This window comes from Lagenorhynchus albirostris, chromosome 19, assembly GCF_949774975.1.
Source record: "Lagenorhynchus albirostris chromosome 19, mLagAlb1.1, whole genome shotgun sequence".
In the NCBI taxonomy this organism is placed as follows: domain Eukaryota; kingdom Metazoa; phylum Chordata; class Mammalia; order Artiodactyla; family Delphinidae; genus Lagenorhynchus; species Lagenorhynchus albirostris.
The window spans coordinates 44,789,205-45,365,920 of NC_083113.1; the positions used below are offsets into that span (position 1 = coordinate 44,789,205).

The following is a 576,716-nucleotide window of genomic DNA, read 5'->3' on the forward strand; positions in this document are numbered from 1 at the left end:
AGACTTGGGGGAAGGCATGGTGTAGACAGACTAGTGAGAGAGCGAAAGAAATACTAGCCACATTTTTCTCTTCTCCTCCCATATAGAATGCTTGAGTGTGAGCAACTGGTAAATTTATTCCCGAGCCTATACTGGGAGACCTGTTATTTATTAAGCGACTAAGCTGAGGTCCAGGAAAATGGCAGGTAGGAAAATGGTTAAGAAAAAGTGTTCTGGAGTGATCTGCCTAGGCTTGAATTCTAGCCTGTCATTTACAAGCTGTGTGACCATGGGAAAGCCTTTTAACCTCTCTGAGCTTTGAGTTCCACATTTGTCAAATGAGGATAATAATAGATCCTACTGCAGGGCTGCTTTGAGAATTACACGAATTAATATAAGCAGAGCCTATGCCATGCTTATACCTCGTAAGCATTCAATACATCATAATTTTTATTGTTGTTGTTACTATTTTTATATGCTTTATATACATAGTCCAAGATACGGGTGGATTAAGCAATGGGCCAAATCACACAACTACTAGCAACTGGTAGACACAGGATTCTAAAAACCAAAATCCCCCTGTACCAGTCAGAAAGGGTTTGGTTATGCTGGGTAACAAACAGGCCCAAAAGTTCAGCAGCATGACATAATCGAAGTTCATTCCTCACTCACACAAAATCCAGTGCAGTTTTGGACAACTATCCATGTGTTAGCTTAACATTCCAGGGGGTTTTGCTCTTATCCATATGAACACAATCACCTATGATCACAGTGGCAAGCGAAGAGCAGGAAAGTTATTCACTAGCAATTAAATGTCCACCCAGAAGGGACACACATTTCATTGGCCCAAACAAGTTACATAGTCATACCTAATTCAAGAAAGAGAAGCGCAATCCTGAGCACGTGCAAGTTCAGAAAACAAGTTATCAGTGAGCACCGAATCTCCCAAAGCCAGTGTCTTAGCAGCTCAGCATTGCACCGTTCTGCCTCTCTCTGTGAATGGACCAGCCTTTGGTCAACTTTCTCTTACTGCAGCAGTTAGTTTCAATACTCCTTAAGTGCAGAGAAAAGAATCAAGGTTTTAAATGAACTAATTAATCAGAGACTGTGTCACAAATCCCAGACTGGCTCTTGTCCCTTTCCTTCCCATCAGCAGCATTCCGTGGTCCATGGCTGTCCTCCAGTGCACCCACTCAGCTCAGTCAAGACCAGGGCCACCCATCCCTCTGTTCGGGGGCCTCTCTTCTTCCCCCATCCATCACCAGGGCCCTGTGATCTCACCTGTCGATGCCCAGCTCTTGCTTGATATCTCAGTTCTGGAACAGAGATGCTCCAGCTGCTACCTGGGAAGGCTGTAGCCCCAAAAATATTTAGTTAGCAGCCATTCAGTTAAGTGGAATTGACTTTTTATCGGCTTTCCTCTGTATGGCTGCCACCAGCGAAGACTGCCTCCTCCTTCCCTCTTCTCTGCCTGTCAGTTCACTCCACATTCCTATCGGCAGCCTTTAGCTCTGATCAATACTAACCGCTGTGTAACAGCTCACGCACGGCTGCTCTGGTCTGCATCGATCAGAACCTTCTTCCAACAGGTAGTCAGCTATTCGAGGCAAAGACTTGAGACAAACACCTACTTTTACCTTAGGCTAATTCATTTCAGGTGGATTTCAAGGAGGCTCTGCACACCGTGTCTGTTAGACGAGCTGAAATCATAGAGTCAAGATCAACTCCTCATGTGCTCGAGACCCTAGGAGAACTTTCTTCCTCTCCCCACTTTCCCCCTTCCCTTGTATGTTGTAAGTGCCACTTACAAACAAGTTACCAAGACTTGGGACATTGAAAATGCCACTTCGGGAAATGTGTCAGCCAGCCATCCCTCTTTCCTTTTAATAAGATGCATCTGGGACTGCAGGAAACCCAGGGCTGCCGTGGGGACAGCATTGTCGCCGGGCAACCAAGCATCCTTCCAGCTTCCCCAGAACTAATCTCACAATATCCTGCAACCCTGGTCTCTTACCACCACAGGGGGCAGTCCTTGAATTCCTCCCCATCCTTATTCCAGCCTCACCAGTGAATCTGCCAGGAGCTGATACTGGAAAACAGGTTGTTATTTTGCAATTGATTAGGGGTTGGTACAACTTCATGGCATTTGTGTTATAACTAGAAAAAACTCAAGACTGGATGACGTACACTTTTATCTCAACTTGTACACTAAGTGTGGCTGAGTGGTCCATCTGATACCATCGTGACCCTTTCACCTGGGTCCCAAACCTCTTGTCCTGTTTCTCTTTCTCCAGCACCCCCACCACTTGACACACCCAGCTCCTCAGTCCCCTCGTTCTGTTGAGCCTTCCCTTGCGTGCAGTTCCAACATCCTGCCCTTCATCTCGATGTTGTCATCTTATTCAAGCCCTCATCTCCTGGTGCTTGGACTACTGCAGTATCTTCTAGCTGGTTGCCTGGCTTCCCGTTGTTCCCTGCTTTGTTAATTTCTTGCCGCACAAAGATTTATCTTCCTTGCACTCTGCTGTGATTGCCTTTCTCTTCTCAGAAATCCTCAGTGGCTTCCCATCGCTCATCAGAATAAAGGCAAATTCCTCAGCCTATCATTCTGATCTTCGGTAGTCTGGTCCTTACCTCGCTCTCTCCAGACTGTCTCTTGCTATCCTCTGGCAGAAACCCCGCACTCTATTCCATCTGGATAACATCCTACTTCCTCTATAAGAGTTTTCTAGCTCTGTGCCTAAAAAAAAAAAATAGTCACGCCCCACACTGCCTTTGAAATGGGTTCAAATCCTGGCTCCCTTACTTATTAGCTGTGTGACCTCAGTTGGGTTATCTAACTTCTCTCTGCCTCAATTTCTCACCTGTGTAATGGGGATAGTAATAGTACTTACCCCATAAGATAGTTATGAAGATTAAATAAATTAACATACATAAGGTGTAAAGAATGGTACCTGCACATAGTAAATTCCAAATAAATATTTGCTCTTATCATTTTGTTATTATTTTCCCAATTCCTCCAAAGCATATCTTGTCCATGAATATTCTCTAGGTCACCCTAGCAAAAAATACTCATTTCCTTTTCTGCCTCTTACAGACCTTGTTTATAGATGAATGATAATTCATCATAATTACTGGGTGTCAGGTACATGCTCAGTTCTTTGATGCACATTATTCGCCCCAGATCTACTCTCCCTCCTTCGTCACCTTACTTTTTGCCACAGGAGGCTGATCTGTATGTCCAGTGGCTCCCAGCTGGATTTGGCCAACAAGGAACCCTGGCAGGAAATAAGGAGGAAAAAGTGTGGGTCAGGGTTTTTATTCCTCCAGCTCCTTCTCAGACGTGTCACTGCGGAGCAGCTTCGTCTCTCAACTCGAGGTCATGGCTGCGGCCAGGTGGCCCTCTTGAGCCTGCCTGCTGTGCCTCCAGCTCTTGGTCACCTCCTTGTCTCTTCACACCTGCGCTGATAACATGGCCCCAGGGCACTGCACTCTCCCTTGTGGGTCCCTGAACCCTGACCACACCTTTGTAAATACAATTGTTCCTCTATAAACTATCCCCAAATTATCTTAATTCCAATGTGCCACGCTGGGTGACACAGTTCTCATTACAGCCCTATGAAGTAGGTACTGTCATTTTTACCAAAGAGGCCCGAGAGCACATCATGCGAGTGTTGGAACCACATCTGCCTGTCTCCATACTCTGAATCACTCTGTTATAATAAGGTGTAAGTAAGGTGGCTCTTTCTCTATGGATTTCCACACCTCTTTGTCAGAATATATTAGTTTGCTTTTGCCACATGAAAGAACACCCCAAAACTTAGAGGCCTCAAACAACAATCATTTAGTAGCCCACCATTCTGGGGCTTGGCAGTTTGGGCTGGGCTCAGCTGGGAAGTTCTTCTGCTGGATTTGCCCAGTTTTGCTTGTATGGTGCAGTCAGCTGGAGGATTTTCTGAGGCCTGGTGGTCCCTGGTGGTGTCACATACATGTCTAGCATATAGGGGGTATCCACAGGGGTAAGCAGCTACATGTCCCCAGTATCTAGCAGGTTAGCCTAGACTTCTTCACATGGTGGCTGGGTTCCAAAAAGAGCAAAAGAGGGCAAGCCTCAGTGTTCAAGCATTTTTCAAGCCTCTGGTTGCATCAGGCTGTCTAATGTCCTATGGGTATAACCCAGATTCAAGGCCTGGCAAAATCTACTCCACTTCTTTGGTGGGAACAGCTGCAAAATACTTCAGCCATTCTGTTTTCAATCTCCCACAAGGGACATTCCTATCTGGAAAGATCTGTGCCTTGACAACTTCATATCCTGTATCCTCATAACCCAAGTCAGAAAAGCAATATGGGCAGGTTCTGTGTTTAGGGGGTGGGGAGTATCCGCTTTATAGCTTGGTGAACATCTGACACTCTTCCTGCCTGTTACCACCAGACTGAAAATAATTCTGAAAGGGAAGTCTCTTAAAACTTAGCATGAGGGAATGGAATTTTTTTCTAATTAGGCTTCAGCAGAATTTTTAAAAGAATCTTTCTTTTCTTCAGTTGCCTCTCCCTTGTTATAAATTTTAACTCCACCCAGTGGCATACCACAGCCAGCCCTGCTTCTCCTCCCCGGCCTTCGACACCACTGTTTGCTTGGCAGCAATGCTCAGCTCACTTTGCCACAGAAGGCAGAGGGACAAGGCTTGCTTCCTGCATTCCTCACTTCCTCTTTTTTTCCCTCCATTCCTCTTGGAGCTCATCCTTGTTGGCCCATTCCTGCTCTGCACCCATCTGGTACCCTCTCAGGATTCCTGCTCTGCACCCATCTGTACCCTCTCAGTACCCTCTCAGGATCAGGGTTCTAGGAAAGGCTGAAAGGTTAGCCTCTAGGGCTGCTCTGTACAGCCCCCCAGGTTGGGCACTGCACACAGTAACCAAGAGACTCAGCCAAAAGACGGGACCTACAGGAAGCCCTAAGATAGCATATCAATCTAGAAAGTAGTTGTACGTGAAAGTTCACTCTGAAATACCTGTGATATCATGAACTTGATGTGGTTAGCCACTCATTAATTTATTTCACAAGTATTTACTGAGTACCTGCTATGTGCCAGGCACTGTGCAGGCCCTGGAAAATAATACATGGTCCCTGCCCTTGAGAAACCTATAGTCTGGGGATAGATGGGAGGGAGACAGACACATGAAGAGACCGTATTGGTTAATGACATAAGTACTATGTAAGAGGGTGTCACGAGAAGCCAGGAAGCCACTGCACCTAGCCTGGGTGACTAGGGAAGGGTTTCTCAAGGAGACGAAACCTGGTAGGGTCTAGTCCAGTGCTGTCCCAGTAGAAGTATACTACCAGCCATGTATGTAATTTAAAATTTTCCAGTAACCACATTTAAAAAGTGAAAATATACAGGAGAAAATCATCTTAACATATATTATTAAAACCAATATATCCAAGATATTGCTATTTCACTACCTAATCAATATAAAAATTATTAACGAGATATTTTACATTCTTTTTCTTTTTTTTTCTTTTTTTTCTTTTCCTGCGGTACGCGGGCCTCTCACTGTTGTGACCTCTCCCGTTGCGGAGCACAGGCTCCGGACGCGCAGGCTCAGCGGCCATGGCTCATGGGCCCAGCCACTCGGCGGCATGTGGGATCTTCCCGGACCGGGGCACGAACCCGTGTCCCCTGCATCGGCAGGCGGACTCTCAACCACTGCGCCACCGGGGAAGCCCTACATTCTTTTTATTGTACAAAGTCTTTGAAATCCAGTGTGTATTTTATAGTTACAGAACATCTCAATTTGGACACCAACTTCTCAACAGTTAAAGTAAAATGTAGTCCTATCAAAGCAATAAAGGTGTGTTTACTAGAAACATATTTTATATCGTTCCATATATTCTTTTTTAATTTAAATTAATTTAAATGGCATAAAATTAAAAATTCAGTTTTTCCCTTCCACTAGCCACATTTCAAGAACTCGGTAGCTATGTGTGACTTGCGGCTACCATATTGGAGAACACAGGTCTAAAAGGATAAATAGATGAGAAGCAAAGAAAGTGGAGACGATTGGGCATTCTTGGCAGGAAAAAAAAAAACAGTGTCAGCAAAGGCATATACAATTGTATGGGGTTTGGACGGAGCCGTTTAGTATTACTGTGGCATAATGGGCAAGGCTAGTGGTGGGAAATGAGCTAAATGTGGAGGAAGAGGCAAGAGACAGTCTAACGAGCCTTGAGTGCTCCAAAAGAATCAAGGATCATGTGTTTCATAAGAATGTACTTAATATATGAGGGAAGTTGGGCACAGAGAGGAGTCTCAGGTGTAGGCCCTGGCTGAGGCCACTAAACCCTACTGTGAAGGAAACCACCCTCCTGGAAGCTTAGGACAGAGGCTCAGCAAGTCCACATCTGAGGTGATGGAGCTTGGCAAAACGAAGTATGGAGTGGAGGAAGTATGTATTTCCTATAACCAACGGAAGTCAACTCAAGCATGCTTCAGTGAGGGGGCCTTACTGGCTCACAGGGAACAGTCCGGAGGTAAGGCAGGCCACGTGGCTGGTTGGTTCAAGTGCTCAAGAGTATAAAGAAGGGCCAGAGCTCTTCTTCCCCTCCACTCTGTCAACCACAATGTTGACCTTGTCCTAAAGCCTGTTCCCCCTGGAGTCTTAGGATGCCTGCCGGCCAAGTTTGGAGCCCCATGTTCCCTCATTTATGTCAGTGGTAGAGAGTGTTTCATACCATCATTCCAAGTAGGATTCCTGAAATATACCTGATGGGACCATCCCAGGACACTATGCCCACCCCTGAAGGGACAACTGTAATCAGGGAAATGGAAGGTGCTGACTGACTCAAGTCATTAGAGCTCACAGCTGGAACAGCCCACCAAGTCCATAGGCTGCATGGGGGTGCAGTTATCCAGAGGAAAATCTAGATGCTGTTAAGGTGGGAGAGGAGGACACGGATGCCCGGTAGCAACTGACAAATGTCAACTACAGTCCACCTCTTTGGGTGCCCACTCAACACCCATTCATGCCCATCTTCCGCAGAAACACTTTCCCAAATGCCCATAAAACACATAAAAGTTCATGCAACTCAAATGGAAAGAACCCAAAGGTTCATATAACTACATCCTGTGAAATCTCTTTCCTTGAAATCTAGAGGTAGCTCCTGTGGTTCAGTGACCTGTGGTTAAATGATAAGTTATCTACCCCCAGTACCCCCAATACAGTGGAATAAGAACAGGATGTGTACAAGAAAAAGTCTGTTTGGAAAAACAGGGAAAAGAGCATAGCATATCCTACAGAACAGAAATAACTAAGGCTCTTGGCGGTGGAAAGAATTATTGGTATCCAGCATAGACCAAGGAGGATCGCCTCTTTCCGTTTGTCCTCTATGAGCATATCTGAGAAAGGAGCTGGAAGGCTGTGCTCTCTGGGAACGATACTGCTTTGGCAGTTCACAACCGCTTGGTGCAAGTTTGGGCACTAGGGATTATCCTAAAGTTTTCCTAAGATTTGAGCAATTGCAAACTGCTGTCCTCCATTCATGGAGTTTCTGTGGCAGACACACCTCAAGAAAAATTAATGGGCTTTCCATCCTTTGCTTCTGGTCAACTCCATTGGACAGCAACCACAGCCAGAGGTTCTGTTTGATCATGCATTTCAAACCTGGAAATTTCTATTTTCTAGCCGAAAACCTCTATGCTTCATTGATACATCTAGACTACTGGCTTTCAAACTTTTAGGCCATAGGGAATTCCCTGGCAGTCCCGTGGTTAGGACTCCGCGCTTTCACTGCCAAGGGCACGGGTTCAGTCCCTGGTAGGGGAACTAAGATTGTACAAGCCGTGTGGCGTGGCCAGAACAAAACAAAAACTTTTAGGCCACAACTCATGATAAGAAATGAACTGTACTTCACAACCCAGTATGCAATCATGCATGTATGTGTATTAATATGTATGCATATATAGCCAGGTCAAAAGTTGCATGCAACAGTATGTACCCTCACTACACGAGGTGCCTGCCGATATTTTCTGTTCTATTAGAAAGGAAGAAAAGAAAAGCTGGTCACAAAACACCAAGTTGATTGTACAGCCCGCGAATGGGCCACACCCAGAGTTTGAAAGCACTACCTTAGTTGAGGCCTGGTCTAAAGGCCTCCCCCTTCATTTTAGCCTCTGCTTTGAAGCAAATGAAAGTAATGGCCTTGGATGGAGAGATTCTTATCATTTCTTCTAGCCCGTAGACTGCTACCACATACAATTTCACAAAGCATGTGAGTGTCCCTTTCTTAGAGACGGTTTAACAGGATGCGCCAGGAGAGCCTAGGGTGAGGCGGGCCAGCACTTCCGCCATGTGCCAGCCTCATCCCCGGGGAGCCCTCTGGCCTCCCTGCTTCTGTGCATGGAGCCCATCTGTAGGAATCAAGAGCTCCCATCCATGTTTGATTCCGCTGCCTGTTATCTCTTCTGGAACATTCCTTCCTGTGTATTTGTGGCACTTGCCTCCTTACCTCACCCCCGTAGCTCACGTAGTAGATGTATGTGGTAATATCCCACGGGAGTTCTTGCTTAATTGTAATTACTCACATTAAAGCAACACCTTGGCTGAAGCCTCATTCTCTAGGCTGTAATGTGGACATGAGCATGGATAGACGTGGGCCATGTGCACAATGACTGGCCCTGGATTTTTAATTTCTGGGAGGCAGCTCTGTGGAAGCTGGCAGAAGTTCTCGTACTTCCTCAGGGCTTTTGCTAACCCTCAACTAGAACTTGTTCTTTATTTCCCAGCCAGCTTTACTGACCTTCAGGATATGGGGAACAGTCTTATATTATTCTTATATTCTTGTATATTATTCTTATATATTATTATACATTCCTTCCTAGGAATATAAAACACCTTCCTTCCTCCCTTCCCTCCCCTTCCCTTCTTTCTGCCAGCTTCTCTCCCTCTCTCCTTGTTTCTTATCATCTCTTTTTCCTGTCATCTTTCCTCTTTCCTCCCGTTGTCTTCCTTCCAGTTTGTCTCTTGTCCTAACTGCTTTTCTTTCTCCCTCTGTGTGTCTCTGTCTCTCTCTCTTCTCCCCGTACCCTTTCTCCCGTGGTTTGCTGCTGCACTGTTTAGTTTTATCATTTTGCATGGATGCCCAGAGACTTTCAGGCCAAGGGCAAACTTTGAAAATCCCTAAGACAGTAACATAAAAGGTGCAGGTCTTCTGTGGGTGTCTGGGCCTCAAGTGTGGAGCATGTTCCCAGGGTGTGGAGGGGACCTGCCACGCCCGAATCCAGAGGGGCTGCAGACTTCCCTCCTGGTCAGCCAGACCCCAGGGCAGCATCTGGGGACCCTCCACCAGCTCCCCTCGACACAGAAGGAAAGTGGGTGGTGTCTGGGGCGCTTCTCTCCTCTCCACCCTTCACTAACCTCCCCTTTCCCATCCTATTAGGAAAAGTGTTTATTATTATTATTTTTATTATTATTATTTTTTGCGGTACGCGGGCCTCTCACTGCTGTGGCCTCTCCCGTTGCGGAGCACAGGCTCCGGACGCGCAGGCTCAGCGGCCATGGCTCACGGGCCCAGCCGCTCCGCGGCCTGTGGCATCCTCCCAGACCGGGGCACGAACCCGCGTCCCCTGCATCGGCAGGCGGACTCTCAACCACTGTGCCACCAGGGAAGCCCCAAGTAAAAGTGTTTATTATTTTTTAATCCTTCCTGCGTGGCTTTGTTGTCATCCTTGTAATTCATGAGACCAAGATTCCCATAGTTGGTTGTATCACAGGTCCAACCCCTCCCCCCCCCCCGGCTCATTTTCTCTGTCTTCTATTTATCGACTCCTCTGTGGTCTCCTGCCTCTCTTTCTCTGACTATCTCATCCTCTCTTCTTCATTGACACTGTTCCTTATTTCTCTCTCTTGAGATGGGATACCATGGGCAAATGGGAACAGAGAAAAATGGGGGTACTCTGGAGAGAAGTGTGTCAAACATGCCCAGGGCCTTACTCAAAGCTTGTTCTAGAGCATCCCTAAAAATCGAGGAAAAGGACAAGGAGACAGACACCCAGGACAGACACTGAGATCCTGAAGCTGCAAACCCGCTCTCCAGCCATCCTTAAGGGATTCTTGAAAGGCAGAGTCAGTGAGCTTTGGGGGTTGGGAAGGACTGAATCTGAATTAGCCTCCATCACCTGCTAGCTGGTGTATTCAAGACTTTGCACAAACATGTTAAACCTTCTGAGCCTTGGTTTTTCCACCTTTAAAATGGAGGGATAGTAATACTTTCTGAAGTTCCCGGCACAGAATGAAATAGTAAATAGGACGAGTGTTTGGAAGGTGTTAAGTATACAGTGAATATTAATTTCCTCCTAGAGAATATTGAAACTGCTAAGACTTAGGATAAATAATAAAGCTTGGTACTTGAAGCTGCTGAGAGCAAAGCATTTCATGTACTGGTTGGTGCTGTTTCCTATGAATGGCAAGAGTCTACAGGTCAATTTTTATTCTGGTTATGCTGTAGTAACTGCATTCGATTCTTTAATGCTTAGGTAGTGGCTGTTTTCCCTTAGCTGGCATGATGATTAGACTTCCCATTAGTGTGCTTATTTATTTATTTTTAATTTCACTAGCAATGCATGAAAGCATTCTCATAGAAAAAACAAAATCAAGCAAGATAGGATAAAACAAAACTCAGTCCCAGAGGTAATAACAGCTTGGCATGTGTCCGTTCAGACCAAAAGGAAAAACTTGCATTCACATGCATATGTGTACATACAGAAATGTCTAGATTTATTTTGTGATTTTAAACATAAAATATATCCTGACTGTTATTATTTTGCAACTTGCCTGTTTGTTTCTTTACTATTTAAAATGCTCTGGAGATCTTTTGTTGTCATTATGCAGAGCCCCATCTCATTTTTTCTACCTGCTGCTGTGCGTTCCATAATCCTTCTACTAAAATGTAGGCTCAATAAGAGATGTTGTCTTCATTTCTTTGTCCCTTAAACCTCTAACATTACCTGTCACATAGTAGGTGTTTTACTACTATGTTAACAGTTACAACTATTTCTCAAACGTTTAAATGAATTGACATGGATATAACCACATACATTTTTTAACCATTCCCCTACTGATTGACTTTAGGCGATTTCTGTTTTTCCTATTACAAACAACACTGCAGTGAACATCCTTATGCTTGTTTTGTGGTGCACATGCGTGGATTTCTCTGGTGTAGGTCCTAAGAAGTGAAATTGCTAGGGCAAAGAAGACGTCTTCTTCTAAATATTGATTGCCACAATGTCTTCCAAAGATGGTGGTGCCAGTCTACAGCCCTACATTAATACCTTTTCTTAGGTGTCTTCTTGAAAATATGTTTCCAAAATAATCACATGTTGCCCTCCTCTGTTTTGATTTCAGGGAATGAGGAGGTATGATGATTAGAATGATTAGAATTAGAATGAAATAAGAGGTGGCACAGAAATTCACTCATTCGTTCATTTTTCCAATCATTGATTTCGTTCTAGGCCCTGCTCTAAATGCTGGGCACGGAAATATAAATGAGACCTGCTACATACCCCAGAAGATTTCATAGTGTGGACTGAATACTTAAATACTTAATTCTTAAAATGCAATGACATAAAGAGACATGACAACTAAATGCGAAGTCTGATCCTGGATTTGATCCTGGACCAGAAGAAACAATGGCCATAAAGAAAAAAATTGGGACATTTGATGAAATTCAAATAGGGTCAGTGGATTAATGTCATACTGATGTTAAATTTTCTGATTTAGATCATTGTACTGTGGTTGTGTAAAAGAATGTTTGTGTTCTTAGGAAGTACACATTGAAGTGTTTAGGGGTAAATATACATGATTTCTCCAACTGACTCTTAAATGGCTCAAAAATATGCATTCATATAACTCAGAGCTTTCCAGTGAAGCTTTCCATGATGATGGAAATGTTCTATTCCTGCTCTGACAATATGGAAGCCAAGAGCTTCACATGACCACCAAGCACTTGAAATACAGCTAATGCAACTGAAGAGCTGAATTATTAATTTAATTCAATTTAAATATAAATAGCGATGTGTGGCTAGTGGCTACCATATTGGATAGCACAGACATAGAAAGAGAAAAAAAATACTAAAACAGATGGGACAAAATGTAAAGAACTGGTGAACTTGTATAAAGGGTACATGGAAATTCTTTGGATTATTCTTATAATTTTTCTTTAGGTTTGAATTACATATTTTTAATTCCATAATAAATGCAATGTCAGGGAAAATCAAATTAAAATATCACTGAGATATATTTTATTACAGTTAAATTGTCACAAATAAGTAAAATTATACTAACCAGGAGCCACAGAAAGGACACACTTAGACATTACTGTTAGGTGGGCAAATAGACACAACCATTCACATATACACTTGCACAAGTACATGAGGAAATGTATAAGGATGCCATTGTAGCTTTATTTGTAATACCGAGAAATTGGAGATGGTTGAAATGTTCAACAGCAAGAGAATGGTTAAATGTATTTTGCTTTGTTCTTATTCTGGATTATTGTAATGTTCTTTATCACATTAAGGCAAAACTTTTTAAAAATTTATTTTATTGAAGTATAGTTGAATTTACAATGTTGTGTTCATTTCTACTGTACAGCAAAGTGATTCAGTTATACATATATGTATGTTCTTTTTCATATTCTTTTTCATTATGGTTTATCATAGGATATTGAATATAGTTCCCTGTGCTATACAGTAGAACCTTGTTGTTTATCCACTTGATATATAATAGATTGCATCTACTAATTCCAAACTCCCAATCCATCCGTCCCCCACCCCCTCTCCCCCTTGACAACCACAAGTCTGTTCTCTATGTCTATGAGTCTGTTTCTGTTTTGTAGATAAGTTCATTTGTGTCATATTTTAGATTCTACACAAAGTGATATCATATGATATTTGTCTTTCTCCTTCTGACTTACTTCACTTAGTATGATAATCTCTAGGTCCACCCATGTTGCTGCAAATGGCATTATTTCATTCCTTTTTATGGCTGAGTAGTATTCCGTTGTGTATGTATTCCACATCTTCTTTATCCATTCATCTGCTGATGGACATTTAGGTCGCTTCCATGTCTTGGCTATTGTAAATAATGCTGCAATGAACATTGGGGTGCTGTATCTTTTCGAATTACAGTTTTCTCCAGATACATGCCCAGTTGTGGGATTGCAGGATCATATGACAACTCTATTTTTAGTTTTTTGAGGAACCTCCATAGTGGCAGCACCAATTTACATTCCCACCAACAGTGTAGGAGGGTTTCCTTTTCTCCACACCCTCTCCAGCATTTGTTATTTGTAGACCTTTAATGATGGCCATTCTGACCGGTGTGAGGGGGTACCTCATTGTACTTTTGATTTGCATTTCTCTAATAATTAGCGATGTTCAGCATTTTTTCACGTGCCTGTTGGCCATCTGTATGTCTTCTTTGGAGAAGTGTCTATTTAGGTCTTCTGCTCTTTTTTTTTTTTTTTTTTTTTTGCGGTATGCGGGCCTCTCACCGTTGTGGCCTCTCTCATTGCGGAGCACAGGCTCCAGACATGCAGGCTCAGCGGCCATGGCTCACAGGCCCAGTCACTCTGCGGCCCGTGGGATCCTCCCAGACCGGGGCACGAACCCGCGTCCCCTGCATCGGCAGGCGGACTCTCAACCACTGCGCCACCAGGGAAGCCCTTCTGCTCATTTTTTGATTGAGTTTTTTGTTGTTGTTGTTATTGCATTGTACGAGCTGTTTGTGTGTTTTGGAAATTAAGCCCTTGTAGGTCACATTATCTGAGGCAAAACTTTAAGCACTGATAGGGAAAGGTGTCCAAGAGAGATGGTTGGGTGAACAAAAAAGCAATTTGCCAAACAAAATGTTTAGTATGATTGCATTTTTATAATAAGAACACTAAAACTACACACACACACACACACACACACACACACACACACACACACACTCATTCACATTTATATGCACATAGAAAAAAGTTTACACATGAAATACACATGAAACAGTTACAGGGCCATTCTCCAGAAATTCCTCAAGTCCTGTGGAAAAACCACCCAGCTCCATCACTCAAGTCCTTGGGCTGGCTGTGGAGGGTCCTCTGAGCACCTTGTGCTATAACAACAGAGGCGCCTCCAGCCAGGCAAAAATCTCAAGCTGGTGCCCGTCAGCTTGTTAGCTGCACCTCTGCGCCTGCACCACCGCCAAATCTCCAGGAAATGCCCCCTAGCATGGCCTGCCATTTCCAGGCCCACACAGTGCCCCTCCCCACAGCCACCAGGCCTGTGGGGCAGGCAGGGTCATTACTGAGTTCCAAGAAGGGAGTGTTTATTATTGTTGTCAGTTTGATGCTGATCCCAAAAGGACCTAATCAACAGGTAATAAGACCTCATGGGAGCGATTAGAAACCTCAACTTTAACCCTGTTATAACCACAGCAGAGATGACTAGACTCGCTGCAGGACTGTGCCCCTTGCGAACAGGGCCTGATGGGGAAGAGATTGATGGGGAAGTAGGAGGGACAGCCAGAGAGGTACTGGTGGGTGTGCTCAGGGATGGGCTGAAAAGGGAATCTGGGGGGAAAGGGCACATCTAAAACTGAGTCTACCTAATAATACACATCATCATCATCATCATCATCTTGCTTAATTGAAGAGCCGTACTAGGTACATGAGGTACAAAAGTAAATAAGCCAGGGTCCTGCCCCCAAGATGCTCACAGACATGGGTATAAAGACTTGCAATATGATAGGAGCTACACTACAGGATAGGTTTATTCAGGGCACAGGGCTGGTACAGAGGCGGGAATTATCACCCTTGCTGGGTGAGTCAGGAAAGACAAATGTGTCAGTAAAGTGATATCTCATAGTATGTAGTCGTGACAGCGTCTGTTGGTTGCCTAAAGGGCTTCCATTTAGACACCCGCTTGTAACATGGACCTCTCTGTGTCTTCGAAGCTTCCTTAAATCCTTTTTCTTTCTTTGTAAGGCTGGATATAAATAAATAAAACTAAGTAGTAATTAATTTAAAAATATATATTTAAACACTTGCTTTTTGGTGTTGCAAGTGACTCTACTGGCCAATCAGTGAGATAGAAAGTTAGATAGAACTAAAGTGAGATAGAAAGTCTCATCCATTAGCAAAACTTAATAATGCCTGATAAGATAACAGTGTCATGACCATTTCTCATTACCCACATAGTGACAAAGTGTGTTGTTACATAATTATCACATGAGAACACCCTTGGAACGAAACCGACTGACTACGCACAGGCACATCGCCATCGCTGTCGATGGATGGTTGATAGATGTTTTAATTACTTAAAGTTTCCAAAGCAGGGCCTCTGTGATGAATGATGGAGACAAAGAAATGAAGTCACATCTGCAAAGGCCAAATCAGCCCCCAGTTTTTTCCAATTTGCATAGAATTGCAACAGTTCTTCTGGTTATTGTTGCACAAGATTTTGCATCTTGCATAAAACTAGTTGCAAATGTCACATCGGCCATCTTGATTAGGCCCAAGACTACAATAAACAGGGTGAAATTGGACAGCAGGATGGCAGCTGTCTCAGTGCTCAACCCTTTATGGCCCTTAGAGGAGGAAAGTTTGTACATTTGCAACTTGCTTATTCCTGGGTTCTCATTCTCCTTTTGTTAGAACAAAAGTCCTGGAAACCAAAAGCTGACACCATACAAAAACCAGTGTACATTTAAAGTCTTCTCAGAGCTGGTAAAGAACTTCAACTTCATTAAACGGAAAATTATACAGATTCTTCTTTCACAAACATTCATCCAGGGCTTCCCTGGTTCCGCAGTGGTTAAGAACCCGCCTGCCAATGCAGGGGACACGGGTTCGAGCCCTGGTCTGGGAAGATGCCACGTGCCACGGAGCAGCTAAGCACGTGCGCCACAACTACTGAGCCTGCGCTCTAGAGCCTGCAAGCCACAACTGCTGAAGCCCACATGCCACAACTACTGAACCCTACACGCCTAGAGCCTGTGCTCTGCAGCAAGAGAAGCCACCGCAATGAGAAGCCCGCGCACCGCAACAAAGAGTAACCCCCGCTCACCGCAACTGGAGAAAGCCTGTGCACAGCAACGAAGACCCAACGCAGCCAAAAATAAATAATAAATAAATTTAAAAAAATAATAAATTAATTAATTAAAAAAAAATTCATCCAGCCATGTAGCCCCTAGCACTGGGTGCGGGAAAAAAACCAAGATCCTTGGCCTTAGAGAGCTTGCACTCTAATTAAAGGAAACAAATAATCAGAGCATTATGAGAAAGGTCAGGCAGTAGCAGAAGCCCAGGGAACCAAGAGGAGAAAAGCCTAACATGACCTGGGGACAGGGGTCTGGGGAGACTTCAGAGGGCCATGTGATCTGGGTTTTGGATGATGGAGGGGATTCTCCTGGTTCTGGGGCTGGTGTTCTAGGCAGAGGGGACTGTGTGTGCAAAAGCACAGAGGTTGGAGATGGTAAGTCAGCATGTACATGGTGAAGTGAGAGAGATGGGGAGTCAGCGGGTAGACTGAATCCAAAGAAATCTCAATTATTATTTTTTTTGTGTGGTACGCGGGCCTCTCACTGCTGTGGCCTCTCCCGTTGCGGAGCACAGGCTCCAGACGCGCAGGCTCAGCGGCCATGGCTCACGGGCCCAGCCGCTCCGCGGCATGTGGGATCTTCCCAGACCGGGGCATGAACCCGTGTCCCCTGCATCGGCAGGCGGACCCTCAACCACTGCACCACCAGGGAAGTCCTAGAAATCTCAATCTTAAAGGTCTTGAAGGCCACGAGAACAAATTTTGACCTAGAAGACCAGGGAAGTGTTTTTGTTTGTTTTTTGTTTTGTTTTGTATAATTAGCAGACAGAAATTGTTAAAAAAAACAACAGTGGCCGACCATATATTTATGGAAGAATTTATGTCACCAAGCACAATGAACGGCTGGGTATTGTAAGCTGATATCTGGTGGTCACGGTCCCTCTGCAGGACACTTACATCATCTCATGTGCTCTCAGAATGGCCCAGTGACAGACATATTGGACAGGCCCCTGCCTTCAGGGAGCACACAGTCAAGTGAGGGACAGACTCCACAGTGTAATGATGGAAATGAACATGAAACACTGAGGGAGCACACTGGGGGGCAGAGGGCAGGGTTGAAGGGATGGCCAAGGGAGGCTTCCTAAAGTCAGTGAGACTTGAGCTATGTGTTGAAAGTTGACCGGGACTTAGCCAGGTGGAGAGAGTGCAGAGCAGGTCAACACCTCAAGTCAGCTGCAGCCCAGAAGCAGTTGTTCTCTGGATGCTCTGTTTGTTCCCATTAATTTTTTTTTAATTGTAGTATAATTGCTTTACAATGTTGTGTTAGTTTCTGCTGTACATGCAGTGAATCAGCTATATGTATAGCTATATGCCCTCCCTCTTGGACCTCCCTCCCCCTGCCCCGATCCCACCCATCTAGGTCGTCACAGAGCACCGGGCTGCTCTTCCTGTGCTTTACAGCATGTTCCCACTAGCTGTCTAGTTTACACATGGTAGTGTATATACGTCCATTCTAATCTTCCAATTTGTCCCACCCTCCCCTTCCCCCCTCCTGTGTCCACATGTCCGTCTTCTCCATCTACATCTCTATTCCTGCCCTGCAAATAGGTTCATCTGTACCATTTTTCTAGATTCCACATATATGCATTAATATATGATATTTGTTTTTCTCTTTCTGGTTTACTTCACTCTGTATGACAGACTCTAGGTCCATCCACATCTCTACAAATGACCCAATTTTGTTCCTTTTTATGGCTGAGTAATATTACATTGTCTATATAGCTAAGTCTGTGAACTGTAAGTCAGCCTGCCTTAATTGGTGAGCATTTTTCCAGAGTCCCTCAAAAAGAAAATGCCCTCAGCACTTCACTGAGAGATTTGCCCAAATGGTCACATTTAAATCCATAGGTAGTACCTAATTCCAAGGTGTGGAAACTAAACACATCATTTTGCCCCATTATTTTGGAAATAGTTTCAGTGGCTGTCCTCTGGAGACCCACCTAATGCTCCAGGTGGAGACAGATGTCTTTCATAATCTCCCCTATCAATTGACTTTGTCCCAAAGAGACTTGGCCATTTCTTCCTTTGAGTTCACATCACCAAATATTCCATGAGAAGCCACGAGACAAGGGGTTTGACAAGAGGCATCAGGAGACCCCCCAGTTACCTTGGGACTTTAGCCAAATCCCTAAACTCCTGGTCTTGGTTTCTATGTCTTTCTCACAGTATCCACCAGAACAACCCTAGTTTGGTCCTCAGATCCAGGAAGATGATCTTATGTAAAAAAAAAAAAAAAAAAAAAACTCTGTAAACAAAAGTTGTTATTTCATCAAACCCAGAAAATGTTCATCAAGCTCTTAGAATTTTCCAAGCACTGTGATTGGGACAGAAAGAGTTATGAGACCTAATCCCCGCCCTGAGGAGTTCATATACAAAAACAAATGAACTGTCATGCAACATGAGAAGTGCTATCACAGAGGGAAGTTCAAAGTGCTGGGGAAACATGGATGAGTAAGTGTCTGCAAACTGGTGGGGGAGGGAGAAGAGGGGAGGGGGGAGGGAACTTCTGTAGGACATGAGTGGGGGGTGGGGGTGAGGGCCATCCATCTGCTGACCATTTTTTAATTTTTTCTTCCTGCTCACCAGCCCAACTCGCAGAAATTAGGAAAAGGAGAGGGAAAGAAACTAAATGAAGCTCACAGTTTGGTTACTCGCTAAGGGTTTTAGTGAGCAGTTTGATGGTGAAATCCTGGAAATTACCAACAGTGAAACCAAAGGCTTCTCTCCAAGTGTCCTTTGTCCTAATTCTCCTTGCCCCCATCCTCAGGTGTAATGGGCTGATTATTATAGTGAGATGGTGAACGTGTAGCTAACATCTCAAGTCCTCAAGACAGTGTTCCCAGGAAAAGGTATTCCACTGAAGGGATCCCAGATAGTAGAAGGAAAAGGTCCATTGCAATAATACCAAGGCATGGCAGATGCTAACAGCAGACTGAGGGACCCAGATCAAGTTGAGCATGTGACCTGTTCCCACTCCCTGCCTACCCCCAACCCCACTTCTGTATCTGCTGGGAACAGGATGCACAAAGTTCACCTCTTACTATTTCCAAATAAGGCTGTTTTAAGAACCTGGTTGGCTGGTGTGTGACAGAAGTAAAAAAAAAAAAAACGCTGACAACAAAAATTACTATTCAAAGTACAGTATTATTTTAGGGTGACATTATTTTTTAAATTCACATTTTTCGTTTGTTATAACATGTAGCAGTTCTGTGAACACATAGATAAGAGGATACAATAGATATTTGACAGTGTAGTTCTCAGAATATTTGCATATCCAAGAGATTATTTCAGCAAGTATACTTAGACTGACCCTATTAACCATTCACAATATTTTGTGTTGAATCCAATTCACACTCTGTAGACATGTCCAATTCACATTTCAGCTCTTGTGCTGTTTTCCCTCTTAGACTTTATATTAGGAAGTAAATCCATAACATCAAATTTCATGACAACATCTGCTCTGGCTGACATGATTGAAAGGGAATTTCACTCATGCCAGATTATTCTGTTTCTTAATTTGTTCTTCATCATACTTGAGAAGCAGTGTGTTTTATCAAGTCCAATATAGAGACTGGAACCTACTGGTGCAGAATTCACAACTGGCACCAGCCTCAGTGACGCCAGAAGGTGACTACAAGAAGTGCTCTTAGGTGGCAGTGCTGACAGGATGGCTGGAGAGTAATTACTAGGCATGAATGGCTTTGCCATGTGTGTCCAGGCCAGCTCTGCCAAGCTAACAAGCAGAGCATTCAAGATGAAAGTAGATCAGTGTGTATAATGGGCAATGACCTTTAATGAGAAAATATATCAGTCCCTGTATACTAGGGACTCAGTTTGTTATAGACCAATTCACAGCCAAAAGCCAGAAACAATGCTCACAGACAAAAGCTAGAAACAACCCAAATGGCCATGAACAGATGAATGGATAAACAACATGTGGTATATCCATACAGGGGAATATTATTCAGCCATAAAAAGGAATGAAGTTCCCATACATTCCACAACATAGATGAACCTTGGAAGCATTATGCTCAGTGAAATAAACCAGACACAAAAGGACAAATATTGTGTGATTCTATCTATAGGAAATATCCAGAATAAGCAACTCCACAGAGACAGAAAGTAGATTCGATGTTTCCAAGGGCTGAGGGCAGGAGGGAGTGGGGAGTTGATGCTTAATGGGTACAGAGTCTCTTTTGGGGGTGATGAGAAATTTTGGAAGTAGTTACTGATGAGAGACATGCACCATTTTGAATGTAATCCAGTGATTCCCACCACTGGATTGTGCACTAAAAACACATACAGTGGCAAATTTTATGCTATATATATCTTACCACAATGAGAAATTAAATAATTATACATATAATTATTTAATTAATAGATATTATTAAAAAGCTGCTTTCCTAACGTCAGGAGGTTGAGGGTCGTGTTCTCAACTTCTAAGTACAGACAGAGGGAAGCAATAAGCCCCGCTTCAGATGGTCACGGGGCCGCTGTGGTTCTAATGCTTACAACCTCCTGACATGAGGATAGCTAGCAGCATTTTTAAAAAGTATTTAATTAATATATAATTATTTAATTTTTTATGGTGGAGATATAGGTATATATATCTACAGGTAAAATCTAAAACCAGACAGTCAATTTTTAAAAAAAAACCATGAAAGCTGTACACGGGAAATTAAGCAGACTGAAGGAAGAAAACACAGTACGCAGCCACCTCAGAGCTACGCGATTCAAACTGTCCCAGAAAGAAGCACTTCTCTTATCTTGCTCTTGCCTGGGCTTCCCGGTGGACGTGGGTATTTGTTTACAGCACATACCCGTGGCCGCCTTTCCAGACCTCATCTCCCACGCTTGGGGCGACGGCGTCTGGCTGCACGCTCCTCTGTGCCAACACGCCTGGCGTGAGATGAGGCTCCCGAAGCCAGCTTACTCCTGGACGTCCTGGAGGAACAGTGCTCACACAATGTCACACTCTCTGCCTGCTCCTGGCCCCGCTTCCTTCCCACCATCAGAACATCGGCTTCAGCTCCTACATACTGGGAATTCTGTGTTTTCACTGGTTGAAGAACCACGAAGGGCTCCCGGGAGACGGCCTGTGGAAGGTGGGGAGGTCTCCTGAGCTCTCGGGCCATGAAAGACCTGCCTGCCTCTCAGCCTCCAGTTCCTACTTGTTGCCAGAAGGAGAAAAGGCTAATTTCTGGAACCGTTCCGGGAGCCCAAACACAGCACGGGCAGCGGGAGCGGGCGGGCAGTAAAGTTTCCAGATCCCGGGGGATGTAATCGCATTCTCCAACCAGGTGCTGGCAGGCAGGCTTGTGGCTTCCAACCTTCTTGGCCCGAGGCCAGAGTTTCCAGGCTTCCCTCCACCCTTGAGGTCCTTCCCATCATCTTTCCAACCAGAAGCTTGTTAACTGTTTTCCTGTGCTTTTATCCAGATTTCAAGGCACCCTCTGTGTGTTAAACTTCAAAGAAAGTTTGCTACAGTAAGTGCAACGCTGTAGCAAGGGCAAGCTCCAATCAGCTCTGTTGAAAATGGTTTTGTTCAAATGAATGGGGCTGGGACTCTTTCCCCTCGCCCCTCCCCACACTATTTCTTTCAAATGAAATTGCATTTGTGTCTGGATTAAGTTGCCTGGTATCAATCCTGAAATTTTTAAAGATGAAAAGCAGAACAGCCACACAATATTTAAAATGTGAAATGATTACAAAATGGCACTGGGCCAATGTTTATGAATCATTGAATATGATCATAAAATCATAAAAAATAATCACCAAAAGGTAAATAAATTACCCAGCTTACTGCTTATTTTCACGTAGGGTCTGACACAAAAGCGGCAGGCATGAATGATTTATACCTGTTTTAACAATAATACTCATTTTACTGAAAGATGGTCAGCACTTGGGCTGCTGTGGGCAGCATGCCAGTTGTCGAAAGGTTAATGTTTCAGCAGCAATACATTAAATTATGAATAATACCGGTCCCAAAATGGAAGGTTATTAGCTCAGTATGCTTAATTAGCCCAGCTAGAACTTTGCCATCAAGTAGCAGTGCCCATTACTGCAGCAGTAGCCATGATGGGGAATGGCAGCTTTGGGATTCTAATGCCAGGAGTGGGGGCAGGTAGAGGCAGGAGGGGTGGGGGTGGGGGTCCTTTATTTTCTTTTCACTCAGGGCAGATGAGAAGCATCTCCGAAGCTGGTTTTCAGGATTTTGAACTCTCCCATGAAGTCTTCCCAGCAGGAAAGAGCAGAAATTACTTGGGAGGGGCATGGTACCTAGTGTTGCAAACCGTGATCTGCTTCCCCATCTGCTTGTTGCTGCTTAACTTGGGACCTGCCAGTGACACAGGGGACCATTCACAGGCTGGGCCAACCCATCAGCCCTCATCCAACATGGGCACTTATTGAACAACTACTGCCTACCAGGCAGGCATGTGCAAAATGGTTAATGAGACCAACACGTTCTTAGATCTAAGGGAGGGGAGAGCCCTTAAACAACCCGCTATGCAATTAGTGCCTTAATTACAGCCACGTGACTGCCAGAAAGGGCAGGCTTAGAGCTCCAGCACCTGGACTGGAGGCAGGGTAGAGGTTTTTGGAGAAGGCTTCCTGAAGGAAATACCATTTGCTCTGATCTCTAAAGGGTGAGTAGAAATTAGCTAGCAGAACCTGCAGGAAAAACCCTTCCAGTCAGGGAATAGCGAAACCGTGCCAGAGTGTCCAGAAAGGATGATGCTAGAGAAGCATGCGGGCCCCGCGTAAAGGGCTATCGGCAGCGCGTTTGCCTGCCAGGACCTTAAAAATGCTATTGAGTGCCTAGCTTGTGTGGGCGTGTGAGTCTGTGTGTGCGTATGTGTCTACACGTGGCCGCACAACCACCCGACTTCCTCGCCCCATCCTGGCTTTGCCCTGCCAGGTGCTCCAGTTTAAAACTCGCAGTTTACAGCCAGGGGTAGGGCCGGGACTCGCCCATGCCCTGCCGGCTACATCCCCACACTGTCTGCACCACTGCCCTGCTCTACTTAGTACTATTAGTAGCTTGTTTTCCTAAGCCCTAAAATTCATTTTCTTTTCCCGCCTCGCTTCCAGAAAAATAAATAAAAATGAACACATCACTCATTTAAGAGGAGGAATGGAATTTAGGTTGCGTTTTTCTTTCTATTTTTATGATTAGTTAGAATTTTCCTGGGAACGCCGCCAGGAGGGCATTATGGTGAGATAATGTCCTGTATTTAATCAGTGCTGCAATGGTGAACTGTGTTCTGTGGGGAGAAGGCGAGTTAACGCATCCTTCTCTGTCTTGTGTGTTTTCAGGATACAAAGGGGTTAGCCCAAGATGAAGACAAGGCCGAGAGGCGGCCGGGCTCGGGGCTTGTGTGACGGCCCACGGGCGGACAGGATGCAGCCGTGACTCTCTTCATGCAGGACCCATCAGCCTTGAGAGCCCTGAAACCCCCAAAAGAGCGGAGTGAAAGAGGCCCCCAAAGTGACGGGCCTTGGTCCTGCATCCGGGGGACACTTCGGCCGTCTTCTTCCGCAGCCTTCACACAGCCTGTCGGCCCGGACGCGCTTCTTGCTTTCACGCGGGCCTCCCGCCCCTTTGCAACCAACCCCGACACCATGTGCGCAGGAGAAGCACAAGGCTTCTAAGTGCACCTGGAGGTCAGCCACAGGTAGGACGAATTGGCTTCTTCACTCCGCGCGTGCGAGGCCATCCGGAGACCCCCCCCCCCCGCCCCCGACCCCGGCCCCCCACGGGAGGCGATGGTGGTGGCTTACAAGTTTCGGAGCTGCTCTTGTTTTCCAAGATGGTTGTTCCATCGCTGAAGAATGAGAGAATCCCTGGCAGTGGTAAAATAGAAACAGATATCTGAGAGAGATGTCTTAGTGAAATGTCTCGAAGGCAGGAAAAATGGGAACGGATTTAGCCTCAAGGAGGGGAGCCTGGAGGATAGGTGGATGGATGCAGAGTGTCCTTTCTGTGCAGTCAGCACGGGTGGTCAGGAAAACAGGAGCTGGGGTCACACAGAGCCTTTTGCATTTACTGCCGTCCCTTATTAAATGCGGGGTCTGCGGGAGCCAACTGTCCGGGTAAGGGTGCCCCAAGCAACCCATAAATAGCAGGGTGAAGACAAAGTGTTTATTACTTAGCCTCATGAAGCCCATATAAGCGCGCTCCCAGGGTGCGAGAGAGCGGGAGCATGTGTGAGCCGGCCTGCCCGCGTCCGGGGAATGCGAGTCCCAGACCCGCTGTTCGCGCTTGGCTTGATTCTATGAAGGCGTCTATTTGATGGAACGTACTGGAACAGTTCATAGCCAGCCCAGCAAACCTTGTGTGGAGACAGAGCTTCCTTTTTCTCTTTCCTTTTCCTGTTTGCAGCGAGAATGAGGCCTTTCTCTTCTCGGCCCTTTGCTCTCCCCAAAGTTGTCTCACGAGGTCATTGCCAGCTGACAGACTGCCTTTCAGTGCAAGGTTTGGATGGAAACAATGCCCTGTTTTCCATCAGGGCCCAGGGCTGGTGAAGCTCTGGGCCTATTCCTGACTAGGATGCCCTATATTTAAATGGGTTATTGTTTTAGCAGGGCTGTCGCTTTCTATAGACAATTTGGACTATGTGATGCAAGACTTGCTCCTTCTACTTTGTATGTGTGTGTGTGTGTGTGTGTGTGTGTGTGTATTACCATATATATTACCATATATAGGAACATACATATACACATACCATCAATCCTTAGTGGCAGAAAGGTGGTTTAAGATCATCATGTTTACGTTCAAGCCAGGTTCAGCCACTCACTTGCTGTGTGTCCTTGGGCAACTTACTTACCCTCTCCAGCCGGGCATTAGCGTCCTCAGTTCAGACAAGTCTACCTACAAGATCCCTTCTCGTTCAAACATACTTTGACTCTGCGATTGCAAGATATTACATTAGCATGTTCAACGACGAGCTTAAAAGCACTTTCTCTGAATAGCTTATCCATCGGCAGAACTGATTTTCTAAGAGCAGTCAAGGATGTGTGCTGAATGTTCTATTGAATCTCCTGAATACTGAAGTTAGTGGTTTGCAGAAATGAATGGCAAGGAGTGGAAAGTAGAAGAGATCTGTGTTGTCAAGTTCTGAGATCTTGAAACATCCTTATAGTTGTACTCAGCGTTGTCAGCTACAATACTCTTTGTCGCCAATGGATAATATCTGGAGAATTAAGAAGCACTTTCAAAAGCTACATATTGAGGAATTTCTGAATGAGGACCCAGCTCTGCAAACTCTTCCGCTGGATTAGGAATAGCCAACAGATAAAAGCAATTCACCAGAACTAAGGTTAACTATTTTTCATTATTAATAATGATCAAATAACGATAATATCACATATCGGAGGCCTCAGAGGAAGCTGGTAGGACAGTGACGGAACTTAGCAAGGCCCAGCCTCTGGGATGCTAGGAGCCCTCTGGCATAGCCAACCGCGGGCTGGTGCTGGCTGGCTCTGCAGAAGTGTCGCCAGCACAGAACCGTGCACTGGCCTTTCAGGAAGGTAAGTGACTAGCTGGGCCAAGAAAGAGGGATTCCCCAGGGTTCTGCCAGTAGCTGCACTGGGAATCACAGCCCTGTAGCCACTAACAACCGTGGCCCACTCCTTTGTAGATCTCCCGAGATGGTCTGTCCCAGGCTGGCTGGCCAAAATCCCTTTTGGAAGAGCCTGACACTACCGTCTGCCTGCTTAGAGGTCTTTACTGCTTCTTTAACCTACTTCTTTCCTTCCTTCCTTCCCTCCACCAGCATTGACTGAACATATACTATACGTGGTAGGCACTGGGTAAGGCTCACAGTACTCATGTACTTAAACGAATGGTCCCTGAGCTCAAAGTACTCTCTGCTTCACGAGTGAGAGAATCAAGCAGACAAATAATCACCAATATATTTTAAATAGAGTTACGTACACTGAACTTGGAGAGCACAGAGCAGGAAGAAAGCAGCTCAGCCTAGAGGGTGTCTCAGAGGAGATGTTTTGGGTAGGTGTCGAAAGAGAGGGAGAAGGCATTCCCAGCAAAGGAAACACAGTCTATTTAGAAATCACGGGTAGATGTTTTGTGGGTCACATCCGGGATTTAGGCAAGAATCGAGGCTGGAGATGAGTTCAGGGATCCGCAGCCTCAAAGCAACCACAGCCTGGGTTCAGGAATATTTCTTCATCCTTACACCCTGCAGACAATTGAGGCCTGGACATTGGTGGGGGAGAATCTCCAAACCTTTCCAGTCATTGGTAAAAAAAACACCTGATGATCATTATTAAAGCCTGCAGTTCAGTGTCTCAGGGTGACATCCTGCCTCAGGCTCTGTGTCTGTAAGGATGGGAGCTCTGCCTGGTTCACTCATCCTATCCAGGAATGAATCTTGAGTCAGAGGACTTCTGAGACCTGTACCCTGATTCCTAACAGTACAGTCAATGCAGGGTCCATTGATAGTGTGTGCACCACACCCATGATTTAATCACAGTGGAGTCCTTGATGTTTCTTGCATTACACCCTTTGATTTTTTTTAATTTTAGTTTTATTAGAGTGTAGTTGATTTACAGTGTTGTGTTAGTTTCAGATGTACAGCAAAGTGATCCAGTTGTACATATATTCATTCTTTTTTAGATTTTTTTGTCATATACGTTACCACAGAATATTGAGTAGAGTTCCCTCTGCTATATAGTAGGTCCTTGTTGATTACCTATGTCATATATAGTAGTGTGTGTACGTCCATCCCAAGCTCCTGATTTATCCCTCCCCTTTGGTAACCATAAGTTTGTTTTCAATATCTGTAAGTCTGTAAATAAGTTCATTTGTATCTTTTCTTATATTAGATTCCACATATGAGTGATATCATATGATATTTGTCTTTCTCTGTCTGACTTACTTCACTTAGTATGATAATCTCTAGGTCCATCCACGTTGTGGCAAGTGGCATTATTTCATTCTTGTTTGTGGCTGAATAATATTCCACTGTGTATACGTACCACATCTTCTTTATCCATTCCTCTGTTGGTGGACATTTAGGCAGCTTCCATGTCTTGGCTATTGTAAATAGTGCTGCAACGAACATTGGGGTGTATGTATCTTGTCAGATTATGGTTTTCTCTGGATAGACCCTTTGTTCAATGATATAGTTGATTTCATGTTGACGTAACTCTCTCCTTTTTGATTTCTCCTTGTTAAAAGATATGCATTGATGGAAGAAATGCAAGTGCGTATGTAAAGATGAAACAGCACCTTTGCCTTTGGAAGTAGGTGTATGGCTATGCAGGCTCCTGAGATCCAGGCTGTATTATATCCATAGGCAGAGGCCCCACCCGAGCCTAAGCCTTCCCATGAGCCACACCCTTCCGCTTCCAGCTCTCTCTGCCTACACCCCTCCTCCACAGCCCTCCTGTAGAGATTAAGTAGAATGACCTCCCTTTCAGGACCTATGCACGGCCAGGACTCTCCAATGACTAGCCAACGTGGCCAGCATGCTAGGGGTTAGAAGACCACCCTTCTTGTGATAAGACAAGCTCCTATTAGCAGTTCTGTCTTCTGAAACAGTTGTTTCAATATCCCTGATCTCCTGAGCCTATACATTGGATGGCCTTGAACTTCAAGACCTCCTCGTTAATGTTTTAAATCTCGTGTGATTACCGGGATTTGTGGTCCCACAACCTACTCTGAGCCCTAATCCTCATTTGCCCCACTCATTTCTCCCTTGTGCTTCTCCATGCCTAGACTTGACACTAAGACAGACTTCATCTAGGTGACTCCTCTTGTGTTCCAGGCTATATGTAATCATGGAGATGGTAAGTACAGGTATATGAAATAAAAGAAATGAAAGTCTGGCTTGGCCAATAAACTTTCTTGTCCCTTACAACTTAAAACATTTTCTGATCTTTGAACCACATTAAATCTCATAGGTTATTAGAATTTGGTGACACTTACCACTGGAAAGAGCCCAAAGATTACTTTGACATGCACAAAGTAATCTTGTCCGTGAAAGAAGGTGTGTGAATGCCATTTGCTTATAGAGTCCCGTGGGGTTCTTGTCTGTCATCCTCCATTTTTAATTAGAACTGTAATCATCTCTCAAGAGGCAGCTGGAGGCTTCATTAAATCTGCCAGCTTCCCTATGATTATAAAACTGGTGAGGTTTAAAATCTTGGCCATATCAAAAATACTAGGAAGTTGGGGTAAATGTATCTGTCATCTAAGGGCTTCAGATAAAATGAGTTCCCCTTTCATTCCTATAGAACTGAGACTTTGCTGCAGTCAGCAAAAAAAACCCAGCGCACTTTGCAGTTGGTACATTTGCTTCACGTCCACCTCACATTCCTGGAGCCTTCCATTGTCCAGTTACATCTTTATTAGCTGCTGTTCATAGCCCTTTTATGACCATGAACGTGGCTCACTGATGCTTCTTGCACGATTCTGCTGAGCCTTCATTCTTCCATCTGCAGAGAAGGAAGTTGCCCTCTGAGTGGGGTTCACCAAGGGTCTTTCCAGTAAGCTACTCCGAGGTCAAACCTATAGCTATCAGGAGCATTCTCGAACCTCTCTACTTCATTCAGGCTGCCATCCAAACCAGTGCACTAGGTAGGGCTTCCAGCCTTGGTACCCTCACCTCACCATGGAACTGCAAAGTACCTTATAGTGTTTGTCACCTGTGGGTTACTTCGCAGACCCACAACAGGTGATTACATGACCCTTTGTAATGAACCAGTGTTTCCACACTTGGGCCTAGAGGCATAACTATAGATCAGGGATTCTCAGTAGTGGTATTCTTGATGCTTTTTAAAAAATTTTTATTTTATATTGGAGTACAGTGGATTAACAACATTGTGTTAGTTTCAGGTGTACAGCAAAGTGATTCAGTTATACCTATACAAGTACCTATTCTTTTTCAAATTCTTTTCCCGTTTAGGTTACTATAGAATATTGAACAGCGTTCCCTGTGCTATACAGTAGGTCCTTGTTGGTTATCTATTTTAAATATAGTAATGTATACATATCAATCCTGAAATTTTTTATTGAGATAATTGCTCTTGGCATTTTGAACCAGATAATTCTTTGTTGGTAGAGAGAGGCTGTCCTGTTCACTGTAGGATATTTAGCCACATCCCTGCCTCTACCCACTAGATGCCAGTGGCACCTGTCCCTCAGTTGTGACAAGCAGAAGTGTCTCCAGACATTGCCAAATGTCCCTGGGGTAGGGAGACAGACTCACCCCCGAGTTGGGAATCACTGCTCTAGACCTCATGCTATGTGGGGCTATGTGGCTTTTCCAGTGGAAAAATGTTCCCTAGTATTTGTGGAATCATCTCTGGCCTGTAAGAAACAGGAAAGACAAGACCTGACCACGAGGGAAGTCACTTGACCCAAGGAAACTGCAAGATTTTCCACCATTCATTTATAGTTTTTTACCCTCACTATCTTATGTATCAGGGAATTACTCAGACGTGTTAGCAGTTGTGATGTAGGGAGAAGCTAGATTTCCTTGTCCAGCCATCTCATGTCCTATGGAAACACTTGTCTCTGTCATCACAAGAGGTCTTGTTAGAAAGCCCCTAAGAAACTTTATCTGCTTGTTATGCTGATTTTGGTGGTTCCAGTAAAGCCAAGGGTTTTTTGAAATGCCCTTGCCTGTGTCTCATTTGGCCATTGCCACAGATTCTAGTAAAGTTGTGATGTTTCAGAAACTGTGTCATCATTTCTCAGTGTTTACATCACACTTCATTTCAAAGACAGCCTTTATTCTAACAAGCTCATTTGAGTGAGCAATGACTGAGAGCGACAACTGGGCCTGTGGAGATCTGTCCAGGCCCAGCACTTCCTTTGTGCCTAAGAAGCATAGTCTCCCAATATTCACTGCAGAGTCTCCTTTCATCTTGCACAAAAAGTGAATCAGTGGGAATAAAATGTAAAATCCATTCATTCACTCAAAGAAAAGTTACCAAGTAGGACGCTGTGCTAGTTACTGTGAGATATTTAGAGACACATGAGGCACAGCTGCAGAGTTCCAGAGCTCTTTGTCTAGTAGTAGAGTCAACTGTGGCCAAGAACATTCACAGTACAAGTCAAGGATCCTAGAACCTAAGTGCCATAGGTGTTCAGAACAAGGTCATAGGAAAAGAAGGTGGGTTCTGCACACTGCAGTCCTTTGCCTGGCCACAGATTCTAAAATGCGTGTGTAAATGGCCTGTGAGAATGTTTCATTTCCCTCCTGGACAGGGTTAATATAGACCAGTGGATCAAGGAAATATGGAAGACAAAAAATAGCTGGGCTTTCCTGAGGCACTTGGCAAATGACAAGTTGTCCATTTATCTCATGGGAAAGAAGACAAAGTATGAGTTTGTTAGTAATTGGTTGACTGTTGTCATTGGTGTCAATGTGAAGAGAGATTCCCTGTGCTATGACTTTAAGGTTTTTCATCCTGATCCGTGTGTGGTTGTCATAAAGTCCTATATTGAGGATGAAGAACTCAACAGATTTTGATAAGTTGGGGCAATGCACCAGATCTAACAAGATAAAACGTAAAACAAGGAAATAGAAGGGCTTGTCTTGAATCCTAAAACCCATCTGCACGAAGAGAGGGGCAGGGGCCAGGCTTGGCAACAGATGTTGAGAAAGCATTTTTCCCCCAGATTTTGTGTGCATTAAGAACCATCTGGGGGACTTCCCTGGTGGCGCAGTGGTTAATGCAGGGGACACGGGTTTGAGCCCTGGTCCGGGAAGAACCCACATGCCGTGGAGCAACTAAGCCCGTGAGCCACAACTACTGAAGCCCGCGCACTGTGCTCCGCAGCAAGAGAAGCCACCCCAGTGAGGAGCCCGCGCACCGCAATGAAGAGTAACCCCTGCTCGCCGCAGCTAGAGAAAGCCTGCTCGCAGCAATGAGGACCCAATGCAGCCAAAAATAAATACATTTATATTAAAAAAAGAAAAAAAGAATCATCTGGCATGCTTGTTTAAAGTGTGGATTCCCAGGTGTCACCCTCAGATGGTGAGATTCAACAAGCTTGAGGTAGAGCCCAAGAATCTGCATTTATTAAGGCTCCTAGGCCATTCCGTGGTAGAAGCTCTGTAAGTCACACTTTGCAAACCACTGTCTTGGAGGTCTGAGTTGATAGGAAGGGAATTCAACAATGGTTTTGAGTAAAGTGTAATGAGGAGAACAAAGGAGGTGAGAACCCTGCTCTACTGGGCTAGGCAGAGCAGATGTGAATAATTTACATTGAATCTTGGGCCGTGACCCTTGAAGAAGAGAATCAAACTAGAAACAGGGAGGCAGAGGGACTCAGAACCAGGTCATGCAAAGAATAATTGAAGGAACTGACAGTGCCTAGAAAGATCAGAGAGAAGAGGACAGAACCGGAGAAAGGTGATCTGCATAAATTTGCTCTGTGAGGCCTCACGGAATGACACTAGAATCAGTGTGCAGCAGCTACAGGGGAATCGAGTTAGGCTCAAAAGAGTGACCATCCTTCTCCAATAGGCAGAGGTGCACAGGGCTAGAGGGGTTCAAGCATGGACTGGAGAACATGTTGAAATTCTTTTAGGAAGTTGGTGGTAAAAGGAAGAGTGGGACATTGAATAGGTGGTAGGATCGAGGGCAGTTTTGTTTCATTTTTAACAGGAGAGAATAGAATAGAGCATGTTTAGGTTTCCAGATAAAAATGGGTGGACTAAAGAAAGCTAGGAGTGGGATGGGGGCAGGCACATGGCGGGGACGGGAGTAGAGAGGTAAATACACGAAGAAGCAGGGCATTGGATGGACCTAGAAGGGTTGGGCTCTAGAGCCCAGGGAAGATTTGCAGTGGAAGCAAGCAGAATAGAAGAAAGGAGGTAATGGTTGAGGATCCAAAGGCATTTTATAGTGGAAAAGGGGGTGCTGTGCAAGGTACCTTAAAGTAACGCAACGGGCAAGTTGAAGTTCATTCCAGTTATGGTTTCAAGAAACAAGGGGTTGAAATGTGTTGTCCAGAGTTAAGAAAGAGTAGGGTTGGTGAGGACTTGAGGAATGTGGAAGAAGTGTGGAGTAGCTGGTTTGTGGAATTCGTTGAGGAGCCAGCAGCCATCCATGATTGGCTATTGCACTGTAGAACTTTTAACAGGGTACATTCAACTCAAGTTCTTTGCATTCCTGACAGTGTTGATCAATCCAAAGGCTTAAGTGAAGAGAGCAAGCAGCTGGGGGTAACATGGGCTGGGAAGTGGCATGGTGGACCCAAGAAATGATTAAAAAAAAAAAACCAACTTAAATTTCAGGCTCACAAAAATTGGTAAAGCTTTGACCTGTCAAGGGCAATGGGGTTTTCTTCTTCAGAGCCTCTGAAGCATCTATCTCCACGAAACGTAGAAACTCTACACTCTAGAGATACTTACTCAGAAGTACTCAAGATATTTGAATTTCATTTCAAGAATGTCACCTCTGTGCTCCCATCTTGGTCTTTACAGAACTGGGGCTGTTCTGACTTTGAGATGGTATCACGCAGCATGTGTTCTAGAAATGTTGGGCTTTTACTAAGGCCTGAGATTTTAGGGAGTGTGCAGACCCTATGGCCACTGTAATTTGTGTTAAGAGGTGTAAGCTACGAGGCTTCTTATATGTTGTCTTCTATTTTTCTCATTTACTTTCTAGTGGATTTGCAATATATTTATGGAAAATAATGGCTTTGACTTGCCTGAAACTTGCAAGATTGACACAATTGGAAATTCACCACAGCTGTCTTTGGCCTTGAACCCATTCAATTCAGAAATCTTTTCAGATAATACCTAAATCCGTGGGGGAAAACTGAAAACAGGCCTGTCAAAGTAGAGGTCTTAAGCCTTGACCATTTGCTTCCTTGTTTTTTCATGGTCAGCTTTTAAATAGTCCTTAAACGCTGGTAGAAATACCTTCTTCTTTTTTTTTTTAAGTAAATTCTTCGCGGGGCAGACGTTTTTTATGAGGGAATCTCATTATTGGCTAAAATCATGGGAGTGTAACTTTGTTTTTAAAAACTTGGCAGGACTGAAAAGAAGCAGGATTAATGCCTCTATTTTTAAAAAGCAAAAGGGAAGTTCATAATGTCCTAATCTGGAACTTTACCTGAAAAAGAATCACCAAACCATTTCTAGAATAATCTGTAGTGAATACAGTGTTGGGAACCTATGTCACTTGACAGAATAAGTCCTGTCAAACTGATTCATTTCCTTCCATGAAAGAGTAACAAGATTTTAGTAGATTGAGGGGAAATGATAAGTGTAATCTATATTTTATTTAGCAAGATGCTCGAACCTGTTCCATCCAACATCTTGGTCGATAAATTCAGAAGATTTGGGGATTGCATTAGATGTCCAGGGGGCACCTGATCACCTATCCTGCGGTCTGGATTGAACGGCACGTCCCTTTTGAGAGGCTCTGCAACAGAGGAGGAGTTACCTGATCTGCTTTGAGAGGAAGAAATGATGGCAGCTTACTCCAAAAGGACCCTCTGAGTCCTGAAAAATGTATCTGATGTGTTCGTCATCTGTGGTTTTGATCATGTAGAAGATCAGCTATGAATATATATATTTTTATCAAGTAAAATGGATGCTGGCTGCACACAGTCATTCATATGCCCTGCTTGTACATCCTTCTGAAAATTCCCCAAGAACTTCCTGACAGAACTGGTTCTCAGGCTTCTCTGTCACCAAAGAGGAGGGGGAAAAAATAAGAGGAAACAATAACTCTGAAAGCAAGTGAGATGTGTGGAAATAAATCTGTCAGACTCTGTAATTCCAAAAGGAAAAGATACTTCTGGAAGTTCTATTCCAGCCTAGGAAAGAGTCTGTTGCTAGAAATGGGGATGATATTATGCTGATGATGATTGCTCGGATTTACATATGCCCTCTGCTGCAGGGAACCCAAGTACCTTCCTAACCTGTGTCATTTTTAACTAATCTTCCCAAGGCCCCACCTGGGGGAGTCTGGTGGGTGCCTGTGCTCCTCATATTTCAGTAACTTTATGGCCGGAATTGGGTATATCAGATACCTGTATATGGAGAAAGTTCGTCCTTGATAATATATCTTAATCTCTGCCTCATTTCCCAATGCTAACAGATTTAACCCAGCGCCCAATAATGCCTAAGAAGAGTATTTTAGCTTTGTTGAGGGCCCTCTTGTTTTATGCAGCACTTTCACCATCGTTCGATCTTCACACTCCAACCCAGCAGTGCAGACAGGTCAATAGTACTGGGATAACGTTCAGCATTTCTACCGTGTACTGAACACACACCATGTGTCAGGCATTGTGCTAGACGTGTTACATGTACCATCTCATTTAATCCTCCAACAACCCTGTCGGGTGTGTGCTGTGATCTCCATTTTACCAGGAGAAAACACACACGAGGATCAAGTGACTCACTGGAGGCCATCCAACCCTTAGTGGCAGAGCTGGGACTAGGACCCAAGTCTTATGTGATCTTTCCACTCTCTACATTTTAAGAAAAGATCTTGATTCTTCCAGGTAGTTAAGGAGTTCTTTCTCATATGTGTTTACCTTTCTGTATGCTTTTAAATCTGTTTATTGATTTCTATGTGTATATCACTGCAACGTGCATCCCTCTCTAGCTCACCATCTTTCTTCATGCCTTGACCATAAGGCACATCTGTCCTGAGCTACCAGCATCATCTCCCTGATGACCTGCCCTGAGCAGATTAGGAGAGAGAGTCTTTCTATGGTTTAGGTACCAGCAAAGTACTTTCTGTTCTGTGGTCATTTGCCTTAAGAGCGAGAAGTATTAGGTAACTAAATCATGTTTTTAAAAATAGGCTGATGATAAAAAGCGACTGTCAATCCACTTTGTGTTATTGTTACGCCATTTTGGCCCAGCCCACAGGCTCAGCAGTTGAGATTGTTTCTTTTAATAAGTAATACTAGAGTAAATATTTTTTTAAATAAAAATAAAGAACCAGATCTCAGAAAAACACTCAGTGGAAGTCTTCAACGTTATTCATTCATTCTGTCTTTGTTAAGCATATCTCTGTGCCCAGAACTGTTTTCATCCTGGAATCATTAGCAATTCAGTGTCATCACTGTCATCGTCATTGTCGTCATCATCAACATTATCATTATTCTCCTCTTCGCCATGGGCACATCACTGAGTACCAATTAGCGCTGTGGGCATTTATGGAGATGTGTACAGTGTAAGCACCATATGGTGCCTACCCTTGGGGGAAGCAGGTGGGCTGACCCGTAACAAGAATACAAATCTGTTCATAAATGCATGTGTATTTTCACATCATCACAGGTATTGAGTAGTGAAACAAATGGATCTTGGATGCTCTTTTGCCGCCTGTATAAACTAATCCAGGAAGTCTACCCAGAGAGCTGAGTACGAGAAACTAGATGACGTGGACTTCAGCACTGGGCCAGGGGGCGGGGTCCCCATGAGGACGTGAGCCTGAGCTAGACTCAAGGATGGGGAAAGGACTTCCCACACATCCTTTCGCAGATCCCTCCAAGTTGAAAGTTGCCATATTGAAAGATCGAGAACACTTTTATGTTTTCTGCATAATTCCCATCGCCTTATGTCACCTCTCTCTACCACTTTGGGCTTCGCTTGGGTAGTGTAAAGTCCGTGCCACAGGCTTCTCCAGCCCACGGCTGGGAACCTGCGCTCCATCTTATTCGTTTGTACTTTAATTCAGGGAGGGCTCCATAAATATTCATGGCGATGATAAGAATGGCATTGAGGCTCTCAGCACCACTTTATGCAGGTTCTAAAACCACAAAAATCATTGACTTGACCCACAGAGCTATCTGCCTAATTGACAACTCAAAACAGCAGGTCCTTGGCCTGTAACATTTGGAAGTTAAAATTAGAACTTCTACAACATATCGAAAGTTCTGGATTTCCAGCATGTCTGAAGAGGATTTAGATCCTGACGTGCCTGAAGAGACACATCTATAACTGGACCTACTGAACCAGACCCTTCTGCCGGTATTGTACACTGATCTGTGACAGGGCCTCCGGAAGGTAACGTCATGATACCTGAATGCTCTCCTGGCTGGCTGCCAGGGCCAGTGTTACAGTATTGGAAGTGTTTCTCGAGAAACAGGAATGCATCTGAACGTTGAAGACCAGTACTCTTTTAACGTTGAAAGTCCCTTCTCTAGATTTTGCTAGGGTCCTCCAACAGGATGTTGTATTTCTGATTTTCTATATAACCTGGTGGTAAACTTGCCCGCGAAAGCATGTCCTCCCTTAGAGTCCCACCTTCATGCGTGTTGGGGATTATGAGTTCTCACCTTAAGTAATGATTGCTTAATAACCTCACTTTCGTGTGACCGTCCCATTCCCGCTTCTACCTCACTGCCCCATCCCGGACTCTCACGTGTATGAGCTCAGGAGAGAACAGCCTGGGGTGGAAGGTGGGAGCAAAAGGGCAGGTGAGGATCCGCGTTCTGCCCCTTGGCCAGGCCAGCCCTTCCCTGTGACCGCCCCGGTTGTGTTACCCTCCGGCCTCACCACCTCGTGGTCTACCTTTGAGGCGGTTTCCAGGGACATCATGTCTCCACCTTTCTGTGAGGATAAATAAACAGTTTGAGGCTCTCGTGTCTTTATTAAACATTTCCTCTAAACGGCATGCTTTGGCTGTGTGCCCACATGAACCAAGAAAGCTTTCTGGGAGCAGCCGAACCCCAGAGCCCGGCCACACGGTTCCTCGTATAAATAGCCCTTTGAGCAGGCAGGAGGCACCTGCGCTGATCGCCGCCCTTCCTCCCTGACTCCTGGGTCTTCAGAGCTCCCTGGGTCCTGGGCTGGAAGGATGCTGAGAAGCCTCCTGGGCCCCTGGCAAAATGAGGAGCGCCGAGAAGAGAGCACGAGCCAGTTACAGGCGCCCGCTCTGCAGGGCCGCTGGGGCCTGTGGTCCGGCTGTGGGGAGGGAAGGGTGCCCCCGCCTGCAGCAGTGGTGTAAATGTGGGAGAGGACAGGCAGAGAAGAAATAAATAAATAAGGCCCCCAACACCTAAATCTCTGAGCCCACTGGAGCAGGAAATTGAGTGGCTGGACAGAGCAGCCTTGCTCTGCCCTTCCCCCATCCTTGGTCTAGAAGGTTTTCTAGGCCTTACAGACTGTTTTTTTTTTTAAGAACTCTCCAACCTATAGAGAAAGAGGAAGTGTATTTTTAAAACAGAGTGAAGACTCAGTAGCCACAGATCTGAAAGAGAATGAAAGGGGAAGAAAGGCTTGTGGAAGAAGGGAAAGGAAAAGGGCCTACAGAAGAGTGTCTGTGTGTGTGTGTGTGTGTGTGTGTGTGTGTGTCCAAGACAGCTTAGGAGACAGCCTACAAGGAACAAGAAAACAAAGGGAAGTGTGACACGAGAAAGACAGAGAAATAAGTGGGAGCAGGCGTGAGTGGTGGGGGGAGGAGGCCGGTGGCGGAGAGAGGCGGGCAGCATGGATGCCGGAATGCGGCCGAGCTGGGAGGGAGGGAGGGAGGGAGGGAGGCTGCACATGTGTGAGAGAAAGACAATGATGTCAGCATTTCCTTCTGGATTGGTCACATGGTCCTTGCCAGGTAAACAGACTGGAAATAGACTCCATAAAGGCCGAGCCTGCTGGGGGAGGGTGGGAGGCCCTGGCACTTCACCCTTTCCTCGCTGTGGCCTCCTGAACAAGCCGTTTTTTTTCATGTTTGTGACAAGGTGGTCTCGGAGTGGAATTGCATTTTTACGAGCCAAGGAACATGACTCAGGGAGGGAAAGCTATTTGCTTTTATAATTAGCTCAAGGAGTTACGAGACATTTTGATTTTAAAAAAGAACAGAGGTGGGGTGAATGTAAATTTAAGCTCAGATGCTGTGTCTTGGGGAGTGGATTGCTTGTCCTCATTTGTCTCCTTTGGAAGAGGGTCAGATGGGTCTCGATGAAGGGTGGATAGGATAGGAAGGCTGCAATTTAGAATGAAAGGATCAGATGCTGTGATTATCAAGATTAGGAAAAAGAAAATGCTAACAGACTCAAGGTGACTATATTAAAGGAGTGTGATACAGCTCAGTAGTGACCATGGTGCCGCAGGAGGAATGGAGACCCCACAAAAGAGATGAGGCGAAAAAAAGACAAGTTACTGTGACTTTCAAACAGAGTTGTTGTTGTTGTTGTTGTTGTTTTCCAAAATGACGGTTCCCAACCCAAACAGGGCAGAGCATTTTAGAATGGCAAAAGCATGTCTGGAAACTTTATCTGAAAAGAAAAGTGGATGGAACAGGTAATTCTTCCACTTGGAAGGCTGTCGAATCCAAAATGGTAGGGGTGGGGAGAACATGGCTCTTTCTTCAAATTCCTGGAAACAGGGCCTTTGCATCATGTTGCAATAGCTTATTTAGGTCATCCTTTGAATAATTTTGGATTGAAAGGAACTACCTTATTTTGGTCATCATTTTCTACGTCCTTGTGGAAATTTGGCCAAAGCCTGTGTGAGGGAGGGTGGCCAACTGTCACAGTCTTCCAGGGTTGAGGGCATTTCTGGGATGCAGTTTTAAATCTAGGATAGTCTTGGGCAAAGTGGGACCAGTTGGTCATGGTAGTGGGAGGCCTAGTCTAGTGGACAGAGAAATAATAATTCATCCCCACCCTGCTCCACCAACAAACAAAACAGAACTCTTTCACTCTTTTTCTACTCATTTCTTCCTCTCTCCCCCATCATTCCTTCCCCTCAACTTGCCACTGCAAGACGAATTTGAGGGTATGTGACTGTGTACTCGGACTTGGGAGCCGGCAGAATACGACTGAGGTGAACAGTTGGCTTTAGTTACCCCTGGAAGAAGGAAGGGAGAAGAAAAGGTTCATCCTTGCTGCTTCTGCTTCCTCCCTGCCTTCCACTTCCCCCATTCATTGGAGGGGGAGGAGGGGTCCATCAGTGCCACAAGTGTACTTTCAGCCCTTGGGTTGAAAGATAGATATTTGATACCCTTCTCCGTTAACAAAATACGTCACTCTGACAAGACTCCCAGCCCAGAGTTATTTTTGCAGCATTATGTAACTGGACTCCCTGGTCAGGAGGACTTCCTTAACAAGGCTTTCAGCAACCCCTCCGTGGGGGCCTGGCCAGTCCTGCCCAATTACACACACTCACTCTTGTGCAGTTTCAGCCCAGGTCAACCCAGTGAAACATAGTGAGGAGACATCAGCCCTCGCTGCTGACCTGCTCACCGTATCCCTGTGCTGTAGAGCCCCTAGAAGGAGTGTTTCAGTGGCTGGTGGCCAGAGTTGGGGGAAGACTCTCCCATGGCAAACCTCGATGTGCACATAGCAGGCATTGCAGCACAGACCCTCCCCCGTACCTACCCTCCCACCCGTCCCACCAAGGCCTGCAAAACTGAGCTCCTGGGGCCAGCCCTGAAGGGACTGGGAGACCCTCCGAAGGCCTGCCATTTGGATGTCGCTGCCCTCTCTTCTTCCCGGTCTTCTGGATTTCCTCATACTTGTTCATGAGTAATCGGTCATCTGATCGTCCCTTCCTGTTAGCCTGCTGACTCACAGAAGTTAGAAATGTGTCTGAGCTTCAGACACAGTAAGAAAATTTACAAAGAAAAACAAAAAAAGGTCAGGTATGAACTTCTCCTGGTGTGGCCAACGTAGGCCTACGAATCCAGGGGTACACTGGGCAGCTGTTTCGGGGTGACAGTATGTTGCCATCCTCCTGGGAGCTTGTTCATGCTGTTGTGTTTCATTGTCATTTCTGTCTTTTGGCCTTGAGACAACATCCTCCATGACCTTCAGTAGCCCGTCTCCTCGCCTTGGATCCAGTCCGGAATCCATACCAAAACCAAAGAACCCATCCCACAGTATTTTTCTTTCCCTCCCCTCAGCCCATGGCACCTCGTATCTCTCTTTTATTTTCTCTTGAGTCCCTGGTTCTCCTATCTTAACAAGAGGCAGATGGTATAATAGAAATAGCTTTAAAGCCAGATGGAGCTGGGTTCACATTGAAGCTAAGCCCTGAATAGCTGTGCGATCTTAATCCCTGAGTCTGATTTTTCTCATCCATAAAATGGGACTAATAATACCCATTTCCCAAGGCCACTGGGAGAATTGAATACAATAACCTAGAAAGTGCCTTCCAGGGGACCCACACGTAGTAGCTGCTCGATAAGTGGCAGGCCTTCAGGGAGGGAGGAGGGAGGAAGAGGAAAGGGCCATTTTGCCAGGTTCCTAAGAGCTAATTTCCATCTCCGTTACTACACCATCCATCTCCCACGGGGATGCCCTTTTTAAGGCTGCTGAAATGAGTCTCGCCATCTTTGTTGGGGGGCGTGGGTGCGGGAAGCAAAGAAATGCTCTTGGACTCAGCGTCTCAGCACACCAGCACAGGGTCCCTGGGATAGAGACCCCTGTGGCTGTTCCTTTTGGGAAATCTTCCCAGCCTGAAGGATCTGTCTTCCCCCCACGCCGGCCCCCCTTATAACCAAGGTCTCCCTGCAGACCCCTCCAATGTTAGGCATTATGTTCAATATATTAGCTCTGCGCCAAGTTGCAGGGGCCACCAAGTACCCAGAGCAAAGGGAAAAGGGATATGTGGTTTCTCCCAGAGTATCCACCTGTGTGAACCAGGTGGAACCGGCACACGTCAGGGATGCTGAGGGCAAACTGAGGCATAAATAATGGGGAGAGGAGGCAAGAAGATTCCCTGGAGGTGGGGGTGGGATGGGAATAGCCACCACCCAGGGGCACCTCTCCCTGAAGGGCACAAAGGCCAAGAGCCAGTGACTTTGGCTGTACCTGGAGCGCGGGCTGGGCAGGGTGGAGGAGAGCCTATGGCAGCCGCACCACTGTTCCAGTTGGCAGAAAGCCCTTCCCTGAAGACTGTGAGTTTAACCTTTAGCATTCAAGTGTCGGAGCTTAAGTGTCGTTACGAGCAGTTCTTCCTGCTGCAGCGTTCCCAGACTGCGGGAAGAGGGGTCGGCAGAAATCCACCCGCTTTCCTTTTTCTTCCCAGACAAAACGAGAGGGAGGGAGACATGCAGAACCAAACACGCAGACACAGGCACTGCTCAAGTCGGGCCCTCGCTAACCCTAAACATCCAGTCCCATCCCCTTGGCCAGTCTTGTTTCTCCAGGCCTGAGTGTCTCCCAGGGGGTCCCCCACTCCCAGCTCCCCTGGGGCTGTGGGGTTCACAACCACCCTCTGGCCCCCCAAGCCTCCGCTGGGAGTGTTGTCTGGGAACACCACCCCTTGCTCTCTGCAGCTGGATTCAGGGCCCCCAACTGCCCCCAGCTTGGTGGCCCGCAGGTTGGGGTTGGGGCACCTGTGTCCTGAAAGAAGCTGGGAAGTCTGGCGTGGGCGGTGGAGAAAGGATGCCGTCGAGCGGCCCGGGGTGGGGAGTGGGATGCAACGGGGACAGGCACTGGGCCTGGGCATCTGAGGCCAAGCGCAAGACGTGCGCCCGCCGCCGCCACGCCCTCTCCTTCCCAGGTGGCTGCCGGCGCCGGGCGTGGTGGTTTTCGGGGCGGGGGGGCGCCCCGCAGGGTAGCTCCAGTTGCTCCGCGTGGGGTCATTTTCCCCCCAGAGCCAGCCGCCGTGCTTTGCGCACACCTGTGAGGGTTGCCCAGGTCCCAGAGCAGCGGTTCTGCGCCGGCTTAAGTTCCCCAGCTGGCCTCTCCAGGGGCCTGAGCGCCCGGGCTTCCTGTGGGGAGCTCGGAGCCGGCGGGAGAATAAAGCTTTCCCGAAATGGGACTGGGTGTGCCAGGCTTTAGGGACGCGAGCCCTGGCTCAGTGAACTGTGTGGTCAGTGTCTCGGGAAACTGTCGGGATCCTCGAGGTTGTGGTTCATGGGAAGGAGGGAACAGCGCAAGGTCTCTACCGAGCCCCGGGGGAAGGAGGGCAGCGGTGAAAAGCGTGCGCCCTATGCCCGGGCCAGAGGAAGGTGGCGTCGAATGTCCCTGCTGCCCCACTGGGCCTTGGAATTAAACAGGGAGGTGGTTGCGCCCACAGGGGACCACTGTTTTGCCCGTTGCCCCGGCACAGGCTGGGCCCGCAGGACATCCGCGGGGAGTCCAGCTATAGCCAGAGCCCCCCGGGCCTGGTGTGCACCGGACTCTTCGAGGCCCGTGGGGCCGCGCCGGATTCTCCGCCCGCCGGCCTTAACCAAGCGCCGGCTCCAAATTTCGTGCCATCCGTGTGCAGGAAGATTGGGTTTGCCTTTTTCTCTATTTCTAAGAATAGGAAACAAACGAATTGGAAAATTTTGCTTTGGAAAAATATCTGTTCGATGTCGTTCGGTGCTTAAATTGTCCTTGGATTTTTTTTTTCCAGCTTCGTTTGAAAAAAAAAAAAAGAAAGTTGATGCGCGTCCCAAACCTTGTTTCTCTTTAAACCGTCCCCTTAGACGTGCAGTCGGTTGCTGCAGATGTTTTCTGGGGCAAAGAGAGTGAAATGGAATGGGAGGGAGCATGAGGGCTGGGACTCTCTCATTTTAAATCCCATTACTGTCTTTGAGGAGAAGCACAAAAAAATCAGGAAAAGATGGTTCGTCCCCCACTGATTTCCCTCACTTCAAAGATTTCCCTCACCCCTTAAATCAGAAATATTATGGCGCTAGGTATTTCTCAAGAAAAAAAATGCACATGTTTCTTCAGAATATGTACACGGTATAGGTCCCTTTTTACATTTCTCAGCAAAAAAAAAAAAAAAAAAAATGGGGGGATATCAGGCACTCAATTCCTTGGCTATTAAACAAGCCTGCAAGAAACGCAGGCATCGGGGGAATGCTCAGCCGCGCATCCCTCCATTAGCGCAAGCTTGCGTGTCTGCGTGTCAACAATGCACGTGCTACCACGGGCACCGACTCCCCACGCCGGCCCTAGAAGGCTCCGAGCAAATGGGTGCCAGGTCCCAGTTACGCGGTCGCCGCCTTGCTCCCCAGGCCGCCGCCCGTGCCTCTCAAGGATCCCTTTTTCTGCCTCCGCCTGGCAAGTCGGAAGCCTCGATCATTCCCCGCCAAGTAGCCCTTGGAATTCCCTAAAGCGCATGTAGACTGACCGAGGGTCTCCTGTCCTCGAGTTGTTCACTTTGTTACGTTAAGATGAGGTTAGTTCTCTCTCTGCTTCACCCGCCCCAGGCTTTAGATGTAGTGCAAACTTCTGGTACCAGGTCACCAAAAGGGGAGCCAGCGCTCGTCAGTGGTGTGGGCGGTGCGGAACCTAGGAGAGCCACCAGCTCCGAGGCGCCTCCTGCCCCAAGGCTGGAATTCAGATTTCTATTGCAAAGGAGCCGAGGAAACTGGGAATCTGACTCAAACCCTGGAACTGACTAATTGCCCTGCATTTTCACAATGCGCCATGTATTCGAAATGAAGGGCAGGCTTTATCATTTGGAACTCTTTCAAGGACCTGGGCGCTCCAAGTTTGGGGCTAATTCTTTAAAGGTTTTACTTCTGAGAAATAGGGAGAAAAGAATGAAAGAATGAAATATACCCACAATCCGTGTACTGGGGATGGCACTCAAGAGTAGGTTGTGGTCTCTTTTGAATCGGGAGTTCAAAAGGAAAAAAAAAAAGTCTGTTCCCTCCCCCTTGCCCCAGGGATGAAACCTCTCTAGATTCTAGCGGCCAATTTGGTTTGATTTCCGCGGTTTGGAGGCTCTGGTGGGGTAAAGGGCGGCGGGGCTCGGAAGACAGACCTCAGCTGCCTCCTGGACCAGCTGGTCCGCTCTTGGCCCTGGAAGCAGAAGCTGAAATCGGGGTGATTCACCCTCGCCCTGGCAGCTGGAGAGAGCGTCTGGGGAGCGCGACGCTGAGCCTCTTGTATGTGGACCTCCTAGCTCCCTCCTCTCCCTCTCTGCTCTCGGCACCCCCCACCTGCCTACTGTCCCCCAGGGATCTAGTTTCCCTTTCTGTCATTTCGAGCCAGTTCTTTTCCCACCAGAAACTCCTTTTCCTTGGAGTAACTTTCCAAAAGAGCTGTCGTTGTCCTGAAGTCCAACCTTGTGGGGGTGGATCCGGGAAGCCCTTTCTCAATTAAAGCTCCTTCTCTGGGCACCGTGTACATGCCCCTGCAGTCCCTAGGACATCACCTGGGCACTGAGACCCACAACTTGGCTCACCCGGCCCAGCGCCAAAACAAAAGGGGACTTCAGTCGCTTTTCTCTTTTCCAGTGAAACGCCTCAGAAACAAATCTGAATTTGGTTTTCTTGCAGGCATGAAATATATTTTCACTAAAGTATTCTTCAGGCTGCCTTAGATGTGTGTGTGGGGGGGAAGCTTTTGACCAAGAATGTGGGCAGAAAGCAAGAAGCTGCAAGTAATGGACACCACTGTGTACATCCGCTCTCGACTGTGAGGTGTGCAACCCGAGTCTGAGGGACTGGTGCCAGCATCCAAAGTCCCCCATTCTGCCAAGAGCGCCCCTGATTTCTACAAACAGGGAGCATTTTCTACCCAGACCTAGCTGCTCACCGTCTGGTGCATGAAGAGCAAACTTTCTGATTTGGTGGTTGAGGCTCAGGGCGCGGTGGTTTCACCGTAGGACAGAGTTGCGGGTGGAGCAATTCTGGACGCTCCGAAGCACCTCGCCCTGCACCCCTAGGAGAAAGGGGGGAACTGTTCGATTTGTCTGGGGGTCAGGAGGTGGGCTGGGGGGCGCGGGGAGGGAACGGATGTATGGAGCGCCAATTGCCGGTCCAGGCTGCCTCTCTCTCCTGTTTCTCCCTCCCTACCTCATCTTCTGCCATTTCCAGAGGCAGGAGAAAGGTGATCTCGGACTTGACCCCTAAATCACAGCTGCTGGTGGCTGCACCTCGCTCCGGGATGAGCGCAGCCCCTTCCCCGGGCTCGAGCAGCTTAACCCTTTCGTCCCCGCGCGCTCAGGGGCCGACGGCAGCGGCGCCTCTGACCTCGGCACTGCGGTGCAGCCCGCCTCCTCCGCGCGGCACCTTGGATCCCACCAGGAGACCACAAAAGGGCGAGACCGCGGGGCGCTGGAAGCCTGGGGCACGGGCCGGGCGGCCCAGAGCGCTGCCGGGGAGCCGGAGGAAAAGCCGGAGTTAGCGGAACGAAGAGGGATGTTTGGATCGTGTTAACTACCCAGACAGATGCACTTCGGCATGTCTGCATTTATGGAATCCATATGTTGTCGTGGCAAATGAGAGGACAGCAACACGTACATACAATAGACTTAGAATAACAATATACATTCAGAAAGGGACCGCACATTCTTCACCCTGCAACCCTTCTCTTAGATCTAGCTCTGGAGTTGTACGGAGAGGCGTCCTTTCAACTTCCCCTGCCTCCACACGGGGTTTTCTTTTTCCTTCCTCGTCCCTTTTTTGTTTTTGTGTCCCCAGTCCCCCAGCAGAAGAGAACCCAGGGTCCAGAAGCTAGGCTCTTTGGAAGTGAGATCTCCTAAGATCCCGTCCATCTCCCTTCTCCCTTAAAAAAAGACTGGCCCGTCGCATGTTTTAGCCCTTGGAGCAAATAATAGCTGCTCCCATTGAAAACTGACTCTGAAAATTGCAGGGGAGCAGATTCTTAATCAAATTTGCTATCCATACCTTCATCATTAAACCAACATTTCTATGTTATAGTTGCAAAAAAGTAGCTTCAAACAGATCTGGAAACAGAAACCCTCAGCCGGAGAGCACAGCTCTGTACAGTACCTGCATTTATGTACACCTTGTATATTTGTGTGCACATATATTCATGTGCACACAGAGATGCAAAGACATCTAAAGTCATTCAAATGTATATTTATGTACTCATTTATGCATATATCTTTGTGTTTATGTATATATCCATTCATTTGAGCGAGAGCCAGGGAAATATACATATCAATGCAATATTTAGCCTACGTTCCACTTTCCCTCCCTACTGTAAATGTCTGAAAAACAGATTGGTCTCAAATTTTCTGTCCTCTTGCCAGCTTAATGAAGGATTTAGATTCTGAATTTCTTGGTGCCTTTTTTCATTTTGTACATAAATAATCCATAGAGATGCTGGATTATCGCCTAAGCATTATTCAATCATATGAGCTTGGTACCTGTCCTCCTTATAACGAATTCACTCAGTAAAATTAGCATAAGTATTTACCAGATTAAGCTGACATTTTCCTATATGGCAACACGAAATACATTTATATCCAGAATTTCCCTCAAATCGCCTATACCACTGGAGAGACTGATTTCCTCCATGCCGTTTTGTATATGATACAAGCTACAAGTTCGCTTCTAGTACTAGTTACATTTTTAAAAGAATATAAATACATAGCATTTAAGTGAGATTTCAACATCTACAAGGAGAAATTGAATTCTGGTACATCTTAAGAAAATAAACTAACAGATTTATGAAGATTCATGAAGACAGATAAAGAGGAAGCACATATACTCCTGAGGGTCTGAGCAATTTTCCTTACCTGACGTATAATGGAAAAATTCAGAATTTACCAGTCTTCTTTCAGTCAGCTACACTTTACACTGACCTGCACTTTGGACTGAAAGGGAAAAAAAAAAAAAGATTAACTGTTGCCAATGAAAATTTTAAAATAATAATCAGAAACTGGACAAACTGAAGGTAAAAATATACGTTGGCTACAATAAAGATAAATATTTATTTAATCAACGTAGAAGTTGTGTTTGGGCTGTAGGAATGTTTCATCCTTCCCTTAAAAAAAAAAAAAAATCAAGAAAGAAAAAAGCCAGAGTCTTTGCAGACTCCTGGAGAGTTCCCATTGTCCAGGGCTATCGAGAGCCCAGAATGGCATTAACCTCACAAAAGACACATTGTGCAGGGGACAAAAAAAAGCCCCTTCTTCTACAATAACTTTTAGCTTTTTTATTTTTAGAAAATGACAAAGGTTTTGCAAGCACTGATTGGTGAAACCTGTAGCAAGCCAGGCTGGACTTGGCTTTATTGATCTACTGTCCCGCGTGGAAAGCAGCCAGGAGAAGTTTGAATGGCAATCCAGATTTGGCTCATAGAGAGGAAACCCCCGATTTTTCTAAATGTATTTTTTTCCTAAATAAAACAGCATTATTCCCAGAGTGAATTCAGAAGGATTAGATGAGGTAACCCTGCAAAATCCTAAACCGGTTTTCTCCTCTTAGTCTTGACTAAGAAGCTGCATGCACTTAAGAGCACTGGAAAATCTCTCAAAATGAAGAATTCCCTTCTAGTCAAACAGATTTCCCGATTGATTCCCCAATTCCTTCTAAAATAAATAATCCAGCTAGGCTGGGACAAAAAATTTTTTTTCTCTAAAAAATAAGTTTTAGTGCGTATTCTCTACCTGATGTTTACAGAGTTCACGAATAATGCCTTCAAAAACATAAATGTTGTTTTTACATTTGTGTGCAGATCACTTAAAGTGCAAATTGCATTTTATTTTATTCCAGACATTGTAATTTCAATGGTACTAGTTCATATTTAGAACTTACATAAATACATACTTGTCATTTAAAAAAAATCTATTGCAGTAGCAGTGACGGTAAGGCTAGGATTTGAAAGGGGGGGAGAAAAAAAGGAGAGAGAGAGAGAGAGAGAGAGAGAGAGAGAGAGAGAGAGAGAGAGAGAGAGAGAGAGAGAGAGAGAGAGAGAGAGAGAGAGAGAGAGAGAGAGAGTCCTGTTCTTCCTGGGTTTGTTTGCTTGCTTTTTGGAGGTATCATACACCCGCCTAAGTGATGGCTTTGATGTACTGGGAATCGGTACAGTAGCAGGGTCCCTGGTTGCTGTCTTTGATTCTAGGGATCTCCTTTGGGCTCTGGTGGGATGTACCGCGCTCCTAGTCTTTATCTGAAACCCATCCTCTCATTTCAAGCCCTTTGGCTTCGAGACTCTGCTCCAAACTCTTGGAGGTAGCTATAAGACTTTTTTTTTCTTTTTCTTTTTTTTGGCATTTAGGGAAGGGGTATGTAATTCCCCACCCCCCCCACACACACTCTAGACCTTTCCTCGCTATTTAAATATATTGGCTTTCTTTCTTACGAATTTAGTCTGAAATTATTTTTCACTGCCTTTATTACATCCCTGCTTTTGATGGCAAAATAGCTTCCTGTGTTTTGAAAACATCTGCTTTCCAGGTTTTACACGAGAAAATTGATTTTACTTTTCTCTTAAGTCCAGAAAGGTAGAAAGTTGGACTTGTTTCCAAGTGCAACTTTTCCTTTTCTTGTCTTTCCTTGAGTTATCCCCTTTCAGTTCTGATTCACTTTCCCCCTTTTACTTCTAATCATCACTCCCCCCTTCCCCTCTCCTTCTAAAGAACCAAAGAAGATTGATTGCATCTTATTTCAGAGGACAAAATTAACATATTATATCTTTTTTCGTCTAGTCTATGGTACGGTTAAAGTTTTCTCCATTTGTCCTCTGATTTGGGGGGGGAGGTAATTTTCCTCCTTTTTAAAAAAATCTCCGATTTGCAATTTAAAGTGGCCTCTATTCTAAGTCTCTGCTGCTTCTCTGCTCTTTCACTTAAATCTTTGCTTTAAGCTGTCCCACTCCATTATTGCCCCCCCCCGTACTCTTCTTTGAAGATGCTCTCTTCCTATTTAATTTAAACATTGCTGCGTCTGCCTAAAAAAGAAAGAAAAAAAGAAAGGGGGAAAGAAAAAACAAGAAAGAAAGAAAAGAGAAAAAAGAGAAAGAAAAAAAATCTTTAAAAAAATCTTAGCCAGGTTCCTATTGTTGCTTCTCTGCATTTCACTTCTCGGTGTGTGTGTGTGTGTGTGTGTGTGTGTGTGTGTGTGTGTGGTGTGGTGTATGTGTGTGTGTGTGCGCGCGCGCGTGTGTATGTGTTTTTAATACATGCATAAACTTTTGGTGCCTCTCTCCCTCTTCCTGGGCTCTTCTCCCATCCTCTCTTCCTGCTCTCCTCGCCCAGCTCATCACTTTCCCCTGGTTTTTTTTTTTTTTTTTCCCTCCCTTCCTCCCCTCTGCCTCCCTCCACCTCCTCCTTTTCTTTTTTGCTGAATCTTATTGATCCAGAAGGTGGCTAATTAGCCCTTCCCGTCGTGCCTGGGTAATGAAGCACATGCGCACTGAATTAATCACAGCCATTTTTTGCAGGAAACTAATTAGCAGAATAAAGATCCAAAGACTTTTTTTTCTTTTCACTCATCAGCTCCCACTTCCAGCGCGTCCCCTCCGACCGCTGCAGCCGCCGCCGCCGCCGCCTCCTCCTCCTCCTCCTCCCGGCCGCAGCCGCCGCCGCCACCGCCTGCTTTGCATCCCAATTACAGCCTAGAGCCGCTGCCGCCGCCGCCGCCGCTTCTCCTCCGTGGCCCCTGCCCGCTCCGGGGGCTGTAAACTCCCCGCCAACCATGCTGCTCGGCGGCAGCGGCGGCGGCGGCTCCGGCTCCCCGGCTGCGGCCGCCTCCCGCCCCGGGCTCCGCCGAGCGCGCTCCAGCTCCGCCGCCGCCGCCGCCGCCGCCAGCAGCGCGTCCTCCGCCGCCGCCGACCCCCGCCAGCCGCCGCTGCTGCCTTGATGGGCTCCGCGGCCCGAGCGCCTCTTTTCGGGATTAAAAGCGCCGCCAGCTCCCGCCGCCGCCGCCGCCGCCAGCAGCGCCGCTGCAGCCGCCGCCGCCGGAGAAGCAACCGCGTAAGTGGCAACTTTTCCCTCTTTTTTTTTTTTTTTCCCGCCGCCGCCGCCGCCGCCTGCTCCTCCTCCTCCCGCCGCCACCGCCCGGACGCGGGGCTCCTCGGGGCGCCCGGGCTGCTTTGCATGGGGCTCGTCCTGCCCCCTCCCGGCTCCCGCGCCCGGCCGCCGTCGCCCGCGCTCCCCGCGCCCGCGCCCTGCTCGCTCGCTGCGTCCCGCTCGCCTTCCCCCTGCGCCAAACTTTCTCTTTCTCTTCTTCCTCCTCCTCCCGCCGCCGCCGCCGCCGAGCCCGGGCCGCCCCCTCCTCCCCGGCCCCCGCGCAGCCGCCGCCGGCGACCCTCGGGAGGGTGGAGGCGCCCGGGGCGAGGCCCGCGCGCCGAGTTTGGAGGCGCCGCCGGGCAGGGCCGGCCGGGGCGCGGGCCGAGGGCGGGAGGGCGGCCGGGGTCCGGGCGCCGAGACAAAGGCGGCGGTCGGTGGGGGGGGTCCGCGGTGCCGAGCTCCCCCGCCCTCGGCCCCCAACTTTGCCCCACCCCGGGAGGCGCCGGGGCCCCGGGCTGAGCCGCGGCGCGGGGCGCGCACCCGGCCTGGAGCCGTCGCCGCGGCTGCTGCAGCTGGCCGGCCGGCCGGGCGCCTTCCGCGCCAGGGCTCCACTTGCCGGGAACGCGGCCGCCGGGCCGGAGCCCCGGGGTCCGAGAGCGGGCGAGGGGGCGAGGCGGCACCCCGACCTTCTCTACCTGCGCGTCCTCCGCCCTGCCCCACTGGCAGCGCCGCGAGCGCCCTGAGGGGCCTCTGCCCTGGACACTAGGGGCTCCCGGGGGCTCGGGGCTGCGCCGCCGGCCGGGACCAGACCTCGCCTGGCCGGCCTCTCCTTGGCCAGCTGAGTTGAGAGACATCAGATGATTCCTTCTTCTGTTCCCCCCCCCTTGTTTTTTGTTTCTTTCCTTTTCTTTTTTTTCTTTTTCTTCTTTTTTCCCTTTTCTTTCCTTTTTTTTTTTTTTTTGTTCACGCGAATCTGGGATTGTTTACGTTCCGTTCCCCACTTTCACCCTCGTCCTGTTCCACTCCTCTTTCCCATGTATTTTCCCCATTAGATGCAAAAATCACGTTCCTGAATTTTGCATTATGCATTTTCATGTACATCTTTTTGCATATCTATTGGAGAGTAGAGCTAAGTGTATTTTATGCCGGGTATTTAAATTGTGTGTGGACTCAGTAGGCTGTTTGTGGAGCTGTTGAAAAAATACATTTTACTTTGCAAATTAATCTGTTGCTCAGACTCTGACTTTTGCAAAATGTTGTGCAGTTCCTTCGACTGTGGCAAATTCTTTGATTACAAGTGCTTGCAAAAATCACCCACTCTTAACTTTTCCCCCTTGTTGCTTTGAAGTAGGGTAAATATGACAGTTTTTATTGGTCTCAATTATTGAAACTTGATCTATGGACTATATGGAAGAAGGAGGCTGATTGCCTTTTTCTGGCCTCCAGTTCTAGTGACTTTTAAAAGGGTGTTTGTTAAGTACCTTTGAAGAATATGACATACGGTGATCGCTTGGCTGTAATGCAAATTACAGAACATAAATTTACTTTGGAATTAAAAAAAAAGACTCGAGCCCTTTCAGTGGGGACACTTGAGGATTTATTATGTTTTTTAAAAAATTACTTTTTTCTCCCTAGTTGGGAGAATGGCTAGTTCCAGACCAACTTATTTGGAGGTCTATGGAAAGAGGCTTGGGAAATGGGAGAGGGGAGAAGATTGATCACAATCTGCATAATCGATAGGGCAGCCTGCTGCAATCTTGTACCTACATTTACTGTAAATTTCTACAGTATCTGCAGCGTGGGTGCTCCAGTGCCTTGCTCGGCTTCTTGGAGCAGATTTAGAGGCAGTACAAGCAGAATTTACTGCCAGCCCTCCGGAATAATATAGGGGAAAGCTGCTGGATCGTGTCTCATTTTAAACCTCCTTCATAGTACTGTACATTTTTTTTTTTTTTGGTGAATCTGTTTACATGTGAGGCTTTCGGGTACTGAACCCCCAAAGTGTAGGTATCCTATAGGTTGGGAGTGGAAAGTATTGGAAGGGGGGTTAGGAGATGGGAATTCATTTATTGAATTACCACTTCGGGGGTCCTCTGCTTATCTTATAATGTGAAATATCTTTAACAAGAGCAAGGAATTTAGAGTGAGGAATATGAGAGAGTAATACACCAGAGACTGAAGCAGTGTGAAAAGTAAGGATTGCTCTGTGTGTGCATGAGAGAGGGAGAGAGAGAGAGAGAGGGAGAGAGAGAGAGAGAGAGGGAGAGAGAGAGAATACAGACACTTATAGTCAGGCTTGAAAGCTTGGTGGTAGGTGAATCCATATTTGGAGATGATTTTGAAATAGTCTAGCAAATGGTGCATGAACAGGATTTCGTAAAAAGTGTGTACGGAGTCAGTTTTGAAAGGATTGCCGTTCGGGGAGATGAGGTGTGGGCAGGAAAACCCACTCTAGGCCAGCAGCTTTCCTCTGTCTGTGTGTCTCCTCCCTTCCCCCTCCCTGAGTTCTAGTTTTTAATTACTTAATGCTGAAACGCACAGGGCTTATATAAATATTTGCAAATGCTCTTTCCTATTGATTTCTCTGGATAAACTGCCCTGCTCAGGTCCAGAGAGGAGGCAATTCAGATCTGTGGACTTTTTAAACATACAAAGTCTCTGGAGGAGGGTTGGTCTGTGCACGTGTGTGTTTATGGGTAGAGTTGTAGACGTGAAGATTTTGGGGGGCTGCAAGGAGAGTTCAGTCCCCTCTGGGCTGGAGCTGGCCCCAAGGCCTGGCAGTTCTGACAGATGCGTGTGTGTGTGTGTGTGTGTGTACGTGTGTGTACTTGTGTACAGGTACATACTGTGCGGGGGGGGGGTCTACCCTGGGGGAGTCTGAATGCATATGCACTTACAGCACTTCCCCCCCCCCCGCCCCCATTAAATATGGAGCAGTTTTGCAGGGCTCCGTGACTGCCTTCTCCTCAGGGTCACGTTGAGTTCGAATCTGACCCAAGGTGCAGGAATCCTGCAATGGGGAAATAAAAGAATATATAGAATGGGGTCAGGTCAGCTGCTCAGAGGCCAAAACCCCTACAGCTGCTTTGATTTTATTTTTTTGTGTATATTTTAGGCTCCTCCTGCCATGTTACAAATTGGGCCTCCCCCTCTCAGGTGTTTGCTCTGTAGCTTAAAGGCACCAGAGCCTCTGCCTGAGTAGATGTCTGCTTCCAGCAAGAACAGAAAACCCACATACCAAATCCAAAACAAAACAGAGGAAGGAGGGGGAGGAAGAAAACCCCTATTGAGTTCAGGCAAATAAGGTTGGGTCTCCAGATCCGATTACAAAGCAGCTCTGAATATGCAAGACAGCACACAGGACCAGTTATTCCAGTTACAACAAACTATTAAAAAAAGAGAGAGAAAAGAAAAGGCATGTTTAGGTCGTAATTTGTTAGTACAAGGAAAAGAATCCCACATAAAGCTGCCGTTTTCCCCCCTCCCTTTGCTGGCTTCACATAGAATTCACTCACCCTTTTCCGATTTGTCTACTGTATAGGTTCTTTTATTAAAATCTTTGGGTTTAGGAAGATCGCTGCAAGCAACACATTTTCTGTATTTTTTTCCCTTTATCTTAGAGGAGAGTTGGCAGGGGTTCTGTGGTTTGCAGTTACACAATATGTTATCATGTTTTTAATCACTAAATCATTGCAGTGGTTATAGATTTACAGTCTTGGGGTATTACAGCGAAGAGCAGGGCGGCTATATGTATGCTTTTAAATTACACCAATGTAAACTGAGTACAGCAGCTGTGAATATGGTCGGCAGACTTCATCCCTCCTCCACCCCCAAGCATCTTCGTTCTTTTTTTCCCCTCTGTGATTTTTTTTAAATTGTTCAGTTTGCTTTAAAAAAAAATCCCCCCTCCTATATTCCCTTTCTCTTCATCCTCCTGCACGAAATATTTTTATTTCAGACTTCTGACACCAGGTAAGTTGGAATTCAAACTCTTGAAATAGGACTTTGGATCAGGGAGTATAGTAATAATAATTTAAAAAGTGGATTTCCTAAGAAATCCTCTTGGTTTTCATACCCATCTCCTGTATAGGGGTGGAGGGCGGATTGCACATCGTGAGGCGGGGTGGCCAGAGTGGAGGGAAGGCAGGCTTGTGGCGCTTGCCTGCCTAGAACCTCCAGTGTCCTGTCACTGTGAGCCCACTTTCAGCTTCTGTTTTTCATATTATTATGTAACAGAATCCTTGGCAGCATTAAAAATTCAGTATTACAAGCTGATTGTAATGCTGCCTCATTAGACAGCACTGTCTGGCCTTGTATTAAGTGAAACACAGAGCATGGCTTTTAGATTATAAACACCAATAAATATTAAGGATCAGCAGAGGGGGGAAATAGTCAGCTGGGTTTTTGGCCCCTTCTGGTTTTAAATCCCTTCCCATCTTCTTCCCTTCATCATCCCCTCCCACCCCCACCCCTCCGACCCCGGGCCTTGGTAACTGTCATCTGTTTTCTCGGGATGCTGATGTGTCGACCTTGGTGACATTTTAGGAGGGCTTTTTATAGAGTTATCTTGTATACACAAAAGGTTTGGAAGTTTGTTTTGTTTTGATCTGCAATAAACAGGCCCTTCACTTTGCTGATGTCATTTCCGTTCATATTTGAGTTGTTTATTGTGCTTCTTCGCAGGGCCCTCTCATCCCTACCCCCACCTCGCTTTTCAGCCAGAGTCTGTGGCCGCCTGGGGAAGGGGGAATGCGTTCCTAAGCTGCCAGGTCTGGGTTCAAAGGCTGAGGGTTGCGTGTCACTGCGTCGTCCTAGGGTTCGCCCGCTGGGGAAGATGTTTCTAGCTTCGAATCTGGTTAAGCACTCCGACATCCACTTGCCCTGGTATTTTCATGGCATGCAGTGATTCACCTCAGTTTCCTTTCTTTGAAGCACCCCCCCCCCGCCCGTGCGCGCGCCCGTGCACGCACACACACACACACACGCACACACACACGCACACACACACACCCCTTGTCTGTGTCTTTAGGACATCCTTATTGCCCACATCTCCATGCAACGCCCCCCCCCCAAAAAAGAAACAACACCTAATCTCGTAATGATGACTTTGATTCAGTTGCAAATCTGAAGCTGGCTTTAGGGACTTCATGCTGTGAAAAAAAGAAAACATTTCCAGGCGTTGCCCCACAGTCTCCCTGCAACCCTGCACCTTCTATCCCTGTTCAGTTTTTTTTTTTCTCCTTTTGCATTTATTTTTCTGTTCCCTGCCTTTTCATAGACGTAAAGGCTATCCTGGTGTTACTAAAAATGACCGTAATGACCAGTGTCTCTTATTTCCATGTGACCCACAATCGGGATACCCCCTCCTCAAAAAAAAAAAAAAAAAAGGGTGGGGAGAGGAAGGAGGAAAAACTGAGTGTGTAGACCCCCAAGGCTTTCCTCTAATAGGATGATGGGTTTTAGGTTAAAAAAAATATTATTGTTTTGTTCTTTTAGGTTTAGAAATAATAGGGGGAGAGGGAAAAGCAGTCATTAGGAAGTTCACTGAGCTGCTTTCCAACTAAGACGGGTGAAAAATGAACCTGCATTGACACTTGGCTCCATGTGAAAGCCCCAGTAACCTCTCCCCCCTTCCGTTGCCCTGGCCTTTTGTTCCTGGAGAACGGAGCTAAGGTGCTTTTTCTCCCAGACCAAAGGCGGCAGGCAAGGAGTCCCCTTGTGTGCGCATCGCCTTTAGATGGCCTTCTCATGGTTATTGTCAATGCAGACTCCCCCAAACAATTGCTCCAGGGAGACACAAAAGCAAAAACATTTGTCCTATTTTTTTAACCTCTTTGTTTTAGATTTTTTTTTATCCATTCTTTAAATTTCACAGTTTCTATTTGTCTGCAGAGAGACAAACGGAACAGCATGAAGCAAGCGCATTTTACCATAGGCCTCACTGGCAATTGGAACGGCCTCAATAGAAATCCAGATTCTTAAAACACTGGCTGACTTGGAGGAGATGTGAAATTTCAGCTTGGGGCTCTTAAGTGAGATTAGCGCCGATTTGGAACAAAAATGCACTAAAAGGAAAAGATAAGACAATGGGATTCTGGAATCATTTAGGGGAAGTGTGAAAAGGGTCACCTTTTGTTTATCTCTTAGGATCCTACCCCAAGAAGTGGTCGCTTGATGGGAAGGAATTGCAAATCCAAATGCAATTCTTCATTTAAAAAAAGATCTGATTCTGGTTATTGTGCTATTGGTGTATCGTTTCAGTGTTGGTTTTAAAGCACTGGACTGGTGTGGGGACTGCTGGTACGCACTGTGGAACTGATGCTGTGTTGAGAATTTGTTTTTGAAACTACGATTTATATAGAGAGGCCATATCCCCTCCCCCCTTTTCTTTCCTCTCCCGTTTCCTTTTTCCTTTCTTCTCCCTCCAACCCGCTTCCCCTCCAAGAATGTAGTGGTTTGCATCAGGCTGGTGCAGAGGGATGTGTCAGACCGTGGGGATGGCCTGTGAACAGACTAGGAGTCCACCTCTCTTTCCTGGCCCCGAACAAAGCACCTCTCTCCTGTAATGTATGGGCCCTGATTGCAATGTTGTCCTTAAGCATCTGTCTGCCTTTTTATTAAAATTCTCAATTTCAAGGTTTAGAAACACAAATGTAAGAATCCCCCTGGGTATAAAAGTCTTGCATGGCAAATCCTCTTTGCCCTTTCAGAAATAATATTTTTGTTTAAAAAAAAAAAAGCGCAAGCTCTTTACCTAATGTCTTGAAGCTGTTTTAAGGCAAGGTCTTTGTTTTTGCTTTCCGAAAACTTGGCCTTTGTAACTTAAAATTGAGGAAAGCTCTTCTCTATCACAGTTTTAAAAAAATGGTTCCTCATTTGTGTCTTTTTTAGATGTGTCATTGATAGCTTTAGGGTCTGAGCTGAGGAGGGTGGGGAAGTGAACCACATAAGGTTCCACCTACGATTTGGGGGGTAAAAATTAATCTATGGAATTAGCATTGTAGCGAGAGATGGAGGCCTTGAGGTTTGTGACAGAGAAATGTGAATCAAAACATCTGTTAGGCCTTGGCACACCAGCCTCCAGCGGTTCTGAAGGTGAGTGTGGGCTGTTCTGAGGAAAGCCTGCATTCTGTATCACACCCAGGAGGGCCTGGCCACCCAGTGGTACCAGGCTTCTAAGTATAACTGCCTATAAAGGATGGGGTGAATTCAGGGCATGCAGTGCAGTTCAGCTCCAAATGGATCCTTGCTTATTTCAGGGACTTTTGTTTTTGTTTTGTTTTGTGCCCTCTTCTGGCTTTTTTCTTTGTTAAAGCCTCAGGGTTATTGAAGCACTAGTTTTAAAATCAACGTGTATGTATAATTTAATAAAAATAGAAGGATCTGAAAGAATACACAAGTCTGCCTCAACCCAGTTGTGCTGTGTAGAGCCCAGGTTTAGCTAGAAGTCAGCAGGCTGACATTCGCTGTCTCTTAGCTCAGAGATCACATTTACCTTTGCTGAAGTGAAAGGAACAGCATTGGCGAGTGAGTGTATATGTGGAGTGAGAGAGAGAGAGAGAGCGCGCGCGCGCCAGAGAGAGAGAGAGAGAGAGAGAGCGCGCGCGCGAGCGGGAGAGAGGGAGAGAGAGAACCAGTTTGGCTCGGATGGGATCTTTGTAATTTACCAGCCAGCTAAGTAAGCATTAGGGGGCTGGCCTCTGGCTTGGAGAGTGGCTAAGGGGAGGAGTGAGGGAAGGGTTAGCATTGCCTGATTTATTTTTAAATATTTATCCTTTTGGCTGTTGCCAGTTACGCTTTCCAGATGAGACGAGACTAGTTATGGAGAGCTGGAAGGAAAGAATTGCCTTTTCTGAGAGTGGGTTTATTTGTCAACAGTTTTCAGGACGGAGAGCGCCGGGCTGTCACTGTTGGGTAGGCCGTGGGTGTCACGTCAGGCAGCTGCCCTGGGAAGAGCTGGGGCCTTTCAGAGCTGGGGGACAGAATTTGTAACATGTATGTCAGAGAAACTGTTGATTCCATATGGAAGTGCAAAAGTTGCAAATCCCCTCTGAAAAGGTATTGTTTTCATTAGCGATGGAAAGAAGTTTTGGTCGAGGTAACACACCCGCTTTTGGCTTTTGTGTGATCCTTTATATTCCTGATGATCCAGAGGCCACAGATTACTGGCCTGTGGATTACCTGTTAAATTTGTGTCTAACAAAGGCAAGCTTGACCAGGCCTCACTGTGTCTGTAGCTGGTGTCCGATTAAGATAAAGGAAAGGGACTCAGGGTCACGCTCAGCTCTACTTGTCAGGACTCTTGAGGTGCAGCAGGCAGATGCAAGTGTCTGCCCCTTGGGACAGGCAGTTTCAGGACAGACCCCCTCAGGGCCTTCTGCCCACAACCTCCACATACTTCCAGGTTGCTTTGAAGCTGGCTCTTTGGGCTTTCTAGCTTTCATTGTATTGAAAATATTTATCTGTTGGCCCACCAGGTTCATGATGTCACCAGATTAGGTTTTCCCCTGTTAATAAAAGTTAAGACAAAGCAGCAAAATTCGATTTTCTGGGAGTATAAACATTTTCGTATTGTCATTAATTTATCTGCTGGGCCGTGGGTTGCTTCCAGGCAGGAATGGGGGCCTAGAGTCTTCATTCTTGTGAAGACGTTTCCAGAGACATCTCTGAGTCGTGTGTGCCACGTTACTTGCCTTATTGCTAGCGTCATCATCTACGTGTATTATTCATAGTTACTTTTTCAATTAAATTATTCATTAGTTTTCTTTAAGGTGTTCTCGACTCATGTGGCTAACATAAATAATAGTGTTTTGAAAACACCACCTGTTCTTGGGCCTTAAGTCAGGCGGTCTGGAAACAGCTCTGCAGTGGCCATACTCTGGTTTACAAAATCATCCTCCACTTTCCTTTTCCTATCTTCACCCCCCCCCACCCCGTCACTCTCTCATGTGTGACAGAATGTGGCTTGTGTTCTCCTTTGTCCCTAATCGGACATGATTCCCTAGAGGCAGTCTTTTCTCCCCAGGCCCTAGCTGGAAAAAAAATTTTTTTTGGAGTCTCTTTTTTGGACTAAAATGTAGAGAGGGATTGTCCTTCCCCAACAGGTAAGATAGTTATGTTCATCTGAACCCGAATTATATTGTGCAAAATGCCTTCCAGTTTTCATCATCCTTTTCTCCTGCATCAGTGTGTGCTTAATGCTAATACGATTCCATACATACAGCTCTTCGCCTCGTGAGCTTATTATATTTCTAACACTTGCACGGTTCATTATTGTGCAGTCAGAAAGGACTCTCAAGGCTCTGGGGCCAGCCTGGGTGGGTGGCTTTCAGAAAGGGTAAAAGCAGGTGCCTTTCTGTGCTGAGAATCGGGAGTAAATTCAGACGGAGCGTGGGATTCTGGCAGGGAGGACAGGGGACTTCCGGTGAGATTTCTGTGGCGCTGTCTTTTCATATCAGAAAGGAGAAGGTGAACCTGGGGAGATACAAAAGTGTCCAGCGATTACTTTGACCACCTGGGGTAGCCGCATTAAATTTGACCCGGGGGGTAGAATCTTCCTACGCAGGGCATGAGCTGTGCGTTATCTGTGGCTTCTTAAGGCATCTTGTTTAAGACCCTAAGGTTAACTGCAGACTGCGACTTTTCTTCCTCTCTTTATGTCTCTTTTTTCCTTTTTTCTCCCAAGAAAAACTCTATCCTTAAACTCTCAGTGGAGAGCAGGGGATGTTTTTATAAGTTTCTGCAGCTGAAAAACAGAAGTGCTTTGTAAAGCAGTTAATAGGATGGGTGTGTGTTTCAAATAAATTCCTGTCCACACTGGCTAATGTCCCCATGCTAGAGTGGCCTGGCTGTGACGTGGCTGGGGCCCAGAGACCGATGGCTTCTGTTCGGAGGCCCCAGGCTCCTTCTTGTGGCCGAGGGCATGTCCCTTTCTTCTCGCCGTTTTCTAGGCCGGCCCCTGACTTTTGATGAGTGAGGGGTCAGCGCCTGGGGAGGACCGTGCTTTGTTCCCGCCGGACCGGTTCTCCGCGCGGCGCAGGCCGAGCCGCCCGGGGCTCAGGTCCCCGGGCGCGAGGTTCGGCCTGCCCGGAGGCCCGTGCCCGGAGCGCGGCCGAGTGCTTGGGCCTCGCGCGCCCGTGTGTGTCCCCGTGTTCCCGCGGGCGCGGCTGCCGCCGAGCACCCGGCCTGCGCCCGGCACGACTGTAGATGTCAGGCTTTGCCCGGGGAGCGGAGCGGCGGCGGGGCTGTGAGTTTCAAATTAACCTTCCGCTTTGTTGCTGTGTAATGTGGATCCCCGAAGGCCCCCCGCCCCGCCCGCCCCCCTTCCCCGGGCGGTGCGCGCTGCAAACTGCGAGTTGAGCTTCATTTACATAAAGCGATTCCGGGCGGGCGGGCGGCCGAGCCGGCAGCGGGCAGGCCGGCGACCGGGACGCGAGCGCCGCGCCCCGTGGGTGAATCTCCGCCGCGCGCCCGGGGACCCTCCCTCCCGGGGAGGGGCGGCTGCCAGCCCGGGCCGCCACCATGAGCCCCGCTCCCCTGCCCCGGGCCCCCCCGCACCCAGCCAGAGCCACCTCGGAGCCCCGGGGGCAGCGGGAGGTGGGGAAAAGGCCGCCTGGGGTGGGTAAGTTCGGGGCTCGGGTGCCGCTGGAGTTTCCCATTGTCGCGCCTGCCTCGGCCCCCGGACCCGCGAGTGCCTCCTCCCTCCGGAGGTGTGCGGAGCCTTTGTGTGCCAGGTGAGTGCAGCCTCCCTCCCCCGCCCGCCCTCCGGGTCCGCGCAGCCGGCCTGGAGCTGCGGGCAGGTGTTGCGAGTCTTGGCTGAACTTCCCATTCTCTTGGGGCATGTGGGGGAAGGGCAGGCTGGATGCACCTGAACTACTAGGACTCCAATTGGAACCGACCTGGGGCGAGAGCCTCTGAATTCTGCTGGGCACAGAGTACAGACCTTCCTCCTTCCCTCCCTTCCTTCCATCTTTCCTCCCCACCCCACCCCCCCTCCGGCCTTCCTTATTTTGCTTTTGGATTAGTTCCTGCCTTCTGAATATTTTCGGTGCTGGTGTCATTTAGAAGTTTGAGTTCCTCCGCCTAAAAATGCACCCTTTTCATCGCGAGAGAAGTCACTGGCCAGTTGGAAACAATGTGAAGAACGGGGTTATTGGGGAGTAATTAAAGGGAGAACCAGAGTTTGGGAGCTGGAAAACACCTTTGGAGATCGACTTGTCCACCCTCAACTTTGAGTCTGTTGGCACTCTGGAAAAACAGAGCAGCGTTCATTTCCGTGGGGAGGGGGGTGGGCAAGAGGGAGAGCTGAGACGTTTGTCCTGTTAAAAGAAGAGGAAGGCCCAAGTTAGGTCAGTAGCAGAGAAAAAAGTAATCATGGCAGGCTAGAGGGAAAAGAACTTTCTGGAAAATGGTCCTTTCTGCTTCAGATATACCTGTGTTATAATGATGGGAAAATGCCTAGAGGGCAAAGATCACAGCCCATGCCTGGTGTAGTCCAAGAGCGCGTTGCCTGGCACAGTGGTGCACAGTATGTGAACTGGTTTAAATGAAACTGGCTAGCAGGTGAATCCAAGAGGGTCCTCCCCCCTCCCCCCGCCCTACATTTGTGTCCTTTAACTGGCCTTGAGGACTCTAAAAGCCACTGACAGATAACCTCCGAGAGGACAGTTGGCCCCACTTGGGCACAGGGAGAAGGCCTCTCCCTCAGGCTGGGGCCTGCGTGGTGGAATGCATCACGGCAAAGCGGGGAAAACAACCTTAAGCCTTGAAGGTAGATAGTGAGCAAGTTACAGGTCATCCTATTGCATTCCCATGCTTTGAGATCCTTGGGGAAAGGTCACTAAATAAATAGAGTATAATTTAGAGCTCTTGCTAGCTGAGGAGCTTCGTTTCTTTGCCGTCGAGCAGCAGGTGTGTTTGTAGAGTTGGCCCCTGGGGTCCCCTCATTCCTAAATTCAGGAGGTGTCAAACCTTCATGTTCTTTTAATGGCTGTGGTTTCTGGATAGGTTTCAAGGGGGAACCCTAAAAATCACGAGCTCCAGTAGGCTGGGCTGGAGAGGGAAGCCTGAGTGAGAGGGCAGAGACTACATTGGAGAGGAAAACATACACCTTCCAAGGTAACCTGATCGAGAAAAGCCGAGGCCGGGAACACAGGCCTGTTCCTTGTTAGCAGAACAGCCACTAGCGGCATGAGATTCTGATTCCTTCTTGTTACCCAACCCAAAAAGCAATTAGGGAACAGAGGTGGCGGAATGTGAGGGAAGTCAGGAGACTGGGGTTCTAAATAATTTAAGGGTTTCAAGAATAGGGTCATTGGAGAGAGGTACATACCTGGATGTTTGCACACCTGTATTTGTGTTCATTCTCTTTTGTGGAGACCTCGAAGGCCCCCTTTCAGAGGCATGTGGCTATGAAGGCCAAGAGAAACTTTTCCTCTCCCCTTCCCTTAAATTACAGGACTAAGGAGATTGTCTGCGTTTAGTTTCCAGCATGTTTTCAGAGAGCGTGTAAGTGCCTCTCAGAATGGGCTAGGGTCACACTTTGTTCTTTTATTTAATTACACAAGTATTATTTAACAACATGGGGCAGATGCAGAAGCAAGCACTTTTACACTTTAAAATCAGTCCTTTTGGAATCACAAGGAATTAAGTGACTTGGAGACCTTCTGTCTTGATGACATGGGTCACCTCCCTTTGCCAACTCTCTTTTGAAATGGCTGCATTTTCTATTGGATAGAGCTGCTATTTTCCAGTTCTCTGGAGAACAGTTTTGATTGACAGGGGACTATTGAGAAACACTTGCTAACTCTTCCAAAATAGAAAAAAATCTGAGCTGCTTCCCCAGCCACCTGAAACTTTAATTTTGGTTTTTCCCTTAAATCTTTTATTTGCACAAATGAATACTCAGGGAGAGTGGAAAGAACCCAAATAAAACAGTATCCTCAGCAGGCCTCTGGCTCTTCCCAACAGGACAATGCCGTGCCTGCCTTCTTGCTGTTTTGGGGTTGGATTTAACTGCTGTATCAGCTCTGTGCCATCTGGACTGCCCAATGGCAAGGCACTAAACGAAGCAAGATTTCGGTTTTCATCATTATGACTTTAACTGATGATTAGTAGACACTCCCAGGACAGCACTGGCTCACCTTGGGTGACCCAAAGGTTGTTAGTTCATTAGAATAAATCCGTGATTGCAGGCTACTAGTAAAATCTTATCTGGGACTGGTGATGATTTAACTTGGTTCCTTCAGTTCTAGTCACAAGTGGTGTCCAGAGAGCATGTCCTTATGTTCACTGTGTGCTGTTGTTCCTTTTGCACGTTGGGGCTTTTTTGTTGTTTTTTGTTTTGCTTCTGAAGTGTTAAGTGTGAGAGGCTAGACATACTCCAGGACCCAAAGCATATCTTTATCTAAGAAATAATTTTTATTGCAGGGTTGCAACAGTCTCATGTTAAGAAGTAAATGTTTAAGTGACTAAGCAACATTTTATAAAAGGGTAGAGACTTGCTCTAAGGGAAAGAAAGTGAACTGTCTTTCCACCCACTCTTTAGAGTAGCTTAGGGTTTGTGTCCTCCTCTTACAGGGGAGGCAGTGGTGATTCTGGCCTGAAGAAACTTGCAAGCTCCGTCTCACACTTCCCTGTGTTACAAAGATAATGCACCTGATGCTAAACGTTAGTAACCTCGAGAAGTACAGTATGTGCTGTGGTTTATACTTGCATTTGTTATTAAGATGGTTGCTTGCTCTTAGCCTGGCCCATTTCTGTAGTGCTTGGGCCTGTTGTAATTAACCGGGATCGGGACGTTACTGTAAAAATACAACGTGAAGGCAGATTCCATTACAGTGAGCTTCAGAGGACTCTCGAAATGTTCTGGTATGAGATTTTGGTTGTAAGGGTGGTGGTTAGAAATCACAGCAGAGCTCGGAACTACCATCCTCTGTCTGGGTTCGAAGCTGTGGTCAGGGAAATGGAGACCTAGTTTTAATAGAATCCAGATAAGGGAATTCCTTTGCAGGAGCTAATCTCAATCAAATATTAAAAGGTTCCTGTTCTGTCCAAAGCAGTGTCCTGAGTCCTTAGACTGCTCCAATTGAGGAACAAACACACAGAAGCTAAGATTGAGTCAGACTGCCCCAAGGGAGAGACCCAGGCAAAAATCTTGGCTGGTTGGCAAGCCACTCTCAAAATCCAGATTAAGGAGGAAAACTACAAAATCAACAACTGTCAGATTTCTTTTCTGTATGATTTAAAGTTGGCTGCCAGATTGTTCTCTTTGAACATGTGTGAACTGACAGTCAGATGTTAGAAGGTTGTTTTGTTTTGTTTTGTTTTTAGCTAATAAAGTAAATGACTCTTATATGGACAGGAACTGGGGAATTGACAGCAGTATCGTGCTGAAGCTTCAGAAGCAGTGAGACAACCTGAATGCTTTTTTCTGGTTTTCTTTCTTTGGGGCAGGGGACAAGATGGTGAGGACAAGGCAGTGAGTGGTCTAGCAGTGACGGGCGTGTTTCTAGAGAATTCTTTGCCTAAGGAAGGTGGCTTGGCTTACTTGTCACTTTTAAAGGTGATTTTTCGTCAGATGTTTCTGCCCTTCTTTCACCCTTAATTCCTGGAATTTCTTGCTTTTGCAAGGGTAAGGGTGTGAATAAAAATAGGGAAAGAGACATAGAAAGTTTGCTAAGTGGCAAATTTGACTTCATTTCAGAATAAGACTTCTGTGCTGTTGGTTTTAATCCCGGACAGGGCCTCTTAGCAAAATGTCTGGGCTTAATCTGCCTTTTGGGTGAGCCCTTCTCCCTTCCCACAGGAGGGTCGCCATGCAGTCTTGTCAACACGAGGATTAATGCACGGGAGGTTTTGATGTGTACCCCTCCAGAGAGGCCTTAGCTGGCCTCCTGGGGGTGGGGGGGTGTCTTAGGTGATTCAGCTGCTTATTCTTTGAATTTTGGTATTAACACATGTGCCGCCTCCAAGATTTTTCCATCCTCTTCCCTCCCTGAAGTCAGTCTGAGGCTTCCAGGGAAGGGAGGAGTGTGGGGTATGCAAAACATGTGCTCCCTTCCCACCCGCTGCCCCTTCTGGCTGCTGCAGGTTTGGGACTGAAGCCATCAAACCCCCCTTGCAGGCTGCTCCTCGTGAAGATGGGGAAACCCCCGAGCCCTCTCTCCTATTCTGCTAATCACATAATGGCCTTAAAGGCTTTCTTACATGATTATCTTGTCTTTAATTTTAAGTGGGTCTTTTGGGGCAACAGTTGGGAGTTTGTGGAGTATCTTCTGTCATCTGTAGGCAGACTCTGAACTGGGAAAACTGGCTCCATCGGACGCTGTGAAAAGACGGTGGAATTTTCATCTGCTGCCGATTTCACGCACTGTCCTGAAAGTGATTTCGGCCACAAACCTTTGATCTGAGAGTGAAACTTGCCCCCCCCTCGTGTGCTTCTGGAGGCAGGAGTTGGTGACTGCTCAGACCTCCTACTCTTTGTGTGTGTGAGTGAGTGTGTGTGTGTGTGGGGGGGGTGGGGGTGAGTTAGCCATAGAGCAGGGCTGAACCGCTTGTGGGTCTTTGGTGGTGGGCAGAAAAGCAATGTTGCTGGGTTCTTGGTTGTGCCTGATTTTATCCAGGAATGTGACTGGAGGAGAATTCTGCAGGGAGTCTATTGGTTGAGCTAGATTTTGAATGAGAACTGTTGCCCTTGCACATCTCTGTTGTAGGCTCTGCACTTCCATATGAGAATTCCAGTTCACAGCCAGCTCTCTGTCTTCTTTGAGTCTCCTTAGTGGAGAGGCCAGAGTCAGATGAGCTGAATGAAGACAGGGGGGCTTAATTCGATACTTGAGTTCAGGCCTCATCCGCCCCCCCCCCCCAAAGTCATATATATCCCTGTTCAGATATGGAGTCTCGATTCAGTATGTAAAAAGCTCTTTTCAAGAGTTTAAACTCCTGTAAGCCTATAAAAAGTACATATGTATAGCCATCCGCTTACTTGCTTTCCACACGGTTTCTGAGCGGCCTACTTTGGACAGCTTTTCTCTTCCTGACACGTTTGTCCAGTGAAAATATGCTAAAGAACACGTGTGTGTCTTTTTTCTCCTCCTCAGCAACTTTCCTGTCTTTTTTTTTTTTTTTCTTTTAAACAGTTTTTCTTAACTGCTCAAGAAACAATGTAAGCCTCTTCCACCATTTCAGGCCCTCTTCCTAAAATGCTCTTTGGCTCAGGGCCTTGGTTCTTAATGTGCATTTGGCTGGTAGGGGGAGTGGTTTTTGCTTTCCCTGTAACATCGCCGTGGTTCCCCGTGCAACATCTGTGTCGTTGCTAAAGCGTCAGGTCAACTTGTGGACGCTTAAAGAAGAGGCCCGTGGATTCAGTGTGTGTTAGAAGGCTGATGTCACTGCAAAAGCAGCTTCTTTCAAACCGCTCTTAAAACGTAGTTGCAGGTAAAGGACGGCAGGGGTGAAAATTCCAGGGGTTCCCCCACTTTTTCAAAGAGGAGGTGAAGCTGGTTTTTCCTGCAACAGGTGTGAAACCAGAGGTAGAGGTATCTTTGGGGAAAGCAGAGAACTTTTACACCTTTTGGGAGAGGACTGTCAGTTCATTTTTCGCTTGCTGGGGAATCTAGTGTTTGTCCAGACATTGGAGATATTGTCTGATGAAGGAAATCCTGGTGCAAACTCCTAAGTGTCTGATTGGAGGAGGTGCGACCTGGCTCATTGGTGAAAGAAATGAGATAATTACAAAATACAGCAGGGTAGGGTTCAGGTCAGGATCAGAGTGCCGCTCATGAGTCAGCCCTTGAAATGGGGGTGCTGGTGTCCACACTCTGTTGTCCTGGGAGAAGCAGAGATGAATCAAATGAGCCTGCTTTTTGGGAATTCTGTTCTCCACTCTGCTCCAGTCTGGGACCCCTCTGCTGGGGTCGTAGGCGTAGGGCCTGGCTCTGTTCCAGCCTGACGGAGTGACTGTGGACCCACCATGCAACCTCTCTGAGCCTTATTACTTCCTTTCTCTGTAAAATGGGCAAAATGGGCACCTCACACGTAAAAGTGGGAATGAAATGAAATAGAAAACAAGTCTTCCCGGTGCATATTCGGTAGCCTCTCTACAAATGTTAGTTCCCATCCGCATGTCCTTTCCTTTCTGTTTCTTTTGTTCCCGCCGACGGCCCTGGCTCCCTTGTTTCCCAGCACCCTGGAAGAAAGAAACTAAAAGGTCCAGTGTTTCTTCTGTTCTTCCCTTAGGGGCTGGGAATACAGCCAACTCTTTTTGACATCCTGCAACTGCGATCAGGAGTGAAAGGGTCTGAAATTGACACAGTGTCCCCATCCTCCCCAGCCCTCCCCTCACATGTCCCCCCCCTTCGCCCCCCCCCCCCGCCCCCCAAGCTGGCAGGCGGCCTTCGAAGTGAGCAGCCCACTCAATGACCCACCTAGAGAGGCCTTCCCGGGCTGGCTTGTATATGCTAATAGGCCTGACTTGTCCTGGCTTGTTTGTCGTGATTTGTGGAGGCATTTATATGCAAATACTATCAACTTGCTGAGTTAATTATCATTTCCCCTCCCCCTCCCCCCCCCCCGACCTTCCTGCACAGCCTCCCAGCCTGGCTCCGCAAAAGGGGCTGTTCACATTCATCCCGGAGCTCTTCCTGTCTTGGCCTCCTCCGTCCGCTGCCCTGTCCCCTTCCTGTCCCTGCAGGCCCGCTCACAGCTCCCTCACTGCTCTGCCGCCCGGCGCAGGAACCTCTGTGGTCTGGGCTGGGGAACTGGACATGCCAGTGGCTTGCCCAATTCGGAGCCTCCGCGAGAGGCGTCACCCTGCCTGCAGTGCGGGGTCAGGCTCACGTTGCACGGAGCTTTTAAACCCCATTTTCTACCGAGTAGCCTGAAACACAGCTGCCCAGACCCTTCAGCCCTTGAAACTCAGTCCTCAGTCTGGTGAGAAAGTGAATATAGTTTTAACATTATTATCATTACTTTCATTTTCCCACATCGTGAATACCACTGAGACCTGTTCCCAATCCTGAGCCCTGCAGAGAAGCCATTTGGCAAAGGGATGCCCCCCTCCAGCACCCCGCCCCTGGAAATCTGAGTATTTAAAGGTGTGGTTTCGTGGACCTCATCTAGTCCTTGCCCGGTTGTGTGTGGGCACGGTTGATATTTGGGTTTGATAATTTTTTGTTGGGGGGTGTCCCTCAGTTCTTCAGGTCAGATGCCAGCAGTGCCCCCCTGCCCCCCAACTCCCAATCACAAATGTCTCCCGGAATTGCCACTGTCTCCTGGGGAGGCAGAATTGCCCCCCCACCCCCACCCCCAGTTGAGAACCACTGGGATAGACATTGCATTTGCTTCTCTTGGATAAAAAGAGGGCAGATTCCTCCCACCTCCACAAGTTAGACATACTTGTCAGGCATCCTCTGAGATAGTGATTTGACATAGCTGATATCAATATATTGCCATTTGCTTAATTTTATGGTCTTTTTAGCATCTAACAATTAAGACTCTTTCCTTTTAGGGCATGGTCATGGGCTGGTGTTTGAGGTTGTAACATTTTCATCCCCTGGGGGACCAGCCCATAGAAATAGAACCCATATGTAATTGTACACTTTCCAGGCATCACGTTACTAAAAAGTAAAAAGATACAGGCGGAATGAAGTTTAAAATGTCTTTTTTTGCACAATCCACAGTATCCCCACAACATTCTCAGCTCAGCAGTTGGGACTCACCGTTTCCAGAGCTCAGGAGCAGTGTATGGGCAGTGGCTGCCATGTTGGACAGCTCAGCCCTATCTAGGACCATTCTGGTGGCTGCCACCATATTGGACAGCTCAACAATATCTAGGATGATTCATGCCCTTTCCAGCTGTGGGATCAAACCATTTTCTACAGTTCCTGAGTCTGGGAGAAAGTTTTTTTCTTTCCTTAAAAAAAAAAGGCTTTGTGTTTATTCTCTGCAGCGTAGGGCCTTGGCTGCCCAGATGCAGCTGTGTGGAGTGGAGGCCGAGGGAGCGGGGCCTCTAATCTCTAGGGAAGCTCCCCCGGCCTCCGTGGGGGAGCACCCTGGGCCGGGCCTGGGAGGAGGATAAATAATTCCGAGGGCTCAGTGTACTCTCTCACACCGCACAAACTAATGGTTCGGGTTAATTTTGTGTACAAGGTCCCTTTTGTTGGAGAAGGGGGTGAAAGTCCGCAGCTGTGACCGGAAACAGGGGAAGGGCCTACTGGGATGACCTTGTTTCGGAAAGTCTAAATGGAACACTAATGGCAGAGATCTAAGACGGGTGATGTATGTGTGTGTTTGACTGGGCCTAAAGATAAGGTGAAGAGTATTTTAAAAGTTACTTTTAGTGCAACCTCCCAGATAACCATAGGTGGGAGGCCAGTTACAATTTATGGCGAGCTGGTAGTCAGGCCTGTGCCTTGGCCTCATTTTATCTTTTGAGTCCAGGCTCTGTAGCTTAACTGGTGGTGCTCTGTTTGTTTATTTTATCTTTTTTTGGACGGGGGAGGGCAGCGGGGGCTGGTCAGGTTTTGCAGTGAAGCTTAGTGGCATTTTTTAATGCACAGAGAGCCGTTCATTTCTGCTCCTGGGTGCGTTGGGACGTGTCACTCCTTGTTGTCCCTAAATAATAACGTCCCCTGGGCGTTGCACTGTAGAGTTTCCAGTAGCCTGGAGTGCAGGCCCACCCCTTGCACGGTGACACAAGCCTGCCCAAGATGTGACCAGGGCAGGAGGTGTGGAGTCCTTAATATAGCCCCGAGCCGCAGGTTTCTTTCATCTCTGAGGTCAGGTCAGCCTTTTCCTGTTGCCTCTAGAGTTACTGGGCCGGCGTCACTGGGCCGGCCAGCACACCCCGGCACGCTTTGCTAGTGAGCAGGGCGGCTTTGGGTGGCGAGTTCCTGGCCGTTTCTGGACAGCAGGTGCTCCAGGGGTATCTTCCGACACCCGATGGGATCCCTGCACTGAGCCATTCCCTCAGCGCTCCCTTTCTTAGAACTTAAAGAGATCCCAAAGTTTACGAAGTCCCCACGACTGGATGCTCTCCTTTCTACCCCAGTATCCCAAGGAAGGACCTTGAAACTGCTCCCAAGCTTTGTTCTTGGAAAATGTATGATCTTGAGCTCGCGGGCACTGTGCTCCCCACGATGCATTTTATGATCGGGTTGCAGTATTTGCAGCAAAATCTTGCTTATTTATTATTTGCACTTTGACTAGGTACAGATTTCTTTGGGGGGGGGTTCTTTCCTGAGGGGCGACAAGGATAAAATAGGAAGTTCTTCTGAGTTTTGGACCTATCTACAAAAATAACCTCTTGATTGGTAGATTGGAGTAGGTTTGTGGATAACTTTTTTTTTTCTGAGGGTGGGTGATGCGGTCTAAGGTTCCTTCAGACTTTTCATGTTACCAGTCCCGTAAGCCACTGCCATCTGCTCTAAAATTTTTATTTTTTCATTTTAAATCCTTAAAGACAAAGGGACCTGGAAGCTCAGACCTGTCCTGCCACATTCCTGAGTAATTTGGTTTTGATTAACCCAAGGAGAAAAGTTGGTTTCTCCTAGCGACCGAGGGGATCAAAGCACCAGGAGGGGCAGTTCTAATACACGCCGTCCCCCCCTTCTCACTCCCCCTCCCTGGGTGTTTCAACCTTCCCCCTCTTTAGAAAGCTTGAGCAGCAGTTATTTCCACTTTCTGACTCTCAGAGAAGTGGAAGTGTGTCACAGAGCTTTGGATGGACAGACTGGGGAGAAATAGCCCCCCCCATTCCTTTCTTCCTAAACTCCTTTTCCCCCCACAAAGCTGCAAAGCACATTCCTGTGCTAATCCTGCTGCTGGAGGAATGCAAATGGCTGTAATTGTGTGCCCCAGGATGGGCCTTCCGCATCTGTGCAGCTTTTCTTCTTTGAGGAGGTGGCTAAAAAGTTCATTTACATGGAAAATGAGACTGGCCTGTGATCCCTTGTGGTAGGATGGGCACCGTCTCATAGGAGAGGGGCCATGTCTGTGTCCTCTGCCCCTCGCTCCCCTTCCCTTCCCATTTTATAGTGTGTGTATGCGAGGCTGGGGTTGCGGCTGGGTACCAGCCTCCTGCTGGGCATATTTTATGGGAAGGGCAGTTACAAGAGAGAACTCTGCTCTCCATAGTGAGAAATCCAGCTGGAGGAGGAGACAAGCCTTGTATTAAACCACAATAAACAACTTTGTATTATTTTTCAAATCAGATGATTGGTCTTAGACGTTAACTGATAACATTTTGAAAGAGGGTGTGTCACTCCACTGGCCTTGTCCAGCTTCTGATGCACGTCTGACCTTCTACCTCCCCCTCCCCCCGAGCCATTGCCAAATTGCAAGTGTAAGTGATTTGGATACTAAGATTTTTCAGCACAATTACAGTTAGACTCACTTGGGAGTCTGTACGTTGTAGCTTTAGTGGGGTGATGTTCAAAATCGACAGGAAAATTCTGTCTCAGTCCTATTCAAGAACACTTCACTCCTGGCTGAGTTTGAAGTTGAAAGACAGACTGAGTTTCTAGAATAGCACCATCCAATAGAAATACAGTACAGGAGTTCCATATATAATTTAAAATTTTCTAGTGTACACATTAAAAATATTAAAAAGAAACCGGTGACATTAATTTTATTTATATTTTCTATAGCCCACTGTATCTGAAATGTTATCATTTTAACATGTAATCAATATAAAGAAAACTATGAATGAGACATTTCGCATCCTTAAAAAAAAAATCCCACATGTATTTTAATACTTAAAACATATCTCATTTCGGACTAGGCCCCTTTCCTCGACTCAGTATTCCTGAGGGGCTCGTGGCTACCTGTCGACAGGGCAGGGCTGGCATTTCAGGATGCTGCCCTGAGCTCTTCTGAGGCATTCGATGGATGGAGCTGAGTCACCCACCATCTCTTGTGACCAGCTGCTTCCATTTACTGGGGTTTAGGAGTACAGGCTGCATCTACACAGTTTCTTCTGTAAAAATCGCCCAAGTCTGCTGACATCCTTATGGGATTGTTAGGAGGCAAAAAATGTGATGCTGCTGTGCAAGTGTTTTTTAAACTGCTTCTTGACACGCAGGTGGGAGGAGGAAATATCCACCTGGCTTTGAAGGCCATTCCAAACAAAGAACAGCATAGTGGCAGCAAGTGGCCCCAACCCCGTGGGAGAGGGCAGGACAGCCTTCATTTGTGTGAGTTCTGGTGGGTTTCTTACAACAGTCTTATTGCTTTATGCGTCACCCCTTGCTTTTGTGTGCCCTCAGAGTGGCATGGCTGCAGGGAGCTTCTGGAAACCATCCGTTCCACCCTGTCCGTGGTGGCTTACTAGTCTGTGGTGGGACGGGGACCTTGGACGTGTGGGTAATCAGTGCACTGTCCTCTCTGACATCACACAGGCTTCCTGGTTGGTTGACCTGGGCCGATGTGGTGTGTTGCTTGGAGAGGCCTGTCTTTTGGAGGCTCCCGTGCTGCCTAGGCGCTGTTGTTGCTGGTCCCCAATCCCAACAAGAGACCCCTTCTCTTCTTCCCTTACTGTTTATTCGAATTTCTGATTTTTCACATTATCTTCATGCCACACAGTGGAGCCCTCTTTCACTCTCCAGGGCCAGTGGTCTTCTCTGGTTGGAGGTGGAGAAAGAGGGAGGCAAAGGGTGATAAGGAAAAATCAGAAACCGCCTTGCACATGAGGATAAGGGAAGGGATATGACAGAGGCAAGAAGTCCCACCCTAGACTTTTTTTTTTAAGGCTGTTCATACGTTTCTCTTGTTCGCTCCTGAAGGGACTTCTCAAAGTTGGAGGACTTAAGTCCTACTGACATTACAGCCCTGATGAGTAAAACAGCAAGGATGGCTTTTCCCTGGCTTCTGCTGGCAGAGAGAGCAGCTGTAAACCTGTCCCACAGAGGATGCGCCTTCTTGCTGAGCGGCGGCTAAGTGCTGGGGTTTTCTCACTATTGATCTCAGCGTTCCTTAGTCGATGCGTGTGATAAGAACAATCTTCTTTCACCATCGCTGTGCCCAGGGCACACAGCCAGCCTCGGCCAATCCGAGGCCCTCCTCCGGGAGGACAGTGGGAGGTGTGCCCCTGGTAAGCTGAGAGGCGGGTGTGGGTTTGGGGTTTTAGGGAAGGAGGTGTCTAATTCCCTCAACGGGCCGGCCTCCTGTGCAGGCAGGAAGAAACCTGTGAAAGTGTGAGGTTGTGTGGCCCCGGCGCCGGCCTCTGCTGGAGCTGGAGGAGTGCAGTGGTCTGACCCTGGGTGAAAAGTTCAAATCTGCATTTAAAAGGAGTGCCAGGTCCGCCCCACCCTTTTTTACCCCCAGTCAAGTTGAAACTGTACGTGTGTTAGAGGATATGGTCAGTCCTCGCGCCGGGACATCGGTCAGCTCCTGGTTCACTTCTGCCACAGCCCGATGATGCGGGAAGCTGTGTGTGTGTGTGGGAGGGTCTCTTCTAAGATGTCGTTCTTGGGTAACAATAATTGTTGAGGGACACTACCCCCGACTGGGCGCCTGGGGAGTCAGAAGTTTGTACCTTGGTCTGACGCTGGGTGTTTAACCCCTTTCCCCATGTGCTCGTGGCAAGGCCTTTCCTTTTCTGACCTCCTCCCTCCAGGGCCACTGTGGGTGGTGTGGAGGCGCTGGCAGGCCTCGGGGAGGGGAGAGGCAAGGTGACGTCTGGTGGCCACGGTCCCCTCTCCAGGGAGGGGCTGCTCCCTGTCTTGGCCTTGTGGTTTAAAATGCTCTGCTGGGCCCGACTGGGGCAAGTCGGCCAGCCCCCTTCTCCTCTGTGCCCATTGGCAGTCCTGAGCAAGGGAAGCCCTGTACTTTTCTGGAAGCTTCTATGGCCTCAGTGGGTGGAATCAAAGTGGGGCCGCACGGGGTCAAGGAGGGCGCGGGCCTGGGGGTGGGGAGGAACAGGGGTGGTGGGGTGGGAAGGGGAGCCTGGCCTCCACCGGTCTTCAGTCCAGGAGAAGTGACAGAAATGCCGCGGCAGCCTTCTTCCCTCCCCCTCCCCCATCCTGCTACCCCGCACAGAGGGGGGTCTGGTCACAGCCGCCCGGAAACCCCTGCACTCGGGCCCTGATCTGTTTACTCGAGCATTAGGTGAATGTAAACAGTTCAACCTCCCCGATTTTATATCCCTAAAGGGTCTGAGTGTGAATACAAATGGGTATTAGGCCCCTGCGGTTTCAATGACTGTCCCCACCCACTCCCTTGCTAACTAGCAGGTCTTTAACCTGCCCAGAGGAAGATAAGGTCCTCTGCAAAACCCAGGGCTCCGGGCGCCTCCTTTTTCTTGTCTTTTTGGTTTTGAATGCTGAGATTTAAAGAGTGGTTTTGGGAGGCCTCCATCTGTAAGACTGAATGTTGAAGAGAGCAGAGAGAACGGCTTCTGTTAAGGGGAAGTCTGTAGTTATTTTGATCTCTTATTTGGGGAGGAAGAGAAGTTTTCTGTGTTCCCGATACTTTGTCAAAAGCACTTGTGAATGTTGACTCTTTGGTTAAAGTAATACTTTCGCACCAATCAGGTGGTATCGTATATCTTTGTTTCATTCTTTCTGAATCTTTTTTCTTATTTAAAGCATAGTTGGGAACTTACGCTTTTGGAAACTCCTCCCTGTAAGAATGGTGGTCTCTAGGGAAGGATCTTTTGGGTCGGTTTAACACATCTTATTTTCTCCCCTACTGGGGTGGCACACATACATTTTTGTTTTCTTCAGGAGATCATGGGAACTCAAAGTCTTGAGGGTCATGCCAGGTCACTTTACCCACAATGTTCTAGAATATACATTCTGTTAGGGAGCTGGCATTCCTTCTGAAATCCCAGCACCCTCACTCCCCCACTCCTGACTTCTCCCACTCTACTCCCCCTGCCCCACCCCGTTCCAATAAGGGGCTCCCTTCTTTGCAACCAGAGGACCGTCGTGACCCACAGAGGAAGGAGCAGAACGTCCCCCCCCAACCCCCACCTCGTACGTTTGCGTTCTGGTTCATGCGTTCAAGGCCCGGGCAGTTCTGTTCCTGCGGTGGCGCTGAGTCCAGTCACGCCATCACAGGGGCATTTTAATTAGCAGTGCCTTAGTCATTAGTGAGTTATTGTTTTTGTCTGGAAACACTTAAGTACTGTTTACTTGATGTCTCAACGAAATGCAAAACAGCAATTAAGCAGAAATTTGTTGTATGAGGCAGGAGCCAAAATGGATTGTCAAAAGCAGGTCGTGGTTCCTCCAAACCAATTAAAATCGCTCTTCCCTTTGGCATCCTGGTGAGTGGAAAGCTCCAAGCCCTGTCTTCAAGACCTGCCGCCTGGAGCTATCTGATAGAAGCACTCCGGAACTCCTGTCTTCCTGTGTCCTGCCTTCATTGGTGTGGGTAGTTAGGTTTGGTGAAGTGTTAACGGTTACCTTTTTCTTCCCTGGCATTTTTGTCCACTACCTGGGATATTTCAGAACCCTTTCCAATGAAGGTTATTATTCGTGAAAACTTGCATATCCTTGTGTGGTGGTTGATGGAACTTGAGTCTGTTTTCTCTGTGCTTCTTGAGACCAAGTGCCACTGTTAGTCTGATAGATACTTCGCGACCCCTTGAGAGGGTTGGGATCCTGGGATAGATATCCCTTTTACGTAAGAAAATCTTTTTTATAGATTGGTGAAAAAGAAGCTAAAATGAAGAATTCTGGCTAAGGCGGAGCCGGAGAGGCACTAGAATGAAAAGAAAACAGGTGCGTGTGAGTTTTCTGCAACCTGGGCAAGAATCATTGACCCCAAAGGGAGGAGTAGCTCCTTGCGGAGACAAACAAATAGACAAATGGCCTCTGCTTTGGTAGGATTCCCGCCCCCCAGAATCCAAGGTTCATGGAAAATGGAATCATGTGAGAAGGCTGAGGGGCCATCTCGGGGGTCATGTTAACTCTAAATCACATCATCCTGGCTTCCATTCCAGGAGACAGGTTGATGTAGAAACTCTTGGTACCAAGTTCGTCATTGGGGACCCCAGTTTCTAACTGCTCGGGCTCTTGTCACGCCCTCTCTCTCTCTCTCTCTTTTTTTTCTTCTTTTCCCTTCAAACAATATCTTCTGACTTCCAGATTTCTGATAAATTGATAAGAGGCATTGCGTGAGTCAATAGAGCTGTAGACACTTTGCCAATATAACCCCGGCTCTATTGATCTGCCAGTAAATTAAAGTCTTACTTAGAGGCTGCCGATATTTCTAATCTCCTGCCTCACCAATTACATCCTCCCAGCTACCTGGAAAGGGGACTTGAGCCTTTGAACCTTTATTTGTTGTTGTTGCGAGCGGGCTGCTGTCCTTCCACGGGCCTGGGGGCGCGTGCCTGCTTATCAGGTGGGAGAAGGGGGACCATGGAGGAAGATGAGCCAACTTAACTCCTTGCCTGGGATGGGTTTTCATGCTACAAGGTTCATTAGTAAAAATTTTTGGAAAACAAATTCCATCGTCGTGGTCACGAACATTTTATCGCAAGTCTGCAGGTCACTCTCACCCTTGACTTTGCCCCAAGTTTGGAGGTAGAGAAACTTGACAGTAGCTGGTATTGGGGGTCTCCCTGGCACGTTTCCTGGCTCTCTGTCACTTGAAAAAAATGCCGACAGCTTTCCTCTTGGCACTGAGAGAGAGGGAGAGTTAGGATCAAAAGCTGGATTATTAGTGTTTGTCACTTTTAAAAGATACCCAAGAGTTTGGAAGAGAACAGAGGAGGGGTGCCCAAAACAGGAATGGCTGGAGGCCCACGTATGTTCTTGCTGCTTTTTTGGGTTTTGTTCTGTAGCCGTTTTGCGTTCTCATTGGAGCAGAGGCCCAGGGGAGAGAGAATTCCCTTCTTTGTCCATTGTCACTCTTACCCGTGGTGTCCCCTCTGCCACTCCCCTCTCTGCCTTCTCATTCACTCGTTTGAAGTCAGGTAACAATAACAACTGCTTCAAGCAGTCACCCTGGAACAGTGGGGCTCGTCGAGTTCCCTCCTGGGGTGCCCACTTTCCACGATGGATGGCGGTGGGAGCAGATCATTTGTCTGATAAGCTCTTTCAAGTCCTGTTTATGTGGTTGACTTCGGGAAGAAATCTCCAGGTAAATGCTGTGTTCTCTCGAATACTCCGGAGCAAAAAATCAATGGGAGGGATAATTCCTCCTCAGCACACTCTTCTCATGTGTTTCTTCCCCGAGCGGCGCGCAAAGATTTTTTAATGATAAATCCAGTCCTGGAGTCCCATTTCTTCCCCAGCATTCTTCAGGAGGACGCATTAGGAGGTGCCTGGATCCCCTTTAGGAGAAGGAACAGCTCAGACCCCAGGGCCTGGGGGTCTTCCCTCTGCTTACCTCTCCCATGGGAGAGCTGAGAGCTGAGCTAGGGTCAGGTGGTGTGGGAAGCTTAGTCCATCCGCTGGCTGGCTTAGGGATGGATGGAAGGTGCACCTGGGGGTCCTGGGGACCCAGGAACTGGGTGTGAGGCGTTAATGGCCTCCCCTTCTGCCAGAGGGTGACTGGACTGGTGGCCCGCTGTGGGGGCGGCAAAGGATCCTGCTTCATGGCTGGTTAGGTCTCCGCGCCCTGGCCTGGAGACGGCCTCTCCACGCGTTCACTTGGCTCCCTTGGGCTGAGTGAGTGAAGAAGATGTTAGACAAGGAGAAACCCCAGGAGGTTGGGATTGACTTTCCCCTTTGTTTGGATTGCATTGTATGGTAGGAGGTGTTTAAATCTTGTTCACACCTGTCGAGGCTGAGGCCTGGCTTTGAGAGCGGTTTGGAACAAGACTTCTGTTGTTGTTGCCGAAAAGGTTTCTAGCTCAGGATAGAGGAACTTTATTGTAGCAACTTGTTAATGTTCAATTAGGCAAATTCTGGGTGCCCCAGGTCAGTGGAAGGGCGTGCTGGCTCTCCCTGGCTGCCCACAGCCCCTGTTGGCAGGGATGGGGCGGGAGACGCTAAGTCTTGTCCACGGGCTCCTCCGGGGGCAACAGGCGGGGCCTTGGCCGAGGCGTCTGAGGTTGGTGGCGGGGACGGGAGCAGGTTGATGCCAGCCCTTCAGCGTAACAGTCTTCTCCTGTCTCTTGGCACTTGCCGGCTCTCCCACCCTTGGGTGTGGCACGAGCTGTGCATCACGCCCAATCCAGCTGTGGGTCGGGAGGAGGGAGGGAGGACCCCAAACCTCATGTGTGGCGGCTCCGGCATCATGCTGTCCCGGGCCGTGGAACCCTGTTATCTTTCAGAACCTGAGCCTGCCTGGCCACATCTGGGTATGTCCTCTGGCTTTGGTCCTGGCGTGATTCCTCTTGAATGACTGTCCCATACCTCGATGGACAGTGTTTTCCAGCTCCTGGTAGACTGAGGTCTTGACTGTGGAAAGGGAAAAACAGGAGCTCGTTTCTCTTACGGGAGGTTTTCTTAGAGGTGCTTCCGTTCTGCCTCGTGAACGTGGTGGGCTGGTAGTTGTCTTTTCACAGTGGAGGAAGAGAAGCTGGAGCTTGAAGGGGTTGGAGTTGTGCTTCTAAAAAAGGCAAAAAGGAGACGCCCAGAGGGTCCCTGCTCCATCCTGTCCTCCCCTGGCCCCCTGTCAAGGTGCACCTGGCACCTGGCAGCCGGGAAGGAGGTGGGAGGCGGGCGTGCCTTCCCCACCGTGGTAGGGAGTCTTTTGTGCTGGCGAGGCCAGGCTGTAAAGTATTGGCCCCCGTGGCAGCCTCTTGCCACGCTGTTGAGCAGTGAGGAGTGCGGGGCAGCCGGCAGTGTATTAAACACTAGTTGAGCACAGGAGGGGCAGTATATCACAGGAGAGAGATAAGCAAAGTTCTCTGATAGTGGATCAATAAAGGTTAGTGACATCATATCTCAAAGTGAGGGAACCTGCTTTCTGCACAGCCATTTATCAGATCACAGCCTGGAAGGGCCTTAACCCCTTTCTGGCCACATTTCTTCTTACTGAACACAGAGAGACGGAAACTCCTTCTGGGAGCTGGGGGGTCCACTCACCCCGACACTGTATTTAACGACACTGTTAAATACACGTGTGCTGGTTTTGGACATAAACGCCTTCTGCAGTTAGCATATTATTCCTGCACTGGCTTGGGCGTGCCCTGTGCGTTTATGGAAAGTTTCTTAACTTTGAAATTTGTGCACAAGTTCCCGTTAAAAGGCAGTGCTTCTACAGAAGTCTTAAGACTTGGCCAGCGTGTTACGGGTGCGCAGCTGTATTGATGTTGGACACTTGGGGGCTGGAGTTTGTGTTTGGTGTCGGATGGTCAAGCGGTTTCAGTGGACGAGACTATTACAGTTGTAACGAGCCTGAGAATGATTTGTCCTTTTTGCCTGTGGTGTTCTTGATATTTACAAGTCTCCCAGTGGGCTGGGATCGGCAAACTATAAGCCTGCAGGCCAGATCTGACCCAACGCCTGTTTTTATATGGTCTTCGAGCTAAGAATGGTTTTTACCTTTTTAAGTGGTGGGGGGAGTCCAAAAAAGAATGTTATCTCACGACACATGAAATTATGCAAAAATCGTACTTGTGTCCGTAAATAACATTTGGAAAACAACCAAGCTTGTTCGTTTACGTGTAGTCTGTGGTGCATTTCATGCTGCAGTGACAGAGCTGAGCAGTTGCAGCAGAGACTGAACGGCCCACAAAGCCGAAAATATTTACCTAGCTCTTTATGGAAAAAGTTTGCCAATCTCTAGCCTAGCCTCTGATATCAAATCCACTGCTAACTAGCTGTGTGACCTTAGGTAAGTCACTTAACTTCTCTGTTTCATTGGTCTCTGTAATAAAATCTTGTCTCTTGCGTACTCCAGGATGTTCTGAAAGCCAAATGAAAATTGGTGAGAGATGCATTTGAAAAATAGCTGTGTTTGCACGGTATTTATTATTAAATTAGCAGACCCTTCAGCGTGTATATCTATCTAAGACTACTAGGATGTGGGGACTTGCCTTGTGGAAACCTAGCACCTGGCGTGGTAGTTAGAGCTTGTCTCATCCCTGCGTTGTGTTGGGTGAAGTTTGAGTTTCTTTGTCTCTCTGAAAACTTGAAGACATGCATCTTCCCAGAGTGAACATCTTTCGCTTTGCAAGGGAACATCAGTTTTCCTCAGCGACTGCTGAGATTTTTATCCTTAAAGAGTTGGATCACTTTTCTTTCCTTCTCACCGGTGATTTATAGATGGAGAGAGCAGGCCTTTTCCTGTAGGTCTCTGGCTGTTTATCTTTTAGGTTAGGCCCTGACAATATGCTGGCTGGGTTGTTCTCATTGGCCAGGGCGTTCGGGGGCGAGATGCCAGTTCCAGGGCCCAGGGCTGGTTGGGGGACGGGGGAGGCCGGAGGTTCCAGCCCAAGGCTAATGGGCTGATGTCCAAGTGGAAAGTGTATTTTCATTGAGGAAGTGTAGGTATTAGTGGAGCCTGGATTACTGTGTGATTGTGCTGTCAATACTGCCGTATTGAGTCTGTGAGAGCCCGCACAATACGGGGAAACACTTAGCTCACTACTGCTGCTTATTGAGAAGCCAATAGCAATTTACTTGCTGACACTTGACATCAAATCCATTCCCAGAGGTGGAGCTCCCGCAAACGACAATGGAGCTCCGGCTTATTCCCGGGGCCCTCCCACCTTGGGGGCCCCGCGGGGGAGCGATGCGGGGGATGCTCCTGTTTAACTTGCAGAGCTGACGAGACGTTTTCTTCTCTTCCAAATCGCTCTTGTCCGCGTCTTCTTTCAACAAGTACTTAGTGGTCCCCTCTTCATTCCTCCCTGGGGTGTGAGTTTTCTACATGTGGGAACTGTCTCGCCCTCTTCTTCACAAAAAAGTTGGTTCCTTAAAATGGGTACATGAGGAAATCATATGAGGGAGAGGGCCGAGCAGTGTCTTTAGGAGTTGGGCGGGCATCTGGGGGAAGGCCAGGAGGGTGCCGCGTTGGGGCGTAGAGAGACCCCGTGGTACCCGGGGCAGGGGGCTGGGCCTCCCTGTGCCCACGGGCTTGGTGGGGGGGCTGGGGAGGGGGGCGTGTGACCCCAGAGCTGCTGGGATCCTTCTGTAACTAGTCATGTGGACTGTGTCTGCAAAGCGGACCGCTGCTTGATTTAGTGTTTTTACATGGCCAAGTCATTTAGATGCCGTCAGACCCCCAGATTCTTCTCCCAATAATCAGCTTGCAAATCAGGGCAACTGGATTCTGGGAGGCATTTGGGGGTGGCCAGCCCACGGCTCCCACTGGCTGTTCTGGCCTCCCTGAACGCCCGTGCCACTGAGTTTTGTCTCTCTGTCCCCATGCCTCGGGGTCCAGCCCAGAGAATTCTGTGTGTCTTACGTGGATCTCTCTGCAGCCGCTTCTTGCTGGTTGGGTGAAGGGAGAATGAGGCTTGTGTTGTGATGGTTGGAGAATCTCAAACCCTATCACCGTCACCGTGGAGGGTGCTGTTGCCTGTGGGTGGGGGAGGGAAAGCAGGGGGAGGAGGCCCAGGCCTGTGGGATAGCGTGAGGCTCTGTGGAGACCGGCCAGTAACTCCCTGGAGTCTGCTGCCTTCACGTGGAAGGTCCCGCCCGTGGGAGGCTGTCCTGCCTCACTCCTTCCTTGTCCCTCCCTTCTCCTACCTTCTTCCCCTGCTCAGCCAGCCTCCTCCTTCCTCTGCCAAGGACTCAGTTATTCCATTCACCTCAAGCAGAGCAGAGCAGCGTGGAAGTGAGATTAGGGGCCTCTTTACCTTTTCTCCAGTGACCTTGATCAGACCCAGCATCTGACGCCGATCAAGGCAGCCTGTGCCTCTGCTCTTGGTGATGCCCCATGCCGGGGACGATGCTATTTAATTATGGTAATGATTTGTTATAGGATAACTTTGAGAAGATGACGGCACTTAAAGGAGGTCATTCTACCCCGTTTACAGAAAGCTGGTGTCGTTCCCCGCACCCCCCAACCTTGGGCCTGTCCAGAACTGGATGTGTCACTCAGAGCTCTTCTGCTTTGCGTCACCGCCTAGCATAGACGAATTCACATCGCCTTGGACCGACATGATGGTGTGTGTTGTCAGAGCGACCTCCTCCTGGTTGCTCCAGGCTCTGGGATCAGCGTAGGTGGGGGCAAAGCAACACGAAGTGCGTGCGCCTGGTGGTTTTGAGGTTGTGGACCTGAGCTGTGATTCCACCAAACTTCAGATGCTCACTTTAACCCTCGCCTAAGCCCTGCTTTCTTTAACACAGAGGGACCGTCTTGAAGGATGCCTTAGGGGTCCTTCTCGGTCCAGATTATCATGGGAGGGAGTCCGGAAGGTGCCTGGACCTGGCAGGGGCGGCAGGAAGCGTTCTCATCAGCCCGGTGACGTTGCCCCAATTCCTGGGGGAGGTTGATCTCCAGCTGCCTGTTCCTCGGCTGGTGGTCTGGGTGGATTGAAAGGCAGGGGAAGGTCCACGCAGATGGCCGTCCTGGTTCCTGGCCAGTGTGAAGGTGGGGAGGCCTTGGCTTTGTCCAGGACGGGTTTAAGGCTTAGGATCACGTAGGTGCAGGCTCATACGCCTTGTGGAATTAAGGGTGGGACTTCGTGCATTCATTTTCATCTGCAAGAGACTCTCCCAGGTCTGCAGCTATTACTCTGACACCTGCAGTGAAGACCTGTGTTTTAGTAACATCTGGGGAGTTGTCCTGGTGTGTGCTTATCTCATTTCCACTTAAGTTTCTGGGACTTGGCCCTTTTCTTCAGCCTCATCCCCACAGGCCGAGTCCGGGCCCCATCCCTTTGTGGCTGAACTCCTGCAGGCTCTGAGGAATCTCCCGTCCACCCATCCTCTGCCTCCAGGCAGCCTCTATCTGGAGATTTCAAAGTCGTGGCCTGCAGGCAAAACCTGGCCTAGAGACGAGTTTTGTTCAGCACCTATGGTATTTTAAAAATAGACATATTTCAACATAAAAATCTGGATTCGAACCTTCTCCTGGAAAAAAAAAAAGGGGGGGGGATTTGGTACTTCTCGGACCTTGAGGGCAAAAGCCAGCTAGAGCAGTGACTGCCCCTCTTAGAAAGGACGTGTGCTTTTTAGGTCGTCAGGGTGGGTCCCTGTCACAGGTGTACCTTACACCTGGCCAGCTCGCTCACCTCTGTTCCCTGTTGATCCTTGTAGGTATGTGCTTTCTGGGGTCACTCTGTGTACACATTACCACAGAAACTCTATTGCAGTGGTTCTCAAAGGGGCCGATTTTCCCTTCCCCTGGTTCCTGGGGGACATGTGACAATGTCTGGAGACACTTGTGATTGTTATAACGTGGGGGGAGATGCTACCGGGATCTGGTGGGTGGAGGCCAGGGGTGCGGCTAAGCCTCCTAGAGTGCGCAGGACAGCCTCCCACCCCCATAAAGAACTGTTCAGCCCAAGGCGTCGGTAGTGCCAAGGTCAAGAGACCCTCCCCTCTTTCCTTCCTCTCGTTCTCCTGATCAGGAGCCTACAGTGGCTCTTCGATGCCTGGCATTTTCTACCTGCCTGCAAGGACTTGGGAGCCCTGTGGCCGTGAGCCCAGCCCCTCCCGCTCGGCCCGCCGGCCCCATTGAAGCTCCCAGGGTCGGGGCTGCGCTCCACTGTGAGGCCGCCTCTGGCCTCAGGCTCCTGCCTGCCCTTGACCTTTTGTCCACTTTTTCATCAAACGTTTGAGGACGTCTCCAGTGTTCTGGGTGCTGGCGCTCCTGCGGTCGGGGAGGGAACCATCCTTGTCTTCATGGAGCTTATACTCTCTCTGCTCCCTCAGTACGTGTAATTAGTAAGAAAAATGCAGTGTTTCAAAAGAGGTTAAATGCTACGGAGAAGAAGCCGAGCAGGGGAAGAGGGAGTGCCGTGGAGGACAGCGGTTTGCAGGTGAGGAGGGCCTCGGGAGGGGACGACGTGAGAGCAGAGGCTGGAGGGAGTAAGTGATGGAGAGAGTTCTGGACGGGGAGAAGCTCCTTCAGAAATCCTGCGTGGAGCCTCCTGGCGTGTCTGGGGGGCAGCCGGAGGCCCACGCGGCTGGAGTGGGTGTGGGAAGGGGACGGGGTACATCCTCAGAGGCCACTGCGAGGCTTTCCCCTCTGCTCTGAGCCGGGTGGCCGTTTCGGGGGGGATTCGTCCGCAGGAGTGACGTGACCAGGCTGGCACTGGACAGGCTCCCTCTGGCAGCTGTGCTGGGCGGAGGGTGGGAGCACGGAGACCAGAGGGAGATAATCGCAGCCAGCTGGGCAAGAGGCGGCTCTAGCCAGGGCCCTCATGGCGCAGGGGTGCGAGGTGGGGTGTTAGTGTCCTGTGGCTGCCAGAGCGAAGACTCCTAAGCCGAGTGGCTTACAACCGCAGAAGTTTGTTTTTTCACGGTTCTGGAGGCTCCAAGTCTGAGATCAAGGTGTCAGCAGGGCCGTGGCCCCTCTGAAGGCTTAGCCAAGGGTCCTTCCTAGCTTCCACTGGATGCCAGCAGTCCTTGGCCTTCCTTGGCTGGTAGCTGAATCCCTCTAATTTCTGCCTCGGTCTTCACATGGCCTTCTTCCCTGTGTGTCCTCTTCCATTCTGAGGGCACCAGTCATTGGATTTGGGACCCACCCTCATCCAGTATGACCTCTACTTAATCATACCTGCAAAGAGCCGATTTCCAAATAAGGACACATTCTGAGGTTCTGGGTGGACATGAAATTTTGAGAGACGCTATAGGCGGTCACCGTTTGAATGTATGTTGAAGGTGGGGTGTGGGGCAGGAGAGGCGGAGTCAGGGATGCCTTGAGTGACTGGAGGGACGGCTGTGAGCTTGGCCGGGCCCCTCGTCCCGGAGCCGCAAGCTCTACCCGCGGGGTTGCATCTTTCCTCGTGGCTCTAAGCCCCATCGATGTTTTATTGAGCTACTACATGTGCACTCGGAGTCACTGTTTAGGCCCCTGAGTTAGCCACTCAAGTATTAAACTGTTTAATTCTAAATAGAAGGGAGAGGTGTCACATCTGTCTGAGGAAAACGGGAAAGGAATTTAAGAGGCTTCATTTTTCAAAGCCCTGGAGCCTGTGTCCATTCCACTAATCCCCACAGTTGTTCTGTAAGGTATGCAGGGTGGGGACACGTCATCTTTTTTGGAAAAACCGAGAGGCTAAGTGTCTTAAGAGGATCACCTAGCAGTTGGTTCAGATCTGACTTTGAACTCCAGTGGGCAGGCAGGGCATCAAGTGGAAGAGTGTTGGGGGGATGGAGTGGGGGTGGATCGTAGGGAGATGGTCTCTGCTCCCTGCCCCCCGCCTCACCCCAGGATGGCTCAGAATCCAGACAGGGAGGCCTCAGAACCACCTGAGTGCATGATGGGGACTCAGCCTCTGAGGGCCTGGATGAGGAAGGGAACCACGAGCTGTACTCCTCTTGAGATGAGCGGGCTTTTCCATAGTTGGCAGAGTGTGTAGAGAAGAAGGACAGATCAGGATGAGCTTGTGGCCAGAAACTATTTCGTGTAGGAACCAGACATGCTGCAGGCAATGCTCACGATTGGTTTGTTGGCCGGTGTACAGGCGACCCTACCGGGAGAATGTCTTGTGCTCTCAAAGGCTCTGGTGTTTGAGAAACCAGGGACTGGATTCGTGCTCTGCTTTTCCCTAACTGTGTGGCCTTGGGAAAGTTACTTGGATTCCTTGGGCCTCGATTTCCTTGTGGGCAAAACAGAATTGGTGCTAGTACCCATCTCACAGGTTGTCAGGAGAATGGAACCAAGTGTGCAGGTAGAATGTTTACTGTAGTTCCTGGTGCATAAAGCTATAGGTGTTAATTGTGCAGTTACACTGCATGCTTTTTAATGTTGTCCCCACTTTTAGCTAGATAGAATAAGAAAGAAAAGGACCAATGACCATGCCTGTGACTCCCTAACCTTACCCTTAAACTAGTCAGCATTTAAATGGAAAAATGTCTAGCCCATGTAGGACATTGAAGAATCACTGAGTCGAGCCCAGCATTGGAGGTCTGAGCTGATCAGTGCCACTTGATTTCAGTTTCGATAACTTTATTGCCGAGTCCTGGTTGACCAGCGCTGCCAAAGTCAGCACGGTGGGTCTGGCCTGGGCAGCTGGTTTCTCAGGGGTTTATTCCATGTGTTCTACGTTTCCCGCTTTCTGTGTGTTGCAGAAGCTGTTACATACGGTGAGGCCATTCCTGGCCCTTCCGGGCTGTGTGGGGAATGTTTTTCTTTCCAAATTTAAGATGGAGACCCTTCGTTTTGAAACTCCTTGCAAGAAATCAGAACTGTATCTTTATTTTTTCATAGAATGATAGCGATGTTGGGCCTCTCTATGGTTTCCCTGGGCAGTCTCCCCTTGATCTGATCTGAAATTTGGTCCGATCACCAGGGAAATGTTCTTCCAATGTAAAGTTTTTGTATGTGGGTCATTATATTTACTTAAACAAACTTTAAAATAAAGTATCCTGACATCTCTGTAGAGTAATCGGGGTGCTGGTGCCTCTCGTACTGGTGACCGTGGCCTTTCCCACGTTTCTGGGGTGTCCTCTTTCTTTCTCTGACATGCTCACCTCTCAGACCAAGAATGTGAAGGGTCCGTGTGAGATGTTGCAGGGCAAAGTGGATTTTGTCTTTCAGTGATGATAAGGAGTGGTCATAGTCAATTCCCACAGAACGTCCGCGGCTCTTCCGAAAGGTTAAAGAGCTCGATTTCCGACCCAAGCAGAGTTGGAACGTACATTTTTTTAGAACTGTTTATGCCCTGCCAGGAATGGCAGACAGCCCTCTCATTTTTCTTACCAGTGGACTAAACAAATAAGCAGTCCCGGTTGTGGGTAGCTGGAGGGAGAGATCTTGAAAAGGCTGTAGAGAGAGGGGACGGGGTGGGTGAGCCTGAGCGTGCCATGAGAACCGGGCGCGGGGGCAGGGGGGCGGGGGCAGAGAAATCTCTCTAGGAACTGGGTCAAGCCTTGGGTCCAGCAGTTGCTTCCTGCTAGTAGTGATGACTCACACTCTCCAGGTTCATGCCCTTTAGAGCAGGAAGGTCTGCACAAGGAAAATGTTAACCTGAGGGTGCAGATGCAGGCGGTGTGAGCAGTCGCCCGGGGTCAGTTCAGGTTTGGACAGGAAAGTGCTGCTGCCTCCATGCTGCAGTGAGGCTGGGAGGGGCCCGGGGCGGGGGGGGGGTGGGGTCTGGGCAGAGGCTTCAGGTGGGCACACTGGTGGGGAAGGGTGGATGTGTGTTTAGGCGTGGTGGGAGGGTGGCAGTGGCCGATCGACCACGCAGCTCACGCACGTGCGCGCACGTGCGCGCACACACACACACGTGCTGGTGCTGATGGAAGATTCCAGGGCCCCTCTGGGGCTTAGCGTTGTGCCTGAGGGCCACTTTCCTGGGTCTTTAAAGATCAAGTGGGAGTGAGGCAGACATTTACCGGCCGCATTGGGCCACTTCCCAAGATCAACTGGCCACCAGATCCTTGCCTCATAGGGATCGCTTTGTAAAGTCACAAGCGGATTGAAACCCAGCTCTGACTGGAGACAGGATGAGAAAGTGCCAGATGCATTACTGTTTTGCTCTCATGTCCAGTGACCGTGTTCAGGACTCTTGGGTGACGCATCTGAAGACATGTAGTTACGAGAGCGTGATCACGTAGAGCGCTAGGTCTCCTGGGTGCGTGTTCCTGGGAAGCTCGGTCAGGGTCTTCGTGGAGCCAGAAACTTGGGCACCAGCAGTAGGGCGCAAGCAAAGCTGGATGCCGAGTTCGTTTGGGGTTGGCTTGAGGAGGATAACCTTTGAATGAGAAGAGTTGTAGCTTTGGGGATAAAATCATGGCAGAGGAGGATCGGGGAGTTCAGCGCTTAGAATTTACGGAGACTGGCTTCTGTCTTCACGGCGAAGAGCGGCTTCAGATTGAGAATGTGACAGCACACACCAAGCGTGGGTTGATTTAGCTCAGGAGCCCCTAAACACTTCAGTTAAAGAAAATTCTCATCATTTATTGCCTAAAGTCAATTTTTAAAATAAGATGAGAACTCATGAAAACGTAGGTCTTCCCTCCCCAACCCCCTTAAAAAACCCCAGAATTTTCCGGCCAAAATGGGGAAATCCTTCCCAGAAAAGAAGGAAGTAAAAGTAGGGGCAAAAGGAGGGTCCGAAGCACTGGATGGGAGCTCTGTGCTGGCAGCAGGAGTCTTGGCCTGGTGGGCTCATGGCCCACCTCATCCGCAGCCCATAGGACAGTCCCTGGCACACCGGAGCCACCCGGATATTTGAGTGCATGGGTGGGCCGCTCCCTAGACAGGCTCTGACTGGGGGATGCTAAGCTGGAAAGGCTCTTTGTGTGGGACCACGATTTCTAGCACCCTGGAATCAAAGAAGTCAGCTATACAGATCAGAGAGCTTCAGGGTAGTGTGTTGAGCAGAAGAGAAGGCAGTCTTGAGACATGAGGGCAGCCGAGCCATAGGTGGGGAGCCCAGGGAAGCGCAGTGGAGAAAAGTATCAGCAAAGCTTTGGTGGCTTGGCGAGGGGAACCTTTGGGATGGGCACAATTTGGAGCACTTTCAGATATTCCTTCTAAGTATTCCTGTGGCCAATGGAGGATATTTCCTGGGACATCTTCTCATACCCGCCTCCCTGAATAAAAACAAAATCAAGACGCCCACCCACACTGCCGTTAATCCCAGCGTAAAAGAACACAAACCATGTCTTGAGATCACAGCTAGTTGCCCATCCAGCCTTTGGTATTCCTTTGTCATTTTTAAAGGCGCTTTAAAGCAAAAGAAGTATTCGTCTAACTCTCTGGGGAGTTGAAATTGGGTAGGGTCCCAAGTGAGCTCATACTGTAGTGGAGAGATTCCGCCCCAGAGCTACCCTGCCCTCGCCAGGGCGTGATCTCACATCCGTGGGCGGCACAGAGAACATGCTCGGTTCACGTAGAGGTTACAGAGTGGCTGTAAATGGACATTCGTATAGAAGAGGAGGAAATTACTGGAGTCAGAGCGCTGGTGCAAGGGCTTTAAAAGAAGGCCATAAATTAGTCATAAGAGCTAAGGAAGATGGGATTCTATTTCTAGGGCTGGTTTATTTTGAGGGGGACATCAGAAGAAGCAGTAGATAAAGAAAGAGAAACTGGTCAAGTAGCATAAAGATTTTGAATCTTGGGCAAATTAGACGCCAGTTTTCCCAGAATTCACCTTCTTTTGGACTTTGAATATTCGAAGCTGCATCTTTGCTAAGCAGAGGCTGAATGAGAATCCTTTGTGGAAGACGGGTGAATTTTTTTTTTTTTTTGACTACTTCACCTTGTTTCAAGTAGCTCCTTGTACATGTGCACTGAAATCGCATGTTGAAATCCCACTGAGGAAGCCTAGTTACCCTGACCCTAAGCATTATGACACAATACTTCGTGTTACCTGTTAAACAAAAAGGAGATGGGCTAGACTGGGAGAGAGTAGACACCTTGGAGGATTGGGAGAATTAAGTAGTATGTGTGTGTGGAGGGTTAAGTGGAAGGAAGGTCTAACTTGTGATTGAAAGCAAGCCCAGGTAGACTGGAGTAGGAGGACCCTGGTGGGATCCTGCTTTGCAAAGTCAGTGAAGAAGAATGTTCTTTGCGTGGAGGCCAAGGTGGATCACAGATGCCTTTCACTGCTCTGCAGCGGGATAGCCTCCACTCCCCACGTGCGGCCGGTCTTTGTGTGGCGCGTTCTTCAAGGCGCCAGGCCTCGATCTGGTCAGCAGTGGCCTGTACCTGTGTAGTGTGTACAACCCAGTCCTGGAAAGCTGGCTCCTGCAGAGGTGTTGGGCAGCCGGGGCCGGCCAGCAGCCAGCTTCTGATGTGTTGGCGGCCTGGCTCACGCCTCTCAGGTGCTGGCGAGATGGTGAGATCCAGTGGCCCCAGGCTACCACTGAGGTGGGCAGGACGCCGCCACCTTCCCGAGCCTTCCTCCTCTCTTTGTCTTCATGAGCCCAGTGGGCGCGGGCCTGGGCTTTCCAAGGCTTCACGCTGGCTGCCTGGCATCAAGGTGGGACTTCAGGCCGGCCCACTAGTGGGATCCGTTGGGCGAGGTTGGCTTGGCCCGGCTTCTGTCCGTTTGATAAAAGGAACTTTGGATCTGGGGATCCTTCCCTGTAGATTTTTTTTTTTTTTAGTCCAGTATCTTCTATTAGATAAAATACGGTACACATATAGTCTTTTAAGTACTGTTTTTCTGTTGTTCTCATGGTTTATCGTGGATATTTATGGATCTCAAATACAGTAGGCTAGGATGGGAGTTTTTTCCTTCTAATGCTAAGATGTTCCACCGAGGGCTACCCTCGAGTCATAACCCTTGCTTATGGCATCGGGGGCCTTCGGTTCTCATTTTTGGTGATGGAGAAAGAGGGGATTCTGCTGACTCTTCTTCAAGTCCAGAGAGGAAGGTTTTGTGGATCCCAGTGAGGATGACTCATCCTTGAAGTTCAAGGGCATTCTTGGTTCTGTGTGTGTATTTTCACAGTCACCCCTTTCTCCAGAAGGGGGTCGTATTAGTTTCCCATTGATGTCATTGCAAATTATTGGTTCCGCAAAATTCATGGCTTAAAACAACATCAGTTGATCGTCTTACTGTCCTGGAGTCCAGAGTCCAAGATCAGTTTCAGTGAGCTAAAGTCGGGGTGTTGGCAAGGCTGGTTTCATCTGGAGGCTCTGAGTAGAGAACCCGTTTCCTTGCATTTTCTAGATTCTGGAAGCTGCCCCTGTCCTTGGCTCACGACCCTTTCCTCACATCACACCACCTGTTGCTTCCATCATCACGTCTACTTCAGTCTGACTCTGAACTTCTCCTGCATCCTTGTTATAGGGACCCCTGTTATCACATGCGCCAGCCCCCATCATCCAGGATAATCTGGATCCCATCCACAAAGTCTTACTTGCCGTTTAGGGTAACACAGTCACAGGTTCCAGGTATGAGGATAGAGACATCTTGGTGGTGCTATTAGGCAGCCCACCACAGGGGTTCTTGGAGGAGTCGGTGCAGTCAGCAAAGAAGGAAAAGCCCACATGGACCCGGATGGAGTTAGATGGCAAAGCTCAACCAAGTATCCCCGTGGAAACTGAAGCAAAGGATGCCTGTTCTGGCAAAGGAGGTTCCCTGAGGAATGCGGGGGAGGCTTTGTGGTGAAATTTGTGAGCTTCTCTCCTCGCCAAATCATGTGATGATATTTTGTTAGATCGTGGTGAGGCGCCAAGAGTAGGACTTGAGAGAGAGTTTATGGAGGGTTCTTGAGGAAGAATCCTAGAGATGTACGATTAAGAGCAGAGGTTCAGGGGAGCCCGACAACACTGCGAGGTCAGTCGTAGGGTACGGTAGGCAGCGGGGATGGGTGGGATGGAGGACTCCCACCCACCTGTGTTTCTTGCACAGCTCCTCAGGCTGGGTGCCTCCCCGACATGCGTGCCAGGTCTGTGGCGTGGTGTTCGTGTGTGCCCGGGTGGTGTGCCTAGTCACTGGACCGTGGCTTTTTTGGCAGCCTCAGAAGGAAGCATGTTCATACAATGGGGACATGTTTCTAGAACCACCATGGATACATTTTCTGCTAGAAGTGATAGTGCCAGTGGCGCTCCATTCCTTGGCCAGCCCCTGGTGGTGTTAGTTTGAACTGTGTGGAATTGCTCTTTTTTGTATTACATTAGAGTGATTAAATGTCGCTATGGAGGAAGGTGTTAGGTTCTAGGTAAAGATCTTAAAGGAGCAATCTTGAAACAGGTGTAGGTAATTAGGTGCCCAGATCATGTCGTACGTGCCAGGATCTCAAAAACTTGAGGTCAGAATGATTTCTCTGACGTTCCTCTTTTTCATATCCAATTGCCAAGATTAAGAAATAAGTGGCTTCAACCGAGCTCCAAGGAGGACGTACGGGATGGAGGCCAGATGCTGCCCTAGCACGTGGCCACTGTCAGGCATCTGCCACGGGCTTGGGCCGTGACCCGGTACGGAGGTAGGTGGAGCTGAGATGGCGACACCAGTGCATCGTGGGGTTAAACGGGAGTTCAGGGCTCTCCGTCTACTGTTGGTTGTACCTGTTCCACCAGATGGGTGGTGTTGGAGAACTGAGATCGCGTCCTCAGTCGGCGGTGGCTTCAAAGCGTGGTTGAGAAGACTGCTCCTTCAGGCGCCTCTAGTTTTAAGTGGCGGTGACGTTTGAGGTGCTTGATGAGCTAATAGCATGCCTCTGTCTAAAGATAGTATTTCAGTCGCGGTGGAAGAGGCATACTCCTCAGGCACTGACAGCAGCAGCCGGCTTCTACTCCTTGATAGAATCTTACCTGGTGCCGCTGGAGTTCGTATGAAACACCCAAAAAGGGCATCGCACCAAATGGAGTTGAAGGGCGTCTTAATTCTCCTCGCATCATCCCAGCATGATTTTGGGGGGTTAGCTTAAATCTTAAAACTCCATCAGGGCGACTTGTGACATTGAAATGCTGTGCGTTAGCCAGAGAGTCTATGACTTGATTTTAATGACTCCTTATTTTGCGTGGAGCCCGTGTGCCAGACAGCCTGCCCGTGGAGGGAGTGGTTTCCAAAGACGGACACGGAGTGTTCGGCCAAGTTGAGACTCCTGGCTGCCAGCTCCGTCCTTTTATGACGTGTCTAGAGTCAGTTCCCCTGAGAGGAGGAGGCTGAGCTGAGGTAACCTGGCTCCACAGGTCAGCAGCGGGGGTCCTGCTTTGGGGCGATGCGCGGGCAGTCTGATAACGCAGCATTTTCGCTTTAATGCATCTTAAATGTGGATTATACTATTAATTACTGCTGGACAAAAAGGGATTAGTGCAGCTGGCCTGCTTTCCCCCTGTGCACTTTTACACTTCCCCTGTTCTCGGCACGGCCAAAGGGCAGTAGGTTTTCCTGTCATCTGTCTTTTGTTTTAGCAGCAACGTCTGCTGAGCCTCCTGTGCTCACCAAGTCAAAAGGGAGTGAGTGGGGCACCGTGCAAAGTCCTGAACTCCATTTTGGTACAGGGGCGGTCGATGGAGGTGGGGCTCTTTGCTTCCCTGGAGTTGGGTGTCCTTCACCAGGCTCCGCGGTTGTCTGTCTGGCTGGCTTGTCCCCAGGAGGGAGAGCCTCTTAGCTGTCAGAGGGCCTTGCTCAGTGCTCCCTGCCCACGGGGCTGCGCCTCCATGGGTGCTGTCAGTGGAAGTCCCAAGGTGCTGTGTCCTTTTATGAATTTTGTAAATGGTCCAGGAAAGTATAGAGGATGGCTGTGACTTCTGCTGGCCTCCTCTAGTCCCACTGCCAGGGAGGAGATCTTAGTAGCCAGCAATGAGCTCATACCTTGTAATATGAGACACTCTGAATTCCTAAGTCTTGGTTGTACCATCTTATGCTTGTATAAAATGGTATAGATTTTAAGTGATCTATGATTACATTTTATTTTTTTCCCCATATTCAGGCTAGTATACTCATTTTTCATCCATATGGAATGAATTTTTTTTAAATAGATGAGGCATTAAATAACAACATCTCAGTAATAATACTCCCAGGAGCACATAACGTGGTAGTGTTTGCAATTACACACAGTGTAATCTGTCGTGTATGCAGGCGTGTGGGCTTTCTATTTACTGGCATCCTTCATTATATGGTAACATAATATACAGAATTTCCCAGTTGCAGAAATTAGAAAGTGGAAAACAGATTTCTTCAACATAAATTGGAAAACTGATTTACAGAGTTGGGTTTTTTTTCTTTTCTTTTTTTTTTTTTTTAACTTGGTATTGCAAAGTTTGTGGGAAACGAGTTGACAGTGGCATAATGCTTAAAATCATCACTTAATTGAATTAATTTGGGATTTAAATTCATTTTAAGTAATAAGACTGCAACAACCAGGATGCACAATATGGGGCATTCCTAAAATGGGAAAGCTGTGGTGAGGAGGTAGAGGAAACTGGGAAGTCTGCTGTCTTCTTAGCTGTACCTTCAGGAATTTCAGGTTTCAAAATGGTAGCCTGATTGAAACCTGACTAAACGTTTTTGCTTTCTTTCTTTTTCTTTGTACTTTCTTTGCCTTGAAGCTCTTACTTCGTCTGAACTTGGAGATTTCAGAATTAGAGATCGTTTTTTTCTCTACCCTTTTCTAGCCCCAGATGTTTATCATCTTGGAGCCAAGTCTTGCTTAATAAAACCAATCTCTAAATTTCATCGAAGTATGGAAGTTTACTTGGTTATATACTTAGTATATCTGGGATGGTTTCATTCCATTTATTGAGAGATGGCATTGCTTTTTAAATTAATTTTTAAAGAGGCAGTACCTGCTCATAATATTTTCAGAAGGTACAGAAGAGAGTTCCTTTTCCCTCTCTTCCTGTGCTGCCTGCCCCTCAATCACTCAGTTCCCCAGAATCACCTGCTGTTATATCCCTTCTATAACACATATACTTGGATACAGCCATCACAGCATTATATAAGTAGTTTTGTTTTTCTTTTAACTAAGCATTAAGTAGTGTTTTCTGCTTAAAAGTTTTTTTCCCCCTTGCCAGAGTTTCTTCATCTTCTTTCAGAGATGTTTTTATCCTCTATAGAATACTTAATATTAAAAATACTAATGAAATCCAGTTACTTGAAAATTAAGAAATATTCTCCTGAATTACCTGAGTCAAAGAGGAAGTACTGTTACAGAATCATTAAGAAATATTGAGAACTCTGTGTATCTAAATGTATGGATTGTTACCAAAGTTTTATTCAGGGGTGCGTGTTCATAGCTTTAAATCCTTTCATTATTAAATAAGAGAAAATGAAAGTAAATGAATTAAGTATTCAACTTAAAGTTGGAAAGAATAAAACAAGCCTAATAAGATGGAAGTGATGTCAGTGAGTTAGAAAACAGACGAAAACATTGAAGTGATCAATCTAAGAGCTATTTATTTGGGGAAAAGTCAAGGAAATAGACTAAACCACTATCATGTCTTAAGAAGAGAGAAAATAAAATAAACAAAACTAAAAGTGAGTTGACGTGATAGAAAAAAGGAGTAACAAATTAAGTTATATTTGAAATAATTATTTTATAATATAAAAATAAAATATTAGTAGCTTAAAATACAGCAGCTTTGAAAATCTCAGTTGACATGTCTGTTCTAGATGAATCAGAAGTCTGAGTCTTTAAACTAGGAACTAGGGAAGAAACTAAGCATTAAAAAAAAATAATGCTTCCAAAGAGGGCTCTGGGATGCATGCAGTTTAATGGATGAATTCTTTTAAACTTTGGGGGACAAAATAATTAATTGCTCAATAAACTGTTTCAGAATATAGAAAAAGAAATAAAGCATCCCAGTTGATTTTACAAAGCTAGCACAGCTCTGGGAACCAACATCATTACAAAGATTACACAAAAATAAGGCTGAAGATTGAGCTCAGGCACAAGTGTAGATGCAAACATGCCAACTAAAACAGTCACAGCTTGAATTCCACAGTATTTTAGAAAAATCATGACCACATAGGGTTTATCCCAGAAATGTAAGAGGGGCTTAAGATTAGAATGTCTATTCTCCAAATACATGGTATAAGTAGAACAAAGAAGAAAAACATATATCCAAAAAGGTATTTGATAGTTCTCTATTCTTATTTCTAGTTTGCTGAGAAATTTTTAAAAAAACTTTACTACAAAGGGATTGCATTAATTCGATGAAGAAACCAGCAGCTCCAACAGTTGGAGACTTAATGGTGAACCAAAAGGAAATTGGGAATAAAACAAAGATTGCCCATTGTACTCATTTCTTTTTCTTGCCTTATTGCATTGGCCAGGATATACAAACCAAAGCAAATAATGTTTAAAAAGAAACATGAAAATTATTTGCAGGTGTTACTGTCTTCCTAAAATAACCCAAGACACATTTACACGGAATTAAGTACAGAGTTCAGTTACAAAGTAAAATTTCAAAAATCATTAGCTTTCTCATATACCAGGAAAATTGGGTTGGAATATATTAGAGACCACTCAGTGGAATGGAATCAAATAGAAATGTGTCTGGGAAAGGTAGCATTTCAAATAAGTGAGAGGAATTAAAATAATAACAGCTCACATTTTCCAGTACTTCTAAGTGCCAGGTGTTATGTTAAACACTTTTATGTGAACTCATCTCATTTAACCTTCACAAGAATAGTATGAGGTGGACACTACATATAGTTCCTTTTCATAGATGAGGAAACTGAGGTTCAGAGAGTTGAAGTAGCTTACCCAGTCACGCAGACTTGAACACTGATCTGATTGGCAACAGAACCAGTGGCCTTCATCACTGTGCTTTACTGTCTCTAGTATTATGCAATTATGCAGTAAATAATTATAGGACAGTTAGATAAACAAATAGGGAAAACTTAAGTTGGAGCCATTCTTCACAGTGTATGTTACCATACATTCTGCATGAATTAGAGAGGTATAAGTAAAACTTAAATCACAAAAGAGCTGGAAGAAAGTATAGGTGAATATTAATCTGAATATGGGGCAGGGAGGGATATTAGGCCTGACTCTTCTGGTGAAGAAATCATAACGGAAAAGACTGATTTACAGGCATATGACAAACTGGGAGAAGATATTGATGACACATGTAATTGACAAAGTTTGTCCTAAATATCCTTAATATATAAAGAGCTCTTAAAATCAATGATAGAAAAAGATGAGAAAAATGAGCAAAGAATACTAAATGGACGACTTATATAAAGAATGTATTCAGATTGCCCATTTGAAGAACCAAATGATAGCTCATCGGTTTAACTTACTTGTTTACTAGCAAGATTGAGCTTTCTTGGTTTTTTTCAACCAAGATTTTTTTTATAGAGCAAATACCCCGTTATGGTGAGGGAGTGGAAAAATTGGTGTACCCTTTCTGGAGGGTAGTTTGGCAGTGTATATCAGAAAGCTTTAAAATAAGATTTATTTAAATTTGTAGCTTGTCTCACCATGAATTACTGATTCTTCTTACTCTGTCCTATCTTTTCTGCCATAGCCTATTTTGCCTAATAAAATACTAAATAGTACTATTTAGTATTATTAAAATATTTTTTAAAATTAAACTTAAATAATTTTTAAGTTTATTACCCTTGATTGTCTCCCCTGCTAGAATACAAGCTTCACAGGAAGCAGAGATCTTTTGTTTTTTCACAAATTTATCCCTAATGTCTAGAATAGGACTGGTGATCCAGTACCTTCATGCGTAATAAAGAAATCACCAATTGTGCAAGAGGAATTTATAAATAAAGATGTTCATTGCAGACATTTATAATACTGAAAAATAGCAACCATCTACATCTCTCACAGGGGATTGATCTAAACTGTGGTGCGTCCATATGTCAGATTCTTACGTGGTTTTTTTAAAGCTCCTGTCTCACGGTTAGGAATGTGGGAAAACAGTGATGTTAGATTACATGAAAGGAGGCTGTGTGTACTATAGGACTTCAGTTTAATTTTAAAAATATGCATAAGGGAGAGATTGAAGGATACCTATAGCAATATTAACTTGAGTGGTTACATCCAGGTGGTAGAAGTACAGGCTACTTTTAATACTTGGTTTTCTGAATCCTGAGTAGTGAATATCTGTTACTTTCATAATAAAAAATACATATGTCTAAAAGTTAGTGAGAAGGTAGGATCACTTGAATTCTACTGGTCTGTGGCTATGTCTAGAAATATTTTGGAGATTATTCAATCTTGCGAATTAGCAAAAGCCTAATTTTTAAAAAGTCAGCAATAATGCTTCACAAAATGTCCTTAGGCTGCTTTGTCTTAATTATTTATGACCTTTAACTGTAAGTGTCTAGAGTATGTGTTTGTAAAAATAGTGGAAGTCTTAGTCAGTGATGTGCAAGCTTGTGGAGTCCTCCTAGAGATGCAGGAACACCTCTGCCTATTCAGCTTTCTTGACTGAAATGTTGCGTTGTCTTCCTGATGCATCACAGAATTTCAAAGTACACTTAGATTGCACTTCAGTGTGAGCTGAGGATGAGGATTTTCAACTCCTACGTTAACCAAGGGGCAAACGGTCTACCTGTTGTGACCCATCACTGTGTGGAAGGACTTTGGGGGATATGCATAGGAGAAGCTTCCAGGTTAGAGGGGAAATGTCAAGTGGGGACCAGCTGCCACAGAATGTTAACAGTGGTGCCAAAAAGAGAAGACCAGGGTTTCTGATGACTTTTCCTAGCCAGCAAATCAGAAGTATGTTCAGTATGTTTGGGCTGAAGTTTCCCAGATCCCTAAGAGTCACATGCCATCCTGGCCAGCATTCAAGTTCCATCTCTGCTGCGTTATGACTGTGAGTCTCAGTTTCTTTATCTGTAAAGGGAGAAGGTTACATTAGCTCCTCTCTTCACTGTGCTTTCAGATCTGCATTCTGAACGAATCCCGTGTCTTTTTATATTAAAGCATGTATTTTAGATATGTATGTGATGGAGAGGCCCAGCGAGTATTGTCATTTCCTAGCTCCGTGGGCCCAAAAGTGAGCTTGATAGCTGAAGCTGTGTGGTGAGGGGAAAGTGCCTGTAGAGCATCAGTCTAGCCTAAGTGAGAATCCCAGCCCTGCCACATACTGGCCAAAACTTTCGCCTTTTTCATTTGTAACATGGAGGATGTATTCGTCATCTACTGCTGCATAACAAATTACCCCTGAACTTAGTGGCTTAAAACAACAAACAGTTATTATCTCCCAGTTTCTGTGGCTCAGAAATCTGGGTGTGGCTTAGCCGGGCCCTGTGCCTCCAGATGTCTTGTGAGGCTGCCGTGAAAATGTCCACCAGGGCTACACTCTCATCTGAAGGCTCGGCTGGGGAAGGACCTGTGTCTGAGCTCATTAGTGTGTTTGTGGACAGGATTCAGTTCCTCGTGGGCTGTTGAATTGGGGGCCTCTATTCTTGTTGGCTAGGGGATGCCCTCAGTTTCTGGCCACATGGGCCTCTCCTTAGAGCAGCACACAGCATGGCGTTTGGCTGCTGTTGGGGAGAGCATGGAAGGTACGGAAGACAGAAGCTACAGTGTCTCTGTAACCTCATCTTGGAAGTGACCTCTTGGTAGCCTGTTGGTTAGAGGTACGTCACTGTGCACAGCCCACACCGAAGGGGAGGGGGCTACACAAGGCTGTGAATACCAGGAGGTGAGATCAGAGGGGCCTGCCCACCAGGAGTTGTAAGGACTCCTTACAGAGAGTGGAGGTGGTCTTTTAAAGTGTCAGGACGTCTTAGACGCTCAGAGTTAGCTCCTACCCCCATCCCTAACCCTTGTTTAAGAACTGCTTTTCTTAAGGATAGTCTGTGAGGTTGAGTGGAGTAGGTTAAAATGGGGCGGGTAGTCTCATTACACGATCTCATGTCCGTTCACCGTCTTCTTACACTGAAGCCTTGAAGTGTCTGTTGGCCAGTCTGTAGACCCATGACTCCTCATCCCACGTCTGCCTTTGTGGCATGTCTAGCGTAATTTGAGAGGAAAATGAGTGTTCGGCCGATGGAAAGTCCAGTGTGTGTTTCCGTGGGTTAGGCAGCTACTCGGGGGAACGCCCGGGAGCTCTCTGGGAGCCCGTGGGTCAAAACAGAACAGCCCTCCGAGGCTGCCCCTTTTTGTGTCTGAATGCCACCACCTCTGGAGTCGCGGAGGTCTGCCTGGCACCCCCTCTGGGTAAGGGACACTCCAGTGGGTTGAGCTTGGGTGCCAGACATTGCCACAGCCCTAGGAAATGAGTAAGAAAAAAAAACCCAAAGCAGAGACCTCCCCCTAGAACAAGCTGAGCTTTGTGCAGAACAGGCTCCAAATATGAAAAGACCATTGTTCCCGGATGGCTTTTTAATTAATGCTCACCACTCACACCCATCAGCTTGCCAAGAAGAGCCGCCTCCTTCCTTCCTCTCCCCGCGTGCTCGTCCCCTGCTGCTCTTCCCAGGGCCTTGGGGTGGACAGGTTGAGAGACCCTTGGGGGTGGGAGGATGCCAAGAGCAGCGTTGACAGAGAGCGTTCCCCTGTTTCCTCCTGCCTGGCTTAGAGGGGGAGCCCTCCACCTGTTGGAGAGCAGCCCTCTGCGTTTCCAGGTTCAGGAGCCAGGCTCATCCCCTGGGGGCTCCTGGAACAAGTCCCGGCCTCTGCCGTTCCAGTCCTTCCTCCCAAGCTTCACGTGCACCTTCTCTTGCCCGAAGCCAGAGCAGCGAGCCAGAAGTGAACTGTTTTCTGTATGTTGCAGTTTTCTCCTGGTGATCCTACTCTGAGAGCTGAATCTGGGTGGATGAGCCTGCAAAGAATCTTTAGCCTTCTAGTAGTGCTTTCTGGATCAAACCCTCTACCCCTCTGGATAGGGCGGATGCAAATGCAGGGAAAGGGGCTGATTTGGGAGTCGCTGCGGGGGCAGTGCGTCTGGTGGCTCAGTGGGACCCCCTCCCCACCCTCCGTTCCAGCCCTGGCACTGGGAGGCGTGCTGGCCCAGACCTGACTTGCATCATGATGAGAATGCACGCAGGCTGGGCGCCCTGTTGGGGCACAGCGCTCAGGACAGATGCGTCACCTCTGAGCTATGGTACTTAAAGTAGCTCTGTGCCACTCCTGCACAGATCTGGACTGCACAGATCTGTTACCAAGTTTTCTGGTTAACAGTTGCTGAGAACACGGCCTCAACGTTTTATCTTCTGTGGAAAATTTTCCTTCTGTTTACAGGCAATTCCCAAACCCGTGGATTTGTCCTGTGCCTATTTATGCCTTAGGATTCCACAGACATGCCCTCAGTCGATGATTCTGCATAATTTTGTATCTGTGGTGTATACACATCTTGTGCAACCAGGGCAGAAATGATTCAGTGTGATCTTGAGTTAGAAGTGGGGTCTGTCCTAGCGGAGAACAGCTCAACAAGGACAGGGAGCCCTCCATGTGGGCACCAAAGAGTTAAATACACATCACCGGGAAGATGGTGAATCTGCAAGTTACAGAGTTAGGAGGATTTTAAATTAGGGAACCCCAGGGGTTTACTTGAATGGTGGACAAGCCCTGGAGAGAAGATCTGATTGACCAGATAAGTTGTACATGATTCCTTGAAAATCTGTTCACTCCAGTCCCAGCCAGCTTAAACTTCTTGACATGTCACCCAAATGTAATTGTAAATGCCGTGGGAAAGAATCTTGAGTAGGGGTGAGTTCTGTGAAGTCTGTGACTGGGAAAAACAAGTATGAATTATTACAGTGAGGCCAGATTAGAGTTCTGTTTTAGGTTCTCATCAGCAGAGGATGGCGATGCTTTTGAGATTCCTGCAGTATGGTAGCCACCAGCCACGTGTGACTACTGGGCCCTTGAGTTGTGGCTGGTCTGCGTTGAGCTGTGCTGTAAGTAAACACACACAGGTTCGCAAGGCTTATTAGTATGAGAACAAGGGGGGAGATAGCTTAGTAACATTTAGATGGATTGCACTGGAAATATTTTATTTTATTTTATTTATTTATTTTTGGCTGTACCACGCGGCTTGCGGGATCTTAGTTCCCCAACCAGGGATTGAACCCGTGCCCCCTTCAGTGGAATCGCGGGGTCCTAACCACTAGACCGCCAGGGAAATCCCTGGAAATGGTATTTTAGACATACTGGTATTAAATAAGACATATTTCAATTGATTTTACTTGGTTTTCCCCCTTTCTTAAACATGGCTGCTAGGAAATTTAAGATTACATATGCAGCTCCCATTTTAGATGAGGGATTTAGATGAAGGATGGCTAAACAAGGGAGACCCAGAGATATGCTGGTTTTGGCTCTCGGTCAGTGAACTTTGGGGAAAGTCAAGTCTGGCTTCATTTGGGAGCACTGTGACTAATGCCACGGGAGACTATCCGTGTTTGCTTTCGGGGTGAACCCGTCCTAGGCAGAAATTCGTTTAGACTGTGTCCTCCTGGCTGTGGTCGGACTGTGAAGGGATGAGACAGATGCTGTGGCCGGGAGAACGAGTCGCCCCAAGTACCTGGGGAGGCCTGAGTGCCGTGAGATGCGCAGAGGCTATGGGCCTTAACCGTGGCGAGCCCTCGGGGAGGTGGGGGAGGATGATTACTCAAGGGCCAGAGCAGCCCTCCAGGGTACAGGGCTCTTGCTCAATGGTGAGACCTTTGAGGGAAGACACGAACCTCTGGACCCTCTGAATCCAATCGTTCCCGTTTACATGGGCACAAGTCAAGACAGCACCGATTAATTCTTCGGTGGTATTAAGATCTTACCCCCCAGTCATGGACGGGAGTCCCAGAGCAGTTCCACATACAGCCTGTTTGTGAAACTGTGCCTTTATGTAAAGCAAAGCTAGATTCCTGTTGGTGATTTCCTTTCTCAGCCTGGTTGGGGAGGGTCCCTTCTGGAGCGGGGCCCAACAGTTCTCCTTCTGTAGCACCAGGTCTTGTCCTCCTGCGCGGAGGGAGCCCGGGAGGCTTTCTCGCTGACAAGGAATGTCCAGCCTCGCTATTGGCTTTTACCAGCTGAGGGGTCAAGGGTTCACCATCCCAGTTGTCAGTAGTAATATCTAGAGGGCTCGCAAAACGAGATTGACCTTAAGCTGCTTTTAAGTTTGTCTTTCTTGTGATCCTGCATCCAGAGTACTGGTCAAACCAGTCCGTATCTGCCTGATTATTATCCATAAAGTAAACTTAACTCTGTGGCCAGAAACAGTTTCTAGCATCCGGCAGCTTAGATTTACCCGGTGAAGCTGCCATAGTGACTGAGGTTTGCATTTCACGGGGGGCAGTGCCTGTGAAAGTGAGACGTCGGGGCCATTTCTGCACAGAGAGGGGGGACCAAAGCCCGCACCCCTCTTGTAGACTCACAGCCAGTCCCGAGGCTTTCACTGGGTTGGTCTCTCTTCATAGAGAGTCGACGGATAGTTGTTAGCATACTGGTGCTTGAGAAGGAATGGGTAACCGTGTGGGCTGTCGATTCCTGCCCTTTATTGAGAACCTGTGCGGTGCTGGCTGGTGGTCTGCACACACTGTTTGCAGAAGGTAAAAAGCCACAGTCCTTGCCTGCCAGGAAATCATGTCTAGTTGGACTAATAATTATCCACACAGAGGATTACGTACAGTTAAGGGCACAGGAGAAGCAGAAGCACCTGTGAATAAATATGCATAGTGATAGAGGAAGGCAAGGATAGCACAGCGCCTCTTGAAGAGAAAATTGAGAAATTCCGGAGCCTAGGGCTCTGGTGGCTGGAATAATATCAGTGTTTATTTGCGTTTCCAGTTTGCACTGTTCTCAAAGGTGCCCATTGACCCTCTTAACAATCTTGGAGGTCCCTTACGCTGACCAAGACATTCCTGGTATTTGCTGGTGAGCTGCTGAGGCCCCTGTGAAGTTATGTGATTCACCCAAGGTCATGCAGCTCAGGAGCATCAGGACTGCACGTGGGGTTGGGGGCTGATTCTTGTTTTTGCTGCACACCACGCCTCATCCCTCGCCTACAGTTTCCGCAGAATTTTGGAGAGCTCTGAAGGCTGACTGGTAGCCTCTGTGTGTTTCACATGAGAGGAATATGGGGGCTGGCCTTGGGGAGAAGACTATGACAGCTGTATTTGTGAGTGCGATCGGAGGGTCAGAAAAGGTGTCCATCAGAGAGGTTTGTGCCAGTGGTTTAATTTCCTTTATTTCAGGACTGGAAGTTATTTAAATTACTTTATAGACTTCCTGTTTCCTTGCAAGAGCTCATTAAGTCCAGGCTGAACTGCGCCTTGCTGTAATGGAGTGCCTGGACCTGCAGTTCCCATTCCGTCCTCTGGGGGCCCCATGTTGGCGAGGACGGGCTGAGGTTGGAGGAGAGTCGGGGCAGCCCAACCCTTTTACTAGACATCCCGTTATGACTTGACTGACATTGGTGGTCTTCCTCAAGGATAAAGAATTACCTGGCACTCTGGACTCTATAGATTACTTTCTGGACTCGTCCATTTCACCATTATGGAGAAGAGGGAGGCCCGTCTCATCTAGCCATAGGACCTTGCCTACATTTTTGGTGATTAGATGTGATGTTAGAAGCTGATGTATGTGCAGTAAGGCTGAGGATTTCCCTGGTGATCAGGAACACGAGGCGGCGTAAGTGTGAATTACCTTAGCGCTCTCTCTGTTACTCAATGGAAAAGGGTTTCCGACAGGGATTCCAGAATCGCACTGCAGCTTTTGAACCCTGCTCAAAGGCAACTCTTGAAGAGATGTGTATTTGATTAGATGATTTACCTTTAAACTTGCCAAGAAAATAATTTGAGATGACCAGGAAACACCCCTTGGCCCTTGTGCATCTGTAACTGCTCCATCATGGGGAAAGCTGCCCCTACATTCAGGGCTGAGCTTGTGGGCAGAATGCTAATCAGGAATAATAGCAACAACAAACAGGAGCAAGGAGGGAGCATAAATGGTGTCAACGTCTAGAAGCTGTCGCTGGCTCCCTTTGTGGACCAGCTGTGATGGAGAGAACCGTGCTGCTTACCTCCATGCACCTGGGGAAAGGTAGGGAAGGTGGAGACGGGATGGGCTGCCACATCCAGGCCTTCCTCGACTCAGTGCATTTTATTTCTTGGTTTGAAGTTGTGTTCTGCACTATATATCCTTTTGGTACTCAGTACATACTCTGTTTCAGCAGGTCCAGAAGGTCTATGGGGGAATCCCACACCTGGGAGTTGGGGAGGGGCATCTTTCCTTACTCAACAGCCAGACAAGAATCTTTCTAAAAAGGGAGGTAATACAGCGACTTAAATGTAACCTGAGTCGGACTTGCGTGCCTAAGTGCATGCTGTCTTAAATATTCATTTACGACGTTAAGGTTTGTAATTTCTTCATGAGGAATTTTAAAATAATAAAGATGACCTGGTAGGCAAAATTCACTGGTATTTTCTAAAAGCTTTTGATAAGGTTCCTCATAAAAGATTAAGAGAACAAAACCACAGTGTGGCGAGAAGTCCTTGCTGTGGATTGAAGAATGGTCAAGTCATAGCGAACAGCAGAATTCTGGTGGAGACCCACTGCTTGGCGCGGGGAGGGGTTAATAGAGGGGTGTCTTGAGTCTGTCGCTGGGGTCGGAGTTATTAAGTGTATTAATTGTTTGGAGAAGGAAATGGAGGGTGAATTGGTGCAGTCGGCTTCTGCTACCCTGGTTTTTGTCACTGGTTTCAACTCGGAGAGTCTGTACCGCCTTGAATCTACTGGGGGGTGAGGCGGTGCAGGGTCAGAGGAAATGAAGTTTGCGGAAGCCTGTGACGTAACTCAGATCGGCAGAAAGTCTAGCCCACACGGAAGAGCTGCGGTGCCCCGTGAAGTCGCTGCCTCTGCTGAGGAAAGAGGTCCAGGAGTTATCCCGGGCAACAGCAGTTCAGTGATGTGGCTTTTTTCGTACAGAGCAGATAGAGGATATGGGGATGGGGTGGAGTTGGAAAATAAAGGGTTTCCTTTATTTTTGTGCTGTCGGGTGTCTTACTGTCCTGGTGTATAGGAAGGCGGGACACTTTTTCAGTCTTTCTGACCATGGTGTCTTTTGTGCAGTTAGGTTTATTTTTAGAGTCCCAGTAAGGGCAGTCCGCTGTCCATGGACATGCTGCCTCTTGAGTTCTCGGTGGGGACTCTGCACGCTACTCTGAAACACGTTACATACACTTGCAGGCTGCTTAGTGGGGTCGGCCCGTTGGACAGGTCTGGCTGAATTACCAAATCTGCACACACGATCATGCAGAACCCTTAGGGCAGGCTACCAGCCTGGCACCTTGACTGTTCTTCAGTTTGAGGGGGGGGGCACCTAAAGATTCTAAGTTTGAGGGGTGCGCTTGTGGGAGTGAGTGCATGCAAGCCAGCGGTGGAGCTGCCCTCGTGCATCCTTCCTTTTTGCATTTCTTTTTGCTGCCTCGTTAAGGCTACTTGCTGTGTTCCTTCTGTGGCTGAAATGAAAGTTTCTTGTGCAGGGCCATCTGCCTCCAGAGCTGGTGCTTTCCTGAATGGGCTCTTCCAGGCAAGCCAAGGATTTCTGTCTTCACCTCTCTTCTTTATTTACTGATTTCCTTTTGTAGCTGTCTCCTTCCCTGGGCCCCACTTTTAATTAAAACCTGGAAAAGTGCTGGCCTCCCTCAGAAATGTTGCTGAGTCCCTCCTTTTGGCTGTGAGCAGATGCCTCTGTGTGGGTTGGGGTCCCCAGCAGCCCCCCACCCCATCCCCTGGGGGAATTTTTGCAGTCTTGGTCCAGCATAGTTAGAAGCTGCAATTACTACTTGGTAGCTAATTACCCGGCCTCACATTAGATCAGTTTACAGAGGGAGCTTGGAGCCTGTCAGCAAAGGTCAGCCTGAGGTCCTCTCACTAAACAGCCCTCTTGTGATAGCTGTACAAGGAAAAAGGCATTAAGGGGGAAGACTGGGGACCAGCTCCAGGCTGCAGGGTCCTTGCTGGGGGGTGGGGGGGAATGGGAGAGGGAGAAGAGCCATGGCTGCCTAAAGGGGTCACGGAGGCTGATAACCCTTCTCACAGCCTTCCTCAGAAAGCCTGGAGGAAGGTGCAGCCCTTTCATTGAGAGGCTGTGCTTTAGAGAGGGCAAGATAGATCCACAGGGGAAACCAGGATGTGCCCGCCCCGGCCTTTTTTTTTTTTTTTTTTTTTTTTTTTTTTTTTGCGGTACACGGGCCTCTCACTGTTGTGGCCTCTCCCGTTGCGGAGCACAGGCTCCGGACGGGCAGGCTCACGGGCCCAGCCGCTCTGCGGCACGTGGGATCTTCTCGGACCGGGGCACGAACCCGTGTCCCCTGCATCGGCAGGCGGACTCTCAACCACTGCGCCACCAGGGAAGCCCCCGCCGCTGAGTTTTAATGCTTGACTCTGTTAGAGAGATTGGTTCAGCCACACACAGCCTCTGAGAGGGGAAGTAGGGCCTAAGAGAGAGCTCCCCAAATGTGGAGTGTCCTTTTTGTTATGTCTTTTTACTACCTGTATTACATTATTTGCTTAGAAATTTTTCTTTTCATGGATTCCCCTATTAAAACCATAATTACCTGCTCTAGCCATCATCCCAAGCAGTGATATCAGAAGAATCACAGGTTTGGGCTCGTTGTATTGGCTCAAATAAACATTAAGCAGGTGACGATTCAAATTTAAAATGTTCACCCACGCATCACCTAGCCTTGGCCAGTGGTGCTTGTAGGACACGCTGGGAAATAATGGTGTGAAAGACACCAGTCCAGAAGTGTGAGTGTTTGTTTTGCAGGCCAGCATTGCTTTCTCATGAGATGTGAAACTATGGGTGAGTCTCCCTGCTTCTCTGAACCTTAAAAATGAGGATACAGTCTCGGTTAGATTTTATGCGAATGAAACAATTTTATGCACACTCTGTGTGTGTGTGTATAAAGATTAATAACTAAAACATATTAAGCATTTACTGTGCGAAATACTTCAGTGTCTTATTAATCCTTACAACCATATGGGGCAAATATAATCTCTACACCCATTATAGGTATGACGAACCCAAAGTAGGTTAAGAATTTGCAGCTTTTCAATGGCCTCTGTGCTGGAATGCCAGCCCAGGGCATATCCTTAGAGCCTGTTTTATACTATACTGTACTGTACTATACTATGTATAGGGATTTTTATTTATTTTTGTCATTGACCCACTTCAAGGTGTTAGTTTAGAGCCTCTCTGATAGCTGCTTGTGGGGTGTAGCATTAGATAAAAATCATTTGACATGAGAAGTGGAAAGAATAGAGTGTTCAGCTCCTCATGGGTGGATCTCTAAATTTCCTCAGCAGCTGTGGCGCGGTCCTTAGTGCTCCATTCCAGTCGTCTGTTCAGCCCTTCACTGGTTGGGACAGGCCTGGACTTCACCATGGCTCCCCCACTTCAAATCAGGGCCAGATCAGTATGCGGTTGGTGGGCACCCGGCAGGCAGGGGTACCATGTGTTACGTTAATAAAGGGCTTGCAGCCCGAGCCCTGGGCTTCGGAGCAGTTTCAGAACTCCATGTTCAGCCTCACTGCAGGTACGAGGTGTCTCCCCAGCATCAGAGGCTGTGGCACTGCCAGGACCCGGGAGGACACTGTGCCATCATGACCCTCCGAAATAGTCGAAGGACAGTGGGTGCTGGGAGGTGTCACGTGGGCCCCTCCATCACCTTGAGTGGCACTGCTGCCCCCTACACTATTGTGGTCAGGGCTGTGTGCCCCTCTTTGGATTGGCTGAGTCTGAAATGAGCCCCAGCATGTTTTTTTTTTTTTTAATAATTTTATTCCTTCTTTTATTTCCAAAGTCTTCTTTAAAAATTAATTAATTTATTTTTGGCTGCATTGGGTCTTCATTGCTGCGCACGGGCTACTCTTTGTTGTGGTGCGCAGGCTTCTCATTGCGGTTGCTTCTCTTGTTGCGGAAAACAGGCTCTAGGCACGTGGGCTTTGGTAGTTGTGGCACGTGGGCTCAGTAGTTGTGGCTCGCGGGCTCTAGAGCACAGGCTCAGTAGTTGTGGCGCACGGGCTTAGTTGTTCTGCGGCATGTGGGATCTTCCTGGACCAGGAGCCCCAGCATGTTTTGATTTGTATAACAAATATGCAGAGAGGAAAAGACGAAAAGGAGAGGAAAAGAACCCCGGGTATTTTGTAAGTTAGGAAAGTTCTCCTGTCGGGGGAGTGGGTATTGAATGGGCTCTGGAAGCTCTGTCAGCCAATGGTTTGGAGGTGGAACCTAGGCCTCTGCAGTGTGATTCCTCTTCTCTTCCTGGGCCTGGGGAGCCCCCGGCCTGCGTGTGAAACATGCCTTACAAAACTATTTTACTGAACTTCCACCCACTGGGTGCTGACTAACACCACTCCCCCTCATATAACTTCACATTTGTGTAATTAACATATAATTTAATACCTGGAAACTCATGCTGGGTGGAGCTGGAAAGGATTACTCAGCTTTTAGTAATCCAGACTCTTGGTTTATACAGCGCATGTGCTGTGTCCTGGTTCTGTTGTTACTGCTGACTTGTTTTGCCAATATCTCGCTATTAATTCTTCCTTCTGTCCTGTGAAGTTGAGTGGAAATGATGATACGGTGGTTGGTTTTTTTTTTTAATCTTTTTTTTTTTTTTTTGAAAGGAAGACTAGTGACTTTTATTTGCATCTGAGACATGGTCAGAACAAGAAAGTGTTACTGTTGCCTAAGACATGTTGGGGGCAGGTAGAAAAGGGTTTTCTGGGCTGCAAGCTTCCATGAGGATCTTAATTATGTCTTCTCTCAGGCCTGTCTACAGCAGCCCCAATTATTCCATGAAGGCCCCACTGAGATCAGAGCAATAGAAACCAACATTCTGGAGATCTCGCTTATTAACAATTTTTCGTCATTTTTCTTACAATACTACAATGAACTACTGATAAAACACTGGTAGCATGAAAATTGGGCCCCAAAGTGCCACCTACAGACCTTTGGCGGTGGGGAGCCGTGGTCGGTGAGACAGACCCGCGTGGGTGACCCTTCATTCCCTCCAGCCGGGGTCAGGGGGCCTTTCCCCCGTCACTTGCGGTGCGAGCAAGGGGATCGGGGCCGGGAGCACAGGCCTGGCCTAGGACGGCACCTGAGCCACAGGGCAGGGGGCCAGCAGCCGCTCCCCAAGCGCGCTCCTCGCAGAGGCCATGACTACCGGCGGTGCCAAAAGTGTGCGCCTTGTTCGGAGGGCGGAGGTCAGGGGCCCTGCGCCGCCTCCCGCCTCCCGGCGGCGGCAGCGTGAGACGCAACCCTTATCAGGCCCTCCGGGACCCGGGACCCCTGGAGCGCAGGATGCCGGAGCCGCTGAGCTCCCTGGCAGGCAGAGGCCGTCCGTGACGTCCTTGCTCACTCTTAATATTTTAACAACTGAAGGGTTGTGGACTGCCTGCCCCTCGAGCAAACACGTTCTTAACTTTCTTCTCCCATCGGCTAGTGGAGTTCAGTGGTGCCGTGGTTTTACTTTCCGCTTCTTCGTGAAGGCAGTGCAGCAGCACTGAAAAAACTGCAGCAAGTAAATACCAGGGAAGAATAAAGATGAAAAATTAGGACGATTTTGCAATTTAAATTTAGGGTGTATGCTGTGGTTGTAAGGTTTTTTTTGAGAAATTACTTACTGTGTTGACACACGTATTAATGTGGTGGGGGAGCACAGTTCTTGATATACGTGATACCTGTCGACTGAAAGATGAAAAGGCTGGGGGAACTCTGACCCAGAGCTGAGAATCAGCATAGTTGAAAGCCAATCAGGATATCTTGAAAATAAATCTGAATGTTCACATGCCTTGAAAGAGGACGTTTAGTGCAGCACAGATGGAAAATCATATCTGATGTGAACTCAAAGGAAGGAAAAGAGTGAATCCCTTAAACATCAGGAGTCACAGCTTTCTGATCCAGTGGGTTGAGGAGGATCCAGAGTCCCGGTCCCAGGTGAGCATGCTGTCATCCGTGAGCTGCAGGGGAGGTGGGAGTGGGGAGGGTAGCCCGGAGGCTAGCCGTTTGTTCCCTTCCATGGACTGTGCTTGTGAGCCTTTCAGGGTTTGGGAACTTGACTCTGGAAAGCTTCTAAATTTGTTCCTAGTGGGTTGATTTATTTTGTTGAGGTCAAATTAGAACTAATGGCCCTGATGGTTTACAATGCTCCTAAATGGTTCTTAGCACTTAGGCGGGCTTGGCTGGCCATTGTGGGCGGGTTTCCAAGTGTGGACCATATCTTTCCGAGGGTGTATTTTTTTGTTGAAGTTTTTGTTGAGAGTACAACTTATGTGTGTGAGTGAGGTTAAAAGGTAACAGCAGAATTAGTCATACTTAATATTCAACTTTCTCTTGGTATCAGATCCAGGGATGTGTTTGTGAACACGGGCCCCATGGGCATTTGGTGTGGGAGCAGGGCATCTAGCTGGGAGTTAGTAGTTGATGACTGTTTGTCCTCTGCCGCTTTGCCTAGGAGTGTATCGTTCATGAAACTCAGTAATAGGGAAGTCTCAGATTTCCTCCTACCATTTCTGGTTGCCAAGAAGTTCCTGTAAGAGCGGGTAACCAGGTTAAACTAATCTCGGTGCATCCCTTCCAGCCATGCTGTGGTATCTGTGAGTTCATGGCAAGGTCTTTGGCAAGGGGATTATACTCTACATAAAATTGGCTCCAGTCTCCTGATTTCTGTGTGATTGTGAGTAGCGGAGCAGACAGGTGTCTACAGAGGAGCTGCATGTCTCTACTGGTCCACAGAATTAAATCGTGCATGTGTCCGCACACAGGCAGGCTCCGTGGGCAGTGATCTCCCAGAGCTGCTGGGGGCAGCTGACTCGGGGGAGAATCAGGAGGGTCAGGGCTTCAGTGCCTAAGCTGAGGTCGTGGTGCAAGGTCAAGACAGGAGCATTGGTTAATGATTTCTCCGTGCTTTGATTGAAAAGAAAGACGCTGCCTCCAAATCATCTTTCTTTGGCTCATCAGCTCTCAGATCAGTGCCCCTGAGTTGCAAATGTGGTTTTGAAGGCCAAGTCCAGTCACATTCTGTTAAGGGTAAAATCCTGGTGGTCACTATGGACTGAGCCAGCATTATTCAGGGCTGAGTGAGAAAGGGGGGCTTCCATTGCTAACGGAATGGCTACTGGCTTCTTCTCAAAACTTGGGTTCCTTTTTTTCTTCTTGCACACTCTGAAAACACACTTCTAGTGTATTTGCAAGCTTTGCATCCTGAAGCTACCATACTTATTCTCAGGACCCAGTGAGTTTTCCCTAGAACAGTTTGAAGAGCATTAATGCTGTCTGTGAGGTGCTTAACTTCTGTCGAGAAACATTTCCACATTCATCTAGTTCATCTTGAAAGTAATATCACAGCATGTGAAAATACTATCACTGTCATCATCAACAGTGCTATTAATCCAAACACTTGGGTCTCAAGGCAGATAGCCGTGTTTATAACTGAGGTGTTAATTCCACTGTTAATAAAATGAAGCTGCTGCACTGGGCATGATAGAACTCGAGTCATGAGCCCAGCCTAGCAGCCAAAGTCACCCCTGAGTTGTGTTGGCAGAAACGCATTCTAGAACCAGCATTTGACTGTGTTCAGTTAGTTCCATGGCCACCAGGTTCTCCAGAGAAGTTTTAATTACAAACCAAGGCGGTGTGGTTTCTTAAATGTGCTGTAACAAATGGATGTTAGCTCAAGGAGCCCTGAGCAGCCCCCTCCATCGGTAAAACCCATAATTATCACGTGGCGGGCTCTGAGGAGGAAATCTTAACGTCCTGAGGGTCTAGTCGGCTGTGCTTCCTGCTTCCCTTTCCTGAAGTTGGGGGCAGGGTGAGGGTGTGGAAGGTGAGCCCTTTCCTCAGAGGCCCCTGAGAGTCATGACACACCCAGGACAGGCTCTGGTGCTGTCCCAGGGAGGAACATGTTCATAGCCTGGGGGTGAGCTCTGCCTTTTGGTGATGGGCCAGGGGTGGAAGCTTGGGGGAGGAGGGGTGGTTAAAATGGAAGATCTTGAAATGGCAAACCTTTATTAGTTTTGTAAACAGCTTTAGGAAGCACTGGGAGCATCTTGCAGGGACCCTGCAATTATCATAATAAACAGTTTTATCATCTGCTGGGCGATCAATACTGCGGCTTATGCTGCTTTAGTATCTCAGCGGTATTGATTACCTTAACAACCGTGCTGCGGTCAGCTTCCATTAACCCCTGCTCTGCCGGCAGGGCCTGTGCCTTCCCTGGTTGGATGGAAGGCTGTTCTGGTTCCAGCCCAAGCAAGTGCCAGAATTTGAAGGCCGGCCAGGGAGTCAAACACAGCTTTTATCTCAAGGTGCCCAACAGAAGGAAGGGTTTTAAACAGGGAAGCTAATGCAACTTTTAAAAGGCATCTTGTGTGTGTGTGTGTGTGTGTAGACAGTGTATAAAACAATTACAGCAGTGGGGTTTCAACTGTGACTCGGGAATTTGAATGTTAAGAGCTCAAATTCCTGATTCTTCCCTGCCTTGGCTATGTCTAGGGGTCCTCTCTACTCCACCCCACCCTTCCCACGATGGAACTGAGGACTGCAGTGCTGACGCCCTCATGGAACAGGCATTCCTGGGACGCTTTGAGCACTTTGCTTTGTGTACCACATTTTACTTTTAGAGAGAAACCGCTTACTTGGGGACATCTAGTTCTAGGATTCAGGTTCCTCCGGACAATGAGTGTCTGAAGTGAAATGGTCGATCATAAGATGACAGAATGCTGGAGATGGATTTTGGTGCCACTTTAGATTATGTCACTCTCACTGGCTATCTCCTGTCTCTTGTCTGGTTCATGTTTACATCTCCCTTTTCTCCTGACGAAACAAAGGCAACAAGGATACTTAGCTCTAGGGAGCAGCTGGGATGGAGTCCCCAGACCTAGCCTGTAGTTAAGGGTTAGGTAGTGGTAAGTGACAGTCATCCAGACACTTTCAGGACAAGGTCTTGGTAGCAGCAGTGGGGGTGATGGTGGTTTGTGTGTGTGTTGACTTTCTATGTCGTTTTTCTCCTGTAACTGCTATATTTTGTTTTGCTTTAAATGAGAAAGATGTATATGTGTGTACGCGTATGTATGTGTGTGTATATATTATATATATGTGTGTATGTATATATGTATTCGTATATAAAATGAGTATAAATGAAGCTGGGAGGGAGGTGAGCTTGCACACCATATCCAGCAACTTAACCCCTTTGGCCCAATTTTAGTGCAGGCTTTCGTAGGGGTCTTTATAGACCAAACAACACAGGTGCTGTTCAACCTGAGTGACCTTGACCTCTAGTGAGAAGCCAGCTACTACATCTGGGAGTCAGTTTTAAAAGTTGGTGAGTTTCATGGAGTCGCTGGGGAGTGGGGGAGGAAGAGGTGGTAATAGCTGGACCAGAGGGAGGGCGAATTGCTTTGGCAGCTGTCGCCTTCCTGCCCTTCTCGCCAGGCTGCAGCCTCTGGCTTCCTTATCCCTCATGGTTACCCAAGAGGATCCAGGAATGGAAGTTTATCAGATGGGGAGGAGGCCAGTAGGTACGTGATGAAGGCAAGGGCTGTGGACTGAGCTTGGAGAAGTGTAGGTAGGTATATACAAGAGGGTTGCAGGTGTATGGGATTCCCGGTCATGAGATTCAAGTCCCAAGCAGAAAAGAGCCCATATAAGAGAGGGTCAGGAAGCCAGACCATAGAGTCTGGGCAGCAAGATGTAAGGCTGTAGACTCTGTCTGGTGAGGCCCAGGGTAGTAATAGCAAGACATGACTGTGGTATCCAGCCACAGGCTTGATGAGCAGGGCTGAGCCCACAGGTGGCAGTGAGTAGCTAGGCCTGTGCAGGTGAGAGAATGGCCCCAGTGAGTAATGGTGGGAAGTTGGTGGGGGTGGCCCTCCTGACGTAGTTGAAGAGTCTACCCAGGGCCATAGCTTAAGCAAGCTTTCCCTCCTGACCCCACCCTACCAGGTCACCCTCTCTCCAATTGGGATGTCAAGGGATTCCCATCACTGGCCACCCACTTCTGTCCTCAATCTCTCTTTGCCCAGACTACCTTGGTTGCACAAGTTGGAAAGTTTTATTTTAAGCATAATGTTCTTCCTAAAGTGTCAGTTAGATCAGTTAGGCTTAGAGGGTGGGCAGTGGTTAAGTTGACCAAAGTTCATTACTTTCCATTATGATAGGGACTGTAGCTCAAAGGGCTCCACTGTGACAGAGGCAGAGGGTGGACCAGATGGCCCTTACCTACAGAATAAGCAACATTCATGACAGGGATGAAACCCCCATTTTTAGTTTTATGTAGATTTGTGCACTTTGGGTTATAAGGCAGTCATTCTGTGGCCCAAATCACCCTTTGCATTACCCCACTGGTCTTAACTCGAACTCTGCGTTGATACTAGCTCTTCTAAGTTCGACCTCATTCACGAGGAGCTCCTAGATGTTGACAGCTTTTTTACTTTGCTCTTTTCACAAATAGCTTTTTGAGCCATGTGGTCAGACTTTCGGGCAGTAATATTGTCTACGTGGTGGAGAATGTTTTAGAGGGAGTCACATTCTGTGTAAAATTTTAAGACTTAATGCCTTGCATCAAGGTTCTTGGCTGTGTGGAGCGACCCAGTATTTGGGGTTATTTATAACTCTGCTTTTTAGATGTGAGCGGAGCAGGGAAATATCTTTTTTTGGGTGTGTGGTGTACTCAGATTTTCTTCTCATTTAGAAGATGAAATGTGATCTCTGAAGGGTTTGGAAAGACGATTCTTTTTCAGGAAGTGGTGTCTTCATAGAGAAAAGAACACTGGAGTAGAAACTGAAGAATGGATCCTGGTTCCTGATTTGCTACTAAGCAGCTGGTGACCTTGGGAAAGAATGACTCATAGTAGTTGCTCTAATGTTTTAGAATCTTTTTAAGCCTGTAAAATCTGAATTATGGTTCCTAGTCTGTCTACTTAACAAGACAAGATTGTTGGTGGTCAAATGAGAAATGAATATAAGAGTGTTTGAAAATGTATAAGCCACCATATAAATCAAAGAAGCATTGTTACTTGTTCCTGGGGAAGTTGGTGCTGGGTGTGACTATTTTCTTGGTCAAATGCTAATGCTACTATGAAAAAGTTCTTTGCGAAGAGTACTTCCCAGGAAGCTGTAGCATGGTGATGGATGTGTGTGGGCCCACATATGGCAAGAAGCCCACTTATCATTGGGTCATCCTCCTTGAAGATGAGCACAAGAGAGCCAGCCCAGTGGGAACCAGCTCAGTTCAGACTTTACAAAGCAATTAAGGTGACTTATGTAAAACATTCATACTGAGATGAAAGACAATGAGCTCAGAAACAATGGTTGTAAACATTGCCAGGGAGTAAATTCACTGGAAGTGTTTAAAATTACTTTTTAACCCGCTAAATCAACCAGTTGGAGGCTTTTAACTTATCAGTGGATGTGTTTTTCTTAATCAGAGTTTGACTCCATGCTCTAAATCAAGCTCTTATGTAATCTTAGGCTGTTACATTGGGCTCATTTTTGCCCAGTAATGATAGTGATAGTTGCCACGTATAAGCGTGTCAGGGGCTGCGCCCAGAGCATGATGCATATCATCTCTTCGTGTATTAGTGGCAGGATGGTGCCTCGTACCTTCTAAGGGTAGGAGTAAGGGTGGGGTCAGCAAATGGTGAGTTTTGAACAAGATTCAGAGGCAGCTGGGGCCTAAAGTACTTCTTTGGAAGTCCTTTAGCTCTTCTAAAGAAAGAACAATTCCTATTTCCTTGAAAAAAGGCTTAGCTTGCCATGAATGTGTCAACTCGAGGCTGAGACGCTTGGCTCCGGCCAGTGCAGTTCTTTTTTCAGAAGGTGCTCCTGAACTGGGTAAAGACAGAACTTCCTTTTTTAAAAGAAAAAAAAAAGTGTATTATATAAACAAAATAATATGATGAACCCCATCACTTAGACTTGACAACAATTCACTTTTTGTTGGATTTGTTTAATCTTTTTGTTCATTGGCTTTGATTTTAGAGCTAGTGAAAGATATCATGATGCTTCATTATTTTCTTAGGTGATAATAATATTATGTCAACATAACAAAATTAACACATTCTTAACATCGTCAAATCCCAAATTGCTGTTCAAACTTACCTGATTGTCCCCAGAATGGCTTTTTACAGTTGGTTTGTTAGAATGGTCTAACAAATGAGGTCTACCTAGTACATTTAGGTGTTTGGTTCTTAGGTCTCTTAATCTAATTCGGCCCCCTCGCCCCCAACTGTAGCCTCCACATGTGCCCCCCAAACCAGCCCATGGATTTTGAAGGATGTTGGGGAGTAGCTACGTGTGGTAGAAAGGGACACTGTCAGTGTGGTGTGAAGATACCCAGGTCCTATTTCTAGCTCTGCCACTGACCAGCTATCTGACCTTGGATAAACCACCAGCACTCTCTGGGGTCATTATTCTTGTCCATCAAAAGAGGCAGTGAGGGGCTTCCCTGGTGGCGCAGTGGTTGAGAGTCCGCCTGCCGATGCAGGGGACACGGGTTCGTGCCCCGGTCCAGGAAGATCCCACGTGCTGCGGAGCGGCTGGGCCCGTGAGCCATGGCCGCTGAGCCTGCGCGTCCGGAGCCTGTGCTCCGCAGAGGGAGAGGCCACGGCAGTGAGAGGCCTGCGTACCGGGATGGGGGGGGGGGGGAAGAAAAGAAAGAGGCAGTGAGACTGAATGACCTGAAGCCGAAGCCTCCTTATTATGACCTCGAAGGTTCTGCTTGCTACCTAGTCCTTATCCCAATTTTTGTAATTGAGAAATTGTTGATGCTAAATAATCCTGAGCGATGGGCTTGTTGTTCTTTTTCTCTTGGACATTGTGAATAGTGTACCTTAAACAAGGCTATTATGTTTTCCTTCTGGACTTCCAGAAAGCTTAGAGCCACATTTATGGCTCAATGTGTTGGTTATTATTGTATGCATTTTAAGCTTCATTTTTGGCTCAAAGTTTCCTCCACTGTTGTTGTTTGTTTCTTCTCTTGACCTGGCCTCAATTTATGCTATCATGTTGTATTGTATATTCTTGTAAGCAGTGTGAATAAATGTGTGCTGGGTATTCTCATGTGACTCTGACCTCTCTGCCAGCTCATTCACCCAGGGTCCCTGTCTTATGTAGTCTCTGCTTTGTAGAGCCGCGGCTTAGGTGCTCAATAAAAACCTACTGATAGATTTTGATTTGACATATTGTCCTCACTTACGCATTTCCATTTTTTTCCCCCATTTTAGTGGTGGACAGTTGTTTGGAACAGTATTAATTTTGTGAGTGTGGCCTGGTCCTTCTCTGATTCACATTTTATATGGCAGAATGGCCAAAGGAGGAGGTCTGGTGAGCTGCCTGGCTGATGATTGTTTTGTTTTTGTTTGTCTGTAGAACTTGTCTTTTTGACTAGCCCCTTGCTATTTTTTTCCCTTGGTGAGTGAAGCAGTATTTGCTGGGCAGACAGTTGGGGGGAGGGGGTGTTAACTGCTAAAACAGTAGCCATTCTACGCATTCTGAAGAGTTCACCTCTGGTTCCAGCCTTGGACGCAAGGATTGCTGTTGTTGAGATGTGTAGGGTGACAGAGGTGGATGTATCAGTCAGTCGTCTGCTCTACCTGGAGAAAAGCAGACTAGGCAATCAGATGTGCTTCATCCTAAGACTCACGCGTGAGTGGGCGAGTTCTCTCGCTGGCTCTCACGCAGCCTGCCTTTGCTGTCAGGGAGGCTGTGCTAACCCTCAGTAAGTCATTGGTCCCAACTGGCTCTCTCCCTTACCTCCCAGGACCTCTGCTTCCTTGATTGTCCAGGAGGGAGAAGGATGTTCCTCCAGCAGCGTTAGGGGAGGGTCTGAGTCTGTGCTTGTTGAGCCCCTGGCACACAGTAGGCGCTCAATAAATACATGGTAAGTGCCTTCAGGAGCATCTCTACGAGTGGTTGGGAGACATATTTACAACGATTGCTAGTGGCCTCCTCTTTCCTTGTTTGTGACACTTGGAGCCGTTAAGCATTGGTTTTGAGGGGCTGTGGGGCGTGGTTTTGAGGGCTCCTCTTCTGGGTCCCTGGATGACTTCTCTCTCATCCGCAGAGAACTGCGGTGCCCTTGTTGGTTGAAGGAGTCCTGCCGGCGTTCCTCTCCCAGCCAGACACCCTCTCGGGCCAGTAGCGCGGCCTTCGTGCTTTCATTCCCACGTGGAGGAGGGCGCTTCCGAGCCTCTGCTCTGTGCAGACCTAGTCCAGAGGAAGGCAAGACCCCTGGGGGCTCCTGGGTGTGGCGAGGAAGTTGAGGCTCATGGCTTGCAAGTTTTCTTCTAATGGAATTTCCCATCACTTACTGCCCTGCTGATTTCTGATCAATGAAAATGAAATTGCATCACCTCCTCAGAGGCTCCACGTATGCCTGCTGCTTCCAGCTGTGTCAGTTCCGGTAAAATAATCTCATCAGGCGTGCGAGAGGGTAATAGGAAATAAAAATAAAAACCCACAATTAGCAAGAGGCCTTGCAGCTGAGTAACACTTTCCATCCCGGAGGCAGAAGGGCTGGCGAGTGAATGTTTAGGAAAGATTCCCTTTAAAAAAAAAAAAGAAAAGGAAAATGCCCGGTCTTTTTCTTCTCCCTTCTTTTTCCCTCCTTGCCCTGAACTCTCTCCCCGACCCTTTGGGTGGGGATGGTTTAAAACTGTGCGCAGGTTTTCCCTGCCCTTTGTGTGAGGTCAGTAGAATTGCTCTGTGATGGGCACACATGAGGGTGGCTTTTGCTTTTCTCTCTCCCCACCCACCCCACCCAAGACAGACACCAAAGGAAATACAGAAATTTCAGCTTCTTCCACTGACCTGTGATAGGAAACCACATGGTTGCGGGGGGACAACTCGAAGCCGAGTTAAAGTTGGTAAACAGACTTCTCAGAGCTGGTTCATTTTAATTCCTAGACTTTAGGCTTCAATTATCAGCCCATTAAGAACCAGACCCCCCCCCCACCGCCCCTGCGTTATTCCCTGTAACTTTCAGGACCATGTCGTGAACACGAGGCTCTGTCGGAGGGTGATGTTTGGTTATGTGGAAGCTGGAGTGTGGGGACAGGCCCGCTCCAGCACCTCCGGGTAGGGCTGGGGGAGGGTGAACGCTGCCTCTGAAACATTCGGCTACTTCTGTGTGTGTGTGTGTGTGTGTGTGTGTGTGTGTGTGTGTGTGTGTGTGTGTGTGCGCGTGCGCGCGCGCGCAGAGCCTCTCAGGTCACTGGCTCCAGCCTAAAGAGGAACTGAGGCCAGAGACACCAGGGTGGGGGATGCTCAGGGCGGGTGAGGATGAGGGAACCTGTTGGATCACCTGAGAGGAGCCAGTAGAAGTGAAATCGCACCATGTCTTGTCAACTTGACAATGTCCAAGAAGAAGAAATGCTTAGGTGAAGGCCGGTTCAGTGGTTCTGGCATTTTTTCATAAGTTATTTGGGGGACAGCATACCTTCATCCTGAGCCATCAGGAAATGGTCCATCTCAAACATGGACCACTGACTCCCACGCAGGTTGAAGGTGAGACCCTTGAGAGCGATGAGCACGGCTGGGGGTCGTGGTAGGGGTGGACCCAGGTGTGAGCACTGTGGTGTCCCCAGCACCATAGGGGCTCAGGGTAGTGGCACAACTTGCCAAACCATGCGTTGCAGTAGTTGAGCCATGTTTCTAAATGCAGTGGACATCCGAGGTCCTCACTGGCCACATCTGATTAATAGAAGGACAGATTCTGGCCTTAGAGCAGGGAGGTTCTGGAACGGGGGGAGTGGTAACCTGGTTAACTGTTGATACCGTGAATCCAGGAGCACGTGAAATTCTGTGTCTCTCCCTGCTAGCACCCTTCCCTGGATGGTCGCTGCCGTCCAGGTTCTTATTTTGCGTGTCTGAACTCTAATGAGAGCAAGCTAGTAGGAGTCTGTATTGATAGGAGGGATGCTGTGTATATTGTAGGCACTCAATGAACATCTGTTGTGTGAACGGATAAGAATCATTAGAGCAGCCAGTGAGGTTTTGGCCAAGCATGATTCACAGGAATTTCAAGCTAAGAGCAATGGGGCCGGAACCCTAGTAGCCTCTTTATTATTGTGCCGAAGAAATTGGCCCCGTTAGCCGACCAGGTTGGATTCCCCCAATCTCAGCGTGGCTTAACGCTGCGATCTTTCGGAGCTGCAGAAACAGTTTCCGCCAGCTTGCTCTCGTTCTGGCGCTGTCCAGGATTAGGGCTGCGGCCTGGAAGTTTTGGTGGGAAGAGCCGAACTGTAGGGGTGAGAGGGGAGAGGGTGCCACTTCAGAAGGAAGCTGAAGTTCTCGATGTTCGCGTGCATTTTTCATTTTGTGTGAAAATGATGTTTGTGTGTTTGCACTGATAGGTTTCTCTTCTCTGATCTTAGACACTTAGCACAGGGTCTTGATCTACATTGATCGCTTTTTATGACTTGAACTGACAATTCCCCCCCCAGGGATCAGACCTAACCAGGGTGTTCAGGAAGCCATTAAGGAAAAATATGTAACCACACTCATTCCCACACTCAGTTGTTCGGTCTTAGCAGTGCTTGGATAAGAGACTTTCAAGCGTAATTAATTCAAGTCCTATTGAACGTGGCCTTGGTGGTTCTTCACAGCAGCTGTTGACCCCAAAGCAGCATTTGGAGCAGCAAGAGGAGAAAGCCCACCTGGGCCATTTGTGCTGAGTCTGTGAGGGTGTCTTTGTTACCCTCAGTCACTTGGGTCTTCGGGTGGCTTCTGGAGGGTTGAGGAAGTGCAAGCGCTTGGATCCTTGCACTTGAAGAAGAAATTTTCCTTTGTTGTTTTGCCTCATTCCCAGGGCCACTCTTTGAAGTGGCCAGTGGTAAATATGTCTCAACCTGTTTTTCTTGATTAAAAGTAACGGTGCAAAGGATTGGCTTCCTAGTTGCCAGGCGGGATGGAGAAGGGACTGTGAAGAGTAGGACACGTAATTAAGTTTCACTCCCGGCACACCTGCAACCCACACACCCACCCACCCAACACCTAGTTGGCTTTTTAAGCTTTGGAATTTGGAAGTCCTTCAAACACACTCAGAGGGCGAACAGGATCTGTACCCTCTTTAGTCCGTCTTGAAGTCCTCCACGGTCACCATGACTGCTGTTCCACTTTGCCATGAGGAAGGGAACTGAAATGTAAAATGAGTCCTTAGGCCTCTGGGATTTAAGGACTACCCAATAGGAAGTGTGCTTCTCAGACCTTCAGCTGAGTACAATGAAGCTGTTGAGGAGGAAATTCTGCGATGGGATTGCCATCTACAGTGTACTGTCCAACTAGGGAGCTAGGGAGGTGCTGGCTGCACAGCACCTAGAAGGTGTCAGCCAGGGCGCCCCCTTCCTGGGGCCTGGGGAAGACCCCGCGCGCTGGCTCTCCATCCCCCTTGGTGCACTTGCCAACGGCTGGGCTGCACAGCCTCCATTCCCGCTTTATTTAGTGGTGCCTGTTGCTCCCTGCTGCTTGAAAAGCTGTTTATGCTAATGAGCCAGGGAAGATCTGAAGACCTCGCTGTGCCTGCACTGGTGAGAGGCCGTGTGTGTGCGTGTGTGTGTGTGCGCGTGTGTGTGCGTGTGTGTGCGTGCGTGTGTGTGTGCGCGTGCGTGTGTGTGTGTGTCTGTGTGTGTGTGTCTCTGTGTGTGTGTGTGTGTGTGCGCGTGTGTGTCTGTGTGTGTGTGTGTGTCTCTGTGTGTGTGTGTCTGTGTGTGTGTGTGTCTCTGTGTGTGTGTGTGTGTGTCTGTCTGTGTGTGTGTGTGTGTGTTGCCCCATTAATTGCCTTCGAAGGGCAACCCTTGTTTGTCTTGTCATGGTGCCAACTCCGGAGCCTTGTGCCACTGTGCGCTGCTGATGGCGAGCCCGCCATGTGGCGTTCTTCCGGCCGGGAGGAAAACACACTCCTTTCTCAGAGAGTCATTTTGGAGATGCGCGCTGAGGGAGACTGTCCTTCCCCAAGGCCACCTCTCCCCTCACCCTTCCCAGGCTTCCCAATCATCCCTGAACGACAGGTGGCAGAGTTCGCGGAGAGCAGGAGTTCCTCTGTCCGGGAAGGTCGGATGGGGTTTCCCAGGTGCTGCCACAGGACCAGAGAAAAGCAGCTAACAGGGTATTCATTTGTTCTCGCCTAGATCAGACCTATACAAAAGAAAGCTTAAGGCCCGTGGCTGCTTCTCCTTGCATCCTGGAAATAGCGAGTGCAAACAAAGAATCTGCTCTGCTGAGTTTCTCTTGGGTCTGTGCAGCTTGAACCCCCGCAGTTTCTCCTGCTATTCAAATTAAACGTTCTGCTGACCAAGAACTACTTCATGAGAACCTCTTACCGTAGTGAGCCTAGCGCTGATAGCTCTTTCTGTGAGGCAGAAACCTTGTCCATACCTGATTCCCCTCACTCTCCCCTTGAAACCCAGAATCATATTTAGGGACTTGCTTGGCTTCTTGGATTTCTGTTTCGTTGACTATTTAAGGTGGCTGGAATGAGGGCCGCCTCTGTAGACTTCAGAGCTTTCGGATATTTGGAACAGGAAATAATAAATCGCAAAATACTGAGATACTCAGGTGTCGTACCTGAGCCTCAGAATTAGGATGCACGGGTCTTCGGTGATCAATTATACGTAACGTTCAGATCAACACGCTCCCACTGATGTTATTTAAGATGTATCCTAGAAAGAGAGAGTGCTCTTTCTAATCACGCTAATCATGTGTTAATTAAGTTAAAACTCCATCAAGTGTTTTATCCATCCTACATGCTTAGCGCTGGGCTAGGAGATGAACAGAATTATAAGCAGATGTTTGCCTTCAAGCAGCTTATCGTCCATTTGTAGAGATAGAAGTAACCAAGCTGGAGCGAGGAGGGAGTGTTTTAGTGTCAGTGTGGTGGTGATTACTGTCGGAGCTCAGAGAGGAGAGAGTTCTGTGGGTTTGAGTGACAGGAGGGGAGTCTATTGCCTCCGTGGAGCTGGAGCTTGTGCTTCTTAAAGGACGTGCAAGGTTTGGATAATTGTTGAGGAAGAGAGAGAACGTCCACGGGGCCTGGGGCTGCAGAAACAGAGGCAAGAATGTGATGATGGGGAGGAGACGGTGCTGTCGGGCAAGTGAGAGAGCTGATTGATTAATAGTGTGGTGGTCGATTTTAGAGCGTTTTAAGACCAGTCTGGAGAGCATCGGTTTGAATATGCGCATCAGCTGTCTCTTGCATGGGACAGGCACTGGGCGAATATGACAGCGGGAAGGCTAGAGTGATCTTCCCTTTCTGTTTTCTGGAATCAGAGATGGTACTGAGAGTTCCCCCTGGGGAGCCCAGGGCGTTCAGTGAGGGGCAGTTCCACTTGGACATGTCGAGCCACGCTGAGTGTGGAGTGATGGAAGGCTAGCCGCTTGCAGACATCTTGTGGTCTGCTGAAAGTATGAGATGCATATGCAAGCGATAAGTCAGGAATGGAAATTTTTGTTTTGGGAGTCAACTCATAATTTCAGTAATTGAAACCACAGAAGTAGTTAAGGTAGTTGAGGTACAGAGATAAGAGCAGAGAGCCAGGGGGGAAGAAAGAATGATGGTGGTTCAATACTATAGAACAGAGAGGAGAGACTTCTGTGGGTTAATGTAATAGGGAATTTTATCGAATAACTGGAAAAGTGCGTCCATGGAGGGCTGAAGGGATGGGAAGAGGGGCAGGCAGGGTAGAGGTTGGAGAGGTAGGAGGAGAGCCAGAAAACCGTGCCAGAGAAGTGAAGGGGGGAGAAGGTTTCAAGGGGACAGTCAGCAGTTTTGAATGGAGGGGAGATTGAAGAGTATGAGAGGAAAAGCGGAGCAACTGTTGGTTACCCCAAGAAGGGCATTGGTGGCCTCGGAGAGAGGGCCGAATCTTGGAGGCATGGGGCCTTCTGACCCCCCCGAAGCAGTGTCCAGCGCCCCCTCCAGAGAGCCTGAGCCTGTATTCTGGGGTGGGGCCCGGTGTCTGTGTGTATCTTCGCTCAGCTCTGTGGTCGGGTGCGCTGCACAGCAAAGCTTGAGAACTGTTGATGTGAGGCGGTCTAGCTCCCGCTACGCGCACAGAGCTGGCTTTAGAAGATTAGAGTCAGGGAAGTGAAGCCGTGGGCACAGTCCACTCGCTTAAAGGAGTTGAGATCCAAGGGAAGGACGGAGCAGCACTGTGTGCCTGGCGGTGTGAGTGGTCAGGCTTCCATTCAGGAGCTCACGCGGGAGTGGAATACGGTGGCCAGTCGAGTGGGAGGGTTGGCCAGTAAAACCCTATGAAGCCCTCTTATTAACCATCATGGAAAGGGCAACACACCCCTGCCGCAGAAGTAACAGGCAATTAACGAAAGAGATAGAAATTGCCAATGAGTATCTGCAGATGGGTTCTCTCTCACTAGCAAAAAATGTATGTTAAAATGAGATGCCGTTTCTTGCCTGCCAAATATACTTTTTTTTTTTAAACAAAATAATACCCACTATTGATGAGGGTGCAGGAAAATTGAGGCTCGTGTGCCAATGGGCATGAGCTGGAAAGGCTTTCCTAGAGGCCATTTGGCCTGTGCCGGGGAGCCCGAAATATTCCTAGCTTTTGAGCGCAGTTACACTTCCAGAAATACATCCTAAGGAAATAGAGATGGAATGTTATGGGTGAAAGCCTAGGTTTTAAAGTAGGAAGGAAGGCTTACCTGCTTTCAAAGGCTGACTTAGCTAGTATGTGACTTGTATAAGGTATTTAACCCTCTAACCCTCAATTTCCTCATCTGTAAAGTGGGCTGTTGAACGATCAAATGAAATGATGTCTTATTTAAAAAGTGCTTAGAACCATGCCTGGCCCTACTAAGAGGGTAGTGATAGAGCTGCTACTTATTTTTATTATTGTGTTATTATAGATGCACAAAGATTTATGAGAGTTTATTGCAGCGTTAACAGCAGAATATTAGGGATTACCTACATGTCCAGTCATAGAGCTTAGTGAAATGATGCTATGTCCACAGGATGCAGTGTGTATGCACCCATTAATTCTAACTTACGAAGAATGTTTCATGACATGGGAACAGTTTAATGCCTAAATTAAGTTCAAGGGGCAGTCCACTTAAGGAGCAGTGTGATCTGAGGTTGGTAAAGATGTGTTAACTATCGATACATAGAAGAAAAAAACCTAAAAATTTTCTACCTCCCAGTGGCTCTCTGGCTGGTGGGATTATAGGTGATTTTTATTTCAGCTATTGAGCTTTTCTGCACATACCCCCCAATTTTTAAAATACCGAGTTCATACTCCTTTAGTAAGAAGAAATTATTTAAAATAAGTCTAACATCATGAGATGCCAGAATGAAGCTGTAACGGGCCAGATGGTACATTTTACATCATTTCCTAGCTTTTGCTCCACAGCCCAGTAGGAAAAACAGAGAGATCAGAAATGGGATCTTTTAAGAGGGATTTTTAGGAAATCAGAGATGAAAAGTTTTGGGTGCTGGCAAAAGAAGGCACTGAAGTAGTACACTCGGTGGGGGAAGGTATCCAGTTCAGCGGGGAAAGCACTGAGGGATGGGCGAGGTTGGAGGGGCTGAGGTACGCACCTGTCAGGTAGGAGGGGCAGTTGAAGGAGGGGCTGCTTCACATCTGGGAGGGGGGTGGGGATGCATGTGTTATGGTGCATAAATCCAGGTCAGGAGAGAACCATTCAGGCCAGAGATGGACAAAGGATGCTGGCCTGTAGTCCTCTGGATATGGTGGAGAGGTCTCAGAGTAGACACTGAAGTAAGTACCTAAGTGTTGGGATAGCTGGTTAAACTGCCCCAAATCCTTTTTTTTTTTTTTTTTAAGAAAAATGCAGAGAATTAAGTAATAGCTGAGTCATTTCACTTTTTATTACTGTATTCATGGGTTTGGTTGTTTTTGAACTGTGAGTGTGTCCATGTGTATAGTAACAAATTCTCTTCCCCTAAATACCAGCTCATCTCTCCCAACACCCACAGCCTGGGCTCCTAGACCTGGCTCTGCTTTATGATCTCACGACTCCCTCCTCTTCCCCTCCACGAGTCCACTGGAGCCAGAATAATCACGGTAGTTGTGGATTCCCTGCAGAATGGACTGAGCTAGCAGTTTTCACTTCCAGGCTGATTTATGTTCACGCTGGAAAGAGCACAGATGCACTTATTAGCAAACACGAAGCCCAGGGCCTGGACAATTCTCTGGGCCTTCCGGGCAGTGGTCCTCCTGCAACACAAGAGACCTGTTCCAGCATGTGTGTGTTTTCTGACCTCGCCATAGTAACAGAATAATTCTTAAGGCTACTGGGAAATTGCTACCAAGAGGATGGAATCTCACCTATTTATGGTTTAACACTTACTGACTTATACGCAGCAGCAATATACAAATACAGTTATTGTATAAAGCACAGAATGGAATTGGATGTGCTTCTTCAGTGGCTTCCAAGCTAAACAGATGAGGGTATTATTTCTTTGCCCCTTGAATGAGGTTTCTACTTATCTCAGAATCTAGGTTGCCCTTGGCTTTTTTTTTTTTTTTGAGGCCAAGGGGATAGTTTATTCATTGTTGTGTATTTCGCTAATGTGTTTTAGTCTAGGTTAAGCAAAGCCCACCCTCTGTAGGTTGCTGGGGTTCTTTTCTGTGGTGGCTGCCCCTGCCATTATATTTAGAATTGCTTTTCACCAAGTTAGGGAAATCTGTCCTGAATCAGGGTCATGGGTGTCTTAGGAAATATCTTACCAGCGTGTGTTACTTGAAATTCCGCCTGGCTTAGAATGGCCGTTTGTCTCCTCCAACCAGTGGGCTCTATCCAGGACCTCTCGGCTGAAGGAAGGGAAGACCAGTTTTCTCTGTCTGTCTGTCTGTCTGCACCTCCCCGTCGAGCCTTGCAGCCTCCCTCCTTTCATGAAGCTGTGCCAGGAATGGATTTCAGCTGAAGACAAGGGTAGGGAATCAGGCTGGGTTGGCTGTTCATAAGTATTTTGGGAGGTTCAACATGTAGTATTCCTGCACTGGACAATTTCTTTTTTCTTTTTCTTTTGATATAATTTCAGATGTACAAGAAAGTTATAATAATAGGACAAAGAATTCTAACATACCTTTCCTCCAGACCCCCCCCCACCCAAGTTAGCATTTTCTAAGTTCTATTTGTATGTTTGTACTTAAGCAGGTCTGTACAGACACACACTCTCACACTTTTTTTTTCTAAGCAGTTTGAAAATCAAGACATCATGCCCCTTCACCTCTAAATGTATCAGTGTCTATGTCTTAAAAACAAAGATATTCTCTTATATAACCATACTGCAGTTATCAAAATTAGGAAATGAACATTCATCTACTACTACTGCCCAATCTACAGATCTTTATCAGATTTTGCAAGTTGTCCCAATTGTACCCTTTATAGGGAAAGAGAACCCAGATTCTTTGTTATGTTCATTGGTCACGTCTCTTTAGTCCCCTTTAATCTGTCTTTCTGCCTCCTGACTGACATTTCTGAAGAGCCTAGGACATGTTTTTTGAATAGATCTATTTTTATTTATCTATTTATTTATGGCTGCGTTGGGTCTTTGGTGCTGCGCGCGGGCTTTCTCTAGTTGTGGCGAGCGGGGGCTGCTCTTCGTGCTTCTCATTGCATTGATTCCCTTGTTGCAGAGCACGGGCTCTAGGCGCGCGGGCTTCAGCAGTTGTGGCACGCGGGCTCAGTAGGAGCCTAGGACATTTTGTGGACTGTCCCCAGCTTGGATTTGCCTGATGCCCCCTCCATGATTAGACTCAGGTTTTGCATTTCTGGCAGGCATGTCAGGGAAGGGGTGTTGTGTTCTTCTCAGTGTATCCTCTCAGGAGACACAGGATGGCTATTTGTCTCATTCCTGGTGATCCTAGCTTTGATCACATGGTGAAGGAAGGTGATGTCTGCCAGGTTTCTCCACTGTAAAATCACTGTTTTTTCTTCTGTAGTTAATAAGTGTCTTGTGGGGAGATACTTTGAGACTGTGTAAATATTCTGTAACTACTCAAACTTTCACCCACCAGTTTTAGTATCCACCGATTCTTTCCTGAATGGGCTATTATGATGATGGTTACCAAATGGTGTTTTTCTAAATCCGTAATTCCCTCTGCATTTGTTAGTTGGATTTCCACCCTAAGCAAGAACTCTACCTTCTCCCACTTTTTTTTTTAATTTATAAAAGTATGGAATCATGGATTCTTATGTTATATATTGGGTTATACTTCTTTACCCTCATGTAACTTTCTTGCTCAAATTGTCCCAGGTTCAGGCAGTGAGAGCCCCTGCAACCTGCTCCTGGGTCCTTCGGTCCCACTCTCTTCATTCTTAGAGCACTTTCTTATGTTCTGGCTTAGAAAGATGCTCCACGCTCATCCTGCACTCTCCCTGCCCCAGCCCAAGAACCAGCCAGTTGTGCAAGGAGACCTGGTTCTATTTAGAGGAGAATGGTTACACCACACACTTCTTCAGCTAAGAGGAAAAGAAAGAATGTGTCTAGGAATCATCTTTTTTTTTCCCCTCTCAAAGTGTTATCATTTCTCCTAATGCCTTAATTTTCCCCATGGTTTTTTTAAGCATCTATTACATCTTGGATGTGGACAGTACAGAGATGAATGAGACGTGGAACCTACTCTCAAGTTGCTTTCAGCCTAGTGGCAGAAACAGACCAGTCAACATATAATTACAGCAGTGCGATAACCCCAGAGTTGCAATGTGTTGCCATATGCAGAACACTGTGGGATCACAGAGGAGGAGGTTAAAGCTGATAAAGCTGCCTGAGCAACCCGATGGAGCACTTGGAATGAATAGAATCTTCACATTTCAAAGGACCCAGGAGGCTGCCTGATGGAACCTCGGGCCATGGCAAAATGTCTTTTTTCTCCATTCATGAAACCAGAGTCAACATTCCATTGGGAGCTTTGATAATCTAGAGAAAGATTTTCATTTATATTGAGTTGAACTCTTAATTTTTAATAAATTCCCCCTCATTACTCCTAGTTAAACCCTGAAGCTAAGTAGGAGACTCGGAACTAATCCTCCGCGTACGTGGCGGGCGGGCCTTCGCATGGCGTAGGATAGTTGTCTTGCCCTGCAGTGGGGACCTCGCTTTTCTTTGCTCTTGAGCTGATCGTGGTCAAGCCACGATTCACGTGGTCAAGACACGATTCAGTTGTCAGTACCCCTCTTACCGAGATTTCCCCATGTGGCTCATAACATTCTTCATGCAGGCAGAGAAAATGATGGGGCTGTGATCCTGCTGAGTTGGAACAGGTAGAGGTACCCCCTGTAGCCCAGAGGCCACATTTATGTCTTTGGTCACCATGTCAGCTTTGGGCTGCCACTGAATTTGTAGTGAAGTAACACCTCCAGGGTTTCTTTGCATGAACCACTGTTAATCCAGGTCTCTTCCGTTCTCTGTTGGTTTTACTGCTTGCCTGAACTGAAATACAAGGCTTCCTACTTATCCTTTCAGAATTTCATCTTGTTCCTTTCAGCCTGTTGTTCCAACTTATCGAGATTTTTTTTTTTAAGTCCTGATTCCACTAATTAGCATATTGGTTAGTCCTCTCGACTTTATTTACTTTGCAAATTGGTGTATGTGCTTGGTCTCCTCTGCCCCTCAGGTTGTTGATTTAAGCGAAGGGAACCAGGGATAAGGCAGGAATTAAGGCATGTCCCCAGGCACATTGACCTTTGAGTGGGTACTGTATATGCCCCACCCCCCCCACGCTGCGTGGCATGCAGCATCTTACCCTACCCAGGGATCGAACCTCGTGCCCCCTGTAGTGGGAGCGCAGAGTCTTAACCACTGGACTGCCAGGGAATTCCCTGAGTGGGTACTTTAGGTAACGGCATCCTCCAGCTTTCAAATCAGGCAGACTTTATAAGACATTTTGCTACCCTAGATACAAAGAAATGATAAACTTTGGGATATGTTATTAAAATCAAAAAGTACCCTCTACTGCATTTCTCAGATCATTGAATCTAACTGAAGCTGCTTTTCAGTTTATTTTATGTGAATTTTCTTACTGAACCTACAGCTAATTGCTAATTCCTCAGGACTTTTTTCTCCCCAGATGCTATTCAGCAACTGTCAACTCTGTTCTCAAACTGTGAGGAACTTGCAGTATATAATCTATAACATATCCTTTTAAATTTAATATATATATTTATATTTACTTTATCCAAAATGATGATACACGTCACTTCTTCCCCTTCTCTTGTTTTATATTACTTCTGAGTGCTTTTTCACATTTAACATTGTATTTATTTGTTTGCAGTCTTTGCCCCACAAGAATGTAAGCTGAGACCTGTCTATTGTTGATTCTCTAGCATCAGGCACATAATAGGTGTGCAGTAAATGTTCAGTTAATGTATGAATGAATGAATACATTTCTAGATTTATAGTTTCTGGAATCTGCCTTTTTTTTTTTCTTAAAAGAAGTCAGGATAACGAGCCTACCGTACAGTTCTTTGCAACAGCAAAGAACTTTTATCCCCGTCTCTCCTGTATGAAGATATCCAAGTAAGAGAGTCCATTTTGAACTCTCCTCCCCCGCCACTCCCAAGCAAAAAAAAAAAAGGGCGTGTGTATGAACTGGCAGTGTTCCATTACATAGCAGTCCTGATAGCCCATGATCTTAGAACAGTCCCTGGTACCTAAAGATTGAATGTAAATGTCAGATGTTCTGAAGTTCTCTTTGAGAAATAGACACTACAGAAAAACACAGTAGAGTGGCAAAGAACACAGACTCCACAGCCAGACTACGGTTTTGTCATTTAGGCTGCATAACTTGAGCAACCTCAGTTTTCCCTTCTTCAAAATGGGGATAAAAATAGCGCCCATCTCACTCAGGACTTCTCTGGTGGTCCAGTGGTTAAGACTTCACTTTCCAGTGCAGGGGGTGCAGGTTCAGTCCCTGGTCGGGGAGCTAAGATCCCACATGCCTCACAGCCAAAAAGCTAAAACATAAAACAGAAGCAATATTGTAACAAATTCCATAAAGGCTAACAATGGTCCACATCAAAAAAAAATTAAAAAAAATAGCACCCATCTCATGGAATGTTATGAGCATTGAGGTGGCGTTGAACCCACAGGCCTTACCATGATGCCACACACAGGAAGTGATGACTTCCCTTAAGATGATTTTCATTTTAAAAAGCCTTGGGAAATAAAGGCGCGAAGGAGGAAATGAAGTAGCCCATAACCTCATCCCCTAGCAATTACCGTTGTAAAATTTTTTGATAGAAATCTTATGTATTTCCATATGCAGACCTATATAGGCTTTGTTCACTCAGCATCCTGTGTGATCATTTTCCCACGCCCGTAACTAGTTTCTTTTAAAAATGCCATTTTTTAACATCCTATGGAATGCTATGCACTGTAATCTATTTAGAGAGTACCTTGTTTCGCCACATTATTTCCATCTTTTTTTTTCTGTTATGAACACTGTGATGAATAATCTTATATCTCTTTGCATATCTTGGATTGTTTCCTGGAATAGGGGAATTGCTGAGTCAAAGGGCACGTGCATTTTTGAGGCTTTTGATACCCACTGCCAAATCGCGGTGCTCATCGAATCCCCCTCCAGCAGACTAGGGAGTCCCCGGGAGCCCGACTAGGGAGTCCCTGGGAGCCCTCCGGTTTGCTTCTCTCTGGCGATGCTGCATGGGTTATTCACAAGGGGGGGGGGCGGGCAACAGTTTCTGGCTGTCTCTGCTCTCTCTTTGTTTTTTTCTTCCCCTTTGTTTCCTTTCTTGGTTTTCTGCCAAACTGCCTCTTGTGAAAGGACCGCCTAATTAACCCTGTGCTAATTAACAATTTAAAATTACAGAGTGCGACGGTTCATGTTTAATTCTCCAGGAGCTGGCGCATCAGTGGAGCCCCCTCCCCTTCCAAGTAACTGCACCTCCCACCCCAGCTTCCCTGTAACTGTTGCATGGAGCCGGGTTCTGTCTCCTTAAGGGAATGGGATAAAGCTGTCACATCACATCTTCTCAGTTGAAAGAGCGAGATGGGGGGGGGGGGGTGGGCGTGGCGCCCAGGATAACAGGGTGGAGTTTTATAATTTTAAACCATCTTTGAAAAATAAAGACCGATATTGGCAAAGATGCAGGGGCTTTACAGATAGGTTCCAAGGAAACTATAACTTGTGGGAGAAGCAAGAGCAGGGGGCTCTCGATGAAGATGTTAGAACTTTTCTGTGCAAGAAGACTTCTCACAGGGCAGAGGGAGGCGCTCAGCAGAGAGTGCGAGGCTAGATCCCTCCCGTATCTTCCCTTTAACTCTCTTACTGGAGAGGTGTGCTCAGTTGAAATCTAACTGAGTTCTTAAAACCACACACACACAAAATATCCTTGCTGAGTACGACACTGGTGGTCATGAGTAGAGCACGTCTGTGTTTAAAGGGGATTTTGGGGTGTAAATGGCTGGAGGGAAGCAGGCTGCAGGAGGGGTTGCGGGTTTGTGCTGTGTGTGCTGGCCCCGGAGGTACTGGAGGAGTATGTGTGGGGGGGCAGAGCTGCACGTATGGGGGCTGTGAGAGCACCGGGACCCGCTGGATTCCCAGGCTGCCGTCCGTAACTGAAGATCATTGATTTTACGGGAAACCGTGTTTACAGACAGAGTGCTGATCGACCTGCTGAGTTGACTTCTGCCTCCTTAAGTAAGAACTATCTTTTTCTTATTGACTAGCTGATAAACAGAGTGAAAGGAGCTGCCGGCCGGGCAGGAGAGTGGGAGAGGGCCTGAGGTTCTGGAGCTGAAGGATGGGGCAGGGCTAAGAGATTTCTTCATCTCTGTGCTCTGGTCCCCTGTTGTCCACCCCCATCCCTGCGCTTCCCAGGGACTGGTGGGTGAGCCCAAGACTGACCCTGCCTGGTTACCTAGCAGTGCAGGCCCCAGGCATGGAGGAGCTGGTGGTCTGGTGAAGTTGTTGTAAAATAGTGTCTCACTCAAGCTTTAATAATGCACATCCCCTGGGCATTTGTATTAAAAATGCAGATTCTGATCTGAGAGTCTGCGCTTCTCACAGGCTCACTGGGTGAGCTCACTGGCCCTGAACCACACGTGACTTAGCAGAGTTGTAAGAGCTTCTGATTGCCCTGGCCAGCAAGCATTGAAAGGAAGTCCAGAACTGGTGTCTGAGGTCCAGAGTGGGATCCTTCTTTCCCACCAGCATCTCAGTGGGCTGTTGCCCCTGCAAATGAGTGGTCCCCTGTGTGTCCCCTCTCATGGGGCTAGCGTCACCACGACGGGTGCATCTGTCTTTGCCTATAAGGTCATCTTTTCTTGACACCTTTTGCTGAGGAATAGAAAACAAAGTTAGGTGAGTTTTTAGAAGTCCCAGTCCCTTAGCTGGATGATTTGTGGAGGAGGAAGAAGAAGAGAGCAGAGCAAGAGAAACCCACCAATTAATTGGTAAATGCTTGCAGGTTTCTTAGCCCAGTCCAGGCTGGAGAGGAGATTGGCTTTGCTGTCGATACACAAGTCCCTGGTGAAGCATCAAAGCTGTTCCCCTTTATCAGTCGTGGCCTCCCCTTCCCGCATGTTCCTGTAACTTACCAAGCATTTATGACATTGATTTTACGATCGGGCTGTTAACCCTCCCGCCCCTTCAGGCCTGCCAACCTTTTTGGCCTGAGCTGTCAATCAGATGTCATCCAGCCAATTATGTGCGTCCTTAGGAAGAGCCACCCTGGATTCTCACCTGTATCCCAGCTGAGCCTTGCGAGGAAGTCTCATCGCCCTTGCTGTTTGGTTTGGTGTGGTTATCTTTGTTTAAAGTCAATATGTCTTTTCTCAGGCACACGGAACCTTGTTGTAATGGAGTTTGAGGTTATATGCTGAGAGGTGGTGTGTGTTTGTGTGTTTTAAACAAAACGTGACACGTCCTTCCAGAAAGTTGTTTCTCCTGAGACTTCTGGTAAACCTGCCTTCCCCGTCTTTTCCCGAGGGGGAGCTATTCGCTCACTGTGCAGTCGAGAATCAAGCAATGAAAAAAGAGTGGGAAGATGGGGGTTGGTGGGGAGGGAGACCAAACGCAGCCAAAACCTTCATCCACTGTGTGTGAATGAGATGGTGGGTGGAGAAGCAGCCACGTGTTCTCCTGGAAGGAGGTGTGGCGGGAGGGTGGCCTGGGATTTGCAGCGAATGCTCAGGGCCTTGCGAGGCGCTGCGTTGCCTGTTGGAGCGGGGCCGGACGGAAGAAATACTCCTGTGATGTTGTTGCCACAGGAGCAGAGCGGTGGCGGGTGATCTGATGTCTCCCTCCCCAGGGACGCGAGGTCTCAGAGGGCAAATTCAGCTTAGTGGCACTTTGGAGTCGGAAACGGAAAAGCCCCAGGGCTGAAGGACAGCTGCTTTGGGTAGCGACTAATAACTAAGAGGCAGGTGTGGAACGGGGGCTGGCGGAGCCCAGCTGCCATCTCTGCTCGCCGCGAAGATCCTTGACAGCAGAACCACCCAGCCAGTGGTGAACGGGCTCATCCAGGCAGGGCGAGATCCTCTCCGCTGGCGGGGAAGTCGGCCCGTTGAGAGTCGGGGTGGCTCTTCTTAGAAACATCAAGCTCACGTTTTGCACCTACATATTTTGAGTCTGAAACCAGCTGAGTCACAAGCAAGGGTGTTCTGTGGGTTGTAGGGAGGGGATGGGAATTGGGAGATCCGCCTTTCTCGGCGCCCGGATGGCACTGGCCTCGTTTTTAGATTTAGGCCCTCAGTTTTACTGCTTGTAAAATGGGACGATGTTTCCCAGGCTCGGAGAGGATGAATGCAGCCGTGGGCCCTTTTGGGGGCTTTGCAGAGCTTGTCCAGGCCTGCACGCTTGCCCTCGAGCCCTGTAGTCCTCAGCACTTTTCCGTGAACTTCTCAAACTAGAAATCGGGTCAGTACGAGCGACGGCACAACTTCGCCTCTAAATCAAATGGCGTATCCTCTCCCAGGTTCATGATTCTTCCTCGAGGGCTGCAAAGTCTTCCTCCTCCTGTCTGTCCGTCCCCGGCGTCCCCCTGGCCCCCAGACAGTGCGGGCAGCCGGCGTGGCTTTGTGCTGCCATCTGCGTGCGGCAGGGCTGCTGTTCTGTGTCCTCGGCGGGGCCTGGCGAGTTGACGCCGTCCTCCTCCTCCCCTGTGGCTCATCGCCCGGCCCCGACTCTGACGCTGTGCTTGCAAAGAACCCAGATTCGAACCGGTCTCCAGGGGTAGAGCTGCCAACAGTCTGAAGACGAAGAGGGATTCTCCTGATGCCCCTTTCCCCACACCTCCACCCCCGCTTCTGCCACGCAACCTGGCCGTGACACCCAGGGGCGCTGCCCACCCTCTGCGCCTCGACGGGGTGGGGCGACGGCCGGGGTCCCCACTGCCCCGCGGTCTCTGTTGTGGGTGTGGACAGAAGCCTGTTAGAGCGCTCTGTGTGGGACCTTAGCCTCGGCCCTCCTAACCTCTTTCCTTTCTCTCTCTCTTCCCCCTCTCTCCCTCCTCTCCCCCTTGCCTCCGCCCTTCAGGTCCGATCCGTACTGGGTGCAATGAAAGCTCCACGCAGGCCTTACCATGGAAGGCTGTGACTCGCCTGTCGTCTCGGGGAAGGACAATGGGTGCAGTATCCCTCAGCACCAGCAATGGACTGAACTCAACAGCACCCACCTCCCCGACAAACCCAGTAGCATGGAGCAGTCCACAAGCGAGAACCACGGGCCCCTGGACGGCCTGAGGGCCCCCTTCAATGAGCGCCTCGCGGAGAGCACCGCCCCGGCCGGGCCCGCTGCCGAGCCCGCCGGCAAGGAGGTCAGCTGCAACGAGTGCCTGGCCTCCTTCGCCAGCCTCCAGACCTACATGGAGCATCACTGCCCCGGCGCGCGCCCCCCGCCGCCCCTGAGGGAGGAGAGCGGGAGCGACAGCAGTGAGGAGGGGGACGAGGAGAGTGACGTGGAGAACCTGGCCGGGGAGATCGTGTACCAGCCGGACGGCTCGGCGTACATCGTCGAGAGCCTGAGCCAGCTGACCCCGGGCGGGGGCGTGGGTGCGGGTGGCAGTGGGCCCCTCCCGTCGCTCTTCCTGAACTCTCTCCCCGCCTCGGTGGGCAAGCCGGGGGACCCTTCCTGCGCTGCGCCCGTCTACCCACAGATCATCAACACTTTCCACATAGCCTCATCCTTCGGGAAATGGTTTGAGGGCCCAGACCAGGCTTTCCCGAATACCTCAGCCCTGACGGGGCTCAGCCCCGTCCTGCACAGTTTCCGCGTGTTTGACGTGCGACACAAAAGCAACAAGGATTATCTGAACAGTGACGGCTCTGCCAAGAGCTCCTGCGTATCCAAAGATGTTCCCAACAATGTGGACCTGTCCAGATTCGATGGCTTCGTGCTCTATGGCAAGAGGAAGCCCATCCTGATGTGTTTCTTGTGCAAACTCTCCTTCGGGTACGTCCGTTCGTTTGTGACCCATGCGGTGCACGACCATCGAATGACCCTGAGTGAAGATGAGCGGAAACTTCTTAGCAACAAGAACATCTCCGCTATCATCCAAGGGATCGGCAAAGACAAGGAACCCCTTGTAAGTTTTCTGGAACCAAAAAACAAAAACTTTCAACTCCCTTTAGTTTCCACCGCTAACCTCATAGGCCCCGGACACAGTTTTTATGGTAAATTTAGTGGCATTCGAATGGAAGGGGAGGAGGCTCTCCCAGCCGGCCCTGCCACCGGCCCCGAGCAGCCCCAGGCTGGTATCTTGACCCCCGGCGCCCTCTTGAACCTTGGCGGGCTCACCAGCTCGGTCCTGAAGACCCCCATTACCTCAGTCCCCCTGGGGCCTCTGGCCTCCAGTCCTACCAAATCCTCAGAGGGCAAGGACTCTGGGGCAGCAGAAGGAGAGAAGCAAGAAGTGGGCGATCCGGATTGCTTCTCCGAGAAGGCGGAGCCGGCCGAGGAGGAGGCCGAAGAGGAGGAGGACGAGGACGAGGAGGAGGTGGAGGACGAGGACGAGGACGAGGACGAGGAGGACGAGGAGGACGAGGGCTGCAAAGGGCTCTTTCCAAGCGAGTTGGACGAGGAGCTGGAGGACAGGCCCCCCGGGGAGTCTGGGGCCGCAGCAGGTAGTGGCAGCAAAAAGGACCTTGCTCTCTCAAACCAAAGCATTTCTAACTCCCCCTTAATGCCTACTGTGCTCCAGACCCTGTCGAGGGGCGCAGCTTCTACTAGTTCTAATTCCGCTTCTTCCTTTGTTGTCTTTGATGGTGCGAACAGGAGGAATCGTTTAAGCTTTAACGGTGAGGGCGTCAGGGCCAACGTGGCAGAGGGCGGCAGGAGGCTGGACTTTGCTGATGAAAGTGCCAATAAAGACAATGCCACAGCACCAGAACCAAATGAAAGCACAGAGGGGGACGATGGGGGCTTCGTCCCCCATCACCAGCATGCTGGCTCCCTCTGCGAGCTTGGGGTGGGGGAGTGCCCCTCGGGGAGTGGCGTGGAGTGCCCCAAATGCGATACGGTCCTGGGTTCCTCCCGCTCGCTGGGCGGCCACATGACTATGATGCATTCTCGCAACTCGTGCAAGACACTCAAGTGCCCCAAGTGCAACTGGCACTACAAGTACCAGCAGACGCTGGAGGCGCACATGAAGGAGAAGCACCCGGAGCCGGGGGGCTCCTGCGTCTACTGCAAGAGCGGGCAGCCCCACCCTCGGCTGGCCCGAGGCGAGAGCTACACGTGTGGTTACAAGCCTTTCCGCTGTGAGGTGTGTAACTACTCCACAACTACCAAAGGCAACCTCAGCATTCACATGCAGTCCGACAAGCATCTCAACAACATGCAGAACCTGCAGAACGGAGGGGGCGAGCAGGTCTTCAGCCACACGGCTGGGGCGGCGGCGGCGGCTGCCGCGGCGGCGGCCGCCGCGGCCAGCATCGGCAGCTCCTGTGGGGCCCCCTCGCCCACCAAACCAAAAACCAAACCCACCTGGCGGTGCGAGGTGTGCGACTACGAGACCAACGTGGCCAGGAACCTCCGCATCCACATGACGAGCGAGAAGCACATGCACAACATGATGCTGCTGCAGCAGAACATGACCCAGATCCAGCACAGCCGCCACCTGGGCCTCGGCAGCCTGCCCTCGCCCGCCGAGGCCGAGCTCTACCAGTACTACCTGGCCCAGAACATGAGCCTGCCCAACCTGAAGGTGGACAGCGCCGCCCCCGACGCCCAGTTCGTGATGGGCGGATTCCAGCTGGACCCCGCCGGGCCCATGACCGCCGTGACGCCCGCTCTAGGTGAGGCTTGACTCCGTGTGTGTCTGTTCTGAGGATGGGAGTTAAAGCGGGGGACGCTGCGAGTGGGCCGAGATCGTGTTGACTTGGTGGATTCTGTCGAGTCCGGTGGATCTGGGGGATCTCTATTTTCTTGAGAGTTGTTTTGTGCTCAACTTGAGCGTCCAGCCCTCACGTCTTTTTCTCAAGAATCCCTTGAACTCTGTGTGAGCCTGTGGAAGATGGTTTGCGTTCAACAGAGACATGATTACACTCCGGCTCCACGGGCCGGGATTAAAATTTAAGTGTTTCCTCTAGTTTTTGGCTTCGGGTCAACTTTCCCTTCTGTTCCCATTCCCCCTTTCTCTGTCCCTTTCTCGATTTGAAAAATTGCCACAATCCCCCTAAACTTTGGGGTTCCATTAAATATTTATCGAAATGTACAGGAAACGGTAGCTGGAGTTTTAAATAGGGACAGTCATCTCCGGAAGAGGAACTGGAAACCGTAGTGTGCCTTATTTAAATAAGCCAAGGCTGGTTCCGAGCTGTCTGGGAGCCACCCAGATACGTTTCTCAGAGCTCTCCAGTGTTTTCACCAGGACCTTGATGAAAGAGACGGGTTCTTTCTCTTTCTTACTTTGCGTGAGTTGCCAGTGATCAGTATAGTTGGGGATTAGATGACCCTGGGGCACCGTGAGGAGTGGTGTGATAGATGAGAGATGACTAAATTCTAAAATTGTAAATTAAAGAAAGCCCAGTTTTAATATCAGATCCCGGTTAACGGAGCCTTTGTTGCCATGGAGAACATGGCTCCGTGTTAGAAGACATGGGTTGGCCGTTTTACCATTGGCTTAATAGAGCTAGAACGGGACCAAGAGGATGGGATTTGAATGCCAAAAGCCGTGACTCTATTTCTGTTTAATTTTTTAAAAAGTTTTTTATTGGAGTATAGTTGATTTACAGTGTTGTGTTAGTTTCAGGCATACAGCAAAGTGAATCAGTTGTACATATGTTCACTCTTTTTTTTTTTTTAAGATTCTTTTCCCATTGACAGAGTATTGAGTAGAGTTCCCTGTGCTGTATACTAGGTCTTTGTTAGTTATCTATTTTATATATAGTAGTGTGTATACGTCAATCGCAATCTCCCGGTTTATCCCTTCCTACCCCCCCACCCCGGCACCCCCTGGTAACCGTAAGTTTGTTGTCTACATCCGTGACTCTACTTCTGTTTTGTAAATAAGTTCATTTGCACCTTTTCCTTAGGTTCCACACATAGGCGATACCACATGATATTTGTCTTTCTGTGTCTGACTTACTTCACTCAGTATGACAATCTCTAGGTCCATCCATGTTGCTGCAGAAGCCATGACTCTTTATGTACAAAGAATCATGACCATTTCTGGGGGAGAGCTGCTGTAGCAAGAAAATGTACAAACCAGTTTCGTGAGGACCAGTGTGATGGTTGGGCCCCTCCTGCCCCGACTGTGTGTGCCTCGGACACGCACTGCCTGGTCGTCATTCCCTGATCCTGCTAACCTCTTGAGACCAGCAGTGATGTCCTGAATGAAACAGGATACCCTTCCTGACATGGGAGCGAGTTGTTCTCGGCCACAAAGCGTGAGCAGGTGCCTTTATCCTAGGATGGCTTAGGTTCATGCCAGAGGGCTAAACCTCCCCAGTAGGCACGTCTTTATTTGTGTGGTGTTGCAGTGCTAATTGCTGCTGATGAGTGATATTTCACAGCATTTAATTTGTTGTTCCTACCATGCATTTAAATTTGAATCCTTGCTACTTTAATCTTGTTTTCTGTTTTGGAACATTGACCTGTTGATCTTTTCTTACCAAACAATTTGAAGATGTTTTACCCACTGGTTAATCATCATGGATGCATAGGGCTCAGTCATCTTATTCGTCCCCAGAGTGAACCACAGGGGATGCACACCTGGGAGTGGCTTCAGTACTCGAAGACTTTTCACTTTTTAAAGCCTATGGGAATTGGGGTTTTCTCGTCTAGAGATTTAAAATCTTGGGGAGGCAGATCTTGGAGTAAATCAAAGATAATGTAAGTGGAATGAAGACACAGAAAAATGGATGGGTTCATACTGGGTCACAATGAAGACTTTTTAATTACCTTGAGAACCAGTAATCCTGACTAAGACTTGAATTGAGTGGTAGAGAAATAGTTTGCTTCTGACACCTGCTGTCTGTGAGTCTGCGGGGCATCGTGCATTCCGGGCAGATGGCAGGTGCACATACATAGAGGATCCAGACTTCATTTCTTAAAGAGAATAGAGTAATAGAGCGCTTCCTTCTGAAGACCTTATCCAGGTAGCCAAGGAGGGCCCTGAGTTTCCAGTGTCGCTGCCTGTCAGCCGAGGTGAGTCTCTGGAGACCTCCTGTGCCTGCCTTAAGCCACCAGAGCCGTCGAGGCGGAGTGAGGGTGACAGATACTTTATGCCGGAAGCCGGCGTGGGTATGATAGGACGTATCCACTTGGACCCACAACTTAAGTCGCACGACCTCTGTAGAAGCCAACGTGTGCAAATGAAAAGAGCGTAACTTTCAGTTCTGTCTGCAGCTCAGCTGATTCTTCCTTAGGCTGTCTATGAGAAGGCTGTGGGCGCTATTAGGTATTACCGGGCTCTACAGCGGGGAGGTAGTGTTTGTGAACTACACTCTTGCTTACACAGTTGATGTTCTCATACTGCCTTGGACAGAAACTCCTCCTTCCTGTTATCAGACAGATGCTGATCTGGGGGTGCGTTCTTCCTAGAGGCCTTCAGGGAAAAGTTCCGCACCCTCGCTCTGGTCTGGTTGAATTTGCCTCCATTTGTAGACCAGATATTAGGCCTGAGGCCAGATGAACATCCTCCCAGACATTCCTTTGGACTACAGTTGAGCCCAGCACCGAAAACTGGGTAGCTTGCCAAGGCGTCTACAAGCTTCCCGAGTAGCCAGCCAGCCACAGGACACCTACATGAGCTTTAAGAGCTCCTCTGATTCTGCTTTTGTTTTTTCGTGTGTGTTTTTTCGGTACGCAGGCCACTCACTGCCGTGGCCTCTCCCGTTGCGGAGCACAGGCTCTGGACGCGCAGGCTCAGCAGCCATGGTTCACGGGCCCAGCCGCTCCGCGGCACGTGGGATCCTCCCGGACCGGGGCACGAACCCATGTCCCCTGCATCGGCAGGCGGACTCCCAACCACTGCGCCACCAGGGAAGCCCTGATTCTGCTTTTGATTGTAGAAGGTGTCTTTTAATCCCTCTGCCTCTCTGAGGGTGTGCTCGTGGGCGGGACTCAGGTGCCAGGGTGTCAGCTTCCAGCCTGAAAGTCAGGTGTGTGGGGACATGGGGCCCATTCCTCTCCAAGACCATCTGTCCGGCATGATTCATGAGTAGGCACCCGCTAAGTTCTCAGTGTGGGCGCTCTCCTCCCACCTGCCTGAGAATTGGGTGAGGTTCCTCTATTTCTCGGCGGCTGAATTAGTTCCTTGCAGCCCTATGGATTTGTAGAATTCCAGACCCTAGGGGTGTCTCTCCAGGGTATAGTTCTCAAGGGAGTTCTGGCTTGCCTGTCGCCCACATCTCACTGCTTCTCTGCTTCTGTCTTTGATTTGCATTTCATTTTAAGAGCTTGGGATGGCAACAGGGACCTATTTCCCCCGTGTGTTCCGAGGACTTCTCATTTTCACTCAGGCCTCCAGCCAGTGACAGCTGCATTTCTCTTTAGAGCGATATGGATGTGCTGAGGTTACATTTAAAAAGTGGAAAAGATCTGATGCTTCAGGTGGTCGGCATCAGAAACAAAGACGTGTTTGCTCCTTGTCCTACCCTCCGGGCAGTTTCCGCTTTCACTGAACACCGCACATGTTTCATGGATGCTGTCTGGCCTTCGTCCCCATCGAGGGATGGAGCTTTTAGGCTTTTTTCCCCTATCTCTTTTTCTCTCTTGTCCTAAAAAGAGTGTCACAGTTATGGCTCCTCTCACCAGGGGAGATGGCAAGAGAGAAGACAAGCAGAAAGCTTCCCCGGTCTTCTGACCTGCGTGCGCACAAGATTTCTGTGTCTCGCTGGACTGTCCCCAGGCTTCAGATGCAGCCACTCTGCTCAGTCAGGCCTGTACTGAGCTGCTCGCTCGAAGTGCCTTGTGTAGCATAAATAAGAAAATCTTTTTTTTTTTTAAATAATAACGTCTTTTCCTTGATTAGCCACTAACTTGGATTCTAATCAGTCATTAAAAAAAAAAAATAACCTCAGCCCAACCACATGTAGAAGGTCAAGTTTAAATATCAGTTGGGGAGTGACAGGGGCAGACGTCATAGCTCAAGCGTGCGTATGTTTAGGGGAGAGGCAAAAAACAGAAGCCGAGGCTCAGCATTCTGCTTGACTGTTCGCTTCTAGGTAACGGAGGGAAGGCTGCTCTTTCCAGGCCTTTCCCGTGGCATAAATAAGAGCTCAAAGTATTAATTTACCGCTGGTGAATGAGAGCCGGTCCCTGGTTTACGCAGGGCAGCGATGGACTGAAAAAGAGCAGGGGTGGAGAGGGAGGAACGCAGCTTCCTCAGGCCCTTTTTTTCAGGGCTGTGAGCGGACCTCTGCGTTTCACTGTCCATCTTGATCCAACTTCCCAAACCTGTAACATTTTGGCTGCTTTGTACCTTGTCTGGCACATCAGACATTTGAGCCTCTGAGCAGGGGCCTGTGTACCCTCTAGAGGTTCAGCAAGGAGAAGCCTGGACCCTTGTCCTAAAGAGGCTACACCCTGATGGGGACACTGGCCAACACGTGGCTCTGTATGTGGCAGACATACGCCAAAGGAGAATGCGACATGTCCCATGTAGGGGGCTCATGGAACGGAAATGATCGTATCTTGGGGAGGTGTGGGAGGAGCCAGCGCCATTGACAGGCGGGTAGGCTACTGACCAGTGGGGTGTGACAAGGAATAGGGAGATCATTCCCGAAATCTCAGATTTAGAGCTGTGCTGTCCAATACAGTAGCCACTAACCTAAATGTAAATGAATTAAAAAAAAAAAACTAAAAATTCAGTTCTTCAGTTATACCTTAGCCATATTTCAGTTGTCCAGTAGCTACACGTGACCAGTGGTTTGCACATTGGACAGTGCAGATACAAAATGTTTCCATCTTCGCAGAAAGTTCCTGTTAGATAGCACTGCTTGAGGTAAATTCTGCGTCCACTTCCGATTCACCATGAAGGCGTGCTGTCTTAGAATGCAGCTATAACTCATCTCCAACATTTCGGGGACGGGAGTTTCAGATTCTGTTATGTCCAGTGAATGATGCTTTTATTTCTGTCTTTTCTTGGGTCTGAGCGAGGAGCTGAATTGAAATATTCAAGCGATTAAGCGGTTCCTACATTCTTCTAGGCGTTCTTTTCCAAAAGAAGAAACAAACAAACAAACATACAGCCTTCCACACATTTCAGAATGTCCATAGGAAAGATGCGAACACATCAAGTTGATTTTTGTTGTAGTTTTTCCCGGTTAGTAGCACCTTGCAGTGCTTGAAATGGGATCTTTTTTCTGCTGGAACCTGGGTGGAGGGTGGGGGAGGGCCCATGGTGCCTGACTTAGGGCTGCCGCTGTGAGCCTGGCCTCTGATTCTCTGCCCCTCTCCTTCCCTGCAGTGGGCGGTGAGATCCCCCTAGACATGCGGCTCGGGGGCGGGCAGCTGGTGTCAGAGGAGCTGATGAACTTGGGCGAGAGCTTCATCCAGACCAACGACCCGTCGCTGAAGCTCTTCCAGTGTGCCGTCTGCAACAAGTTCACCACGGACACCCTGGACCTGCTGGGGCTGCACATGAACGTGGAGCGCAGCCTCCCTGAGGACGAGTGGAAGGCCGTGATGGGGGACTCGTACCAGTGCAAGCTCTGCCGCTACAACACCCAGCTCAAGGCCAACTTCCAGCTGCACTGCAAGACAGACAAGCACGTGCAGAAGTACCAGCTGGTGGCCCACATCAAGGAGGGCGGCAAAGCCAACGAGTGGCGGCTCAAGTGCGTGGCCATCGGCAACCCTGTCCACCTCAAGTGCAACGCCTGCGACTATTACACCAATAGCTTGGAGAAGCTGCGGCTGCACACGGTCAACTCCAGGCACGAGGCCAGCCTGAAGCTGTACAAGGTAAGGCCCAGGCTGTCTCTGGAACGGAGTGGTTTGGATCCCTGGGTGACGGGGAGGGCTGGGGGCGGACACACAGAGAGGGGCTGGGGGCTGGCTGGCGCCCTGGCGTGGGGAGGGGAGCTGGCCGCCTGGTGGTGGGCTTCAGCTGGGAACTGCAGGGTCTGTGTGTGGGGTGCCTCATTTGGGGGGCAGGTTGTGTTTCCAGCGGCCCAATACTGCACATTGTTTCCTTTACCCTCCCACTGTCTTTAGAACTGACTTTTTTCCTACCCCACATTTGCTATTTCCCTAGTTCTGGCTTTGCCGTTGTTCTCCTGTGTTTCCCTTCTCTCCTGCAGGCTTTCTGTTCTCCTTTTCCATCTGGTTATTTCCCCCCTTTTTAGTCTCTTCTCCCCGGATGCCCCCTGGGGTTCTTTGTTTATTTGTTCGTTCGTTTGTTCATTCATTCATTTATTCAACAGGTACACATTAATCCCCAACCATGTACCAGGCCCTGTTCCGGGCCTACGTCCATGCACGAGGTAGACAAAACGTCCCTGCCCTCCTAGAGCTCCCGTTCTTTTTGGGGGCGGGGGGATGGATGATGAACGCAATGGATAAATTAGACGGTAGGCTAGAAGGTAGTGAATGCTATGGGGAAAAACAGGGTCGGGTGAGGGGCCCCTTTGTTCTTTTTCGCTCTGCTTCCCGTGTTCTACACCTCCTTTCTCTTCCTCATGTTTCAATTTTCCTTCTTCTTGCCGGGCTTCTCCCGTCCTCCACCTCTTACTCTGTCCTGCCTGCTTCTTCCTGCCTTCCCTCCCGTCCCTCCTTCCTCACCCCTCGCTGCCCCCTCCATTCCTTTTCTCAGTCCGCAGACAGTAACAAGGAGGAGGTGCTCGGCTACTGTAAATAGTCCTTTCACTGGCATGGCAGAATCGCTCCAGACGCTTCTATTGATTTTCACTGGACTTAAAGCCTCACCTTTTTCTCTAATCATCTCATAATGGCTTTAGTATGAACAATCAGGTACAAATCGCCGTAAATCTGCCCAGCCTCCCTCTCCGTCCCTTCCACGCCCTCTCCCTCTCTTTCCGTTTCCCTCCCTTTTATTGTCAGTCTCTCTTCTTTCCTTTCACACCGTTTCCCACATCTTTGGGCCAGCGAGCGCCACGTTTCTCCTGACCCTGAGCTCCTTTCATCCCCTTTCTGCTCATGATGATTTTAAATGGAGACTCCAAGTAAGGAAGACCCTCATCCTCTCCCCGTATCGGCCTCTGCCGAGATTGATAAGTGTGATTCATTTTACCGTCGCTTGTTCTCAGCTTGTCAAGAGACCTGGGTAACATGGATGAGAGGCCATTTTAGGGAAAGGAGGAGAAAGCAGGCACGAGGTAGTGGGAATAGAATGTTCTGGAATTGGCTGCTGACTCTGACACGGATGGGCTCAAGCGTTGCAGAGGGGAGGGTCTGGGCACCCGTCACCCCCACCCCTTGCCCTCTGTGAGCAGGACCCTCCCTGGATGGCTTCACCGTGTGCCACCCTCCTCGCCATCGGTTTAAATCGGAGGTTTTCATTGGCCACAGGGTGGTGCCGGTGTGGTCAGGAAAACCTGATGGAGAAACCGGTGGAAAAAAGAGTTTCTAAAGGACCCCACTGAGTGCAGAGGACCCGGTGTGGCCCCGGAAGGTCGTATGCAGCTTTGATGGAGGTTGTTTAGAGGTGGCACGAAGCTGGCCTCTTCCACCTGAGGAAGAACATTGCCTTTTAGATGATAAAATGTGTGCGGTGGTGATTAGCTCTTCATGCTGTGGCCTCCAGTAAGAGTGGACCAGCCTTTGGATTTGCTTCTGAAGGGCCTGGAACCTGGAGGATTTGCTAAGTACATACCTTTTTGGTCCCCGGACCTCGTGCACTGGTCACGCCTAGAGGGTCGGGCTGTGGTGGTTTCCAGGGTGGATGTGAGGGAAGCAGTTTGAGTGTTTCCGTCTGTGCTTTGCTGAACTAGCTCTGGTTGCTCATCCCCTGCCTTAGTTTCTTCATTTTATTTATATATATATATGTATGTATTTGTGTGTGTTTTTGAAGATGGAGCAAACTCCTGCCCCGAAAAGGCAGCATAGTAGAAGCATAAGTACTGGGGTGCAGGGTAGAATGTGGGAACCAGCGCTTAGAGGGGAGGTGCCCAGGCAGTGCGTTTGGCTGGCGCATCTTAGGGGTGACCTCCACCCACATTCGGGGCCGAATCCCCCGTGTCAGGAGCCGAAGGTCGTCAGTCTGGTCTCATTGGGTGACGAGTGTCCCCGTCACTGCTGTGGGGGTGGGGAGTTCTCCCACCCACTCCTGGATGTGACCCAGAAACTTAGCATCTCAGTGCCTGCCCCGGGCCTTTCTGTCCCACAGCGTGGCTGAGATAAACTCCTCTTGCCCCCGAGGGGGGTCCCTCTCACAGGGTCTTGTGAGTCCTCGGATTTGGGGTGGGGCTTGGAGGTGTTTGAGAGTCAGTTTTTCTCTAGGCCCTGGTGTGGCCTGTGGTAAATGGAGATTGATTGCATGTTATTTTTCCTCTTGCTAATGTAATCCATTAGCCCAGCACATGCATAATCAGTTTAGAGCACAGTTAACTGGATATAATCGAGTTCTTTACTGTCTGCTAGAGAAACAGCTCCAGATGCTGCTGACCGGGAGGGCACCCGGCTTCTCACACACGGCCCTCCGCACTAACCCCTTCCCCAAGGCTGACCCTAGCCCCCGCCCCACTCCCACGCCACCCACCCCATCTTGGTCCCCTGGCAAATTACTCACGATCGGTCGGCGAGAGACCCACACTTGCTTTCTGTTGCATCTGCTCAAGTGGTCGTGATGCATCCGACTTCCTCGTCGGACTCCCAGCCTCTCTTTGCCTTCCTCTTCCTTTGGCATGCTGAAGGAGACAGAGCAGCGGTCTCGGGAGATGCAAGCAGAAGTGTAGCTTTCCAGTCTGTCCTTGGACCACACGCTGGTCCAGAGTCATTTCTCTCGGTGTCATAAATCCTGGCACGTATGTTGCTGGATTAGGACTGAGCTGTCTGAAAGCATGAGATAATTCCTAATCTGGACACAAGAGAGGGTTGGGCTAACCTGCAAAAAGGAGAAACTAGCGATACTCTCTCTTGGCTGGCTGGAATTGTCTAGTTTGGCTTATTGTGTGAGAGCAATTTTTAAATCGAGATTAACGTTCATCGAATTCTTCCTCCCTGCCTCCTGGAAGTGAAGGAAAGTGGGGGTCAGCTGGGGAGCCCCAGGCATCAGATGGAAGCTGTTTCCTTTTTTCTTTGCTCCCAGGTTACTTTGCTGAAGTGCTCGTGATTAAATTCCTTGAGTCTTTTTATTGGGTCTTAAATAGCCGTGGCTCTGGTCCAGCCCCCAGTGCTCGTATGTCCAGACCCTCACAGCTGCTGTTATGGGCACTGTGATAGATTGACACAGAGACACAGCGGGAAGGCCAGGGGCCCCAGTCAGGCTTAGAGGCTGAGCTCTTGGTTTTTTGCTTATAGTGATTCATCTGAGCCGGAATGGAAGTGTGTTGTGGGAAAGGTACTCGTCTCTCATTAGGGCTTGAGATCCAGAACGGGAATTCCTCACCTTACTGCTTTCCCACATAGATGTTTCACTCTTCTCCTAGAAGACCTGCTCCCAGGCCCCAGTCTCCCACTCCTTCCCCACACAGAGATGCGGGGTGTTCTTGCTTGTCTTAAGTAGGGGGGCAGCAGGTACTGCTAGCGACTGCCCTCCCCTCTCCTCCATGCTAGCGCAGATCCTGAGTCACTTTGTGGGTTCAGAGCTAGTGGGAGCTCTTCTGTGTTTATCTGGACTTGCCTGCTGTGTGGCTTCCCTGGTGAGCTCTCTGAAATCTGTAGTGTTTTCCGCTTGGGGGAGGAGGGTGCAGAAAGGGCAGTTGGAGATCGGTGCACACCTGCCAACTATTAGAATCTGTTTTTCACTTTGATGTTTTTCTTCACCTGAGAGTCATTGGGATGGAAATCCATCAACTTGAGCAGAGAGATTAAGACCCCCACCAGAATCTATTACTCAAACAGTTCCCAGCTGAGTTTTCTTTGATTGGGCCCAGCCCAAAAGTTTCATATTAATCTTAAATTATACACAAAGAAGGTTGTCTACCACAGGGTTGGGTCTGGGCCCCATGTGAGCTGCATCGGGCCAGCTAGGCAAACCGAGGGGGAGATGCCAGATCTATTCGGTTTCAAGTAGGAGGTAGAGTATGACACCAACTGACTGAACGATACTCACCCAAATTCTCCACGTAGTGGGCTTTGATGCTTGCCATGTTGTTGGGATTACTCGAGGTAGAATGAAGGAAGAAACCCTCTGTCAGACTCTGCATTACTCTAGCATCCATCTTCTCAGTTCTTTCCCTGACGGGGTTCACTCTCCCAGCAGGGCAGTAAATTCACCACAGGATGGATGGACAGATTGGAAGATGTACAACAAGTCAGAGGTTTGGTTTGCAGTTTGCATTCTTCATGCTCCTTTATGGGTGCGCGGGGTGGGGGTCTTAGGCACACATCTGCACGCTTCATGCCCACAGATGGTGACCGGCAGCCTTTGTGTTGCTTGGAAAGCAAAAAGCTGTCCCTCTTCCCTCCTCCCTCCTCCTTCCTCGTCCTCTCCACCCTGGTGTGGCTTCATGTTTGAAGCCCTGGTACAGGTGCCATCTGGTTTCCATCGTCACTCTGGAGCCAGTTCCCTCAAACCTTGCTTTCTCATTAGGTCGACTTTTTTTTACGTGCATACTTATGCCTTCTTCTCTCCATACCTTGGTGCTTTCAACCAAAAATGAAAGGCAGGGAGTGTTTTCCTGTGGTTAATTTAGAAGGTGTGAAGGGCCAGATGTTTTGGTAAATTTGAGCACCTTTCGCCTTCATGCCCTCCATCTCCTGGAGCAGCTGGGTGTCTGAAGTTCATTTCCCTCACTTGATGGCTGGGCTCGCGGGATGGGGAGCTTCTGGGGCTGGGCTGGGAGACAGCATGCACATGGGCCCCATGGTCGCCACTGGAGAGCCGGGGGGGGGGGCTCTGGCGGTGTTTCTGGCAACATGATAACTTCAAGGGGACTCTAAGAAGGTTGAAAAGTCAAATCTTTTTTGGGAGGCAGGGCTTGTGTTGGGACAGATTTAATCCTTCACTGCTGTATGAATTATGGCCAACATATGATATAGGAACATGTGGCCAACGTGTGGCCAATGGGTGCAGTGTGAAAGATCGGCACCTCAGTGCAGTCTTGCCCTCCTTCCAGAACTATCCCACCCACCTTCACCTGAATCCCTCTAGTGGGTGTCATTTCATTCAACACATTCATTCAGCTGATTGGCTTTAAGCACAAGCTTTGCCTAGATCCCTCAGGTTACTGGGTTATACACACCTTCATGTCAAGAAGGTTGGGTCATTGTTACCTTTTGGCTCCCTGCTTTAGATACCAGATAATGGAATTGAAATCTTATTAGATGAGCCTGTTTTTTTTTAAAGTACAGTAGTAAATATGCTACCTGTTGAAAAACCAGTTTCATAACCATTAACCATAACACTTTCCCCTTCTTTCCAAATGCTCTTAGTATTTTTATTTTCTCTTTTTTTTTCCCCTGCATCCTTTTTGTGGATGGTAAAGAATTGATCAGACCCCTTTAGATTATTATTGTATTCTTAATTATTTCTTCAAGACTGGCATCCCATGTTTACCTCAAGTGTAAGCTAATAATAAAATGTGGCTTCCTTATTTTTATGGTAGAAATTATTAGTATGAGTAATGTGTGTTCACTGTAGACAATTTGAAAAATCCAGGGAAGTATGAGAAAATAATCATCAGCCTAAACCCCATCATATGACAACATATTTTTATTTCTTTCTTTTTGCATAACACAAGATGCATAAGTCATCTTACAAAATTGGAATTATGCTGCATGTATATAGTATTATACCTCAGCCCTTATATCAAGTATTTTTCAGTACTTTTTAAAATGGAAGTCTTTTTTATACTCTCCAGCTCTGCTCTCCAGAAACAAATCACTGTTATTTAGATTATCTCCTTTTGGTTTTTTTTTCCTGTGCTTATACTGATAGAAATAATGTGTGCATGTGTGTACACATACATACTGTTCACTTAAGAAATCTTTATAGACACATGGTATGCTTTTGCCTTGCTTTCCTCATATAGCTTTTTATCCTGAAAATCATTTCAGGTTATTATGTATTGATCTAGCTCACTCTTTTTAGTGGCTACATAGTTTTCCATTTATTGACCAGGTCCTCACTGATGTACATTTATGTTATCTGCAGTTTTGATCTTACGGACAGTGAGGTGTAGGGAACAGCTGTGTTCACACATCTCTCTACACTTGAGCTGTTCCAAGAAGTGGGCCTGCTGGGTTCCAGGGTGTCATGCCTGTAGACAGAGTACTTTCTAATGGCCCTTCAGAAAGAAGACTCTGTCAGAATATTATTCACATTGTTAAGAACATTTTAAATATTATTAAGTTTTAAGTATTTTAACTATTTTAAACATTTCAAGTTTTATTAAGAACATTTTATCCCCTCCCTATATTAGGTGATGCTCAAACCCCTGCATGGTGACCGACACTACATTATTTTTTTTGTTTTCATCAGGTTGGCAAATTTATTCCAATGTGGGTCTCTTTAATTGTTAGATAGGGTGAACGTTTTTTCATGCATTTATTGGCTGTTTGAATTTTTTCCTTTTAATATTTATTTATTTATTTTTGCTGCATTGGGTCTTCGTTGCTGTGTGCGGGCTTTCTCTAGTTGAGGCAAGCGAGGGCTACTCTTCGTTGCGGTGCGTGGGCTTCTCATTGCGGTGGCTTCTCTTGTTGCGGAGCACGGGCTCTAGGTGCGTGAGCTCAGTAGTTGTGGCTCGTGGGCTGTAGAGTGCAGGCTCAGAGTTGTGGTGCACAGGCTTAGTTGCTCCATGGCATGTGGGATCTTCCTGGACCAGGGCTTGAACCCATGTCCCCTGCATTGGCAGGCGGATTCTTAACCACTGAGCCACCAGGGAAGTCCTGAGTTTTTTTTTTAAATAAATTTATTTATTTATTTTTGGCTGTGTTGGGTCTTCATTGCTGCGGGTGGGCTTTCTCTAGTTGCGGCTAGCAGGGGCTACACTTCGTTACAGTGTGCGGGCTTCTTATTGCGGTGGCTTCTCCTGTTGCAGAGCAGGGCTCTAGGCGCGTGGACTCAGTAGTTGTGGCGCACAGGCCTAGTTGCTCTGTGGTATGTGGGATCCTCCCAGACCAGGGCTCAAACCCGTGTCCCCTGCATTGGCAGGCGATTCTCAACCACTGCGCCACCAGGGAAGCCCATCCTGAATTTTTAAAGAATATTTATTTATTTGGCTGCGCCGGGTGTTAGTTGTGGCACGTGGGATCTTCGTTGCGGCATGCGGGAATCTTTAGTTGCGGCATTGGGATCTAGTTCCCTGACCAGGGATCTAACCTGGGCCCCTTGCATTGGGAGCCCGGAGTCTTAACTGCTGGACCACCAGCAAAGTCCCTTGGCTGTTTGAATTTCTTTAGTGGCTTTCCTTTTCGTAGCCTTTGCCCTGTATTCATTCATTCATTCAGTTCATTCATTCATTTTGGGGGTTTGGTCTTTTTTGTGATTGGTTTGCAAGAGCTCTTGGTTTATCAGGGCCAGTGGTCCCTACTGTGCTGTGGATGCCGCAGAAATTTCTCCGAGTCTTATTCATCTTTCACTTAGCGTATGATGTGCTTCAGCCTACAGAAACTTTTTCGTTTGTATGTTGTCCAATGTGCATGTCTCTTTCTTTATCCTTCTAACTCTTTTCTTTTTCCAGGGAGGCTCTCTCTCGCTGCTAATGTTATAAAATAATAACAGTAATAGCTAGCTCCTATACGACACTTATCGCAAGCAGGTACTAGCTGTCATACCTGCTTTGCAGGATTAATTGATTTATTCTTCTCTTAACCCACCTGTTTTCAAATGGGGGAACCCGAGGCAGAGGGCGTTACAAGTCACCAGCTAGTGCTTGTTGTTGGAGTGGGTCTTCAAACGCAGGCAGGTGGGTACCACTTGACTGATAGTTTCTTCAATACTTTCTCCCCCTGTTTAAGACTTTAATTTCTGAGGAATGTATTTTGTATATGGTACATTGTAGGACTCTGTTTTTGTGTGTTGTGTGATTTAGGACCATGTTTTCTTTCAGATAGGATGGTTGGTTGTCCAACAGATTCTTAAATAGCCATTCTTTCCTTGCTTATGTGAAAAGCCCTGTGTATCATCCCCCGTCTGTAGATCTTACAGAGCACCTCCCGAATACTTTGCAGATTTGGGTCAGTCCACGCATATTTCCGGAGTATTGCTTGTCGAAAGCACTGAGACGCAAGAAGAGGGAACACACAGGCGGTTCTCTTTACCAGGCATGTAAAGCCCTGTGGATGAGATTTCTTCCTCTCTCCTTTTCCTCTTCCTCTCTGGTGCATTCCCCAGGGTGAAATTTCTTAGATTAATTACCTTCATCTCAAATACACTGGGATGAGGGAGTCTCCAGGAGAGAAGGGGGCTTGAGAGAGGGACCAAATTTTTTATTGTTTCTTAGTGGAGACTGTGGGTCTCACCTCTTTCTTTCCTTTTTTTTTTTTTTTTTTTTTTATAAATAAGACAGAGAACAAATACTGAAAGTCTGAGAATTTCTCTTTTCTGAAGCTCTTACTTGGATAGCAGGGGGATAGTGTGGCTGTGTCCGCTTATTTCCAGGAGGAGCTGTTCTCAGCTACTGGTGACAAGTCTTTGGATTCCAGAGAAGGTGTGCCATGGCCTCGACTCAGGCTGAGGAGCGGGGTCGTCTAATTTCAGAAAATCTAATAACTACCGCTTTGTCGAAATACTTGAAACCCTACCACGTCCACTCTCCCCCGCCCCACAAATCCTTAAGCTCAAAGCCCTAGGCCTTCTTGGGAAAGAAAAGTCTCAAAGTATCCATCCCCTCCAGCCCAGCCCCGTGGAGAGGAGTAAGCCGTACTACTTGTGGAGTTCTTTGCACGAATGCCACCTGCCGTCTTAGGGTGGTCTGTAACCCTAAGAATTTTGCTGCAAGTATTCCATTGCCTCCACATTCCAGAATAATCCTGTGTTACAGTTGCTCCAGGTGAACCCTGTCTGGGGGAAAGCGATGCCAGCTAGCAGGGGGAAAGACCTAAACCCAATTTTGAGTCCTTTCGACTTGCTCAGGACTTGGACTCAAAGGACAAATTTGCATACATTTAGCCCCAACAGGTGTTCCTGGTTTTTTGTTTTGAAAGGGAACTTGTAAGGGAACAATTCAGCACTGTCAGGAACATTGTCAGAAGGCAAGAGTTTTTAAAGAATTACATAATACACCTGAACCATAGTCTTTATTCCTTTTTCAACATAACTTGAAACTCTAAATGCTATTTAGGTGCAGGGTGGGAAAGGCTGTTGCTATGAAAACCCTTTCGGTAGCACTAACTGAGTCATTTAATACTTTAATATTTAATAAAATTAGGTTTCCAGCAATTTTTTTTTTTAAGCAACCAGGTTTTAGGATGAACGTTAAAAATGTTAAAGACAAAAAAAAAAATCTATTGCTCACAGAGATGTTGGAGGTTATTGAAACCAGCAACATCAGGCTGGTGACCCTGAGGAGGACTGAAAATCCCACAGCAGGGACCTCAGGGTCAAGTTGCCAAATTTAGCAAATAAAACTGTGAAATACCCAGTCAAATGTAAATTTCAGACAGACAAGAAGTAATTTTTTGTTATAAGTATGCACCATAAAATATAATTATATTTACTTATCTGAAATTCACATTTACCTGGGCATCCTGTGTTTTCTCTGGTAACTCTTCTCTGGATGACGAAGAAATTCTTTCCTAGTGTCCTACCAACTGGCCCGGTGGGAGCATAAAGAGAGATAAGTGGCTTCCTTGTTGGTAAAGCCTCTGTTTTTTTTTTTTTTAATGGGTCCCAACAAAAGAGGAAAATTACAAAGGCCTGTAGTGATGATTTCCAATTTTTGTTATTTATAGAAAACTCATATCAGATTTTCACATTTTCTACATTAAATAAATTGCTTTTCCTATAATGAAATCTGAAATTTTCTCCAGAGCTATTTGTTAAGATTTGCTTTTCAATATTTTTTTCATTATTTCCTTTTATTTGAAGTGCTTTCATGTTGCACAGCGAGACGGACGGCAGGATGCCCAGTTCAGTTCGTTGCAGTCTTGCCAGAGGCTTCCACTGTCCTTGCTCACGCTTGGCTCCTTGGGCCTCTTTCTGCATTGTTATTTGTATGTAAGTGGTAGAAATTCACAGCCCTTGAGCATCGGCCGTTGTCTATGGCACGGCTGTGCCCTTCCACAGGTAGGACTCTCCGAGGAGACGCTGAAAGTGGGTTTGAATCAGGACTAATCATCAAGAATGATTAAGGAACCTTCTCTAGGGTCTGTATCCTCATTTTGTAAGAGGCAAACTAGTTAGAAGGTTAGAAATGTTTATCTACTGATAGTATTTGAGTTGTAACATGTTAATTAGCAGGGCAGGTTCCCAGTCGCAGGACGAGGGCCTCCAAAGCATATCCGGTCTCTTAGGTCAACAGTTTTAACCACCATTTCGTTTGCTGGGTCAGCCTGTGCGTTGGAATTGCGGGGAGGATTTCTCACGTCCTTGCTGTCTCTGTTGAGTCTTCTCTTTCTCTCTCTGACCACAGGCTCCTCCTTGAGGATTGTTGGGCCCTTGTAGCCGCTTCTGAGCCAACCTCTGGACTTCCCTGGGTGACGTATCATACCAGGTTGTCCTTCTTTTCCTACAGAAGACAGGGCCCTGGGGCCCCTGGTTCTAGGATGGGAGTGTCCCTGCACCTGTCACCTTGATTTGCCCTCCTGCTGCTGGTTTGGACCCCAGCACTTAGCACACCATTCCCTGGTTTGGTCTATGGGACACCAATAAATGGGAAGGGGATTTCTCCCTCTGGGTCAACAGCATTTATTGAGTCTGATTTTGTGCTGAGCCCTGAAGTAGGATTTTTGACTTGGGCTGATAAATCTTGTAACATGTTACTTAAAAACATCTTTTGTGTAGGGAGCTCATAGTGAGTGGCATGCGCTGGGAGTGTGTTTTACCTCCAGCGTCTGTGCTCTGTGACAGGGACCCCAGTCCCTGCATCTGTCTGTTTGCCTTTCACGTTGCTCTTGCTTCTGAATCTTCGTCCTTTTGGAAGAGTGCCCAGGGCGACATGAGCAGACACCAGGTGTTGTTCTGAGTTAGGAGAAAATCACTTTCCCAAAACCTGTGGCACACAGGTCATACCTGTGTGGGGCTGGAACTTTTTTCTGGTCTACCCTTACTTCCTTTCTCTCTTCTTCCAGCCAAAAAGTTGGAAAGATCCCACAACCAACCACAGCCTTGCTGATACCTGCCCTCCTGTGACAAGTAGGGAGGACAGAATCCCAAATGACCTCAAGGCTTTTCCAGCAGGATCCTGTCCCCCTTAACTGTTGGAGGAGCACCGGTGTCCCCAGGCTGGGGGTTGGTCTTGCGCACACATCTGGATTGTACTCAGTTCCTTTTTTTGGCTTTTATGTTAATGTATCTTAGGGCTTTTGGGATAGGGGGAGCAATAATGTTGGGATTTGGTGTTTGCTCCCGGGTTCCCTTTGGCCCTTGCGAGGGAGGGCTGGGTCCCTGCAGAGAACCTGCAGATGAGATGTGGATGTCGGTGCTCCTGGAGATCTAGGAGAGGCTTTGATTTTATTTACGGCAGAGACTGTCCTGGTGGCACGACCCCGTCTCTCTTTAGAACATGTTTTGCTGATTTAAAATAGGACTCATTTGAGTTCCTGACTCTCCGTGAACCTTTGAGTATCGTGGGCCAGGAAGGTTCTCTGATGAGCATCACATGTTTCTCCGGCACTCTGCGTATGTGTGGTGGGAGATAAAGGGTCACCCCAGATGGTCACCCCCATGCCAGGGTGGTTTTCAGGGTAATCTCCCCACCTCTGCTTGGCCTTCCCATTTCTGTATTTCCCTTCTCCCACCGGCTCTCTCGCTTTCTGAAATCATTAAAGATGATGCAGCCTGGGGAGCATTCCTAGGTTCTTCCAGTCAGCCAGGCCAGGAGGCGTGGGTCCCGGGACTGATTTCCTCAGTGTCCTAGACATGAGTCAGCGAGTGTGACTCTGCGGCCAGCTGTGGTTTAGGAAGCGCTGCGGGGAGCGATTTGGCTGGAGGCATCTGCTTGTGTGTGTTTCTTTCACTTCTGGTTCTCAGATTAGGATCCAAGCATTTTTCATTATTATTATTTGTTTGTCCAGTCTGGGTTTCTGTTAGTGATGGCCACAGCTGCCAGTGTGGGAAGACCAAACCATTTCTCCAGGGACAAGAGTTCTGTAAAGTAGTCCAGTCTCGTCGTGTCCAACTTTGAATCCATACCCCACCTCTCCACCTCCGTCATCTTGCTGCGATCGTTTGCATTTCTGGGCCTTCGCCACTTTGAGTTTATCCGAAGTTCAGGCTCGGGGCATCTGTGGGTTTGTTCTGAGGTGGCGAGTTCTTGAGTCATTCTTCCTCTCTGACTTTTTCCCCTCTGACGTTCTAGCACCCAGAGGACCCCAAAAGTCACCGAGACACGCCTTCTGCATTCTCAGTGCCTCCCACAAACACTGTCACATGCTTTTCTCCTTTGCCTGGTCTGCTCTTTATTCCTCTTTGTACATGGCATTTGGAATAAAATCTCACCTGGGGAAGTCTCAGACAGCAGCAACAAAGCCCAGCTCCACTGAGGGGAGACGAATTACACAGCTAATTAATCCAACAGATGTCACTGTAAATGCTCGTTTCTTTGTAATTTGGATCTCCATCGCCGAGATAGGCTTTGGGCCCCACTGGAAATGTCCTTTTTATCAGACTTTAAGGAAGAGCATCTTTCCGGCCTCACCTTTATGCTCTTGTGACACATCCCCGGTTTTCCAGAAAGCTCTGCCCCACTACAGCAGCCACAGATGGTGTCCCTGCCCTGAGTGCATGTCACACCATTTGCCACCAGGCTTGTCTCTTGTCTCACGTTGTTAGTTTGTTTCTCCACCTGGTCTGTAAACCTCTGCAGAATGTCAGCTGCCTTAACCAGCGTTCATCTCTCGAGAATGCACCACGACACAAGACAAGCAGACACCCAGAGATGGTCACCAGTTTCTTTCCCTTTGCTTCCTTGTCTTTCCTGCAAGCAAGTTTGTTTGTGATGAATGCAGCAGAAGAGTGTTTGAAAGGGACCGTTTTGATATCAGATGGTGAAGAAGCATAGAACCCTGTGATTTGGTTGGTGAAATCGAAAAACTCACAGATGGATCAACCACAGGGTTCTTGGAGGTGGGGGAGGGGTGTCAGGAAGCAGGAGGGAGGTGGGGATTCTGCTCAGGGATATGAGTGGAACAGACAGGATGCAAGGCTCTGCTTTGTGCAGGCGGCCTGGGGGCGCTGTGCGCCATCGCTGGTGGTCCTGGGCCACAGGCTGGCAGCCTGTACCTGCAGAAGCTGCATCGTTCCTAGTTGGGGGTATTGCCACCCGCCCAAGGCCGCGATGACTGAGTTCTGTTTGCTGATGTCCCCTTGGCCTCCCTTGGTCATGCCCGCCTGTGAGTGAAGTCACAGTGTCCCCTCCTGGCTTCTGTGACACCAGTCTTCTGGTTTGTCTTGTCCCTCTCTGGCCCGTCTCCTTGGTCCCCTCGCTGGCTTCTGTTACTCACAGTAAATGCTAGAGGCCCCAGGGCTTGGCACAGGCCCTCTTCTTTTTTCTGTTTGTAATTCTCCCCAAGTGGCATGTTCAGCTTTTAAACAACATCTCCCTTCTGGTGACACTGGCATCACGGTCTTGAAGCCTGGGCTCTCCTCTTATCTGCCTCTGTACTGGGCCCCTCTGCTGAATGTCTGACAGTTGACTCCTCAGACTCGGCATGGCCTGAAGAGAAGTCTTGCTGGCCATGTGACTCCCAAGCCCCTTTCTCCCCCGGCTCCCGTGGTCAGGGCCATGCCAGTCTACCATTTGCTCAAGCCTGACAGCTGGGAGTTATCGTGGCCACCTCCTTCTTTCACTCCCCTGCAGCCAAATCATCACTACGTCCTGCTGACCCCACCTTCAGGGTATGTTTCTGCCACCTTCCCCGTTGTCTCTCACTGTGTCAGCTCTCTCCTGGCCGCTACTCTTGCCCCTTAGAATCCACTCTCCGTGCAGTGATTTCATGAAGAGGAAAATCAGGTCATATCACTCCCCTGCAAAGACCCAACAGCGGCTTTCCATCCCACTTAAAATAGAAGCCAACCTTTCTACCCTGGCTAGCAAACCTCCTTGTGACCTGGACTCCACCCACCATACCAACCTCATCTTATAACACCCCCTCCCCTTCCCATGACACTTCTGCCGCACTGGCCTTCTTACTGTTCCTTCAGCGGGCCAAGCTGGTACCTCCTGCTGGGCCTTTGCACTTGGGGTTCCACTGTCTGGAATGTGCTTCCTTGACCTCGACATCCAGCTCTAGTCCTCAGAGAGGCTTCCCCTGACCACCCACTCTCAACTAGTTACCGAGAGTAGCTCCATCTGAGTTTACTTCTCTGCACTGACAGTTACTATGTATTTTTCTTATTCGTTCATTTATTTATTTGTCTACCAAAAGATCGGCTATCTCGGTGGCCTTATTAATGGCTGTATCCCTGGCATTTAGAACAGTGTCTGACACCAGCTCAGTAAATACTTACTGAATGACAAACGTACCAGTGGAACGTGCCCACGGTTTCTCCTCCGCTCTAGGATCTAGTATAGCAGTGTCGTCTGAACACTTGGCTTCACATAATTGAGAGTCCAGAAGCACATGTCAGAGCAAACTGGATGTCATGTGTGGACCAGAGCTTTCCAGAGCTGTTTATAACCATGTTATTTACCATCAATTCTGTGCAGCTTTCTTCTGTACTGACCCACTGAGAAACAGTCCTGGGACTGCTGGGCAGCTTGTGTCCAAGTATTTTGAAAATTCCCACATGCAGCTGGCCTAGGCTCTGTGTCCCTAAACTCCACCAGCCCAAATCACACCTCTTTTCACTCAGCAGTCATAGAGATTGATGTTGAGGTAGAAAAAGTGATGACACTTTCCTCCTACTTCCTATGATAGTCTATTTTTACAGTGGTCTTTCTCCTCTACTCAATTACAAGACCCTTTACAGCAGGATTTGTTTATTCTTATCCAACTTTGTATCCTTCCCAGTCCTGCAGGTATTAGATAGTCAGTCAGTGTCAGTTGAAGATTTGATACCAAAGACAAAAATCTTAAATATAGAAACTTAAAGATTAGGTCCTAAAAAGTCCTAAAAAGTCTACTCCTTCTGTTTCCTTAGAATCTTCTCTGTTCACTCTCCAACTCTTTGTGTCTAAATGATGCTGGTTAGCCCCATATCTGGTTTTCTCCAGGAGAACCACGTGGCAGAATGTATTCCCAGTAAGAGAGGAGCTCCAATCTCCTTCTCTCCTCCTGCCCCACGTTCAAGCTGCACATCTTTGAACACCTTTTTTTAAAAAATAAATTAATTAGTTTATTTATTTTGGCTGTGTTGGGTCTTCGTTTCTGTGCGAGGGCTTTCTCTAGTTGCGGCAAGTGGGGGCCACTCTTCATCGCTGTGCGCGGGCCTCTCACTATCACGGCCTCTCTTGTTGCGGAGCACGGGCTCCAGACGCGCAGGCTCAGTAATTGTGGCTCACGGGCCCAGTTGCTCCGCGGCATGTGGGATCTTCCCAGACCAGGGCTTGAACCCGTGTCCCCTGCATCGGCAGGCAGATTCTCAACCGCTGCGCCACCAGGGAAGTTCTAAACACCTTTAAGGAGCAGGATAACGTACTGGCTTCTTTAGGGCTGTGGTCTTAAACTTTGTAAACTTTGTTGACTAGAATACAAGAAGAGATACGTTTTAATTGGTGACCTAGCACATACATATAGCGAGATGTTTTATATATATAGCTGAAACAAAAGTTTTACAAAATCATTTTATCCTTACTACATGTGCTGCATTCTGATACTTTCTTTTCTATCCTATTCCTTTTTTTTTTTTTTTTTACACAAATGCTGGTTGTATTCATGGCATTGATTTTTATGATTCACTAATGCTATGACTCTCTACCCAGGGAGGAGGGGCCTGCCTGGCCCAACCCTCAGAGATTCTGATTTCCCAGACTGTGGGTTTCTAATAGCTCCAGGTTCAGAACCACTGCACTGAAGGATCAGGAACTGCAGTTTGAAAAACATTGTCATGCAGGATACAAAGAAGAGTTGATCGGTGCCAAAGTTATCCAAGTCTGGAAGGAGTTAGAGGGAGAGAGAAATCACAGCCAATTGGTTAGATCAGAACAGACCTTCTGGAAGGAGGGAAGCTGGAGTTTGTTTGGGCAAGCTTTGAAGAGGGAATGATCACATAGACGGGCAAGCTGGACAGCGGACAAAGGCAGATTCATCTCTTCTACATACTAAACCCGAGGCCGTAATTCTAAGCTGATTTTTGTAACTGGTGCTTCCTTTCATGCACTGTGGTGGTCACTATAACTTCTCAGGAGAAATCACCGTGAGCCACACATTTCATACTAGTAACACACTGGAATCGGGGCCTCTTCAGTATTGTGTTAGTAAGGAAGTCTCAAATCATCTGTTAAAATAGTACAAAATATTTTTTAAAAGTACCCCATAAACAAATATTGAACTATAGTTAACACCACGTGTGCTGAAGTATTTGCGGGGGCTGGCGGAGTGGCGCAAAGCGTATTTGTCTGCAGTTGACTTTGAAATGCATCAAAAATGGAAGCTTCATTGATAAATGGATATTATATTTATATATATATATAGCAAACTAATATATATGTACACATACATATATGTACATATACATATACAAACTAATACATATACACATATACAGACTAATGTGTGTGTGTGTATATATATAGCAAAGTATTTTAGCATCTGGGTGATAGATAAGTGTCTACTATACGATTTTTTTTTCAATTCTTCTCTATTACTGAACATTTTCGTAATATAACATGAGTGTAGAATACTAAAACCTGATGGTTAGGTGGTATTTCTACTCCGAAGTCCACACGTGGAAGCTTCAGGTTCACTGTGAGGTGTCTTCTCTACCCTCACTGTCCTCCCCTCTGCCTTCCCACGCAGATGTTCTGTCGTGTCTCTGAAGGTCGGGCTCAGATACTTCTCTCTTTTTCAGGCAAGTGCATATATTTCGCTGGAGGCAGAAACCCTCCCCAACTGAGAGGTCTCCAACCACTGCAGGAGAGGCAGTGGGAATTGAAGAGGCTGTTGGTCATTCCAGAAGTTTCAGATGCTCACTAGATGCCAGGCGCTAGAAAACTTCAAGATAGGCTGCCCGTGTGTCTTAGGGGAAAGCCAGGTAGCTCTTGGGGTCTTAAAGAAGGAGAGGCTTCCTGGTGTCAGGCTGCCTGCGTTTGAATCTTAGCTCCTGCCCTTCACAGACGTGTGGCTTTGGACGTGAAACGTAATCCCTCTGTGTTCTTCCACTGTGAAACGGGCTCCTGAAACGACCTGCCTGGTAGGACTATTGAGCGAGTTAAATGTGATCCTACCGGGGACGTGCCTGCAGTGCAGTCGGCACGCGGCACAGAGCAATTTGCTCTTCTCTAACGGTGCCACTTTCCTGCGTTAGATTTTCCGTTGTCTTACGTAGACCACATAATTGAAGTTACTTTATAGTTTGGTTTTCATTAGTTTTGAACTTGGCACGCTTTTTGTTTAGGGGACAGAAAGGCTGGTGGGGTTTTTTGGTTTGCAGGAGGGAGAAAGAATTTCCCTTGAGAGATGTGACCAATGTGTAGTGAAGACTTTGGGCAGTAATTTAACCTCGGGTCAGTCAGCTGTGGTCCCATCGGAGGAATGAGGGGCTGGGAGGGACCACTAGGTTCCCTTTCAACACTAAGAGTGTGTGTCTGCAGGATTTTTTTTTTTTTTAAGATAATACATCAGTGTCTTCTATGGAATGCAGCGAGAAGTGATCTAGTGAAGTACTTAGGAAAGTTAGAAAGTGATCCAAGTCCAGCTTTATTTGGGCTACTCCTTCTATGACTCCTTCTCTGAGACGTGCCTAACAGGTCTTCCGCTGTGAGAGGAAAGAGCAGTGAAGTTACTTTTACCGACATAATTTTATAACGTTGTCCTGCCTAACCTGGGGGACCTTGGGGACTGCAGAATTTGATTTTTTTAAGCAGGCCTACCCCGCAAGCCCCAATACACCCATATTTCCCTTGCGTGACCAAAACTAGGTGCAAGTAAGAATTGGGGCTTGGAAACTGGTTCAGAGTACACGGCACACTCAGAACTGTGGTCTCTGTTTTTCCCCTTCCCTCATATACATTCTTTTCTGATTAAAGCTAATGCAGATTCACTCTGAAGAAATTATAACCCAGAAATGCACCGCATGGAGGGCAAAGATTGAAAAGTGCAGGTTACGTTCTAGTTAAACGGGAGTGTATTTGGCTTTGGCGTCTCTTCAATGTCTTGTATTTGTGCCTGTTTACGTTTTGTAACCTTGGCAATGCCACAGACTATCGTAAGGGGGGAACAGCCTCTGAACACAAATGAAGTATTAGCCAGAGCTGCAAAGCTGCCTTACCCACCTTGCCTAAGTGAGTTCATTTATGTTGAAAACCACAGTGTTGGTGGCATGGATGGCTTAACATTGCCTTAGGACTCTTCTTTCAGTGTTTACATTCACTGTAGCGAACACCTGCAGTCAAGTACGTAAAACGTTTCCATGGCAACTGTTTGTTATCTATTAATTTACAATATTCCAAAATTTTTCTTCAGCTGAAACTTTTTTTTCTTTAAACTGTGCATTCCTTTATTTGTACATTGGAAGTTAATCTCCTTGGCTACTCAAGTTATGGATGTTTTCTCCCTACCCCACCTCTTTTGAAAGCTGATTTTTTTTTTTTTTTTTTGGTTTTATGAACTAAATGGCTAAACCTGGGATCTCTGATTACAGCTCTGAGTCAGTAAGTGGGAAGAGAGGCCTCCCTCCTTGATTTGAAAGAAACAAGACTTAATGTGAAACAATCTTTAACATCTGAAACGATGTGCAAAGTATGTGCAACAGAAAAATCTCACCAAGTTCATTGCCTGCCTGATGATTAGATCAGCATGAGCGGATCTGGCAAGTATGCTTGGGAAGCAGAGCAGCTTTTTGTCATTTGAATGGTGAATTTAATGGCTACTCTCGAGGACTGCGTTTTGGGCAATGTAAGTTTCACGCTGGTGTCCAGAGGCCTGTAAGGAATGTATCCACCATTGACGTTTGGAAACACCTACGGAAATGAAATGCAAATCAACGGCAGTAACATGCTAAGGTTGCAAATTTGGACACAAGTGAGGAAATGCAAAAGGAAGTTTTGCATAGCAACACTCACTTCACATGTGATTATTACCACTAACTATGATATTCTAATACGCAGGATGTGGGGCATCATTATGCCACACAATTATTACTCCTTGGGTGAAATTTTACATTTTATAACTATCGTATGCGAGTCTTTTGCATTTCTTACACACTTGGATGTAGGTAATGATTCTGTCATTTATCTTCAGTATAATCATAACCTTCCTTATTTTGGAAGCGTACAGGCATTATCTTTGTTTTCTTCCCTAGTAGGTTGTATGGGCATTTCTAAATGTTATCGACACTGAGCGGTTTTTCCCAGTTGACAGTGTCAGGTGAAGGCGAACGCTAGTTTGGTTTTGTTGCTGGAGAGCTTGAATTACTGTTGTCTTCCTAGCTATTTCAGGTTTGAAGCGTGTCCTGGTCATTTTGGGCGTTAGGACTTTCGCACCTTGTGTCCTGGTCCTTTTGGGTGTTAGGACTTACGTTGGCTTCCAGATAGACTTTGGACTTAGAAAGCCTGTCTGTAAGCATAGATCACACAGAGTTCATTACCCTCCCCGCCCACCCACCCCCAATTTAAAAAATAAATTTACTTTTGTTTTTCTTTGTTCTCCTCCAATTCTAAATAGTTTGGCAAAGATTTTTAAGAAGAATCTCAAAGGAGTACTTTATCAGAGACCACTCCTCTCTCATGGAATAATATAAAGAGTGGACAGGAAGCTGTGTCTGTAAGGGGAGTAGGTGTGAAGTATGTTATATAATATATATGTGTATATATGTATTTTAAGTGACGCTTTCTTTTCATCTTCTCCCCCTTTTCACGTTGGGGGTCTCGGAGCCCAGCGCATCCCTGACTGTAGTTGATTCAGCGTAATTGATGCGCTCTCATTTCCCACAGCTGATGAGGATTATATCAGCTTGGTTTAACAGTCTCATTTTCTGCTCCCAGTGCACACTTGTTTTAATGTGTTTCAGCTAATGAGGTAGAAGAGAGAACGAGGTGTTACTGTTTATACACAGACAGTGAGCTTGTGTGGAGAGCCCTGCTACAGCCCACGTGGCCCTGGGCGTCCTCGGGGGCGGGTCCCACAGAGCGAAGCCAGCTTTTTGGAACATGTTTTTTTGTGGCGAAAGATAATGATCATTAGCCGTAAGCTTCGCCAGATAGTCTTTTTTTTTTTTTTTTTTTTTTTTTTTTTTTTGCGGTACGCGGGCCTCTCACTGCTGTGGCCTCTCCTGTTGCGGAGCACAGGCTCCGGACGCGCGGGCTCAGCGGCCATGGCTCACGGGCCCAGCTGCTCCACGGCATGTGGGATCTTCCAGGACTGGGGCACGAACCCGTGTCCCCCACATCGGCAGGCAGACTCGCAACCACCGCGCCACCAGGGAAGTCCCACCAGGTAGTCTTCTTAATACTTCTCTCTTCTCGGTGTGTCTCTCGTGTGTCATGATGAGAAGTTAAAAGGTGTCTCAGAGCTCAGGGTGCAGTTGAGTGCATTGATCAAAACCCCCCACCCCCGCCAAAAAGCTTCGTTAAACTCCAGGTTCCATCCCCCAGCCCCAGGCCCCTAGGTGGACCCTTCCCCACTAACGGTCAGTACATTTGAAGTAACTCACGTGAGACCATTTTCAGAAGTCTAAGAGCAACCATACCTGTGAGTGGGGAATGCTGAGAGTCTGAAATAGGCACTGAGAATTTGTATTTTATGAGCTATGGGTCAGAACAGTGTTATTGGTAGGGATGGTGGAAGAGGTGGAAGAAACTTCCAGGGTGGTTTTCTGTGAGCAGGGGTCTGGTCTGGGTCATGACTTGGCTCTTGCTTCTTCGGGAGGTGGGGCACCGGAGGTTGGAGGCTGGTGTAATCGAGGTACAGATGCTGCCGCCCTCCCTCCCTCCCTCCCTCCCTCCCTCACCCCCTTCTTCAGGCTGCTTGGTGAGCAGGTTGCTGCCTCAGGGCAGCCAGGAAACCGAGGCTGGTGGGCCTTTTGCATGCATTCAGATCTCCAGCTTCTGGACACGTGGGAAATAAAGGGGGCGTGAAGGGGGCAGGGGCACAGCAGAGGGGACCTTTCCCTCTTGGGAACCACCCTGAGCCACTTTGTGGAAGGACACGCTCTCGTGCCTCCGACACCCTCTCCTGCCATGTTTCACTGAAGTCCTTTCCTTTCCCTCTCTCTCTCTCAACGTGGAGCACCCTAAACGGTTAAACCTGTCCCCTGGCCTTGGCCTGGTGCCAGCCCCATGGGGCGCTGCGCCGGCTCGAGGCCCCCAGCACATCCCGGCTTCCCGAAGGCACAGCAGCCGTGGGTTTCAGCAGGAATTAAACAATTACTAAGTCTTAGTCCTCCCCACCTTCCGTGGATTGACTCTATAAATTGTCAGCCTGTTGACATTTTAATGCGAATTATGTCATGTGGTATCCCCTTTGATTTCGACATGCCTCAGTTTGTAAATACATGAGCCACTGAAAGGCTTGTGGTTACTGTACACTCCGGAGGCCTCGGGGTTTTTGGTGGGGGAGAGAGCGCTGCGGAGCGTGCAGTGCTGGGAGTGTGCCTGGCGTGGAAAGCCTTTCGCAGCTACCCCGGGCGGCTTGGGGGGCAGGCGGGCGGGCTGTGCACGGGCCCTGCTGGGAGCCCCAGCGCCATGCTGCTGGCCTTCCGGGGCGCCAGGAAGGCCACCGCTGCCTTTGGTACCAAATCACAGGGTATTTCTCTCGGATGCATTGATGGCTGAGCGTCTCCCCAAAGTTCCCATGCAGCGCTGCTCCTCCTTTTGTGAAGCGTGTCACCTCACCCCTCCCCCAGCACCTGGAGAAGAACTGACTCATTCTAGATAAGAGAGCAAACCAGGAGGGCAAGGGAGCATTACCCGCAGCAGGTGTTTCCCTGGAGAAATGATTCCACAAGGCTTTTTAAGGAAATGATTGATGCAGATTGAGAAGTTGAGGAAGAAGAAAGGTAAGGATGATTAAGATGTAGAGAGGAAAGAGGAAGACTCGCCATTTGTGCGGGAAAGGAATGGAAGATTCTGAATGTTCAGCTCCCCAAAGTGAAACTAAAGGGAGAAATATTGAAGTAGATTTTAAGAGGCAATTCTCCAGTGAGAACAGTCCAGAAACCCTGTACTAGGACTCTGCTCCAGCTCACTGTTCTCGCGGTACGCGGGCCTCTCACTGTCGTGGCCTCTCCCGTTGCGAAGCACAGGCTCCGGACGCGCAGGCTCAGCGGCCATGGCTCACAGGCCCAGCCGCTCCGCGGCATGTGGGATCTTCCCAGACCGGGGCACGAACCCGTGTCCCCTGCATCGGCAGGCGGACTCTCAACCACTGCGTCACCAGGGAAGCCCTGGCTCACTGTTCTTAACACCCTATTTTCCAGCTTCTGATCTCTTCTTATTTGAGACTTTCCTTTAAAATTAATAAGCCTGGAGGAGCTGACTCCTTGGCGATGCCTTGTCTGTGGAATGTCAGTACTCAGAAAAGTTAGAATTAGCCATTTTGAGATGGGATGTGTTGTGCCTGGAGGTGGTTGGCCGGGATGACATCATCGATAGGCCTTAAAGATGGACCAGAAGTAGGAACGTTGGTTTCTGCTTTGTCCACAAGGGGCATGAAATCATTCCTCCTCTGAATCCAGCAACTGCTGGGCCTGCTGTCTGTGTTGCATTTTGGCTGGCTTAGAAATATGTCATGGGGTCTTTAATGGCCGTGGGTGGTCGGGACCTATTTCCCACGTGCTGAGTAATTCCAGTTTCATGTGTGAATAATGCCCATATTAAAGCAGTTTGAGCTACAGATAATCTGAAAAGGAAGAAGGGACCCAAATTCCTGTTGATCACAGACACTTGCAGCTCATTGATTTCTCCAGTAACTTCCAAGAGGGCTGGGAAAAGTTTTTTTTTTTGATGGATTCTAGATCTTAATTCATTTTTCAAAAGTTGTAATACACGCAAGTGTTTGGAAAGTATGGTTGCTGCCGAGATCTCTTCTTTTGCCGCCTTCATGGATTTATCTGGCTTTTATTACTCGGGGAAGGAAGTGAGTAAGAGGGTGGGATGGGGTGAGAGAGACAGGAAGAGGGAGTGCGTGCGTGTGTGTGTGTGTGTGTGTGTGTGTGTGTGTGTGTGTATGAGTGTATGAGAGAGAGAGAGAAAGAGACCGCTTGGGAACACTGTTTAGTTGGTTATCATGAGAAATTATACTTGGTCCCTGTCCAACATCTAGTTAGAGTTTAGCTGTAAGAGTGTATGTGAAATAAAATGACAAGACATTATAAGCATCATGGCCCATAAGAACATTACTCCTTGCTAATCAAAAAGTTCCAATTGATGTTTTTTTCCAAATTAAAAAAACAACAGCGGCTTCCAGCCTTTAAAATGAGCCCTGTGCTTTGTGAAAAGATCATAAAATGTTGCTTGCAACAGGTACATAGGTCTCGGTTACCTGCCTCCTCTATACTGTAGTCAACTGTTTATATGGTAACAGTGGGAAACATGCTTTCAGACACGAATTTAGGGCCCATTTCAATAACCTGACATGTATTCTGTAGCTTGCTTGGGAGTGGGAGACTGTGCGTCTTTTCATTTCATTCTTGTCTTCCAGAAGATGTAAAACTTGTGATCCCCGCCCGCCCTTGGCTGGTGCCCATTCCAGCCCCCTAGAAAATTGGTCTGGGATGGATTGGGCCACAAGGTGACAGTTGGTTTCTCAGCCTGCAAATGAGAAGAATCCTGGGTGATGGTAGAGTTGCAGATGAGGGTATCCGTGAATTTGCTTTGGGTCCTTTCTTCCTCAGTTTTAGTTCTTCAAAAAATCAGGGCAACTCAAGGCGTTGCGGAAGGTAATAGAAGGACCCAGGAAGGGGGTAAGAGTTGTGGGCTGTATTTTGGCACAGGTGGGGACCGGCTTCCTCAGAACCTCCATCCTTCACCAGCGCTGTGTGTCCTCGACATTGCCACTGTGGTTGGAGCTGTTCAATCTGACCTGTGACATGCTCATACCCCATGAAATTTTCTGACACCCCTGGGCTCTAGAACTCTCTTGCCCTTTACAGAGTTGGGGCCCCGAGATTCTTTTTTTAAAATATTTTATTTATTTATTTCCTTTTGGCTGCGTCGGGTCTTAGTTGCAGCACGTAGGATCTTCGTTGAGGCACGCGGGATCTTTCGTTGTGGTGTGCGGGTTCTTTGTTGCAGTGTGGGGGCTCATCTCTAGTTGTGGTGCGCGGGCTCCAGAGTGCGTGGGCTCTGTAGTTTGCAGCATGCAGGCTCTCTCGTTGAGGCGTGCGAGCTCAGCAGTTGCGGCTTGCGGGCTTAGTTGCCCCGCGGCATGTGAGATCTTAGTTCCCTGACCAGGGCTTGAACCCATGCCCCCTGCATTGGAAGGTGGATTCTTTAACAATGGACGGCCAGGGAAGTCCCCCAAGATTCTTTTTCTGGCCTTTTTTTTTTTTTTAAAGTCTAGCTAGCTAGCTGAAGGAATAATTGATGAGTAAAACTGCATGGGACTCGCAGTGACCAAGCTGAACTTGGAGCTGCATTGATGGTGGCCGAGGCTTGCTCAGAAGGAAGAAGCCGGCCAGCCGCTGGGCAGCCGGGGAAAATGGGCAGCGACTGACCCATTTCTATAGCACAGCAATGGCTTTGTGTTCACTCCACATTCCAGCTTGTCCCAGCCCCACAGGTTATTTGCATAGCACACAAACAGCGGATTGTACAATGCATACAGGTATCGCCGGCATTGGCAATGGACCACGAACATGAATGGGATCTGTGTGTCCCTGTTGTAAGACCTTCCCAAACCACCCCCGCTACTTCCTGGACAGAGTTCAGACTTGCTGGGGGGTGGGGGGAGGGCGGTACCCGACCCATCTGCGTTCTCACTTCTGAAAATGCATTTATAGAAAGGGTAGGAGGAGATGGGATTAAAATCCTGCAGGAAAGAAGTACCCCAAGGAAGAAAGCCCAGGAGGTTAGTTTAATAAGAAGAGAAAAAAAAGGGACGTTCGAGGGAGGCGGGGGATGAATGAGAGAGTGAATGAGAAGGGTTTCTGACAATTAACTAATTCTCCTTGCTCTAACCCATGACAGAATTAATCACACATTAACACACTGACAGCAAAATTGATGTCATATGCAAATTAATATTGCAGGCTTGGCATTCAACAGCCTGTTGGCTTTTTAAGGCTGGCATTGTAGTTACACCCTCTGGCTGCAGCCCACAGTCTGCTGCATCGGTGCCCACCCCCCGCCCCCCATTCTACCTGAGAATACCCAGTGCCACTTGGTGGAACCGAAGCGACATCCCCTCCGCTAACTTGAAACAACTTATGGCAAAACCCGTCAGCCGTTGTAACTGTTTGCTTCTCATGGAGGGAGCAGAGTCAGGAATAAAACAAGTGTTGGTTAGGAGCTCTTTGGTTCTTACCTCCACCATAGTTTTCCCAGCAGTGACTACCCTTGTAGGAAAGCAGAGGTAATTTTCTTGAAACACTCCTAGGAAGCTACTGTCGTGTTGCTTTGGAGATGCCTTCATATGAGACACCTTGGGTTGGAGAGTTGAGTTCAGAGCCTGGTCAAATCTAAAGTTGTTCTATCAACAGTTTTTTGTTATGAGCTGCAAAGTGAAGATCGTCTTATGTGGCTTCCAAGAGGTTTAACCTATTGAAACCAACTCTAAAGGAGAAAATGGGAGCCTCTCGATGTTACAAAATAAATAACCAACCAGAAGAAGGAACAGTCTGTTTCAGAACATTCTGACGGCTGAACTTGAGTGCCCGGGGCAAGTGGGATCCAGCCCTGTTAGCGCTGATGACTAACCCACTTGTGAATTCGCCATCTGGGATAATTATTATTTTGACACTTAATGAGTAATAGCATCGTGAAGCAGGCGTTATATGGAACGTAAGGACATGATCCTGCCTGGGAGGCATTCCAGAAAGGACGACGCAATTCAGACTAGGATAGAAACAGCCAACTGTTTATGTTGATTTCGAATGAGTATTGGCATTTTCTTAGCGGTGCTGATTTCCTTAGGTTTTTCATTAGCTCCCACTTCATCTACTACCAGGGAGAAGGGACTTGAGATTGATGAGGTCAGGACAGAGATCTGGGAAGCAGTGTTGCTGACTGTGGGATAGTGTTAATTCCTGGGTGTGCCGGTGCTTCTTCTTATTGCGTGTCTAAAACAGCCCGAGACTGACTGCCCGGCCTAAATCAGGGCCATAGAAATGGGGACCCTAGAAAAATCATTGACAAAATACTTGATTTTGTAAATGAAGTGAGGAGTTTGCCTGTATCAAGGATACAGTATATCCCTTCTATCCCTGATACCCAGATGGATGGACAGATGGATGGATAGATAATGGATGCCCGTTACATATATGTATGTAACATATAAATAGATATACATATAAATACACATGTGTATATATTTGCTGTAATGTTTATGGATGATATAGTGCCTTAGATACTCCTAATTTCATCAGTCCTTACAGTGTCTTTACCATATATGGGCTTAATACTCATACCTGAGGGACTTGGTATGGACAGAGCAGGAAGCTGGATTGGGGAGTGGGATTCTGGTTTGTTCCTAGCTCAGGCATGTACCAGCCTCGGACCCTGCCTGGGTACCTTAATAGCATCTGTAAAATGGAGCTGTTTGCCTCCCAGAGTTACTAGGATTGGATATTCTGAGAGATGTGAAGGAGTTCCCAAATCAGTACAGCACGTAGCGATTGAAAGCAAATTTCTTATGATTAATATCTGATCACACAAGATAATTTCATAGATGGAAACCAGGTAATGGAAGAGCACCTGGAGTAACAGTGTGCTACGGCCGTGTGTGCCGTAGAGTGTGCTCGGCCGCACCCATCTCATCTGGCACTAGCTTCTACTCCAGTCCCTTTGCTGAAGGTGACGACCCGATGGACCTCCTTGCTGTGACTGCAAGGCTGGCCCAGATGTTGGCCCTTTCCTATACGTGCTGTAGAGTTAGGCTAAGTCCTCATGTCAGTCATCACTCCTCCCACTTGGCCTTCGTTGGCGTAATGGGTTGAGTAGAATGTGGTGAACTTAGGCTGATAGAGAAGGAACGGTTGAAAGTACACAAAGGGGGGAAGGTCCTGTGTCTGGAACAGGTGGGCCCGAGCTGCTGCCACGGTTGGGAGATGAGGGGGAACTAAGCCTGTTTAGCAGAGGGTGTTGCCAAATGGAGCGGGCTTGTCAAAGTAACTGCAGAGGAAAGAATTGGGCTGCAAAGAGAAGAGTCAAGACGTGGGTGCCTTGTATATCACTGCCTGGGATTAAAGTTCTAAGGACAGTGGGGTGTGCCCTTCTGGTTTTCACACCCCTGAAATGTAGAAAGGAAGTCTGCTGTTTCTATCCCACGGTGGCAGGGTGTGAGGTTGCCGGTGTGAATGTGCTCTGCAGGTGCTGCAGGGCCAAGGAGAAGGAAGTGAGACCTCCTCCGTAGGTGGTACCCCAAATGCCTTTCGGCGGAGCTTGGTTTGGGGGCTAGTTGCCAGGGGCCCTGGGTCCTCACGCCTAACTGGGAGCTGGGCCTGCTTCAGTTTTGCATCTGTGCCTGTGGCCATTTTAATTTTCCCCTGGATGCTGCCTGCTGCCTGCAAGGGTTGCTAGGAAACCGGCAGAGGCCTATCTTCTTCCTTAGGACAAGGCCCTACCAGCTTCCCAGAGCCTGGAACCGGCATGAATCACAAGCACAGAAGAGCCAATCTAGATACACTGGCCTCTCTCTGCCTTGGCCCTTTTCTTCAAGACGCCTTGCCTCCTTTTGGCACGTGGTGGCCATTTGCGGCATGGTAGCATTCAGGGGAAGCCAGGCCACGTCAGCTGTCTCTGTCATGCCTGTCACCTTGGTATTCAGATGCCTTGATCAGGGGTTGAGGGTAGTTCTAAATCCAAACGACAGCGAGATTCCCTCTGATGATTTTTCTAAGGCCTTTCTCAGGTCACAGCTGCGCAGCCCGAACCCCCTCAGCTCTCTGTCCCCCTCTGTCTACTGCCCCATGGTCTCCTGGAAGAGCCCCTTGTATCCTCTGCTTCTCCAGCAATGCCTCGTGCCTTCTGAAGGAAAGAGAAGCTGGATGCATTTGGGCCATGGAGTCCTGGAGGGAAGTAACCGGTCTCACTTCTGTTACGGGCTCGTCCAAGTCCCTAGAAGCCGCATCTCCTGGAGGCTCTGCTGGTTGTTGCCCTGTTACCATCCTGTGTCGGAGCCTGGTGCTGGGTGTGAGTAGGAGAGGGGGGAGTAGGAGAGGGCCGGGTATGTACTTCAGAACTGGGCTCTGGAGTGAAGAGGCGAAGAATGCCCGTGCGTTCTGCAAGGAGGTTTTCTCCTGATCTTTGTTGGATTTTCTTTAAAACTTAAGAAGGTTGTCCTCTTCCATTTGGGGAAACTGCTCTGCAGGTTCCACACAGACTGGCAGTTTTCCCCTTAAATGTTTATCATCTTGCTAATTGTGAGGGAATCCAGGGGCCACTGTGTCCTGTTGGTGAGCATGTAGTTGAGTGTGATTTTCTGCCGATGTGTATCCAAATGTAAAGCGGCCTTAGTCTCTTATGAGGCACTCCGACTTACGGTCGTTGATATGTTTGAAATGCTCCTCATTACAGCGTTGTTTAATTCAAGGGTTTTTTTCTTTTCTTTTTTTTTCAAGTTGGTAAAGTGGTCGTTTGGACTGCATAAAATCATTACTGCAAGTTCTTGCTGTGCATTGCTGTGCAGCTGTTAAAAACGATGGTGCGTATGTATCTTTTAGTTGGAAAGATGGTCTCAACATAGTATAAAATGTTACATATATAGATTATTCCATTTATGTGAAATTGTGATGTATTCTGCATATAGATTAGAGAGGTCAAGATGGATATTGGCCAGGAATGTTCATCTTAGTGACAGAATTTGGTGATTTTGACTTCTTTTGTTTCTTTCAATATTGCCTTAAAAAAAAAGATATTTCTTAAAAACCTATTAAAGATGTCACCTTTCCAAGGGTTTCTGAACCTGATTGTGCATCAGAATCGGCTGGTGAATCCTTTAAAGTCCAGTTTCTGGAGTTTTGCCTATGAGTTTGACTCTGAGTCTGGGCTGGGGAAATACGAGGGATCTATGTTTCTGACAAGCTCCTGGTCCTCGAAGGGCATTTAGGAAGTACTGACCCTGATGAAGGAATATCCTCTAGAAATACCTCTAATCGGTAGTCATCGAGTTCTCGGAGTGTTTCCACTTTCTTTACATACAGGAGTCTAGGGGCACCCCGAATTGTTAGAATCCTTTCTGTTGAGATACTGTCTACTTGGTTGCCTGCAAGGGTAGAGACAGTTGTTTCTTGTTCCACTCCCAAAAGAGCGTCTTCCTGCTGTTATTCATTGTAGAACGTAAATGACACTGTGTGCATTTCGTAACAGGCTGCTTTCAACTTTGCCATGTGTGCTTCTTTGATACCCCTAAATATTTCTCTGTCACTTGATTTTTCGTAGCTGTACAGGGCAACCCGGCGTGAAGGTGCTGTAGTTCATTTAGCTTTGTGCTCCCACCTCTTCTTGTCACTTGTCCCTGTGCGTGTCCCTTTTCCATTCAACTGAGTACACATCTCTGGTGTTTCTAATTTTTCCTATGAAATGGTTTCCAAGGTCCTTATCATCCCCGTCACTCGCCTCTGACGTGTTTGCCTGTGGATGCGTCTCCTGGGTGACGATGCTTATTGTGGGATGTGGTCTTCTCGGTTGAACCTCACTGGTTGGTTACAGAGTCTTTCTCCTTCCTTGGTATAGACACCGAATCACTAACTTTCTGTTCTTTTATTAAGAAACCAAATCAAACCCTTGGCTTCTGTGGAACTTGTGGTCCCCTGAAATGAGCAGGGTTTTTGTTTTCACGGAGTTGACAATTAAACCAGGCCTCTCTGTCCCCTAAACCTGAGGACAGGACTTGACATTTATTGCTGTTTTCTTTCATCCTGTTGATTGTGTTGTCTCAGTGCTGGCCACCGTCCCATGTGTATAATAGCTGGAAATGTGACTGTAAAGTTGTCCTCTTTCTGTGTATATATATTTTTTCATTTATTTATTTTTATTTTTTATTTTTGAGTTCAAAAGTATTTCTTGTCTATTTTTTTTTTAAAAAAAAACTTCTAGAAATGCAGAGAAGCACAGAAGAGAAAATCATCCCTAATCTCATCTCAAAGATGGTTTTAATTTTAAACATTTTGGCATATGTAATTTTAGCCTTTTCTGTACAGATGGGATATTATTATTTTTTAGAATTTGAACGATACTATATCTTGTAACTGGCTTTTAACTTAACAATGTTTGATTTTTTTTGATGTCACTAAATATGTTTATTTATAACATTTTTTATATAAAATAAATATATTTATATATTATTATATATATTATATATTATATATAATATATATTAAATATATATTATATATATATTTAATATATATTAAATATATTTTTTTATATAAAATAAATATATTTATTTATACTGCATGATAATAACTGCACAGTGCACCACTGTATGAAGATGCCGTGATTTATTTAGCTGTCCCTCCACTTAACATTCATGTTGTTTCCAGTATTTTACTATTATAAATAATATTTTGGGGGCTTCCCTAGTGGCGCAGTGGTTGAGAGTCCACCTGCCAATGCAGGGGACACGGGTTCGTGCCCCGGTCCGGGAAGATCCCACATGCCGCGGAGCGGCTAGGCCTGTGAGCCATGGCCGCTGAGCCTGCGCGTCCGGAGCCTGTGCTCCGCAGCGGGAGAGGCCACAACAGTGAGAGGCCCGCGTACCGCAAAAAAAAAAAAAAAAAAAAAAAAAAAAAAAAAATTTTGGTAAATATATCATGTAAATAAACAAATTAGAAGAGCTCTTTCTGTATAAAAACTGCTAAACACGTGTTTGTTCTCTGTTACAGTTTCATCCGTCCTTTATCATTATCTTTTACTGTTTATGTGTTTTGAGATTCCCAAGTTACAAATTTTTATGTAGTGAAGTCTTTTCATTTCTGCTTCCTTCCCCTTTGTTAAGCTTAGAAATCCCTTTCCCCTGCCAAGATCATGTTCACTTATGTTCGCTGTTAGTTCTTCTATGGTTTCATGTTTTGACACTAAACTCCATAATCCATCTGGAGTTTATTTTGGTGTATGTTGTGAGGCAAGGATCCCTCCATGTTTATTTTTTTCTCAATTAGTTATCGTCCCCAGCCCCACTTACTATGCAACCCACCCATCCTTTCCTGCAGCGCTTACACATGCCACCATATCGCACTCTATATTCTTATTTGGATCCGTTCCTATACTTTCTTTTGTTTCATTAATTTGCCTTAGCTTGGGCCCATACAGGACGGTTTTAATTACTTTAGTTTCGTACTGCCTAGTATTAAAGTATTATGATTTTCATCAGTCATCTTTTTAAAGTGTTTTAAATTTCACCTGTTTATTGTTCTCTATGACCTTTAGACTCATGGTTGTGGCGGTTTTTTTTGATAGGCAGGACTTCTGTCTCCATTCGCACCTTACTGGAACTGTTAGACAAGAGAGGTCCAGTGAGATCATTGTGTTCTCCTGTAGACACTTTCCTCCAGGTGGACTTTCATTCAGGATCAGTGTCCTTTCAGCCACATTCATGTCCTTTCAGTATAGTAAATACTACCATACTACCTACCATATACTAGAATCAGATCCTCCTGTTTCCAGATTATTCACAAGGATAGCATGGGAGACAAAATCAGATGTCATTAATCTCTAATAATTTGCTGATCCACCAGTTCAGTATTAGTAATAAGAGCAGTAGTGGTATTATTTGGGGGGGAAGTAAAGGGGAGAGTTAAGGAAAGAAAGATACTAGCCTCTTGTTCTGCACTTGGTGAACGTATGTTTATTTTTTTAATTTTTTAAATTTATTTTTTAACTTTTTATTTTATATTAGAGTATAGCCGATTAACAATGTTGTGATAGTTTCAGGTGCACAGCAGAGCGACTCAGCCGTACATATACATGTGTCCGTTCTCCCCCCAGACTCCCCTCCCATCCGGGCTGCCACGTAACATTGAGCAGAGTTCCCTGTGCTGTACAGTAGGTCCTTGTTGGTTATCCTTTTTAAATATAGCAGTACGTACATGTCAGTCCCAAACTCCCTAACTGTCTCATCCCTCCACCCTTCCCCCACCGGTAACCATAAGATTATTCTCTAAGTCTGTGAGTCCATTTCTGTTTTGTAAATACAGTCGAACGTATGTTTACTTCTAGCGATTCATTACTTTTCTAGGCGCTTACAAATATCTGCTTAAGTGATTTTAGGTTTTTGCCACACATCATGCTCCAGTCCATAAGTTTCAGGTTTTGGTGCCATGAAAAATTGGGAAATGTGCCCCTCTTGAATATTATTCTGTTGTTTCCGACTGAGGTAAAACCTTGAAATGCATGAGAAAGAATACATTGAAATGTTACGCAGTTACCTCTGGGGTGGTTGGCGATGAATGTCTTTTTTCTTTTTTGAACAGCCCTGAGAACTGTGCCTGGCACACAGTAGGCATTCAGATATCCGCTGTTAACAGCACTCCTCTGCATTTGTTTTATTTATTTATTTATTTGGTTGCACCAGGTCTAAGTTGCAGCAGGCGGGCTCCTTAGTTGCAGCTCGCCACCTCCTTAGTTGTGGCACGTGGGATCTAGTTCCCTGACCAGGGGTGGAACACAGGCCCCCTGCACTGGAAGCGTGGACTCTTATCCACTGCGCCACCAGGGAAGTCCCAGCACTCCTCCGCATTTAATAGAATATGTCTAGGCGCTTTTAAAATGCACACTGAGACTCCGTCTTGAGGGGAGGTGTTTCTGTTTTCCTCTTAAGACCTAGCTCGATGGATGTGTTTAAACAGAGGCCGACTGCGCTGATCTGGGAAACTTACATGGAGACAAGCACCAGAGGCTGTACCTTCTGTTCCCTGTTCTGTAATTCTAGGTATTGACAGAAGACCTGCCCTCTGTCCACTTGTGAGATGGGATCGGGGTGGTGTTAGAATTGACATAGTTCTGTATTAGTGGCATTTTAAAGGCACATTTTTGCAGGTGAAACAATTGGAGAACAGTACAAGCAAGAGTTAAATGGAGGAGAAATGAACGGGATATTTAGAGAGGACAGTGGTGTGGAGCGGGCATCCAGGAAAGGGACATTCATCGCTCCCTGCTTGATTCTTCATCGTTTTTCTCTGTGGCGAAGGATAATGGTAAAGTTCAGTGTGGGAACTGAGTAACGTGGGCTACTGGGGAAGGCGGCAGCTGCCCACACGTTCCTGGTTCCTTTCTTGTTTTTCTAGAAACAGCTCGTTTCCTTGTTGCTTTCTGATGTCAGTATATCAAAGAGTTAATGGTTGGGATTCAACAAGCCCACGTTGCAGATGGGACAGGTCATGGGCCAAGTGTCTTCCCCCGTCTGGGCGGTTGGTCTCTTTCTGTCTTATATCCTCTCTCTCCCCAGCCAGACAGGCTTGCTCCAGCCTTGACCTCTGTGCTCTGTTGCTGACTCCAGAAGTGTCTTCTGAGGGTGTTACAGTGAACCCTCAGAAGCGTAGGAATAGTCCTTGTTATTGCGGGAGACAGTTCCAAGCTGGTCTCTGTGACACGTGGGCTGGGATATCAGTAAGCATTGTGGTCCATGGATTTTGAGCGTCTTTTATGCCCGTGGACGGAGAGGTCCTTTGACAAGCTCAGGTGTCCTGTATTCCCTGCCTCTCTCTAAAGGTAAAGGAGGACTGTCTTCTGTTGAAACCCTGCCCCCACCCCCCGCCCCAGAGCATCTTGGTTTTGTTGGGCCTACTTAGCCCTGCAGTGTTGATCCTAGGAACGCCACTGTGGGTGTGCTTCTCTTCCGAGAAGCCTCTGTTCCATTTGGGTCTTTTTAAAAAATTAATTAAATTATTTATTCATTCATTTATTTATTTTTGGCTGCATTGGGTCTTCGTTGTTGCACGCGGGCTTCCTCTAGTTGTGGCGAGTGGGGGCTACTCTTCGTTGTGGTGTGCGTGCTTCTCATTGCAATGGCTTCTCTTATTGCGGAACACAGGCTCTAGGCACGCGGGCTTCAGTGTGGCACACGGGCTCAGTAGCTGTGGCACACGGGCTCAGTAGCTGTGGCACGCGGGCTAAGTAGTTGTGGCTCACGGGCTCTAGAGCACAGGCTCTGTAGTTGTGGTGCATGGGCTTAGGTGCTCTGCGGCATCTGCGGTCTTCCCGGACCAGGGCTCGAGCCCATGTCCCCTGCATTGGGAGGTGGATTCTTAACCACTACACGACCAGGGAAGTCCCCATTTGGGTCTTGACATCTTGCCCCAAGTCACTCTTCTCCATGAATTACACTTTGCTGCTGCATTTGACTGTCCTGAAATTTGGGAGTTGTATACTGAGAAGCAGGATCACAGAGAGCTCTCTAGACAGCATGATGTCTAGAGCCAGGAGGCCAGAGTTCGAATCCTGCTCCACCATTTAATAACTGTGTTAACAGGAGCAAGCGATTGACCCTCTTTGTGTCAGTCGGTCAGTATAATGTTGCAGCCTCACTTTCATCAGGCTGTTCTGAGGATTAAATGAGTTAATATGTCTAAGTGGGCAGGACGCTGCCTGGCAAAGAGTGAGGGCTCTGCAGTTGTGGACATTTGTTCATCTATGTTGTTGACGATCCACATATTGAAAACAAAGAAACAACTCTGACCTTCTAGACAGACATCTTCCTTAGATACTTCTGTTTGCATGAAGAGAAGGTGATCTCTTTTAAGGGATATTTTAATCTTATTTAACAGCATAGTAACCAGAAGGTGGAGCTTCGTTCCCCTCCTCTTGACGGTGGGCTGGACTTAGCGACTCATTTCTGGTGAATCAAGTATGGAAAGGGAAAGAAAGTAACTTGCCAGTGGAGGAGCCTGGCAGGATCGCCTTCTCTGAGTGATGGAGGTTAACCTGACCGGTGATTAGTCATGTTGATGGCCATGTGCTTCCCCGCCCCCGCCCCCACCATGCGAGGCAGTAACCTCAGTCAGATCTTGAGAAAACATCTGACAAATCAGAATTGAGGGATGCTCTCTAGACACCTGAGCAGCACTCTTCAAAGGTGACGAGGTCACCAAGGACGAAGGAACTGGCGCAGACTGGAGATTAACGCGTAAGCCCTGTGGGATCCTGCTTTGGAACCTGGCACAGAAAAACGGCGTGAGTGGAAAAGCGATGTAAGTACCTAAAGTCTATTCTTCAGTAACAGTGTCGTACCAACGTCTATTTCTTGGTTTTGACAAACGTTCCGGATGTTAGGACGCCAGATGTTAACAGCAGGGGAAGCTAGGTGAGGACACGTGGGAACTCTGTACTATCCTGTTCTTCTGTCCATCTAAAATTATTTCAAACTAAGAAGTTTTTTTAAAAAACCAAACAAAAAACAACTAAATAACGCATCCTACGTGGTTGTTTGAAAAATGAGTCATCAGTTTTAAAGAATGTGAAGTTAAAGTGGAAGGCCCTTCCCCGCCTCCTGTTCCCTGTGGCCACGCCTCTCAAGGGCAGCAACTGTGAACAGTTGGTGTTCCTCCCAGACCTCCTTCTAAGGGCACGTAAACGTTTGTATTAAACATCTGTAAAAAGCCTTCTTTTACTCCTGTTCTGCTTGTATGCCTTAGACATTGCAAACCTTTTTCATTTTAGTACCTCAATTTTCCAGATTCCTTTTTGGACACATTTTGGCTCTTCCATAAGACTTATTTAAAGCGGTGTTTGTTTAGCCGGCGCTTAATTTTATTTTCCACTCAGACTTCTAACCCATCCAGGTCCCTTTTATATTGCCTCTGCCCTTGCCAGTCTTACGAAAGCCTCCCAAATTAGCATCATCGGAGAATTTAATTAACTTGCTGTTTACTAACCCTCTCCTTTCAAGGTAATTAACGAGGATGTGAAGTGACACTGGGTCCGACACTGCTCCCGGTGGCACCTACCCAGGTGGGCCCCGCGGGGTGGCCGTCTCTCTCTTGTTTACCTTTCGCTGCGTGGCCACACTAGGTGTAGGTACAGATGGCAAATGTTTGCTCAAAACCAGGCTTTCCTGCCTCACCTTTTATCCACCCGTTTTTCTGCCTTGTTAATTAAAAAAAGCCTCATTTTACTTAGAATGGAATGCTTATTTTTGTGTGTGTTATTCCCTAGACAAGAGTCTACATTATTGGGCTTGAAATTAAACTAGCTGAGAGAGTCAGGTGTTACAGTTCCCTTTTGTTTCTCTGAAGGTACCAGCATAGCATCTCCCTTCCCCCAACTTTCTCTTTAATCCGTGAAGGAAGAGGTTATCCTCCACCTAGAATTCAGTGCTGTCCTTGGAAACTTCCGAGACGATGGAAGTGTTCTGTATGTTCTCTCACGTGGTAGCCACTAGCCACGTGTGGCTATGAGCACTTGAAATGTGGCCTGTGTGGCTGAGGAATGGAACTTTAAATTTTATTGAAATTAATTCAAATGTGTGTCATCACAAGCGGCTAATGGCTACCATAGTGGACCACCACTCTTTGATCTGCCTGGGCTTATCTGTGGCAGGTCTGAAATTCCTGGCAGTTTCTGTAGTCTCCCAAGCAGCTTTTTTCTCTGACAGAGAAGGTAAACTGATTTCTCCATCACATTCGGCAAGCCGTGATTAGGAAGGTAAGTTTTCCGAGGGAAAAAGATGTTACTTTCTAAATCCAAATGTAAATGACTTGGATTATCCGTGTCACTGAGCACTTCATTCATGCAGTTAATTGAGAATTGACAGTGTCCTTTTCCCTCAATTACTTCCTGATAGTTCCATGTGTTACAATGGGAGGAACATGGAGCTGTTTTTAAATAGCTATGTTAATGTCCTCATTAATTTTACCTTTTCCTACCAATTAGCAAATATTAACTCCTGTGGCAGAACTAAGTTGGCTTCCCTCACGAAGCCATATTCATCCTGAACACCCTTATCGCCCGAGCGTGGTGTAGCTCAGCTTTTCGCCTTCGGTTTTGTGGTCTGCTGCTCCAGCAGAGGTGCTGGTTTTCAGGGGGGTCTTTGCACTGGGTTATTCACAGTGTAGCACAGTGTGGCGTCACCAACGCCAATTCAGGATGAGAAGACCCGGGGTCGACTTGCACGGCCCCCACTCACAAGTCCCATTCTCTATTACACATGGCACAGCCCAGTGGAGGCCAACCCAGGTGCCCACGGGGGCCGTGCAGGCATCATACATGGGTGCTAGTGCTGGTTGGACAGCACCTGCCCCATCTTATCCAGATAATTGTAAAACAGAGTCTGAAAATCTCAGCTGCATGGGAAAGTCACAGATTTTAAAGTGTTAGTCATGAATCAAGAATTTTTTAAAACTCCAAGAATTTTGCAGCTCATACCCACAGTCTCCCCAGTTGCTGCCAGTTTGTCATCTTCGACTTAACTCTCTCCTCTGTCCAGAAGACAGTGAAGAAAGGCATCTGTATCCCCTTAATTTCACAAGGTAGTTGTGAGAATCAGTTGAACTAATGAAGGACCAAACCCTTTGAAGTCTCTATAGGGCTATATAAACATAGATGGTGTTATTGAGAGAACGTTTAAATATTTTATTTCCCTAAATCCAGACTTCTTGATCACTCATTGTCGGATGTCAGAATCATTGCTGGCATTCTCCTTTTAAGAGATGCTTAGGAAAGAGAAGCGTGGCTTGCAGGATGATACACAGGAACCATCATGACCTAATTTTTCACCTTTTCGTTTTGCTCCCTGGCCCTTTAAACATGGATTATTTTCATCTGCTAGAGGGCACAGAGGACACCTACATTTTTATTGTCATTAGTAATTCCGTCATTAGGTTGGTTAAAAGTTGAATCAGTTACAGGTATTGTTTAGTTCTGAATAAATGTATAACCTTAACTCTCACTCATGCGGCATTGTTCACGGTGGTTATAGACTGAGATGTGGAACTTGAGAACGGGTACCGCCAGCTACAGAGCACATTTACACGCAAGTTCTTACGTTCAAACGCCTGAAAACAAGGATGAAGCTTAACTGTTCTGGAGTGATTTCATAATTCCGAGTTAAATGGTACTTGAATTACTATTGACCTTCAGTTTGAAACAGTTTACTTTTATAACAAGTTTGCATGTCTGGCTCTTACTGAGTTTTGACAAGTTGGAAGGAACTTATTTTGATTAACAGTGTGTGTGTGTGTGTGAGTGTGTGTGTGTGTGTATGTGTGTGTGTGTGTGTGTGTGTGTGTGTTCTCCCCTCTTCACTGATATTCTGAATGATTGGGTAAATTTTTCTCAAAGTTTTACATCCAGGTTTAGCACATGGCTACTAGATGGAAAAAATCCAGCCAGTTATTTGTTTTTATAAATAAAGTTTTATTGGAACACAGTCCATCATTGCTTCTGTGCTCTGGTGGCAGGGTTAGGCAGTGGTGACAGAGACCAGATGGCCCTCAGCCTAAAATATTTACTGTCCAGATATTTAGAGAAAAAGTTGGCCGACAGCTGGTCTAGATTTTAGAAATATGTCTTTTAAGAGGTGGTATTTTTATGAATTCTGGGAAAATTGTGGACTAACAAATTATTCTCGCCCCAATCCACCCTTAAAAATGCAGTTGTCAGCTCTGTCGGCTGTGGTGTATTTCTGTGATCTTAAGAAGTTGCTTATCAGGATGCAATGACCCTGGTTTCATGGTAACTAAACCTGCATCAGCTTCCTGCTAATGTACTGCTAGTCATTTTGTTCAGTAGACTGAGTAGCTTTCAGTGTTTCTATGGGAAGGACACTGCTCATTAACGGATATGTTCAGCCTTCAGTTTAGCTAAAATCTGAATGCTTTCTCAACCTGAAACAGTGGGCATCATTCTAAATGTTAAGTAATATAGCTCTCCACAAAGACAGAGTGCTTCCCGGTCGTTACAAGCTGTGCGACATCGTCATTCCTCACCGAAACGCTGTGAAGTAGGTTCTTCGTGTTGCCATCCAGATTTCATCACTGAAGCGGGAAAGGGTGACTTGCTGAAGGTCACATAATAACAAGGCCCACTGGCAATTCGTGGCATCGCGTGAGTCATGTTGGCGCTGGGAATGCAGCAGGCACCAGTGGGACTCACACCCAGCGGCTAGCCAGTCCTCCTAACCGGTTTCTCCCCGGCAGAACCGGTGATTTCATTAGCGAGGTAAGTGAACGGGTGATCCGGTAATTAATTCGCCGTTGTCTAGACTTAGGACCCCAATGAAATCAGATGGTGGGGAAGGCTTGCTGAGTCTTCAGGTGCCCCCTCCAACCGATTCTCATCACCCAACGTTTTTTCTTTTAATTCTGCCTGACCATTTATGAAGTACATTTACATTGATTTACTCTCTGGACCCTCACGGCCCCGCATCGTGTGGCAACCTTACTCCATGTTACACTTGAGGAGGGAGCGCGGTGTCAGAGCCCCGTCTCCCTTGCGTGGCTCCCAACTCCTAAGCCTGTGTTCTCGCTGCGGAATGACCTGACTGCTGTGCGCCCAGGACGGGGACACACGGTCCCTGCCTTCGGGAGCCTTCCAGTCTCTTGGGGAATGTGCCACGTACGTAAAGCTGATAACCGTCGCTCAGGGTTTCAGACGTGCTGTGAGATGGAGGCTTTGAGTTCAGAGGAGAAAGAATCACCGTGGACAGAAATAGGGGCGGAGATGTGATGCTCAGAAAGGGAAAGTAGGGTTTGGCTGAGCTGGGAGGGAAGTATGCACGGGAGGGAGTGGCGTGGCCCGTATCACACACATGCACGCACACACACGCGCACGCGTGCGCACACCCACACGCGCCTGAGAAGCCACTGAGAGACTGAGTCAGTAGACAGCAGAGCTGGCTGGAGATGGGTGTGGTGCAGTAGAGGAGAGGGAGAAAAGATGCTCTAGTGGAGGACCTTTCTCACCTACAGAGAATGATGGAAACAATGTTTAGAGAAGATTTATAGTCTCTCTCATTGTCGTGAGGGAAACAGGAAGCAGGAATGTGGATAGACAAACGGGAAATGAATGAGTCCAAAGGTGGAAGAAAGACCGCCGTAAAAATATGTGTCACCAGAAACCAGACCGGCTGTTGGTTCCTCTGGCCTCATGTTATTATAATCTGGAAAGGTCATTGAAAAATCTGTATTTTAATACTCTCTGCCTTTAAAGCACCTGCTAAAAAAAGTATCTGTATGAATACAGAGTAGCCTCCTGGATTTGAGATTCCACAAAGCTGCCACCTAACAAATTAAGGTGTGAATGAGTGGCCATATCTGAATACTGTAGCTCCGGGAAGCAACTGCAGGCCGGTTTGTGTCCAAACGTCACCGTGCCCCAGTCACACAGTCCCTACTAACATGCACAGCGCGCGCCAGAGCATCTTGGTGCCCCAGGGCTGGCAGGATTCCAGCCGTCCTCTCCCTAGGCCTGCCTTTCTCCAACATCCTCTAGCCCCACCTTAAACCCCACCATGCTGCTCAAAGAAATTTCCCCAGTTTCCAATCTTACAGATGCACTTTTCTGAAACTTGCATTTCACTGAGGAAGATCCCTCACGGTTCTCCAGCAGGTTTTGTGAACCATCAGTCTGTCCAGGATGAAACTGTGCCCCCAGCAGGTCTCCTGCTCTGGGTCCTTCCCACCTCACAGTGGTTCTTGGACCTGCCGGACCAGAGTGAACTTGGATGAAAACGGGGAAAGGATGTGTTGGTCAGTGTGGGCTGGTTGATGAAAACCCTCTGTGTATTTCACCATTTAAAAATACGGTTAAAAAAATACATCTCACTGACTGCCCTCACAGCCACATTCTGTTGGGAGGTTGAGAGCAGAGCTGGGAGATGGCATCTCTGGACCTAGTTGCTTGGAAGACTCTGGGGAGGGTCTGTCGTAAGTGGGACCAGCCAGTCAGCAGGCTGACGAGCCCAGAGGTTGGGCATAAACTGGGAGGGGAGGGGGGCACAGCTAAGCGTTCAGCTTCTGAGCCCGTGTGGAGAATGGTTCCCTCCTCGCATGTCCCAGAACTTGAAAATTGATGAAAGTGTAAGATGTAACCAGTTCCTTGGGGTCCAGATAGCAGCAGTTCTCAGCATATAGGAGGACAGGAAACTCGGGAAGAAAATAAAGATGTATGTGTGTGTTTAAAAAAAAAAAAAAAAAGTCCTTATCCTGATTCTTCAAATCTGGAGACAGTCCGGCTGCCCTGTCGCGCATTCTGGGGGTGCTCACTCGGCCACCTCCTTCCAGATGTTTGAGCACTGTCACCTCACTCCGTTGTCTCTCGTAGGATCTTATGTTTAGAACTAAACTACGTACTAAGTTGTTTTTATCTACAGAGGCGCAGTGGACACTTGTGAACTCATCCTCGGAGTTCTCGTGGCCAAGTTACTCCCCCTGAGAGGCATCTGCGCCCTGTGCTCTCTACCCGCGGTTTCTGTGATCGTCTAGACATTCTAGCTGTTTCTCAGTATCTCCAAGTCTTGCAGTTATTTGTCAGTTTAATAGTAAAAGAGCTCTCGTAAAAGAGGATAGCGATATTAAACCCATGTAAATACGGCAAGGGGTGTAGACGAAATGGAGGATAGAATGACAGTGACCGACTAAGCTGGCCTCTGGCTGGGAGACATTTGACTGATTTGGAGGGAGGACATATACTGAAATATACTGAAATAATGAAGTCACTAAATGCAGCCATTTATAGTCATTATCTCCTGCCAAAAACCCTTATTTAAACGAGCAGCGTATATTAGCAAACATATTTATTCCCTCAGCCCCAGCGTCCCATCTGGGTCATCAAGGACTGCAGAGCCCCGTGTGGAAGTCCAGGGAAGCATTTCCTGAAAAGAATGACTCACGGTGGGCTTGGGTGGGGTCACCTGTGCTCTGACATCCCAGAGGCGAGGAGGTGGGGTTCTGGCTCAGGTGTGATGGGGAAAGACTTCAGGCCGAGGTGCTATCTGCCTGCTCCGGTGGCTGTGCAGCCCTTTAGCAGGTGGAGAGGGTGTTGGGGAGCGTTTCCAAGCAGGAGAGGCGCCGGGACCAGAAGGATGAGGGTTGGTGGATGAGGGTGGCAACTGCCAGCCGTCTAGTTGTGTGTGGGGTGTGGCATGGAGTGGAGGATTGAAATCTGAGATGGAGGGAGGGAATTGGACTCAATGAGCTAGGTCTTGAGTGGCCAGCTGAAGACTGAGAGCCACAGTGGAGCCTCAGAGGAGATTGTTTAGACTTTCAGCCGGCCGTCTTTCAGTACCTGCTGTGGGTTGGGAGCTCTGCCCGGTACCGAGATAGAAAGTTCTCCCCACCTGTGAGCTGCTGTCGACAGTGTGGCAGAGGAGCAGTGGTTTGAAACACAGTGAGATGAGTACAGTGTGGACGATGCTCCTGGCGGTTTGCCGGCCCAGAGGAGGGAGAGGTGGAGCTGGGGGCTGGGAAGGGCTTCGGAGAAGGAGTGGCCTGGGAGCCGGGACTTTGCACAAAGGAGGGATCTCTCTCTAGCTGTATATTTATTTTCTTTTATTCTGCTCATCCGCAGACCTTTAAAAAGACTGTTATTCTCATTTTACTTCATTCACAATATGAAACGGTTAACTTTTGAAATTCAGTAGTGTGACCCACTCCGTGATCTTTTCCCGCTAATAAAATGGAGTTTTCAGATGGGTCTCATTCCTTTGGTTTCATTATTCCCAGAGGTCTTGCATTCTGGAGCAGATGGGTGGTGGGCCCTGATCCAAACCTCAGGGAAAATAGAGGTTTTATAGATATATCTTGGGCACTGAACTGTTTCTGATCCAGAAAGGACCAACTTGCTAACTTACTCATCCTCTAAGATGGTGGTTGTTAAATGAGCTTGCATCGGAAGCATCAGATGAGCTCGGCCTGCACCCTCGAGGCTCCCGTAGACCTGGACAGGGTCTGAAGGGTTCCTAGGAAGTGCTGACGCTGTTGGTCCAGGGGCCGCACTTTGGGAACCCCTGCTCTATCTAAGCCACTGGGAAAAGGCACTGCTGTATTCTTGGTGGAATGTTCCTTTACATGGCCCTTTCTTAAGGACTTCCCCAGTGGGCTGTCTCCCTAGCCAGTCATAGCAGGAACAAGGGTGCAGACACACGGTGCCCTCCAAGGGAGAAAAGATGGCTCTCCAGACTCCCCAGGAGCCCTCCAGGTTATCCTCGTGGGAATTCAAACTCCTGCAGAGCCTGTGCCAATTGCAAGGATGCTGGGACAGGTGAAGTGGGATTCTAGACTCTTTTTTCTTTAATTAATTTTTTTATCTTCGGATGCATTGGGTCTTTGTTGCTGCGCACAGGCTTTCTCTAGTTATGGCGAGCAGGGGCTACTCTTCGTTGAGGAGCACGGGCTTCTCACGGCGGCGGCTTCTCTTGTTGCGGAGCATGGGCTCTAGGTGGGTGGGCTCAGTAGTTGTGGCTCACGGGCTCCAGAGCTCAGGCTCAGTAGTTGTGGTGCACTGGCTTAGTTGCTCCGCAGCATGTGGGGTCTTCCCAGGCCGGGGCTCACACCTGTGTCCCCTGCGTTGGCAGGCGGATTCTTAACCTCTGCGCCACCAGGAAAGCCCTGGGATTCTAGACTCTTGACTTTCCTCCTCCTTGTCTGTGAGGGCTCACCCATTCTCAGGACCAAAACTCGATCTCAAACACTGACATCGCCTGCGAAGAGTAGCAGATTTGTTCTTGTCCGGCGTCAGTCCGTGGCCCCCCATTGTCGCTGTCAGGAATCAAGATTCAGCCTGGTCTCCCTTCTCTCCTTCTGTGAGAGGCCCCTCTTGTAGTCTGGAAACGGGGTGGAGGGGATGAGGGCCCACGGGAAACGGGCAGACACCCAGAGATCCCCCAGCTCAACGGGTGCTCCCGTGCTTCGAGCTCACACCCACTGGGATGATTAATTGATGTCCTCCACTCTGCTGGACAATTAAGAAAAGCAGGAGAAGGAGGGAAAAGTCTTCAGTTGGACCTAATTTGGCACCATATTGTTTTCTGTTAATCTATTTTGTTTTCTGTCCGTCTGTCCCCAGGGACGGGTGCCTTGCTGCTTGCTGAAGCATGCATAACTAATGTCCTCGTTAAGGGCTGATCTGTTTATCAGGACCGTGCGAGGAAGCCAGCCTGCCAGACCTAGGTGCAAGCGGGGGGCTGTTACCTCCCTCTGGGCCTTAGCCCCACCTCATTAAGCGGGTCCGGGCTATTGATTGGGAGCCTGTGTTTGGAAGAGTCTTACTTACTCCATGCATTATCTTGACAGATTGATCAGACCTGATTGAGAACCTCTTAAAGGAACGAACAGCTGTAATGGGAAAGTTGGACTCTGTCATCCGTTAGGATGATTCTGGGAGCAGGGAGAACAAGTCTGACATCTTGGAGCAATTGTATTTACAATTAACATGGCTGAAAACGATTGCCTCTATTGATCCCCCCTTCCTGCAATTACAGCCCCATTGTTTACATTCCAGCACTTCAGTTATAAAAAGGAAATTCAATAATTATTGCATTATTTAAAGTTAAAGTGCCACAGAGTTTGCTGGCTACGCTTGCTGGTTGATTTAACGTTCAGTAAAATCCATGCTGAACTCTCCATCTTGAGGCCGAACAATATCGGCTTTTAATGAGACTTAAAAAGGGGGGGAAGGAGAGCAAAACCTGGTGTACAGGGTGTTTGTCTGGCTTATTTATGGGGGGGGAGTGGAAACCTGAAAGCAGGGCAGAGAAACTAGCCGTGTCATCTTTCGCAAAACTGTGTCCCGTCTCACCACGTGGCCGTCCACTCTGCCGCCAGCCGTCTCCTGGTCTCTCAGCTCCACTTCCTCAAAGCAGCATTTTTCTCTTTCCTCTCTCGGTCCCTTGTCCCCCTCCCACAAGTGTAACTTATCTTCCTCAACCTTCAACAAAATCCACATAATTTAAGGAGAAAGGGTGAAATGTCTTAGCAGCCAGAATGAGCGACATCAAAGGCATTTGTTTAGAGGGAATTTTTCTCTCGTGCCTCGTCACTTTCCCGTTTTCTGTTTCAAGGGAAAAAATGAAATAAAAATTAAGCCCCCGGGCTTCCCTGGTGGCGCAGTGGTTGAGAGTCCGCCGGCCGATGCAGGGGACGCGGGTTCGTGCCCCGGTCCGGAAGGATCCCACATGCCGCGGAGCGGCTGGGCCCGTGAGCCATGGCCGCTGAGCCTGCGCGTCCGGAGCCCGTGCTCCGCAACGGGAGAGGCCACAACAGTGAGAGGCCCGCATACTGCAAAAAAAAAAAAAAAAAAAAAAATTAAGCCCCTCTTACGAGGAAGAAATCAGCCCTGTGCGTGCTCACTGCCCCCTGCCCATCTCATGCTGGCGGCCCGTGTTCTTCTCTCATAATGAAGGTGATGAGGGTATTTGTCAGCAGGTCGTGGGAGCTCAAGAGAAGCCTCCAGATTTGAGCACCGAATTCATGCTCGCAGCAGCAGCAGCTAGAAAGTTCAAGAGCGTGGGAGGAATTTTAAAGACCGTTTTATTTTTCTCATATTTGGTGGAAGCTCTCTCATGGGCTCGGTTCCAGCAAGACATCTGGACAGGTGCACTCAGCAGGATGCAGGGCTCGCGAGGAAGAAGTGATGCCTCACGCCTCGCCATCAGGAGTCACGCTTTCAGCCACAGCCCCACGGAATTTTAGACCGCAGGTGCGGAAGGGGAGAGGAAGATGAATAGAGCCAGTTCCGACTTTATGAAGTATCTGGAGCAGGCCAGTAGCAGGCAGCTGCTTCCGAGTGACTTTTCCATTGAAGGGGTAAATTCTGGTGTGCAGGCATCGCATGATTTATCGAGTGCAGTTTGCTAGAATCTGAAATACTCTTTGGGAAAAGGCGGGCCGTTCGGAAATGTTAGGCCTTGGAAACGTTCCTTTTTACGGGGGAGTGTCTCCGTGTATTCTGACTTAGGTCTCTGTTCTGTGGCAGTTGCTGTCCAAAGCAGCTGTTCTCAGAGGGTGATCCCAGACCAGGAGCGTCAGCATCCCGCCAGGAAGATTGTTAGAAGTGCAAATTCTCCATCCTTACCCCAGACCCGGTGAATCAGAAACCCCTGGGGTGGGCCCGAAACTCTGCGGCATGACGCACCCCCCCAGGTGCTTCTGATGCACGCTCCAGTTAGAGGACCGCTGAGCTGGAACACGTCTGCATCATTAACCACCAAGCCCACGGTGGTGTACCTGCCAATCAGAGGTGAGGAAGCGAAATCTGGTCTCAAGGTAAAGAGATGATGCCCGTGCCAGATATTCAGGTCGTCCTTCACACCTTCTGAGCGATCTTCACATTTGTTTGCTCATGTGGTTTTTAAAATTGCATCCAAGGAAGACAGGGCAAGTATAAACATCTATATTTTACAGATGAAGTAATGCACCTGTTTTGACCACCAGACAAGTATGTTTTTCCTGCTGTGTTGACTGTCATGGGGTTGGAGATACAAATAAGCAAATCCTTCAGAGCGGATTTGGGGAATCAGCGCCATGTCTGCAGCCTTTTCAGCAAAGTTCTCCTTTCCTGGTTCTCACCTGGGATGTTGGCAGATGTGATAAAAGAGCAAGGGTTCTGATTTTCATTATGTATTGACACCTCATGGGCAGAGAGATCCAGAGAGAACAGATGGGGTTCTGTGGCAAGGACATGGACCTGGGGTGTGATCCTGGCTCTGCCTGCACCAGCTGCACGACTTGGGCAAGGGACTTAAAATAAAAATTAAGCACCTCTTGTAAGGAAGAAGTCGGGCCCGTGTGTGTGCAGTTTCCCCTCTATTTTATCATTTCTGTACTTCGCAGTTTCTTTATTGTCAACAAGGGATTCTTCTTTGGCCCTGGCGGGTGGTGTGGGGTGGTGGTTCCCAGGGAGGGGGCAGGATAGTTTGGTCATAAGGAGGGAAGTGTCAAATTGGTAAATTCAGTAGACATTCATTTCTATTCCTAATCCCAAAAGCTTAACTAGTTTGAAAGATAACGGCAGTAATAATAATGGTCTCGTTGATTATGAAGGCACAGCATACATCAGGCACTGTATTGAACACTTTGTACGAGTCATCCCACTGACCTCTCCCAGTGGTGCTATGAGGGGGTTCTGTTATTGTTCCAACATTGCAGATGAGGCACCTGAGGCCCGCCCCGTGTGTGTAATTTGCTGAAGGTAGCACAGAGGGAGGGTTTTCCCTGGCCTGCCCTAATCCAGAGTTCGCCTTAAACCACCGTTGTGACAACAGTGTGACATGGAGCTGAATGAGGACCAGCTTGAGTGGCATATATATGGCGGCCTTCGTTGTGTGTGGGGACTTACACCTGTGAGAGCTGGAAAGGAGCGTGAGGGAAAAAGCACATCTTAATGAACTCACTGTTGCCAGTGCCCTGAGTGAAGGGCTGATCTTCAGATCCAGGGAGCTGTGGGTAGTTCCTGGAGGATTAGTCAGTTTGATGTTAGCCTTGTGGGACCCGCTTTATTGTCTTCCCCACCACATACCTCCGTTGCTTCCAAGTTTACGTAGATGCTCATTTGACCGTCGTGGAAACTAGCCCTTATTTGGCTTGAGACCTCAGGCTCCGATGGGCCCTTTCCTTAGGGAGGACTCCTATACCCCTTATCAGCTTCCTCTCTGTGTATAGTTATGCCACACTCCTTGCTGGAGGTTTCCCAACAGGGGGAAATGAAACCTGTTAGGGATGGCATCAACATTCTGCAAGAGTCCATGCTTGGACTTTTCTAGAAAAGATTTCAAAGCCAAGGCCGCTACAACCTATAGATTGCAGATTTATGCTGTTTTTTTTTTTCTAGAATTTACTATACTTCTCTCAAGGAACATTCATCTTGAGACTTTTGAATGAGGAAATATCGCTCATGCCAGCGAAGAGATGCAGGGTTAGAAAGTCTTGACTGTGGCCTTGGAGCTCGGGTGCTGAGAGCGAACAGTCATGGCTTGTTCCAGGGCGTGAGGAGACTGGCCTAGAAACGAGAAAATAGGTCAGAGCAACGCAAATGGATTGATCTAAGGGAATATTTTTACTTCCTTTCACGTTCTCTTGTAAATGGTGGTTGGGGCTTATATCTTACGCCGTCTGCTGGGCTCCTGCCGTGAAATAGGACTAAATTAACAGGTGCCGGGGATGAGGGCATGAGTGGGTGAAAAGCCAACATGAAACAGAGAATACATATATATTTAGGTTGACCTTCCGGAAGCTTTCCTAAGAATGCGACATTAAATTTGGAACTGTAACACAACCACTGATTAAAAAAATTAACCACCCCCGTTCTGGATTGCATTACACCTGAAACAATTTCTTTTTTAGGCATTCAAAGTGAATACCTGGGTCTGGGGAGTCTCGTGTTCCAGCACCCCATGGTCATTGCAGTGTAGCTGGACAGCTGTGGACCTGGCCTACAGCCCTGGGTTCCAGTCGCATTTCTTCCATGCTCTGTGGGACCTTGGGGGCAAGGAGTCACATGACTTCTTGGCGCTCTGGGTTTCTCCAAGGACAGGAGCCAAACGCTGCCCATGTCGGGGTGTCATGAGAAAATCAAAGGTGTGAAGGTGCTTCCTCAGCAGTAAATGCCGTGCACGGGTGTGATGGTGAATTAACACCTGCTTACTCCTTCCTTATTTCATCTTACTGGGTAATTAGCAGATTCACTCTGGACCCTCGTCTTCCTGTTTCTTCTCACTGGAAGTGTTGGTGAGACTTTCATAGTCCTACCCCAAGCCCCGGGCTTGCTGTGGTTACGTTTTTTCCCTCCAGAGGCCTGACGCAACAGCGACCTGTTCCACTGGGGACCTCTGTTTTATGGATTGAGAGGCTCTTCTACCTGCCCGTGCCGGGTTGCACTTCCGAGCACCACAGGTGTGTCAGGGACCTTTTTGGGCGCCCGCCGTGGGGCTTCTTCTCTGTGATGCAGGAAGTGTCTGGTCTGCCGCTTGCCCGGAGGGATGCCTGGGAGCTGCTTTACCCCATCAGGGACCTTCAGCGTTTGCTTTGTCCTCCAAGTGCAGTTGCGTTGTACCCATGGGAGAATGTGGTGAGCGGGGTGGGCGTTTATGTGTTCATGGTAACAGTTACTATTCCCCGAGGAACCTTCATTTGTGAATCGTGTGTTTTCATTTGTGAGTGTGGGGGTGTGTGTGTGTCAGAGTGTACTTTGTCCATTTCTCCTTTAAAGGGGAGGCTTTGACAGAACCTGATCAATATTTTGCATTCCATGCATGAAGAACCAGATGTTAGAAGTTTCCTATTGTTGAGGAGGAGGGAGCCGGGGCCCCTCCAGATTTATAGAAATCGATGTCCTCTGACAGAACTTGGTTAGTTTTCCTGGGAAACAAGTAACAGGAACACATTTTTTTGATTTTCACGATGAATTATTTTCTAACAAGAGCCCTCTTTTCGTCTCTTTGACTTTCATTCGTTGGCCAGGGTGGACGAGCCCAACATGTCAGTGGGGTGGGATCCCACAAATATCGCGGGCTGGCTCCTTTCCTTTCTTTTTTAATTATTAATTTGCTTTTTGCACTCGGCCTCACGTGCCAGGCCTGTTATTCAAGGCGCCTCTTGTTGTATCGAGGTCTTTTCTTTTCCAAGTTCTTCCCTCGGAACCAGACCCAGAAGGGAAAACGTGGGACATTGGATGTTTCCGTGTCAGGCGCACAGGAAGTGTCGCCTGCCAGCTAAACCAGGACAGGACGAGCATTTTAAACTATACATGCTCCGACAGGATCAGACAGATGGACAGGAAAGGTCCCTGACCAGTGCGAGGGAGCCCCGCTCGCTCACTTCCAGCACAGGTGCTGCCCACCTAGTGTGTGTGAATCCAGTTCCTACTCGATTGCTGTGGGGACAGTCTGTTTTCTGCCACATAGTGGTCAGTTGGAGAAGTTGGAGTTTGTTGGGCTCTTTCTCTGTTTCCATTTATGAGTCACACTGGATACTTATTCCCTTCTCGTGGGTCCTTGTACTTCTCTGAGCTTTCAGGAAATAAATCTTCTTGCCGCGTGTAGAAGTTTCTTTTGGTGGAAACAGCGGTACACTTGCAGTTCATATAACCCGGCGTTTTGCAGGCACTTTAGAAAACAGCAGTGAGATTGGGGGAAAACAAGGAAACCCGAGGTGGTTCAGTGTTCGAGGTTGTAGGAGAGGCTGGCTGGACCGAGTGAGTTTGGTTGGACCTCGGTTGCCAGTCTTCTTTAGCTGGGTAGTTCTCCCTTTCTTGATTTACTAGTTGGTCCTGCTTCTTCATTGTTCATTGGTAGGTAGGTGTTGATTTTTCTTGAGTGAGCCAGTGATTTTCACCGGTCCAGCTGGAGGGTGTATTCTCACAATGGTATTCACACTAAAGGGATGCCCTCCTTATATCCCTTGGCCTGTCTGCCAAGTCACCACCATCACTGCCTTATTACCTGCAGGGTCATGCCCTAGGGTAGGGCATAGTCTGTGTGTGTGTGTGTGTGTGTGTGTGTGTGTGTGTGTGTGTTTACATAGTGTCTCATGTGTTGTAGATGCTTAGAATTGAACCAAAACCAAACCCCGCCTGATGGGCTCAGTGGCCAGTTTTCTTTGGGTCCACGTGTAGCACGCTAACCACAGTTGAAGTTATTGTTCTGTTTTCTTTTTTCAACTGCACACCTGACCCGATAGAGGTGAACAGTTAAGAATCTTGAGCACAGAGTAAAGAAATAAATGGAAAAAGGCAAACAAGACCTGGGTCCTCCTTCCCAAGGATGGGCAACCTTTGTGAGGGGGAGAGTGTTGGGGGAGTCCAGTATCTGCGTGGGAGAAGAAGTTCCTGCCTGCAGAGGAGAGCAAGAACTCTGAAAGGAGGCAGACAGCTCCTCCGCTGAGTCTTCCACTGGGATTTGTGCCTTGGTGGATTCTCCGTATATTACAGTGAATTTAATTAAATACATTGTGATCCCAATTGACGGTATTCTAATTAGCTGGGACAGGAAAAATCATTCTCCCTCTTTCTCCAAATGAAAACATCTACTCTCTTCTGCAGGGAAAGCATGTCCTTGGCCGACTGGCTTGCCCCGTGGAGTCCTCATCGGCCTCTGCAGCCCCATCCCCTCCTGCTGCGTCTTATTAGGCAGGTTGCAAGGGTGGAATTCTGGGGATGGGCCAGGGCATCTTGGGAGGGAGAGGGTGCCTGGCCCACAAGGTCAGGGCATTGACCCACTCAAGGCCTGGGAAATGACCAGATGGTGTGGAGAAGTCATAGAAGTCAGGACCCAGGACGCTGCTGCTCGCTTTGGGCCCCCGTTTGCTGGAGATGGGACAGCCTGAGAATTACCGAGCTTACGAGATGTGGTGAGGACAGGAGCTGTGACATGCAGGTAGACCTCAAGAGACTCCAGTTGTGAGTGGAAGTTTGGGTTGGGTATAACCTTTATAAGCAGGTGTTTCCTAGGATGGAGAAATAGTTTATTCTGGACTTTTGTGTGTATGTCTTGGAGAATGAACTTGGAGTGCAAAAGCAAGCTTGGAAGTTTGAATCACGCCTCTGTGCAAGTCTCTGCGAGAGGACCCTAAATGTTCCCTGCACTGGGATCAGTGGGAAAGGCCGTGGCTCTGTTTTCCGCATTTCCTTTTATTCTTTTCTCTACCATTTGTAGCATGTAACCGTTTCCCTTCCAAAATGGTTCTCACATGGCAGACAGAAGAATTCCTGGTGGCAGTAGAGATTGCCACTGACCACCATGAGTCAAGTGTAGTGGTTTGGGGACATCATCCTTATACAATTATTTTTTAAACAGGAGTCCCCAGTATCGTGTTTATTTTAGTTCAGGGTTTATACAGCCCTGTCACCCAGGAACCCATGGATTTGAGGACAAAATACATCTGACATCTGACAACTCCCATCCAACACTTTTTGGCCATGTTATCCTCTCTTCTGGCTCAGAGACTAGAAACCCCAGCTGTTTGGAAAAGAACCCTCACATCCATATTAAAATTTTATGTTTAAGATTCAGAGCTTTAGTGCAAGGAAGTCCTGTTTCATGGGAAAGTAATGAGCATTTGGGGTTAGGGCTTTAATGGTACTTGCTCTGATTTCATAGTTTATGATACCACCAAAACCCCTCGACAGAACTTACTGCTGTAGATGCCATGGGTATTTTCCCCGTTATCTTTCATTCAGTCAGTTTTTGTTGAAACTTTAATGAATGTCATTCTTTTGGTCTTAGTGATCCAAGGCAGCAGTGTCTGGCTCCTGTACAAGTTTCCTCTTCCTCAATCCCAAGCCAAACCCTTGCTCCCAGGAATATCCTGGTGCAGTTTTTGGCTTTCGGGGGCCCCTGTGGAGAAGTCGGGGAGAAGGAACATGGACGAGCTCATCATTTTCCTTTCCACCTAGCCCATCAGACTCTCCTTCTTCCCAAGGTTGCAGCCTCCAGAAAACCTTGCTTTGGTGCTTTCCATTCTCCTGAAACCCTCTGTAAGGAGCCTTATGTCAGAGGCAGTAAATTGAAGATAAACGATTAAAAAAAAAATCAGCTCAAATTTATTTCAAGAAAAGTCGCTTTATATTTTCAGTTGTTATAATTTGACAGTTAACACTGAGCTTGCTAGTTCTTCAAACTCCTTCTGGTTGTGAGTGTTCTAGGACAGCGATTACGGGGTCGGGGCAGGGAGGGAGGATATTGCTCTGTTCCAAGGCTCTGCACTTGAGTGTGTTACTCACCCATTTCGAGGACAGCAGGGATTGTTCTCTCTTGGTACTGCTGAAGCCCTTCACTCTGTTATCTGCAAGTTGGCCCCAGAGCAAAAGTGATTATAGTAGTGTAGTTTTTCTATAGCACTCTATTGTTGCATTCCTATTTCCTCTTCCAACAAGGTCCAAACGTGCTTCTGGAATGTTCACACTTTTTCCGTGAACATAGGATGTGTGCGTGTGAGCACATGAGCCTCAGAGCCGTGTCATCCAATGGGAAGTGCTGCCGGGGCCACTGTGGTATTTTCAGTATGAGGCAGAGTGCAGGACATTCTGACTCTTGTGCTTTCTCAGTGTCTCACCGCATAACGTGGACGAGAAAGATATCCAAGCAGGACCAGAAACAGTTATCAGGCATGGGCATCAACTAGAACAAGTGTGGGCAGAAGTGAGAGGGGCCGGACAAAGAAGTGCTGAGGCATTTATCGTGCGCTCTGTGTAGTTAGTCCCTTGGGCCAGGCTCTGGGGACTAGAGGCGGGGCTGAGGGTGAGGAGAAAGAAGGAAGGACAGGTGGAAACATGAGCCCATAAAACACATGATCTGAATTTCCTCCTCCAAAAGGATGCTGGGGGACGTGAGACCCAGCTTCTCGTTCTCTCTCCCACTAACTAGCTGGGTTACCTTGGGTCAACCACTTAAACTTTTTGGAATTGTTTCTCCTGCTTTATGTGCACCCGATAGAAAGGTTCCCTCTTCCCCTAAAATGAATCATTTGAAATGAAGGAGGCGGCCTTCCTATACCAGGAGCGTGTCAGTTCCCTAATTGCTAATAAAAAGGGTCCACAGCTTTCAGCATATTCTCAGAGGCCCCGAAAGGATGTGAACGTTGTGCCTGGATAATCTTGAGGCCTTCTCCTAAATGCAGGAGTCTGGGCTCTGCTAACTGTTTCCATGGCCTCCACTGTCTTGCGCCCCGGACTTTAGTCCTGTGTGTGCCTGCTTTCTGCCAGCTCTGGGGCTTCCGTGTCCTGAAATCAGAGCACTGTGTTGACACAAACACAACACCGACTGTAATTTCGACCATCTGAGCAGTAAGCCAGATGACCTTGAGATGTTGACAGGGAAACTAGTCTGGAGAAATTTACTTTTCTGTCTTTTTTTTTTTAAGCCAGGGGAAAACCTAATTTTGGGTTCTCCTAATAGTCTGTAGTTCTAAATACAAAAACTTGAGTCATCTTTCTTGTGAAGTAGCCAAACAGCAGCTTTGCCTCTGTGTTACTGACCTGAGATTCTATACAGGTAAGGTGACTATGTGGGCCATCCCCTGAAACAGGGGCTGGTCACTTTTTCCATAAGGGGCCAGATAATAAGATTTTAGGCTTTGCAGGCCAAACAGTCTCTATCGCAACTGTGGAACTCTGGTGTTGAGAGAGCAGTCATAGACAATACACAAATTAACCGATGTGGCTGTGTTCCCATAAAACCCTATTTACAGAAATAGGCAGCAGGGTGGATTGGCCTGTGGGCCATAGCTTGCCGACCCCTGTTCTAAATAAAGCAGGACGCTTTGGAGAGTGGAAGGAGGAACCTTTAATTATTGTGCCAGGAAGACCAGTTTTATACTGGGAGGGTCGGATCCGTCAGCGTTTTCAGCACTCTGACACGTGTGAGGGAGACGGGAACGAGGGTCAGCTTGCTCCCCTGTCCTCACAGAGTGCGGGGGAAGGACCCGCTGGGAAAACCAAGCAGCCCCCATAAGGGATCCTCGGGCTGCCGCCAGGGCATGGTGGGCTTGGAGTGGCTTACCTGAGGCGTGTCCCTCTCTTTCGCCCCTGTAGCACCTGCAGCAGCACGAGAGCGGCGTGGAGGGCGAGAGCTGCTACTACCACTGCGTCCTGTGCAACTACTCTACCAAGGCCAAGCTCAACCTCATCCAGCACGTGCGCTCCATGAAGCATCAGCGCAGCGAGAGCCTGCGCAAGCTGCAGCGGCTGCAGAAGGGCCTTCCGGAGGAGGATGAAGACCTGGGGCAGATCTTCACCATCCGTAGGTGCCCCTCCACCGACCCCGGTGAGTGGTCTCGTGGGCATGGGCGGCCCGGGGCCGCCCGGGCAGTGGCCTCCCGAGGGCTTCGGCTCGGTGCAGCTGGCCGTCACGTCCATGACTAGCCTCACAGCTGACCATTGTGTTCTGAAGGGACACGCAGGGATTGTTGCTTTTCCCATTTTTTAAAGGAACTTAGCACCACACTTTTCTTCAGGTGTCACAAGCCGCTGCCCAGGGAGCAAAAGCCAACAGACCGTGTTTTGTCCCCTCTCCCCACATTCTTCTGAAGTGCGCCCTAGATTCAGTTTTTTGGTTCAGATCGACATAAAGCAGACGCTAAGCTGTGTCTTGCTCAGTATTGAGAATGGGCGGTGTGTGACCTCGAGTCTGGTCGGTAAGAATGAACTTCAAAGAAGATCGAAACATGTGTTTGCTATAAACATTGCGATTGTATTTGAGAGCGACCCAGTTGTTCCTGGCTCAGTGCTGGCTGTTACTTCACAAAGAGGGTGGAGACCTTCCAGGGGAGCTCACCCCGCGCTTCCGCCTCCCACCCTGTCCTCTCATCCGCCGTCCCCTTCTCCTTCCTTCCCCATGGGACTCTCACTCCCACTGGGACCTCACTCAGTAGAATCTCCCCTCTCTCTTATCTTTTTAGCCTTCCAGTCCCTTTCTCTCTGGTCGGGAGCACAGGACAGTCACCTGTCTCTTTAAAAACCATTTATGGTTAAAGCCCTCCCTTAATCCTGTGTCCCACTCTCTCTCTCCAACAGCATCTTCAGATTCTTGAAAGAGCACTCTGTGTTGGTCCATTTCCTGTTCACACGTCAGCCTATCATAGCCCGTTTCCTCCCGTCATCAAACCATCCTTGAGAAGGTCACCGCTGACTTCGGATTTTCCGAGCCCAGTGGCTACGTGCTGAGCCTTTTGAAATTGCTGCCCATTCCCTTCTGGAAGCGCCCCTCCCTGGACGTGTTTCTCTCCTGTCCTCCTGTTGCTCTGGAGTGTCTTCCACGCCACCCCCCACGCCCCCGCCCCCCACCCCGGCTCGTGGCCCTCAGGCTGCCCTACGTGCCGTCATCACCTGGGCACTAGGCCTGGCCCTTGGCTCCCAGCCTCTTGAAACTTTGTCTCCTGGTGTTGGCACGTGTGCCCTTCAGACAGCTTCCTGGACCTCTCACGGGCGCCACCTCATACACGCTGGGCTCACAACTTCCCCTGCAGACCTCTTTCTCCTTCCGATGGCATGCTGTCGAATGACCTAGCCGGGCTGCAGACTCAGGCCTTTTGGTGTCTCCATCGCCTGCCGTGTCCTCTCGGCCTCTCACGTGTCGTGGCCATGTGGGGACTTTAATCCTAATATTATCATTCACGTTTTTATGAGGTTTTTAAAGGCAAAAAGTTATATAAACCTTACTGTGAAAAATGGCATAGCCCCCGCCAGTCCCATTCCCCAGAGCACCGCCTTTCAAGTTTAATTGTTCCTTTTGTTACTTATTTCCATATTTCTTAACGAGCTTCTACTACTATTTCTTGATTAAAGAAATTTTTTTTTGGTAAGTTGTACACATTATCTATTGGCTTTCTACTCCAGAAGATGTGGATTTTCCTGGTATGCCATTGTGCAAGCTCACACACTCATACCACTCACACACATACCCTCCCATAATCCATACACACTCTCTCATACACATACACACACAGACACGGTACCCACACACCCCAGCGCCCTACACACTCAATCTTCCCCTCCCTTCATCATCCATTATGATTAAATCATAATTTGGGGGCATATTAATATTCAGTGTTTTCATTACTCTGCCTCTATAAATATTAATCACAGCTGAGCCATGTCGAGTTTTATAATTTCATTTACCTTCTTGTACAACTTTTTTGTTTTCCCTGGTTTTCTAGGTACCTACGATTAATTCACGGCTGGCTCTCTGCCAGCGTAGACACTTTCTCATCTCCGAAGGTTCTGCTGTATCAGTTTCTCTGTTAGCTTCGTTTCCTCCTGGAGACATCCCTCCTGAGCCCTTATGGACCCCTCTGCCCATGGCTCTTGTCTCCGTCACCTGGCTGTAGCTTTGCTCCCTTTTTCCATATAAACAAAACCGGATTCTTCAGTGGTGGGATATACCCCCCTGCTAGAGGAGGATTATCACAGAGGAGGGGCCGGTCCTCCCGGCAGTCAGTCTGAAATGTTGCTTCGGGAAAGTACTGTGTGGGTACCAGGATGATTTTTGTCACCTCCAGGTCGCTGCAAGACTGACTGTGCCTTCCCATGTGTATGGTAAATGCGCCTTTGGGTTAAAGTTCAGTCTTAATCTCTGGGGCTTGTGCTTCGTGTCTGACCCCATGGCTCTGCACGGGAGCCAGGGACGGGGCCCAGCACCCCCAGACGTGCCAGTGCCATCTGGCTGTGGGAGTCCCTGCTCCCCACTGGGGCATTTTGGCCTGTTGGAGCCTGCCATTCCCCATTATTCTGCTATTAAGTCATTTCACAGGATTCTCCTTCCTCTGCCAATATACTCAGACCTATTTATTTCAGGGTTTAAAAATTTTTTTTTTGCGAGCTCTGCACACATCATTGTTTCAATCTTCCGCTAAAAGCTGGTCCCTTTCGCCCCTCAATTCTTTCTTTCACTCTGCTCAGAATTCCCTTTTTATTAATGAGGTGCCCCAAACTAAATAGTGTACAGCTGCCATTTCACCCGGGGTCTATGGACTGGAACAAACAGTTCCCTGTTTTATAATGTAATACTTCTATTTATGCAGTCGCTCTGGAATTGCTTTCTTACACCATTGCCTTCTGGGTTTCTCTCATTTAATGCGTATTAGGGTTTTTTTTTTTCCTCCTCCCGAAGTGTATGAGCAACTTTAGTCTAGATGATAGACTTCCTTTCTGTATTTCAAAATCCTTTTGTATTGTCTTTGGCCTGGAGTCATGTTTTTGCTCTCCACCCACCTCCCTCCCAACCCTGCGCCCCTCCCACTCATACGCTCTAGCTACGTTTATTTATACTCTTTACTAATGACAAAAGGGACAAATTAGTAGACAGTACTCATATTGGCATTAACAGTAACTCGGTTCCGTTTTAGAAACTCATTTAAGATAACTCATCTTATATATTTTAATATATCCTTTTCCCTCCCGCCGGGAATTGACTGTTAAAAACTTCTTGGAAGAACGTCTTCAAGAAAAGGGACATTGTGGGCCTAGTAGAGTTAAGACATTGAAAGTCATCAGCTTCAAGTTCTGTAAACACAAACTTTATAAAATACAGGCATACCTCGTTTCACTGTGCGCCACATGCTTCGTTCTTTTACAAATAGAAGGTTTGTGGCTGACCTGCATGGAGCAAGTCTGTGGGCCCCATTCTTCCAACAGCATTTGCTCACTTTGTGTCTCTGTGTCACGTTCTGGTAATTCTCGCAATATTTTAAACCCTCCAACCAGCAAAAAATATTACAACCCCCCGAAGGCTCAGAGGATGGTTAACATTTTCTAGCAATAAAGTATTTTTTAATTAAGGTATGTACATTTTTTAGACATCATGCTGTTGAACACTTACTAGACTACAGTATAGTGTAAATGTAACTTTTATGCACCCTGAGAAACCACAAAATTCGTGTGATTCGCTTTATTGTAATACTCGATTTACCGCAACGCTCTGGAGCCGAACCTGCAGTATCTCTGAGGTATGCCTGTCTTCCCAGCTTTCTCCCCTGGAACGTAAGGATGGGGTCACTAATCTTCAGCTGGAAACATCCTTCATGTAGCATAAGGCGGCCTCAGGGAATCTTTGGGCACCTTTCAGGAGCCCTGCCTGTTCTGACTCTAAGCCGCGTATAAGCGGTGGCGCTGTCTAGGGTTTTCGTTCCTGGTATTCTGTCATCATCTGGTTAAACGATGGTTTTCTCTCTCCTTTCCTTCCTTTTCTTTCCTCCTGTCTTGTACACATACCAGAAAGTTTTACACAAAAGCCATCAGAAATAACTTCCTTTCCTTCTCTGCGCCCAGGACCTCAGACCCCAGTCTCCTGCCGCCTTCTGCAGGGGGCAGGGCTTCCCTTGCTGAGGCTGATGGAGTGGACTCTACCATGGATTCTTCCCAGTGGGTGACAGAAGTATCACTTCTTCAAATCTTACTTGTTAACTTAAGCCCACATGTTTTCCAATCAGTCAGGCTTACCACGTAGCCTGCCAGCCCACATGGAAGTGTGGAGAAGGAGAAATTGTGAAGGTCTCCTGTGCCCTTCAGCACTTTGTGGCAGCGGCCAGGACTTACACCCACCATGGGCCCTCTAACCCCTTGAGAGGCCTCATGACCAGACGTAAAGCGTCTAGGTCCTGCCCTGCTGCACCAAAGGACTGAGTCTCGGTTGCTGACCATGTGCTAGTAAGAAGTCCACCCTCCCTTACATGGTCCTGCTTGTGGGCAAGCTTCACCCTTCCATCAGTGGGCAGGCTGAGTCCTGTATTATATTGTCTTTAACCGAGTGTGATGGGCTTCGTCCTCGCTACAGACATACATGCGCGCACGCACGCGTGCACACACACACACGCGCGTGCGCACACACACACACACGGCCTTCCCACTTAAAAAAGCATGTCTTGGAATTATACATCTCAGAGAAAAGAAAGTGACCAAACTAGATGAGGTTCACTGCATCCCCACGTTTTTTGTGTGTGACCTGGCCTTTCAGTTTGTGGCTTGAGTGTATTTTCTGCAAGAGCAAGTGTTCTCCTGACTTTGTTGGGATTTAGCCTTTCTGTTTCATCCCCACACACAGATAAAGGAAGAGAAAGCCTGTTGTTGTGGCCACACCCTGGGTTGTATCTCCCAGTTGCTGGCTTCGGCTGTTTGCTTCCCCTTAGTTGACCAGAAGCTCTTGAAAGATGGAAAGCTCTCGTAGGTGGATCGTGTGTAGGATCAGCTTCCCTGTTTGCTTATTAAAAAGGCATTTCTGGCTCCCGGGTGAAACTGTAGTTAATTTCACTCTATCAGTGCCCTGGGCTTCCAGAAGACAAGAGGTGCTTTGTGTTTCTGTCCTCAGCCTTCCTCTCCTTTTCCTCCTCCTGTTTCTCTTACCCTCGCCTTAACTACTTCTTTCCCAGAGACGTCAACCTCCGAACATCGCACAGAAGTAATTTAATGATTCCTCATTGAGCACCTACTGTGTGCGAGACGTTGAGTTGGGAGCACAGCTGCTGCTCTCCTCTCAGCTCTTGGTGTGGGTCCACTGCATAATACGCCAGCCCAGGCATCCGGGGCAACTGGACGGTGGCTCAGTTTACAGAGGGCGCGCTCATTCAGAGTTTAGGGGAATATTTTGCTTGGAGCGGAAGACGGCGGCCTCCTTCACTGACACATCTTTGGCGCTCAAGGTAGTGAATTCCTGGGGTCAGGGAGGCAGACACAGCTGGCCAAGTGATGATGTGGTTTTGGTGACAACCTTTACTGGAACACTCACCGGCTTCACTTGATGGGTTATTTTTTTGAACCAACTTCCAGGGAGTTCTGCTTAACTCATACAGTTTAAGAGAATAAGAAAATGTACTGTTTTCCACTTTCTCATTTGTTTTTGTTTTGATTTTTCAAAATTGGCATAAGGCTGCCCTCTGAATGTGAAGTGCATTTTTTTTTTTTGTAAATGGCTAAATTATATGCAATTTCAGTGTCATTCTTCTTATAGCACTAAAATATGTTGTGGCCAGTTCTGAAGCACTGTTTTCATAAAACCAGCACAGTTACGCTCTTTCCTTTTTCCTTTTGACTGTGTGTCTTGTCCATGGGGTTTGGGAAAAAGTAGGATAAAGTATTTCTAACTAGAAAAGTTAAATGGAAAAAGAATGTCAGAACAAATTGGGGTGACTGAAAATTTAAGCACTCATGGAGGAGCAGAGAAAATATGACTTTATCTGTTTTCAATCCATTCCCTGATGAAGGACTATTGGGATAGGATTGTGAATTTCAGTGTGCTTTTTTAGATAAAGGGACATCATTTTGTATCGACATGAAAAGAGAATATAATATTGTTAAATGAAAAGTGGAGTTTACAGAATAGGGTATAGTTTGACTCTAATTTTTTTAAAGCTTTTGAACTAACCATTCTAAGCATAGTTTGTAATTGGCATATCTGGCTGTTTCATGGGTGGGATCTGAGTGTCAGGCACATGGCAAGAGCTCAGATAGTGGTGGAGCTCATTGACAGAGCTATTAGCAAAATTGCTCACAGGAAACCAAGGGGTGAACCTTGGTTGTCTTTTGTTCATGGTGATAGTTTTCCGTTTGCCCGTATAAAGTATACGTCGTTTGATTACTGTCTGACTTGCTTGCATTTTGCATCTACGTGAAGAGCACAGGAGTACTTCTTAGGGTGTATACTGCCTTGTTTTTTCGTTGGAACGGAGTTCCTGATTTGCCTTAATTAGTCCTCTAACAATCTACAAAGGTCAGCGCCAATTGCCTGTTCATTTACATTTGTAATTGTGATGGCTTCTGATTACATATTCCTTGTTTTAGTCCTTCCTCTAAGTATATGCTAGTGTGTTCTCCCCTCCTCCCACACGTGTGTGCATGCCTAGGCGTCCATGTGTGTGCATGCCTAGGCGTGCATGTGCACGCACACACAGAGGCACCCACACCCCAGGCCGGTGTAGAAGCTAAGGATCTGTCTCTCCATACAAAACAGCTTGGTAGTGATGGCACTGTCTTCCCTGGAACGCCAGAGTCTGTTATGAAGAGGCATCTTGGAGAGGCTGTTGCTTCTAAGCTAGGAATATAATGAAGCCAGAGTCAGGGAGATGATGTGGATACCAGGCAAGAAGTCCAAGAGCCGTTATCTAGGAGCTTTCTTGAACTGGGTAATTAAGGACAATTAAGGTTTTCTGCTTGCTCTCTGCAAAGTATGCTAATGATCTGGTGTGTTGGAAGGTGGACATGTGCGGGGTGCTGGTTCACTGCTGTCCCATGCTCCTGGTCTGGAGGGGTCCCTCTGGAGAGGATGTGACATCACCAGGATAGTCCTTGGGCAGTGGGTCCAGGGTCTACGACCTCCCACCTACTCTGTTTCCCTTCTGTCTTCTCCAGAAGAGACGAGCGTCTGCACCAAGACATTCCACCTTTTAGAAATTATCTGAGATCTGGCTGCAGTAGCCTGAGTTGCAGTGATTATCATTTATTCGCCCTTTGATACTCGGGATCCACCATTTACTAGTTGCTTTATTTTCATGGGAGGTTCAAAGCTGTCGAGGTTTTTTGGTTTTATTTCAGTATACAGCCCTGGAGCATACATTGCCTATATATTGGGCTGTATGTATGGCTAGACATTGCCTGCCCGGTTAGCCCTGTCCTCAGCTGGGGGCTCTAGTTGTCTTGCATGCTGTCCCCTTGGGTAGGTAGTGGTGTGTGCCCTTATCGCCACCCTGTGCTGCCCACTCTGAGAGGTAGCAACGCTGTGGCGGCTCCCTTCCAGGGAGGGTGATACCAAGGGGCACAGCAAAAAGATAAAAGAAAAAAAGGCGCCCGCTGATGGTAACTGGAATTAGGAGAGACTGGGGGTCCTTTTGGAGGCGGGATATTGAGGGTGAGCATTAGGGGTCTCCTGTTTAGGGCTGTGAGCATGTCAGAGAGCCCAGAAACGCAGGGATCCCCAAGGGAGACAGAGAATGTCATGACACACCAAGTATCACTTCAGTGAAACTTTTCTGCCAAGTCACCTTTGAAAGGGGTATCCAAGGAGCTTGAAAGTTTGCATCTTGACAGATGAACATGGGTAGCTAGCCAGTGAGTCGGTGTTTGCGCTGGGCTGGGGTTAGGGCTGTGCACCTGGATTTCATGTGGGTTGGGGATGGCGGTAGCAGGATGGGGCGGTCATCATCAACTGTCCTCCGCCACGTGGGCAGACCCTCATCCCAGCACCTCACGCCTCCTGCGTTGCCCAAATGTAGTTTTTCAAGAGAAAGGAAGATTTGTACTTGTTTTGCCTTTAGGAATGTCTAAAGAATCCATTTCTTGGGCTAGTTATATTAAACTTGTTCCTGACCTTGGCAGGGGGCCAGGGAAATAGAACATGCCTCTGTCTCTTTGCTTACAGAAATAGCTCAAAGCCTTCTTCTCGGAGTTACAGATGTTAAGGAAGAAGCCCCTTCAAACTGTGACCCAATTAGGAGAATTATAATAGTCCCACATGATTTTTTCAAACATTGACTAGCAGTGGAAAGTTTTCTGGCCTCCCAAATCAGAATAAGCGCTGTCCGGAGTCCCCTGGTCGTTGGGTTTCTAGATCCCTTGAGAGCAGCAAGGAGGCTTCTTCTCCAGATTCTCTGTCTGCCCGTTCTGCACGGCAGCCACAAGCCCCCTGTGGCTATTTAAGTTTAAATTAATTAAGGTTAAATAAAAATTTAAAATTCAGTCTCTCTTGTCATACTAGCCAAATTTCAAGTGCTTCTTAGTCACATGTGGTTCATGGCTACCTTGGTGGACAGAACAGATTTCTAGAACAGTTCAGAAGGTTCTGACGGACAGCGCTGGCCGGCTGTGAGGGCGCATGACACACTTACCCTGGCTTTGGGTTCCACTGGGATCCTGCAGGTCCAGGCTGGGTTTGGGCTGCACTTTCCAACTCTTTGGCTTCCGTTTTAAAGAATATGGTGCCTACCTGCCACCTGCTTTCTGCCGGGCTGCGTAGGGTGTGTTCCTTATTGCTTTCCCATTTCTCTTTTTGCTTTTTTTTTTTCCCCTCAGTTTTTCTCAGTATGGGAGAAATACGTTTTCAAATAGGCTTTTACTTTGGGTTTTGCCACTTTAGCCTAATCCATTAGCAGTTCTGAGGGAGGTGGGAAGGACTTTGTAAAGATGTATCCTTCAGAGTGGTTGTTAAAGGGCTTTGTATAGTTTTTTTTTTTTTTGTATAGTTTTTTTTTTTTATAGTTTTATACCTCAAGACTGTATCTTGAGACCTTTTGTGTGTTTGTTAATAAAAAGAGGTATTTATTGCTTTTAAAAGATCCTTGACTTCTGCTGTAATTAGAATATTAAAAATTGGACAGTATGCGATTTTTCTCGGAACAGGCCTGCCTGTTGTTTTAACTCAATTTTATCCGGATCTGTTGCCCTCTCACGAAGACACAAAAAGAATCTATGTGCTTTGCTCTCACCATTTTCCTTGGGTTAAAATCCTCTGCTTAGGACAGAGTTTGTCCTTTCAGACTGCCTTAGTTTGCTTAGAGCTGCCATAACAAAATACCATAGGCCGAGTACCTTAAACAACAGAACTTAATTTACTCCCAGTTCTGGAGGCTGGAAGTCCAAGGTGTTGGCAGGTTTTGTTTCTCCTGAGGCCACTTTCCTTGGCATACAGACGCCTGCTTCTCTTCTTCCATGGTCTTTGCTCTGTGCTCAGCCCTGTGTCTCTCTGTATGTCATAACGTCCTCTTCTTACAAGGACATCAGTTGGGGTGAGCCCTAATCCAATCTAACACTCATTTTTAACTTAATCACTGCCTTAAAGGTCTTTCTCCAAATACAGTCACATCTGAGGTGTTGGGGGTTAGAGCTTCAACATATGAATTTGGGGAACACATTTCAAGCCGTAACATTGACTCTCTGACCTCTGAGGCCAGTGTCTTGTTTCTTTATCTGTGGTCCTTTTGGATGTGGAAGGAGAGCAGGAGGTGGAGGTGGGCGCAGAGGCGGAGGGCGGTGGTGAGACCCTGGACGCGGCCCTCGCGCAGCATTGTCAGGACCTGCTGGTCCCTCCGTAGCTTCCTGCTCCCAGCCCTTGGTCCTCGGTCAGGGCCTTGGCCTGCGAAGAAAAAACAGAGCAAGCTTCTTGGAGAGGACTCCAGAGGAGTCCCCTTGTTGGATCAGGAAAGGGGTCAGAGTGCTGTGCCCACTGAGCTCGTCGAACCAGGAGTCTTCTCACCTGTCCTGACACAGCCTCTGCTCAAACCTTCCACTGATGGGCCCCAGGGGCACAGCCAGCCCCATGTAGGGATAGTCTCGTGCCTGTGAAACTTGGCAGTCTGCGCCTGGGGACAAGTTGCCCTTGTCGAGGGTTCTCCAGGTAGGCTGTCACATATGAGGCTCTTGTGGGAGGATCTATGGCAGTAGCGACTCCTCTCTTTTACCCACTGGTGCTTTCAAGGACAAGCACAGCTCCCTTGTGGATTTGTGGATCGTGTTTAGTGGCCCTGTTTGGTTTTTGTCCTGGCTGGAGTGAGTGCCCCCCCCCCCCCGCCCCCTAGACCTTTCCACCTTCTGCGACCTGCTTTGGTAGAGAATTCTACACGGTGTCTATTGGTTGGGCTTCCATCCAAAGCATTTTTTCGGTTGCCGGAAGTACCTGAAGGACTCTGACTCCATGTGGTTTTTACCTTATCTGTGTCAAATCCTCCAGGATAAAGGCCCCAGTGTGTGAGTTTTCACCCTTTTCATTTCGGGCCCACCCCTCACATGTGTCCATAGGGCAGGTACATCCTCTTCCCCAACCCTCAGCTTTCCCAGATGCGAATCTGGGATGCAGGTTTCACGGCCGACCTCCAGAAGGGCCTTCCTCTGCAAGAGTGTAAAGCAGGGCATGTTCACTGCTTCTCAGCCATCGTAGGTCTCAAGTCTCCAGGTTCCCCCCCGTTCCAGACTGTGTGCTCAGTGCCACGTGTGACTAGGAGCTGCCGTGTTAGTGCAGACAGGAGGAAGAACGTCCTTCGGGACGTTCTCATGGGTGGTGCTGCTGTAGACAGAGGCTCAGGGCAGCGCTCTTCCCGTTGTGTCCTGCCTCCGTCGTGTGGGCTGACGACCTCACCCAAGGGACGAGCAGTGCTTTGTCCCAGGGACAGGCTTCTTCGTATCCAGAAAGGAGTATAATCCACTGCCGGATCCTCTCAGGGTAGAAATGAAGAAACCCGTCAGACAGGTGAGGGAAGGGGCAGCAATTATCTGTGACTCTCCAGCCAGCAGAGTTTAAGCCTTGGTTTTCTCCGAGAACTGGAAATGGTGCGCGCGGTTTTCCTAATATTCAAAACCCTTTTGTGATTTTCTTGTGTGAGTCAACCCAAGAAGGACTGAGAAACCGCACAGAATGGGGAGGGCAGCCCTGCCCTGGTGGGTTTGGGTGGGGGTCTGTACCAGGAGCTGTGTGAGGCACTTAAGTGATGAGGGTGTGGCCCGGCCATGGACCAGGCAAGCTTGTGTCCGCCCCAGATATTTTCATGCTGATATTGCGGTAGACGTGAGCTGGAATTTGGGTTGGTGGGTCTTGAATTATTAACAAAACAATGAAGTCTGTGTAGGCAGTTAAATTTAGAACAAAATCAAAATTGGGGCCGTGATTTTTGACAAAGGGAGGGAAATGAGGTATAAGGAGGATGGGCAAGTGCTGAAGAGTTTGGAAATGAAGAGGCGAAGTGAGGCACAAGTAGGGAAAAGACAGTATCTGACTTGCCTTGCTTCTTTTTTTTTTTTTTTTTTTTGCGGTACGCGGGCCTCTCAGGCTCTGGATGTGCAGGCTCAGCGGCCATGGCTCACGGGCCCAGCCACTCTGGGCATGTGGGATCTTCCCGGACCGGGGCATGAACCCGTGTCCCCTGCACCAGCAGGCGGACTCTCAGCCACTGCGCCACCAGGGAAGCCCTGCCTTGCTTTAGAAGAGAACCACGACAGGGGAAGAAGCGACTGGTTTGAGTCCAGAAGTGGAGCTCTTTAATCCTGCATGCCTGGGCGTGTCCTTAGTATGGCCACACGCCACTCTAGGCTCTGGGAAAGCCGCCGGCAGGGAGAGAATGCAAAGTCTGGACTTTGCCCTCTAGTAAGGGGGAGACAGACAGCAGATAAACAAGTAGATGATGTCAGGTGTGCAAGGTGCTATAAATATAGAGCGAGGCGGGGCAGGGTGTTACATAAGGCGCTCCAGGGAGGTGACAGGTGACATCGGAGCTGAGCGGGAGCAGCCCTGGCAGAGGGCCCAGCAAGTGCGCAGCCCCTCGGCTGATTGGAGGAGCAGCGGGGAAGGCGGGCAGAGGGCTGGCAGGCTGGGAGCTGTGGTCCAAGCAGCCCGGTCCTGTGGACCATGGCAGGATGCAGGGGGATTTGGAATTTGCTCCCATCAAGATGGGAAAGGTCAAAGCAGGGGAGTGACAGTGCAAGTTCCACTATTCTGGTTACCATGGAAACTTGACTTGCATGTCCACTGTCGTACAGATGTGAATTGTCTCCCTCCCCATCACCCCCAAGTAAAGGAGCCCCTCAGGCAGGGAGGAGAGGGGGCACCACAGGGTGCAGTCTCTGCAGGGTGCTTGTGAGCCAGGATGACCGCAAGTGGAAGGGGCTATGTTGACCTTGAACTGCTTAGAAGCCACTTTCTGGGATCACAGTAGCTCTTTGGAGTTCTCTGGTTTAGCCCAGGGGTCAGCGGTTTTTTCATAAAACAAAATCCATTTCTGGTGAGTCATCACGCAAGTGTGAAGCACAGGACAGACTCGTGTCCTTTAGACTCGAGGATGAGCTGTCTCTACAACATAAACACCATATGTGAAGAGGGAGAAACTGGCTCTGGTCGGGGTATGTGTTAGGATGACTAGAGCGAAGTAATAACCTTCCATCTCCTCCTGCCCTCTACCTTCTGATGGGCGTTCACATTCCACACAGCGTCTCCGTGTGTCAGAGGGTGATGTGTATTTCCTGGACAAGAATTCCATTTCACTAGTTAGTGTCATAATCCAGAAAGTGTGCAGTGCCCTAACACCTGTGTTCTCTTGGTGTCCCTGGCGCTGTGTGTCCAGAGGTCATTATCCCGTTCTGGGTGTCTGATGACCTCGCTCTGACTTGCGTGTCTAGCCAGCCTTTGACAGACAGGCCTGATCTAATTCTGCAGCCATTTTTTCTCTCCGTGGACATGTGTCCAGACCCCAGGCAGATCTGAAGACTTCCTTAGAACCCATAAGACCAGGAAGATTTGTGCCCTACTATACTGTTTTCTCCTGGGCTTGCTTTAATCAGGAATGCAGACTGGGGTGTGTGTATATGCGTGTGTGTATTTCCAGTAGATGGTGTGCAGGTGCAGGGCCTTCATTCCCTTCTGTGAGGCAGTATTACACGGCTAAGTAAATTTAAAATGGGAAATAGTGATTCTTTTTCAATAACGGGGGTCACTCCTCCCCGCTCGCGGTCCTGGTCCCTTTGGGATTGTCAGGCTCGCACTGAAAGGGCCCTGGAGGGAAGGATGTTGGTATATATCCTGGATATTTGGAAAGAAAGTTTCAGCCACACCTGGCTGCCGTGTGTGAGGACAAATCTAATTTATTTTAAAAATTTGGCCACAGGCAGCCTTTTCTGTCTGTTTCTTTTGGGCAGGGAGGGGGGACCTGGATTGAAAAGCAGCAGCAAGCTATGGTTTGCATTTGTTTTCTCCCAGATTTGACCAGCCAGCAGAAGAGAGATTATCTCTAACGGATATGAAAGGTTTAATCATTTTAATTTTGTTTTTATTAAAGTTTATCATAACTTTTTCCCCCAATGTGCCCTGGTAGAACAGAGGGGAGAGAAGAGGAGGTAATATAAATATACACAAACCCCCAAGCACTTGGTTAATAAACTCTCTAAGGGGACGGCCACGTGGGGAGGAAGTGGCTGCGTGGCTGGGGACGGTGGTCTGACCGGGGCATGCCGTGACAACCCTGAAACGTGGCCGGCATCTCCCAAGCTTCCCGGCCCCTTCCAGCAGACACTTGCCATGGGGAGCTCTTGGTGTTCATTAAAGAGAGAGAGAGAGGAAGCTTCAACTCTTGTCTTACTTTATCATGGTTCTCAAATGGACTGGATCCCCAAGCCATTTCTAGCTATAAAGAAGCCTAAATTTATAGAGAATAATAGAATTTGCTTAGATTCTTCTACCCCTTATAACAATGAAATGTATGAACCTGGATATTCTGAAGACTTACTTTAGGTCAAAATCCCTGAGGTGGTGTGTGTGTTTTATGAAACAGCAAAGTTGGGATAAAAATAGTCTTTAGTTTTGGGGGTAGGAAAACTGTCCTATATACATGATGGTGAAACAGAGCAGGTAGGATCCTAGAGGAACGGGACTGTTGGCTAAGTTTCCGTTTAGGGCAATAAAAGAAGCTTGTTTCAAAGTGAATTGTCCCAGATCACCTGGGTGTGGACTGGAGTCACCCCTGGCCTCAGCCCAGTCTTCCCTCGCCTCCGTGACTGGAAAACCCCATGGAGGCGTGACTGTTTGGAATCCCAGCACCTAGACCAGGTGGGATGTTGCATGGCCTGGGAATGATGAGATTGTGTTCACGCCTGTGTTCTCATCGAGGCTGGAAATTGGACTTGCACGCTTCAGCCATTTTTTTAAAGCAGTGGGATGAAAGCATTGTCATCTCCTTAAACCTGACTTAAGCAGGTAGCTCACTTAACCTTAATACATACCAGTCTTGAAGTTCTGGGATACGTTCAGGCTTTACAGTACTTTCTCTGCCATTGTTGGGTGGCGGGTGGTGGGTGGTTCATCAGTAGAGAAGCAGCTTTCCTAGTGGTGGCTGAGACTCCAGTTCCTCGAATCAAGCAGAAACTGCACTGAGGAGGGTTCGACCCAGCCGCTAGCGTGAGTGAATGACCTGGCCCCTGGCAGGCTGTGTGGGCTGTCACATGCTCCATACAGGTTCCCTTGGGGTCTGCGGGCTTCCATGAGGAGCTGTGTTGGGTGGACGGCTTCCCAAACCAAGTGTGTCTTCTGAGAAGGAAAGCCCGAGCCAGAGACTGTCCCAGGTTTGCAGGCACCTGTTGTGCCCAGCAGGCTGTGTCCAGGCAGGAGAGTGTCAGTGACAGCGCAGCAGCCTGTCACTTTGGAATTGTCTTATGAGAGTGACTTGAACCAGTGAGGGGCAGCTTTCGTGGTCACTGTCAGCTGGGGTTGTGTGAACAGTAGAAATGCACAAACGCAGGCCCGAGTCATTCCCTGCAGGCTCTTACCCACAGTTTAGGCAGCCCTCCATGAGAGGAGGAGAGACCTGGCCATTCCACAGAATTTCTAGTTTGTATGTGAGGTCTTAGTCTCATATTTTCAAAGCTGTGTAGACTCTGAAGACAGTAGAAGGTGGGGAAACAAAAATACATCTCTTCTTTTATCTCACAGCATTCAGCTGTGAGTTGCAGAGGCACCCCAAGAGTGCTTACATGAATTAGGGGCTTCATTTTCCCTCACACAAGCAGACTTGGGAGGAGAGCAGTCAAGTGCAGGAGTGAAGGCCGCACAGGGTCAGCAGGGACCCTGCTTCCGCCCATCTTTCCACACAGCTGTCCTCATCGTCTCAGGATGGCCGCTCCATCTGTGCTCTGGGCGGGAGGAAGCGGAAAGGGGAAAGCACAGGCACCACCTGAATTCGATTCTTCAAAGAGCTTTCCCCAAAGCATCACCCAGTTACTTCCTCCTGCATCTCATTGGCTGGAACTTGGCCACGTGACACTCTCTGGGCACAGAAGAAACTGGGAGATGCAGATTTTAACTGGGAGTATTGCCGCCCCGAATAAAAGGCGTGCTCTGTCACAAGGAAGAGCAGTTATTGGGAAGGCAGATAGGAGCCTCTGCCACACATCTTTTAAAAGATAAGGAGGGGATTAAGTCAACTGTGTTATGAAAATGTGGTGGAAATCTGGGTAGCCACTAGGAATAATGTTCTTGATTAATATTTAAGGATATCAAAGGAAGTTCAATAGACAGGGAAGCAAGACCCCAAATCATATATAATTGTCCTAGTTTCCTTTAAAGTATATATAAATATATTGAGGTGTTATCACTGATTATGGGCGATTTTTACTTCCTTCACACTTTCTGTATTTTCAAGATTTTCAACAGTAGGCACTTATTGCTTTTATGATCAGGGGAAAAAAAGGCAAACTTTAAGTGTAAGGAATAGAGAAGTTGGTAATTACTAGCTCGTATATGAAATATACTTGATGGAAAAAATAAAATGAGTAATAAAGGGGAAAATCTATAAACCTGTAGTGATAATGGAATGATGATGAGTAACTGTAGTGCTACGGATTCATCAAGAACAAATCCCATCATACTAATAAGATAAAAGGAAATAATGTATGTCAATCCTCATTGCAAAGGGAAGTTGTATTGTGCAAATGCAAACTTATATTCTGGAGGCTTTAAATGTACTTCAGTAACGTTCAACATCCTCTCCAAGCATCGTTTCAAGGTGACTCAGGGGCCATTCTTTCCCCCATCTTTGCTCTGGAAATACTGGGGCGTGTTGAGCTTTTCAGTTGTTTAAGCCCCTGTTAGTGTAAACACTAGTTTCTGTGGAAAAGTATGAAAGAATAGGAGAAATGACCCCTGCCTATTGTCTTTCGGGAGGATTTCTCACACACACACACACACACACACACACACACACACACACACACACACACACACACGGAGGTATACACATTTTTATTTTTTTCTGCCCATTTCAGAGTATATTTCAGACATAGTGCCATTTGATCTCCAAATATGTTAATGTGTATTTCCTAAGAACAAGGACATTATCTTACATAACCACAGAAAAATGGTCAAAATCAAAAAATTAACACTGATACAAAACTACTAGGTAATCTACAGATCTTCTTCAAATTTTCCCAGTTATACCATTTATATGAAAAAAATCCCAGATCACAAGTTGTGTTTGGATGTCCATCTCTTTTTACAGTCCTGTAACGTAGAGCAGTTTCTCATTCTTTCCTTTGTCTTTTACAGCCTCAACATATTTGATGAGTAGAGGTTAGTTAATTTGTAGAGTGTCCTCAAATTGAGGGTGTCTGATGTTTCCTTATGATTAGAATCAGGCTTTGCGTTTTGGTAGAAATTCCCAAAAAGTGATGTTGTTCTTCCTAGTACATTGTATCAGAAGGGACGTGGTATTGATTTGTCTCTTTATTGGTGATGTCAACTTTGATGAGTTAGATATGCTGACAGATAGTGATTACTTTGTTATGTTAGTGAAGAGTCAGTAGTTACGGTGATTAGTTATCCATTGTAAAGTCACTGTTTTCCCCTTTGTGACTAATGAGAATCTAGTGGAAGGATACATTGAGTGTATTCAGTAAGGAATTGAATTTTTAAATGGGATTATTTGGAAAAATGTATGGTAATAAAAAATCAATAGGTAGAAATATTTGGCAAAAGGAAAGAAGTATAGTCATTAAAGTTGATTTTTAAAGCTTATGTATTATTTGCCAGTTTCTGGAGGATTAAGTAATTTGACAATCCAGAATATTGAAAGAGTGAAAAGAATTTTCAGAAATGCCCCTGATGGTAGAGTGAATGAGGGACACTGAAAGGAACCAAAGAAGCGGTTCTCGTATAAGAAGGAAGATAAGCGTCAGCTTGGCCAGAGCCTGAAGAGCAGGGTCTTAGGAATGTGAAAGTTGGGACTAGGGTAAATCTTAATTCATTTCTAATTCCATTATTTTTGGAAAACAGGCACCTCTTGATCTCGTCGGTGTGCTCGGATGTAAGTGGGCCTCTGGTTGTGGGAAGCTCCAGCAGGATGGGTCGGTAGCTGAGTGCAGAGTGCAGAAGGGAACGTGGGGCTTCTGGCGAGCATCTTGCTGTGCGGTGTGTCTGGTTCCCTCCTCCGGTCCCGCAGGACTTTAACGTAAGCCCTAGTGAGGTCATTTGATGAGCTTTCCTTTCCTCTCTGCTAAATCGAATACAGTTCTCTGTCCTTGTTCCTTTACTCTCCGTCTTCTGCCCTGTCTCTGAGGGGCGCAGGGGAGAAGGCCCCTCTTTGCCCTGGGATGTCTCGGAAGGCACAGCCTCCTTCCTCTTCACCTTCCACTCCTTCCTCTTACTGGCTCTGGTGGAAATACGGCCTCCTCATTTTTCTTCTTCTTGCATCAAATTGTGGTCAGCTGTTTCTCCTGTCCATTCTTAGAATTCCTGCCCCATGCTTACCTGTCTTCCTTTCTGGAGGGGATTATTCCTCCCTTCATCTTCAAGGCTGTACATACAGTAGGGCCCTGTCTCCCTGACTCCTTAGGTGAACAGAGGTCTAGTGAGCCCTTGGTGGAGCAAAGGAGACGGAGAAGCCGAAGGGGAACGGGACATGCTCTGTGCCCAAGGGGTCTCACTGTCTAACAGGAAAAGATTCCTAAAAAGACCACTGACACGGACTCGGAACACTGCTGATATGCCAGCGTGTAAAGGGCATGGGATGTTCTCTGTGGCCAGTGCGTGGCGTGTGAGCCGGTGGATAGGGTGGAAGTAATTCCCCAGGGGGACTGGGGCGACCCACGTTCTCCATGAGGAAGGGAGTTTGGACTTCCCTCTCGGAACCGGGAACCATGAGGTGCTTGTACTTAGCAGAGTCATGTGACCTCACCCTGTTTTAGGCAAGCAGTACTGGCTCCTGGGTGGAAGATGGAAGGGTTTGAAGGTGAAGCTCATGTGAGGTGACAGGTGAGGATCTGTGCTAATGGAATTGGGGAGGGCGGATGGTGGTACAAGTGAGATACTTAGTTCTGTTTAGGCGGTTCCATCTGGGAGACATGGAGAGAAAGCGGCTAAGGATGGTTGTGTGGTGTCTGGCATGGGTCCCTAGGTGGGTGCTGGCGCTATAAGTAGGAGAGAGCAAGTCAAGATGGAGGTATGGGTAGGAAGGGAAGTTATCGTTGAAAGCACTTTATCGGCCTCGTCTCCCAGTTTTCTTAATGAATATACTGCTTAATCTGTACCACAGAGTCTTACACATAATTATAATTACGTACTGTTTATTTATCTCATATTCCGAAAAGATTTGACGGCCTTGTCTGGCTGATTATTTAGTATCTGCTGACTGTTCATCCCTAAAATTGTAAACCTCTGTGGAGCAGGGACCGTGTCCTATGCTGCTTGCGTGGCTCCTGGTCCAGGGTCTGTGCCGCTGGCGAGCAGCTCAGCCAGTGTCCTCTCGCTGGACCCCTGTGGGTCCTGTGGTCAGCTCTGAGCCTGCGCTGCCCCTCGCGCTTACTCTGCTGTGTCCCCGCTGCCGCTGTCTTTTTCCTGCGTCTCTAAACGTTCACCCCCTTGCGACCTTTAGTGAGAACTCGCCAGAAGAGCCACCTGAGCAGGTTTGTGCACTGACCGCGGGCACCATCAGAAGAGGAAAGCTGCCACCTTGACAAAAAAGTGCCTGGTCACGTACAACATCATTTCTCTTTCGTTTTCGCGAAAGATCGTACTCTCCCTGGGTCCGCTGCTTTTCACCTTGGCTAGAAATTTGACAGGAAATGACGACAGGCGCAAAAACAGATGGTCCATCCGAAACAAATGTGGATTACAGGTTTAAACTGCTATCAGCAACAAATGGAGGAAGAGTGGAGCTGCCTGCTCATTGGCTCCAAGGGGGCACTAGCTCACAGCAGCGTTACACACAGTACTGCTCCTACAGCCCTCAGAGCTGGGCGTGTTTTGTCTTCCAAAAGGTTTTCCGTGTGTCTCTCCATCCTCTGGATAGAAGGGGGACACGCTCCAGAGCCAGTACGTGTCTTCTGACTCAGGGTGACCCAGAACGCGCCTCTCTCATTTGATAAAGTGCACCTTTCCTTTGTTCTCTTATCTGGGTGATGCTATTCTCGACTTTCCCCGACCCTGCTTAAGAAGTTCTGGTTTTTCTAAATTTAGTGAAACTACTCAGGGTTATCACATAACATGCTACCCTGCTGTCATTCGCTGTGTGGAGTAGAACTAAGGGTGTGCTTTTCTCAGCAGAGTCACAGATGACAGGTTTCCGGAACATTTAGGGCTGGGGCTAAGGACGCCGACCGGATAGTCTTATGCTGGGTTAGTGAGACTTGACACCAGACCCTCCGAAATAAGGAAAGCAAGACATGCTTACTCTTTGTAAAATTGCAATGTGTATGAGGGGTTGGGAAATCCCACAGCCTGTAAGGATGAGACTTCCCCCTCCCCAAAGACAATGGCGATTCATATTCTGCAGAACTTCCTTCCAGAAAGACTATAATTTAGGGAATCTGGGTGTTTAATGTTTCTCCTGTCATCCCCAGGTCATTTTCTGACTTCAGGGAGAGCTGGGCTGCAGGTCGGCGGGTCTGTGCTTGTATCAAAGATGCAGACAGGGAGGAGGGGACTAGGGGGGGTTCCACGAAGAAAGGTCGCTCTCGTACACTGAACGTTTCCAAGAGCTGAAATCGCTTTGAAGAACCTCTGGGTTAGAGTGAAAAAGCCCCGTGAATGTGCTCAGACCTTCTGCTGTGACCCAGCGCCCACGTCCTCTGCTTCTGCATCTCCTCAACTCCAAGGAAACGTCTAGGTTCTCTTCCTTTGTCTCGCAGCAAACCTTGGGGGACTTTAGGATCAGGCCTGGTTTCGAGACCTTTTAAAAATCACATGGTAGCTTAGATCCCGGCTTTTCTGTGCCGGCTGACTTTGGTCAAGTTACATAATCCAGGGATTCTTGACCTTTCCAGGTAATCTGATACACAAGATGGTCCCTCACCCCCCCAAAACTGCATGGATACAAAAAATCCCGCGTGTCTACTTCAGGGACCCCCAGTAGCACACCTCTAAAGCATCAGTTGTTTTATCTGTAAAAGGGACACTCGGGCACAATTTGGGGTCTGTCTCAGTAATTCTCATATGACAGTTAAGTGAGAGAAGAGACATAAACGTTTCATCCTTACCATGAAGTCTGGCCCAGAGCTGATGCACATTCTTTCTGTCTCTCATTCACTCTCACTCTCCTTCTCTCTCCCCAAAGCGGCTGTGCCTTGGCCTGTAGTACATTTGCCAAGGGAGAAAAGTTAGTCTCATTTCATTTTGGGATCATTCGTTAGGACAGAGCCCTGCCGGATTTTCGTTTTTTTCTGGCCACAATGATGTCTTTGTTCCTTCTCTTCTCCCCCCTCCTAGGGCATCTCATGGCCGGAAGCGTCGCATTATCTTTTTGGCCTGCAGCTTTCGCGCGCCCGTGTCTTTCCTGTGGGAGGGGGTTGAGCCCGGAGAAGCTGCGTGTCTGCGTCTCCCACTCACGTTGTTCTGGAGTCACGCAGGACCTTCATGGTGGCATTTCCTTTACCCTCGAGGGCAGGGGGAGCCCTGCTCCACATTTCATGCTTCAAACAAGCATGAATGGCATAACTGTGACCTTGACCCGCAGGGCACACGGCTCCACCAAGGGATGGAGATCCCGGGGCCATTGGTGGAATTGGGAAGAGCCGGCCCTGGCGGTGGGAACACTCGTTTGTTGTGGGTGGGAGGTGACCCTGACCTCAACTGTAGCGTCTGGGTATTTCCAAAAAGCTTGCCGTGTGGATGACCGATGGCTTTCATTCTTGATTCAGAATCTGATTTAGGCCACAGTTGTTGGAACTAGCAGTCCTAATGGACACCAGCAATGTGACTCAGTGACACTGGAGCCATTTGCAAGGTCAGTCATCCACCTGATGTGACTGGACTTCCCCGTAGGTTGCCTGGTATGCAGTTTGTCACACATTCCTGTCCTCATAGAGCTTACTGTTTCAAGGAGTGAAAGACAGAAAACTAGACAGAAACTAGTTACATCTGTTCTTGTGCCAAATTTTTAAAACACATGGACTCCGCGTTCTTGCATCTTTTGCCCCTTGGTGACTTCACTTTTTTCAGATAGGATTTTTCTCTGATGTGATCTTCCAGTCCCAGACTCTGGTTTGCAGGGAAGCATTTGGGGCTTCCTCATGGGTGTCAGGTTGTTCTCTTGCTTTCGTGAGACTGAAATGCCTGAAGTGTAAGGATTCACTGGTGTAAGGAAATGTGTATGTGAGTAGGGAATGGTCTTGTTTCACAGACTCAGAGAACTAACCTGAGATCCCACTTGGGACCCGTTCTCTTGTCTGGAGCTGCAGGGGTGCCCGCGTGGCCATGCTTGTGCCCAGCCACAGTGAGGGGGCCTGTCTGCATCTGAGTTGCTGCCTGCCCTCGTCCTGGGGCTTATGTTCACTTTGCTCTGTTACTAATGTGAGTGCTTCCACCACATGCTTAGAGGAAAGACCTAACGTCCCTTTATCTTTGCTGCAATTACTCTTTATAGAGAGATTTAAATATGGAGAAGGGGGAGGTGCTGTAGGACAAACAGTCTGTGACAAGACAGCCCTGTAGCTGTAGGGACCAGTAGGTACCAAGGCACTTCCGGAAGAGCCATGTAGATGTTCACAGCACAGGGGACGTAGGTGTCTGCCAGCCAGACGTGGGTTTGCGTCGTTTGAATGGGAAAGGGAAGAGCAAGCTGTACACTGGCTAGTTGCTGTTGGCCAGGTAAGAAGAAGGTGAAGAAAAGTGGTGGAAGCGGGGTTTGTAACTTGGGAAAACACCGCGAGGCTGTAAAGGCAACTTGAGAGATGTCGGAGGAACAGACAGGCTTGGGTAAAGATCTGAAAAGCAAGGGTGACTGAGGGTTTAGCCAAAGGCTGTCCTACGGGGGCAGGGAGACCCACAAGGTGGCAGCTCCAAAGGTGACGTAAAAGTTTATAAATTATGAAGGAGGCGGAAAGGGACGAGTTTTTAATATTGATTAAGTGATGAAAAGGGAAAACAAGAGTGAACTTAGCAAAAATAAGCTTCTCTCCTCCTTGCTGGTGTTGTTACTTGTCACCCATTTCTGTACACCGGCCTCTGAACCTCTTGTCTGGGAGCAGGTCCCACCTCTGGGCTTGGGTCCTCCTGAAATAAACTCTCCTGACTTCAAGACCATGAACAAGCAGCAGCCAGGCAGATGTGCTCTTATGTCCCTGACCGGAAGTGGCCATAATCAAACTGTCCCTGACCAGTGTCCTGCGGGTTCTTGTGTGGCCGGGCAACTCTCTGTAGACTGCAGAATGGTGTCGGTAAAGCTCACTCCTGCCCTGGACTCCGCCTGTGTTCTCGGGAAGATGGGGAGCTTCAGCCTGTGGTCTTGTCCGCTGCAATTCACGTGAAGTTAAAGCTCTATTTTAACTTCCCTCTGTGTCTGTATTTCCCTCAATGGGAGACAGAAAAAAGTGGGGCCTTGTTGATGGACCAGCAGATTTCCAAAGATTCCCACCACAAGTGCAGAAGGGAAGTTGCAGGGAGACAGCTGAGGTGGTGATGGGCGGTGGGCTTTTGTCTCATGCCCCCATGTGGTCTCACTGAGCCGATGATGGTTGTCATGGAAACCCACACCCACAGACAGGCCTTTGCCCCATTTCCACCCACAAGGAATGGAATGCAGAGAACTCTCCTGCCTGCTGGACATGGAGGGAATGGCTGAGCTGGTGAGAGGGAGAAACAGATGATTGGTCCAACTGTTTATTCATCTGAGTTGGGTATTTCTAGGGAGAGTAAGTCAGCATCATCTTTTTGGTAGAAATGCCTTTCTGTGGATTGCTTTTTTTTTTTTAAGCAACCTTAAGGTGCAAGTTAGTTCTCTTTTTGGAAACGTGAAGTTATATCGCCTGGTTGGAGGCATCCAGTCAGCACGTGGAGGGCTTGCAGGGGTGCAGGTAGAAGCCAGCGGGGAGAGCACATGGGGGCAGCCTGGGAATGGTCCCCGAGTGGCCAGCCTTGCCTGCCTGCCAGTGAGGTGGCCTCGGGAGCCGAGCGTGAGAAGCAGGCAGAGGCCGGAGCTGAGCTGGGCGTAGCTTTCTAGATTAGCTCCCTGGAACTGCCCTGTTGGGATTGGCCTGCAGCTGAGCGGGAGGCCCGTCCAGCTTTCTGGAAGGGGAGCCAGACCTGCCTGCCGGTCAGGGACCGTGCTGCCCGCGCCTCTGCCCTCTACCTCGCCCAGGTTGCAGCAGCTGGTGCCTAAACGGGGCAGCGCGTCCGCGTCTCTCCTTTCCTCGGCACAAATTGGAAACGACTAAACCTTGCCATATTTAGTGCAGCACTCACGGCCACTCGCCTCTAAGGGGTAATCATGCAGGCATAAATTCGGAAAGTTGCTAAGCCATGAGCAGTCTTATGAGCATTAAAAGTGTCCTCTTTGCCAGAAAGGTCATTCATAACTTGGCTACCCTGCTGACGTACAGTCAGTGATATTGATTGATTAATGTATAAAAGCACCAGATCCATTTGCTTCTATGAAAGCGAATAAAGTGCAGTCGACTCGCTCTTTATTTTCACCTCATCCTTTTGTTTGAAGGACATTTTTTTCCCCTCCTCGTGTGGCCGGCTAGGTTTAAGGGGGTTACAGAAAGCCAGTTTCTGCCAAGTAATGTGTTCACAAAGGGAACATTGATTCACATCAGTGTCGCTTGAATTACCCTTAAAGGTTTGCCAAGGAGTTGCTCTTATATTAACCTTCTGTTCGTGAAGGAAGAAATAAATAAATAAGTCATAAAGTGAAGTTCGTTGCTTTGGATTTAGTTTTGGAACTGTTCTAAAATAATTTCTTCTGTGGCTGATTGGGTTGAAGGGCATTGCCCAGAAAGTTCCCTGTTCGTTTTTGGGGTACAGGCTGGGGTGGGAATAAAGGGAAGCAAGCCCACCCCCGCCCTGCCTGAGCCCTACTGGGCACCAGATCAGGGAACAGAGGCAGAATTTAATTCCAGGGTAGAGATTAGTTCTGATTGGCTGCCTTGCATTCAGGCTGAAGCGCTGTGGTCCCCTTCCCTGCCGTCCTAGGCAGTTCACACAATCAGGTGATGCAAACCGCAAGAAAGACCTTCCTTTGTCTGGAAAATGAAGGATTCTGGAAGGCGACTTGGCTTCTCAGCTTTGATGGAATGAGTCAGTTACCCAGTCTTGAGAGTCATCCTAAATTTCCTCGTTCTTTAAAAACCTAGCAGGACAGTAGCCTAAAGCTGGGGAAAAAGAGCTCCTCAGCTTTTTGTTTTAACCTCAAATTAAGTGTGGTTAGTTACAGTTGTTGTTATTTTAATTTTTCCATTATGCAGGCAGTCTGGAGACTTCCCTGTTCTTGAAAAACCAAAATGGTATTGGTGGATTCTGAAACCCAGAGCGTACTGATTCCCCTGTAATTCGGTGAGCCTTGGGTATTATATGGGGTAGAGCATTTTGCCAATAATGGGCTCCGTTACTAAGGCTTCTTTCAATGACTTGATGAGAAAGGCCTGGAAGATAGCCCCGCACCGGGCACATCTGAGGACATCCATCAGTGTCAGCTGACTGGCCATCTCGGATTCTTCAGCATTTGACATAACCATTTTCAGAGCTGGAAGCATTTCCAGACAGTGGAGGCTGGGAAGCCAGGGGAAGGTGGAATTCTGGAACACTGGCTGCACCGAGCTCCCGGGGAGGTGCGGTCTGAGGCATGGCCTGCAGGTGCCAGTGTGGAGTTCCCGTATCAGCTGCTCCGGCAGGGAGTGAACGCTGGTCAGTCTGCACGTCTGTTCTTCTAAGCCAGGCCCCGTGCCGGTGGCGAAATCTCCCTTACCAGGCCCAGGCTGTTCATTCACAGGACCCGGCAGAAGGTGGCCACCCTCTTTCTCTCAAGGCTCCCGCAGATGCTGGAAGAACTAGTTTTAGGTTAGTTCGCGCAGCTCTTGACCTTGGAGAGTGTTGATGGCTGGGAGCCACCGGGGACTTTTCTCTGGGCTTAGGGAGCATCGACACCTCAGTCTTCCCTGGGAATCTGGGCCCTGGGACCCATATGCACCTTCCCTCAGCCTGGGCAGCCACGACCCCGGAGGGTAAAAGCGGCGGGCGAAAAAGTAGTTTGCTGTTTTTCCCCTCCCAGAAGTGGTTTGGGAGTTTGAAGGTTTCTAAGCCCCTGAGAATCCCTCCTAGTTAAAAGGAGCCTGTCGGTGAGCTAGCTGCACCTGGCCTGTGCTTTGGTAGAGAGGCGCTTCTTCACTTGGGGGCCCCGGAAGGCCCCCATGACACCCCACAGACACGTTGAGTGATCTCACCTGTTCAGCCGGGGGTCGTCCAGGCTGCTGACGGCTTGCGGTCGTTCCGCCCAGCGCAGATGCTCGTGTCAGTCTCACCGGCTTCTTCGTTCTAGAGCGAAGCAGGGAACCACGGGCAGACAGGTCCAGGGTCTAGCTTTATAGTCACGCGTACACTGTGTCATGAGTTTCTTCCCCTTCATAACAGCCGGAGCTCTAAACGCTTGTTGCCAAGCTAACGCCACGACGCTGGGGAAGTGTTGGCCCATATGGGGAGCCACACTAACTTTATGTAATTGTTTAATTAAAACCTTGGTTTTCTAATTGCAGCCTAAACACAAGTGCCTTTTGTTAATGAAAGGCAACCTCCGTGCTTGGTGCTTTTGTGCACAGCGTTTCTTCCCCCCACCCCCCCACTTTTTTTTCCAACTTGAAAATGGCCAGTTAAGTTCCCACCGTGGGGAGCTGGCAGGTGGCGTTTCTCGGCACTGGGGGAGACGTTCCACGGTTCCTCTTGTCAGTCCTCGTCAGCATCTTATCTCGGCTGTGGTTGCCTTTCTGATTTCATATTGCAGTGAATCAAATTTGAAAGCCCCTTCACCTGCTGGAATAACCAGAAAGCCAGAGAGAAAAACCACCAAGTTTCTGGGGCATAAGCATTATTTTCCGTATTCCTGGTGCAGGGGTTGAAACAGATCCATTTTCATGTTTGCTCTTTAAAGGAGAAACCTTCCCTTGATTTCCAGATGACTCTTGGCACCCGCCCCCCCCCCCCCCCCCCCCGCTGAGGTGATAGGAGCTGGCTCAGAGGATATACTGAGAATGAATCCATTTTCTTTCCTCTGTCTCTGCAGAATAAATTAGAATTTGCCTGATTTAATAAAATGGCTTCATCTCCCTGCCGTCTTCGCCATCTCCAGAGTATTCCTTCTGCAGTGGCCTGCTCTTCTACAATGGATCTCGGCACCGTATCTCCTTATTCCAGGATAGTGGTTTCATATGTGATGCTTTCCCTTGCACTCTCGCACAGGCACCGTGTCACACATGTGTGCACATGCCAGCTTTGGGGGATCCTGATGGCTAAAGATGCAGAAATTTGTCACCAGACCTCATTTTCCCCATTGTCAGGCGTGATGGTTTATAATTGATGTAGCGGTCGGTGCAATTTGTCGTCCGTCTGCCATTAACCCAGCCTCCTGGAGTTGATGTGACCACAATGTGGAATGTATTTTGGGGGGAAGAGAGAGAGGTTGAAGATGGAGGTTTGCAGCATGAATCTTCTCACTCTGCCCCAGCCCTTTCTCTATTTAATTGGAACATGTTTATCTCTGTGTATGGTGGAGTACTTTGCTATCTCCCTGTTGCTCTCAGATGGACTGATGGAAGTTTGTTGTTGGAATTGGGGATGGTTTTTCCATTTGGACCTCCCCCTACCCCTTAAATTTGTGTTTTAATTTCTATTTCCTAGGTTGATTTTTTTTTTTTTTTCCTTTCCTTTCCATTCTGACACTAATTATGCCAGCCGCACTGGGAGCCCTCACTGCTGGGAGGTACCCAGCTAAGTGTTAAGAAGGGTTTTAAAAACAGGCTGAACTCTTTCTTAATGAGGCTCAATCGGGCTCTCCTCCGGGTGGTTTTGTTTTGCTGATCTGTCAGTTTTTCAAGGATTTAATTGCACTTTTTTTCGTATTAGTCTTTGAAATTGGCCTGTACAATCTTGCTATAAAATAACATTTTTTTTTAAAGCAAAAAGTTAGTAGCTTTTGTTTCCCCCCTTTTATTGTTGCTGGGAATTTTACTTTTTCACTTTCATCTCTCAGGACCATCTTCTGCCAGTCACTCTTGGGGGCTAGCAGTAGTGAAGAGCCCAGAATGGAGTGGCAGGAAGGGCCCACAGAGGCCACAGAGCCTGAACTCCAGGCCTCACAGGCGATTTCCCCATTTCTTCGGCTTCTGTCTTTGGGACTTTGATAAATGCAGCTCAGCTTATGTCTCCGCTCTGGGTCTGCTCTGGGTCAGGGACTGGGAGAGGCACAGCCGCTGTTTCTTTAGGCCCGGAAGTGACAGATTCCATCCAGTGGTGCCAGGCCAGCTAACCAGCATCTTGATTCTTCAACCATGGGAGGTGGAGGAAAGGAAGAGTCCTAAAAGACAGAAGGCAGGAGTCTCCAGGCAGGGGAGGGGCAGAGAAGCAAGGCCATAGCCTTTATGCTATTATCTTTATGGCATAGAAAAACATGCTTGAAGCAATCAGCATGAAATTCTTAATTGCTTCACTTACTTCTGCTCTCCTCATGGGACAGATTGTGCAAATGCCGGAGCTGCCAGGACCCTCAGGTTAGCACACTGTCCCTGCTGCACACACTATTTTTAACTAGTGCTTTGTTTTGCAAAGATGCACAGAGCTTTTCCTTTCTTTCTTTTTTTTTCTTCCCAAGGATGCTAATAAACAGCAGAGGCAATAAAGAGCTGCTCCAGCCACCCTGACAGCAGCTACGCTTACTAGGCTGCGTGCCTAGCTCTTTCTCCCTGCCACCCTGCTTTCTGCTTCCTCTCTCTGGATTTCTTCTTTCCCTCCCGTTTGGTCTGAGTTTTGGCTTAAAAAAAAAAATTTTTTTTTTTAATTTTTGCTTCTGAGTTTATCCTGTGAACACACCAGTTTCCCTTTCCCCCTTACCACTCTCCTGAATCTGATTTGCATCCCTCTACTTCTGTCTCTTCTGATGTGTATCTTCCTCTTTGAGATTTCCAGTCCCCTCTCATGAGGATGTAAAATCCAAGAACCAGATCTCAGAGATTTCAAAATAAAATAAAAGTAAACTCTGCTTAAAAAACACTTTAGCAGGAAAGCCGGGCTAATTGTAAATCAATGGGTCTTAAAATGCAGCATCGATCTCCAGTTAGAAGTTTGAAGGGGAAAGCAGTAATTACTGCACCAGAAGGTAGTTAGTTTTTCCTCTTAGTAAGTTCTGGGCAGAAAGAAGGCTCATTAGGGCAGCACTTTGGAATCTGAGTAATTAGTTTAAAAAGTACTTTTGTGGTGTTATTCCCTTGGCTAGAAATTATTGGAGTCTTCACAGATTTATAGCTCAATTCTGATAAGATTTGATTTATTATTGTGTTTGGTGTGGAAGAACCTTGATACGGAATCACCCAGGTGAAGATTCAGGACAGTGTGGATCAGAGTCTTGGGGACGAAGAGGCTTTTTGGAGTAGGTGGGGTTTGATTCTTTCAAGATTCCAGCTGTTCACTGAGAGTATTGAATATGGCCAACTTGGGACTCTAACATGGGAGCCCAGTTACACCAGTCTTGGCCAACTTTGCCGTCCCTCAGGTGAGCAAGCAGAAACCTTAGTAAAGAGAGGTGATTTTCTTGTCAGAATGCATGTTGACATGAAGGTTCAGTGACCTGGTGGGGCATAACACAGCCATCCTCTGTCACCCAAGGCAGGTCTGCTGGAGGGTAAGTTCCATGAGGGCAGGAATGTCTCCTTGTCCAGTTGGATCCACAATGTCTGGGACTTGGTAGGTGCAAACTAATGATATGTTTCCTGACTTGGCAAATAACTAAATGAACAGACAAGTCGTCTTCTCTTAGAGAGAGAGCTCCTAAGCCCTTGTGTTTGTGGGGGGGAAACTGCCACGGAAGCTTCTTTCTGGTTAGGTTATCAGCTGCCTCTCTGAGCGGGTCACTCACTCTTGCAGACCAAGCAAATGGCCCTTTCTTAAAGGGACTGGGTTTTTGCTTCCATGGAAGGTCATCAAGAGGTCATTCTGCTCCTTTATGTTTTTATTGTAAAGAAAATACACGACACGAGACGGTACTTTTACGTCAACTACGACCTTACACCGAGGCGTAGCTCGCTCCATTTTGCCGCAGTATCTCTCTCCTGCCAGGGTGGTATGACTAGTGGGTTAAATGTACATCAGAGTGCGTTATCAACTCAGAGCTGTGAGTTTTTAAATTCTTACTAGAAACTTCACGTTTTCCGCATTCTTTCCCAGAGGGGTTCTCTGAAGAGGGCCCTCCACTGTTGATCTAGTATTATATGTAAGATGGAACAGTGTGGTTTGTAAACTTTTATTAGTGGAGCCCCCTTTCTTAAAAAATGAAAACTAATTTGAACCCACTAAATAATGTTTTTTTAAAAAGCTTTATAACTATAGTTATTTTAGGAGTTTAGATTTGTAATATTTGTGTGTCAAAAAAAAACCAAACAAGAATAAAGCAGAGCCGATCAGCATTTTGATCAAAATTAAGAGCTATGGGAGGTAGTTAAATAATCTGGACTAAGCTTCTGTTTTGTTATGTAGTTTGTTTTGGTTCCATTATTTTACAAATCTTCATTCACGTGGAGGAGTAGTTCCAAATGGTAACAGTTTTCAGCAGTGTGCCTGGTAATCTAAATGGCAGAAGTTGTTTTACTCGGAGGTCTACACAATAACTAGTTAACTTAGCCACGAAAGTTAATGCCCTGGCTTCCAGTGTGTTAAATTTTGGCATATATCACATTTGAGTATGTTTATTATTACAGTGTTTAATAATAACCAGTAGACTTTTTGATAATGGCCATTCTGACCAGTGTGAGGTGGTAGTTTTGATTTGCATTTCTCTGATAATTAGTGATGTTGAGCATCTTTTCACGTGCCTCTTGGCCATCTGTATGTCTTCTTTGGTGAAATGTCTATTTAGGTCTTCCGCCCATTTTTTTTTTTGCTGTACGCCGGCCTCTCACTGTTGTGGCCTCTCCCATTGTGGAGCACAGGCTCCGGACGCGCAGGCTCAGCGGCCATGGCTCACGGGCCCAGCCACTCCGCGGCATGTGGGAGCTTCCCGGACCGGGGCACGAACCCGTGTCCCCTCCGTCGGCAGGCGGACTCTCAACCACTGCGCCACCAGGGAAGCCCTTCCGCGCATTTTTTGATTGGGTTGTTGGTTTTTTTGATATTGAGCAGGGCAGGAGTAGAAACGCAGATGTGGAGAACGGACGTGTGGACACAGGGGGAAGGGGAGGGGAGGGTGAATTGCAAGATTAGGTTTGACATAAATACACTACCATGTGTAAAATAGACAGCTAGTGGGAACCTGCCGTATAGCACAGGGAGCTTGGCTTGGTGCTCTGTGATGACCTGGATGGGTGGGATTGGGGGGAGGGGAGGGAGGTCCAAGAGGGAGGGGATATATGTATACATGTAGCTGGTTCACTTCACTGTACAGCAGAAACTAACACAGCATTGCAAAGCAATTATACTCCAATAAAAAAATAAATAATAACCAGTAGCTTAATAACCAAGTTAATATGGAACTAGATTCAGAATTTGCAGAACCTTGCAGCATCGTGGGGTTCCCCAGAGAACAGTTCAGGCACCATTGCACTACAGGACACCACCTACCCTAGAAGTACACTGGGACTCTTGCCATTGGAAGAGCCTAAGGGTGTTCTTGCTGAAAAAAATTCACTGTGGTGTGGAACGGCTGATAAAGGGTCCCTCGTCTGGGTGTCTCCCTGTCACTTGAATCAGATGACTGCTGCCACGTAGAATGCAGCCTTCTGCTCCATGTGAAGAGTGGCTTTACAGGTGGAAGAGGTCTCGGCCTTCGCTCTGCAGCCTCGTGCCCCTCCTCTCTGCTCTCTGTCAGTCTCCATCCTGAGAGGGTGTCACCCAGCTGGGGCATCTCTCTCTAGCCCCTGCCTTGGTCTGTTCAGGACTCGCCTCTGTCCTGTGAGCATGGAAGAACTGCTGGTCCACGTGGAAAAATGTCACTTTATGTTTATAAATGAGAGGAAATATTTCTACTGTTTATGCTAGAAGCCCCAAGCCATGCTTTCAAACTCTGAGAATTATGTCCCTCAGCGTGGCCTCGTTGGCCTCCTGTGCTCTGTCTCTGCTCTACCCAAAGCTGCTTTCTTCCTCGCCCCCCATCTGCTTTTCACCACTTCTTGTAGCTTGCGCCCTCTCTCCTTGAGTTAAATGTTTGTGCTTGCAAAGCTTATTAATAGCACTAGCACCGCTGAGTGGAATAGTGATTTGCTTCCCCTTTTTAATTTAATTTTGGCTTTCAGAAACAAATCTGGAAGAATATTTCAAGCTGCTCCCTTTTGAGGTGAACTCCAGTTAATCCTTTTAAAGCACGTCTTGGGGGGTCAGGTATCCCCTGTGTACTCTCCCAAAGCCATAGGCACATCAGCTCATCCCCTCTGAAGTGGCGTGAATGCCCCGGTGGTCGCTAGTCATCGGTGAGGCCCAGCTCTAAATCCATGGCTCTGTGCATTCACCTGACACCCCTATCCTGGAGCCTTTTCCAAAACAACCTACCTGAAGACATGTTGCTGCCCAGGGGAATTTTTTTCCCCAGCTGTGACTTGACAGTGATCCTAGTGCTGTTCAGAGGATTTAGTGAGCACATTTCAGCAAACATCAGAATGCCACTTGTGTGTGTAAATTGACTGGTGGTGATGGTGGGGCGGTGGCTCCTATGTGACAAGCCCTTTCCATACTGGAGCTTGGGATTTAAGATGGGCAGGCAGTGGTTTCATACAGAGTCCGTCCGTTGGAGGCACTGAGTGAGGTGGATGCCGTTAGGTGTGGTCGGCAGGTGTGATTGTGGACCGGGGGTCTGGGGAGGCTTCCCCAGGTGTGCTGAGGGCGGATGACGGTGGTTTGTATTTTCAGGCTGGTCCCATCATTGCCTGGAGTATTGTGCAGTGTCCAGCCTGGAGACCTCATCGCCTCTATCATCGGTGCCTAGTCTAGAAACTTCTCCTGATTCCTGCAGTCCTCCTGTTTGCTGTGACAGTCCCCAGCCCCTCACTCCTGTCCTTCTAGCTTATGTATCCTGACGGAGAGCAGCACTTTTGTCACCAGAGAACAGGGAGACGTGATTTTCGAATGAAAGTGGAGGCCGGGGGTAGGTGTGATTTTGTTTGTTTGTTTGTTGTCTTGATAGCTGAGCCCCAAGTGGCAGAGAGAGACCTGAAGGGGAGTTGAGAACCAGGAGCTCTGAGTGAAGGGGTGCCTGGCGTGGCTTTGTCTCCTATCTCTGAACAGCCTGGGGAGCAGACGGCAGCCGCTGGCCAGGAATTGATTGCATTAATTGATATGCCAATAAGAGAGCTTGTTACATCCGCCATTGGTTAGGAGGCCAGCTAACAAGCCTGCTGATCAATGGCACCAATAAAGGTTTCCTCCATTAATGAGCAATGTGGTAATTAATGTCACCCATAAGCCAGCAGCCTGGCTGGCTACCGGAAGTGGCCGGGCAGCCACCCCACTCGGGGCGGAGTTGGGCCTTCAAGCGGCATCATGGGCTGTGAGAGAGCCTCAGACTCTGGAGGGTTTATTCCAAGTGGAGCAAGGAAGGAGAGCCTGGAGCGTTCAGAGCCCTGGCCGAGGAGGCCGATGGAGTCCTGGCTGGGCCCCAGGCCACAGCGCGGCTGTGTCCGCCTCGTCCCCCATACCTGCTGGGAGGAGAGCGGGACGCACTTTTCTCTTGCAGTCCCTTTGGCTGCAAAGCTTTCCCACGCGAATCTCTCGGGGCTCTTAGGGGCGTGATGGAATGACTGAGTCCCCGGGTCACTCCGGTCCCAGCTGGGCACGCTCTCCCCAGGGACAGCCCCCCTCAGTGGCTCACACGCACTGCCCTGAGCCCCTGGAGGGTGGGCCGTGGCCTCCTCTGGGAACCGTGAACAAGCGGTGAAGTAACTAACATCCCCCCCACCCTGCCCCAGCCCCCTGCCTCCGTGTTTCACCAGGAAGAAACATTTTGCTAGAGGAAAGAAAGAAAGGAGAAACAGATGATTTGAAGCCGTGCCTCTTTCCTTCCCCCTGGTTTTCTGAAATGACATCAGTGGGTTGTTTGCCAAGCATAACCTGGCAGCCTGGCGGCTCTGCCTGACTGCCTGAGATTTCTGGGGACCGTGCGGCTCGCCAGCTCCAGCCGTGGCAGCGTGCCAAGGTGACGTTCAGTGACTAAGCAGAAACGAGGGAGAGGGAGAGAGGGAGGAAGAAGGTATGTGCGGTTGGGGAGCTGGGGGAGAGAGTGGTCCCGGGGCCGGGTGTGGCGTGGGGAGACGTGGAGGCATGTCCGGGTCATCCGAGGAAGAGGGCGGGCGTCGGGGACGCATTGGCGGGCCAGGGAGTGTCCCTGTGGCACCGGGTGGGGGCAGGGAAGCGGGGGGTGCAGGGCAGCAGCCACAGATTCAGCCTGGGTGGTGGCCAAAGGGGTCTGACCTGGGAGGGAACCAAATAAGCCCACGCGAAGGTGACAGCCCCGAGGGCCTGGAGCTGCTGGGAAGGCTTAGAGGAGCTTTTATCAGCATCAGGCCCAATACTCCTCAGCGGCGTTTCCTTTGCATTGTTAGGTATTGACCCTCAGAGACCCCTTGTGGGTTCCCTAATTGAAAATTAATACTAGATCGATGCCCTGGGCAATTTGCATATTGATCATAAACAACTTTGAAGGCACCAAGTGTGCGCGGCAGATCAATAGGGCTCCTGAACAGGCTGCAGAGGGAGCACCTCCTAGTACAATGCACTCCGAGAAAGGTTAATGATTTGGAAAGTTCCTAACCGCTCAGCGCAGGGAACGGCCCCGTACCGCACGGCGTCAGCGAGAGCAGTTAGTGTGGGGCCCGAGCCGCCCCCCGCAGCCACCCGTCCCCAGCAGAGGGGAGGACGGCTGAGCTGCTGTGAGACAAGGGCTGGCCCTGAGTGTTTTTATAGTTGCCTTTTTTGGTGGTGGATGAAGTCTTGGGGCAGTTTATTCTGGGAAGTGTGCTGTGAAAGGCCGCGGCCAAGTTAAGGCTCCAGTAATTATTCTGGCCCCTTCCCCAAAACACAGTTCTCCCGGTGGCTTGAATGGAGTGAAATGAGGACAGGGCAGCAGCTCCCTTTACTCAGCCTCGTCCTCAGGCTTCCCGTCACTGGAATCCCGAGCTCGTGTTCGCTTTAAGCTGTGATGGGTTTGGCCCCGTTTTGCATCCTGTTCCATTCACCTCCCAGTTTCTGGCTTTGGGCTCCTGGCCCATCACTCACCCTCCCCTGCTGTGTGCCTTCATGTCCTGCTCTGGCATCAGGTCTTGCCTTTCTGGTCCATTCCCAGGTGCTCTCGTGGATCCCCAGCAGGCCTGGAAGGTGCTCCTTCAGGTGGCCCCCTTCACCTGCCCCCTGTTCGCTTCTTTTGTTTTCCTCCCTTTCTCCCTCTGGCCCAGATCGGCTCCTCTTGTCTCCTGGCCATAGAAGCAGTGTGTGGACCAGCTACCCTGTAGTTGCTCTGGATTCCCCCATTCATGTTTACAACAAAGCTCAGAACACTTGAGGACCTGACCACTGATTCTGCCTTCATGCTCCCGGGGTACCTTGAGATGGCTGGTCTGAGGATCGGGGCCAAAGGCAGCCTGAAGAGACAGGTGATGCCCGACTACCTGGCTCCAGCCCCGACAGTGGAGGGTGGTGGTGCCGGTGGCGGTCGCTAGGGGGAGACACCTCTTAGGTAGTGGTGAGTAGAGCGGACTTTTTTCCTCAACAGCACAGCTCCCACCCGCACCCCGCCCCCACCCAAATTCATCTTGTCCTAAGAAGAGCTACTGTTGTAATAGCAGCCCTGTCAAGGTCACATCGCTTTAGATGGTTATTAAGTTTGCAAAGTGTGTTGAAATTCATTGGTGTGAAAGGGCAATACGGTTTCAGAGAAGGGACATGCAGAATGGTTGGTGGATAAATTTCTAGGTTGGAGCTGCAGCCCTTCTGCACCTTGAGTCCTTCACCCCGTCCTGGCGCTGTCCCTTCACCTTCACAGGGAAGTGCTTTGGACCATGGTGGTCTGGTGGCTACTCCTGGTGTATGGCTGTCTAGCCTGTCCACGTGCTGCGGCATCAAAGGATGGTCCATGTTCCCTCTCTCCTCTTGGCGTTTCGTCACCTCAAGGTCAGCTCCTCCCCACCCGCCAGTGAAGGGAAAGGCTCAAGGAGATTTTATCTGTCTCTGCATTTACATATTACTTGTACTCATACTTAGAGAAATATGGTAGCCTTTCCCCTGGGAAGCGCTCCCAGGGCAACTGTGCAAGCTGTGTAGGTTGTCCCCACGTGCACAGCACCCTGCTCTGCTGAAGGGGTTGAGCGAGGACCCAGGCCACCCCAGATCTGACCTAACAAACAGGGCGGCAAGTCCGGGGCTATATCTGCCCAGAGGGAGGGGTGAGGAAGGGGAGCCCTTGTTCCGATTTTCACACAAGTACCTACATGTTAGCAGTGCCTCTGGCCCAAGGATGGCTGATAAGGCCTGCAGGAACTTGCCCCCAAGGCCCAGCTGAGCTCATCTCTGAGCCCCTCCCCGCTCCGTGCTTGCTATTCTTCCGGCAGCCCAGCCCGCCTCCCTCCTTGGGCCATTGCGGTAGCTAGCTGTTCCTCTTAGCCTGGAAGGCCTCTTGTGCTCACACCCTCACTTCTTTCAGGTCTGGGTTTGAGTGTCTCCCTCTCTGAACTTCCTCTATGAAATAACCCCTGGGATTCCTTTTGTCCCCTGTCCCTGCTTCCTTATCATTTTGTCCCTGCTCCCTCATCAGCGTCTCATAATATGTCCACTTGTCTAGCTGCTTTTTGTCTATCCTGCCCCCCGCCTTCTTCCTACCCCTGCTCCTGGAGAGCAGGGACTCTTCCTGTCCTGTTCACAGCTGTATTCAGTGCCCAGAATAGGTGCTCCATGGATGTGCGATGGGCGGGCGAGTGCACGGATGGCACAAGCAGAAGCGTAGCTTCTCCAGGGGAGCCCACAATGGCAGCTCTAAAGGGAGCCAGTTAAGAGCACGGGCCTTGGCACCAGCTCTGTGGCCTTTGCCAGTACTTTAACCTCTCTGAGCCTCAGTTTCCTCATCTGTGAAATGAGGGTAATAATAGTATCTGCTTCAGTTGAGTGATGACTGTGCTACTACCATTATGATTATCATTAGATAATAATGACTTAAGCAAATGGAGGCTTTCAAGGTGCCTGTTGTTGCTTCTCACGATAAGGTTCTTTGCAGTGAAGGATTTTACCCAGGCAGGAGAAGAGGAAGGTAGCCGGCATTTTTGTGCCTATCAGTCCCACTTTGCTAGTCCCTTCCTTCGTCTCTTTCCAATCAGGGCACTTGTGATTATGTCAAAGAAAATGTCATGCAGGCCAAAAGCTCCTGGGGCAGGATGGGGGTGACCTGACGTGGAATGTGGGAGCACATGGAGGTGGGGGTGGGGTGGAGAGTCGGGGGAGGCTGGAGAGCCCCTGTCAGCTCGATTCTGGGCCAGGTGTGGCTGCAGCCCCGCCAGCGCAGCGGGCAGGTGCCGGGCCGTCCCCGTGCATGTGATTACTTCATTACGGGTAGCCTTTCATTGGCTTGGCCGCGCTGTGCTGATGAACTGAGACTGGGGACAAGAGCACCTAATTGCGGGAAATAGATTCCCATCACAGGCCTGGCTGCAGCCAGAAGTGAGTGTCCACGTGTGTGTGTGTGTGTGTGTGTGTGTGCGCGCACGCATGTGTGTGTGCGCACGCGTGCGTGTGCGTGTGCGTGTGTGTGTGTGTGTATGCGGGTGGGTGGCCAGGTGTTCATGTTCTTCCCTGGCTGCACCTCCGCTGCCTTCCTTCCCTTCCAGAGCCTCCTGGGCACTGGCTGCAGGCCCAGTGAGCAGCATCCTTCCAGACCTGCCTCTGTTTCCCCTGCTTGGAGCCTCTTGCATTCCGCAGCGCAGTCTTTTCATCACCCTGAGGGACGGGAAGCTGCTGGGGGCTGGGGGTGGCGCACCTGTTCACACACCTGTTCTTTCTCTTGTTCAATCCATCTCCTTTCGTCTGTTTGTTCACCTTCAGTCCTGTCTGCGCCCTCTGCTTAGATCTCCATGAAGACGGAGAGGGGGGAGCTCTGGTGCTGCCCTTCTTAATTGAAATCGCATTTCATTCATCTGGGAAATGAGGCAGAGGAGGGGGTGGAGCCGTTTTCCACCGGCAACTGATTCTACACGAGGCCAGGCTTGAAGATACCAGCTCCAGGAATACATAGCACGATCTTAAGAAAGAATTTAGGAAGCAAAGCCATTTGCATAAAACTAAACTGAAAACCACATAACCAGCCACATGGTTTTAACCACCACACACACACGCGCAAAAAGTCCTACTGTAGTGCATTTTCTCAGTACCAGGAAATTAGTGGCTCAGGTCACCAGAGCGTCTGAAGCTGGTCATTACTAATCAGTTGTTTACAGCGAAGAGATTTTTTCTTCTCCTCCAGTGTTTTCTGGGCCTGAAAAGACATTTCCTGGAATCCTGACTGAAGTCAGTGTGTGCAGTGGGCTGGTGATTCGCATAATGGCTGGCCTGGGGTGGCAGGTTGCCTCAGTTACAAAGAAGCACGGGTGGCGTGAAGGCAGAGCAGAGAGAAATGGAGAGCCCTCACTTGACACCCTCTGACCTCAGCCAGTGGAGCTGAATGCTGGAGAGCTGGGACTGAAATTGCAGTCACTTTAGATTATTTGGAGTGAGGAGAGGCAGGGAAAAAAGGGTCTGTTGACTACAGGAAGCTGAATTCTTCCTCTGCTGAAAAGCTTATTAATGGAAGGGGAAAAAGCAATTACTTGGCTTTTGCTAGTTCTCTGTGGCAGGGATTCAGGACTGCAGCGGCCCCTTGGACCTCACCCTGGATCCAGAGTATCTCTAATGGGCACCACCCCAAGCCATTTGGGGGCAGTACTTCTGGGATTCCCCCTCTTCCAGAAAGAGTGTGGAGGCAGGGGGTGGAGAGAGAGAGGGAGAGCATGAGAGGGAGAGGGAGAGAGGCAGGCTTGTCCTGTCTTTAACGTGATGGTTTTCCTTTGGGTACCACGTTGCCGGTGGCAGGAAGTTAACAGGGTACTGTTTGCTTAGAAGCATGCATATCTGTGTTCTTAGGGGCTGATTTTTGGTTCATTTTGGTTTGGGTGAGGCCATTTTTATCCATGCTGTGCCTTTTGTCTCAAAATACAAAGCAAAACTAGAAGTTGCTTTGAACAACTATGGTACCACTATTAGAATCCATTTGCCTCAATATCACAGCTTTCATTGAGGAAGATTCCTGAGGAGCCCGCGTCCAGGGAGCAGGGTGCCAGGCCTCACCTTTCAGTGCTTCTCTGCCTGCGTGAGTGTCACCATGACCACTTGTTCCCTCCATGGCTGGTGCCCCTCGGCCGCCTTTGGAGACCCTCCTTTGGGCTATCTCACTGTGTGGCCTTGGAGCCCTTCCCTTCTTTAGGCCCTGGTCTCCTAGTTTGTAGAATTGAGGTGCTTCAGCTCCGCCAAATCTCTCAAAATAAAGGCAGATCCCTCTGATGACCGGGTTGCTGCAAACAGCCATTATTTCTCTTTCCCAAATCTGTTTTACTCGTGTTCATGCTTTTATGCCTTCTCCTTGTCTGGACTACCCTACCTATTTTATATTTCATATATTTACATTTATATCATTTAGAATTTCTAAAGCACACATTTTTGATTTCACTCCCTTAATTGTATCAAGCTAAATTTTATACAGCTCGATTTTTTAGTCCATTGATCCATTTTTGTCTCCATTCTTCAACTTCTTTTTCTTTAAGGCCCAGTTTCTGTCATTTCGTTTCTCCTAGAACAATTCCTGTCCAACCTGTCACCAAAGTGTTTTAGTAGTTGAGTCAGTTCATAGACTAATAACTCTTTTCAAAAATTGAATTTTTTCTGCCATAATATGTATTTAAGATACACTCTTACCTAGGGTTTTTTCTTTTTTTTTTGGAAAGTACCTCATTGGTTACTGTCTAAATCCTCCTCTTTATTCCGCCTCCTCTTCCTCCTTTTTTTTTTTTTTTAAATTTATTTATTTTTGGCTGTGTTGGGTCTTTGTTGCTGCGCACGGGCTTTCTCTAGTTGCGGCGAGTGGGGCGACTCTTTGTTGCGGTGCGCGGGCTTCTCACTGCGGTGGCTTCTCTTGTTGCGGAGCACCGGCTCTAGGCGCACGGGCTTCAGAGTTGTGGCACGTGGGCTCAGTAGTTGTGGCTCGTGGGCTCTAGAGCGCAGGCTCAGTAGTTGTGGCACATGGGCTTAGTTGTTACACGGTCTGAGGGCTTCTTCCTGGACCAGGGCTCGAACCCGTGTCCCCTACATTGGCAGGCGGATTCTTAACCACTGCACCACCAGGGAAGCCCTCTTCCTCCTTTTTATGTTTAAAGATGTTGCTCCGTAAGTGAGGAATCATTCACTTTTTCTTGCTAATCATTGGACGATCTAATCTTTAATATTGCGTTGCATTTTAGCTACTTTTCATTCACACCTTTGGCTTATTTGACTGCTTTTCTTGCTGTAAATAGTGGCCTTACAAAATGAAGCAAAAAATTTTGCTTGGTGAGGGTTCCTTTTCCTTATTTGCTCTACTTAGGGTCCATATTCACTTAGAAAAAATTGTCCACTTTTGAAAGTTTGAGGAGGATTCTAACTTAAGGATTTCCCTGTGAGAGGTTTCTGGTACTTTCCTCAGTTGCACTGTGCACACAGAAGAACTTAAACCTCCAAAGTTGTTTCTTTAAAATGTAAACGTGGGCTACAAACTTGTATATCTCCCTTATTCCTGCCTGTCCGAAGAACCAACTCTTTGTCACAGAATCGCGCTTTCTGCCCAGGTCCTTGATGACTTTCTCATTTCATGACAACATTTTCTTTCTCTTTGGTTTCATGTTTTAGTTGTTGACAAATGTTCCCACCATTAGAGAGAATGGGTGTGAGTCTAGAATTTAAGTTCTTTGTTTGCCTTGACTGTGACTGTGGTTTTTTTGCTTTTTTTTTGCCTCGAGATCTATTGCAGGATAAACTTGGGGGTGTGTAATGCATGCTTTGCTTTTCAAAGGATACCAGGCTGTTCTTAGATCTAAGAAACACCTTATGGGAGGAAAAGCCGAATAGATGCTTACAGGGTCTTAAGGCCGAGACTAAAATACAGTTAGTAGCTCTGGCAGATTTGAGGATGGGCTGCTGTAGCTGAAATCGCTGTGAGAGGGCAGGTGTGGTGGCGGGGAGAGGTGGCATCATTTTGTTAAACCGTAGAAAAGGACCATTTCATTGTACAGGATCCAGATTTTTAAAATACAGTCTTTATATTCAACCATGGGCATAACTTTGGAAGTTTCTAAAAAGGAGGAAGAAGATCCAAGAATTTTCTTTCTCCCTTTGGGCACAAAAGAGCTATATAAGGTGCATGTTAAAAATGACCACAGTTTAGCAATTCCATCTGCTTTTTCTACCATTAATGTAGGAAAGCTCTTGAACACAAGCCTTTGGATTTTCTCTTTACCTCAGCTTCCTGCTTCACTTTCTCTGTGGTTTCCTAGGAAGTGTCAACTAAAACATGTTGCTTCTGCTGCCCGCATTTGGGGACTTGATGGTTTTGGGCACTGGCCCAGTTTTTGACTCTCCACGTGAAGGTGCATCCTTCAGTGTCTTGGGTGTGACCGTAAATGCTCGAGTCAGAGGCAGGTTCTTTGCCGCTTGTACCAGGTGGTGAACATGAACACGTGGTAGTCACCTGAGGACTCCCCAGCGTGCTTGGAGGTGTAATACTGTTCTGGGCCACCACCAGGTTCACGTGTGTTTCTAGCGCTGCATTCTGGGATGTGTGAGGCTGTTAACATTTGCGGTGACCTTTGTGTAGCTTGGGTCTGGCCAAGGGAGGGCAGGGTTAGCCAGTGCTTTTCTGGGTACAGCATTGCCTGAAGTCAGCCTGATGTCTGTTTCCCAGATTTGGTTTGGAAAGTGGAAGCCTTTGTTTGCGCTTTGTTTTTATGAATCAGCTGGTTTTACCAGCTGTGCATATAAGTGGCCTGTGATCATGCAGAATGAAGCTCACTGACAGCCAGCCCCTCACGCTGCGGCCCGTGGATGGGAGTCGACTAATATTTCTGCATGCATCCTGTGCTCCACAGGGCAAAGCTCTTTTCTTAATAGGCTAGAGACCCTTTGGACGGTGTGGCCATCAGTGAGGCCACAGAGGGGCTAGAAACTCGAGTCCCTCATTTGTGTGTCATGTGACTCAAACCCCTGGTGTCATGATTTTATCTTTCTCTGTTGAGTGCTAATCATTTGGCGAAATGTTTACCTGCTACAGAATGTTTACCTGTTTCTCTTTCAGTTTGCTTTTATGCATGTCCTGTCCCCAAATATTCCATCTTTCCCTTCGGTGCTGTCATATCGTGTCTCCCCCGCATTGTGACACCTCGGCTCTGCACGGCCACCCCCTACCCCCCTCCTTGCTATCATTCCCGTATAGATTGCGTCCATCAGCATTGGCGTTCCCGTTACCAGAGCCCTCCCACAAGGTTTCACTTATACCCATTAGGTTCTAATCACCATCATCAAATATCACTTCTGGTACATCCTGTTCATTTCCCATACACCTTCATTTGTATATAGATGCTTAAGTACACTTATAGGCCTGCCTTGACTTTTTTTTTTCATCTATGTATTTCCAACATTTTCCAAGTAAAAATAAATAAATTAGGGAACACATCATAGATTTTGTTTTGTTTTGTCTTGCATTAAGCATAAGGTCTCTCTCTGACAAGCCCAGTCAGTTTTGACTCAGAAGGTGATACCAGCCTTCTTTAATGGAAACTGTTAAATTTTTTAATTTACACTTTTTCTATCACTCATGTGTGTTTGTCTCTCTTGTCTTCTCCCCGCTAACCGTGGAAGCCTGGCAGTGTTTATTTCAAACCGGGTGTTACTGAAAGATGGATGCTTGTAGGGACTGCTCAGTCCTCACACCTGGAATGTTAAAAAGCTTTCAGGCAGATCTGTTGGGTTGAAAAATGTCCCTTTCTGTAGAGGAGGGGGGACGAGGGGGGAAGCGGTGCCCCACCAGAGAGGCTTCCCTTTGTCACCCCCATGTGGTCATGACCCCGCAGTTCTGACCGTACATCCAGACACCTTAGATGATGCGTTCAAATCCACATTTGCTCATATTCTGATGAGCAAACTTAAGAGGCCATTCTTCCTCCATCAAGACCCTCCTTCTGCTTGCCCTGGCTTTTTCACCTTTGCCCATCAAATATTCTGCCGTTAAGACGTCACCATTTACTCTCTGCCGTCTTCCATTCTCTCTCAGTAGCACACTGAGTTAGAATCAGTACTTTTCTCCATGACTTTGTTTTTAACGGATGAGGGAGTGGGGAACCACCCTTCTTGGTTTCAAGGACCTTCTATTTTGCTCGCCTCTTCTTTCCAGAACATTCCAGTTTGCTGTGAGGTTAAACTGTGCAAAATACTGTTTGAAAGAAAGGAGAAAAAGAGAAAAGGACTTGTCAAAATGCATTTGTTAGATCACGTTTTAAATGAAGTACAATTGAAGGTAGTTTTTGTCCAAAGAAAGGAAAAACCCCTGCAAATCCGCTGAGCTCCCAGAGAGCGCACCTCCTTTGTCGTCGCCCTGACATTGAAGTGTAATTTTTCATGGTTATTTGGACTGGAAAATGGGGGGGAAGGGGAGAGATGGGCCTGCGATTATTTCCCATAAATGACAACACAATCACATCACGCTCTGCTACAAACATGCTCGGGGAATTTGCCTTTTTTACATTTCATGTGTGGAAGTAGCAGCAGCAGTCACGGCTTTGTAGAAATCCAAGGGAATTAATCCCCGCTGAACCCAGTGTTCTTCAGATTCTTGGGACATAGCTGGATTTCTGGTTTAGTGTGGATTCTGAAACCATTTCAGGGCTTGGGTTTGTATTTTACAAACTGGAACTCCCATCTTTCAGTTATTTAAAAAAAAAAAAAAAAATCTTCCCGGGAATAGCCACCAGGCGAGTCAGCGACATATTTCGTTCCGTTGTGCTTTGTCACCGCACATTGGCTTTCATCCTTTCTGCACTTCTGCAGGGGGCAACCCAGGTGCTTTTGCTGAGAACACAGATAAATGGAACCGTTTGCAATACCGGCTCTAGGTGTTTCCTCCCTTTTTCTCCTCTCGTGACCCCACCCACCCCCTTAATTCTAGCGCGGTTTTGACAAGCTGTTCAAATGACCCAGTGGCTTTGCCCGGAAGAGGAGAAACGGCACACAGGAGGACAGCTCAGAGCGGGGCGGTTTTCTCCGGGAGGCCCAGGCGGGCTGTGGACCCGCAGAGCGCTCTCTGGTGCCCACGCTCACGGCAGAGGTGAGCTGAGCGGCAGGCAGATGCAGAGGCTCTCCCAGGCGTGCCTCCTGGTCCGCTCTTTCTCCGGCAGGGCTGCGCACACCGGCTGCAGCTTCCCAGGCCCCCTCAGGCTGCACAAGCCCCATTTTTCTTGTTTCTATCAACAGTGGCAAGATCTTCAAATATACAAAAGCATAAATGTTCTCTATTCTCCAATTAGTCATTTTAATAATACCCGGCCTTGCCTTCAGAGTGTTGATTCTTTTAGCCTGGCGCCAAAGCCAGGGGCAGTGGGGTGGGGGCGGGAGGGAGGGGCAGGGCGGGCGCGAGGGGCCGCTTCCCGCCCCCCCACTTTCCTGGCTTTGCCCGTGTGCCCGCAGAGCCTTCGCCGCGGCCCCGTACCAGCGAGGCTGGCGGGCCTCCACCGCCTCGCACGCTCTGTCCAGAAACTCCAGGCACGGCGGCCCCGGGTGTATTCGGTAAATGAACACCTAGTGGTGAGAAGAATTCTTGTGGTAAAATGATCACTGAAGGGATCCACGTGAGAAAGGAACACGTCAGTGGAGGGTGGGAGTGGGTCTGATCTTTTCCAAGTCCCCTGTTCCTCTCCCGCTCACACCCTCTTGCCTCTCAGAGGACTGAAATTCTTTATACATGACATCTTCAAGAGGGCAGTTATGTTTCAAACAACTGGTTAGCACTTTGGTCACATTTAAAAAAAAAAAAAACAAACAGACATCCCCTGGGGTGAGGAGATCCCTGTGGGGCTACCAGGCTAACCCCTGACCGTTCACTCCAGCTGGTGGGGAAGAGTCCCCAGCAAGATGGCCTGGCCTGGTGGAGAGCTTAGGCGGGTGAGGAAGTGGGAAACGCCGGAGACAAGGGCGACCTGGAGGGGGAGACCCACCTCTGCCTGTCCCGTGCTCTGTGCCCCAGACCTGTGGGAGGGTTTGGAGAGGCCGGGCAGGCGGGAGTGCAGGAGGTCAGAGTGCCTGTCATCCACCTGGAGAGCATATTTTTCACCGAATGCCTTGGACTCTGTTAGTGCACTGGAGTTCTCATGTCTGCTGGGGAAGAAATGGCATCTTATCCTGAGAAGGTAGGAAAATATTACACTTCTGATGCACAAAGCAGCGCCCCAGCCTTGGAGCCCCTGCCTGCCCCACCTTCCTGCCCTCATCCTTCACCCCTGCAAGGATTCCTGCCGGGACTGTGAGAGTTGTATCTCATAGTGTTCCGCTCACCAGTGTTGACTCGGATCCTGGGCCCTTCATGTTGTGATTTGACTATTTCTTCAATTAATCTATACCCTGTTAAGATGTAGGAAGCGGAATGGGCAGTGTTTGCCAGCAATTAAAAATAATATTCAGAGGATTACCCATAAAGGACTCCCAGGGAGGCGTATAAGTTCCCTATTTTATGTGCATGGTGAGAACGTGCGGTCACCTCCACCAGGATGCTAAGTCTAAGGACTGGTGTGTTAAAAGGACAGTTTGCATTTGTGGTCGGCAAAAAGTACCTTGATTTAAGGGAGAATTTCTGGGGCTGTGGTAGTGTCACTCAGAAAACCTAATGGCTCGAAGCTACGTCTCAGGCAGTTTCCAGCCACGTCATCGGGGCTGGAAAGACAACGTGGAGCAAAACCGCGGCATTAACACGTGAGAAAGTGTGTTTGAGAGTGTTGCGGGGTAGATTATTGCGTCCTGAGTCTGGGAGTCACTGTGTGTTTGCGGTGTAGCCCAGAGCACATGGAGTGTCACCTACTGATAGGACCTGCAGTCACCATTCAGTGAGACCGCACTTGCCAAAGTGTCACGAGGGAGACCAGCACAGTTAGCGGCCCACCCCTGTGGGTGTGGCCACAAGCGCATTCACCTCTCCCTCTGCGGCCTGGAGAGGGAAGGAGAACTAGGGTGACGAGCTGGGGGCAGCAGAGCCGTCTCTCTGTCACCATGGCAGATCACATCCTGTTACAAGTTACTCTTGTAGCAGAATTCTAATGCACTGGATCTTATTCAAAATAAGTGATCTAGACCTTAGCTGTCATCTTTCATATTGTAGGATTTGATTTGACCTCTATTTGCAAAGTAAAGCATACATACTTTGTAGAAGTACGTCCAGCCATTAGAGGTTTCCTATGGATAACAAGAGGCCAAGAGGGTTGGACAAGCTGGACTGTTCGGCCTTCGTTCTCCAGTTGTTACGGTCAGCACTGCAAGAGGACAGCCGATGTAGGCCAAGGTGTCCTACAGTGAGTCTCTAGTTACAGGAACAAGGAAACAAGACACGGTCGTGGAATCCCTCCGCCACCACCATGGAGGCTCCTGAAAAGTAGCCGCCACCCTCCGTGTCCCTGCTGGTCAGAGTGTGCCGGGCCTTTCCCGCCCACTTCGCGGTTGTCCTTGGTTAATTAGGTTGAAAATGGGGAAAGGAAGGGCTTTAACCCTATCTTCGAAGTAAGCAGATTGGTTATTTTGTTTTTCAAAGAAGAAGTCCGATACACAATTAAAACTTGTTTCTGGTAAACCTCATTCCAGGAAAGATGAGCTTTTAACAAAAGGCTTTTGACAGCTGCAGGCTATTTCATTTTTTTTAATGCCGAATGAAAAATCAATACATTTTTCTGGGTTATACATATTCAGAACAGGCCTGATATTTCCATTATAATGGAAAGTGGGTGTCTGTGCACATCTCGCCTGTCAGAGCTGCACTGCCGCATTTTCCAAGCCACTGCTAAATATTTCAAACCTGATTTGATTGTGGTTCATGACAGCTAATGTTTCTCAGCTCTTGAGCCTGCCGACAGGCAAACGCACTTTAGCTTACCGCCCCCCGCCCTGAAACATTGCTCCCCGCAAAGAAAAGGGAAAGAACAATTTCATTCTTCAGGGATCCCAGACTGGCGTATTATTTAAGTAACGCGGTCGCCTGAGCCCTGGGTACGGACACGCTGGTTCTTAGGAGAATTTCCAAATTTCTGCCCTCGAAGCCCAGTGGGGGGCTTTGCCAGGTGTGGGGGAAGGTTTAACTTAGTCCACATTATCCCGTTAAGAGTTAGGAACAGTTAGGACTAATCTCAGTCACTGATGGACTCCCCTTCCTTCACGTCTATAAGTGACTTGTAAAGTACGCCCAGCGGACACGGACCTCAGCCCTAGTTATTTGGTGAACAGTATCCTTTTTTAGCAACTGGCGCGTTTTTTTCTGGGTGACGCACTCGGAGTGTGCGCGGTGGTGGCGGGTGCTGACTTTGCACTGATGCCACCTCTGTTTTCGCTTCTGCCTCGTGCTCCTTCCACAGACCAATTTCCAGGTTGTTCATAAAATCATTGCAAATCCCCATGGGGTTGCCAGTTGGCACACACACCTCCTTCCGGAGCCGACGTCACCACAAATTGGGAAGTCATGCAGTCACCTTCACCAACGTGCTAAGTGTAAGGTATGTTAAGAGAACAGTTTGCGTTTGGGGTAAGCAAAACCACCTTGACTGAAGGGAAATTTTCTGGAGCTGTGGTATCATCACCCCCAAAACCTAAGCTGTCCTAGGAACCCTTCCCTTTTAGAATTGTATTATCTGCTGAAATTCTTACACCTGAGGGCTCTGCCCTTAACCAGGAGACATGAGCGAGTGCTAGTGAGCGCTGTATGGGAGAAGCAGTTGTAAAAAAAGAGGTGGTGATGGAAATAGATTTTTTAAAGGCCTTCAGCCGGTCTTTTACATGGAAGTTGAAGGCAGAAGGGACACCAGACTTCACAATTATTCAAGATGTGCTTCTATTTCCCTAACCCTTTACCATGAAAATAAAGCCCAACAGGAGGAGTGCCCGAGTTTGAGGGCTCCTGTGGGGTGTAGCCACGAAGCAGGAGTCTGCGGTGGGGGTGGTGTGAGGCGCCTCATCTGGAGTGTCCTGAAGAACAGACCTTCGGCCGGAGAGGTGCGGGCTCTGCTGCTTCCTGCTAGAACCGGCCGGGCGTGGGGAGCAGAGATGACCTCCTCACCCCGGCCCTGGCTGCGCCCCTGAGAACGCATTCCTGGTGTGTTCCGGTTGGGTTCTGAAATAGCGTTCAATTCTTTGGGGAGAAGAGGGTTTTGATTTTTTTTTTTTTTTTTTTTTGGCCTTAAAAATGGCACAGTGGCTGTTGTCTGTCTTGGGGAAGGGAAGTAACTTTGTCTTCTGAGGGAAAAACAGGATCTTCCAGATAAAACCGGATTGTCGTCCATCAGGTCTTCACTTGTTCCCACCATCTGTCAGTAGCTGATATTATAGGGGAAAAAACCCCCCAGACTTCTGTAATGACCCCAGCCAGTTGCCACTGACTTCACGGGGGGGGGGGGGGGAGAAAATGCATTCTGTGGTCCCCTCTGCTCTGTGCTCTGTGAGCGCGTGGGTATCAAATCTACATTCCTAAAGGGGACGTGGGCCACCTAACCAGCCGCGGGAGCTCAGAGTGTTTCAGAGCTGGACGCCATCCTGCCCCTGGTTCCCACGTGTTCTGGCGTGGGGAGACTCAGGCCCTGCCCGTGGGTGCCCAAGGCCCTGGTCTTAGTGAGGTTACAGGAGGCTTTGGGGACCAATAAAACATACCCCACGTACAGAGCACTGTGGGCCCAAGCTGTCCAGACGAATTCATAGTTTATATCTCTGTTTTTGAATCGTATCTCTACCTTTATTGGTATTCAGAGCTCACAGTTTTCTGGTTACTGTCAGCCTGGGCTTTCATCCATTTTAAAGAGCTATTTTTTTCCTCTTGCTGTTGATGATGATGGTATCAAGACAGATGGTGTAACTGCTTATGAATGTCCTATTTTATTTCCCCGGGACCAGACAGTTCACTTGAAGACGTGTATTATTTCCACATGCTCAGGTTAGGCGGCCCAGACGGTGTCTGCCTCCTGCAGCTAGCTGCCCTTCCAGGCCTCGCCATGCAGAGGGCGACACCTGTAGGTCACGTGTGGAACTGCAGGGGAGCACCTGCTTGGCTGAAGGGGACCTGGTTTTCTAGCTGGGGGCGAGGACACTGATCTGCTTGTGAAGGAAGCTGGCTTGTCCAGGAGTTTCTCGATCATTTCTTCTTCCACCAGGCATGTAACAGCTTTTTGGTGTTTAATATATCAGAAATGATAATACTAAATCTAAAAACTTAAAGAGGACTTTATTTTTAAATCTTTAAGAAAAAAAGGAGAAAAAGAGAGAAGCAAAAGAAGTTCCGGAGTCAGCCTCTATCCTCTGCCCTCTCACTGGAGCTCAGCTGCCTTCACTTTTCTGCTTATAGCAGGGCAGGGAGGGAAGAAAGCAAAGACCCAACTAGGCTCATAGAACGAGGGCTCTGGGAATAGTCACAAAGGGCCATGCGGTTTCCTTGCTCCTTGCATGAATCATATGCTCATTCTTCAGTCTCTGTCTCTGGATAGATTTGTTCAGGAAGGTTCAGAGAACTGAGGTCAGTGCCAGAATGACCATGAGTTCTTAACTCTCTGCTTGGGTGGCTGCAGCCCACATAATACGTAGGAGAGAGGCACTGGCCTTGGAGCTAGCCTCCCAGTGGGTAAGTTTTTTCCGTCCTCTGCAGAGCAGCGCCCTCAGACACTGTTCATCACGTCAGGGTGTTCCCTATCTTGTAGGTGTCAGACTCTCCATCTAGGGTGATAATGTGTGTGTGTCCTGGAGAGGAGGGCCCGTTGAATCATCTCTTTGTATAATCACATTTGATTAATGTATGGATACATACAGATATTTTGTATCATAGGATATATTGGGGCAGTTGAGTATGTTTTAAGAGACCTAGCTACTTTGGGTAGACTCAGTTTGATATTGATTGACTGAATGCTGGTATAACCTTTCAAAGATGGATTTTGTAATTACAGTGTTGAATAGTTTTATCCAAAGCCTAAAAATGTGCATTGAACATCCTGCCTGGACATAATTAAGACGGTACATAGAGCGTATTGTGTAACTTGCTTATTATAGCTCAACTAACCCTTCGTATATATATTTTTTTCCACTGAAAAGGATGTACCGTGTTAATATGGTGCTGTATATCTGACTGACTTCAAACCAGGTTGCCTGATTCTTCTCTGTTTGAACTAGGGGTGGGGAGACTTGATGTTAACTTGACTGTGCAGTGAGACAGAAAGGCAACATAGAAATTATTTGTGGAAGCCTCTTAGTTGGAGAGGAAAATAAGCAGTATTTCCTCTCACCCATGTTCCCCATGACTGCCTCATACATCCCCTCTTGGTGGTAATGAAGACATGTTCCTTAATCCCTAGGTCCGTTTTCCAGCTCTTGGTCTTCCAGTGTCTTTTTGGGAAGAGTTAGGAAAATCTGGGTCTACATAGATACTTTCTTCCTCAAGTGTTTTATATACCCTCTGAGGTCAATTTACTTTGAACTCTTTTTACTTCCTTTGTGAGATGAAATTTAGAAATTTTCTGGAGGGTCAGAGGGTATTACACCTTGAAATGTTGAAAAGTAGAGTTGGGGCTAGAGGGACCTAGGGCGATGTTGGAATAATTCCAAGTTCATGGACCTAGATTGGACCGTCACCTCTGGTCCCGTGGATCTGGTCTAGCGCTGGCCTCGGGTGACAGACGTGGGTGGCTGGTTTCAGTGTCTCTACGCTCAGGAATTTGTGCTCTTCAAAGTCTCCTAATAATTTAATCATCAACCCACCTTGGTTTGCCTGCCTTATTCATTCATTTAGCCCATTCTTAATGAATGTTTTAGATAATGATCCAGAGGGCCAGGAGATCAAGGGAGAAATGTCTCACTTCCTTTCCCTCAGCATCCAGAGAATCTTATCCTCTTCATTCCCACTCCGGCAAGCAAGTGGCATTTTACGTCGTGAGTAACCTAATGTTGGAAATGACCATTCTTCTCCCTTCACTAAAGCACTGTGTGTTGAGCTGGAGAGAATTTCCTTGGTTCGTTTTAAGCCAGTGGTGGGTAAAGAATGGAATGACTTCAAAGGGAGGTGTATGATTCTGATATAAACTTTTTTCCCTTTCTCTACAAATCTAGCTTCTCGCCACTGATGCCTGGCGTGCCCACAGATGTTTGTTTTCTAGACCTCTTCACATTGATGAAATCGTATCGCTGATACCCTGTGACTCTTCAGAATATGAATGACTGTAAAAACCTCCCGCCACGGTCTGGCAGGTGCACAGGCACCGAGAGGCCTTATGAGGGGTCAAAGATTGGGTCTAGTCTAGTTCAATGGCAGTTCGCAGTGTGGTAGGAGCTAGGCAAGAAGCAAACCTGTGCTCCTTCTTTGCGTTTGCAAGTGGAAAAGACTTGCATGCGATTTCAGGTAATCAGATGGAGTTATTTCCTCAACAGGATTGGCTTTTCAATGAGAAAAGCTCAAATGGGGCATTCAGAACCCATCTGGAAATACCTGGTTTCTGCACATCTAGAGCAAGTGGTGGTCTCACGCCAACGAGTGGGGAAGGAAAGCCCCCGCCGCTTACCCAGACCTCGCATGTCCGTAGTGCGGTCGGCCTCTCAGGGGCCACTGGGAGGGGAGGCGGGACACTCATTGGCTGCCTGTGTTTTGTGGTTGGTACTTCTTTGCAGTAGGAGGCAAGAGTCCTTCATCTCCTGTCTACTTCTAATCCTTGACATTTTGTTTTTCTTCTCTTTCAGAAGAAGCCATTGAAGATGTTGAAGGGCCCGGTGAAGCGGCTGCTGATCCCGAGGAGCTTGCTAAAGACCAGGAGAGTGGAGGCGAGAAGGACCAGAGCAAGTGGACAGGTAGGCTGTGTGGCTGCCCTCCAGCCCCCGGCGTTTCTCCCCTGGCGGAGTGAGGCCAACAGGTCAGGGGGCCGCAGCATCCTTAATCCACCCAGAACAGCTGGGCTGCTTCTGTGTCGGTGGGAGATGGACTTCATTTTCGCTTTTTTTCATTAGTCACCTTCCTTCTCCTATTATGTTATATTAAGGAATTTTTAAAGTTGTTTGAAATGGCCCCCAAACCAGCTTGTTTATCGAGCGAGCATCCAGGTGTTTGGCCCTGTCCTAGGGGCTGCTGGTGTTGCGGTCACGTTTCTTTAGCACCTCCTCCCCGCTGTTGTTTTGCCCTTGATGTGATTCTTCCTCCATGGAAGGTCCAGGGCCCTGTCCCACCTGCTCCCAAGCCCCACGGAGGGGTTTGCTGTGTGGAACTGGATCAGTGTCACCCCTGAATCTCTAAGGAGTCAGCAGTGCAGGGTGGGCTTCATCCTGCATTTGGGGGCCTGGGCAGCTCTGCGTGTTCATGGGGTCCTACCTTGGCCTCAAAGGGGAGGCAGGCGGCACAGCCAGGCAGGAGGATGTCTTACCAAAAGCAGGAGAAATTGAAGAAGTCAGGAAAGGAAGTGCTATTTCTGGAAAAGCTGGTGTTGAGAGAAGGGGCGAATGACCTTCTCGCAAGATGATAGGATTTCTGTATCAAGGGAAAGAATTGCTGAGACTGAGAAGAAAAGCTTAGGTCTTTTTTGAGGAGGAGCAAAGTCTTTTTTTTCCTAACATCTTTATTGGAGAATAATTGCTTTACGATGTTGTGTTAGTTTCTGCTGTATAACAAAGTGAATCAGTTATACGTATACCTATGTTCCCATATCCCCTCCCTCTTGTGTCTCCCTCCCTCCCCCCCTCCCTATCCCACCCCTCTAGGTGGTCACAAAGCACCGAGCTGATCTCCCTGTGCTATGCGGCTGCTTCCCACTAGCTATCTGTTTTACGTTTGGTAGCGTATATATGTCAGTGCTAGCAAGGCCATTTCTGAGAAGACTTATTGGGACAGAGAAGTCTCCCAGAAACCACGACTATAATTAGAGGAAATGATATGACAAGCAACAGAAATTATTTTATTTGGTCAACCGAATTCTTACTGCCTTCCATTATTAATATTGTAATACTTTGTTGTTGTTGTTTTTTGAGGAAATATTTACCTTCTGGAGTCCATACTGGTTGGGCCTTTGTTACTTTTCGAGGCATGACTGTTCTTAAATCATGTTCACTGTTGGCCTTTACTATTTAAACAAGATACAGAATCTTGGAGAGAGGCCAGGGGAGAGCAATGAAAATGACTGAAGGCTGAGAAATGCTGCCTCTGAGAAGACGCTGAAAGAAATTGGGGCTGTTCAGCCTAGAAAAGAGAAATTTGAGTGTAACAGCTTCTAAGTATTGGTAGGGATCCGGCCCCGCAGGTGATGTGTCGCTGTCCTGCATTTCCTGGGCATCCTGGTAGCTGAGTGACTGACGGGCACACTGGACGAATTTTACCATCTGTGCTGCTCATGGCCCCTTTTTGAACTGGGCTCTGTGGTGTCCAGAGGCCTTTGCTTGAGCTAATACTGAGGGCCATGGTGAGCTAGCTCCCTAGGAAGATCTGGAAGGTGGGACCAGTGAGTAGGGGATGGAGGTCCACGCTCGAAGGCCGTTCAGTGTGTGGGGAGGATTGTCCTGTGTTGCTTCGCATGGATCAGGATCCCAGACTTTGCTGTAATATTAAGATGGCGAGATCTAAACAGACTTTGCAGGCAGCAATGTTTAATACACATCTGCCTGGAGGAAGTGAGCTGGGGAAGAGGATTTCACAGACACGGTTTGAAGACTGAGTCACCTTCCAGGCCAATCCGTCCTTTGTTTTCACAATTTGGGTGCCTGGTTTCTTTTTCTTTTCTTTTCTTTCTTTATTTTTTGGCTGCTTTGGGTCTTCGTTGCTGCATGCGGGCTTTCTCTAGTTGTGGCGAGCGGGGTCTGCACTTCGTTGTGGTGCGCGGGCTTCTCATTGCAGTGGCTTTTCTTGTTGCGGAGCACGGGCTCTAGGCATGCGGGCTTCAGTCATTGTGGCACACGGGTTCAGTAGTTGTGACACACGGGCTTAGCTGCTCCGTGGCATGTGGGATCTTCCCGGACCAGGGCTCGAACCCGTGTTCCCTGCACTGGCAGGCGGATTCTTAACCACTGTGCCACCAGGGAAGCCCACGGGTGCCTGGTTTCTAATCCTGCCTCTGCTGTGTACTAGCTCTGTGACCTCAGTGCAGGTACCTTTCCGTGCCTCAGTTTTCTCCCGTGAGATGGGAATCAAGAACAGCCCCCACTTCCATGGCATTGCTGTGAGGGTTATTTGAATATGGGAAGCTTGGAACAGTGCCTGGCATATAGTAACTCTGTATCAGGAGGGATTTTTTGGTTTTGTTTTCAGTTTAGTTAAATAAAATGAGGAAACCTAGTGGCAGTTTCTCTTCGGGTCCTCCCATTTGAATGTAAAACTGCTGCCAGGCAGTGTTTTTGAGAAGCTGAGGGGACCGACATAGAAGGATTTCATGGGATTGTGCAGGTGGCACGTGGCGCGTGTTTCCTGCATTCTGTGTGCTGAGGACACGGAGAGAACAACAAGAAGTAGCACCGTCTGCGGAGCTCTTACTGTGTGCCAGGCTCTGTGCCGGGCACTTTGTATGTGTTACTCTAATCCTTACACCAGGTTACAGCACGCTTTGTTGGGGGTGGTTCAATTAAATCTCATTCAAAGTGTTTATAATTCAGTGGGAATGTGTCCTCACAGCACTGGCAGACATGCCGGGCAGTCAGGAGACTACATGAAGACTTAAAATGAGCACCCCCAAAATCCAGTGTCTTTAATAAGGCTCCACTTTCTCATTCAGTCATTCAGGGAACATACTTAATCTTTATCTGTACGAGAGAGAGCGGGGGAATGAATAACTCAGAGATGCATCTTGCCAGTTGCACGGTAGTAAAGGGCGAGGGGAAAATTCTTCCCTGACTTCTGCAAGCGATCCTCTTTTGACCTGAAGCATAATTTTGTCTGTATTGTTTGAGTGTGTAATGACAGCCTTTATTAAGGTACTTGGGCCGATTTGATCCTGGAATCGATTTAGGTGCCAGCAACCTCTCCTGAGCTTTCTTTGGGATCCTTAGTATTTTATAAAAACTGTCTGCGTTGGTTCCATTCACTCCCTAAATTGAGCTGTTCCTATCTGATTAAATGTGTTGGGGAGTGCTTCCTCCCGGCAAATAAATAAATAGTGATTTCACAATTTGTCCTGTTGATTAGTGGCTGCTCAGGATGCAGTTAATAATATTTCAAATGGACCTGGACAATTGGCATTTTCTCAGCTATTGATTATGGACTTTGGGGTTTGGTGCAGGAATGGATAAGCTTTACTAAAATAGTTTGTGTTATTTATTTTTACATTGGAATGGGATTCCTGGTTTCCATTTATTTATTTATTTAATTACTTATTCATTCATTCATTCCTAACATTTATTTTATTCTTTTTTTAAACATCTTTATTGGAGTATAATTGCTTTACAATGGTGTGTTAGTTCCTGCTGTATAACAAAGTGAATCAGCTATATGCATACCTATATCCCATATCCCCTCCCTCTTGCATCTCCCTCCCACCCTCCCTATCCCACCCCTCTAGGTGGTCACAAAGCACCGAGCTGATCTCCCTGTGCTATGCAGCTGCTTCCCACTAGCTATCTGTTTTACATTTGGTAATGTATATATGTCAATGCTCTCTCTCACTTCCTCCCAGTTTACCCTTCCCCCTCCCCGTGTCCTCAAGTCCATTCTGCACGTCTGCATCTTTATTCCCGTCCTGCCCCTCGGTTCATCAGAACCATTTTTTTTTTTTAGATTCCATATATATGTGTTAGCATATGGTATTTGTTCTTCTCTTTGTGACTTCCTTCACTCTGTATGGCAGACTCTAGGTCCATCCACCTCACTACAAATAACTCAATTTCATTTCTTTTTATGGCTGAGTAATATTCCATTGTATATATGTGCCACATCTTCTTTATCCATTCATCTGTCGATGGACACTTAGGTTGCTTCCATGTCCTGGCTATTGTAAATAGAGCTGCAGTGAACATTGTGGTATATGACTCTTTTTGAATTATGGTTTTCTCAGCGTATGTGCCCAGTAGTGGGATTCCTGGGTCATATGGTAGTTCTATTTGTAGTTTTTTAAGGAACCTTCATACCATCCTCCATAGTGACTGTATCAATTTACATTCCCACCAACAGTGTAGGAGAGTTCCCTTTTCTCCACACCCTCTCCAGCATTTCTTGTTTGTAGATTTTTTTGATGATGGCCAGTCTGACCAGTGTGAGATGATATCTCATTGTAGTTTTGATTTGCATTTCTCTAATGATTAATGACGTTGAGCATTCTTTCATGTGTTTGGTGGCAATCTGTATATCTTCTTTGGAGAAATGTCTATTTAGGTCTTCTGCCCATTTTTGGATTGGGTTGTTTGTTATTTTGATATTGAGCTGCATGAGCTGCTTGTAAATTTTGGAGATTAATCCTTTGTCAGTTGCTTCATTTGCAAATATTTTCTCCCATTCTGAGGGTTGTCTTTTGGTCTTGTTTATGGTTTCCTTTGCTGTGCAAAAGCTTTTAAGTTTCATTAGGTTCCATTTGTTTATTTTTATTTCTATTTCTCTAGGAGGTGGGTCAAAAAGGATCTTGCTGTCATTTATGTCACAGAGTGTTCTGCCTATGTTTTCCTCTAAGAGTTTTACAGTGTCTGGCCTTATGTCTTTAATCTATTTTGAGGGTTTTTTTGAGTATGGTGTTAGGAAGTGTTCTAATTTCATATTTTTTCATGTACCTGTCCAGCTTTCCCAGCACCACTTATTGAAGAAGCTGTCTTTTCTCCATTGTATGCTCTTGCCTCTTTTATCAAACATAAGGTGACCATATGTGCATGGGTTTATCTCTGGGCTTTCTATCCCGTTCCATTGATCTATATTTCTGTTTTTGTGCCAGTACCATACTGTCTTGATGACTGTATCTTTGTAGTATAGTCTGAAGTCAGAGAGCCTGACTCCTTCAGCTCCGTTTTTCTTTCTCAAGATTGCTTTGGCTATTCGAGGTCTTTTGTGTTTCCATACAAATTGTGAAATTCTTTTGTTCTAGTTCTGTGAAAAATGCCATTGGTAGTTTGATAGGGATTGCATTGAATCTGTAGATTGCTTTGGGTAGTAGAGTCATTTTCACAATGTTGATTCTTCCAGTCCAAGAACATGGTATATCTCTCCATCTGTTTGTATCATCTTTAATTTCTTTCATCAGTGTCTTACAGTTTTCTGCATACAGGTTTTTTGTTTCCTTAGGTAGGTTTATTCCTAGGTATTTTATTCTTTTTGTTGCAATGGTAAATGGGAGTGTTTCCTTAATTTCTCTTTCAGATTTTTCATCATTAGTGTATAGGAATGCAAGAGATCTCTGCATTAATTTTGTATCCTGCTACTCTACCAAATTCACTGATCAGCTCTAGTCGTTTTCTGGTAGCATCTTTAGGATTCTCCATGTTTAGTATCATGGTATCTCAAACAGTGACAGTGTGTTACTTCTTCTTTTCCGATTTGGATTCCTTTAATTTCTTTTTCTTCTCTCATTGCTGTGGCTAAAACTTCCAAAACTATGTTGAATAATAGTGGTGAGGGTGGGCAACCTTGTCTTGTTCCTGATCTTAGAGGAAATGGTTCCAGTTTTTCATCATCGAGAACGATGTTGGCTGTGGGTTTGTCATATGTGGCCTTTATTATGTTGAGGTAGGTTCCCTCTATGCCTACTTTCTGGAGAGTTTTTATCATAAATGGGTGTTGAATTTTGTCGAAAGCTTTTTCTGCATCTGTTGAGATTATCATGTGGTTTTTATCTTTCAATTTGTTAATATGGTGTATCACATTGATTGATTTGCGTATATTGAAGAATCCTTGCATTCCTGGGATAAACCCCACTTGATCATGGTGTATGATCCTTTTAATGTGCTGTTGGATTCTGTTTGCTAGTATTTTGTTGAGGAGTTTTGTATCTATGTTCATCAGAGATATTGGCCTGTAGTTTTCTATTTTTGTGACATCTTTGTCTGGTTTCGGTGTCAGGGTGATGGTGGCCTCGTTGAATGAGTTTGGGAGTGTACCTCCGTCTGCTATATTTTGGAAGAGTTTGAGAAGGATAGGTGTTAGCTCTTCTCTAAATGTTTGACAGAATTTGCCTGTGAAGCCATCTGGTCCTGGGCTTTTGTTTGTTGGAAGATTTTTAATCACAATTTCAATTTCAGTGCTTGTGATTGGTCTCTTTACATTTTCTATTTCTTCCTGGTTCAGTCTCAGAAAGTTGTGCTTTTCTAAGAATTTGTCAATTTCTTCCAGGTTGTCCATTTTATTGGCGTATAGTTGCTTTTAGTAATCTCTCATGATCCTTTGTATTTCTGCAGTGTCAGTTGTTACTTCTCCTTTCTCATTTCTAATTCTATTGATTTGAGTCTTCTCCCTTTTTTTCTTGATGAGTCTGGCTAATGGTATATCCATTTTGTTTATCTTCTCAAAGAACCAGCTTTTAGTTTTATTGATCTTTGCTATTGTTTTCTTTGTTTCTATTTCATTTATTTCTGATCTGATCTTTATGATTTCTTTTGTTCTGCTAACCTTGGGTTTTATTTTGTTCTTCTTTCTCTAATTGCTTTACGTGTAAGTTTAGGTTGTTTATTTGAGATGCTTCTTGTTTCTTGAGGTAGGATGTATAGCTATAACCTTCCCTCTTAGAACTGCTTTTGCTGCATCCCATAGGTTTTGGGTTGTTGTGTTTTCATTGTCATTTGTTTCTAGGTATATTTTGATTTCCTCTTTGATTTCTTCAGTGATCTCTTGGTTATTTAGTACTGTATTGTTTAACCTCCATGTGTTTGTATTTTTTACAGTAATTTCTATCTAGTCTTATAGCGTTGTGGTCGGAAAAGATACTTGATACGATTTCAATTTTCTTAAATTTACCACTGCTTGATCTGTGACCCAAGATATGGTCTATCCTGGAGAATGTTCCATGAGCACTTGAGAAGAAAGTGTATTCTGTTGTTTTTGGATGGAATGTCCTATAAATATCAATTAAGTTCATCTTGTCTAATGTGTCACTTAAAGCTTGTGTTTCCGTATTTATTATCATTTTGCATGATCTGTCCATTGGTGAAAGTGGGGTGTTAAAGTCCCCTACTATGATTGTATTACTGTCAATTTTCCCTTTTATGGCTGTTAGCATTTGCCTTATGTATTGAGGTGCTCCTATGTTGAGTGCATAAATATTTACCATTGTTATATCTTCTTCTTGGATTGATCCCTTGATCATTATGTAGTGTCCTTCTTTGTCTCTTGTAATAGTCTTTATTTCAAAGTCTGCTTTGTCTCGTACGAAAACTGCTACTCCAACTTTCTTCTTATTTCCACGTGCATGGTATATATTTTTCCATCCCCTCACTTTCAGTCTGTATGTGTCCCTAGGTCTGAAGTGGGTCTCTTGTAGACAGCATGTATACAAGTCTTGTTTTTGTATCCATTCAGCCAGTCTGTGTCTTTGGGTTGGAGCATTGTAATCCATTTACATTTAAGGTAATTATCGATGTGTATGTTCCTATTACCATTTTCTTAATTGTTTTGGGTTTGTTATTGTAGGTCCTTTCCTTCTCTTGTGTTTCCTGCCTAGAGAAGTTCCTTTAGGATTTGATATAAAGCTGGTTTGCTGGTGCTGAATTCTCTTAATTTTTGCTTGTCTGTAAAGTTTTTAATTTCTCCGTTGAATCTGAATGAGATCCGTGCTGGATAGAGTAATCTTGGTTGTAGGTGTTTCCCTTTCATCACTTTAAATATGTCCTGCCACTCCCTTCTGGTTTGCTGAATTTCTGCTGAAAGATCAGCTGTTAACTTTATGGGGATTCCCTTGTATGTTACTTGCTGCTTTTCCCTTGCTGCTTTTAATATTTTTTCTTAGTATTTAGTTTTTGACAGTTTGATTAATATGTGTCTTGGTGTGTTTCTCTTTGGGTTTATCCTGTATGGGACTCTCTGGACTTGACTATTTCCTTTCCCATGTTAGGGAAGTTTTCAGCTATAATGTCTTGAAATACTTTCTCAGTCCCTTTCTTTTTCTCTTCTTTTTCTGGGAGCCCTGTAATTCGAATGTTGGTGAGTTTAGTGTTGTCCCAGAGGCTCAGAGACTGTCCTCAATTCTTTTCATTCTTTTTTCTTTATTCTGCTCCCTGGCAGTTACTTCCGCCATTTTATCTTCCGGCTCACTTATCCCTTCTTCTGCCTCAGTTATTCTGCTATTGATTCCGTCTAGAGTATTTTTAATTTCAGTTATTGTGTTGTTCTTCACTGTTTGTTTGCTGTTTAGTTCTTCTAGATCCTTGTTAAATATTTCTTGTATTTTCTCCATTTTGTCCAAGATTTTGGATCATCTTTACTCTCATTACTCTGAATTCTTTTTCAGGTAGTTTGTCTATTTCATCTTCATTTATTTGGTCTTGTAGGTTTTTATCTTGCTCCTTTGTAACATATTTTTTTGTCATTTGATTTATTTTTTGATGGGTGGGGCTGTATTCCTGTTTAGTGGTTCTTTGGCCTCAGGCGTCTGGCACTGGAGTTTGTAGGCAGTTAGGTAGAGCTGGGTCTTGGTGCTGAGATGAGGACCTCTGGGAGCCCTCACTCCGATTAATATTCCCTGGGGTCTGAGGTTCTCTGTTAGTCTAACGGTTTAGACGCGGAGCTCCCACCACAGGAGCTCGGGCCTGACCTCCAGCCTGGGAACCAAGATCCCACAAGCTGGTCACTGGGGATTCCTCCTGTCCCCTTAGGTGTCCGTGGTCCCCCACCGGTGCCCGGTAGGTGCCCTGGTTATCCTGATTTCCTTTGTTATGTCTGTTGGCAGTGGACCCTCTTTGGGCTTCTTTTATTTAGGAGGCAGGTCTTTTACCTTGAGTGGCAGCAAGACAAGCAGGATAGTGATTTCATGCACGAGAGCATCAATCCCATGGTCAGTGGTTGGGTCCCTGCCACACGCGGGGCAGTGGGCAGAGTTCCACTGATCACAAGTTCCTTGAGATTACAGGCCTTGCCTTCAGGGAGCGTACAGTCTACTGGGTACTTCAGGAACACCCATGGTCATCAGACAGAATAAACAGTAAAAATGTTCTGCATCTACACTGTACAGTACAGCAGCCGCTAGCCACGCAGGGCTATTCAGTGCTTGACATGTAGCCAGCATCACTGAGGAGCTCAATTTTAAATTTTACTTAATTTCAGTGAATTTAAAGTTCAGTAGCCTGTGGCTAGCAGCTACCATATTGGCCAGTGCAGCTAGAGATACTCAGCAGGAGCAAAACCAACTTTGAAAGAATGTGTCTGCAGCTCTCATTGTACTTTCCCGTTATTATGCTGGCTACATCGAGCTGTAACTGCGTGCCAGATTGCACCTGTCCTGCCCAGCCAACGTGCCATGAATGGTCACAGATACTGATCTCCATAGCCCTTGGGTTGGCCTGCCGAGGCCAGGGGCTGCTCCAGCCAGGGGCAAGTGCAACTTCATCTGTTGATACTAATTAGCTATGGTTTTCTGTGTGTGCTGCCATATGAAGAAGAGTTGGGCAGCACTGCTTTATATACGATTATTTCACTTGATTCTCACCCCCAATGCCATGAAATAGATACTGGAAGGAACCACCCCCTTGTCGTCCCCCCCCCCCCCCCGCCATTTTGTAGATAAGTGAATGGAGCCTGGGAGAGCTCGCGCGAGTTGCCAAAAGACATACGAGCAGGTTCGGCTTTGCGTACTGGCTCTTCCACATGCTCTTAGGACAGAGCCCGAGCTCTTAGGAGTTCATTATACATCTCTCCAAGAATGGACTTTTTCAGTCTAATCATTTGATCCCATTTTCACCCCCATTCTGAGTGTAGAGAACAGCACCCTCCTAAAGTTGTGCAGTGGAAAACAGTAACACGACTGCCACCTGTATGTTCGAAACGAGTGGGACTGTCAGCCACGAACATGACTCATAGTAAGGCAGCGTCATGCTCAGTCTGAAAGCAGGTTGGTGAAGTGGAAAGAACTCTCTATATTTGGAGTCAGGAAGCCCACCAGTTAGCCAATGACCTTGGCCCCTGGGAGCCTTGGAACACAGACAAGTGACACCCACCAGCCGCAGCCTGGGTTCCACGATGGGACGTGGTGGCACATGGACGAGTCCTTAGTAGACACCTCGGGTCACGTCTACTCAAGGCAAGTGTAAAGTGCTCCTGTGGGCCACCAGAGGGTGCGGAAAGGGTCTTTGATTCAAAGCCTCTTCCTTAATGCACAGCCATTTCCACCATCCAACTTTGCGGTTTTCTCTTTTAAAATGTGAAAGCGATCGCTTGTTCTCTTTTAGCAGTGTGGATTTAAAAGTGTGTGTTGTAGATTGAAGAGCCCCCAGTGTCAGCAACTGAACAATAATTAATGCAGTGATTATCCAATCAATCATTAATTGCTATAAATTAAGTGATATACAATTAATGTAATGCTTTATCACCAATAATTAGGGGAAAAAATTGAACCCTTGGCAAATAATCATAGCAAGATGGTTATTTAACTCCTGTAGCCGCCATGGTTTCTAGCCACGGAGCACTAGGCTGGGTCTAGTTAAGCTAATTTGAGACAAGATGACCTGGGGGATATTGTGATTTTAAAAAACAAACAAAGATGGGGCAACACTCCAACTTAAAATGACAACATAATGCTTCAGAAATCCCTAACTGATGTCCATGTTTGTATTTTTGTAAAATTTTGGTTTGGAATTGTAGTTTGAGCACTGCTTTTCTAGGGGAATAGCTTGAAGGGATTTTATTTTATTAATTTTTTTTAAATCCATGATGCTCACCTAACACACAGCAATTAGTGCAGCGGAGCATCCCTGATCTGAATCTATGGAAGACTGCTATTAAGGGACGTCTTAATGGGCTGGCAAGGTCTGGGCAACTGTTAGGGAAAAGTGTGTTTATGGAATATGGTGCTGGCAGGCATGATTTCAATCGGGTTTGACATGTTTAACATAAATGTATAGTGTATGGCTCTTGCTGCGTATGAATAATTCCTGCAGACCCACTGCCTTTCTAATTACTGAGGTTGAAAAAAAGCAGGTCAGGAACATCCTGGTGGAACTCTATTACCAGCCCCTCCCCCTCTTCTCCCTGTTGTTTACAGCTCTGTATAAATAGCGATGCCATTGTATGGGGAACTGAGTGCCTGAAATGTAATCTGTGGCGGAGAAAGGAAAGGGGCTGAAACAATACTTTTTTGAAAAGACTGAGTCCATAAAGACAAGACAAGGCATGTGCTGAGAGGAAGCACTCTGCACTATGAGAAGGCAGAAGCCCAGGGCTCAGGGCCCAGTCCTGCCACTGAGATAAGCCACGCGAACTTGGTCTCTGGACCTCAGTTTCACAATCTGTCAAGTGGCAGGTTTGGACTAAATGGGTTCTTGCAGTTCTGGAACTTCTTAAAAATATGATTGGAGGAGGGACAGTTGTACAGTAGTGTAGAATCTTGGAAAACATTAATTTCTAAGGTCAGAATGCTCATAGCTTGCAAGGATGTTCCTGGTCTCTGGCTGGTGGAGAGAGCGTGGGCCAGGAGCCTGGACAGAGTTCCCATGGGCCCCCCAGCCTTCTTCCGTGAAGGTTAGATAGTACCACACGGCCTTTCTTGGTGGGGCATCAGAACACTGAAGCTCTCACCTGGTCCACTGTTACTGGGCCCCATCTCACTGAGCTGTCAGAGCCCGGTGATGAGGACATCAATCTTTGGAGACTCACGAGGGTGTCTTTGAGTGGCTCTCCATGTCCCAGCCCCGTTGTTTGCTGGAAACCAGGCCATTCACTGCCTCTACGAAAATCATTTTGGCCTAATTCTGTGTCCTTTCGGACTTGGTTCCATCTCTCCACCTCACCCAAAGGTAGATGTGTCTTTGCAGTAGGGTACGTGTGAGGGAATGCTGGTAGCCTGGCCTGCATGGCCCCTCTGTGGTTCCCGTTCTCGCCAATGGAATGCATTTTTGGTTTTACGTTTTCACACACAGATGGGAAGTGTGTGGCTAAGTCGGCTTTTCCGGAGTCCACTTGTTCCCTTCCCCCACCTCCACTCCCCACGCTCTTTTTGTTCCAGGCCACTTTCAGTATAACTTGGCTGCTTAAGTCACTGCAGGCAGAATTCTGTCTCACAGTTGAAAACAAACCATCTGAACTATTTTTATGTTGAGAAGCAAAAATAGATACAGGGTATGGCATGTATCTGGACTTGCCCGAATTCTAGTAATTCAGCCATCTTGGCCTTGAGAATTTATATTTAAGTCATAAGAGACATAGGCACCACATCAGTTGAGCAAATATTTTTTGTGCAGATATCTAATGCAGATATGGGTTATACAAAAAAAAAGTAACTGGAACTCACTTTCTAGAAAGGATGTTATATGCAATCATATAACTATGGTAACAGTGTAATGAGAATTATCATCAAGGTATATAGATAGGGAGCAGTGAAAATGTAGATTAAGGAGCAAATTATTTTTCATCGCTGTAGAAAATAACTTATAGATTTGCATATTATTGCTACACGGCCATGTTGATCTTCTTGCTTTGTTTCAGTTTTAGCTTTTGTGCTGTTGGGGGAAGCACCTCTGTTATCAGAATCATGATCATGAGTCTAAAAAAAATACTATGGCGCCTTTCTCAGGGGATATCAGAGCACTTTTGTTAGGCTCTCACATTCTTCCTGGGTCCAACATTATCTTTATCCAGCAGCTAGAGAACTAAAACTCATCTGACTCCTAGGGGTCAGATCTGTGATCAAAGTGCAATGTGCCCTCTGGGTCAGGGATATATCCCCCCCGATTAGAAAGCTGAAGAACACATGACCTGGTAGCTTTCTCTTACTATACGAAGATTGGAGAAGACTTGAAAATCCTGTTTCTCTAGTTGTCAGAATTGTCACCTCTTTATGGTCAGGGCCATGTGGCATTCATTCATCTTTGTTTTTTTAAAAGACTGGTTTTTTTAGAGCTGTTTTAGGTTTACAACGAACTTGAGAGGGAGGCGCAGGGATTTCCCGTATACCCTCTGTCCTGCTCCCCAGCCCCCGACACGCATAGCTCCCCCATTATCAACATCACCTACCAGGATGGTACTTTTTTTTTTTTTTTAACCAGTGATGAACCTACATTGATCCGTCATAATCATCCAAAGTCCACAGTTTACCTTACGATTCACTCTTGATGTACATTCTGTGGGTTTGGACAAATGTATAATGACATAGAACCATCACTATAATATCATACAGAGTATTTTTATTGCCCTAAAAATCTTCTGTGCTCTGCCTATGCATCTCTCCCCAACCCCACATTCATGCATTTTTGTAATCGCTAGCATCTAGCAAGTGCTTAATACTGTTTGGATGTTTCATTAGCAATCAGTTGGTAAAACAGCATAACCATAAACACTTGAAAGTGCAAGTTATTCAACTTTCTGCTTTTTAGATATTAAACCCATGGGGTGAGTAGAATGCTTCCGCGTTGATTTACGGAAAAGGCAAATTTAGGGTGTCTTTGCGTGTCCTTGAAACCAGGCCTCTCCCCTCACTCTGTGGTTATGTGGCCACACATACACCTATATTATTTCCCAGAGACACTTCTAAAAATGAAACCATAGCAACAAATGTTTGAGCTCTCGCTGTGTGCTTGACCCTGGTGGGCTTCGTGTGCCTAATCTCTCTTGCTAGCCTCCCAGAAGCCCTGTGAGTGGACGCGGTCCTCCTGCTGACAGACATGGAAGCTGAAAGTCCAGTGTAGTCAACTGAAATGCTCAAGGTCACACAGCCGGGACTTGAGCCAGGTTGTGGCAGCCCTGCAAGCCATGTGCTGTGTTCCTTAGCGGGGGGAGGGGGTGCGATGCCTCTGTGTAAAGAGAACTTGGCCAGGGAAACACAGGAGTTACGGAGGAGTGGTGCCCCCGAACTGCCTCCCCCGCCCCTTCACACACATGGGCCGTCCTGGGCCTTTGCAGGCTGTGAGCAAACACAGCCTTTGGAGCGTGGTGGTGAGAGAAATGCTGACGTAAACATTACTCGGTGTGGGGCTCCCCCTCTGTGCTTTCCAAACTCCAAGAGGAGACCTTTCCATTCTGCTTGGTACTTGAAACCTGCAGGGGAAAGTGGAGAGTCATTCCCATTTTCCAGCCCTTCCGGGGACCTGAGTGACGTTTTTCTCGCCCATTACAGATTCTCACGCTCCTGCTAACCTGAATGAGCGAAGAGAAATCCTCGGTGGGTCCTGGGGAAGAGCTGATTTGTAAGGGTGCAGAGAAGTGAAGGGCAGGGCTCTTTGTGTCTGTCACCATGCTGGACCCAGATTGTATGTTTTTATTGTCATAAGTTCCATTTGACTCTTAAAATTTCGTTAAGTATCTTATGAAGATAGGTTTGGAGTGGAGGAAACCCTGGAAGAGTACCCTTCTCGCCTGGTCTCTGGGAGTCTGTGCTGTGCGGGGCCCAGAGGCTCTGACTAACCTAATTAATATTGGAGTTGATGGATGAGCTTCTGTTAATTAACTGCAGCCTGGTCCCAGCATGACCCACATCACCTCTTGTTTTGACCTACATCTCGCACCTCTGTACTTTTTTCTGTTAATTCAAGTGTCTCTAAGGTTCTCCCTGTTCTAGCTTTTTCCAAGTCCACGGTTGTCACAATCCTGTAATGAAGCCAGAGGGCAGAGTGATAATGCAGACCCCGAGGTGCCCGCCGACTGCGCCCCATCCTCACCGGGCACTGTGCCCACAGCTGCAGATGGCATCTGTGCACAGCTCAGGGGCTCTGCAGGGCAAGACAGGGCACTCTGGGGAAGCTGACAAGAGGCCACAGGCAGGCAGGCTGATTTGATACCTCGAAGTGAAGAATTGGGTCTTGGCCCCTTTGGTCCCTGGCTTCTGGGTGGCAGCCCGACGTTTAGAAGTTACGAGTACTCCGACAGCTGATGTTGGTCTAAACGAAGTGGTGGCTGGTGGCTCTGTTTTGACTGGTGGTTCATTCATAAACCTGACACAGAGGGAGTAAGGTATCTTGAAACTGAATTGCGGGATGGCCTTTTGGGAGCGCAAATCAGTGTAGTTAAGCAGCCTTATGCATATTTCAACAAGGAATTAGTACAACAGATTGATGCCTCTGATGTGGGACTTAGCACTACTTTTTTCCCCGAAGCTGCAGACAAGCGGCGGCAGCCAGCACTCAGCATGGGCCCGCCGTCGCACCCTGGCCGCTCGCTGGGAAAGCGCGGCCTGACCCCCCATTCCCAGAGTGCCGACTCGCGGACACAGGGGCCGGTGTGGGTCTCTGCATTCTTCCCAGGGCCGAAGCAAAGGGCGCCTCGGGCTGGTGTGGCCTGCAGGTGCCAAGACCTGGGAAGCCAGCACCAAAAAGAGGCTTCCTCTTCCTGCAAAGTGGAAAGAGCCCAGAGGTGTTTGTCCTTTTCACAGAGGTTCTCCAGGACACGTGGAAAGACCGAGACTTTCATAAGCAAGGCAGTCTGTCATTATTCTGGATTACACTGCTAACAGAACACGTAGAGGTTATTCCTTCTGAATTTCTGGCTTTGAAAATGTGTCTGTGTTGGTTTAGAGGAGGCAGGTTCCCTGAGGGACAGCCATATTTAATCTTTCACCTTTGGCCTGAGGGGGAAAACATCGGGCTTTGAGACCAGGCCTGGCTTTTGTCCCCGAGTATAGATGATGAGAATAGCATTTTCAGCAAGAGTCATTTGAAAGTGAACGGCCAGATCCGCCCACGCCTGCAGGCCCCCTTATTTAATTCTAGTCCAGCCACAAGGTGGTATGGTTCCTACCAATTACAGAAAGCTTTGGCTCTGACAGCGGTTCTCAAAATGTGGTCAGACCATCAGCATCACCTGGGAACTCACTGGAAATGCAGATTCTCTGAATCAGACCTATGCTAGGGGGGTGGGGCCTGCCTTCTGTGTGTTAGCAAGCCTTCCAGAGGATTTCTGACTCACAGTTGAGTTTGAAAATGTTGGGGCTCTGACCTCTGTGATGTGCGTGAAGTTTGAGACTTACGTCTCCTTTAACCGGATGGCAAGGCCCTGAGCCCCCGCCGCGTGAGGAAGGAACTGAGCTTTCCTCAAAGACAGAAGTGTGTAGAAGAGGCACGAGTCCTGGTCTTGGCCGATGGAATCCCGGATTGCAGGAGTGGGAGAGGAGGAGACATGTGGTCATGATGAAGAGTGATCAAAAACCCAGCAATGTTTTTTTGTTCTGTTTTTTTTTTTACCAGCTTATGATTTAACGAATGGTATGATAAAAGATAGCAGATGAACAGTCAGATGAAGAGACACATAGGGCAAGGTCTGGAAGGATCCTGAGTGCAGGAGTTTCCGTCCCCACGGAGTTGGGGTGTGCCAACCTGGAATGTTTAAAAATTTTGGGATTTTTATGGAGGCTTCATCAAGTAGGGATGATGGATCATTTAACTCCGTCTCCAACCCCCTCCCCTTCCTGAAGGGTGGGAGGTGAGATTGAAGATCCCAAGCTTCTAACCACGGCTTGGTCTTTCTGGTGACCACTCAGAGTCACCTCATTGGAACAAAAGATACTCCTGTCACCCAGGAAATTTCAAGGGATTTAGGGGCTCTGTGTCAGGGAGCAGACAATGAACTCAGGCAATGAAACAAGGATTTCCTTTCCCAGGTTCAGCTACTGATTCTTCTTGGGATGACAGTCCCTGCCTCCTCCTGGGGCAGCCTTCCTGGGATCAGCTTCCAGCCTCTGGGCCCCTGTGGATGCCTCTCCTTCTCCTACTCCCTTTTCCTCAGCCGCCTCTTCAGTCCGTCTGCCCTTTCTAAGATTCTTCTTTTCGCTCCTGTCTCCTCCTCGAGCCCCATCTCCCAAATTAAGTGTCACACATAGAGGCTGGTAGACGGAATGAAGGAATGCCCAGTATCAGGGGAGGGTGGGGCAAGCCAGAGGGCACGGGGCATCGGCTCCAGCCCACGGCTACTGCATAGGAATGAAGATCCTGTTGCCAGATTTTTCCACTTATCTGGAGGTCCTTGTCCTTCTGCTTTGTATGAAACTCCCCGTTTTATTTTATTTTATTTTATTTATTTTTGGCTACATCGGGTCTTAGTTGCGGCACGCGGGATCTTTTGTTGTGGCGTGCAGGCTCCTCTCTAGTTGTGGTGCGATGGCTTCTCTCTAGTTGCAGCGCACGGGCTTAGTTTTCCTGTGGCATGTGGGATCTTAGTTCCCTGACCAGGGATCGAACCCGCATCTCCTGCATTGGAAGGTGGATTTTTTTTTTTTAAAACATCTTTATTGGAGTATAATTGCTTTACAATGGTGTGTTAGTTTCTGCTTTATAACAAAGTGAATCAGCTATACGTATACATATATCCTCGTATCTCCTCCCTCTTGCATCTCCCTCCCACCCTCCCTATACCACCCCTCTAGGTGGTCACAAAGCACCAAACGGATCTCCCTGTGCTATGTGGCTGCTTCCCACTAGCTATCTATTTTAAATTTGGTAGTGTATATATGTCCTTGACGCTCTTTCACTTCGGTCCCAGCTTACCCTTCCCCCTCCCCGTGTCCTCAAGTCCATTCTCTACATCTGCGTCTCTATTCCTGTCCTGCCCCTAGGTTCTTCATAACCATTTTTCTTTTTTTAGATTCCATATATATGTGTTAGCATACGGTATTTGTTTTTCTCTTTGTGACCTACTTCACTCTGTATGACAGATTCTGGGTTCATCTCCCTGACTACAAATAACTCAGTTTCGCTTCTTTTCGTGGCTGAGTAATATTCCATTATATATATATATATATGTGCCACATCTTCTTTATCCATTCATCTGTTGATGGACACTTAGGTTGCTTCCATGTCCTGGCTATTGTAAATAGAGCTGCAGTGAACATTGTGGTACCTGACTCTTTTTGAATTGTGGTTTTCTCAAGGTATATGCCCAGTAGTGGGATTGCTGGGTCGTATGGTAGTTCTATTTGTAGTTTTTTAAGGAACCTCCATACTGTTCTCCATAGTGGCTGTATCAATTTACATTCCCACCAACAGTGCAAGAGGGTTCCCTTTTCTCCACACCCTCTCCAGCATTTATTGTTTGTAGATTTTTTGATGATGGCCATTCTGACTGGTGTGAGGTGATACCTCATTGTAGGTTTGATTTGCATTTCTCTAATAATTAGTGATGTTGAGCATTCTTTCATGTGTTTGTTGGCAATCTGTGTATCTTCTTTGGAGAAATGTCTATTTAGGTCTTCTGCCCATTTTTGGATTGGGTTGTTTGCTTTTTTGATATTGAGCTGCATGAGCTGCTTATATATTTTGGAGATTAATCCTTTGTCTGTTGCTTCGTTTGCAAATATTTTCCCCCATTCTGAGGGTTGTCTTTTTGTCTTGTTTATATTTTCCTTCGCTGTGCAAAAGCTTTTAAGTTTCATTAGGTCCCATTTGTTTTTTTTTGTTTTCATTTCCATTTCTCTAGGAGATGGGTCAAAAAAGGTCTTGCTGTGAGTTATGTCATAGAGTGTTCTGCCTGTATTTTCCTCTAAGAGTTTTGTAGTGTCTTGGCCTTACATTTAGGTCTTTAATCCATTTTGAGTTTTTTTGTGTGTATGGTGTTAGGGAGTGTTCTGATTTCATTCTTTTACCTGTAGCTGTCCAGTTTTCCCAGCATCACTTACTGAAGAGGCTGTCTTTTCTCCATTGTACATTCTTGCCTCATTTATCAAAATTGAGGTGACCATATGTATGTGGGTTTATCTCTGGGCTTTCTATCCTGTTCCATTGATCTGTATTTCTGTTTTTGTGCCAGTGCCATACTGTCTTGATGACTGTAGCTTTGTAGTGTAGTCTGAAGTCCAGGAACCTGATTCCTCCAGCTCCGTTTTTCTTTCTCAAGATTGCTTTGGCTATTTGGGGTCTTTTGTGTTTCCATACAAATTGTGAAATTCTTTTGTTCTAGTTCTGTGAAAAATGCCATTGGTAGTTTGATAGGGATTGCATTGAATCTGTAGATTGCTTTGGGTAGTAGAGTCATTTTCACAGTGTTGATCCTTCCACTCCAAGAACATGGTATATCTCTCCATCTGAGAAACCCAGCAATCTTTATCTAAACCCTGGTTAAAAAGAAACACCTAGGCGAAGGGGAAACGGACCTCTCTGTACTAATCTTGCAACTTCCTGTGAATCTATATTTCCAAATAAAAAGCAAACTAATAACAACAACAGAAACAACACTGAAGAGCTTCTGGATTTTCAAAGTGCTGACCTATCTGGTTCATCTTTGAGTTGGAGGAGAAAAATAATGAACCATTCCCCGAGCATCAGTAATACCCATCTGCAGTATAACTCAAGTGTTCTTTGAAATCCTTCATGGAAACAGGAAGACATGTCTGGTAAGTGGATGAGACCTGTGTGTCTCGCTCTACCTACCTAGGCATGTTCTTCTCCTTTTTGAGTACTTCTCTAAAATGCTTCCAAGAGACATGCAGGAGCAGTGTAGCCTGCACTTAACTGAAACCAGGACTGTGTTTTGAATAGAAGGTTCTTACCCTCATGGGGCTGGACTCTGGGTGTGTAAGGGTGTAGAGACCCCATTGGGTGCGCCTTCGCCGTGCACAGACTCCCCGATTCCTCTTTGAATCATCTTTAAGTGCTTGGTGAGAGGCAGAGCTGTGCATGTTTAGCGACCAAGTTGGCAGCCGAGCAGACCCTTTAAATGAACTGTTTCTTTCCGTAAGGAGGGAGAGAATTTAGCCAGCTCTCTGGCCACTTCTGAAGTGCAATAGCTCTGCAGGAGATGCGAGTACGAAATCTTAGCCTCTCCTCTGGGGAGGGAATTGCAAGCAGATGCCGAGAGCAGCTCCACATTCAGTGACAGTATATCACAGAGGATCACAAGTCCAGAGCACAGATTGACCCTCTGGAAACTGTGCATTTCTGCTTTCTAGAGGGGAGTGTCAGGCCTCTGAGAAGCTGAGGGGAAGGGGCTGTGGAGAGGGCTCACTGCCCCTTTCATCTCATTTTCATTATGAGCTGAATGACCACTTTCCAATGTGGTGAAGCTTCTGTGACTATCGTGCTGGGGTCATTATCCCAACTCAAGCACTGAGTATGGGGCTGTGTGAATGTTTTTTTTTTTCTCCTTAGTCAATGGAGATAAAAGATTGCTGTAAATTTCTGGGGCAGGTGGCAAGCTGGTTTACGGAACACAAGGCAATGAGAACCTCTGGCTTACGGAAAGTAGCATGAATTAATAATCATTTAATTGGCTCCTCCATTATGTTGCTGGTTTGGGAGATGGAAGTTTAGATGGAGGGGCTGTCAGTGGTACTTTAGCTCAGAGTCTGATGGTTGAGAAGTGGGGCTGGAGGCTGCCTTTGGCCGCTCCACAAGGATGACATGTCAGGCAGCATCCCAGGCCTTCAGTGGGCTCACCTTGGGGTCCCCAGAAGGAAGGGGGGTCAGCATCTTGGTGAACACCACTTCCGAGTGCCACTATGCCATGAAGAGAAGAAACGCAGAAGAAACTTCCCAGTAACGTGGACAGCTCAGCGCATGCCCAGGATCTCCCCAAGGGAGGACTCTGGCCAAAGGCGGGCCTGTGACAGAGAATGTCCACCATGCCAACAGCACCAATGGTGTGTTGAGTGATGAGAAAGTCAGTTTTGCTCATGGAACTGAAACTTCCAGTACTTTCGACTGTCATGGAGGGAAGTTGATGTCTTGGCAAATGATTAGGGAAAGCCAAAAACTGTGTACCTTAAGGTTCCATTTCTACTTCACTTCCAATTTTTCTTCAGGTTTCTTTTTCAGGAGGCAGCAACTCCCTGCCTTCCCTCGCTTCAGAGTTGTATGACCACATCACTAGGTGAGAAATGAGGCACGTGTTGGCATTAAGTCTGCTGGCAGTACATGGTATTGCAAGTACAGCTCTCAAGTTTTCTGTCACCAAAATTTCAGTGACTCAGATTTTAGTTTATTAGTGAGGATTGGGATTGGGTGAGAATTTGTTCTAGGAAAAGTGGTTTTATCAGGTGAAGTTAAAGAGACTGTGTTTCTACCATACTTGACCACTTGATAAGCCCCCTAAATTATACTGTTCTTACCTATTCTTCTTTTTTTTAATTTACTTTTTATTTATTTATTTTTGGCTGCGTTGGGTCTTTGTTGCAGCACATGGGCTTTCTCTAATTGCGGTGAGCGGGGGCTACTTTTTGTTGTGGCGCGTGAGCTTCTCATGGCAGTGGCTTCTCTTGTTGCAGAGCACGGGCTGTAGGCACACGGGCTTCAGTAGTTGCGGCACGTGGGCTCAGTAGTTGTGGCTCGCAGGCTGTAGAGTGCAGGCTCAGTAGTTGTGGCACACGGGCTTAGCTGCTCTGTGGCATGTGGGATCTTCCTGGACCAGGGATTGAACCTGTGTCCCCTGCGCTGGCAGGCGGATTCTTAACCACTGCGCCACCAGGGAAGTCCCCTTAACCTGTTCTTTACAGTTAGTCACCTCTTACCTGAAACCTTACTAGGCTTGTTTTAATTATTCTATATGCTTAGAACATAATAAAACCTCTTCTTGAAAATTGTAAACAAAACTTGCATGAATTCAGATTGGCTCTCTTCTCTTCCCTATTCCCTCTAATTAATATGACAAGAGGGGAAATTTTTTAAGTAATTATTTTTAGAGGTTAAATACCCCCAAGCAAATATGTTAAAAACAAAGGATATCTGGAAGTTGACGTCACAGAAATGATTTTTGTTTTTCCTGAGGAAGCCATGCACTGACTACTGTGTCTTTCCCTTGGAAATGAAATTTCTTTTGCTTGGAATGTAGAGGAACAATGAAATGGAGAGTCATGAATCAGGTCTGCCTCTCAGTACTTGGCTTCGTCAGATATAGTGACCAACCCATCACAGTTTAAGGTGGAATGGTGGCTTCTGGCCCAGAAAGTTGACTTCGAATTTTCTGTACTCCATAGCCAGGCCATGCCGGTCCTTTTCCTGCCTCACCAGCGAGTTCAGTGGGGCAACCTGAACTTCTAACAAGTTGAGCAAGTGTTTGTCCACTCCTTAGAAAGTCTGCGTGGCGAGGAGTCCGCAGCTAACATCCTGTCGGGCTGCGCTTGGGGTTTGACCCTGCATTTCCCCGATATTGCCCCAGTATCCCTCTTGCCTCGCTTTACAGAGTATGTAATCGATGGCACTCGCATGATTCCTTGCCACGTTTTTAAACCCTTTGAAGTGCCAGGAGCCCAGCATGTTGCCTGTGGAAGATTCATTGAGATTTAACACATATTTTCACATGGCATAGCTGCCAAAATGAGGAAAAATTGCTTTAACCAGCAAAGTAAAAATACCACCTGATGTTTTGCACAGTATGGATCCAAATATCAACCTTTTCATGGACAGTGGAATTTAAATGCTAAACTCTTTAATTATAGTATTAAAAATAATATAACTACATGACAAACGTAGAAAATGGTGAGATGGTCCGTGATGCTATCACCTAAATACAGCAGTCATTTTCTTCCAGTCTTTTTTTCTAATACCTATTTTTTACAAAGCTGTATCATGTTATAATGCATATGTTATCTTATTTTTTTCTGATTAACCTTCTCAAGGATTTTTCCATATTGCTTCATAGCTATCATATGTAATGTCATCTGATACTCAATAGAGTGGCGGTACCATTGTTTACTTAACCGTGCCCTGTTGTAAAATATCTAGATTGTTTCCAGTTCATTTTGTCATTATTGTAAAAGCCACTACAGGTAGTTACCCTTGAAGTTGTTACCAGTATAATCCAGTGGTTCCAGGCACTGTTTAAACTATGGCTTGTCTCTGGAGCGCATCTATTTGTGTTTCACTACTGTGACGTCGTAATGGCCTTAAACTGATCAGTAATTAATTTTAAAAAGTAATAACGTTTTCTAGACTGTGACATCGCTCTTGGAATTTAAGTCAAGAGTTTCGAAAAGTCTTCAAAAAAGAAAACCACAGTACTTTCCCTCTTGGTATTCGTACAACCTCATTTACTTATGCCTACAATGTATGCTAGTGACAGAACTAAAGTAGGAATTGATTTTGGGAGTCTGGCCCTTTTGAAGTTCAGAGAGAAGAAGCTTGAGAAAACCTTAGACTGTCATTGTCAGTAGTAAACCCTCTTCCAGCCTGCTGATGGAGAACTTGCGCAACTGTTTACCCATCTACAGAAATTTTATAAAATCTCTGGTACCATGTTTTCATAGGGATTGACGTTTTAATGTCTGGGGTCAAGCTAGGAGGGGCCTGTCAGCCTCGTTAACCTAACTCTTTGGAGCAGTCCTCACATCACCCAGGGAAGCACAATGGGATTGTAACTGGGTGTTAACAGACTCCGATATAGGAAAGGCACGGCCTTATCTTTAGAGAAGAAGCCTAGCGAGCTGCAGGTGGCTAATGTCCACTTCTAGACAGATCTGATCTAATAAAAAGGCAGATTGCCCCAGATAGAAGGGAGATGAGCCCCGGAAGTTTTTACACCAGTGGATGCAGTATTTCATATCATAGCAGAGCTGTTGTGTTACTCCAGAGAAAGAGGAATGAGTGAGCAAGTGCCGATTTTATTTTTTAAAACGCTTTAGAACAGCTCCTTAGCTTGAGCTCACAAAGGAAGCTTTAGAATTACAGAGCAATTTGAGAGTATGAAAAATAAAAAAAAGGTAATAGAAGTCCCCCCTCTCCATGCAGGGGGAAAGAATAGTGGCTTCTGAAACGAGAATTCTCACCTCTGCAACCTCGTCACCATTCATCATGCGTTCAGCCTTGAAGGACGAGGGTGGACTCCGGTCCTGTGAGGACGCTAATGCTGCACTGGGTTACACCGGGTTTGCTTTCCAGGGAGCGGATGAGTCGGGCGGTCTCAGCCTCCGCGCTCGTTCATCCACACTGCTGAGCAACTGCACGGTTGAAAATCATTCTGAAGGGGGGGGGGTAGGAGGCAGGTTGAGGGCATTGACAAGGCAGTGTCACGGTCCTGTAAAAGCAAGTGTTGTTTCAGGTCAGGCAGACTAACAAAAAGACGGGGATGGGTGTTTAGAATAGGATCTGCATCTTGGCTTGCCCCTAGGGGAAGGGGGAGCAGAGAGCAGCTCTTTCCTAACTGTAAGCCCTGAACCTAACCTAATCCTACAGATTGGAGGTGGAAATGGGGAAGGTGGAGGATGGCTCTAACAAATAAGCATCTGAAGTATCATCTAACGTCTCCACCCACCCCATCTTTAGAATGCCTTTGAAAAGCTATAGAAGAGCTAACATATAGAAGACAACCAGTAAGCAAAAATGAAAAACGATGGAGAATAAGAAACCTTCTGGGGGCAGGAAGATCTTACATCCCCAAAACATTAATTAAAAGACTCCTATTGTGGGAGTGTTCAGGCAGGGGGCCCATCACACTCCGAGGTCTAAAACCTGCGACACAAGGTTTCGCGGGATCAGGTCTGCCGGGGGCTGGGAGATGGGAAGTGGGCCGTGGGAACCAGACTAGAATGTCACATACAGCACCTAGTTAATCGGCAGCCAGTCCATCACATTAAATATCCAGCCGTCATGTATTACCTTTCAAGTGAAAATGAATAACTCCCATTAAGAAGAAAATGGGTTTGAAGTCGATTCGAGACAGATTAAAGTACTGTTATGAATGTGTGCTGGGAGGAGGAGGGGTCCGTGTGTAATATGCTTGTCCTTGTACTTTTTAAATAATAGATGTTCTACAAACTTATGTAGACCAGGTTACCAAGATACTGGGGTTAAAGATCAGAAGATGTGCATTCTGGGAAGAGCATCCACTTCCTGGAATATTTCCTGCATTTTGCATTTTTATTTTCCAAAATTATTGTGTGGCCTTACGATTTTAATGAATAAAATTGATTTTTTACAACTGTTTATTAAAGCACACACCTGTAATGACAGCATCTTGGGTATCCATGTCAGAACAGATTTCAAGGCTGGAAACACACGCTAGGGAACTAGGCTGGATGAGACAGAAAGCAGTTTGACCAAAGAGTAAACATGAGGCTTTCTAAACCAGTGACCTCAGTGCTGAGTCAAATGATTTTTCAGTGAGGTAGGGAGGGCAGTGGGTATGTACTGTCTCACTACCATTTTCAGGATTTTTCTTCTCACCACTTGTAGCAAAATGCTGAAAAATGGAGTTCCCATCCAAAACAAGTGAGAGAGCCAGCCTTAAGATACTGACCAGGTTTTGGAATGACCACATCTGACCATTTGGAGATTTGTGTTTATACTGGAGGAGCCCTGCTTATTCATCCTTGTTAAAACCCTTTCAGCCCAGCTGTTTTCTCATCACAATCTTCCAGATCCCTTTCCATGCTTCAGAGAACTCCTTCCGCCAACACTTCCACGCTCACTGCTTGCTGCTTCACTCTCATGTGACTCTCCTTCCTCGTTGGTGTTTTGTTGTTTTGGTGGAGTGGGGTGCAGAGGGCATGTTTCTGGCAAGCAGAGAGGACACTTTCCCTCTGAACCACCCACTCTGAATAAACTCTTGTGTCTGGAGCACTGGCTCGATTAGAAGTTGGAGTCACGCCCTATCTAGTTCCACTCTTCAGTTACTTCTTCCCCAGAAGCAAGTTGCTGAAGCCACACTTGACTTTTTTGCATGCATTTGTATGCAGATACCCGTGTAAACCTTTCTCGGGTCCGTCCCATTTATCATGTCTCCTGTGCTGTGCTGTGCTGTGCTGTGATTTCAAGAGCTGTGACAATAAAGTTGGAAGCACATCATCTATTACATCCATGAAAGCAGAGTCTGTCTGGTACTTGGGTTGACTCGTGGTTGGCAAAGCAATTGGTGAGACTTTCCCACCCACCCTCATAAGCCAGCAGATTGTGTCTTGATTGGGGGAGGTCAGAATAGACTGAATGTAGCTTAATCCAACTCAGAGCCTTTTAGTCCATTTCTGTACCTTTTTTTCTTAGTGTTCAGTTGTTAAAGTTGTGTAGTGACAGAAATTCATGGGGGACAAAAAGAAACACTTGCTTCTTTTCTAGCATGCCTGATAAATCAGTCCGGATGCTCATCCTACTTTAATTTTGGTGTTTCAAGAAAATCCTGTGCTATAAATGAATGTTGATTTTCACCCAACGCAAACCCTCTGGGAGCTGGCCTGGTCTGGCTGCTGTATTACATCTTCTGCTTTTTCTTCCAGCATCATCAAGCCAAGCAGAGAAGGAGCTGACAGATTCTCCTGCAACCTCCAAACGCATCTCCTTCCCAGGTAGCTCAGAGTCTCCTCTCTCTTCAAAGCGACCAAAAACATCAGAGGAGACCAAACCGGAGCAGGTGAGGCCAGAAGGGGCTGTGCTGGTGGGGGAGTGTTTCACATAACTGGGGGGAAGGGGGGGAGTGGAGTCTCGGGTGGGCGGGCTTGGGGCGGACACAGTTGCGGTGGGAACTGAAGATTCAGCCGGAGGGGTGGCTGTGTGTTCCCCACAGATGTACCAGTGTCCCTACTGCAAGTACAGCAACGCCGATGTCAACCGGCTGCGGGTGCACGCCATGACGCAGCACTCGGTGCAGCCCATGCTCCGCTGCCCCCTGTGCCAGGACATGCTCAACAACAAGATCCACCTCCAGCTGCACCTCACCCACCTCCACAGCGTGGCGCCCGACTGCGTGGAGAAGCTCATCATGACGGTAAGGCAGCTGGGAGCAGGACCTCGGGGCTTTTCTTTCCCCAGCGGTCAAAGGTGATGCAGCAACATGGACAGGACTCTGTTGCTGGATGCGAGAGCCGGTGCAGAGTTGGAAATGTCAAAGATAGTTCTGTGACCTTTGTTCACCTTAGACTTGGCCTGACTGTGGCCTAAAGGGCTGAATACATATGCATTTCTCAACGTGCCTTATCATTCCTCTCTCCCCTCAGGACGCAGAGGCCTAGAGTAGCTAACCATTTACATGAAGAAGTTGTTATTCAGATTCTCCAAACCTTTACTGAGCAGGTCATCTTCTAGGTTGCTCTTAAATTCATTATGTCTCATTTCATCCTCACAACCACTCTGTTTTATTTAAAGAGTTTGACACGTTTACATTGACGGCTGAGGAAACTGAGGCTCAGAGAGGTTAGCTGACTTGATGCCCCTGCAAGTGGCAAACTCGCAGAATGTAGCCCTGTGACGTGGGAGTTTCTCAAGTGGATGCTTTCATTCTCAAAGCAGGAAGGTGCTCAGTTGGGTAGCACGTGGCGAGTCATGAACAAGGGCTTTGCATTTTGAGCATGATGTTGCTACACCTGCGGGGCATGGCTCTAAGTGGCCACTGTAAACATGGCCCAAAAGATTAGTATAAGGATTTAAATATAATGTAATGAGAAAACTTTTCAAACGTCTACAGGCGATACCAGTATCCTGCATTCTGTGTATGCTTGGGCTGCTGGAAAGCCCTTTCCTGATCACTAGAGGAAAAACCCCCAAAGAGAAAAATTCTCACCTCTAACTTCCTTCAACAGTGGAGTAATAAGTTAATTTGATTGCCTTTTCGTGTGAAGATTCCCATGCAGGTCACAGATGTGTAACCTCTAGGCATTTCCCATTCCACTTGGTTACGCAAAATTAATGAATAACATTGTAAATGATGTTTAGTTGTGAGGAACATACATTTGATGATGCGTCAAGAGGACCTTAGCAGCCAATGGCAGGCTCTAAGGTGACCTAGCATGAGTTTCATTTCAAGTGTAAATGCACTTTCCATGGGTATTTTCAAATAGACAGACTGGTGAACATGGTTGAAAGGTTCTAAGTGGAAACTTCCTTTTGTGGATGGGTGGGTTTGTGTTACAAATTCCCCTGGAATTCTCTCCAGCCTTGGAAGTAACAAGGGGGATTTTCCTCAGGCCTCATCATACTTCCCACAGATGGCCTGGAACCATGGGAGCCTTAAGAAACAGGAAGAGATGTGGGGAGGGTGGCATTTTCAATACATCGTCCTTCTGCTCTGGTGATTATTTCTCCTGTTTAATATCAGTCTGGTCTAGGAAATGTGAGCCTGTAGTAATCTGTATGATTGGTTTACATCAGACAGTAAGTTTCATTTATACATCCCTAGGGACTACTATATAAATTACATTTCAAATATCCATTGTTTGTCCTACTTTTATAACAGCAACAGTATGGTACATTCAAAGTAGCAAGTCTGGTGGTCATTATGAATCTTCTTCATTTATCAACAGAGTCTTTGAGAGGAGGATGTTACTGCTGTGTTTGCTTGGGTACCAATCCCTAAGATATTTCTGGGTGTTACCCACTCAAGCAGTGATTCTCAACCTTTTTTTTGGAGACGCTGGTGAAAACGGTTCAGTAGCCTTACTGGGTATTCTGTGCACACTAAAGTTTGACAACTACTATTAAGAACTCTTTCAAATATTCTCCATGTTCAAAATTGTGTGTACAATGCCAGAGAGCATAAGGATACCCTAAAATCCATCCATGGAAACAGGTTAATAAACCCTATTTGAGAAGACTCCCTAAGAACATAATTACAGAGGAGAAACACACTCCCTAAAGGGGCTGTGCTTGGCACCTTGTACAGGAACCCCTGTGTACCTACCTCATTTGCCCATAGCAGACAATGGAGATGTTTTCTAAATATTTCTGAAAAAAATGTGCAAATTGTGGGAAATGTGCTGACTATAGGAAGTTCATTTGCTAGCAACAAGAGAAAGTTAATGGATTCAGAAATACAGTTGAAAGTTGTGGGAAATGTAATCATAAGGGTTTTACACTCGATTTAAAGGCGTATATAAGGATGATTTGGTACCCTGTCTTTGCATGAGAAGATGGAGTTACTGCATGGCTGTCAGTATTGAATTGGTTTCTCAAGTCATGAGGATGGTTTGCATTGAGCTAAATGAAGCAACTCCACCTCGACCCTTTAGCAGCATCAGCAGGAAGAGATGAGCAACCAGGGTTAGAGGGGCGTTTGTGGCCATACCCTGGGGTGAGCCCAGCATCCTATTTGAGGACTGGACTGCTGATCTTGGTCTCTGCCCTGACAAATTAAATAGTTGCCATTGTCCTTCCTCTGAAAAGTTTGGTGTTAATATGAAATTTGCAATTGTTTTACAACTAAGTGTTTATAATGAACCTGTGGTTAGAATCATGCCCCTGGAGGATATTTTACAGCAATTTTATTAGAAAATTGGCCAAGGGAAAGTATTGGTTAGGCTTTCTGATGATACATCTGTTTGTTCCTGGCCAACTAGAGCAGGAAACTCTGAGAAATGCCCCTCAAATCAGAGCTGCATTTCCTAAACCATATCATTAAGGAATGGTCAGTGTTCAGTCATTCATCCTCCAAGAGGAGAAAGTTATGTCTGCTTTATCCTTGAGTGGCTGGGATGAATGGCAGTGAGAGGAGTGAATCTTCTTCCTTGCCAGATTGACTGAGTTCACTGCCTTTGGCTGCAAACTAGGAGAGCCTGGCAAGATCCACCAAACACACAGCTCCTGGCAGACACGGGGTATGTCCAGGGTAGCTAAAGCTATAAATTCTGGGAAATACTTTTTGCTCTTTGGGTCCAAGGGCCCAGGATCTGGCTTGAATTGGGTTTCAGTCTCTCTAAAAGTAAATTCCACCCTGATAAATGGAAATAGATTACTTTCTCTACAATGCCTTTCCGTTCAGTTGTAAATGGAGAGTGTTTTGAGGAGGCTTCATTTAATAATACCTTATCAGACAGCTTTCAGGAACCTGCAGTGTCTAATATGTCTGTTGCTATGGTAACAGTTGCTTGCTTATGCTCTGCATCTCATATCTGTGTCTTCCATGGGCCCCCTTCTTTTTACCGATGAAGGGGCTTGAAAAATATTCTCCACTGGGAACAATTGCAGCTCTGGCCCTCCGCTATGGAAACTGCACCCATACCACTTCATTCTGCTCGGCCTATTGGAAACAGAGCTCCAAACGGTGTCTTTACACATGTCATATGAAAGACGGAAATCTATAAAGCTTAAGGCGGTGAGACAGGTGCCCCTCCAGACCCAACTGAGCGACCCGCCCCCGATGTCAGTTCCATAGAATTCTCACCTATTTACCGAGAAGTCCGAGATTCCGAACTGGTGGTGGGGATATAGGGGCTGCTGCTCGTGCCCTCCTTTGTCTCACAGTTTTAGGCGAGGAGGGTTGAGGGCATAGGGGACAGGTTTCTGGCCCCTAAATGAGAATGGGAAAGACCACCTACAATGCATATCAGTAGTCTTAAATTATTCTAATTGATCACTGTCCTTCTAAGTGGCAGGACACACCACTGGGATCCCGGAGCACTAATACGGGGAAACTGTCTTTGTTCCCCAGTCACTTAACAGAGTATGACCTCATGGCAGAGAAGGGGGTTGGCTCTGGAGCAGCCCAGGAACGCCTCTTTCTCTAGCCCTTCGTCTTCACTCCCTTAGTTATTCTGTACGTTTTGTCCACGCACAGATTCCCCTTGGCTGCCCCTGGACCTGCACTGCCTGCAGGTCCCCTCCACCCCCAGCCCGCCCCAGCTGTCTGTCTCCTGTGATGTTTTCGGTCAGCGTCTGTCTCTGCTCATCGTGTGCCTGTGCATCCGAGTCTCCAGATCAGGCTGGCTGCTTGGCCCCCCTGCACTGGGGGCTCTCGGGTGGCCAGCGGCCCTGAGGCTGTGGCACCCACTTGGGTACCAGCTCTCACTTTGTCTCCATCTCAGAGGAGGGTAATGAAAATAATCGGGCTTCATTAATTCCAAGCCCTGTGAGGTGATAGCCATTTGGAGCCTGTTTGCCAATTAGATGGTCTAAATTAAAAGTGACCTTGGTATACTGCCACTGCTTGCCTCTCCAAGTCTAATGAAGCTTTTCTCTCCAATTCAGTCCCCTTCTCAGCTTTTTTCTCCCTCACTCACTGTGTGTGTGTGTGTGTGTGTGTGCGTGTGCATGTGTGTGTGAACTGTTCATATGTTTCCTGTTCTCCCACCTACCTCCTTTTTCAGTCTTTCTCATTCTTAGATTTCAAAATCTGGTTCAGGGCTGCATTTGTTTCTGGCCCATATGAACTGTTAATATGGCCCTACAATTCTTCCTCTTGGGTTTTAGGTTTAAAAAAAAACAACAAAAAAGATAGACAACGACATAGGAAGACATTTTAGAAGGGAAACGAGACAAAGAGAGAAACAGCCCTCTCGACTCCGTGGTCCAGCGCCCAGCCTGGCACATTTGGAAGGTAGTAAAGGGAAGGAGGGAAAAACCTCTGAAGCTCTCTCTGCTGCCGTGAGTTGCCGGGCTTGCTGGCTGCAGATGTGCAGAGACCAGCTGGCAGCCATCGAGGTCAGGGGAGGAAGTGAGCAGCCAGACCCTCACTGGCGCCGTCGACTTTGGGTCCCCCACTAGCTAGAATGCTCAGTTCTGGAAGCGGTTGGCTTTTAACTCCATGCTTGTTTTTTGAACAGGACCAATGCCTCATTCACAAGGTGTAGAGACCGGCCAGGTCTGTGCCAGGAAGGCCTGTGTCTGGGGCTTTTTCCCTCTTTTTTTCCCTCCACCTGAGTTTCTTCATTCTCTTGATTTTTTTTTACTGAAATATGAAGGATTTGAGTCTCCTTGGGAGTCTAAGTTTTGGCAAATCTGTACTTTCACTTGGAATAGAGAGCCTTTCAGAAAGAAGCTCTACTCAGGTGAGCAGTGCCAAGGCTGTGGGGGTGAAGGTCTCAGAGAAACCAAGTTCAGTACTCGCTCTAAGAAAGTACCTTTGCTTTCCAGCATGTGGAACTTGTTGGTTGCATTGCTCTAACCTCAGACAGGGTGGCCTTGAGAGGTGAATTTGCATGAGCAGTCCCGTTCAGAATTCAGCAAAGTGTATACACCCCTTGGCTGCTCAAGTTGTGGTATTTGGTCATTTCATATCCATGACCCAGAGAAAGCAAGGAGTGGGGAGGGCTCCTTATAATTCCAGCTTCTTCTATCGAAAAAGAGTCAACATCAGCGGCCCCTCCCAGATGTCACAGTGGGGACCAGACCCACATCTAAGACTCTGGGTTTTATAAGGTGTGTCCTTGGGGCTTTCGGGCCCACTCACCTCATAGAAACTTGAAATGCGTTAAGTCATAATCCAAAATAATGGTGAACTGAACAGGAGGTAGGAACTAGGTATTTACAAACCCACGTCACCTTTCCTAGTAGTTCAAGGGCAATTAACTTGAATCCCGGAATTTCCCTCGAGGGAGCCTGTGATTTCCTGAAATTATCTACGATAGTTGGTTTTAAAAGTATTTTCTCTAGGAGGCTGCAACTTTCATCAGATTTTCTAATGAGTTTATGATCTCTAGAAGGTTAATTATTCTGGATGTGAGCTTCTTGGACACAGGGACCCGGTCTTGCTGTCTCACAAGCGTGCAGCACGGGGACCTTGTACAAAGTTTAGTGAATGATGGTCAAATGAATGGATGAGCAGAGTCATTTGAGGCCCTTCCTTTTCATCAACTAAGTTGTTTTGGAATGGCTTAAGCGTGAAGATTCTTAGTACCGGCATGGAGCTCTTCTGTTTCTATCGTCATATGTGAGAATTGCTTGAACTTGAAGATTTTCAGCATCAGAGCAGAACTCCACGTTTCCCTTGTTACATGTGAGACTTGTTTACTTGTTAGGAAGGTACTGCGCCTGTTCGGATGATATTTTCTTCCTACGTTTCCGTCAACTCTGCATGCTTGACTTGGCTGAGAGGAGCACATGTGGTATCCAGATCATCACCACAGAGCTGCTTTGCGTGGTCATGGCCGCCGAGCTTGAGAGACTCAAGTTCTGAGGCAGTAATGGCTCTAAGCAATTGAATTTTCTAACCAGAAAAACTCTGACTTTTGGTTCAAAGTCTGTTTTACTAGTCTGAGGTCCCCTCTATACATTAATGAGTAGACTATGGGGGAATGTAACTTAACATACTCAGTGTTTATGGGTGTAAGATTATTGGAAGAATCAATCTACATGGGTGTCAGTGTAGGAAGCATAGGTGTTTAGACTGATTGTGTACTATTGTTTGGCCAAACCTAAAACTTTTTGTTTGGCTTTTGAGTGTGTGGATGGGAGGGCTTGGGGCAGAGAGAGTGAATGTGTAATGCCGCGTACGCTGTCGGGACAGGGGAGCTGCTGGCGGCATCTAGTCCTCCGAGGGTCTCTGTGGTTTGGACACGTTTGGGGCGGCTCTGCTTACGACGCTGTGGCCAGGTTTTGTCCTCTCACACACTGGCATGCTCCGACGCTCCTAGAGAAAGGGAAGGTCTTTACAGAACTCTGCCCAGCACTGTTGAGTGACCACCTTTCCCACGGACTTTCAGCCGTCCATCAGAGGCTGGCTGGGATAGACTCAACCTTCCACACTGTGTGGCAGCCAGATATGATTGGGAAACAAGGAGTGCAGAGGCGAGTATTGAAGGAACTCAGCCTTTGGCCAACTTTCGTTTTCTTCCGTGAGCAGAATTCCTCAGAGAGCCATTGGCAGGACCGTATTTTTGGCTCTTTACAAAAAAGCGTGGTAACTTTGAGTGATGAGCTTGAGAAGCTGGTAGGAGAGGGAGTAGTGGACACGGACACCGGAACATTAGTGTCCGAGAGCTGACGTGGGGCCCTCCAGCGTCCTGCACAGCAAAGAGGCTTCCATCGCAACCTCTCTCTTCAGACCCATGCGCAGACAGACCGCACCAGAATTTCTAGATCCTTAGGATTCTCTTTAGGGGTCTTCTTCTTTGCTTTCTGGGCATTTCTTGCCCATTAAGATTTTATAGGGCTTCCCTGGTGGCGCAGTGGTTGAGAGTCCGCCTGCCGATACAGGGGACACGGGTTCGTGCCCCGGTCCGGGAGGATCCCACATGCCATGGAGCGGCTGGGCCCGTAAGCCATGGCCGCTGAGCCTGCGCGTCCGGAGCCTGTGCTCCACAACGGGAGAGGCCACAACAGTGGGAGGCCCGCGTACAGCAAAAAAAAAAAAAAAAGATTTTATATACCCAACATTTTTGTTTGTTTTCAGGGAGAGGTTGGGTAACACTATAGATGAGAAGATGCAGGTAGATAGAAGTAATTACGTAAACACGTATGAGGCAAGACTTACAGGTTTGGGGGCCCAGATTAAGACGCAGAGGAGCATGTGAGGTTGATGATTATATTTTGGGGAGAGTTAATTGATGGAAGGTGAAGGCAGACAAAGAACCGCTGCTTACTGCCTTCTTGAATCCCAATCAGGAATTATGATTAAAGTCGCGGCGAGACAACAGAGGGCTGATGAATTGGTGTCTTTTTTTTCTTTCTTTTTTGCCGTCATTCACACTTGATTGACTTCAACCTTTCAAGTGCAAAAGTCTCTCTTTTCCATTATTATTCATAGCCATCTGAGTTTTTCTAATTAAAGTGTATGAAAACAATTACTGATCCGTCGTACTGAGTCTGTTAGAGGGGATGTCTGCCTTACTGTAATGTGTATAAAAAGCCCACAGTTTTCTATAATGATGTGCAGCTGAGGTGTTAGATAATTTTATTCTTTTTTACTCTGTAGGGCTTTTTTTTTTTCCACTTCTCATGATTCATTTTTCATAATTCCTAAAGATCCCAGGAAAGGACTGATCCTGCAGCTACAGCCGAGAAAGGAGGTGTGGGGGGGAGTCTTTTTTCCTTTCCCTTTCTCCCCCTCTTGCCCCCAACCTCGTGCTCCCCCTCGGTTGAGGACTATAAATTAATCGGTGACCTTTCACTTCTTGGATTCCCGCTGGACTCCCCAACCACACTGGTCAGAAATGCTTTCTATTAAAAAGAAAATAGATGGAATGAGTTTGGCCATCTCCGCTCCATTCCTAACGATTCATCCACAGCTAGCCGTGAGCAGCTGCTGGCGAGCTATGTGTGAGGGTGTAGATTCTGTGAGAGCAGGGATTCTGTGTCACATTCACCTGCCACGCACCTGCTCTTCGTAAACGCAGGGTTCCTCAGAGCCCTTCTTCGTAGTGCCTGTTGCTTAATTTTTGCACCTACGGGCATCTGGGTTGCTGAGATTATCCTAATACCCTGAAATGTATTGAGGAGTTACCTTTTTGGATTTATGGGGACAGCTGTCTGAGTTTCCTTTAGGAGGAGTGGAACCTACCACTGCTGATTCTAGTGAACACGTCAGCAGTGATTTTGAGCAAGGCCAGGATCCTCGAACCATTAAAAATTAATAGTAATTTATTTTAAATATTTAATTTTGAACAGTAATCTAGGTGTTCCAATCTTTGTAACAGCAAGTGAAGATACTATCTCAATAGTTGTGTTTGATGGGAAAGTAATGCCTCCAGGTGGGGCTGCGTGCCATGTAGAAAGGTTAGTGGTGACTGTAAGTTTCTGTTCCTGTAACCTCAGGGTCAGTTTGCTTCTCAGGCTGTCATCAAACAGGGAACGATTTCTAATTCATTTGGGAATATCATCGCCAACTACCTTCCCATCCTATAAGTAGGCAAAGGGATATTGCTGCTTCTTAAATGAAGAACCTTTTAGCCTTACGTTGGATGTTGAGGGCCTCCTATCACGTTAATGGAGGGCAGATGATAACTTGTTTGGACAAGCTTGCGGCCAGATGGCAGGAAAGCCTGGAGAAATAAATGCCGAAAGATCTGACCTTAAATTGTAGCTCTTTTGACCCAGGCTAATTCTGGAGTTGCTGTATTGGGAAACAACAGCCGTGGCCAAGGTGGGGCTGCCCTGTTGTAGAACGTAGGGTGCGGGGCACCCTCTGCGGCTGGGACACTGGCCAGAAGTCCCCTCTGATGCTGTGTACCTCAGGCAAAGACCCCAGGAGAAATCCTGACTGAAGTGAGTCATAAGAAATGCTCATTTGCACTTGATCTCAGCTTGTAAAGGGTTACAAAATGTTGTTTCCTGGAAAAATCTGCCAGTGTGTCTGCGTGTCCTTAGCCTTTCCTTTGTTCCCTTCTCTTCTTCTCACCCTTTCCTTCGCTCTTATTCCCCTCCTCTTCTTGCCTGAATACATTCTGAAAACAGTACTACAATGCTCCCTGCTTCAAGATTACAGTGTACTTTACTAGGTATGATTTAATTAGGGCCCTTATTATGTTTTCAGCAGCTTAAGGTGGGCCTTTCAACTTATCTACCTAATTGGTTGCACAAGAAGTTTCACAGCCCATGACAAAACATTGTCAGTGATCAAAGTCAAAATTCTGCATAAAGGAAAAATATTAATAATAAGATTATTCTTCAAGTGTGCACTGCTAATTATGTCCAGAATGTAACCGTAGAAACGCTTTTGACTGATGTGAGCTTTGTCTAATAAACATGAATCTTCAGTGAGCTATGAAAAGTGACACCTCCAGCTTTACACTGGTGAAGGCTAATTTTGCTTATTAAATAATTTTGACACATTTCCCTATTTTGTGTCTCTTTCCTCGCCCTTTGACTCTCCTCGCTTCTCTACCGCTTGCTCTTCAGGTGACTACCCCTGAGATGGTGATGCCCAGCAGCCTGTTCCTCCCAGCGGCTGTTCCAGATCGGGACGGGAACTCCAGTTTGGAGGAGGCAGGAAAGCAGCCTGGTTAGTGTCATTATTCTTGACCCCTGAGAAGAGTAAACAAAATGAAACCTGGGGCCAAAATTTTCATGGAGCAAGAGTGCCAGGAATTCTTTACGATACTCCTAAAAGCTGAATGTAACTTTTCAAGGGATGAGGGGCACCGTTGTCAGCTACTTGATGCTCTGGTTCTTGGCATGTATTTGTGTACACACTTCATATGGTTTGAAGTGAGAAAAGCAGGTGAGAACCAGTGGGGTTTTGGTGGACATCTGTCCCCTTGACTATACAGTGAGGAAGTGACTAACCAGAGAGTCAGCCAGTAGACCCATGACTTACCACCCTAAGCCATCAAATACTCCCTCTCTGAGGACTTAATTATTAGGGACCTGTGGAGCACATGGGTGACCTCAGGGCACTGGATTAGTTGTCTTTCTAGGTGCTGTCATCTCTGCACAGAGCTCTTCTCTGAGACTTCCAGGAGTGCCTTATGGGAGGCAGCGGAGAGGTGCCTTTGGAAAGAACACTGTTGTAGGCATAGATGCTGCTGGTGCCCCACGGTGGGTCCTAGCTGGATGGGGCCTTAGACCTCTGTTTATGAGTCTCTCCTACATCTTTGACACCTTGTCAGCAGCTGAGGTTTAAGCTGGGAAGAGTTACACCACACTACTGCCCCACCGTGTCTCCCTTGTGATTTTTCCATATTAGGCAGCATACAGCTGACCCAAAAAAGGGTCAGAATATTTATGGGTGATGATCTCACTGTAGAGAAAAGTTTTAATGTGTTTTCATAATTGGCCACTTGAATGTTCTTTGCTTATTGAATAGAGAGGACAGTCCAAAGTCACATTATAACAAGAAATTTAATGCCTAAAAATATATATATCCCAAAATTTCTTATATTACAGTGGATAGCAATTCTTGCAAATTCCCCACAGCTTAGGACAGCATGAATTCACATATTCTATAATTCAGATCCATGTAAAGGGGGTATCCCTTCAAGCCAGTTCTTGAGAAATTGAAACAAACAAATATTGTTTAAAAGGCAGATTTGTGCTATGGTATAGGCCTACTAGCAGTTGAGACTTTTTGTTATCTCCTTTTCTTCCTCTCTATTCCTGTGCACCTGCTTATATAACACGTGATCTCAGCGGTGTGGGGCTCTGTGGAGAGTGTGTGTCTGCAGGTTGGGTATTTATTTCCCTCATCATGAGACTCTGTTCATGAGGCCTTGCTGGGTAGACAGCTCTAAGCCTTCTTTATCATTGGGCTTTTTTTTTTTTTTTTTTTTTTTTCAGAAACCTCAGATGATCTGGGAAAGAACATCTTGCCCTCTGCCAGCACAGAACACAGTGGAGATGTGAAACCCTCTCCCGCTGACCCAGGCTCTGTGAGAGAAGATTCAGGCTTCCTGTGCTGGAAGAAGGGGTGCAACCAGGTTTTCAAAACTTCCGCCACTCTCCAGACGCACTTCAACGAGGTTCACGCCAAGAGGCCTCAGCTGCCCGTGTCGGATCGCCACGTGTACAAGTACCGCTGCAACCAGTGCAGCCTAGCTTTCAAGACCGTGGAAAAGCTGCAGCTCCACTCTCAGTACCACGTGATCAGAGCTGCCACCATGTGCTGTCTCTGTCAGCGCAGTTTCCGAACTTTCCAGGCTCTGAAAAAACACCTCGAGACGAGCCACCTGGAGTTGAGTGAGGCCGACATCCAACAGCTTTATGGTGGCCTTCTGGCCAATGGAGACCTCCTGGCAATGGGAGACCCCACCCTGGCCGAGGACCATACCATAATCGTTGAGGAAGACAAGGAAGAAGAGAGTGACTTGGAGGATAAACAGAGCCCGACGGGCAGTGACTCTGGGTCGGTACAAGAAGACTCGGGCTCAGAGCCAAAGAGAGCTCTCCCTTTCAGAAAAGGCCCCAACTTCACCATGGAAAAATTTCTAGACCCTTCTCGCCCTTACAAGTGTACCGTCTGCAAGGAATCTTTCACTCAGAAGAACATCCTGCTAGTGCACTACAATTCTGTCTCCCACCTGCATAAGTTGAAGAGAGCCCTTCAAGAATCGGCAGCTGGTCAGCCAGAACCCACCAGCAGCCCTGACAACAAACCTTTCAAGTGTAACACTTGTAACGTGGCCTATAGCCAGAGTTCCACGCTGGAGATCCATATGAGGTCTGTGTTGCATCAAACCAAGGCCCGGGCAGCCAAGCTGGAGGCTGCAAGTGGCAGCAGCAATGGCACCGGGAACAGCAGCAGTGTCTCCCTGAGCTCCTCCACCCCAAGTCCTGTGAGCACCAGTGGCAGTAACAGCTTTACCACCACCAATCCGAGCAGTGCTGGCACTGCTCCAAGCTCCAGCTTACTGAGCCAAGTGTCCGCTGAAAGTGCAGGCATGCCACCCCTGGGGAACCCCAGCGGTGCCAACACTGCTTCCCCTTCAGAGCCCAAGGAAGCCAATCGGAAGAAGCTGGCAGATATGATCACATCCAGGCAGCAGCAGCAGCAAGCACAGACCCTGGCCCAGGCCCAGGCCCAAGTTCAAGCTCACCTGCAGCAGGAGCTGCAGCAGCAGGCGGCCCTGATCCAGTCCCAGCTGTTTAGCCCCACCCTCCTTCCGCACTTCCCCATGGCCACGGAGACCCTGCTGCAGCTGCAGCAGCAGCAGCATCTCCTCTTCCCCTTCTACATCCCCAGCGCCGAGTTCCAGCTCAGCCCCGAGGTGAGCCTGCCAGTGACGAGCGGGGCGCTGACGCTGACGGGGGCGGGCCCAGGCTTGCTGGAAGAGCTGAAGGCTCAGGTTCAGGTCCCGCAGCAGGGCCATCAGCAGGTCCTGCAGCAGCAGAGCCAGCTCTCTCTGCCCCAGAGTCACTCTGCACTCCTACAGCCCAGCCAGCACATCGAGAAGAAAAACAAATTGGTCATCAAAGAAAAGGAAAAAGAAAGCCAGAGAGAGAGGGACGGTGCCGAGGGGGGAGAGGGCAACTCGGGACCAAAGGAATCACTTCCCGATGCCTTGAAGGCCAAAGAGAAGAAAGAATTGGCCCCAGGGGGTAGTTGTGAGCCTTCCATGCTCCCTCCACGCATCGCCTCGGACGCCAGAGGGAACGCCACCAAGGCCTTGCTGGAGAACTTCGGCTTTGAGCTGGTCATTCAGTACAACGAGAACAAGCAGAAGGTACAGAAGAAGAACGGGAAGACCGAGCAGGGGGAGAATCCGGAAAAGCTCGAGTGCGACTCCTGTGGCAAGTTGTTCTCGAACATCTTGATTTTAAAGAGTCATCAAGAGCATGTTCACCAGAATTACTTTCCCTTTAAACAGCTGGAGAGATTTGCCAAACAGTACCGAGAGCACTACGACAAGCTGTACCCCTTGAGGCCTCAGACCCCCGAGCCGCCGCCTCCGCCCCCACCCCCGCCGCCGCCCCCGCTTCCGGCAGCGCCGCCCCCGCCGGCCTCCACCCCAGCCATCCCCGTGTCAGCGCCACCCATCACCTCGCCCACGATTGCACCGGCCCAGCCATCCGTGCCGCTGACCCAGCTCTCCATGCCCATGGAGCTGCCCATCTTCTCACCACTGATGATGCAGACGATGCCGCTGCAGACCCTGCCGGCCCAGCTGCCCCCTCAGCTTGGACCTGTGGAGCCTCTGCCTGCGGACCTGGCCCAGCTCTACCAGCATCAGCTCAATCCAAGTCTCCTCCAGCAACAGAACAAGAGGCCTCGCACTAGGATCACCGATGACCAGCTCCGAGTCCTGCGGCAGTATTTTGACATTAACAACTCCCCCAGTGAAGAGCAGATCAAAGAGATGGCAGACAAGTCTGGGCTGCCCCAGAAAGTGATCAAGCACTGGTTCAGAAACACTCTCTTCAAAGAGCGGCAGCGTAACAAGGACTCCCCTTACAACTTCAGCAATCCTCCTATCACCAGCCTGGAGGAGCTCAAGATCGACTCTCGGCCCCCTTCACCAGAACCTCAGAAGCAGGAGTACTGGGGGAGCAAGAGGTCTTCAAGAACAAGATTTACTGACTACCAGCTGAGGGTCCTGCAGGACTTCTTTGATGCCAACGCTTACCCCAAGGACGATGAATTTGAGCAACTCTCTAATTTACTGAACCTTCCAACCCGAGTCATAGTGGTCTGGTTTCAAAACGCCCGACAGAAGGCCAGGAAAAATTACGAGAATCAGGGAGAGGGCAAAGATGGAGAGCGGCGGGAACTTACAAATGATAGGTATATTCGAACGAGCAACTTGAACTACCAGTGCAAAAAATGCAGCCTGGTGTTTCAGCGCATCTTTGATCTCATCAAGCACCAGAAGAAGCTGTGTTACAAGGATGAGGACGAGGAGGGGCAGGATGACAGCCAAAACGAGGATTCCATGGACGCCATGGAAATCCTGACACCCACCAGCTCCTCGTGCAGCACCCCGATGCCCTCCCAGGCTTACAGCACCCCGGCACCAACGGCCAGTACAGCTTCCGCTGCTTTCTTGCAGCTTACATCAGAGGCTGACGAACTGGCCACCTTCAGTTCAAAACCAGAGGCGAGTGATGAGAAACCAAAGCAGGCTGAACCTCCCAGTGCACAGCCAAACCAGACCCAAGAAAAGCAAGGACAACCAAAGGCAGAGCTGCAGCAGCAAGACCAGCCCGAGCAGAAGACAAATGCAGCCCAGCAAAAGCTCCCGCAGCTGACGTCCCCCGCTTCGTTGCCCCAGCCTCCTCCACAAGTGCCCCCCCCTCAGTGCCCCTTGGCCCAGTCGAGCCCCAGTCCCTCCCAGCTCTCCCACCTGCCCCTTAAGCCCCTCCACACGTCAACTCCTCAGCAGCTGGCCAACCTACCTCCGCAGCTAATCCCCTACCAGTGTGAGCAGTGCAAGCTGGCGTTCCCGTCGTTTGAGCACTGGCAGGAGCACCAGCAGCTTCACTTTCTGAGCGCACAGAACCAGTTCATCCACCCCCAGTTTTTGGACAGGTCACTGGATATGCCTTTCATGCTGTTTGACCCGAGTAACCCACTGCTGGCAAGCCAGCTGCTCTCTGGGGCCATACCTCAGATTCCGGCAAGCTCGGCCACTTCCCCTTCAACTCCCACCTCCACGATGAACACTCTCAAGAGGAAGCTGGAGGAAAAGGCCAGTGCCAGCCCTGGAGAAAACGACAGTGGGACGGGAGGAGAAGAACCTCAGAGAGACAAGCGTTTGAGGACAACTATTACACCAGAACAGCTAGAAATTCTCTACCAAAAGTATCTCTTGGACTCCAATCCAACTCGAAAGATGTTGGATCACATTGCGCATGAGGTGGGTCTGAAGAAACGTGTGGTACAAGTCTGGTTTCAGAACACCCGAGCCCGGGAAAGGAAAGGACAGTTCAGGGCTGTGGGCCCAGCGCAGGCCCACAGGAGATGCCCTTTTTGCAGAGCGCTCTTCAAAGCCAAGACTGCCCTGGAGGCTCATATCCGGTCCCGTCATTGGCATGAAGCCAAGAGAGCTGGCTACAACCTAACTCTGTCTGCAATGCTCTTAGACTGCGATGGGGGACTCCAGATGAAAGGAGATATTTTTGATGGAACTAGCTTTTCCCACCTACCCCCAAGCAGTAGTGATGGCCAAGGTGTTCCCCTCTCACCTGTGAGCAAAACCATGGAGTTGTCTCCTAGAACTCTTCTTAGCCCTTCTTCCATCAAGGTGGAAGGGATTGAAGACTTTGAAAGCCCTTCCATGTCTTCAGTTAATCTAAACTTTGACCAAACTAAGCTGGACAACGACGACTGTTCCTCAGTCAACACAGCGATCACAGATACCACTACTGGAGACGAGGGCAATGCGGATAACGACAGTGCGACGGGAATAGCAACTGAAACCAAATCCTCTTCCGCGCCCAGTGAAGGGTTGACCAAAGCGGCCATGATGGCAATGTCCGAGTATGAAGATCGGTTGTCATCCGGTCTGGTCAGCCCAGCCCCGAGCTTTTACAGCAAGGAATATGACAATGAAGGTACAGTGGACTACAGTGAAACCTCGAGCCTTGCAGACCCCTGCTCCCCAAGCCCTGGTGCAAGTGGGTCAGCAGGCAAATCTGGAGACAGTGGGGATAGGCCCGGGCAGAAACGTTTTCGCACTCAGATGACCAATCTGCAGCTGAAGGTCCTCAAGTCATGCTTTAATGACTACAGGACACCCACCATGCTAGAGTGTGAAGTCCTGGGCAATGACATTGGACTGCCAAAGAGAGTGGTTCAGGTCTGGTTCCAGAATGCCCGGGCAAAAGAAAAGAAGTCCAAGTTAAGCATGGCCAAGCATTTTGGTATAAACCAAACAAGTTACGAGGGACCCAAAACAGAGTGCACTTTGTGTGGCATCAAGTACAGCGCTCGGCTGTCTGTACGTGACCATATCTTTTCCCAACAGCATATCTCCAAAGTTAAAGACACCATTGGAAGCCAGCTGGACAAGGAGAAAGAATACTTTGACCCAGCCACTGTACGTCAGTTGATGGCTCAACAAGAGTTGGACCGGATTAAAAAGGCCAATGAGGTCCTCGGACTGGCAGCTCAGCAGCAAGGGATGTTTGACAACGCCCCTCTTCAGGCTCTCAACCTTCCTACGGCATATCCGGCAATCCAGGGCATTCCTCCCGTGTTGCTCCCCGGCCTCAACAGCCCCTCCTTGCCAGGCTTTACTCCATCCAACACAGGTGGGTTCTGCTCTTGGTGATTCTCCCAGTATTAAATAGCCGCCCAATTAGCGCTGCTTCTATGGCTATCACACAAAACCTCTGAGTGCTGGCCTGATAGGAAGCTTCCCTTTTCAAGTTCTCTAACAGCAATAAAACCTCAGGTCCCTTCCACTGAGTCTCCCTAGAGCTGGAGTGTACACGACTCTTTGACTTGCCTGTTCAAGGATGGGGATCTTGTGGTTGGAACAGTCTCCTGAAACCATTCTCGTGCCTGGTGTTCAGTACCACCACCAGGGTGTGTGTGATAGGCGTCAACTTCAGGGTTCTGGCGTACTAGATCCTGGGGTATTTTCAAGACAGCAGTTTCCATTATAGACCCTTCCATTCAGTCCTTGTGGGGAAATGCAGATCCCATCTCGATATCTGTTGAAAATATAAAACATTTGGTTCAAGAGAATTTAAATCAACTCTTTGCCTTCCCCTGTGGTCCCACCTCCTTTTTCAGAGACGTGCTCTGGCAGGAGATGCTACCAGGAAGATGCTCTCATATGGTAGAGCCTTACTCCTGGGGTTCTCTTCGAGTCAGAAATAGAGTGTTATGTTAGTGTTTTTTGTTGGTTGGTTTGTTTTTGGCTGCACCACGGGGCACGTGGGATTTTAGTCCTCCGACCAGGGATCGAACCTGTGCCCCCTGCAGTGGAAGCACGGAGTCTTAACCACTGGACCGTCAGGGAAGTCCCTGGTTTCTAAATAGACTGCCTTTGTACTGGAATGCAGTGACCAGGAACTCGTATTGGGCACTGTGGTTCTGAATTATGACATGTTTTAGTCCTTTAGACAGACAAAAATGTTAATGGTAACACCCCTTCGTTTTCTTCTGCCCATTTCCCTTTCTAATTCAGAGTCACGTACTTGGTAGTTATTTTTCCACTTCGTAGGGAGTGCCGCAGTTCTTTCTGTGTACCTCTCTTGTTCCTCCTCCTCTGCCCTCACCCGTCTTCTCTGAATCCAGCTGTCTTCCCTAAATTGGACTTTCACCTCCAGGATCCTGTGAGACGGAGGCACGAGTTAGCGGGTCCCTCCACGGCCTGTGTTGACCAGTACACATTCACCAAAGGAGAGCCCCTCAGAGTGCCTCCTTACCTTCAAAACATGGCCCTCTTCCCGGGGTGGAAGTGGTTCTGCTGCTTCCCAGAGCAGCCCTGGTTTCTGGTTGAATTAAATCCAAGTTTTATAATTTTAGCAGTGTTTTACAGAACGTGAGGGCTACCTCATTCCAGATCCCAGTTTCTTATCCAAAGAGAAGAACAAGAAAAGAAAGCATTAAGATGTAGAAGTCGTTGCTTACATGTGTTGGCAAGTAATGTCACAGAATGATGTTAAAGTCAGCTAGACATAAGCCAAGAAAGAGACTATGGAAAGTGGCTGGGCACTGAACTTCACTTGCAGCCCAGGACCTTGGAAGAGGGGCTTGGGAAAGCCCAACATTTCATAATAATGTGAAAATATCAGAATCAAAATGTCTGATCTATTCCCCTTGTTTTACAGATGAGAAAACTGAGGCCCAGAGAGGTCAAGACCATTCAACAAGCTAGGGTAGGAGCCGGGCTCCCAGTGCTATGTACTCCTTCCACAGCACCCAATACGAGCCAGTCAGTCAACAGGTATATGTTTAGTGCTACTCAGGTTCTGAGCACTTAGAGTGGACTCCAGGTAGGAAGACAGATCAGCTCTTAATCATTCAAAGCAGCCAGGCCCGCCCCAGTTACCCCTGTCTGACTGTACCGCAGCTCCCAGGAGCACTGCATCTGGAATTAGGAAAGAAAGAAAGAACGTGTGTTTAATACGTCAGGCCCGATGGTAAGCTCTTTCCATATGAGCTTCCATTTAAACCCTACATCCATCTGTTGTGGAAAGCTGCGGTTCCAAGCAGTCAACTAATAGGCCCGATATCACACGGCAGATGTGTGTCAGCCACAGTCCATACCTCGTCAGTCCGACTCCAGGAGTACGTGACTCAGCCTCAGGGGGATGAAGTGGCCTCTTTGGTTCTGATCTTACAGATAAGAAAACCAAAGCCACGGAATTATTGTGAGAATGTATTGAGCTACTTTATCTCACATGGCTAGTGCAGAGCCTGGTAAATAGCAGAAGTTCAGTACATGTTTCTTAAAATTGAAGCTCTCTTGTGCACTGTCAGTTCAAGGTAGAGGAAGTCAGTTCTTCTCTGGCAGCCTGATGCCAGAGGGATGGGGAGATCAATAGGCACTTCCTTCTCTGCCCCACTGGTCATTGGGCTCTGCCTACAGCTCCAGCCTAACGCTTGGAGCAAGCCTGTTGCCTAGAAATAGACAAAGCCATGTCCCGAGTTGGAATTCATAATCTGCTTTGTGCCACTTTAACCAACAAGCCTTTACTGAGTTTTTCTAAGTCAGACACATCTTCTCCTCTGATTTCAGTCCCGTAAGTACATTCAGGAAATTGGATGACTTAATTTCAGTGGTCCCTTTCTGCCATTTTGGAAGAGTCAATTAATGATATTATGTGATGCTGAGGGAGGCATCCTCCTTGGCTATCCAAAAGTTAATGCCTGTTTTTGCTGGGACTGGCAACTTGAGGCAACCTTGTTCTCTTCACCCGAAATCTGAGTTTCTTTTTTTAATGCAGCGTGATAGCCCAGGGAATACTGCACCACTGGAGCTAGAAATCAACATTGTCTTCACCTGGCTTGGGCTTCAGAGTGTTTTTTCTCATGAAGACAGTGACTTGTTTGGAACCCCACCCCAGCTTTCTTGCTGAAGGTGGTCCAGATAAAGTAGTACATTTTGGTGTCCTCTGAAGAGGAGGGACGCATCCCGTCTAGTGTCTTGGATGTGGTCAGTGCTGTCCTTCACCGCCACCTTGCTAGTCTTCATGAACCAGCAGCAGCCCTCCATCACCCTGAAACAAAAGATTTAACCCAGGAGATATGGGTCAGGGAGGAGGTCAGGCTCTGGGGCTGGGTGAAGGCTTTACAGGTAGTGGTAGATTAGGCCTGAGTGTGATTGAGGATGGGGCTGTGTCCTGCGTGCGCCTGGTGACATGGTCTGCCACCCGTAAGCAGTGGTGCCTGGGGTAGGTTGTGATGTCTTAGGAATTGCTGGTGCCAGCACTTTGACATTGCTCTTCTCCTCTTCCTATGGCTGCTTTCTCAAGCATCTGCAGTCCTAATCCTCCCGTATGTCATTCAGATAGGGGCAGGAGAAGAAAATGCTCATTTTTCCGGTGGACTACAGAATCCTATTCCTAGGTGGTTACATTTTTCAGCAGATTTGTTAAAGCAGATCAGCTGAGCCAAAGCAGTGCCACTGTTTACCGTGAATGGATTGTTTCCATTTCTTCCCATTGCTCCTCCTCTCTGTGCCCTCCTAAACACATCCATTCACCTGCAGCAGTGGAGGTCAGAGAGGCACATGTGTAGAGCCTGTTGTGTTTGTTCAGGTGGTCTTGGTGTCTGGCCGGGTTTCTTGCTTTTGCTGTCTTCCGCAGACAGCTTCTGGTGGGGCCTCTTGACTGTGCTATTTCTGTGGGGCTTTTGATGAAGGCCATCGGTTCCGATGGGTCCCGGCTGGCAGCAGCTTGTCTGGGGGCCTCCAGACTAATTGCCTTGGGCAGAGTTGGGAGCGCAGCAGAGAAAACATGACCGAGTGGGATGGGTGTGGCACGTTGGGCAGGAAGGTGTTGGAAGTTGTTTACCTGGTATGGGAGCTGACCCAGGGCTGGGTCCGGATTAGAATACAGGCTATCCAACCTGGGCCTGGCGGGAAAGCCGTTGGATCAACAGGATCCTCCAAGTTCAAACCTTGAGCTCTTAGACCCTGTGCCAGTGACACAGGTGAAACATCTTTAGCACTAGCCTCAGCACCCCAGACTGACACGTGATTTCTCTGTCTCCACTCCTTTCAGCTTTAACATCTCCTAAACCGAACTTGATGGGTCTGCCCAGCACAACAGTTCCTTCCCCCGGCCTCCCCACGTCTGGATTACCAAATAAACCACCCTCAGCGTCGCTGAGCTCCCCCACGCCAGCACAGGCCCCCGCGGCGACGGCCCCTCTGCCAAGTCCCCAACCGCAGCCGCCGCCGCCGCCGCCAGCAGCCCAGCCGCCACCCGCGCCGCAGCTCCCGCCGCAGCAGCAGCAACAGCAACGCCAGGACAGAGATGGTGAGAAGGGAAAGGAGAAGGAAAAGGCACACAAAGGGAAAGGGGAACCCCTGCCCGTCCCCAAGAAGGAGAAAGGAGAGGCCCCCACGGCAGCCGCAGCCACGATCTCAGCACCGCTGCCCGCCATGGAGTATGCAGTGGACCCTGCGCAGCTGCAGGCCCTGCAGGCAGCCTTGACTTCGGACCCCACAGCGTTGCTCACGAGCCAGTTCCTCCCTTACTTTGTACCAGGCTTCTCTCCTTATTACGCCCCCCAGATCCCCGGCGCCCTGCAGAGCGGGTACCTGCAGCCTATGTACGGCATGGAAGGCCTGTTCCCCTACAGCCCTGCGCTGTCGCAGGCCCTGATGGGGCTGTCCCCGGGCTCCCTGCTGCAGCAGTACCAGCAATACCAGCAGAGTCTGCAGGAGGCCATCCAGCAGCAGCGGCAGCTGCAGCAGCAGCAGCAAAAAGTGCAGCAGCCCAAAGCAAGCCAAACCCCAGTCCCCCAGGGGGCTGCTTCCCCAGACAAAGACCCTGCCAAAGAATCCCCCAGACCAGAAGAGCAGAAAAACGCACCCCGTGAGGTGTCCCCCCTCCTGCCGAAACCCCCCGAAGAGCCAGAAGCAGAAAGCAAAAGTGCGGACTCCCTCTACGACCCCTTCATTGTTCCAAAGGTGCAGTACAAGTTGGTCTGCCGCAAGTGCCAGGCGGGCTTCAGTGACGAGGAGGCGGCGAGGAGCCACCTGAAGTCCCTCTGCTTCTTCGGCCAGTCTGTGGTGAACCTGCAAGAGATGGTGCTTCACGTCCCCACGGGCGGCGGCGGCGGCGGTGGCGGTGGCGGCAGCGGCTCGTACCACTGCCTGGCGTGCGAGAGCGCGCTCTGTGGGGAGGAAGCTCTGAGTCAACATCTCGAGTCGGCCTTGCACAAACACAGAACAATCACGAGAGCAGCAAGAAACGCCAAAGAGCACCCTAGTTTATTACCTCACTCTGCCTGCTTCCCCGATCCTAGCACCGCATCTACCTCGCAGTCTGCCGCTCACTCAAACGACAGCCCCCCTCCCCTGTCGGCCGCCGCCCCCTCCTCGTCCTCCGCTTCCCCCCACGCCTCCAGGAAGTCTTGGCCGCAAGTGGTCTCCCGGGCTTCGGCCGCGAAGCCCCCTTCTTTTCCTCCTCTCTCCTCATCTTCAACGGTTACCTCAAGTTCATGCAGCACCTCAGGGGTTCAGCCCTCGATGCCAACAGACGACTATTCGGAGGAGTCTGACACGGATCTCAGCCAAAAGTCCGACGGACCGGCGAGCCCGGTGGAGGGTCCCAAAGACCCCAGCTGCCCCAAGGACAGTGGTCTGACCAGTGTAGGAACGGACACCTTCAGATTGTAAGCTTTGAAGATGAACAATACAAACAAATGAATTTAAATAAAAAAATTAATAACAAACCAATTTCAAAAATAGACTAACTGCAATTCCAAAGCTTCTAACCAAAAAAAAAAAAAAAAAAAAAAAAGGAAAAAAAAAAGGAAGAAAAAGCGTGGGTTGTTTTCCCATATACCTATCTATGCCGGTGATTTTACATTCTTGTCTTTTCTTTTCTAATATTAAAAAGAAAAAAGAAAAAACTTAACCTTGTTACATTGTGTCCTTTTGAAGGTACTATCGGTCTGGGAAACAAGTCCACAGGGCCTCCCTATGTCTTTGGAGCTTAAACCCCTTGTATATTTGCCCCTTTTCAATAAATGCCCCACGTTGATGATAGCACAGAGGAGCCCGGCATGCACTGTATGGGAAAGCAGTCCACCTTGTTACAGTTTTAAATTTCTTGCTATCTTAGCATTCAGATACCAATGGCTTGCTAAAAGAAAAAAAGAAATGTAATGTCTTTTTATTCTCAGGTCAATGGCTCACACTTTTTTCTGTTTTCAGAATCATTGTTTTATATATATTATTTTGGGGGGGGGGGGTTTTTTTTTTTGGTTTTTGTTTTCGTTCCAGAAAAGATTTTTTGTTTTGTTAATTTAAAAACGGGCAGAAAGTATTTGAGAAAAACAATGTGAACTGCTTTAGCTTTCTGGGGATTTTAAGAATAGCTTTTCTGCTGAAGCCAATTTCAAGGGGAAAAGTTAAGCACTCCCACTTTCAGAAAAAAAAAAAAAAACAAACCCACACACAGAGTGTTGAGGACTTGTAGCTTAAAAAAATAAGTTTTAAAAACTGACTTTCTGTATTTATGATAGATATGACCATTTTTGGTGTTGAGTAGATTGTTGCATTGGAAATGAACTGAAGCAGTATGGTAGATTTAAAAGGAAAAAAAAAAACCCTTTTGTGTACATTTAGCTTTTTGTATGGTCCAGCTGACAGCTCCTCACTTGATGTTGTCTTGTTCATTCCTAGCAGATAGATTGCAATCCGTTGATTCACCTAAGCTTTTCTCCCCTTTGTCCCTTAATTCCACTTTCTCTTTCCTCCTCCCACCCTATAATCTCCCACTTAAGGTAGCTGCCTTCGTTTCTTAGAGGGTAGCTGCAGAATTATTTTATAAAACTAAAGAATGAATTTCAAAGGGTTCTAGGGGTCATTAGGATCCTCACAGATTATTTTTGGTTGGGGAGTTGAATCTTTTTAAAGGCATATAATTCTAGTTACCTATGTCTGTTAGCCTTGTACATTTATTTTTTATTTATCCTTCCTTTGGTTTTTCTTTTCACCCTTTTTTTCCCCTCCTTGTTTGGTAGATGCTTCAAATATTCTTTTCCTAAACTAAAGCATTTGTTTCGGTTTGTGTAATTGGGCTGTGTGCTTTTCTTTTCTAAAAAAGTTTTTGGTTAGGGGTTTGGTTTCTGTGTTTTTGTTTTGTTTTCTTTCCTCTCTCAGAAAAAGAAATTTCATGCTTTAAATAAAATCCAAAGACACACCCTTTCACTGCTGAGGCAGAAAAAAGGGAAAGGGTTCTTGTTACTTGAGAATTTGTTTCTGATTTAAATAAACAAGACTTAGTTTAATAAAAGAAAGAGTAAAACAGAAGATTCCCAGGTTGTTATGTGCTTCTTCTGCAAGCAGAGAGGCAGCTGTTAAAGACAATTCCATATACCAAAAGACACACTTTTTACTTCAAAGTTTTGTCCTTGTGTTAGGCAGTCTGAGCAGCGAGTGATCCAGAGCGCAGCCAACAAAGAAGCAGATAGCAATGTACGTACAGAGAGCAAAAAAGGAACTGTGTGTGAGGCACTTGTGTTTATGTTAATATCCGTATTCCTGTAACACACAACACAACGCAACATACACCCTTTCTCATCTTAAAAAAGCGGTCTGAACTTTGAAAGGAAACCTTTGTGCTGCTATAATGTAGATTTTGGAGACAAATAGATGCTTTGCTGTTTCACCTTCATAGCCAAACATCAACAGAAAAAAATCTCCCCTTACCCCGAAAGTGTGAAATCCTTCTCCCCTTCATTCTCTTCCTTATGTTTCAAAAGGGAACTTTGAAGACTGTGAATGCAGGTTCCATCTGGTCACCTTTCGGGCTTCTTCCCCAGGGCTGAAGCCACTCATCGACTTTGCAAAAAGACTGGAGCATTCCAAGATCTGAAAATGAATTTCTTTTTATTCTCTTTTTCTTTTTTAGCCGGGACTATTTTATTTTTATGAATTTGTTTTTAGTTTAATGAAAGAGTAGATCCTGAACTGTTGTATATATTTCTAACTAGGCTGACTGATGCACAGTGCAAATTCCTTTTTTAATTTTTTTTTTTTAAGTAGAAGTACTAAAGAATACCATCTAACTATTCATACCAGTATCCAGTCATAGCATAAGGTGTCAAAAACAAGTACGCAAAACATTTGCTGTTTTAACAAGCTATTTCTTTTAACAAGAATTCTTGTATTTCTCCCTGTGTTTGAGATGAACATTTTTAAATTTTGAAGTTGTACAGTTTTTTGTTTTCCATTATTTTATCTTGTTTGTAACTCTATGAAATATATATATATATATTTTTTGCCATTTAACTGTTGTATGTTACTCTGTGTCTGTATCATATAGAAAAAAATTGTTTTTGGTTCTCTATGTGATACCAATTAACAATTTAACACTAGTTTTATCTGTCAAATTCTGCTAGGTCTTTTCTGAAAACTTTGTTTTTAAAAATGGTAACTGGTAATAGTGCAATTTCTATCCCTTTCCCTCCCCCCCTCAACTTTAAGTTCATTTCCTTGTAATTTTGCCACCCCTCCCCAAAGTGTTTTCTTTTTCCTTTCTTTTCTTTTCTTTTTTTTTTGAGCTACCATGCCATCCTCCCTCTGTGAGGCAGAGTGACTGTCAGTGTTTTTGTTATGCCATGCCTCGACCTGTGGGTGTGTTCGGCAATAGCAAGGTGGTTGGGTAGACTGACCCACCAGTGTTCCATTTAATCATCCACCCACCAGTGTTCCTCAGTGGGGTTATGTGAGTGTTTCAACCTGGAGTGGGTTGCACGCTTAATGCTTTCCTCTACAAGTATACCGCCCACATATACGTTCATTCAAAAAAAAAATTCTTCTCAGCGTTAACCTAGAAGTAGCAAAGCAGTTGGTGATGGTGAAGCTTAGAGGTCAAACATGAGCTAGTTAGATGTCTGTGGGCTGGCATCCACCATGGCTGTGACCAGTATCATTTACAAAGCATGAATTCACGACAACGCTCAACTGTTTAGATCGGTCCCACTCGGAGAATTTACTCCTGTCTGCTGCATAGTCCGTAGCTGAATAGGCTATCTCAAATTACTTTCTGAATTAGTTCTTCACCTCCATTGATACTTCTTGTTTTTGGTTGGTTGTTTTTTTTCTGAATCTCCACAGTGTGGGTTGGTGCCAGACACCAATCAGTCATAGCACCAAATGGGCCCACAGAATGGGAGTTATTTCCTCCATCCTCCAAAAAGAAACTTAAGAAGGAAACACATACACACACCTACACATGCGTGCACGTGCGCGCGCACACACACACACACACACGGAAAAGTTTAGGAAGTTCTATTTTTAATTAAAAGCTATTTAAAGAGATGAATGTGGCCAAAGTTTTACACAATTGAAAATAAGGTAACACAGACAGCACGTGTTTAAACCTGAGTTTATCAGGCATGGCAGGAAGTTGCAGGAGAGAGAGGCAGAGACCCAAGCCAGTGCACTTGATGTTCATGGACATATATTTTTTTTTAAATAAATTAAATTAAAACATTTTAAATAGAAGCATAAATTGAGTTGGTTGTTTGTTGGCGCTGAGATACTGCCCACTGTGAAACAAAGCTTTGACTAGTTTTTTTGTTTGTTTGTTTACTTTCTTCGGAGGGGAGGGGGGCAAGTTTGGGTAGGAAAGAAAGCATACATGAACGTGACCCTGAGGTGAAGAGGTATATGAACAGCCTTTGCAGTGTACAAAAAAACAAAAAAAAAAACAAAAAAAAAAAAACAAAAAAAAAAATAGAGCAAGTGAAACCAAAAATGATGTTCTTGGTGTTTTTCTATAATGTAGTCTTGTTAGCTTTTTTGTTACTGTAACAATGCTGATCTCGAACTGTACCAAAATACATGGAGACTAACAGAACCACATGGAACTTTCAAACTGAAAAAATTTGTCACAAAAACTTTGTTGTCATAGTTAAGTTGATTGTAGATGGTAATTGAATATACTCCTTTGAAAATATTTCATCAAGTATGTTTCCTGCTCATTGTGATACATTAAAAAAATATGAGCAAAAGTTCTTGTCTCTGTCACCAGAGTTTGTGTGTGCATGTGTGAGAAAGAGGTTGATGGCTGGCAGGGTGTAAGTCTGAACAGTATCCTGAGGTTGTGTGGCCAGGGACACTTACTCTGAGGTACACAAGCTCTTTGGTAATTCTAAGTGTCCTTGTATCTCCTGGTACTCATGAAAGTGCAGGAAGTTTTGGTGATGGTGCTGACTAGCTTATTTGAGAAGGGTAAGCCTGACAGCTTGGATGATGTTTGGCCCCAAAGAGCCCTAATAGCATTTCTACTTTTAATTCAGATGTTTATATGAGAATTTTAGATACCTGGGACAACCACAAGCAAGGAAGTTATGCTGATGATGAGGAAAGAGGTAAGTTTAACTTCTCTGAAATGGGAATTAGATCCAGTGTTTATGACGGAAGGATATGAAAGGTGAGTTGAATTAAATGGATGATTGACTACATCTCCCTTTCCTACCAAAGGATTTTTTAAACCCCTGTTAGAGCAGAATTTGAGATAAGAACAGTCTTCAAAACAGTAATAGCATTAGTAATTCCTATATACAAGAGGACTTGGTCCTCTTACCAAAAACCCTCCCTTACAGCAGAAAATGCATGACATTCATTAATAGTACATTCAAGATCAGGCCCAAAGGCCTTCCATTCATCTCTAATTTATAGCCAAAGCCCATAAATAATTTACACAACTCTAGCAGTAGGCCTGGATGGCACTGCAAGCTAGCTGTGTTCTTGCAAGGTCTGCAGCATCTGCCCTCAGCCAACAGGGGTCTTTTCTACCCCAGAGGTTGAGCTCTGAAACCCTCTTCTATTGGCTTAGACAGCCATTGTCCACCAAGTCTTTTTTCTTAGTTCCTGCAGCAGGCATTCAAGAAGTAGCAGTGACCCTATTAACTCAACATTTCAAAGAATTCTACAAGTGGTACAGGCATTACTAGAGCTCAGAAAGGAAAAGTTGGTTCCCTCACTGGTAGCTGGAACCTCTATGCCAAACAAGTAGTATCACTGTCCCTAATAAAACCCTGCTCTTTCCCCAGGCATTGCACCTTTCTTTTGGGTGTTCCTGCAGAAGCAGATGGCTTCTACCTCAGTGTGTTTTCTTGGCACACACTTATGTCACTGATCTTTCTTCTGACCCCATGAAAAGGTACAGTATAAAACTTGTTGAGACCCAAAGCCACATCTGCCTTTCTAGGCTATAATTATTTTAGGGTCTGGCAGGATCACACCGAAATGTTTTAAATGGAACTAGTTTTGCAGCAAGGTTTTGCTGCTTCAGCTCTTTGGAAGAAGGTGACTACAATTCAAATTCTTCTTAAGATAAATTTTTAAACAAGAAAATAAGCACCTAAATTACATCGAGAGAGGGCTGGGTAAGGGACTCTTTCTGTTACTGAAAAAGCTTTATACTAAAGGGAAAAGAACTCTTCCAGTCTGGCTTCAATATCATGTTCATGTGGCTATTAGTCTCCTTGGAATTAATAGTTCCCCCCCCCGCCCGCCGGAAAATGTGAAACGGCAGCATCTTAGTACGGCTGGCTGATATGTGTTAGTAGGGTAGCTGTTTCTAATTTTGATTTAAAGAAATGTCTGGAGTGCCTAGCCCCTGTTATAGACTAATGACCTTACAAATCTCACTTTTAACAAGTTTTGACTTTAAATTACAAGAGCACAAGCAGTTTAAGAGTCAAGCTGAAGGATGAGAAGTTTGCACCTGCTGCTCTGCAGCCTTAATTACAGGAGGACAGATGTGCTTGCTCAGTCTCTGTACATTTCTGCTGGGGGTGGACCAGCCAAGGCTCTGGCAAAACTTGCAAAATTAGTGCTCTCAGGGCCATTAAAATAGACAAAGCTTTCCATTACCTTTATTTCACAGCAAAGATGGTGGGTATTTCCCTTCCTCCTTCCCTTCCCTCCTCCCTCCTTTCCTTCCTTCCTTCCTTCCTTCTTCCCTTCTTCCTTTTTTTCCTCTCCTCCTTCCCTCTTTCATTCTTTTCTTAACTAGGGGCATATATTTTTTAAATGTCTTTTATCATTTAGCTTAGATTCCTCTCAAGCTATCTTCTCGAGTTTTTAAATTCCAGATGAAAAATAAATTTGTTCTTTATCCTTTATGATTGCTTCATTTCTTATCTATATGGACCAAAGAGACTGTTTAATCCAATTTAGGGATCCCTTATTAATATAAGAATGCAAGCTTTCAGATGAACTGTTTTACTCTTGGGGCAAGATCCCTTGGCCTGAGAAATGAGTGCTAAGAAACAACAAAGAGTAGCAAGTGACAAAGGCATCAGTAGACATTCTCTGCTTCCGTAACACCAAAAGCTGCTTTGGACACTCACTCTGCCTTGCCTTCCTATGCTCAATACACTGCTCTTTCCAAAAGCCCCCTTACACATTGCTGCTGTCTTTTAGACCCCCTCTGTAATGCTTTCTATTGGCTTGACACTTAAAATATTTTGTGAAGTTTTGTAAAATTACTTCTTGCTGCTCAAAATGATCTATAAAGTAGGCAGAGTAGGTGACATTGATCCCAGCTGGTCAGGAGAGTGAGGTAATGAGTGAGGGGAGAAGGCACTGACCGTGCATTCAGCCTCTGTCCAGTGTTCCTTCTCCCCACACAGCATTAGGAGAGTGGTCAAGAGAGCGGGCTCGAGTCAGACTGACGGGGCTCCACCACTGTAACATGGATTGCATTATTACTCCCACTGTAACATGAGGATAAGGGTACCTGCTTCACAGGTTTCTTTTAAAGATTAAATAAGTTAATATCTGTAAAATATTTCAAACATTTCCTGGTACATACTGAGTACTGAATATCTATTGCTCCTATTATTGTCAGTATTAACTCTCCACTTCTTTGCTGTAGGTCTCTTGGAATCGCAGCTTTTTTGTTGTTTTTAAATTAATTAATTAATTAATTTTTGGCTGCATTGGGTCTCCGTTGCTGCGCGTGGGCTTTCTCTAGTTGCGGTGAGTGGGGGCTACTCTTCATTGTATGCAGGCTTCTCATTGCAGTGGGTTCTCTTGTTATGAAGCATGGGCTCTAGGCACACGGGCTTCAGTAGTTGTGGCACGTGGGCTCAGTAGTTGTGGCTTAGGGGCTCTAGAGTGCAGGCTCAGTAGTTGTGGCGCATGGGCTTAGTTGCTCTGCAGCATGTGGGAACTTCCTGGACCAGGGCTCGAACCCGTGTCCCCTGCATTGGCAGGTGGATTCTTAACCACTGCGCCACCAGGGAAGTCCTGGAATCACAGCTTTCTAACCCTTGCTTTACTTCACAGAGGGTTTGGGGACTTACATAAGTTATATAAGTCAGTCCCATCAAGCCTTTGCCATAAGTTTATAGCTGATGTTTCCCTGTCTGTACATATCTCAGAGGGTGTAGAGATTTTTCAGGGTGTTTCTGCTCATGAGTTGTACAAGAGGACTGTACTGAATCTGTGCTTCAGTCTTCCCACGTCCAACTTCTAGTGATTAATTTGGTCAGAGAAAAGGATGGCTTATAGTTTGCTTTTGTTTGCAAGAATAGACATTCCTGCCTCACCATGCCTTGGCGGGTGAGCACTTAAATGTCTGGGTTTACATAATAGAGTAAATGGAGTAGGTTGTGACAATCTGCTCACTGCCATTGCCTGTTTTGAGGTGGTTTGAATACACAGGTTGGGAGCAGCAGTATCTAAAATGAGACTGTGAGAGTGAATGAATTGTACGTGAAACAAAATTGAAAGAGGAAATCACCAAAGGAATGCAGCAAGAGGATCGTTTTACCCCAAAACATGGGAAGAGCTTTTAAAAATACTATTGTTCTAGTAACCTGCAAAATAAACATCAGGAAGAGGCATGGGAACAACTGAGTAAAAACTACATTAGCCCAGAGAAAAGGCTTGAGTATAGCCTCTGCATATATGAACTCATCAGTGACACAGGCATTAGGAAGCTATGGCTCTGTGAACTTTCTCCATTTTTAATCAGAAACGGTGATGGTACTGTAAATAAGATTGCTGATACTGGTATGAGAGGGCTGGTAAAGGCTATGCAGTATGACTGGTGAGTCATTTCTCCTTTTCTCTGAGGATAATAACATATAAATGAAGCTTTGGCATATTGCCTGTAGATAGGATATTATCATACAGTACCTGCCTTTGATTTCTTTGTTATATGGTTCTAAGTTTGATGTTGTTTGAATACTTTTCAAAGTCTGATTTGCATTCAGCTGAACTTGTTTCTTTTAGTAGTGTAAAGATGTTGCTCCACTGTTGTCTCATTCGAATTGTTTCTAATAAGAAGTCTGCTGCCATCCTTATTTTTTAATGTACTTTTTTCCTCTTTTAAGATTTTTTCTCTCTATCACTAGTTTTATCGCATCATGTTATGATGTGCCTTGGTGTAGTTTCATTTATGTTTCTTGTGTTTGGGATTTGTGGAGCTTCATGGATCTGTGAGGTACTACTTTTTGTCAAAATCGGAAATTCTTCAACCATTATTTCTTCAAATCTTTTTTTTTTTTTTCTGTCTGCTTCATTCCTTCTCCCCTTCACCTTCAGGGATTCCAATTATATATGTATTAGATCATTTTAAGTTAACTCATAGCTTACTGATGCTCTGGTTTGGTGAGGTTTCTTTTTCGGAGGCAGGGCACTCTTTACTCTGTGTGCTTCTTTTTTTTTTTTGGTAGCCCATACAGGGAATGAATGTGTTTCATTTTTGACCTTCCATGTCTCCACTTAATTTTTGAACATATCACATACAGTTAAAATAACTGCTTTACTGTCATCCTCTGCTAATCTATGTAAGTTCTAAGTTGGTTTGATTATTTTCCTCATTATGAATTGTGTTTTCTTGCCTCTTTAAAAGTCTACTAATCTTTGATTGGATACCAGTTATTGTGAATTTTACCTTGTTGAGAGCTGGATATTTTTGTATTCCTAAAAATTTCCAGTTTATTCTGGGATGTGCTTAAGCTACTTAAAAACTGTTTGACCCCTTCATATCTTATTTTTAAGTTTTGTTGGGCAGGACCAGCACACTAACCAAGAGCCAATTATTCCCCATTACTGAAGAACAAAACTTCTGAGAACTCTACTCAAATGTTCCATGAACTTTTTCTGACCCTGTATGTGCATCAGGTGCTGTTCCCTCTTACCTTTTGGGCTGGTTCTTTCTCAGCCTCAAGTAGTTTCCTAACATGCATGCACTGGTCAGCACTTTGCTGAATAATCATGGAGGACCCTGTGAAGATCTCCAGAGGTCTCTCTCCTCTGGTACTCTGTCCTGCAAATTCTAGCTGCCTTGCTTTCCCCAGACTCACCTTTATCTCCTCAGCTCAGGGAGTCTGCTGGATTCCACCTAGGTTCCTCACCCTAAGTTTTAACTTTAAGGCAGTAGGGTGGGATAATCAAAGGGCTTACCTTATTTGGTTCTCATCTCTCAGGGATCACTGTTCTTCACTGTGTAGTGTCCAGTGTCTCAAGAACCATTCTTTAATACATTTTGTCTTGTCTTTTTAGTTGTTTCAGCTGGGAAAGGTACATCTGGTCTCTATTGCTCCATCTCAGCTGAAAGTAGAAGTCAAATATAGTTTTTAGGTATATATGGTAAGAGTCCTGCATACCTTTCTAAGTCGCTACCTATGCTTATGAAATTTCCCAAAAGGTGTGATTAACTTAGGAGCCTGATTTCCCCAACACACTTCCCTGAACATGACGGATGCTGACTCACTCTTAGGATCAAAGTTTGAAACTGCTTCATCCTTTTGCTTAATCACAGTGATGAGCAGTGAAAGAAATGTAGGTAAATGCATAATTCTGGCCACTTTTTGCCTTGCCATAATGCCACATAGAGTGGAAAAACCAGTTGTTAGGTTTTGAAGTTGTAAGTCAGCCCATGAAGCAGAGGTATGACTGACAATAAAACACTATTTCAGCTCTTCCCCCTTGATATAAGGGTTATCACTGTTCATAAAGGTAATTCAAGTAAAAAAGAAACACTTTTATTTCAATGACGTCCTTCACACAGACCATGTTTCAGGCTAACTAAATGTGGCTCAAGGAAATCCAATAACTTGGAAGTGTGGTTCTTACTCTGAGATGAATTCATTGCACTCAAAAGGCTTACCTTATAAGTAACACACAAGAATGCTAAAAATCTGGCCTCAGCAGACACTAGTCATTCGTGTGAAAGTCAACTTATATTTGTTTGTTATGTTTATTATTTTAGTAGAAATTTGATCCTACTTTAAATTGGTAATATAATAATACATCCATGATAAGTGAAAAACTTAAGTGTTAACTCATTACCTGCTTTCAAAATTCTCAAGATTTGTTCCAGGGTACCCTTCCCACTATGCTTATCTGCAGATGATCTGCTCCACTAACACCAGTCTACCTTCCAAACACACCCTGTACTTTTCCCTCTATATTTAAAGCCTTAGCTAATGTCATTCACTAGATGACATCTATCTCATCACATCTGTCCAGTGTCTTTTCTGAAAAGATCAATGAAACTAAAAGCTGTTTCTTTAAGAAGATAAACAAAATTCATAAACCTTTAGCCAGACTCATCAAGAAAAGAAGGGAGAGGACTCAGATCAATAAGATTAGAATGGAAAAGGAGAAATTACAATGGACACCACAGAAATACACAGGATCATAAGAGACTGCTACAAGCAACCATATGCCAATAAAACAGACAACCTAGAAGAAATGGACAAATTCTTAGAAAGGTACAATCTTCCAAGACTGAACCAGGAAGAAATAGAAAATATGAACAAACCATTCACAAGCACTGAAATTGACACTGTGATTAAAAAAATCCCAACAAACAAAAGGTCCAGGACCAGATGGCTTCACAGGTGAATTCTATCAAACATTTAGAGAAGAGTTAACACCTATCCTTCTGAAACTCTTCCAAAAATTGCAGAGGAAGGAACACTCCCAAACTCACTCTATGAGGCCACCATCACCCTGATAACCAAAACCAAAGATACCACAAAAAAAAAGAAAGAAAATTATAGGCCAATATCACTGATGAACATACACACAAAAATCCTCAACAAAATACTAGCAAACCAAATCCAACAATACATTAAAAGGATCATACACCATGATCAAGTGGGATTTACCCAAGGGGCACAGGGATTCCTCAATATCTGCAAATCAGTGTGATACACCAGGTTAACAAATTGATGAAGAAAAACCACATGATCATCTTAGTAGATGCAGAAAAAGCTTTTGACAAAATTCAACACCAATTTATGATAAAAACTCTCCAGAAAGTGGGTATAGAGGGAATCTACCTCAACATAATAAAGGCCATATATGACAAACCCACAGCTAATATCATACTCAACAGTGAAAAGCTGAAAGCATTTCCTCAAAGATGAGGAACAAGACAGGGATGCACATGCTTGCCACTTTCATTCAACATAGTTTTGGAAGTCCTTGCCATGGCAATCAGAGAAGAAAATGAAATAGAAGGAATCCAAACTGGAAAAGAAGTAAAACTGTCGTTGTTGGCAGATGACATGACACTATACTATATAGAAAATCCTAAAGATGCTACCAGAAACTACTAGAGCTCATCAATGAATTCGGTAAGGTTGCAGGATACAAAATTAATACACAGATATCTCTTGCATTGCTATACACTAACAACAAAAGATCATAAAGACAAATTAAGGAAACAATCCCATTTACCATCACATCAAAAAGAATAAAATACCTAGGAATAAACCTACCTAAGGAGGCAAAAGACCTGTACTCTGAAAACTGTAAGATAAGAAATCGATGACACCAAAAGATGAAGAGATATACCATGTTCTTGAATTGCAAAAATCAATACTGAAAAAATGACTATACTACTCAAGGCAATCTACAGATTCAATGCAATCTTTATTAAATTACCAATGGCATTTTTCACAGAACTAGAACAAAAGAATTTTAAAATTTGTATGGAAACACAAAAGATCTCAAATAGCCAAAGCAATCTTGAGAAAGAAAAATACAGCTGGAGGAATCAGGCTCCCTGACTTCAGACTATACTATAAAGCTACAGTAATCAAGACAGTATGGTACTGGCACAAAAACAGAAATATACATCAATGGAATAGGATAAAAAGCCCAGAAATAAAACCACACACCTATGGTCAATTAATCTATTACAAAGGAGGCCAGAATATACACTGGAGAAAAGACAGTCTCTTCAATAAGTGGTGCTGGCAAAACTGGACAGCTACATGTAAAAGAATGAAACTAGAACATTCTCTAACACCATACACAATAATAAACTCAAAGTGGATTAAAGACCTAAATGTAAATTGGACACTATACAACTCTTAGAGGAAAACATAGGTAGAACACTCTTTGACATAAATCGCAGCAAGATCTTTTCTGACCCACCTCCTAGAGTGATGAAAATAAAACCAAAAATAAAAGGGACCTAATTAAACTTAAAAGGTTCTGCACAGTGAAAGAAGCCATAAGCAAACGAGAAGACAAGACACAGAATGCTAGAAAATATTTGCAGATGAAGTGACTGACAAGGGATTTATTTCCAAAATATACAAATAGCTCACACAGCTCTATGTCAAAAAACCAAACAACCTAAACAGAAGATGGGCAGAAGCTCTAAATAGACATTTCTCCAAAGAAGACATACAAATGGCCAAAAAGCACATGAAAAGATGCTCAACATCAGTATCAGAGAAATGCAAATCAAAACTACAAAGAGGTATCACCTCACACCGGTCAGAGTGGCCATGATCAAGAAGTCTACAAACAATAAATGCTGGAGAGGGTGTGGAGAAAAGAGAACCTTCCTGTATTGTTAGTGAGAATGTAAATTGGTACAACCATTATGGAGAACAGTATGGAGGTTCCTTAAAAACCTAAAAATAGAACTACCATATGATCCAGCAATCCCACTCCTGGGCATATATCTGGAGAAAACTATAAGTAGAAATAATATATGCACCTCAATGCTCATTGCAGCATTATTTACAAGAGCCAAGACATGGAAGCAACCTAAATGTCCATCGACAGAGGAATGGATAAAGAAGATGTGGTACATATATACAATGGAATATTACTCAGCCATAAAAAAGAATGAAATAATGCCATTTGTAGCAACATGACTGGACCTAGAGATTATCATGCTAAGTAAGTCACACAGAGAAAGAAAAATATCATATGACATCACTCGTATGTGGAATCTAATTTTTAAAAACGATACAAATGAACTTATTTACAAAACAGAAACAGACTTTCAGATATCGAAAACAAAATTACCAAAGGGGAAATGTGGGGGGAGGGTAAAATCAGGAGTTTGGGATTAACACACACACACTACTATATATAAGACAGATAATCAACAAGGACTTACTGTATATCACAGGGAACCCTACTCAATATTCTGTGATAACCTATATGAGAAAAGAATCTGAAAAAGAATGTGTATATGTATAACTGAGTCACTTTGCCTTACACCTGAAACTAACACAACACTGTAAATCAAGTATACTCCAATAAAATTTTTTAAAAAATTGGTGCAGCCACTATGGAAAACAGTATACAAGTTCCTCAAAAAATTAAAAATATAACTACCATATGATTCAACAATTCCAGTTCTAGGTATTAATCCAAAGGAAGTGAAATCACTATCTCAAAAAGATATCTGCATCCCCTATTCACTGCAACATTATTTACAACAGCCAAGACATGAAAACAATCTAAATGTCCATCAACAGATGAATGGATAGGGAAAATGTTATGTATATATACAATGGAATAGTATTCAGCTATAAGAAAGACGGAAATCCTGCTATTTGCAACAACATGGATGGTAACCTTTAGGGCATTATACTAAGTAAAATAAGTCAAAGAAGGACAAATATCATAAGATCCTACTTATATGTGGAATCAGAAAACCAAACTTAAAGATATAGCAAACAGATTGGTGGTTGCTAGAGGCTGGAGGGGTGGGTGAAATGAGTGAAGGTGGTCAAAAGGTACAATCTTCCAGTTAGAAGATAATTAAGCCCCAGGGGTGTAATGCATAGCATGGTGACTATAGTTCTGTTAACAATACTGTATTGTAAATTTGAAAGTTGCTAAGATAGTAGATCTTAAAAGTTCTTACACAAGACAAAAAACTGTAACAGTGCGTGGTAATGGATTTTAACTAAACTTACCCTGGTAGTCATTCTGCAATATACCCATATATGAAATCATTATGTTGCACACCTAAAAACTAACAATTATGTTGCACACCTAAAAAGTATGTCAATTACTTCTTAATAATAACAATAAATGAATACTGATGGTATAAAAAATAGCTGTGTAATTTTTTAAAATACATAGAATTTAAATACACAACATTAGCATTTAGGTCAGAAGAGGGTAAATGGAGTTAAAATCCTTTATACTTCTTGTATTGTCCATGAAGCAAGTGAAAGTACTGATCCCCATTAGGCTTTTGTGTGTTAAGAATGGTTTTAATTTCTTTGTTTAAGTTTCATGTATTTATGCATTTGTAGTCAATATTCAAAATATGACACAGGAAGAGCTGAATGTTTAATCAGTTCAATAAATGGTCTATAAATTGAGAAGGCATTCTTGCCATAGAGGAGAAAATCAGCATTCAGAAAGAGAAACAAACATTTAAGTTTTTAATTTTCATAACTTCGTTAGCAAAATAAAATACACCCACTAGCCAAACCTCAAACTCTAGCGCCTTCAAAAAAAAAATCCTTGAGTGCTACAGACTTATTTTTAAGTCAGATCTACTGAGGTATAATCTACACACAGTAAAAATCATCCTTTTTAGGTGTACAGTTTTATGAGTTTTGACAAATGTATATGTTGGATCACCACCAAAAATCAACATATAGGATATTTCCATTACTCCTGAAAAGTTCCCTCCTTTGTTGTCAGTCCTCTCCCAATCCCCATCTCAAGCACCACTGATCTGTTTTCTTTCCCTATAGCTTTACCTTTTAGAGAAGAATGTAATATAAACAGAAGTATACAGTAGGTAGCCTTTTGTGTCTGGTTTCTTTCACTAAAGGATAAGGCTTTGGAGATTCATCTATGTTGTTAAATATGTCAACAGTTCCTTTTTTTTTTCATGGAATAGTGTTCCACTGTGTGGCTATACCCTGATTTAGTTACCCATGCACCAGCTGATGGATATTTGGGTCTTTTCCAGTTTGGGACAATTTTTAATAAAGCTGCCATAAACATTCATGTGCAGATCTTTGTGTGGACATATGTTTTATTTTCTCTTGAGTAAATACCTAGGCATGGGATTGCTGGGTTATATGGTAAATGTAAAATATAACTTTATAAGAAGATACCTCTGGTAGACAGACTCTAAGATAGCGGCAATTATTCCAGCCTCCTAGTATTTATGCCCTGTGTAATACGATTCCCTTGAGTGTAGGTGGAACCTGCTTCTAACCAACAGAATATGGCAAAAGTGAAAGGATGTCACTTCCATGATTATATTACATAAAATTTTAACTTTCGTCTTGCTAGCAGACTTCCTCTATTTATTCTCTTTCTTCTTGGTTCTGATGAAGTAAGATGTCACATGAATTAGCCCATTAGCAAGAAACTGAGGGCAACCAACAGTCAACAATGAACTGAGGCTCTCAATCTGATGGCTCACAAGGAATTAAATCCTGCCAACAACCACATGAGCTTGAAATCAGATCTTTCCCCATTTGAGCCTCAGATGAGACTCCAAGCATGACTGACACCTTGACTGCAGTCTTGTTAGAGACCCTAAACAGAGGACTCAGTAAAGCTCAGCCCAGAATCTTGAGTCATAGAAACTCTGATATCACACGTGTGTTGTTTTAAACAGCTAAGTGTATATAATTTATGCGGCAATTGATAATTAATACACTGCCGGTTTTCTAAAATGATAATACCAATTTACATTCCCATCAGCAATGGGAGTTCCACTTGCTTTGCACACTCACTAGTACTTGGTAGTGTCAGTTTTTCTAAATTACAACCATTCTAAAATGTGTGAACTGGTATCTCACTGCAATTTTGTGTTTCCCTTATGACTAATAACTTGGACTATCTATTCATGTGCTTATTTGCCATCCATCTTTTTATTTTACTAACATTGTATTTTGAAGACCAGAGCTTTAAATTTCAAGACAATTTGTCAGTTTTTCTTCTGTGGTATGTACTTTCTGTGATCCAAGAAATCTGTGCTAATCTAAGGTCACTTTAGACTTTTAAAGACTTTCTCCTACATCTTCTTTTAGAAGTCTTAGAATTTTAGATTTTACATTTAAATCTATGATTCATTCTGAGTTATTATTTTTGTATAGTATGTGAAGCATGGGTTTTGGGGTTCTATTTTTTTTTTTTTTTTTTTGCATATAGATGTCGAATTGTTCCAGTACCATTTGTTGGAAAGACTATCATTCCTCCATTGAATTACCTTTGCATCTTTGTTGAAAATCAATTAACCATATATGTGTGGTACTATTTCTGGACTCTATTCTGTATCACTGATCTCTATACCTATCCAAATCGACACTGCATTGTCTTGATTACTATAGCTTCTTAGTAAGTCTTGAGATCAGGTACTGTAAGTCCTCTAACTTTGTTCTTCTTTATCAAAATTGTCAATTCCCTCTAATTTGATGTATATGGTTCAATATCATACCTATCAAAAACTCAATAGGCTGTACTGTAGCCAATTCAATAAGCTAATTCTAAAATTTATGTTGTGTTATGGTCTAAATCTTTGTTTCCCCCCAAAATTCATAAGTGGAAAACCTAATGTCCAAGGTGGTGGTATTAGCCAGTGGGGGTCTTTGGGAAGCGATTAGGTCATAAGAGCAGAGCCCTCATGAATCGTATTAGTACCCTTATAAAAGAGGCCCCAGAGGGCTAGTTCACTCATTTGCCACATGTGGATACAACAAGAAGTCTGCAACCTGGAAGAGGGCCCTCACCTGACCGTGGTGGCCTCCTGATCTTGGACTTCTAGCATCCAGAACTGGGAGAAATAAATTTCTGTTTGTAAGTTACCCAGTCTGTGGAATTTTTTTATAGCAGCCTGAACAGTGTAAGACATGGAAATACAAAAGACCAAAAAGAACCATAACACTCTTGAAGAATAAACACGTAGAATATCTTGTTCTATCAGATATAAAGGCTTGTAATATAGTAATTAAAACAGTGTGAATAGATGCATAGATGGACAAACAGAACATAGAATAGAGAGCCCAGAAATAGACCCACACATATATGGATACTTAACTTATGACAACATTCAGAGCAGTAGGGTAACAATGGTCCTTTCAATAAAAGACACTAGAAAAACTGGGTATCCATGGGTGAAAAAATATGAATCTGGACCCCTCTGTAGCATCATTTTCTACAGATGGATTATAGACCTAAAATCTCTTTCAGCAAAACAATATAAAATTTTTAGAGGATAATATAGAAGAATATTTTCATGAACTTAGGGTAGAGATTTCTTTTTAAAAAATCATTTATGAGAAAGGGAGATGCTGTTAAATTTGACTGTATTAAGAACTTCTTCAGCATATCAAAAGACACTAGGTAGAATATGAAATGTAAGCCACAGAGGAGGAGAAAGCCTTTGCAACATGTGTAACTAAACAAAGTACTAGTATTCCCGTATACAAAGAACTCCTACTAAAGTCATTAAGAAAACAACAGACAAGTGGATAAATGGGCAGAAAACCTCAACAGGCACTTCACAAAAGAAGAAATTCAAAAGGCCGATTAACATCTGAAAAGATAATCTCATCAGTAATCAGGGGAATACAGATTAAAAACACAACGTGATACTATTACATATCCACAAGATTAGCTAAAAATCTGACAATACCAAGTGTTGATATTGATTTTGAAGACTCTTAAAAACTAATGTGGGCTGTAAATTGGACAACACTCTGGCATTATACAGTAAAGACAGAGATATGCATGACATATGACACAGCAATTCCACTCCTATTTGTATACCCTAAAGAAACTCACCAACAGGTACTCGCTTGTGGTACAAAAACATTATTCTAGCAGCCCTTTTTGGAAAGACCCCATACTGGAAACTCTTTTATTCATAGATCAAGACTTACAAAGTAAAACTTTAAAGAAAAGCAAGAATGTAATTTCCATGAAAGCCAGGACAGTGGTTACCTCTACTAAAGGTGGTGATGAGAAAGGGGCATGTGGAAACAGGAAGGTGTTTCTGGAGTTCTGGGGTTCTATTTCTTAACCTGGGTGATAAGTTTTTCCTTTATATGATTTGGTTAAACTGTACTTTTAAGTATTTTAAGCCCTTCTCTGTAATATGTGTATGTTTTCCACAGTAAAATGGATTTTTATATATACAAGATGTAATACAGGTTGCATAATAAACTAGAGTTTATATATAGAAATAAATAACAAATATATTTATTTTATACATATAAATGTATAACAGTGTGTGTGTGTGCAATGAGTATCTCTGATGGATTCAAAAGATACTCGTAACAGTGGTTGCTTTTGAGGAACTGGGGGGTCAAAGATGGGAGAGACTTAATTTTCATTTTATTTCCTTTTTACTGTTTGAATTTTATACAAAGTATATTACTTTTACAAAATGTGTTTTTTTTTTTTTTTTTTTTTTTTTTTTTTTTTTTGGTACGCGGGCCTCTCACTGTTGTGGCCCCTCCCGTTGCAGAGCACAGGCTCCGGATGTGCAGGCTCAGCGGCCATGGCTCAGGGGCCCAGCCGCTCCGCGGCATGTGGGATCCTCCCGGACTGGGGCACGAACCCTTGTCCCCTGCATCGGCAGACGGACTCTCAACCACTGCGCCACCAGGGAAGCCCTACAAAATGTGTTTTAAGTGTTATTTAAAACACAATGAACAACAAAAGAAAAATTACATCTTATACTAAATGAGCCTAATATTACAGTGGGCCAAGAAAGTGGGTTCATCTCAGGTTTACTCCAGTGAAGAAGAGATATAGATGCAAATGCTGCTTCTTTTGTAGCCACTGTTTACCTCTTTGGGATGTGCAGTACCAGCTCACATCCCTGGTTTTAAGTATTTTGGTACGGTGACACCATAATGAGTTTCATCACAAACTAGTGATGAAAAAGTCACTATGGTTCTGGGAAAAACAGAACCTAAACAGGTGACTTGATGAGGCTTAAAAGTGTGTCACTGACCTACTTTGGGTTTGATCTTGATGTTTATTGGTGATGAAGGCATCTCTCTCCCGTAAACCTGACAATTTACTCCCACCCATATCACTTGGATATAATGGCAAAGTAAATCCACTGACAAGTGCCCAGAATCATGAGGTGGCTGCCACACTTATAGAACTTAAAAACAGTTCCAAGGTTTTTCTTAAAGTGTTTTGTTCTTTCAGATTGCTATAAGTGACTTACAATGTGCTTTTTAGAAAACACTCAGAAAATCTTTTCTGGATGGCAATACTCATAGGAGGAAAAATTGAGACAATCAGAAGGAAGCTCCTATTTAGTAATATGTTTAGTAATTTAGTAAAAATTTAATAATTTCAGTAATGTTTTAATGCTAGGAATATGAAGGAAAGAACATTTTATACAATAGTTAAAACCGATATAGCTGAGAATACTTCACTTAATCCTCTTTCCTAAAGGCCCGTTATATCTTTTGTTTTCATCCAGTTCCAATCTCTTGCCTACTCCTCAGCTTGCTGTATCAAATCCTTTTATGATGAGGACTACACGTACACACTCCTCAGCTTGCTTGCTTGTTTTTTTTCTTTTCTTTCTTCTCCTCTCCCCTCCCTCTCTCCCCTTACCCCCTCCATCTTCTCTTTCTCTCCCTCCCTCCCTTTCTTCCTTCTTTCCTTCCTCCCTTCCTTCCAAGTATGTGGTTTGGGATCCCATTTCCAGTGACTGGTTATAAATACCCTTCCTTACAATACACTGAGGAATATACTTTTCTTCTTCTATATATTTTTACAGTTAAAAGTTCAAGTAAGGTAGTCATGCTGCTCAAGCCTTTTGGTAGACGTTCTTTTGGTAAAACATATCATAGCATAGTGTGATAAAGATAAATGAAAGAAATCTACTGAAGGAAATATTTTCTGAAACTTCACTTCTTAACTTTCTTTTTAAAGAGTAATTATGTCCTAGTTTGTTTTTTTTTTAATTTAAAGGTCCATTAGATATAAAGACTGCCTATATTAACATACAAGAAACTGTGATTCTCTAGCAAGAATTTACAAATGATTTCCTACATTTTGGTATCTAATTATAACCATTACAGCTAAAATTTATAAAGATAAGCACACAGATCAAAGCATCCCAATTTATTCAGTTTTAGGTTTGGACTCAGCACTTTAAAGCCATGTTCTTATTTACCGAATGCCGAGAAGTGAATCACTGCAGATTCTTGACTAATATGGTTTGTGAATTCCATCAGAGGTCGTTCCTTGTTTACATACAAGTGAGATTCAAAGGTCAAGTGTAAATTTTTTAAGTAACCACCATGTTCTTGTCTTTTCTACCATAACTGTAAGAAATTATGAACAGTGTCAATCTAGAATATGGCCTCCTCTGATTGCCCAAGAAGAGAATGTAAACCCCAGTGCTAATATGATATTCTAATCTATAAAGCAACAGATCTTTCAGGACTCTAGGAAATAGCCGGAGGGCTGTCGATAGGAGCACCAAACCCAGGCAAGACATCTAGGACATCCACTCTGGGTTAATCTCTTAGCTTTCACAATAGGAGAACATATCAAAAAAAGAAAAAAGGAAGCCAGCAGGTATACTAGGGACAATGGAATATCATGTCTAATTACAGGAGAGCTTTGCTTATCCAGTGGCCCCTTCAGATAAAATCTCCTTGAGTTTTTAACGTGTTTTGACAGGACACCTGCCTGAAGTCTTGCAGGACATCACTGAAAAGGATCTTCCTTGGACTTTATTAGCAAATAATTTTCATAGTTGCCAAATACAAATGGAAAATGACTAGCTTAGACCATTGCTGCCCTTTATTTACTTCTTATTTGCCTGGGGCATTTCTGGACCCTCTCCAGGATATAGCAACTGCTCCACACCTTCTAGTTCGTGCAAAGATGAGGCCTAGAGCAACAGAGGAGATCCTCCTTATAAGACATATTTCTTCCCAGAGAAGTCTGTGTGTTTCTTTATGTTTATAACTGTATGCAAAGGAGCTTGGAATTTGAGAGATTGTAAAACATGAAGAAGAGTTTGCAATCTGCCTCATTCTAGTACTTAAGGCTCCCAAAGAAGCCATGTAGTGCATCTGACTATCCTCCAACAAGAACTGTCCTCTGATGTGTCTGAAAGAAAGCTGACCATCATGTGCAGACTCTTCATGGACTGGCTCTCTATTTGGACAGCTGCATAATATCGAGATCTCTGATACCCTGTCTGGGGACAAAATTTTCTCAGCTGTGCAGGTACCAGGTTATCCTGGAATACAGTGAAATAAAAATAAAACCTTTCTTTTTGTCTGTCGGGCAGAAAAATGATATTGCTTTGTTAAAATCTGGTTTGTTTCCCTTTTCTGTTACCTAACCAGTTCTTCAACCTGGAGCTGGAAGTGATTGAGACTTTAAAACGCTTTGTTACTGGTTGTTTTTTCTAATAAGCACAATGGTTTACTCCCTTTGGAGGCAGGGGCCCCATGTAATGAGTTGATGCTTCTGTTAACTCTAAGAACCCTTAATTATTTCCACCATTTTCTCCATGTGTTTCCTTCGCCGACTGTGTGAATCAGAGGCAGGCTGCTGGTTGTCAGAGACTGCAAATTCACTGGCCTTCCTTGTTGGCAAGGAACTGAATTCTGCAGCGTCTGAATTCATGGACAGAGTATCCTGTCTCAGAGTTAGTGCAGCACCTTCTGTTTTTAGTTTACTGGTGATCGGGGCACATCACAAGAACTTGGAGTGCAGCTAAAGCCAAATCAGACTTGACAGAAAATTATTAGCAGGGTACAGAAGGAAAAAGGATCCCCCTTCCTTTCTGTAATCAGGTTAATATGTGCATGGAATGTTTCACTTTAAAAGGTAGTGTGTTTTGGCAAAGCTGGTTTCTTCAGCAGAATTTCAGTTCCCATTATTCGAGGCTATCCATTGCTGCTCTGGCAGGGCCTTTGATCAGTAAACTCGGCGGGGGAGAAGGGCATAGGCATATTAATAACTTCAACATGTGGCCCTTCGGCCCAGCTGTACCCTTGTCTTGGAAAAAGGCCAACTGGAAAGGGTTTTCTTAACGTGACCTATGTATGCATATTTTGGAAAGGGGTAAAGGGAAGATAGGGGTTCAAAGAAGAAATAAAATCTGGTTTTATGGTAGTTCTTTCTTTTGTCCCGGTTCCCTACTTCGGGCATTCTGCTACTACATATTTGGATCCTACGGACTCTGGCTCCATCCTAGACTTTTACTATCTTCATTCCTTCTGCTATAATGTTATAAAGATTAAAGCTGTTGGTTTAATTTACATACTGGCTCAGGCAAGGTTAGGGAGAGGCAGGAGGCTCTGTAAGAGTCTGTTGGGATAAGAGATTAATGGGAACCAGGTGCCTGAAATGGGAGTCCAGGGTCCATTTTGCCAGGACTGTATCTTTTGCCCTTTCCCCCCTGCATTGGTATTTTTGACTGTTTTATTTTAACAATCATAGGCTTTAGGCCTCATTAAATTACTGCCACAGACTAGAGCCCAGCCTTCTCTTTCAGTGTGTGTTTCCTTGTATTATTTCATACCATCTTCCTTTCATTTTCTTCTTCTGGGATGTTCATTTGCCATGTATCCCTGTCTGGTCCTCAAAAGGTTCCTGAGTGACTCTATACCATAGTCATGGAGAGCAGGCTTAGCTCATCACAAGTGGCTTTTCAAAAATGAACTCAGCTGACATTTATCTCTTGTTCCCTCTCTCTCCTCCTCTTCCTCCTTCAATTTTATTATATCCTTACCATTTCCTTGATCCAAATTTTCCACATTTCTAATTCCCTAACCGTCTGATACCAACTTGTCACAGAAGATTAGCAGGGAATGATCCCAGGGATGGGATGTGATACCCCAGGGCACTGTATTACCTAGGATACAAATATGATGTCTGTAAAAAAGGCCAAAATAGTTTAAACAAGGTAGCAGTTACTTTTTGTGTCACGTAACAGTTCAAGCACGAGCAGCAGTGGGGCTGAGAAGGTGGGGCCATCGTCTCAGATACCCTGACTCCTTCTCCCCTGTTGCTTTCTTATTCTCAACACACAGCTTCCATCATATAGTGTAGGATTGCTTCTCCAGTTCCTGTCCTCACAGCAGGAAAGGAGAAAAGTGGGGGAGGGCATGCTCCTTCCATTTTAAAAGTATTAAGTTGTACTTACTACCTCTTATATTCTACTGTCCAGAACCTAACCACCTGGCCACACTTAGCTGTCAGGGAGATTGGGACATGAATTCTTCAGCTGCTGGTTTTCTTTGCCACAGAAACCTGCTTAGCATTTTGTTTCAGATAACTATGGGCATTGTGAAAGTTATAAACTGTACTAGCACACTATGCTGTCTTCTTGGAAAACGTGAAAATTAGAAGAACAGAACAGGTAATAGTATGATGGTTATGTTTTGCTTGTTTTTGAACTACTGTTCTCTGGTCACCTCAATCATTTATTCAATCAACAAAGTAAGCATGTCAGATACTGTACAAGACCCTGGGCTTACAAAATTGCCTTTAACAGAGGACTTGCCTTTATGTATCTGCCCAGGTAAAGCAGTCAGACAAAAATGCCGATGTGCATGAACATGGAACTTCAGGGGGACTTTCAAAAGGAGTTTGTTCAGCAGATAAAAGGAAAAAAGTTAAGTAGGAGTGGGATAATTAAAAAATCTTATATGCCAGAATAAGAAGATTCAAATTTATCCAGTAAAAGGCGATAGTGAAATACCAAAGATAAATTACCAAGAAATAACATGAATAGATTTCACTTTCAAGGGTATGATTCTACTAAAACAGCGTTACTTTATCGATTTGATTACATGAAAATTAAAAAAAAAAATCTACTTGGCAAATAGATTAGATCAAGATGGCAGAGGAGCAAGACATGGAGCTAACCTTCTCCCACAAATACATCAAAAATACATCAACATGTGGATCGATTCTCAAGGAGCATCTACTGAACGCTGGCAGAAGACCTCAGATTTCCAAAGGGTAAGAAAATCTCCACGTAACTGGGTAGGACAAAAGAAAAAAGGGAAAAAAAAGAGAGGAATCGGGATGGGACCTATGCCCCTGGGAGGGAGCTATGAAAGAGGAAAGCTTTCCACACCCTGGGAAGTCCACTCACTGGCAGGGAAATCAACCAGGACAGAGGGGGAGCTTCGGAGCCTCAGAGGAGAGTGCAGCAACCAGTCTGCAGAGGGCAAAGCAGAGAAAGACCTGCGCAGATGGTTGGTGCTGCTGCCTGGCACCCCCCAGCCTGAGCCGCTCCTCGGCTGAGGCGGACGGGGGCTGGGGGCTGGGTGCTGAGGCTTGGGATTCGGAGGTCAGACCCAGTGAGAGGACTGGGGTTGGTTGCCTGGAGACAGCCTGAGGGGGTCAGGGTGAGGTGTGGCACAACTGAGGAGTAAGGGAAGAGGCTGGGCCCACCAGAGAGGCAAGGCGCCATTGTGGGGGGTCGTGGGAGGAGAGGAGCGGGACCACCATAGGAGCTTCTTTCTCTGTGCCCTCTCTCAGGCAGCAGGGCACCACCTACATGAGTTCCAGGGGCAGGCATGAGGCACTGATGCCATCTCAGACTCCACAGGTGGGTGCAGAATGCTTCCACCACCGAGGGTCCTGTGACAGGGTGGCAACCACTGCCCCTGCCTCCCCAGGAGCATGCATGCGCCGTGCACCTGCTCATTCCTATCAAGGGGATAACAGCCAGCATAAGCTGAGGAAAGAGATGGCAAGCATCCAAACCAAAAACAGCTCACAAACCAAAAGAATACTAAACCCACACAAGCTACACAGAGACATTCCCACGTATAAATAGCCCTCCAAAAACTACAGTAGATAATTATTTCTCCTAAACTCACAGAGGAAGAGAAATAAAACCAAAATGAAGAAGCAAAGGAACCACTCCCAGTTAAAAGAACAAGAAAGGGACTTCCCTGGTGGCGCAGTGGTTAAGAATCCGCCGGCCAATGCAGGGGACGTGGGTTCGAGCCTGGTCCAGGAGATCCCACATGCTGTGGAGCAACTAAGCCAGTATGCCAAAACTACTGAGCCCACGTGCCACAACTACTGAAGCCCGCGTGCCTAGAGCCCATGCTCCGCAACAAGAGAAGCCACTGCAAGGAGAAGCCTGCGCACCACAACGAAGGGTAGCCCCCACTCATTGCAACTAGAGAGCCTACGTGCAGCAACAAAGATCCAACATGGCCAAAAAAAAAAAAAAGACCAAGAGAATTCCACTGAAGGAACAGTGAAACAGACCTCTTCAGTCTAATAAACACCAAAGTTCAAAACGGAGGTAATGAAGATACTGAAGGAATTAAGAAAGGCTATTGAAAGAAATGCAAATTAGTGTGAAAGGGAACTAGAAACTATAAGGAGGAGCCAAGAAAACTTAGAAAATTCATTTGCCAAGATGAAAGCTGAGCTAAAGGCAATAAATAGCAGAATGAGTAATACATAAGAAAGTATAAGTGATCTGGAAGATACAATAATGGAAATTACCCAATCAAAAAAGCAGACAGGGCTTCCCTGGTGGCACAATGGTTGAGGGTCCGCCTGCCGATGCAGGGGACACGGGTTTGTGCCCCGGTCCGGGAGGATCCCACATGCCACAGAGCGGCTGGGCCCATGAGCCATGGCCACTGAGCCTGCGCATCTGGAGCCGGTGCTCCACAACGGAAGAGGCCACAGAAGTGAGAGGCCCATGTACCACAAAAAAAAAAAAAAAAAAAAAGCAGAAAATCAAATAAAAAAATGACACCAATGTAAGAGACTTATGGGGTAATATAAAGCATGCCAATATACACATAATAGGGGTTCCAGAAGGAGAAGAAAGAGAAAAGGGGATTGAAAATATATTTGAAGAAATTACGGCTGAAAACTTCCCAAACCTAAAGAAGGAAACAGATATCCAGATACAGGAAGCACAGTGTCCCAAACAAGGTGAACCCAAACGGAACTATAACAAGACATATTATAATAAAAATGGCAAAAGTTAAAGAGAGGATTCTAAAAGCAGCAAGAGAAAAACAAAGAGTTAATTACAAGGGAACCCCCCATAAGGCTGTCATCTGATTTCTCTACAGAAGTGCTGCAGGCCAGAAGGGCGTGGCAAAACATATTCTAAATCTTGAAAGGGAAAAATCTGCAACACAGAATACTCTACCAAGCAAGATTATTATTTAGAATAGGAGGAGAAATAAAGAATTTCTCAGACAAGCAAAAAGTAAACCAATACAGCAATACTAAAACTACCCTAAAAGAAATATTGAAAGAAATATTTCTCCTCTAAATGGAAAAGAAGAAGATATAGGAAGCAGGAAATCACAACTGGAAAGTAAATCACTTAAATTAGCCAGTATACAGATCAAAAAGAAAAAAAAACCTATTTGTGAAAGCGATGAAGAACACAAAGAACTACAAAAGGATAAACATGAAGATGTGAAAGGACATGAAAATCATAAAATATGGGGAAGGAGAGTAAGAAACTGCAGATTCCTTTGTTTTTTTTTAGAATGTGTTTGATCCTATCAGTCCAAAGCAAGCAGATATAGGAAGGGGTTAATATACTTGAAAAACAGAGAAACCACAAATCAAAAACATACAACAGATCCACAAAAGCCAAAAAGAAGACAACACAAGCATCAAATAAAAGAAAATCATCAAACCACAAAAAGAAAAGCAAAAAGAAAAAGGAACAAAGAAACATAGATTCAACTACAAAATGTTTAAATGGCAATAAATACAGATGCATCAATAATTACCTTAAATGTCAATGGACAGAATGTTCCAATCAAATGACACAGAGTAGCAGATTGGATAAAAAAACAAAATCCTAGGACACACACAGATTCAAAGTGAGGGGATGGAAAAAGATATCTCATGCAAACGGAAATGACAAGAAAGTGGGAGTTGCAATACTCATATCAGACAAAATAGGCTTTAAAATGAAGGGCTTCTCCTTCTTGTGAGGGCACTGGAATCACAACGAACTGCTGAACAATCATCAACAGGAAGACCCTGGAACTCACCAAATAAGATACCCCACATCCAAAGACAAAGGAGAAGCCACAATGAGATGGTAGGAGGGGCGCAATCATGATAAAATCAAATCCCATAACCACTGGGTGGGCGACTCACAAACTGGAGAACACTTATACCACAGAAGTCCACCCAATGGAGTGAAGGTTCTGAGCCCCACGTCAGGCTTCCCAATCTGGGGTCCAGCAACGGGAGGAGGAATCCCCAGAGAATCGGACTTTGAAGGCCAGCGGGATTCGATTGCATGACTTCAACAGGACTGGGGGAAACAGAGACTTCACTCTTAGAGGACACACAAAAAGTCTTGTGTGCACCAGGATCCAGTGGGAAGGAGCACTGACCCCATAGGAGACTGAACCAGACTAACCTGCTAGTGTTGGAGGATCTCCTGCAGAGGCGGGGGGTGGCTGTGCCTCACCGGGAGGACGAGCACACTGGCAGCAGAAGTTCTGGGAAGTACTCATTGGCATGAGCCCTTCTGGAGTCTGGAATTAGCCCCACCAAAGAGCCTGTAGGCTCCAGTGCTGGGTTGGCTCAGACCAAACAACCAACAGGGAGGGAACACAGCCCAACCCATCAGCAGACAAGCAGATTAAAGTTTTACTGAGCTCTGCCCACCAGAGCAACAGCCAACTCTACCCACCACCAGTCCCTCCCATCAGGAAGCTTGCACAAGCCTCTTAGATAGCCTCATCCACCAGAGGGCAGACAGCAGAAGCAAGAAGAACTACAATCCTGCAGCCTGCAGAATGAAAACCACAATCACAGAAAGATAGACAAGATGAAAAGGCAGAGGATTATGTCCCAGATGAAGTAACAAAACTGCAGAAAACCAACTAAATGAAGTGGAAATAGAAAACCTTCCAGAAAAAGAATTTAGAATAATGATAGTGAAGATGATCCAGGACCTTGGAAAAAGAATGGAGGCAAGGATCGAAAAGATGCAAGATATGTTTAACAAAGACCTAGAAGAATTAAGAACAGAGATGAACAATACAATAACTACAATGAAAAATACATTAGAAGGAATCAATACCAGAATAACTGAGGCAGAAGAATGGATAAGTGACCTGGAAGACAGAATAGTGGAAATCACTGCCATGGAACAGAATAAAGAAAAAAAAAATTGAAAAGAAATGAAGACAGCCTAAGAGGCCTCTAGGACAACATTAAACGCACCAACATTCGCATTATAGGGGTCCCAGAAGAAGAGAGAGAAAGGACCGACCCGAGAGAATATTTGAAGATGTTATAGTTGAAAACTTCCCTAACATGGGAAAGGAAATAGGCACCCAAGTCCAGGAAGTGCAGAGAGTCCCAGGCAGGATAAACTCAAGGAGAAACACGCCAAGACACATAGTAATCAAATTGACAAAAATTAAAGACAAAGAATAATTATTAAAAGCGACAAGGGAAAAACGACAAATAACATACAAGGGAACTCCCATAAGGTTAAGAGCTGATTTCTCAGCAGAAACTCTGTAAGCCAGAAGGGAGTGTCACGATATATTTAAAGTGATGAAAGGGAAGAACTTACAACCAACAATATTCTACCCAGCAAGAATCCCATTCGGATTCGACAGAGAAATCAAAAGCTTTCCAGACAAGCAAAAGCTAAGAGAATTCACCACCACCAGACCAGCTTTGCAACAAATGCTAAAGGAACTCCTCTAAGCAGGAAAGAGATTAGCAACTTAAAACAACCTTGTACATATATAGACTGTTATATCAAAACCTCCTGGGAAATTCGGTGACCTTGTGGGGCAGCCGCAACACCAGAAGCAGATATTCTCACCCCAGCTAAAGCTCCCATCCGGGCTCCAGCTCCGGCTCCGGCTCCAGCTCCAGCTCCCACTCCTGCTCCTCCTCCAGCTCCAGCTCCAGCTCCTGCTCAGCGCAAACAGCCTCCACCAGCCTCTGCTTTAGGAAATTCACCCCCTCCTTATGCTTCAGCCTTCAAGGGACCAGAAGACATAAAGGTTTAGGAATAAAAAGGGAACCCAACACCCACAGCAGTAAAAGTCTCAATGTCCATCCAGTCATAAAACACAGCCGTGTGGCTGACAGGGTCTTGGTGCTCCAACCAGGTGCCAGGCCTGAGCCTCTTAGATGGGAAAGCCAAGTTCAGGACACTGGACCACCAGAGACGTCCCGGCCCCACATAATAGCAAATGGCAAAAGCTCTCCCAGAGATCTCCATCTCAACGCTAAGACCCAGCTCCACTCAATGACCAGCGAGTTACAGTGCTGGACACCCCATAACAAACAACAAGCAATACAGGAACACAACCCCGCCCATTAGCAGAGAGATTGCCTAAAATCATAATAAGTTCACAGACACCCCAAAACACACCACTGGAAGTGGTCTGGCCCAACAGAAAGACAAGTTCCAGCCTCAGCCACCAGAACACAGACGTCAGTCCCCTCCACCAAGAAGCCTACACAACCTACTGAACCAACCTTACCCACTGGGGGCAGACACCAAAAACAACAGGAACTACGAAACTGCAGCCTGCGAAAAGGAGACCCCAAATGCAGTAAGTTAAGCAAAATGAGAAAACAGGGAAATACACAGCAGATGAAGGTGCAAGGTAAGAACCCACCAGACCAAACAAATGAAGAGGAAACAGGCAGTCGAGCTGAAAAAGAATTCAGAGTAATGACAGTAAAGATGATCCAAAATCCTGGAAATAGAATAGAGAAAATACAAGAAACGTTTAACAAGGACTTAGAAGAATTAAAGAACAAACAAACAATGATGAACAACACAATAAATGAAATTAAACTTTTCTAGAAGGAATCAATAGCAGAATAACTGAGGCAGAAGAATGGATAAGTGACCTGGAAGATAAAATAGTGGAAATAACTACCGCAGAGCAGAATACAAAAAAAAGAATGAAAAGAATTGAGTTTCCATGAAAATTCGGAAATTTTTTGTCTTAGTTCCATGAAAAATGCCATTGGTATTTTGATAGGGATTGCAGTGAATCTGAAGATTGCTTTGGGTAGTACAGTCATTTTCACAAGGTTGATTCTTCCAATCCAAGAACATGCTATATCTCTCCATTTGTTTGTATCATCTTTAGTTTCTTTAATCAGTGTCTTACAGTTTTCTGCATACAGGTCTATTGTCTCCTTAGGTGGGTTTATTCCTAGGTATTTTATTCTTTTTGTTGCAATGGTAAATGGCACTGTTTCAGAACGAGAAAAACTAATACCATATGCTAACACATATATATGGAATAAAAAAAATGGTTCTGAAGAACCTAGGGGCAAGACATGATAAAGATGCAGATGTACAGAATGGACTTGAGGACACGGAGAGGGGTAAGGGAGAGCTGGGTCAAAGTGAGAGAGTGGCATGGACATATATACACTACCAAATGTAAAATAAATAGTTAGGGGGAAGCAGCCACATAGCACACGGAGATCAGCTTGGTGCTTTGTGACCACCTGTGGTATAGGGAGGGGTGGTATAGGGACGGTGGGAGGGAGACGCTAGAGGGAGGAGATATAGGGATATATGTATATGTATAGTTGAATCACTGTTACACAGTAGAAACTAACGCACCATTGCAAAGCAATTATACTTCAATAAGATGTTAAAAAAAAAAAAGAATTGAGGACAGTCTCAGAGACCTCTGGGACAACATTAAATGCACCAACATTCAAATTATAGGGGTCCCAGAAGAAGAAGAGAAAAGGAAAGGGACTGAGAAATATTTGAAGAGATTGTAGTTGAAAACTTCCCTATTATGGGAAAGGAAATAGTCAATCAAGTGCAGGAAGCACAGAGAACCCCATAAAAGATAAATACAAGGAGAAACACACCAAGACACATATTAATCAAACTATCAAAAATTAAAAACAAAGAAAAATATTAAAAGAAGCAAGGGAAAAGCAACAAATAACATACAAGGAAATCCCCATAAGAGTAACAGGTGATTTGTCAGCAGAAACTCTGCAAGCCAGAAGGGTGTGGCAGGACATTTTTAAAGTGATCAAAGGGAAAAATCTACAACAAAGATTATGATACCGGGCTTCCCTGGTGGCGCAGTGGTTGAGGGTCCACCTGCCGATGCAGGGGACACGGGTTCGTGCCGCGGAGCGGCTGGGCCCGTGAGCCATGGCCGCTGAGCCTGTGCTTCCGGAGCCTGTGCTCCGCAACAGGAGGGGCCACAACAGTGAGAGGCCCGCGTACCGCAAAAAAAAAAAAAAAAAAAAAGATTACGATACCCAGCAAGGATCTTATTCAGATTTAATGGAGAAATTAAAACGTTCACAGACAAGCAAAAGCTAACAGAATTCAGCACCACCAAACCAGCTTTTCAACAAATGCCAAAGGAACTTCACTAGCCATGAAACACAAGAGAAGGAAAAGACCTACGATAAAAAACACAAAACAATTAAGAAAATGGTAATAGGAACATATATATCAATAACTACTTAAATGTAAATGGATTAAATGCTCCAACCGAAAGACACAGACTGGCTGAATGGATACAAAAACAAGACCCATATCTTTGCTGTCTACAACAGACCCACTTCAAACCTACAGACATATACAGACTGAAAGTGAGGGGATGGAAAAAGATATTCCATGCAAATGGAAATCAAGAGAAAGCTGGAGTAGCATTTCTCATAGACTTTAAAATAAAGACGATTATAAGAGACAAAGAAAGACGCCACATAATGATCAAGGGATCAATCCAAGAAGAAGATATAACAATTGTAAAGCTTATGCAGCCAACATAGGAACACCTGAATACATAAGGCAAATGCTAACAACCATAAAAGGGGAAATTGACAGTAACACAATCATAGTAGGGGACTTTAACACACCACTTTCACCAATGGACAGATAATCCAAAATGAAAATAAGGAAACACAAGCTTTAAATGATATAGTAAACAAAATAGACTTAACTGATATTTAAAGGACATTCCATCCAAAAAAACAGAATAGACTTTCTTCTCAAGTACTCATGGAACAGTCTCCAGAATAGATCATATCTTGGGTCACAAATAAAACCTCGGTAAATTTAAGAAAAATGAAATCGTATCAAGTATCTTTTCTGGCGACAATGCTATGAGACTAGATATCAATTATAGGAAAAAAGCTATAAACAATAAAAAAACATGGAGGGTAAACAATACACTACTAAATAACCAAGAGATCACTGAAAAAATCAAACAGGAAATCAAAATATACCTAGAAATAAATAACAACAAAATGTGATGACCCAAAACCTGTGGGATGCAGCAAAAGCAGTACTAAGAGGGAAGTTTATAGCAATAAAATCCTATGTCAAGAAACCAAAAACATCTCAAATAAACAACCTAACCTTACAGCTAAAGTAATTAGAGAAAGAAGACAAAAAACCCACAAAGTTAGCAGAAGGAAAGAAATCATACAGATAAGATCAGAAATAAAAAGAAATGAAGAAAATGATATCAAAGATCAATAAATAAAATTGATAAACCATTAGCCAGACTCATCAAGAAAGAAAGAGAAAAGACTCAAATCAACAGAATTAGAAATGAAAAAGGAGAAGTAACAAATGACACTGCAGAAATACAAAGGATCATGAGAGATTACTACAAGCAACTATATGCCAATAAAATGGACAATCTGGAAGAGATGGACAAATTCTTAGAAAAGCATAACCTTCCGAGAATGAACCAGGAAGAAATAGAAAATATAAACAGACCAATCACAAGCACTGAAATTGAAACTGTGATTAAACATCTTCCAAAAAACAAAAGCCCAGGACCAGATGGCTTCACAGGTGAATTCTATCAAACATTTAGAGAAGAGCTAACACCTATTCTTCTCACTCTTCCAAAATATAGTGGAGGGAGGAACACTCCCAAACTCATTCTACGAGGCCACCATCACCCTGATACTGAAACCAGACAAAGATGTCACAAAAAAAGAAAACTACAGACCAATATTAATAATGAACATAGATGCAAAAATCCTCAACAAAATAATAGCCAACAGAATCCAACAGCACATTAAAAGGATCATACACCATCATCAATGGGTTTTATCCCAGGAATGCAAGAATTTTTATTGTATGCAAATCAATCAATGTGATACATCATATTAACAAAGTGAAGGAGAAAAACCATATCATCATGTCAATAGATGCAGAAAAAGCATTTGAAAAAATTCAACATCCGTTTATGATAAAAACCGTCCAGGGAGCTTCCCTGGTGGTGCAGTGGTTGAGAGTCCACCTGTCGATGCAGGGGACGTGGGTTCGTGCCCCGGTCTGGGATGATCCCATGTGCCGCAGAGTGGCTGGGCCTGTGAGCCATGGCCGCTGAGCCTGCACGTCCAGAGCCTGTGCTCCGCAATGGGAGAGGCCACAACAGTGAGAGGCCCACGTACCGCAAAAACAAGCAAACAAAAAAATCCCTCCAGGAAGTAGGCATAGAGGAAACTTACCTCAACATAATAAAGGCCATATATGACAAACCCACAGTCAACATCATTCTCAATGGTGAAAAACTGAAACCATTTCCACTAAGATCAGGAAAAAGACAAGCTTGCCCACTCTCACCACTATTATTCAACATAGTTTTGGAAGTTTTAGCCACAGCAATCAGAGAAGAAAAAGAAATAAAAGGAGTCCATATTGGAAAAGAAGAAGTAAAACCATCACTGTTTGCAGATGACATGATACTATACATAGAGAATCCTAAAGATGTTACCAGAAAACTACTAGAGCTAATCAATGAAGTTGGTAAAGGAGCAGGATACAAAATTAATGCACAGTAATCTCTTGCATTCCTATATGCTAATGATGATAAATCTGAAAGAGAAATTAAGGAAAGACTCTCATTTACCATAGCAACAAAAAGAATAAAATACCTAGGAATAAATCTACCTAAGAAGACAAAAGTCCTGTATGCAGAAAACTAAAAGACACTGATGAAAGAAATTAAATATGATAGAAAGAGATGGAGAGATACGCCACGTTCTTGGATTGGAAGAATCAACGTTGTGAAAATGACTCTACTACCCAAAGCAATCTATAGATTCAATGCAATCTCTATCAAACTACCAGTGGCATTTTTCACAGAACTAGAACAAAAAATTTCACAATTGGTATGGAAACACAAAAGACACTGAATAGCCAAAGCAACCTTGAGAAAGAAAAATGGAGCTGGAGGAATCAGGCTCCCTGACTTCAGACTATACTACAAAGCTATAGTCATCAAGACAGTATGGTACTGGCACAAAGACAGAAATATAGATTAATGCAATGGAACAGGATAGAAAGCCCAGAGATAAACCCATGCACATATAGTCACCTTATCCTTGATAAAGGAGGCAAGAATACACAAAGGAAAAAGGACAGCCTCTTCCATAAGTGGTGTTGTGAAAACTGGACAGCTACATGTAAAAGAATGAAATTAGAACACTGCCTAACACCATACACAAAAATAAACTCAAAACGGATTAGAGACTTAAATGTAAGGTCAGACACTATCAAACTCTTAGAGGAAAACATAGGGAGAACACTGCATGACGTAAATCACAGCAAGATCCTTTTTGACCCGCCTCCTAGAGAAATGGAAATAAAAACAAAAATTAAAAAATGGGACCTAACGAATTCTAAAGCTTTGGAACAGCAAAGGAAACCATAAACAAGACGAAAAGACAACCCTCAGAATGGGAGAAAATATTTGCAAATGAAGCAACTGACAAAGGATTAATCTCCAAAATATACAAGCAGCTCATGCAGCTCAATATCAAAAAACAAACAACCCAATCACAAAATAGGCAGAAGACCTAAATAGACATTTCTCCAAAGAAGATATACAGACTGCCAACAAACACATGAAAGAATGTTCAACATCATTAATCATTAGAGAAATGCAAATCAAAAGTACAATGAGGTATCACCTCACACCAGTCAGAATGGCCACCATCAAAAAATCTACAAACAAGAAATGCTGGAAAGGGTGTGGAGAAAAGGGAACCGCCTTGCACTGTTGGTGGGAATGTAAATTGATACAGCCACTATGGAGAACAGTATGGAGGTTCCTTAAGAAACTAAAAATGGAACTACCATATGACCCAGCAATCCCACTACTGGGCATATACCCTGAGAAAACCATAATTCAAAAAGAGTCATGTACCACAATGTTCGTTGCAGCTCTATTTACAATAGCCAGGACATGGAAACAACCAAAGCATCCATCAACAGATGAATGGATAAAGATGTGGCACATATATACAATGGAGTATTACTCAGCCATAAAAAGAATTAGAATTGAGTTATTTGTAGTGAGGTGGATGGACCTAGAAACTGTTATACAGAGTGAAGTAAGTCAGAAAGGGAAAAACAAATACCATATGCTAACACATATATATAGAATAAAAAGAAAAAATGGCTCTGAAGACCTAGGGGCAGGACAGGAATTAGAGGCAGATGTGGAGAATGAACTTGAGGACACGGGGAGGGGGAAGGGTAAGCTGGGTCGAAGTGAGAGAGACGCACGGACATATATACACTACCAAATATGTAACAGCTAGTGGGAAGCAGCTGCATAGCACAGGAAGATCAGCTTGGTGGTTATTGTCCTCCTAGGGGGTGGGATAGGGAGGATGCGACGGAGATGCAAAAGGGAGGGGATATGGGGATATATGTATATGTATAGCTGATTCACTTTGTTATACAGCAGAAACTAACATACCATTGTAAAGGAATTATATTTTAATAAAAATGTTAAAAAATAAAAAGTAAAAGCCTCATGGGAACAGCAAACCCAAAAACTACAATAGATACACACAAAAAGAAAAAACAACCCAAACACAACACTAACGATGGTCATCGAACCACAAGAGAACAAAAGAGGAAGGAAAGAAAAAAGACCTACAAAAACAAACCCAAAACAAATAAGAAAATGGCAATAGGAACACACATATCAATAATTACCTTAAATGTAAATGGATTAAATGCACCAACCAAAAGACATAGAATGGCTGAATGTATATGAAAACAAGACCTGTATATATGCTGTCTACAAGAGACCCACCTCAGACCTAGGAACACATACAGACTGAAAGTGAGGGGATAGAAGAAGGTATTCCATGCAAATGGAAATTAAAAGAAAGCTGGAGTAGCAATATTCATATCAGACAAAATAGACTTAAAAATAAAGACTGTTATAATAGACTAATAAGGACACTACATAATGATCAAGGAATCAATTCAAGAACATGATATAACAATTGTAAACATATATGCACCGAACATGGGAGCACCTCAATATATAAGGCAAATACTAACAGCCATAAAGGGAGAAGTCGATAGTAACACAATAATAGTGGGGGACCTTAACACCCCACTTGCAACAATGGACACACCATCCAGACAGAAAATCAGTAAGGAAACACTGGCCTTAAATGACACATTCGACCAGATGGACTTAATTGATATTTATAGAGCACTCCATCCAAAAGCAGAAGAATACACTTTCTTCTCAACAGCACACGGAATATTCTCCAAGACTGACCACATCCTGGGCCACAAAGTGAGCCTCAGAAAATTTAAGAAAATTGAAATCATATCAAGCATCTTTTCCAAACACAATATGATGAGATTAGAAATAAACTAGAAGAAAGAAAAACTATAAAAAATACAAAGACGTGGAAGCTAAACAATAAGCTACTAAACAACCAATGGATCACTGAAGACATCAAAGAGGAAATCGAGAAGTTCCTAGAGACAAATGAAAATGAAAGCATCTATGGACTACAACAAAAGCAGTTCTAAGAGAGAAGTTTACAGCAATACAATCTTACACCAGGAAATAAAAATGTCAAATAAACAACCTAACCTTACACCTAAACCAACTAGAGAAAGAAGAACAAACAAAACCCAAAGTTAGCAGAAGGAAACAAGTCATAAAGATCAGAGCAGAAATAAATGAAATAGACACAAAGAAGACAATAGCAAAGATCAATCAAACTAAAAGCTGGTTCTTTGAAAAGATAAACGAAATTGATAAACCTTTAGCCAGACTCATAAAGAAAAAAAGGTAAGGGACTCAAATCAATAAAATTAGAAATGAAAAAGGAGAAGTTATAACTGACACCACAGAAATACAAAGGATCATAAGAGACTACTATATGCAACAATATGCCAATAAAATGGACAACCTGGAAGAAATGGACAAATTCTTAGAAAAATACAGTCTCACAAGACTGAACCAGGAAGAATTAGAAAATATGAATAGACCAATCACAAGCACTGAAATTGAAACTGTAATTAAAAAACTCCCAACAAACAAAACACCAGGACCTGATGGCTTCACAGGTGAATTCTATCAAACAGGGAAGAGCTAACAGCTATTCTTCTGAAACTGTTCCAAAAAATTGCAGAGGAAGGAAAACTCCCAAACTCACTCTATGAGGCCATGATCACCCTGATACCATAGATATCATACCATACCATAGACACCACAAAAATATTACAAAAAAAGAAAATTACAGACCAATATCACCGATGAGCATAGATGCAAAAATCCTCAACAAGATACTAGCAATTTGAATCCAACAATACATTAAAAGGATCATACACCATGATCAAGTGGGGCTTATCCCAAGGATGCAAGGGTTTTTCAGTATCCTCAAATCAATCAGTGTGATAAACCACATGGACAAACTGAAGAAGAAAAACCATATAATCATCTCAATAGATGCAGAAAAAGCTTTGACAAAATGCAACACCCATTTATAATAAAAACTCTCCAGAAAGTGGGCATAGAGGGAATCTACCTCAACATAATAAAGGCCATATATGACAAACCTACAGTTAGCTTCATATTCAATGGTGGAAAGCTGAAAGCATTTCCTCTAAGATCAGGAATAAGACAAGGATGCCCACTATCACCACTTTTATTCAACATAGTTTTGGAAGTCCTAGCTATGGCAATTAGAGAAGAAAAAGAATGAAAAGGAATTGGAAAAGAAGAAGTTAAACCGTCACTGTTTGCAGATGACATGATACTATACATAGAAAATCCTAAAGATGCTACCAGAAAACTACTGGAGCTCATCAATGAATCTGGTAAAGTTGCAGGCTACAAAATTAATACACAGAAATCTGTTGCATTTCTATACACTAACAATGAAAGATCAGAAAGAGAAGTTAAAGAAACAATCCCATTTACCATTGCATCAAAAAGAATAAAATGCCTAGGAATAAACCTACCTATGGAGACAAAAGAACTGTACTCCGAAAAGCATAAGATGCTAATGGAAGAAACTGAAGATGACACAAACAGATGGAATGATATACCATGTTCCTGGATTGAAAGAATCAATATTGTCGAACTGAGTATACTACCCAAGGCAATCTACAGATTCAATGCAATCCCTATAAAATTACCAATGGCATTTTTCATGGAACTAGAACAAAAAATCTTAAAATTGTATGGAGACACAAAAGACCCCGAAGAGCCAAAGCAATCTTGAGAAAGAAAAATGGAGCTGGAATAATCAGGCTCGCTGGCCTCAGACTATACTACAAAGCTACAGTCATCAAAATAGTATGGTGCTCACACAAAAATAGAACTATAGATCAATGGAAGAGGATAGAAAACCCAGAAATAAACCCACACACCTATGGTCAATTAATCTATGACAAACGAGGCAAGACTATACAATGGTGGAAAGACAGTCTTTTCAACAAATGGTGCTCAGAAAACTGGACAGCTACATGTAAAAAAAAAATGAAATTAGACCATCTTTTTTTTTTTTTTTTTTTTGCGGTATGCGGGCCTCTCACCATTGTGGCCCCTCCTGTTGCAGAGCATAGGCTCCAGACGCACAGGCACAGTGGCCATGGCTCATGAGCCCAGCCGCTCCGCGGCACGTGGGATCCTTGCGGACTGGGGCACGAACCCATGTCCCCTGCATTGGCAGGCGGACTCTCAACCATTGCACCACCAGGGAAGCCCTTTATTTATTTTTAGTTTTTGAAATTAGACTATCTTTAACACCATACACAAAAATAACCTCAAGATGGGTTAAAGTCCTAAGTGTTAGACTGGACACTATAAAACTCCTAGAGGAAAACATAGGCAGAACACTCTGACACAAATCACAGCCATATCTTTCTGATCCGTCTCCCAGATTAATGGAAATAAAAAGAAAAATAAACAAATGGGACCTAATAAAACTCAAAAGCTTTTGCACAGCAAAGAAACCATAAATAAAAGGAAAAGACAACCCACAGATAGGGAGAAAATATTTGCAAATGATGTGACCAACAAGGGATTAGTCTTCAAAATTTACAAACAGCTCATGCAGCTTAATATCATCAAAACAAAAAGCCCAATCGAAAAATTGGCAGAAGACCTAAAGAGACATTTCTCCAAAGACATACAGATGGCCAAGAAGCTCATGAAAAGATGCTCAACATCACTAATGATTAGAGAAATGCAAATCAAAACTACAGTGAGATACCACATCACACCAGTCAAAATAGCTATCATCAAAAAATCCACAAACCATAAATGCTGGAGAGGGAGTGGAGAGAAGGGACTCCTCCTACACTGTTGGTGGGAATGTAAATTGGTACAGCCACTATGGAGAACAGTATGGAGGTTCCTTTAAAAACTAAAAATAGAGTTATCATATGGCCCTGCAATCCCACTCCTGGGCATATATCCAGAGAAAAACATGGTCCGAAAGGATACATGCACCCCAAAGTTCATTGCAGTGCTGTTTACAACCACCAAGACATGAAAGTAACCTAAATGCCCATCTACAGAGGAATGCAGAAAGATGTGGTAAATATATACAAGGGAATATTACTCAGCCTTAAAAAAAGAATGAAATAATGCCATTTGCAGCAACATGGATGCACCTAGAGATTATCATACTGAGTGAAGTAATTCAGACAGAGAAAGAGAAATATCAAATGACATCACTTATATGTAGAATCCAAAAAGAAATTATACAAATGAACGTATTTACAAAACAGAAATGGACACACAGAATTAGAGAATGAACTTATGATTACTGGCAGGGGTGGGGAAGGGTGAATGGAAGGGATAGTTAGGGAGTTTGGGATTGACATGTACACATCGCTAGAGTTAAAAAGGATAACCAACAAGGAACTACTGTATAGTACAGGGAACACTGCTCAATGTTATGTGGCAGCCTGGATGGGAGGGGAGTCTGGGGGAGAATGGATACATGTATATGTATGGCTGAGTCACTTTGCTGTGCACCTGAAACTATCACAACATTGTTAATCAGCTATACTCCAGTATAAAATAAAAAGTTTAAAAAATTTTTAAAATTAAAAAAATGACAAATACTGAATCAAAACAATAAAATAAGACAAAGGCCTTAAAGAAAGATAAAGAAGGACACTATATAATGGTAAAAGAATCAATACAAGAAGACTGTTTTACACTTGTAAACATATATGCACCTAATATAGGAGCACCCAAATACATAAAACAAATACTAACAGACATAAAGGGAGAAACTGATGGGAATACAATAATACTAGGAGATGTTAACACCCCACTCACATCAGTGGACAGATTTTCTAGACTGAAAATCAATAAGGCAACAGAGATCCTAAGTGATACAATAGAATTGTATATTTTCAGGACATCACATCCAAAATAAAAACCAGAATACACATTCTTTTCATGGAACATTCTCTAGGATTGATCACATCCTAGGGCACAAAACTAACCTCAACAAATTTAAGAGTGTAGAAATTATTTCAAGCATCTTCTCTGATCACAGTGGCATGAAAGTAGAAATCAACCATACAAAAAGAAATGAGAAAAAAAAAAAAGATTACATGGAGACTAAACAATGCTACTAAAAAACCAGTAAGTCAAAAAGGAAATTTAGTACCTTGGGACAACAGACAATGATAACACAACCATACAAAATCTATGGGATGCAGCAAAAGCAGTTCTTAAGAGGGAAGTTCACAGCAATACAGGCCTTCCTCAAAAAACAAGAAAAATCTCAAATAAACAACCTAACATACCACCTAAAAGAATTACATAGTTAGGGAGTTTGGGATTGACATGTACATACTGCTATGTTTAAGGTGGATAACCAACAGGGACCTACTGTATAACACAGGGAACTCTGCTCAATATTATGTGATGACCTAAATGGGAGGGCAGTTTGAAAAGGAGTGGATACATGTGTATGTGTGGCTGAATCAGTTTGCTGTGTGTCTGAAACTAATACAACACTGTTAATCAACTGTACTCCAATATTAAATAAAAACTTTAAAAAAATAAAATAACGTTTAGCTTTTGGCCAACTCTATAAATAAAGTAAAAATCATTGAATTATATTTAAAAAAGAATTAGGAAAAGAAGAACAAACAAAACCTAAAGTCAGCAGAAAGAAGGAAATAATAAAAATCAGGGAGGAAAAAAATTATAAAGAGATTTTGAAAAATAGGAAAAAAATCAATAAAACCAAGAGCTGGTTCTTTGAAAGGGTAAATGAATTTGACAAACCTCTGGCCAAAGTCACCAAGAAGAATAGAAAGACAACCCAAATAAACAAAATAAGAAATGAAAAAGGAGAAATCTCAACTGATACCATAGAAATTTAAAAAAATCATAAGAGGATACTATGAACAATTATATGCCAACAAATTTGATAACCTCAAAGAAATGGACAACTTTCTATAAACATAAGCCCACCAAAATTGAATCAAGAAGAAATAGATAATTTGAACAGATCAATCACTAGAAATGAAATAGAATCTGTAATAAAAAATAAATAAAAAAAGAACTCCTTACAAACAAAAATCCAGGACCAGATAGCTTCACAGGCAAATTCTACCAAATACACAAAGAAGAACTTATACCAATCCTTTTCAAACTCTTCCAAAAGATCAAAGAGGAGGGAACACTCCCAAAGACATTCTATAAAACCACTATCACTCTGATACCAAAACCAGACAAAGATACCACCAAAAAAGAAAATTACAGGCCAATATCTTTGATGAATATAGATGCAAAAATTCTCAAGAAAATATAAGCAAACCAAATCCAACAACACATAAAAACGATCATACACCATGACCAAGTGGGATTCATCCCAAGTTCATAAGGATGGTTCAATGTACACAAATCAATGTAATACACCACATTAACAAAAGTCAAAAATCACATGATCATCTCAATAAATGTAGAAAAAGCATTTGACAACATTCAACATCCATTCATGATAAAAACTCTTACCAAAGTGGGTATAGAGGGAACATATCTCAACATAATAAAAGCCATTTATGACAAACCCACAGCCAATATAATACTCAATGGTGAAAAGCTGAAAGCCTTCCCACTAAAATCTGGAACAAGACAAGAATGCCCACTCTCACCACGTCTATTCAACATAGTATTGGAAGTCCTAGCCACAGCAATCAGACAAGAAAAGGAAATCAGACAGGAAAAGGTATCCAAATTGGAAGAGAAGAGGTAAAACTGTCACTATATGCAGATGACATAATACTATACACAGAAAACCCTAAGGACTCCACACAAAAACTACTAGATATAATAAATGAATTTATCAAAGTAGCAGGATACAAAATTAACATTCAGAAATCAGATGCATTTCTTTACACTAACAAAGAAATATCAGAAAGCAAATGTAAAAACAACTATACCTTTTAAAATTGCAACAACGGGGCTTCCCTGGTGGCACAGTGGTTGAGAGTCCGCCTGCCGATGCAGGGGACGCGGGTTCATGCCCCCGTCCGGGATGATCCCACATGCCGCGGAGTGGCTGGGCCCGTGAGCCACGGCCGCTGGGCCTGCGCGTCCGGAACCTGTGCTCTGCAGTGGGAGAGGCCGCGGTGGTGAGAGGTCCGTGTACTGCAAAAAAAAAAAAAAAAGAAAAAAAATTGCAACAAGAACAAAATACTTAAGAATAAACCTGAGCAAGGAGGTGAAAGACTTATACATTGAGAACTATAAAACATTAATAAAGGAAATTAAAGAGGATTCAAATAAATGGAAAGATATCCCATGTTCTTGGATTAGAAGAATTAATATTATTAATATAGAAATACTACCTAAAGCAGTCTACAGGTTTAATGCAATCCCGATCAGATCACCCATGACATTTTTCACAAAACTAGAACAAATAATCCAAAAATTTATATGGAACCATAAAAGACCCAGAATTGCCAAAGCAATACTGAGGGGGAAAAAAACAAAGCAGGAGGCATAACACTCCCAGAGTTCAGACAATACTATACAGCTACAGTAATCAAAACATTATGGTACTGGCACAAAAACAGACATACAGATCAACAGAAAACAATAGAGAGCCCAGAAATAACCCAACACACCTATGGTCAATTAATCTTCAACAAAGGAGGTAAGAATATAAAATGGGAAAAAGACAGTCTCTTCAGCAAGTGGTCTGGGAAAATTGGACAGCTGCATGTAAGTCAATGAAGTTAAAACACACCCTCACACCATGCACAAAAATAAACTCAAAATGGCTTAAAGACTTAAACATAAGACATGACACCATAAAATTCCTAGAAGAGAACACAGGCAAAACATTCTCTGACATAAATTGAAACGTTTTCTTAGGTCGGTATCCCAAGGCAATAGAAATAAAAACAAAAATAAACAAGTGGGACTTAATCAAACTTACAAGCTTTTGCACAGCAAAGCAAACCATAAAAAACAAATGTACAAACAAAAAAACCCAAAAATACAACCTACAGGATGGGAGAAAATATTTGCAAATGATGTCACAAACAAGGGCTTAATCTCCAAAATATACAAATATCTCATACAACTCAACAAAAAACCACAAACAACCCAATCAAAAAATGGGCAGAAGACCTAAACAGACATTGCTCCAAAGAAGACATACAGATGGCCAGGAGCCACATGAAAAGATGCTCAACAACACTAATTATTAGAGAAATGCAAATCAAAACAACAATGAGGTACCACCTCACACTGGTCAGAACAGCCATCATTAAAAAGTCTACAAATGACAAATGCTGGAGAGGGTGTGGAGAAAAGGAAACCCTCTTATACCGTTGGTGGTAATGTAAGTTGGTGCAGCCACTATGAAAAACAGTATGGAGGTTCCTCAGAAAACTAAAAATAGAACTACCATATGATCCAGCAATCCCATTCCTGGGCATATACCTGGACAAACTATAATTCAAAAAGATATGTGCACCCCTATGTTCATAGCAGCACTATTGACAATAGCCAAGACATGGAAACAACCTAAACGTCCATCGACAGATGAATGGATAAAGAAGATATGGTACATGTATACAATGGAATACTACTCAGCCATAAAAAAACAAAATAATGCCATTTGCAGCAACATGGATGCAACTAGAGATTATCATATTAAGTGAAGGAAATCATAAAGAGAAAGACAAATACCATATGATATCACTTATATGCGGAATCTAAAATATGGCACAAATGACCCTATCTACAAAACAGAAACAGACTCACAGACATAGAGAACACAGTTGTGGTTGCCGAGGGGGAGGGGGAGACGGAGAGGAATGGACTGGCAGTTTGGGGTTAGTAGATGCAAACTATTACATTTAGAATGGATAAACAACAAGGTCCTACTGTACAGCACATGGAACTATATCCAATCCCTGAAATAAAACCATAATGGAAAAGAATATTTTTTAAAAAAGGTATATATGTGTATAACTGAGTCACTGTGCTGTACAACAGAGACTGTCACAACATTGTAAATCAACTATACTTAAAAAAAAATCTACTTGGCACTAACATCATGAACAAAATCAAAAGATGAATGACAACATGAGAAAGATATTAACCACACGCAAGACAGACAAGGGGCTAATTTCCTCATATAATAATAATAATAATGATAATAATAATAAAACAATCTAAAAAACAATAACACAAGAGAAAATTACCCAAAGATATGAACAGAAAAAATAAATTACTAATGGTATTTATTCATTAGTAGTATGCTACACGAAATATGCACAACCTCTCCTAAAAGAAATTAAACTAAAAACTTGACATATTACATCCAAAGTTGCTTATACACCTTACTGGTGAAGATCGTGGGAAACAAGCACTCAGAGCAAAAAAGGATTAAAGTAAAAGGAATACTTTATAATAAAAAAAGGTAACTAGACTCTAAAATAGCTCCCAATAATCCCTGCTTCCTGGTATTGATGCCCCTGTGTAATCCTCTCCACTTAAGTGTGTGCTGGACCTAGTGACTCTCTTCTAACCAAAAGAATATGGCAAAAGTGATGAGATATTATTTCCAAGATTTAATTACAAATAATTCTAGCTTCCATCATATTCACTCTCTTGCTTTCTCCCTCACTTACTCTGAGAGACACCAACTGCTGCACTGTAAGCTGATTTTTGCAGAGGCCCACATGGCAAGGAGCTGATTATTTCTAGCCAATAGCCAGTGAGAGAACCTGAGGCCTGCCAACAGCATGTGAGTGAGTTTGGAAGTGGATCTTCCCACATTTGAGCCTTAAGATGACTGCAGCAGCAGCCAACAATTTGATTGCAGCCTTATGAGAGTTTCTGAGCCTGAGGAGTTAGCTCAGCCACACCAGATTCCTCACCCACAAAAACTGCATGATAAATGATTGTTAAAGAGACACAGCTTTGGGACAATCTGTTACATAGCAATAGATAAATAATACAGATTTTCATAACTGTGGAACTGGGGTGCTGCCTTGGCTTTGGAAGCAGACAGTGGGCAGAGGCTGGAAAGGTTTTGAGGAGCATGTTAGCGAAAGCTTAAATTGCCTTGAATAGACTCTTAGTAGAAATATGGACTTTGAGGATGCTGCCATTAAGGGCACAAAAGAAGTGAAGAACATGTTAGTGGTTATATAGAAAAAGAGGGATCCTTGTTAATGAGTGGCAGAAAGCTTAGCAACACTGTTGCCTTCATTAACATGGAAAGCAGGATATGTGTTGAATGAACTGGGTGACCTACCTGAGATTCCCAAACAATCTGCTGAGATTACTACTTAATTTTTTCTTGCTGTTTATAATAAAAATGAGAGAATAGAGAGATATATGGAAAGAAGAATGGTTAAACAAAAATGAATCAGAACTGGAGAGTTATGGTAAGATGGTGGAGTAGAAGCACCAGGAATTAATCTCCATACCTAGACAACATTTGTCCTGGAAGAATCTGCTTGATATAAGTTTTGGAACTCTGGAGTCAATTAAAAGGCTTGCAGCTTCCATGGGAAGACTTGGGCAGTAAATTACAATAATTTAGGCCAATTTCAGCACTTAGCTCAGTAGCAGCTACCCATTGCCCACTCCCTAAACCAGTGGCAGGCAGCCATGTACATGTTCAAGGAACAGCTTGCAGGTAACTTGCCAGAGCCAATGTAGGCAATAAAAACCCTGTCCTCCAGTATCAAGGATCTATGCTCCGATGCTGATTTCTGCTTCTGATTGCAAAGGTATAGACAAAGAGATGGGGAGCCACTGTTGCAACCCTCACCACCACTGCTGCAAGCCCATCCCTTTCAGCTAAGTGGCTTCTAGGAGATTTAAAGGGTGGGTCCATTTCCCCCCTTTCATTTTTGTCTCTCCCACCTTGTGGAGCCAGACATTTAAAGACTAGAATATTCAGAAGCAACCACATATAAAGGGGAATTTAGAGAGTCACTGTACAGACCAAGGGAAAGGTACAGACTCAGAAAAGCCTTGAGAGGACTTTATGAAGTTTCTAATTCAGGCTGATTGCTGACACAGAGGTAGGAAAGAAAGAAAACTACAGGCCAATATCACTGATGAACATAGATGCAAAAATCCTCAACAAAATACTAGCAAACAGAATCCAACAGCACATTAAAAGGATCATACACCATGATCAAGTGGGGTTTATTCCAGGAATGCAAGGATTCTTCAATATACGCAAATCTATCAATGTGATAAACCATATTAACAAATTGAAGGAGAAAAACCATATGATCATCACAATAGATGCAGAGAAAGCTTTTGACAAAATTCAACACCCATTTATGATAAAAACCCTGCAGAAAGTAGGCATAGAGGGAACTTTCCTTAACATAATAAAGGCCATATATGACAAGCCCACAGCCAACATCATCCTCAACGGTGAAAAACTGAAAGCATTTCCACTAAGATCAGGAACAAGACAAGGTTGCCCACTCTCACCACTCTTATTCAACATAGTTTTGGAAGTTTTAGCCACAGCAATCAGACAAGAAAAGGAAATAAAAGGAATCCAAGTTGGAAAAGAAGAAGTAAAGCTGTCACTGTTCGCAGATGACATGATCCTATACATAGAGAATCCTAAAGATGCTACCAGAAAACTACTAGAGCTAATCAATGAATTTGGTAAAGTAGCAGGATACAAAATTAATGCACAGAAATCTCTGGCATTCTTATACACTAATGATGAAAAATCTGAAAGTGAAATCAAGAAGACACTCCCATTTACCACTGCAACAAAAAGAATAAAATATCTATGAATAAACCTACCTAAGGAGACAAAAGACCTGTATTCAGAAAATTATAAGACACTGATGAAAGAAATTAAAGATGACACAAATAGATGGAGAGATATACCATGTTCTTGGATTGGAAGAATCAACATTGTAAAAATGACTCTACTACCCAAAGCAATCTATAGCTTCAATGCAATCCCCATCAAACTACCACTGGCATTTTTCACAGAACTAGAACAAAAAATTTCACAATTTGTATGGAAACACAAAAGACCCTGAATAGCCAAAGCAATCTTGAGAACGAAAGAAGGAACTGGAGGAATCAGGCTCCCTGACTTCAGACTACACTACAAAGCTACAGTAATCAAGACAGTGTGGTACTGGCACAAAAACATAAAGACAGATCAATGGAACAGGATAGAAAGCTCAGAGATAAACCCATGCACATATGGTCACCTTATCTTTGATAAAGGAGGCAGGAATGTACAGTGGAGAAAGGACAGCCTCTTCAATAAGTGGTGCTGGGAAAACTGGACAGGTACATGTAAAAGTATGAGATTAGATCACTCCCTAACACCATACACAAAAATAAGCTCAAAATGGATTCAAGACCTAAATGTAAGGCCAGAAACTATCAAACTCTTAGAGGAAAACATAGGCAGAACACTCTCTGACACAAATCACAGCAAGATCCTTTTTGACCCACCTCCTAGAGAAATGGAAATAAAAACAAAAATAAACAAATGGGACCTAATGAAACTTCAAAGCTTTTGCACAGCAAAGGAAACCAGAAACAAGACCAAAAGACAACCCTCAGAATGCGAGAAAATATTTGCAAATGAAGCAACTGACAAAGGATTAATTTCCAAAATTTACAAGCAGCTCATGCAGCTCAATAACAAAAAAACAAACAACCTAATCCAAAAATGGGCAGAAGACCTAAATAGACATTTCTCCAAAGAAGATATACAGACTGCCAACAAACACATGAAAGAATGCTCAACATCATTAATCATTAGAGAAATGCAAATCAAAACTACAATGAGATATCATCTCACACCAGAATGGCCATCATCAAAAAATCTAGAAACAATAAATGCTGGAGAGGGTGTGGAGAAAAGGGAACACTCTTGCACTGCTGGTGGGAATGTGAATTGGTTCAGCCACTATGGAGAACAGTATGGAGGTTCCTTAAAAAACTACAAATAGAACTACCATATGACCCAGCAATCCCACTACTGGGCATATACCCTGAGAAAACCAAAATTCAGAAAGAGTCATGTACCAAAATGTTCATTGCAGCTCTATTTACAATAGCCCGGAGATGGAAACAACCTAAGTGCCCATCATCGGATGAATGGATAAAGAAGATGTGGCACATATATACAATGGAATATTACTCAGCCATAAAAAGAAACGAAATTGGGCTATTTGTAATGAGGTGGATAGACCTAGAGTCTGTCATACAGAGTGAAGTAAGTCAGAAAGAGAAAGACAAATACCGTATGCTAACACATATATATGGAAGTTAAGAAAAAAAAATGTCATGAAGAACCTAGGGGTAAGACAGGAATAAAGACACAGACCTACTGGAGAACGGACTTGAGGATACGGGGATGGGGAAGGGTGAGCTGTGACAGGGCGAGAGAGAGGCATGGACATATATACACTAACAAACATAAGGTAGATAGCTAGTGGGAAGCAGCCGCATGGCACAGGGATATCGGCTCGGTGCTTTGTGACCGCCTGGAGGAGTGGGATAGGGAGGGTGGGAGGGAGGGAGACGCAAGAGGGAAGACATATGGGAACATATGTTTATGTATGACTGATTCACTTTGTTATAAAGCAGAAACTAACACACCATTGTAATGCAATTATACCCCAATAAAGATGTTAAAAAAAAAAAAAACAGAAACAGACTCACAGACTGAGAGAACGATATTATGGTTACCAGGGGGTACGGGTTGGGGGGTGGGATGGTTAGGGAGTTTGGAATTGACATGTACACACTGCTATATTTCAAATGGATAACCAACAAGGACCTACTGTATAGTACAGGGAACTCTGCCCAATATTATGTAACAACCTAAATGGGAAAAGAATTTGAAAAAGAATAGGTACATGTATATGTATGACTGAATCACTTTGCTGTACGTGTGAAACTAACACAACATTCTTAATCAGCTATACCCCAATATAAAATAAAAAGTTTAAAAAAAAAATGAAATTGGGGGCACCAACACACCATTTAGCTAATAAGTTGTCTAAACAAAAAAAAAGGTAGAAATCATAAATATAAAAATTAGGATGGGGAAATAATATTTTATAATGAATATTAGTCATTATGCTATACACCTTAAAATATGCAGTACTGTATGTCAATTGTATCTCAATAAAACTGAAAGAACAACAATGGGGAAATAACAGATTCAGAGGAAATATAAAGCAAATTACTTTGTTTAACTCTATATATTTAAAATATTATTGAAATGGATGAATTTTTAGGAAAAAATCATGAAAATGTACCTCCAGAGGAGAGAGCAAATCTAAATGGATTAAGTACCACAGAAAAAGAAAAAAATTTTTTAATTATCAAAGAGCCACTCTTCCCCCTAAAAATGTACCAAGCCAAGAAGTTTTCAGCAGTTCACTTTTCACCACTATTATTTTGCAGTATTATAGAGTAGCTGATGCAATTAGGTGAGAGAAAGAAATAGGTCTTAAAAGCTGGAAAGGAAAAGGAAAAGCTGTCATTCTTTGTAGGAAGTACAATGCCTATTAGACCTTTTCAGGTTCTATAGGTAACATATTCTATGACTAGAAATAGTGCTCTGGCCCACACATTAGGTAATAAAGAAGGCTGCCAGTTTTGAATGAGTCCAGGAACAGGAAAGAGCTCTGTAGAAGTTACAGGCTGTAGTGCAAGTGGCTCAGCCACTTGAGTCATACAGCCCAGTAGACCATAGGGTGTTGTAGGTATCAGTTGTGATAAAGGGTGCAGTGTGTTTGTAGCAAGATCTAGGGGAAGAATCACAACGTAGACCCTGAGGTCCTAGAGCAACCATGACTGCTGTAGCATAAAATTACATGATTTTTAAAAAACACCTTCTGGCATGATACTGGAACCTGACAGATCGAATATATGACCACAGGATACCTAGTGACTGTATATCCAGAACTGCTGAACCCAAGTCATAAAGTTAACTTGGCCTACTAGTAATCCATTATAAGATATAAATAGGACATAAAGGATAATCATGAGCAGTACCAAAGGATACACTTAAGTTGCATGAGCAGGTAGACCAGACCCCCATATCATCCACTATAGTTCACCAGCGCCCTCCCTTGCTCATATCTATGGCATATGTACAACCCATGTACAATACACCCATATACAATACACCTATGTAAAGCATGTGAAGGAGGTGGATAAAGCCTGAACTTTGAGGTAATTAATGGCTAGACTCAAGCCCAAAATGGATGGTAGTTGCATTACAGCCTCATTCAAGGGCAAACTTTAAAGACAGTGGAGAGAGACAATCTTCCCAATCGTCAGAGCTTCAGGCAGTGGTCATTCACTCTGTATGGAAGAAGTGGCTTATGGTAAGAATATGTATGGACTAATGGGCAGTGACAAATGGCCTGGTCTATTGGTCAGGGATCTGAAAGGTAAGAATGAAAGACAAGGAGCCCTAGGACAAGGCATATGGATAGGCCTATGAGAGTAGACATGAAGTGTAAAGATCTTTGTATCACACAGTAGCATTCATCAGGAAGCATCAATCATGGAAAGAGCATTAAACCACCAAGTAAACAAAATGACTTGGTGAGTTAATATTACTCCATTTTTGTCATAGGCCATGCAGTTCAATGGGCCTATGAATAAAGTTACCAGAGTGGCAGAGATGGAGGCTATTCATGGGGCCAGCATCCCAGACTCTAACCAAGGCTGATATAGCTACTGTTGCCTCTAAATGTGCAAGTTGCAAGCAACAGACACCAATACTGAGCCTTCAACATGGTGACCAGCCACTAGATGTAATGTTGAGTACATTTCATCCTGGAAGGGCGGGCTGGTTTTTGTTTTTGTTTTTTCTCATAGGAATTGATGATACCTATTCCACATGTGGGTTTGCTTTTACTTCTCTCAGGGCCTCAGCCAGCACTACTATCTAAGGGCTTAAGGAATACCTATTCCATAGGTATGGAATCCCACACAACATACATCCAGCCAGGGAAGCCACTTTACAATAAAGGGAGTGTAGAAGTAGGTCCATGGGATCCACCTGTTGTATCATTTATTGTACCATCTAGAAGCTGCCAACCTAATATAGATCATTGGAAAAGACTGCTGAATGGTAAAGCTAAAGCAATACCTCAAAGGCAATACCCTTCAAGGATGGGGAGCCACCCTCTAGATCATGGTATACACACTGAATCAGAGACCTTTATGTGGTGCCTGTGTCCTCAGTAGGACACAGCATCCAGGAGACAAAGAGTGGAAGCAGGAGGGGCTCCCACTTACCATCACTTTTCACGAATCCAGGGGAGCTTGTGTTTCCCAGCTCCACAAATCTGGGCTCCACAGAGTTAGAGGTCCTGGTCCTCAAAGAGAGAACACTCTCATCAGGAGATACAGCAAGAATTCCTTCAAATTGGTATTCTGGAGCTACAAGCTACAGCTGCAACAGGGCTCCTTGTAAGAGGAGTCACCACCTTGTCAGGGGATAATGACCCCTTGAACAACAAAAGAAAACAGGGTGTCTGCTACACAGTGGGGCAAAAAGGAACATGTGTGAAATTCAGGTGACACAATTGGGCATCTCTTGGTATTTTCTTGCCCAAATGTGACTTAATTGTCAAGGGCAATCCTTAGCCTGAGATGAGTATGGTTAGCAAGGACCCAGGTCCCTCAGCAATGAGGATCTGTTTGAGGTCACCCTACCAGGCAAGTCAGTGAAACAAGCAGAGCTGGTAGCTGAAGGTGAAAGGAACTTAGAATGAAAGTGGAATTTGGAGACAATGTGTACCCGTTGTAATACTGAGACCAACTTGTAACAGTGAGGTTGTAGTTCATCCTGCTAATTTCCCTATTCTAAGTTTCCCCTTAGGAATAGAGGCCCACTGGAGCCCTGGAGGAGCTGCTTTGTATTATTCATGGGCATAATACAAAAGGTGAACCGTGGCGGGCATGGAGATGCACTGCTTAGATTCTTGTTTATGAAAGAATCTGCTGCCCAGTGAGGTCAGCTGACAACTGCCAGCTGTTAATTTCAGCAGGGTCTGCTTCAGCTTTTGAATCAAGGTCATGCTTTTCCCAGTGCAGTGCCTGGGGAATGACTGAGCAAAGCAGCAGTAGCTGCATGCATATTCTTCTCAGGCACTCCCAGCAATGACTGGACTAGGTGGTGGTACCAGTGCCTAGCCAATGCCCGACAAATGCAGGAATCCTCTAATAGGAGATCTTTGCTCTGGAGCCCCTCATAGGGCTGACAAAGACTCAGTCAGGTCAATATCATAGACTAATCCCCTCTCTCTCCCTGCCCAGTTGAGCTTCTTCCTCTTCCTTTCCAAGGTGTTATTTGCACTCCTAACTCCATCTTAGCAACTGCTTCTCAGGGAACACAACCTAAGTCATTGATGTAAGCCTGATATTTTTTCTCCTTATAAGTGACATAAACTTTATGCCTGACTATCTGAAGGATACGTTCATTATTTCCGTTCATTATTTTTTGGAATCTGATAACTTTACTAGGATAAAATTCATTTTGGGTCAATTTTGTCCAACATAAAGAGTGTGGCCCTTTCAATACGAAATAGATTAAAAACTTTCATTTTGAGAGTGTTTCTTAAATTATATCTTTAAATATTTGTTCTATTTTCTTTTTGCTTTCTTATCTGGGACTACAGTCATGCATGTGTTAGAACTCCTTTATCTTGTATCTCCCTCTTTCTCCTTCAAACTCTTTTAAACTAATTTTTCATTTTTATTTAATGTTTAATCTTCTCATTTCTATCTTCTATTTGCTTTTATGAATGTTAACTCACTCTGTGTTCTCTTCAATGTTATCTTCATCCAGTTCTTTTCTTCTACTTCTTTAATTATAACCAATATTTTATTTCCTTCTGTTGTTTCACAATCACTTCACTGCATTCTTGCATTTATGCTTTGTGGTCGTCTTCATTCTAGAAGTGATTTCTTCATTCTTCATCTTTTGTTTTTTATTGAAATTATTCCTTATTTACCTCCTTGAGCACCTTAAATATATTTACCTTGAGAAATCAATTCTGTTTAGAGTGAATTCATATTGTGATTGCTAATTTGGTTGGTTTCTTTCAGATGAGTAAACTTGTTCCTCTGTTTGGAATTTTTAGCTATTTTGAGGTTTATTTCTATCCCACCTCTCTTCTTTCAGTGTTCAATCCAATCCCTAACCAGGTAGGCTTATGTTTACCTCCACCCAAATCCTGATTCCCCAGTTGAGAATGATGTCTGATAACGGCATGTTAGGATTTCTACCCCAGGAAGTTGATATGGGGAATATCCCTGATGCTGTCACAAAGCTCACAAGAAGCTTGGTTCTGCTCTGGTTATGGAATTTATCATCTTCCAAATGTATCCTGAGTTTTCCTGAAAGGCACAGCCCAACATAGTGACCAGAAACTTTTCCCCCCAGACTTCTTTCATGAAAAGATCGCTTACTCCAGCCCCTCAATTCACGTTGTCATCTGGGATTCACATCCCTGGTTCAGAGGGAGCACCTGAAGTACTCCTTATCTCACAGGAGCTACACTCATGGCAAATACTGCTCTTTTGTTTTTTAAATCCACAACACAGAAGGACATTGACTTCAGCTCCACTTACCATTTTGCTTTTCTATTCTATGTTTGGTCCACAGAGATATTGATTTGTTTCAAAGTTTACCTCTGTCTTTTGATGCTTTAATATTTTATTGAACATCGCCAAGTGTTGGAGCGTTTCATATCATAAACTTAAGAAGTCATTGTGACTGGAAATTCGCTAAAGGTGGCATTTAAAATAGGAAGTCTTTAAGAAATGTTTTTGGACAAGTGAAAGAGCATTTGGGAAAAAACTGACTTGGATCCTTACCTCATATCTCTTATTAAAATAAATTTTTGGTGAATTAAAGATAAAAACTTTAAAATAAAGCCACTGAGTTATAAAAGATTTCTTAAAGAGGACACAGAAAGTGCTAAATATAAAGGATAAAACAGACTCACCAGAATGCTGGTGAGGGTGTGAAGGAACTGGAACTCTAAGACATTGCTGGTGGGGGTATAGGATAGTAAAACGGCTTTCGAAAACTGGTGATATCTACTAAAGCTAACTGTAGGTCTATCAAAGGTCGTATCGGTGAAGTCATAGCCCCAGCCAAAGTCACATAGTAAGGAAGCGGAGGAAATGATGTCTATTTGATATCTGAGCCTTTGTTCTTTACTGCTACTCTGCTCTTCCACCATAACCCAGGTCCTTCTAAAAACACAGCAGTGCCTTAAATGAACTTTATTTCTTTTTCCGGTTCAATTTTACTTGAATCTGTTTAAAATGGAAACCCTTATCATAGCCTGGCCCTTGGTTGATTGTGGGGGTTTACTAAGCACCTTAACAGAAGCGTAGAACTCAAGTACTAGATCAAGATCAGAAGCAACAAATAAAATCTTAGAAATTGTTATTTCCTGATGTTAAGTTCACTATTGTCCCTCCGAATATACATCAGAATTATTTTTAAAAACTGTTTTGCCTTGCTACTATTTGTCTTGGTTGTAGCCCTCAGTGTCTAGAATGTCCTCACCTTCTTCCCCTAACCAAAATTCAAGGTCATGGTCTTGTATAGTATTTCTGTTTCTGATGTCATCTGCCTATTATCTCAGAGTCCTTTGTAGTCTCATGTTTGTGAGTCTACTAAACCTAATGGTATTTTATTACTTAAGGATCTCATCTGAAATCAGTTACCTGGAATTCATCATAGTTTTTTCTTCTAGAAAATTCATTTCTAGAGTCAAGATGGTGGAGGTGTAGGAGGACATGGAATTCACTTCTCCCCACAAATGCATCAGGAATACATCTACAAATAGAACAATTCTCACAGAGCACCTGCTGAACACTAACAGAGGACCTTAGGCACCTAAAAGTACAAGAAAGATCCCCATGTAACTGGGCAGGATGAAAGAAAGAAGGGAAAAGAGAGAGAGGAAGCAGGACAGGATCTGTGCCCCTGGCGGGGAGCTGAAGGAGAGGTTCCCACACCCAGGGGAGTCCCATCACCAGCATGGAGATCAGCTGGGGGAGAATGGGAGCTTCAGGGGCTCAGACGAGAGTGCAGCAACCAGTCTGTGGCAAGCAGGACAGAGTGAGACCTACACAGAGGGTCTGTGCCACAGCTCTGCATGCCCCAGCCTGAGACATGTGTCCACCATCACGGATGGGAGCTAGGTGCTGGAACGTGGGATTTTGAGAGCAGTCTCAGGGAGAGGACTGCTGTTGGCTGCAAGGAGACAGCCTGACAGGACAGGAGTGAGGAGCTCCACAACTGGGAATTCTCGTGGAGGAAGCCTGGACTGCCATAGAAGTGAAGCGCCATTGTTGAGAGACAAAGGGCAAGGCCACCAATGCAGGCTCTCTCCCCACGCGCCAGCCCCTGCCTCTGTGGGCATTAGGAAGGGCTTCCGCTGGGGCAGGGGCGCTCACAAGCCCCCAGCTACTGCCTTCCCCACCCCCACCCTCCTAGGGCAGGCTCGCATGCCCCCAGGCGCCACCTACTCTGCCCACTCCTGTTCAGGCAGGCTCATGCACTCTGGAGCATCCTCGGGAGCAGACGCCTGTGGCTGGCCCACAAGCACATGTGGGACTGAAACCACAGCTGAGCCCCAGGGGCGGTGCAACTAAGAAAGAAGAACTGAAATCTCTCTTGTGGCTGAGTGAACTGCGGATTTACACCCCTAAGACGGGCTTTGTAAACTCAGCGCCTGCAGAACATCTGAATGGACAATGAGTGCTCCCACGGCTGAGACGGATCTAGCTTTAGCAGTTGTGGACTTTGTGGGCATGTACACGTGGGGATTGGGCCAGGCCAGAGTCTGAGCTGCCTCCAAAGTGCCCATAGCAGGTCCAGATCCATGATTATTGCAATCCTGGGACCTGACTTCAGTGGATCTACACTGGTGGACTGTTGAGAACTATGCCGGAGAGATGCCAGGGCCAACTGCAGGCATACTCACAGTTAAGATGGGGCTGAGAGCAGCGCCAACAACAGTGTAATCTGAGAGCTCTAACAACGGGTGAAAGGCGACACAACAGAGCACACTTACAGGTAAACACCTCCAGAGGAAGAATACTCAGTGGCTTCTCTCCCAGTGGGAGGGCTCCAATCCCACCTACCTTGTACTGCAGATCAGAAACACAGCTAAGAAACAGATCTGGGGGCTTCTACTCCAGCAACTAGGGAGCACACCCTGTCCCTGACAGGTCAGTGACAACCACAGAGCAAATGGAAGGCCCTGCTCAATATCCAGTACAGGCTCTGGACACCACAACATGTCACACCCCCTTATCAAGGGGATAATGGCCAGCATACACTGAGAAAAGAGGTGGCAGATATCCATACTAAAAACAGCCCTTGCACCAAAAAATGTTAAACCCATGCAAGTTACACAGGGACGTTCTCAAATAAAAATAGCCCTCCAAGACAGTCTGAGTGTCTGGCATTGAGAGGAAGAACCTCCATAGCATTTAGCCTTGAAGGCCAGCAGGGCTGGAGTGCAGGAGCTCCACAGGGCTTGGGAAACAGACTCCACTCTTGAAGGACACACACAAGGTCTCATGTGCATAAAGACCCACCACAGAGGAGTATCTGCATAGAAAACTGGGCTAGACCTACCTAGGGGTCTTGGAGGGTTTCCTGGGGAAGCGAGGGTCAGTTACAGCTCACTTTGGGGGCAAGGACACTGGTAGGAGAGGCTCCAGGGAATACTGATTGACATCAGCTCTTCCACAGGTCCCAATTTTGGCACCAAGACCCAGACCCACCCAACAGCCTGCAGGTTCTAGTGCTGGAATGCCTCAGGCCAAACAACCAACATGATAGGAGCGCAGTCCCATCCATCAGCAGACAGGCTGCCAAAAGTCATACTGAGCTCACAGTCACTGCAAAACACACCCCTTGGCACAGCCCTGCCCACCAGAGGCACAAGACCCAGCTCTACCCACCAGAGGGCAAGCACCAGTGCCTCCCACCAGGAAGACTGCACAGTCCCCTGGACCAACCTCACCCACCAAGAGGTAGACACTAGAAGCAAGAGGAACTACGATCCTGCAGCCTGTGGAAAGGAGACCACAAACACAGAAAGTTAGATAAAATGAGAGGACAGAGAAATATGTTACAGATGAAGAAACAAGATAAAAACACACAAGAACAACTAAATGAAGAGGAGATAAGCAATCTACCTGAAAAAGAATTCAGAGTAATGATAGTAAAGATGATCCAAGATCTCAGAAAAGGAATGGAGGAATAGACCGAGAAGATACAAGAGATGTTTAACAAAGAGCTAGAAGATTTAAATAACAAACAAACAGAGATGACCAACAAAATAACCGAAATGAAACACACACTAGAAGGAATCAATAACAGAATCACTGAGCTAGAAGAACGAATAAGTGAGCTGGAAGACAGATTTATGGAAATCATCCCCACAGAGCAGAATAAAGAAAAAAGAATGAAAGGAAATGAGGACAGTTTAAGAGATCTTTGGGACATTAAACACACCAGCATTCGCATCATAGGGGTCACAGAAGAAGAAGAGAAAGGGAAAGGGCCTGAGAAAATATGTGAAGAGATTAAGCCAAAAACTTCCCTAACATGGAAAAGGAGAGAGTCATCCAAGTCCAGGAAGCACAGAGAGTCCCATACACGATAAACCCAAGGAGGAACCTGAGACACATAACTAAAAAAATTAATACATAAAAAATATTAAAAGCAACAAGGGAAAAGCAACAAATAATATATAAGGGAATCCCCATAAAGTTATCAGCTGATTTTTGAGCAGAAGCTCTGCAGGCCAGAAGGGAGTGACACAATATATTTAAAGTGATGAAAGGGAAACCTACAAACAAGACTACTCTACCCAGCAAGGCTATCATCCAGATTTGAAGAAGAAATCAGAAGCTTTACAGACAAGCAAAAGCTAAGAGACTTCAGCACCACCAAACCAGCCTTACAACAAATACTAAAGGAACTTCTCTAGGTGGAGAAAGCTCACTGGTAGAGGCAAACATACAGTAAAAGGAGGAAATCATCCACACACAAATATGATATCAAAAGAGGCAACCATCAGAATAGGAGAGCACAAATGCAGGAAATGGCAACTGCGTTTGAACTTAAGAGAACAGCAACTTAAAGCAACATTGTACATATACAGACTGCTATATCTAAACTCAAGGGAACTGCAAACCAAAAACTTAAATAGATACACAAACAAAAAAGAAAAAGCAACTCAAACACAACCCTAAAGAGAGTCAAACCATAACAGAACAAAAGAAGAAGGGAAGAAAAAAAAAAGACCAGAAAAAGCTCATCCGAAACAATTAAGAAAATGGCAACAGGAGCATACACATCAATAATTACCTAGAATGTAAATGAATTAAATGCTCCAAACAAAAGACATAGACTGAGTGCATGAATACAAAAACAAGACCTGTATGTATGTTATCTACAAGAGACCCACTTCAGACTCAGGGACACATACAGACTGAAAGTGAGGGGAGAGAAAAAGATATTCCATGCAAATGGAAATCAAAAGAAAGCTAGAGTAGCAATACTTATATCAGACAAAATAGACTTTAAAATAAAGACTGTTACAAGAGAGGAGGAAGGACACTTGGATCAATCCAAGAAGAAGATATAACAATTGTAAATATATATGCACCCAACATAAGAGCACTTCAATATATAAAGCAAATGCTAACAGCCATAAAAGGGGAAATCGACAGTGGGGGACAATAATGGTGGGGGATTTTAACACCCCACTTACACCAATGGACAGATCATCCAGACAGAAAATCAATAAGGAAACACAGGCCTTAAATGACACATTAGAAGAGATGGACTTGATATTTATAGGGCATTCCATCCGAAAGCAGCAGAATACACTTTCTTCTCAAGTGCACACGGAACATTCTCCAGGACAGATTACATCTTGGGCCTCAAAACAAGCCTCGGTAAATGTAAGAAAACTGAAATCATATCAAGCACTTTTTCCAACATCAATGCTACTAGATTAGAAATCAACTACAAGAAAAAAAAACTGTAAAAAACAAACACATACAGGCTAAATAATATGTTACTAAATAGTCAATGGATCACTGAAGATATCAAAGAGGAAATCAAAACATACCTAGATACAAGTGACAACAAAAACACAATGGTCCAAAACCTATGGGAGACAGCAAAAGCAGTTCTAAGAGGGACGTTGACAGCAATACAATCTTACCTCGGGAACCAAGAAAAATCTCAAATAAACAACGTAACCTTCCACCTAAAGCACAGAGGTGGGGCCAAAACCAAAGCTGAGCTCCAGGGGCAGTGCGAACAAAGAGGAGAAAGGGAAATCTCTGTGGAGCCTCAGGAGCAGCCTATTAAGTCTACAATCGGCTTGGTAAACCGTGCATCTGTGAAATATCTGAACGGACGAGTGTTCCCACAACTGAGGCTGTGGACTTTGGAGGCAAGTACATGCTGCGGTAAGGCCAGATCAGAGTCTGAGCTGGCCCCAGAGTGCCCACAGCAGATCCAGGGACCTGCCTAGAAGTACTGGAGGACTTCCTGGGGAGGCAGGGATTGGCTGTGACTCCCTGTGGGGGCAAGGACACTGACAGCTGAGGCCACAGGAAAACATTATTACTACTAATATTCTTTTTTCATTTTGTTCTGTTTTTGTCTTTTTTAAATTATTCTTTCTTCTTAATACATCTTTATTGGAGTATAATTGCTTCAGAATACTGTATTAGTTTCTCTTGTACACCAAAGAGAATCAGCCATATGTATACACATGTCCTCATATCCCCTCCCTCTTGAGCCTCCCTCCCATCCTCCCTATCCCACCGCTCTAGGTCATCAAAAAGCACCGAGCTGATCTCCCTGTGCTATGATGCTGCTTCCCACTACCTATTTTACATTCAGTAGTGTATATATGTTCATGATACTCTCACTTCGCGCCAGCTTCCCCTTCCCACCCTGTGTCCTCAAGTCCATTCTTTATGTCTACATCTTTATCCCTGCCATGCAACTAGGTTCATCAGTACCATTTTTTTTTTTTTAGATTCCATATATATGTGTTAACATACAGTATTCGTTTTTCTCTTTCTGACTTACTTCACTCTGTATGACAGACTCTAGGTCCATCCATATCACTACAAATAACTCAATTTCATTTCTTTTCATGGCTGAGTAATATTCCATTGTATATATGTGCAACATCTTCTTTGTCCATTCATCTGTCGATGGACATTTAGGTTGATTCCATGTCCTGGCTATTGTGAATAGAGCTGCAATGAACATTGTGGTATATGTCTCTTTTTGAATTATGGTTTTCTTAGAGTATATGCCCAGTAGTGGGATTGTTGGGTCATATGGTAGTTCTATTTTTAGTTTTTTAAGGAAACTCCATACTGTTTTCCATAGTGGTTGTATCAATTTACATTCCCACCAACAGTGCAGGAGGGTTCCCTTTTCAACACACCCTTTCCGGCATTTTTTGTTTCTATATTTTCTGATATGGCCATTCTGACAGGCGTGAGGTTATACCTCATTGTAGTTTTGATTTGCATTTCTCTAATAATCAGTGATGTTGAGCACTTTTTCATGTGGCTCTTGGCCATCTGTATGTCTTCCTTGGTAAAATGTCTATTTAGGTCTTCCACTCATTTTTTAATTAGATTGTTGTTTTTTTTGATATTGAGCTCCATGAGCTGTTTGTATATTTTAGAGATTAATCCTTTGTCTGTTGTTTCATTTGCAAATATTTTCTCCCATTTTGAGGGTTGTCTTTTTTGTCTTCTTTATGGTTTCCTTTGCTGTGCAAAAGCTTTTAAGTTTCATTAAGTCCCATTTGTTTATTTTTCTTTTATTTCCGTTACTCTAGGAGGTGGGTCAAAAAAGATCCTGCTATGGTTTATGTCAAAGAGTGTTTTTCCTATGTTATCCTCCAAGAGTTTTATAGTGTCCAGTCTTACATTTAGGTCTTTAATCCATCTGGAGTTTACTTTTGTGTATGGTGTTAGGTAGTGTTCTAATTTTTCTTTTACATGTACCTGTCCAGTTTTCCCACCACCACTTATTGAAGAGGCTGTCTATTCTCCATTGTATGTTCTTGCCTCCTCTGTTGTAAATTAGGTGACCATATGTGTGTGGGTTTATCTCTGGGCTTTCTATCCTGTACCACTGATCCACATTTCTGTTTTTGTGCCAGTACCATACTGTCTTGATTACTGCAGCTTTGTGGTATAGTTTGAAGTTGAGGAGACTGATTCCTCCAAATCCATTTTTCTTTCTCAAGATTGCTTTGGCTATTTGGGGTCTTTTGTGTCTCCATACAAGTTTTAAGATTTTTTGTTCCAGTTCTGTGGAAAATGCCATTGGTAATTTGATAGGGATTGCAGTCAATCTGCAGATTGCTTTCGGTAGTATAGTCATTTTAACAGTACTGATTCTTCCAATCCAAGAATGTGGTATATTTCTCCATCTATTTATGTCATCTTTGACTTCTTTCATCAGTTTTTTATAGTTTTCTGACTACAGGTCTTTTACTTCCTTAGGTAGGTTTATTCCTAGGTATTTTATTCTTTTTGTTGTAATGCTGAATGGGATTGTTTCTTTAATTGCTCTGTCTGATCTTTTGTTGTTAGTGTGTAGGAATGCAAGTGATTTCTGTGCATTAATTTTGTATCCTGTAACTTTACCAAAGTCATTGTTTAGCTCTAGTAGTTTTCTGGTGGCATCTTTAGGATTTTCTATGTATAGTATCATGTCTTCTGCAAACAGTGACAGTTTTACTTATTCTTTTCCAATTTGTATTCTTTTTACTTCTTTTTCTTCTCTGACTGCTGTGGCTAGGACTTCCAACACTATGTCAAATAATAGTGGAGAGAGTGGACATTCTTGTCTTTTTTCTGATCTTAGTGGAAATGCTTTCAATTTTTCACCATTGTGTATGATGCTTGCTGTGGGTTTGTCATATATGGCCTTTATTATGTTGAGGTAAGTTCCCTCTGTGCCCACTTTCTGGAGAGTTTTTATCATAAATGGGTGTTGTATTTTCTTAAAAGCTTTTTCTGCATCTATGTAGATGATCATATGGTTTTTATTCCTTAATTTCTTAATGTGATGTATCACATTGATTGATTTGCATATGCTGAAGAATCCTTGCATCCCTATGATAAATCCCACTTAATCATGGTGTATGACACTTTTAACATGTTGTCAGATTCTGTTTGCTAGTATTTTGTTCAGGACTTTTGCATCTATGTTCATCACTGATATTGGTCTATAATTTTCTTTTTTTGTGATGTCCTTTTTGGATTTTGGTATCAGGGTGATGGTGGCTTCATAGAATACATTTGGGAGTTTTCTCCCTCTGCAATATTTTGGAAGAGTTTGAGAAGGACTGGTGTCATCTCATCTGGTCCTGGATTTGTTAGTTGGAATATTTTTAATTATGGTTTCAATTTCATTACTTGTGATGGGTCTGTTTACATTTGTTAATTCTTCCTGGTTCAGTCTTGGAAAATTGTACCTTTCCAAGAATTTGCCCATTTCTTCATGGTTGTCCATTTTATTGGCATATAGTTGCTTGTAGTAGTCTCTTATAATCTTTTTTATTTCTGCAGTGTCAGTTGTGATTTCTCCTTTTTCATTTCTAATTTTATTGATTGTGTCTTCTCCCTTTTTTTCTTGAAGAGTCTGGCTAAGGGTTTATCAATTTTATCTTCTCAAAGAACCAGCTTTTAGTTTTATTGATCTTTGCTATTGTTTTCTTCGTTTCTATTTCATTTATTTCTGCTCTGATATTTATGATTTCTTTCCTTCTACTGACTTTGGGTTTTCTTTGTTCTTTCGTTAGTTGTTCTAAGCGTAGGGTTAGATTGTTAATTTGAAAATTTTCTTGTTTCTTGAAGTGAGATTGAATTGCTGTAAACTTCCCTCTTAGAACTGCTTTTGCTGTGTCCCATAGGTTTGGGGTCATCGTGCTTTCATTGTCATTTGTTTCTATGCATTTTTTAAATTTCTTCTATGACTTCCTTAGTGATCTCTTGGTTATTTAGTAGTGCACTGTTTAGCCTCCATGTATTTGTATGTTTTGCAGGTTTTTTTTTCTTCCTGTAATTGATTTCCAATCTCATAGCGTTGTGGTCAGAAAAGATGCTTGATACGATTTCAATTTTCTTAAATTTTCTGAGGCTTCATTTGTGACCCAAGATGTGATCTATCCTGAAGAATGTTCCATGTGCACTTCAGAAGAAACTGTATTCTGCCACTTTTGGGTGGAATGTTTTATAAATATCAATTATATCTATATGGTCTATTGTTTCATTTAAATCTTGTGTCTTCTTATTTGTTTTCAATTTGGATAATCTCTTCACTGGTGTAAGTGGGCTGTTAAAGTCCCCAACTATTATTGTGTTACTGTCAATTTCTCCTTTCATGGTTGTTAGCATTTGCCTTATGAACTGAAGTGCTCCTATGTTGGGTGCATAAATATTTATAATTGTTTTATCTTCTTCTTGGATTGATCCTTTGATTATTATGTACTGTCCCTCCTTATCTCTTGTAACAGACTTCATTTTAAAGTCTATTTTATCTGATACGAGTACTGCTAATCCAGCTTTCTTTTGATTGCCATTTGCAAGGAATATCTTTTTCCATCCCTTCACTTTCAGTCTGTATGTGTTCCTAAGTCTTGTAGACAGCATATATATGGGTCTTGTTTTTGTATCCATTCAGCCAGTGTGTTTTGGTTGGGGCATTTAATGTATTTACATTCAAGGTTATAATCAACACGTATGTTCCTATTACCATTTTCTTAATGGTTTTCGGCTTTTTTTTGTGGATCTTTTTCTTCTCTTGTGTTTCCCAGCTAGAGAAGATTCTTTTGCATTTGTTGTAAAGCTGGTTTGGTGTGGCTGACTTCTCTTAACTTTTTCTTGTGCGAAAAGCTTTTGATTTCTCTGTTGAATCTGAATGAGATCCTTGCTGGGTAGAGTAATGTCGGTTGTAGGTTTTTCTCTTTCAGCACTTTAAGTATATCCTGCCACACCCTCCTGGCCTGCAGAATTTCTGCTGAAAAATCAGCTAATAACCTTATGGTGATTCCCTTGTATGTCATTTGTTGCTTTTCCATTGCTGCTCTTAATACTGTTTCTTTGTAATTAATTTTTTTTGTATTTAATAGTTTGATTAATATGTGTCTCAGAGTGTTTCTCCTTGGGTTTATCCTGTATGGGACTCTCTCTGCTTCCTGGGCTTGATTGACTCTTTCCTTTCCCATGTTAGGGAAGTTTCCGACTGTAATCTCTTCAAATATTTTCTCAGACCCTTTCTGTTTCTCTTCTTCTTCTGTGACTCCTATAATTCGAATGTTTGTGCGTTTAGTGTTGTCCCAGAGGTCTCTGAGACTGTCCTCAATGTTTTTTTTTTTTTTTTTTTTTTTTGCGGTACACGAGCCTCTCACTGTTGTGGCCTCTCCTGTTGTGGAGAACAGGCTCCAGATGCGCAAGCTCAGCGGCCATGACTCACGGGCCCAGCCGCTCTGCGGCATGTGGGATCTTCCCAGACCGGGGCACGAACCTGTGTCCCCTGCATCGGCAGGTGGACTCTCAACCACTGCGCCACCAGGGAAGCCCTGTCCTCAATGTTTTTCATTGTTCTTTCTTTATTCTGCTCCTTGGCAGTTTTTTCCACCATTTTTTCTTCCAGCTCACTTATTAATTCTTCTGCCTCAGTTATTGTTATTGATTCCTCCTAGTGTATTTTTCATTTCAGTTACTGTGTTGCTCATCTCTGTTTGTTCTTTAGTTCTTTTGATCTTTGTTAAACATTTCTTATATTTTGTCAATCCATGCCTCCATTGTATTTCCGAGATTCTGGATCATCTTCACTATCATTACTTTGAATTATTTTTCAGGTAGATTGCCTATTTCCTCTTCATTTATATGGTCTTGTAGGTTTTTACCTTGCTCCTTCATCTGTGACATATTTTTTTGCGGTGTCATTTTTTTTTTCAGTTTTATGAGTGGGATTGTGTTCCTGTCTTACTGCTTGTTGGCCTGAGGCTTACAACACTGGAGTTTGTAGGCTTTTGGGTAAAGCTGGGTCTTGGTGCTGAGATGAGGACCTCCATGAGACCTCACTCCAATGAATATTCCCTGGGGTCTGAGGTTCTCTGTTAGTCTAGTGGTTCAGACTCAGAGCTCCAAAGGCAGGAACTTCGCCCCAACCCCCGGCTCGTAAACCAAGATCCCTCAAGCTGCGTGGGGCAGCGGTTCACTTGGGGGTTCTTACCATCTCCTTGGGCATCTGGGTCTGCACCAGAGGCCTGCAAGTGCCCTAGTTGTGGGGAGACGTGAACTCAGCATCTTCCCGCAGCACTATCTTCTGTATGCTCTTCTATTATTCTTTGAATTTTTATTTTTTATTTACTTTTCTTTTTATGCTTTTATTTTTAATACTTTTTTCTATTTTTACAGCACTTTTTTGTTATATTGCATTTTCTCCTTTTTGTTCTTTTCCTTTCTTTCGCTTATGTTTTATCTTCTTTTTAACTATATTTTCCATTTTTCTGTTTTTACTTTACTTCTGTTTTGTATTTTTCCCTTTTGTTTTCAACTTTCGTTTTGACTTTTTATCATTTTTGTGTTTCTTGTATGCTTTCTTTACCTGTTTTTAGTATGCTTCCTCTGTTTGCTTTGGTTTTGGTTTTTTATTTTTGTTAGTCTAGTTTTTAGTGTTTGTTTTCATTTTGGGGTTTGTTTATTGGTTCGGTCGCTCTCTTTTTTGTTTTCCAAATTTTTTTCTTTTTGTGAGTGTGTGTGTTTCTTTGTGTTTTTGTCTGTTTAGTTTTGCTTTTACCATTTGTCTTGGGATCTTGTATGTTCATTTTCTTTTCTTTTCTTTCCGTTTCTTCTGTGCCATGCACCTTGCAGGGTCTTGGTGCTCTGGCCAGGGATCGGGCCTGAGCCTCTGAGGTGGGAGAGCCGAGTCCAGGACATTGGACCACCAGAGAACTTGCAGCTTCAGGGAATATTAATCAGCAAGAGTTCTCCCAGAGGGCTCCATTTCAACACTAATACCCAGCTACACCCAAAGGCCAGCAAGCTCCAATGCTGGATGCCTCATGCCAAACAACTAGCAAGACAGGAACACAACACCACCCATTAGCAGACAGGCTGCCTAAGGTCATTCTAAGCTCACACGGGACCCCAAAACACACCCCTTGCCACAGCCCTGCCCACCAGAGGGACGAAACCAAGCTGCACCCACCAGAACACAGACACCAGTCCCCCCACCAGGAAGCCTACACAGGCCAGTGGACCAACCTCACCCACTGGGGGCAGCCACCAGAAGTAAGAGGGACTACGAACCTACAGCCTGCGGAATGGAGACCCCAAACACAGTAAGTTAAACAAAATGAGAAGACAGAGAAATATGCTGCAGATGAAGGAGCAAGGTAAAAACCCACAACACCAAACAAATGAACAGGAAATAGGCAGTCTACCTGAAAAAGAATTCAGAGTAATGATACTAAGGATGATGCAAAACCTCGGAAATAGAATGGAGAAAAGAAACGTTTAGCATGGACCTAGAAGAACTAAAGAGCAAACAAACAGTAATGAACAGCACAATAACTGAAATTAAAAACACTCTAGAAGGAATCAACAGCAGAATAACTGAGACAGAAGAATGGATAAGTGTGCTGGAAGATAGAATGGTGGAATAACTGCTGTGGAGTAGAATAAAGGAAAAAGAATGAAAAAAATTGAGGACAGTCTCAGAGAGCTCTGTGACACATTAAACACACCAACGTTCAAATTATAGGGGTCCCAGAAGAAGAAGAGAAACAGAAAGGGTCTGAGAAAATATTTGAAAACATTACAGTCGATAACTTCCCTAACACAGGAAAGGAAACAGTCAATCAAGTTTGGGAAGTGGAGAGAGTCCCATATAGGATAAACACAAGGAGAAACACTCCGAGACACATACTAATCAAACTATTAAAAATTAAATTCAAAGAAAAAATATTAAAAGCAGCAAGGGAAACGCAACAAATGACATTTAAGGGAATCCCCATAAGGTTATTAGCTGATTTTTCAGCAGAAACTCTGCAGGCCAGAAGCGAGTGGCATGATATATTTACAGTGATGAAAGGAAAAAACCTAAAACCGAGATTACTCTACCCAGCAAGGATCTCATTCAGATTCGACAGAGAAATCAAAAACTTTACAGACAAGCAAAAGCTAAGAGAATTCAGCACCACCAAACCAGCTCTACAACAAATGCTAAAGGAACTTCTCTAAGCAGGAAACACTGGAGAAGAAAAGGACCTAAAAGAAAAAAACCCCAAAATAATTAGGAAAATGGTAATAGGAGCATACATATCAAGAATTACCTTAAATGTGAATGGATTAAATGCTCCAACCAAAAGACAGAGACTGGCTGAATAGATAGAAAAACAAGATCATACATATGCTGTCTACAAGAGACCCAATTCAGACCTAGGGACACATACAGACTGAAGGTGAGGGGATGGAAAAAGATATTCCCTGCAAATGGAAATCAACAGAAAACTGGAGAAGCAATAGTCATTTAAGGTAAAATAGACTTCGAAATAAAGAATGTTACAAGAGATAAGGAAGGACACTAAATAATGATCAAGGGATCAATCCAAAAAGAAGATATAATAATTATAAATATATATACGCAACCAACATAAGAGCACCTCGATACATAAGGCAAATGCTAACAGCTACAAAAGGGGAAATAGACAGTAACAAAGTAATAGTGGGGGACTTTAACACCTCACTTACACCAAAGAACAGATCATCCAGACAGAAAATTAATAACGAAATACAAGCTTTAAATGACACAACAGACCAGATAGATTTAATTATATTTATAGGAAATTCTACCTGAAAACAGCAGATTACACTTTCTTCTCAAGTGCACACAAAACATTCTCCAGGATAGACTACATCTTGGGTCACAAATCAAGCCTTGGAGAATTTAAGAAAATTGAAATCATATCAAGCATCTTTTCTGACCACAACACTATGAGATTAGAAAGTAATTACAGGAAAAAAACTGTAAAAACCACAAACACATGGAGGCTAAACAATATGCTACTAAATAACCAAGAGATCACTGAAGAAACCAAAGAAGAAATAAAAAATACCTAGAGACAAATGACAATAAAAACACAACGACCCAAAAATTATGGGATGCAGCAAAAGCAGTTCTAAGACAGAAGTTTATACCAATAAAATCCTACCTTAAGAAACAAGAAAAATCTCAAATAAACAACCTAACCCTACACTTAGAACAACTAGCGAAAGAAAAAAGAAAACCCAAAGTCAGAAGAAATCATAAAGATCAGAGCAGAAGCAAATTAAATAGAAACAAAGAAAACAACAGCATAGATCAATAAAACTAAAAGCTGATTCTTTGAGAAGATAAACAAAATTGATAAACCTTTAGCCAGACTTATCAAGAAAAAAAGGGAGAAGACTCAAAGCAATAAAATTAGAAATGAAAACCTATAAGTTACAACTGACACCTGAGAAATACAAAGTGTCATTAAGAGACTACTATATGCAACAATATGCCAATAAAATGGAGAACCTGAAAGAAATGGCCAAATTCTTAGAAAGGTATAAACTTCCAAGACTAAATCAAGAATAAGTAGAAAATATGAACAGACATATCACAAGTAATGAAATTGAAACTGTGATTAAAAATCTTGCAACAACAATAGTCCAGGACTAGATGGCTTCACAGGTAAATTCTATCAGACATTTAGAGAAGAGCTAACACCAATCCCTCTCAAACTCTTCCAAAATTGCAGAGGAAGGAACACTCCCAAACTCATTCTACAAGGCCAGCATCACCCTGATACCAAAACCAGGCAAAGATATTACAAAAAAAGAAAATTACAGACGAATATCACTGATGAATATAGATGCAAAAGTCCTGAACAAAATACTAGCAAACAGAATCCAACAACTCATTAAAAGGATTATATACCATGATCAAGTGGGATTTATCCCAGGGATGCAAGGATTCTTCAATATATGCAAATCAACCAATGTGATACACCATATTAATAAATTGATGAATAAAAACCATATGATTATCTCAATAGATGCAGAAAAAACTTTTCACAAAATTCAACACCATTTATGATAAAAAAACTCTCCACAAAGGGGGCATAGAGGGAATTTACCTCTACTTAATAAAGGCCATATATGACAAACCCACAGCAAACATCATACTCAATGGTGAAAAAATGAAAGCATTTCCTCTAAGATCAGGAATAAGAGCAGGATGTTCACTCTTGCCACTATTATTCAAGATAGTTTTTGAAGCCCTAGCCATGGCAATGAGAAGAGAAAAAGAAACAAAAGGAATACAAATTGGAAAAGAATAAGTAAAACTGTCACTGTTTGCAGATGACATGATACTATACATAGAAATGACACCAGAAAATTACTAGAGCTAAACAATGACTTCGGTAAAGTTACAGGATACAAAATTAATGCACAGAAATCTCTTGCATTCCTATACACTAACAACAAAAGATCAGACAGAGCAATTAAAGAAACAATCCCATTCAGCATTACAACAAAAAGAATAAAATACCTAGGAATAAACCTACCTAAGGAAGTAAAAGACCCGTAGTCAGAAAACTATAAAACACTGATGAAAGAAGTCAAAGATGACATAAATAGATGGAGAAATATACCACGTTCTTGGACTGGAAGAATCAATACTGTGAAAATGACTATACTACCAAAATCAATCTACAGATTCAATGCAATCCCTATTACATTACCAATGGTATTTTTCACAGAACTAGAACAAAGTCTTAAAACTTGTATGGAGACACAAAAGACCCCTAACAGCCAAAGCAATCTTGAGAGAAAAAAATGGAGCTGGAGGAATCAGACTCCCTGATTTCAGACTATCCTACAAAGCTGCAGTAATCAAGACAGTATGGTACTGGCACAAAAACAGAAATACAGATCAATGGAACAGGATAAAAACCCCAGAAATAAATCCACGCACCTATGGTCAACTAATCTATGAAAAAGGAGGCAAGGATATACAATAGAGAAAAGACAGTCTCTTCAATACGTGCTGCTGGGAAAAATAGACAGCTACATGTAAAACAATGAAATTAGAACACTCCCTAACACCATACACAAAATAAACTCAAAATGTATTAAAGATCTAAATGTAAGATTGGACACTATAAAACTCTTAGAGGATATCCAAGGCAAAACACTCTGACATAAATCACAGCAAGATCTTTTTTGACCCGCCTCCCAGAGTAATGGAAATAAAAACAAAACTAAACAAATGGGACTTAATTAAACTTAAAAGCTTCTGCACAGCAAAGAAACAACAGGAAAAGACAACCCTCAGAATGAGAGAAAATATTTGCAAACAAATCAACGGACAAAGGATTAATTTCCAAAATACACAAACAGCTCATGGATCTCAATATCAAAATAACAAACAAACCAATCAAAAAATGGGCAGAAGACCTAAATAGACATTTCTCCATAGAAGACATACAGATGGCTAAGAGACACATGAAAAGATGCTCAACATCACTAATAATTAGAGAAATGCAAATCAAAACTACAATGAGGTATTACCTCACACTGGTCAAAATGGCCATCATCAAAAAATCTACAAACAATAAATGCTGCAGAGGGTGTGGAGAAAAGGGAACACGTTTACACTGTTTCTGGGAATGTAAATTGATACAGGCACTATGGAGAACAGTATGGAGGTTCCTTAAAAAACTAAAAATAGAACTACCAAATGACCCAGTAATCCCACTACTGGGCATATACCCCGAGAAAACCATAATTCAAAAAGACACATGCACCCCAATGTTCTCTGCAGCACTGTTTACAATAGCCAAGACATGGAAGAAACCTATACGTCCATCTAAAGAGGAACTGATAAAGAAGTTGTGGTACATATATACGATGAAATATTACTCAGCCATAAAAAAGGAACGAAATTGGGTCATTTTTAGAGACGTGGATGTACCTAGAGACTGTCATACAGAGTGAAGTAAGTCAGAAAGAGAAAAATAAATATTGTACATTAATGCATATATTGTGGAATCTAGAAAAATGGTACAGATGAACCGGTTTGCAAGGCAGAAATAGAGACACAGATGTAGAGAACAAACGCATTGACACCAAGTGGGGAAGGGGGTGGTGGGATGAATTGGGAGATTGCAACTGACATATATATATATATATATATTAATATGCATAAAATAGATAACTAAGGAGAACCTGCTGTATAGCACAGGGAACTGCACTTTGCTGTCCAGTAGAAACTAACATAACATTGTAAAACAACTACACCCCAATTAAAATTTTAAAAATAAATGAAATAGAGATGAAGAACACAATAGAAAAGATCAAAGAAACTAAAAGCTGGTTCTCTGAGAAGCTAAACAACTTGATAAACCTTTAGCCAGATTCATCAAAGAAAAAGATAGAGGACTCAAATCAATAAAATTAGAAATGAGAAAGAAGTTACAACTGACACCCGAGAAATACAAAGGGTCATAAGAGACTTCTATAAGCAACTATACGCCAATAAGATGGACAACCTTAAAGAAATGGACAAATTCTTAGAAAGATACAACCTCCCAAGACTGAATCAGGAGGAAATAGAAAACATGAAGAGACCAATCACAAGCACTGAAACTGAAACAGTGATTTAAAAACTTCCACCAAACAAAAGTACAGGACCAGATGGCTTCACAGATGAAGTCCATCAAACATTTAGAGAAGAGCTAACACCAATCCCTCTCAAACTCTTCCAAAAAATTGCAGAGAAAGGAACACTCCCAAGCTCACTCTATGAGGCCACCATCACCCTGATATCCAAACCGGACGAAAATATCACAAAAAGATTACAGGCCAGTATCACTGATTAACACAGACGCAAAAACCCTCAACAAAATACCAGCAACCAAATCGAACAACACATTAAAAGGATCATACACCATGATCAAGTGGGATTTATCCCAGGGATGCAAGGATTCTTCAATATCTGCAAATCAATCAGTGTGACACACTACATTAACAAACTGAAGAAGAAAAACCATGTAATTATTTCAATAGATGCAGAAAAAGCTTTTGACAAAATTTAACACCCATTTATGATAAACAAACTTCCCAGAAAGTGGGATAGAGGGAACCTACCTCAACATAATAAAGGCCATATATGACAAACCACAGCTAACATCATTCTCAATGGTGAAAAACTGAAAGTGTTTCCTGTAAGATCAGGAACAAGACAAGTATGTCCACTCTCAGCACTTTTATTCAATATAATTGTGGAAGTTCTAGCCATGGCAATCAGAGAAGAAAAAGAAATAGAAGGAATCCAAATTGGAAAAGTATAAGTAAAATTATCACTGTTTGCACATGGCATGATACTACACATAGGAAGTCATAAGACGCTACCAGAAGACTACTAGAGCTCATCAATGAATCTGTTAAAGTTGCAGGATACAAAATTAATACACAGAAATCTCTTGCATTCCTATATGCTAACAACGAAAGATCAGTAAGAGAAATCAGGAAACAATACCATTTACCACTGCATAAAAAGAATAAAATACTAGCAATCAACCTACCTAAGGAGGCAAAAGACCTGTACTCAGAACACTATAAGACACCAATGTAAGAAATCAAAGGTGACAAAAACAGATGGAGAGATACACCATGTTCTTGGATTGGAAGAATAAATAGTGTCAGAATGACTATACCCAAAGCAATTTACAGATTCAATCCATACCTATGAAATTAACAGTGGCATTTTTCACAGAATTAGAACAAAAAACTTTACAATTCATATGGAAACATAAAAGACAGTGAATACCCAATGCAGTCTTAAGAAAGAAAAACAAAGCTGGAGGAATGAGTCTCCCTGACTTCAGACTGTACTACAAAACTTCAGTCATGAAAACAGTATGGTACTGACTCAAAAACAGAAATATAGATCAATGCAACAGGATAGAAAGCCAGAAGTAAACCCACAAACCTATGGTCAATTAATCAATGACAAAGGTGGCAAGACAATACAACAGAGAAAAGACAGTCTCTTCAATATATGTTGCTGGGAAAACTGGACAGCTACATGTAAAAAATATAATTAGAACATTCTTTAACACCATACACAAAAATAAAATCAAGATGGATTAAAGACCAAAATGTAATACTGGATACTATACAACTCTTTGAGGAAAACACAGGCAAAACTCTCTTTGACATAAATCGCAGAAAGATCTCTTTCGATCCATCTCCTAGAGTAATGGAAATAAAAACAAAAATAAACAAATGGGACCTAATTTAACTCAAATTTCTGCACAGGAAAGGAAACCGTAAGCAAAATGAAAAGAGAAGCCACAGAATGGGAAAAAATATTTGCAAACGAAGCAACCAAGAAGAAATTAATCTCCAAAATTTACAAACAGCTCATGCACCTCAAAAGAACAAAATACCCAGTCAAAAAATGGGCAGGAGATCTAAACAGATATTACTCCAAAGAAGACATACAGATGGCCAAGAGGCATATGAAAGTATGCTCAACATCACTAATTATTAGAGAAATGTGAATCAAAACTACAATGAGGTATCACCTCACACCAGTCAGAATGGCCATCTTCAAAAAGTCTACAAACAATAATTGCTGGAGAGGGTGTGGAGAAAAGGGAACTCTCCTACACTGTTGGTTTACCAATGTAAATTGGTACAGCCACTATGGAGAAAAGTATGAACGTTCCTTAGAAAACTAAAAATAGAGCTACCATATGATCCAGCAATCCCTCTCTAGGGCATATATATGAAGAAAACATGTTTCAAAAGGATACATGCACCCCAGTGTTCATTGTGCTGTTTACAATAGCCAAGACATGGAAGAAACCTAAATGTCCATCTACAGAGGAATGAATAAAGAAGATGTGGTACATATATACAATGGAATATTACTCAGCCATTAAAAAGAATAAAATAATGCCATTTGCAGTAACATGGATGGACCTGGAGATTACTATACTAGGTGAAGGAAGTCAGACAGAGAAAGAGAAATATCATATGATACTGCTTATATGTGGAATCTAAAAAAAAATGATACAAATGAACTTATTCACAAAACAGAAACAGACTCACAGACTTAAAGAACGAACTTATGGTAACGGGGAGAGAGGGGAGGGGAGGATAAATTGGGAGATTGGGATTGACATATACATGCTACTATATATAAAATAGATAACTAATATGGACCTACTGTATAGCACAGGAAACTCTGCTCAACATTCTGTAATAACCTAAATGGGAAAAGAATTTGAGAAAAATAGATATATGTATACGTATGACTGAATCCCTTTGCTGTACACCTGAAAGTAACACAACATTGTAAATCAACTATAGTCCAATATAAAATAAAATTTTTTTTAAAATTCATTTCTGTTGCTTATCAGGATCCAGGAAATCTGCATCACTGTAATCCTAAAATTTGTAATCCTTGTGGTCAAAACTTTTTAAAACTTTCCAAATATTTGTCATTTGGACAATGTTAAACTTCTGCTTCCCTTTCCAGTTGATGTATGTCCAATCATACAGAAGCAGCAGACCTGGGCATCTAAATATTCCTGTGATAATTAATATCACCACACTGATCTGATGAGTTAACATATCAATGTCATATTGGAGCCTAAAAGGCACACATGGAATGTTCCATTAAAAAGCAGTAGCTTAGAAAACTATAGAAGCTTACTTTGTGTTATTTAATAATGGTAATATTCACCCTGGAGGTCCCTCAACTACTTAGGAATCCTTTTTAAAACATTTTAGGTGAAAACAAAAATAAACAAATGGGACCTAATGAAACATCAAAGCTTTTGCACAGCAAAGGAAACCATAAACAAGACCAAAAGACAACCCTCAGAATGGGAGAAAATATTTGCAAATGAAGCAACTGACAAAGGATTAATCTCCAAAATTTACAAGCAGCTCATGCAGCTCAATAACAAAAAAACAAACAACCCAATCCAAAAATGGGCAGAAGACCTAAATAGACATTTCTCCAAAGAAGATATACAGACTGCCAACAAACACATGAAAGAATGCTCAACATCATTAATCATTAGAGAAATGTAAATCAAAACTATAATGAGATATCATCTCACACCAGTCAGAATGGCCATCATCAAAAAATCTAGAAACAATAAATGCTGGAGAGGGTGTGGAGAAAAGGGAACACTCTTGCACTGCTGGTGGGAATGTGAATTGGTTCAGCCACTATGGAGAACAGTATGGAGGTTCCTTAAAAAACTACAAATAGAACTACCATATGACCCAGCAATCCCACTACTGGGCATATACCCTGAGAAAATCAAAATTCAAAAAGAGTCATATACCAAAATGTTCACTGCAGCTCTATTTACAATAGCCCGGAGATGGAAACAACCTAAGTGCCCATCATCGGATGAATGGATAAAGAAGATGTGGCACATATATACAATGGAATATTACCCAGCCATAAAAAGAAACGAAATTGAGCTATTTGTAATGAGGTGGATAGACCTAGAGTCTGTCATACAGGGTGTAGTAAGTCAGAAAGAAAAAGACAAATACCGTATGCTAACATATATATATGGAATTTAAGAAAAAAAAATGTCATGAAGAACCTAGGGGTAAGACAGGAATAAAGACACAGGCCTACTGGAGAACGGACTTGAGGATATGGGGAGGGGGAAGGGTGAGCTGTGACAGGGCGAGAGAGAGGCATGGACATATATACACTAACAAACGTAAGGTAGATAGCTAGTGGGAAGCAGCCGCATGGCACAGGGATATCGGCTCGGTGCTTTGTGACCGCCTGGAGGAGTGGGATAGGGAGGGTGGGAGGGAGGGAGACGCAAGAGGGAAGAGATATAGGAACATATGTATACGTATAATTGATTCACTTTGTTATAAAGCAGAAACTAACACACCACTGTAAAGCAATTATACCTCAATAAAGATGTTAAAAAAAAAACATTTTAGGAATACTTTTTAAACCACTGAAAAATTTTAGATAGCACCTAAGAGAGAAAGAAGACTCTGAAATTCCAGTAAAAGGCCTGAATATTTCAAACAGTTTGCTGGAACAAAGTGAAACAAAGAAATCTCCCCAGATGTCAACCTCTTCCCTGGAGATAAAGAGGCTTGGACATGGACAGGAGCAAGGAGGAGTGTTCCTCTAAGTTCTGAATCTGCAGGAGAGCTTTTTCTTAATTGATTAAAGCAGCAAAAATGGCTAAGAATTAAAGCAATCTGGCCAAATGAGAGAACAGGTTCATAATGACTTTTTCCTCCTCCCTAAGACATTTTATGACTATTTCGCACATGTGGGAATACACTGGCTTCTTCAGCACAATCTTCATTTCAGACTTTAAATCTGTGAATAGGTCTTCCATATGAACAACATGCAATGAAGACTAAATATTTTAAACAGAAGTTAATGCTGCATTATGATAAATCACAAATAATTTCAAATATTCAATAATATACATTTATATAAATGCATATTAACACACTGCTTTTTATCAAAGTTTGGTTCACATTGTGCTATATACCCCAGTGCTCATAATGATTTAAAAAAAACTATTTCCTTTGTTCCTCTTTATTGTCTTAGTTTGCACAGTCTCATACAACAAAATACCATAGACTAGGTGGCTTATAAACAACAGAAATTTATTTCTCACAATTCTGAAGGCTGAGAAGTCCAAGATGAAGGCACCAGAAGATTTGGTGTCTGGTGAGGACCCCTATTCCTGACTCACAGACAGCCGTCTTTTTACTGTGTCCTCACATGGCAAAAGAGATAAGGAATCTCTCTGGGGTCTCAATTATAAGAGCACTAATCCCATTCATGAGGGCTCTACCCTCATTACTAATCACCTCCCAAAGGTCTCATCTCCAAATACCATCACACTGGGGATTAAGTTCCAGCACATGAATTTTGGGGGGCCATAAACCTTCAGTCTATGGCAATTAAAAACAATTGTCCTGAAGCTCAAGTCTCTTGCATTTTCCTATGTTTCTGAGACCTCTGCCTCACCTGAGGGTTCTTCTTTTTGTCTCTGAGCCTGGTGCTAAAGGGTTCACAGCAATAAAATTCTGAGTCAAGGGCTGTAGAATGGAACCAGCCTGAAGGGTCTGACTGAAGGCAGTGGATATCAGGTTCTGAGGTAGGACAGCAGTACCCAGGGATATCCTTCCTGGAACACACCTTCCTCTACCTTTGGCCACTTTGGAGATCAAACTTCCAGGTGGACCATTACTAGTTTTGTCCTCACTCATTCTTACAGGATAATAGATGTTACATATATTTTATTTTAAAAATAAAAGGAAGAGGAAAAGGATATTTCTTAGAAGTATCACCTGTGCTGTATGCTATTCCCTTTGCTCTCTTGATCCTCATCACAGCCAGAATTCATTTCTACCCTTCTGTGACGGGCAAGTTTCCTGCAGAGCCTTCTCATACCTCCCTGGAATTCTATTTGCCCCCAAAGGTAATTAGGTCAGCTCTTTTTCTTTTTTTTATAAAAAGTAGAAAAGTGAATGCCAAAAATTTATAAGAAGCACTAGATAATTATTAGAAACATCAGTTTCCACCTCTGACCTACTGAATTAGAATCCATCAGAGGGACCCAGGAATCTTTACTTTTAATAGGAACCCCAAGTGATAGTTTCATTAGGTAACTTTAGGACACACTGAAGAAAGTCATAGTACTTCTGGTTTTATATATGTGATGACCATATAATTTACCATCTAAACAGGACAGTTTTGAAAGGAAAAGCAGGGCTGTTAATAATTCATGGGCCCAACTGGCAAAAACTGGGACAATTCTGGGCAAATCAGGACACATGGTCATCCTAGTTATAGATCACTATCTTCAGCTCCACCTAGATCCTTTATTTCTGTAACAGTTTTATGGAGATATATTTCATATATCATGCAATTCACCTATTTAAAATGTCCAGTGCAATGTTTTCTTAGAGTATATTCAGAAAGTTTTACGACCATCACCACAATTTTAGAACATTTTCATCATCCCTGAAAGGAACCCTGTAACCTTTAGCAGTCACCCTCACCTCCCCATGCCCCTTTCCAAACCCTAAGCAACTACTCTTCTCCTTTCTGTCTCTATAGATCTGCCTGTTCTTGAAATGTTCTAGAAATGGAATATGATAGGTGGTCTTTTATGACTCGCTTATTTCACTTGGTATAATGTTTTCAACGTTCCATGTTGTAGCATGTATCAGTACTTCCTTCCTTTTCAGTGCTGAATAATATTCCACTGTATGGATATACCACATATAGTCATCTATTCATCAGCTGATAGACATTTAGGCTGTTTTCACTTTTTGGCTATGAACATTTGTGTAGAAGTTTTTGTGTGGAGATATATTTTGATTCCTCTCGGGTATATACCAACACCACCCCCCTTCTTTTGTCACCTCTACCTTGGAAGAGTCTAATGAAGAGTTTTCACAAGTCTTGTACAAGAGCAAGAAATCAGTAGGAAGGACTGAAAGGCAGAAAACTGTGTTACTTAGATTAAATGAAATAGCTATTTTGTTTCAAAAATACATTTATTCCCTTTCTAGCAATGACCCAAATACCTGTTCAGAAGTTAAAGTGGTTGAGAAAGAGACACAGGCAGGGAAGGAACTAACCTTAAGGATCAGCAAACATCCCTGCTGGGCTACCAAAGATCCTTCTTTCAGAGTTTAAACTCATTCATTTAAAGGCAGATGGACTAATACATCAAAGCTAATATAATAGTTGCAAAAAGCTCCTGGGTCTTTGTTCTCTGACCAAATATTTGCATTCTGTGTCTTGAATCAAAACTTTTTATTTCTCGTGTTAATGGTTTACTCACTGATGACTTCTTTAATTTGGTCTTTTTCATGACACAGACAGGCTGAGCTTTCAGGAGATGTGTTTAACCTTATAAGGATCTACACATAGGTGTAATGGTCTTATGTGAGGAGATACAGTAAAGTTAGTTGTGTTAAAGTAAAATCAATACCTACAGAAGAGAAAATTAGAAAGAAACTGCTGGTTTTCCTTTCCTCTTTTTTTTTCTTTTTTCCTGTCACTAGTCCATACAAGGCTGGAACTCTAAGAACCATTATATTTCAAAAGTCTCCAGGTTTCCATTTTAATGGGTTCCAGGTTTTCCTGCTATGGGGATGAAACTAGCAGACTTGAGTAAATCCTTATTTATTTGTCCCAAAGGCCAGGCAGTACTCTTTCTTCTCTGGTGCTGGTTTCTATTCACTCTCTGCCTCTTCTCAGCTTCTTTTGCTGCCCAACATTAATCTTTCAAGCTACAGCTGGTGGGTTCAGAACAAAACCATCAGAGGAACTGAAAAATGAAATATTTACCTGCAGCAATGGGGAAAAAGGCCTATCAACCTTGTCCCTTCAATGCGATCACATTTTTATTTTATTCACTTTCTAGATAGAAAACACAATACATGCATACACACACACACACACATATATATTCCCTCTTTGTGTTAATATATTATTTTTTTTACTATCTATCCTCATTTGTAATGAGGTGTAATATATAGAGCTCAGTTAGTTACCATGGAGACGCTAGTCCTCTGTTTCTTATCACAGAGCCACACTATCGTCTGGTGTCAGCCAAGGAGGGATGACAAAGTCCTTCCCAAGATCCTAGCCCTGCAATTACTGAGCAATCAAGCACCTCTTTTAATAGCGCACATCCAGGTATACATGGCACCTCACTCAGCACTGTCTTCACTTCTTCCTTTCTAAACTTACACCGCAGGATGCAGTTACAAGAAGAGATATCTTCCTTTCTGTTTATTCTTGGTTTTCTAATAATTCTTTGCTTAGCTACATCAGCTTACTAGTAAAATCCTCATATTTTTTAAATCTCCAAGTTTTATTAACTTCTGAAGTATACAGTGATCTTCCTTTTAAGTGTTAATCTGTTTTTATGGTTTGTCATTAACTGATGAAATGAAGGAATGGATAAATGAGTATCAAAGTCTCTAAATTTCTTCTTACTCCAGACTTTTCCCTATCTTCTCTAGCCAAATCACTAAACCTATCAACAAAAAATTTAAAACGTGAATGACTGGTGTTCATTCTTTAGCTTCTGGTGGTGGTATAAATGAGAAGCTAAATGGATCAAACACATATAATAGGAGAAACAAAAAAAAACTAGTTTTTCTTCAAGGATTTTTAATTTATTTGGGGGTTGGCATGACTTCTCCAGAGATGACTGACTCTGGAGATGCTCTGACTCAGATGTTCTAAACTCACTTGAAAATCTGGGGTGAAACAGGGTATAGAGGTATGCCCTGAGGCATTCTAATTGAACTCAGTCTGTTATTGTATTATAGATAGGTTTCTTACAAGAACAGCTAAGTTTTGCCTTGTGTAGTATCTATGATGCTATAAAATATACAGTTGTCTTTGATTCAGTTCAAAAGGTCTGAAATTTTGCTAACATGGCCTTTTCCTTGGAAGGAGGAATGTTCAGGTGTTTTAAAAAGCATGATCAGAACTTCCCTCGTGGTGCAGTGGTTAAGAATCCGCCTGCCAATGCAGGGGACACAGGTTGGAGCCCTGGTTCGGGAAGATCCTACATGCTGCGGAGCAACTAAGCCTGTGCGCCACAACTACTGAGCCTGCGTGCCACAGCTACTGAAGCCCAAGTGCCTAGAGCCCGTGCTCCACAAGAGAAGCCACTGCAATGAAAAGGCCACGCACCACAATGAAGAGTAGCCCCTGCTCGCCGCAACTAGAGAAAGCCCGTACGCAGCAATGAAGACCCAACGCAGCCAAAAATAAAAATAAAATAAATTAAAAAAAAAAGCATGATCATTGTTGGGTGGGGAGAAATGGAAACAATGAGAAACTAAAAATGTCTATGATATGATCACTGCTCTAAAAAAAACTTAAACTGGGGAAACAAGCCTTTAAACTTATATGCAAGGCTCAATAGTATGAATTAAATAGCAAAAAGTATCTAACAGCATAGTGGGGGGAAGAACAAAGATGAATCAAGTCCAGAGTTAGTAAGATTTACTGGAAGGGTGAGATTTAAGATTGGTCTTGCAGGATGAAAGAAGAGAAGAGAAAAAAGCATCTAGGCAAGGAAAATAGCAGATGCTAAAATGTGACAGTGGGAATGGTCATGGTCTTCTCAGAGGACCATGGTAACATTAGCGTTACTGAAACAAACTTATTCTTGAGTTTCAAGAAAACTTCTAGAATCAGTTCAGATGATGATGTTAGTTTTCTCCTATTATATGACTACCTCCAACCCCACAAAGGTTCTTCTATTCTCCCTTTACTAGAAAAGCAAGAGAGAGAGAAAGAGGGAAAAGGGAGGGAGGGAGGAAGGGAGAAAAGGACAGGGAAGGATGGAAGAGGTGGGCAAAGAGGAGGGAGTCAGGGGAGAGTAGGAGAAGAGGGAGGGGGAAAAAAGAAAAGAAAAAGGGAGCGGGAGAGAGGGAGGGAAAGAAGAGAAAGATAGAACAACTGTACTCAAAATTACACAATAAAGAAACAAAAAGCAGAGGTTGCCAATTTTTTTTTTCTTCAGGTAGAGAACAAAGTGGGTTTCTGCAGGCGGAGTATGAACACATTCTGTGTTATATGATCCCCATATGCCAGGAATGTCATTAACTAGACAGAAATGAATGAATGACCAGAGACTTGCCAAATGCAGCTCAGGAGATCAAGGGCTACATGCTCACACATTTTCACCTATGCTCTGGAATCCTTGGCATAGCTATACCGTGTGTATAGGCTTTGTCAGGAGCTTGACAGGAGCCTGAATTTATACTAGGTTTTTAGTAGACCACTGGCTCCTGGCATTTTTGTTACCAAAAGATGGTCTCATAAATATACAATTTCTTTCAGCTGGACACTGAAGAGAAAGATATTTGATCAGTGGCATGAACTGAGGGAAAAGCCAACATAAAAGTTTATTGGGGCTCCTTGAAAAGTTTGCAGAAAAGGTTTACTGGGAGGTGACTGGAAGGAATGAAGATGTTCATGATAACAGTAAGTGCTCCATAAACATGATCTATTCTATGTGCCTAGTATTATGCTAAACACGCTGTGTGCATGATCTCATGTAATCCTTACAACCCTATGAGATCAACCTCCACATGTTATAGATGAGGAAACTGGGGTTCAAGAGAGGTTACATAACCTACCCAAATTCACATGTGACATTGACCTAATGGAACATAATGGCCTGAATCTATTATAACAAAGGCAGAATTTGTTTCAAAAGATACAATTACTATAGTATGTATTTCTTCAGCATTTTCCTCTCCACCATTTTCTTTTATAAGATTATAATGAAAAGGCATAAAAGAAATAATCTCTATTTTCTCTGTAAATTTTATCAAAATGTAATCATTGGGGAGAATATTTCTGAATAGTCAAAGAAGGAGGAATGGAGGCATGGTATTCGAAGGCAAAGATTTCTAAGGACACTAAGGGAAAGTGGTAAAACAGTCAAGATAATTCTGTTCTTTAAAATGGTTCATCTTGTCTTTTTAGCTATGAAAGGACATATGCAAAAATAAAAATTTATAAGTAAAGAGATTTTAGCGTTTCCTATCTTCTCTCATTCATTTGTCATGCTGTGGCTATAAGATTACAAGTTCCAAGGATCTTTACTTACTATATGACTTGGCCTTCTTGTCATTCCTTGAATAAGCCAAGTTTGTTCCTGTCACAGAGTCTTCACAATGCTTGTTCCCTCCACCTGGAATTTATGGCAGACTTCTCAACACCCATGGCTCTGGTTCAGCTATCAGATCCTCAGACTGACCTTTCCTGACTAACCTATTTAAAATGTTTCTCCTTGTTCCCTGCCCACAACTCACAATCTTCCTCACACTCTATTTCAATAGCCTGCTTTTTCTCTTCACAGCACTTAACACTTTCTCAACTTCTTTATTAATTCATTTTTGTTACGCATTTTTGTTTTATTTACATATTTATGCATAAAATTTTATGTTTTAGTCATTACTATTTATCTACTACTTATAAAAAGTAGTTGGGACATAGTATGCACTTGGTAAACATTTGTTGAGTGAATGAATGACCACTATATCCGTCAATGGGAAGGGGACAATCCTAAAGGAGATACGTTTGGTGATGCTTCACAGTGTAGCAAGTGCTTACATATACTTCAGTAATCAGTATCCCACAGGAGGTTATTCTGCATAACAACTAGTTATATTAAAACACCTATAAACCAGGGAATTCTGTTTGCTATCAGGAGTCTTGTTTGCTTGAAGGCCCTGAGCTCAATTTAAATTCTTGGCATGGTTTTGTGCCCAGTTACTGCTCAAATTCCTTTCAAAGCACTGGTAAGAAGGACAGTCAGTAGAATGTAGAAGAGTAACAAAATGTGTTATTTCAAAGAGTTTTGGAGTTTTTATTGCCATTTCTAACAGACAGTAAAGTTCTCACTTTCATTAGCCAGAAATATCCCTGAAAAAAGTGAAGTTTTTATTTCTGCTTTTCAGACTAGTACAAGTTTGCTGCCCTGAATAGCTACAAGATAACATCCTGTGCTAGAGACTGAATATTTGTGTTCCCCCAAAATTTGTATGCTGAAACCTATTCCCTCAATGTGGTAGTGTTAGAAGCTGAGGTCTTTGGGAGATGTTTAGGTCATAAAGGCAGAGCTCTCATGAATGGGATTAGTACCTTTATAAAGGAAACCCCAGAAAAATCCCTCACACCTCTTGCCCATGTGAAGACCGAGAAAAGACAGCCATCTATAGGCCGACAAGCAGGTTCTCACCAGACACCAAATCTGCTGATAACTTGACCTTGGACTTCCCAGTCTCTAGAACTGTGAGAAATAAATTTCTGCTGTTTATAAGCCACCTAGTCTATGGTGTTTTGTTTTAGCAGCCCAAACAGACTAAGACGCCATAGCTAACAAATGAAAACCAGTCAGTCAGAGCAGGTAATTTTTTTTGTTTATAACCAAGAGTTAATTTTGAATTTTCTGAGTACTCAAGGAGAGAATGGCATCCAGGGCTGAGAATTCAATCTCACACTCTTGGATGTTCATATGTTTCCTTTGCTGATTTACCTAGGAATTTGGAATGTGCCCATCATGGGTTCCATCCCATTCCAGTTTCACTGGCCTGATGTTATACTGAAGAATTAGCAGCCTGAATCTGTCTCTTGCCGCTCAATCTCCCACTACTGGGCTTGGCAAACCCATTATATTTGGATTTGGCAGAAGATACAGGTAGCAAATGGTTAACCTTAAGCTGAGAAGCAATTATGTTTCAAAAATAATTACTGGCATTTTTGCTGCCAAATGATTTTTTTTTATGTTTTCATTTGCAAAATAAGGCTTAGGTAACAAATATCAATAAGAAAATCCTATGTTGGAATTGACAAAGAGAACCCAGTTCCTTCCAGTATCTCCAATGGCAGTCTTGACGTTTTTGGTTAAATTGATGACTGAAGGATTTTCCTACTGTCTTTTCTTTTCAACCAGAGGCAGAGATTACAGTTCACAATGACTTCCATCCAGATTTCTGCTCTTAATTCATCAAGGAGTTCTGTTTCTTTTTTAGGATATCACACATTGTTTCAAACCTTTTTTCACTATGGGAAATGAAAACAGATGTCGAGTTCCTTGGACATATCTGGTGGAAAAGAACCCCGCTCTTGGTGTAGTCTCCAGTCACAAGAGCCCTTCCTGACTGCTCATTATTAATCATTGTATTTTGTGGATTATCATGCAAATGTATATCCCATTATGTATTCATTAATTGATAATTTTTAAAGATTTATAAGTTGTATGTTTATCTTGGAAACATTTGTGGCAATTTAACTTTAAAAACTTGCATTGTGGTTCATTTACCTGAGAAGGATGTCTTAAGTAAAACATAGTGTTCAATGTTTCATATGAAATTCTTTCAGGGAAACTTTCGGCCCTCTATCATCATTCCAGGGCAGGTGTAAAGTGAGAAAGCTGATAGAATCAGCACAGAGGACAACATTTAGTGAACTGCACAAAGGCAAATAATATGGTAAAGAGACCCTTAATAAACCCAATGTTATCAGGACTGCAATAGAATATAGAAAATGGCAGTGCAAGAATGCATCTTTGAACAGCTATGCAAAGCCTTTCAGATCACCCAAGTGTAACAGAAGTCTCATCTCCAGCTTCCGTCGTTACTAAAGTTGACAAATCCTGGCTTGCCCACCCTCCCTTCCTTTTTCTATTTTAAGTAGCTGGTATTTTTTTAATAGAATATAAAAACAAATACTAACAGAAAGAAAGAATATCAACAAGATGTGGTAACATCCAAGAGGTACATATATTAGCAGAAAATGGTAAGTAAAATGAATAAAAGGCCAGATTATGGTCCTTATCCTTTAAATATTTTTATCCTCATTCTATAAGAATGTATGCAAGAAATTATCATAATAAATTATGACTTATTTTTAAACTTTATTAAATGTTTTCATTAAAAAATTATGTACAATATTACTGATGATTAAATAAGTACACTAACATTCATACAACCAAGTGAGGATTTTCCCTTACAGTGGGGAAAATTACATATCTATTCCATTGATAAATGTACTATACACTTTTTGTTTTCTAGCAAATTTCTTCTGGAATTGCCTTGAGTATCAGTTTCAGAAGCCATAGACAAAATCCACCTAACTACTATTAAAATTCATCTTTTTTGTTATATAACTAAAAATCTCCCACCTTTATCACTAGACTTATTTCCAAATGACTCTTGATTGTTTCAAAAACAAAGATACTCTCAATTCAAAAGCTTTAGAAGTTAGTATGCATGTGTCATTAGGGACCTTATGATTCTCTTGCATCCATCTTTTCTCTTTCATTCCCTCAGTCAGTGTCCCAGTCCAAGCCCTCATTTCTCCTTCCAAGACCCTTCTCTTTTAACTAATGTATTTCTGATGATCAATTATGCACAGTACCACCAAGATCATCTTCTCAAAGCATAACTCCTATCTTTTTGCCCTCTTGCTCAAAAACTTTCAGTGGCTTCCAGGGAAGATTCTCCACTCTCTCATCTTCTAACACTTACATAGTACTTGCTATGTGCCCAGCATTATTCTAGGTGGTTACACATATTATTCTTCAGATCAACCCTGTAAGGTAGGTAAAAATATTATCCCCATTTTACAGATGAGGAACCAAGACACAGAGTTCAAGTCACCTGTCAAAGAACGCAGATAATATGTTTCACTACTGAGATTTTTACCCAGGGATTCTGGCTCCAGAGATCTACCTCCCTGTTTTTTTTCCTAGCTTAACTACTATTCATCATTCTCTGACCAAACTAAATGCTTTTCTGCTTTTGGGTCTTGCTTACAATTTTCACTGTGCCTGCTGTCCACATCCATCAAGTTCCAGCTGAGATGCTATCTCTTTCGTGAAACTCACTCAGATACTTCTACAAATAGAATTTGTACATACATTTTAATTTGTACATACATTGCTAAATTATAACTCTTGGAGGAGTGGAACCATTTCTTATTTTTCATTGTCCCCTTTCAGCACTCAGTTACTAACAGATGGAAGATTGGCAGTCAATTGCTATAATTAAAAATAAATGGAGGGAGCGAGGGGGAAGATGGCGGAAGAGAAGACGCGGAGATCACCTCCCTCCCCACAGATACACCAGAAATACATCCACACGTGGAACAACTCCTACAGAACACCTACTGAACACTGGCAGAAGACCTCAGACCTCCCAAAAGGCAAGAAACTCCCCACGTACCTCGGTAGGGCAAAAGAAAAAAGAATAAACAGAGACAAAAGAATAGGGACGGGACCTGCACCTCTGGGAGGGAGCTGTGAAGGACGAACGGATTCCACACACTAAGAAGCCCCTTCGCAGGCAGAGACTGCGGGTGGCGGAGCGGGAAAGCTTCAGAGTCACGGAGGAGAGCACAGCAACAGGGGTGTGGAGGGCAAAGCGGAGAGATTCCCGCACAGAGATTCGGTGCCGACCGGCACTCACCAGCCTGAGAGGCTTGTCTGCTCACTGCCGGGGCGGGCGGGGGCTGGGAGCTGAGGCGTGGGCTTGGAGCTGAGGCGCGGGCTTCGGTCGGATCCCAGGGAGAGGACTGGGGTTAGCGGCATGAACACAGCCTGCAGGGGGTCAGTGCACCACGGCTAGCCGGGAGGGAGTCCGGGGAAAAGTCTGGACCTGCCGAAGAGGCAAGAGACTTTTTCTTCCCTCTTTTGTTTCTTGGTGCGCGAGGAGAGGGGATTAAGAGCGCTGCTTAAAGGAGCTCCAGAGACGGGCGCAAGCCACGGCTAACAGCATGGACCCGAAAGACGGGCGTGAGACGCTAAGGCTGCTGCTGCCGCCACCAAAAAGCCTGTGTGTGAGCACAGGTCACTATCCACACCTCCCTTCCAGGGAGCCTGTGCAGCCTGCCACTGCCAGGGTCCCGGGATCCAGCTGCTCCTTTAACCCCATCCTGTCAGAGTGAAGAACAGACGCCCTCCCGCAACCTGCACGCAGAGGCGGGGTCAAATCCAAAGCTGAGCTCCGGGAGCTGTGCAAAAAAAGAGAAAGGGAAATCTCTCCCAGCAGCCTCAGAAGCAGCGGATTAAAGCTCCACAATCAACTTGATGTACCCTGCATCTGTGGAATACCTGAATAGACAACGAATCATCCCAAATTGAGGAGGTGGACTATGAGAGCAAGATATATGATTTTTTCCACTTTTCTTCTTTTTGTGAGTGTGTATGTGTATGCTTCTGTGTGAGATTTTGTCTGTATAGCTTTGCTTTCACCATTTGTCCTCGGGTTCTATCCGTCCCCTTTTTTTTTCTTTAAAAAAATTTTTTTTCTTAATAATTATTTTTTATTTTAATAACTTTATTTTATTTTATCTTTATTTTATTTTACTTCTTCCTTCCTACCTCTCTCTCTCTCTCTCTCTCTCTCTCTCTCTCTCTCTCTCTTTCTTTCCTTCTATCTTTCTTTCCTTCTACTTTTTCTCCCTTTTATTCTGAGCCGTGTGGATGAAAGGCTCTTGGTGCTGCAGCCAGGAGTCAGTGCTCTGCCTCTGAGGTGGGAGAGCCAACTTCAGGACACTGGCCCACAAGAGACCTCCCAGCTCCACATAATATCAAACGGCGAAAATCTCCCAGAGATCTCCATCTCAACACCAGCACCCAGCTTCACTCAACGACCAGCAAGCGACAGTGCTGGACACCCTATGCCAAACAACTAGCAAGACAGGAACACAACCCCACCCATCATCAGAGAGGCTGCCTAAAATCATAATAAGTCCACAGACACCCCAAAACACACCACCAGACGTGGACCTGCCCACCAGAAAGACAAGATCCAGCCTCATCCACCAGAACACAGGCACTAGTCCCCTCCACCAGGAAGCCTACACAACCCACTGAACCAACTTTAGCCAGTGGGGACAGACACCAAAAACAACGGGAACAACGAACCTGCAGCCTGAAAAAAGGAGACCCCAAACACAGTAAGATAAGCAAAATGAGAAGACAGAAAAACACACAGCAGATGAAGGAGTGGATAAAAATCCACCAGACCTAACAAATGAAGAGGAAATAGGCAGTCTACCTGAAAAAGAATTCAGAATAATGATAGTAAAGATGATCCAAAATCTTGGAAATAGAATAAAGTGCAAGAAACATTTAACAAGGACCTAGAGGAACTAAAGATGAAACAAGCAACGATGAACAACACAATAAATGAAACGAAAAATACTCTAGATGGGATCAATAGCAGAATAACTGAGGCAGAAGAACGGATAAGTGACCTGGAAGATAAAATAGTGTAAATAACTACTGCAGAACAGAATAAAGAAAAAAGAATGAAAAGAACTCAGGACAGTCTCAGACACCTCTGGGACAACATTAAACACACCAACATTTGAATTATAGGGGTTCCAGAAGAAGAAGAGAAAAAGAAAGGGACTGAGAAAATATTTGAAGAGATTATAGTTGAAAACTTCCCTAATATGGGAAAGGAAATAGTTTAATCAAGTCCAGGAAGTACAGAGAGTCCCATACAGGATAAATCCAAGGAGACACATGCCAACACACATATTAATAAAACTGTCAAAAATTAAATACAAAGAAAACATATTAAAAGCAGCAAGGGAAAAACAACAAATAACACACAAGTGAATCCCCATGAGGTTAACAGCTGATCTTTCAGCAGAAACTCTGCAAGCCAGAAGGGAGTGGCAGGACATATTTAAAGTGATGAAGGAGAGAAACCTACAACCAAGATTACTCTACCCAGCAAGGATCTCATTCAGATTTGATGGAGAAATTAAAAACTTTACAGACAAGCAAAAGCTAAGAGAGTTCAGCACCACCAAACCAGCTTTACAACAAATCCTAAAGGAACTTCTCTAGGCAAGAAACACAAAAGAAGGAAAAGACCTACAATAGCAAACCCAAAACAATTAAGAAAATGGGAATAGGAACATACATATTGATAATTACCTTAAATGTAAATGGATTAAATGCTCCCACCAAAAGACACAGACTGGTTGAACGGATACAAAAACAAGACCCATGTATATGCTGTCTACAAGAGACCCACTTCAGACCTAGAGACACATACAGACTGAAAGTAAGGGGATGAAAAAAGATATTCCATGCAAATGGAAACCAGAAGAAAGCTGGAGTAGCAATTCTCATATGAGACAAAATAGACTTTAAAATAAAGACTATTAGAAGAGACAAAGAAGGACACTACATAATGATCAAGGGATCGATCCAAGAAGAAGATATAACAATTGTAAATATTTATGCACCCAACATAGCAGTACCTCAATACATAAGGCAAATACTAACAGCCATAAAAGGGGAATTCGACAGTAAAACATTCATAGTAGGGGACTTTAACACTCCACTTTCACCAATGGACAGATCATCCAAAATGAAAATAAATAAGGAAACAGAAGCTTTAAATGATATATTAAACAAGATGGACTTAATTGATATTTATAGGACATTCCATCCAAAAACAACAGAATACACATTTTTCTCAAGTTCTCATGGAACATTCTCCAGGATAGATCATATCTTGGGTCACAAATCAAGCCTTGGTAAATTTAAGAAAATTGACATTGTATCAAGTATCTTTTCCGACCACAACGCTATGAGACTAGATATCAATTACAGGAAAAGATCTGCAAAAAATACAAACACATGGAGGCTAAACAATACACTACTTAATAACGAAGTGATCACTGAAGAAATCAAGGAGGATATCAAAAAATACCTAGAAACAAATGACAATGGAGACACGACGACCCAAAACCTATGGGATGCAGCAAAAGCAGTTCTAAGAGGGAAGTTTATAACAATAAAATCCTACCTTAAGAAACAAGAAACATCTCGAATACACAACCTAACCTTGCACCTAAAGCAATTACAGAAAGAAGAACAAAAAAACCCAAAGTTAGCAGTAGGAAAGAAATCATAAAGATGAGATCAGAAATAAATGAAAAAGAAATGAAGGAAATGATAGCAAAGATAAATAAAACTAAAAGCTGGTTCTTTGAGAAGATAAATAAAATTGATAAACCATTAGCCAGACTCATCAAGAAAAAAAGGGAGAAGACTCAAATCAATAGAATTAGAAATGAAAAAGGAGAAGTAACAACTGACACTGCAGAAATACAAGATCGTGAGAGATTACTACAAGCAACTCTATGCCAATAAAATGGACAACCTGGAAGAAATGGACAAATTCTTAGAAATGCACAACCTGCCAAGACTGAATCAGGAAGAAATAGAAAATATGAACAGACCAATCACAAGCACTGAAATAGAAAATGTGATTAAAAATCTTCCAACAAACAAAAGCCGAAGACCAGACGGATTCACAGGCGAATTCTATCAAACATTTAGAGAAGAGCTAATAACTCTCCTTCTCAAACTCTTCCAAAATACAGCAGAGAAAGGAACTCTCCCATACTCATTCTATGAGGCCACCATCACCCTGATACCAAAACCAGACAAGGATATCACAAAGAAAGAAAACTACAGGCCAATATCACTGATGAACATAGATGCAAAAATCCTCAACAAAATACTAGCAAACAGAATCCAACAGCACATTAAAAGGATCATACACCATGATCAAGGGGGTTTATTCCAGGAATGCAAGGATTCTTCAATATACACAAATCAATCAACGTGATACACCATATTAACAAATTGAAGGAAAAAAACCATATGATCATCCCAATAGATGCAGAGAAAGCTTTCGACAAAATTCAACACCCATTTATGATAAAAACCCTGCAGAAAGTAGGCATAGAGGGAACTTTCCTCAACATAATAAAGGCCATATATGACAAACCCACAGCCAACATCGTCCTCAATGGTGAAAAACTGAAACCATTTCCACTAAGATCAGGAACAAGACAAGGTTGCCCACTCTCACCACTCTTATTCAACATAGTTTTGGAAGTTTTAGCCACAGCAATCAGAGAAGAACAGGAAATAAAAGGAATCCAAATCGGAAAAGAAGAAGTAAAGCTGTCACTGTTTACAGATGACATGATACTATACATAGAGAATCCTAAAGATGCTACCAGAAAACTACTAGAGCTAATCAATGAATCTGGTAAAGTAGCAGGATACAAAATTAATGCACAGAAATCTCTGGCATTCCTATATACTAATGATGAAAAATCTGAAAGTGAAATCAAGAAAACACTCCCATTTACCACTGCAATAAAAAGAATAAAATATCTAGGAAGAAACCTACCTAAGGAGACAAAAAACCTGTATGCAGAAAATTATAAGACACTGATGAAAGAAATTAAAGATGATACAAACAGATGGAGAGATGTGCCATGTTCTTGGATTGGAAGAATCAACATTGTAAAAATGACTCTACTACCCAAAGCAATCTACAGATTGAATGCAATCCCTATCAAACTACCACTGGCATTTCTCACAGAGCTAGAACAAAAAACTTCACAATTTGTATGGAAACACAAAAGACCCTGAATAGCCAAAGCAATCTTGAGAACGAAAAACAGAGCTGGAGGAATCAGGCTCCCTGACTTCAGACTATACTACAAAGCTACAGTAATCAAGACAGTATGGTAGTGGCACAAAAACAGAAAGATAGATCAATGGAATAGGAGGATAGAAAGCCCAGAGATAAAGCCACGCACATATGGTCACCTTATCTTTGATAAAGGAGGCAGGAATGTATAGTGGAGAAAGGACAGCCTCTTCAATAAGTGCTGCTGGGAAAACTGGACAGGTACATGTAAATGTATGAGATTAGAACACTCCCTAACACCATACACAAAAATAAGCTCAAAATGGATTCAAGACCTAAATGTAAGGCCAGAAACTATCAAACTCTTAGAGGAAAACATAGGCAGAACACTCTCTGACATAAATCACAGCAAGATCCTTTTTGACCCACCTCCTAGAGAAATGGACATAAAAACAAAAATAAACAAATGGGACCTAATGAAACTTCAAAGCTTTTGCACAGCAAAGGAAACCAGAAACAAGACCAAAAGACAACCCTCAGAATGGAAGAAAATATTTGCTAATGAAGCAACTGACAAAGGATTAATCTCCAAAATTTACAAGCAGCTCAATAACAAAAAAACAAACAACCCAATCCAAAAATGGGCAGCAGACTTAAATAGACATTTTTCCAAATAAGATATACAGATTGCCAACAAACACATGAAAGAATGCTCAACATCATTAATCATTAGAGAAATGCAAATCAAAACTACAATGAGATATCATCTCACACCAGTCAGAATGGCCATCATTAAAAAATCTAGAAACAATAAATGCTGGAAAGGGTGTGGTGAAAAGGGAATACTCTTGCACTGCTGGTGGGAACGTGAATTGGTACAGCCACTATGGAGAACAGTATGGAGGTTCCTTTAAAAATTACAAATAGAACTACCATATGACCCAGCAATCCCACTACTGGGCATATACCCTGAGAAAACCAAAATTCAAAAAGAGTCATGAACCACAATGTTCATTGCAGTTCTATTTACAATAGTCAGGACATGGAAGCAACCTAAGTGTCCATAATTGGATGAATGGATAAAGAAGATGTGGCACATACATACAATGGAATATCACTCAGCCATAAAAAGAAACGAAATTGAGTTATTTGTAGTGAGGTGGATGGACCTAGAGTCTGTCATACAGAGTGAAGTAAGTCAGAAAGAGAAAGACAAATACTGTATGCTAACACATGTATATGGAATATAAGAAAAAAAAATGTCATGAAGAACCAAGGAGTAAGACGGGAATAAAGACATAGACCTACTAGAGAATGGACTTGAGGATATGGGGAGGGGGAAGGGTAAGCTGTGACAAAGTGAGAGAGTGGCATGGACATATATACACTACCAAACGTAAAATACATAGCTAGTGGGAAGCAGCCGCATAGCACAGGGAGATTAGCTCTGTGCTTTGTGACCACCTGGATGGGTGGGATAGGGAGGGTGGGAGGGAGGGAGACGCAAGAGGAAGGAGATATGGGAACATATGTATATGTATAACTGATTCACTTTGTTATAAAGCAGAAACTAACATACCATTGTAAAGCAATTATACTCCAATAAAGATGTAAAAAAATATATATATTAACAACAGAAACTTCCCAGTATCAAGTAAATAAATAAATAAATAAATGAACTACTGATGGGGGAAATCATGATGATAAATAAATTAATAAATAAACAAACACACACACACCATAGGCACTCAGTTCATGTTAACTGATATGAAAAGAGTGCATTCAAAAGACTGTACTGCAGGGTCTGAAGGCAATTCCAGAACTCTTTTGGACATTGATGTAATAAAAATACAGCATTTCAAAAGAATAACTGTAAAAAAACAACTTATGTTTATGGACTCACTCAACTATTATTATTTATTGAGCACCAACTACATGCCAAGCACAAGAGATATGAAGAAAATAAACTTTTTGTGCGTTACACACACACACTCACATCCACAATCCATCTACCTTCCTCAAATTCTTGAGGAATGATGTCTTAATGACAAAATATAATTGAGAATATTCCTGTGCCATGAAGTCTCTAAAAAACTTACCAACAGGGCACAGGTCTCTCTTCAGTGGAGATAATCAGGAGGAACCCAAGGAAAAAGTTCTAAAAACAATGAGATATAATTCGTACACTCCCAGGGACTTGCATGAAGAAAAGGTCTATGATTCATACAATTTAACATGTAATAACTATTATGTATAGAATTTCTGGGAATTTGAGATTCCTGGGTAGGAGATGCTACAGTAGTTCAAAGTATGACGAAGATGATAGCTTTGCCATCAAAATACAGCTTTTATATATACATACCCATATATATATATATATATATGGGTATGTTTGTAGATGTGTATTTCCTAGATCTTTACATGATAATATCCTCAAAAGAGAAGTCTAGGATTTTGAGAATTGCAGATTTTTCTCCTTTATTTCCACAGATGTCTGCTTCTATTTTGTGCCACTCTTCCTCTTATTCCTATGGAATAAACTCAAGCAAAATGTTCCTTTTCCTTAAGTTTTTGTTTATTTAATTAAGATGATTTTCTACATGATTGATTGTAAAGGCCATAATCATACTATCAAATTCCTGTCAACATAACAATTTAATGTAAAATGTTAACACTTGGCAATGTTTAAAACATAATTTAAAAAAACCTCTGTGTATAAATAAGGTGAATTTATTCAGGCTATTTATTTCTGCTGGAGTGCAAAAGAAAGTTATGGCTCCCTTATTATTTACTATCACACACTACTGTAAAGAGAAAACGTTTATAAGTTGTTAGAAATAGCAGATGGCTGTGCCAAACTGAGATCCTTTCTGACATGTTTATAAAGGGCATCAGCTATTATGAAACCAGGAAGGACAGTATGACAACAGAATATAGCCCAAGCAAGGTACACACTAGCAGGTAATATTTATAGTTAAAATGTTTGGGAAAAACAGAATCAGATGATTGTGGGGCTAGAAGGAGATTCATTAGAATCTTCCCAAGGGGTTAGAGACACAATGGCAGAGCACAAGGACTTGAGCTCACCCCCTCTCACGAAAACACCAAAATCACAACTAACTGCTGAAGAACCATTGACAAAAAAGACTGAAACCTACCAAAAAAAACATATTCTACATCTAAAGACAAAGAAGAAGCCACAACAAGATGGTAGGAGGGGCGCTTTCACAATATAATCAAAACCCATACCTGCCAGCTGGGTGACCCACAAACTGGAAAATAATTATATCACAGAGGATGTCCCACAAGACTGAGAGTTCTGAGACCCATGTGAGGCTACCCAGCCTGGGGGTCTGGCATTGAGAAGAGGAGTGCCCAGAGCATTTGGCTTTGAGGCCAGTAGGGCTCGAGTGCAAAAGCTCCACAGGACTGGGGAAAACAGAGACTCCAGGGTGTGCACAAGGTTTCACGTACACTGAGAGGGTGTGGAGAAAAGGGAACCCTCCTACACTGTCCGCGGGAATGTAAACTGGTACAGCCACTATACGGAACAGTATGGAGGTTCCTTAAGAAACTAAAAATAGAGCTACCATATGACCCAGCAATCCCACTCCTGGGCATATGTCTGGAAAAAAAACATGGTTCAAAAGGATATATGCACCCCAAAGTTCACTGCAGTGCTGTTTACAATAGCCAAGACATGAAAGCAACCTAAATGTTCACCTACAGAGTAATGGATAAAGAAGATGAGGTAAATATATACAAGGGAATATTACTCAGCCATAAAAAATGAAATAATGCCATTTGCAGCAACATGGATGGACCTAGAGATTATCATACTAAGTGAAGTCAGACAGAGAAAGACAAATAACATAAGATATCACTTATATGTGGAATCTTAAAAAATGATACAAAGGAATTTACAGAACAGAACAGACTCACAGACTTCAAAAACAAATTTATGGTTACCAAAGGGGAAAGGTTGGGGGGAGGGATAAATTAGGAGCTTGGGATTAACATATACACATGACTGTATATAAAACAGATCATCTACAAGGACCTACTGTATAGCACAGGGAACTCTACTCAATATTCTGTAATAACTTATATGGGAAAAGAATCTGAAAAAGAATGTATATATGTATATGTATAACTGAATCACTTTGCTGTACACCAGTAACTAACACAACATTGTAAATCAACTATACTCCAATATGAAATAAAAATTAAATTAAAAATTTAAAAAATAACCTTTTCATTATGCATAGGAAAAAAAGAATCTTCTCTTTTCTTTGGGAACACATGTACACAGCTATTCTAGGTAAATTGAGAATATTCTTTGTGTCTAGCCTCTCTTAGGGTTGGAGATTCTATCATTCTCTTTGTTCATCCATATTGTATTTATGCAACATTTAAGTCTATTTCTCTTCTTCTGTCCTGAAGATGCACAAGGAAGGGCAACCATCCCTTCTGTAGCAAGAGCCTTCCTGTACCTGAAGATAATGTTTAATCACTCATCATCTTTATTGTCTCAAGAACCAAAAAATTTAACGTTTTTAAAGTTGTTAGAGGATATGGTTCAATGTTGACCCACATATAACATCCAAAAACCTTAAGGAAGTGAGGGAAGAGGAAAGGAATAATCAAAAAGAAAGGCACAGCAGGCCAGATGAAATAGGAAATAAAGGCTAAAAGGAGAGAAGCAAGAAAACATCCTTGACAGACTTCAAAAATAATATCTGAGTGCTTATCATATGCAAGGCACTATGTAGAGGGGTTTATACAGTTGTCATATACCTAACACTTAACTGAATGTGTACCTCGTGTCAGGCATCATTCTACGTGCTTTTCATATATGAGCTCACATAATCTTCACAATATCCCAAGGGTAAGATATTCCCATATTTCGGATAAGGAACTGAAGCACAGGCTCGTAATTCCTTCATATTCTTGGTGCATTCTATGAAGGACATCATTATTTCTATTTTATAGATGTGAAAACTGAGTATCACATTAAATAACATGCCCATGATCAAAACAGCTGGTAAGTGATAGAGCTGGGTTTTTTACCAAGAATTCTCTGATTCCAAAGTACCCACATGTCTAACTTAAGAGAAGAAAGAAAATAGTAATAACAATAAGCACAAGAGCGTATATCACATGCCTGGCACTATTCAAAGAGTTGGGGAAATGGGACTCAAACCCAGAATTCCAGTTCCAGAGCTATGCTCTTCCCACAACACTATACTGCCTCTTGTAATTAAAATATATAATGGGAGCAAGCGTTTGGGATCATGAAAAATAAGAATGGTCTAGTAGGTAAATATACACTGTTACTACTACATAACTAATATTTCTTGAACACTTACTAAATACTTCTGGTAGACACTGTAACATGCCACCCAGACCCCCCTCAGGAATGAAGGACTTATTTCACCAGTTGATGGGAGTCCTAAAAGAAGACAGCCCTCAATTGTCAGCTCTCACTGAGAAAACTTACCTATGGGGTTGGCTGAGGTCTTTGTTGGGATGCAGTACAGCTCATTACCCACAGGTGTTGATCCAAAATGCACTTCCTAATAAATAATAAACAACCTGAATGTTAAGTTTGACCTGAGAGTTTGCTTCCCTAGGAACCCAACCTGAAACAACATTTTACAGAATCTCTTTTAAGTCTCACCATCCTATGAATTAGGTGCTATTATCTTCGTATACTCATTTTACAAATGAAGACACTAAGGCCTAAATTTCCCAAGGTCATAGAGCTGGTCAAGGATGGAAAAGAATTGGAATAGAGAATGTATAATTCTGGAGGCTGTACCCTCAACTTTTACATGACTGTATATATAGAGACAGGCTCTATATACAGGCTACCTATATAAAATCTCTTTATATATATACACACACAGACTGTATATATTGGGACTAGTCATTAGTTCAACATGGATTTAATACCGAGGGGAAAGAGGCACTCTGAGGACTCTCAAATCTTGAGGGAAAAGAAATCTAACATTTATGTGTAAAGCATAGGTAAGAATAATGTTCGTAGTTGGAATGACCTGAAATGTAAACCAGGTGCCCTGAAAAGGAAGACTAGTCAAGAAAATAGTCAAAAAAATTTTACCTCTGTGCCTTCTACAATTTATTTCTTAAGGAGAGAGAGCTAAGGACCAAAAAAAGTTCCCATATGAAAGAGGAGAGGAAAATGTTCAATTAAAGATACACCTTAGGGCTTCCCTGGTGGCACGGTGGTTGAGAGTCCGCCTGCCAGTGCAGGGGACATGGGTTCGTGCCCCGGTCTGGGAGGATCCCACATGCCGCGGAGCAGCTGGGCCCGTGAGCCATGGCCGCTGGGCCTGCGCATCCGGAGCCTGTGCTCCGCGGCGGGAGAGGCCACAACAGTGAGAGGTCTGCGTACCACAAAAAAAAAAAAAAAAAAAGATACACCTTATATATTAAATTATCTTAAATTCAAAGAGAAAAGGCTTCACTCTCCAATATGCAATGTTTATCATCTGATACATCTATCTAGCATCTTTCCTCATGAGAGAAGTTGAAAACATAAAATGCCAGCATATGACCCGGACTTTAATGAAAAGTTACAGGGTATAATATCTGTTCACAGTATTCTAAAAGATATGGGGCAGTGTTAAAAGATGGGGTGGGGAGAGAGGAGTTGAGGTGGCATACAGCCATATCTTTTGCCTGAGTTATGCTATTCAATCACAGATTTTCTCCAATGTTTTAAATTCCAAGTACTATTAGCCATCTTAATTTTTTCACTTTTTCCAGGACAGATAAGATTGGAGACATAAATCCCCTGACTCATATGTAAGCTTAAATTGTGTAGAATCCACTTTTTAAAATTACACTTTTTTATGGGCATGGATAATTCCCTGTATTTCCAATGGAGGGAAGGGAAAAATTACAACTAAAAAAAATTCAATATTAAATTTATCCTCTCAGTGCTCGTGTGTCCTGGGTGCATCTTTGATTTCACTTAAAACCTAAAGTAAATCTAAAACACACCCAGAACGTAAGAGGGCCTGAAAAACCAAGTTCAGAGAAAATGGGATGCAGTTAGCAAAGATTACATGCATCAGTGAACTGTAGTAAATTGAAGACTTTTAAATGCCAGAGTTTTTCTCTGTGAAACTGGGGCGTTTGAAAGGAAAATCAATAATGTTGGGAAAGAGAAACCCTCTTTACACATCTCTAATTAGTCATAGCAGAATCTGGTAGATTTCCATATTACAACTGGATCAAACTTGTGAAATTGGTTTTGATCCCAGACTCATTCAGTACATCTTCCAGAAGAAGCTCCACTCAAGACAATCAAAAGCTTTTCAACCTTGAATGATCCCCAAGATCACTCTTAGTGTGCATCCATGCTATATTATATTCAGTGTCTGTCTAATGTTGCCTCCAGCAAATCTCCCTGGAATTACCCTAAAAAAGATCCATTTATAAGAACAGGCAGAGAATCTTCAAACTGGTCGGCTTCAACTTTAGCTTGAGCCTTTAAAAATCTATATTGTAAGTGAAACCAGGCATAAAGAGGCACAGTTCCTCAGATCTTTCATTTTTTTAATAAATCGAATAAATATTGGCCATATTGTTTATATTAGGGCACGAACCCCTCTGTAAAGCCATTTCTTAAGTCTAATAATGAAATAGGTAAAGGGTTTCTGTATTTTTCTGAATAATCAATATCAAAGCTGCTGATGCAAATTTATTTGAACCCCAGGGAGCACATCCTTTGAAGTCCTGGGAAATTTTTAAATATAGTGTGCAAATCAATAAGTGGACAAAAACATCTCTGTCAATGTGTTCATTTTTATTTGGAGAGGAAATATATATTTAAATGTAATTTCTTTCTCACTCCCTCTATGAACCCTTTCCCCAAATCATTTCTTTTACAAAAGAAACTCATGACTGTCAGCTGAACATAAAACATTCTTTTTGGCCATAATTAGAAGTGGTGTAGTGTCACCTCTCTGAAAAGGATGACTCCTCAAGCCTGAAAGACAGTCTACCTGTTTCTACTCTTTTGTAATACTCTCATGCTTTTCTCTTTTCCCATCATTTCACATCCAGTTTTGGAGCCTTAGCTAACTGGTATGGTTTGAGGGCATTTTCAGAAGGGATTCTACCAGCCTGGTTTGGTGGTATGTGCTGTTTTGAATGGGATGCATCTATGAGATTAAAAATATATTTTTTCATTACTGCCTATTTTCACAGTCCACTAAGCAAAAACACAGAACAATCCTCGCCCCCCCCCCCCCCCCCCGCATTCTCCCTTTCTCCCTTCCTCCTCTTTTTTCCCCTGTGGAGTTCAAATTAAAGAAAGGTGAAAATTGAAGCTGCTGTAGGCAAGGCGATTGCAACATGCATATTTGATTTTTATGATGGATCTAAATTGCTGAATAAGGCCATGGAACAAAGGGAGACTGCAGCTTCCTGCCCATCACATGCAGCCACTGAATGCAGAACAAAAGCTTCGGCCATTAGGGGCTCAGCAGGGAGACACATTATATAAATGACTTTGTCTTTTTTGCCACCTCCCCCCACCACTGGGTGCACTGGACAGGGATGGGGGGTGTGTGTGTGTGTGTGTTATGATTTACAGGGATGGGGTGTGTGTGTGTGTGTTATGATTTGCCAGGGCAGGAGATAAGAAATCCTGGAAGCAGCAATGGGAATAGAAAAGGTATAGCATATTATGACTCAAAAAAGCCATGCTTTACTCACTGGACCAGTGTGGCTCTCAGCACTGTTGGTCAGAGCACCACCAAAGATAACCACTTCTCTGAGAAACTTGGTATCTTTTCAGAAAAACCTGTAGCTTTTCTCTTAACTATTTCATTCCTTTCATCAGGAATGATGAAGCATAAAGAAAAACACTTGGAAAAAATATGAAGGCCTAGAATTCCAGGGTAATTGCCAGACCTGCTTAAAGAACAAACTGTCATAGTTCATTGCAGCACTAATTTCCTAAGAAGCTACTACTTTTAATTCTTCCTTCCAGACTCACAGTTTTTCTTTTGTCAGTAACAGAGAACTATGTATCAATAAAAATCATAAGCCATCACATAGCTGAGTCAACCTGTTTTTAAGAGGCCTCCTGTGGTGGTGACCTGAGTAGGTGCTACTGTTTTTCCTGGCTCGAAACACCAGCAATCCTATACATACACATTTAACAATCTTTGCATAGAATTGGTTTTGTAGGATTTTAGTGTGCTTCACAGAGGTGAATTATTTTATTATTTCTAATATCACTGTGAAAGGTAGGGATTAGGACAGATTCTCTTTGCAGGTTCTAGGTTGAAGAACAGAGTGATTAAGTACATTGAAGGTGACACACTGAGTTGGAGACAGGCTAAGAGTGAAACCCAGGTCACTGGATGCTCACTTCAGGCCTAAGTATCACTGTATGTTTCATGAGAGGAAATAGCTCAATGGTAAGTTTCTATTTCTTAGTACAATTCAGAAGTTATACTAAGATGTTCCGACAGTCCTCCAACTCTCTTATATAGTAGAGAAAACAGTCCCACTGCGGACCAAAGTAACTGAAAGTCAGTGTCAGGTGCTGCAGAACTAGAACTGAGGGTTCTTGGTAAGACTGAATCCCAAAGACAACCTCAACAGAAGGGCATATACATCCTTAAGTAACCTAACGATGATGGAATTGTGTAAAGCTAGCTAAGCGAAAGGCCATGAGACAACTGCCATTTGTCATATACATTACTACTCTGTCTCAAAATGGGCAATTCATTTAAAAAAGACTCTTATCATTTATATGAAAGCTGAGGGACAGACAGTGGGTTATTACTGTAGAGTAATTCAGTTCTGAGCTACAGAGGTCACCAAGCTACCTTTTTACAAATTCTTTTGGGTCTTACTCTAAGATGGTTAAATTCCTTATTATTGGGTAGGAAAAGGTCTCTCAATAAAGACTGCTTAATGGATTAGGATAGTATTGAGACTTACACTTATCGATAGTTTTAAGGGATGAATAAACGGTTAAGGGGAGTCCCTAACACTACATGGCCAGAGGTGGGGGGTGATAGTATGGATAAATAAGCAGATGGATCAGTTTAGTAGAGAAAAGACTGCTGAATAGTTATCCATTTCTTTATTCAGTTATCAAATATTCATTAAGGGCCTACTATGATTTTATGTGCTGTGGAATCAGTGTGAATAAGACACAGTTCCTGCCCTAAATAATAATCTTATATGTGGTTAGGAGTTGTGGTAAAGATATTAAATAGTTATACAAATATCTACATAGATTAACATATGGCAAGATATGAAGAGGAAGAGCAGTGCTCTATGAGAATGTTAACTGGGAGGACCTACCTCATCAGCAGAGGGTCAGGGATGGCTTTAATGACAATGAGACATTTAAGCTGAGGCAGGAAAGAGGAAGTTAGATATGCTCTAATTACGTACATTTCACCTTCTGAGGTACAATACATCTCAAGATATCAATTTAAAATGAGAGTCAAGGAAATGATGTATTTCTTTAGGTTTTCATAAACCTTCACTTCTCATTTATCCTATCAAAAAAGAAAACTTCATTACTTTGCTTAAAAGTAAAACAAAATACAAATTTGGCTATAGGCCTCTGGCAATTTAAATTTATTTCAGAGTAAAACCCAAAGGCCAGAAGGCTTTAGCTGCACTATAGAATATGGTAGCCACACATGACTATTTCAATTTAATTTAATTTAATTTAATTTAAAATTAACTTCTCCAGCTACATTAGCCACACTTCCAGTGTTCAACAGCCACTATACTGGACATCATTGCAGCTAGAGGCTATTAAAATTAAAATTAAATTAAACTAAGCACTGAGTTCCTCAATTGTACTAGCTATATTTTGAGTGCTCAATTTCAAGTGAATAGTGGCTATCAGCGGACAGCAGATACAGAACATTTCTATCACTGCAGAAATTGCTATTGAGCAGCATTACAAGACTATCTGGCACCTTGTTGACTCTCCAGTCTCATTTTCTACCATCCTTGTTTATGCTACCCTAGCCATGCTGGAATCCTTGCTGATCCTTCAGTATACCAGGTATGATCCTGCCTCAGGACTTTTGCATAGCTTAGAAGGTCCTACCTTCCACTCCAGCCACATCTTATATAACAGTCTCCAGCTGCTTTCTGTATCCTTAGCCATGCCAGTTTTCTTTCTATATTCCTCATTTTCCAGGTCTCCTTTTTCTCAGGGCTTTGCAAATACTATAACCTTTCCTTGGAAGGCTCCTCCTTCCTTACTTTACCTTTCCTTCAAATATCAGCTTACTTATTTCATCAAGAAAGCCTTTCTTGACTAGGTCAAATTCTCTTCTTACAAACTCACATCCTTCTCTTGCATAGTGCTTATTACAGTTGCAGGTTTACTTTTATTTATGTCATTTTTAATTCATGTCACACACTTCATATCCACTGAGAGTTCCATGAGAGCAGGGACCATGTCTGTTTTTGATCCCTGTTGTATTCTCAAAAGGTAGCAGAATGTATGGAACAAAACAGGAGTGTAATAAAAATCTATGATTGAATTATCAATGAATGAATGCTTGGGGAAGAAATAGCCAATGGTCAGTTTAAAATATATATGCTGTCCTGCTTCTTCCATGCATGTCAAGTACCCAAATTTCAAAGTAAGATTATAGACAGTGAACAAAAATGAATGATGGGGAATGTAATAATTTCAGAAGTGTGAAGTACTTCTTTCAGATTGATAAAAAGGACTGCCCCCCCAAAGGATAACAGAATTAGTTTAGGTATAATTTGTATTCTTTTTGCTTATCTGAATTTTCTAATATTTCTCCGTCATCATGTATTAGTGTTGTAAGGACGTTATTTTTTATTGCAACACCAAAAATTATTATACTCCAACGCATCAGAAAGCCAAAATACCTAGGAGGTACAGTGGTTAAAAAGAAGAGTACTTTTTTTTCCTGCCAGACAAACCAGAGATGAATTCCTCGTTCTGAATTTTGCTGGTTCTGTGACCTAAAGTATATCACCTCACCTCTCTGAACCTCGCCTTTCAAATGAAGATAATAATAGTATTCACTATACAGGGTGGTTGGGAAGATTAAATAAGATAATGGATATAAAACATTCAATAAATGGTAGCTTAAAATGTACATGCTGAAATGGCTGTATTTAAAGTGTCATGGCTAACTAAGCAAAGATCTCAATAACTATTTTGTTTCTTACTTATTAATTAGAAAGTAAAAGATTTTAGGTCACAGATTCCAAGTTTGGCATTGCATACTGGATTTACTCCCAAGTTATCTTTCTTTTGAATGTGACTGGTCCACATACTCTAGGAATTCGAGGTAACTCCAAGGAATTAAATTTATTCACTTGTTCAACAAATATTTTTGTGTGCCTCCTGTATATCAGGCACTGGGTTACAGATGATATAGTTAGTATGATAAAGATATTACATCTCTTTCAACGGAAATAACCTATATGATGCCTGGGTGAGCATCTAAGATGAAAATTTAGTTACCAACTGTCACAAATTATTTGCATTATACTGGTACGAAAATATCTGAATAAATGATTTTTTAACGAGTGTTTTTTATAGATGTGTGAAAAGCACTTTTATAAGGATATTCTCTTAGCACTGTGTTTATACTATTGAATATTTAAGTGCCCAATAACTGTGGATTAGTTACATTAGTGATAATAAATCCATATAATGGAATACTATGTAACTATTAAAAATGCAGTGGTAGAAATATATTCACTGGTATGGAAAGATATTTATGACATGTTGGTAAATCTAAATGATTTAGATTTTAAACTTTAAAAGGTTTCAAAGTTGCATGCTTAGTAAGAACCTATTTATATAAAAATTCCATAGTATATGTCTATGTAAGCAAAAAGACTGAAAGGACAACATCAAAATGTTATCATTTTCTATATCAGTTATTCACAAATGTGACTGCATATTAAAATCAATAGGGGAATTTAAAAAATAAACTGATGTAGGGACACAATTAGAAATTCTGATTTAATTGGTCCTCTAAGGGGCCCAGGTGTTGATATTTAAATTATGCATTCTAGGTGATTCCAATGTGCATCTAGGATTGAAAACACTTTTTCCTAAGTAGTGGGACTATATTTTATTTTGTTATCTTTTTTCCTAAATTATATACATGAGCATTATAGATTATTTATGCAATGAAAAGTGATGTCACAAGGAGAACACTGTTAATATTACTATAGGTTGCCAAATAGTGAATTAGAATATATAGTAAGGTTCCTCATTTTTAATTCCCGAATTTGGTTAGTTATGCCCTTTTCAAAAAAACGATGAGTTTATGATGAGTCTTGCCTGGGAATAAAGATCAATTTTAATTATATCAAGAAACAACTTTTGCCTTTGTTGAATGTTTGTTCATTATCTTTATTTTTTTTCTTGTAGCTTCTTTTGGTTTTAAGTTGTTCTTGTTTTTGCCTTCTTCAGATGGATGCTTAGGTCATGAGTTTTCAGTTTTTCTTCTTTTCTAATATATGCATCTAAAGCCAAAATTTTCCTTCTAAGAATGCTTTAGCTATATTCTTACAAGTTTTGATATGTAATATTTTCATTATTATTTACTTAAAAATATTCTCTATTTTTCCATTGTGATTTTTTTCCCTTGAGACATGGGATATTTAACAGTATATTTTAAAATCTCCAAATATATGAGACTTTTCTAATTACCTTTATGATATTCTTTTCTAGTCTAATTCCATAGTGATCTGAGAAAATACTGTACTGTTTCAACATTTTGACATTTTTGGATAATATCTGTGTGGCAGGACTACAAATTATTCTGTGTGTACTTAAAAATAATGGGTATTATAAGTCAGACAGAGGAATACAAATATCATATGATATCACTTATATGTAGAATCTAAAAAAATATACAAATGAACTTATTTACAAAACAGAAATAGACTCACAGAAACAGAAAACAAACTTATGGTTACCAAAGGGGAAAGGGAGTGAGAGGGATAAATTAGGAGTTTGGAATTAACAGATAGACACTACTATACATAAAACAGATAAACAACAAGGACCTACTGTATAGCACAGGAAACTAATATTCAGTATCTTGTAATAACCTATGATAGAAAAGTATCTGAAAAAGTATATCTATATATACCTGAGTCACTTTGCTATATACCTGAAACTAATAAAACATTGTGAATCAACTATACTTCAACAAAAAATATTTAATAATGGGTATTATGTAACTGTCATATGCATTCTGAAGTTTTACATACAAGATAAATAAATCAAGTTTGTTAACTGAGTTGTTCAAATTTTCCTTCTATTAATTTTTGTCTGCATATTCTAAAAGTCATTGAGAATAGTATGTTAAAATCTCCCACTGTGATAATGAATTTCCATATTTCTCCTTCTGTCTTATAAATTTTTGTGTTCTATATTTTGAGGCTATGTTATTAGGTACATCCCTATTTAGAATTATTTTAGCTTCCAGGTGAATTATTTTGTCAAGAAATGTCACTGTTTATAACTAATATTTTTAAATGACTTTATATGATCTTAATATAGCATTCATATATTTCTTTCAATTAGTATTTAAATTATTTGGTACACTGTATTACTGACCCTAGTTCTTCACCCCTTCCAGTATCTACATCCTTTGTCATGTGACTGCTCTTCCTTCCACTAGAGGCAGAGTACCTCCCTGAACTTTGCCTTTGGGCTCAGTCATAGGACTCTTTTTGGCCTTGAGATGTTAGTAGCTATACTGCATACAAAGACTTAAAATGTGCTTGTTCAGTTTAACTTTCCCATGCTTCTACCATCATCCTAAGAACATGCCCTGACTATACTGGTGGTCCAAGGAAGAAAACCTGACCTTTACTCAAATTCCAGTTTGGAGCCAAACTAAGCCTATCAACTCTTCCCAAGATGTCTGAGAAGAAATAAATTATTTTTGTTTTAAACCACTGAATCAGGGGCATTATTGTGGCAAAAGTGAACAGATACAGAAGATGGTTAAGATATAAGTGGGGTGCTCCAGTAGTAAAAACCTAAAATATATAAGAGTAGATTTGAAACCAGGAAGCAGGTAGTGTGGAAACTGTAATAAGAAGCTATAAAAACGGCAAGGAAATGATTAAGGAAGACTAGGAAAATAATGACTCATGTAATGGCAAAACATTTTGTAAAAATGTTGCATGGGATTTTCTGACAAAAAATTATTTAATAAACTTGGGGGAGCTAATAAAAGGTTTGGGGAGTAGAATTTGACGGAAAATGTTAAATGTACAAAATATTTGTTTCTAGCTGTACCTGGTCAGATTATACAAGAAAGAGATTACTTCAGAAAAAAAAGTGGTCTGTTTGCAAGCAGAATTAAAGAGACTACAAATTGCCCTGACATTTCAGGATTGGAAAATAAAATTTTCTTATCAAATAAAAGCTGTAGCCATTAAGAAACAGCTTCAGGGAGAAGACCAAACCCAGGGTATCAAGTAAAGAGCAAATCAAGGGCATGGCTATTAGACTTTTTGTTAAGACCTCTGGAAGAACTGAAGAGGTGCCCTGCAGATCATCTCTATGGGAGGAAAATGGTGACTTTAAGAAATATAAAAGGCATAGTCCCGTAAGAATGTGATGCACACCCAAGTATCTTTAATTCAAGTGTGGAGAGAAGAACATGTCTCAAAAAGAATTGTGGGGGTGGGAGAGGATCAAGATGGCAAAGCAGTAGGACAGGGAGCTCACATTCTCCCACAAAAACATTAAAAATACACCTACAGGGCTTCCCTGGTGGTGCAGTGGATAAGACTCTGCCTGCCAATGCTGGGGACACAGGTTCCATGCCTGGTCCGGGAAGATCCCCCATGCCACGGAGCAAATAAGCCCGTGTGCCACAACTACTGAGCCTGCAATCTAGAGCCCGCGACCCACAACTACTGAAGCCTGAGCACCTAGAGCCCGTGTTCTGCAACAAGAGAAGCCACTGCAATGAGAAGCTCATGTACTACAACGAAGAGTAGCCACCGCTCACCACAGCTAGAGAAAGCCTGTGTGCAGCAATGAAGACCCAACACGGCCAAAAATAAATTAATTAATTAGTTTTTAAAAATATATCTACAAGTGGAACAATTCACACAGAACATCTACTGAACACTGAAGGAAGACCTCAGACTTCCAAAAAAGCCAAGAAAACCTCCACGTAACTGGATACAAAAAGAGGACAAAGAAAAAGAAGGAATTAGGACAGGGCCTGCACCCCAGGGAGGAAGTTGTGAAGGAGAAATGGTTCCCGTACCCAGGGAAGTCTCCTTATCTGTGGGAAGATCAACCTGGACGGAGGGGTGCTTTGGAGCCTAGAAGTAGAGTGCAGCAACTGGGTTGTGGAAGGAAAAATGGAGAGTAAACTGCACAGAAGGTCAGCACCACTGCCCTGCACTCCCCAGCCTGACACAGTCATCGGTCGGTAGGGTTAGGGGCTGGGTCCTATCCCAGTGCACAGAGAGGACTGGAGATGGCTGCACAGAGACAGCCTGAAGAGGCTGGACTGTGGCAACTGAGGGTGTACCCACCAGAGAGGCAAGGCACCATTACTGTGGGGCACATGAGGAGAGGAGAGACCACCATAAGAGCTCCTTGTGAGTGCTCTCAGGCAACAATACCGCCCAAAGCAGCACCGGGGGCAGGTGAGTTGCTGCCACCATCATGGGCTCCAGGAGCAGGCACAGGCCGCTGCTACAAGACCCACAAGCAGGTGTCAAGCGCTGCCCCTGCTGTCCCAGGTGTGCACAAGGGCCACTGTACCTGCACACCCTGTACACTTGTTCATCATCATCGGACAACCTGTATCTATTTTATACTTTCTTTCAATTTTAGTGCTAATACCAGTAACTAGCATTATTGAAAACAAGTTCCCAAAATGAAGAGACTTTGTAATATAACACATTACCCTGGTCTTGTAAACCAGAAAAGGAGAACGACACACTTCCCTAAGACTCAAGGAAGAAGCCCTAAACTTCACCGCTAGCACCCAAAGCTGAAATTCTATTTAAACTATTCCCTGAAATTATAAGACATTCACAAAATTACAGTACTATGTCATCCATTTTATCACACACCACTATGTACATCGTTCATGTCTGTACCACTCAAGGGGATAACGGCCAGCACACACTGAGGAAAGAGGCAGCAAGCATCCAAGCTAAAGGGAGCCCCTCAATTCCAGAAGACATGGTGGAACAGAGGGATTTGAGCTCACCTCCTCTCACAAAAACACCAAAATCACAACTAACTGTTGAATAGCCATCAACGAAAAAGACTGGAACTGGACTTCCCTGGTGGCACAGTGGTTAAGAATCCACCTGTCAATGCAGGGGACACGGGTTAGAGCCCTGGTCCGGGGAGATCCCACATGCTGAGGAGCAACTAAGCCCGTGAGCCACAACTACTGAGCCTGCGCTCTAGAGCCCGCGAGCCACAACTACTGAGCCCGTGTGCCACAACTACTGAAGCCCGCGCACCTAGAGCCCATGCTCTGCAACAAGAGAAGCCATCGCAATGAGAACCCCGTGCACTGCAACGAAGAGTAGCCCCTGCTCGCTGCAACTAGAGAAAGCCCACGTGCAGCAATAAAGACCCAACACAGCCATAAATAAATAATTAAAAAAAAAAAGACTGGAACCTACCAAAAAACATATTTTACATTCAAAGACAAAAAAGAAACCACAGGGAGAGAGTAGGAGGGGTTCTTTCACAACATAATCAGTCCTATAACCACCAGGTGGGTGACCCACAAACAAGGAAAGAATTATATTGCAGAGATTATCCCATGAGAGAGAGTCCTGAGCCCCACGTCAGGTGTCAGCATGAGGATCTGGCATGGAGAGGAGGAACCCGCAGGGCAATTGGATTTGAAGGCCAGCAGGGCTTGAGTGCAGAAGCTCCACAGGACTGGGGAAAACAGGGACTCCACTCTTGGAGGGCACACACAAGATTTCACGTATACTGGGACTGAGCACAAATCAATAATTTTATAGGAGCCAGGGCTGGACTTCCCAATGAATCTTGAAGGGTCTCCTGGGGAGGCAGGGGTCAGCCATGGCTCACTGTGGGGGCAAGAACACTGGTGGCAGAGGCCCCAGAGAATACTGATCAGTGTGAGCTCTCCCAGAGGTCACCATTTTGGCATCAAGATGTTGCCAGACCAAAGAGCCTACAGACTCCAGTGCTAGAATGCCTCAGGCCAAACAACCAGCAGGATAGGAACACAGCCCCACCCACCAGCAGGCAGGGTGCCTAAAGCCATACAGAGTTCACAGCCACCTCTAAACACACCCCGTGACACAGGCCTGCCCACCAGAGGGACAACCCCATTTCTATCCACAAGTGGGCAGGCATCAGTCCCTCCCACCAGGAAGCCTTCACAAGCCTCAGGACTACTTGACCGAGCAGAGGGCAGACACCAGAAGCAAGAGGGGCGATGATCCAAGAGCCAGTGGAAAGGAGACCACAACACAGAAAGTGAGACAAAATGAGACAGCAGAGAAATATATTCCAGACGATGGAACAAGATAAAACCCCACTAGAACAACTAAATGAAGTGGAAATAGGCAACCTACCTGAAAAAGAGTTCAGAGTAATGATAGTAAAGATGATCCAAGATCTTGGAGAAAGAACACAGGCACAGATCAAGAATTACAAGAGATGTTTAACAAAAAGCTAGAAGATCTAAAGAACAAACAAACAGAAATGAACAATACACAACAACTGGAGAGAAAAATACTTTAGAATGAATCAATAGCAGAATGACTGAGGCAGAAGAACAGATAAGTGAGCTGGAAGACAGAATCGTGGAAATCACAGCTGCAAAACAGAATAAAGAAAAAAAGAACAAAAAGAAATGACAACAGTATAAGAGACCTATGGGACAACATTAAATGCACCAACATTCACATAATAGAGGTCCCAGGGGGAGAAGAGAGAAAATATTTGAAGAGATTATAGCGGAAAACTTCCCTAACATAAGAAACACTTGCTCAAGTCCAGGAAGTCCCAAACAAGATAAATCCAAGGATAAACATGCTGAGAAATGTATTAATCAAACTGACAAAAATTCAAGACAGAAAAAATATAAAAAGGACCAAGGGAAAAGCAACACATAACACACAAGGGAATCCTGATAAGGTTATCAGCTGATTTTTCAGCAAAAACTATGCAGGCCAGAAGGGAGTGACACAATATATTTAAAATGATGAAAGGGAAAAACCTACAACACTCTACCTAGCAAAGCTTTCATTCAGATTCAACGGAGACATCACAAGATTTATAGACAAACAAAAGCTAAGAGAATTCAGCACCACAAAACCGTCTTTACTTCAAATCCTAAGGAATTTGGCACAACTAAAATCAAGAAAATTATGAATGGGAAAGCACACCAGTAAAGGCAAACATAAAATAAAGGTAGGAAATCATCGACACACAAATATGATATCAAACCCAGCAACCGTGAGGAGAGTAAAAATGCAAGATATTGGAAATGCATTTGAAAATAAGACACCAGAAGCTTGAGACAATCTTTACATATATAGCCAGCTATATCAAAATCTCATGGAGGGCTTCCCTGGTGGCGCAGTGGTTGAGAGTCCGCCTGCTGATGCAGGGGACACGGGTTCGTGCCCCGGTCCGGGAAGATCCCACATGCCATGGAGCAGCTAGGCCCATGAGCCATGGCCGCTGAGCCTGCACGTCCGGAGCCTGTGCTCCGCAACGGGAGAGGCCACAACAGTGAGAGGCCCACGTACCGAAAAAAAAAAAAAATCTCATGGAAATCACAAACTAAAAATCTACACTGGATATACACGCAAAAAAGAAAAAGCAATCCAAACACAATACTAAAGGTAGACATCAAATCACAAGAGAAGAGAACAAAAGAGGAAGAAAAAAGACCTTCAAAAACAAATTCAAAACAATTAACAAAATGGCAATAAGAATATTTGTATTGGACTTATGATTACCATGGGGGAAGGGTGGGGGACAGGGATGGATTGGGAGCTTGCAATTGACATGTACATACTGCTATATTTAAAACACATAACCAACAAGGACCTACTGTATAGCACAGGGAACTCTGTTCATTATTCTATAATAACATGAATGAGAAAAAAATTTGAAAAAGAATAAAAAATTTGAAAAAAGAATATTCATATCAATAATTACCTTAAATGTAAATGGATTAAACTCTCCAACCAAAAGATATAGAATGGCTGAATGGATACAAAAACAAGACATGTATATATGCTATGTATAAGAGGCCCACTTCAGATCTAGGGACACATACAGAATGAAAGTGAGGAGATGGAAAAAGGTATTAATCCATGCATATGGAAATCAAAAGAACCTGGAGTAACAATACTCATATCAGACAAAATAGACTTTAAAATAAAGACTGTTATAAGAAACAAAGAAGGACACTACATAATGATCAAGGGATCAATCCAAGAAGACGATATAACAATTGTAAACATATATGCACCCAACATGGGAGCACCTCAATAAATAAGGCTAATACTAACAGCCATAAGGGAGAAATCAACAGTAACACAATAATAGTGGGGGACATTAACACCCCACTTTCATCAACAGAGAGATCATCCAGAGAGAAAATCAATAAGGAAACACAGGCCTTAAGTGACACATTAGACCAGATAGACTTAATTGATATTTATAAGAGTATTCCATTCAAAAGCAGCAGAATACACTTTCTTCTCAAGTGCACATGGAACATTCTCCAGGAGTGATCACATGCTGTGCTACGAAGCAAGCCTCAATAAATTTAAGAAAACTGAAATCATATCAAGCATCTTTCCTGACCACACTGCATGAAATTAGATAGCAATTACAAGGAAAAAACTGGAAAAAGCACAGACACCTGGAGGCTAAACAACATGCTACTAAACAACCGATGGATAACTCAAGAAATCGAAGAGGAAATTAAAAAACACCTAGAGACAAATGACAATGAAAATATGATGGTCCGAAACCTATGGGACACAGTGAAAGCAGTTCTAAGAGGGAAGTTTATAGCAATACAATCTTACCACAGGAAACAAGAAAAATCTCAAATAACCTAACCTTACATCTAAAGCAACTAGAGAAAAAAGAACAAACAAAACCCAAAGTTAAAGGAAAACTAACCCTAAAACCCTAACTCTAACCCTAACCCTTTGAAAGAAATCATAAAGATCAGAGCAGAAATAAATGAAACAGAGACAAAGGAAACATTAGAAAAGATCAATGAAACTAAAAGCTAGTTTTTTGAGAAGATAAACAAACTTGATAAACCTTTAGCCAGACTAATCAAGAAAAAAAGGGAGAGGACTCAAATCATTAAAATCAGAAATAAAAAAGAAGTTACAATGGCCACCACAGAAATACAAAGGATCATAAGTGACTACTACAAACAACTATATGCCAATAAAATGGACAATCTAGAAAAAAATGGACAAATTCCTAGAAAGGTACAACCTTCCAAGAATGAACTAGGAAGAAACAGAAAATATGAACGATTTCACAATTACTGAAATTGAAACAGTGATTTAAAAACTTCCACGAAACAGAAGTCCAGGACCAGATGACTTCACAGGTGAATTCTATCAAACATTTAGAGAAGGGTTAACACCTATCCTTCAGAAACGTTTCCAAAAAATTTCAGAAGAAGGGCCTTCCCTGGTGGTCCAGTAGGTTAGGACTTTGCCTTCCAATGCAGGGGGTGCGGGTTTGATCCCTGGTTGGGGAGCTAAGATCCCATGTGCCTCGGGGCCAAAAACCAAAACGTAAAACAGAAGCAATATTGTAACAAACTAAATAAAGACTTTAAAAATGGTCCATATCAAAACAATCTTACCAAAAAAAAAAAAAAAAGTACCACCAAAACTGCAGAAGGAGGAACACTCCTAAGCTCTTTCTATGAGGCCACCAACATTCTGACACCAAACCAAAGATACCACAAAAAAAGAAAATTACAGGCCGATATCACTGATGAAAACGGATGCAAAAATACTCAAAAAAATATCAGCAAGCTGAATCCAACAATACATTAAAAGGATCATTCACCATGATCAAGTGGGATTTATCCCAGGGATGCAAGGATTTTCAATATACTCAAATCAATCAGTGTGACATACCATGTTAACAAACTGAAGAATAAAAACCATATGATCATCTGCATAGATGCAGAAAAAGCTTTAGACAAAATTCAATACCCATTTATGATAAAAACTCTCCAGAAAGTGGGCATAGAGGGAACCTACCTCAACAAATAAAGGCCATATATGACAAACTCACAGCTAACATCATTCTCAAAGGTAAAAAGCTGAAAGCATTCCCTTTAAGGTCAGAAACAAGACAAGGATGTCCACTCTCAGTACTTTTATTCAACATAGTTTTGGAATTCCTAGCCATGGCAATCAGCGAAGAAAAAGAAATAAAAGGAATCCAAATTGGAAAAGAAGTAAATCTACCACTGACTGCAGATGACATGATACTATACATAGAAAATCCTGAAGATGCTACCAGAACACTACTAGAGCTCATCAAAGAATTTGGGAAGGTTGCAGGATACAAAATTACTATACAGAAATCTCTTGTATTCCTATACGCTAACAACAAAAGATCAGAAAGAGAAATTAAGGAAACAATCCCATTTGCCATTACATCAAAAAGAATAAAATACCTAGGAATAAACCTACCTAAAAAGGCAAAAGACCTGTACTCTGAGGAGTATAAGACACTGATGAAAGAAATCGAAGATGACACAAACAGATGAAAAGATATACCATGTTCTTGGGTGGGAAGAATCAATACTGTCAAAATGAGTATACTACCCAATGCAATCTAAAGATTGAATGCAATCTAAAGATTGAATGCAATCGCTATCAAATTACCAATGGAATTTTTCACAGAACTAGAACAAAAAATTTTTAAATTTGTATGGAAACAAAAAAGACCCTAAATAGCCAAAGCAAACCTAAGAAAGAAAAACAGAGTTGGGACTTCCCTGGTGTCCAGGGGCTAAGACTCCACACTCCCAATGCAGGGGGAACAGGTTCGATCCCTGGTCAGGGAACCAGATCCACATGCTGCAACTAAGAGTTCACATGCCACAACTAAAGATACCGTGTCCTGCAACTAAAGGATCCCACATGCCACAACTAAAGAGCCCACATACTGCAATGAAGATAGTGCATGTGGCAACAAAGATCCCACTGCTGCAACTAAGACCCAGTGCAGCCAAAAAAATAAATAAATATTAAAAGAAAGAAAGAAAAAAAACAGAGCTGGAGGAATCAGGCTCCCTGGCTTCAGACTATACTACAAAGCTACAGTCATTAAAACAGTATGCTACCAACACAAAAACAGAAATATAGATCAATGGAACAGGATAGAAAGCCCAGAGATAAACCCACAAACCTACAGTCAATTAATCTATGATAAAGGAGGCAAGAATATACAATGGGGAAAAGACAGTCTCTTCAGTAAGTGGTGCTGGGAAAACTGAATAGCTACATGTAAAAGAACGAAATTAGAACATTCTCTAACACAATACACAAAAATAAACTCAAAATGGACCAAAGACCATGAATGTAAGGCCAGACACTATAAAACTCTTACATGAAAACATAGGCAGAACACTCACTGACATAAATCTCAGCAATCTCTTGTTTGATCCACCTCCTAGAGTAATGAAAATGAAAACAAATATAAACAAATGTGACCTAATTAAACTAAAAAGCTTCTGCACAGCTAAAGAAACCATAAACAAAACAAAAAGACAACCCTCAGAATGGGAGAAAATATTTGCAAATGAAGTAACCAACAAGGGATTTTTTTTTTTTTTTTTTTTTTTGTGGTACACGGGCCTCACACTGTTGTGGCCTCTCCCGTTGTGGAGCACAGATTTCGGACGCGCAGGCTCAGCGGCCATGGCTCATGGGCCCAGCTGCTCCGTGGCATATGGGATCTTCCCGGACCGGGGCACAAACCCGTGTCCCCTGCATCGGCAGGCAGACTCTCAACCACTGCGCCACCAGGGAAGCCCCCAACAAGGGATTAATCTCCAAAATAAACAAACAGCTCATGCGGCTCTATGTCAAAAAAAACAACCCAATCAAAAACTGGGCAGGAGATCTAAAAAGACATTTCCCCAAAGAAGACATACAGATGGCCAAAAAGCAGATGAAAAGATGCTCAACATCACTAATTATCAAAGAAATGCAAATCAAAACTACAATGAGGTACCATCTCACACTGGTCCAAATGGCTATCATCAAAAAGTCTACAAATAGGGCTTCCCTGGTGGCACAGTGGTTGAGAGTCCGCCTGCCAATGCAGGGGACACAGGTTCGTGTCCCGGTCCGGTAAGATCTCACATGCCGCGAAGCGGCTGGGCCCGTGAGCTATGGCCGCTGAGCCTGCACGTCCGGAGCCTGTGCTCCGCAACGGGAGAGGCCACAACAGTGAGAGGCCCGCGTACCGCAAAAAAAAAAAAAAAGTCTACAAATAGTAAATGCTGGAGAGGGCGTGGAGAAAAGGGAACCCTCCTAGACTGTTGGTGGGAATGTAAATTCGTACAACCACTATGGAGAACAGTATGGAGGCTCCTTAAAAATCTAAAAGTAGAGCTACCTTATGATCCAGCAATCCCACTCCAGGGCATATATCTGGAGAAAAGCATAATTCAAAAAGATACATGCACCCCAATGTTCAGTGCAGCACTATTTATAATAGTCAAGACATGAAAGCAACCTAAATGTCCATCTTCAGGGGAATGAACAAAGAAGATGTGGTACTTATATACAATGGAATATTACTCAGCCATAAGAAAGGATGAAATAATGCCATTTGCAGCAACATGGATGAACCTAGAGATTATCATAATAAGTGAAGTAAGTCAGACAGAGAGAGACAAATATCATATGATATCACTTATATGTGGAATCTAAGTCAAAAAATTATGCAAATGGAGTTATTTAAAAAAGAGAAACAGACTTACAGATATTGAAAACTAACTTATGGTTATCAAGAAGAAACGTGGCAAGGAGGGATAAATCAGGAGTTTGGGATTAACATACACACACTACTATATATAAGATAGATAACCAACAATTACCTACTGTATAGCACAAGGAACTCTACTCAATATTCTGTTATAACCTACATGAAAAAAGAATCTGAAAAAGAATGAATCACTTTGCTGTACGCCTGAAACTAACACAACATTGTAAATCAACTATAATCCAAGAAATTTTTTTTAAAAAGAATTTTGGGTGTTGTTTTTCAAATAGTTGATCAGAATCTAATATGAAATCCCAGGCAGTTTTTGAGAGAGGTGAATCTGTAGAAAGGCTGCCATCCTGAAATAAAAGGAATTACTATATACTGAGGTGTAAAAAGACTTCTGGATACCACTACACACCTATTAGAATGACAAAAATCCAGAATAGTGACAACACCAAATGCTGGGAAGAATGTGGAGCAACAGGAATTCTCATTAATTGCTAGTGGGAATGCAAAATGGTACAGCCACCTTGGAAGGCAGTTTGGCAGACTCTTACAAAACTAAACACACTCTTATCATATGACCCCTCAATTGTATTCACTGGTATTTACTCAAAGGAGTTGAAAACTCATGTCTACAGAAAAATTTGTAATACAGATGCTTATAGCAGCTTTATTCATAATTGCCAAAACTTGGAGTAACCAAGAGCCATTCTTTGGCAAATGGATAAAGTGTGGTACAGCCAGACAATGGAATATTCAGTGCTAAAAAGAAATCAGCTGTCAAGCCATGAAAAGGTATGGAGAACCTCAAATGGATAATCACTAAATGAAAGAAGTCAATCTGAAAAGGCTTTATACACACTGCATGATTCCAATTATATGATATTCTAGAAGAGGCAAAACTACAGAGACAGTAAAAAGATCAGAGGTTGCCAGGGGAAGGAGAGGGAGGAATGAATAGGTGGAACACAGAGGATTTTTAGGGCAGTGAAAATACTCTGTATGACACTATAATGGTGGATACATATCATTATACTTTTGACCAAACCCATAAAATAGACAACAGCAAGAGTGAACCCTAGTGTAAACTATGGACTTTGTGATAATGCTGTAGCAATGTAGGTTCATCAGATGTAACAAATGTACCACTCTGGTGGGGGATAGTGATAATGGGGTAGGGCTATACACGTGGGGAGAGGGTATATGAGAAATCTCTGTACCTTCCTCTCAATTTTACTAGGAACCTAAAACTGTTCTAAAAAATATAAGGTCTTAAAAAAAGAATTCTGTGGCAAGAGGATTCTGGGAAGATAGTGAGTAAAAATACTCTATCAGGAATCTTTCTCCCCACCTAGGAAACAACTGCAGTGACAGAATATGTCTGATGTTAACTATTTTGGAACTATGGAATCTATTTGAAGGCTTATAACTTCCAAATCAATGCTTGAACAATAAACAGCAGTTAATTTTGGCCAGGTCTTATTACAGTCGCAGTACCCATCCCCCACTCCCCAGTCCCATGGCAAGCAGCCTTGCACATGTTCCAGAGAGAAGCTTGTACGTAGTTTGTGAGAGTCATGGTGGGCAATAAGGAACCTGTCCTCCAAATATTGGGGACATGAGCTCTGATTGCTGCTCCTGACAGTGGAAGGACAGATGCAGATTCAGGCAGCCATTGCTGTAAGCCCCTCTACCTCCATGTGAATTGACTGCCAGTGATTTAAAGGGCTCACATACTTTTCTCCCCCTTCATTTCTGTATTTTTCTCCCTTTGGAAGCCACATATTTAAGGAGTAGGAAATTCAAAATGAACTGTATATACAGAATTTAGAAAGTCATGGCATAGGCCCAGAGAAAGGTGCAGGGGGAAAGACCTAAGAAGAAGAAGACCTTAAGTTTACATCTCAGTCTGACCCCAACACAGAATCAGCCTACAACAACAAAAACAGACAAACAGCAAACCCTGGGGAAGAGGGGGAATTTGACTTCCAGAGTTACTACATTATAGGATTCAGTTTTTGTCCAGTTTTCAACAACAACAACAAATCATAAGGAATACAAAGAAATAGGAAAGTATGGCCCATTCAAAAGAAAAAATTGACAGAATATACTACTGATATATGATGTCAAAAGAACAAAGGGGAAAAAACCCACATGACCATCTCGACTGATTCCGAAAAAGCATTTGACAAAATTCAACATCCTTTCATGATAAAAAAAAACAAACACTCAATAAACTAGGAATAGAAGGAAACTACCTCAATGTAATCAAAGCCATATATGAAAAACCCACAGCTAACCTTATCCTCAATGGTGAAAGACTATTAGCTTTTCCTCTAAGACCAGGAGCAAGGCTAGCATGCCCATTTTAGCCAGTTCTATTCAACATAATACTGGAAGTTCTAGTCAGAGCAATTAGGCAAGATAAAGAAATGGAAACAGAGAAGTGAATTTATCTGTTTGCAGATGATATGCTCTTAAATGTAGAAAATCCTAGAGATTCCACACAAAAAAAGATAGAATAAACAAATTGAGCAAAATAGCAGGATATAAAATCAACAAACAAACATTAGTGGCATTTCTATACACTAATGGTGAACAACCTGAAAAGGGATTTAAGATAATTTCATTGGCAATACCATCCAAAATGCTTATGAATTTTAACCAAGGAGGTGAAAGATTTGTAAAAGCAAAAACACAAAACACTCCTGAAAGAAATCAAAAACGACATAAGTAAAAAGAAAGGCATCCCATGTTCATGGACTGGCTAGTTAATATCATTAAGATGTCAACACTACCCACAGTGATCTACAGATTCAATGTAATACCTATCAAAATTCCAATGTTGTTTTCTGTAGAAATAGAAAAATCCATGCTAAAATTCATATGGAATCTCATGGGACCCCTAATAGCCAAAACAACCTTGAAAAAGAACAAAGTTGGAGGACTCACACTAATAATGATTTCAAAACTTACTAAAGCTATAGTAATCCTAACAGTGTAGTACAGGCTAAAATACAGACATATAGACCAACGGAATAAAGTAGAGGGCACAGAAGTAAACCCTCACATATATGCTTGCTATGGACTGAATTGTATGCCCCTGAAATTCATATGTTGAAGCCCTAACTTCTCATGTGACTGTTGGACATAGGGCTTTAAGGAGAGACTTAGGTTAAATGAAGCCGTAAGGGTAGATCCCTGATCTGACAGACTTAGTGCCTTATAAGAAGAAACACTACAACTCTCTATCATATGAGGACACAGCAAGCATATAGCCACTTGCAAGCCTGGAAAAAAGCTCTCACCAGAACCCAACAAGGCTACACCTTGATCTTGGACTTCCAGCCTCCAGAACTCTGAGAAAATTTCTGTTGTTTAAGCCACTGGCATCCTGAGCTCACTAATACAATGGTCAAGGATGCCAAGACCATTCAGTGGGAGAAAGGACAATCTTTTCAACAAACAGTGCTGGGAAAACTGTCTATCCACATGCAAAAGAATGAAGTTAGACCCTTACCTAACACCATATCCCAAAATTTTGAGTTCAAAATGGATCAAAGACTGAAACATAAAAGCTAAAACTATAACACTCTTACAAGAAATATGGGACAAAAGTGTCATGACCCTGGATTTGGCAATGATTTCTTGGATATGACACTACAGGTACAGGCAATAAAATTATAAATAAACAAGCTGGACTTCATGAAGATTAAAAACTTTTGTGTATCAACGGATACTATCAACAGAGTAAAAATGCAGCCTACAGAAAAGGATAAAATATTTGGAAATCACATATCTAATAAGGGATTAATATTAGAATACATAGAAAGCTCCTATATTAAGCATATTCATTATGACATCTCTATCTAAAAACTATTATCTGACTCATCTGTATAAGTCTCTTTCTATTAGGTGTTTTTTCTCTTGATTTTCCATCAGGTGGTTTTACCTTTTCCTGTGCCTATTTTTTATGTTGACTGAGCACCAATAAGTGTATATAAACAATTGCAGAGAGACAGTTGACAGACTAGGATAATTTTATCTTCCACTATAAAAGATTTAACTTTATATCTTGGAGTGGGTAAGGGCACTAGCAATTTTGTGCCATCTAAATCAGATCAAGATTTGAAGTAATGTGAAGCCTGTTTTCAGTCCCTGGGTAGGCTGGTCTATTTCAGGTTCATCCTTCCTCTTAGAGCTAATCAGGTATTACTCCCCTCTGTGTAGGCTTGAACTCCAGGTTTTCCCACAGGCTTCATGATTCTGAGTATCTCTACTTAGCTTCTCAGCCTTTTAGCCATCTTTATTAGAAATGACAGATATTTGGGTCTGCAGGAAATGGCAGACACCTCTGGGGGAAAAGCACTTCTAAATGCCAGATTCATCTCTCCTGAATGAACTCTGAGTTGGTCTCATAGGTTTCCACTACATTGTTAGCATTACAAGGTCTTAAACAGATGTTTTGTTTCGATTTCACCCAGCTTTTCTAATTGTTCTCAGTAGGGGAGATGGTCCAAACTACTTGGTCTACCATTATTACTAGAAGCCAAACTCGATATCTTACTTTTTAAAAGCATATTTAACTGTCAAAGTAAATTTTCACAAACTGGTCTGCAGATCATTTATGTAAGTATCATCTATGATGCTGGTTTAAAATGTAAATTCCTGAATTCTCTCTCTAATTTAGCTGAGTCAGACATGCATTTTTAATTAGCATCCCAGTTCACTGAGTACCTGAATATATGTATATTAAAAATGAATAACTGGAGAGATACCTTTATTTATATAATGATAATTGACCAGCTAGTCATAAAGTAACTACTACTTAACAGAAGAGTTAAGGGAAGTATTTGTCTTCTAAACAAAAGTTACCAGTATAATTTGCATCTTTAAAATGTTATTAGGTAAAAGTAAGGAGAAATACGAAGCAAACTTTCATAGTTTCAAAATGATCTTTCTTAAATGGGTAAGCAAATATAGTGGCAAACTTTGCACATAAAAATATATGTTACCTTTCTAATCTTCTATTTAAATGTAAACTGTTATTTTAAAACATGATTAGGAGATCTGTATCTATATGTGTAAAATATGAAATGTAAAGATACAAATCAAGACAATCTCACCTCATTAATAAGATAAAGATATGTTATAATGAGAAACTATCCAATAACAGAAACCATTTTATCTTTTCTGTACTAATTAGGGCTTTTTATTCAGTGAATTGTGAGATCAAAGATTATAAGATGAAGATAAATGGTAAGGGTAAACATTATAGAACATAGTTAAAACTTAGCCTAATGAATCTTAGTTAAAATTTCCTAATGGTGAGCTTAAAATTTAATGTTTAGGAAGAAATGATAAACAATTTTATTCTTACATATATAACCCTCAGTGGCATGTTAGACACCTTATATTTCTTCTTGAAATTTTAAATGTTTATGGCCAGTTCTCATTTAGCTTTTGCTTAGCCAAGCCTCACACAGTAACTTCTATTAAACCTGACTGAAATATTAGTTTCTTTTAACTCTTCATTGTCTGAAAATATAGTTTCATTAATTTCCTTTATGAGAATCTTCAAAATGCAACACAGTTTTCTTGTATAGTCATGCTGAAAGAAACAGAAGCACATAACTATATTCCTTCCAGTTATATGCCATATAATTTTTCATATAATTACTACTTTGCCAGGTAGGAACATTTTAATCAATTTTTATTTCCTTAATATCTGTTTCTACCTATTACTTAGTCATTTTCATAAAAGTTCTGCACAGTCTTTCATCTTTTAACCCAGTCTAACCATAACACTTCCCAGCACTCTACTCATCCTCTCAGAATCTTCGTCGCTGGTTAAAAAAAAAAAAAAAGATGACTTTCAATTGTGCTGCCCAGTCCTCATGGGATTCTGCCTCTTTAAACCAATGTGTTTTTTCTTCCCGCTCTGTAACTGCCCTCTTTATAAAACTTTCTATGAAACATTTTACAAACACCAAATCCAAACTATTGTGTTACTAGGGAAAAACAGAAAGCCAGTAAGATTAAAAGAGAACAACCCAGCTACCTGATGGTCAATTCAAGTTATTCAGGCCAAGCGTATTTTGCTTTGGGATGAATTGTATGAATTGGCTGTTTATTTGATTCTGAATTCTACATATAATTGTATCATGCATGATCTGCTCTCTATCCCCCAAATACTACTCTTGAGTCCATAAATTAATCCTCAATAAGAAGCTTCTGGGCATCTACAACATTGAGTTTGATAATTACAATGTGGGTTTTAAAAAAAAATTGCGTTGCTTAACACATTTTAATTTATGTGCTCAATTTTCTTGTACTTCCTGGTACTCCCATTCTCATTCCAACCCAATTTATGCTTCTCAATATTAAAGTCAGGGAATCTATTATTTCCTCTCATACAGACAAAGATTGTGTCACTCAACCATACCTGAAGGGCTGTATTTACCAAGATTTCCAGTAATAGTCTCTACTTGTCCTCATGAAAATAACCTACATTGGGGAGAACACTACAGTGTAGAGAACATTAACAGAATAATCTTTCCTAGTTACGATGTGAATTAGGTGAGAAGACAATGCTGGGGTGAAGGCTAGGAGACAATAAATGAAATCATTATTATTAAGTAAAAATTAGTTAATATTTACTTTGGTAAAATTTCATGCCTGAGGGGAAGTTAATTTTAATGGATGCGGTTCACACTTTTTATGGAAATAGTATTAAGAGAAAAATCTCACGGGAATAATGTCAAAATCAATGAAATTAAAATGTTGAGAAAACTTGCTAGGTTAGAAACCCATTGCTATGGCCATAAAATTTCATATGTCTCTCACATTTCCTTTCTTAGGCTCAAAAAAGAGCCTAAGACTTGAATTAAAGGCTTAGATGTTTTTCTTTTCTCCACTCTGTAAAAATGAGGAGATAAAGGAGGTTGAGAGGAATAGGACTGTCCCCTCCCTTGCCTCTATGATGCCACCTCCAACATAAAAAAATGAGATGGTGGCTCACCAAGGAATATTTAAATAAAAAGAATCAAAACAAGTCTGTAAAACACTTGAGGCATTTTGATTACACTTTTTGTTTGCTGTGTATTTTTTCCTTTTCTCAGGGACTTGCAGTGGGAAAGGAAGCTGTGCCCCTGAGAAAGAATTCTCAGTATGCACCATGATTTGTGCTACCTTTGAGGCCTCTGCTCATTAAGAACACCTATGAGTTTCTTCTTTGTTTTTTAAGACGGCAGAATCCAGTAATAACTCAAGCACCCAGACCTCTCCCCAGACATCATTTTTAACAGTCCAAGAGGAGCTGATTCAAGGTCAGAGGTCATAGACTGTGCTCCATTTGCCAGCTGGCAGTAAGCTCCAAGGACAGAGGGTGCAAGAAGCGTGACGATTCCTCAAGATGCTCATTCACAGAGCACTGAGAATATCCCCACGGATACCTCAGAAATACTCATTTTATCTCAGTTTGGTGGGCTGGGAGAAAAGGGGGTCAATTTTCTGGGGTAGCTTTGCAGATCTTCACATGCTATGATCCCACCTCACTGAAACTGACTTTATTTTACACTAGCACAATAAAGCTTAAGAGAGGATACAAAGTTTCTATTATAGATAAACATTATCTGCCCTGTGACTCAGAACAGAGCAACACTAACTAAAAGGCAAACATCTGGAACCTCAGTTAAGGCAGAAACAGTGGCTAGTGTAAATACTCTATCTAGAATGATAAGGAAATTTGCAAACAGAAGGAAATGGTGATATTAAAACGTTGATCTACAATTATTTTGGATGAATTCTTTTCTCTCTCAAACTTATTCCCCCGTTTTTGCACTGGCTCTGTATCACATTCAGAATTTGACTGTTTTTCCTTTCCTAAATGGCTAAACTGAGATGTTGTGTGTAAGAAATGGAAAGTGACAAGATATGACTGAAGCATTGGAAATCAATCCAAACTAAATGTGCTTCTTAACTATAAGTGAACAGTTGAAAACAATCCTCTTTTATAGCCATGGAGATAAATACTCTGTTTTTATTAGGAAAAAATTGCTTTGGACTGAATAAAGTCTTTTGATTAACAAGTCAAAGCAGATGGTTTATTGATATTTCAGAAAGGAGTTTACAAGGTCTAGTGAAAAAAGAGACGCAGCTCTGAATTAACAAATTACCCTGGTATATAGGACATTGACAGTTCACTGCTAATAGATTTATGGGCTACTGCTGGATGTTTCATCCCTATTTGGTTTATTATGATACAATATTGGGGCATGGGTAACCTATAGCCTTATTGCAATATACTATATTGACCTTTGACCTTTAGGACCTGACAGCAAAACTATGTATTAGATTTTTAATTTGTCTTAATCTAACAGGATCAACATCACTGTTGTGTGGTTTACTTTGAAGAGGCTATTCAGTGTAACTAACACAAGGCATGCCGGCTTGGGATTTGCTAGAACTCAGTAAGTTAGCTCTCAGAGGTTATGAGAGTCCCATGGATAAGATCCAGAAGTCATTGGCAAAATGGCATGTGGTTTGAGTAAAAAAAAAAGTGTCTATAAGGAATCTCACTGTTCAACACAGAAGGAAATTATTTTTGTCTCTGAAGTTTCAGACTCTTTGTATTTGAACATAAATCTTTTGATTTCAATGAACTTAATCTTTTAAAAAAATCAATTTAATTTTTTATCTCTATAAGTTCTTTTTTTAAAAATCTGCCTGGATATTTGATACTATCTGTTCTTTTCTCATGTTTTCCATTATTTCTGTCTTTAAGTATTTAGAACAGTTATTTTATATTCTCTAATAATGCTATTATTGGAAATTCTTGAGCATCTGCTACTGCTATGTTGTGCCTGTTGATTCTTAAGATGGACTACTTTATTTTCTAAGCTTGGGTTATGCGCTCATTTTTTTTTTTTTTTATGCGCTCATTTTTAATGGGGTTCTGTTTTTGGGAATCCCTGGATGAGGGTATGTCTCTCCAAAATTTTTGCTTTTGATTTTTATAGGTGCTACAGGGATCTTTCCAGCCTAGGTTGACTTTTTATGACAGTTTCTTAGTTTGGGAATTCCTGAACAATGCAAGCAAGGTAAATTTGATCCCAAATCAAAATGAGGGTAGGTCTGTGGCAATGGATACTAAGGAGAAACTAGATATTTATTTTCTCTCTGTTTCTTTCTCTCTCCCCTCATCCTCTTAATCCAGAGCCCAGGGCTAGTTGGACAACTTTTCTTCAGCTCTTACTGTCCCCAAAAGAAGATTTTTTTTAATGTCCTCCCTCTCACCTGAGATGTCTTAGAGGATTTCACTTTTATATATGGTGATCTTAGCTACAATTCTGTGCCATTCACAGCTCCCAGTCCTACATGGCACTTAAAACTTTAAACTCTTGGGTACTGAGACTGGCAAACTGCTCCAGGCAGCTACATGTTGGCTCATGCTTACTCAATTTCTTTATAATCTTTGTTTTGGGCCCCTGGAATATAATTTTTCTTACTTTCATATTAACCCATTTATGCATTCAAAAGGATTTTTTAAATAGTTTACCCAGAAATATTTGATAGTAGTTTTCAGGTTAACACATCCACCAAATTGTCAGGATTGGAAGTCAGAATCTTGTTTTAGAAATGTCCCTTTTCACATAAATAAATAAGGTAAAAGCAGGTAGGAAACTTAAGGCTCAGAAAATTTGTCCTACCAACTTTACTCACTTTATAATATACTTGTGAATAACCTGATTTATTGCATTAGCCTACGTATCTCAAAATTGCATGTTTCTTCTATTCAGTCTTTTTAAAAATATCCTAGATATTGTGTTCAATATTTTGGGACAGCATATAGAATGACACACTAACGACAGTATACAGCACTTTCTAAAACTCCCATGCAAGGCAACCTACTGAATGGGAGAAAATATTTAAATCATATATCTGATAAGGGTTTAATATTCAAAATATATTAAAAAACTCATACAACTCAATCACAAAAATAAACAATATGATTGAAAAATGGATAGAGGATCTGAATAGACATTTTTCCAAAGAAGATATACAGATGGCCAACAGGTACATGAAAAGATGCTCAACATCACTAACCATCAGGGAAATGCAAATCAAAACCACAAGGAGATATAACCTCATACCCATTAGAACAGCTATCATCAAAAAGACAAATAACAAGTATTGACAAGGATGCAGAGACAAGGGAACACTTGTGCACTGTTGGTGGGAATTTAGATTGGTGCAACCACTCTGGAAGAGTATGGATGTTCCTCAAAAAACAAATAATAGAAATATGATATAATGTAGTGATTACTCTTCTGGGTATGTATCTAAAGGAAATGAAAACACTAACTCAAATGGATATACGCACCCCAGTGTTCACTGAAGCATTATTTACAATAGCAAAGATGTGGAAAGAACCTAAGTGTTCATCATCAGATGAAAGGATAAAGAAAATGTGATATATATATAATATATATATATATTTATATATATATTATATATATATAGACATTATTCAGCCATAAAAAATTAGGAAATATTGACATTTACAACAATATGGATGTACATTGAGGGCATTACGCTAAGTGAAGTAATTCAGACAGAGAAAGACAAATACAACGTAATTCAACTTATACAAAGAAACTTAAAAAAAAAAACTCATAGATACAGAGAACAGATTGGTAGTCGCCAGATTTGGGGAAAATGGGGGGGGGGGCAAAATGGGTGAAGGAGGTCAAAGGTACAAATTTCCAGATATAAAATAAATAAGTCCTGGGGATGTAATATACAGCATGGTGACTAGAGCTAATAATACTCTATTGTATATTTGAAAGTTGTTAAGAGAGTAGATCTTAAGATTTTTCATCACAAGAAAAAAATACTGTACTACGTGTGATGGTTGTTAACTAAACTTATCATAGTGATCATTTTGCAATATATACAAATGTCAAATCATTATGTTGTACAGCTAAAACTAATGTTATATGTCAATTATTTCTCAATAGTAATAAAAACAACCCCTCCTATCCTTGAAATACAAGATCTTCTTTAAGTGGGCCATTTTATGTAAATTATCAAATCATCGAATTTTCATGGTATAGTAAACATTTAGCTTGGCATGGTATTTTCAAAGGGATTTTACATGGAGCATTCCAAATATGGAAATCATTGTATTTAATGCGCTCACAGATGTATTTTAGAAATCTGCAAGCCTTTAAACATTTCTGCTTTTCCATAGGAGCAATGACCAACCAATAAATACAATTAATGCTTCGATCTTTGTGACTCCCATATTCCTTACTGCCATAATACTGGATACAACAATTTCCTTGTGGCATAACGTATTTGGACACTATAGATTACTAATCAAAAGATAATTAAAAAGAAGTGATAGAAGGTAAGATTGAGAATTAAAGTTTTGATAGACATCCATACTCCTACCAGACGGAATAAAGATTGAAATGTGGATAAAAGGAAGAAGCCAACAAGGAATAAAATTAGAAAAAAAAAATGATGAACTAATACATTTATCATAGGTTTTCTTCCAGGAGATCACAGACATGTTTCAGAAAATGTTAATTTTATGGCATGTTCTTTAGTATAAAATATTTAAATTATTTTTCCTACTCTGTGCTTTTGGAATAGAACTTATTACAAAAATGAGAGAGAAACCACTTACTAATAAAGTAATTCAAGGGCTCTATAAAAACTGTTTTTGAAGTACAAGCAGTGAAGTTATTGTTGCCTTAACCATGTGATGAGTGAGACTATATCAATGACATTTTTCTGACCTCTCCTCTCAAAATTTTGCTTTGAGCATTCCTTGGATAGTAAGGGAAAAGCATTCATTTAGCAAAAATGTCATTTCAAGTTTTAGTTTTGTAAATATGAAAGCAAGATTATTGAATTGAATGGGAAAATTGGTACATAGATAATTCTATTCTTGCCCATGTAACTCTTGCCCATGTAACCCTATGCCCAAGTAACTCAACTTGTTACTTGGGTATAGGGTTCTTATTCAACTTTGACATTTATACTCATCATCTGATGATTTTTGCTTATGGTTCAGTCTCTGGTTCAAAACACACACACACACACACCTTACATACTTTATACTGAAGCTTACACTCAATTCTGCCATTAGTTTATTGCTTTCTGCTTGGTCCCCTCAAAATACTAAGAATGAAAGTAGGGCAGTTTAAAGAACATGTCCAAGAAGTTGTGACATTTTATTACTAAAGCTAGAGGAAGCAATGGAATAGAAGAACAGGTGTTGCCTTTCAAAAATTATACCACAAACTCAATATTAACTCTGGTGCAAGAACAAAAACTCACTCCTACATTTTGAAAATTTGTCTAAAAGAAAATGAATCAGATGATGTTTTCCTTAGGAAAATAAGAGGAAAAGCCTGAGTTATTCTGAATTGGTGGAAGGGAAAATATCAGAAATCCAGAAGTACATGCTAATTTATATCAAATTTTAGCTCTGCAGTGCGGCTAAACATCATCTGCATCTGATGGTGACATAGTGATGAATGGGACGTGAATACATCTTTTATTGCCTCTCCCAGTTTTCTTTAGTGGTTGGTGGACAGCTGGATACAGGAATTCTTATGATTTGTTCTGTAGGCTTTTTTCAACCCTCTACTGTAATAGGATCTGCAGAAATAATTTAAAATGCTGAAAGATAATTTAGTGTTTTCTCTATGCCTTCTCTCTTCCACCTCCTTTACACTTTCCACAAGCACTAGGTACCCTCCAAGTGAACTAATCCTACTGTAAAATATTATTTCTGTTCTTTATTCTTCTAATCTATCAACTGTCCTCAGTTTTATTTACAAGGCTTTAGATTAACTGTGACAGAAATAACTGTTCTTGATTTCTGTCTTTTCTTCAGACTTTACTCTTTTCACTTATTCTTTTAAAAGCTGCTATTTTTTTTCTCTCTCTCTCTCCACTTTTCTGTTTGTCCATGAGAGTGGTATTATATAAATATAGAATTGTAGAATTTCAGTTTTCATTCTCTCAAAATTTTATTCAAGAATTCTTACTCTTTGGAAAAATAAACCCCAATTATCAGTATGGTTTTAAATATCTGGGTAAATACATTTTTTGTAAACGAAAATGTTTATTTTATAATTGCAAATTGAAAGTGAACCTATAAAGTAATAATAAACAAGACTTGTTAAATGATATAGCCCACCTGAAATAAAATGTAGGATAAGAGGAGACATGAACAGCTAAGAAGCTGAACATATTGCTAGGTGACTCTGGAGCACAATCTGCTATGGTTCAAGGACAGAACACTGATAATGTGATACCAAGTCTACAGAGTTAGCCTTAAACAATGGAGAGATGCAAACCTAAGCATTTTTGCTTCAGTGAAACCACTTCTAATGAGATCATAAATGTGTTTTAGAAAGGAAGTGAAGCATTTCGAATTGTGTGTATCTTTCAGATCTGAACCACTTGTCATGACTAGGGTACCTCTAGTCCTTCCTCCTTTTAAGCAATCTTTAGGAGTTGAGATATGCTTATGGAGGAATATACAATGAGCCTCCAAGTCAAAGCAACTCAGTTTTAAGAGCAAGAGTTGTGATAAAAGGCACAGGCAGATATAAGTGCCAGTATAAGTGATGCACTGAATAACTGTTTGGGTTAACGAAGTCCACCAAGCAGCTCTAGGAGGAACCATAATGCTAGCCCAATTTTCACCACTCCCAAATTGGCATAAATTCCCTTTTATCAGTTGCCCATGGCTTGTCTTTAATCTTGAGTTTTTAACCTCTAAAGATAAATGAAAGCATATTTAAAGGCAGGAAAAAACTTGGGGGTTGTAGTCACAAATTAATCAAATTTATGATGTAAAGGAGGGTTGCAGTTACAACTGTATACTTTTTGAAAAGCATACAGTTAAAATGAAGAATATTATAAATGAAATGAATAAATGAGAAATGAATTTAAGAAACTGTATAGGAAATAGAAAAGGGGAGAATGAAAGGACATAATATGCTAATCATCAAGGAAAGCAGACTTAAAATAGGAGACAAAAAACCAAAACAAAATAATGCTCAATATGGCAGTTAAAGGAAATCAAAAGGGATTAAAAATAGATTCAGAAGAGAGTGGGATAGGACACTACAAAGCACAAAAAGTGAGATCTGGTAGGAATGTTAAATAGCTCTTTTGCTTAACTTTCTGTAAAAAGGTTAATAATAAGAAAATTAAGAACATTATACAAGACACCAGCAATTGCACCCAAAAGTTGAAAAAAACTATAAACCTAAAGGGTTAATAAGGAGATTGTAAAGAACAATTTATGTAATTATATTTAAATCTACAGTTTTGTATGAAGTAGTCTCAAGAATGAAACTATGGAACACCCATAATTAATCTTGGAGTCCAGTGTTAAACCCATTATGAAAGGACAAACAAAAAACTGACAGACAAAAAGAGTCTACTTCCACATTCTCAAGGTAACAGAATTTGAAACCTTGTGTTACATAGCCTGGCATAAGTTCCATGAAAACTATAAACTCATTGCTAATTCATATGTAAAGAGCGAAGAGAAAGATGACTAATTGATTACTAGCAACCCGAATTTTTCCTAAATAATCCTTATCAAATAAACCATATAGGCTTTTCATAAAACTTGGAATTTACTTAATGACAATTTAGAATGGAGAGAGCAAGAATATTTGGACATCATGAGGTATTTTGCAATACTGACTTATTATTTTAAAAACCTCTTGTGATAATGAATAGATTCCAAGAAAATAAAAGTATCATGGGCTGATTTCTACATGACAGAGTCTGTAAAGGTGACACTTAAGTCCCAGTATTTCATTTCGGTCACATATTGCCTGATTACATGCAGTTGTAATGAACTGAGCGCAAAAGAAAGTGAACTGAAAGCTCATCATACCGTATGTTAGAGTTTGATTAATAAGCCAAGAATAAGGAATAGTCATCTACGGTGAAAGGAATAATAATAGAAAAACTATGAGAAATGGAGTTAAACCCTACATTACTTTCCCTTTTTATCAGTGTCTAAACTAAGCATTGACTCTTTTTTTTTTAAGTTAATGGAACACATATCCTACTCCTAGATTTTATGCACAAGGAAAAGATGCGACTCTTTTGAAATTTCTCATCAAAATTTTGTGGAAAAGATAGAGTAGTATGGGAGGAAATGAGTTGGGAAGAAAAAAGAAAACATTTTAAACTGGCATTTAGAGATATTTGTAGAACTCAGGGATGCTTCAGAAATCTAAATGGGAACACCAATTTGAAAGATATTATAGATTCTATTATGAATACCTTTAATAAATGTCAACATCCCTATAAAGTAACAATAACTCAGTGAATTCAAATTATGATGAAAAGATTAGAAGATAAATAGTAGATGAAGTTTTCCAAATGATCTAAATGGTGTTACATTTTGTAACTCAAAGTTTGGAATACTTGCTTGCTTTTTTTCTACATAGTATAGGAAGTAGATTACAATAATACAAAAAGAGTGCAGAGATCTCATTTAATGATTAGAATATGTGAATGACAATAATAATAGAATGGAAATCTAATGTCATAATTAGGACAATTCCATAATTATTTTAATATTTGGTTCTAAATAAAAGTATGAAAAATAAGCAGCAATAATCTGTAGTTAGGAAAAAATTCTTAGGGAGATTCTCTGAAGAGACAGAACAACTGAGTAACATAAAAGATGAAGACAAAAATGGAAGAGCCAGACTCAAAACAAATTACCTATTTGTTAAAGTGAAATAGTAATCATATCTTTAAAATGATGAATTTCTGAAATAACTAGACAAAATGAGGCAATCAGTAATTCTAATCTTAATTTTCATAGAAGTAGCAAGAAAATATCCCCCATCATCTTCCAAATGTTCCCTAAAAATACTTTTCAGAATCTAGGACAAACCCATATAGTAAGGTAAAGTAAATTTATGTAATAACTATGGTTCCTAAACTTAATTCATTACCCAAAAGCAGTAGTAGGATCTGATAAATTAGAAAAAAAATTTACAGGTCATGAACGTCAGAGCCATAGTAAGTTATAAGGGCTCCTAGAAATCTCTAACTTTCTGAGATTTGAAGGGTGGTGAACAACTAGTGACTCCCACAAATATACTTTGGCATTACTTCTGGAAACTGAGTACCATGCTGGTTCAGCTATAGGTATGACAAAGTATGGCAAGTCACATGTTATACTTATATCATAAAGCCTGTTTATACATTATGACTATATTGATTATATTCAGAATGGAATGTTGGAACATATTCTACCAAAATCTACATGAAAAACCAACATCAGAATCCAAAAAATCCAGGTCTAGCAGCAAATTTCTTGACCTATATCATACCAACTCCTTTTCCTCTTAGGTCTTTATTTCTAAATCAGAGATGTACATACAAGTGTTTGTGTATTTTAACTGTTGTCAGGACTGAAGTTTTACAACTTCAGAATTACTGTAGTAGCAAAAAGAGAGTATTTCTCATCTTTGTGCACATTATAAAGAATCCAGAGCTTGTGTTATACTTGGCAGTAGTAAGGATGTTGGAAATAAACATATTCTACATTTAACCAAAACCTATCTTGAAGTTTACAAATATAAAATACATTTTAACAATATAGAGTTTATTTAAAGATGCCAGTTACATGAGATTATCCCAATCCATGCCTATATAAAGATCAATACATCACAGGTGCTGACAGCTCAAGTAAAGCAAGAAGGATGATGAAAACGAACAATGATAGCTAAGCTTCAGAGTGAATGAAAGACACAGAGAAATCTTAAGACTTCTTAGAGGGTGGATATTGATTTTGACTGGTTTATTATGGAGAGGATCAAAAGTCATAGGCTAAATGGGTCTTAGGATGAAATCTGAAGAGTCAGGAAGGCTACTCAATACTTCTTTTCAAAGGTGCTTCCAGGTGGTGGAACAAATAAGAGAAATCTATCACCTACCATGATACAAAGATTAAAGGAAAATCCAGAGAAATCTGGAAATTTGCAAAATGAAATGGACTAATAAACTCTTCCTCCTGTAAAAAGCAAAGGAAACAGTTCAACAATTTAATTTCACTACTGTTTAACCAAGTTTGCATTCAATTGTAACAAACATCTTGCTGCTCAGTTTTTGTTTAACAATCCATCATAAAAGTTATTTGATGGAAATACAGGAAGCTGGTAAAGGCCAGAATTCACGGCTGTCATTTTAATGAAGAATAATAGGGAAATGATTAAAATGAAAGATAACTGACCCTACCTAAGATCAGGAGCCCTTCTCAACTATAAGTAGTCAAAATGGCTCCTAATATTTTGACTATAACATGGTGAAAGATTTCAAGATAAAAAGACATGCTAGGCAGCAAAGAACTCATGGTCAAGGGAACAGTCTTAGTTTCTAAGGAAGCGATACAGACTAAATAAAAATTTTAAAATAGTAACTAATGGCATCTAGGATGACAAGGATATTGAGGAATATGAAGCTTTCTAAAGAAACTAATTACATTCTAGATGAGCAAAATTAGTAAACCAGATTCTTCTATGCTTTAAATTGGTGGATATGATCAGTTTACTATCTATTGTTGAAGTGACTGTAGAAATGACAACTATGCCTCCGACAGATGGGTGAGAATAAAATTATGACAGAGTTACCTCAGGAATATAAAGAAGGTATCTTCTTGGAGTTTGCTATAAAAATATCTAAGACAATAATGAATAGTGTGAACAGTTCAGGTATAGAAGCATCATGCCCCTTTTTTATTTCTTATCATGAAGTTTTTCAAAGAATTAATGATAAAGGTGCTTATGTCTAACCTTTTAACCTCACCATCCTTCTGATATTTGGAATTCTGAATTTAATTAGAGTTAAGATTAGGCTTTCTAATAATGAATAATGTAATACCAAGCATACCACCAAGGCAACTAGAGCCCAAATTAAGGGAGTTCTTATTGTACTTTATATATTCTTGCTGTATATTATATGTGATATTTGCTATATTTTATTTTGAAGAGCTGTTCTCTAACAGTGGGGAGGTTTACTGAAATAAGTGAATGAGTGATATTCTATTTTGTTTTGTAAAGATTTCAAAACAAGCAAATTGTGTTTATACTTACAGGTATTCAAGTAGCCAAACGATTAACACAAAATATCCTCAAAGCATGAGAAGGGACCTTAGAAATGATTTGGTCCAGTCTTCCATCCAGTGTAGGATTCTCCTCAGTTTCTCAAAAACCAAAAAATCAATTTATTTTATGGTCTAACACCCTTTCACCAACCATGTGGGGGTGGTCTTTCCTTCAACTCTGTGCTGTCCACGATGTTAGGTATAAAAGGAGGAGTTTGAGACAAGATCTCAAATATTCCTTTACACTCATTGATTCTCATATATTTGCTGCCACCTGCAACTTACTGAGCTTAAACATTATGTGTGCTCTCATTATTATGAATATTTTTAAGTGAAAAGGTTAAAAGAGTATTCTTATTCTAAAACCATAAAAAATGAAGGCTCGGGCTTCCCTGGTGGCACAGTGGTTGAGAGTCCGCCTGCCGATGCAGGGGACACGGGTTTGTGCCCCGGTCCAGGAAGATCCCACATGCCGCGTAGCGGCTGGGTCCGTGGGCAATGGCCGCTGAGCCTGCGCGTCCGCAGCCTGTGCTCCGCAACGGGAGAGGCCACAACAGTGAGAGGCCCACGTACCATAAAAAAAAAAAAAAAAAAAAAGAAGGCTCATACAGACTTTTTCATGTTGAGAAAACTTTTAAAAAGCATCAAGACTTTCCAAGATGGTGGAGGAGGAGGAGGACGTGGAGTTCATATCTCCCCACAAACGCATCAAGAATACATCTACATATGGAACAATTCTAACAGAGCACCTGCTGATCGCTAGCAGAGGACACCTAAAAGGACAAGAAAGATCCACACGTAACTGGGTAGGATGAAAGAAAGAAGAAGAGAAGAGGAAGAAGAGAGGAAACGGAACAGGACTTGCACCCCTGGCGGGGAGCTGGAAGTGAGCAGAGGCTCCCGCATCTCAGGAAGCTACCTCCCTGGCAGGGAGATCAGCGGGGACAGAAGAGGAGCTTCAGAGGCTCGGAGGAGAGACCAGCAACCGGCCTGTGGCAGACAGGACAGGCTGAGACTTACACAGATGGTCAGTGCCACAGTCCTGCACACCCCAGCCTGAGAAGGGTGTCTGCCAGTGCACACAGGGGTGGGGTGCTGGAACATGGGGCTTGGAGAGCAGACCCGGGGAGGGGACCATTGTTGGCTGGGAGGAGACAGCCTAAGGGGATGGGAGTGAGGAGTTCTGCAACTGGAAATGCTCGTGGAGGAAGCCCGGATGGCCACAGAAGAAAAGTGCCATTATTGAGTGACGTGCAAAGGTGGGGGGGGGGCGCCACTGCAGCTTCTCTCCTCACATGCTGGCCCCTGCCTCCATGGGCAATCAGGGAGGACTCCCACAGTAGCCGGCTCACATGCCACTGGCATCGCCTCCTCTGCACCGCCCCCCCTCCCCCACCGCTCGCTACCCCAGCACCATCCTGCCTGGGCAGTCCACTCACCCCGACTGCCGCCTGATGGGCTCGTGCATTCCAATTGCTGCCCTAGCACCCTCCAGCCCGGGTGGCCCACTCACCCTAATTGCCTCCTTGGCTTTTTCCTGCCTGATGGGCTCCTCCTGTGCTCTGGCAACCTCTGGAGCAGACTCCAGTGTAAGGAATACAAGCAGAGGTGGGGCTGAAATCAGAGCTGAGCCCCAGGAGCCCTGTGACTAAGGAAGAAGAGCTGAAATCTCTCCTCACAGCTGCACAAACCACAGAGCTACACCTCCCCAGACGGTCTCCTAAATTCACCACCTGTGAAACAGCCAAAAGGACAAGTGCTCCTGCTGCTGGGACAGGTCTGGCTTTAGCAGCTGTGAGCTTTGTGGGCACGAACACATGGAGGTTTGGCAAAGCCAGAGTCTGAGCTGCCTTCATAGCTCCCACTGTGGGTCCAAGTGCACAACTACTGCAGTCCTGGGACCTGACCTCAGTGGATATGCATTGGTGGCTTGGTGAAAACAATGCCTGAGAGTCACCAGGGCCAACTGCCAGCATACCCACAGATAAGGTGGGACGGAGAGCAGTGTCAACAACAGTGTACTTCGTGAGCCCACACAATGGGTGAAAGGGGACACAACAGAGCACATTCACAAGTGAAGAGCTCCAAAGGAGAATACCCAGTGGTTTCTCTCCCAGTGGGAGGGCTCCAATCCCACCTACCGTGCACTACAGATCAGAAAGAAAGCTAATATGGGGCCTCTACTCCAACAACTAGAGAAAGCTAATATGGGGCCTCTACTCCAACAACTAGAGAACAGACCCTGCCCCTGACAGGGCAGTGACAACCACAGAGCAAAGTGGGTGCCCTGCTCAATATCCAGGGTAGGCTCTGGTCACCAAAACATCAGTCAAACCCCCTATGAAAGGTATAATGGTACAAGCCTCTGGACCAAACTCACCCACTAGGGGGGAAGACACCAGAAGAAAGAGGAACTACAATCCTGCAGCCTGTAGAAAGGAGACCAAAAACACAGTAAGTTAAACAAAATGAGATGACAAAGAAATATGTTGCAGACAAAGGAAAAAGATAAAAACCTTCAAGAATTACTAAATTAAGGATGATATAGGGGGCCTTCCCTGGTGGCACAGTGCTTAAGAATCTGCCTGCCAATGCAGGGGACATGGGTTCAAGCTCTGGCCTGGGAAGATCCCACATGCCACGGAGCAACTAAACCAGTGTGCCACAACTACTGAGCTGCACTCTACAGTCCGCGAGCCACAACTGCTGAAGTCCGCGCAACTAAAGCCCATGCTCCACAACAAGAGAAGTCACTGCAATGAGGAGCCCGTGCACCACAATGAAGAGTAGCCCCTGCTTGCTGCAACTAGAGGAAGCCCGTGCACAGCAACAAAGACCCAACACAGCTAAAAATAAATAAATAAATAAATTCAAAAATAAAGAGAGGATATAGGCAATCTACCTGAAAAAGAATTCAGAGTAATGACAGTAAACATGATTCAAGGTCTCAGAAAGAGAATAGAGGCACGAATTGAGAAGATACAAGAAATGTTTAAAAAAGACACAGAGAAACTAAAGAACAAAGAAACAGAGATGAACACTACAATAACTGAAATGAAAAATACACTAGAAGGAATCAACATCAGAATAACTGAGGCAGAGGAACGGATAAGTGAGCTGGAAGACGGAATGGTGGAAATCACTGCTGTGGAACTGAGTAAAGAAAAAAGAATGGAAAGAAATGAGGACACTCTCAAAGATCTCTGGGAGAACATTAAAAGCACAAACAATTGAATTATACAGGTCCTAGGAGAAGAAGAAAAAGAGAAAGGGCCTGAGAAAATATTTGAAGAGATTACAGTGAAAAAATTCCCTAACACGGGGAAAAAAAATATTCATTCAAATCCAGGAAGTGCAGAGAGTCCCATACAGGATAAACCCAAGGAGGAACATGCCAAGACACATATTACTCAAACTAACAAAAATTAAATACAAAAAAAAATTAAAAGCAACAAGGGAAAAGCAGCAAATAACATACAAGAGAATCCCCATAAAGTCATTAGCTAATTTTTCAGCAGAAACTCTGCATGCCAGAAAGAAGTGGCATGATATATTTAAAGTGATGAAAGGGAAAAACCTACAACCAAGAATACTCTACCCAGCAAGGCTCTCATTCATATTCTATGGAGAAATCAAAAGCTTTAAGGATAAGCAAAAGCTAAGAGAACTCAGCACCACCAAACCAGCTTTACAACAAATACTAAAGGAACTTCTCTATGCAGGGGAAAAAAACATAAGGAGGCCACAACTAGGAACAAGAAAATCACAAGTGGGAAAGCTCACGCATAAAGGCAAAGATATAGCAAAAGCAGGAAATCAGCCATACACAAATATGATAACAAAACAAGCAACCATGAGATGAGGAGAGAACAAAGGCAGGAAGTGGAAATTGCATTTGAAAATAAGAGACCAGCAACTTAAAACAACCTTGTATGTAGACTGCTTTATCAAAACCTCATAGGAAATGCAAACCAAAAAACTACAATAGATGCACACACAAAAAGCAACCCAAACACAAAACTAAAGATGGTCATCAAACCACGAGAGACGAGAACAAAAGAGGATGGGAAGAAAAAAGACCTATAAAAACAAGCCCAAAACAATTACGTAAATGGCAATAGGTACATATGTATCGAGAATTACCTTAAATGTAAATGCATTAAATGCTCCAACCAAAAGACACAGAATGGCTGAATGGATACAAAAACAAGACTCATATGCATTCTGTCCACAAAAAGCCCACTTAAGATCTAGGGACACATACAGACTGAAAGTTAGGGCATAAAAAAATATATTCCATGCAAATGGAAATCAAAAGAAAGTGAGAGTAGCAATACTCATATCAGACAAAACAGACTTTAAAATAAAGACTGTTACAAGAGACAAGGAAGGACACTACACAAGGAATAAATCCAAGAAGATATAACAATTGTATATATATATATATATATATATATATGCACCCAACATAGAAACACCACAAAATATAAGGCAAATGCCAACAGCCATAAAAGGGGAAATTGACAGTAATACAATAATAGTGGGGGAATTTAACACCCCACTTTCATCAATGGACAGATCATTCAAACAGAAAATTAATAAGGAAACACAAGCCTTAAATGACACATTAGACCAGATAGACTTCATTCATATTTATAAGACACTCCATCCAAAAGCAGCAGAGTATATTTTTACTCGAGTGCAAATGAACTTTCTTCAGGATTGATCACATCTTAGGTCAAAAATCAAGCCTTGGTAAATTTTAGAAAATTGAAAACATATCAAGCATCTTTTCCAACCACAACGGTATGAGATTAGAAATCAATTACAGAGGGAAAAAAACTGTAAAAAACACAAACACATGGTAGCTAAACAATATGTTACTAAATAACCAATGGATCACTCAAGAAATCAAAGAAGACATCAAAAAATACCTAGAGACAACTGACAAGAAAAACATGACAATCCAAAACCTACGGGACACAGCAAAAACAGTTCTAAGAGAGAAGTTTATAGCAATACAATCTTACCTCAGAAAACAAGAAAAATCTCAAATAAAAAACCTAACCTTACAACTAAAGCAACTATAGAAAGAACAGACAAAACACAAAGTTAGTAGAAAGAAAGAAATCATAAAGATCAGAGCAGAAATAAATGAAATAGAGACAAAGAAGACAAAAGTAAATACCAATCAAACTAAAAGCTGGGGGCTTCCCTGGTGGCGCAGTGGTTGAGAGTCCGCCTGCCGATGCAGGGGACGTGGGTTCATAACCCGGTCCAGGAAGATCCCACATGCCGCGGATCAGCTAGGCCTGTAAGCCATGGCCGCTGAGCCTGCGCATCCGGAGGCTGTGCTCCGCAACGGGAGAGGCCACAACAGTGAGAGGCCCGTGTACCACAAAAAACAAAAACAAAAACAGAAACAAAAAAAACTAAAAGCAGGTTCTTTGAAAAGATAAACAAAATTGATAAAACTTTAGCCAGACTCATCAAGGAAAAAAGGGAGGACTCAAATCAATAAAATTAGAAATGAAAAAGAAGTTATAATGGACACAACAAAAATACAAAAGATCAAAAGAGATTGCTACAAGCAGCTATATGCCAATAAAATGGACAACCTAGAAGAAATGGACAAATTCTTAGAAAGGTATAACCTTCCAAGACTGAACCAGGTAGAAATAAAAAAAGTGAACAGACCAATCACAAGTACTGAAATTGAAACTGTGATTAAAAATCTTTCAGCAAACAAAAGCCCAGGACCAGATGGATTCACAGGTGAAATCTATCAAACATTCAGAGAAGAGTTAACACTTACACTTCTGAAACTATTCTAAAAAATAGTACAGGAAGGAACACTCCAAAGCTCATTCTATGAGGTCACCATCACCCTGATACCAAAGAAAAGAAAATTACAGGACAATATCACTGATGAACATAGACAAAAAAATCCTCAACAAAAAACTAGCAAACCAAATCGAACAACACATTAAAAGGATCATACACCATGATCAAGTGGGATTTATCCCAGGGATGCAAGGAGTTTTCAGTATCTGCCAATCAATCAGTGTGATACACCAAATCAACAAATTGAAGAAAAAATCCATACGATCATCTCAATAGATGCAGAAAAAGCTTTTGACAAAATTCAACACCCATTTATGAGAAAAACTCTCCAGAAAGTGGGCATAGAAGGAACTTACCTCAATAAAGGCCATGTATGACAAATACACAGTAAAAATCATTCTCAATAGTGAAAAACTAAAAGCATTTCCTCTAAGATCAGGAACAAGGATGTCCCCACTCGCCACTATTATTCAACATAGTTTTGGAAGTCCTAGCCATGGCAATCAGAGAAGAAAAAGAAATAAAGGGAACCCAAATTGGAAAAGAAGAAGTAAAACTGTCACTGTTTGCACTTGACATGATTCTATACATAGAAAATCCTAAAGATGCTACCAAAAAATTACTAGAGCTCATCAATGAATTTGGTAAAGTTGCAGGATACAAAATTAACACACAGAAATCTCTTGCATTCCTATACACTAATAAAACATCAGAAAAAGAAATTAAGAAAAAATCCCATTTACCATCACATCAAAAAGAATAAAATCCCGAGGATATTCTACCTAAAAGGGCAAAAGACCTGTACTCAGGAAAATATAAGATACTGATGAAAGAAATAAAAGATAACACAAACAGATGGAGATATACCATGTTCTTGGATTGGAAGAATCAATATTGAGAAAATGACTACCCAAGGCAATCTACAGATTGAACGCAATCCCTATCAAATTACCAGTGGCATTTTTCACAGAATTAGAACAAAAAATTTTACAATTTGTATGGAAACACAAAAGACCCCGAATAGCCAAAGCAATCCTGAGAAAGAAAAGCGGAGCTGGAGGAATCAGACTCCCTGACTTCAGACTATACTACAAAGCTAGTCATTAAAACAGTATGGTGCTGGCACAATAACAGAAATATAGATCAATGGAAAGGGATAGAAAGTCCAGAAATAAAACCACACACCTATGGTCAATTAACATACAACAAAGGAGGCAAGAATATACAATGGAGAAGAGACAGTCTCTTCAGTAAGTGGTGCTGGGAAAACTGGACAGCTACATGTAAATGAATGAAATTAGAACATTCTCTAACCATACACAAAAATAAATTCAAAATGGATTAAATACCTAAATGTAAGACTGGATACTATAAAATTCTTAGAGGAAAACATAGGCAAAACACTCTTTGATATAAATCAGAGCAATATCATTCTGGATTCACCTACTACGGTAATGAAAATAAAAACAAAAATAAACAAATGGGATCTAATTACACTTAAAAGCTTCTGCAAAGCAAAGCATACCATAAAGAAAATGGAAAGACAACCCACAGAATGGGAGAAAAATATTTGCAAATGAAGTGACCGACAAGGGATTAATCTCCAAAATATACAAACAGCTCCTGCAGCTCTATTTCAAAAAAACCCCAAAGGACCCAATCAAAAAATGGGCAGAAGATCTAAATAGACATCTCCTCAAAGAAGACATACAGATGCCCAAGAGACTCATGAAAAGATACTCAACATCACTAATTATTAGAGAAGTGCAAATCAAAACTAGAATGAGGTATCACCTCACATTGGTCAGAATGGCCATCATCAAGAAGTCTACAAAAACTAAAGGCTGGAGAGGGTGTGGAGAAAAGGGAACCCTCCTACACTGTTGGTGGGAATGTAAATTGGTACAGCCACTATACAGAACAGTATGGAGGTTCCTTAAGAACCTAAAAACAGAGCTACCACATGACCCAGCAAACCCACTCCTGGGCATATATCTGGAAAAAAACATGACTCGAAAGCATACATGCACCCCAAAGTTCATTGCAGTGCTGCTTACACTAGACAAGACATGAAAGCAACCTAAATGTCCATCTACAGAGGAATGGATAAAGAAGATGTGGTAAATGTGTACAAGGGAATATTACTCAGCCTTAAAAAAAGAATGAAATAATGACATTTGCAGCAACAGGGATGGACTAGAGATTATCATACTAAGTGAAGAAAGTCAGACAGAGAAAGACAAATATCATATGATATCACTCATATGTGGAATCTTAAAAAATGATACAAATGAATTTATTTACAGAACAGAAACAGACTCAGAAACTTCAAAAAGAAACTTATGGTTATCAAAGGGAAAAGGTGGGGGTGGGGAGGGATAAATTAGGAGTTTGGGATTAACATATACACACGACTATATATAAAACAGATAATCAACAAGGACCTACTGTATAACACAGGGAACTGTACTCAATACTCTGTAATGGCCTATATGGGAAAAGAATCTTAAAAACAGTATATATATATATATATACACATATATATATATATGTATGTGTAACTGATTCATTTTGCTGTACACCTAAACTAATACTACACTGTAAATCAACTATACTCGAATAAAAATGTTTAAAAAAGACACCAAAATTTTAAAAAAGCATCTATTTTATAACACTTAATAAGCATATGTAGTCATCCTGAAAAAGAGATTTCTTTATTTATTATTCTGAAAAACTCCTTGCCAATGGGTGATAACATCTTGGGGCTACCTGATTTATGCTGTGACCATTAGAATATTGCCTTGCTAATGGAATTCTGATCTGTATTTATTTAGGTTCTTATTTACTCAGATATCAATTCCAATACTCTCCTCAGATGTTACTCTTGCTTATGCTCTTTGTACTATGGCTGCTGGTGGGGGGACAAGCATGTATTTGCAAATAAGGCTTGCAGCACTGAGATGTAGATGTGACAGAGGCAGAAGTCAGTTTTGAAAAGCAATCAAGGAAGCTTTTATTTTAATATAAATTTAAATAAGAACATATTAGAAAGAAGCAATTTGTAAATTTAATTTGGGAGAGAAGGGAGAAGATTAAAAAGAGTTAGGGAAGCTGCTCTGAGGCTTAGTATAAGTTATATATCTAAGCAAGGGTCACCTACATGGGACATGAAGTAGATCAGCAGTTATCAATGGAAAGACTAGTAAAATAGCTCAGTACAATTTGCTGAAGATCAATATACTTGTCTGCAGTGTTCTAAGGCTTAATCATTTTTATTACTACTTCTACTTTGTCAACAGCAGTTAAGTACCAACTTGACACAAAATGAGTTCTGTCTACCTGATGTCATTTTACTAGAAGTACGAAGAACGGACTATTTTATTCTTTCTCTGTGGCATGCAGTATATGTAGTCATAATCTTCAAAATCACTATGTCATAAATTCATATCTACTTTGTTATTCATTTTCACCCTTAGGTCTTTTTGACCGTTTGACGACTTTCAGATTTCGCTCCCTTTGAATAGCTATTTTTATTGTTTTTCTCCTAAAGCACTTGTAGTTTGTATTCTGAAGAGACAGAATCTCATTTTGTTGTTTTCACTCCATATTTCTAAGCTCTCTGGGTACCTTTATATTGCTTTGCTGTCCTTACTGTTGTTTGCATCACCTCCCAATTTAATATCATCTGTGGATTCCATTAACATTCATTTTACTCCCTATTCTACATCATTAATGCAGCAGCTATATAAGATAGGACAAAACACTGATCTCTGCAGCACCTAGACGTATTCCCCAACTTGATACATTTTCCATTTATGGTTTGTCAATATTTTTTATGGTTCTCCAGCTAGTTTTGAATACATGTGACTCTGCTTATATCCAGGACCATCTGAGTTAATTGTGCATAGATGTCATGAGATACTGCATCATAGGCTCACGAAATTTCATAAATACTATATCTACCATATTTTTTCATTTACTAATATTATATATAGAAAACTCACATTCTCAGAGTACTAGCTCAATGTTTATATTCTAGTAATCTCTACATATTTATTTCTCTTTTAATATTTGCACCATTACTTTCATGTAATGACTACAAATGACACAATGATTTTTAATTTTTTAACGCTCTTTAACTTTTAATTTTGGAATAATTTTAGACTTACAAAAAAGTTACAAAGACAGCAGAGTGAGCTCCCTTATACGATCTAGGACACCACATTGCAATTAGTGGTCATGTCTCCTTAGTCTCAATGATCTGTGACAATTTCTCAGTCTTTCCTTGTTTTTCATTACCTTGACATTTCTGAAGAGTGCTGGTCAGTTATTTTATAGAATGCCCCTCATTTTCGGTTTGTCTAATGTTGTCTCACAATAAGACTGGGGTTACAACTTTTTGGGTAGACTATCACAGAGGCTAAATACTCTTTACATTTCATCATACTGGGGGTATATGGCATTAATATGACTTATCACCACTGGTGATGTTAACTTTGATCACTTGTTTAAGATGGCGTCTGCCAGCTTCCTCCAGAGTAAGTTAGAAATTTTCCCTATCCACACTCTGTCCCATGCATTCTCTGTGAGGGTTATTATAATACACCCAAATGAATAAAAGTTCTTGGGGGGAAAATTTACTTTTTCATGCATAAAACATGGATATACATATAACACATAAACAGATATAAAGTATATTTGTGGTATTAAAAATTTCATCAGGAGTGTGGGGGAGGGTGTTACGCAAAAATGTCTAAAAAGGCTCATGTGTGTGTCTGTGTGTGTGTTTGATGGGGGCGGGGTGATAAAAAAGAAGAAGAAAAAAAAGGACTAACAGATTCTTCTCTATTCACTGGAATCAAGTTACTAAGCCCAGCCTACATCCAAGCAGAGGGAAATTAAGTTCTACCTCCTAGAGAAGGGAGTATCTACATATGCTATTTGGAATTTTTCTCTAAAAATATTCTTTTTTTAAAAGTCAATTTTGGTCAATTTTCCGTCAGTAGTTTGGGTCTGTGTATTAATTTGGGTCTCCCAAAAAGTAGATGCAAAGATGGTATTAAACATGCAAGAGACTTACCTTTGAAAGACAACAAAGTGGGAGCAAGGGAAGGCAAGAGAGCCTTAGGATACGTGTGATGGAAAAATGGAAGGATGGAAGACTGGGTAGGAAGAATCGCAGACTGCAACACAGTTCTAAGAAGGTTTTGGCCCAGTCAATTGGGAGTCCTTTGCAAAAATATTCCATTAAAGGAGTCCTGTATCTCATAGAAAAGAATCTGGATTACAACCTCCACCATATGGACTCATGGCTTGGAAGGATCACTTAGGAATCATGGCCTTGGCATGAACTTGGGAATGGGTTCTAAAAGACAGCAGTACCTGCAGCCATCAATCAATTATGTTCCCTACAGCAGGAGGTCGAAGTAGTACATCTTCATGGCCACTGCAGTCAATAATTTTACACAGTCTTATTAAAACACCAGAAATTATTTTTGAAATAATATTACCTAATTCTTTCCCCATTCTAGCAGGTATCTTTTTACTTCTCTAAATATAGCTGCATATAATACAATAACCAACAATTTCTTAGAAACCACACTTTTGTTTTTCCATTTAAAAATACTGCTTTAATGATTTCTGGCACTTATAAGTAGTTAAGTATCTTAAACTAGATAACTCTCCTGACAATGACAATTATAAATTCTGACTAAAAGTAAACAACTATTTGAAGGCACTGTGGAGCAATCAATAGCAGGTAGAAACTGAAGGGGATATGACCCTTGAAAGAAAGGAAGCTAATAAAACAATATCTACATTTTTCTGATTTTTCTGGTAAGATTATTTCCTTCTCTGCATGGTACATGTGGAATAGAGCTTAATCAGAAAGCAGCAGTTTTGGGGGCTGAGGAATCAGAAGTTAGAGTTTGAGGCTGCTGGAGCACCTGGAAGTTGAAAGAGGAAGTCTCCAAAAAAGGGAAGCCACCGGGGATTGAGTGAGGGGGAAGGGTAGCTCCAAAATCTGTATAATACCTCTCCTCAAATGCTTGGCTGACTCCTGAACTGTGCATGTACAAAGTGATAGCCAAGAAACCTAGAAGAAAGCAACAGCTAAAAGACTAAAATAACTAAGCAGAAATTTCAGCAGTTTGCAAGTGATGATGAGTCAGAGTTTGGAAAGTGAATCCCTAAAGGTAGAGGGTCTTGGTAAACACCTCAGACTTTCTAGAAACCCCAGAAGGGGCAGAGCTTAAAAGTAAGGTCCATGCCTAAGGCTAGGAGAAAAACTGAAATAGATAAATTTGAACCAAGTCTAAAACCAAGCATCAATAAATTCTACCAGTAATTTAACCACCTCCTAAACAATATTCAAAACACTCTTCAGAGGAAGGTAACATAATCAAGTTGTTAAACATATTATCCACAATGGTAACATACTATCAAAAAAATCACAAGCTAAGAGAGAACTTGGGAAAATACAACCCATAGTCAAAAGAAAAAAGTCAACAGAAATGGACTCAATATCCCAGATATTGGGATTAACAGACAAATATTTTAACGTAGTTATGATATATGTTAAAGAATGTACTGGAAAAACAGGACATAATAAGTAAAAGCATGAAGAATTCCAGTAGATATAGGAAAACCAAAAATAAAAATCAAATGGAAATACTAGAACTGAAAAATATCTGAAATGATTAAAGAAAATCACTGAGGGCTTCCCTGGTGGCGCAGTGGTTGAGAGTCCGCCTGCCGATGCAGGGGACATGGGTTCGTGCCCCGGTCCAGGAAGATCCCACATGCCGCGGAGCGGCTGGGCCCGTGAGCCATGGCCGCTGAGCCTGCGTGTCCGGAGCCTGTGCTCCGCAACGGGAGAGGCCACAACAGTGAGAGGCCTGCGTACCACAAAACAAAAAAAAAACAAAAAAACAACAACAACAACAAAAAAGAAAATCACTGAATGGAATGGCAGAATGGATAGTGTAGAAGAAAGGCTCAATGACCTTGAAGGTAACTCAATAGAAATAATCTAAACTGAAGCACAGAGAGAAAAAAAGTATGAAAAAAAATAGCAGATCATCAATAATGTGTGTGTTCAAAATTAAACAATCTAGCACGCTTATAATTGGAGTCCCAGAGGGAAAGGAGAAACAGAAAAGTGCAGAAAAAATATCTGATAAAATATTGGACAAACTTTCCAAAATTGATTAAAACATAAGCCTATAGATCCAAGATGCACAGCAAACCCCAGGCAGAATACATAAACATAAAACCACAACTAGGCATATCACAGTCAAACTGCTTAAAACCAAAGATAAAGAAAAAAAAATTTTTAGTAGCCAGAGGGGGGTGGGATGGGGGAGTCTATCCAGGGTAACAACGATAAAAATGGTGATTGACTTCTCATTACAGATTACACAAGACAATAGAACCACATCTTTAAAATGATGAAGAAAAAAAATATCAGCCTAAAATTCTATTGTCAGTGAAAATATCCTTCAAAAATGAAGGTGAAATAGATATTTGCTGATAAATGAATAATGAGATAATACATTGTCAACAGACCTGCTGTACAAAAAATACTATAGGGAATACTATATTAAAATTCAGTCCTACAGGAAGAATAAAAAGTAGTAGAATAGTAAATATATGGTAAATATAAAATGCTCTTTCTTACTTTTCTTAAATTCTCTAAAAGTCAATTGACCTTTTAACAAATGGTGCTGGGAAAAAATGTATATTCACAAGCAAAAGACTGAAGTTGGACACTTACCTTACACTACATATAAAAATTAGCTCAAAATGGCTCAAAGACTTAAACATAAGGCTAAAATTATAACTCTTTTAGAAGAAAACACAGTGGAAACCTTCATGATATTGTATTTGACAACAATTTCTTTGGTATGATACAAAAGTACAGGTAACAAAAGTAAAAACAGATAAATTGGATTATATCAAAATTTAAAACATATGCACATGAAAGGCCACTATCAAGTGACTGAAAAGGCAATATATATGGAATCCAAGAAAATATTTGCAAATCATATATCTAATAAAGAGTTAATATTCAGAATATACAAAGAACTTCGACAACTTAACAACAACAAAAATCAAACATCCTGAATAAAAATGGGCAAAGTACTTGAATATACATTTTTTCAAAGAAGATATACAAATGGCCGATAAGCACATGAAAAGAGGCTCAACATCACTTATCATTAGGGACATACAAATCAAAACCACAATGAGATACCACATCATATCCACTAGGATAACTACTATGACAACAACAAACAAACAGAAACAGCAGTCCTAGAATGGAAATCCTCACACACACTACAACATGGATTAACCTTGAGAACGTTATACTAAATGATATAAGCCAGTCACAAAATGACAAATACCATTATGATTCCACTTATATGAGGTGTTTAAAGCAATCAAATTCATAGAGACAGAAAGCAGAATGGTGGTGGCCAGGGACTTGAGGGAAAGGGATGGGAAAGTTGTTATTTAATAGGCATAGAGTTGCATTATTGTAAGATGAAAAGAGCTCTAGAGAATATCTGTACAACAATGCAAATGTACTTAACACTGATCTGTACATTTAAAAATGGTGAAGATAAATTTTCTGTTATTGTACCAAAATCTTTTAAAGTCGATCAACTGCTTAAAGCAAAAATAATAATATATTGTGGAGTTTATAATGTATGATTTAAAATACAAGAGAAAATAGTACAAAGGATGGGAGGGAAGTAAATAGTATTACACCACTGTAAGGTTTTTACCTTGTGAGTGAAGTAGTATATTAATTTGAGGTAGGCTGTTACAACTTAAGTACAGGCATATTTTGGAGATATTACAGGTTCAGTTCCAGACCACCAGAAATAAGGAGACTATGGCAATAAAGCAAGTCACATGATTTTTTTTGTTTCCCAGGGCATAAAAAAGTTAGGTTTACAGTAAGTCCCCTACACACGAACAAGTTCCATTCTGAGAGTGCATTCGTAAGTCCTATTTGTTTGTAAGTCCAATAAAGTTAGCTGACTAACACAATCGACTCTATGGTACTCTACTGTAATAGGTTTATAATACTTTTCACAAAAATAATACATAAAAAATAAACACAAAAAATAAAGAAAATATTTATAATTTTACAGTACAGTACCTTGAAAAGTACAGTACAGTAGTACAGTACAATAGCTAGCATACAAGGGCTGGCATCGAGTGAACAGGCAACAAGTTACTGACTGGAGGAGGGAGAGTAGGTGGGAGATGGTAGAGCTGAAAAATCATCAGCAACAGGAGATGGAGGGCAAGCTGCAATTTCACTCATGCCTGACAACAACGGAACGCACACTCACATCTTTGAAAGTTTGCAACTTGAAGGTTTGTATGTAGGGGACTTACTGTACACTATAGTGTAGTCTATCAAGCGTGCAAGAGCACTGTGTATAAAAAAATGTACATACATACCTTAATTTAAAAATACTTTATTGCTAAAAAATGATAACCATTATCTGACAATGCAGGGTTGCCAAAAAACTTCAATTTGTAAAAAACACAGTATTTGTAAAGTACAATAAAACTAAGTGTGATAAAACGAGGTATGCCTGTACATGTTGATATACTGTAATCTCTAAAGCAGCCAATAAAATAACAACACAAGAAAGTATGACTGAGGATCGAGACAGGATGGTGGAGTAGGACATGAGCTTACCTCTTCTGATGGAAATACTAGGGTCACAACTAAATGTTGAACAACCACCGATGAAGAAATGCTGGAACCTACCAAAAAAGATACAATACATTCAGGGTCAGAGAGGAGGCCACAGCAAGATGGTAGGAGGGGCATAATCGCGATAGAAACAAATCCCAAGCATGCTGGGTGGGCAACCCACAAACTGGAAAATTATACCACAGAAGTTCTCCCAAAGGAGTGAAAGTTCTGAGCCCAACATAAGGCTTGGCAGCCTGAGGGTCTGGCAACTGGAGGAGGAGCCCCCAGAGAATCTGACTTGGAAGGCCAGTGGGGTTTAATCGTAGGAATTTCACAGGACTAAGGGAAACAGCAACTCAATGGTTGCAGGGCACACAAAGTGTCTCAAGTGCACCAGGACCCGGGAAAAAAAGTAGTGACATCATAAGATACTGGGCCGGAAAAAACTGCTAGTAATGGAGGTCTCCTGCAGAGGCGGGGGGTAGGGGACAGCTGGGGCTCACTGCATAGACAAGGACATGGGCGGTGGCAGTTCTGGGGAGTACCCACTGGCATGAGCCCTCTTGGAGGCCACAATTTTCTCACCAAGACCTGGCCCCATCCAACAGCCCGTAGGTGCCAGTGCTAAGATGCTTCAAGGCAAACAATCAACAGGGCAGGAGCACAGCACCAACCATTAGCAGAAAAGCTGTGTAAAGTCTTCCTGAGTAAACAGCTGCCAGACAAATACACCCCCTGACACAGCCCTGTCCACCAGAGGACAAGTCCCAGCTCCACCCACCAGTGGGTAGGTAACAGTCCCTCCCACCAGAAAACCTGCACAAGTCTCTTAGACAATGTCATCCACCAGGGAGCCGACAGCAAAAGCAAGAGGAACTACGACCCTGCAGCCTAAGGAACAGAAACCGCAATCACACAACGTTAGACAAAATGAGATGGCAGAGGAATATACCCAAGATGAAGGAACAAGATAAAACCACAGAAGAACAACTAAGTGAAGTTGAAATAGGCAATCTACCTGAAAAAGAATACAGAGTAATGATAGTAAAGGTGATCCAAGATCTTGGAAAAACAATGGAGGCACAGATTGAGAAGATACAAGAAATGATTATCAAAGACATAAAAGAACTAAAGAACAAACAAACTGAGATGAACAATAGAAAAACTGAAATAAATAATACACTAGAAGGAATCAATAGAGTAACTGAGGCAAAAGAATGAATAAGTGAGCTAAAAGATACAGTGGTGGAAATCACTGCCACAGAACAGAATAAAGAAAAAAGAATGAAAAGAAATGAGGTCAGCCTAAGAGACTTCTGGGACAATATTAAACACATCAATATTTGCATTATTGGTCCCAGAAGGAGAAAAGACAGAGAAAGGGACTGAGAATATATTTGAAGAAACAATAGCTGGCAACTTCCCTAACATGGGAAGAAAACATTCCCCAAAGTCCAGGAAGTGCAGAGAGTCCCAGGCAGGATAAACCTAAGAAAAAGCAAGCAAAGACACATAGAAATCAAATGACAAAAATTAGACAAAGAAATAATATTAAAAGCAGCAAGGAAAAAACAAGAAAACTCCTGTAAGGGTCTCAGCTGACTTTTCAGCAAAAAGTCTGCAAGCCAGCAGGGAGTGGAATGATATATTTAAAGTGATCAAAAGGGAAGAACCTACAACCAAGAATACTCTACACAGCGAGACTCTCATTCAGATTCGATGGAGAAATCAAAAGCTTTACAGACAAGCACAAGCTAAAAGAATTTAGCACCACCAGACCAGCTTTACAACAAATGCTAAAGGAACTTCTCTAGATGGGAAACACAAGAAAAGAGAACAAAAGAGAAAGGGAGAAAGAAGACCTATAAAAACGAACCCAGGGCTTCCCTGGTGGCGCAGTGGTTGGGAGTCCGCCTGCCGATGCAGGGCACATGGGTTCGTGCCCCGATCCGGGAGGATCCCGCGTGCCGCGGAGCGGCTGGGCCCGTGAGCCATGGCCGCTGAGCCTGCGCTCCGCAACGGGAGAGGCCACAGCACTGAGAGGACCGCGTACCGCAAAAAAAAAAAAGAAAAAAAGAAAACGAACCCAAAACATTAAGAAAATGGCAATAGGAACATACATATTGATAATTACCTTAAATGTAAATGGATTAAATGCTCCAACCAAGAGACAGACCAGCTGAATGGATACAAAAACAAGACCCAGGGGCTTCCCTGGTGGCGCAGTGGTTGAGAGTCTGCCTGCCGATGCAGGGGACACGGGTTTGTGCCCCGGTCCGGGAAGATCCCACATGCCGCAGAGCGGCTGGGCCCGTGAGCCATGGCTGCTGAGCCTTGCGTCCGGAGCCTGTGCTCCGCAATGGGAGAGGCCACAGCAGTGAGAGGCCCGCATACAGAAAAAAAAAAAAAAAAAAAAACAAGACCCATATATATGCTATCTATTAGAGACCCACATCAGACCTAGTGACCCACAGAGACTGAAAGTGAGGGGATGGAAAAAGATATTCCATGCAAATGGAAATCAAAAGAAGGCTGGAGCAGCAATATTCATATCAGACAAAATAGACTTTAAAATAAAGACTGTTACAAGAGACAAGGAAGGACACTACATAATGATCAAGGGATCGATCCAAGAAGAAGATATAACAATTGTAAATATATATGAACCCTACATAAGAACAACTCAATACATAAGGCAAATGCTAACAGCCGTTAAAGGGGAAATCGACAGTAACACAATAATAGTGGGGGACTTTAACACCCCATTTACACCAAAGGACAGATCATTCAGACAGAAAATTAATGAGGAAACACAAGCCTTAAATGACAAATCAGACCAGACAGACTTCATTGATATTTAGTGGACATTCCATCCAAAAGCAGCAAAACACACTTTCCTCTCAAGTGCACATAGAACATTCTACAGGATAGATGACATCTTGAGTCAAAAATCAGTCCTTGGTAAATTTAAGTAAATTGAAATCATATCAAGCATCTTTTCTGACCACAACGCTATGAGATTAGAAATCAACTACAGGCAAAAAACTGTTAAAAACACAAACACATGGAGGCTAAACAATGTGTTACTAAATAATCAATGGATCACTGACAAAATCAAAGAGGATATCAAAAAGCACCTAGAGATAAAGGACAAGGAAAACACGATGATCCAAAACCTACGGGACGTAGCAAAAGCAGTTCTAGGAGGGAAGTTCATAGCAATACAACCTTACCTCAAGAAACAAGAAAAATTGGAAATAAACAACCTATCCTCCTTACACCTAAAGCAACTAGAGAAAGAAGAACAAACAAAACCCAAAGTTAGTAGAAAGAAAGAAATCATAAAGATCAGAGCACAAATAAATGAAATAGAGATGAAGAAAACAATAGGAAAGATCAATGGAACCAAAAGCTGGTTCTTTGAAAAGATAAACAAAATTCATAAACCTTTAGCCAGACTCATCAAGAAAAAAAAAAGGAGAGGACTCTGGGGCCTTCCCTGTTGGCGCAGTGGTTGAGAGTCCGCCTGCCGATGCAGAGGACGCGGGTTCGTGCCCTGGTCCAGGAAGATCCCACATGCCGCGGAGTGGCTGGGCCCGTGAGCCATGGCCAATGAGCCTGCGCGTCCGGAGCCTGTGCTCCGCAAAGGGAAAAGCCACAGCAGTGAGAGGCCCGTGTACAGGAAAAAAAAAAAAAAAAAAAGGAGAGGACTCAAATACTAGCAATCCCACTCCTGGGCATATATTGGAGAAAACCATAATTCGAAAAGACATGCACCCCAATATTCACTGCAGCACTATTTACAATAGCCAGAACATGGAAGCCACCTATACATCCATCAACAGAGGAATGGATAAAGAAGATGTGGTATGTATACACAATGGAATATTATTACTCAGCCATAAAAAAGAACAAAATAATGCCATTGCAGCAACATGGACTGACCTAGACATTGTCATACTGAGTGAAGTAAGCCAAAGACAAATATCATAGGATATGGCTTATATGTGGAATTTTAAAAAAGAGTACAAGTGAACTTATCTACAAAACAGAAATAGTTACAGATGTAGAAAACAAACTTATGGTTACCAGGTAGAAAGGGTGGGAGAGGGATAAACTGGAAGATTGGGAATGATATATACACACTACTATATATAAAACAGATAACTGATAAGGACCTACTATATAGCACAGGGAACTCTACTCAATACTCTGTAATGGCCTATATGGGAAAAGAATCTTAATAACAGTAGATATATGTATAACAGATTGACTTTGCTGTACACCTGAAGCTAATATAACATTGTAAATCAACCATACTCCAATAAAAAATTTTTTTTAAATTGCCGCCTTTAGAAAATATATTGACAAATATTAACAGTCCCACTGGAGAACTTTCTAGATATAAGGTTTTAATATGAAAATTTTCATTATAGATATGATGCCTCATTCTTCAGATAGTTCTAATTTTACCATATGTCATGGTTATGTACAACAGAAATCCATACTAATATCTGTTCTATTAGTTATCTATATTACAGATGTTTTAAAAATGCTTCCAATGAGACCAACTATCAGTAGCACTTCTCCATGAAAAAAGGAAGATGATGGTACAAAACCAAGAAAATTTCTTATAATTGATTTGTTTTGTAGGGGGATTTTTCTTAATGAATTTTTACCCTCGTCTTCTAAATCAGGTCTCATTCTTTTCTCCAGTTGTTTCCAAGGGCTATATTTTTTCAATTTATAGACTTTACGGAAATAGAGGGTAAAAAGACAGATTATGTAAATTTCTTGTTTCTTTTGAAAATTATTTATATATCAAGCCAAGTCCATAGTAGCAAACAGATTTTTAAATGGAGTTATAGAGGAATAAAATGGAAAGTAAAGCATTTCCAGTATATACTTCTATGTAATTATACCCCTTCCCTTTTATAAACACTTGGTATAATGAAAAATGCTTGTGGACCATTTCTTGTTTTCCTTCACAAACATGTTATAATTTCTTATTTGGTTCTCATCTTGGTGCTAATAAAATAGATTACCTAATCTAAATGGGAAGTAAATTCTTTTTAACGTTTTTTTTTTTTAGCTTGGAAAGCAAGATTTTGTATTTATAAGTCACGTATAGTAATGCCATAAATTTGCTTCTGTCCTAAGATGAAATTCACCCTAAGAAAGTAGCTATAGTTAGCATGTCATTTATATTTATGATCTATTTCAGGTAAACCTGATATTCCTAGGCATTTGACATTTTTAGCTGTGACACTTCAGTAACCTTCTGTAGCAGCAACATAACAATGAAAAGATTAAAAAAGAATGAAATTGGCATTAGTTTGTCTAATATGCTGATGAGAGTGATGTAATTGATGGATGATGAGGGCAAGTAACTGAGCAGTGATTCAGATACCCGAATCTCCTTCATGTGAGGATAAAAAAAAGAATGGCAAATATTCTATTATGCGGACTAATAGCTATAGTATACAGCCATCTCCCCCTAGTTAACAGGTTTTGTTTAGGCATCCACCCTTTAAAAAAGTGACAGAATCAAAAACTTGGGGATAAATCTTGATTTGTCTAAGCCTGTTCCTAGGTAATTCATAATTCCTTTTTCCTTGCCAGTGATCACATAGGAGGTGAGGATATAGCCCAGCCAATGAGTCATGAAGGCAAGTGTGCTGGAAAGTTTTGGAGAAAGATTTTGTTGTTTTTAAAAAGAAACACAGATGAAGAGATGGTGTTTTTTCTTTCGTCGAATGCTGTTTTGACTTGATTAGAATGAAACTGCAGTGGTCATCTTCTGACCATGAGGAAACCTGGTCTGAAGACAAGGGCTAACACTTTGAGGATACCAGAATGAAACAATGGAGAAGATGTGGATCCTGATGATGCCACTGAGGAGCTGAAATAACCAACCTCGGAGCTATCTTATCTTGAAACTTCTTACTTGAGAATACATTTTAGAAAATTTTGAGGTTTAAAATTTTTTTTATTGCAGTTGAAATTACTCTGAAATGTATACTTACTAGGTATCTAGTATTATGCTAAGTGCTATACCTGGATTATCTCATTTAATACAATAAACCTATGAGCTAGCTATTGTAATGCCCATTTAACAGAAAAGGAGATTTTGTCTCATATACTTAAATCACATTACCCACAGTCACATAGCTAATAAATGGCATAGTTGAGAATTCAAAACATTTTTACTTCAAAGTTAGACTCTTAGATACAGTATCTCTTGAGCTACTGACTCAATGTTTTTTATCAATATAATTCCACAAAAAATTATTGACAACATATTTTAGGGTATGTACTGTGCTAATCTCCTGAAATTTGTATTCAGATAAAAAGTTTTTTTGAGGAAGTATTATCTAAGATTGTACACGAGAACAAATATTAAGCCAACTCTACCAACAAGCCTGGTAATAGTGTTTTCTATTTGGTAAGTAACAGCCTCACTAAATAAGTAATATGCTTTATTTATTTCTGTAGCTTTAGTTTTAGAGTGGCTTGGAAAGCAGGGCAGACTGCAAAGATCTGTGTTGTGGTTTGGAGAGGTATGAATCATTTCTGTCAGGTCTGCATCTGTTGGGATATATAGGAAGGTCACCTTTGACCAATGGGAATTCTCAAGAGTGTAGCAGCAATCACGTGTTCCAAGTGACTTAATTCTAATTGCAATCATGATATCCTTAAGGGCCTACTCAGAAATCATCAATTACTAAAAGTAAACAAATGTTTACTGAGTATTTTACTAAAGAACACAGAACTGTGCTAGATGTAGAAGACACAAGAGAAACATGAGTTATGAAATACTAGCTCTCTTCAAGCAGTATACACATTCTTGTCTGGGAGATGAGATTAACCCCCACAAAATAGAGAAAGATGCAAGGAAGTATCTATCATCAAACTTTTATTTATATGATAGTGAAAATAAGTTCAGAAAAGAGAAGGGATCTATAATCACTTGCCAAATGTATATCTATATACCACCTTGCAAATTTCAAAAAGACTTCATGTTTCCTCATGTGATATTCACAAAATTGTATAAAGGTAGAAAAGTCAAATAATATTTAATTAATAATGACAACTACCATTAATGCTAATCTCCAATGGATCAGACATTGTGTAAGGCACTTTTCACTCACTTTTTCTCATTTTATCCTCATAAGAATCTCATTTGATAGGGACTACTGCCCCCATCTCCAGATGCTGAAACTGAATTAAATGAACTGACTTAAAATATACAACTAATAATTCACGTAGTTTGTACTTAACACTAACAATGCAAATTGATGAGTTCTACTACTGAATTTTGCCAACACTGTGAAATCATGAATCTCCAAAACCTATACATATCTTGTCTATAAAGAAAAATTTTCCTTATTTTGTCTGAAATAGCCTGAAACAAAACTTCAGTAAGTCTAACCTTACTTTAAACATCACTTAGATCACTGTGAAGAAATTTTTAAAATGTAGGTCAGTCTGGAAGAGCCAGTGCTATATCCTCATCACACCAAATCTACAACAGCCTCCAAGGCAGTTAGGTTGGGACTAAATACATGGGGATTTTTCCAGCCTTTCTTACAGTTAGTTGTTGATGAGAAGGTGATGCCAGACAAATATAGGGGTTCGTTACTGTAGCACAGCCTATCCTATCCTATTAAAGAGGCAATATTAATTATGTTTTTAGAGTTATTATTTCAATAGATAATGTTAAATAGGTCATTTGAATCATGCTGTTTGTATAACAGAAGTCAGGTACTCTGTTCTTACTGGGCTTCCAGATTTACTATTACTTAGATACTCTATATTCTGGACTCTCAGCCTCACAACCCCAGCTCAGTTAAGCCTAATCGACCCATAATAACTAGGCCAGTGCACCAAATTCTTCTGAGAATGATTTGTATTTGAAAAGTATCTCATTAATTCATAAAATGAATACCAGAATAGTACTGATGCATGTTCACTATGTTTTATCCTCAAAAAAAAAAATCTATTTAGAAAACCTAAATAAGATTAAAATAGGAACAAAGACTCAGAACAAAGAAAACTAAAGGCTTTTCTCATTAACTTCTAAGTTAGAGCAGTGATTCTCAAAAACAATACTTACACTGAATCCTTATATATATTATACATAAATTTTAATTGTGTTAAAATACATATAAACATAAATTTTACCACTATAACCATTTTTAAGTGTATGATTCAGTGGCATTAAGTACATTTACAATGTTGTGTGATCATCACCACTATTTCCAGAATGTTTTAATCATCACTCCAAACAGAAATTTTGTATCCATTAAGCACTAACTTCTCATTTGCTCCCTCTACTCCGCCTCTGGTAACCTCTAACCTACTTCCTGTCTTTGTGAATCATACAACTTTTGGAATCAATAAAATATAGGCCTTTCATATATGGCTTATTTCACTTAGCATAATATTTTCCAAGTCCATCCATCCTGCAGCATTTTTCAAAACTGCATTCCTTTGTATGGCATAATAATATTCCATTGTATGGATATACCACATTTGTTTAACCATTCATTTGTTGATGGACACTTGTGTTGTTTCCACCTTTTGATAACTGTGAATAACACTTTTATGAACATTGGTGTACATGAATCTGTTTCCGTTCCTGTTTGGTTACACACTTTGAAGTGGAATTTCTATGTTTAACTCTTTGAAGAACTGCCAAACTGTTTTCCACAACCACTGTACTATTTTACAGTTCCACCAGCAACATAAGAATGTTCCAATTTCTCTATATACTTGCCAACACTTTCTTTCTCCCTCTCTCTTGCACTTTCTTTCCTTTTCTTTTCAATAACAGCTATCCTACTGAGTGTGAAGAGGTATCTTATTGTAATTTTTTCATGGTATATCACTCTATTTTATACATTATATATGTATTGATAGTTTCAAAGTTTTTAGAATACAGTTATTTCACATCTTATATTTATTCCCACTTATTTGATGTTTTTAGTGCTATTCCTAATTGTTTTCAAAATTTATTTTTCTTCTTGATGCTTGTATATAGAAATACAATTAATTTTTGAATATTAAACTTATTTCAGTTGACTTTGCTATTACTTTTAACAGTTTATCTGTAGTGGTTTTTAAAATTTTTCTGTGAATAGAATTTTATTATTTGTGAATAAGAACAGTTTTTCCTCCAAGCCCTCTCCAGTTTATAGGCCTTTTATTTATTTTTTCTTACCTTATTGCACTGACCAATTCTTGTTCAATAAGAAATGAAAGTACTAATAGTGGGCATTCTTATTGTGTTCCCATTATTTAATATGTTTGTTCATGTGTTTTTATACATTTATCCTTATCAGATTAAAATAAGTCCACTGTACTCCTAGTTTGCTGTGAGTTTTTTCATCAATGGCTGTTGGATTTTATCAAATGCTTTACCAGACACTATTGAGAAGATAGTAACTTACTCTTTTTCCTATTAATGTAATAAATGTATTATATTTTTTCTGCTAATGTAATGAATTATAAAGATTGATTTTTTTAAACTTTTTTATTGAAATATAGTTGAACTACAATGTTGTGTTAGTTTCAGGTGTACAGTAAAGTGATTCAGTTAGGAAACAAAAAAGACCTCAAATAGCCAAAGTAATCTTTTGAAAGGAGAATGGAGCTGGAAAAATCAGGCTCCTTGACTTCACACCATACTACAAAGCTACAGTCATCAAAACAGTATGGTACCAGCACAAGAACAGAATATTGATCAATGGAACAGGATAGAAAGCCCAGAAATAAACCCATGCACCTGTGGTCAATTAATCTAGGACAATGATGGCAAGACTATACAATAGAGGAAAGACAGTCTCTTCAATAAATGGTACTGGGAAAACTGGATAGCTACATGTAAAAAAAAATGAATTTAGAACATTCTTTAACACTGGATGCAAAAGTAAACTCTAAATGGATTAAAGACCTTAATGTAAGATACTATAAAACTCTTAGAGGAAAACATAGGCAGAACACTCTTTGACATAAATTGCAGCAGTATCTTTTTCAGTCCGTCTCCTAGAGTAATGGAAATAAAAACAAAAATAAACAAATGGGACCTAATTAAACAAAATCTTCTGCACAGCAAAGGAAACCATAAACAAAACAAAAAGACAACCCACAGAATGAGAGAAAATATTTGGAAACAAAGTAACTGACTAGGGAATAATCTCCAAAATTTACAAAAAGCTCATGAAGCGCAATATCAAACAAGCAAACAAACAACCCAATCAAAAAATAGGCAGAGAAAGCTCCTCAGGCAGAAGACGCGGAGGCTCCTCGAGCGACCGACCCAGCACCTCCTGAGGCAGCGAGAAGGACTCGGGCTCAGGGCTCAGCAGGATATCGAATCCCTAACAGGAGGGCTGACTGGTTCTACGGGGGCTGATCCACCGATTAAAATGAGTAATCCACATGAGTGACTATTTTTCTTCTATGGACAAGCTTTTTGAAAAAAAAAAATTAAAAATCTTGGTATTCATATCCAGAAACACTGGGTTTCATTTAATTTACATTACCATTCTCTAAAAGGCCAGGAAATTCACTAAAATTTGATATTACAACCACCATCATTATTTTAACTTTTAAATAAGTGTATATATAGACAAACCTTGAGAAGAATCATCTCCTGCTTCAATTTGCTGCTGGATAGGAACTAATCAGAGAGAGAGAGGCGGAAGACGGAGAAGGAGGGCGTCCAGGGCTTTCCCGATCACAAATTTCACCTCCACTCCAACTCTCTTTATACTTTTCTTGCAAAAATAATAATAGAAATAAGGAGGTGGTGGGGTTTCCAAAAGCAAAAATCGTAACCTTGAACCATCTGGGGAAGGCAAAAATCCCATCAACCGCAACTCTCAGTTCGAAAGTAAAGATACCTGAACTAAGACTATTTGAGGATAGAATAAAAAAAGTGAGGAGGGAGAAGGCGGAAGATGGCGGAAGAGTAAGACGCGGAGATCACCTTCCTCCCCACAGATACACCAGAAATACATCTACACGTGGAACAACTCCTACAGAACACCTACTGAAGGCTGGCAGAAGACCTCAGACCTCCCAAAAGGCAAGAAACTCCCCACGTACCTGGGTAGGGCAAAAGAAAAAAAGAAAAAACAGAGACAAAAGAATAGGGACGGCACCTGCACCAGTGGGAGGGAGCTGTGAAGGAGGAAAAGTTTCCACACACTAGGAAGCCCCTTCGCGGGCGGAGACTGCGGGAGGCGGAGGGGGGAGCTTCGAAGCCGCACCGGCACTCACCAGCCCGAGAGGCTTGTCTGCTCACCCGCCGGGGCGGGCGGGGCTGCAAGCTGAGGCTCTGAGGCTCGGGTTTCCGTTTTGGACGGAGCGCAGGGAGAGGACTGGGGTTGGCGGCTTGAACATAGCCTGAACGGGTTAGTGCACCACAGCTAGCCGGGAGGGAGTCCGGGGAAAAGTCTGCACCTGCCGAAGAGGCAGGAGACTTTTCCTTCCCTCTTTGTATCCTGGGGCGTGAGGAGAGGGGTTTAAGAACGCTGCTTAAAGGAACTCCAGAGGCGGGAGCGAGCCGCGGCTAAAAGCGCGAACCCCAGAGACGGGCGCGAGCCGCGGCTGAAAGCGCGGACCCCAGAGATGGGCGCGAGCTGCGGCTGAAAGCGCGGACCCCAGAGACGGGCGCGAGCCGCGGCTGAAAGCGCGGAATCCAGAGACGGGCGCAAGCCGCGGCTAAAAGCGCGGACCCCAGAGGCGGGCAGGAGACGTTAAGGCTGCTGCTGCCGCCACCAAGGGGCCTGTGTGCGAGCACAGGTCACTCTCCACACCCCTCTTCCGCGGAGCCTGTGCAGCCCGCCACTGCCAGGTTCCCGGGATCCAGGGACAACTTCCCCGGGAGAACGCACAGCGCGCCTCAGGCTGGTGCAAAGTCACGCCGGCCTTTGCCACCGCAGGCCCGCCCCGCACTCCGTGCCCCTCCCTCCCCGCCGGCCTGAGTGCGCCAGAGCCCCCGAATCAGCGGCTCTTTTAACCCCATCCTGTCTGAGCAAAAAACAGACGCCCTCCAGCGACCTACACGCAGTGGCAGGGCCAAATCCAAAGCTGAGCCCTGGGAGCTGTGAGAACAAAGAAGAAAAAGGGAAATCTCTCCCAGCAGCCTCAGAAGCAGCGGATTAAAGCTCCACAATCAACTTGATATACCCTGCATCTGTGGAATACCTGAATAGACAACCAATCATCCCAAATTAAGGAAGTGGACTTTAGGAGCAAGATCTATGATTTTTTCCCTTTTCCTCTTTTTGTGAATGTGTATGTGTATGCTTCTGTGTGAGATCTTGTCTGTATAGTCTTGCTTCCACCATTTGTCCTAGGGTTCTATCCGTCCATGTTTTTTTAAAAAATTTTTTTTCTTAATAATTAACTTTAATAACGTTATTATACTTTACCTTCGTTCTTTCTTTTTCTTTCTTTCCTTCCTTCCTTCCCTCCTTTAGACAACAAATCATCCCAAATTGAGGCGGTGGTCTCTGACAGCAAGATTTATGATTTTTCCCCATTTACCTCTTTTAGTGAGGGTGTATGTGTATGCTTCTGTGTAAGATTTTGTCTGTATAGCTTTGCTTCCAACATTTGTCCTAAGGTTCTATCCGTCCCTTTTTTTATCTAAATAAGAATTTTTTAATTCAATAACTTTATTATACTTTATTTTATTTTTACTGTATCTTCTTTCTTTCTGTCTTTTTTCCTTCTTTCCCTCCTTCCTTCCTTCCTCCCTCCCTCCCTCCTTTCTTTCCTTCTTGCCTTCTTTGCTTCTTTCTTTCTTCCTTCCTTCCTACCCTCCTTTCCTTCTTTCTTTCCTCATACTTCTACTAATTCCCTCTACTTTTTCTCCCTTTTATCCTGAGCCGTGTGGATGAAAAGCTCTTGGTGCTCCAGCCAGGAGGCAGGGCTCTGCCTCTGAGGTAGGAGAGCCAACTTCAGGACACTGGTCAACAAGAGACCTCCCAGCTCCACATAATATCAAACGGCGAAAATCTCCCAGAGACCTCCATCTTAAAACCAGCACCCAGCTTCACTCAACGACCAGCAAGCCACAGTGCTGGAAAACCTATGCCAAACAACTAGCAAAACAGGAACACAACCCCACCCATTAGCAGAGAGGCTGCCTAAAATCATAATAAGGCCACAGACACCCCAAAACACACCACCAGACGTGAACCTGCCCACTAGAGAGACAAGATCCAGCCTCATCCACCACAACACAGGCACTAGTCCCCTCCACCAGGAAGCCTACACAACCCACTGAACCAACCTTAGCCACTGGGGACAGACATCAAAAACAGGAGGAACTACGAACCTGCAGCCTGCAAAAAGGAGACCCCAAACACAGTAAGATAAGCAAAATGAGAAGACAGAAAAACACACAGCAGATAAAGGAGCAAGATAAAAATGCACCAGATCTAACAAATGAAGAGGAAATAGGCAGTCTACCTGAAAAAGAATTCAGAATAATGATAGTAAGGTTGATCCGAAATCTTGGAGATAGAATGGACAATAGAATGGACAAAATGCAAGAATCAGTTAACAAGGACCTAGAAGAACTAAAGATGAAACAAGCAACGATGAACAACACAATAAATGAAATTAAAAGTACTCTAGATGGGATCAATAGCAGAATAACTGAGGCAGAAGAACGGATAAGTGACCTGGAAGATAAAATAGTGGAAATAAGTACTGCAGAGCAGAATAAAGAAAAAAGAATGAAAAGAACTCAGGACAGTCTCAGACACCTCTGGGACAACATTAAACGCACCAACATTTGAATTATAGGGGTTCCAGAAGAAGAAGAGAAAAAGAAAGGGACTGAGAAGATATTTGAAGAGATTATAGTTGAAAACTTCCCTAATATGGGAAAGGAAATAGTTAATCAAGTCCAGGAAGCACAGAGAGTCCCATACAGGATAAATACAAGGAGAAATACGCCAAGACACATATTAATCAAACTGTCAAAAATTAAATACAAAGAAAGCATATTAAAAGCAGCAAGGGAAAAACAACAAATAACACATAAGGGAATCCCCATAAGGTTAACAGCTGATCTCTCAGCAGAAACCCTACAAGGCAGAAGGGAGTGGCAGGACATACTGAATGTGATGAAGGAGAAAAACCTGCAGCCAAGACTACTCTACCCAGCAAGGATCTCATTCAGATTTGATGGAGAAATTAAAAACTTTACAGACAAGCAAAAGCTAAGAGAGTTCAGCACCACCAAACCAGCTTTACAACAAATGCTAAAGGATCTTCTCTAGGCAAGAAACACAAGAGAAGGAAAAGACCTATAATAACGAACCCAAAACAATTTAGAAAATGGGAATAGGAACATACATATCGATAACTACCTTAAATGTAAATGGACTAAATGCTCACACCAAAAGACACAGATTAGCTGAATGGATACAAAAACAAGACCCTTATATATGCTGTCTACAAGAGACCCACTTCAGACCTAGAAACACATACAGACTGAAAGTAAGGGGATGGAAAAAGATATTCCATGCAAATGGAAACCAAAAGAAAGCTGGAGTAGCAACTCTCATATCAGACAAAATAGACTTTAAAATAAGGACTATTAAAAGAGACAAAGAAGGACACTACATAATGATCAAGGGATCGATCCAAGAAGAAGATATAACAATTGTAAATATTTATGCACCCAACATAGGAGCACCTCAATACATAAGGCAAATACTAACAGCCATAAAAGGGGAAATCGACAGTAAAACGTTCATAGTAGGGGACTTAAACACCCCACTTTCACCCATGGACAGATCATCCAAAATGAAAATAAATAAGGAAACACAAGCTTTAAATGATACATTAAACAAGATGGACTTAATTGATATTTATAGGACACTCCATCCAAAAACAACAGAATACACATTTTTCTCAAGTGCTCATGGAACATTCTCCAGGATAGATCATATCTTAGGTCACAAATCAAGCCTTGGTAAATTTAAGAAAATTGAAATTGTATCAAGTATCTTTTCTGACCACAACGCCATGAGACTAGATATCAATTACAGGAAAAGATCTGTAAAAAATACAAACACATGGAGGCTAAACAATACACTACTTAATAATGAAGTGATCACTGAAGAAATCAAAGAGGAAATCAAAATATACCTAGAAACAAATGACAATGGAGACACAACGACCCAAAACCTATGGGATGCAGCAAAAGCAGTTCTAAGGGGGAAGTTTATAGCAATACAAGCCCACCTTAAGAAGCAGGAAACATCTCGAATAAACAACCTAACCTTGCACATCAAGCAATTAAAGAAAGAAGAACAAAAAAACCCCAAAGCTAGCAGAAGGAAAGAAATCATAAAAATCAGATCAGAAATAAATGAAAAAGAAATGAAGGAAACAATAGCAAAGATCAATAAAACTAAAAGCTGGTTCTTTGAGAAGATAAACAAAATAGATAAACCACTAGCCAGACTCATCAAGAAAAAAAGGGAGAAGACTCAAATCAACAGAATTAGAAATGAAAAAGGAGAGGTAACAACTGACACTGCAGAAATAAAAGAGATCATGAGAGATTACTACAAGCAACTCTATGCCAATAAAATGGACAACCTGGAAGAAATGGACAAATTCTTAGAAATGCACAACCTGCCAAGACTGAATCAGGAAGAAATAGAAAATATGAACACACCAATCACAAGCACTGAAATTGAAACTGTGATTAAACATCTTCCAACAAAGAAAAGCCCAGGACCAGATGGCTTCACAGGCGAATTCTATCAAACATTTAGAGAAGAGCTAACACCTATCCTTCTCAAACTCTTCCAAAATATAGCAGAGGGAGGAACACTCCCAAACTCCTTCTACGAGGCCACCATCACCTTGATACCAAAACCAGACAAGGATGTCACAAAGAAAGAAAACTACAGGCCAATATCATTGATGAACATAGATGCAAAAATCCTCAACAAAATACTAGCAAACAGAATCCAACAGCACATTAAAAGGATCATACACCATGATTAAGTGGGGTTTATTCCAGGAATGCAAGGATTCTTCAATATACGCAAATCTATCAATGTGATAAACCATATTAACAAATTGAAGGAGAAAAACCATATGATCATCTCAATAGATGCAGAGAAAGCTTTTGACAAAATTCAACACCCATTTATGATAAAAACCCTGCAGAAAGTAGGCATAGAGGGAACTTTCCTCAACATAATAAAGGCCATATATGACAAGCCCACAGCAAACATCATCCTCAATGGTGAAAAACTGAAAGCATTTCCACTAAGATCAGGAACAAGACAAGGTTGCCCACTCTCACCACTCTTATTCAACATAGTTTTGGAAGTTTTAGCCACAGCAATCAGAGAAGAAAAGGAAATAAAAGGAATCCAAATCGGAAAAGAAGAAGTAAAGCTGTCACTGTTTGCAGATGACATGATCCTATACATAGAGAACCCTAAAGATGCTACCAGAAAACTACTAGAGCTAATCAATGAATTTGGTAAAGTAGCAGGATACAAAATTAATGCACAGAAATCTCTGGCATTCCTATATACTAATGATGAAAAATCTGAAAGTGAAATCAAGAAAACACTCCCATTTACCATTGCAACAAAAAGAATAAAATATCTAGGAATAAACCTACCTAAGGAGACAAAAGACCTGTATGCAGAAAATTATAAGACACTGATGAAAGAAATTAAAGATGATACAAATAGACGGAGAGATATACCATGTTCTTGGATTGGAAGAATCAACATTGTGAAAATGACTCTACTACCCAAAGCAATCTATAGATTCAATGCAATCCCTATCAAACTACCACTGGCATTTTTCACAGAACTAGAACAAAAAATTTCACAATTTGTATGGAAACACAAAAGACCCCGAATAGCCAAAGCAATCTTGAGAACGAAAGAAGGAACTGGAGGAACTGAAGTCAGGCTCCCTGACTTCAGACTATACTACAAAGCTACAGTTATCAAGACGGTATGGTACTGGCACAAAAACAGAAAGATAGATCAATGGAACAGGATAGAAAGCCCAGAGATAAACCCAAGCACATATGGACAGCTTATCTTTGATAAAGGTGGCAGGAATGTATAGTGGAGAAAGGACAGCCTCTTCAATAAGTGGTGCTGGGAAAACTGGACAGGTACATGTAAAAGTATGAGATTAGATCACTCCCTAACACCATACACAAAAATAAGCTCAAAATGGATTAAAGACCTAAAATAAGGCCAGAAACTATCAAACTCTTAGAGGAAAACATAGGCAGAACACTCTATGACATAAATCACAGCAAGATCCTTTCTGACCCACCTCCTAGAGTAATGGAAATAAAAACAAAAATAAACAAATGGGACCTAATGAAACTTCAAAGCTTTTGCACAGCAAAGGAAACCAGAAACAAGACCAAAAGACAACCCTCAGAATGGGAGAAAATATTTGCAAATGAAGCAACCGACAAAGGATTAATCTCCAAAATTTACAAGCAGCTCATGCAGCTCAATAACAAGAAAACAAACAACCCAATCCAAAAATGGGCAGCAGACCTAAATAGACATTTCTCCAAAGAAGATATACAGACTGCCAACAAACACATGAAAGAATGCTCAACATCATTAATCATTAGAGAAATGCAAATCAAAACTACAATGAGATATCATCTCACACCAGTCAGAATGGCCATCATAAATCTAGAAACAATAAATGCTGGAGAGGGTGTGGAGAAAAGGGAACACTCTTGCACTGCTGGTGGGAATGTGAATTGGTTCAGCCACTATGGAGAACAGTATGGAGGTTCCTTAAAAAACTACAAATAGAACTACCATATGACCCAGCAATCCCACTACTGGGCATATACCCTGAGAAAACCGAAATTCAGAAAGAGTCATGTACCAAAATGTTCACTGCAGCTCTATTTACAATAGCCCGGAGATGGAAACAACCTAAGTGCCCATCATCGGATGAATGGATAAAGAAGATGTGGCACATATATACAATGGAATATTACTCAGCCATAAAAAGAAACGAAATTGAGCTATTTGTAATGAGGTGGGTAGACCTAGAGTCTGTCATACAGAGTGAAGTAAGTCAGAAAGAAAAAGACAAATACCGTATGCTAACACATATATATGGAATTTAAGAAAAAAAATATCATGAAGACCTGGGGTAAAGCAGGAATAAAGACGCAGACCTCCTAGAGAACGGACTTGAGGTTATGGGGAGGGGGAAGGGTGAGCTGTGACAGGGCGAGAGAGAGGCATGGGCATATACACACTAACAAACGTAGTAAGGTAGTTAGCTAGTGGGAAGCAGCCGCATGGCACAGGGATATTGGCTCGGTGCTTTGTGACAGCCTGGAGGGGTGGGATAGGGAGGGTGGGAGGGAGGGAGACGCAAGAGAGAAGACATATGGGAACATATGTTTATGTATGACTGATTCACTTTGTTATAAACCAGAAACTAACACACCATTGTAAAGCAATTATACCCCAATAAAGATGTTAAAAAAAAAAATAGGCAGAGGACCTAAATAGACATTTCTCCAGAGAAGACATATTGATGGCCAAGAGGCACATGAAAAGATACTCAACATCACTAATTATTAGAGAAATGCAAACCAAAACTGCAATAAGGTATCACTTCACACAGGTCAGAATGGCCATATTCAAAAATCTACAAACAATAAATGCTGGAGAGGGTGTGGAGGAAAGAGAACCCTCCTACACTCTTGGTGGGAATGTAAACTGGTACAGCTACTATGCAGAACAGTATGGACGTTACTTTAAAAAGTAAAAACAGAGCTACCATATGACCCAGCAATCCCACTCCTGGGCACATAGCCAGAAAAAATCATGGTTCGAAAGGATACATGCACCCCAATGTTCATAGCAGCAAGACATGGAAGCAACCTAAATGTTTATTGACAGATGAGTGGATAAAGGAGGTGTGGTACATATGTAAGGGAATGTTACTCAGCCATTAAAAACAATGAAATAATGCCATTTGCAGCAACATGGATAGACGTGGAGATTATCATACTAAGTGAAGTCAGAGAGAGAGAGAAATATATGATACTGCTTATATGCAGAATCTAAAAAAAAATGATGGAAATGAACTTATTTCAAAACCAAAACAGGCTCACAGAGTTAGGGAAGGAACTTATGGTTACCAGCAGGGAAGGGTATGGGGAGGGATAGATTGGGAATTTGGGATTGACGTGTACACAGTGCTCTATTTAAAATACATAACCAACAAGGACCTACTGTATAGTACAGTACTGGCTCAATACTCTGTAATAACCTAAATAGGACAAGAATTTGAAAAATAATAGATACATGTATATGTATAACTGAATCACTTTGTTATACACCTGAAACATTGTTAATCAACTATACTCCAATATAAAATAAATTTTAAAAAAAAATTCAGATTCATGTGCTTCACCTTGGACCAGCCAAACAGGATTTCATACATAGAGTCCAGCAACCTGCTTATTAAATAAACACCTCATGTTAATCTTAGCCACACTGTTTTGGGAACTACTGCAACTATCAAGTTTCATCTAATTCTGTATATTCTATCTTTTCAATGTTTCTCAACCATTTCTCTCCTTTCCTATGGCCTCTACCCTAGTTTAAGCCTGCTTCATTTCTTAGCTGGACATCTGTAATAGGATTTCCTTGCCTCTAGGATATTTTCCACTCTAATTCATCCTGCACACAGGGGCCTTTTTAATCTTACTAAATCACAGCTCCACTCATTTAATGTGACAAGAACTTATTGAGAGCATACTATATACCAGGTGCTCTAGGGCAGAAGGTTCTAAGTGGGGTTGATAATCAGAATCATTAAGTGGGAGAAACCTTTTAAAAACAGAGATTCTCTAGCATTCCTCCAGGCCTACTAAATTAGAATCTATAGAGCCAGAGTTGAGAAAAGTTTATTGTTAAAAAGTTCCCCAGGTGACTCTGATACTTTTGAGCAACACTAGACTGGAGCATATAAAGATTAAAACATTCTTCTATATTTCAGATTGTACTGGGGGAGTTGTGAACATATGCAAATAACTAACATACAACACATTGGTTAATGTGTACCAAGTGCTACAAGAAAGAGTAATTCTAATTGCAGTAAACACTTTTAGTAACTCGCCAACCTGGAAGAAATCTTTTCCTCCTCTAATTTCCCACAGTACTTTATAATTCTCTTACAGTCTCATTTTTATCTTGCACTATAATTATTTTTGTATATGTCTCCTGTCCTTTACACTTGCATTTGAGATCAGAACCTTGGCCTTATCAGAGCACAGAATCTGACAAAGAATTTTTTTTCAGAGTTCTAATTTATTTACAGGATAAAGCTGTATCCCCCAAAATACTAAACTATGCATGGTTATGCATTTAATAAATTATGTCAAAAATTGGATGTCCTTGTAACTCTTGGATATACGTGGCTAAATTTATGGATTTTAATCTCAGCAAGGCACTTAGTACAGTTCCTTCAATAAAGCAGGTACTCAATAAAAAAGTTATGTGTGAACCAATGGGATCTGGGGAAAATGTCTTTGGATATGCAAAAACATACTTAGTATGACCAGTATCTACTTAAGAGGTTATAGATTCCAAATGAAATAATATGCCGGTGGTTTTTGCAAACCAGATCCCTATGAGGCAAAACCAATCAGCTGTTTTTCTTTGTTTGTTTGGATGACCCAGTATTTTGTTGGTGTGCTGGGACGTGTGTGTGTGTGCGTTGTGTTTTTTGTTTTTTGACAAATTTTAATTTGAATGTCTTTGGGCAAATATTCTCTGACTTACCACAGGCTCTCCCACTCCCTATTACCTTATGCTAATCTGATGTACACAATTATGTTATCTATAGGTCTAAAGATGAGAGTTCTAATGATGACAGACAACTGCTCCCAATCATTTCTTCTTTTTGAGTGTTGGTTATTGTTACGGACTGAATTGTGTCCCCCCCCCCCCACAAATTCATATGCTGAAGTCCTAATCCCCAGTACTTCAGAATGCAACCATATTTGGAGAGAAGGTCTTTAAAGAGGTAACTAAATTAAAATGAGGTCTTTAGGATGGGCCCTAATCCAATATGTCTGATGTCCTTATAAGAAGAAATATGGACACAGATGTGTATGTCCATGAAGTAAAGACCATGTGAAGGCAGAGGCAAAACTACATGCCAAAGAGAGAGGCTTCAGAATGAAATCAACCCTGCTGACACCTTGATATTGGACTTTCTAGCCTCTAGAATTGTGAGAAAATTAATTGCTGCTGTTTATTCCCTCAGTCTGTGGTATTCTGTTACAGCAAACCCAGAAAACTAATACAGCTACCAACTATATTTAATACTAATCTTAACTTAGGCATTTTTACATCAGAATTATGTTTACCATGTTCAAGTCATTCTGCCAGGTACAGTGGTGAATACAACTCTAAGTAGCTTAGAATCTAGCAGATGTGGCAAACTATATGTAAGATACATTCATCAACATAAATGATAAAAACTTTACCAGTCCTAAAGAACAAAAAAGCCAAATAAAGAGTATATTTATAATTCTATAGGTGTTCTGGAGGGAGAGAGTTAACTATGGGTTACAGCTCAAAAAAATTCAAAATGTGACCTGGGTCGTGAGAGATTAGTAAGATTCAACCAAGCAGAGGGGAGAGGACATTTAGGTGAGAGGAATGGAGAGTACAAAGTCAAATGCTACTAGAGAACATTGTTTTTCCCAAGTAAATCTACCTTAGATTCAGGTCTCCTTTCTTGGCTTTCTAAACTCTATAACCACTATATATTTCTTAATTAATGTCCTAAATCCTTATAAAATTTAGGCATTTTCCCCCTGCAGATAAATAACAGTATAACTGACTTTGTTCAGTATAATACTGACATGCAAAGGATGGTCTGGTTCATCTCTAAAGCCTCTTGGGCTTCTGCTGAGAGTTGATTTTATTTTCAAATGGTCTATGAGGGCAATAAGCATCTCACAGAACATTCTCTTTTGAAATCTGGCCATTTTTTTGATCTCTTGCTTGTCAAATCTCATCACAGTAGATGGCTCCACAGTGCAGGTGGCCTGTGTTTTCTTAAGTGCCTCTTCTCCTGAAGAATGTGTTACTCTGTTCATTAATGTTTCATACCTAAGTATTCTAATATATTTAATTTTTTATTTAATGAAATTTCTAACCTTCAGGCTGAGTAAGTTATTTGGAATGTTTCATCCAAGCTGCTGGAAAAGTGCTCAATAGCAAGGAGTTTTAAAGATGGAATTTTAAGAAAGGGGTTGGCAGGAACCTAAACACATATAGATCTAAGCTTTCACAAATGCTTCCCTGTCTTAAGTGTAGAGGAAGAAATTCTTCTTGATAAGCAGTTAAGTTCTGCTGAATTTTTCTTTTAGATTTTGGAGACAAGAATTTAACGACTTTTGTTTTGTTAAAAGATGTGTTTCAAAGCTGTAAGTTTTTTTTAAAAGTATTATTTGTCTGTAGAAAGCCTTACTTCTCCTCCATCATTTCAACAATGCTTACGTTCTTCCATAAATGAGAGACTTATGTGAGACCATTATCGCCAAAAGAGATACACGTTGAACCAAAGGAGCCATGCATAGCACCTGGTTTCAATTATTTTAGATTCAAGTGATGATCTAAGAAACGAGGAGCCTCAGCTTAATTAGTTTGATTCCTGAAATGGTCTGGATTCAAAGCACCTGCCCATCTTACCATCTAACTTCAGACTTACGGGAGATTAAGAACTTAAATTAGAGAAGCTTTTAGACTGTTACATAAAATTTTTAAATTAAGCTCTTTAATACCCGGTTTAGATGAAATTTGACGGATGAAATTTGACGGTCAGAAATAACTAGAATTTTAAATTTAACCGTAACTCAAGTTGCACCCAATATTTAAAGACTACAAACTGTGTACGATACAGTAAAAATTCACACGGTAAACCATTACTAAATGTTTAGAAATCCAAATTTTCACCTTTTCCTTTTTTTAGTACCCGCTCCCCGGGTGACAAAGTGGACTCAAGTTTCCGTTACCCCTTACCCAACAAGGGGTGATGGTACTACACGCTTACCTTGGGGAAACAACTTGCACTTTATAAATGGACAGGAAAATCGTTTGGTGAGAGAGAAGGCTAAAGGAAACGAAGGCCGGTGGCGTGACCGTAGCACAGGCCCGCGGTTACTCTTGAGAAGACGACCTCAGCTCCAAACCACCTTGACCACCTAACAGGACCGCTTTTCCCGCGGCGTCTCGCCTTCCGGCTGTAAGTCACCACAGCCCGCCCACCGGAAGCCATCGTCTTGGCAGCGCAGTTTGGTCCCACCCCATCACTTCGCCCAGCCCACCGCCTTGTACGCTTGCGGCCAGCCGGGCTTCGATTGGTCCATCTGTCCTTCACTCTGGGAGACGTTCCGGGCTGCGAGGCTCTGGAACTCTTACTTGAATTTGTGGCGCGGAGAGTTCGTGAGGTAAGGAAGGCAGCTGTGTGTCTTGCTGGAGCCGACAAACTGGGTGGTGAGCGACCCTGAGGGGAGAAGGACGAAAAGGGCGGCCGAGGTGCAGGGACGCTGAGTCAAACAAGCCGCCTCGAGATGAGGGGCTTCAGCCGGGCTGCTTCCCTCCCTGAGGCAGCCCCGCTGTTCGCTTCCTCGCAGCCTCTAGGTTCTTCTCTCACGTCGTTTTCCTCGCGTCTCAGAGACAACGCGCCCGCCCCTATTCTGTCGCCCCTGGAGGGAGGCTCCTCCTGACGCTCCCTTTTCCTCTTCTTTTGCCAACGGTGTCTCTCAGTTCCTTCCCTCCCCAGTAGCGACCCTCCGACCCTGCCGTGCTAACACCTCCCCCAAGCGTACTTGACTCCCCCAGACTTCTTTCGTAATTATATCCGGCTCTCCATCACCAACACTGTCAGAAACTTTCTACCTGCCCTTGACAGTGTGGAAAAGACTCCTGAGCAACCTGGGGAGCGCCCCACATCTCACAAACTGAGTCCAGAACGTTCCTTATCAAGGAATAGGATGCTGCTGTCCACTTCTTCCCAACTGGGACGCTTTTCCAGTGGAAAGCGGCAAGTGCAAGCGCTGTATAAAGCGCTACAGAAATGTAAGATCTTGTTCCAGTTGCTGACTCTGAATGATTGGATTCCTGTCGAAAACAGGATTATTTTGTTCTTGGTCTGACCCTGTTAACACATACGTTTCGTTTTGGCGTTATGAATACTTTCCAGACCTTAAAATAGAACAAAGCCAATAGGTCTGTTGGGGTACAGTGAAACTGAGGCTTCATCGGTAACATAAAAAACAAACAAGCAAAAAAACACTGATTGAAAAGTGTTCTCTTCATTAACCTTCTGTGTCTATTATGATCTGACTCCCCCCACTACATCCCTATCGGCTGAATTTCAAATTGAAATTCAGAACCACTTAAAGAGTTTTATAGCATAAATGGACATCTTTTCCTATATCCCCTGTCTATGACTATGAAAATCTTCTATTTTCTTTCTAATCTTATCATTCAACTTGATTTTCTGTATGTCCAGCCTCTGGAACAGAGGTTCTTTTTTTTGTGTCTGTGTGTGGGGGGTCATAGTCCCCTTTAAGAAGCAAGGAAAACCTTGAATCTTTTGTATAGAATATGACACATACACACAAAAATTTTGTATCAATTTCAGGGAGTTTTAAAGTCCACTCTGAAGTACCGATTTCCATAGAACCTAAGTCCAGTTCTAGAAGTGTATTTATATTTCTTAAAAAGTAGAAATAGTTAAACAGCCAAAGCAGCTAAGTGCTTTACTTCTTAAAAATGGCCGTCCCTGGTGGCGCAGTGGTTGAGAGTCCGCCTGCCGATGCAGGAGACGTGGGTTCGTGCCCCGGTCCGGGAGGATCCCGCCTGTGAGCCATGGCCGCTGGGTCTGCGCGTCCGAAGCCTGTGCTCTGCAACGGGAGAGGCCAAAACAGTGAGAGGCCCGCATACCGCAAAAAAAAAAAAAAAAAAAAAAAAAAAAGGCCGTCATTTAACTTCTGAATTAAGACTTGTTCTGAAGAAAGTTGGGATGGGAAAGCTTGAAGAAGTTGTATTAGTAGCACCACTTTCAATTGAGCACTGGGTTAATAATTTAGAGAAGTCACTGAAATGCTTTCTAAAATTAAAGGAAGGTCATTCACAGATGAGGGTATGGGCACACAGGTATACAAGAAGTAAATTGACAAGATGTTGTATCTTTTTGCATTAACATAAAAATTAGGAGAATACTTGATCAACATCAAGAGTTAAAATATTTTTTGTGCCTTAATGTTTTGGATGTCTTATAGTAAAATGATTTTTATCGTGAAATTCCACTAGCTTGTTCTGAATATAATTTACATCATCAAACATTACTTTTTCACATTAGAACTTTAGTTCACCTGAAACTTAGTTTTGTGTATGATGTGAGAAATGGTTTTAACTAAAACTTTTTTGTTGTTTTGTTGCTGTTTGGAAAACATTGGCCCATGGGCCAAATCTGACCCACTATGTTTATGTAAATAAAATTCTGTGGGAACACAGGTACATCCACTTGTTTACTTGTTATCTGGGTGCTTTTGTGCTACAATGTTGGAGTTGAGTAGTTGTGACAGAGACTATATGGGCTTCAAAGCCTGATATATTACTGTCTGGCCCTTAACAGAAAGAGTTTGCCAACCTCTGGAATAGGACATCCTTTCCTCACTGAATGGATGATGTCATGTTCCCATACAGTTTCTACATATATATGTATATATGTGTATATATATATATATATATATATACACATATATACATATATGTGTGTGTGTGTGTGTGTGTGTGTGTGTTTGCCTTTGTTTTTGAGCTTTTCTAGTCTGTTTCATTTGTCTCGCCCTGCACATATAACATAGTGTTTTAAATTACCTTATCTCTAAACTAAGACAATATTCAGTAGGGTAAACTGCTCTCTTTACCCCCTATACCAAGTTGTTCTCTTGTCTTATTTATTCTTGGCCCTTAGATCTTCCATATAAATTTTTATGATCAGTTTATTAAATACCATGAGAAATCTTCTTGGGGTTTTGATAGGAATTGCTTTGAATATACACATTAATTTGGGAAGAACTGTCATCTTTACAATATTCAGTCTTTCCATCCATGAACATAGTATATCCTGATTGTTTTGTCTTTTAATGTGATCTTAAAATTTTTTTCTTTAGAGTGTTCCATAAGGGAAATTGGTCTTCGTTTTGCTTTCTTGTGATTTTCTGATTTTAGCATTAGGGCAGTGCTGTCTGACTTCTTTAAATGGTCTGAGATGTGTTGTATTCTTCTCTATTTCCTGAAAGATTTTGTATAGGATTGGTATTATTTTTTGTTAAAGATTTGATAGAAAACACCAGTGCATCCATCCAGGCCTGGTGCTTTCTTTTTGAGGAGGTTTAATGAAATTAGGAAAATGAGTGTAAATTCTATTGGCCTACATCTTACCATTTCTGGCACTCTATCTCTTCTTGTAGATCCAAGTTTTCATTTGTTTTCTTCAGTCTGAAGAACTTCCTTTAACATTGCTCATGGTATGGCTTGTTGGTAATGGATTCTATTGGGTTGTGTTTTTTTTTTTTACTTGAAAAGGTTTTTAGTTCATTTTGAAACATTTATTTTTAAGCTGGATATATAATTGTGTTTTTTAGTACATTAATATTCTATTTTTTTCTGTCTTGTGTTGTTGTTAGTAAGATATTTGGAGTCATTCTGATCTTTGTTCTCCTGTATGTAATGTGTCTTTTTTCCACCCCCTGGCTGCTGCTTTTTATTAAAGTCAGTTTTATTGAGGCTTAATTTACGTATGGTAAAATTCACTCTTTTTAGGAGTATAGTTCTATGAATTTTGATAAATATAAGCAATTGTGAACAACTACCATAATCAAGATATGGAGTATTTCTGTAGTCTATAAATTTACCTCATGCTCCTTTATCATCAATTCTCAGATCCCATACCTATACCCTAGCAACCACTGATCTGATATCTGCCACTATACGTTTGTACTTTGAGAACATGATGTTAATGGAATTCTGTAGTATGCAGCCTTTTATATCTGGCTTCTTTCACTTGGCATAACGCATTTAAGATTCATTCATGTTGTTGCATGTATCAGTAGTTTATTCCTTTTTGTGTGTGAATAGTACTCCACTATACATATGTACCATAATTTGTTTATCCATTAGCCAGTTAATGGACATTTGGGTTGTTTTAAGGTTTTGGCTGTTAGTAATAAAGCTGCTATAACCATTTGCCTGCAGGTCTTTGTGGGGCCATAGATTTTTATTTTTGCTGGGTGACTACCTAGGAATGAAGCTGCTATGTTATAAGATAAATGTATGATTAACATCCTAAAATACTACCAAACTTTTTCCCAAAGTGGCTTTTCCATTTGTTTTCCTATCGGCAGTGTATAACAGCTCTGGTTATTCACATCAGCTCTTGGTGGTGTTAGTATTTTAAAATTTAACTATTCCATTCAGTGCGTATTGATGTTTCATTGTAATTTTAATTGCATTTCTCTGATAACTCATGATGTAGAGCATCTTTCATTTATTTATTTGCTATATGTATATCTTCTATGGTGAAGCATTATTAAAATCTTTTGCCTATTTTTTTGGACAGGTTTATTGAGTTATAATTAACATACAACAAATTGCATATTTTTTTAATTATTATTTTTTTATTGGAGTATAATTGCTTTACAATGTTGTGTTAGTTTCTGCTGTACAATGAAGTAAATCAGCTATATGTATACTTATATGCCCTGCTTCTTGGACCTCCCTCCTACCCCTCACCCCCCATCCCACCCATCTAGGTCATCACCGAGCACCGAGCTGAGCTCCCTGTGCTATACAGCAGGTTCCCACTACCTGTTTTACATGTGGTAGTGTACTTATGTCAAACAAAGTCTCCCAATTCGTCCCACCCTCCGCTTCCCACTCTGTGTCCACATGTCTGTTCTCTTTGTGTGCATCTTTATTCCTGCCCTGCAAATAGGTTCATCTGTGCCATTTTTCTAGATTCCACATATATGCATTAATATACGATATTTGTTTTTCTCTTTCTGGCTTACTTCACTCTGTATGACAGACTTTAGTCTAGGTCCATCCACATCTCTACAAATGACCCAATTTCGTTCCTTTTATGGCTGAGTAATATTCCCTTGTATATATGTACCACATCTTTATCCATTCATCTGTCATTGGACATTTAGCTTGTTTCCTTGTCCTGGCTATTGTAAATAGTGCTGCAGTGAACATTGGGGTACATGTGTCCTTTTGAATTATGGTTTTCTCAGGGTATATGCCCAGTAGTGGGATTGCTGGGTCATATGGTAGTTCTGTTTTTAGTTTCTTAAGGAACCTCCATACTGTTCTCCATAGTGGCTGTATCAATTTACATTCCCCCCAACAGTGCAAAAATTTCCCTTTTCTTCACACCCTCTCCAGCATTTGTTGTTTGTAGATTTTCTGATTATGCCCATTCTAACCGGTATAAGGTGATAACACATTGTAGTTTTGATTTACATTTCTTTAATAATTAGTGATGTTGACTATTTTTTCATGTGCCTCCTGGCCATCTGTGTGTCTTCTTTGGTGAAATGTCTGTTTAGGTCTTCTGCCCATTTTTTAATTGGGTTGTTTGTTTTTTTTAATATTGAGCTCCCTGAGCAGTTTGTATATTTTGGAGATTAATGCTTTGTCCGTTGATTTGTTTGCAAATATTTTCTCCCATTCTGAGGGTTGTGTTTTCATCTTGTTTATGGTTTCCCTTGCTGTACAAATGCTTTTAAGATTAATTAGGTCCCATTTGTTTATTTTTGTTTCTATTTTCATTACTCCAGGAAGTGGGTCAAAAAAGATCTTGCTGTGGTTTATGTCAAAGAGTGTTCTTCCTATGTTTTCCTCTAAGAGTTTTATAGTGTCCAGTCTTACATTTAGGTCTTTAATCCATTTTGAGTTTATTTTTGTGTTTTGTGTTAGGTAGTGTTCTAATTTCATTCTTTCAAAAGTAGCTGTCCAGTTTTCCCTGCACCACTTATTGAAGAGGCTATCTTTTCTCCATTGTATGTTCTTTCCTCCTTTGTCGTAAATTAGGTGACCATACGTGCATGGGTTTATCTCTGGGCTTTCTATCCTGTAACATTGATCTATATTTCTGTTTTTTGTGCCAGTACCATATTGTCTTGATTACTGTAGCTTTGTAGTATAGTTTGAAGTCAGGCCTGATTCCTCCAGCTCTGTTTTTCTTTCTCAAGATTGCTTTGGCTATTCGGGGTTTTGTGTTTCCATACAAATTGTAAATTTTTTTGTTTTAATTCTGTGAAGGATGCCATTGGTAGTTTGATAGGGATTGCATTGGAACTGTAGATTGGTTTGGGTAGTATAGTCATTTTCACAATGTTGATTCTTCCAATCCAAGAACATGGTATATTTCTCCATCTATTTATGTCATCTTTGATTTCTTTCATCAGTGTTTTATAGTTTTCTGAGTACAAGGCTTTTGCCTCCTTAGGTAGGTTTATTCCTAGGCATTTTATTCTTTTTGTAGTGGTGGTAAATGGGATTGTTTCCTTAATTTCTCTATCTGATTTTTAGTTGTTAGTGTATAGGAATGCAAGAGATTTCTATGCATTAATTTTGTATCCTGAAACCTTACCAAATTCGTTGATTAGTTATAGTAGTTTTCTGGTGGCATCTTTAGGATTTTCTATGTATAGTATCATGTCATCTACAAACAATGACAGTTTTAATTCTTTTCCAATTTGTATTCCTTTTATTTTTTTTCCTCTCTAATTGCTGTGGCTAGGACTTCCAAAACTATGTTGAATAACAGTGGCGAGAGTGGACATCCTTGTCTTGTTCCTGATCTTAGTGGAAATGCTTTCAGTTTTTCATTGAGAATGATGTTTGCTGTGGGTTTGTCATATATGGCCTTTATTATGTTGAGGTAGATTCTTTCTATGCCCATTTTCTGGTGAGTTTTTATCATAAATGGGTGTTGAGTTTTGTCAAAAGCTTTTTCTGCATCTATTGAAGTGATCATATGGTTTTTATTCCTTAATTTGTTAATATGGTGTATCACATTGATTGATTTGCGAATGTTGAAGAATCCTTGCATCCTTGGCCTTGATCATGGTGTATGATCCTTTTAATGTGTTGTTGGCTTCTGTTTGCTAGTATTTTATTGAGGATTTTTGCATCTATGTTCATCAGTGATATTGGTCTGTAATTTTCTTTTTTCGTGATATATTTGTCTGGTTTTGGTATCAGGGTGATGGTGGCCTCTTAGAACGAGTTTGGGAGTGTTCCTTCCTCTGCAATTTTTTGGAAGAGTTGGAGGAGGATAAGTGTTAGCTCTTCTCTAAATGTTGAGAGAATTCACCTGTGAAGCCATCTGGACCAGGACTTTTGTTTGTTGGAAGATTTTTGATTACAGCTTCAATTTCATTACTTGTGAAAAATCTGTTTATGTTTTCTAATTCTTCCTGGTTCAGTCTTGGAAAATTGTACCTTTCCACGAATTTGTCCATTTCTTCATGGTTGTTGATTTTATTGGTGTATAGTTGTTTGTAGTAGTCTCTTATAATCCTTTGTACTTCTGTGGTGTCAGTTGTGATTTCTCCTTTTTCATTTCTAATTTTATTGATTTGCGTCTTCTCCCTTTTTTTCTTGATGAGTCTGGCTAAAGGCTGATCAATTTGTTTATTTTCTCAAAGAACCAGGTTTTAGTTTTATTGATCTTTGCTATTGTTTTCTTTGTTTCTATTTCATTTATTTCTGCTCTGATATTTATGATTTCTTTCCTTCTACTGACTTTGGGTTTTCTTTGTTCTTCTTTAGTTGCTTTAGGTGTAAGGTTAGATTGTTTATTTGAGATTTTTCTTGTGTCTTGAGGTGAGATTAAATTGTTATAAACTTCCCTCTTAGAAATGCTTTTGCTGTGTCCCATAGGTTTTGGGTTCTCGTGTTTTCATTGTCATCTGTTTCTATGTATTTTTTTATTTCTTCTTTGATTTCTTCGGAGATCTCTTGGTTATTAAGTAGTGCACTGTTTAGCCTCCATGTATTTGTGTTTTTTACAGATTTTTTTTCTCTGTAATTGATTTCTAATCACATAGCATCATGGTCAGAAAAGATGCTTGATGTGATTTCAATTTTCTTAAATTTTCCGAGGCTTGATATATGATGTTATATCATAGATATATCTATGTTATCTATCCTGGAGAATGTTCCATGTGCACTTGTGAAGAAAGTGTATTCTGCCACTTTCGGGTGGACCGTCCTATAAATATCAATTAAATCCATCTGGTCTATTTTGTCATTTAAAGCTTGTGTTTCCTTATTTTCTGTTTGGATGATCTGTCCATTGGTGTAAGTGCTGTGTTAAAGTCCCCTATTATTATTGTGTTACTGTCGATTTCCCCTTTTAGAGCTGTTAGCATTTGCCTTATGTATTGAGGTGCTCCTATGTTGGGTTCATAAATATTTATAATTGTTATATCTTCTTCTTGGATTGATCCCTTGATCATTATGTAGTGTACTTCTTTGTCTCGTAACAGTCTTTACTGAGTTATAATTAACATACAACAAATTGCATATATTTAATCATATAGTTTGATAAGTTTTGGCATGCACCTATTAAATCATCACTACAATCAAATTAACATGCGTGCTACAACATGGATGAACCTTGAAAAACATGCTTAGTGAAAGAAGCCAGTTACAAAGGTCATGTATTGTATGAGTCTCTTTATATAACATGTCCAAGATAGGCAATCTATAGAGATGGAATGTAGATTAGTGGTTGCTAGGCACTGGGATGGGGAGAATGGGGAGTGGGTATTGGGTTTTGGGGGAAATGCTAAAAATGCTCTGCAGTTAGATACTTGTGATGGCTGTGTAGTTTGTGAATATTCTAAAAACCTACTGAGTTGTACATTTTAAAGGGCGAATCTTGTGGTATGTGAATTATGTCTCAATAAAGCTGGGGGATGGGATGGGGGGTGTGATGAATTGGGCAATTGGGATTGACATGTATACACTGATGTGTATACAATGGATGACTAATAAGGACCTGCTGTATAAAAAAATAAGTTAAATAAAATTCAAAAATTAAAAAAAAAGAAATCAGACCCCTGCAGTTTACCCTTTTTAATTTAATATAATTACTAATGTATTAGTAATTATAAATGTATTAATACTTACCATTTACTCTTTGTTTCATTACTTCATTCTGGTTTTTTTCCTTTCCTTTCTTGCCTTCTGTTGGACTGATTTTTTTTAATTAATTTCATTTCCCTCCACTGTTCTATATTCTTGATTTATCAAGTCTATTATTAACTTACATTTGAAAATATTTTCATATTTTGCTATTACTTTGTATTTTAATTTTCTAGATATTTTAAATTCCCTAAGATATGAACATTATTGTAGATTTACCTTTTTGTGACTTTTCATTCCTTCCTGTGTCTCCTAGCTTCCATTGGTGGGATCATTTTCCTTCTGCCTGAAGAATGCCCTTCAGTATTTATTGAATGTGGATTTGTTAAGGACACAGTCTCACAATTTTCCGTATATCTGAAAAAAGTCTTTGTTTCACCTTCATTGATGAAGGGTAGTTTTGTCAGTAATAGATCAATAGTTCAGTTTTCCCATCCCTTTGAGGATGTAATTCCATTATCTTCTGGTCTCTACTGTTTTTCCTTAGAAGTTAGCTATCAAAGTCATTTTTATGCCTTTAAAAGGAACTGACCTCTCTGAGATTTTCCCTTTTTGATTTTTAGTGATTTTAATATGGTGTGCCTAGATTTATATATTTATCATAATATATACTGTTTATCCTTTTGTAGTGTTGAATCACAGCTTGATAACTTTCACCAGTTTTGTAAAATTCTTGATCAATATCTTCTCAGATACAGCTTCTTCCCCGTTCTCTCCCTTTACCCCAATAAATTCCCTGTCCCATTTTCAATCATTTTCCATCCCTTTCCCTCCAACCTTGGGCAACCACTAATGTGCTTTTTTACTTTATAGATTTGTTTTCATTTTAATGTCATATAAATGAAATTTTACAGTATGTACTGTTTTGTATCTGGTTTCTTTTTCTCAGTATTGTTGACAGTAAGTCATATTTTAATGTATATCTGTATTATAGTATTTGTATATCTATATCTATATATTATAATTTGTTTATCCATTCAGATGTTGATTGACATTTGGGTTGTTTCCAGTTTGAAGCTATTATGAATAAAGCTCCTATGAACATTTGTATGCAATTGTTGGGTAAAAACCTAGGAAGTGGAATTGCTGGATCATACAGTAATTGTATGTTCAATTTTATAAGAAATGATCAAACTGTTTTCCAAAGTATTTTTGTGATTTTATGTTAACTTCAGGAATGTATGAAAGTTGCAATTCTCCACTGACAGTTCCATTGATTGGAACTTTCAGTCATTTAAATTTTAGCCTTTCTAGTGGGTATTTATTTATATCTCACTGTGGTTTAATTTGTACTGTACTGATGTCTAATGACATTGACCATATTTTCCCGTGTTTATTTGGGTGTTCAAATATCCTTCATGATGTGTTTATTTAAATATTTGCTAATTTAATAATTGACTTGTTTGACTTTTTATTGAGTTTTAAAATTTCTTATATATTCTGTATAAAAGTATTTGGTCAATTACATATGTTCAGAGTATCTTCTCCTATGTGAGATTTGCCATTTTATTCTTTAATGATGCCTTTTCAAGAGCAGACATTTTTAAATTTTGATGGTACCCAATTTATCCATTTTTAATTTTTTTTTTTTTGCGGTACGTGGGCCTCTCACTGCTGTGGCCTCTCCCGTTGTGGAGCACAGGATCCAGACGTGCAGGCTCAGAGGCCATGGCTCACGGGCCCAGCTGCTCCATGGCATGTGGGATCCTCCTGGACCGGGGCACGAACCCGTGTCCCCTGCATCGGCAGGTGGACTCTCAACCACTGCGCTACCAGGGAAGCCCCATTTTTAATTTTATGATTCATGCATTCTATATCCTAAGAAATCTTTGTCTACCTAAAGATCACAAAGATATTCTTCCTGTGATTTGTAGTTTTAGCTTTTACATTTAGGTCTCTGATGTATTTTGTGTTGATTTTTGTGTGAGGGAAGTGTTAGGATTAATTTTTTCCCTATGGATATCCAATTCTTCTAACACCATTTTTACCATTCCCAATTAAATTATTATTGCTTCTGGTAATGAAGGAGTACCACCTTTTTGCACAACCCTTCTGCAGTAACAATTATAATCTGTCAAAAAGATGTAAGTTCAACTACTTGAATACAATGGAGAACAACCAAAAGCCAGCAGAAACTGGAGGAGCATCTACTTAGAAAAGGAGAATGGCACTGGGTGAATTTCCCATGTTTTTATCACCTTTTTTCCCCCCCATGTGCAGGCCAAGGTAAAACTTGAATAGAATATTGACAGGCTTTTAGCTTGCACAACCAGACAGCAGGATTTGGGGTAACCTGAGCAGCTGGAAAGTGAGTAGGGAAATGACAAATCCACAAAGGGAAGCTCTAAATTCTGTTTATAAACCCACCCGTATCATCACCTGACCCCTGAACTGGACTTGCATGAGACAGTTTTCAAGCAGTCCAGCTAAACCTAAAAGATCTGAACAGAGATTTCAACTATTATTCATCACTGTATAAACAATTTGGTGGTTGACTTCAGACAGGTTAACTGCCTGTTGCAATAAAAATATCAGTATTCTTCAGAGAACCACAGTATAATTGGGAATCTCTACAACACATCGTTCAGAATGTCCATAATATAGTCAAAAATATCTAGACACACAAAGCAACAGGAAAATGTGATTTTTATTCAAGAGAAAAGGCAGTCAGTGGAATCTGACCTCAACACGATTGAAGTGTTGAATTAGTACACAAAGTCTTTAAAGGAAACATCACAAATATGCTCAGTAGTATAAAGGGAAATTTGCTTGTAATAAATTAAGAAATAGGAAGTCTCACCAGAGAAGTAAAAACTATTTTTTAAAAAGTGGTGGTGGGGCTTCCCTGGTGGTGCAGTGGTTAAGAATCCACCTGCCAATGCAGGGGACATGGGTTCGAGCTCTGGTCCAGGAAGATCCCACATGCCATGGAGCAATTAAGCCCGTGCACCACAACTACCAAGCCTGCACTCTAGAGCCTATGTGCCACAACTACTGAAGCCCATGCACCTAGAGCCTGTGCTCCACAACAAGAGAAACCACCACAATGAGAAGCCTACACACTGCAACAAAGAGTAACCCCCTCTCGCCACAACTAGAGAAAGCCTGCGTGCAGCAACGAAGACCCAACACAGCCAAAAATAATAAATAAATATATTTTTAAAATAAATAAAATAAAAAGTGGTGGTGGAGGAGAATTCTAGAGTTGAAAATTCGGTACTCACTCCCTCCCCCCCGCCCAAGAAACATCACTAGAAGGGCTTAACAGCAGATTGGAGTAACAAGAGACAGTGAACTTTGAGAATGACTAATAGAAATTATCCAATGTGAAGACAACAGAAAGAAGACTAATCAAAAGTGAACAGAATCTCAGGGACATGTGGAATAATATATCTAATATGCAACTAATTTGAGTCCCAAAAGAAGAGGTAGAGAGAAACAAAATAATGATGTGAAAAGACAATGAATGAAAATTTACTAAATTAGTTGAAAGATATAAATTTACAGATTAAGGAGTACAATGAAAAGCAGGGCAAATACAAAAGGAAGAAAGGTTTAACATAATTAAACTGTTTGAAAAACAAGGTTAAGAGAAAATCTTGAAAGCATCTAAAGTAAAGTGACATGTTACTTATAGAACAAAGCAATATGAATTAGCATTCATTTTTTATCATAAACAATAGAGTCCAGAAACTAAAGGAATGAGGTCTTTAAAGTATTGAGAGAGAGGGAAAAAAAGCCTTATTCAACTTTCATTGTCTTCAGCAAAAACATCTTCTGAGAATGAAGGTCAAATAAATCATGATTTAGATAAATAAAACTTAGAGAATTTTCTGCCTGCAGGTCTTCGCTATAAGGAATGCTAAAGGGAGTTCTGAAATACTTGGCAACTTTGCTGAAAATCAGTCAACCTAATGTGAATTATTCTATTTCTGGACTCATTGTTCTGTTCTGCTGATTGATATGTCTGTCCATTATACTGCTACCATATACTGTTTTGAAATTAGGTATAATAATTCTAAGTCTGTAAAACAATATCTAGTACTGTCACTCTTCCAGCTTTTTGTTTCTCTAAGAAGACACCTTTGTGATTGCTGGCCCTTTCCTATATAAATTTTAGAATCAACTGGTCAGTTTCTACACAAAGTTTGCTAAAAATCTGTTTGGGATTACACTGAATCTATGTTAGACCAACAAGTTGGTAATTATCCTAATAAGAAATATGATTATTCCAATCTATGTGGTATCTCCTTTCATTTATTTGTAATGTCTTTAAATTCTCTCAGCAGTGTTTTGTAGTTTTCCTTGTATAGATCTTGTGCAAATTTTGTTAAATTTATCTGAGAGTAGTTCATGTTTCTTGATAATATTGCAGATTTTGTTTTCCTTTAATTTTTTTGCTAATTGCCAGTATTTAGGAATACAATTGATTTTTTTGTATTAAAATTCTGTGACCTCTCTAAAATTCACTACTAGTTTACATTTACAAAAACTTATCTATGATGTTTTACTTCTTTCAAATATGTATGCCTTTAATTTAATTTAATTTATTTATTTATCATTATTGCATTGTCTAGGACCTCCAGTGTGATGTTTAACAGAAGTGAGGGTACATCTTTGCCTTATTCCTGACCTTGGGGATAAAATGTTTAGTCTGTCTTCATTAAGTATGATGAAAGCTATAGCTTTTTCATAGTTGTCCTTTATCAGGTTGAAGAAATTCCCTTTCATTCCCTATTTTCCTTAGAGTGTTTATCACTAACAGATGTTGAATTTTGCCAAATGGCTTTTCTGTGTCAGTTAAGATGATCATATGATTTTCTTCTTTATACTACTAATATGGAGAATTACATTGATTTTTAACTGTGAAACCTACTTTGCATTGTGGGAATAAACTCCACTTCATTATGAAGTATTATTACTCTAATTATTTTTATGTTGCCGAGTCAGATTTCCTAATGTTTTGATAAGAATGTTTATGTCTAAGTTTGTGAGGATTATGGTTCTCTAATTTTCTTCCCTGTAATGGTTTTGTATGATTTTGGTATTGTTGATTTCATAAAATGAAATTGGAAGTGTTTCTTCCTCTTTATTTTTAAAAAAAGTCTGTGAGAAGTTAATGCTATTTCTTTCTCAGTTGTTTAGTAGTATTAACTGAGTGGAATGTAAAGAGTTCCCATATATCCCGTTTCCACTTATGCACAGCCTCCCTCACTGTCAACATCCTGAATCCAGAGAACATTTGTTAACGATTGATGGACCTACATTACATATCATTTTCACTCAAAGTCCATAGTTTACAGTTTGTGTTCACTTTTGGTGTTTTGTATTTCGTGGGTTTTCACACAAGTATAATGACATGTATCCACCATTTTAGCATTGTACAGAATGTTTTCACTGCCCTAAAAATCCTCAGTGCTCTGGTGATTTATCCCTTCTACCCCTAACCCCTGGCAACTTCTGACCTTTTCACTGTCTCCTTAATTTTTTAAATTAATTAATTTATTTATTGACGTAGAGTTGATTTACAATGTTGTGTTAGTTTCAGGTGTACAGAAAAGTGATTCAGTTATACATGCATAGATACCTATTTTTTTTCAGATCCTTTCCTTTATAGGTTGTAACAAACACTGAGTATAGTTCCCTGAACTATACAGTAGGTCCTTGTTGATTATCTATTTTATATATAGTTGTGTGTATATGCTAATCCCAACCTCCTAATTTATCCCTCCCCCCCACAACCTTTCCCCTTTGGTAACCATAAGTTTGTTTTTGAAGTCTGTGAGTCTGTTCTGTTTTGTAAATAAATTCCTTTGTATCATTTTTTTGTATCATTTTTTTAGATTCCACATATAAGCAATATCATATATTTGCTATTTGTCTTTCTCTGTCTGGCTTACTTCACTCAGTATGACAATCTCTGTGTCCATCCATGTTCCTGAAAATGGCATTATATCATTTTTTATGGCTGAGTAATATTCCACTGTATAAATAAACCACATCTTCTTTATCCATTCATCTATCAGTGGACATTTAGGTTGCTTCCTTGTCTTGGCTATTGTAAATAGTGCTGCAGTGAACATTGAGGTGCTTGTATCTTTTCAAATTGTGGTTTTCTCTGGATATAAGGCCCAGGAGTGGGATTGCTGGATCATATGGTAGCTCTATGTTTAGATTTTTAAGGAACCTCCATATTGTTCTCCATAGTGGCTGCACCAATTCACACTTCCCCCAAAAGTGTAGGAGGGTTCCTTTTTCTCCACACCCTCTCCAGCATTTGTTATTTGTAGACTTTTTGATAATGGCCATATTGTACAGAATGGGAGAAAATATTTGCAAATGATGCAACTGATATGGGATTAATCTCCAAAAATACAAACAGCTCATACAGCTTAATATCAAAAAAATAAACAACTCAATCAAAAAATAGGCAGAAGGTCTAAATAGACATTTCTCCAAAGAAGACACACAGATGGCCAAAAGGCACATGAAAAGGTACTCAATATCGCTAATTATTAGAGAAATGCAAATCAAAACTACAATGAGATATCACCTCACACTGCTCAGAATAGCTGTCATCAAAATGTCTGCATAGTTTTACCCTTGCAAAATATCATATTGTTGGAATCATAGAGTATGTAGCCTTTTCAAATTGGTTTCTTTCAGTTAGTAATATGCATTTAAGGTTTCAACGTGTCTTTTCATAGCACAACAGCATCCACCTACTAAAGGGCATCTTACTTCCAAGTTTGGGCAATTGTAAATAAAGCTGCTCTAAGCATCCATGTGCAGATTTTTGTGTAGATGTGAGTTTTCAGTTCCTTTGGGTAAATACCAAAGAGCACAGTTGCTGGGGTGTATGGAAAGAGTATTTTAGTTTTTTAAAAGAGACAAAACTGCCCAGCTGTCTTCCAACGTTGCTGTACCATTTTACACTTCTACCAGCAACAAATGAGAGTTCCTGTTGGTCCACATCCATATCAGCATTTGGTATTATCAATGTTTTGGATTTTTGGCATTCTTATAGATGTGGTTTCTAATTGTTTTACTTTGCAATTCCTGATGCATTATGATGTTTAGCATCTTTCCATATGCTTTCTTGCCATCTGTATATCTTCTTTGGTGAGATATCTGTTCAGATCTTTTGCCTCTTTATTAATGGGGTTCTTTTTTTATGGTTGACTTTCGGAAGTTATGTTCAACAACTGTCTCTGGTTGGTTTTGACAGAGTCTCTCAGGGGAAAGCACTTTTTGTACTAGTGAGCTCTGAGTAAGTTCACAAATGACAGCCTTACATGTGGAGTCTTTCGTGTCCAATAACGACCTTTCTCTGGGAATGGGGCTTTGAAAGAATTACTTCTTGGACTGCCAGACTTGATTGTGGCTGTTGTTTTTCAAGACTCCAGTGGAGCTGGGGATGGGCAGATGGGCAAAGGGCAAATTAAAATGCCATAAAGCTCATTGTTCTTATTTAGCTCTTTTTCTTGAATAATCATTCCCTAGATTGCTGCATTTCTTTGGTTAATTTCCAGCATTTTGAAAAAGTTGATTCTGACAGTTTTTGCTAGTGTTCTCATTGCTTTTATGGAGGAAGGGTTTTTAGAACTCTTTACTCTGAGATTTTCAGTGATATCCACTGTCCTTTTGTGAACAGTGACATAAAATTTATTAGTTAGAGCTGTGAGATCTGGAAGAAATTCCTTACCTGTAGAACAAGCAGGACAACAAGAGCTCAATTAAATGACCAGGGAAGGTAGTATATCATGTCAGTTTATAATTTTATGGGTGCTGGATCTAGATGAGCCAAATTTTACTCTGCAAATAATGAGTGGTTAAATCTCATCAGCATATAACATATAATGGTTTATGTCCTTTAAAATGAAATGAGGAATTACTATTTATATAAAAACTAATCTAATATCCTCTTCCACCTGAACCTTTTTGCTATCTGGAATGTCTTTGGAAGAATAGGTATGTTTGTTCCTTTCTTTGCCCTGAATATTTTATAAATAGTGTAATATTTAAGGTTACTGTCAGCTTTTCATCTGAATTTTCTAAATGTGTAGCAGGGACTTTTGATTCTTTATTACTAGATTTTTTTTTTCTCACTAGTTGTTGCTATATATGGAGTATTATGTGGAGAGAAGAGGGGATGATTGATTTGTGAATGATAGGTTGACCTGGCTAGACAAGTCATGTGTAGGTCAGATTGAGGGTGACCTGCTAATGTTGTGGAAAGATTTCATTATATTTTTATATTTTACTGGGTTTAATTATATATGTAGGGCAAATGAAAGGTGTAATATAGTTGGTTTTGTGGCATTTCATTCAGTGTGATGGGCATTTATATTATAATCCTATACTGAAAATATTGAGGAGAGGGTTTTAAAATCTGTCTACTTTTTATCATCTTTGAATTTTACACTAAACTACAAAGTAGTTAGTCATTTAAAATTCTAGATTTCTTTTGCCCTCTGTGTCTGATTAAGTTATATTTGGGATCTAAAAGTTAGAAAGACAGTTTGCTTTTGTTTATGGATATATTGTGAAGTCTAAAATGTTTCATAGTTGTAGTTAAATCTCCTAAGGTGTTTTTTTTTTTTTTTTTGCAGTATGTGGGGCTCTCACTGTTGTGGCCTCTCGCGTTGCGGAGCACAGGCTCCGGACGCACAGGCTCAGTGGCCATGGCTTACAGGCCCAGCTGCTCCACGGCATGTGGGATCTTCCCGGACCGGAGCACGAACCCGTGTCCCCTGCATCGGCAGGCAGACTCTCAACCACTGCGCTACCAGGGAAGCCCTCTCCTTAGTTTATAGGATATGAATTGGGGAAATGGATGGTGGAGCTGTATTTGAATAGTTTTCTTCCATCTGGTGTTATTCTTGTTATACTATTAGCAACTATTTTAATAAGTGGAACTTAATAAAATGTAGAGCAATCAACTTTTCTGAAGGATAAATTTTATAGGGCACCTAGCTTTTTTTTTTTTAACCATTTATATTTGATGCAGATCATATACTTAGTAAATTTGTAACTCTAGGACAAGTGGCAGGAAAACAGAATTTCAATATTTTGTGTGTTGGTTGCTGGAGGCTCCATTTAGGAGGCATTACAAGGAAGAAAAGCTCAGATAAGAACTGTCATTTTTTTAAAAAACAGGCATGAAAGGAAATTTAAAGAGACAGTAATGTTGGGAGGTGTAATTTTTTTTTAATACTAACTTCTAAAATATAAAATTTATAAATGTATCGAGTGACAAAGATCAATTAAAACTTGTCTTTTAGCAAGGATCAAATCAAGGATATGACCTTCACAGCCAGTGATAAAACCTCAAACTTTATCAAGATGTCTCAGAGTGAAGTTCGACTATTGCTATGGTATCTATTCAATTTGTTTCCATTAAACAGAAAATCTTATGAAAAAATCTCTGCCTCTGATCCTTGATAGACCTAAAATTATCATAATTAGGAAGAGAGATGGGAGCAAGAGGGTCAGAAAATAAGAGGTACAGCAACCCTAAAAACGTGTAGAAGAGGGCTTCCCTGGTGGCGCAGTGGTTGAGAGTCCGCCTGCCGATGCAGGGGACATGGGTTCGTGCCCCGGTCCGGGAAGATCCCACATGCCGCGGAGCAGCTGGGCCCGTAAGCCATGGCCACTGAGCCTGTGCGTCCGGAGCCTGTGCGTCCGGAGCCTGTGCTCCGCAACGGGAGAGGCCACAACAGTGAGAGGCCCGCATACCACACACAAAAAAATCAAAAACAAAAAAAACGTTTAGAAGAGAACTGTAGATGTGGCTGTTACTAAGGAACTGACTAAAACAAACTAGATAAGAAGCCAAACAACTTTCTGAGAGAATTGTGTATTTTGGCTTAGTAGATACATCCCAGTTTTTCAAAATGGTTGCACCAGTTTGCACTCCCACAAATAGTATATTAGTCAGTCTGATCGACTGATAAGTCAAACAGTCAAATAGTGTATTAGCTAATCTTGTGGAGGTTGTAATAGTGGTTTAATTGGCATTTCCTTGATACCTAATGGGGCTGAACATATGTTTTCTATTTTGATTTTTTTTTTTTTTTACTGGTCTATAGATAACCATTTCTATTGTTGTTTTGATTGTTCACCATGCAATAAAGTGTATCAGGTACACTAATCTTAAGTGTACAGTAACATTTTTTACATTGTTTTATATATATATGATATGTATATGTGTGTGTATGTCTTCAGATCAAGCTGTAGAACATTTCCAGCATCCCATGATTCCTTGTGTTCATTCTCAGTTACTACCACCCCCTGTCTTCCCATAGATGGCCACAGTTCTAGCTGTTACCAGCATCAATCAGTTTTTTTTCCAATTTTTTTTATTGTGGTAATATATACATAGTATAAAATTTACCATCCTAACCATTTTAATTATAGAGTTCAGTGATATTAAATGCATTCATAATCTTCAGCAATAATCTATATTGCTGATATAGTCTTCAGCATAATCATCACCACCATCCATCTCCATAATTCTTTTCACCCTGTAAACTGAAACTCTATACCCATTAACCAATAACTCCCTCTTTCCCTCTTCTTCCAGCCTCTGGCAACCACTATTCTACTTTCTGCCTCTGATTTTGACTAGTCTAAGTACCTCATATAAGTAGAATCATATAGTATTCGTATTTATGTGACTGGCTTATTTCACTTACCATAGTGTTATCCACGTCCATCTATGTTGTAGCATATTGCAGAATTGCCTTTTGGCTGAATAATATTCCACTGTATATATATACCACATTTTGCTTATCCATTCTTTAGTGTGTGGACACTTCAATTGCTTCCATCTTTTTTTTTTTTTTGCAGTACACGGGCCTCTCACTGTTGTAGCCTCTCCTGTTGTGGAGCACAGGCTCCGGATGCACAGGCTCAGCAGCCATGGCTCACGGGCCCAGCCGCTCCTCGGCATGTGGGACCCTTCCGGACCGGGGCATGAACCTGTGTCCCCTGCATCAGCAGGCGGACTCTCAACCACTGCGCCACCAGGGAAGCCCTGCTTCCATCTTTTAACTATTGATAATAATGCTGATGAGAATATGGGTGTGTAAATAACTCTTCAAGACTCTGCTTTCAGTTCTTTTGGGTGTATACCCAGAAGTGAAATTGCTGATGATATGAGAATTATATTTTTAATTTTTAGGGGAATGGCTGTACTGTCTTCCACAGTGGCTGTACTGTTTTACATTTCTACCAACAGTGCACAAGAATTCTGATTTATCCACACCCTTGGCAACACTTGTTGTTTTCTGAGTTCTTTTTTTTTTTCATAGTAGCCATCCTAATGGGTATGAGGTGGTATCTAATTATAGTTTTGACTTGCATTTCCTGAATGGTAGTGATGTTGAGCATTTTTTTTTGTTGTTCTTATTAGCCATTTGTACATCTTCTCTGGAGAAATGTCTTTTCAAGTCCTTTGTCCATTTTTGAATCAGGTTGTTTGTTCTTTTGTTGTTGAATTTTATAAGTTCTCTGTATGTTCTAGATACTAATCTCTTATCAGATATATGATTTGCACAATTTTCTCCCATTTTGTGGATTGCCTTTTTAATCGGTGAATAGTGTCTTTTCATGCACAAAATACTTTAATTTTTTTTAATTTTTATTTAAAAAATATTTTAAAGTTCAATTTGTATACTTTTTCTTTTGTTACCTGTGCCTTTGGTGTCATATCCAAGAAATCATTGCCAAATCTAATGTCGTGAAGCTTTTGCCCAATGTTTTCTTTTAAGAGTTTTATATTTTAGGCCTTTGATCCATTTTGAGTTAATTTTGTATCAGGTAAGGGTTCAATTTTATTCTTTTGCATGTGCATATACAGTGGCCACAGTACCATCTGTTGAAAGGACTATCCTTTCCCCATTAAATGGTCTTGGTACCCCTGTCAGATATCATTTGACCACACATTTATGTAAGGGTTTATTTCTTGGCTCTCTATTCTATTTCATTGATCAATATATCTGTCTTTATGCGAGTACCACACTATTTTGATTACTGTAATTTTGTAGTAAGTTTTGAAATCAGGAGGTGTGAATCCTACAGCTTTGTTCCCCCTTTGGAAGACCGTTGTGGCTATTCAAGGTCCCTTAAGATTCCATTTGAATTTTAGGTTGAGTATTTCTATTTTTGCAAAAAATATCATTGGGATTTTCATAGAGATTGCACTGAACCTGTAGATCACTTTGGGTAGTACTGACATCTCAACAATAATAAGTCTTTTATTCCTTGAATATGGAATGTTTTTCCATTTATTTGTATTTTCTTTTAATTTCTTTCAGCATTGTTTTCTAGTTTTCATTGTAGAAGTCTTTCAACATCTTGGTTAAGTTAATTTCTAAGTATTTTATGCTTTTTGATGCTATTGTAAATGGAATTGTTTTCATAATTTCCTTTTCATATTGTTCATTGTTAGTGTATAGAAATGCAATGGATTTTTGAATGTTGAATTTGTAACTTGCTACTCTGCTAAATTCATTTATTTGTTCTAAAAATATTTCTGTGGAATCTTCATCTACTACATGAAAGATCACATCAGGACTTCCCTGGTGGTCCAGTGGTAAAGAATCCACCTTACAATGCAGGGCACATGGGTTCAATCCCTGGTCACAGAATGAAGATCCCACATGCTGTGGGGTGACTAAGGCCGCACGCCATAACTTTGGAGCTTACATGCCTCAACTAGAGAGCCTGTATGCTGCAAACTGCAGAGCCCATGCTCTCTGGAACCCACGTGCCACAACTACAGAGCCCACGTGCCCTGGAGCCTGTGTGCCACAACTGGGGAAGAGAAAACCCACAGACCACAACTAGAGAGAAGCCCACACATCACAGCAAATAGCCTGTACAGCACAGCAAAAGATTCCACATGGCTCAACATAAAAGATCCTGTGTGCCACAACTAAGACCTGACGCAGACAAAAATAAATAGAATAAATAAATTAATAATAATAAAAAACTATATCTTCTTAAGAAAAGAAAGATTACATCATCTGTGAACAGATATAATGTTACTTATTTTCCAATTTGGAGGCCTTTTTTTCTTCACTAAATACTCTAACATCCCTTAGTTTTGCTTCATTGTGAACTTCATTTAAAAGTATGTAATACTTTGTGTCTAGTTTATTTTACTTAAAATACCATGCCTATAGCTCTATTTTATTCTTTCTCATTGCTGTGTAATATTCCATTTTATGACTGTACTACAGTTTGTTTATCTCTTCTTTTGTTCATACACATTGCAGTTGTTTCCAGTGTTTGGCTATCATTATTCAAGAAGCTATGAATGTTCCTGTACATGTCATTTTATAGACATATAGACTCATGTTTTTTGTATGTAAGTGTATGTATATATGTATGTGACTGTCTGTCTGGAGAATTGCTGGGTCATATAGCAGCAATGTCTTTAGCTTTAGTAGAAATTGCCAAACAGCTTTAGTATGTGTATGTGTATATGTATATATATATATGTGACTGTCTGTCTGGAGAATTGCTGGGTCATATAGCAGGAATGTCTTTAGCTTTAGTAGAAATTGCCAAACAGGTTTCTATAGTTTTTTTTTTTTAATTTTAACATCTTTATTGGCGTATAATTGCTTTACAATGTTGTATTAGTTTCTGCTGTATAACAAAGTGAAACAGTTATACGTATACATATATCCCCATAGCCCCTCCCTCTTGCGTCTCCCTCCCAACCTCCCTATCCCTCCCCTCTAGGTGGTCACAAAGCACCGAGCTGATGTCCCTGTGCTATGTAGCGCTTCCCACTTACTATCTACTTTACATTTGATAGTGTATTTATGTCAATGCCACTCTCTCACTTAGACCCAGCTTACCCTTCCCACTCCCGGTGTCCTCAAGTCCATTCTCTACATCTGCGTCTTTATTCCCATCCTGCCCCTAGGTTCGTCAGAACCTTTTTTTTTTTTTTTTTTTAGATTCCATATATGTTTGTTAGCATATGGTATTTGTTTTTCTCTTTCTGCCTTACTTCAGTCTGTATGACACACTCTAGGTCTATCCACCTAGCTACAAATGACTCAATTTCATTTCTTTTCATGGCTGAGTAATATTCCATTGTATATGCCAAACAGTTTTCTAAAGTGGTTGTACCAATTTACAGTCCCACTTATATGAGTTTCATTTGCTTCACATCTTTCCCAATGCTTGGCATTGTCATTAATTTTGAATGTTTTGTTTAGTGTGTCAGTTTATATTTACCTTTCACCAAAGACTTTTTTAGAAAGCTTTAAAACTACCTGGTGAAACAATCTTTTTTTTTTTTTTTTTTGGTCTGTGTTGGGTCTTTGTCGCTGCACAGGGGCTTTCTCTAGTTGTGGTGAGTAGGAGCTACTCTTCGTTGAGGTGTATAGGCTTTTCACTGCAGTGGCTTCTCTCTCTTTTTTTTTTTTTTTGAATTTTATTTAATTTCTTTTTTTATATAGCACGTTCTTATTTGTTATCTATTTTATACATATTAGTGTATACATGTCAATCCCAATCTCCCAATTCATCCCACCACCACCACACCCCCCGCCACTTTCCCCCCTTGGTGTCTATACGTTTGTTCTCTACATCTGTGTCCCTATTTCTGCCTTGCAAACCGTTTATCTATACCATTTTTCTAGATTCCACATATATGCATTAATGTACAGTATTTGTTTTTCTCTTTCTGACTTACTTCACTCTGTATGACAGTCTCTAGGTCCATCCATGTCTCTACAAATGACCCAATTTTGTTCATTTTTATGGCTGAGTAATATTCCATTGTATATATATACCACATATTTATCTGTTCATCTGTCGATGGGCATTTAGGTGGCTTCCATGTCTTGGCTATTGTAAATAGTGCTGCAATGAACATTGTGATGCATGTATCTTTTTTGAATTATGGTTTTCTCTGGGTATATGCCCAGTAGTGGGATTGCTGGATCATATGGTAATTCTATTTTTAGTTTCTTAAGGAACCTCCATACTGTTCTCCATAGTGGCTGTATCAATTTACATTCCCACCAACAGTGCAGGAGGGTTCCCTTTTCTCCACACCCTCTCCAGCATTTGTTGTTTGTAGATTTACTGATGATGCCCATTCTAACCAGTGTGAGATGATACCTCATTTTACTTTTCATCTGCAATTCTCTAATAATTAGTGATGTTGACTGTCTTTTCATGTGCCTCTTGGCCATCTGTATGTCTTCTTTGGAGAAATGTCTATTTAGGTCTTCTGCCCATTTTTTGATTGGGTTGTTTTTTGTTTCTTTGTTTTTTGGGTTTTTTTTGCGGTACGCGGGCCTCTCACTGCTGTGGCCTCTCCCGTTGTGGAGCACAGGCTCCAGACGCGCAGGCTCAGCGGCCATGGCTCACGGGCCCATCCGCTCTGCAGCATGTGGGATCTTCCCGGACCGGAGCACGAACCCATGTCCCCTGCATCGGCAGGCGGACTCTCAACCACTGCGCCACCAGGGAAGCCCCGATTGGGTGGGTTTTTTTTGTTTTCTTTTTTAATATTGAGCTGCATGAGCTCTTTATATATTTTGGAGATTAATCCTTTGTCTGTTGATTTGTTTGCAAATATTTTCCACCATTCTGAGGGTTGTCTTTTCGTCTTATTTATAGTTTCTTTTGCCATGCAAAAGCTTTTAAGTTTCATTAGGTCCCATTTGTTTATTTTTGTTTTTATTTCCATTACTCTAGGAGGTGGGTCAAAAAAGATCTTGCTGTGATTTATATCAAGGAGTGTTCTTCCTATGTTTTCCTCTAAGAGTTTTATAGTATCTGGTCGTACATTTAGGTCTTTAATCCATTTTGAGTTTATTTTTGTGTATGGTGTTAGGGAATGTTCTAATTTCATTCTTTTACATGTAGCTGTCCAGTTTTCCCAGCACCACTTATTAAGGAGACTGTCTTTTCTCCATTGTATATCCTTGCCTCCATTGTCAAAGATTAGTTGATCATAGGTGCGTGGGTTTATCTCTGGGCTTTCTATCCTGTTCTGTTGTTTGTGCCAGTACCATACTGTCTTGATTACTGTAGCTTTGTAGTATAGTATGAAGTCAGGGAGTCTGATTCCTCCAGCTCCATTTTTTTCCCTCAAGATTGCTTTGGCTATTTGGGGTCTTTTGTGTCTCCATACAAATATTAAGATTTTTTGTTCTAGTTGTATAAAAAATGCCATTGATAATTTGATAGGGATTGCAGTGAATCTGTATATTGCTTCTGGTAGTACTGTCATTTTCACAATATTGATTCTTCAAATCCATGAACATGGTATATCTCTCCATCTGTTTGTGTCATCTTTGATTTCTTTCACCAGTGTCTTATAGTTTTCTGAGTGCAGGTCTTTTGTCTCTTTAGGTAGTTTTATTCCTAGATATTTTTTTCTTCTTGTTGCAATGGTGAATGGGATTGTTTCCTTAATTTCTCTTTCTGATCTTTTGTTGTTAGTGTATAGGAATGTAAGAGATTTCTATGCATTAATTTTGTATCCTGCAACTTTAGCAAATTCATTGATTAGCTCTAGTAGTTTTCTGGTAGCATCTTTAGGATGTCTATGTATAGTATCATGTCATCTGCAAACAGTGACCGCTTTACTTCTTTTCCAATTTGTATTCCATTTATTTCTTTTTCTTCTGTGATTCCCGTTGCTAGGACTTCCAAAGCTATGTGAATAATAGTGGCAAGGGTGGACATACTTGTCTTGTTCCTGACCTTAAAGGAAATGCTTTTAGTTTTTCACCATTGAGAATGATGTTTGCTGTGGGTTTTTTGTATATGGCCTTTATTATGTTGAGGTAGGTTCCCACTGTGCCCTCTTTCTGGAGAGTTTTTCTCATAAGTTGGTGTTGAATTTTGTCAAAAGCTTTTTCTGCATCTATGGAGATGATCATATGGGTTTTATTCCTTAATTTGTTAATAAGGTGTATCACATTTATTGATTTGCATGTATTGAAGAATCCTTATATCCCTGGGATATATCCCACTTGATCATGGTGTATGATCCTTTTAATGTGTTGTTGGATTCTGTTTGCTAGTATTTTGTTGAGGATTTTTGCATCTATATTCATCAGTGATATTAGTATGTATTTTCTTTTTTTGTAGTATCTTTGTCTGGTTTTGGTATCAGGGTGATGGTGGCCTCATAGAATGAGTTTGGAAGTGTTCCTTCCTCGGCAATTTTGGAAAAGTTTGAGAATAATAGGTGTTAGCTCTTCTCTAAATATTTGATAGAATTCACCTGTGAAGCCATCTGAACCAGGACTTTTGTTTGTTGGAAGATTTTTAATCAAAGTTTCAATTTCATTACTTGTGATTTGTCTGTTCATATTTTCTATTTCTTCCTGGTTCAGTCTTGGAAGGTTATACCTTTCTAAGAATTTGTCCATTTCTTCCAGGTTGTCCATTTTATTGGCATAGAGGTAGTAGTAGTAGTAGTAGTCTTTTATGATGCTTTGTATGATGCTTTGTAGTAGTCTTTTATGATGCTTTGTATTTCTGCAGTATCCATTTTAACTTCTTTTTCATTTCTAATTTTATTGAGTCCTTTCCCTCTTTTTCTTGATGAGTCTGGATCAAGGTTTATCAATTTGGTTTATCTTCTCAAAGAAGCAGCTTTTACTTTTACTGATATTTGCTATTGTTTTCTTTGTTTCTATTTCTTTTATTTTTGCTCTGCTCTTTCTACTAACTTTGGGTTTTGTTTGTTCTTCTTTCTCTAGTTCCTTTATGTGTAAGGTTAGATTGTTTATTTGAGATTTTTTTTCCTTCTTGAAGTAGGACTGTATTGCTATAAACTTCCCTCTTAGAACTGCTTTTGCTACATCCCATAGGTTTTGGATCATCGTTTTTTCGTTGTCATTTTTCTCTAGGTATTTTTTGATTTCCTCTTTGATTTCTTCAGTGATCTCTTGGCTGTTTACTAACGTATTGTTTAGCCTCCATGTGTTTGTGTTTTTTACGTTTTTTCCCCTGTAATTTATTTCTAATCTCATAGTGTTGTGGTCAGAAAAGATGCTTGATATGATTTTCAGTTTGCTTAAATTTACTGACGCTTTATTTGTGACCCAAGATGTGATCTATCCTGGAGAATGATTTGTGTGCACTTGAGAAGAAAGTGTAATCTGCTGTTTTCAGATGGAACGTCCTATAAATATCAATGAAATCTATCTGGTCTATGCTGTCATTTAAAGCTTGTGTTTCCTGATTAATTTTCTGTCTGGATGATCTGTCCATTGGTGTAAGTGAGCTGTGAGGTCCCCCATATTATTGTGTTACCATTGATTTCCTATTTTATAGCTGTTAGCATTTGCCTTATGTATTGAGGTGCTGCTATTTTGGGTGCACATATATTTATAATTGTTATATCTTCTTCTTGGATTGATCCCTTGATCACTATGTAGTGTCCTTCCTTGTGTCTTTTTAACATTCTTTATTTTACAGTGTATTTTGTCTGATATGAATATTGCTACTCCAGCTTTGTTTTGATATCCATTTGCATGGAATATCTTTTCCCATCTCCTTACTTTCAGTCTGTATGTTTCCCTAGGTCTGAAGTGAGTCTCTTGTAGACAGCATATATATGTGTCTTGTTTTTGTATCCGTTCAGCAAGCCTGGGTCTTTTGGTTAGAGCATGTAATCCGTTCACATTTAAGGTAATTATTGATATGTATGTTCCTATTACAATTTTCTTAATAGTTTTGGGTTTGTTTTTGTAGGTCCTTTTCTTCTCTTGTGTTTCCCACTTAGAGAAGTTCCCTTAGCATTTGTTGTAGAGCTGGTTTTGTGGTGCTCAGTTCTCTTAGCTTCTGCTTATCTGTAAAGCCTTTGATTTCTCTATCAAATCTGAATGAGATCCTTGCCAGGTAGAGTAATCTTAGTTGCATGTTCTTCCCTTTCATTACTTTAAATATATCATGCCACTCCCTTCTGGCTTGTAGAGTTTCTGCTGAAAAATCAGCTGTTAACCTTATGGGAGTTCCCTTGTATGTTATTTGTCACATTTTGCTTGTTGATTTTAATAATTTTTCTTTGTCTTTAATTTTTTCAATTTGAGTACTATGTGTCTTGGCATGTTTTCCTTGGGTTTATCCTGCCTGGGACTGTCTGCCCTTCCTGGACTTGGGTGGCTATGTCCTTTCCCATGTTAGGGAAGTTTTCAACTATAATCTTTTCAAACATTTTCTTAGGTCCTTTCTTTCTCTCTTCTCCTTTTGGGACCCGTATAATGCTAATGTTGGTGCATTTAATGTTGTCCCAGAGGTCTCTTAGGCTGTCTTCATTTCTTTTCATTCTTTTTTCTTTATTCTGTTCCATGTTAGTGAATTCCACCATTCTGTCTTCCAGGTCACTTATCCATTCTTCTGCCTCAGTTCTTCTGCTATTGATTCCTTCTAGTGTATTTTTCATTTCAGTTATTGTATTGTTCATCTGTTTGTCTGTTCTTTAATTCTTCTAGGTGTTTGTTCTTTAATTCTTCTTGGTCTTTGTTAAACATTTCTTGCATTTCTCAATCTTTGCCTCCATTCTTTTTCCAAGGTCCTGGATCATCTTCACTATCATTATTCTGAAATCTTTTAGGGGAATGTTGCCTATCTCCACTTCATTTAATTGCTTTTCTGGGGTTTAATCTTGTTCCTTCATCTGGTACATAGTCCTCTGCCTTTTCATTTTGTCTATATTTCTGTGAATGTGGTGGCTTCTCTTTTTGTGGAGCACGGGCTCTATGTGTGCAGACTTCAGTAGTTGCAGCACGTGGGCTCAGTAGTTGTGGCACATGGGCTTAGTTGCTCCATGGCATGTGGGATCTTCCTGGACCAGGGATCAAACCTCTGTTGCCTGCTTTGGCAGGCGGATTCTTAACCACTGCATCACCAAGGAAGTCCTGAGGATCTTTTTATTTATTTGTTTTTTTAATTTCTACTTTTATTGTGTGATCAGAATATTTTTATATTGTTTCTACTTTGTGGAACATTTTGAAGCTTTCTTTGAGACAGTACATTTGGTCAATTTTTGTGAATGTTTCATATGTACTTATTAAGGAAATTACTTGTAATGGGAGTTTAAAGATAAAGATATTGAGATATCTTGTTTAGTATATATTTCCATGTCCTTTTATATTTTTTTGTACACTGGTATTGAGTTTGGTATGTTCATGTTTTGTATTTGTTTTTTTCTTTTTTGCATCTTTATTTCTCTTTGATTCTATTTTATCATGGTACTCACTGTGTTATTTGGTACATAGATATTCCTAACTATTATCTATTTATTTTGTATTGGTCTTTAGATCATAAAATGTTCTTTTTTAGAATGTGATGCTTTTTGGTCTCACCTCCACCATGTCTGATATCAGAATTGCAATACCTACTTTCTCATTGTTTCCATTTGCATTGAATAAATTTATTTGTTGTATTTTTACTTTTTTTTTTTTTTTGCGGTATGTGGGCCTCTCACTGTTGTGGCCTCTCCTGTTGTGGAGCACAGGCTCTGGACGCGCAGGCTCAGCAGCCATGGCTCACGGGCCCAGCCGCTCCGCGGCATGTGGGATCTTCCCAGACCGGGGCACAAACCCGTGTCCCCTGCATCGGCAGGCGGACTCTCAACCACCGCGCCACCAGGGAAGCCCTATTTTTACTTTTTGAATTACTTTATTTTAGATGAGTTTCTCTAATACATTGTAGAGTTGTTTTCCTTTGTAAGTTGATTCAAAATTGTGGGGTTTTTTTAAATTGGAAAGGTTAATCAATGTACATTTATTGTTATGATCGTGTGGTCACTATTCTAACAAAATATTATATTATTATATATGTATTTATCATTTGTATTACATTTCCCCCTTTCATTTTGTAGTATGTTCCTCCCTTTTTGTATTTTCCTTGGTATTTTGGAAGGTTTGTATTTTTGTTCTAGTGGTTATCTTTATACTACTATTTATAATGCTGTTATTTTTGTCCCTCTTTTGTTTACTTAGGATTTCATTGTTTGGTTTGTCAGTTTAAATAACATCATTTGATTCCTACCTTCCTACTATCTTCCTTTGTGGGCTGCTGCTCAGTAGTCTGATGCTTATTTGATTTTGCTTCCTTTGTAAGTGATCCCAGAAGACTTTTCTTCTTATCTTTAAAATCTATTATGTATTACAATACGTCTCAGAATTTTTTGTATCAGTTTTCCCAAATCCTTCTTAGGCCTTTTTAATATTCATGTCTTCTCTTATTTTGGTTATTGTTTTTTCTTTTGTATCATAGTTTTAAATATTAGCTCTATAATTTTATGTATGTTGGATCCTCTTTCTCTTGTGTGTTAACACTTTCCCCTGATCCTTGTTACACTCTTGCTTCATTTTGTTTTGTTCCCTGGCTATTTTGATGCTTTTGTTCAGTGCGTCTTATTATATTTTCATTCAATCCTATTCTCTCTTGAATATGTTATAATTTATCCTTCATTTCTAAAATAATTTTTTTCTTGTGCTCAATTTCTTTCATGAGACCAGTTACCTCTTATTTTGCATCTTCCTGATATGAAGAGTTTTGCCCATTTCTGGTCTATTTCTGTTTTGAATTATTGAATGTTTGAGGTTTTTGAAAAAGATCTGTAAATACTTTAATAATATATAGTTCAGTTTGAGATATTATTGTAGTTTTCTCTACTTTATGGTTTCTTTTTTTCTTTCTTTTTTCTTTTTGGAGAGGGGTGTTCATCAGCTGAAGAGTTTTAGTTCTGATTTTCTGTATTCTTTTATAATAATTTTTTACAGTTGTTGCCTATTGTTTTGTAATCAGTTTTGAAAGTTTTGTTTTTCATGACCAGCAATAATAGTTTATATAGAAAGTGGTGAGGGGGTTTACAAGGTTTCTTAGTTCAAAAGCACCCTATTCTATTGCTATAAATAAGTGCAGTATCTCGAATCTGTGGTGCATTTGTTTGGGAGGATGAAAGTTTTCTTTATTTTTTGCTTCCTTTCATTTCTGAAGGATCATTATTTTTTTTTACTTTCTTGTTTTCTCCTTTCTCTTTACCATCAAACATCCAAGGAATATCACTTTTAAGTCACTCACTCTCCTCTCCTGTAGAAGTGGTGCTTCCTCAAGACTGTCACTTCTATTTCTTGCAATTGCAAGCCTCTTCCTTTAGGTTCCATAGTAATCAATGCTCTGATCTAACAAGTCTTAGACCTATTTTTAGGATTTCCCTACTTCCTGCTGCTTATTTTATCTGTACTGGGTCAACCCTAAGCCCCTGTTTCTCTCTCCTCTTATCTACATAGTCTGTATCTCTCTTTCTCCACATGGGCTTTAGAAATAGTTGCTGGCTTTTAGTGTTCATTTCTCTACTACACGTGTTTGAAGTTTATGGTAGTCTTTGTCTCTTAGTTATGCTGTAGATGTAGATTATGCTTTTTCACTCTGTTTTTATTTTTAAAGTTTTGTTGAGATTATGTGGAGGTATTTGGATTTAGGTGGTTGCCCTTATTTTATGGGAGACTGGAGTATCTTCTGTTTTCTTGAACATATTAACCTGAGATACTTTAAAGTCCAGGTCTAATAACTCCAATCTGTATTTTCTGTAGGTCTGTTCTTTTCCTTTTTTGTTCTTTTCTTTAAATCTTATTGTGGTTTTGTCTTCCAGTATGCTTAGTAATTGTCAGAGGAATGTCAGACATTGGATGTGATATTCTGAGGATCTGGATGATATTTACTTTTCCCAGAGAGGGTTTAATTTTGCTTCTGGCAGGTAGGTAGAGTAGAGACAATTAAATTTAATCTCATCTGGGGTTGAGTTGATATATAGCTGGGTTTCATTCTTCTGATATGGTTCTGGTTTACTGCTAGCAGTGCCCAGACTTCAAAAAATTTCCCCTCCATATGTTATTACTGCTAACAGCTCTGCTTAGCTTCTTGGCCTCCTGTCTGAGGATTGGCAAATGACTTAATAAAGCCCATGCTGAAAGTTGAGCTTACCTCTCTAAATTTCTCTTTTGTACTTCTTGGCTGCCTTTGGTAGCTCTCTAATGCCTTCACATTGTTGTTTTCCATATTTTACCTACGTTCTCTAGTTATTTTTTATTGGGAGGGTTAGTCTTTTATGAGATAATCTGCAAAAGCCTCTTTACTGAGTTTTAAAATTTCAAGTACTGTGTATTTAATTTGTATAAATATCTTGTGAACATTTTATGTCATGTGTTTTTAATCTTTTCTGTGAATATATTTTTACACTTTAAAAATTATTTTAAACATATTAAACATGGTTATTATATAATCTATGATAATTCCAAGAAATGAAATCCTTGTAGGTTTATTTTTAACTGGTTCTCTTTCACAGTGCCTTGTTTACTTGTATATTTAATAGTTTGTGCCACCAGGTAACATTTGTGTTTGTTGCATTCTGGCTTGCATACCACTTTGTTTATTTCTTTTTTTGGACCCATTTGCGTGATGTGAATTTGACATGTACATTTACTTGAGTGCTAGGTTGTGATTACAACTTGTTGCTTTGTGTTGTCCCCTGTTTTGCTCATTTCTAAGACAGCTTTCCTTACAGTCCCTTAAGCACAGACTCCTGGATAACCTTTACTTTGGGGGGTAACTCTTTGAGTTCCCAGCTTCTTGGGAGGACAGCCTCTTGTTAGACTCTTAGGTGGTACTTGTGTTTGTTTTCTATCCATTGCAAACCAGATCTGTAGATTTTAACTCTGGTCAAAATGGGGAAAAGCAGATTCAGCACCCCACCGACCTTCACTGAGTGTCCACTTTCATTAGATTTTGTATTTCTTACTATTTTTATCAACTGGGGTGATTTAAAGATGTTTTTGTATATTACTTTGCATTTTTAGTTGTTTTCAGTGATGGAGTTGGTGCAAATATTTCTGTTATTCTAAGAATTTACTTGTTCTCTACATTGCCTGAAACAACTTTCTGTTTGATGATAAAATTTGTAAAGCCATTCCTAGGAACTTTCTTATTCTCTTACCATTTTCTTTCCACTAAGCGTGCACATACCTACACACTCACCTACCCACTCACACCTTTAAAAGGAGACAGATTCTTCTACTTTTTAAACTTTACTTTTAGGAAAAGGTTTATGAAATTCATCTAGTGTTGTCTGTAAAGTTGAGTTTTATTTTTTGGTGCAGGAATGTAATTATTATGGGTAACATTTTTAGGCTCTGTGAAGCCCTTGAATAGTTTACAGAAGGAGGTGATTTAGGCTACAATGAATAAATGTGGGATATTTCTGTTATTCTAGGAATTTATTTGTACTCAAGTCATATTACCTTTAATAGTGAAAAATAAGTAAAGGTTTAACATGAAAAACAGGAATAGTCTCCCTTTCTATTTATGTCCCACCCCTTAGCTCTCCATTTCCTGAATGGTTAGAAATATAGTAAATTAATGGAAGTTTTTTGAGAGTTTGTATAATTATGTGATTAAGTTTTATAAGTCGTTTCAGAATTTATTTTGTCTTTCTTAAAGCATGAATACCCCAAAGACAAGGACTTGTTTTAAGATGATTTAAATAGTTTCCTTTTACGAAAGATTTTATGTTAGTTGATGAAGAGAGATACTTTATGGTAGAGTATTACATAACTTTAATGTTCCTTTAGTATTTGGCTTTATAAATGAATATGAAAAGTGATTTTTAAAATTCACTTTCTTCTTCCTCAGAAAGTAGCAAAGCAAATGAAACCATCATTCTTTTCTAATCTTCATGAATAATTTCTCACTGGCCCTGAGTGAGAGGCTGTTTTCAGGGCTATCCCATGGTATCTACAGAGATACAGTTTAGACCTTGCAGTTTAGCCTCTGTGAAAATGCTGCTAAATTACCGAAGTGAAGAGAGCTTACACTTAATCTTTGGATAATTTCAGTGTGGACTTTAGAATGAAGCCACTAGGGGGAAAACGGTTCCTTGTTAGAAGCATAAAACCTACTGACTGTATCTTGGCCAGTGATCCCTTTTTTCCAGTAAGCTGTCTGCTATACAGAGGTGTATAACCCTAATGGCTTGTTGTATGCCATTAAAAGGTATTGTACACTCATAAAAGAATGACATTTTGATCAGTGCTGTTAAAAGAATTACTGTCTTGACACAGAAAAGCTTTCCTGCTGCAAGTTTAAAAATATGCCTTTAAAAGCTTTTTATTGAATACCTTTGCTTCCCTCAGAAATGTGCCATTTTGGCGTGAGGTTACCCTGAAGTATTACACATCACAACTTAAATACAAAAACCTCCTACTTACCTTTAAAAGTAGCAGAGGTTAGGTATTTTCCTACCAAATGGAGCTTAAAGACATGGTAGCATCTTAAACCACTGTATTTGATCTAGAAATAGAATTTTTGTAAAGAGAAAGCTGAAAATTAAATTATTCCTTTTTATTTTGTGAGGTATTGATTTTTTTTCATGATATTTTGTTTAAACTTTGTGGTTTTAATTTCCCTTGGATTTAGGAATCATGCCTTTCCACCCACTTCAGGAATAGATCTTTTCTAATCACCTGGGAATTGGTTCTCTTAAATGGTGATACGTTGGATGTATTTTTCTACTGTTTCTTTTCTTTTTATTATATTCTTGATTAGGATCTTATGAAAACCATGTCATAATAGACACATGGTTTCTTCTATGCACAGTTGGTCTTCTACAGATTTTCTAATGTACTAATTGTATAATTTTAGCTTTATTTCACTCTTTGTAATACTTCTGATATTACCTAATTTTTGACTTTATACCATATTTTCTGACTTGTGAACTGAGCATTTTAAAATCCAGTACTCTGAAAACCACAATTTTCTTAAATAAATCACTATAGAATGATTATTTACTTGATGTATTTTAAGTTTTGTACTTTTTAAATTTGACATTTAACCCCAATCTAATGAACTTTACATACGTGAGCATATTTTAAGATAGATGGCATTGATTTTTATAAAGCATGTTGCCTTTGTTGTCTGTTTTACTTGTAAAAGCAGGTGTTTTGTTGTTGCTGTTGGTGGTGGTGGTGGTGGTTGTTTTTATTATTCACTACCCACTGAGTTCCAGGTGATTTATATATCGTATCAATAAAACTAAAACTTGTTGCAATTATTATGTGCCATGTACTTTCCATGACTCAAAGAAGTTATATAACTTGGTCAAACAACAAGTAAGTTGTGGAGTTAAGATTCAAAGGTTGATAGTGTGACTCTCAATTATTGTGCTGTTCAAACCTTTTTATATGTTGTTTATTTGTTCTAGGTGGTATTATCCCCGTTTTACGAATGAGGAGCCTGAAGCTCAGACAGAGTAAGTCCTTTGCCCATTGACACAGAGGGAAGGAGTGACACAGCTGGCTCTGTTAGACTTCAAAGTATATTTTCTACTACATAATAGTAGTTATTTTTCCTTCATCCTTCTCATCACACCTCACCTTAATTATCTTTGTGTGTTTGAAGATGGTTTTTATTAGAAATTTTGGAAAAGGAATTTGTCTCATGGTTTTCACTTATGATTTGGAGAGAAGCATCTCGAAGAGATAGTTGGAGCAGGTATCAGGAGGCTTGAATTCTTGTATTATTTCTGATTATGGTCATTATAACATCAGACAAATCACCTTTTGGGGGTCTTAAACATGAGAGCATTGGAGTGGATGATTTTAAAGGTTTTCCCAAACTCTAAAATCTAACTTAACTCTGTTCTGATTAATGTTTATACTTGTTCTCTTTAGTACAGATAGAACTTTACCACCTGTATTTTAGCCCATTAAATATTATATTTTATTAAAGTTAGGGGCAAGGAGCTCTGATTTTTATTCTCTACTTTCACTATTATATCCAATGTTGAAATTTAATAATGGAAAGAAATTCCATGTAAAGAAGTAATTAATCTTATTATAAGGACACTCTTTTAAACTATTCAAGTTTCTCTTAGTTTTTCACTCAGAGAGAATAATTCTGGAAATCTTAATGTTATAAAAGGAAATAAATTGTTTTTAATAGAAAATGTTTCCATCAAAGAAGACAGGAATGGGTGATTGCCACCTTCAAGGCACTTGCAAGTTCTTACCTGTACCATATACTAATAGCAATTATAGTTATAAGTGAGTTTTATTGAGAATTAATTTTATGCTAAGCATTTTATATACATTGCATCATTTAATACTCATGAAAACCCTATGATGTAGGTACAATCAGTATTCCCATTTTACATAGTAGGAAATGGAGAATTGACAGGTGAAGCAATTTCTCTTAAAGCTACAGTGTTGGTAAGTGGTGAAGCTGAGATTTGAACCTATAGAATGCCACAGATTTTCCTCCTATTTACAAAATGGAGCATAATTGTAAGAGGTTAACCAGTGATAATGCTTGTCAACATATGAACAAAACATGAAAGTTTTTAGGAAAGAGTGGGTCTGGTGACTTGTGATGAATGGCAGTTTCTAAGTTCTCAGATTTGATCACTGCTAGTTACATATTTTATTGATATAGTCATAAAACACGTAATAACTTTTGGATAATTTTATAACACCCCTATTTTCTGAAGAGTTAATAAATTCATTATAAGTTATAGGAATACATTCTTTGGGGTTTGGGATGTGGATGGTGCGTGTGTGGGGGTGTAAGCACCCAAGCACACGCATGTGCATGGATTGGGAGCTGTACATCAGGGTAGCTAATATCCCAGTTTGCCTAGGCTTGGGTTTCTAGATCATGGAACTTTCAGTGCTAAAGCTAGGAACCTTGCAAAAACAGGTAACAGGCAAGTATATATCTACATATACATGTATGTATATGTGTGAGTGTGTCTCTAAAGTAATGGTAGTAGTTGAGCTACAAGGAATTCAGACCTTATCGAGCATAAAATAGCTCTGAATTCAGTGCCTAGACTGTTACTTGTCTCTTTTATTAGCAGAAAGCGAAGTCTCCTGTGTTTTCCCCATTTCAGATAACCTTTTCTTGTCATGAAGAAATTAATTTCTTTGTTGGAATCATTGCAAGTAAACTTGATAGCAGGAGTCCTGTTATTGAGGCAGCTTACACAGTGATTTGCTAAGTACAGCCTCTTCATAAAAGGTGAAGCAGAAATCGATTTATCGATCACTACCAGCATTTCAGTAACCCGTTGAACTACCTGATTTTTTCGCCTTCTCATAAAGCCTACTATTTTTATTTCTCTTTATACCTTGCATTTAGTTGTTTCTTTGGAAACATTTTTTACATGTATTTTCACATCATGTAAACAATTTTTGTGTGTATTTGCTTTTTTCTAGAGTTTGAACTGTCTAAAAAACTCTTATTAAATTAAACCACATGAAATTGCCAAGATTTGGCTGTTTTTGACCTATAGCAATGGCATCGTCATATGGTTCAACTAATAGTTAATTCAACTTTTGATTATTTGAAAATATTAGGCTACTAACCTAAATCTAAGCAGAGTATTCCATTGAAACCCTGTTTAATGTTATGGAGTAACTGAGATGAACTTTGGGCTTATTACTCTATGCTGCCCATTTGCTAAAATTACATTTTAAAATGTATAGCTCATGTGGAAAAATTGAGCATTGCACAACCATTAATGTTAGGCATTTAAAAATTTATTTTAACCAAAGGTTAAGACCAAATTTAACCATCTTCTTTCTCAGAATTTTGACCCATTATATTAAGTTTAAGCTATAGTGGGTAATGTAAATGTTTTTTTGGAAGAAAAATGCTCCTTTCATGGAATATGATTTAAAATTGTTGCTGTATTACCTTCTTGGATTATTTAGGCTTCTAGAACAAACAGGGTATAACTATTAATTTTTTTTAAGAAATGGAGCCAGTTACTACTTGTCTCAGCCTCATATGCTATCATAATTTTGAGATTCTTGTGGTATGTATAAAATTGTACATGTGACTTTTTGATGTTAAAAGCATACTTTTTTTTGGGGGGGGGTCTCTTGCCTCTTTCCTCCCACATTTGTCTAACACTTGGCTCATAAAAAAGGAAGGGATCCCTTTATGGTTCCTAGTTGTGGATACAGTAGACTAAGCTGACATGAGCAGTGATTCTACCTTATAAAAATAATAAGCTAATATAGAATTTTAAGGAATTAACTACAACTTTAAGACATTTGCATCTCTTACACTCTTACAATGACCTGGGAGATAGATATATCTTTTAACAGTATTTTGCAAAATTGGAACTCATAGCTGGGTCTCATTCTTTTTCCCATCATGATATTTCTTAAATACTTTTGATGGTGTCTTAATATATCTCTTGATCTGCCTCTGTCATTGATATCAAATATTTCGAGTGCCCTCACTTACTGAAGTATTATACTCAATCTTATGTATTTTTCACAAACTATTTTGTGACTATTAAAGAGTAATATGCATGAATTGTGGTTTGGTGGGTCTTTTCAGGAATAAAGCGTCATGATTATCAAGACTATTTAAAAAATACTTTCCTAAGTCTTTAGAAGATAAATCATTCACATTGTTATAAACTATATTATGAGATAATAGACCCAAATATAATGAAACATGTTCTGTTGCTGTAATATATATCTAACTTGAGTCTATCCTTAAATAGTTTAGCTTGAAAAGCTAAAAAACAAGTAAGTGTAAAGCAGGGATGATCTTGATCAAATGGGAATTTGATACTATAGCTTTTCTCAGAGACTAAATTCATGGGACAGTTGATTAGAGGACATGATGTTTCTTGATCACAAAGCTTCTTTGGTCACAAAGATTCACATATTGTAAGTGTACAGCTCAGTGAATTTTTATAACCTGATAATACCTATGAAGCTAGCACCTTGATCAAGAAATAGAACATAACTTGCACCCTGGAATCCCTCTTAGTGCTAGCTTCTAAACTAACATCAGGCTTTATTTACCCAGCTAAATTTTAGTTGAGTATTTAGTTATCGAGATATAAAACTGTCTGAAGAGCAAGACTACTTAATATTTGCACAAATTATCCAGATAGTTACATTTTCATCTTTGGCATACTAGCTATGGCAATATTCAGTTTAAATCTACAGAAGTTTAAATGTCTACAGTTTCTTTAGTTGTCTTTGTGATTGCTGAATAAGGCTTTAGACAATTTCTGAGGATCCTGATTTTTCTGATTAACTACATTGCTTGGACAGTGACTGACATTCAAAGCTGATTTGATTGACCCCTTAAGGTTCTCTGTTTTGAGCTGCTGAGATTACAAAACTCAATCATATGCAGAGAATTTGCCATTCAGACTGACAGTTCTGTCAGGTCAGATGGTACGATTATTATGAATGCTGCGAGTGCATTGTTATTGCTATGTGGGTTTTTTTGTTTTATTTTTTCCCTTAAAATCTAGGTGGAAGCTCTTGTCTCTGAAGGTGAAAAGCTAAAACATCAGCTTATCTCCATTTGGCTTTAGTTTCGCTATTGAGTTTCCATCTTTGTGTGCTGAGCTATTCCAAACTCAGTTTTTTTTCACTAATGTTTGTCAAAGAAAGATCTGTCCTCTTTGGAGAGATTGAAATGAGTAATAGTCTTTTGACACTATTGGCAAGTGGTTTTCACAATCCATGGCAGATCTAATGAGCTACAGCTGCCTGGTTGGAAAATTCAGCTTTCGATCATGTGAAAGGATCCTTGGAATATGGGCTTGAGTTTCTGTGTACATTAAAACAACAAGCAACACTATCTTGACAAACTTATAAATGTGTTATAAATTGCTTTGTAAGCTATTTTGTAACAACATTCAGAGGTATCCAGTTTCAACTGCAGAAACCTGGGAAAATGAATAAACTATTTGACAAAGGTTGTTTTGCATCAGGAACTGGATTTTTGGTATATTAGTTCTACAAGGTCAGTTGTTCATATTTAAGAGAAAGGATAGTGTGGATTGTAAATATTGATCTTCTCTTCTTGGAGCATCAAGTTCCTTCATATACAACTAGGTATACCATGATATGGGAATAAATTGTATTTCATGGAATCATATGACAGAGTGTGATAGGCTTGTGGTTTAGTGGATAACACAGTATATATAAGCAGTTACACTCAAGGATTAGGGTTGCAACTTCAGTTATTTCTGTTATTCTGAGAATAGGGAGTGATCTCATAATGCTGATGTAGAAAAGTAACTAAAACATTTCGTCTAAGCTCATAGGAGGGAAGTATTTCATCTCATGGTTGACGGAACCCCTGTTTATGGGCTTGGAGATTGGTATTTTATTAACTTAAATAAACTACAACTTTAATGTGTCAGTTTCAGGAAGGTGTTTTCTTTTAAATGGCTTGATCATTTGTTCAAAGGGGACATTTAGTTGATTATTTTCATATCAACTAAAAGAAAGCTTCATGCAAAACCCTGTCTGACGTTCCACTTTGTAAGCATAACTACCTAGTGACCCTCTGACATGCAGTTTTTCTTCTGCTGTGGTATTTGGATAAAGGGGATATCATCGCTCTTGAGAAAGAGAATACAGATAAAAAGAAGTGCAGAGAGCTCATTCAATAACATTGTACAGATCAGTGGGAGTCACTATTAGGCATGGTAATAGTTACAACTATAAAACAGATCAAAACTTTGAATTTAATATGAGAATCTTGATAGAAGGAGGCATGAATCTTACACAGTCTGTTGTGTGGCACATGGAATGGTTTAGGACATATAGAGAATTAGCACACAATACAGAATAAGGGTGACAAAACATGAGCATCTAAAACAGGATCAGGATGGGAACACTTCCCTCATCTACACTTACTCTTGAGTAAAGAGCGGTGGGAGTTAACATCAGAATCACATTCTGTATTATTTATAATTTTTGGAATAAGTGTTGTATATATTATATGTGTATATTAATTGATTAGTAAACAAAACAAAGGAAAGAGGTGGAAAGTTGTGGCTTTTCCAAAAGAATCTATAAAAAGCTAGAGTAGAGAAAAGAACAAGGAGGAAAGTAGTAGATATTAAGATGTTAAGGAACGATCTTCATTAAGATCATAAATTGCATAACACCCCCCTGCCCCATTTCATCATAGTATTTAATCAAATCCTCCTCTCACTGCCTTCTCTTTGTGACCCAAGTTTTTCTTTTAAAAACTTTATTGAGATATAATTCAATACCATACAATTCACTCATTTAAAATATACAGTGCAATGACTCCTTTTGTTATTCACAGAGTTGTGCAACTATCACCACAACCAATTTTAGAACATTTTTTATTTTCCCAAAATGAGACCCTGTATTCATTAGCAGTCACTCCCTATTCTCCCCCAATATTCCAGCCCTAGGCAACCATGAATCTATGTGATCCATGTTTTAAAAGTTGTTGATTTGAAATTCCCTGGTGTCTTCCAAGGACATTCTAGTTCAAACCATTTGATTGATTACACAGGTACAATCAGAAAACCATGACTGTTCTCTTTGTTGATATGTCTTGTAAATCAAAGGTGACATATAACTGCATTCTTAAATATATAGCTTCTTAAACATGATTTTCAAATGGTTGTTTTTATCATAGATATAGACCTGTTAAATATACTCCTGACTCTGATCCTTAACTTAAAGATTCTGAATATTGATTTTTGTCCAAGTCCTAGAGTTTTTGGACAAGATGTTCTGACTCATTCTGACAGCATTCCCAAGATACTGATATATAACTCAGAAAACTAATTAGTCAATATAATGTAAAATACATTTGCCCAGGGCATGGGACACTGTATTCCCCCAAACAGCACATTCTCTTCCTGTAAGTAAACTATAGGGCAAGCTAAAGTGTCCTCAGTAAGTTGCCTTGCATATATGGAACCAGAATAAGGAGGCTAGTTAGATGGTTCAAACATGGAGTGGCACCACTCTCTTAGTCAGAATGTGGTTGGCAGAATAATGCCCCCACCAACCCCCATAGTTACCTGTGTCCTAATCCCTACAACCTGTTACCTTACACAGCAGAGAGGACTTTGCAGATGTGATTAAGTTAAAGTCCTTGAGATGGGGAGATTAGATTGGACACCCCAAGATAATCCACCATAATCACATTTCTTTATAATGGGAGAACTTTCTGTGGTGAAAGGGTGATGGGATTATGGAAGAACAAGAGATAGGGCAGTATGGGAAGAGCTCAACCCACCACTGCTGGCTTTGAAGATGGTGGCAAGGGGCCATGTGCCAAGAAGTGCTGGTGGCCTCTAGCAGCTGGAAAAGGCAAGGAAGTAGATTCTCTCCTAGAGTTCTCAGAAGGGAATACAGCCCTGTTGACACCTTGATCTTAAACCAGTGAGACTCTTGTCAGACTTCTGACCTATAAAACTGTACAACAATCTGTATTGTTTTAAGCCACTAAATTTGTGGTAATTGGCTACAGCAGCAATGAAAACCTAAAACACAGACCTCTAGATTTCTTATAATATGCATCTAGTCAGTAAGCCTTGGGCAAGCACACCTTCTCCTAGAACAGTGCAGGTGGGCCTTGCCCATGTTTGCCTCAGTGGCTCTTCTTTCTATCTCAGATGCCTTCCTCAAAGCCCTTTTTTTTTCTTTTTTTTTTTTTTTTGCGGTACGCGGGCCTCTCACTGTTGTGGCCTCTCCCATTGCGGAGCACAGGCTCCAGACGTGCAGGCTCAGCGGCCATGGCTCACGGGCCCAGCCACTCCGCGGCATGTGGGATCTTCCCGGACTGGGGCACGAACCCGTGTCCCCTGTATTGGCCGGCGGACTCTCAACCACTGCACCACCAGGGAAGCCCACAAAGCCCTTTCTTGAATGACTTATTTATTAAAATGCATTTAATAAGAACACAAACTTAAGAGTAAGGTGGGCCTGGGTTGAACTCTGGCTCTGCCATTTTACTAGCTGGATAACCTTGGACAGGTGACAATATTCTAAGCCTTGTTTTTTATGAACAAAGTCGGAATAATAATACCTACCCTTTGGGAATGTTTGGAGAATAAAATGACATAATATATGTAAAATGGCACAATGCTTGATAAATAGTGAGCCCCTAATAAATGATAGCTGATATTATCATCTCTTAAATGCTGGAAGGAATTTGCCAATAGCGTGCATTCTAACACTTGCTCAGATACAAATATATTAAGAACTATTGGTACAGCTATTATGTTTAAGTGACTAGCCCACAGAATTCTGTTCATAGACCTCTGCCTCCTGGTACTGAGCCTTTTAACTGAAAAAGGCTTACTTTTGGAAACTTTAATGAGGAAGTTAAAACCACCTTTGGTTTATAGTACAATATGTAATATCTTTTAATATTTCCTTTCTTCTTAGAGCTAACGTGAAATAGAATGCATTAAGGAAAACCTAGAATTCTGTTTCTACAATTTAAAAAAATCCCTAATGAGTGAAATTGTTTTTTCAGTTTTTTAAATCCCTAGTGCCCGACAAATGACTGACACATAATAGGCAGCAATAAATGTTTATCGAACTGAACTAAACTGAGTTCTACACACTTATTCTTTCACAACCTGTTTTGAGTTCGTCTCGTTGCTAGTCTAATTTAGGCCTGTTTTTTGGGCCTTGCCTATTAACAGCAGTTTTGAATGGCTCTTTTTGCTCCTTGTCTTTTCCCTCTTGATTTTCCACAGTACCACCAAACTAGGCAATGACTGTTGTACAGTATATCCTCTTCATTTAGTCTTCTTTATCTTTGACCCATCACATACTGCCTAATAGTCATATTTTAAACTCAATGTTTCCCAACTTTTTATGGCATGGTACACTTAGAAAATGATGATATTTGTGTGGTACACTGGGGTAGGAAGCAAGCCGTCTTATGACTGGAGGTTTTGGATTCTAAAGGCTGAGTCACCCTCTCAGTACAGCCGTCACCTAATTTGGGCACACCAGTATGCCTTGGTATACTTACTGGGAAGCTCGGCTTAATCTAGCATTTCAAACTGGCTGCAGTTGGAATTCATTCTATCTTTTACATAGATATTTAATGAGCACTGTTTGTGTCCATGCTAAGCTCTGGGGGAAAGGAATTGAGAGCACTGTATCAGGTATTCTTCTACATGAGCTGTCAGTTCCAGGCAGACAAATCTGTTTACTGGCCTCCAAACGAGCCTTCAGTATTCCTCTCATGCCTTTACTCATGTCTTTTACTGTTTTTAAATAACCTGTATTTCCTTTGTCATCTCTGAATCTTCCTCCTGTCTTCTCTGTGATGCTGTCCCTAATACAGTTAAAATATGGCAGTTTTGTTTTTTGTATTCTTTTCCATTTGGTTACATCATTAACTCATTCAAGTTTGGTGCCCTCTGTAAAGCCTGGATTCTTTCTTTATATTAATTCTTATTCACTTACTTTCTGTGTTATATTTGTCAGTGTTTTCCCTTTATACATGTGCCAATTGTTTTTATCATGATATTTACCCCGCTCCCTCTCCCTACAACTTTATATCATATAAATTCTGAGAAATATTTAATACTATTACAATAAATATAAAATAATATTCATCATGTATATGTAGTTATCAGGTAGTAGCAAATGTTTTTCAAGCCCATACTTGGACCAGGCATTATTCTAATAGCTTTATGTATATTGAATGTATTTAATCTTCACAGCAGCCCTATAAATATAAACCTGCCAAAAGTTGTACACTGTTATGTATCAATGCCAGGATTGAAATGTTATCAGTTACAGCGGGCAGTGTTGACACCTTACTAAATAAACATTCTGTAATACTATGCTGCCAAAAAACCAAGTTATTTATATCTGAGCAGACCAGTAGGTACTTATACCTAATATTAAACATGCCCACTAAGGTGAGTTAAGCTATATTACAGGTAGAAAGAGAAGTTGTAGTCATAAGAAATATACAATCTGGAGAGTATGATGACATACAATCAGCAAGTGGTCAGTGTTATAGAAATCAAATGTTAATAAGAATATTATTTATGGAGCATCGACTGTATGTGCCAAGAGATGAACTGGGTACTTTACATATATTATCCCATCGAAGCCTTATGATAACACTATTGAGTAGTTGCTATCATCCCTATTTTATAGATGAGGAAAATGAATCTCAAATATGTAACTTGTCCAAAAGTTACTAAGCTGGGAAGTGGTAGAGCTGAGTTGGAACCTGGGCCCATCTGCTCTGTTTTCTTTTCACTGTGCTGTCCTGCCTCTCTGATGGTTGGTGCCCTGGCAGAAGGGCAGGAGATGGGCAGGCTCTCCTTTGTTAGAGTGTAGTTAGATCTGTGCTTAATTTTGGAAAACAGTACTGTGATAATGGTACTTTTTGTTTTCAAATTAGAATTTGAGGAAGGAATATAACTGATTCTTTGGAAGAGTCTCAGTAAAAGCATTATTCATTTTTGCTAAACCATTACCTTGAGATCTTGGCTAAGCTTCTTTCCCTTTTTGTGCTTCAGCTCTATCTTGTGCAACATATATGTGGTTAATAGGTATCTATTTATATCCAAAGATGTTTTTTATGATGTTAGGAGTACTGTTCACACTCTGGAAGTAAGTAGTAAGTACTACACAAAAACTAAGTTTTAGTTCTTAGTCTGAATATTGACGTTTGACACCACCATGTTTTTCCTTTATAGCATCACACCTTTACTTTGCTGTCTTTTTTTTCCCTCCTGACACTGACAAAGATATTTGTTCAGAGAGAACTGACTCTGAAGATGACACTCTTCATTGTATCTCAGTGGCTTAGGCTCCACATGCGGTTTCTTCTGTCTTTAATTAAACTTGTTTTTTTCAGTGCTATAGCTGGGAGCACTGTGTTGACACAAATCATTCTTGTACAGAACAGATTAAAATATCAGTGTTCTAATGTTCTCATCTGTGGGAAAAAGAAAATATTTGGGATATTTTATTTATAACTTTTAAAAGACTCCTCTGTGGAGAAAGATTACTTGTAGGCTGGAAAGCCATTTGACAATTAAAGGGACAGAACTCTTTAATATTAGCCTAACAAAAAGGGGGAAAAAGTATGAAAGCTTACTAAAACTCTTTTCTAGGGACTTAGAACACATTTTTCTTTCTCTTTCCTTCTTAATTTTCACTTAATTGTATCTTTTAATTCCCTAGAGTTCTGCTTAATCCTTCTAGATGCTGTGTATGCAGAATATTGACAGTTTCTGCAAAAGGCAGTTAGTCATTACAGTAAACACATATATTATGTGGAAGAGGGCTACTAGTCAAGGGAAATGGAGCTGGTGTATTGAGCCTTTAACCTTCAAATCACACTTCTGAATGTATCTGTTTTTACAATGGAGCCATTAATATTTTCTAGCTAGCTATTGGTGAATAGGCCAGCAAATTCACCGTGCTACAGCTTGAGACTCTTTTCTGCCTATCAGGCACTCACAGGGTATAAGCTACATTAATTAATGCTGGGTGCTGTGCAAATTTTAGAAGTCATGGAGTTAGGCTTGCTGCAAATTGATAAAGTAGGGACTTAATAAGAGACCTAATACTAATAGAACACTTGCATGTATCTGAAATATTTTAAATGTCTATATGTGTTGATGTATTGACTGTCTAATCCACACAGCTCTATGAATAGGTGATACTATCTTTGCTGTACAGATGGGAAACTGAGACCTGTAAATGTAAAGTAATTTGCCCAAGGCAACACAAGAAATGGAGAAGCTGGATTTTGAATCCAGGGAGTTTGGTTCTGTAGCCTATTCTATTAGAGAGTTTCTGAAAGTTTACTAACTTTAGATATTGTACAATTTGGGAGATTTTACATTGTTAAACCAACACATAATATTGAGTAGATGAAGAAGATAGATATTAAAATGATGAGGAAAGTCCCTTCTTATGTTCATGTGCTAGGTGGTGGCCAGGCAAAATTTCTAGTCGTCTTTGGGTATATCTTATCAATAATTGGCAAAGGAATTATGAATTGTTCTGGTTTGTCCATATAAAGGCAAAAGGTAGCTTTCCAGAAAGGCAGACATTAGCATTCCAAGTGCCCATTCCATACTCCTGGTTTTGGAAGTTAGCTGACCTCTAACAGAGCATCTGCCTTTCAGACCTTATTTAGAGATTTGCTCGATTTGAGTTGTCCCCTGGGTTAACAGCAGTGGAATCTGTATTTCTTTGGCATTGCTCCCTTCTATGTAAATTACAGATGTTCTCCAATGCCCTTTTGGGTTGCTTTTGGAAAAAAAGAGGAAAGATTAAAAGCTTTTTTTCTTTTTAAAGGAATCTAGCCTAGGTTCTAAGTAGGAGGAAATATATTTACTGAATTTTTCCTCATTTATGTTTCCCTTCAATCTTTGAAACTACTCCCTGCAGCCCTGCTGCTATGGGATCAATTTGTTGGCAAGGGTTATTCAAACATGAGCAGAATTTGTGTCCTCTTTGGATTAAAGTGCTAAAGCCAACAATAACAATTTTCATGTGGGAAGTGGTGCTCGATATCCAAGTCAGACTATACTTGGTGGTCTGTAATTTACTCCAGATTAAAAACAAGCATTTGAGGGGAATGAGGGTCTTTTCCCAGGTTTTTGTTTGTTTTCATTTCCAGTCTTTTTGTTACTTTTTTTTTTTAACCTGTTGTTTTTAAATAGACATTGTTTTAGAGGTACTTTTTTGCCTCTTGATTTGAGGGTGGAAGGGGTAGGGCACTTGAAATGAGATGTATAATAGAGTTCTTTTTTAAAAAGTTAACATTTATATTAAGGTATAACTTAAAACAGTTGAGTGAACAAATCTGCCTAAATGAATATAGCTTAAATGAATTTTCACATATATATAACTCATTTCTCTTTTCTCCACTTCCATTTTATTCACCTGTTACTCTTTTATCCTGTATGGCTGGAGGGAAAAAAATCACATAATCTTGAAGACTGCTATACTTAGTTTAGATTTTTGGATTTAACTTCATTTGGACCACTGGACCTCCAGGGAAGTCCCTCTTCTTATTCTTTTAAGTTATTTCAAACCTTTGTCACCGTCCTCAGAGTTTCTTTCTTATGGTTTACATATTAACTTTTAGCATGTGACTTCACCTCTTAGGTTACCAAAAAGTTGAGGCATTCAGGAGGGAGCTAGCTCCCTTATCTCCTGGCAGCCCTCTCATTGCTCCCCTTTATTTATATACCCTTATCTGTTCTTCCTTTCTGAAGGTGTGATTACATCCCTTTTGATCTCAATGATTCACTTTGTCAGTTTATCCTCTTTTTCCCCTTTAGCTTCTCTGTTGACTTCTACTCAGTATATATGCATGGTTGAGACTTCTCAATTAAACAAGTTAATACAAATTTTGCCCTTGACCTTGAACCAATCTCTAGTTGCTATCCAACCTTTCTTCTTCACCTCATGGTCAAGCTTCTTGACTCTTCTCACTGTTTCCACTTCTGATCTCTCATTTGCTCTTCCTCAGCTCTAGGACGGCTTTTCATCTCTTTCTTCACTGAAACTGCTTCTGCCAAAATCACCAGTTTTTGAAGTCCCTTCTTTGATATTTTTTTCTCTGATTTTTCCTTCTTCCTCTCTAAGCCATCCTCAGACTCCTTTTGGGAACTCCACTTATTTTCCCTATCCCTTAAATGTAGGAGTTTTCAAAGATTCAGTCTTTATTTGGACTTACTTCTATTTTTTACGTTTTGTGGACAATCTGGTCCACATGCACATGGTTTTAATTATTGCCTGTACCTCCTACATTCTGATACTAATTCTATTTTGAATCTCTCTCTTGATCTCCAATTTCAGACTGACAGTTATATTTGGATATGTCACAGTCACATATGAAAAACGGACATTATTATCTTACCTCAGCATATCCCTTCCTCAGAATAAACCTGCTTCCCTTGTTGTATTCTCTACCCTAGTTGGTGGCACCTTCTGCATCTTTCTTTAGTTCATACGTTTTTTTCTTTCTTTCTTTTTTTTACAATGTTCTGTGCCAGGCACTAGGTTCTGGAGTATTGAACTACAAAGACGTTATGAGATAAGGTCCCTGCCCTCAATCACAAAGACTAATAGAGAGAAGACACATGAACAGAGAATTACATTACATTACAATTTAGCAAATACAATGGTAGAGGTGTGTGCCATATGCATTTATAACACAAAAAAGGAACATAGAACTCAAATTGTGGATTTAGGAAAAGCTTCTTGGAGGAAGTGATGCCCGAGTAGAGTCCTCAGAAGTAGGAGCTTGCTATGACTCCTACCTTTCCCTTTCCTCTTCCATTACTTGCTGAGTACCGTTATTTCTAGACTCTTAATGTCTCCCAGATTTATTGCCTCTTTCCTATCACACCTGCTACTGCCTTAGTTCAGGCTTCTTTGGGATATAGCGCAATCTCCTAATGTCTTTCCTTTTTCCATTTTTAGTATCCTCTCCCCCCAGTTGATTATCCACATTGACACTACAGTAAGTCTTTATAAGAAAACATTCTGATCATAACCTTCACAGGTTTGACTGTAAAGTAATACATAATTATATGCATATGTCACATTTTACTTATCCATTCATTAGTTGATAGATGTTTGGGTGGTCTCTACTTTTTGGCTATTATGAATGCTGTTGTGAACATTCATGTTAAAGGTTTTGTGTGGACATAGGTTTTCATATCTCCTGGCTATATACCTAAGAGTGGAATTGCTGGGTCATACGTTTTGCAGACTGTTTTACAAAGCAACTGTGCCATTTTACATTCCTACCAGCAATGTATAAGGGTTCCAATTACCCCATGTTCTTGCCAACACTTGTTATTTTCCTTTTTAATTTTTGATACTAACCGACGGTACTAATACTAATGGATGTAAAGTGGTATCTCCTAGTGTTTTTGATTTGCACTTCCATGTTGGCTAAGGATGTTGAGCATCTTTTCTGTGCTTTTGACCATTTCTATGTCTTCTTTGAAGAAATGTCTATTCAGATCTCATTTTTAAAACTGAGTTATTTTTTTATTTGAGTTATAAGAGTTCTTTATATATTCTAGATACAAGTCCCTTATCAGATATATGATTTGCAAATACTCTCCCCTTTTGTGGAATTGTCTTTTCACTTTCTTGTTTTTTTTTTCTTCATTTTCTTGATAGTGTCTTTTGAAGCATAAAAGTTTTTAATTTTGATGAATCCCCAAATACCTATTTTTTTCTTTTGTCCCATATACTTTTGGTGTCATATTTTAGAAACCATTGGTCACCCTAAGGTCATAAAGATTTACCCCTAAATATTGTTCCAATAGTTTTAAAGTTTTAGTTCTTATATTTAGGCTTATGATCTATTTGGAGTTATTTTTGTGTGTATGGTGTGAGGAAAGGGTCCAGCTTAATTATTCTGCATGATATCCAGTTGTTCCAGCACTATTTGTTGAAAAGACTGTTTTCCCCTATTGAATTGTCTTGGCACCTTTGTTAAAAAAACAAAAAAACCTGTTGGGCTTCCCTGGTGGCGCAGTGGTTGAGAGTCCGCCTGCCGATGCAGGGGACATGGGTTCGTGCCCCGGTCCGGGAAGATCCCACGTGCCGCAGAGCGGCTGGGCCTGTGAGCCATGGCCACTGGGCCTGCACGTCCGGAGCCTGTGCTCCGCAACGGGAGAGGCCACAACAGTGAGAGGCCTGCGTACTGCAAAAACAACAACAACAACAAAAACCTGTTGACCATAAATGTAAAGGTTTATTTATGGAGTCTCAGTTCTATGTGATAGATTTATACATCTGTGCTTAAGTCAATACCACGTTATCTTTATTATTGTAGCTCTGTAGTAAGTTTTTAAATTGGGAGGTATGAGTCTTCCAATTTTCTTCTTCTTTTGAAAGGTAATTTTGGCTATTCTGAGTCCTTTGCATTTCCATATGAATTTTAGGGTCTGAAAAATTCAGCTGTTATTTTGATACAGATTGAACTGAATATGTAGATCAATTTGGGAAGTATTGTCATCATAATATTGTCATCCAGTCGATAAATGTGGGATGTCTTTCCATTTATGTAGATATTCTATAGTTTTTCAACAGTGTTTTATAGTTTTTATTCTATAAGTTTTAAATTCTTTTGTTAAATTTATTCTAAAATATTTTATTCTTTTTGATGACATAAGTGGAATATTTTTATTAATTTCATTTTTAGATTGTTTAAGTGTATATTAGAAGTACATTTCTACAACCTTACTGAACTGATTTATGGTATCTACTGGATTTTTAGTGGATCCTTAGGATTTTTGATATGTAAGATCATCTTGTCTACAAATAGGGATAGTTTTACTTCTTTGCTTTCAACTAGGTGCCTTTTATTGTATTCTCTTGCCTAATTACCCTGGCTAGAGCTTCCAGTACAATGTTGAACAAAAGTGGTTAGAGTGGATGTCTTTGTTTTTTTTTCCTTTTCTTGGAGGGAATACATTGTCTTTCACCATCAGGTATGATGTTAGCTGTGTGTTTTTCTTAGATTTTCTTTATCAGGCTGAGTCACTTCTATTCCTAATCTGTTGTGTGTTTTCTTAATCATGAAAGTGTGTTGGGTTTTGACAAATGCTTTTTCTGTTTCTATTTAGATAATCATGTGATCTTTGCCTTTCTATTCTATTGATATGCGTGTGTGTTGATTCAGATGTTGAGCCATTCCTGCATTCCTAGGATGTATCTCACTTGGTCATCAAGTATAATCTTTTCATGAGCTGCTGGATTTAGTTTGCTAGTATTTGTCAGGGATTTTCTCATCTATATTAATAAGAGACATCAGTCTGTAGTCTTCTTTTCTTGTGATGCCTTTGTCTTGTATTGTTATCTTGTAATGCTGACTTCATAGAATAATTTAAGAAGTGTTTCCTTCTCTTGAATTTTGGTACAATTTGTGAAGACATAGAATTAATTCTTTTTCAGATGTGTAGTAGAACTCACTAGTGAAGCTGTCAGCCTGGGCTTGTGGGAAGTTTTTAAACTACTAATTCAATCTCTTTACTAGTTTCTCAGAGATATTCAAATTTTCTATTTCATCTTGAGCCAGTTTCAAGAAGTAGTTTCTGTCTTTCTAGGAATTTGTCCATTTCATCCAAGTTATCTAATTTGTTGTTTTAAATTGTTTGTAGTGTTTTCTTCAAATCTTTTTTCTTTCTGTGTGGTCAGTAGTGATGTTTCCTCTTTAATTTCTGCTTTTAGTAATTTAAGTCTTCTCTCTTTTTCTCTTGGTCAGTCTAGCTAAGGATTTGTCAATTTTGTTAATCATTTCAAAGAAGTAGCATTTGGTTTTGATTTTTCTCTGCCTTCTAAAAAATATATATATATATATATATATATATATTTTTTGGCGGTACGTGGGCCTCTCACTGTTGTGGCCTCTCCCATTGCGGAGCACAGGCTCTGGACGCGCAGGCTCAGCGGCCATGGCTCACGGGCCCAGCCGCTCCACGGCATGTGGGATCTTCCTGGACTGGGCCACAAACCCGTGTCCCCTGCATCGGCAAGTGCACTCTCAACCACTGCGCCACCAGGGAAGGGAAGCCCTAAAAATATTTTTTATTTCATTAATTTCCACTATTTACTATTTAATTTTTTCCTGCTTGCCTTAGGTTTAGTTTTCTCTTCTTTTTTCTAGTATCTTATTGTGGAAAGTTGATCTATTAATTCGAGATCTTATTTAATATAGGCATTATAGCTATAAATTGCTATATAAGCACTTCTTTAGCTGTGTCCCATAATTTTACCCATAATTTTGCTATGTTTTGTTTTAATCTCATTCTTCTAAAAGTATTTTCTAATATCCTTTGTTATTTCATCTTTGATTAATTGACTATTTAATTGTGTTGTTATTTTCCACATATTTATGGATTTCCCAGATTTCCTTATGTTACTGGTTTCTAATTTCAGGCCACTCTGTATGGTATCAGTCATTTAAAATTCATTGAGACTTATTTTATGGCCTAACGTAAGGCCAAATATTATTCTGGAGCACATTTCATGTGCGCTTGAGAAGAATATATGTGTTGCTGTTGCTGGGCAGAGTATTCTTTAGATGTCTCTTTGGCCCTGTTAGTTGATATAGTGTTGTTCAAATCTTCAGTTTCCTTACTGGTCTTTGTAGTTGTTCTATCCATTACTGAAAGTGGGATATTGAGATCTCCAAACATTATTTTTTTCCCCAAACATTATTTTTTTAATTGTTTATTTCTCCCTTCAATTCTGTCACTTTTTCCTCACATATTTTGTGGCTCAGTTGTTAGGAGTATGTATGTTTATAATTGTTAAATCTTCCTCAGGGATTCACAGTTTTACCATTATAAAATGTTTCTATTCTTCTCTAGTAATATTTTTGTTTTAAACCCTATTTTGCCTGGTATTAGTATAGCTGGTCCAGTATTGCCTATAAACCCTATTTTGCCTAGTATTAGTATAGTTGGTCCAGGGTTGCTGTGTGAATTTATATATATTTTTTCTATCCTTTTACTTTCAACTTATTTAAAGTATATCTCTTGTAGAGAACATATAACTGGATCTTTTTTTTTTAATCCAGTTTGACAATATCTGCATTGTCATGATTTATAATACTATATTTGTGCTGTAAATTGTTGGTTGTGCTTCATTGCCTAAGTAAACCCACTAAATACAGTGGTGCTCATGGAAGCTTTATACTGAATACTTTCTGAATTTCTTCCTCTTCCTGTCCCTATTTTAGCATTTTGAATGCTGCCATTGTTAGATATAGATATAGGTATAGATATAGATATATAAAACCAATGTAACTCATATCATGTAGGTTGTCTGAGCAAAAAAGTGAGTTATCTGTTAGCTTTGAAACCAGAGTGCTCAGTGTTAGTGGTTGTTGGATCACATTCCTTTGAGTCAGTAAAGTATAGCATATATATTAAGCAGAACTTTTTTCCTTTAGCAGCAATCTCTCTCTTTTAACCCTAACTATGTTAAAGTCAGAGTTTTGGCTTTGGAATTGCCAGGAATAACTTTACTTTACATGGATAATTAACCAGATTGAATAACAGAGCAAAAGAACATGCTTTATTTCCACACTGTGGTAATAATAAAACAGTTACTAATTTTGGAGCTGCACATTATTTCCATAGTTGGATATGTCTTAATAAGGGAGTGGTTTTGTCTCACTAACCTCAAATCACACCAAGAAACCTGCTTCTGCATAAAGGAGGTTTAACTTATTTTCTAAGCTAAATAATTTTTCAGCATAGGATGTTTAGGTACATATTTTTCTTCAGGCTACAATCTAGAATCTGTTAGTAGGAAGGTAAGGTTGAGAATTCCTGCTTTGGTTGATTCAGTGCTTTACAACCTGAACTGTTCCTTGAGGCAAGCTATTTCTCAATTCCATTTTTTCTATGTATATTCTGAAAATAATAAAGACACCATAGCTATGAGATAACTTCAGTGTTATATCCTACTTGTTTAAAATCAGGGACTTTTTGTGGGGTGGAGGAGGAGGGGAAAGTACTGGGAAAGAAGAGTAAAAATATAATTTAAAAATTTTATTATCCAGAATTCTATATAGTAGTGGCATTTAAAAATAAAACTAGAGAAAGGGTTCTTAGTGATATTTCTTGGTTTCCATTTAATTTTTGGTTGAGGATATTCAATGTTCTATCAGTTTCTTTGCATTTTTAAATAAAAGCCCACCAAAGAGTTCAAATTTTGATCCTTGAGATGATTAGGTACTTATTTAGATAAAGGCTTAGTTATGTATCACCCTCAAATTTAATTGTTTGTTCTGTGTTCACTGGAATTTTGAAGCAAAATCAAAAGAGCACTGAACACTAAATAGTTTCTCAGGCGGTAACTGCTATTTTTATTTATGTTGAAAAGCTATTTAGCTTAAGGGAGAAAATTAAAATATCCTGGTAATTACTTTGTTCTACCTGTACTGTCTTGATAATGATTTATCTTATTCAGATAGAATATGGCAGCAAACACATGATTTCATTTTAACAATTTGTTGGTTGAACCTAATCATCTTTAACTTTAATAGATTTGTATCAATTATATACTCACAATGAGAATGCCTCACAAAAGGTCTTCTTTCCAAACTACTAACACCTTCCATTGGAGACCAGAAGGTATCACTCACTGCCTATTAGCTGATATTTGTTCCTTTTCTGCTATCTTTTTTACATCATATGTCAGTGCCCACTGTGAAAGGTACTAGAAGCCACCTAATCAATAAGATACTCTTAATTTTCTGCCTTCTCTCTCTTTATATATTTTTGAGGTATAATTTATAAACAATAAAATAAATTAAACAAATTACATAAATATTTTATTTTTTAATTTAAAGTTATTTTTACTTAAAATTGTTTATTTTATTAAACAAATTTACACAAATTTTAAGTGTACTCAAATGTAGATACTAACCCAATTTAAGTATACAGTACTTACATCACCTCAGAAAGTTCCCTTATGCCACTTTTCTGTCAGCCAGGAGGTGAGTGTTTCAGTTCCAAACTCCATCTGAATGCTTGCTTTCTTGAATCACTAATGGTACTAACTGTCCCTGGCTGGCTACCCAGGATGTAGACTCTGAAAGGGAGTTTAGCTTGCAGGGTGTTTATTAAGGAGTGCCCTTGGGGTCAACATTTGTGAAGGCAGGGGAAGAGAGCAGGACTGGGTAGCAGGAAAAGTCAAGCTGCCGGAAGGCCAAATGCCATCCTGGACTGACCCCATGAAGAACTCTGGGCCTTGACTAGCTTTGTAGAGTTATCTGGAGTTGGGGCAAGAGGGTCAAGCCTTTATATTCCCATTTTGATCTGTTGTTGGATGCAGGCTGCCCTGAGAAGAGACTCAACCTTAGAGAATGTGGGTTTCTGCAGTTGAGGCCATCGTAGAAGGGCCTGTCAGATGATGGTTGACCACTCTCTCAGCAGCTGGGCAACAAATCCTTCATCCAAGGGGAATTTGAAAAGTATCTCACATTGTCTCTCACATTGCTGTTAAGGAAATTCAAGCTGCTTGGAAGGGCAGGTGTTTTTTATTCAAGTCTAGAAGGAGGAAACCAGAATTAGAATAAAGAGTAATTGATAGCAGCTAAATACTAGAAAATTCATGATTACATTATTTAAAACTTATTCTAATAATATTTTTGAATATGTTTTATGATTTATTCATTCAAGAAATATTTGAGAGCTTATATTAATGGAGACATTTATCCTTCATCTTGGCCATCTACTAGCTGAATCCCTTATATTTGGGAACTCCTCTGTATGAAGCCAAGCTCATCTACCACAGTAGAGGCTGAAAATGCAACGTTATTGAAAGGGCTGCAGGCCTCAAACCTAAGCTCTGCCAAACAGACACATTTTTTAATCAGACCTCGTGTTGTGAAGGACCAGAATTTTGTTTTTAATGGTTTGTTGTGCCAGCAGAATAGTGAGTAAAGCCATATCCACTTTCCAGAGATGGCAGACTCCACTTCGGTGGAGTCAGCAGTGTAAACACCCAGAGCTAAAGACAGTAGTTTCCTCACCAGCCCGCTTCTGTGGCATGCTTCTTTGGGTTTTGTTTCTGACTGGGTAGCCTATCTGCTTAATTAACTAGGATTGGTGTCTGTTGCTTGCCCCTCAAAATCCCTGGCTAATATAACTTACCCTCCACCAAATGCTCTAGGCAGTAGGATTATCATGGTGAAAAGAAAAACGTTTAGTGGGGAGAGATTGATGGTTAGTAAAAAGATAAATTGACAATATAATTCTAGACTATAAGTAGCACAAAGGAAGTGAACAGGAAAAAGATAAATAAAGGAGGGGAAATTGGAGATGGGGGGCAAGGGATCCTTAAAGAAGGCTAGGAAAGTAAAATGATTGCCCTGAGACCAGTAGGCTGAGAGGAAGAGTGAGCTGGGTGAAAGGGGAACGGGTGTGATGAAAAAGAATTTTGCAGCCAGAGACAAGAGCATTTGCAAAACGGGTGAGAATGAACTTGAATTAACTGTTCAAGGAACCAAAAGGAGCATTGTGGTTGTCAGTTGTGTTTGTTTAGCTAATTTAACAGAGTTTCTCTTTTTAAAGAAAAATACATTTTGATATGAAAACCTATGCTATAACTGATGGCTCTCTATTAATTCTGAAGCAGTACTGTTTAAATCCAAAAACTTGTCTGATTGACTACATTAGAATCACCAGGGAAGTTTTCAGTAAGTACAGATTTCTGGGACCTACCCATAGAGAGTCTAATCAGCCAAATTTGTAATCATTAGTGTTAGACTGCAATGTTATATGAGGTAACACTGTCAGCAAAGCAGAAGCTTACTTTAGTTTCAGCTAAAGCACACTTGAGTAACAGCGCTGGTTACTGCAAATGCTGTGCAAGTCTCATGCATGTGAAATTGGTATATACCCCTTTACTTGATAGACATAAAGCTTTTACCTGACTAGAAATAAAACAGGGAGAAATCAGTCTTTCTTTCATTAAATTTTGCCTTTTTATGTAGAAGTCTATGCTAGTTGTGTTGTACAAGGTAAAAAAAAAATTATTTGGAAGTCTAGTTGCTAGCTGTATCTGACAAGGTGAAAATCCTAGTAATTCTTAGTAATATTCAGTATTGAATGAAACCCCAGATGCTAATATATTGAATCCTGTTGTGAGGTTATTGGTGATAACAGATTAAAGACTTTTTTTAATTGTCTATAGGACATGTTTTTATCCAGAGTCTCTAAGAATACTATGGATTAGCTTCAGGTTCAGCTAATTTGAAGGTAACCCCAGTCCAGGTTTTATTAACAGATATAATTCGAAGTATATCTTACCAAAGAGTCAACCTAGTTAAAGAACTCTGAGCAGAAGGCAAGCTGTTTTAATTATGAGGTCATTGATAACTTGGAGCTTTTCTAGGTGAGAACCAGTGTATCCAAGTAGAAGCCATGCTATGCTTATTCTGATCACAATCAGACAATTATGCAATTTTGTCTCCCTGAGTATAAATTTTTACCAAAAAACCCCATAAATGTTATATTAAAATATGAGAAAATTGTTGTCTAAGATTCTGTGTTTGTCACACTCAAACTGGTGTCTTGTACATTTTATTTCACTCCCCTGAGGTGGGAATAAACATGGCACTTCTTTCTGAAGCATCACTTTCCCTTGATGCTCGTGATATAAAACCTTATTTTTGTATGGAAACAAATATGTATATATTCTAGAATAGGGAATTTATTATTTTCATAAAAATGTGTCATTAATATGTAGTGATTTATTGTTTTAAAATGATTTAGTAAATGTTTTTAAATTTTCTTAATTTCCATTATTGCAAATATTAATTGTTATAATCACATAAACAAACTCTTTCGAGTTCTCAATAATTTTAAGAGCATAAAGGAGATCCTGAAACCACAAAGTCTGAACCAGAACTACTGGACTAGGTAAAATACTACTTTCCCCCAACTTAGCTAACATTTAAATATATCCTCACAGCCTTGTCCATGGAAAATATTTACAGCTTCTTGTTTCACTTTCATTTTTACTCCTTATTTTCTTTCAATTTTGCAAAGAGTTAGATAAAGCAAAGAGCTGGACTGGGAATGGGAAGCGAGTAAGGAGGCAGATAAGCATGTTTCCATTATAAGAAGATAGCTTAAAGTATTGGGAGTTGTCAAAGCATATCTTTTGTTTCTATGATTCTGACTTAAAGAAGTAGTAATTTCTGATGTATTTTAAGCCTAGGCAAAGTATATTTTGACTATATCAATGTTTTATTTTTCTTTGAAAACATTTACTTCATCTTTAAGGAAGCAGTGTTTTTAAAATTAATGTTGGTTTTTTTAAAAAATGGTAACTCATTTCCAGTTTTTAGTAGAAGTTATGAGGAAATTGATTCCATTCACTGTATTTGTTTTGCTCTGAAGCCTTCAAGAATGGTTCTGTATATTCTTCAGAAGTGAGATAGATAGACTGATAATCAATGTCAAATCTTTTTTTTCAAACTTTCTGATATAAAAAAAGATTACTGTCTAGAAAGAACCAATTCTTTTTTCTGAAAGAACTTTAAAAATATAATAATTGTCAGTTGCAGGAATAAATACCACCAAAACTCTCATATGTAGATGTAGAAATTTGGCAATTATTTCACCATTATTTGGAAAATTATCTGTGGAAACATTTATTTGCATTTCAAGGGGATGATTTTTTTTTTTTTTCCTTCCGGTATGCGGGCCTCTCACCGTTGCGGCCTCTGCCGCCGCGTAGCACAGGCTCTGGACGCGCAGGCTCAGCGGCCATGGCTTATGGGCCTAGCCGCTCCGCGGCAGGTGGGATCTTCCCGGACCGCGGCACAAACCCTTATCCCCTGCATCGGCAGGCGGACTCTCAACCACTGCGCCACCAGGGAAGCCCCAGAGTTAGATTTTTAATAAAGTCTAACTCTTCTTTTCCAAAAGCAGTAGCTTTAGTGACCACATGTTAGACTGGGAGTCACCACCAAGAAATGCCAGTAAGTGTCAATGGGTACCACTTGGGAGGGCAACAAAGAAATAAAACTACCATGGGGTAAAAAAGTATAAGAGAGAAAAAAAGAAAAAGTGAGGGGTGGTAGTGGTAGAGTCCTTCAGTAGTATCTAGTGAGAATATTCAAAATAATTTAGGGCCATTACGGGTTTCAGGCACTAACCAACAAATAGATAAAGCCAGCAAATCTCTACTGTGATTTGTCAGTTGGCTGGTAAGTCCCCTTGGTCAGCATCACTAGCATGCTGTTGATTCCTCTGAGTGCATGGGTGATATTGTGAGGAGGGTCAGGAAATACTTGATCATACCAGCCAAATATCAGATGCTGGCTTAAGTGTTTTGCGTGATATGTTTTTTTAACTGAACTTTTTATCTTGGAATAACTTTAGATTTACAGAAAAGTTGCACAGATAGTACAGAGTCTGGGTATACCCTTTACCAGATTTCACTTTCCCCTCAGGTTATCATCTTACATTACTGCTTGGTTTCTTTTAATCCTCACGAACAACCTTTGATAGAAGCTACTATTATTTTGTTTTCTGTAAGAAGAAACTTTGGCCGTATTGTGAGGAATAATATATCTATTATTTCAACAAATATTTGAGTGCATACTATGTGGCAGGCGTTATTTTAGGGTTGGCCATGGGCATACATTGGTGAATAAGATGGTATGCCTGCCTTCATGAAATTGTAATATTTATGTTATTTGTTCTGCATAGTACTACGTTGAACTAATTTCCTTTTTGTTCCTCTAGGAAGTCATTATAGGAAAAGCACTGAAATGTTTATCTTATGGGTGAAGTAGTATTGACTATCACCCACCACCCAATTTGTTTCCTCAAAATTATGAGATGTAGTTAGCTCAAGATCTCTCCACTTAGCCACCTTCTCAAACTGCTCCGTAATGTTAATATATTCCAGTTTGGATTTCTGATTATCTGTATACCCAGTTATATTTATTGCTGTATATTGTCATCCTCAAAACATCCTTTGTTGGCTTACAACCTAAAATGCATTGGCTCTGTAGGTAGTATAGATTATGTGAAAATATAGTTCTCAGCATCAGAAGCCTGGGTTAGATTTTCAGTGATGGAATATAGCCTTCAAGTCTGTTAACAGAAATGGGAATCCCATGACTACCTCACCACACTCCTTGCTGAAAATACTACTATTCCTGAGGAGGGGGGTCATTGACCTTTACATCCATTATAGAGGTATGGGAGGAGCAGGGAGGAAGAAGTACCTTAAGTAATATGTTAGCCACAGAGAGACGAAAGAATAATCAGAGCACTTAAAAGCTGGAGGAAGCTTATGAAAGAATGGGGAGGTGAGCTTCTTGTAACAGGGATCCCTGCTGTTCTCTATTTTCAGTGTGGCAAAGCAAACCAGGCCCCCTATGGACTTTAAAGAATGAATTATGGACCTGAATAGTAATGTGGTAGTGCTAATGATTTCATCAGTGACCATGGCCTTTGTCATTCTGTTTTGGGTGTATGTGTGTTTATGTGTGTGCATTTGGGCCAATTAACTTATTAAATAACTTATTTGGCTTAAAAAATAAATTGTAGTTTTTCAAGAATAATTTAGTTATTATGAATTTGGCAGGGTGGGAAATGCACTTTACATGTTTCTACAATCATACTGACTGAACAAACAAATGGGTTACATCATTTTTTTGTGTGTTTAGTCCCATGTACATACTGCTTTCAGCCTAGTCCTTTTTCTGTCAGTCTTTTAGATCTTTCTCCAAATTATTCTATCAAAAACTGAAATTTTCACTTTTTTCCTCTAAATTGTTTTCCCATTTTCTCCCATCATCCTTTAATTCATTCTCATGCATTAGTTTTTATAACCTTCTAGAGGGAATCAGATTTCCTTTTGTTTGTATTTACATTTTTTTCAGAAATCTAGTTTTTTGGGGGTTTTTTTTGTGGTACGCAGGCCTCTCACTGCTGTGGCCTCTCCCGTTGCGGAGCACAGGCTCCGGACGTGCAGGCTCAGCGGCCATGGCTCACGGGTCCAGCCGCTCCGCGGCCTGTGGGATCTTCCCGGACCGGGGCACGAACCCGCGTCCCCTGCATCGGCAGGCAGACTCTCAACCACTGTGCCACCAGGGAAGCCCAGAAATCTAGATTTTAATCTTTATATTTGTGAGTTTTATTAAGTGTCTTTTGTGGCAGTAATGATTTATAATAGACTCCCACTTGTCAATGGAGATGTTATACCACTATTAAGTCTAAAAAATATAATAATGAAATGAATATTTCTTCTAGATATGTATTTATTGTTCCTCCAGACCAGTATCTAAGACTTAATCCAAAGTTCAGTTAGTTTTAGAAGAGACATTTTACATCTTTCCATACTTCCTCATCTAAAATATTCCTGAAAAGTTTATATGCTTTTCATGCTCTCTTTCTCCCAACTGTACATTTATGACATTAATGTTCTTAGAGTTTAGTGTTTCATTAGTTTTCTGGAATCTCATGGTTTTCTCAAACCTAATTTTGATTTCATACTACTAACTTTAAACTTCTCTAAGATTCTCTCAAGAGATCCTTGAGGGAGTTGGACTTGTTCTTGAGGCACTCAAGAATGATTATTCAATCTGTTCTTAAGTATGTGATGTGGGTCAGCATTTCATTGAAGACAAATGAAATATCTCTTAGTTTTAAGGTGAAAGTTACCTTATTCTCTTCATACTCTGCTAAATACCAAGCTACAAACAACCACAGACCACACGTGGATGGAGACATGATGCTATGCTATGCTAGGCTTCACTACACTACACTGCACTACTTTACACTAAGTGAAAAGTGCAAGGATGGGCTACTGTCCTCAATTTATATGAAGATTTGTGTGAAAGAAATGTACCTCGAAGAGGTGGAGATCCTCCAAAAACCTTGTTTTACCTAAGGGTGTTCTTTGCTATTGACATTAATTAACAACTTTGAGCTAGTTTTATGCTGCCCAAAATGAAATGGAGAATTAATAATTTTCTCTAAATCTGAATTCTCTTTTAGATCATTTCGGACATCAATCTATTTTTTTATTCTTCTACCTAGAGCGTGGCCCTTGTGCAAGTGACAGAATTTATATTTCTGTTAAGCTTGAGACTTCTAAGAAATCCCCTTTCTTTTCTACAAAGGGACAATTTAAGATCTCTCACTGAGACTTCCCACGTTGTCTTATGTGCTGGATACTGCTTGCTGAGTTTAGATTGCCAATTTCTGTTCAATGGTTTTATCTTCTAGAAATCTCAAAAGCAAATAATTCTGTTGCCATTTTTCTCAAGGTGTGTTTATGCCTTTCAAATAGTTGGTTGGAAACAGAAGACTGTCCCTGTCTTGCTCATCTGGGTAGAACTCATTTATTGTTTTTCCTTTTAAACTGTTAGCTCAAGTGACCTTACACACGAGTCCCAGCTGTGCATTAGCATTGCTTGGGGATGTGTTTGTATCTTTTGTCTAAAAATACCCAGCCGGTAGGATTCATGATCCATGAAAGCTAATTGAAACAATTTCTCTTCAAGTTTTGGCAAGCGAAGCATGCATTATAAGCATTAATATCTATAAATTGAATTGTTAATGAATCTAGACACTAATAATGAATGCCATTTTGCAGGCTTAACTAGAAACACTAAAATTAGCAGGATCTGGAGCAGAATTTTCAATCATTTTTGCTTATTAAATAGCAAAGCTATGCTTTTAATAAGCTAATCATTTTTATTTGACCCCATAGGAGTAGCTCAGTTGATTACAAACAGGTTTCTAAGTGCAAAACAATGTTGTTTTTCTCTTACCAAAGCACTGAAATTTTAAGATGGATATTTGATCTCACAGTCTGTATCTTCTAATCACATCTGTACATACATTTCAATGCTTTATGAAATACTTACTCCATTTCTCCTACATTAAGCTGTATGTTTGTGTGTATGCATATGTGTGTGTGTATGTGCACATGTGCATCCTCTTCAGTTTTTAAAGTCACTGTCACAATTGGCTTAAACAAATGGTCTCATTTTGCATGAAAACATTTGAGAAGATTGCATTATTAAGGTGTAATACAATCTGGAGTGTAATGGTTGCCTGATAGCTTTATTATTTTCAGAGCCTTTGATATATATATATATATATATATATATATACATACATATATATTTGCATTTGAATATCATCTCCTAAAACTTTTGCATAGACCCAGTTTAAATAGCAGCAAAATCTAGTATTGGGTTGGCCAAAAAGTTTGTTCAGTTTTAAGTAAAAAGACATTTTTCATTTTCACCAAGAATTTTATTGAACAATGTAGTCACTAACCGAATAAACTTTTTGGCCAACCCAATACATAATGTTAAACAACAATGGAATGTTTTTCCCCTAGTGCTTGAGTGACTTGAGATAGTAAGTCATGCGCTGAAGGGTACATTTAGTGCCTTTCAGTAGCTATATACCAAATAGTTACCAAGTGGCCTGAAAGAGTTAACGCACCTTTCTGTGTCCTTTCGCTTACTACCAAGGAATGACTTAACCACTAGGAAGAATGAAATGGTACTAACTAGGAATATGTGACATCTCTCTCTATATTCTCATGGAGGTGACTGAAACTGGAAGTCAAAGTACCTTTTCTGATTGCTTCTTTCCCTACAAATCTTAAGGATATTGACCACTGCTTTGGCTTGAACTAAAAAAAACTAAGATCATAGATTATGATCCTTTGTATTTCTATGGTGTCAGTTGTAACTTCTTTTTCATTTCTAATTTTACTGATTTGAGTCCTCTCCCTTTCTTTCTGGATGAGTCTGGCTAAAGGTTTATCAATTTTGTTTATCTTCTCAAAGAACCAGCTTTTAGTTTTATTGATCTTTGCTATTGTTTTCTTCATTTCTATTTAATTTATTTCTGATATGATCTTTATGATTTCCTTCCTTATACTAACTTTGGGTTTTGTACATGTATACAATGGAATATTACTCACCCATAAAAAGGAATGAAGTTGGGTCATTTGTAGAGACGTGGATGGACCTAGAGAGTCATACAGAGTGAACTAAGTCAGAAAGAGAAAAGCAAATATAGTATATTAACGCATATATGTGGAATCTAGAAAAATGGTATAGATGATCTTATTTGCAAAGCAGATGTAGAGACACAGACGTAGAGAACAAATATATGGATACCAAGGGGGAAAGGGGTGGGGTGGGAGGAATTGGGAGACTGGGATTGACACATATACATTATTGATACTATGTATAAAATAGACAACTGATGGGAACATACTGTATAGTACAGGGAACTCTACCTAATGCACTGTGGTAACCTAAATGGAAGGGAAGTCCAAAAGGGAGGGGATATCTGTATGTGTATGGCTGATTCATTTTGTTGTGCAGTGGAGGCTAACACAACAGTGTAAAAAGCAACCATTCTCCAATAAAAATTAATTAAAAAAAAAGAAAGAAAAGAATACTAAGAAGCCAAAGTGTAGAAGCTGAGTCTGATAGTAATTTTTGCTTCAGAGTTTATAGGTTGGAATTTTTGTGGAAAGGTAGCCCGGAAGGGTTATTAGGATTCTTTGGTATTGTTTTTTTGTTTTTTTTTTTTCTTCAGCATGTTGCATATTCCTTTTTACTACCAGGTCTAAGAATCTATAATACATTTAGAAGAATGAAATGTATAACCAATGTATGTCATAACATATTTTCTCAGGAATATAGTGTGTATTGTATTATCATTTATGAAAGTGTTTTCAGGATTTGTCAACCATCATAGATGTGATAATTACAGTCATGCACTTTTTTTCCCCTGATGACTACTTTCTTTAGTTAACTAAGGCTTATACCTTAATTCTTATATACATGGCTTCATCAAAATGGAAATTGAATAGTCTTAGAGCATTTGGTACCACTCCTCCCAAAAGCTGATGATCAGCCTACATGTATGTGACTGAATCAGCCCAAGAAAGTCTTCCTAGTCACAAAGCCCAAGAAAAAAACAAACAGCAAAACAAAATCCTTCCTCAAAGGACTGTTTAGAGAACACTCATTTCTTAGTTAATAAGCTTTCAGTACTCTGGCATTTTGATCAATATTTTAAAATGTTTTAATTGAATTCAGTCTTTCTTTTCCTGTTAGAAATAAAATTTGGATGGACTATATTTTTCATATCAGTAAATCTTGATTAAATGATTCTGTGGATTATAATCCTGCCTGGATTTGACTATCTACTTTTATTAATTTCCAAGAACATGTAATTTTAAAACTGTATTACCAATCTAAGTTCTGATATCAAAATCTTCTCCAGAATTGCCTAAGTCATTTTGCAACCATTTGACATGGCCACTTGTAGCACAGAAATAATATATGCTCCTGAATAAGCAAGAGTTTTTGCCTATTCAAAACTTCTTGCTATTATCTGGTCAATTTCATGGAAATGAATTCCACAGACAAGTCTTAATAGTTAAGGTCAATCTATTATTAGTGATTATACTTAGAGCAGAGTAGGAATCTTCTACTTTTCTTTCTTATCCAAATACTTGAAAAAGTTTTCTACATCAGTTCAGTTTTCTTGAAGTTTTTACAATATCCTGGGCATGTGATAGTTTACATTACAAACATGACTTAAAATCTTTAAAATAAAATGTATTTCTATTTTTAGTTAGAAGGAAATGTGCTGACATTATCACTGCAGTATTTGATTTTTACACTAGCTCTGTTTCTCAAAAATGTTTCTTTTAATATCTGCAGTGTTTATAAATAGAAGGACCAAACTCTGTGTTATACTGAATGACATACCTCATTCCAAAGTAGAGAGGGGTTGAAAGGATGTCTCTAACACAAACATTTTCTCTTCTTATAAGTGCTTTTGGAAGATAGCATTCTATGAAAGAAATTAAAAACAGTAAGTCAAACTTGAACATAAGAATAATTCTTATTGCAAGCTTACTTCTTAAAATATCATCATCTTCATCTTAAAATGTATCCTCATTGTCATTATCTTAAACTATTCCTCTCCGTTAAAATAGTAGGACTTGAGGCTTTGTAATGTTAAAAATCTATTCTGCAGTGCTTATTTTAAAAATACAATGTTAACAGAGTGATTTTAAACCAAATCCTGAGCTGTATCTAAAGGTTATGGTTTTACATGACCAAGAACCAGAATTCTCTTTAGATCCTCAAGCCTATGCTTTTCACAGTATCTTTCCATGACTTACATAAGATAAGAAACCAATAGGGACGCTTACACATCGCTTATGTGAGGAATCCAGGAAAACAAACACATACAAGAATGGGTAAATTATGAGACTTTGAAATTATGATTACTTGTTAATACTATCCTGTTTTTAGAAGTTAACTTAGAAGTACCTTGGGGACATTATGTTCCTTATGACACATTTTACTGTTGTTGTGACCACCCATTGGTTATATTATAGTACAAGCTTTAATGTGGGTTCTAAAACTATATCAGTTACAACTTTATCTTAACTACAGTAGATTAATCCAATATTTTATCCAATTTCCCATATTATTTCCTTATTTTCAAATAAGTAGTCCAGGGCTTCCTTGGTGACGCAGTGGATAAGTATCTGCCTGCCAATACAGGGGACACAGGTTCGATCCCTGTTCTGGGAAGATCCCACATGCTGTGGAGCAACTAAGCCCATGCGCCACAATTACTGAGCCTGCGCTCTAGAGCCCATGAGCCACAACTACGGAAGCCCACGGGCCTAGAGCCCATACTCCGCAACAAGAGAAGCCACTGCAGTGAGAAGCTTGTGCACCGCAATGAAGAGTAGCCCCCGTCCGCCGCAACTAGAGAAAGCCCACGTGCAGCAACAAAGACCCAACACAGCCAAAAAAATTTTTTTTAATTAAAAAAAAGATCAAATAAATAGTCCAGAAGTAGGCAGTTCAGAGCTGGTTCATCTACTTGAGGAAGTCATCAAAGACCCAGGTTCTTTCTGGTAATTTCCTGCTCTTCCATAGTTAGTGTGCAGCTTTTGTTTTTCCAGTCAAAATGCTTGTTCTGACTGCAGGCATTGTATCTACATCCCAAGTAAGGAGAAAGGAGAAATAACAAAGGGCAAAATTTATCTTGCTAGCCTTGTGTTTATCAAGAAAGTGAAACTGTCCTCAGGGACTTTCATTTATATCTCATTGGCTAGTACTGTCACATGATCATGCCTACTTGTGAGGGAATCTGAGTAGGTGAGTACTTTTTTTATTGAGGTATAGTTGATTTACAATATTATATAAGTTTCAGGTATATAACATAGTGAGTCACAGTTTTTAATGATTATACTCCATTTATAATTATTATAAAATATTGGCCATATCCCTTGTACTGTACAATATATCCTTGTAGCTTATTTATTTTATACATAATAGTTTGTACCTTTTAATCCTCTATCCCTATCTTGTTCCTCCCCCCTTCCCTTTCCCCACTGGTAACCACTCGTTTGTTTTCTGTATCTGTGAGTCTCATTCATTTTTGTTGTATTCAGTAGCTTTTTTTTTTTTTCAGATTCCACATACAAGTGATAACATATAGTATTTGTCTTTCTCTGTCTGAGTTCTTTCACTAAGCATAATACCTTCCAAGTCTATCCATGTTGTTGCAAATGGCAAAATTTCATTCTTTTTTATGGCTGAGTAGTATTCCATAGTGTATGGGGGTGTGTGTGTGTGTGTATGTATACACATACATACCTATGGAAGGTGAGTATTTTTTTAAATTATTTCTTTTTTTTTTTAAATAGCCAATACAGTCTCAAACTTAAAACATCAAAGTATAGAAGGGTAGATTAGTGAGAATCTCCCTTTCATATCACACCTCCTTCACCCTTCCACTTTCATATACTGCCCCCCCAAGAAACAGGTAACCACTGGTATTAGTCTCTTTTTTATCCTTCTACAAATTTTTTAAATGTATATGATTCAAATATGTGTTCTCTTCTCCCCCCTTTTTTTAAATATCGTAAGTGGTACATGAGATAAGTATCTTTAACTGGTCACATAGCTGCCTCAACCAAACTAAACTAAAAAAACAAACCAGGATTCTTTTAATAAGGAGGGAAGGAGAGTAAAAACATCTTCCTTGGACTGTTTTATTTATTTATTTTTGTCTGAGTTGAGTCCAGTATTATACAGTTAGCTGTGAAACTATTGATTCTGTTTAGCAACTGACAAAGGCATAAGTGTTCTTCAGAACAGGTACCTGTGTCATCTGTGTAGCACAACCCTGTATAGAGGAGTTGATCAATAAATGTATAATATAGAGCTCATGATGTCTTTTACCCCATAACTGCTCATCTTCAACTCAATTAATGAAACTAACATTTGGTAAATTTTTCAGGCCAGAAACTAAGTGGTCATCCTTGATTCCTTTTTCTCCAGCCTCCAGATGCCTCTCCTTCTCTTGTATGCCACATCCATTCAATCAGTCAGTCAGTCAGTCAGTCCTGCTGCTTCTACTTTCAAAAGATATCCCAACCCCTCCACCACCTCTATCCTGAACCTGACCACTGTACTTGTCTCCCTACTTCCCTTCTTGCCCTCTACAATCCATATAATAAACAAAGTGACCTTAAAAATAAATCATTTTCCTGCATAAACCTTTCTAAAGGCTTTCAACTGTAATTAGAATGAAATCCAAAGACTATTCTGAGGCCCATGAAGCCCTAGTGATAGGGTGTTTGTCTGCCTCTTCTTTGTCTCTTCCTGCTCCTGCCTCAGTGTCATTGTATTCTCAGTTTTGCATAGTATGGTCTTCTCCCAGCTGCATGCAGGGCTCTTTATTTGGACTCAGCTTACATGGCACCCCCTGTTGACAATTTTTTAATCATCTATACACCCTTCTTCCTTGTACTCCAACATTTTCTGTTTCATTCCTCTGTTTTATTTTCCTCATAACACTCACAACTATCTAATTATTATTATTTGTGTAGTTGTTAACTCACTGGCTTTTCCCACTAAAGTGTTAAGTTTCATGAGTGCAGGGACTTTGTATTGTTTATTTATTCATTCAGCAAAATGTTTGTTGAGTACCTGTTATGTGCCAGATCCTTTGTCATGCAGGGATGATAACAATAAACAAAATGGACAAAAATTACTTCCTTCATAGAACTTTTATTTGTGTGCATATGTGCATGTACATTTCTGTATGCCGGAGGATAGACAATAAACAAATAAATAAAATATATAGTAGTTTAAACTTAAGTACTTCTATGAAGAAAAATAAATAAGGAAAGGGGATGAGGATCATCTGGATGTTGGCAGTTGTTTTCACTTTCTCTTTGCTATTTTCACACTAATGTTTGTACCAAACCACCTAAAAATCAGTGGCCTTTCAACACCAGACATATCTGTGGGTTTCCTGAGGTTGAAATAATCCAGGCTAGACTTGGCTCCAGTTTATGGCTCAGTTTCAGGTATGTTCCATGTGTCTCCCATTTTTCTGGCACCAGTGGAATATCAAATCATGTTAGCCTCCATGGCAAAAAGCAGGAGTATAAGAGCCCAGGACTAGTAGTACAAACCATTTTAAGTCTGCTTGAATCATGTCCAGTAACTTCCCAGTGGCAATAGCAAATCACATGGTCAAGTCTAAAGTCTAGGGGCAAGGATGTACATTTTGGCCACCATAAGGCCAGAGTGTGGATATGTAATGCTACTACAGAGGAGTGAAAAATTGAGACTGATAATGTAATCTAATGTAAGGTCAGGGAAATCCTTGCTGTCATTTGAGTAAAGTGAGAGGTGAAGGAGGGAATCATGTGGCTATCTGGGTGATTCAGGCAGAGAGAACAGCAAACACAAAATTCTAAGGTGAGAATATTCCTGTCCTGTTAGAGGAACAGCAAGAAAGCCAGTGTAAGCAGAGCAGAGTGAGAGTGAGAATAACAGAGAGAAGGTCAGAGAGATTGTGGAGGATGATGGGAAGGTAGGCTTGTATATCATGGTAAAGACTTGGGCTTTTCTCAGAAGGAGATGAGAAACCTAAGAGGGTTTGAGCAGAAGCATAACATGATCTGACCAGCACAGAGCCTGGCATGTGATGATTGCCCAGTATATATTAGTTAAGTGAATGCATGGTGATAACACTTATTCTGACTTAAGTAAACCTTCCCAAAATAATGAAAGAGGGAAATACTTAGAGAGTGAATGGAGTAAAATAACCAAAGCCTTAGAAATGATAGTTATTAGCAATCAAATAGAAATGACTCACAAAAAGGGGAGATCCTGGTAAGACAGGAGTAAGGTATTGCTTGCCAAGTGAAAGCCATTTGGTGGAATCTTTTCAACCCAAAGAAAAGCCCATTGTGTTTGAAATTGAGCTAGTTATCCAAAAAGTACAAGACTGAACTTGGTGGCCATCCTTTTGGGATTCTGAAGGGGTCAGGGATTCCATCATTGTAAAATGATAGGAAGGAGGTGATTTTAGATAGAAGCAATTCACTGCAAATTAGCATATAGTAAGCACTTAAATACTTACAGAACTAAGCATATAATTGAATTGCAACAGTTTTTTGGCTGTGACCCAAAGAAATCAAGCAAGCCTTAATTCTATTCTATGGCTACTGTTAATATAAGAGACTAAAAGAAACTTGTCAACTTTATTAATCCAGGATATTAGTTCTCTTCCTGGCCTAGTGGGCTAGCTGTCTCCAAAACAGTTTTATTCCTTTACCTTTCTGTCTTCTGTCTGATCGCATTTCTACAGAAGAATATTATAAAAAGATAGAAATTGTTTTACAAATACATAACATACTTAATTTCTGGTTGAATATCCAAACTAGCCATCCATGAAAAATTTGCTTGAACAATATGAAGATTATCTTTCTGAATATCTTTCGCTTAAGACTTGTAACAAAAGTTCAACTGGTCTGAAAATCACACTTGTCTTTCTTTTTAGCCCCTGTATTGATCTTCTGTTGTTGATCTATTAAAGATGACAGTTAGTCAACAAAGACAAAAAAAGTAAATTATATTCCTTTGATGTCATGAGTGTTCTTTAGTCATTATTTTTAGTTTTAAGGGGAACTTTGGTTCGTATTCAAACCCAGTCTGGCTTCAGAGTCTGTACTCTATATAGGATACCCTGTACTGTCTCATCACACAAGTTTTTAAACACATTCTTATTGTTATTATACTTACTAATTTTACAATCAGTTATTACTGATATTCACTACCCTGTTATGAATATCCTTGCTCATTTTTGCTTTGTTCACTGCTTCCTCTTGGGTTTGATTTTCTTCCTGTTTAAGTACATCTTTAGTATTGCTTTCAATAAAGGCTGCAGATAGTAAAATTTCTCTATAAAAAAATTTATATTACCTTATAAAAAGCTTTTAATGTCTGAAACTATTTTTTTTTCACCCTCTCTCTTTTGCGATAGAATTCTAAGTTTACAGTTATTTTTTGCTCCACATTTTGGTAATATTTTCTGTTACTACTGATGAGAAGTCTGCTGTCAATCTGATTGTCCTTTGTAGACAGTGTATTTCTAGAAAGCATCTTTTATGTTTTTCTCTTTTTCCCTTAATGCTCTGTGGTTTCATTATAATGTGGGTCAAACTGTGATTATTTTTTTTAACTTCCAAATGATGCCTGCTGGCCCTTTGTAATCTGACGATTCATATTTTTCTGCATGTTTGGAAAATTCTCAGCCATCATCTGTTCAAATATTGCTTCTTTAGTTTTCTCTATTCTCTACTCCTGGTGCTTTCTATATTAGAGCTCTGCATTTTATCCTCTATATCTACTGACTTCTCTTTCATATCCTCCATCTTTTTATTTCTCTTACTGCACTTTGGGGGATTTCTCTCCCCTTATTTTGAAATTCACTAATTCTCTCTTTAGCTTTGTCCAGGTAACTATTTACCCATTTAAATGGATTTTAAAATTACAACATCTGTTTTTTATGCCCAGACATTCATTTTAATATTTGCCTGTTTTATGATCTCTCATTCTTATTTTATCAGTGTTCTTTTTCTTCCCAGTAACTCTTTGGATACTTATAATCTAAAGTTCCTTTGAAATGTTTAGCTACCACTGTTTCCTAGGATGAAATGTCTCTGTAAGTTATCTTTATTGATATCGTACATTTTTAAAAGTAGTTTTCATATAAAAGAGAAACGTGTGTGTGTGTAATAAAACATATATCCATGTACATACTACCCAGCTTGAGAAATAGAACACACCAGTATGTTAAAAGCACCTGTGTGTTGCTCCCTGTTTTATCCCACTTACTTTCCTCAGAGTTAACCACCATACTGAAATTTGTTTTAATGAGTCCCCTACTTTTCTTTATAGTTTTCCCAACTATATTTGGATTCCTAAATGACAGAGTCTTTAGTTTTGCTTGATATTGAACTTGATGTGCATGGAACCATCTTGCATATATTCTTCTGTGCTTGCCTCTTTAATATATTTACAATCATGTTTGTAAATTTCAGTCATGGTGGTAAATATAGCTGTACTTTCATTTTCATTTCCACTGCCATATAATATTTATCCATTCCATTATTGATGGAAAATTAGGCTCTTTAATGGTTTATGTTGCTATAAATAATGCTGCTAAGAAAATTTTGCATATGTGATATATACACACATCTAGGCTATATTCTCTAAGCTCTGTTCACTTGGGAATAGGATTACTGGGTTGGAGAATATGTGCATGTTCAGTTTTACTAGAAATTCCAAACTTATTTTCCAAAGTGCCTATACTGGTTTTGTTTTCACTAACAATATGCATAAATTCCTCTTGCTTGACATTCTGGCAACACTGAGATTTGTTAGGATTTTAAAATATTGTCATTATTTTATGGGTCTCTTGGGTCTGAATTGGTATCTTTTGGTTTTAATTTGCAGTTACATCATTAATAATAAGATTGTCATGTGTTGATGAACCATTTGTGTTTTCTCTTCTCTGATGTGCTCTTCTCTTTTGCACATATTTCATTTCTGATTGATTTGTGGGGGTTATTTAAATAGTCTGCATATGACTTCTTTGTTGGATGTATATGTATGCATATTACAGACATCTTTTCTTCGGTTATGGCTTATCTTTAAAAGCTTTTTTAATTGTTCCTTGTTTTACAAAAGTTCTTAATTTGCTGTGGTCCAATTATCAATCTTTGTTTTTTAAATGGTACTTTGGTCTTTTATTAAGAAATCTTTCCCAGTGTAATATAAAAATTCTGTTACAGATTGTCTTCTAAAACTTTTGTAGTTTGTCTCTCACATTTAGGACTGTAATCTACCTGGCAGTGATTTCAGTATATGGTGAGAAACAGGGAACCAGTTTGATCTTTTTCCATATTGAAACCCAGCTGTGCCATTGTGGGACTGCTTAGTCGGACATTTTCTCATTGATCATCAATGCCAGCTATGTTAAAAATGAAGTTTTCATAATCAATGGGTCTATTTCTGAGTTCTCTCTTTTGTTTCTTGGTCCCTGTACTGTGACCACTGTGTGTTTATCTTGGCTTTAGTAAGTGTTGGTGTTTGGAAGATGATTTTTGGTAGGACAATCCCCCTAACTTGTTCTTCTTCATGAGTATATTGGCCATTCTTTGCTCTTTGCTTTTCCATGTATATTTTATCATCATTTATCAAATTCAAGGAAAAAGCTATTGAAATTTTTTACATTTATAGATTAATTTGGGGAGAATTACTCTCTTTAAAATATAGAATTAACCTTTCTTTCTTTATACATGCACTACTATCCCTCCATTTATTTATATTGATATCTTACTGTCTTTTAATAAAGTCTTGTTTTTTTAATAAATCTTATATATTTTGCTGTATTTATTACATATATGTCTTGTGTTGATATTGTAAATGGCTTATTTATTTTACGGGTAAATACTTTAAATATATAGGTAAGAATAGAGAATAATGTAATGAACAACTATGGACCTATTCCCAGGTTTGTATAATATTACCACTATGACTGATTTCCTGCTGCTGCTCTTTCTCCTCCAATTAAGCATTATAAATACAATTACTGTTCCCACTGTGATCCTCTCCTATCTCATTCTCTTCCCTCCCTCCTTCTCTAGTGTTTCACACATCCAGTGTTTTCATTCTTATACATGTTTTTATATTTCCACTATATGTTTATGTATTTGTTAGCAATATAAAGTATTATTGTTTTATAATGTGAATGGTTTGATGTCCTTTATTAAAACAATAGTTTAATATTATTATATTAGTAGAAATAGTCTCTAAAGAAGGTCTTTCTACCTACAGTATTGGTAATTTGTATTTTGCTCCTAGGTTCTAGCTAAAACATTGCATCTTTGGAACTTATACTGTTTTCCTCTTTGAGAAACCTCTAGAGAGAGGAAGGTATAACATTTTCAAATGAAGGAATATATTTGAGCATAATCATGTATGTTTCCCACAGACATTTCCATATCATATGAGAAATATTTGAGTTAATTATTTTAACTATAACTCAATGAGATGAAATTTTGCTACCATTGATTTTAGGCATTTTTAGTTCTTGCCTCATTCACCCATAGCCCAATTTCTTAAACACTTGGCCAAAATAAATAAATGATAGACAAATAAAATGTAACCTAAATTATACATAGTATATTCCAAGTCCACAGAACCAAGATCAGTCTGGTTTTATACATAAATTTTCTCTTTAGCTTTGACACTGAAGATAGAGAAGAAAGGCAAAAGTAGTCACTTTTTTGGTTGGATAATTGCTGATGACTGGAAGTAAATTGAAGAATTTTCTTTATTTATTTAGAAGTCTGGTTCAGCTTTCCCTGGTTGTGGATGTATCCTTTCCCAAAGTTTAAACAAATTCAAGTGATGTTTTGCTTACTTTGAGCTAAATATCAACCCATGTCCATGTTCAAGAAATGACACATGGATACATGTTTGCTTTTTTTGCCTACTAATGTAATGCTTATTTATATGACTATAGGGACTAATTACTGTCCTGCCTGAAAAGAGTATAATAGTTTACCCATGGATGAAGGAAATAAATATGAGACTTAAATGGAGTACTTCAAGGAGAACTTAAGAATTCATAAGACTTCTGTCACAATGCTTTTTCTGTAGTAATGGTACTGTTAGAACAAATGAATCAAACAAGGACTATTTATCTTATGGGTGATTTTAATAAGACAAGTTTAGGTCCTTTATACAAAGACTCATCAAGATGGTAATTCAGTTTTTGTAGCCTTTTATAAAATATGCTGCCCCAAGAGTGATAGAATTTATATTTCTATTTATTAAAATAGAAAAGATATTTAAACCACACCGCAAAAAAGTTAGTTTCATAGGATAGATCCCATGCTAGGCCAAAAAACAAGCCTAGTAAATTTAAGAAAACTGAAATCATATCAAGCACCTTTTCCAACTACAACATTATGAGACTAGAAATCAACTAAAAGAAAAAAACTGCAGAAGACACAAACACATTGAGGCTAAATAATATATTACTAAACAACCAGTTGATCACTGAATAAATCAAAGAGGAAATCAAAAAATACCTAGAGACACATGAAAACAAAAACGCAATGATCCAAAACCTACTCAGCAAAAGCAGTTCTAAGAGGGAAGTTTATAGTGATACAAGCTTACCTCAGAAAACAAGAAAGATCTCAAATAAACAACCTAAACTTACCCTAAAGGAACTACAGAAGCTACAAACAAAACCCAAAGTTAGTAAAAGGAAAGAAATCATAAAGATCAGAGCAGAAATAAATGAAACAGAGATTTTAAAAAAAAACAGTAGAAAAAATAAATGAAACTAAAATCTGTTCTTTGAAAAAATAAACAAAATTGATAAACCCTTACAGACTAATCAAAGGAAAAACAAGGAAAGGGCCCAAATCAATGAAATCAGAAGTGAAAAAGGAGAAGTTAGAACCAACACCACAGAAATACAAAGGATTACTTTTGTATTTCATTTTTTTGTATTGAGACTACTATGAACTATTTTGTATTAAGAGACTACTCTGAACAGCTATATGCCAAATCAGAAATGAAAAAGGAGACATTAGAACCGACACCACAGAAATACAAAAGATTGCTTTTGTACTTTTTTGTATTAAGAGACTACTATGAACAACTATATGCCATTAAAATGGACAGCCTAGAAGAAATGGACAAATTCTTAGAAATGTACAATCTCCTAAGACTGAACCAGGAAGAAATAGAAATAATGAAAAGACCAATTACCAGTAATGAAATTGATTCAGTAATTTTAAAACTCCCAAGAAACAAGAGTCCAGGACCAGATGGCTTCACAGGTGAATTCTACCAAACATTTAGAGAAGAATTAAGACCTATTCTAATCAAACTATTCCAAAAAATTGCAGAGGAAGGAACACTTCTGAACTCATTCTGTGAGGCCACTATCATCCTGATATCAAAACCAGACAAAGATATCACAAAAAAATAAAATTATAGGCCAGTATCACTGATGAAAATAGATGTAAAAATTCTCAATAAAATATTAGCAATCCAAAGCCAACAATATATTAAAAGGATCACACACCATGATCAAATGTGATTTATCCCAGGGATGCAAGGATTTCTCAGTATCTGCAAATCAATCAAGTATGATACACTATATTAACAACAATAAAAGAAGAATAAAACAATATGATCATCTAAATATATGCAGAAAAAACTTTTGACAAAATTCAACATGCATTTATGATAAAAACTCTCCAGGAAGTGGGCATAGAGGGAACACACCTCAATGTAATAAGGGCCATATGGCAAACCCATAGTTAACATCATACTCAAAGGTGAAAAGCTGAAAGCATTTCCTATAAGATCAGGAACAAGACAAGGATGCCCACTCTTGCCACTTTTGTTCAACATAGTATTCAAAGTCCTAGCCATGGCAATCAGAGAAGAAAAAGAAATAAAAGGAATCCAAATTGGAAAGGAAGAAGTAAAACTGTCACTGTTTGCATATGATATGATACTATACATAGAAAATCCTAAAGACACTACCAGAAAACTACTAGAGCTCATCAATGAATTTGGTAAATTTGCAGGATACAGATTAGTATACAGAAAAATGTTGCATTTCTATACACTAACAATCAACTATCAGAAAGAGAAATTAAGGAGAATCCCATCTACCATCACATCAAAAAGAATAAGATACTTAGGAGTAAAATTACCTAATGAGGTAAAAGACCTATACTTGAAAAACTAAGACACTGGTGAAAGAAATTGAATACGACACAAAAGGATGGAACAATATACCATATTCTTGGATTGGAAGAATCAATATTGTTAAAATGACCAAACTACCCAAGGCAATCTACAGATTCATTGCAATCCCTATCAAAATACCAACGGCATTTTTCACAGAACTGGAACAAATAATTTTTAAAAAATTTGTATGGAAACGCAAGGGACCCTGAATAGCCAAAACAATCTTTAGAAAGAAGAATGGAGCTGGAAGTATCATGTTCTCTGACTTCAGACTATACTACAAAGCTACAGTAATCAAAACAGCATGGAACTGGCACAAAAACAGACATACAGATCAATGGAACAGATAGAGAGCTCAGAAATAAACCCACACTGTTATGGTCAATTAACCTATGATGAAGGAGACAAGAATATACAATGGAGAAGAGACAGTCTCTTCAATAAGTGGTGCTGGGAAAGCTGGACAGCTACATGCAAAAGAATGAAATTAAAACATTCTTTATCACCATATATGAAAAAAAAAAAAGCCCTCCAAATGGATTAAAGAACTAAATGTGAGACTGAAAACTATAAAAGTCCTAGAGGAAAACAGGCAGAACACTCTTTGATATAAACCATAAATGTTTTTTGGATCCTTCTCCTAAAGCAAAGGAAATAAAAACAAAAATAAACAAATGGAACCTAATTGAACTTAAAAGCTCTTGCAAAGCAAAGGAAACCATTGACAAAACAAAAATACAACCTACCGAATGGGAGAAAACACTTGCAAATGATATGACTGATAAGGGGTTAATATCCAAAATATATAAACAGCTCATACAACTCAACATCAAAAAAACAACTCAATTGAAAAGTGGGCAGAAGGGGCTTCCCTGGTGGCGCAGTGGTTGAGAGTCTGCCTGCCGATGCAGGGGACACGAGTTTGTGCCCTGGTCTGGGAAGATCCCACGTGCCGCAGAACAGCTAGGCCCGTGAGCCATGGCCACTGAGCCTGCGCGTCCGGAGCCTGTGCTCCACAACGGGAGAGGCCACAACAGTGAGAGGCCCGCATCCCACAAAAAAAAAAGAAAAGAAAAAAGAAAAATGGACAGAAGACCTGAATAGACATTTTTCCAAAGAGGACATACAGATGGCCAACAGGCACATGAAAATATGCTTAACACCACTAATCATTAGGGAAATGCAGATCAAAACCACAATGAGATATCTCCTCACACCTGTCAGAATGACTATCATCAAAAAGAGTACAAATAACAAATGTTGGCAAGAATGTGGAGAAAAGGGAACCCTAATACACTGTTGGTGGGAATGTAAATTGGTACAGCCACTATGGAAAATAATATGGAGGTTTCTCAAAAAACTAAAAATAGAACTACCATATGACCTAGCAGGTCTACTCCTGGGTATATATCTGAAGAAAACAAAAATGCTCTTTTGAAAAGATACATGCATCCCAATGCATTATTTGCAGTTGCCAAGATAAGGAGGCAACCTAAGTGTCCATCAACAGATGAATATGATAGAGAGGATGAGGTATATATATACAGTGGACTACTACTCAGCCATAAGAAAAAGAATGAAATTTTTTTCATTGTGCAACAACATGGGTGGACTTGGAGGGCATTATGCTAAGTGAAATAAATCACACAGAGAAAGATAAATGCTGTATGATATCACTTATATGTAGAATCTAAAAAATGCAACAAACTAGTGTACATAACAAAAAAAGCAGACTTACAGATACAGAGAACAAACTAGTGGTTACCAGTGGGGAGAGGGAAGGGGGAGGGGCAATATAGGGGTAGGAGACTAAGAGGTACAAACTATTATGTATAAAAATAAGGTACAAGGATATATTGTACAGCACAGGGAATATAGCCAATATTTTATAATAACTATAAATGGATTATAACCTTTAAAAATTGTGAATCACTGTATTGTACACTTGTAACATATAATATTGTACCTCAACTATACTTCAGTTTAAAAACGTTGTTTCAGAAGAAGGTAACAAAATCAGAGATGTGAAATTATTCTAGAAGATAAAATAGAAGATGGCTGTTTAGAGAACTATAAATAGAGTCACACTATTGTAGTTCTGAACACAGAGGGTAACTTTAAATTTAAATTCTGGAGAATTCAAACATTTTATGCAAGGAAAGGTCAATATTTTTATTTTACTTCCTGAAAATTGCTTTTATCTGTGTTTTTGACACAGTGAAAACACCACAATAACAAGTTCTGACTGCTAGCTTTCATGACTACACTGTGTATGTGGTCATGAAACAATTCGTGTACCATTCCTTTTAGATACAGAACAAAGGAAACATGGCACCTTGGATGGAATCTGCAGCCTCAAAGAAAGATGCCTGAGTTTGGGTAACTTTATCAGTAAATAGAGACTCCTATTAGCTTGTCCATCTGTACCTTTTTAATCCCTTTAGGTATATATATAGCAAAGGAGTTGCCATGTTTGCTTTAGACACAACTGTAAGGGTAAAGAGAAAAGGGTCACAGAAGCTCTTTGATTTTTCTGGCTATCCTATCTAAACAATGGCCTGCTTCCTCAAAGGAGACTCCATATATATGAAAGCCAAACTAACCTATCAAGGACCTCTGACTTCAATCCTTTTTACTTTTCTTCTTGTTATTTCATGATATTTTCTACCTTTTTTTTTTTTAACTTAAATATTTTGGGGGGAATTCCCTGGCGGTCCAGTGGTTAGGACTCCATGCTCTCACTGCCGAGGGCCCAGGTTTGATCCCTGGTCAGGGAACTGAAATCCCATAAGCCACGCAGCACAGCCAAATATATATATATTTTTGAATAGGGAATGTTTCCACAGTATTAAATTCTAAAGGGGAAAACAGTACTAAGTGAAACATAATACTACCCTTGTATCCAAACCACGTAGGCCTCTTCTCCAGAAGCAACCACTATCACCAGTTTCTGGTGTGTGTTTCCAAGATATTTTATGTGTATGTGAATATATAAAAACATACACTCATACACACATTTTTTAAAAAGTACACACCTACACATATTATAGTATTCCTTTTATATTGTTACGCACCTTGCCTTTTTAACTTGACATCTCAGATCATACCACAATAGTTCCTATAAAATTGCTACATTAAAAAAAAAATGAAGCATAGCATTTTGTTACATAGATGTCTTTATCTAAATGGTTCCTTCATTTCTGACATTTAAGTTATTTTTAGGTTTTTTAAATTATGAATTCTGTTACAATGGCTATCACTACATGATGATGATTTTTATATATGTATATCTAGGAACTACAGGTTTAAATGTATGTGCATTTCTCTGGTTTTCTCTTACTGCTATGTTTTTCTGTTTCAGTGATGTCCACTCATATATTTATTATTTCCTCCTCTCTGCTTTCTTTGATTTAAATTTGTGTGCTTTTTCTTCCCACTTTTTAAGATAGAAGCTTAGATGATTGATTTTGAATATTTTTTTCTAATTAAAGCATTTAGAGCTATGGATTGCCCTTCAAACACTCCTTTAGCTGCATCCTAAATTTTTCATATGTTGTGTTTTTATTATTATTTCAAAACATTTTATGATTTTCCTGTAATTTCTTATTTGACATATGTGTTATTTAGAAATATGTTGTTTTAAATGTCAGCACTTGGGGCTTTTTGAGATATCTTTGTGTGATTGCTTTCTAATTTGATTTGGTTTTGGTCACAACACAAACTGTATATTTTCAGTCTTTTAAAATTTGTGACTTCTCAAAATTCATTGAGACATAGCATATGAATTGGTGGATGTTCCTTCTGTACTTGAAAAGAATGTATATCCTGCAGTTTATGGGTTTACGCTGCTTAACAGTTAATTAGGTCAATTTGGTTTTTCAAGTTTTCTATTTCATTTATTGTCTAATTTTCCTATCAAATACTAACAAAGGGATATTAAAATCTCTAATTATGACTGTGGGTTTGTCTATATCTTTATTTCTGCCAGTATTTAGAAATTTATTTTGAAGCTCTCTTAAGAGTTGGATACATGTTTACCATTGTTATGTCATCTTAATGAATTGATCTTTTATTATTATGAAATGTCTTTATCTCTGATAATATTCCTTGTTCTGAAGTCTATTTTGTCTGATCTGAATATAACCAATTTAGCTTTCTTATGTTTAATGCTTGCATGGTATGTTTTTTTCTGTTCTTTTACTGTTAATCTATCTGTATTTTTATGTTTAATGTGTGCTCCTCGTAAGTATTAGTCCTTGTGTTTTTTATTGTCAGACAGTTTCTGACTTTTAATGGGAATGTTTTGTCCACTTATATTTAATTTAACTTTGAATAAGCCTTTGGTTAAACCTACCATCTTGCTATTTGTTTTCTTTTAAGACCTGCTTAAAAGGTCTTCTCTCTGTGGTTTTTTTTTTTTTTTTTTTGCTACCTTCCCTGCCTTTTGAATTAATTCATAGTTTTTAATATGTGATTTTTTTCCTCTTTCAGCTTATTAGCCATATCTTTTATATTATTATTTTCAGTGTTTACTCTAGGGTTTATAATTTAATCTTTAGGTTATCACATCTGCCTTCAAATAATATACGACATCACATATAATTTTACACCCCCACCATTCTTTGTTTTTGTTAAATTTTATTTATATCATATTATAAATCAACTTTACAATGTTCAAAGAAATAAAGATATGAAAGAAAATATATTTTGTATTTACCCATACATTTTTCATTTCCCATGCTCTTCATTCTTCACTTAGATCTGGTATTGTCCTTCAGCCTGAAGAACTTTCTTTAACATTTCTTATAGTGCAAGTCTTCTGAAAACAAATTCTCTGAGCTTTTGTTTGTCTGGGATATGAAATTCTTAGAAAAACATCTTAATCAAACTGCAGATTTTAAACAACACCCTTGATGCTTCTAGATAAAATACCCAGTTTACTTGTTTTCCTTTACCCCCCTTTCTTCCTAGCTCCCTTTGAAGCCAAATGTTTCATTTCTAAATTACAAGATGACTCTAACCATCACATGATTTGGAAAATGAGTTTCATTAACTCTCTCCAGACTACTTCACTTCATAGCCTCTCTCCTCTTTTTATCATTCCTATTATTAGGAATACCAATCCATGTGAAATTCAATGTAGGTGACCTGCTTAAAAGGTCTCTAGTCTCATCGACTTTGAAGATTTGGTCTGGTGGACCCAGCCATCTCATTGCACTACAGTCTGCCCTCTGTATCTGTGGGTTCTGCATCAGTGGATTCAACCAACCACAGATTGAAAATGTTCGAAAAAAATTCCAGAAAGCTCTACAAAGCAAAACTTAAATTTGCCACACACTGCAACTATGCAATACTATGCCATTTTATATGAGACTTGAGCATCCGTGGACTTTTGTATCCACGGGGGACCTGGAACCATACCCCCTTCCCCCGTGGATACTGAGGGATGACTGTATAGGCCTTTTTAAGAAGAGGGAACACTAGGGCATGAAAAGGCACTCTGTAAGACTAGTAGACGTGTATTTTAAAATTTCCTGTAAAATTGTCTGCAGTGATTAAAAGTTCTATTCTTGTACATGAGCAGTTGAGGCCTTAAAGGAAATTTAAGGGAGGAGTTTTCAAGTTACACAATATTCATTTTCCTATTTTATAGTTAATATCTTTTATCTCTTGCTGTCAGGAAATAACTTTAGCAGAAGTATATACTAACCAATTTTATCTCCATCAACTTTAGGAGACTGTTCTTCAACTGCCAGTCTTCTCTCACTGTATATTCAATCTATCAGCAAAAGCTGTCAGGTTTACCTCCAAAATATATCCCAAATCTGACCATTTTTCTTCACCTCTAGTGCCCTCCCTTAGTAAAAATATTTTGATCTCTTATCTAGACGTCTCTAACAGCCTCTTAACTTGTCTCTTTGCTTTTACTCTTACCTCCTAAAAGTCTATCTTTACACATCAGCCAAGTCATCATTTTAAAATCAAAGTCAGATCATATTACTTCTTTGCTCAAAACCCTTTAATGGTTTCCCTTCATGCTTAAAATAGCAGCCTGTCTTCATCATGGTGTACAGTGCTCTGCATAGTCTGGTTCTACCTCTCAATGCCCTGCCATTTTACTCCTCACTGATTCTGCTCCAGACACATTGGCTTTTCCTTGAACATGCCAAGCATGCTGCATTTTCTGGGCTTTATTCTTATTGTTTCTTCTGTATGAATGTTCTCCCAGGTATTCTCAAAGTGTTGGCATCCTCTATTTACTCAAGCCTCTTCTCAGAGCCATATCACAGAGCACTTCTAAAGTAGCAACTCTCCCACATTGCCCCCTTGCTAGCATAGTTACCTATCTCTTTGTCCCTAATAAATGAAGAGAGACCTCAAGAATATGTCAGGCTAAGTGAGGATTTCCAGCAGAAGCCCCTTTCTGATCATGTATGAAGTGCACATATACATTTGTTGTGTGTGCGTTTTATGCTTCTTAAAGAATTAGTTCATTACCTAATGTACATTATGAATTATATTACTGACAAAATTACTAGAAAACTTAGCCAGTTACTAGGAAAGTTATCAGAAAACTTTATAATCTACCTATAGTGAATGTGTATCCCTGCAATATAGAATGCTTTATTTATGGTTTCATTGTTTCCACCCTTGTTTTTCCCTCTTTTGTTTCACATTTAATTTATGTTCTGCTGTTACATAATGTATTTTTTTTCCAGCTGTCTTAAATTCTTTCTGGATCAAGGTAGAATATAAATAAATAAACCCAGATGTTATAGCATTGCCCACAGAAATTTAAGTTGGTAGAAATGCCAAATAAAATGAGATGAGTTCTGTCTTCTGTATAGTCACTGTTTTTAGTTCAACAGAAAAAATACATAGGGACATTGATAAATTTTAATATATGAACTTATGGGAGAGAATTTGTTTTTTTTAGGGTAGAGAGCATCTGTGGGATAGTGTGTCTAGCATATCTCTTTTGGAAATTTTTTCCCCATTCATATGTTTAACACTTTTGGTCCTGGATATGTACTTCAGGGATTATTTGCCCAAGCTTGGACACAGTTCCTTACCTACCAAGGCAAAGTTAATTTGTCCAGGGATAGACACGTGACTCATTAGTTAGGTCAATGAGAACCTTCCCTAATAATTTTGCGTTTAGGACTAAAACACTATGATTTTTTTTTAAACATCTTTATTGGGGTATAATTGCTTTACAGTGGTGTGTTAGTTTCTGCTTTATAACAAAGTGAATCAGTTATACATATACATATGTTCCCATATGTCTTCCCTCTTGTGTCTCCCTCCCTCCCACCCTCCCTATCCCACCCCTCCAGGCTGTCACAAAGCACCGAGCCGATATCCCTGAGCCATGCGGCTGCTTCCCACTAGCTATCTACCTTCCTACGTTTGTTAGTGTGTATATGTCCATGACTCTCTCTCGCCCTGTCACAGCTCACCCTTGCCCCTCCCCATAACCTCAAGTCTGTTATCCAGTAGGTCTGCGTCTTTATTCCTGTCTTACCCCTAAGTTCTTCATGACATTTTTTTTTCTTAACTTCCATATATATGTGTTAGCATACGGTATTTGTCTTTTTCTTTCTGACTTACTTCACTTTGTATGACAGACTCTAGGTCTATGCACCTCATTACAAATAGCTCAATTTCGTTTCTTTTTATGGCTGAGTAATATTCCATTGTATATATGTGCCACATCTTCTTTATCCATTCATCTGATGATGGGTACTTAGGTTGTTTCCATCTCCGGGCTATTGTAAATAGAGCTGCAATGAACATTTTGGTACATGACTCTTTTTGAATTTTGGTTTTCTCAGGGTATATGCCCAGTAGTGGGATTGCTGGGTCATATGGTAGTTCTATTTGTAGTTTTTTAAGGAACCTCCATACTGTTCTCCATAGTGGCTGAACCAATTCACATTCCCACCAGCAGTGCAAGAGTGTTCCCTTTTCTCCACACCCTCTCCAACATTTATTGTTTCTAGATTTTTTGATGATGGCCATTCTGACTGGTGTGAGATGATATCTCATTGTAGTTTTGATTTGCATTTCTCTAATGATTAATGATGTTGAGAATTCTTTCATGTGTTTGTTGGCAGTCTGTATATCTTTTTTGGATAAATGTCTATTTAGGTCTTCTGCCCATTTTTGGATTGGGTTGTTTGTTTTTTTGTTATTGAGCTGCATGAGCTGCTTGTAAATTTTGGAGATTAATCCTTTGTCGGTTGCTTCATTTGCAAATATTTTCTCCCATTCTGAGGGTTGTCTTTTGGTCTTGTTTCTGGTTTCCTTTGCTGTGCAAAAGCTTTGAAGTTTCATTAGGTCCCATTTGTTTATTTTTGTTTTTATTTCCATTACTCTAGGAGGTGGGTCAAAAAGGATCTTGCTGTGATTTATGTCATAGAGTGTTCTGCCTATGTTTTCCTCTGAGAGTTTGATAGTTTCTGGCCTTACATTTAGGTCTTGAATCCATTTTGAGCTTATTTTTGTGTATGGTGTTAGGGAGTGATCTAAACTCATACTTTTACATGTACCTGTCCAGTTTACCCAGCACCACTTATTGAAGAGGCTGTCCTTTCTCCACTATACATTCCTGCCACCTTTATCAAAGATAAGGTGTCCATATGTGCGTGGGTTTATCTCTGGGCTTTCTATCCTGTTCCATTGATCTATCTTTCTGTTTTTGTAAAACACTATGATTGAAGCTGTGAAATGTACAACTCTCTAGCTCTAGGCAGCCATGTTTCTCTTTATGTGGAAAAAGGCAGACTTGCAGTGATGTTTGAAAACTAAGCTGGCCTGTGGAAATAGATATAAGAAAGAACCTTTACAAGTTTCAACTGTATCTTTATCCTTCATTTTGTACTTCTTCCTTGTACAGTTTTGCTAAGCCAGTTCAAGATAGTTTTGGTCGCTTGTAACCAGAAGAGTCCTAACTGATAGAGTTAGTTATAGGCAAGGTGAGTAATAGGAAGTACATGTGGGAAAAGAATCCATATCCTGGGAATTCCCCAGTGGTCCAGTGGTTAATTCCACACTCTCACTGCTGAGGACCCTGGTTCAGCCCCTGGTCAGGGAGCTAGGATCCCACGAGATGCACAACGCAGCCAAAAAAAAAATGAATTCATATCCTTACCCTGAACTACCTGAACATGAGAGTCTGCCCAAATACAGAAAGCTGTTATTCCTAGAATTAAATTGTGAAGATATGCAAATTGATGAGTATTTAAGAATATGTAACACTTCTCATTAAAACACTTTTCTCCAAACTTAGCCTGTTTGGGGTTTTTTGTTTAATATTATTATTTCAGAATCTCATGCCTATGCTTTTATAGGCAGGAATGAAATCAGAGATAATAGTAACATTAGGCTATATTCGGTCATTTCGATGAAAAAACCCTTGGAATAAAAAGAAGTTTTGTGTAATGTACCTTGTATCATGTGACTGAATGTTAGCCAAGTCCCCAGGGACAAAGCTTTTATCACTGGCAGAGTGTAGCAGCAAAAACTTTTGTCTTATGTTGCAATCAGCACTTCGTGTTTAATGTTTTAAAATATTTGGCAAATACAACAGAAGAAAGGTTGTAGATGTTACCTTTAATTGGACTTTAAAAATTAATACAGTGAAACAGTGTTCTGATTTTTGCCCTTTGCCATTGACCATATCTGGTCTATCGAGGGTACTTTTCTCAGCTCTATTTTGTTCTTAATGAAGGTAGTGGTATTAAGAAGAAATTATTTGCTCTAAATGGTACTGTGATCAGTTGCATTTTTAGTGGGTTTTTTTCTGTGTATATAATCTATGTACAATAATATTGATATATAATGGTTATTTATATACGAGAGGGATTATTCCAATAAACATAATCTCATTTCCACCAATAATCTCAATTTTCTCCCCAAAGATGCTAGATGCAGAATAACTGGTTTAGTTTTTATCTGCTCTTCTGAAGCCCTTGCCAATTTCTAATGGATGTACAAATGAAACATCAAAACAGAGAATGCAAAGTAGTCTAGATAACCAACAAAGCAAAAATTAAGTTTTCAGTTTTTTAATTAACTGAAGTCAAAACGCATATTTCCTCAAGCTTCAGAATTAGATTGATGCCATCACAAGGTAAAAGAGGGTCTTTCATGGGAACTAATAACTTTTGACTTCTCTGGGATTAATGTTCCAAGCCACCAGTCTATGCCACAGCCAGCTCCATTGAGAAAGTTCTTCTACCCTTTAGGTGCTCTTATGATTTCTACCAAGACAGAAGTCTAGGAAATGAACCACTCTTTTCCCAGTATATCTTGACTAGGAATTTTTTGGCAGCACCAACAGAATCTGTGCAAAGATCTTTGCTGGTCAAGCCCTCTACACTTAACTGAATCCTCAACTTAAACAAGTCCTACTAAATTTGCATCTGGAACCTAGAGCATCTGGTGGGCATAATTATAAAAGTAGAACTAAGTAAAAATCATTACTCCTCTCTTTAATAGCTATTTAACCTTGAAAAAATTATTTAGCTTCTTGGTCTTTTCTGGTCTACCATAAAATGTTGTTATGAGATATTATATCCGAAGTATCTTCTATAGTACCAGCCATTTTTCGTTTCCCTAACATTCCTTATTTCACCATGTTCCATATTTATATCTTCATTGTTCATGGGCCCAAATACTATCCCCGTAAACTCCTTTCTTTTACTGTAAACTGTCATTCATGTAATGCTCTGTGCGTAGTCTTATGATCTTTCGCTGCTTTTGCTCCTCCTCATCCCTTCCATTGTGCCTGGTGGAACTGGTCCTATGAGAAAAAATTACCTTAGGTCCTCAGGCTTTTCTCGGAATTATTCTGGTACTGGCTTCTATTTGGAGCTACACCAAGAATTTGACTATCCCTGAATACACTCTAGAGTGGAAACTCTTTGTCTTCTTCATTATATATCCATATGTCTGAGACATTGGTTACTCAGTATTGTTCAGGTTGGTTTTTGTTGCTTATAATTCATCATTCCTCTATTCTCTGCTAAAAATAATCTCCTATGGCACAACTATCTTTCAACAATATGACTATCTTGCTTTCTTGTGGTCTTTTACCAGTCTCCAAGTTACTTTTCCATATTCTGTGCTAGATGCCATCACTAGACTCAATGAAATGTTCTGTCTGATAACATAGTCACATAGTTTCTTGATATCCTTCTATATCTTGATGACTCTATCCCTGAAATCTTATCTGTTATTGTACAAAATCTGGAGATATTGTATAAGAAGTGAATTATTTGCTACATGTATTCCATCTCAGTGTACCCAGGTGAAAGTCTTAACGGTTGCCCTGCACAACATACCAGGAATCACTGATCACTAGTTTTGTCCTTATTGACAGACAGCCAGTCAGTGAGTGAATCAGCTCTAGAGTCTCATCCTTAGAGTATGCTTTGTAGGGCCACTTATGTCACCAATTCTCTTAGGTTGGGTCCCCTAGAAGCAGAGCTCAAGAAAGAGATTCTTGTGCAGTGATCTAGTAAGAGGATACTCTTCAAAAGAAAGTAAGGAAAGCAGGAATGAACAGAAGCTAGACAAAGATGTGGTTTCAGAAGTCTAGCGTCATTTTGACCCCATGGGGAGCTCTGGAGAATGAATGGTACCACAAAATTATCCTCTTATGGGACAACCCCTCTGTGGGACCAAGATGTGATGACTTGGCTTTTGTAGCCCTGTATTTGTTACTCAACTGTTGTGGGCCACCCCTAGTTAGTTGACTCATATCACAGATATACTGTGTAAAGAGACTGTCATTAACAAAGGGTAAGATTGGCAATCACTAATTTTAATTAGGTTCCTAGTATTCCGATGTAGGATTATACCTATATTTTGTTTAACAAGAGTCCTAATTATTAGACATTTTGATTGTTTTCATTTTTTCTATTGTAAACCAGATGAAGATTAACATTGAAGATGTTCAATTAACAATGTTAATTGACTTAACATTGTTAACAATGTTAACAATGTTAATTGAATTAACAAGATTAACATTGAAGATGTTCAATTAACAATGTTCAATTAACATTGAAGATGTTCAATTAACATTGAAGATTAACATTGAAGATTAACAGATGAAGATTAACATTAACATTATTAACATTATTAACATTAACATTATTAACATTATTATTATTAACATATATTATTAACATTAACATTATTAACATTATTATTATTAACATTAACATTATTAACATTAACATTAACATTAACATTATTCTCTAAATAATTGAGATGTGCAATTTTTTAAAAAGCAATAACAAGATAATTGGAAAAATATGAAAAAAACCTAGACTCTTCAGCTTTTTATTGTGTAATACCTATATAATTTAAGGATGAAATTTGAGTTAAGTTTTGGATTAAAAGATGAAAATATGTTAAAGTTGTTACATAGATATAGAGATGAGAAATGGAAATTAAAATGGAACCAAAAACTATGCAAGGAAAATTTTGATAAGAAGGAGTAGAAGTTTACATTTGTTAGAGAATAAATATAGTTCTTATTTTTAGGTACCTGCATACATTTGCTAATCTCTTAACAAATGTATTGACATACAAGACTTGGCAGAAAAGCAGGTTGAGAGATCTTCTTATTGGTTTAAGCAGGTGAAATTGGACCTATATGCCATAATTAGACCATAATAGTAATTTAAGAATATGTATACACCCATAAATGAGAAAGAGGCAGCATCAAAAAATGGTCCAAAAATATATAAGTGAAGGGGAATGCATTGAAGAAGAAGAAGGAGAAGAAAAAAAGTTGTATGTAAAGGTAACACTAAGGATTTAGGTAAAGGAAGAATTAAAGAAAAAAATGATTGCTTTCTTCCAAGATTATTGTGAACATATCACAAGATATTCATTATTCATGCAGGGAAAATTCAATATTTAGAAAAGAGAATAAATTAGTATAAGATGGAAATAGATAACTAAAATGCCTGAGATAGTTAATTCTTGAAAAAATACATCTTAGCTGTAAAGATACTTAGATAACTGTATAAACAAAAAACATAAATATTTTCATAAAAGCAGTTGCCCCTAAGAGAGAGAAAGAGGTGTGCAATTGGAAAGATGTATATAGATAGCTGCTAAGGTTACTGGGGATGGCATTTTTTAATCTGTGTGGTGGGTACACACATATTGTTTTTAATATTATGTTTTCAAAACACACTTAGAGAAGTCTGACATATTTCCTCAAAAAAATAAAATTAAAAATATGTTTTAATACATCAAAAAGAATTTTAAATAATCAATAAATTAAAAAGAAATTACAGAACTTCCCTGGTGGCACAGTGGTTAAGAATCCGCCTGTCAGTGCCGGGGCTGGGGACACAGGTTCAACCCCTGGTCCAGGAAGATCCCACATGCTGCGGAACAACTAAGCCCGTGCACCACAACTACTGAGCCTGTGCCCTAGAGTCCGCACGCCACAACTACTGAAGCCTGCTCACTCTAGGGCCCGCGTGCCACAACTACTGAGCCCGCATGCTGCAACTACTGAAGCCCACACGCCTAGAGCCCATGCTCCTCAACAAGAGAAGCCACTGCAATCAGAAGCCTGCACACCGCAACAGAGTAGCCCCCACTCGCAGCAACGAAGAGCCAACGCAGCCAAAAAAATTTTTTTAATTAAAAAAAAAAAGAAATTACAGTTGTAAATGTAAGGAGGAACAATAGTTTTGTTCAATTCACATGAACCATATTGATCTTGGTTCAACTTATCAATTCCAAAATACTTAAAATAGAAGCATTCTATTAATCTTTATTCATATAATATAACAACATTATCATGGTAAATTGGTATCTAAAATTTAAACAACTCATTACATAACAACAGAATTTGGAATAAGATATCTTTGTAAGTTTACATCATGGATGTGAGAACAGCAGAGTGAGGCTTCCATGCCATTAGACTGCATTTATGAAAAACATAGCAATTGCAGGAGGATAGAAAATTGTCAGTAAAAGCATTGTTATTCTGCTGAGAAACAATCATAATAGTAATTTAGTGCTAATATTAAAAAAAGAAAACCAGTGACCCTGAGCATGATTCTGTTTTTAGTCCACCATCAGCCACTCCTAAAATAATGAAACAAATATTAAGTGGCAAAAAAGTGGTATGTTCTTAAGAATGCAGCAAGACTATAAACATTGAACAGCCTTAGAATCTAAAAACATAAAGCGTAGAAGAACTTTATTAATGATTTTTAAAAGAGGATACACATCATGTTAATTAAATTTACAGATGATGCTAAATTGGATAGTGTTGAAAAAACCAGTGAGGGCAGATAAAAGGGACCTAAAGTGGTTAGAAATATGGGCAGGAAATGAAATGTGATTCAACCTGGAAAAATGTAGCTAATACATCTGGGGGAAAATAATCAGAAACACAGCCATTCAATTGGCAGGATATACAGTACTTGGAAAGCAGTAATACCAAGAGACTTTGAGATGATAGTGGGTAGCAAATTATATATGATCTAGTAATGTAATACGACAGTAAAATCAGTCAATGAGATTTTAGTCTGTATATGCAAAAGCTTCACATTGTATGGCTGGAAGATAAAAGTTATTTAAATGGTACTGCTGAGATCACAATGAGAATACCAGTTTAGGGCATAAATACCTCAAATAAATAAATTGAGTAGTGTTCAAACTGGAAAATAAATATACAATGGGCTTCAGACTTTAACTTGTCAGAGAAGATTAAAATAACAAAACATACAAGATTTGTCTATCTCTGACTGAGTCCAATTTTGATACATTTCACAAATATTTGATATATATTTATATCTTTCAAATATAAACATAATGGAAGCCAAGTCATTTTGAAAGGTAGAATAAGGGGTTTATAGTCAAGTAATGGGATGAAATTAAGTAACGGAAATTTAAGACTGAATTGGTGATATGTTTCCTGACAGTGAAATCTATTAGTCTCTGGAATGGATTCCCTAGAGAGATGAGGGGAAGTTCCATTGCTCTAGTCATTGGACTAGATCAAGGCTTGGACAACACATTATTTAAAAAAAAAAAAAAAGTAAAAACTAATTCAATCAGTTTGCATTGGCAGGACTGCTCACAATAACAATGTTGGGTCTCATCCAATTGTCTTAGATGGCCTCAGACTTCTCTGACATGTTATGTCCTATCATTAAGGAGCTGCATGTTACTTTTTTAATGAATGATTTCTAAAAGACAAAATTCATATTTTCCAGCTCATGGACTTCAATTTCCTGGATAATTATTTTTTTCTTCCAAGTCATAGGAGTGCTAGAAAACACCCCTCCTTTTCCCTATTGATGAGCTTTGGCCTTAAATATTCCAAGCCTTTCGGAACAAATCAGGTGAGGTAGCTGAACTCTGAAGTCTCTCTTATACCAGTGCATTGAAAACATATTTTTACTGCAGTTTTGCAACCACAACTATGCAGTATATAAAAATTCATTCACTTCCTTTTCTCGGTTAATCCACAGAGAGATTTTTACCAGATGGTGTCCTGGAGGTACTATTTACTTTTAGCAAGCAATATAACTGAGTTTGAAAAATATAAAGTATGCACTTCATCCCAACATTAAAACATTCTGTCAGTTTTACTTTTAAGTTATGTAGGCTAAAGTTTGTCTATAATTTTGTTCTGTGTCCCCACTGAGTGAAATGAATGTGGAAGAATTCTTTTAAATGATAATCAATTTTAAACCAAAGTGTGATTCTTCTAAGTAAAAACAAAAACAAATTAAAATTATGTACCAGACTTTGAGGTAAACTTTATATATATGCATATATTTATGTTTTAAGGTATGTATATACACTATATATTTTACATTATTAGTTCTTGTTATCATCTCTGTAGAAAGTAAAGAAAACAGAGACTTCTGTCCTTGAAGTGCTTAACAGAATAGCTGGAGAGAAATATGTGAGAAGTAAATATAGGTGTTATAGATAAATATTAGTAATTTTGTAAAAGCATTTAAATGGAATTGTGCAAATTATGTAGAAGGTGACAAATAGATTGATTCAGTGGGGTGGAGAATCTGTTGAGGTTTAATAAGAAATGAGCTGGTGAAATGGGACTACAGAGTTAGAATAGACATAGTGTATTAGGGTTCTCCAGAGAAACAGAACTAATAGGATCGAGAGATAGAGAGAGAGAGCGAGGAAGGGATGGAGGGGGAGAGAGAAAGAAAGGAGGGAGGGAGGGAGGAAGGAAGGAAGACAAAGGGAAGGAGGAAGGGAAGGCAAGGAAAGGGAAGAAAGTGGAAGGGAAGGAGGTCTAGATCACCTATCTATCTATATATCATGATTATGGAGGCTGGTGAGTCTAAAATCTGCAGAGTTGATGTTTTAGTTCAAAGGCCATCAGACAGGAAGACCAGATATTACAGTTTGGTCATAAGCCACAAGTATAAATAGAGACTACTAATTTGAGTTTAAAGATATATATCAGTCTGGCGATTTAATAGTTGTTAAATGGAAATGGGGAAGTTGAGAAGATTATTTTGCTTTATTTGGTTTCTAAAAAAGATTTCTTTTGTCTACCTCTGAAAAAACAATTTTGAAAACCACAATTTTATTCCACTTTACTCTTAAATATATTAAAAATATTTTTGAGGGAAATAAATGATCAGTTCTGATTTTGGTATAATTAAAACATATGCAGTATAATATGTCATGTAGAGGTGAGTTACAAATATTACATAAGTTCAGGTGAGTTGAAAACTGCCTGGTTTTTCTTCTTGACTGAGTAAATAGTATTGCTCTAGGAAAGCAGCTCTTCTAACATCACAGAATTAGGATACTTATTTTTTAGTTTTGGGGTGTTTACATATATTTTGTTATAAACAAAATTCAAAAGTCCCTAATACAACCAGGTGAGAAAAAATAGCCCCACATAAGTTAGAGATAAATCTTGACTTTAGAACAATTCACACTTCTAAACAACACGCCTTAAATTTAATCATAGATGTAGAATTCACTTACATAAATAGAATTCATATGTTTGTATATTACTAACATAAGACAGTTCTGAGCAATTGTTGTATGGTAACTTGCTGGGTAGCAGACAGTTCAACTTGCAGAGTTTTTACTTAGCTGTATTTACTCTTTGTGTTGCCTTTTGCTGGAACTTCCAGCTTCTTCCATGAACCTGTAAGAGGTTCCTTAGATGCCAATATTAAGAAAGGGCAGGAGTCTGAGTGGGAGGAATCTGAATCTCCACTCTGTTTCAACCAGGGCAACTCCAGATTATTTTTGCTTTATTGGGTTTTAGCACTGACATATATACACTACCAAATGTAAAATGGATGGCTAGTGGGAAGCTGCTGCATAGCACAGGGAGATCAACTCGATGTTTTGTGATGACCTAGAGGGATGGGATAGGGAGGGTGGGGATATGGGGATATATGTGTACATATAGCTGATTCACTTTGCTGTACAGCAGAAACTAACACAACATTGTAAAGCAATTATACTCCAATAAAGATGTGAAAAAAAAAGATCTCTTTTGTCCACTCCTAAAAAAAAAAAGTTTTGAAAACCACAATTTTATTTCATTTCTCTTTTCTCTTAAATAATATAAAGCTCTGTTGATTTAAATAGTGTGGTAAGAATCTATGAGTAGACAAGCAAATTGATTGCATAGAAAGTACAGAAATAGACTGAAATACATGTGGAAATTTAGCATATAATAAAGGTAATGTTTTGACTTAGTATGAGAAGAATAGATTATTCAATAATAAATGATGATATGACAACTGGTTAGCCATTTGTATACACATAAAATGTTGTCTTTTTGCCTCATACTTTACAACAAAAATTTCAGATTTAATATTGAAAAATAAAAACATAAAAGTATTAGCAAGATCCCTGGAAGAATTTTTTTTTTTTGATCACAGAGGTTTGAAGTTCTTTCTAAGTAGGACACAAACCTCAAAAGTCATAATGGAAAAGATTAATTAATTTGACTAAACAAAAATAAAAGAAAATAATTCCACATTAAAAAAAACACCAGAAGCAGAGTAAAAAGGCCAACTAAAAACTGGGGAATTGAATTTACAATTCTATGTTGCGATAAAATATAACCTTGATATATAAGGAGCTGTTACAAATCAATAATAGAAATACCAAGAGTCTGATAAGAATGTATACAGACAGGTGATGAAAAAGGAAATATAGGGACTCCTAAAATTCTGAACAGATGAGAACTTTGAATTAAAACTACAAGAGGAGTCCTGCATCATTGTCTATGAACACCAAAAAGAGTGCAAACAAGATAAATGTCTACCAGGAGAGGACTATTTAAAGAAACTCTGATATAATTCTGTGCATAATTCCTCATAAGTAGGGAAGTGTTGTCATTATAACAGAAGTCATGGTGATTCTAATGTGATTTTCATTAGCATGTTAATGCTTTGCGCCAAGTAGCGGTGGTTTCAAGTGTTTTTTTATAAACTGTATCTAGCCCATTAATAATGACTGCGGCTTGAACATTGCCTGGTAGCCCCCAACCAGCCCTGACTGTTGAAGAACCTACAGGCTGGAAGCTGGGAAGAGGAATGTCTTAGTTTGGGTTGCTCAGAAAAGACCCTGAGACAAGAATTAGAATAAAAGGATTTGAAGACTTTATTTTGGAGGTCATCCCTAGGGACACTGGTAGAGAAGTAGGGAAATAAGTAGTCAATAAAGAATGCAGTATCAAGTTAGAGGAGTCCTGTGTATAAATTCTGGGTAACAGTGGAATATAGTGCTTAAGAGTTATTCTCAAATATAGGTGTAGATTCACACTGAATCCCATCAGTCATCGGTAGAGAGCTTTAACTGTTTGTTTTGTTTTTGTTTTAATTCTCCTGCCCTTCCAACCAGCTGTGTACAAGCTGTGTACATGAGAGCCTAGGGGAAAGCCTTCATGCTGTGTTAAGCCCTCTGCCAAGAGCAAGGGATGTTTGTGGGGAGGAAGGGGCAGGATGGCAGGAAGGGGGGATAATATCCACTTCTGTAGGCTGTAAGATGGGTTGTAATCTGCCATGATAAGCTGCAAAACTGATTGCCAATGCCAGAAGGACTAGGAGAGAGGAAGCTGGCTTAGTCTTCAAGTCTGCAAACTCCCGTTCTTCAGGGTAATTCCCCACCAATATTTTTCTTACCACCCTGATTTTGCAGAAACTCGGTTGTTTCAGAACTGTCGTAGCAGAAATACCTGTATTTATTACAGTCATTCAGCTTAGATGGAAGATGCAACTTCCTAGTTCAGGCAGAAATGCTTGTACTATGCAGCTATTCAAGTTTTTACCTAGGTCAGCCATATATGAACTATTGGAAACATCTCTAAGGTAAATTAAGCAAACACACACACACACACCCTGTGGAGTAAAACAGTTTGAAGAATGTATGTTTAAGAAACAGCTACTCTCCAAAGATTTATGCTACCCTTCCATAGAGTAAAGTTGACTAAGTGCCAAGCCAGGGACTAAATTTCCCAGCCTCTCTACATCTAAAAGGACCACATGATTTATATCCAGCAGAATATGTTCAGAGACATCTGGTGACTTCTAGGCAAGATGGTTGAGAAGCAGTTATGTTTTCTCTTCTCTTTCATTTTCCCCTATTTGTTGTTGAAGTGAAGACTCTAAAGCCCTGAGCTGTGGCAGAACTTGGGCTCCTGAAGCACACATGGAAGGCTGCCCACTGAACATTGGACTGTCTGTGTGAACTAACCTTTTGTGTTAAACCACTGAGATTTCAGGGTTTAGTTATTGTGGCAGCTAGCATTACCTTAGCCTAACAGTATGCTGCCATTTGAATGTATCTATAAAACTGAATATATAAATATATGTTTCCATATGTATAGAGTGTGATTGAAGAAATACATAAGAAACTGAGAATGGTGGTTCACCCTGGGGGTGTTGATTTCAGTTTCAGCATATGAGAGAGACTTACTTTTCAGGTTCTGCCTTTTATACCATATTGTTTATATGTAATATCTAGCCAAAAAATAAAGAAAAGATAAATATTTGAACTTAAAAAGAAAGGAAACCATGAGGGGAATATTAAAAATATTGGAGAAATAGTGAATAATTGAGTAAGTAAGTTCAAATGCAGTAGGAGGAAACTGAGTCAAAGGCATAAGTGGAAACATAAATCAGGAAAGATTCCTCATCCTCTGACATACGAGGTAGCAGAAATAACAGTTATATTGCCCAGAACAAGACAAATGCAAGTGAAAACTGTACTGAGACACAATTTCTCATCTATCAGATGGACAAAACCCCCAAAGTTTGCAAAATCCCATACCCCTTCACAAGGTTATTTTAAAGTCAATCTCAGGCATATTATTGAATCTATAAATATCCACAAGTATTTCACTATGTATCTCTAACACGTAAAAACTATTTTTAAACAATCATCACACTACAAGTGTTACAATTTCTTATATATCAAAGAAATTTAAAGAATATCTAATTAGAGTACACTTTTATGAACATTACCTTATGTTTCGGTTGCCCTGTTTGCCTCTCTCCTTATAAAGTGTGAGTTTATTGTGGGGCTTTGTGGTACACTTTATTGATAAATTTTCATTTGTAAATAACTTTCTTCTATTTATTTATTTATTCATTTATTTATTTTTGGCTGCATTGAGTCTTCGTTGCTGTGTGCAGGCTTTCTCTAGTTGCAGAGAGCAGGGGCTACGCTTCGTTGCAGTGCGCGGGCATCTCATTGCAGTGGCTTCCCTTGTTGTGGAGCATGGGCTCTAGGCACACGGACTTCAGTAGTTGTGGCATGCAGGCTCAGTAGTTTTGGCTTGTGGGCTCTAGAGCGCAGGCTCAGTAGTTGTGATGCACAGGCTTAGTTGCTCCTTGGCATGTGGGATCTTCCCGGACCAGGGCTCGAATCCGTGTCCCCTGCATTGGCAGGCAGATTCTTAACCACTGAACAACCAGGGAAGCCCTGTAAATAATTTTACCATATACTATTCACCCTGGTACCCAAATTGTTAGCATATTACTATATTTGCTTTCTATCATCTCCTCTCCACCCTTTCTCTGAATATATATATGAATTATGTGCATGTATTTTTTTCTGAACCATTTGAGAATAAGTTGCAGACATAATGCTTCTTTACTCCAAAATACCTCAGTATGTATTTCCTAAGAATATTCTGGTACATAATCACAGGAGGAATTAACATGATACAATACTATTATTTAATCTATAAACTTGATTCATAATATACCTATTTAACTTTGTGATAGCCTTCATAGAAAATAAAATAAATTTTTTCAGATCAAGATCCAATCCAGGATCACACATTGCATTTATTGTCATATGTCTTAGTCTCCTTTAATCTGGAATGATTTCTCTGTCAGTCTGTTTTTCATGAGTTTGACATTTTTTAAGGAGTACAGGGTAGATATTTTTAAGGATAGACTTCAATTTGGGTTTGTCTGATATTTCCTCATGATTAGATCCAGGTTATGAAGTTTTGGCAAAGATATCACATAAGTGATGTGTCTTTCTCAGTGTATCATATTTGGAGACATTTGATGTCTTTTTGTCCCATTATTGTTGATGTTAACTTTGATCATTTTGTTTAGGTGATAGTTGGCAGGTTTCTCCATTGTAAAGTTAATTTTTTCTCCCTTGTAATTATTAAGAATTTTGTGGGGGGTAATTTGAGACCATAGAGACATCCTATTCCTCATAAAACTTTCACCCACTAGTTGTAACATATATTGATGATATTTGCCTAAATCTATTATTACTTTGCTATTTGTCAAATAGTGATATTCTGCTTTGTAAATAAGTTGATTTGTATTATTTTTTTAAGATTCCACATATAAGTGATATATTTGCCTTTTTCTGTCTGACTTACTTCATTTAGTATTATAATCTCTAGGTCCATCCATGTTACTGCAGATGGCATTATTTCATTATTTTTTATGGCTGAGTAATATTTATTTTTTTATATATATATATATATGCCACATCTTCTTTATCCATACATCTGTTGATGCACATTTAGGTTGCTTCCATGTCTTGGCTATTGTAAATTGTGCTGCTATAAGCATAGGGTGCATTTTCAAATTAGTTTTCATCTTTTCCAGATATATGCCCAGGAATGTAATTGCTGGATCATATGGCAACTCTATTTTTAGTTATTTAAGGAACCTCCATACTGTTTTCCATAATGGTTGCACCAATTAACATTCCCACCAACTGTGTAGGAGGGTTCTGTTTTCTCCACATCTCTCCAGCATTTGTTATTTGTAGACTTTTTGATGATGGCCATTCTGACCAGTGTGAGGTGATAGCTCATGGTAGTTTTGCTTTGCATTTCTCTAATTATTAGCAGTGTTGAGCATCTTTTCATGTGCCTATTGGCCATTGGTATGCCTTTGGAGAAACAGAAATAGACTCACAGAAACAGAAAGCAAACCTATGGCTACCAAAGGGGAAGGGGAGGAGAGGGATGAATTAGTAATTTGGGGTTAACAGATACACACTACTATATTTAAAAAAGATAAACAACAAGGACTACTGTATAGCACAGGGAACTATATTCAATATCTTGTAATAACCTGTAATGGAAAAGAATCTTAAAAAGAATAGATTTGTATAACTGAATCACTTTGCTGTACACCTGAAACATTGTAAATCAACTATACTTCAATTAAAAAAAAGAATTGTCTAAAACATAAGACCATATGGTCAAAAAATAGTGATATTCTAACTCTATTATTCCTTCTACATTTATTAGTTGATGTTCTACCCTAACGAAAAACTTTTCCTTCCCTCCAATTTAAAAATAAATTTATATCAGTATGGTTCGTGGATTTAACATTATTTCAGTGCTTATACTGTCCCAAATTTAGCCTGTGCAAACGTTTTCAACCTGGCTCTTGTGTCTCTTTGAATGTCTCCAGAATTTTTTTTATCATTTTCTTTCTTTCTGGTCTAACAAGATGTTCCAGGTTTATCTTATACATTCCTTCTCTCAATCCTTCAATAAGCCATTTCTCCAAGGAGTCCTACTTTCTTTTAATGATTGAAATCAAGATCTACATACTAGGTATGCTTATTATTACCAG

General features: G+C 42.6%; 1 protein-coding gene and 2 long non-coding RNA genes across 8 annotated transcripts; 1 reads left to right on the top strand and 2 right to left on the bottom strand.

Annotated features, from left to right (window-relative positions):
- The first annotated feature begins 23,670 nt into the window (after window positions 1-23,670).
- Window positions 23,671-304,600, top strand: ZFHX3 (zinc finger homeobox 3). Of its 5 annotated transcripts, none has more exons than XM_060132275.1 (10): window positions 23,671-23,794; window positions 135,541-138,299; window positions 143,918-144,414; window positions 199,392-199,623; window positions 251,245-251,352; window positions 277,707-277,840; window positions 277,994-278,194; window positions 287,971-288,073; window positions 289,348-294,756; window positions 298,684-304,600. In XM_060132275.1, the coding sequence occupies exons 2-10, from the start codon at window positions 135,587-135,589 to the stop codon at window positions 300,306-300,308; spliced, it is 11,022 nt and encodes a 3,673-aa protein (XP_059988258.1). In that variant the 5' UTR covers window positions 23,671-23,794; window positions 135,541-135,586; the 3' UTR covers window positions 300,309-304,600. The 5 variants fall into 5 exon arrangements, 4 of the variants coding, with proteins under 4 accessions (XP_059988258.1, XP_059988260.1, XP_059988259.1 ...); XR_009537287.1 differs by lacking the exon at window positions 23,671-23,794 and adding an exon at window positions 296,287-296,402 and having other exon boundaries at window positions 135,275-138,299; window positions 298,684-298,810; XM_060132277.1 differs by lacking the exon at window positions 23,671-23,794 and adding an exon at window positions 296,287-296,334 and having other exon boundaries at window positions 135,275-138,299; window positions 298,684-298,810.
- LOC132510348 (uncharacterized) lies at window positions 242,398-299,752 on the bottom strand. 2 transcript variants are annotated; one of them, XR_009537288.1, is made up of 6 exons: window positions 295,882-299,751; window positions 295,651-295,786; window positions 293,689-295,161; window positions 293,110-293,205; window positions 275,265-275,512; window positions 242,398-242,728 (listed from the first exon to the last, which is right to left on the bottom strand). It is a non-coding gene; the product is annotated as an uncharacterized LOC132510348 (long non-coding RNA). The 2 variants fall into 2 exon arrangements; XR_009537289.1 differs by lacking the exons at window positions 242,398-242,728; window positions 275,265-275,512 and adding an exon at window positions 288,894-289,736 and having other exon boundaries at window positions 295,882-299,752.
- LOC132510349 (uncharacterized) lies at window positions 302,357-476,026 on the bottom strand. Its single transcript, XR_009537290.1, has 5 exons — window positions 475,850-476,026; window positions 452,705-452,772; window positions 343,618-343,825; window positions 310,074-310,220; window positions 302,357-302,510 (listed from the first exon to the last, which is right to left on the bottom strand). It is a non-coding gene; the product is annotated as an uncharacterized LOC132510349 (long non-coding RNA).
- Between the last annotated feature and the right edge of the window lie 100,690 nt (window positions 476,027-576,716).

Excerpts from the sequence above, each read along its gene's own strand:
- ZFHX3 (XM_060132275.1), top strand. The coding sequence starts at position 135,587 with ATGGAAGGCTGTGACTCGCCTGTCGTCTCGGGGAAGGACAATGGGTGC. Across the intron at positions 278,195-287,970 it reads TGGAGAAGCTCATCATGACG|GTGACTACCCCTGAGATGGT; the intron begins GTAAGGCAGCTG and ends CTTGCTCTTCAG. Across the intron at positions 288,074-289,347 it reads GGAGGCAGGAAAGCAGCCTG|AAACCTCAGATGATCTGGGA; the intron begins GTTAGTGTCATT and ends TTTTTTTTTCAG.